The sequence below is a fragment of the Eurosta solidaginis genome, chromosome 4, assembly GCF_040869045.1.
Source record: "Eurosta solidaginis isolate ZX-2024a chromosome 4, ASM4086904v1, whole genome shotgun sequence".
Taxonomy (NCBI): domain Eukaryota; kingdom Metazoa; phylum Arthropoda; class Insecta; order Diptera; family Tephritidae; genus Eurosta; species Eurosta solidaginis.
Genome location: NC_090322.1, coordinates 9,074,290 through 9,651,005, shown reverse-complemented (window position 1 = coordinate 9,651,005; position 576,716 = coordinate 9,074,290). Strand labels below are relative to the sequence as shown.

The window sequence follows — 576,716 nt, the reverse complement described above, 5'->3', positions numbered from 1 at the left end:
GCGTGAACTTAAAATCTCAAGATGTTGAGTTCTTCAAGGTAAACAACCAAAAATACCGATGTGACAAGTGCAGTGTCATGCGAAGGAAAACATTGCAAAACGCAACAACAACTACCCAAATAGCGCAAAGTCACAATAAACATTTGCTTGCGCCGACTGCTTTGAGCCAACCAACACGGGACCAGCGCAAGGCGGAGTGACATGACGGAACGACACAAGGTCGCAGCATGGAACAGCTGATTATAAACTCTTTTTATTTGATTTGATACATCAACTTCCGGCGCAGTACGATTTTGACATTTGTACATCGAATTTACAAAAACAAAGTACATGGGATTTTTATTTATGTTTGTAGGTATGTCACCATGCTGCCACCTTGTATCATTCTGCCATGCAGAGTGTAATGCAGAGAAAGAAGTGGACAAAGCAACAAGCAGTGACAACAATGTATTTCTTCAACTTCTGTACGAAGAGATTCTCAACCTTAAGCAAATGAACATTGACTTTCTACCCTGCAAAAACGCTCTCGTCATTCCACGCCATTTGACCAGACACTCTACAGTCATAGGTTATATGCATAGTCACATTTGCATGAGCGTGGGTAAGTTTTGTGACCAAATTTTTTGTAGGGTAGCAACAGTGCAGCAGCTAAAGGAAGACAACAAAGAATTGAAAACCAAGGTATCAAAGCTGGAAAGCAAATTGAATTGGAAGGAGCAAAAGCTATTAGAAAATACAGTTGAAATAGTGGGAGTGCCGATTGCAGATAAAGAAAATGCCAAAGAATGTGTTGACAAAATTTTCAGGGATGCATTGGATGTAGTGGTTTCGGAGGAAGAAATAGAGGAATTTAGCTTTGAGCGAAAAAACGTAAGGGAATCTTCGTCCGGCAATAATTTTATTCATAATATTCTAATAAAATTCAAATCTAATGATATCAAGAAGAAAATTATGTTGGCCAAGAGGACTGCGCGTAAGAAACTAAATACTTCTTTATTTCCAAATAATAGCAACAATATTAAACACATTTTTATCAATAACTCCTTAACCGGTTATAACCGCGCATTATTTTCAGCTGCTAGTAAGATTAAAAGGGAGAAACACTTTAAGTATTTTTGGTTCACGAATTCAAGATTACACATTAGAAAGACCGAAAATGATAGAGCTGTTGTAATAAATACGTTTGAAGATCTAGCTGATCTGTCCACTTAATTAATTAATTTTTAAATGAACAGTAGACATTTTGTTTATAGATGACAGCCCTATCATAAACGTCGTAAACGAACCAAATTTTTTATCAGGAGCAACAAACACTTTAACTATCGTACATCAGAATGTGAGAAGTCTGCGTCAGAATTTTGATTCATTATGTTTAAACCTGGAGGCCTTTGATTATCTCCCAAATATAGTTTTTGTATCGGAAATTTAGATTTTCTCCCATGAAGTGGATGATTACCGTATTCCTTATAACTCCTTTTTCGCTAATGCCAACGACTCGTACTCAGCTGGTGGTGTTGGAGTTTTTATTCATACCAAGTATGAGTGCGAGGTAACGCGACTCTGCCTTACCAGTGCGGATATTATCAAAATAGATATGAAAGTATGTGATAAGCTACTGAGCCTTGCTTGTGTGTACAGACTTCACTCTGTTCCCTTACATTCATTTTATGAAGAGTTTTCATCGTTTTTAGATGAGGTTAAAACAACAAATCTAGTTATTATAGGAGAGTACAATATTGATTTATTCGGCAACAACTCTGCAGTAGATAATCATCTTGAGTTAATGGCAAGTCATGGTTTGTCATCGGTTATTAAATGTGTTACTCGACCTGACTCTGGCACATGCTTAGACCATATATACGGACGCTTCGACGATTCTACTTTTTGCCCATGTGTGGCTTTAAACCTTGATCTGGGAGTTTCCGACCATTGTATGATCGGTCTGCAAATTACTTGTTTAAATTTTATTCGTAATAATAACCGTAAGAGGATGACAGCTGTCAAGAAAATTAATTTCAGAGATCTTCTGATATCACTTCGTTATGAAAAGTGGGAAAAGGTTTACGCAGAACAGTTCTGTAACTTTTCCAAAGCCTACGGATGTGATTCTCAAGCCCTGGATTAACCATAATTTACTCAAAAAAATTAAACTAAAAAATAAACTACGAGCTAAAAGTTACAAACATTCCAGTAACAGTCGTCTCCGGAAGCGCGTGAACCGTCTTACAAGCAGGTTTCATAAAGAAGCTCGTTTAAGTCAGGAACTTTTTTATAAAAATAGGCTAATGGCTGCATATGGTGACCTTAAAAAAGAATGGAATGTGTTTTATGACATCCTTCATCGGAATTCGGTCGCCAATGCTAATTCTATTGTCTTAGATATCAACGGGGTGGATGTTTCTCACCCAGTGGACGTTGCTAATCACTTTAATGACTTTTTTGCTACAATCCTGAGGTTAGTAAACTCTTTGAAAACAATAATTCATCTAGAAATGACAATATTTCGAATAGCATGTTAAAAAAGATTGCTCTCTATGTTTTTGACATTTTAAAGTATTTATTTAATTGTAGTATAGTCTCAGGAGTATTCCCAGAAGATCTGAAATGTGCTGTTGTTATACCACTATATAAGAAGGGAAATACGAAAGATAAGAACAACTACAGACCTACTTCTCTTTTGACATCAATTTCGAAAGTTTTTGAGAAAGCTGTGAAGTGTAGGGTCATGGCTTATTTGGAAAAAATTAAATATTTCAGTCCTATGCAATTCGGTTTCCGGTCAGGAGCTTCTACTGAAGATGCTCTTCTTGACCTATGTTGCTTTATGTATAAGTCCATGGACGAAAGAAAGTATTGTGGTAGTATTTTTGTTGATATAACAAAAGCTTTTAACATGGTTGACCATAATATTCTTCTAAGTAAACTACATTCAGCTGGCATCCGTGGAAATGTTCTTGATTGGTTTAAATCATATTTAAATACAAGAATACAAAGGGTCAGAATAGACAATTCTTTAAGCACAGCTAGTTCGATGGATTTGGGGGTCCCTCAAGGTTTAGTCCTTGGTCCAGTTTTATTTTTAATTTATATAAATTCTAAATTTTCAATACTTTTCCTGGGTAAAGTCACTGCTTTTGCAGATGACTTGGCTATCGCATATGCGACAAACAATGCATTCAATCTTTTTGCGGATATAAATCATGATGTGCACCTGCTGAGGCAATGGTTCGCTTCTCATAAGCTGATTGTTAGCAATAAGACCAAGCTGATGTATTTCAGCCTCTCAGGCAAGGAAGTGCCAAGCAGTGATATTACTTTTCATTCTGCAAGTTGTATGCGGTATGAACTTTATACTCATACTTGTTGTTACGCCGCTGCGCAAAACGAAATACAGCGCCGTCGCTTATCCTCACCAAAGGGTTTCATCTTCTTCTTTGTACTGCCTTCCGTTGTCATCGCGGTTTCATCACTATTGCTAAAGTCTACTAGTTTTCTTTCCTTTTATAAAATTTTCTTTCGAAACGTGGATACTTAAGAGTTGCAGGTTAAATTATTTGTTAAATTACATTGAATTTGTATAATTGAAGTTTATATAATTTAACTGCACGTTGATAAATACAGCAATTAAGTCTTTGTGAGCAAGCATATCGTTTGTAGATAAGAACACAAGTGTAAGATAGCATAAATTTTACATGTTATACAAATCTGAATAAATTTCAATAAATTCCAGATTTTAGCCTACTGTCGCTAAGACGATTGCTGAAAATACTGTTTTTTACTTGAACTCACAATTCTAAAATACTTTGGTTCCACCTTTACGGAAAGTTCGAAGAAACCATTACTTGGGAGAAGTTATCAAAAGTCACGTTGCTAGAGTATCGAACCTAACCTCATTTGAAATTGGGCTACGCGCTACTTTCATGTTGGTAAATGGCTGATGCAGGTGAACAAACTGTAACTTCTAGCGCGACATTAGCGCTTTCAAATAATTTTGTTGTTCCTGTTGCACCACCACCGTCACGGCGGCAGCAACCGGCACATACGCCTCGACAAGCACCTTGTCACTTTCCGGTTAGCCTGCGGCAACTGAGACACACGCGCCAGCAGATGAATCTTCTAATGACATTTTCTCCGGAAGTATGCACAGTATAGCTAGCATACCAAATACTTCGACGTTTTCACATACTGCGGCACCAACGGTTATTAGTAGCATGCAGCAAGCGCAGCCCGCATATGTATTTAACACTACAGGTTGCGCGCCCAATCTACAAGGCAACAGCACCTTTAATTTCGCTGCGCCATTTACATCGTACAATTTCCCGAACATACAAAGTTCGATGGCAGACATTACGCTTTCTACCTCCAATATTGCTGCACGTCATGTGATGAGTAAAGATTTACCTATTTTCTCGGGAAATCCAGAAGATTGGCCTATATTTATAACAAATTAGGTCCAGTCTACTGAAAGATGCGGATTTACCGAACAAGAGAATTTGATACGTTTGCAGAAGTGCCTTAAAGGAGCCGCGTTAGAAGCAGTGCGGGGAAAGCTTATGATACCTAGCACGGTGTCGTATGCGATTGAAACCCTACGAATGCTGTATGGTCGGCCCGATATCATCCATCAATCTCTTCAGTGTAAGTTGAGACAGCAGCCAAACGTGAAGATGGAAAAACTGGAAACCTTAATAAGTTTTTCACTGGCAGTACAAAATTATCGCTCGACGATGCAGGCAATTGAGCTGGGATATTATTTAAATGATCCCATGCTCCTGAACGAGCTTTTGACGAAATTACCCAATGATTTAAGACTGGATTGGGGTCGTTATAGAATAACAAGGCCTCGCGTTGACATAACGGTTTTTGATGAGTGGCTTTTCAATTTAGCTACTTGCGCGAGTCAAGTCACGCCACTGAGCTGTACAGCTATACCAGCTAACACAAGCGAAGAGAAGAAGAGCGGCCGAAAAAAGCAACATACCAGAATAATGGTACTCGACGTCGCTGTCAGCGAGCGAGAGAAGCATAGTTGCCCAAAATGTGTTAAAAGGCATACATGCGTTGGAAGTTTGTTAGAGATGCAAATTTGTGCATACGCTGTTTCAAAAAACATTTGATTCGTCGTTGCAGCTCTAAACTGAAATGTGGTGTGGATGGCTGTCAGCGAGCACATAATCCACTCTTACATACGCCACCATATGAGCGCTCTGCTACGCTTACAGCTAAAGAAGATAATGTTGAGTCCGTACAGAACCCCATTTTATTTCATGCCAGAGAAAATAAGCGGACAATATTTCGCTATATTGGGGTAACTCTTCATGCAAATGGTAAGTTTCTCAACACGTGGGCCTTTATTGATGAAGGTTCGGCGTGTACACTTATGGAGCAAGACTTAGCCACGGAGTTAGGTATTGCTGGTCCATCGGAGGAACTGTGCTTGCAATGGACAGGTGATATTAAACAAAATGAAATACACTCTCAATCTGTGTCTCTGCACATTTCATCCCAGATACCTCAGGCAAAGAAATTTTATATGAAGAATGTACGTACCATAACTACACTGAAGCTTCCTGCACAATCATTAGACATCGATACTATTTCGACGCGAAGTCATCTAAAAAATCTACCAATTGATACATATAAATCACACTATTCATTCGAGTCTGTCGGTATCCGCGAATCTGCTTCTTTGGTTTCAAAGGAAGACGAGCGCTCGCTGCACATAATGACGGCTACGACAAAGTATCTCCCTCTGGAAAAACGATGGGAAACCGGGCTTCTATGGAAGTATGATAAAGTGGAGTTACCTGATTCTCTACCAATGGCGCGCCGGCGTTTACAATGCCTTGAAGCTAAAATGACTCGCGATCCCGACTTAAATAAATTTATGATGAACACCATTCACGAATATGAACAGAAGGGGTACGTAAGAAAATTGAAGGAAAGTGAAATTTCCTTCGGGGGTAAGGCCTGGTATATGCCGATGTTTACAGTTACCAATCCTAATAAAAACAAAAAACGATTGGTGTGGGGTGCAGCTGCTTCAGTAAATAACGTTGCTCTTAACACGGCTCTTATGAAAGGTCCTGACTTGCTTAGATCCCTAGTAGGTGTACTGATACGTTTCCGCGAGCAGCCTATAGCATTGTCAGGCGACATACGTGAAATGTTTCACCAAGTTCGTATCAGAAAGGAAGATCAAGCTGCGCAACAGTTTCTGTGGCGCAATGGCGATTGCTCAAAGTCACCGGGAGTGTACGTTATGCAGGTCATGACATTTGGTGCAACGTGCTCTCCCTCTCTTGCTAATTATATAAAAAATAAAAACGCACTTCGTTTTCAACAAGAGAACTCTGCAGCCGTAAATGCAATTCTAGAAAACACGTTCGTAGACGATTCGCTACAAAGTACCCAGCGTGAATGCGATATGATTGAGCTAGCTACCGCTGTACGACAAATTCACTCTGAAGGTGGGTTTGAGATGCGGAACTGGGTATCAAACTCAAATATGTTTTGATCGCTCTGACTGGCAAATGTGAGCAGGCTGATAAATACATTTAACAACCCGATCAGTGTCATGAAATGGTTTTGGGGATGTGGTGGTCGCCGGGGCCTGCTGCGATATTTTGTGAAATTCCCAAAGGAGGTCTTCGAAACGAGCATTATACCAACAAAACGACAAATCTTGAGGGTCGTAATGACAATATTCGATCCATTGGGTCTTTTAGGTTTTTTCATCATCTACGCAAAAATATTGATGCAAGAAATATGGCGTTCTGGTATAACGTGGGACGAGCCTATTAGGCAAGAAGAACTGGATAAGTGGTGGCGATGGATTCGATGTTTGCATTCTATTGAGGAAATACGCATTCCACGCTGTTATAGTGGGTTAAGTTCAGCAGAAAAAATTGAGCTTCATATTTTTGTAGATGCAAGTAAGGATGCTTACGCCGCTGCAGTTTATTCGCGCGCCATACAAAACAATAAAGTTTCCTGTAGTTTAGTTGCCTCAAAAACGCGCGTTTCCCCGCTTAAGCCTATATCCATCCCACGTTTGGAATTAATGGCTGCCATATTAGGTCTGCGGTTAGCAAAATTGGTGGCCCACGAATTATCGGTACATTTGGTTCGACGCGTATTTTGGTCGGATTCAAAAAATGTACTATATTGGATAAGGTCGGATGCAAGAAAATTTCACCAGTTCGTAGCAGTTCGCATCGGTGAAATACTCGAGGACTCTTCCGTTCAAGGATGGAGGTGGGTCCGTTCCACAGACAACGTCGCAGATGAAGCCACACCCCGAGTTTAATAACGCGACCAGGTGGTTCATTGGACCCGACTTTCTGAGCTTGCCCGAGGAGCTGTGGCCAAAAACAGACCTAAATGTCACTAAGGACAACGAGCACGATATGATTCGTCACGTGGAAGTGAAGCAACGCACCTTTTCCTCATTAGCAGTTATCATTCCCGATCCGATGAGATTTAGCAAGTGGGAAAAACTTCGAGGCGCTCAAGGGTATGTTTTGAAATTTCTACGCATATTATGGCAGAAAGGTAGGCGAACCGCTAACGTTATATTTTTGACAAAAGATAGCGACATGAAGAGCAATGAGCATGTTATCATACAAAGTTGCCAAGAAGAAGTATATGGACAAGAGATAAAGCAATTGCATCTCGGTGAGCCAATATCTCGTAAAAGTGCAATATACACGTATTCGCCCTACTTAGACGAATTTGAAGTGCTTAGAGTGAAAGGCAGGATTGACGAAATGAGATTTGTGGACTATGATACTCGGCGCCCGATAATTCTACCACGTCATCATCAAGTAACCTACCTTATTGCAGATTTTTATCACAGGAAATTTCATCATCGAAATCGTGGTGAACGAAATGCGTCAGCGCTATAGTGTTCCCGGCTTGAGAGCACTGGTCCGGGAAATCGCTAAGAAATGCCAAACGTGTCGTAACCGTTGTGCGCTCCCGCAACCACCAGAAATGGCCGCTTTGCCATTTGAAAGGCTTGCTACATTTTCTCAGCCATTCACGAACACTGGTATTGACTACTTTGGTCCCTTTGAAATAATCGTTGGTAGACGTCGAGAAAAGCGATGGGGAGTGCTATTCACATGCCTTACTGTTCGCGCCGTGCACTTGGAAATAGCTCCTTCTCTTTCTACGGATTCATTTTTGCTGGTTATGAAACAGTTCATTGTCCGCCGCGGTGCACCCCGATGCATTTGGTCGGACAACGGTACAAATTTTCGTGGAGCGAGTCGCATACTACAGAAGGAAATTGAGCGCTTCTCAACTGATGAGCTTACGCAACATTATTCTGAAATCAAGTGGCATTTTATACCTCCAGCCGCGCCCCATATGGGAGGCTGTTGGGAGAGAATGATCCGTTCTGTGAAATCTGTGCTAATGGACATCTTACCGACTACTGGTTTACGCGAAGAAGTGCTAAGGGCAGCTATGACTGATGTAGAGCATATTCTTAACTCACGTCCTCTAACATACGTTCCCCTCGATTCACCAGAAATGGAAGCGCTGACACCAAATCACTTTCTCGTAGGCAGCTCTAGCGGAATACGTGAACATGAGACAGAAACTGCAGACGGTAGTACCTTGAGCCGCAATTTTCGAATCACATGCCAACTTGCAGATCAATTCTGGAAACGATGGGTACGTGAATATGCACCTTGCCTTACACGACGGTCGAAATGGTTTCAGAATCCTCCCGATCCAATAGAGAAAAACGATGTTGTAATTATCGTAGATGATAACGCAAAGCGAAATACCTGGAGGAAAGGAGTTGTTATTGATATCAATTGTGGAAAGGATGGAATAGCGCGCAGCGCAGTTGTCCGAACAGCCGACGGATTATTTACAAGGCCATACGTAAAGCTGGCGAAACTTGATGTAAGGAAGTAAACCCCGTCCGTTGTACGCACGAATTTTACGGAGGGAGGGATGTTACGCCGCTGCGCAAAACGAAATACAGCGCCGTCGCTTATCCTCACCAAAGGGTTTCATCTTCTTCTTTGTACTGCCTTCCGCTGTCATCGCGGTTTCATCACTATTGCTAAAGTCTACTAGTTTTCTTTCCTTTTATAAAATTTTCTTTCGAAACGTGGATACTTAAGAGTTGTAGGTTAAATTATTTGTTAAATTACATTGAATTTGTATAGTTGAAGTTTATATATTTAATAATTTAACGGCACGCTGATAAATACAGCAATTAAGTCTTTGTGAGCAAGCATATCGTTTGTAGATAAGAACACAAGTGTAAGATATCATAAATTTTACATGTTATACAAATCTGAATAAATTTCAATAAATTCCAGATTTTAGCCTACTGTCGCTAAGACGATTGCTGAAAATACTGTTTTTAACTTGAACTCACACTTGTATTGATCAGGGATCTCGAGTTGGCTATGCACCTGAATTTGACTGCGACGGAAAATGCTTTAAGATCGAAGTGGTATCCAATTTTAAGTACTTGGGTATTATAATAGATCAAAATTTGAGTTGGTCGTCCCATATCTCTACTATGAAACAATATCTGTTATCCACTCTGCGCTCATTTTATCGTCTTAAAAAACTATGTTCACGCAGTGTGCTGAAAATGGTGTATTTTGGACTAGTACAATCTAAATTACAATATGGTATAAGTTGCTGGGGAAGTGCGTATAATAGTAAAACTCGTCCGCTCTTAATTCTGCAGAAGTGTCTCATAAGAAGAATATGTAACGCGAACCGCCTATCGCACACTATGAACCTTTTTAAACGGTTAAATATTCTGCCTGTGAGGCACTTGTATTTCTATAAAGTTTTAAAAATATTTTTTATGAGGTGTGGTTATCTACGTAGTTCAATATACCCCCCACAAAGGCCAAGAAGCAGCTCACATTCAAATGTTGTAGTTCCTGCTTCTCGTACCACCCTGTTTCGCAACTTCTACACAATAGTGTCCTGCATGGTTTTCAATAAGCTTCCTGAAGCTATACAAAGCATTAGGAGACTATCCGTTTTCTCGAAGGAGGTGAAATTATGGCTCCTTTGTTTGAATCATGATGATAATAGAAGCTCTGTTGCGGCCTGTTACATAAAGTGTTTCCCTTTAAAAATTTAAAACTTTTACAAATTTTATAATTAATTAATATAATTACTAGTATTTTCATTATATTTTTTGTCTTTCACTGTCTGTATACTTCTTTCGTAGTAAGTACACTTGTAAATTGGAATTTGTTTAATTCTTCAACTTCTGTAATTATTTTTACTTCATTACATAGATTTTGTATTTTGAATTGTATAAATTTAAGATTGCACAAGATAATAATGAATAAAAATGAATGAATGAATGAGTGAATGAATGAATAACCAATACTTCCAATACTGAACAGTGTAAGTAGGTATATAGGTTCGCAATGAAATAGGCTTCACTTTGAAACTTTTCCCGTCGCTTGTTAAGTTTAAAGTAAAGCAATAAAACTTTTGTGGCCCTATTTATACATCATTGGGTTGCGTCAATTCAAATAAGCAAAAACTTTACCTTATAGATTTCAAGAGTTTGACACAATAAAAATACTTCTAAATTTAAGTTAGTCCTATATAAAGTAAATCTTATTATTTAAATCACTTCTCCCGTTATACATACATATGTAGCTATGAAATTTTTGGGTGAAATACCCGTGAAAAATTGTAACCCATTTATGGATAAATTCCTATATTTATTAAAAATATTACAGGTTTAAAAATCATTTTAAATTGATATTTCCGTACACATTTTGAGTTACAAGAGCTTTATAAACCTATTATCAGGGATGGAAAATAATTAACCACCAAACTGAAAACCCCTATCAAAAACCAGGACCTATGTTATAAAATAACTCCGTGCTCTTGGCAAATACTAGAAGCTGCCTAGGACTTAAGCCACTTGCTGCTTCTAGATCTGATAGCTGTATCACTCCTAATAGCTGGAGTGTTAGCCTGGCAAGCGCAGGGCACGAGCACATAACGTGCTCGATCGTTTCCTCCTCCAGCCCGCACTTCCTACATTTGCTATCACTGACCAAGCCTAATTTAAGGCATGTGACGCCAGAAGGCAGTGTCCAGTAAGAATACCCGTCAGGAGTATACAGTCCTCTCTTTTTAATGATAGAAGCAACTTTGTTAGTCTAAGGTTGTAAGACCTACACATAATCTTCGACAATTTACAGCCCCGCGCTTGAGCCCAAGCTTCAAAGAATGCGCACCCTTGTGCCAACCGTCCACCTCAATTGTGGCTTTAAGATCGCCCTCGAAGCATAGATAGGGAATCAGGTAGTCTGTTCGTCTTGTGATTGATGACGCTATACTACTATGGCCGTATAGTCGGCGCTCAAGCTGCCCCGAGGCACCGAGCCTGGTTGCAATTGTTAACGCTATGTTCTTTGCTAAGGGCTCCCTCAATGCTAATTTTTTGAGGTAGATTGCTTTTTGTGTGACTTTCCAACAAACAAGAACTCCAATGAGAGAGATAAGCCCCACATACATCCCAGCATTCTTTTATATGCATAAAGTGCCGTTGAATCATTCTTCACCCTCTCCTCCACGTTGAGCTTCCATGGCAGCTTACTGTCAAGGATGAGTCCTAGATATTTTGTGCAAGGTTTCTCCTGTAGGCACCCCTCCTAACTTAGGCCTGATCCATTTTGGTACCTTGTACCTCTTTGGAAACAAGACCATATCCATCTTATCCGCGTTGACTTTCAACCCGACATTTGAGGCCCAGGTATGAATATCCTGAAGCGCCCGTTCCATCAAATAGCTAATCGTTGGAAGGAACTTTGCACTTATGAGAATTGGGTAACCCGTAAGGTTTACAAGTCCTCATCGAATCGCCTCAGTAGCTCGTTGCTGACCAGCGTTGACAGCAGAGGTGATAGCACTCCTCCCTGTGGCGTTCCCCTGTCCACTGATTTCGTGGCCTCGTACAATCCCCATTGTGATGTAATCTTCCTGCAATTTAATATGCAGCCGATCCATCTCGTTAAGGCTGGATTTACTTTAATATAATTGAAACCATCCATAAACGCCCATTTAGAAACATTATTGAAAGCCTCGGCAATGTCTAAGAAGACTCCTAGAGCATGTTCGTTATATTCCAGGGCTTTCTCTATGCTTATTACCACCCTATGCAGTGCGATGTTTACCGACTTGCCTTTGGTGTACGCATGTTGTGTTGTGGAGAGCAGCTTTTCATCCACGTTGGACTTAATGTACACATCTATCAAACTCTCAAAGGTTTTGAGCAGAAATGATGTTAAGCTAATGGGTCTATAGTCTTTGGGATATACGTGACCGATCTTCCCCGCCTTTGGTAGGAAAGTTACCGAGGAGTTCTCCAAGATTGCGATGCATGATTCAGTCTTATGCACCCATCGAATATTATTTTAAGCAATTCCACGACCGCCCTACTTGAAACTTGTAGCATGACCGGGAATATACCACCTTGGCCCGGCGATTTAAACTTAGAAAACGTCTTCACTGCCCTTTCGGTATCGGTCACCAAGCCCGGCACTACCCGCTCCATGATCGAAGTGTGAGCGCTGTCTGCTGGCTCTTCTAAACCATCGCCGATGGGAAATGTGTATCGAGAAGCACCTTAAGGGAGACCTCACTATTACGTGACCATTCCCCGTTCTCTTTCTTTATTAGTCCCTGGACTATGTTTCCCCTTGCTAGGACTTTTCTCAACCGCGCTGTTTCGCTGGAATACTCTATGTCCGTACAGAAACTTTTCCATGAGATTCTCTTCGCCCTCGAAATTTCACGCTTGTATATCCTCAGTAGATCCCTGTACTCGTCCCGACACGCTTCGCTTTCCGCGGTCTTTGCTACCTTAAACATTACTTTTACCTGTCTTCTTAGAATACTCAGCTCATTGCTCCACCATGGCGGCTATGCTTTTCCTCTGAATCTTCCCAGCGGGCAAGCTTTGTTATACGCAGTCATAAGCATCCTTGTTAAGAATTCATTAGACTCCTCCAGTTCCTCTACATTGGCAACCTCTTTGGGTTGTCCCACTTTTGTTTCTGGAATTTAGTCCAGTTCGTTGACCTAGGGTTTCTAAAGGTTCCTTCCTTCTCTACCCTCTTTAGAGGGATGCTGAAGCTGATATACGCATGGTCGGAGAAGGATGGTCTATCAAGAGCCATCCAATCATACCTTGATATATCACGTTCGGAGCTCAGTGTAATATCCAAATTATTGCTGGATGCTGGACCAATGTATGTAGGGACATCTCCCCTGTTGGTTATCTGCAAATTGGTTTGCAGGATGTAACAAAATAGAGATTCGCCTCTCTCGTTCGTATCTGCTCCTCCCCACGCATTATGGTGCGCATTTGTATCCGGGCCTATGACCAACCGCCCTTTGCGCCCTTCGTCCTGTACTATTCTCTTGCACTCCATCGGTGAAACCTCCGCAGCATAGGCCATGTAGCAGGATGACAGGATAAATGCCTGCTTATTCCTTTGCTCAACGGCAACCACTGCGAGTCTTCAGTAGTGTAATTAGGCAGCATATATGAATGCAGCTGTTTCCGTACCATTACTACAGATCGCACCCGTCCTTCCTTTTGCGCATAGTAAACGCCAAATCCACGCGAGCTAAGTCCAGAAACCTTTCCTCCCGATGAGAGCCACGGCTCCTGGATCAGCGCCACGTCAAACGAACCCTCCGCAAGGGTTAGCTCGAAGCCACTTTACTGTGTTGGAGGTTTATCTGTAGGACTCGCAGCACCATTGGGCTGTTTGTCCCCCTCCAGCACCTTCGTCGTGACGTCGTCGTCCTCCCCTTGCCCTTTTGGTTTAGAGTGTTCGAAGCCCCCTTCTGCCTCTTGTAACTGTTGTGCCGGGTGTTTCTCTGTGCGACTCACAGCACCATCTGGCTGTTGGTCCTCTTCTAACACCTTCGTGGTGACGTCGGCTACCTCCACCTGTCTTTTTTCCCTTAGGCTTTTGATGTCCTTTTCGACTTCGCCCACTTCCAACGTGTTAGGATTTTTATCCTCGGGACTTCTATTCCCGAGTCGCATATAAATTTTGCCTGTACCAAAGGACATTTTTCCAAGCTGCGTGTACAATATATCCTCCGCCTGCTTGTTTATTTGGAAGATGTAGAACTGACCTTCCTCCGTAGGCCGAGATACAGTAAGTATCTTCCAATCCTGTGTCGGTATGTTTGGATTCTGATTCTGCAGAAGTCGCAGTGTATCCTCCGACTTGTTGTTGTTGTTGTTGTAGCGATAAGGTTGCTCCCCGAAGGCTTTGGGGAGTGTCATCGATGTGATGGTCCTTTTCCGGATACAAATCCGGTACGCTCCGGTACCATAGCACCATTAAGGTGCTAGCCCGACCATCTCGGGAACGATTTATGTGGCCACATTAAACCTTCAGGCCATTCCCTCCCTCCCTACCCCCAAATTCCATGAGGAGCTTGGGGTCGCCAGAGCCTCGTCTGTTAGTGAAACAGGATCCGCCGCGGATAGGTGAGGTTTACAATTCGGTTTGGAGAAGCTATATATTGCGCTGGCAACCTGAAGGGTTGCGCTACACAGCCCCTTGAATATGGTACTTTAGTCGCCTCTTACGACAGGCATACCTACCGCGGGTATATTCTGATCCCCTAACCCGGTGGGGTGTATCCTCCGACTTCATCACGCATGGTATCCATAACTTAACTTTTGGTATCGTGGGGACTTGCCTTTGGAGGTTTGGCACGCTTCCTCCAGCCACCGCAATCCCGCGATGTTGTCGCACGCTATCATCTTCACACCATTATTACGAATTTATCCCCTGGCTGCAAATCGTCCAATAGACACGGTCCGCATAACACCCTGTATTAGGAGGTACTAAAAATACGAAAATAATTGTTATCTTGATCCAAATATATTAAAAGGACACATTAATAGTTTTGTAAGGAATTGTATTATAAAAGGAAAAACAGTTTCTGCCCCTGCCTATTTTATATGTTATGAATATGGAGGGAAAAGTACAAAAGGTTTTTATAAACTTTTTAAAATGACGCGTCCATAGCAATTTCATATAATAGGAGCTTTAGCCGCTGTTTATACACAAATATTTTTGTTGTTGAAACTCGTTATTTGGCGAAGAAGAGGACCGACATGGCGACTTGCTTTGTGCTGTCTTTCTTCTGTTTTCAAATTCTGGTTTTTGTCTGGTTGATTTTTAATAGACATTTTTATAAGTTTATTTAATATTTCTTATACATATTTCACAATAATTTTTCAAATCAATGAATAAAAAATGTTTAGAAGGAATTGATATAAAATGTTAAATTGTTGCTCAGAAAGAGTCGCCGTGTGTAAATCTGATATGCAACTTCAAAAAAAGTTCAAGTCGAACCTCATGCACGGAACCATATATTCCGTGTGCCCGATATTGGATGAGGCTATACTGCTATGGTCGTATGACCTGCCGAGGCCTTGAGTCTTGTTGCAGTGGCTAACGCTACATTTTTGGCCATTATATTGCAGGCATGATGTGTAGAATGGCAAGCAATGCTACTGTCGGAGTAGCTTTTAGGGCTCCCGTTATGCTAATCTTAGATACTCTGCATACCCTCTCAAGTTTTTTGGTATACGTACTTTTTGTTTGGCTGTCCACCAAACAATAACCCCATAGTAAAGTATGGGTTTGACAATTGTCGTAAATACCCAATGAGGGAGTTTGGGTGAAAGGCCCCAAGCGCATCCTAGCATCCTCTTGTATGCATACAATGTCGAGGTTTTCTTCGCTCTCTCTTCCACATGGAGTTTCCACGACAACTTACTATCTAGTATAACTCCTAAATACTTTCTGCTATATTTTTCTTGCAGGGTTACCCCTCCAAGCTTAGGCTTAGTCCAATTAGGGACCTTATACTTCCTAGCAAATAATACTAGACCGTTTTTTTCCGCGTTGGCGGGTAGCCCGACTCCGGATGCCCAGGCATGTACATCCCGAAGTGCCTCATCCATTAGAGAGCTTATTGTTGTTAGGCATCTGCCCCTTATGATGAGAGAAACGTCGTCTGCATATGACGTAAGTTTGACTGGTCCTCCGTCGGACCGGCTAATCAATTGGTTTATAAGCAGCGTCCACAGCAATGGACCCTACGGGGTTCCTCTGTTTACAGTTTTCGTTGCCTCGCACAGACCCCATTGCGATGTGATAATTCTGCAGCTTAACATAGAGCCGATCCAATTTGCTAAAGCTGTATGAACTTCAATCGAGTAGAGATTCTCCATGATTGCTTTTTTCGAAACATTGTTGAAAGCTCCGGTAATGTGCAGAAAAACAGGCATATTCCTGGTGTTCCATGACCTTCTCTATATTCACAGACTGACTTGTCTTTGGTGTGTAAGCATGTTGTGCTGAAGGGAATAATTCCTCGTTCATTTTTGATTTCATATACACAGCTATTAATCTCTCCAGGGTTTTGAGTAGAAAACTAATAGACCTGTAGTCTTTCGGGTGCAGATTACTGGCTTCTCCCGCTTTCGGTATGAAGATTACTCGAGCCGTTCTGCAAGTTTGCGGGACGTGTTTAAGTTTTATGAAACCCTCAAAAATTATTCTTAGTCATTCTATAATCGTTCCACCGGCCATCTGCAGCATAGCAGGGAATATCCTATCTGGGCCCGGCGATTTGCTCCTGCTGGGAAGTGTGTGTTAAGTAGTGCCTCAAGGGACTCTCACTACTGTGTGACCATTCCCCGTCATGCTTTTTTATCAATCTCTTGACTGCATCTCGTTTAGATAGAACTTTATTCAGTCTCGCCGTTTCGCTGAAGCATTCTATGTCGGCAAAGAAATTCTTCCATGAAACTCGTTTTGACCTGTTGATTTCACGTTTATAGATCCTCAGCATGTCACTGTATTCGTCCCAGCACTCCTCGCTTTCCGCAACTTTTGCCAGCTTAAAAATCTTGTTTACCTGCCCCCTAAGAAGGCTCAGCTCCTCACTCCACCATGGTGGCTTTACTTTCCCCTTCATCCTTCTCAGAGGACAAGCTCTGTTGTACGCAGTTGTCAGCGGCTTTGATAAACCTAAAGGTTTTCACCTTCTCTACCCTCTTTAGGGGATTCTGAAGCTGATATATGCTTGGTCTGAGAATGATGGCCTGTCAAGGACTCTCCATTCATATTCCGATATATCCTGCTCAGAGCTCAATGTGATATCATTCGCATCTGCGCCTATGACAAGCCGTCCTCTGCACCCTTCTTTACCCGCCAGCCTTTTGAACTCTTCTGGTTGGGCTTCCACGTATGGGCCATGTAGAAGGATGTTTGGATAAGGAACGGTTCTTTTTGCCCCTCTATTGCTACCATTGTTAGGTCTTCGGTGCTGAAGTTAGATAGAATACCCTGCTGTTCGTCTTTGTGTAATAAACGCTGAATCCAGAAAAATTTCCTCCAGATGAGACCCATGGCTCCTGCATCAGCGCCACATCAAACGAACCCTCCTCAAGTGTCAGGAGGAGCTCGCTCGACACCACTTTACTGTGTTGGATATTTATCTGTAAGACTCGCCACGTCATTGAGCTGTTTGTCTCTCTCCAAATTCTCCGCCACTGCACCCACATTTTTCTTCCCTATTTCCGGGGTCGCAACATTATTGAGCTTTTTGCCCTATTCTAAAACCTCTGGAGCCGTGTGTAGAAGTCCACGAAAGTGGGGAAAGCTTCTGACCGCCATTCACCTGGGAATGGCCAGAGCGATTATTTTACATGCGGTTCAAGCAGCTCACTACTGCCGGTCGCTTGCGGCCAAGTTTCCTCTGGTTAGCCGCTAAACATCCGGATGTTTAGCGGTGAGCTAATGTGAGAAGGCGACAACCTGGCTAGGCCACTCTGACATAATCGGTTTAAGGGCTAGCCGGAGGAGATCTCATCGGCAGCGTCTGTATACCTCTAGGTGCGGCTGCAAGCGGGCGGCTGTCTTAGAGCAAGCGGCTCGCTATATAAACGTGCAAGTAATATTTTCACCCCCGTTAAGCGGGTTGTGCGCTGGGCTTGGGACCCGCCACGTAAAACCATACTCCAATGAAATATAACAACAAGCCTCGGATAAATACACTCTCTATTGATGACGACCATGGCAAACGTTTGAAGGACAATGAATTGAGGGCATGCGCCTGGAACGTCCGCTCCCTGAATGGGATTGGTGCAGATGCCCGGCTGGTTGATGTCCTCGTCAAACCAAAATCTGACATCACCGCCATCCAAGAAATGCGTTGGACGAAGCAAGGAAGAAAGAAGATCAAAAATTGTGACATCTATTGGAGTGGCCATACGAAAAAGCGCAGTTTCGGCGTCGGATTCGTGGTGGGAGAGAGACTTTGTCGCCAAGTGCTGGCGTTCACGCCTGTGGACGAGCGTCTCGCCGCTATCCGAATAAAAGCAAAATTTTTTAATATATCATTCATCTGCGCCCATGCGCCGACAGAGGAGAAAGACGATGAGGTGAAAGACACTTTTTATGAACAATTAGAACGCACATGCGAGCGCTGCCCCCGTCATGATATAAAAGTCGTGCTTGGCGACTTTAACGCCAGGGTGAGCAAAGAAGGTGTTTTTGGCCCTACAGTCGGAAAGTTCAGCCTACACAATGAAACTTCTCCTAACGCACTGAGGCTGATTGACTTTGCCGGTGCTCGAAACATGGTCATATCCAGCACGAAGTTCATGCATAAGAAGATACATCAAGCTACATGGCTGTCTCCTGATAGAAATACTCGCAATCAAATCGATCACGTTGTGATAGACGGACGGCATGCCTCCAGTGTTTTAGATGTGCGCACGATCCGAGGACCTAACATCGACTCGGACCATTATCTCGTTGCAGCCAAAATACGCACCCGCCTCAACGCGGCTAAAACCAAGGAACAAAAAACACAAGGAAAGCTAGACGTCGAAAAGCTTCAACCACAACAGACTGCCAATGATTTCGCAACTCGACTCTCACACCTGCTCTCTGAGAGCACAACTCGTCCTGAAGGAATACAGGAGCAGTGGGAGCATATCTCCAAAGCACTTCGTACTGCCGCCGAGGAAATAATTGGTTACCGGCGGCCACGAAAAAACAACTGGTACGATGAAGAATACCGCGTTGCAATCGATGGAAAAGACGCTGCCTACAGGGCTACGTTAAAAGCGAGCGCGATAAGAGGAGTGTGTGAACGCTATCGTGAGTTGAAAAGGGAAGAGAGATACCTTTTCAGGAAGAAAAAAGCAGAAGCAGAAAGGCGTGAGTGTGAGGAGCTTGAGCTGCTAGCCACCAGGAATAACGCCCGAAAATTCTACCAAAAATACGGCGACAGACGGAAGGTTTTAAGACCGGGGCAAACTCCTGTAGGAATGAAAACGGCGACCTTGTAACTGATGTCCAGAAAGTGCTTAGATTATGGAGGGAATACTTCTCTGCTCTCGTAAATGGAGGCAGCAGTTCACCGCGCAGAGATGAAGAACCCGATCCCGCAATTGATGATGATGGAATATATGTCCCCCCGCCCGATTATGACCAAGTTAAAATAGCAATAACCAGATTGAAAAACAACAAGGCCGTGGGCGTTGATGGATTGCCTGCGGAGCTATTCAAGTACGGCGGCAGGAGTTGGTAAGGCGCATGCAGCAGCTTCTTAGCAAAATATGGGCGGACGAGTGCATGCCCGACGATTGGAATCTAAGTGTTCTTTGCCCAGTCCACAAGAAGGGGGATACTGCAAAATGCACCAACTATCGTGGAATCAGCCTTCTTAATATCGCATATAAGGTCCTTTCAAGTGTATTGTGCGAAAGATTGAAGCCCACCGTGAACCGGCTGATTGGACCTTATCAGTGCGGCTTCAGACCTGGTAAATCTACCATCGACCAGATTTTCACAGTGCGCCAAATCTTGGAAAAAAACCGGTGAAAAGAGAATCAACACACATCACCTCTTCGTCGACTTTAAAGCCGCCTTCGACAGCACGAAAAGGAGCTACCTATATGCCGCTATGTCTGAATTTGGTTTCCCCGCAAAACGTATACGGCTGTGCAAAATGACGTTGAGCAACACCATCAGCTCAGTCAGAATTGAGAAGGACCTCTCCGAACCGTTCGAAACTAAACGAGGTTTCAGACAGGGTGACCTCCTATCATGCGATTTCTTTAATTTGATGCTGGAGAAAATTATACTAGCTGCAGAACTTAACCGCACTGGAACAATATACTATAAAAGCGTGCAACTACTGGCATATGCTGATGACATTGATATCATCGGCCTAAACACCCGCGCTGTTAGTTCTGCCTACTCCAAACTGGAAAAAGAAGCGGTAAAGATAGGTTTGATGGTGAATGAGGACAAAACAAAGTACCTGCTGTCATCCAGCAAAGAGTCAGCACATACGCGCCTTGGCAATCACGCTACTGTTGGCAGCCATAATTTCGAAATAATAAAAGACTTCGTTTATTTGGGAACCAGCATCAATACTAGCAACAACATCAGCACTGAAATCCAGCGAAGAATCAATCTTGCCAATAAATGCTACTTTGGACTAGGTAGGCAATTGAAAAGTAAAGTCCTCTCTCGGCGAACGAAAATCATACTCTACAAGTCACTTATCGTACCCATCCTGCTATATGGGGCAGAAGCATGGACCATGACAACAGCAGATGAAGCGGCTTTGGGAGTGTTCGAGAGAAAAGTTCTTCGAAAGATTTATGGGCCTCTACGCGTTGGCGATGGCGAGTACCGAAGAAGATTTAATGAGCTGTACGAGCTATATGCAGGCATCAACATAGTCCAGCGAATTAAAACGCAGCGGCTGCGCTGGCTGGGCCATGTTATGCGAATGAAAGATAATGCTCCAGCCAAGAAAGTGTGCCTATCGGAACCCGCCTATGGAAGCAGAGGTAGAGGGCGGCCCCCACTCCGTTGGAAGGACCAGGTGGAAAACGATTTAAACTCCCTTGGTGTGACCAATTGGCGCCGGTTGGCGGAGCGAAGGAGCGACTGGCGCGCCTTGTTGAACGGCCATAACCGTTTAGACGGTTAAGCGCCAATTAAGTAAGTAAGTAAGTAACACCTCTGCCTATCGGTTGACACCAGCCCATTGGGGTTGCAATCTAGTAGTGACACAGTAAAGGCCTGCTTCGCAACTTTGTTCATCTTCTTCCTCTCGGCGGAAACCGGAGTCTCATCGTTAGCTCCCTTTAGTATCACCGAATAAGCTGGAGTCTGGTTATTACCTCCCTTTAGCTTATTAGCATTTACGTTTTTATTTCTTAATTCCTCCTCCTATACTATACCTTTTATGGCTTTCTAGAACTTCCCTCTTCTCTCCGCTTTGCAGAATTTGAGGTTTGATTCCTTTCATTCCGACTAGTTTGCATGCTGGTTCTGGGACTGGGGCGTTTGCCCTCTGCCTGCTGCCTCTTTAAAGCAGGCTTATCAGGTTCAGCCGATCGCTGCCTCTTGCCTCTCGGGGCACTTTCTCTCTGGACCATGCCAAGCGATCGCTCTCGTCGTTCGTTGGAACGTTAGTTCTTTGTCTGCGCTGGTAGACTGCTCTTCTACCGAGCGCACGAACTGCATACTATCATCGCTATCCGCGTCCGAATCATTACTGATAGCGATTTCTTCTTCCCGGGCCTGCGACGTCATCGCTTTTTACTTCTCATCCTAACTTACTTTAGAACTTTTCCAGTTCATCTTGATCGTACGACCACCTGCCCAACAAGGCGGGATCAGCGGTCTAATGTTAAAAGTGGGGATAAAAGCCGTCCCCTACAACAGCGCCCCATGCTGTGGTAAGGTCATCATTACTTCCCGAAGCGGTCCGGTATGAGGAAGGCTCCGTTCCGAAAATACCCAATTGCTGCAATTCATTCAATAGGGATCGTGCCTAGCACCCTTGATTAGGAGGTTGGAGAGATGTCAATTATATATATAATAAAAAATAATAAATAAAAAATATATAATAAAAAATTATAATTTAGGAGAATTTCCTCGGGGAAAAGAAAAACGAAAACAGTTTTTTTCTCCGTACTATTTATTTAGAAGTATTGCTTAATTTTATGACAGCATTAGATTTATAATAACAGTTATGAACATCCCGTTTTTCCTTCTATATAGCGTCGAGCAGGAGTTCCAACAGATAAATCTGTATATATTGTTGCCGAATTATCGAAACGACTTCCTACCACAGCACAAAGAGCTCCGTCCACAACGCCCGGTGCTCCAGAATCTACTCCAATTGTTACTTCATATCCAGAAACCTCTGTTGTTATAAATGTGTTCCTGTCGTCATAGAAAGTACGAACAAAACAGCCCACTTCTCCTATAGTTTCGCGAGTAGAACGGATATTATCACCTTGTCCAATTCGTGAACAAAATCCACTAACTCGCATTTTCTTGCGCGGTTGTAATATAGTTTTGCAAAGTTCTATTGTTACTACTGTATCTGGTTTAAAGGGGGATTCCAATTCAATTATACCTATATCCATATAGATGCTTCCCTCGACTGGTGGACGATGAACACAAGCCACATTGCGAATTTGCCCCGCTTGAGATATACTGTTTACGCCAGCTTTAACTCTGACCCTTTCCGCTTCTGTTCTCCTTACGCATCTTAAATTTGTAACCACGTATTCCAAAGTGATCAGTGATCCAACGCAAGCATATATGTTGTTTTCATATATTGCCACCACATATAGTGTATCCTCTACATGCACAGTACTGCTAGAACGGCCACCTCCAGCGCGAAATTGCGCATTCGTGTATGTGAAAGGGAAGCTAAGCGCGACCACCAGGACGAAATAATTTCTTAAACTCATTTTAAATTATAACTTTTTGAGACGCTTGTTAAATATTGAGTAAATCAAGATAAGTTTTGTAGTCGCTATTTATACATTAGTGGATTGTGTGAATAACAAACAAGTAGAAACTTCTAGATTTCAGGAAATTGGAACAAAGAAAACTTTTGGCTGTTTTGAAAAGAACATTTCCTTGTGATTATTTTAGATATTTGCACAGTTTAATTGTGCTATTGATTTGAGAAATGCCACGTGATATAATGTTTGTATTTTTAATGAATATACACAGAAAAGTACAAAAGGTACACTAATTAGTTTTATTTGTTTCCAAACTAGTAATTTGTCTACTTGATACCGCCAAAAAACCAAAGTTGGGAGCAGTGCACCAAGTTTTGAGCAGCAACATTGCTCGAAGTTAAGTGGGCTGACATAATCAAGGTCCTGTGTTAAGTGTTAATGAGACGTTAATTGGTTGTGGACTTAAACGTCTGTTCACCCTTCCCATATTCGTAAAATTTTGTGATTTCTATAGCAATTTCACACACAGGGTTAATGAAATAATTAGCCAAGTTTTCTACATTAAAGCCCTTAATAAACCTAATTTTCCATACAAAATATGTACAAATTCTTAATTATCTCATTATTGCTTTATTGAGTGCTTAATGGAGTCAAAAATCTAAACGGTTTTGTGGGCGCTATTTGGAAGAGAAGCTCGGCCTTAGATCTCTGCGGAGGTTATCGCGCCTTACATTTTTTTTTTTTTTTTTTTTTATTGTACATTAGTGGATTGTGTAAATAAAAAATTAGTAGAAACTTCTAGATTTCAGGAAATAGGAACAAAGAAAACTTTTGGCTGTTTTGAAAAGAACATTTCCTTTTGATTATTTTAGATATTTGCACAGCTTAATTGTGCTATTGAATTGAGTAAGGCTATGTGATATAATGTTTGTTTTTTAATGAATAAACACAGAAAAGTACAAAAGGTACACTAATAAATTAGTCAAAATTGTTATGGCACTGAAAAAAATTTTATTCAAAATTGATTCGTTAAGAATATTAAAATTACTTCACCCATTTAAGGGTTTGACCGTGGAGTTTGACATAAGACTTGAATACTTGCATACACCTTTATTTTAGCATTATGTTAATGATATTAAAAGTCATGATAAGTCGCTCGTGCGCGTCTTGAGATGTTTGATACCCTGGGTCGCAGTATTTAGAACTTCGCAAATTCGTCGCTTCCAATGCCTTGCGCGAGTTTCGCGATTAGTTCGAAGATGAACATAATGAAATTCTCCACAGGTCTAGGCTTAAGTACTTTTTTGTGGTCTATACTGAGTTAAGGCTCGAGCAGTTGCTGAAGCTTTGAACCGATAGGATATTAATGAAGCCAACTCGTTCAAATATTTTATTTGAACTAACATTTGGGTCGTCAGCAACATCGATTCAAACCTTAAAAAAATTAGCTTGGCTCCACCTTTTTGAGACTTAGTTTTTCACCACGATTCAGAAGCCGTAACTCCGGTCATAATTCACGTATTGTAAAAAAAATGGTGGAGGTGATCTGAATTCCATATTCATGACTGAGTGAAGTTGTTGTGCCCTCACTAAGGTAGGCACCTTTGTCGTTGGTGTGAGGGCTTGGCCGAACTCCATAGCGCCCGATTAAGAGGCGGAGCGGTTTATGCTGGCATCTACGCCGTTTCACCTCATAGGAGGGCGGCTTGATGTCGGTGACCTAAAACTGCCAACCCCTAATCCAGGGTGTTACCCGGATCGTGCCTATTCGACGATTTGCAGCGGAGGGATAAATACGGCTATATTCGAACGGATCCATCCCGATACCTGGCAACCTCGGGAAGTATTGATGGGCTTACCACAGTAAGGGGCGCATAAATGAAAAGGGAGTAGTAGAGTAGAGAAGGGTACGAAGCAGAAGAAGTAAGAGAGGTCTGTCGCAGTACCGTCCAGCACTAAAAAGTGTCCAACGCCTGCGAGCATAGGTCGATATCGAACGCTTGGAGTGGGGTCATAAGGCGGTAGAATGGCAGAATGAATAGGCAAGGTTCGGCGGAAGGCGACAAGCCTGCTTTGAATAGGCAGAAAGGACCCAGTCCCAAAGCCGCGAGGCAGGGTAGTCCCATAGACAAGGCAATTAGACCTTAAGCTGTAGGACAGATTTGCCCCAATAGCGAGGTAACAACTACCTCTAAAGCTGCAATTCAGAGGGGGGCGTCAAAAGTTGCGAAGTGCCAACTACGAAAGTAGGTGATAAGCCAAAGGGAGATAACTCTAAGATTTCGGCTTTCTTGGGAGTGCTAAATGGAGGTAACGCTAAGACTCCGGTTTTATTTGAAGTGCCAGAGGGAGATAACACTAAGACTCCAGCTTTTCCCGAGAAGATGAGTGTTGCGGCAAAACAGTCACTGACTTTGGGGCTGGTAGCAATCCTGTCGGACAGATGACTGCTGAAAGATGGAGATCTGTAGAAAGGGTCGCTTGTTAAGTTTAAAGTAAAGCAATAAAACTTTTGTGGGCTGTTTATATATCATTGGTTCGCGTCAATTCAAATAAGCAAAAACTTTACCTTCTAGATTTTAAGAATTTGACACAATAAAAATACTTCTAAATTTAAGTTAATCCTATATAAAGTAAATCTTATTATTTAAATCACTCTGCCCATTATATCTATGAAATGTTTGGGTGAAATACCCGTAAAAAATTGTAACCCATTTATGGATAAACTCCTATATTCATTAAAAATATAACAGGTTTTAAGAAATATTTTAAATTAATATTTCCGTACAAATTTTGTGTTGCTAGAGCTTTGTAAACCTATTTTATTTGTTACTAGCAGACCCGGCAGACGTTGTTCTGCCCTAAATTTGGCCTATCTGCATACATTTTAATAAGCTTTTTCCGTCTAACTCTGCCCTACCCCTCTACACTTTTTCCTAATCCCTTTATTCACTCTTCCCTCCGTCTTTTTCGCTTCATCTCCATCTTCGTCTCATTCTATCTCTTTCTCAGTCTCCTTCTCTCTTTTCTCTTCTCTCAAGTTTTTCTCCTTCTTCTTCATCTCTTTTTGCCAGTCACAGAAGGTGGTATGTATTTTGTTCCAGTCCCATTCCGAGTCTCAGTCCCAGTCCCATCCGAGTCTCAGTCTCAGTCCCAGTCCTAGTCCTAATCCGAGTCCCAGTCCGTCTCTATTATACTTTCCGGAAAAAAGCATCGTAAATACTAATATAGGCAAATTTATATACGAAATTTCAGGCAAATCGAATAGGATGTATGCAAATAAGTATGTGGGTATTATTAATTCATATCTTTATTTCGGCTTCGCATGCATATTTATCCGTTTGTCCAGGTTGATGCGACTAAATCGAATATCACAATGAACTTCAGGGCTTTCAGCAACAGCTTTCATTTGATATCCATAATACACACACATTCTAGCGGTATCCGGGTCCACGTATTGGCTTATATTTCGAGACCCTAGTCACTCAGCGGTGTAAAACTTACTCTGTATTATAGCACACATCAACAGCATCAATTTGATACCCATAATGTAAAAACACATTCTAGGTGTATCCGGGTCCACGTTTTGGGCTATATCTCGAGACCCTATCCTCCCAGTTGTATGAAAATTATCCTGTACTATAGCACTCATCAACAGCTTTCATTTGATATCCATATTGTATAAACACATTCTAGGGGTACCCGGGTCCATGTTTTGGGCTATATCTCGAGACCCTAGCCTCCCAGTTGTATGAAAATTATCCTGTACTATAGCACTCATCAACAACTTTCATTTGATATCCATATTGTATAAACACATTCTAGGGGTACCCGGGTCCACGTTTTGGGCCTCCCAGTTGTATGAAAATTATCCTGTACTATAGCACTCATCAACAGCTTTCATTTGATATCCATATTGTATAAACACATTCTAGGGGTACCCGGGTCCACGTTTTGGGCTATATCGCGAGACCCTAGCCTCCCAGTTGTATGAAAATTATCTTGTACTATAGCACTCATCAACAGCTTTCATTTGATATCCATATTGTATAAACACATTCTAGGGGTACACGGGTCTACGTTTTGGGCTATATCTCGATACCCTAGCCTCCCAGTTGTTTGAAAATTATCCTGTGCTATAGCACTCATCAACAGCTTTCATTTGATATCAATATTGTATAAGCACATTCTAGCGGTACCCGGGTCCACGTTTTGGGCTATATCTCGAGACGAGATGAAAATTATCCTGTACTATAGCACTCATCAACAACTTTCATTTGATATCCATATTGTACAAACACATTCTAGGGGTACCCGGGTCCACGTTTTGGGCTATTTCTCGAGACCCTAGCCTCCCAGTTGTATGAAAATCATCCTGTACTATAGCACTCATCAACAGCTTTCATTTGATATCCCCATTGTATAAACACATTCTAGGGCTACCCGGGTCCACGTTTTGATCTCAAGACCCTAGACACGTAGCGAAAAAAAGGTAGACGTTGGCCGATTCTCAGACCTACCCAATATGTTCACAAAATTTCATGAGAATCGGTTCAGCCGTTTCGGAGGAGTTCAGCCTCTAAAACCGTGACAGAAGAATTTTATATATTAGATGAATATGGAGGGAAAAGTAGAAAAGGTTTTTATAAACTTTTTAAAATGACGTGTCCATAGCAATTTCATATAATAGGAGCTTAAGCTGCCGTTTATACAAACATATTTTTGTTGTTGAAACTCGTTATTTGCTGAAGAGAGGGGTAACGAGAAAAGCGGGGGCACCGAGTTTCTTGTGTTCGGCGACTTGCTTTGAGCTGTCTTTCTTCTGTTTTCAAATTCTCGTTTTTGTAAATTTTGTTTTTTATTGAGGAACTTTCGGATGATTTTGAATAGAAATTTTTATAAGTTTATTTAATACTAGCTTATGCCCGTGGGTTTTACCCCACGTTTAAGATTGACTTCTGCTACAGGTAATGACTGTTGTATGATATAATCATATTTGTAACAAGATTTCCCTCGCGTAGGTGAGGTTGACAATTGAGTTGCAGAAGCTCTGAAGCTATAAAGGTTTGTATTGCGCACATCAATCCCTTGATTCGCAGCTAATTTTCGTCCTTGAGCTTCATTGATAGGGATAGGAAATTTGAGGCATTTAAAATTGAAAAGACAAATCTATCGGTATCAATGGAATACTTGGTTTTAAACTTTTTAGTTTTCGAAAATTTCCGATAAAATGAATTGCTTCAATGACGTTCGCAAAAGTTTTGTGATGAAAAGCCTTGTCCCCGTGGAGAATCGAAATAACGAAGCATAAATATTATGATATTATGGGCCCTTTTTTAAGGATCAATCGATGAGGAGAAATATCTGATGGCTCAAAAGAGCTTATAAACTCAATCGGATATACACAGCTTGGGACTCCTCCACGACTGTGTTAATAGAGTGATAAGTTGTCTTGGTTCTAGTGATATTAACATCATAATTTTAAGGTGCCTAAAATGCCTTTTCTCCAAGCAATTTATAGGTTGTAAAGATAGATTCAATATTTGGAAGAAACATTAGATATTAAAGCTTCAGGTGATGTCATAATTTCTCAAAAACTTGCAGGAAAATAAATCAAATCTCTTAGTAAAGAAATAGGAATTTTGCCATAATTAATTTCGAGAAGTTGTTTAGCAAAGGCTGCTGCTGAAGTGTTTCTGCTAAAATGCCCTCTCATATTTCTAAAGAGTGTACATTTTTGCACTTTTAAAGCACGCATTTACTTCAACTTCGGCTGTTCCAGCAAGTAACAGGAAATCACCACCTTTGGAATGATCATTACACCTTAAAATTACAACAATTAATATCAAATTAAACAGAAATGTTTTTTCCCGGTTCCTCCATGCGTATCCAAAAATACCAACCCTAAATATTACATAAAAGAATACTAAAGGAATAACAGCCAAACCCAACTCTGCAATCAAACTTTATGTGTTGAAATAACCTAAGTTTTTAAGGCAGCCATAGTTCTGAAAGTCCCATTTGTCTTGTTTTTTTTTTTCAATTCCATATATTACTGGTGCTGTTAGGACTTAACGTCATTTAGCTTCATACCAATTTTCATTATTCCATTTGTATGGGAGCTTCCACGCGGGATTGATCCAATTTAACTCTTTACTGGATTTCAATGTTCTTGCACGAATACTCCCAGAGTTATGCTGTATCAAACATTCCGTTTGTATGGTAGGTGCCACCCTCTTTTTTATACTCAGCTGAGCAGAGCTCACAGAGTATATTAACTTTGTTCGCATAACGGCAATCCGTAACGGCATAAACTAATCGAGATAGATATAGACTTCTATATATCAAAATGATCTGGGCGAAAAAAGAAATTTATTTAGCCATGTCCGTCCGTCCGTCCGCCCGTAAACACGATAACTTGAGTAAATTTTTAGGTACCTTGATGAAATTTGGTACGTAGGTTCCTGGGCACTCATCTCATATCACTGTTTAAAATGAACGAAATCGGACTATAACCACGCCCACTTTTTCGATATCGAAAATTTCGAAAAACTGAAAAAGTGCGATAATTTATTACCAAAGACGGATAAAGCGATGAAACTTAGTAGGTGAGTTGAACTTATGAGGCAGAATTGAAAATTAGTAAAGATATCATGATGCAATTTAGCAGGAACGTTACCCCTATTACTATATGTGTGCCAAATAAAAATTAGCTAAATCGGATAACGAACACGCCCACTTACAAAAAAAAAAATTCTTTTAAGTCAAATTTTAACAAAAATTTAATATCTTTACAGTATATAAGTAAATTATGTCGAAATTCAACTCCAGTAATGATATGGTCCCTGCAGTCAAAAGCCAAAGTAGTCAGCAAACATTCTAGTTCATTGACTAGAATTTTGTGGGTTTATTCATACTAGTCAGCTTTTGAATAGTTAATTGACTAGAATTGTGTGGCGTTCATCATACTGGTCAGTTTTAGAATGGTTCATTGGCTATAATTTTGTGGTGTTATTAATACTAGTTAGTATTTAAATAATTCATTTGACTAGAATTTCGTCTGTCGGCTCGAGGAAATACGCGAGTGCTTTCTGTAGCCAATTTGCAATGCATACTTCAGTTGACAATACTAGATATCGTCCAAATCAACGGGCACATAAACACAAGCATGACGAGTCAACCCTCACCGTTACCTCAACAGAGGTTAAAGAAGTTATTGAAAAGGCCAAGCCATCCATATCAATAGTCCCAGACGGAAGACCTATACCGATGCCAAAACACCTGTGCCATGAGGGCATCAGTAGCCTAGGACATTTTTTCTACTTGTCGTTACAAGCCTATGCCTTTCCAGAATAACAGAGAAAGACCGGAAACCCAGCCAGTATCTACCGATATTATCCCTTTAGTCAGTAACGAAAACGTTTAAAGCCGTTATGATTCCCTCAATTAAATGAAATTGTTCGGTTATCCAGCCATAAGCATGACTTCCGTAAAGTGCATATCACTACCACCATTCTGAACTCCATTAACACTCATAACAGGACGGCTCTAGTGCAGCTTGGCCTGTTTTTACATAGTCAACGACTACTGGTTCGTCCCTTCTTCGTTAGATAGATAGATAATTTATTGAGGATTGCACTGCGACCTTTGGTCAGCACCTCATCCCATCCGACTTCCATGATGAACCCTAGCAGTTCTTTTGGCTTGAGGGATTTAATGTGGGAAAAACGGAGATAGTACTTTGTTTACTTAAGCCTCAATCTCTACAAAAAAGTGGGTTTTGTCCAATACCCAGAAAAAAAGTTGATTTTGTCGCATAACGTTATTATTATAAATACGAAAATACAGGTTTGACTCACTTATTTACTTTGACTTCCCCTATTCCTGATATTTGGCATATCTTTATTAACTTTTCAATCCAAACCCCGCAATTTTTCCTACAAAAATATCATGAGTTTCAGGTCTAAGTATAATAAGAATCAGGTAAAATAACAGTTGCAATAAATATAGAAAGTGCTATAACTTCTTTGTTTATTATTTTAGTAATATGGTTTCAAAGCAACATTTTCTTGAATTTTTAAGTACTTTCGTTTGGCAAGGAAAAAACATACATTAGGGGGGATAAAATTTTGTTAGCTGACCTAATCATGTGAAAACGACTTCATAGCTTAAAAGGGCATTAAACGGAAATGTGGAGCTTCTCAAGGCCAAAATAATGACATATCAAGTTTAAAAATCGGTCGTCAAATAACCAAGTTACAACGAAAAAACGTTTTTGGCTGTATTTCGAAGGATCAAAAAAAAATTTAAAAAATTTTTCCGAAACCCTCAACATAATCTTTAAATTTAGGGGCGGACATTAGCAACTTTCAATTGGTATGATATTGGTGTATATAATCAGCCCTATTCTGCATTTCGACTTGGATTGGAATTTTTTCAATTTGGCGATTTTGGTATTCTGTGTTCCAATCTCTTTCGATCCAACTTCGAATCGTTCGATTTTGTGTATTCTGCATTTCGATCGTAGTTCCGTTTTTCTAAGTTGAAAATTGGTTGGCGGAAAAATATTTTATTTTTATTTTTTTATTAATTTATAACAGAATTTTAGCAAAAATATAAGTAAAACTTGTTGAGAAACGTAAAAGGTTTGATTATGATTGTTTTTTATATGTTTCCAGGTCAAAAACAACATGTCGATGTCGAAGTCCTTGGACGTATTTGCCCCGCAAAAGTATTTAACACATACTTGAAAGCATCCTTATTGAGTCGAAAGTTTTTTTGAACCTAAATAAGAAAATAAGTCATTAAACTTTACCACTTTTAAGTTAAATATCTTACAATTCACTCCTCTCAAATGGATTACACAAATCTCGCAATATTTGCCTTTCCATTCTCGCTTGGCCATTTTCGTATGCGTTGCTTTCCAACTCCACAAATAATGCCGAGGCTATTGCTTCCATTATAATAGACAGCTATAATTTGTCTGTTTGTTGGGTCCAGTTATATGCCAAAGCATGCTGCCGGAGTAGAGGAAGTTGAAGCGAAAACGTAAACAATCCTTGCGGAAAGAATAAATAAACCTTTATAAAGTATTTTAGACCAGTGCAATGAAATTAGCATCCTTAAAATTCAGAAAATGTCAACTATTTTCGTGCAGGAATCCGTTTTAACAAAACTTGGTGGCCACGGCAGGGAATTGGCCAAAAGAACGAAAAAAACACACCTACAATTATGAAAACACTTCACTCAAAAAAATATAACACTGCGGCAATATATTCTATTGCTTTTTTTTGTACAAAATGGCGTGGATAATAAAATATAAACGTTTTTCAATGTTTTTTTACAAATTTTCTTCAATTTATTTTGTTCCAATGTTCACACATTCCGTACCAACAGCTGATTTCGAAAAATTATTTGCTCTTCCTTTTCTCTTTACGATTCCGTCGTAATGCAGAATACCAAACTTCGATTAAAGCGGAGCGTAGAACGGGAACGTAATCGAAATGCAGAATAGGGGTGAATAACTAGTATGCCATCTGGTATAATGCTGGCGCAAAGGCTGACTAGTATGTTAATTGGCATGAGTCTGATGGGTATGCTGACTAGTATGTCATCTGGTATGATGTTGGTGTATATAATGACTAGTTTGTCAATTGGTATGATGCTGATGCAGAGGCTGGCAATTGATATTTCGTAGGACATCGCCGTGTTAAAAATACCAGTTGGTAATGTGGAAAAAAGACAGAACTCATACTAGTATAGATTTTTGGCAAACTAGTATTCTTCTAGTATACAACTAGTTGGTTTGACTGCAGGGGTGCAACAAAATACAAAAATTAAAGAAAATTTCAAAATGAGCGTGGCTCCGCCCTTTTTCATTTAATTTGTCTAGAATACCATATAGTCGAACAAAAATGTACAAATCCATGTGAAATTTGGTAAGGCATTGCTTCTATGATGATAACTGTTTTCTGTGAAAATGGCCAAAATCGGTTGAAGCCACGCCCAGTTTTTATACACAGTCGACCGTCTGTCCTTCCGCTCGGCCGTTAACACGATAACTTGAGCAAAAATCGATATATCTTTTCTAAACTCAGTTCACGCACTTATCTGAACTCACTTTATCTCGGTATTAAAAATGGGCGAAATCCGACTATGACCACGCCCGCTTTCGAAAAACGAAAAATGAAAAAAATGCCATAATTCTATACCAAATACGAAAGCAGGGATGAAACGTGGTGATTGGATTGATTTTTGACGCAAAGTATACATAACTTTAGAAAAAACTTTGTAAAATGGGTGTGACACCTACCATATTAAGTAAAAGAAAATGAAATTGTTCTGCAGGGCGAAATCAAAAGCCCTTGGAATCATGGCAGGAATACTGTTCGTGGCATTGCATATATAAATAAATTAGCGGTACCCGACAGATGATGTTCTGGGTCTTGGTGAGTCCACATTTTGGTCGATGTCTTGAAAACGTCTTCACATATACGACTAGGGGCCAGTTCCTTTTAAAACCCCCACCAATACCTACAATTTGATACCCATATCGTACAAACACATTCTAGAGTCACCCCTGGTCCACCTTTATGGCGATCTCTCGAAAAGGCGTCCGTCCACCTGTACAACTAAGACTCACTTCCTTTTAAAATACTCATTACCACCTTTCATTTGATACCCATATGGTACAAACACATTCTAGAGTCACCCCTGGTCCACCTTTATGGCGATATCTCGAAAAGGCGTCCACCTATAGAACTAAGGCCAACTCCCTTTTAAAATACTCATTACCATATATTCCGTTTCCCCGATATTAGATGAGGTCATATGGCCTGCACTCAAGCTGCCCCGAGGCCTTGAGTCTTGTTGCAGTGGCTAACGCTACATTTTTGGCCATTAGATCTGCAGGTGTGATGTGTAGAATGGCAAGCAATGCTACTGTCGGAGTAGCTTTTAGGGTTCCCGCTATGCTAATCAGAGATACTCTGCATACCCTGTCAAGTTTTTTGGTATACGTACCCCATAGTAAACTGTGATTTTTAAATTTTGACATAGAAATTGCAAAAATATTTATGAGAAGTAAAAATATAAAGGTGAAGCGCAATTGATTGACTAATAATTCCTACCAACTTTCCACTCCAAGTAATGCTTGAAACACAATGCCCTGACGCCGGGAAATTTACGCGACGTCATTTTGCGACGATAGATTTATTTCTATCATCGCTGCCGGGCGATGACGACAAACATCCCAAAGGTTGCTGCTATTCAATTTTTTAAGTATAAAAAAAAAACATAATATCCAAAAACAAATATTTTGCTTGTTTACATATAATTCTTAATTTTACTGTCAAAACACGTTCAAAAAAATTGGGAGGGATATCGAAAGACGTGTTTCGGTATCATTATTAATAGACCGCACTATTGATTAATATTATCAAAAACTAAAAGGTAATTAGCACAAACATTTGCTAAATTTTCGTTTTTTTTTCAATCAATTTTTGAAACTAACCGTGTACGTGCGCTGTCAAAAATTTAAACTCATGCAAGCTTATGGAAACGTACGTAACGTGCGCCGTATTTTTTAAATTAAAGGGTTATAATATTGAGACGAATATTAGTAACACTAAGTGATACTCACATCACTAATCTGATACTAAGTAAATAAAGCCACAACAACAATAAAGCAAGCTGCCACACTTGTATGTCGTAAACAAATTAATCATCATGTCACACATACATACAAGCCGCAGGGAGATACTCCCAAACGCATGTCATCATCGGCTACTACTTGGCTCACATATACACACGCATATGGTTACACACTACAAAACACGCGCGTATGGCTGATGACCAGGTAGATGATTCTAGAAGAAGAAACGCCTAGACATTTGGGCAGAGAGTATAAAAGCAACAGCAGCTGAGTAGTCCGGAATCAGTTTGATTGAAGCACGCTATTGGTTGCGAAGTATAAGTGTTATTGTGAAGTACTATCAAAGTAGTCTAATAAAGACAATTTTGCATTATTGAATCTTGGAGTTATTTATTCAACAATTTAGCGATACGGACATTAGTAGAAGGTGTAAAATAAGCGGAGTTTCACTAATTTACAATATTAATGTTCGCCCTCCGGATTAACACAGCTCTTAACATTTTGGGCGTGATTTAGCAGTCAAGTGCTAAAGCAAAAAATTAAAAAAGTTTGAATTGTTTTCATCTTTATTTTTAAATAATGGCCACTCTGAATAAAGTAGACGAAATGTCTGCCCGACGCGGCGTTTATCGTATTTGCTCGGCATTGTGTTTGAACTGTAATGTGCGCTCCACTTTTATATTTTTACTTCTAATAAATATTTTTGCAATTTCTATGTCAAAATTAAAAAATCAAAGTTTAGCAAGAATATGTCTTTATATAAGGAGACATTTTTTCTGATTTTTGTCCATTTATATAAAGCAGGGATGGGCGTTATCAACAAATTTGAATAATGATTTACGAAAAAATAAAAAATAAAAAAATATTCATCATTTTAATTTTTTTTGATTGATGAATAAAAAGTTATTTTGTTATTCAAGTATTTTTGAATAATGAATAACATTTTATCGTTATTCAAAATATCCTGAGTGATGATAATCGGTCATTCTTATTTTTGTAAATTTTGAGTAAAGAGTTGAGTCATTATTCCTTATTTAAAAATGTGGAATAACAATAAAATTTCAATTTTTATTCAGTTATTCAAAAAACAAAAATAAACCCCGAGATGGCCTGAAAATATACCCATATGCGTAACCAGTGCGCGTGTAGTTCTGAAGCTTCTGAGTGTAATATTGAGATGATTTTGGGGAGTATTCGCGTGGGTTTTTGGAGGTCATTTGGACGTAATTTCTGTAACACCCTGGGGATCGTCCCGGGGTGTCTTGGGGTAAATTGTTGGGTAATTTCAGGGAGTCCCTCAGGGTTCTCCCGGGGTATTTTGGGGTCCATTGCAGGGGCTCCCTCGCGATCCTCCTAGAGTTTTAGGAGGTCATTTCGGAAAGGTTTTTGGGACTCCCACGGAGTCCTCCCAGGGTCATTTGGGGGACGTTCCGGGATCTTTTTGGGGACTTCCTCTGGGTTATTTGGGGGTCATTCCGGGATGGGTTTGGGGCCTCCCTCGGTGTGCTCCCGCGGTCTTTTGTAGGTCATTTCGGGATAGTTTTGGGGACTCCTCGGGTTCTCCCGGGTATTTTGGGGGTCGTTCCGGGATGTTTTTGGGGACTCCCCCGGGGTCCTCGCTGGGTCTCTCTCAGGATCATTTGGGGGTCATTCCAGGATGGTTTTGGGGACTCCATCGGGGTTGTTGTTGTTGTTGTTGTAGCAGTGCTTCGCCCCACCTAACAGACGCGACCGATCACAAACTGTCATCAATATCCTCTAACGGGAGTCCAAGGAAACTTGCTGTTTCAACAGGGGTGGACCATAGGGAAAGGGGTGTTAGAGGCGTTGGTTCCACATTACAATTAAAGAGATGGTTGGTGTCATGTGGGGACACATTGCAAGCGGGGCATACATTTTGTATGTCGGGGTTGATTCTGAATAGGTAAGAGTTTAACCTGTTACAGTATCCAGAACGAAGTTGAGCCAGAGTGACACGCGTTTCCCTGGGGAGTATGCGTTCCTCTTCCGCAAGTTTTGGATACTTTACTTTGAGTACTGGGTTCACCGGGCAATTCCCGGCATAAAGGTCCGACGCCTATTTGTGGAGTTGACCAAGGACCTGCTTGTATTTTTTCGCTTCATACGGCTGTGTTCTCAGATGCCGTATTTCCTCAAAATGCTTACGGAGATGACTCCTTAAGCCCCCAGGCGGTGCTTTCTCGTCAATCAGATGTCTGTTGGGATGCCCAGGTTTCTGGGTATTCAACAGGAACTGTTTGGTCAGCGATAAATTAGCGGTATCCATCGGGGTCGTTTGGGGTCATTCCGGGATGATTTGTTTTATTCCAAAATGACTCAACCCTGATATAAAGGAAGTGCTTAAAATTTGTTTACTTTATTTTTTTTATTAATATTTTTTTGTCATTAATAAAAAATATTAATAACAAAAAAACTATTATTAATATCCAAAAGATTAAATAAAAACGTATAATATGCATTGTTTCATGTATTTCTCTTATTGAGAAATTCTTCTTTTTATTGATGTAATCTGAATATATACTTAAAACATTTCATAACAAGTATGAAAATTACCTGTGCATATGTGAATGGAACTGAACGAAAAGTAAGAGTTGAAAAAAATAAAACATAAAAAAATTGTTTTAAAAAACTTCAGAGTTTGGCGGTGATCGAACTCGCGCTACACGATCGCAACCGCAACATCATAGTCGCTGTGCTACTACAACTGGTTAATAGCTTGTGCCAAATGTTGTATTTAATTTGTATTGCAGTGAACACCAATTGTACCGTTTCTTTTTATACCCAGTTGAGCAGAACTCACAGAGTATATTAAGTTTGATTGGATAGCGGTTGGTTGTACAGGTATAAAGGAATCGAGATAGATATAGACTTCCATATATCACAATCATCAGGATCGAAAAAAAATTTTATCGAGCCATGTCCGTCCGTCCGTCCGTCCGTCCGTCCGTCCGTCAGTTAACACGGTAACTTGAGTAAATTTTGAGGTATCTTGATGAAATTTGGTACGTAGGTTCCTGAGCACTCATCTCAGATCGCTATTTAAAATGAACGATATCGCACAATAACCACGCCCACTTTTTCGATATCGAAAATTTCGAAAAACCGAAAAAGTGCAATAATTCATTACCAAAGACAGACAAAGCGATGAAATTTGGTAGGTGAGTTGAACTTATGACGCAGAATAGAAAATTAGTAAAATTTTGGACAATGGGCGTGGCACCGCCCACTTTTAAAAGAATGTAATATAAAACTTTTGCAAGCTGTAATTTGGCAGTCGTTGAAGATATCATGATGAAATTTGGCAGGAACGTTACTCCTATTACTATATGTACGCTTAATAAAAATTAGCTAAATCGGAGAAACACCACGCCCACTTTTAAAAAAAAAATTTATTTAAAGTAAAATTTTAACAAAAAATTTAATATCTTTACAGTATATAAGTAAGTTATGTCAACATTCAACTCCAGCAATGATATGCTGCAACAAAATACAAAAATAAAAGAAAATTTTAAAATGGGTGTGGCTCCGCCCTTTTTCATTTAATTTGTCTAGGATACTTTTAATGCCATAAGTCCAACAAAAATTTACCAATCATTTTGAAATTTGGTAGGGGCATAGATTTTATGACTTTAACTGTTTTCTGTGAAAATGGGCGAAATCGGTTGAAGCCACGCCCAGTTTTTATACACAGTCCTCCGTCTGTCCTTCCGCATGGCCGTTAACACGATAACTTGAGAAAAAATCGACATATCTTTACTGAACTTAGTTCACGTACTTATCTGAACTCACCTTATCTTGGTATAAAAAATGAACGAAATCCGACTATGACCACGCCCACTTTTTCGATATCGAAAATTACGAAAAATGAAAAAAATGCCATAATTCTATACCAAATACGAAAAAAGGGATGAAACATGGTAATTGGATTGGTTTATTGACGCGAAATATAACTTTAGAAAAAACTTTGTAAAATGGTTGTGACACCTACCATATTAAGTACAAGAAAATGAAAAAGTTCTGCAGGGCGAAATAAAACACCCTTGAAATCTTGGCAGGTATTACATATATAAATAAATTAGCTGTATCCAACAGATGATGTTCTGGGTCACCCTGGTTCACATTTTGGTCGATATCTGGAAAAAGACTTCACATATACAACTACCACCACTCCCTTTTAAAACTCTCATTAATACCGTTAATTTGATACCAATATCGTACAAACACATTCTAGAGTCACCCCTGGTCCACCTTTATGGCGATATCTCGAAAAGGCGTCCACCTATAGAACTAAGCCCTTTTAAAATACTCACTAACACCTTTCATTTGATACCCATATGGTACAAACATATTCTAGAGTCACCCCTGGTCCACCTTTATGGCGATATCTCGAAAAGGCGTCCACCTATAGAACTAAGGCCCACTCCCTTTTAAAATACTCATTAACACCTTTCGTTTGATACCCATAATGTACAAACGTATTCTAGAGTCACCCCTGCGCTTCCCAAGGCAGTCGGTTCTATGTACCGGAGCGACTCGGGATTTTTCACGACCAAGGACTGTCATTTCAGTGTGACCCCATTTAATTTGTTTCGTCCCTCCCACAAATTGGCATCCTCCCAGCAGCTCCTTGCAGCAGGACTGCTACATATTCTCTTACTCCGGGAAGGTATCGAACCCAATCCGGGTCCGTCTCCTGACCCCGGTCCTGAGAAATGGTTTTGCTGCATTTGCCAGAAAAGAATCTTTTTAGGACGGTCATACTCTGTTCAGTGTGTCTCGTGCAAGGGATGGTTGCATCGGACAGGTTGTTCTGGGCTTGATCCCAAAACCCGACGTCCACGTAACTTTTATAAATCTTTTGTGGCTCCTTGCTGCTCACGCCCAAGGGCGTCCCGTAGTCTACGCCTAAGCGTATCCCCACTACCTTCCAGCAGCTTCGCTGCTCAGCAAGCCACAACAAGTACCCGCTGCTGCTCGCGCCCCACGGCGCCAACAACTCAAAGAGCTGATACCACTCATAACTACTACCTTCGTAGTAGAGCTGGTAGCAATGCTGAGCATCAGCCCCTGCCCCCGTCTTCTTCTCCCCCCCTCTTTTCTGGCAGCAATCGTGCAGGTCAGGGAAACAGACTCTTAGTCCCTGCCTCCGTTTGCACCGTCTGCCAGCACAGAATATATAGGTTTGCGACATCCGCTCAATGCAGCTCCTGCCTTGGGTGGTGCCACTTTCCTAGATGTTCTGGTCTCCGCGACGGCAACCCCTCGACGGGCTTCATCGCGCCATGTTGCCAGGTCGCAAACCCAAATCATCCGGGTACCCCAATGCTTGCCCAAGGGCGCCCAGTCCCAAGGCCACAACAGCAATTGCGTCCTGGCCTTCCACAACCTAGGCGTAGTCACCCGTCACTTACCCCTAGAGTGGCGGCGTCACCCCTCATGCACTTCAAAATTCTGCAGTTCAACTGTAATGGACTAACTGGGAAGATTACGGAGATAGTCGATTTCATGAAGCGGCACAACATCCGCATTGCTGCGATTCAAGAGACTAAACTCACAGCGAGATCTGCATTGCAGACCCGCTCTGGTTATAATGTCCACAGGAAAGACCGCGAGAGCGGAAATGGAGGCGGCCTCACGTTTATTATACACCACTCTGTGCAATATTATATATTTGATCCTGGCATCGACCGCAGGGACAATGTCTTAGAACGTCAAGGCCTATATGTCCGGTCAGGCGATGCAAATCTAGAAATCATCAACATCTACATCCCTCCTGTCACCTGTTGCCCCAGTGGATACCGCCCTATTATCGAGGCCTTACTCACTGGCAACAATCGCATTATCTTAGGCGATTTCAATGCCCATCACGACCTATGGCATTCAAACTTGCGGGCGGACAGTAGGGGTGAGATGTTTGCGGATCAAATAGACGAAACGACGTTCTGCACAATAAACGGAGACGCCCCCACACGTATGGTAGGATGCTGTCATAGCTCGCCAGATATCTCAATCGTGAGCGCAGAACTCGTAAACTGCGTCAACTGGCAGCCGATGGTAACACTGGCATCCGACCACCTGCCCATACTTATTTCGTTCGAGCGTACCTCCGACTTCATCGTCACCGAAAAACGCACTTTCATAAACTTCAAAAAAGGAAAGTGGGAAGAATATAAATCTGCAACAGACAGCAGCTTTGCTGCCCTCCCAATCCCGACTGATGTCCGCCAAGGGGAGCGTGCCTTCCGTAAGGTCATTGAATCTGCCTCGGCACATTTCATTCCCGCCGGGAGAATTCCCGAAATCCGGCCCCACTTCCCGGCGGAGGCCGCGAGCTTAGCGAGGGAACGCGACCTTATAAGACAGCTTGATCCAGGCGACCCCCAAATAAGGGATATAAACCAACGCATCAGATTGCTTGTGGACGAACACAAGCGGGCGAAATGGGAAGAGCACCTAAGAGGTTGTAACCTCTCTACCGGTGTAGGTAAACTTTGGTCCACCGTAAAGTCCCTATCAAATCCGACTAAGCACAAAGACAAAGTTTCCATCGCCTTTGGCGATAAGGTGCTGTCGGATGCGAAAAAATGCGCGAGCGCTTTCTGCCGACAATATATAATGTATCCTACGGTCGACAAAGATAGACGGAGAGCCAATAGACACGCACATAAACACAAACTCAGCGCGTCACCAATTACCATCACCGCTAGAGAGGTTGAGGACGCCATTGGTCGCGCTAAACCATCCAAAGCAGTGGGCCCAGACGGCATAGCCATGCCGATGCTTAAAAACCTAGGTTTCAAATATTTGGCGCATGTCTTCAACCTGTCTCTTTCCACCTTTGTCATACCCGAGAAATGGAAAATGGCCAAGGTGGTCCCGCTACTAAAGCCTGGGAAACCAGCTAACGTAGGTGAGTCATATCGTCCGATATCTCTCCTATCGCCAGTGGCAAAGACGCTTGAAGCCATTTTGCTCCCTTATTTCCAAGCACATTTGCAGCTAGCCCCTCATCAGCATGGCTTCAGAAAACTCCATAGCACTACCTCCGCGCTAAATGTCATTAGCACCCAGATAAATTGCGGTTTGAATCAAGATCCCCACCATAGAACAGTACTCGTAGCGTTAGACCTATCAAAAGCTTTTGATACGGTCAACCATGGCTCGTTACTGCAAGACATTGAAGGGTCTACCCTTCCCCCATGTCTTAAAAGGTGGACCGCAAATTATCTGGGTGGTCGGCAGGCATCGGTGCAATTCAGAAACGAAACATCAAAACAAAGGAGAATTAAACAAGGGGTGCCACAGGGTGGTGTCCTATCCCCGCTTTTGTTTAATTTCTACATATCTAAGCTACCTTCACCACCGGAAGGAGTCACAATCGTTTCCTACGCCGATGACTGCACAATAATGGCCACAGGCCCAGGCCCAGAGATCGATGAGCTATGCAATAAAATAAACGGCTATCTCCCTGATCTCTCCAGTTTTTTCGCCTCGCGAAGCCTGGCATTGTCACCGACTAAATCTTCCGCGACCTTATTTACAACATGGACGCCCCAAATGTCGACCACATTGAACATCCACGTCGATGGCACTACGCTACCGACTGTCCTACACCCCAAAATCTTGGGTGTGACGTTTGATCAGGATCTACATTTTGGTGCGCACGCAACCGCAATTGTTCCAAGAATTCAGAGCCGTAATAAAATCCTCAAATCCCTTGCTGGCAGTACCTGGGGAAAAGATAAAGAAACGCTCTTGACCACATACAAAGCAATTAGCCAGCCGATTACGTGCTACGCGTCACCCATATGGTCGCCAAGCCTAAAAACCACCCACTGGAAGAAACTACATGCCTGCCAAAATACTGCTCTCAGAATCGCCACGGGCTGTCTTCTTATGTCCCCTGAACACCATCTGCATAATGAGGCGAGAATAATCCCCATCAGGGAGAGAAATGAGATGCTGACCCAACAGTTTCTGTTGAATACCCAGAAACCTGGGCATTCCAACAGACATCTGATTGACGAACCAGCACCGCCTAGGGGCCTAAGGAGTCATCTCCGTAAGCATTTTGAGGAAATACGGCACCTGAGAACCCAGCCGTATGAAGCGAAAAAACACAAGCAGGTCCTTGGTGAACTCCATAGACAGGCGTCGGACCTTTATGTCGGGAATTGCCCGGTGAATCCAGTACTTGAAGAAAAATATCCAGAACTCGCAGAAGAGGAACGCATACTCCCCAGGGAAACGCGCGTCACTCTTGCTCAACTTCGTTCTGGATACTGTAACAGGTTAAACTCTTACCTATCCAGAATCAACCCCGACATACAAAATGTATGCCCCGCTTGCAATGTGTCCCCACATGACACCAACCATCTCTTTAATTGTAATGTGGAACCAACGCCTCTAACACCCCTTTCCTTATGGTCCACCCCTGTTGAAACGGCAAGTTTCCTTGGACTCCCGTTAGAGGATATTGATGACAATTTGTGATCGGTCGCGGCTATTAGGTGGGGCGAGCATTGCTACAACAACAACAACAGAGTCACCCCTGGTCCACCTTTATGGCAATATCTCGAAAAGGCGACCACCTATACAACTACCACCTCTCCCTTTTAAAACCCTCATTAATACCTTTAATTTGATACCCGTATCGTACAAACACATTCTAGAGTCACCCCTGGTCCACCTTTATGGCGATATTTCGAAACGGCGTCCACCTATAGAACCAAGGCCCACTCCCTTTTAAAATACTCATTAACACCTTTCGTTTGATACCCATAATGTACAAACGCATTCTAGAGTCACCCCTGGTCCACCTTTATGGCGATATCTCGAAACGGCGTCCACTTATAGAACTAAGGATTACTCCCTTTTAAAATGCTCATTAACACCTTTCGTTTGATACCCATATCGTACAAACAAATTCTAGAGTCAACCCTGATCCACCTTTATGGCGATATCTCGAAACGGCGTCCACTTATAGAACTAAGGATTACTCCTTTTTAAAATACTCATTAACACCTTTCGTTTGATACCCATATCGTACAAACAAATTCTAGAGTCAACCCTGATCCACCTTTATGGCGATATCTCTAAATGGCGTCCACCTATGGAAATATGGCCCACTCCCTCATAAAATACTCTTTAATGCCTTTCATTTGATACGCATGTCATACAAACACATTCCAGGGTTTCCCTCGGTTCATTTTCCTACACAGTTATTTTCCCTTATGTTGTCACCATAGCTCTCAACTGAGTATGTAATGTTCGGTTACACCCGAACTTAACCTTCCTTACTTGTTTTTCTTAACTCAATTGAATAAAATTGTTCCTAATTTAAGAACATTCATCACAGTTACATCATTTTAATTGTTTGCAATCAGCGCCGCTTGAAGTTTTTCCCATTTTATACTTAATAATCAATAATTAAACGCGATAACAACAACCACAAGCTCATATTAACATTATAATTGTCTCTGTGCGCGAATAATTTTTTTTGAAACGAACTCGTTATTTCAGTTTATTTTGCGCTATTCGATCGTGTAGAACTGATTGGTCAGTAGTGGCGCCGGTGCCAGCTTAAATCGCTTTAGAACGTTATTAGAATTCTATCCAAATAATGTCGCTACATTCATTGTACTGCTCGGCAGCGCTCCCGCTGCTTCTCGGCTTGAATGTTGTCATCCGCTTGGGCGATGTTGAAGCTGCACGCATACTCGGTTTCTTTACATCACCTTCGAAATCGCATTTAATTATACATGCAGCTATAGCAAGGACCTTAGCGGATGCAGGGCATGACGTCACAATAATAGCGGGTGGAAAAAATGTTTATCCGAATGCCAAATACAAGTACATACAAATCGATGGCACCGCTTTCGATAGTTCGTTGATTACGGGCATGGTCAATAGTTCGCAACCTTTCTACTTTAAATTCATGGAATTGCAACACTCACTTGGTCTCTCACAAAATGCCTCTGTTAAACATCCGCGTGTGCAACATTTTCTCCAAGAACATAAAGCTGGCTCATTTGATTTGCTTATACTCGGTTATTGGGGCACTTCCAATTGGGTTTAGCTGGCCATTTTCAGTGTCCATATATAGTGTCGTTAATGATACAACCTGTTGAACTAGTCAACCAGCTGGTAGGAAATCCAAGCGAAACTGCATATGTACCATCTGTTATGAGCAATCAAGTACAACCGATGAACTTTTTTTCTCGTGTGCTAAACTATTTGGGTGGTTTGTTCGAGAAAACTGTCATGTGGGGAGTTGTGAGATGGCAGCAGCATAAACTTTATGAGTAAGTTTTTGGATATATGTATATAAGATGAAAGTTTTGAAGGTGTTAGTTTGGATATAATTTCATGAGGAAAAAAATTGTTAAGGAAAATATTGCAGTCTGGTTGTATGAACTATTTTTCGTTACGCCGACTCCGAACGGCATCTGCAAGGCAGATGAGTTTTCACTGAGAGCTATTCATGGCAGAAATACACTCGGAGTGCTTGCCAAACACTGCCGAGGGGCGACCACGCTTAGAAAAGAATTTTTCTAAGTGAAAAAAACTCGTTTCTAAAATTATGATGTTGCTTTTTCCGGGGTGTGAACCCAGGATCTTCGGTGTGGATGACGGAGCACGCAACCATCACACCACGGCGGCCGTGCTAGCATAATCTGGTACCATAATCTGAAATATTTTCATAAAATTGTAAACACCTTATACCCACTACAGATGTCATACACTTATCTTATCTACGTATGAGTAAGCAACAAAAACTTCATAACTATACAACCTATATAAAATCTACACATCCAAAAATTTGTACTTAACAGTTATTTAGGCAACACATTCCACCTATTAATTGATTTCGAAACGAACTCGCTATATCAGTTTATTTTTCGCTTTCCACCCGTTGTGAACTTAATAATCAGTAGTCGCGTTAAATCGTTTTAGAACATAATTTTGATTCTAGCCAAATAATGTCGTCCCATACATTGATATGCTCGTCGGCGATACTGTTGCTTCTTGGCTTGATTGTCACACGCTTGGAAGATGTTGAAGCTGCACGCATCCTCGGTTTCTTTGTCTCACCCATGAAATCGCATTTAATTATAAATGCAGCCATCGCTGGTACTTTAGCGGATGCAGGTCATGACGTCACAGTTATTGGCAGTATCCAAAATGTTTATCCAAACGCTAAATATAAGTACATACAAATTGATGCACCCTCACTCGATAACTCAATGATGACGTACCTGGTGAAGAGCTCGCAGCATTTCTATTTCAAATTTATGAAGTTTGAGCCCACACTGAGTATATTATTGAATGCATCCATTGCGAATCCATATATGAAACGTTTTCTCGAAGAACACAAAGCTGGCTCATTTGATTTGCTGATACTCGGTTATTTTTGGAATGACTTCCAATTGGGGTTGGCTGCACATTTTCAATGTCCGTCTATTGTATCGTTTACGATACAGCCTATACAGTTTATTAACGATATGGTGGGAAATCCCAGCGAGACTGCTTATGTACCTTCCGTGTTTGTGAGTGAGATACAGCCGATGAACTTTTTGGCGCGTGTGAGAAACTACTTGGGTGTATTTTTTGAGAAGAATATCATGTCGAGAGTTGTGATATGGCAAGCACTTTATGAGTAAGTATTTAGTAATTTTGGGGATAAGAGTTTTAAGCGCCTTCTCTTAAGAGTCCTGGGTTTTAATGAGAAAGGATGGAATATAGTGAGGGGGGTAGTCAAAAGCATTCCAAAAACTTGAAACTCTTTACTCTTTCAAAAAATTTACAAAAAAGCAAAATGCTAAACGTCCGCCTTGCTTTTCGTTGTTGTTGTTGTTGTAGCGATAAGGTTGCTCCCCGAAGGCTTTGTGGAGTGTTATCGACGTGATGGTCCTTTGCGGGATACAGATCCGGTACGCTCCGGTAACACAGCGCCATTAAGATGCTAGCCCGACCATCTCGGGAACGATTTATATGGCCACAAACCTTCAGACCATCCCTCCCTCCCCACCCCCAAATTCCATGAGGAGCTTGGGGTCGCTAGAGCCTCGTCTGTTAGTGAAACAGGATTCGACGCTCGAAGGTGAGGTTGACAATTGGGTTTTGGAGAAGCTATATATTGCGCTGGCAACCTGAAAAGGTTGCGCTACACAACCCCTTGAATCTGGTATTTTAGTCGTCTCTTACGACAGGCATACCCACCGCGGGTATATTCTAACCCCCTAACCCGCTGGGGAGACTTGCTTTTCGTGGTGGTCATTAGCTCAATGCACTAATCCCAAAGACCACACAACCAAAGTAGCACTACTATGGCCTGAATATGCCATGTCTTCCATGCATGTTTGGTAGTATCGGCAAAATACACGATAAACTCGACAGGAATGGAGCTGAGGTGGTTGTAATAGCCACTAAGGTAGACGGGATCTTCGGTCGAAAACTGTAAACCCTTCAAAACAGAGCAACCGCTGTTTACCACTACAACAAAAGCCTAGACTGTCATGGACACGTTTTTATTTAGGGATTTTAATAGCCAATGCAATGATCGGGAATCCGGCGTACAGAAACTTTGTCTTAGTCCTACAGCAATAGCTTCCTTCAATTATGTATCAAGTATCAGATATTGATATATTGAACTGGTCGGGCAATAAGAGACCTCGCACGGACTAAATTTGAAAAAAAAAAAATTGAATTTAAGTACCAGGACCCACGTTACAAAATAACTCCGCCGTCTTGGCAAATACTAGAATTTTTATAACACTATGTTTAATTACCACCTCGCGATTCCATTACTCTGCCTAGTAGCTGGAGCCTTAACCTCACGAGGACAGGTCATGAAATCTCGTGTCACTAATCAGTCATAATCTAAAAGCATGTGTGCCAGGCGGCAAGTCTTCTCTCTTTGTGTATTTTATATCATAAGACTTGCACATGATCTTACAGATTTTGCCGCCCCGTGTTTGAACCCACACCTTCCCTGCTTGATTGATCTTATGTAAATCACACCTCCTTCTTATTTCCCGGGTTCGGACGTCTACCGTATCCAGCGTCAGACGTTGGATTAGTCTCATTAAGTCAATATCTTGTGTTCTTATGATAGCCATAAAGATAATAATCATCAATAATTAAACGCGACAACAACAACCACAAGCTCATATTTACATTATAATTGTCTCTGTGCACGAATAATTTTTTTTGAAACGAACTCGTTATTTCAGTTTATTTTACGCTATTCGATCGTGTAGAACTGATTGGTCAGTAGTCGCGCTGGTGCAAGCTTAAATCGCTTTAGAACGTTATTAGAATTCTATCCAAATAATGTCGCTACATTCATTGGATTTCTCGGCAGCGCTCCTGCTGCTTCTCGGCTTGAATGTTGTCATCCGCTTGGGCGATGTTGAAGCTGCACGCATACTCGGTTTCTTTACATCACCTTCGAAATCGCATTTAATTATACATGCAGCTATAGCAAGGACCTTAGCGGATGCAGGGCATGACGTCACAATAATAGCGGGTGGAAAAAATGTTTATCCGAATGCCAAATACAAGTACATACAAATCGATGGCACCGCTTTCGATAGATCGTTGATTACGGGCATGGTCAATAGTTCGCAACCTTTCTACTTTAAATTCATGGAATTGCAACACTCACTTGGTCTCTCACAAAATGCCTCTGTTAAACATCCGCGTGTGCAACATTTTCTCCAAGAACATAAAGCTGGCTCATTTGATTTGCTTATACTCGGTTATTGGGGCACTTCCAATTGGGTTTAGCTGGCCATTTTCAGTGTCCATATATAGTGTCGTTAATGATACAACCTGTTGAACTAGTCAACCAGCTGGTAGGAAATCCAAGCGAAACTGCATATGTACCATCTGTTATGAGCAATCAAGTACAACCGATGAACTTTTTTTCTCGTGTGCTAAACTATTTGGGTGGTTTGTTCGAGAAAACTGTCATGTGGGGAGTTGTGAGATGGCAGCAGCATAAACTTTATGAGTAAGTTTTTGGATATATGTATATAAGATGAAAGTTTTGAAGGTGTTAGTTTGGATATAATTTCATGAGGAAAAAAATTGTTAAGGAAAATATTGCAGTCTGGTTGTATGAACTATTTTTCGTTACGCCGACTCCGAACGGCATCTGCAAGGCAGATGAGTTTTCACTGAGAGCTATTCATGGCAGAAATACACTCGGAGTGCTTGCCAAACACTGCCGAGGGGCGACCACGCTTAGAAAAGAATTTTTCTAAGTGAAAAAAACTCGTTTCTAAAATTATGATGTTGCTTTTTCCGGGGTGTGAACCCAGGATCTTCGGTGTGGATGACGGAGCACGCAACCATCACACCACGGCGGCCGTGCTAGCATAATCTGGTACCATAATCTGAAATATTTTCATAAAATTGTAAACACCTTATACCCACTACAGATGTCATACACTTATCTTATCTACGTATGAGTAAGCAACAAAAACTTCATAACTATACAACCTATATAAAATCTACACATCCAAAAATTTGTACTTAACAGTTATTTAGGCAACACATTCCACCTATTAATTGATTTCGAAACGAACTCGCTATATCAGTTTATTTTTCGCTTTCCACCCGTTGTGAACTTAATAATCAGTAGTCGCGTTAAATCGTTTTAGAACATAATTTTGATTCTAGCCAAATAATGTCGTCCCATACATTGATATGCTCGTCGGCGATACTGTTGCTTCTTGGCTTGATTGTCACACGCTTGGAAGATGTTGAAGCTGCACGCATCCTCGGTTTCTTTGTCTCACCCATGAAATCGCATTTAATTATAAATGCAGCCATCGCTGGTACTTTAGCGGATGCAGGTCATGACGTCACAGTTATTGGCAGTATCCAAAATGTTTATCCAAACGCTAAATATAAGTACATACAAATTGATGCACCCTCACTCGATAACTCAATGATGACGTACCTGGTGAAGAGCTCGCAGCATTTCTATTTCAAATTTATGAAGTTTGAGCCCACACTGAGTATATTATTGAATGCATCCATTGCGAATCCATATATGAAACGTTTTCTCGAAGAACACAAAGCTGGCTCATTTGATTTGCTGATACTCGGTTATTTTTGGAATGACTTCCAATTGGGGTTGGCTGCACATTTTCAATGTCCGTCTATTGTATCGTTTACGATACAGCCTATACAGTTTATTAACGATATGGTGGGAAATCCCAGCGAGACTGCTTATGTACCTTCCGTGTTTGTGAGTGAGATACAGCCGATGAACTTTTTGGCGCGTGTGAGAAACTACTTGGGTGTATTTTTTGAGAAGAATATCATGTCGAGAGTTGTGATATGGCAAGCACTTTATGAGTAAGTATTTAGTAATTTTGGGGATAGGAGTTTTAAGCGCCTTCTCTTAAGAGTCCTGGGTTTTAATGAGAAAGGATGGAATATAGTGAGGGGGGTAGTCAAAAGCATTCCAAAAACTTGAAACTCTTTACTCTTTCAAAAAATTTACAAAAAAGCAAAATGCTAAACGTCCGCCTTGCTTTTCGTTGTTGTTGTTGTTGTAGCGATAAGGTTGCTCCCCGAAGGCTTTGTGGAGTGTTATCGACGTGATGGTCCTTTGCGGAATACAGATCCGGTACGCTCCGGTAACACAGCTCCATTAAGATGCTAGCCCGACCATCTCGGGAACGATTTATATGGCCACAAACCTTCAGACCATCCCTCCCTCCCCACCCCCAAATTCCATGAGGAGCTTGGGGTCGCTAGAGCCTCGTCTGTTAGTGAAACAGGATTCGACGCTCGAAGGTGAGGTTGACAATTGGGTTTTGGAGAAGCTATATATTGCGCTGGCAACCTGAAAAGGTTGCGCTACACAACCCCTTGAATCTGGTATTTTAGTCGTCTCTTACGACAGGCATACCCACCGCGGGTATATTCTAACCCCCTAACCCGCTGGGGAGACTTGCTTTTCGTGGTGGTCATTAGCTCAATGCACTAATCCCAAAGACCACACAACCAAAGTAGCACTACTATGGCCTGACTATGCCATGTCTTCCATGCATGTTTGGTAGTATCGGCAAAATACACGATAAACTCGACAGGAATGGAGCTGAAGTGGTTGTAATAGCCACTAAGGTAGACGGGATCTTCGGTCGAAAACTGTAAACCCTTCAAAACAGAGCAACCGCTGTTTACCACTACAACAAAAGCCTAGACTGTCATGGACACGTTTTTATTTAGGGATTTTAATAGCCAATGCAATGATCGGGAATCCGGCGTACAGAAACTTTGTCTTAGTCCTACAGCAATAGCTTCCTTCAATTATGTATCAAGTATCAGATATTGATATATTGAACTGGTCGGGCAATAAGAGACCTCGCACGGACTAAATTTGAAAAAAAAAAAATTGAATTTAAGTACCAGGACCCACGTTACAAAATAACTCCGCCGTCTTGGCAAATACTAGAATTTTTATAACACTATGTTTAATTGCCCCCTCGCGATTCCATTACTCTGCCTAGTAGCTGGAGCCTTAACCTCACGAGGACAGGTCATGAAATCTCGTGTCACTAATCAGTCATAATCTAAAAGCATATGTGCCAGGCGGCAAGTCTTCTCTCTTTGTGTATTTTATATCATAAGACTTGCACATGATCTTACAGATTTTGCCGCCCCGTGTTTGAACCCACACCTTCCCTGCTTCATTGATCTTATGTAAATCACACCTCCTTCTTATTTCCCGGGTTCGGACGTCTACCGTATCCAGCGTCAGACGTTGGATTAGTCTCATTAAGTCAATATCTTGTGTTCTTATGATAGCCATAAAGAAACTCTCTGTGGGTTTTGTGGGATTTTATCGATGCTGATGATCCTTTGCCTTAGAACTTTTGAGACCACATGAATTTGGCCACGATAATGCCTTTGTTCTACCGTGCTGGCATCCTTCTTTGAGTTTTAATCTTTGGAAAAAAGTATGTTATTAAGAACCAAGTCAACTTAAAGTTTAACGAACCCATTTTTCGCTTTATTGCCTGCGACAAAAAGCTTTCTAAACACAAGCTATATTTAACAAAGTTTATCTGATGTTGTCGGCACACATTTTAATTCAATTACTTTAGCTCATAAGTTTTAATGTCGCTGCTTAGTGTCTTACATAAGCACCTATGATGCCACCTTGACCTTTTTCTCTAAAGACCTTTAGGACCATTTTAATTTCAGTTTTACATAAAACTTTGAACCAACAAAGTCTGAAGCCAGTGCGTAATTAACACACGTAAATTGAGAGCTTATTGTGGTTATAATTTCGTCAACACAAACGATTGAATACAAAGTAGCATCCCAAAATAACTTAGCCTTACTGCCAAACGCAGGCGCACCACGTATTTATGCGACCCGAAAACAAGTTCTAGCACTTAGTAGACAACAAAACGCGCGGTCGCATACAACTTCTAAGCACGCGCGTCATAACCATATTTCCTGCGCGAAGTAGTGCGCGTTTTTTATTTATCCAGAGGAAACAACTAACAAAATCGAAAACCGCGCCAAAATGTTCTCTTTCCAAGAGCGGCTCGTCATTTACGTAGCACTCCGCTATCTACTCAGCACTCACCAGCCAACAGCTAGCGTTGAGGCAGCACGTATTCTCGGCATCTTCGCCTCACCCTCCAAATCGCACATAATTGTGCATTGCGCCGCGGCTGATGCGTTAGCTTATGCTGGCCATGACGTCACAGTCATCGCTTCAGGGCCGAATGTACGCAAGCACGCCAAATATAAGTATATTGAATTGGAATTGATGGGCCCGCATCCCCTCATGTCCACCGATATGGTGCATAGGCGCAAACCATTTTGGAAACGTTTCGGCTCGATGCTAAGTTCGATTAATCGCAATGCTAATGAGACGTTACAACATCAGCGTGTACAGGAATTTCTAGGCACACATCGTGCGGGCGATTTCGATTTGTTGGTTTTTGGTTATTTTATGAACGATTTCTTGTTGGGTTTTGCGGGTCATTTTCGTTGTCCCATCGTTCTTTCCTTTATGATACAGCCGATTTATGCGATTAATCGATATTTAGGGAATCCCAGCGAATTCGCGTACGTACCGGGCATATTTGGCTACCTCGTGCAGCCAATGAATTTTAAAGGACGTGTAAGGAACCTGATCGTCGCATTTATTGAAGAGTTTGTGGTGCAGCCGATGTTGGAGTATCAGACAAGCAAGTACTACAAGTGAGTGGGCAAGCCTGGGCAAGTGAGTGGGAGAAGTCTGGTCAAGAGGGCAGATATACCCAAATCAGTTTATATTTAATCAAAATTTCTAAGAGAGAAGAGTTTAGATTCATGTCGAGAAATGCGAACTCCAGCAAAAAAAATTAGAACATACCCTGCGTGTAAGCAGCCCCTGGAGAGAATCGGGACAGGGAGAAGCATACATCTATATTGGGTCCCAGGTAGAGATAAACGCCGCCGCCGATTAGGGTCTTTTTTCGCACGCCGCCGCCGAATGTCAAAAATATCGGCGGCGGCGGCATCCGGCGCGTTACTATATTTTCTACTCGTTTAAGACTGTTTAGGCCATTTATTCTTCATGTCGGATATGGTGGAAAGTGGTATCAACAGATGCGCATCACTGCCAGTTATAAGAAACTAATATTCGATGTCAGCTTAACACGGACTTTGCGTCCGTTTCACCAAGTTATTAAAACAAAGCACTAAAAGAAAAGTTATATAATAAACTAGCAGAGTACCCGACGTCGTTCGGGTATAAATAAAAGCGTATAGACTAATATATTAGACTAATCCCAACCCCCATTTGTATGGGAGATGCCACGCCCCTTTTTTGCTATCACCAATTTTTCCCGAGGGAGTAGGGATTAGTCTTATATACCTCCTCACCTAATTTCAGTCGTCTGGCTTTAATACTTTCAGATATATTGACAACGAAAAATTCCAGTTGTATGGGAGGTGCCACGCCCCTTTTTCGTTATATCCATTTTTTCTGGAGGGGGTAGGGATTGGTCTCATATAACCACTCACCTAATTTCAGTCGTCTAGCCTTAATACTTTCAGATATATTGACTACGAAACATTTTAGTTTATGGGAGGTGCCACGCCCCCTTGTCGAAAACTTTTTTTTATATAGCCTATCATAGATTTACGCACCCAGGGTATGTCATGGCAAAATTTCGTTCGATTCCATTCTGCGGTTTAGGCAGCAAGTCCAAACATACATACAAACATACTTTCACAAATATATAGTAGAGATTTATATGCTCACTTTGCATATTTTTTTCAAAAATTAATAATGAACAATGAATTCAAATAAAATGACCCAAGGCATTTCAAATTGTTTTCAAATTGCCCTCAAGTTGTTAAAAAAGCAAAAAAGGTGCCGATTTTAAAAAAAATGTATATTGCGATTGGCTGAAAGAATAAGCCAAATCAGTGATGCAAAATCCTTTAGTAGGTTCTAGGGGCATAAACACTCCTTTGAACTGATTCTTACCTCATACTTAAGTTGAGGATATATGTACGAATGAGAAGGTTTTGAAAAATCATTTGGGCTTACATTCAAAAATCTATCGTTTATTTGCGAAACTATAAAATAGCGTCTGAAATGTTAATTTTAATTTTCACACTTCATCCTTCAACACCCAAGTCTCCCGGTTTGACATAAAGTTGGCGGCCCTATCCAAAACTAGTCCCTTGGAGTGAATCACATTGATTATAGCCTATCAACCAAGTTTAAATATCACTTACACGTTACGGCTCCTTTAACAAATGTGAATACGTAGGCACATATATTTACCAGGTCAGGTTTTGTCCTTCGCAAGAACACTCATAGTGATGAAGCAAAAGCTTTCCCAAGACAGTCGAACTAATGACTGTGTGTGCTATTACCCTAACGTAGTGGACAGTCGAACTAGTCTGAAAACTGAAGCTACGCGGTCATCCATAATGAGCTCTTATATCATAAGGCCGGAAAACAGCAGTAAACATCTTTCAACTTAAAATCGGTCGACTTTCATTCCAAAATATCGTTTTGATTTAACGAAGACTATTGAAATAAATGATGTGAACACAAACGTCTGCAAACATTGGTCTACATTTTAAAAATTTTATCCAGGGTCCTCGTAAAATTTTAATTATGTAGATGCGCCGAGTATTTTACGATTTTCACCGATTACGCAATGACTTCCACTTAGATTGCTTATGATTTCGAAGGCGGCGTCCTTGGCCGAATAGTCACTCCCTAATGTTTCATGGTGTTTCTCTGGTGTAGCTCGGCAGCATAGCGCGACAAAACCATCCGTTGGAAAGTCTTCGGAGCTGCACTTAGAGCTTCTAGGAAAGTGACGTCGACGAAGGTATGAGTTCGAAGTCGCAGTCCTATAGCTGGCATATGATGTCAGGGTCAGGAGGCGTGATAGCGACTGGTGGTCGGGATTGCTATTGTTCGCACATCGGGAATTGTGGCTCCGTAAGTCGCCTTTGTGCATGACCTCAAAGGAGCTACAAATGATTTTAAGAAATAGTGTTCGCGACGAATATTAGGAGTTAACCCTAGGCGAAACTACGCTTTGCACGATATATGCAAACAAAAGTGTGGCTATTTTACGTATCTCTATTTCTTTTCAGCAGACGCAGCACTACCAATTCGAAAGACCGGGGTTAGGTTCGAAGCCTCTCTGGAGTAGGTGAAGGAGGGGCAATCCCTCCGCAAGGAGCTACTCCTGAACATTTTTGAACGGTCTGATAGCTCTTGAGGTAAAAACCCCGGATCTTTCCGAAATAAAATAAATACATACAAACAAAACCTTTCCTAAATACTATTTTTTAAATAGAAAAATCAACTTTCGTTTTAAGACCAACCGGTATCGGTATGGCGCTATCTTCAGTAAGAGAAAGATAAATTCCACTGAAGATGGCACAGCACCGAAACCCGTTTGTCTTCAAAAGTAGTTGAACAATACGCTACCTTAACGTCAAAGAGAAAAAAGATTTGAAATTTTGATATGATGGCAAACCGGTTTAAGCGTTGTTCTATCCTTTGAAGAAACAAACGAAAAATTACACTGAAGATAGAACAACGCCAAAACCGGCTTCTCCTTAAATCTTATTTGGCATGGATTGCCGGAAATAGTCACAATTATGTTTCGAAGACAAAACGGTATACGGGTTGTACCATCCTCAGTGTCTGAATAAAAAGTGGCACTGAAGATGGCGTAACGTTTCCCTTTAAACCAAATTTGATAGGGGATAACGAAAATGGTAAACATTTTTTGTTCGAAGATAAAGCGGTATCGGGTTTGTAACATCTTCAGTGCCAGCAAAATAAGTTTCACTGAAGACGGCACAGCGTCGAAACCGCTTTCGCTTCAAACCCAATTTGAGAAGTAATGAAGGAAAATCGTTCCAATGTATAATGTACTATTTTATTTCACTACATTCTGTTAAACCTTCTCAATCTACTTATCATTCTGACAGCCTCACGTCAGTTCTTATCTGTCAATCTTCAATCAAGCTTTTATTAATCAGCCGCTGCTTATCGACAAAGTGTACGATGCTATAAATTTTCAATACTACGTTGTAAGCAGTTGGCAGTTCGTTTGAATATTTAATGTTTAGTGCATATAATAAGTTGGGCCGTGAACGTTTTGTTTTCTAAAGTATAAGTCTAAATATTATCTAATCTTTATACAAACATTTGATATGCAACGTTCCACATTTCTAAAAACGAAGACCTAGAATAGCACATTAAAAATAATATCGATACGAAAATACATACTTGACTACCTTTCAGTAGGCTTTAAGTGCAACGTCTAATCTGTGTTCAACAGCAGCGACGAGCTACAGTAATGTCGCATCTTTCGCACATCGCGTTCTTCGTTGCCTTCCTTTGTGTCGGCTGCATCTATGCACCGACTTCGGTGCGCGCCGCGCGTATACTCGGCTTCTTTCCTTCACCATCACCTTCGCATCTACGCATACATTGTGCCATTGCAGACACACTCAGCGAGGCGGGACACAATGTCACGGTGTTGTCGGCGACCACGAATCCTTTCAAGCACGCAAAGTACAACTATATACAATTGGATTTGCCGCTATTTCCGAAGGACTTTCTCAGCCGTTTGGTTAAAAAAGAGCAATCCCTTCTAACACGTTATCCAATGTTCATTGACGTTGTCACCAGTTTGGCCAATCAATCGTTTGCCAATCGGCGTTTGAAAAAATTTCTTGCCACACATGGCGAGGGCAGTTTCGATCTCATTGTGCTGGGTTATTTTATGAACGATTTTCATTTGGGTCTGAGCGCACATTTTAAGGCACCTTTGGTGGTCTCTTTTATGGTTCAACCCATATTTGCGGTGCATAATTTGGTGAAGAATCCTATAGAGGCCGCTTATGTGCCGACTCTATTTAGTGAAGGCAAACAGCCGCTGGACTTTTGGGGACGTGTACATAATTTTGTGGTGGCCGCTTTTGAGACGTTCTACATAACGTCGAAGGTGGAATGGGAGTCGCAAAAGTATTACGAGTGAGTTAAAGTTTCAGTGATTGGAAGTTTAGTGAGTCAAAAATAAGATTGGAAAGCCGACCATTTTTTTTGCTCAAACATCAGTATGGTCGCTCTTGATTACTAGAAATCTTGCTCAAAAAATGATCGTTGATACCAGCAAAGTTTTTTTCAAGTAGTACATTCCGAGCTACTACGATTTCTCAAATATATGATCAAATCCAATATGTTCTCAGAAGGGCCTGGAGAAGACCAGTTTCTCGTACCAACCCGGGGGATTTCTAGTTTCAAACGGGCTTGAAGCTGTCTACCTCGTTATTCCCTCTGTGAGGACTTAGGAGTTGTCGTTTGAAACGATATTTCGTCATTCCTTAATAAAACCGACTTGGAGACGAAACGGTTTCGGCGTTGTATCATCTTCAAGGGCATCACAAAGCTCCTAATTCGTCAAGCTATCAGGTATGGATTTCTAGTTTTTTTTTAAGTTTATGAGTCGTTTTGCAGGACTTATAGCCCTGCAAGTTTGATAAGATAAGACTATTTGCTTTATATATTCTCCTGCCTGAGAAGAGCAATGTGGTTTAATTTAGGTTTATTTAGGTCTCACCAAAGCTCTAATTGTATCCAACTCCCAGAAGTAAAAAAGTGTTAAACATCTTTGATGGGCTGATTAGACATCGTACTCCTACATGAGTTCATATAGTAGTATGCATAGTTTTCTTCATTGTCGGTGGTGGATTTATCAAGGCAGTAGAAAGGCATTACTTTTCCTGAAAAGCCTTCGTAAACTATACGTAGAATAAATTCTTAAGGGATTTTGAGAGCTTTCCGGCGATACGCACTTCTAGAATTAGACTTTAGCTGAGTATATAACAAAAAATACTCTATATGTAGCTTGAGGACCTAATATTACTTTTGAAGTATTTCTGCAAAGCTTTTATTTTCCCTTTCGTCGAAACCCTGAACATTCGTATCACGTTAAACAAAGTACGGGCACAGTAAAGTTAGTTTTTACGGAGGAGATGGTGCAGGAGAATCAACGCTTTGCGGGAACCTACTAAAAACGTCTACAAGTAGTGCTTTCTGAGCTGCTACGGCAAGCTAAAGAGATCACTTTGATCTTTACATTCTATAGCTTATCTACCGACTGCGCTAATACCTCTTTTCTTTTTCTTCTCTTTTCAGCTACAACTTCCCTCCAGATCGTTATCCTCCACTGGAAGAAGTGCGCAAGAATGTCTCACTCGTGTTTACCAATCACCACTTCAGCCAAGGACCGATACGTCCAAATGTGCCCAGCTTAATCGAAATTGGTGGCATACAAATTAAGGAGAAGCCCGATCCACTACCAGCTGACATTGCCAAAATACTCGACGAATCAAAAGAAGGTGCGATCTATTTCAGTTTGGGTACCAACATACAAGGCTCACATCTTACCAAGGAAAAGACGAAAATCATATTCAATGTCATCTCAAAACTACCCTACAAAGTCTTGTGGAAATGGGGCGAACAAGATCGTCCGGGACAAGCAAAGAATATTATCTACAAAGAATGGCTGCCACAAGATGACATACTCGCACATCCTAACATCAAACTCTTCATCACGCATGGCGGCATGGGCAGCGTTGTGGAGGCGCAATATCATGGCGTGCCTATGGTGGGTATACCACTATTCGGCGATCAGCCATCAAATATGGCAAATGTTGAGCGTTCAGGTTATGGTCTATCTGTGGATTATCTAACTTTAACTGAGGAGAGTCTTAATACAGCCATACAAGAGGTGCTTAACAATCCCAAATACACAAAAACGGTGCGTGATTTCTCACGCTTATATCGTGATCGTCCGATGACGCCGCGACAGACGGTTGTCTATTGGACCGAGTATGTATTACGTCATAATGGCGCCAAGCACATGCAATCGCCGGCAGTGCATATGAATCGCTGGCAATTAATGTCACTTGATGTGATCGGTTTTCTGTTGGCTATTTTATTCGCAGTTGTGGCGGTTTTCGTGAAGATTTGTAAGCTCTTGTGCTGCCGTGACAAAAAGGGTAAAGAGACGAAGTTGAGCAAAACTAAGCAAAAGAACAAATTGCAGTAGAAAGCGTAGATGGTGGAACGACTTCGTAACCTTCACAGAGATTGTGAATATTTTAAAAGCAAAATAGTCGTGCAATACGCTTAGCTTTTTTTGAAGCCAAATTAGCAACTTTGTTTTACGAGTTACCGAAAGACAAGCAACAGTAATTTTTTGATAATTAATTTGAATATTAGCTTAGTACATTAACTATAAATTATTGTTAATATATTTTTAATAAATAAATATTTTTACGATGATTTTAAAATAAAAATTACAGGAGCGATCTCATCCGATGGAGGTCCCAAGGAAATTGCGAACCCATACTGCAGATGGATAGCCTCGAATCCAGCGGTCGCAAATGGTAGGTAGGAAGGAATGTAGCGATTGTGTCTGTGGATTTCCTATAAAACAAAATGCTTCTAGATCTCTTGAAAGTGTATTAGAAGATTTCGTTTCTTCAAGGAATAAACTTGTAGTCAATCTATTCCATAACCAGGCCTCTGAAGCAATCCAGTTCTGATATTAATTTCTGTTCGGGATCATTGATGAAGAGACACATTTTGCTCTGGATGATGGAACACCTTCATTGAACTTCAGTTACTCAGCTGAAGAAGTTAATTTGTTCAGACATTTTTTTTTTTAAAAGAAACAAGAATTTTATATTCGTTAAACGATCTTGAGCATATATAACCTTGAAGCTTTCCAAACCAAATTGTGCACACGCAACAAATTTAAAGGATGAGGAAGATAGATTACGAAAACCTTTACAATACCACTAAAAGTGCATGAACACAAATATTAGCCCCTTCGAAGCAGCTTTAGGAGGCTAAGGTAAATGTATTTGAAAAGAGACCAAAGTATCCATGAAGAGCAAAGTCATTACCTTTTTAGTATTTCTTTAGCTGGAAACTTCCATAGCTGCAGTCTTCAACCAGATAGCAATCCAATTATCTTCAGTGATATCGAACCAACATTCAAGAAATCGTCAGAGGTTTGGGTTTAGAGCTATTTTTGACAAGCTGAAACGACTTCTGTACAAATCTTTCCAATATCGTAAGCCCCTGGTGGTCTAAAATGCCATTGGTGCCTGCCATTGGATCTACTTCATCGAAAATCTTCGGTAGGATAAAATAAGTATATCCGTACCGGTTTCCAGCCTTCGATGGAAAGTTGACCGTGAGAAATCAAGCTCATAATTTTCTTGAATTTCGCACACTTTCTTGTCAGAAAATTATTTGCACTACGACAATCGTTGTAAGGTGCTAACTGAGCGCCATTGTCTTGGCTCTACATGTAAACGCGGAAAGCTTTGAGAACGCTCTTATCCTATCTTTTCTATCCTTAATGGGAGAAAAACTCGTCTTACGAAGAGAGACGATTACCAGTCCAGCTCAAATTGGATCTTTTCGCAGTATAATAACTCTAGACTAAGTCTGAACTAACCATGTTGTCAATTTAATAGTACTTTCATTAGAGGATTTTTATAAAAAATCTCCAAAAGGGTGCGTGTCTAAGCTTTGGTGATTCGACGGACGAATAGTTTTTTTTTGTTATAATTATATTATTTAAGTGGACTGTGTGTTATTTTAGAGGGAGGTCGCTATACGCCTGTTACACCTTGTATGTATTCATTGGGGCGAACACTGGCTCCAAGGTATTGGCTGCGGGTTGAGCCACCTTGTTTTGCTTTGAAAATCCCCGCTTTGGGATAAAAAATTTAAACTATGTCTGTAGAATATTTCACTAACGAGTTGAGAATTACAAGCACACTCAATGGCTAATGAAACAAACGAACGAAAAATGTTCATAGTTTAAGTCACTTAAACAGTGCGTAATTTTTCATAAAACGCCCAAGGTCTGGTTTAAAGGTCCGGCCTAGAAATATTTTAAATATGGCTCCAAAACAATCCGAAGATTATTTCGAAATACTTTTAACAAAATACGACAATGAACCCAAAAAACAATCCCGTACACAATCCAAAATAGTACCAACATAAGCCCTATAGCAATCCCAATATGCCCCCGATATATGTAGTCTCAAAATCGTGCTTTAAACAATATTTAAAATCTTCCAAAATCGTCCCGAAAATAGTCCGGATATGATTGGGTGATACTACGATATAATTGTCCCCAGATATCCCAAAAGTTATGCGAAATCTGTGCAGAGATAATTTAAAAAATGTTCCGAAATATTCCGAAGATAGTCTCGAAATCCATTTTCAAATCAGTGCCGAAGTGCTTTAGAGATTCGCCCTGAAATGATATGGAAATAGTCCCGATATTGTCCCAATATTATCCAATAACAATCCCAAGATAATGCTGACAATATTCTATAAAAGCGTGTGTTATGTATGAAACGAGATGGCAGCGCCACGACAATAAATTATTTATATATACATCTGGCAACTGTGTTGCCAGAACATTCTTTATCTTCTTCTTTATTACTTTTTTATCTTTCAATTGATATACTTTTACGCATTAACTTTAAAATGTAACAATTAACTTATTTCATTAATTAAATAAACACTCATATATAAAAGTGGTGTCAGAAGTGTATTTAAAAATGAGCCTTACACCAGAGGATTTAAAAATAGTGTTGGATGCGCTAGCAGGAGCAATCCGAGGAGCTGTGAAGGTGGCTACACAGAATGCTGCGACAAATACAAATGTAAATCGTTCGTTGTCACCCAAAACGCCCCCGTTTAGTATTACGGAATACAAATCGGAAGATAAATCCTCAGTACAGGATTATTTCACACGTGTAGATTGGGCATTACAGTTGAGCAAGGTTCCAGAAGCGGAACAGCACAAGTTCGTACGCGTAGGTACACATGGGGACAGAGCTTAATACAGCGCTAAAAATTCTTGTTAGCCCAAAAACCCCAGACTCGCTCAACTACAGCGAAATAAAAAATATCTTGATTCGCCATTTTGATGGCTGTAGGAATAAATATGCAGAAAGTATCAAGTTCCGGCAAAACAAACAAGAAAAGGGAGAGCCGATTTGCAAGTTCGCACTTCGGTTAAGAGAAGCGGCTGTACACTGTGAGTATGGAGAATTCTTAGATAGAATGCTACTAGAGCAATTGTTGTATGGCGTAGAATCACGAGTTATTTGTAATGAAGTTATTGCAAAGAAACCAAAAAATTTTGCTGAAGCATACGAAATTGCGCATACAATCGAATTAACACAAAACGCCACAACAGACCTAAAGTGCACAGAAGTGATACAAACAAGCGAGCAAACGTATAAACTGGGATACGCACCAGTTAAAAAAAAAAGAAATACAAATTCGAAAAACCCGAGTGGCGAAGAACCGATGCAGAGGGCAAAAGAGAAAGGGTCCAATTGTTACGGATGTGGGGGGCAGCACCTTAGAAAAGACTGCAAATTTAACAATTCCAAATGCTTTGCATGTGGAAGAGTGGGGCCACATCGCCAAAGTGTGTAAGACCAAATTAGATAAGATTTCAGAGGATGAATGTGAATCAGTTCAAAAACTAAACAGTGTTAATGGATGCAATGCAGTAGATAAGAAAAATGGTTCCTATATATATAGATGGGAAACAAATTCAGATGGAATTAGATACGGGTGCACCATGTGTAGTAATGAATTGCAAAACTTTGCGTTCGATTAAACCAAATTTTAGGTTGTTAAAGACAGATCGACGATTTACAAGCTATACGGGCCACAAGGTGAACTGCATTGGACGGGTCGTAGTAACTGCGACAATGGGGAAAACTTCACGACGACTTAATTTGTATGTCGTTCAAGGAGATTGTGATACACTTGGCGGCCGAGAATGGATATCGCAATTGGCACGAGAAATAAACTTCACTGATCTGTTTTCATCGTCTAACCGAATCAATACTATAAATTCAACAGCACCAAAACTATCAATAAACCAACAAACGCGACTGCAACATCTCATTACACGTTTTGGGGACATCTTCAGTACGACAGCTGGGAAGTTGAGTGTGCTACCTGCAAAAGTAAAGCTCAAAGCTGGAGCAACACCAGTTTTCGCGCGAGCGCGCGATGTACCGATGGCGCTGAGAGAGGAGTATGCCCAGGAAATAGATCGTAAAATTCAGTCAGGTTTTTACAAGAGAGTGGAGCATTCAGAATGGGCCTCAACAACATACGTAGTAGCAAAAAAGAATGGGGGTATTCGCATTACCGGTAATTATAAGCCCACTGTCAATCCAAAAATGATCATCGACGAACACCCGATTCCAAAAGCAGAAGATTTGTTCAATAATATGAAAAACGCTACATTATTTTGTCACTTAGATATAACGGATGCATATACGCATTTAACAATTGACGAGGAGTTTGCGCATGTATTGACATTAAATACAGTGACGCATGAGTAATACGACCTACTCGTGCGGTATATGGAGCAGCAAATATTCCAGCTATCTGGCAAAGAAAAATGGAGACTGTGTTACAGGGAGTCCCAAATGTTTTAAATTTTTTTGATGATATCTTGGTGTTTGCTGAAAACTTCGAGCAGCTACTGATAGTTTTGGAAACGACACTAAATCGCAACAAATCACTTGGTTTGCATTTGAACAAGTCAAAGTGTGTCTTTGCGACACCATCGGTGGAGTTCCTTGGCCACCGCATCGACGAACAGGGCATACATAAATCCGAAAAACACATTGAAGCGGTACTAAACGCTCCCAAGCCAACGACTTTCGAAGAGTTACAGCTGTTTTTAGGAAAAACCACGTATTATAGCGCATTTATTCCAGATTTGGCCACAAGTGCACGGCCATTGCGGGATATGCTGAAAAGAGAGAAATTTTACTGGACTAAGGAGGCAAACGCAGCGTTTGCCCTATTGAAAGAGACGTTGGTTTCACCTCAAGTGTTGATGCCATACGATCCAACACTACCTGTACTACTGGCAACAGACGCGAGTCCAACAGGACTAGGAGCGGTGCTTTCACACCGTTTAGAGAACGGGACCGAACGACCAATTGCATACGCAAGTCGAACATTGAATGCTACAGAACAACGCTATCCACAGATTGACAAAGAGGCATTGGCAATTGTGTGGGCGGTTCAGAAATGTTTCAAATATTTATACGCACGTCATTGGACACTAATCACCGATCGTAAGGCATTGTCACAAATATTACAACCTGACAAATCACTTCCAGTAATATGCATAAGTAGAATGGCGAACTACGCAGACTTTTTAAGCAGATTTGATTTCGAGGTAGTGTACAAGAGCTCAAAGGCGAACGCGAATGCCGACTATCTTTCACGCGCCCACTTTCAGCCACCGAAATCATTACAAATTAAGCATTTGCTACAGACAGCCATGACGAATCTAGACGAATATGATAAGTTCGAACACTTCATGATTCGCCAAATCAACCACTAAGTTCAGAACACATAGCAAGAGAGTCCAGAAAAGATGAACGAATGGGTAAAATAACTACTGGAAAGTGGCCAGTGCTTGAAACGGGCAGGGTACAAATCCCCAGAAGTCAATTATAAGTTGTCCTCCGGATGTTTGACGTTCGAACATCGTGTTGTTATTCCACCAAAATATCGAAACAAACTGCTTGACAATTTACACACGGGGCATTTAGGAATTGTTAAAATGAAAGGGATTGGTCGCTCATTCATATACTGGCCGGGAATAAACAATGATATCGAGAATATTGCGAACCAATGTGATGCATGTGCAAGACAAGCAAACAAACCAGCAAAAAGTGAGGATCATCATTGGGAATACCCCAAGGGACCATGGGAACGTATTCATATCGACTATGCGGGACCTTTCGAGGGAGCGATGTTGCTGATAATCTCGGACGCATACAGTAAGTGGTTAGAAGTGAGAGTTACTAAATCTATAACAGCAACGGCGACAATTGCGTTGTTGGACGAAGTGTTTGCGGCTTACGACGTGCCGCTAACTGTCGCTTCTGATAATGGAACAAATTTCACTTCTGCAGAATTCAACAACTTTCTGACAGCAGTTGATGTTAAATATCACAAATATTCAGCGCCGTATCACCCAGCAACTAACGGACTAGCAGAGCGTAGCGTACAAACAGTCAAGAAAGCACTGAAAGCGATGGGTACTACAAGTAGTTCATTAAAGACAAATTTGAATGAATTTTTGAGGCAATTCAAAAACGCACCGCATGCAACACAGGGTCATCACCAGCACTACTATTTATGGGGCGACAGTTGCGCACAAGGTTGAATCTGATTCGACCAGAGGAAATTTCAAAGAAGGTAGAAGAGAAGCAATACGTAAAGTCCAAGAAAACTATTAGAGAGTTTGAACCAAATCAAAATGTTTACTTTTTGTCTGGGAATCCACGAATTTGTAAGTGGCTCAGGGGAACCATAAACGCACGTCTAGGTTATCTGCACTATGAAATACTCTTCAATGGGAAAAGTGTAAAACGACATGTGGACCAAATACGCAAAGCCCCGGTTGGACCTGATAAAACAGCTCGGGAAGTTGATTATTACAAGGCGAGGCTGTCAACCGAAGACAACACTAATGAAACCGAGGCATCAGCTGAAGTAGATAGCACTGAAGCAATAACGCAACCGGTGGTTACTGAAACGGCGCAAAACGAATCGTGGGCATCGGAAGATTTTGAAGGCTTTGCTTCGGCCAATAGGACAATAGGGCAAAATCCTACATCAACACCGCATACAACACCCGAAACAAGTAGGATACCTCAAATTCCACGGAGGTCAACCAGACAGAGTAGGGCACCTGTCGGATACTCACCTTAGCCCTTGCAGAGGAGGGAAAAATGTTATGTATGAAACGAGATGGCAGCGCCACGACAATAAATTATTTATATATACATCTGGCAACTGTGTTGCCAGAACATTCTTTATTACTTTTTTATCTTTCAATTGATATACTTTTACGCATTAACTTTAAAATGTAACAATTAACTTATTTCATTAATTAAATAAACACTCATATATAAAAGCGTGCAATTACTGGCATATGCTGATGACATTGACATCATCGGCCTAAACACCCGTGCTGTTAGTTCTGCTTACTCCAAACTGGAAAAAGAAGCGGTAAAGATGGGTTCGATGGTGAATGAGGACAAAACGAAGTACCTGCTGTCATCGAGCAAAGAGTCAGCGCATATGCGCCTTGGCAACCACGCTACTGTTGGCAGCCATAATTTCGAAATAGTAAAAGACTTCGTTTATTTAGGAACCAGCATCAACACTAACAACAACATAAGCACTGAAATCAAGCGAAGAATCAATCTTGCCAATAAATGTTACTTTGGACTAGGTAGGCAATTGAAAAGTAAAGTCCTCTCTCGGTGAACGAAAATCATACTCTACAAGTCACTTATCGTACCCGTCCTGCTATATGGGGCAGAAGCATGGAACATGACAACAGCAGATGAAGCGGCTTTGGGAGTGTTCGGGAGAAAAGTTCTTCGAAAGATTTATGGACGTCTACGCGTTGGCGATGGCGAGTACCGAAGAAGATTTAACGATAAGCTGTACGAGCTATACGTAGACATCCACAAAGTCTAGCGAATTAAAACGCAGCGGCTGCGCTGGATAGCCATGTTATGCGAATGAAATATGATCCTCCGGCCAAGAAAGTGTTTCTATCGGAACTCACCTATGAAAGCAGAGGTAGAGGGCGGCCCCCACTCCGTTGGAAGGACCAGGTGGAAAACGATTCAAACTCCCTTGTTGTGACCAATTGGCGCCGGTTGGCGGAGCGAAGAAGCGACTGGCACGCCTTGTTGGACGGCCATAACCGTTTAGACGATTAAGCGCCAATTAAGTAAGTAAGTAAGTAAGACTTGGGCAGCCAAAAGAGGTTAATACCGTTGAGGAGTTGGAGGATTGACACAACTCTGAGCAGATTCAAAGGAAAAGTGAAGCCACCATGGTGGAATAGGAAGTTGATTCTTCTTACAGGGCAAGCAAAAGAGATTCTTAAGTTGACAGAATCGCACGCTATCATCTTTACACCATTATACAATCCTTCGCACTTCCGAGAAAGCCGAAGTTACCTCCCTTTGGCTTATCTCCTACTTCCGTAGTTGGAAATTCGCTACTTTTGACGTCCTCCCTCTGACTTGTAGCTTTCGAGGTAGTTGCTACCTCGCTATTGGGGCCCATCTGTCCTAAAGCTTTAGGCCAACTTGTCTTGTCTATGGGGCTACCCTGCCTCGCTGCTTTGGGACTGGGTCCTTTCTGCCTTTTGAAAGCAGGCTTGTGGCCTTCCGCCAAACGTTGCCTTCTCATTCTGTCTTCGTGTGCAGATAGCACAATCAGAGAAGATCTGAAATCTGGGATCACTTATCTTCCCTTTAAAAATAATTTGTTCCGCTTGGCAGACAACCAGTCCAGATTTCCTTGTCCATATAGTCAAATAACTTAGAAAACATTGCCCAGGGTGCCCGGAAGTTCACCTCTGACCAAGTTCCTTAGAGCATCTACGTAGGCAGCCACTCGGAAGATACTAGCTTGGAGGTCTATCGCGCTCGGTTAACACCACAAACAATTTGTCGCAGAACAGAAATCCTCTTTGCGGCGTTTCTGGGATTCAAGGGTTTGTGCAGCGTAAACCTTTCAAGGGGTTTCCGTCGCAATCTATACCATATCCAACCCAATTGTCAACCTAACCTATCCTCGGCGAATTTAGCAGGTGGTGTTCTCTCGACTCCAAGTTCCTTACGGAAGGATGAACTTGGATGACCAGAAGATTTAACGTGGTCATATCAAACCGTTACCGCGATAGTCGGATGGTACATTAATACTTTTTTACGGAGCGTACTGTACCAATATCCAGCAAAGAGCCATAACCATCGATAAAACTCCCTTGGGGAGTCTCATTATCGCTACAGTAAAACAAAAAAAGAAGATGCGCATATCAGCATATTCTTCCTTGTATCGTAGTTCCGTTGCACTACGCTGCAAAAGTTTATTTGCAACGAACTTCCTTCATGAACTTAACCAGAGCCTTCTCTACTTTGAAACTATTCGAGGCTCTTTGGAAGTACAATGTAAAACGCTCCACTGGTGTCTAGAAAGGCTTCGAGAAAAAAATCTCTGTCCTGTACGGAGATTTTCCCACACTACGGACCTATTCAGTACATGTGAGGTCCTAATGGATCGGCCAGTTCAACCTAACAGAGATGCTCGAGCTCGGGACCACATACTACTTCAAAAAAAGTTCCGTTTATATTTGAAGCTCTGCCGGCGTTATGCACCACTGATCTAAGTGCTTTGCTGGTTGATTAATATGAAGAGGTAATGCAATCCTCAGCGTGCTGCCCGTCTTTTCATACTGTCCTGTCTCGTGTGTTATCTTCTTCTTTCCTACGTTTATTTGCCACAAAAGCTTAAAGCGCTTTATATTTCTCTATTATTTTTTCTTTTTTCATCAGCTCAATTACCACACTGAAGCTCACAGCTTGCTTCTTGCCTATTTTATGGCTCATCGCTGTTATACGCTGATTTTAAATTTTTCTCGTGAACTTTTTTTCTTATTTTTTTCCTTTTTTAGCCTCTAACCATCTGCTTATCCTGTTGATTTATACTCCGCTTTATTTCTTCACTCATTCACTAGACTTTATAATAGGGCTCTTGGTATTCGGTTAGTCGATTAACCGAATTATTTGAATATGTCATTAGTCGACTACTAAAAGTCGACTACCAGTATTCGAGTAGTCGAAACATTTAGTATATTCGGTTAAGCGCCCATTTATGGTTAGTCGATTAACCGCACGCTAGGGGTTAGTCGGTTAATGTATATTTCGGTTACAAAGGCATCACGTATAAGTAGTATCGTGATATTTGCCAATTAATTTGATTGGTTTCTTTTAAATATTCAATAAAATATATCAGGAGCTCAGAATTTTCGCGTAAGTAATTATGAACGATATTCAATGAAAATTTTCTTTACAGTTTTGTGCAATAAAGTAAGACCTCAAATTAAAATAAATAAATGTAAGGCGCGATAACCTCCGAAGAGATCTAAGGCAGAAGTTCTCTTCCAATCTGCGTCGTGCTCCTCTTGATTTTCCCTACAAATTGGCCGGATGGGACCTACATGTTTTATGCCGACTACGAACAGCATCTGCAAGCAGATGAGTTTTCACTGAGAGCTTTTCATGGCAGAAATACACCCGGAGCGCTTGCCAAACACTGCCAGGGGCGACCCCGCTTAGAAAAAATTTCTTCTAATTGAAAAACCATATTTCTAAAATTTTGATGTTGCTTTGTCCGGGGTGCGAACCCAGGGCATACGGTGTGGTAGGCGGAGCACGCTACCATCACACCACGGCGGCCGCCAAATTAAAACTTATTAAATTTCGCCCATTTGATCAAAATTCGATTTATAGCAAATCCTTATGTTATTGAGCAGTTAAACACGAGTCCATTTCTCTGGTCGAGTCTCTGACGTTCAACCACCAATTGCCTTATAATTTTGGTTGAACGTCAAAATCGAATGACTCTTCAAAAGAAACTTTAGAAATAATTTTATTTACCTGTATGGTGATAGTTTAAAAACAAGTATGAAAATAAAATGGTTAAGATATCATTGACCTCTAACAATACTTCAAAAGGGAAATCTTCAAGTCAAAGGTTATTTTCGTCATAACTTTTGCAAAAATTTCTCTTTTCATTTCTCGTACTTTTTCTAATTTGCTTGAATATCTATCCTACTTCCTTTTCCAGTTTAGGGAAGAGGCAAAATATACATATGCATGTATATCTTACCTTCTTAATTTCATTTTCGTACAAAGCAGCATTCTTCTCCCTGTATTATCGTCATACACGTTTCAATTATAATTTGAAGAGCTGGGAATATTGTAAACGAACTCACATACAATTACAAACGCGGCTTTTCTTACTCTAGACCCTAAGGATTGCTTCACGATATATGGTATATTAGTACAGATTTTATTACTTTAATTATTTTATAATAATCTCTTAAAACGTTATCTGTAGCAGCAGGAGCAAGGGGATATGGCAGCTGGTGGCCCTTTCTGAATAGTGCGACGATAGGCATATCTTAAAAACTTGTGTCTCATTTAAAGTTTATTAATCTATGCATAAATTTCATTACATATAAAATCTAATTCAATTAATATAACATATAAAATAATATGTGCATATCTAAGATTTTTATTTCCATAAAATATAAATCATGCCAAAAACATATAGTCCTTAAAACGACATATACATTTATATAAGTTCATTCCCCTTCATACAACCTCTGTTTTGATACAAGAAAGTAAGAAGATTTATATTTCTTGGTAACAAACAACTTCTACGTTGTGAGACAATGTTCCCAGCAATGGAAAACGTTCGCTCGGGCTCAGCCGAAGTAACTGATATACACAGGTAGCGCTTAGCAATGTTGAAAATATCGGGATAAATTCCGCTATGGGATTTCCATCATATTAACATTCACCCTCACTCATGTCTGCCTGGGGTGGTTAAAACAAAAGTTTGTTAGTTTCGTGCGGGTGGCATCGTCAAAAATTCCCATGACATTGACGAATTTTCAATAACACCTGGCTCAATGGTGTAGATGGCTCATCTCATCAGCTGATTTTATTCGTTTCATTGTACTGGTCTAGAGATTGTTAAAAGGAGATGGCAAACGCAACACAAAGGTTTGACAGCCGGAACGCGACATGTATAATGCTGTAGGGATGAGCTAACCATAACAATGAACCAATCGATAATCGCCGCCACAGTTAGTAGTGATGATAGACGATATGGCGATTTTGAGCTATCAGTGAATATAGATATGGCTATTTTTTACAGCTATGGCGATCGCTTTAAATTATCTTTAATCAGCGAATTTGCAATTATTTGTATACTTGGATATACAAAATGAATGTGTAAGTTTGTTTACCGGAGTAAATTGAATGTTATACATTAATTTAATTTAGTATACAGAATATATGAACCAAAATTGGAATAAAAACAAAAAAATATGTACCTTTTATTGTAAACTGATGTAATGTTAAATTCTAATTTTCTGAGATGTTATGATATATATCAGGCATGCTTAACGAACGAAACGATATCATTTCGTTACGCTAATCAACGCTAATAAACGAAACGAAGTCACTTCGTTTCGTTTATTAACGTTAAGATCGTCAAATTAAGTGACTTCGTTTCGTTTATTAGCGTTGATTATCGTAACGAAATGATATCGTTTCGTTCGTTAAGCATGCCTGATATATATTATTAACTAGCTGACGACAATATGTTCAGACTCGTATTACACTCAATGAGGTTAAACTAGCTGAAATAGATGTCTATGCATCTTTGTTTTATAAATTTGGCTAATTGAAAATGCTTTGATTTTTAAATGCAAGATGAATCAACCCGAAATAAATCTGTATATGTAACAGCATAGAAACATTATTTATTTACTATATTATACTACACGGATGTATTCAGAAATACTCCGTATGAATTTATTCTGAAAGTCGAATTTGGCTGCATAATATTTGTATAGTAAAGTGAATCAATTTTTAATGAAAAATACAGAGGAAAAATATAGTAAATTCTTCAAACTATTACAAAAATATTCTTTAGCAGAAAATTAGCCACCCACTTCAGCCCCTTGAAATTAGCCGGAAAATTCAACCATATACAAACCATATTACAAAGCTTGAATTGCATTCTCCCAAATAACTTAAATTTTGAGTTAATCTGATTACAAAAAGACGAGTGATATATGTGTCTACAATTGTTTTAGTTTTCCATCAAAAACAAACATTTTATAAAACTGTTAACGGCTACAGCTTAGAAGTATTAACTTATGAATAACACATGCATTAGTTTCGGTAACGTTTTACAAGACGGTGCACCACCTAATTTTTATCGAAATTTATCAAAAGGCGTATCAAAAGATGCATCTCGACCTCCGTTTTAAGAATCCGAAACCGAAAATTTAATTACACACACACACACTAATGCAGAAAGGTGTTCTGCGCGCATTTAGTTTTGATCCCCAAGCCGGTGTCGGATCCACCCAGGGTAATTTTTTGTAAGCGCGGCCGAAGGCCACCAACCCGCCAACCGGGGTCGTTTTACGGTGTTTGTAAATAACTTTGGACTGAAATAAAATTTTCGATTTTAGCTTTCGAATTCTTAAAACGGAGGTCTAGACGCGTCTTTTGATACCACCTTTGAAAAATTTCGATAAAAATTAGGTGGTGCATCGTCTTGTAAAACCTTACCTCAGTTTCATGTCCGAATCAGTTTTAGCAAGCGTAAAATATGCTATTATTGTTTTTTTTTTTTAAGCCAACGTCCCATCTTATTTCTATACCCTCCTGTGTTTGCGATTCTTTTAAATTTTTATCGTATTCTGTTTCTAGGCGCACAAGTGGACCAAAAACTTTCTCGTATTGATAACCATCTTCATAACGTTCAGTATCTATACCTGGCTTCTCTAAATTCTGAAATGTTGCATCAATATTTTCCTTCCATAATTCCTCCAATTTATTTATTTGTACTGCTGATATTTGTCGTGCAGGCAACTGCTCTTGCTCGGTAGGCACCTTAACCAACCACGGCAAAAACGAACGATCAGTTATAAGTAAAACCAAGAAGAATTAAACAAGGGGTGCCACAGGGTGGTGTCCTGTCCCCACTTTTGTTTAATTTCTACATATATAAGCTACCTTCACCACCGGAAGGAGTCACAATTATTTCCTACGCCGATGGCTGCACAATAATGGCCACAGGCCCAGGCCCACAGATCGATGAGCTATGCAATAGAATAAACGGCTACCTACCTGATCTCTCCAGTTTTTTTGCCTCAAGAAACCTGGCATTATCACCGACTAAATCTTCCGCGACCTTATTTACAACATGCACGTCCCAAATGTCGACCATTTTGAACATCCACGTCGATGGCACTACGCTACCGACTGTCCTACACCCCAAAATCTTGGGTGACGTTTGATCAGGATCTACATTTTGGTGAGCGCGCAGCCGCAGTTGTTCCGAGAATTCAGAGCCGTAACAAAATCCTCAAATCCCTCACTGGCAGTACTTGGAGAAAAGATAAAGAAACGCTCATGACTACATACAAAGCAATGAGCCAGCCGATTACGTACTACGCGTCACCCATATGGTCGCCAAGCCTAAAAATTACCCACTGGAAGAAGCTACAGGCCTACCAAAATACTGCTCTCAGAATCGCCACGGGCAGTCTTCTTATGTTCCCAGAACACCATCTGCATAATGAGGCGAGAATACTCCCCATCAGGGAGAGAAATGAGATGCTGAGCAAACAGTTCCTGTTGAATACCCAGAAACCTGAGCATCCCAACAGACATCTGATTGATGAGCCAGCACCGCCTAGGGGCTTAAGGAGTAATCTCCGTAAGCATTTTGAAGAAATACGGCACCTGAGAACCCAGCCGTATGAAGCGAAAAAACACAAGCAGGTCCTTGTTGAACTCCAAAAACAGGCGTCGGACCTTTATGCCGGGAATTGCCCGGTGAATCCAGTACCCAAAGAAAAGTATCCAAACTCGCGGAAGAGGAACGCATACTCCCCAGAGAAACGCGTGTCACTCTTGCTCAACTTCGTTCTGGATATTGTAACAGGTTAAACTCTTACCTATCCAGAATCAACCCCGACATAAAAAATGTATGCCCCGCTTGCAATGTGTCCCCACATGACACCAACCATCTCTTTAATTGTAATGTGGAACCAACGCCTCTAACACCCCTTTCCTTATGGTCCACCCCTGTTGAAACAGCAAGTTTCCTTGGACTTCCGTTAGAGGATATTGATGACAATTTGTGATCGGTCGCGGGTGTTAGGTGGGGCGAAGCACTGCTACAATCCCAATTCATACCTTTCAAAGAGTATTGCGCTGCACATGGTTAACTAAAATTTAAATTTATTCGTTTAAATAGATACACTTTTTAATATTTACTCCATTTTCAGCTTACCGGCATAACAACACTAAACAGAATCAGCCTGTGCTGGAATGAATCCTAATCCAAATACATTACGTACGCCACACGAGTAACATTTTAGTACTGTTTCTCCAAGTGGACCTTCAGAATGTAGGGTGACTTCCCTAAACTTTTTTACTCAGTCGGAAAGTAAAGCACACATATGAGTAGTGATGAACGATATTTCACTATCGATGATTGCATCGCCGCTATCACTATTAGTATTAGAATTTCATGCTGAAGGAAAATCGCCAATCGCTATAATCGCTATTGGCGATATTCTGCCAGAGGTGATTGCCATTCAAAAGAATCGAATGAAGGAAAATCGCCAATCACTGATATATTTGGATTACAATAGCTATAGCTATTAGCGATTTGTCAATAGCGGCGATGCAATCACCAATAGCGAAATATCGTTCCATCACTAACAGTTAGATAACTGCGTTTTTCCATCCCTGTATAGAATGGAAAATTTTTCTACAATATCATGGCGTGTGCGGCCATTTTGGTAGAGAGGTTTTTTGCTTGCAAGCGTGAGGGTCGAAATAAGTGGTTGACGGTGGAAAAAAATCGTGTACGAAAAAGAACGTTGAGAACTGGCTGGAGAAGAATTGTGAAAATTTTGCTTGATTGCTGTTGCTGAAATTGCAACTAAATTTCTCGTCTAATGTGTTAAAGGCAATATTGGAAAAAAATTGCGAAAAGTTTTGTACGGGTGATAACTGGGGGTTACATAACAACTGAAATTGTGAAAAGCGTTGTGTATACGAAAATTATTGAAGAAATTTTAATAACCCATTTCTACGCCTCCAGTCTTGGTGTATGCGCGTGTGTTCAAAGGAGCCCTAGTTAGCAACAGCAGCAGGAAGATTTATAAACTGAGGAATATTTCAAGTTTTAGCTGTAGATCAGCAGCAAATTAAGCCATAAAATTTGAGGAAAGCTAAATTTTAATTGTGTTCCGTTTAAATACCTGCCATTCGGGGTTAAATGTTAGACACAGTCCCACCGCATAAAACGATTTGACGTTTTTACAAGCCACGCACAAGTGTGGCAGCCTTTTCCCAGTATAACAAACAAACGCAATTCGCATTCCACTAGACATTTCTATCTACGTGAATATGGGCAAATATAATCGAGCATGGTGGAATCACATAATTGAGTTCGCACTTTGCATAGCGAACAAAATTGAGAAACACCATAAAGCAGGTTCTTGTATATATGTATGTGCGTCACCACCAACGCCGCACGCCCGCCCCGCGCGATATCCTCAGCAACCGCGTCGCACCACCAAATGCGCAACAACTAATACCATAAACGGCGCCAACATAATCGCGCCAATAACCACCACCAATAGCGCGAACACCTCGAGCGCAACCACCATCGCCAGTGGCCACAACAACCAGGCCTTCTGCTACACCAGCTTTAACAACAACAACAGCAGGGCCGCCGAACATAGGCCTGCTGCAACCCCAGCTTTAACAACAACAACAGCCGGGCCGCCGAATATAGGCCTGCTGCAACACCACCAGCTTTAGTAACAACAACCAGCAGGGCCGCCGAGTATAGGCCTGCTGCAACACCACCCACAATAACAACGAGGTTGAACCAACGGGTGAGTTCGTTCCGTACTACGGACAACTTAATAATAATAGTACTACCTTGTAAACTCTTAGTTTAATATAAGTAGCTTTTTTTGTAATCAGGAAATTTGAATTATCTTAATCGCAGCATAAGCGGGTTGCATCAACATTTGATGTATTTGAGATTCAGTTTTTTTTTTTTACTTTTATTGAACAACTGTAACCTCGGTAATCAGATGTATTAGTAGCTCACTAAAATTTCTTTTTGTCTTTTTGAATGCGTGCTACTTCATACGCAACTAACTGATTATGTACGGGCCTTGCTTTTCTTAACCCGTATATTTTAAATAACAATGCACGAAATATTAAATTCATATACAGCCCAATTCTAAACGAAAATTCCGTGAGAGTTTTTTCCCTTCTCCCACTCCTCGTATTCTAAATAAAAATTCCTTTTGAATTTTTTCACTTCTCCCTTTCCTCCTATTCTGAACAATGTTCGAAAAAGCGGAAACCGGTTATGGGAGAAAAGTAGGTATTATGAATGTGATGGAGGGGGAGATTTCTTTGCCATTTCATAGGAGATTCTTCACTAGTTAAATTAAAGGGAATGCATCAAAATAGTTAAAGGAAATTGGTTATTTTAAGAAAGAACACTTATTTGTACAAATTTGTGCTAAAATATGTATTTACGTTCTACCACAATATTCTCACTGTTAATACAACAACAACAACAATCACAATATTCTTTATTTTAAGTCGAAAAGTATATCATAAGCAAAGGAAGAGCTCTTCGCATATTTGATGCAGCCATCCAGAAATTGCGCAAAGATTTTTTAAGAACGCTTAAATAGATTTTGGCATATGGCGAAAGGCGAACTCATCTCGACTTGGCTGCCAGAAAATTGTTTAGCAGAATGAATGCAGGCAACTCCGGCAGATTTGTGTTATCCCGCCGGTCTTCTTCTTATGCTCCTCTGTTGATGTTGCTGTGGCACCAATTCATTACTCATTTCAGTGAATACCACAGTGCATTGTTTATACCTTATTTCTTAATTTCAAACAAATTGGCAACAATAATTAAACTTTTCAATTTTTTAAACAAAATAAGAAATGCACAACGAAATTTCAATTGACAAAACAGCTGACTTCGAAAATTCGAAATTCCTATTCCGCAATTATTCTTCTCCCTAGGAGAAAAGAATTGGAGGAATTTTTCCGCGGGAATAAAAAAATCCGCGAGAACAAAATTCCGCGAGAAAATTTAGAATTGGTCTGATACAGTTCAATGCCTACCGCAGACCGCAACCCAGCAAACCAACAAACGATTTTTGCATACAGCTTTATGTGATGCAAGAGGACTATCGACTTCCGAGTCTGAGCTGTAGAGTTCGCTTTCAAGGTATTTAGAAATTCCAAACCCTAGCATAATCTCCGTTTCGTTGAGTTTTTTGTGCTGTACACTGGTAGGGGATAGCAGAATTCAACGCGTAACGACAAATTAGTACATATTTGAAGATTTGCGTAGCGTTAAAAGCGAGTTCTTTTTAAGAAAGCTGATTCCATATGAATCTCTTCCATTTTTTCTCTAATTGCAAAATTATGCATAATGTACTACATGCGTAGTTAAAGCCTAAGAGGGATGAAAATTTTAGTTATCCGAATTTTATGCTGCATTCATGCCAACCTAGCTATCGGTTCAAATATTAAATAAATGAAGAACAAAATAAGAAACATTTAGATAAGCTACATAATACATACATACACAATTGTACGAACGATACGTGTATGCATATCGCAGCTATAATTTGCACACGTATTATTGAAGTGAGCCATTAGACGTAAGCAGGAGAGGTACGTAATTAACAAAAAATTACACACTGGAATTTAATAAGAATATATTGTATACATGATAGTTAAAGGAATATTTAATTAAAAGTAAATAGAGCGTAGGGTATTACAAGCGCGTACATAAATTGATACATATATGATGTAGCCTTTAATTTTTTTGATGAACACTACGACCAAAGTAAATATCGGCATTTCCTATTTGATCCTAAGATATTCTAGTAGGTCCTTAACTGCCTTACTGAACATTTATGTATTAAATAGCGTTAGGCGTGGCAGCTATATACATACGCATATAAACACAAAATTTTTCATTTTTTTTTTTTTTTTGGTTGTTTTAGCGAAAGTACAACCTTATATACTTAACATAAAAAAGAAAAAAAACTAAAGAAATACTAAAATTAAGGTTAATCTAAATTAACTTAAAGTAAACTAGAATCAAGTTAAATTAAAATTAAATAAATACATTAAATAAATAAAAAACCAATGAATAAATAAGAAAAAAAAGAAAACGAATAACAACTTAAAGGCCAATTATAAAAGTACGAATAAACCGAGGTGAATAACGAATAAAGATTTCCAATCCCTAGCCTTCGATAGTAAAGAACATAAAGTAGTATGAAGAATTTGAGAGAAAACTAGCCCTAATGGTTTTCAGAAGTGTTGTCAAGACAAAATATTTTTTTTTTTGCTATATCCTTTATTTTAATAGCATTACCATATAGTGTATGTAGTAAATTTTTTTTTACTTCTTAATTTCGTACTTACATTAAATAAAGAATGATTGCAAGTCTAACAAATCTAAGAATCGGTTTAGATGCAGCCATTCCCTCTCATATACAAGCGTATACATATACTAATCTGTTTTCCGCGGCAAGTCCACTTTAAGTTACATTAAAAAAAAAAAAACACAGAACCCTCTTACAGCAATGCTGGTTGGTCATAATTATTTTTCTTTTCCAGTATTTTTCGCACTTAACTTAAAGTAAGCGTTTATATAAACTTGGTATTTCCTTTTCTAGTATAATGAATTGTAAATAAATATTTATAGAATGGGAACGCTGGCGTCTACCTTCATTTAGAAGGCACATAGGGTATGTAGGTACGGGGCCACCGAAAATTTAGGTGCGTCGGTGGCCATGGTTTTCGAGGGTGGGATGAGCACCGGGTGTCGCAACAACACCCGCGGCGCCCCAAAGATGTATTCGGCCCTTTTCTTTTATTTCTATTTTCAGCATTTTTTTTTTTTTGATTTTCAGCGTTTGGTAACCGGTCATTTCCGGTTCGGTTAATTTTGTTTATTTTTTTTTTGCGTTTATTTTTTTTTTTAATTTTGAATTTGAACGTTTAACGGTCTGTCCGTGGCATCCGGTTCGACCGGATGTCGTTTTATTTGGAATTTCCAGCGTTTTGAATTAGTTCTGCGCTGTTTGACCATTTCAAAGGCATGATAGGAATTTTTTTCTGTTTATGGCGCAGGACGGTAAGGTTGGCAAGAACCCCGCCCAGCCAACATGACTAGCCACAGAGCACCACTAGATTATGCCGACTGCTTCCTTACTGCTCCATTAAAGATGCGAATCCATAACAAAATGACAAGCAACTTCTCGTATTCGGATTGCGGATAATAACGCTACCAGGTGTTATCGTCTTGTTAACACGCAAAATTACACGTATTTGCTAAATATTTGTTTAAACAAAATGACAAAAAAAATGTATCCATGTTAGTGTGCAAGAATTTCTAAACAATATTAATAATTTCTAACATAAAATTTAGTTCACATTTTCATTTTATTCTCACTTGCGCCTTGTTGTGAACTGATAACGATTTTCTGTTTCTAATATTCTGATAACATAGACTAGGCGGGTTAGGGGGTCAGAATATACCCGCGGTAGGTATGCCTGTCGTAAGGGGCGACTAAAATACCAGATTCAAGGGGTTGTGTAGCACAACCCTTTCAGGTTGCCAGCGCAATATATAGCTTCTCCAAACCCAATTGTCAACCTCACCTGTCCGTGGCGAATCCTGTTTCATTAACAGCCGAGGCTCTGACGACCCCGTACTCCTCATGGCTGTAGGGGGTGGGAGGGCGGTATGACCAAGAAGGTCGCATGTGATCATACCAAATCGTTCGCGAGATGATCGGGTTTGGTACCGAAACGTACTGGATACATTGCTCTGTAAAAACTTTGTAACGCAATAAGTACCCCACACACCTTTTATGACCATGAACGAGTGCTGAGTTCTGAAATATTCGCAAGGGCAAATTACTTATTCTGAATTCTTCAAAACGTTCACGCACTGCTGTCAATTGAGTCCATTTCAAACAAAAAAGTACGAATAGCTTGTGAAATACATATGTACATATATTAGCTGTTTTAAATTACCATTTAACGTATAATTTAAATTATTGCGAAAAGCGAAGTAATAACAAAGATATTATGCAAAAGAAAATACTCATGTTCACGTTCGCAAAGGGGTGTATGGAAGGATTTGGTAAAAAAAAAAAAAAAACATTCCTAAAAGGCTCAAAGAGAGTATGTGAATGGGTAGCAATTTTCTATGGTGATAAGTCTTTTTACTATGGTAAGCATTTTCCCAATAGTTAACGGCAATGACACGAAATTATATATACCTCATTTCTTTCAAAATTTCCTTTCCAACGTACTTAGCCACTGATTGACACACGCTCATACAGGTTTGAAATGCCTTTATGTTACATATTTCTGGGCCAAAAGAGCAAGTGTTAGAGTTCCTAAACCTTTATAACAGCTAACTTATACTAATAGACATATGTTTTGCCTTTTGCAAATGCTGCCCCATGGCTTATTTTGCTTGCTTTAATTATATACATATGTATATTTAGTGGAAAAAAATCTATCAAAAAAGTATTTACATATGTTAAAACTTTCTTTCTGGTAACTATATTTTTGAAAAAATAAATTTTGGTTGAAGCAAAATCCAAATGTTGCCTACATAACATTTATTTAAAAGTTTTTTTCATATCCACTTACAAGAAATTTTGTGCTCGGTATACCTATAAAAGAAGATTTAATATAAACAGGTAAATATCGTGACAAAAATATGGTTGACCATCATCAACCATGCCAATATGGAAAATACAGTATGCTGCATTTGTTACCATGCAGAATATGTATCAGGGGGGTCAATTCCCTAACTGTGAAAAACTGAAAAATGTACAGTCATTGAAAACTCATTTGCACACACAATTTTCACTTTAAATTCTCGTGCGATTCTGTAAATTATGGTGCGCATCGTTTTGCTGAATGGGCGCTGAATGTAAAAGTCTTATGTCACTGAGAAAATATTCATCAAACGCCATGAAAACAAAAAAGTCATTCTGCAACAGTGCGTATGAGTTTTGAATGTCACAATAGTGTACACATGGCCAAAGTGGATAAATATAATAAGAGCCGTCACTCGTTATTTTTTAGGTATTTACTCGATGTAAACTGTGAGGTAGTCGCTACTTTTGTTTTATGAGGAACATTTTTGAATTGCCTTCCATTTATCCATGCGGTGTTGTCACTTTATGCAAACATGTTTTTTGGAAAGAGAATTAAATAATTAATTAAATACAGTCGGAAAAATAAACACAAATACCCCATGAAAATGTATAGAAGACACTTATAAACATCTCGCCCAAAAGAAAGTAGCGACTACCTCATAGATTACATCGAGTAAATGCCTAAAAAATAACGAGTGACGGCTTATATTTATCCTCTTTGCAATGGCTGCCAAGAAAACTCACGAAGTTTTTATCAGTGAGTTCTTTTGTTCACAGTTTTGCTTTACAGAATCAGAATTTCAAAGTTTACACAATTTATGGTGTACACTTTAACCCTAGGACTTATACCCAACTTTTACTACGACTTCTTATACCCGGGTACAGGTGTGGCCAGTGGCTTGTTTTACCCGTTTTTTCTCATTTTTTCTGAGAAACAAGTTATTTTTTTTAATGCAATGTTGTAGCTGACTGTCTTACGAACATTTTAAAACTCACAGTTAGCGAATAGGGCCCCAGGAGCGCAACATTTCTAGAAAGTGATTGTGAAAAAATTTCAAATGAAATATTCGGTTAATGTTAACCGATTATGTGTCAAAAGTCGACTAGTCGCAGCAAAGCGAGTACTCGGTTAATCGCTGCTAGACGGTTAACCGAATATCTATAGTCGGTTAAAAACTGTACAAACGGTTACAACCGGTTAGTCGGTTAGCCGACTAGTCGAATAAGTCGATTTTTTTCAAGAGCCCTAGTATGAAGCAATGCTTTGTGTAGGTATATTTAAATGTGTTACGAATAAATAAGTTAATATATATACATATTGTAACGAATTTACTTGCAAATCCTCTTATTTGCAATCCTCTGCTAAGTTCGTATCACTAAACTGTTGAATAAATAACTCCAATATTGAATAATGGAAAAATGGCCTTTATTAAAGTACTTCACAATAACACTTATACTTTTCAACTAGCTGGCTTAATAACCAAACTGATAGCTTAAATGAAACTGACCTTCAAAATAATACTGCTATTGCTCGCTAGATAGGGTCTCAATCGAAAACTGCTTGACAACTCAAATCTGAAATTCAAAGTGTATTCCAGCGCCTCTACAATTGCCGCATTTATACTCTTTGATTTCAACCTTCGCATCTTCTAGGCGCTTCCAGAATCTACTAGTCCGGTAGCTCTCAAACTTCTCAGCTGTAACTACAATTGCACAATTTTATAGTTTTTCTCATTGCATACTTATAGGAGTATCTCAGATATATGCATGTGTTTGTGCATTGACTCTCCGCTGCTCGTATACGTACATGGTACATATGTGTAGACGCAATTATTGTTTCGTTTATGTAGATACATAATGATTGATCTATGGATGTGAATTCACGTCACTGCTTAGCATCGGCTTAGAGATGGCAGCACTCCTTAGTTTTGCTAATATTCGTAACAATATGTATAATTAACTTCAAAAAAAGTTACAAATTTCGGAAGATCCAGGAAGTTGAAGGAGTACAGGCACAAATTGTAAATATGAACTTTTCAAGTTTAATAAATATAATAATTAGTTTCTTACAAAAGATGTTTTTTATAAATATGTATATACACACATACAGCATAAGTGGCATCATCGACATTCGTGCTCACTGTGAATTTCTACGTATGTATGTATGAATTTACAATGTTCGTGAACGAGAAGAGAGAAAGAAGAACATTAGATAAAACGAACTAAAAGAACAAGTAGAACCGAAATCGAAGATCTAGTTCACTTGTTCAGTTGAGAGACCCGGTCAATTGAACAAGTTCAGAACGAAACGACCCAACTTTATACATTGCGCTTGCAAGTGCGAACGACCTCAAAAATATTTCGCTTTTGCTATTTTGTTTGTTGGTCAGGTGAAGGCGGCGGGGAAAAAGAAGATTTTTTCTCCTCATTCGAAACTTCGGATTATCAGAAAAGAAATGGAAATATGAAGTTTTGTGTGGTATAGCCTCATGCGTAAAAGGAATGGCATATGTGCGTACGGAAGCCAAAAAACTATTTTCATACATTTCACACACGCGCCAATTTTTATGAGTGCCTGCAAAGAGGATAAATATAATAAGAGCCGTCACTCGTTATTTTTTAGGCATTTACTCGATGTAAACTATGAGGTAGTCGCTACTTTCTTTTTGGGCGAGATGTTTATAAATGTCTTCTACACATTTTCATGGGGTATTTGTGTTTATTTTTCCGACTGTATTTAATTAATTATTTAATTCTCTTTCCAAAGAACATGTTTGCATAAAGTGACAACACCGCATGGATAAATGGAAGGCAATTCAAAAATGTTCCTCATAAAACAAAAGTAGCGACTACCTCACAGTTTACATCGAGTAAATACCTAAAAAATAACGAGTGACGGCTCTTATTATATTTATCCTCTTTGGCGCCTGGTAATATAAAAATGTTTCTTGCCCAATGATTTTCTTTCTTACACTTTTAAGACAAGGCAAGTTGGATTTTTCACAATGTCTTTGAAAAAATAAATTCTATAAGTTTGCTTTTTGGTCAAGGTGTAGTAGGCAGGAATGCAAGTTTTTCTCTTAGGGAGTAGTAGTTTTGGCCTATATGTACGAGGCCAGACAGAAACTTTGAATGTGTTAGTAAGCGGAAACCAGCCGAAATAAAAATTTTGTCTGACTTCGATTTTTTGTTCTTCCTCTTATGTTTGTGATTTTGTCGATGAGACGTAGGCGGGAATGTAAGATTTCCTCGCCAAAATCTAAGGTTGTGTTAGTTTTGACCTATATGTACGAGGCCGGACGAAATTTTTGAATGTGTTGGTAATAAGAATCGACACCAAATCAAAATTTAAGATTTTGTCTCTGGTTTGACTTTTGTGCTTGTGGATGAGGCGAAGGCGGGTACGGAAGTTAGGAAAAATGTTTGCATATTTTAGCGACATTTACTATTTTATATGGTCGCCTATTACCATGCCAGCTTTCGACGGTCTTGAAATACCCTTTTTAACAATTCAAAGTAATTCAACAATTGTTTGAATTTGGTTAGCTTTTGATTTTGTCAAATGGTTTTAGCACATTATTATATTCTTGCAAACAATTTTGCGTTGATATTGCATTGTAAGAAAATGCGCTTATCGGCAAAACTTTGCTATTTTGGCGCATTATCAGCATTTTTCTAATTTCAGCTAAAAACAAAAAAAAATCTAACTTGAGCGGGATTCGAACCCACGAGAACCTACAAAAACTCAGTAGCCTATACAGCTGTACCACAATAGCTTATGGAGTTTCATAGCCTAAGACGGCCCATACATGACACAAAAGCCCTGCGCAAATATAAAACGACGAAAACAAATGAAACATGTGTTCTAATTGTATAAAAAATTATTATATATTTTTGAATTGGTGTGAATTCCTGTTACAAGCTAGAGATGGTCCTTACGCCTTCGATATTAACATTCTTAAGCAATAATTACTGATGTTATATTATCAGAAATCACAGGTAAACTGTGCAACATTCACCACACACGAAGAAAAAAGCATGTGCAATATTTGCAGACATGCGCAAATATCAAAATCGTTTTGATTTTAGCGCAGTTCTATGCGCAAATAGCGCAACCAGTGCACACACCGGGCAAATCCTTGTGCAAATTGGTAATTGGCACAAGGATACTTGAGCCGTGTAATTGGCGTATAACAGGCAGTTATAAGCATGCGTTTCTATCTAGTGAGTGGGGAGTGAATGCGTGGGACATATATATAACTAACGGTAATTTCTGACTTGGAAACATATTTATATGTTGTACAAAGGAGATAGCTCTATTATCCTCTATGGTTTGTATAGTACTTTTTACTTAGCAGCATTCATTAGAGATGCGAAATGCAATTTATAACCAGTAACCCTACAAATTTTTATGATGGCCTGGTGTATCGGGCTCTTTTTCAAATTGTCTGCCTTCCTCTGTAGCTTATAAAAAGAAACTTTTTATTGATTTTTGATTGATTTTCAAACACCAAAGCAGAAAAAATACAAAAATAAATAAATATCATGGAGTCGACGGGGTAGTCGAACTCAGACTTTATAAAAGTTGTGCACGCAGCATAAGGCACTTAACCATATACCATATGATTTCAATAATATGATGGTTGGGGCGTTAGGGAGGAAGAGGGAAAAATAAAATTGTATGCAGATGAGGAAGATGACAAGACAATATGGAAATGAGGAAATTCGATATGAATAAAATTGTATCGGATTGTATGCAAATGAGTAAGACGGTAACATGAATTGTCTGCAGGTGAGGAAGATGACAACATGGAAATTCGATATTCGAAAGTTAGTTGAAGATGGGGAATTTGTGGTAATATTATTCGAGCAAATATGTTGTTCCCTTTTTCTGATGGCCTGGTAAAATGGGCTGTTATGGGAAAAATGGGTACCTTTCCTGTGATTGATGGGTGGGTATGAAGGGACAATATATATATAAAAAATAAAACAACGAGCGGCATTTGAACCACAAGTTGAAAAAAGAAAAAAAAAATTGATACAAGTGCTTTACACCTGCACCAAATATAAAAAATAAAAATGTAAGGCGCGATAACCTCCGAAGAGATCTAAGGCCGAGCTTCTCTTCCAATTTGCGTCGTGCTCCTCTTGATTTTCCCTACAAATTGGCCGGACGGGACCTACACGTTTTATGCCGCCTCCGAACGGCATCTGCAAGGCAGATGAGTTTTCACTGAGAGCTTTTCATGGCAGAAATACACCCGGAGCGCTTGCCAAACAATACCGAGGGGCGACCCCGCTTAGAAAAATTTTCTTCTAATTGAAAAACCTTATTTTTAAAATTTTGATGTTGCTTTGCCCGGGGTGCGAACCCGGGGCATACGGTGTTGTAGGCGGAGCACGCTACTATCACACCACGGTGGCCGCACCAAATATACTATTGGATAAATGCCTCGTAAGACCTTACTTAATGGGGCAAGTCAATTTACAATGAAACAATACCAATCATCAGAAATTATTTACAAAAAATCAGATAATTTAAATTTGCAATAATATTTGCTCTGATCAGAGAATTTTTGGGTAACAGACGAACAGAGAAAATCGTTAAGAGAATTTTTTGTTACGTCTTGCACCATGTGCAAGACGTTTCACATGCAAATGGATCGTAACCAGTGGATGTACTAAAGACTCCTTCTCATTGTGTACAAATTCTCTGGTTTTGCGGGTCATTTTCGTTGTCCCATCGTTCTTTCCCTTATGATACAGCCGATTTATGCGATTAATCGATATTTAGGGAATCCCAGCGAATTCGCGTACGTACCGGGCATATTTGGCTACCTCGTGCAGCCAATGAATTTTAAAGTACGTGTAAGGAACCTGATCGTCGCATTTATTGAAGAGTTTGTGGTGCAGCCGATGTTGGAGTATCAGACAAGCAAGTACTACAAGTGAGTGGGTAAGCCTGGGCAAGTTAGTGGGAGAAGTCTGGTCAAGAGGGCAGATATACCCAAATCAGTTTATATTTAATCAAAATTTCTAATAGAGAAGAGTTTAGATTCATGTCGAGAAATGCGAACTCCCGGAAAAAACATTAGAGCATACCCTGCGTGTAAGCAGTCCCTGGAGAGAATCGGGACAGGGAGAAGCATACATCTATATTGGCTCCCAGGGCATATGGGAATAGATGGGACTGAAAAAGCGGATGAACTAGCTAAAAAGGGCGCATCCTTTGAAGCTTGCTCCGTAGACGTCTCAATTAGACTGGGCGAGATTAAGCGAAGGCGAGAGGTGCACATGAACGACCAAGCAGGAAAGGCGTGGGTTCAAGCGCGGGGCTGTAAAGTGTCGAAGATTATGTGTAGGTCTTACAACCTTAGACTAACAAAGTTGCTTCTATCATTAAAAAGATAGGACTGTAGACTAATGACGGGTATTCTGACTGGACACTGCCTTCTGGCGTCACATGTCCTTAAATTAGGCTTGCTCAGTTATAGCAGATGTAGGAAGTGAGGGTTGGAGGAGGACACGATCGAGCACGTTCTGTACTCTGCGCTTGCCATGCTAAGACTCCAGCTATTAGGAGTGATACAGCTGTCAAATCTAGAAGCAGCAAGTGGCTTAAGTCCTAGGAAGCTTCTAGTATTTGCCAAGAGCACGGAGTTATTTTATAACTTAGGTCCTGGTTTTTGATAGGGTTCTTTAGTTTGGTCGTTAAAACAAACTTCTGGTAACACTGCGGACTCATTCAGTCTATGTGAGGTCCTCATGGACCGGCCAGTTCAACCTAACCTAACCCTGCGCTCGCAAAATCGAGGTTCGCGCTATTAGGAACGGCGGTTTTATCAGATATCGAGCAATTAACTGTGTCCTGCAAAAGTTTTAGTATTTGTCAAGAGGACGAAGCTATTTTCTAATATAAGTACTCGTATTTGAGAGTTCATCCTAACTTTTCTTTAAAGCCATTCAACACAGAGATCAGAGAACACCTCCCCCGGCGGCTTAGGGGTTAGAATAAACCCGCGGCAGATATGCCTGTCAAAAAGGGCGACTATCAAATTGATTCAAGGGTTGATATATACTTCTCCAACCCAATTTTCAACCTCAAGTATCCGAGGCAAATCCTGTTTCTTTAACAGCCGATGCTCTGGCGACTCAAAGTTTCACATGGATCTAGCGGGTAGGAGGGCGGGATATCCTAGAAGGTTCAATGTGAACAAACTAAATCGTTCCCGATATGGTCTGGCTAATACCTTAATCGTGCTTGTTACCGCAACGAACCGGATCTGCATCCGGCAAAGGACCATCAACATCGATTACACAACCTTCGGAATGTCCATATCGCAACAACAACATAGAGAACCCCTAGCTGGCATGAGAGGGTAACGGGCTTTATATGATCTATTTGGTGAGATTGAGTCGCATTTTGTCAAAATATCTTAGACTCTGCGAATTTGATGAAACGTGAAAGCCTACAAGAGGGTTAATCAGGTGTTTCGAAAAAGACTTTTTAATGTAGGCAGAAGTTTCTGCATGGATAAATTTGTTGTTGAAGCAGTTTTATGGGATTGAAGGTGTAAATGGACGAAATACCTACATCCCATACTTCTATGTCGAAATCATAATTAGATGGACAATTGGCTCCATTCATCAGGAACGAAAAAGACGACACAACATCGAAACCGACTTGTGACCTTAACAAAATTTTAAAAGTGTTGATGAAGACTGTAGAACTTTCGTTTTAAGACCAACCGGTATCGGTATGGCGCTATCTTCAGTGAGAGAAAGATATATTTCACTGAAGATGGCACAGCACCAAAACCCGTTTGTCTTCAAAAGTAGTTGAACAATACGCTGCCTTAACGTCAAAGAGAAAAAAGATTTGAAATTTTGATATGATGGCAAACCGGTTTAAGCGTTGTTCCATTCTTTGAAGAAACAAACGAAAAATTACACTGAAGATAGATCAACGCCAAAACCAGCTTCTCTTTAAATCTTATTTGGCATGGATTGCCGGAAATAGTCACAATTGTGTTTCGAAGACAAAGCGGTATACGGGTTGTACCATCCTCAGTGTCTGAATAAAAAGTGGCGCCGAAGATGGCGTAACGCTTCTCCTTTAAACCAAATTTGATAGGGGATAACGAAAATGGTAAACATTTTTTGTTCGAAGATAAAGCGGTATCGGGGTTGTACCATCTTCAGTGCCAGCAAAATAAGTTTCACTGAAGAGGGCACGGCGTCGAACCCGCTTCCGCTTCAAACCAAATTTGAGAAGTAATGAAGGAAAATCTTTCCAAGGTATAATGTACTATTTTATTTCACTACAGTCTGTTAAACCTTCTCAATCTACTTATCATTCTGACAGCCTCACGTCAGTTCTTATCTGTCAATTTTCAATCAAGTTTTTATTAATCAGCCGCTGCTTATCGACAAAGTGTACGATGCTGTAAATTTTCAATACTACGTTGTAAGCAGTTGGCAGTTCGTTTGAATATTTAATGTTTAGTGCATATATAAGTTGGGCCGTGAACGCTTTGTTTTCTAAAGTATAAGTCTAAATATTATCTAACATTTGATATGGAACGTTCCACATTTCCAAAAACGAAGACCTGGAATAGCACATTAAAAATAATATCAATACGAAAATACATACTTGACTACCTTTCAGTAGGCTTTAAGTGCAACGTCTAATCTGTGTTCAACAGCAGCGACGAGCTACAGTAATGTCGCGTCTTTCGCACATCAGGTTCTTCGTTGCCTTCCTTTGTGTCGGCTGCATCTATGCACCGACTTCGGTGCGTGCCGCGCGTATACTCGGCTTCTTTCTTTCACCATCACCTTCGCATCTACGCATACATTGTGCCATTGCAGACACACTCAGCGAGGCAGGACACAATGTCACGGTGTTGTCGTCGACCACGAATCCTTTCAAGCACGGAAAGTACAACTATATACAATTGAATTTGCCGCTATTTCCCAAAGACTTTCTCAGCCGTTTGGTTAAAAGAGAGCAATCCTTCCTAACACGTTATCCAATGTTCATTGACGTTGTCACCAGTTTCGCCAATCAATCGTTTGCCAATCGGCGTTTGAAACAATTTCTTGCCACACATGGCGAGGGCAGTTTCGATCTCGTTGTGCTGGGTTATTTTATGAACGATTTTCATTTGGGTCTGAGCGCACATTTTAAGGCACCATTGGTGGTCTCTTATATGGTTCAACCCATATTTGCGGTGCATGATTTGGTGAAGAATCCTATAGAGACCGCTTATGTGCCGACTCTATTTAGTGAAGGCAAACAGCCGCTGGACTTTTGGGGACGTGTACATAATTTTGTGGTGGCCGCTTTTGAGACGTTCTACATAACGTCGAAGGTGGAATGGGATTCGCAAAAGTATTACGAGTGAGTTAAAGTTTCAGTGATTGGAAGTTTAGTGTGTCAAAATTAAGATTGGAAAGCCGACCATTTGTTTTGCTCAAACATCAGTATGGCGCTCTTGATTACTAGAAATTTTGCTCAAAAAATGATCGATGATACCAGCAAAGTTTTTTTTAAGTAGTACATTTCGAGCTACTACGAATTCGCAAATATGAGATCAAATACAATATGTTCTCAGAAGGGCCTGGAGAAGAATAGTTTCTCGTACCAACCCGGGGGATTTCTAGTTTCAAACGGGCTTGAAGCTGTCTACTTCGTTATTCCCTCTCTGCGGACTTAGTGGTAGTCGTTTTGTGGAAGATATTGATCCGAATATTTATATTGAAACGATATTTCGTCATTCCTTAATAAACCCGACTTGGAGACGAAACGGTTTCGGCGTTGTATCATCTTCAAGGGCATCACAAAGCGCCTAATTCGTCAAGCTATCAGGAATGGATTTCTAGTTTTTTTTTAAGTTTATGTGTCGTTTTGCAGGGCTATAAGTGCTCCCAAGTTTGATAAGATAAGACTATTTGCTTTATATGTTCTCCTGCCTGCGAAGAGCAATGTGGGGTAAATTAGGTTTATTTAGGTCTCACCAAAGCTCTAATTGTATCCAACTCGCAGAAGTAAAAAAGTTTTAAGCATCGTTGATGGGCTGATTAGACATCGTACTCCTACATGAGTTCATATAGTAGTATGCATAGTTTTCTTCATTGTCGGTGGTGGATTTATCAAGGCAGTAGAAAGGCATTACTTTTCCTGAAAAGCCTTCGTAAACTATGCGTAAAATAAATTTTTAAGGGATTTTGAGAGCTTACCGGCGATACTCACTTCTAGAATTAAACTTTAGCTGAGTATATAACAAAAAATACTCTATATGTAGCGTCAGGACCTAATATTACTTCTGAAGTATTTCTGCAAAGCTTTTATTTTCTCTTTCGTCGAAACCCTGAACATTCGTATCACGTTAAACAAAGTACGGGCACAGTAAAGTTGGTTTTTACGGAGGAGATGGTGCAGGAGAATCAACGCTTTGCGGGGACCTACTAAAAACGTCTACAAATAGTGCTTTCTGAGCTGCTACGGCACGCTAAAGAGATCCCTTTGATCTTTACATTCTATAGCTTATCTACCGACTGCACTAATACCTCTTTTCTTTTTCTTCTCTTTTCAGCTACAACTTCCCTCCAGATCGTTATCCTCCACTGGAAGAAGTGCGCAAGAATGTCTCACTCGTGTTTACCAATCACCACTTCAGCCAAGGACCGATACGTCCAAATGTGCCCAACTTAATCGAAATTGGTGGCATACAAATTAAGGAGAAGCCCGATTCACTACCAGCTGACATTGCCAAAATACTCGACGAATCAAAAGAAGGTGTGATCTATTTTAGTTTGGGTACCAACATACAAGGCTCACATCTTACCAAGGAAAAGACGAAAATCATATTCAATGTCATCTCAAAACTACCCTACAAAGTCTTGTGGAAATGGGGCGAACAAGATCGTCCGGGACAAGCAAAGAATATTATCTACAAAGAATGGCTGCCACAAGATGACATACTCGCACATCCTAACATCAAACTCTTCATCACGCATGGCGGCATGGGCAGCGTTGTGGAGGCGCAATATCATGGCGTGCCTATGGTGGGTATACCACTATTCGGCGATCAGCCATCAAATATGGCAAATGTTGAGCGTTCAGGTTATGGTCTATCTGTGGATTATCTAACTTTAACTGAGGAGAGTCTTAATACAGCCATACAAGAGGTGCTTAACAATCCCAAATACACAAAAACGGTGCGTGATTTCTCACGCTTATATCGTGATCGTCCGATGACGCCGCGACAGACGGTTGTCTATTGGACCGAGTATGTAATACGTCATAATGGCGCCAAGCACATGCAATCGCCGGCAGTGCATATGAATCGCTGGCAATTAATGTCACTTGATGTGATCGGTTTTCTGTTGGCTATTTTATTCGCAGTTGTGGCGGTTTTCGTGAAGATTTGTAAGCTCTTGTGCTGCCGTGACAAAAAGGGTAAAGAGACGAAGTTGAGCAAAACTAAGCAAAAGAACAAAATGCAGTAGAAAGCGTAGATGGTGAAACGACTTCGTAATCTTCACAGAGATTCTGGATATTTTAAAAGCAAAATAGTCGAGCAATACGCTTAGCTTTTTTTGAAGCCAAATTAGCAACTTTGTTTTACGAGTTACCGAAAGACAAGCAACAGTAATTTTTTGATAATTAATTTGAATATTAGCTTAGTACATTAACTATACATTATTGTTAATATATTTTTAATAAATAAATATTTTTACGATGATTTTAAAATAAAAATTACAGGAGAGATCTCATCCGATGGAGGTCCCTACGAAATTGCGAACCCTTACTGCAGATGGATAGCCCCGAATCCAGCGGTCGCAAATGGTAGGTAGGAAGGAATGTAGCGATTGTATCTGTGCATTTCCTATAAAACAAAATGCTTCTAGATCTCTTGAAAGTGTATTAGAAGATATCTTTTCTTCAAGGAATAAACTTGTAGTCAATCTATTCCATAACCAGGCCTCTGAAGCAATTCAGTTCTGATATTAATTTCTGTTCGGGATCATTGATGAAGAGACACATTTTGCTCTTGATGATGGAACACCTTCATTGAGTACTCAGCTGAAGGAGTTAATTTGTTCAGACATTTTTTTCTTTTTAAAAGAAACAAGAATTGTGTATTCGTTAAACGATCTTGAGCATATAGAACCTTGAAGCTTTCCAAACCAAATTGTGCACACGCAACAAATTTAAAGGATGAGGAAGATAGACTCCGAAAACCTTTACAATACCACTAAAAGTGCATGAACACAAATATTAGCCCCTTCAAAGCAGCTTTACGAGGCTAAGGTAGATGTATTTGAAAAGAGACCAAAGTATCCATGAAGAGCGAAGTCATTGCATTTTTAATATTTCTTTAGCTGGAAACTTCCAGAGCTGCAGTCTTCAACCAGATAGCAATCCAATTATATTCAATGATATCGAACCAACATTCAAGAAATCGTCAGAGTTTTGGGTTTAGAGCTGTTTTTGACAATCTGAAACGACTTCTGTACAAATCTTTCCAATATCGTAGGCCCCTGGAGGTCTAAAATGCCATTGGTGCCTGCCATTGGATCTACTTCATCGAAAATCTTCGGTAGGATAAAAAAGTATGTCCGTACCGGTTTCCAGCCTCCGATGGAAAGTTGGGCGTGAGCAATGAAGCTCGCAATTTTCTTGAATTTCGCACACTTTCTTGTCAGAAAATTATTTGCACTACGACAATCGTTGTAAGGTGCTAACTGAGCGCCAGTTCTTGGCTCTACATTTAGACGCGGAAAGCTTTGAGAACGCTCTTATCCTATCTTTTCTGCCTTTAATGGGAGAAAAACTCATCTTACGAAGAGAAACGATTGCCACGCCAGCTCAAATTGGATCTTTTCGCAGTATAATACCTCTAGACTAAGTCTGAACTAACCAGGCTTTTATGAAAAATCTCCAAGAGGGTGCGTGTCTAAGCTTTGGCGATTCGATGGACGAATAGTTTTTTTTTGTTATAATTATATTATTTATTTAAATGGAATGTGTGCTGTTTTAGAGGGAGGTCGCTATGCGCCTGTTACACCTTGTATGTATTCATTGGGAGCGAGCACTGGGGGCTCAAAAGTAAAGGCTGCGGGTTGAGCCGCCTCGTTTTGCTTTGAAAAACCCCGCTTTGGGATAAAAAATTTAAACTATGTCTGTAGAATATTTCACTAACCAGTTGAGAATTACAAGCACAATCAATGGCTAATGAAACAAACGAAGGAAAATTGTTCATAGTTTAAGTCACTTAAACAATGCGTAATTTTTCATAAAAGGCCCAAGGTCTGGTTTAAAGAACCGGCCTAGAAATATTTTAAATATGGTTCCAAAACAATCCGAAGATTATTTCGAAATACTTTTAACAAAATACGACAATCAACCCAAAAAACATTTCGAACAAATCCCGTACACAATCCAAAATAGTATCAACATGAGCTTATAGCAATCCCAATATGCCCCCGGTATATGCAGTCTCAAAATCGTGCTTTAGACAATATTTAATATCTCCCAAAATGGTCCCGAAAATAGTCCGGATATGATTGGGTGATACTACCATATAATTGTCCCCAGATATCCCAAAATTTATGCGAAATCTGTGCAGAGATAATTTAAAAAGTGTTCCGAAATATTCCGAAGATAGTCTCGAAATCGATTTTCAAATCAGTGCCGAAATGCTTTAGAGATGCGCCCTGAAATGATATGGAAATGTCCCGAAATTATCCGAATAACAATCCCGAGATAATGCTGACAATAATCCCAAAATTATCTGGGATTTGCCCCAATATTTCCAAAGTATCAACGAATATGACTGTGACGTCTGAAAGTGCCTATGGCCGTATTTGGATTGCAAATACCGAATTTTCTTCTCAAACTAAACAAAAACTTATCTAAAGTGCGATTACTTGCGAGCTGTATCACAGGACTTACTGCTATCCGCACCGATACTTCGACGATTTTGTAAACTAATTAGTTCCCAATGAAGGGGCTTATAGTATTTAAGCGGGAAGGCATACCTGGCGGTCACCGTGGTTTTTGGTAGCGTGATTGACTAACACACAAAAGGTTACGGGTTCAATTTCCGATAGAAGCAACATCAAATACTTTAGAAAATAATTTCTTAGAAGGGGTTGCTCCTCAGCAATAATTTGACATGTCCCGGGAGAAGCAGCATCAAATACTTGAGAACATATATTTCTCTAGAAGGGGTTGCTCCTCAGCATTAATCTAGCATTTCTGCCTCAGTAGGCAAAATTGAAAGAAAAGTTCATCTTACGACGTATTGTATTTATTATTTACCTTACGGCATACTTATCATAAGCGGCGACTAAGACCCAACGATGCGAAAGTTCCAAAAATCGGTCCCCCGACAGTCGGGCTGGTACTAGAAAGTACCATTTGGCACACATCCGAAAAGAATAGGAATCACTACAACGGCAGGTGTGAGAGCGGTAGTCTGGACGGTTTTAAGGATACAGTCACCCATTTGTTCTGCGAGTGTCAAACCCTAGCGAACATGAGGTTCCGAATTTTGGGCAATTTTGTGCTGCCCGACCTAGGAGCGGTGTCAAAATGCTTCTTAAAGGACATCAGAAGGTTTATTGATCTAGCCAAATGGTTTGAATAAGCATGCAGGAATGTACCCTGTGTAATGGGTTCCAGAAGCGTGTGCATCAAAATGGCGCCTAGAGCGTTGCTTCGGACCGGTCTTTTCAGCCGAGCGGCACAGTACCCAACGGTGCCGTATTCATATCACAGTGAAGAATAATATTTTCGCGTTGAAGTGTGGAAAAATTCTATGCACGTTCCCTATGTCTTTCCGGAAATCCTTGGCTCTTGCAGTGGATTGGCGTCTCTAAATTTAAGAATTTCACGACTGCTCTATGAAGAAGGACATTCCTTGAAGTTTTAAATTGTGTCCTTTTTTAGTGAAATATGTGATACAATGTAAAAGCGGTCGGTAAACCTTCTTTAAGCCTTAAAGCCAAGTAGCTTCTGTTCTAAATACGACGAATCTTTGTGCAGCAAACTAAATAAAAAATTCAAAAATCCACACAACTTTACAAAGCGACTTCTGTGATTTTTATTGGCCAACTTAAATTCCTTTACAAGTCAGCTTCAATCATATTTACACTGAACAAACAACAAAATTCCATTGCAATACCCATAGGATATGGGATCAGCAGACGAGGTAAGCAAACACAAATAGTAATGCAGAGAGCGAAAATAAAATATAAAACATTTTAAATATGAAATATGAAAATAAAAATCACATTACTGGAGCAATTGCTGCGGAAGGAACACCGAGCAACTGCGCGCCATAACCAACAACACAAAAAAACAAGTAAGGAAGGCTAAGTTCGGGTGTAACCGAACATTACATACTCAGCTGAGAGCTTTGGAGACAAAATAAGGGAAAATCACCATTTGGCAAAATGAACCTAGGGTAACCCTGGAATGTGTTTGTATGACATGTGTATCAAATGAAAGGTGTTAATGATTATTTAAAACGTAGTGGGCCTTAGTTCTATAGGTCGACGCCTTTTCGAGATATCGCAATAAGGGTGGACCAGGGGTGACTCTGGAATGTGTTTGTACGATATGGGTATCAAATTAAAATTATTAATGAGGGTTTTAAAAGGGAGTAGCCCTTAGTTGTATATGTGAAGGCGTTTTCGAGATATCGGCCAAAATGTGTACCAGGGTGACCCAGAACATCTTCTGTCGGGTACCGCTAATTTATTTATATATGTCATACCACGAACAATATTCCTGCCAAGATTCCAAGGGCTTTTGATTTCGCCCTGCAGAACTTCTTCATTTTCTTCTACTTAATATGGTAGGTGTCACACCCATTTTACAAAGTTGTTTCTAAAGTTATATTTTGCGTCAATAAACCAATCCAATTACCATGTTTCATCTCTTTTTTCATATTTGGTACAGGATTATGGCATTTTTTTTAATTTTTCGTAATTTTCGATATCGGAAAAGTGGGCGTGGTCATAGTCGGATTTCGGCCATATTTTATACCAAGATAAAGCGACTTCAGATAAGTACGTGAACTAAGTTTAGTTAAGATATATCGTTTTTTGCGCAACTTATCGTGTTAACGGCCGAGCGGAAGGACAGACGGTCGACTGTGTATAAAAACTGGGCGTGGCTTCAACCGATTTCGCCCTTTTTCACAGGAAACAATTATCGTCATAGAATCTATGTCCCTACCAATTTTCACAAGGATTTGTAAATTTTTGTTCGACTTATGGCATTAGAAGTATTCTAGACGAATTAAATGAAAAAGGGCGGAGTTACGCCCATTTTGAAATTTTCTTTTATCTTTGTATTTTGTTGCACCATATCATTACTGTAGTCGAATGTTGACATAATTTACTTTTATACTGTAAAGATATAAAATTTTTTGTTAAAATTTGCCTTTAAAAATTTTTTTTTAGAAGTGGGCGTGTTCGTCATCCGATTTCGCTAATTTTTATTTAGCACACATACAGTAATAGGAGTAACGTGCCTACTAAATTTCATCATGATATCCTCAACGACTGCCAAATTACAGCTTGCAAAACTTTAAAATTACCTTATTTTAAAAGTGGGCGGCGCCACGCCCATTGTCCAAAATTTCTCTAATTTTCTATTTTGCTTCATAAGTTCAACGCACCTACCAAGTTTCATCGCTTTATCCGTCTTTGGTAATGAATTATCGCACTTTTTCGGTTTTTCGAAATTTTCGATATCGAAAAAGTGTGCGTGGTTGTAGTCCGATTTCGTTCATTTTAAATAGCGATCTGAGATGAGCGCCCTGGAACCTACATACCAAATTTCATCAAGATGCCTCAAAATTTACTCAAGTTATCGTGTTTACAGACGGACGGACAGACTGAGGGACGGACGGACGGACATGGCTAAATGAATTTCTTTTTTACCCAGATCATTTTGATATATAGAAGTCTATATCTATCTCGATTAGTTTATGCCGCTACGGATTACCGTTATGCGAACAAAGTTAATATACTCTGTGAGCTGTGCTCAGCTGAGTATAATTCCAACAAAATGCGCATAGAAACCCCCAGTCAAGGAGGCATTCATCGTTTTCGCTTCGAGCAGCAACTTGTGGCACAACAATTTCGACTCGATTGGATTTCACATAGAAAAATATTTGCTTTTCTCATTTTCTATGTTTGTTGTTTGTATTTGTATTCATACATAAAAAAGTATTTGTGTTATTTGCTCGTAGCCACTACAAATTCAATATCCTCGTGTGTTTAACTGCACATTTTGTACGTTCAATTGCGCATACAACACGGATGGCCTAAACCCAACCTCGACACGACCTGCGCCCATATGGGAATGTTGTTGTGCTGCATTACTGCGCATTCCTTTTGTAGTCACGTGTGCTTGAGCGCATTTAAAGCTTGCTGCATACTAAAAAATTTAAAAATTTGCCACCAACATTGTGCAGAAGGATGTGTTTCCGGAGCTACATATGGATTTTCATCAATAACAGCAAATAGAAAATTGTATGTCTTTGTACACACATAGGTACATCAAAATCGCAAACAAATCCGACAAAAGCTACATGAGAATGCAAAAGAGTTAAACGTTATTTATGTAGCTGCTTTATGAGAGAATGAGTTTGAGGAAGACTTAAGTTCCTGAAAAGTAAGTGGTGGTAAATGTGAACGAAAAGCTGGAACAATATTTGATTAGCGGATTTGAAGAATAAGATTCTACGAAAGTATTTTGGAAACTTTGCTTTCATTCTGCAATACTGCAGGTACCTTGGCGTTCTTTATCTAAAGAAGTAGACCAAGCAGCCGTTGATTTGTCTGCATAAGGGGCCTTCAAAAATTTGTATCGCAATCTATCTCTTCGATTTCTTTCGTCTCCTATCCACTTCCTTCCTTCTCGCTCTACACCGCCAAATGTCAAAGGAGGCGATTGGATGACCTAGTGGTCCAACGTGGTCATATAAAATCGCACCCGCGATGGCCAAACTGTTACCATATTGGAACTTACCGGATGAATATCCGGCAAAAGAACCATCAGCATCGATAAACTTCCCGAAACTTTCGAATAGCCAGCTACTATTTTATACTAAATCTTCTTCTAAATTTCAGTCTCCTTATTGTACATGCTTCTTATATTTTAAAAATAAGGTTTTTTCAAACAGATCGGCCGCTGGCCAAAAAATACTCGGAAACATCACGAATGTCTAAAAAACTACACTGTTCCTTGCCTCCCACTTCCTCTCTTTATCGCCGTATGCAAATATCTTGAAAATCGAATCATACATTAGGCTCTTTAAAACATATTGGCTCCTGATCTACTTCCCGGAAAACAAATATCAGAAGCACTACTGATTTCTATGAAGCTACATGTTTCCTTTCGTCCCCATTAACGCCTGAATCTTCCTCTACTCATACAGGCTTCCACGCACTAAATTTCAAATGAATTACCACATATGTAAAGTATTTTCGAAAACCTTTGCCGGAACACTCGCCAGGTTTCTATGAAGTTATACTGATAACAAGGGACGACTTTACGGGTTTCCCTAAGTTTTAAATTCGTACTGAACTGTGTTCTGCGTACAATATGTAGTGTGCTGGACTGTCATACTGAATTTCAAGCAAAAGTAACAACGAAAAGACTTAAAAAAAAGTTTTTTCAAGCGGAATCGTCCCCCGACAATAGTTTGACAAAACCCAGAGGTGTATTCCAAGGTGTATTTCTGCGAAGAAAAGCTTCTCAACAAAAATTAATTTGCCTTGCAGAGGCCATTAAGGGCGATCCCCCTTTAGCGTTACCATATGAAAAAAGCGGAAAGTCCTCGGAAACAATGGATACATTGACCATATATACATATATGTATATGTATCCTTTACGATAAGCACACAAGAAGCGCAAAGGACGAACAAAGGCAGAAGCATCCGCAGATGGTACCAATTAAAACTCGGGAGTGAAGCGCTAATTGCTCTCTTAAAAACCAGCCCCCCATTACAGTGCCAGAGAGATACGAAACGGGTGATATCTCTAATTTAGACCCTCAACATCGGTCACCTTCACGGATATTCAAAAGATTCACTACACTTAAGTATAAAGCAATCGAGCCGCATTAGTGTTTTTGCTGCTATCTTTGATCCCACGTCCGTGGCATGTACTCTAACAGTCTAGCAACGATCAAAGCAAGAAAGGCCGAGTTAATCTATCTGAGTGACCTTGGCCTGTTGTTGTAGCATTCGTGGAAGTAGAGGAAATCTATGCATAACCTATATTACAACGCAGAGAGACCTTGAACGATAGGCATCTGTTCCTTACACGCCCTTTAAAACAAACTCACGTAACATCGCGTTCGCTCAACTTTAATGAAGTAACATGTTTCCTAACACTGCTGTTGGCTAATCCCGATGATAACTTTTGCAGGGTGGCGTGGGTTTAAAAAAAGAAAATGCTGCAAAAATAAAAGAAAGATTTCTTCTTTTTTGGAACTTAACTTGTCCAACGCTTTATTAAAAATTGTTTTTAAAGCGGTTGAGAGTTACAGCTCTACGGGTACGCAATCGAAAAGTTTGTATCTTAGCTGAGCAAATGTGTTAAATATGTGTATGTGTGTGCGTTAGTGAGTTCAGCTGGTGTGTTAGTAGCATGAAGTACCACAAAGTGAAAGGCTTGGTGGAAGTTTCAGTAATAAGTAAACTCTCAGAAAGTACAATATTAAATTAAATTAAAATATTTGAATGAGACGTCAGAGATGCATTTGTGAGTGTTTATTTATACCCATACCTGTATATACAAATGTATATGAGCGCGCGCGCTAACGGCTTAATTTATTTTATCGCTTTCGTTATTCCCTAACCTAATTTTCGGCTAACAACCCCAATCTCAAAAGCCTACAAGTCGTTAAATTAAACCGCATAACAAAAGCAAATTTTTATTTAAACACTGTGGTATGTACTAAGCATGTACATATGTAGGTATGTATGTATGTAAACAGTTTTATGCAGAAGTATTCCTAATCATTTCGTTTCAACAAAAAAAATCCCGCTCACTGCGGGAAGTACTTCCAGTTTCGGTCAATTAAATTTTACGTTTAGAAAATTTGTGTGTTCCGTTTCCGCAAAATCGCTCAAAAACATAGCATAAATCTGCGCTGACACTAATTTGCATACAAAACACATTCGTTGCATAGTTTTAGGCGAAGCGGAAGCGCTGGGAGTAGAACAAATTTTAAATGCTTGAGAAACAAGCAGCGTGTGAAGCAGCCAGCGCAGTGTGAAATTAAAAAAATTGCAAAGATAATTTTTTTTGGCAACACCGGTTTAGAAAATTTCTATAACCAAATATTTAGTAAATTTAACAACGTGCACAGCAATATCATTCAGCTTCGAGAGCAAATTCATAAAATCCACACACTTAAAATTGTAAACTACTTTTTTCTAGTTTTTACTACATTTTTATTTTTTTAAGTTATTCCCCCATTTCTATTATTTGCTGTTTTTTGTGTTGTGAAATCTATTCGGCATCAGCAATAAATCAAATTGAGGCAAACACTTCAGCTGACCACAAGAAGTTTGGTTCATACATGTTGAAAAATGCATGTTGAATACCCTCTAGCAAAATTTTTAAAAACTCTAATCGACAGATGATGGGAGTGTTCGGAAGAAAAGTTATCCGAAAGATTTACGGGCCTTTACGCGTTGGTGACGGCCAGTACCGAAGAAGATTTAATGACAAGCTGTACGAACTTAACGCACACATCAACATAGTCCAGCGAACTAAAACGCCGCGGCTACGCTGGCTAGACCATGTTATGCGCATGAAGGATGACGCTCCAGCTAAGAAAGTATTTTATCGGAACCAGCCTATGGAAGCGCTTCGCTAGAAGGACCAGAAGGAAAACGACCTATGTGCAGTTTTAAAAAATTACTCTTCCGATTTCATCTTCTGAACAGAGCTCAGGAATGGCTCTAAAAAGTAGAAATACTACGATTCCACAAGTTTTTGGTGTATATATTAACTTAGAATGCATACTGAAAATATAGCTAACCGCACCCATCCAAGAGGAAATGATTCTTCTTACATCAACTCCATAACCTTCAACATAAAAAGTATTTAGGGTAACGTGTTTAGTAATTATGCTGTTTTGGATTATCTAATTCGGAAAAATATACTTTTTACCTAATTTAGTTACCTAAAAACTTGCCAGCCTGCTTTTAACACTTGTGTCGTCATAAGCACATGCTAGTGTATGCTCACTTTGTTCCTACTGGCTACTGGGTAGCCCGTGTTAGATAAATGTGAATGTGTATGAGTCCAGCGCCTGCATGTATGCCACTTAAATGTTCCTCAAGTGCTTTTCACATTTACTGCTACACTGCATTGCAATAACAATTCCATTTTTTCACAATCATTTTCCCCCCATTTTTTTCAAACACACAAACTTGCATACATTCAGCCATACTTTTGTATGAAGTTAGATATATTTTAATAATGAAAATATAAAAATATGGACAATGCTAAGTAAGAAAACGAGTAAAAACCAATTAAAAATATGAATGAGGAGATCAATCTCCTCCAAGCAAATGAGGTTGTAGGTTAACCGAAATGTTCAAACTTCCACAGTAATTGAGAAATGTAGATAAAAACAATGTTTCAATGGCATACAGAGCTTATTAACACGAATATGATCAATAGCGAATATAGCAGATAAATTATGCAACACATTTAGTACTTAACTCAAGAGCTACCCAAAACTTTTTCATCGGTCAGTCCATCAGAGGGCACTTATTAGGCATTTCAATACGCTTCTTCTATTGAGTATTGAGAGAATTCTCAGGTGTTTAGCCAGGCTGGCCAATTGCCTTGTATATCGTGAGCAAAGTTCCTTTATCGCCCTTCGATGACTTCGCCACCTCTTTTCTCAATGAAGGGCTTCGGACGAAATTAGAAGTGCAACGGAACAACGCTCCGTAAATTTCTACAAGGCTCTCCAGTTAGCTTTTTTGATGTTGATGTAGTAAATAAGATTAGCCAAGTGGCCGTTTTTTCCAAATCGGGTTCCTTTGACTTTCATCACATCATCGCCATCAACAAACCGTAGTCTATTCGCTTTGGTTTCTTTCACCTGAATTAAATTCAAAATTAGGAAGTATGGCTTCTACACCGGACACCTATACCGGATTCCACTATAGCCTCTTGTCACGATATCCTTTTCGTCTTGGGCTTTCCCTGACAAGTGAAAATAAAGCCTACGTTATTTGAAGTCAGCAACTTCTAGAATGCAATTTGCATTCCACACAATATTTTGCCTCTATCACAAAAACAATAACCACAGTTTCCCTGCTTCCTTAGCTTATGTTATCACAATTTCCTTGGCAGCTTAGCGTGGTGCTCAAGAAAAATTGTGAATTCATACTTTTCAAATCGTAATGCATAACAAAATATCACTTTAAATTTAAAAGCTTTGAGTATGAAATCTGTATAAGACCTCCAAACGAAAAACACAAAAACTTCCAACAAAAATTCAACAATACAGACAGACATTTCACTGCAATACAGATGGACAGAGAAAGAAAAAGAGCGAGTTGTGAAGAAATCAACCGTCAGCGGAAGTTAGTGGCGGAATGCTGAAACCAAAGACATTTCCGGTTTGAATAAAAGTAAAGAGACGAAACCCATAACTACAAATGTTTAGCGGCGTAACGGTAAAATGAAATGCAGCTAGACAACACAGACACAAAGCGAAAATATATGCATATATCTTACAAAATTTATTATCTCAAAAGGTAACAAAACAGAAATATTCAGAGGATAACAGTAACTCTATGTGAGAAAGGAGGTAAAGTTAGAGAATTATAGCTGCAGGTAACTATGAGTATGGTGCAGGTGCTGCATACCAAAACGATAAGCGAAAAATTTTGAAGTTCATGGCGTACGCTGTACATACTCCATTCCAAAGCTAACTGCCTGGTTGGCGGCTGCTTGCCAGTAGCGCAGAATGATGGGTAAAAGTATTTTCTGTTTTGCTCCAGCGCCAGCATGACCAGTTGCCATGTGAAATTACCTTTCCTGCTATCGTTTTAAATTAAGTTTACCGAAGTGTATACTCCAGTGACGTTATGTACTCCACAGTGTTTGTTAAATATTATTACTATTTTGCTACATTTTTAATTTTTTATGCACTGCAAGCTTTGCATATTTTGTCTACTCTTCTTCTTTTTTAGATGTATGTACCTACGTTGCAACAAATTTACAATAATAACAAGTAAGGAAGGCTAAGTTCGGGTGTAACCGAACATTACATACTCAGTTGAGAGCTATGGAGACAAAATAAGGAAAATCACCATGTAGGAAAATGAACCTAGCGTAACCCTGGAATGTGGTTGTATGACATGTGTATCAAATGGAAGGTATTAAAGAGTATTTTAAGACAGAGTAGGCCATAGTTCTATGGATGGACGCCATTTAGGGATATCGCCATAAAGGTGGACCAGGGCTGACTCTAGAATGTGTTTGTACGATATGGGTATCAAATGAAAGGTGATAATGAGTATTTTAAAAGGGAATGAGCTTTAGTTCTATAGGTGAACGCCTTTTCGAGAAATCCCCATAAAGGTGGACCAGGGGTGACTCTAGAATATGTTTGTACGATATGGGTATCAAATGAAAGCTGTTAATGAGTATTTTGAAAAGGAGTGATCCTTAGTTCCCTAGGTGGACGCCGTTTCGAGATATCGCCATAAAGGTGGACCAGGGGTGTTTCTAGTTGTACGATATGGGAATCAAATGAAAGGTGTTACTGAGCGTTTTAAGAGGGAGTGGGCATTAGGTCTATAGGTGGACGCCTTTTCGAAATGTCGCCATTAGGGTGGGCCAGGGGTGACTCTAGAATGTGTTTGTACGATATGGGTATCAAACGAAAGGTGTTACTGAGCATTTTAAGAGGGAGTGGGAATTAGGTCCATAGGTGGACGCCTTTTCGAGATATCGCCATTAGGGTGGGCCAGGGGTGACTCTGGAATGTGTTTGTACGATATGGGTATCAAATGAAAGGTGGTAATGAGTATTTTAAAAGGGAGCAATCCTTAGTTCTATAGGTGGACGCCTTTTCGAGATATCGCCATAAAGGTGGACCAAGGGTGACTCTAGAATGTTTTTACGATATGGGTATCAAACGAAAGGTGTTACTGAGCATTTTAAGAGGGAGTGGGCACTAGGTCTATAGGTGGACGCCTTTTCGAGATATCGCCATTAGGGTGGGCCAGGGGTGACTCTAGAATGTTTGTACGATATGGGTATCAAACGAAAGGTGTTACTGAGCATTTTAAGAGAAAGTGGGCATTAGGTCTATAGGTGGGCGCCTTTTCGAGATATCGCCATTAGGGTGGGCCAGGGTGACTCTAGAATGTGTTTGTACGATATGGGTATCAAATGAAAGGTGGTAATGAGTATTTTAAAAGGGAGTAATCCTCAGTTCTATAGGTGGACGCCTTTTCGAGATATCGCCATAAAGGTTGACCAAGGGTGACTCTAGAATGTTTGTACGATATGGGTATCAAACGAAAGGTGTTACTGAGCATTTTAAGAGGGAGTGGGCATTAGGTCTATAGGTGGACGCCTTTTCGAGATATCGCCATTAGGGTGGGCCAGGGGTGACTCTAGAATGTTTGTACGATATGGGTATCAAACGAAAGGTGTTACTGAGCATTTTAAGAGGGAATGGGCATTAGGTCTATAGGTGGACGCCTTTTCGAGATATCGCCATTAGGGTGGGCCAGGGGTGACTCTAGAATGTTTGTACGATATGGGTATCAAAGGAAAGGTGTTACTGAGCATTTTAAGAGGGAGTGGACATTAGGTCTATAGGTGGACGCCTTTTCGAGATATCGCCATTAGGGTGGGCCAGGGGTGACTCTAGAATGTTTTTACGATATGGGTATCAAACGAAAGGTGTTACTGAGCATTTTAAGAGGGAGTGGGCATTAGGTCTATAGGTGCACGCCTTTTCGAGATATCGCCATTAGGGTGGACCAGGGTTGACTCTAGAATGTGTTTGTACGATATGGATATCAAATTAAAGGTATTGATGAGGGTTTTAAAAGCGAGTGGCCCTTAGATGTATATGTGAAGGCGTTCTCGCGATATCGACCAAATGTGGATCAGGTGATTCAGAAAATCATCTGTCGGGTACTGCTAATTTATTTATATATTCAATAACACTAACAGTATTCCTGCCAAGATTCCAAGGGCTGTTGATTTCGCCTTGTAGAACTTTTTCATTTTCTTCTACTTAATATGGTAGGTGTCACACCCATTTTACAAAGTTTTTTCCAAAGTTATATTTTGCGTCAATAAACCAATCCAGTTACCATGCTTCATCCCTTTTTTCGTATTTGGTATAGAATTATGGCATTTTTTTAATTTTTCGTAATTTTCGATATCGATAAATTGGGCGTGGTTATGGTCGGATTTCGGCCATTTTTTATACCAAGATAAAGTGAGTTCAGATAAGTACGTGGGCTAAGTTTAGTAAAGATATATCGGTTTTTGCTCAAGTTATTGTGTTAACGGCCGAGCGGAAGGACAGACGGAGGACTGTGTATAAAAACTGGGCGTGGCTTCCACCGATTTCGCCCATTTTCACAGAGAACAGTTAACGTCATAGAATCTATGCTCCTACCAAATTTCAAAAGGATTGGTAAATTTTTGTTCGACTTATGGCATTAAAAGTATTCTAGACACACTAAATGAAAATGGGCGGAGCCACGCCGATTTTGAAATTTTCTTTTATTTTTGTATTTTGTTGCATCATATCATTACTGGAGTTGAATTTTGACTTAATTTACTTATATACAGTAAAGATATTAAATTTTTTGTTAAAATTTGAATTTAAAAAAAATTTTTTTTAAAAAGTGGGCGTGTTCTTCATCCAATTTTGCTAATTTTTATTTAGCACATATAAAGTAATAGTAGTAACGTTCCTGCCAAATTTCATCATGATATCTTCAACGACTGCCAAATTACAGCTTGCAAAACTTTTAAATTACCTTCTTGTAAAAGTGGGCGGTGCCACGCCCATTGTCCAAAATCTTACTAATTTTCTATTCTGCGTCATAACGTCAACCCATCTACCAAGTTTCATCGCTTTAACCGCCTTTGGCAATGAATTATCGCATTTTTTCGGTTTTTCGAAATTTTCGATATCGAAAAAGTGGGCGTGGTTATAGTCCGATATCGTTCATTTTAAATAGCGATCTGAGATGAGTGCTCAGAAACCTACATACCAAATTTCATTAAGATACCTCAAAATTTACTCAAGTTATCGTGTTAACGGACGGACGGACGGACGGACGGACATGGCTCAATCAAATTTTTTCTGGATCCTGATTATTTTGATATATGGAAGTCTATATCTATCTTGATTCCTTTATATATGTACAACCAACCGTTATCCAATCAAACTTAATATACTCTGTGAGCTCTGCTCAACTGAGTATAACTAGCACAAAATTATAGCTTTAAAAGAATAGTGGCTAAAATTCTGAAATTTTTCCCTTTCTCCGCACTTAACATTTTTGCTCTGACAACTTAATGCGTATAATCTAGGATGCTAGAACTTTTACTTTCTGGCTGCCGGTGCAAAACGCAACAACTTTTACTAGCATCCATCCTGCTTATTTAGTTTGTAATAAATTTCATTTAGCCCCTCATGCACGCCCCCATCTGTCTAGCAATTTACAGTGCCAGAATTCACCCGGCCGCATTGAAGCGTAAAATTTTTGGCTTTATTGATAAAGTATCAGCCACCTGATTGACCTGATTGTTCCTATTCCTAACAGCTTTGCTAGCGCTATATATGTTTAACTTACACTTTATAATCGTGAAAATGAAGTATGTACTTACATTATATTTTCATGTGACTTTTAATTCGCTATTAATTCCCACTGATTATTTATTCCCACAAGCGAACGGTGGCAGCTTCTGCAGTTGCAGATAATAAGAAGGGTGCCCTAATACAAAAACTTAAAAAACACACACACAACGATATTATTTAATTACTTTAACTATTATTGCACTTTTCCACGCACTTTCACAAGTAGTAAATCGTAAACTAAAATTAAAAAGCACAACCGCCAAAAATGCAAATTCAACGCTAACAGATAAGTGATGACAAATTGGCAGCAAGTATCGATAGTCGATAACAAGCAGCAATGCAGAACCATACAGTGACGGCCGGAAATCAGCCGATGGGTACTTTAATATGATTTCAATATTTAACTTCCGGCACAGTACGGCTTTGACACAGGTCCATCGAACTACAAAAACAAAGTGTATGTAGTTTTTATTGATGTTTGTATGTATGTCGCTCTGCTGCCACCTTGCATGGTTCCGTCAAACAACCAGCTAATGGCCGCGTCACAATATAATTTCTCACGTTCATGTTTTTTGATGCATTTATGGGTAGCAAACGATTACGCTTTTCATCGTAAATGTTACCAGCCTCAGAAAATAACCTCTCACTATACACGCTACTTCCAGGAGAAGAAAGATAAATTTTAGCAAATTTCGAAAGGTTTGGGTATTGTTTTTCGTTTACTAACCACCACTTGTAAGGATCGGCCTTGCGATCTAGGCGAACTGTTTTCAAATAAAAATCCAACTCGTTTGCGACAGCATTCTTCTCCACGTCCTCCACTTCATTAGCATTGCGTATATTATCTGTAGCGATTTCCTCAAAGCAGTTCCAGAAAGTGTCGTGTATTTCAGTAGTCCTATCATTTTCATTCAAGTTTCTTTTCTTATGAACTGGAGAAGAATCGTCATCGGTACTACTAGATTCATCACAACTTATTTTCAGAGCTTCTAGAAGAATTTTTTGACTTACTCTTTCTGATTGAACCAATCCTAGGAAACTCGTTTTGAAGCGAGGATCCAGAAAAGTAGCAACTAGATATTTGTTTTTTTTCATCGAAGCTGAATCGCCTTTCAAGCTCGCCTTGCAGTGAAGATCTCATTGTTACTAAATTTGGTACTTTCTCAGCTGTCTCTGCTTTTCCCAGATATTTTAATAGAGTTACTGCATGTGGAATCATTTCAGAGATGCAAGAGATACCTGAGCTGGTTATTTTTGTAATCTCTTCGAATGGTTTGAGGAGTTTGATACATTGTTCCAATAGTTCCCATTGAGCGTGCGTCAGATTTATTAAAGTTTCATGATCTGTTATGTACAAGGAGACAGCTCGCTTTTGTTCTAATAATCGCTCCATTAAATAATACGTAGAATTCCAGCGTGCGCTCACATCTTGTACTAGTTGGCGGTTTGGCAAGTTAAGTTCTTGTTGAATGGATTTAAGTTTCTGCTCTGCTAAGCCAGAATGATTAAAATGGGTAACAATTCGTCTCGCAGCAGCTATCATCTGTAGTACTTCTGGTTGAGATTTTAGTGACTCCTCTATAGCTCGTTGCAGTGAATGAATAAAGCACCTGCCTGAATCATATCCTGCATCTCGCACACCTTTTATCATATTAGAGCCACTATCATGGACAAGCAAATGGATCTTGGATTGAGGAATATTCCATCTTTCGGTAATAGCATTGAGTTCTTTTGCAATACTGATACCAGAATGTGAGCCGGGAAATGATTTCCTAGCTAAAACGCCATGTTCCAGAATGAACTCTGGAGATATCCAGTGCGCAGTAAAGCTCAGAAAGCTCTCGTTATTGTGCTGGCATGTCCATATATCAGATGTCACTGATAATGCTACTGCCTGCGAAATACTGGCTTCTATTTTAGCACAAATTCTGTTGTATATATCAGGAATAATTTTCTCGGTCATATAAGTGCGCCCAGGTACTTTATAATGGGGCAAAGCGTTTGCCATAAGCCTCTGGAATCCAATTCGTTCAACAAGTGACAATGGCTCGCTGTCTAAAGCAATCATTTCGCCAATCAAGTAATGATATTTTATTGATTTCGGATCATTAATATCCCAGAGCAATTTCCTTTCTGATGTTTCCTTCAGGGTTAGCTGCCTTTGCTTTGATCTGGACGTTCCAGGCACTGCTGGCATCTCGGATCCAGTAGAAGTAAAAGTACCGCCCGTGTTGCTGCCACTTGTCGATGGAACATTAATTAAAGCAGCGTATTGGGCAGCATATTTGGTTTTAAGATGGTTTTTTTAAAGAGATAGTAGCTGTAAATAAAAAACCTAAAATTAATTATAATTAAATAGTTATTTTATTTCCCTTGTCTATCTTGTATGAAATCGAATAAATATAAATAAATAATTTCTCATAAAACTTCATTCCGAAACAACTTGAGCAATAAAAAATCGATTTTCTAAGTATCTACAAGTAGGTACAGTACAACAAGTAAGTAAGTTGTTTACGTAAACGTATTAAGTTTATAAAACTATTTAAAACTATTAAATTAACTTAAAGTTTTACTTACTTGCTTTCTTTCCTTCTCCGCCTCTTGATATCTTGATGCTACATAGCAAACACTGGGCCAGTTTATTATTTTCACTACAAATGTTATAATATTCCCATATGGGCAATTTTTTATTAATTGGAGTCATTTTATAAGCCTTTTAATGAACAAGCAATTGAAAATGAACTAAGGAACAAACTTCTAGGCAAAATAGTAATTAAGTTTTATTTTATGTATTATTTATATACTGATAAATCGTTCCGTGACGTGATTTACTCGCAATAGAAAATTTAAACTAATACTCGCACGCGCTGTGTAGTGTTTGCTTGCACATCGCCACGTGTGCGCGCCGTCGGGGCCTGCCACGCCAACGGAACGAGGAAAAGAGGTTGCGACTTGTCTTAACTCAGCTAACGCCCCGACAAGCATGTATTTCGTGCCGAATATTCGGTGGCCTAATATTCGGCGCTTCGGCCGACAGCGTTGCCGAACATTCGGTATTCGGCCAATTCACTATTCGTGGCATCTCTAAAAATTTCTCGAAACACTGTTATAAACATTGACACTGTACTAGAAAAATACATGCCAACATATTTTGACTTCTATTAATTTGTTGAAATTCAGTTTTTTAATTATGAAAAGTGTTAGTAAAATACCAACGAGTGGTAAAAATTATTTCACTTGCAAAGTCTGAAGGCGCTCATAGTTAAAACCAATGACAAATTCTTCTTTCGATGCTTTGCTCGAACAAACTTTGAAAATTTGCTACTTTTGCATGTCAGTTGGCGCTAGTGATGGGCTATTTGGCGTTCCTCATGCAAATACATGCATTCTACTCATCTTTCAGCGCATGTTGCTGCATCAGAAATCTTATGTGACGAGCTCTTAAATTTTGGAGTGTATATTGAGTGCCTATGGTTTAATTGGGTAGTATTGAGAGTTTTTATGGTATTACAAAATTGTGAGACGCTGTCGGTACTAATACTCCAGTAATTGGTGGTGGATTTGAAAATATCTTTATCTTCTCCGCTCATGCATGCGCTACTGCCACCACAGTACAATGCAGTCGTTACACGCTGATCGCACACCCTAGGTGAGAAATTTTTAGCTGAGTTCCAATGAACAATGATCTAGATCCCGATAAAAATTTAACATACGAAGGCAACGACAACGTTGTGATCCTGATATTTATCTGAATCTGTATCGTATTCACAGAGTGGCTCTGTTGATTTCGTTTCTTGTGATAGATTTTTGACAGCTAACGACATGTCGGTCAAGCCGCTTAGTCCGCACTCACTTTAATGCTTAGTTTGCCCTAAAAACGGCGATTGCCTACAGGTACGGCAAATTCTACATCAAAAACTAAACTGCCAACATGTGGGCAAATTCGGTAGCTACTGGAAATTATGAAACTTGATGTGAAACACGAAATGAATACGACTTGTCATTGGACATCAATTACTTTTCCCGCCCTTGCTGACCACGAAGTGATAAATAAAATGGCAAATAGTTGAAAACGGTAGTTGCCCTACGGTAAGGCAAATTTACCTTAACATTAGCCGCGTTTTTTACACGCGTATACGTTTCGTTTGCGCGCAAAAAAAAAGGCCTATCCTTACTTAGATAATGCTTAGGAGACCCATCTAGCGGCAGTGGTTAAACAACTAGCTACAACACAGGGTGTACCGAAAAACGGAGACACAACCCTCTGTTGTATGGCTGTGTATAACATATATCTGAATCAGTTGCGATGAATAGTGGACACGCATAGAATACATAGAATTAGTGTAGAGGGTGAAACATAGACACATATTTCAGTTACATCTGAGTATAATGGGTATTGAAATTTAGTAGTACTAATTGTATGCGCAGCAATTTCAGAGGTGTATTTAAAGTTTGTCGCTTAGCAGTCCATATAAATTTTAAGCGTAAACGTATATAGATGTAAAAAAAAACACAGCTATTTTCTACTCATCTGTCAGCGCATGATGCCGCATCAGAAATCTTATGTGACGTGCTTTTAAGTTGTGGAGTGTAGATTGAGAGTTTCAACATTCTGATTCAGGCCTTGAGCTTAAGTACCAGAATCAATGTGTAGAATTTTTGCCTGACTAGAAATTAAGGAATAATACCGATAAACTATGGAATTTGAAATAATTTAGGATCTATAAAAAACTGAGTGTGTGCTGCTACATTTTTCACTGTATGGGACATCGTCAAGTTGAATTTGCCTATTAATTACAAAGTAGTAGGAGCTCCGAATGCGCTAAAATCGCACCGATTCAAAGCTAAGGAGTTTTCTCACGGGTAAAGATTGCATTCTTATGCGTCCGAATAAATTAACATTGCTAAACTGGCAAAAAATTATTACCCACTTTATTACCAACTTATCTTTTGCAAACTTGTGAATAGAAGAACAGGCCTAAAGTAATATGAATACAAATAAATGATAGTGGCAAAGCATATTTTTATAAATTGGTACTTAAGCAAAAAAGACTGTTAACAGACTGATAACAGATCCCACATCTTAGAACGCGAAATTATTTTTCAATGTTATCGCCTACGTCATATTATTAACCTGCTATTTTATTATTTATTAGTTTCACTATTATTTTGCAGAGAGCGGCGCAAAATATTTGTTGGAATTAGTATTATATGGACTATAGTCCAATGTTTTGTTTCGAAAAGTACAGTTGTGCCAAAAAAAAACTAGTTTTAGTTGGTAGGTACATATATAATTATACCAAAGAACATACAAATACATATATGTTTGCATGTGTATTTTATTGGTATCAATATTTATATTTTTTTCTTGTCTCACGGAAACACACAACTTGACGTACGGTTACAATTGCTGTATGTTAAATGTCGCCCGATGTTTAGTTAGCAGGGCTAGAGCACGTAGTTCAGTATGTTTCGTTGCAGAAAACGTCTACAGCCCAGAGAAAGAAAGTACCTTTAGGATATTGTACAGTTAATATGCATTCATGTATGGATGTGTTACAATGTACTCACCGCAATTACCGACTAAAGAGTGATAATTGCTCTGATGTCTCAGTTGGATAGTTAGAGACCCTCTGTCTCCAATATGTCCCTTTTTTATTTAATATTATCTACGTATTTCGTCCTCGAGTGTATAAACCTGCTGCCTCGTTGCAAATCCGTGCCTAGGTCAGTTTCCTCCGAATTTGTAGTCTGTTTTGCACCCTCTGTGTGAAGGATGATGAGATAGAATCATCAAGGCACATTACGATCAGCTGACCAGCCAATGCCTCCACTAAATATCTTTGATACAAAATCACTGCCTCAGTACAAAGATTAAAAACCGCACTGAGATATTGGATACGTATCATAAGACCAACCATAGAAACCCTTTAAAAAAGTTTTGCATTTTACTATTAGATCCAAACCACTGTTCCATCCAGCTTGCCTAATTAATACATCCGTAGCACACCATTATTCTGGACCATCCATGTGCTAAGCTTATGGGCTGTCAAGTGTCCAATTGCAATATTTTAAGCTCGAAACGCTCAAAGCATCGCGTGAGTTAGCCCTTTCAGAACTTAAGCCGCCCGTGAATCAGCTACGCTCTTGCCGCTAGACGTCTGGCGCTTTTTACATACAAATTATTTATATTTCCCCTCATATTGCAAAATCGTTTACTTATCAACGTTTATCGTATAGTTGAAAAAACGTTTTCAACGCCTCCCTTTATTCGCTTATCAGTAAAACTTTCGTAAGAAACGTGATGTGTACAAGAAAGAAGTTGATTTATTTTTTTCTCTCAAAGCTATTTGAGTAAGTTTGACGTAGAGACATACGTACAAATGCGTATTTACTTTATATATGTACATTAGAGTTGGGTGCTCGAGTACATATTCTACCTCGACCCCGCCCATTTTTGTATTCAGTTTTTCAATTGACCCCAAACCCTTACTCCCAGCTATTCTATTCTATTCTATTCTATTCTATATGGCTCAAAAAAGAAAAGCAGCAGATGGTTATATCGGACCACTTTAAAGCCCCGACACATAAGCAGTTTTTCATATACATAGATGAGTTTAACACAAGCTTATGCATTATGAGCAGATAGCATGTATTTTTATGGAAAACGGTAGATTGAGCGACACTGGCGCCATCTGATATGGAAAAGTAGCCAACTCCCAAATTTCGTTGCAAGTAAATCATAAGAAGAATTTGACATTTGCTTTGGCTAAGGTGTTGGTACAGTTTGCAAGTGAAATTATATTTCCCACTCGTTGTAACTTTTCTAACATTTTTCGCAATTAAAAACTGCCATATAACAATCGAATACGACACAAAATATGTTAGCAAGTATTTTTGTTGTTTAGGAAGAATGTTTATAACAGTGATTCGCGAAATTTTGTATGCGAAGGCGAAATAAACTTCAATTGTCAAGTCTGAAGTTCCTTCATATTTACAAAGGCAACATGTGGGTTGAGTGTAGCGATGTTATTGGAATGCATAAGCTTGTATTAAACGCATCTATATGAAAAATGTCATTGTGCCGCGGCCTTCAAGGAGCTATCTCTAATCTAAAAATCGATGGTTACACCAGGGTAAATTAATATCCCCTTATGCATAAAATTAATAGATTTCCGACATACTCCCAATACCAGCGCTAACGTATATATTTGTCCAAAGCAAATGCCTATTGAGATGCATTTCCAAAAAACGAGAAACGTTTGAAAGTTGTCTTCTAAATCCCCCTATATATTTTTGAGTATCTACCCAATGTTGTGTATCCAGGTAATTTCGAAATAAGTTCCGTTGATACCGACATACCCATCCCTAATGTATTCATCTCGCATGCCTGCCAATACAATTTTTTATAGTAGCTAGTCTATCGACTTGACCCGCTCATTAACTATGACTTGCACAAGCCCCACAATTCATAAGTTATTACTAAGTCCACATATATGTATGTGTTATCAATTGACTATTTTAATACATTTTGTTTTTTTGAAATTAGTATAGGTATAAATAAATATTTATGAAGCGTTCTCCTTTCTGTAATATGTTGTTATTTTTCTCCGCTTCGAGCTAAATTATGTCAGGCTAAGCACGTTTTGATTTAACATACAAAGTCCCATCCAACGTCTATCGGACGAGTTTCACGTGATTATTTATGATTCGTACAACTCGTTGTAGTCCCGGCACGTGAACAGGCAAGCCGACTAGTTATTGACGAGTGTTGGTAGAAGCGCTGCGCGGGTAAGTGTGACAAGCCAAAGATTATCGAAAAGTAAAGATGTTGCAGGCGCAAACTTCGGTGGAAAGCAGCGGAGCGTAACAAAATTCTAGTAGGTCACTTTCACCACACCAAAAACTTTAACACAATTTTTAACATAATTTAAGCACAGAAATACACTGATTGGAGTTTTATAGAGTAAAAGATAAAATTCTGAACACATTACCTGAATAAAAAGTGTACAAATAATTATTAAATAACAAATACAGACAGTGGTAGTTAACAAATTCTGCTGTGGTAAGTGGTGAATGTGACCTACTAGAGGTTTTGTGAAGCTTGCTTCACACGATTTTTCGCCCCTGCAACATCTTTACTTTTCGATAATCTTTGGACAAGCCCTCCGCGCGGTAGCGTACGAAGATTTCCGCTGTTAAATTTTAGCTGATATTATTGACAAGCATTTTGATGAAGCGTTAAACACTAACAACAATTGAGGCGCCAAATAACAGAGACTTGTGACGTACGGAAACGCGGAATCGGATCCAAAGAGCCGGTTCTTTAACCCTTTCGACCCTCCAGGGACACTATTGTCCCACGAAAAGTTTGTAAGTTCCTAAATATCTTATAAGTTATTTAAAGTGGCGCCAAAAAGTCCCAAAAATTAGTTTATAGGGTTATTTACATTTTACCGTTATAAAAATGCACGTTATTCGGCATTTTTGTTTGTTTTACTAATTAATATGTCGACAGTTCTCAAAGAAACTCGAACTTGCGTTATTGTGTTTAAAATAATTGTTCAAAAGCGTTAATTCGTTACTATTTTTAAATCGAAACCTGCATTTGCTTACGGTAAGTTAATAAAAATATATATTTAATTGTTTATTTCCAAAGATTTTGGATATTTATTTACTTTGCGACGCTTATGTCCCTGCAGTATTTTTTGATGGGACATTAATGTCCCAGTAGTTAGTTTTCGACCCTATATATGTTTAATGTTAATTTCTTTTAGGAACTGTAAATGGCAACAAAACTAATTGAAAATGAAATCACAGATATCCTGGAAGGCGAACAGAATGAGGATCTTTCAGGTACTGATTTTGTTTGTGAAAGCGATAGCCTTTACGATCCCTCAGAATGTAACAGTGACACTGAAGTTGACTCTAATGAGTCAGAACAAGCCTACTCGGATAAGGATGTTAACCTGAGCGATCAACATGAGACAACAGTTGTACCTGATGTCACTAGTGCAGAAGTTATTATTTGGGGCTCCCCTAGTTACTCTTTCCTACCAAGAAAATTGGTCACCAATAGCCGTGATTGCAAAATCGCAGAGAGAATTTCTTGCCTTGAAACACCGTATGATATATTTCGTACAATCTTTCCAAACAATTTGTCACTATATATTGCACAGTGCACAAACGAAAGGATAGATATAATGCGTAAATCGAAGGCTAAGCGGCTAGCTTGTACAGATGCTGGTGAAGTTGATATAGTGATTTGATGCATTTTTGTAACGTATATTGATCGTAGGTCAACCAAATGGTGGGAGGAAGTTTTTCATCGCGTTGTAATGATGTGTGCTGTGAATGAGTGGGTTACTCACTCGGGGGTATATCGAAAAAAACTTCCTTTTCTAGACTTTATAGTACAACTTGCTGAGTCCTTTGTATCAGAAGTTAGAGAGACCACCGACTACAAAAGATCTCATAGGCAGGGAGGGCGATCAAACAGCTTGAGGAATATGAAAAACGTTGGCGATCAGGCTTTAGGTATTACACCTGGCCACAGGGGGGAGGGGAGGGATTGAGACTTTGTCACGTAGTCAATAATCTCTAGAAAATCTTGTAATTTTCGAAAAATATTTAAATAACAAAGTGCGCCGATGACTCCTGCTGCATTCCTCACCGCAGTTCACTTAAAAATATTTTATACCAAAGGTTTTTGCCGGCACCTTTTCACAAAGCCCTTTCCGTATACCAAATCCAAATAAAGTCTAATCGGAAGTTTTCCCATCATTGCTTGTGGGACAATGTATAAATCTACGCCCGGATATTTCACAGGGTAAAGAAATACCCAACGGTACATACTGCCCATCTATTAAAGATTTCATTGTTGGAAGGGCGTGACCAATTTGTGGAATTTATTTCGGGTCAAAAATTTCCATGAAAAATCATCAGAAAAACGTACACGGTAATGCAGTGGACGACGTGTCTCGCGTGCGACCTCTGCAGGTCCTCTCCAGGAGACCAAAATAAAATATACTACCCGGTGGTCACCGAGAGGGGGATAAAAAGTTGTAGAAAATTGGTCACGTAGTTTGGGTACGTTCCCTTAATTAGATGTATCAAGATGTAATGCGTGCCCTTACTTATTAAGTTGTTTGCATTTAGAAGATACCGATGCAATTGAATGAAACTTCTCGTATACCCTTTCCTCTGTGACTAACGGTCAACCATCCCCATTCTCTATTTATTTGGTTATGGATACGAAAGACCTACCCAGCTTCCCTAATGAACAAGGAATCGATTAACGCCAATTAAGAACAGTGCAAAACACCTAATTGGTTAAAAAGCGGGTCTCTGGACTGGCATTTTGAAACAGCGAAACAAACAAAACATTTAAGCACGGAACCACCATGAAGTGCGCCTATAAGGTATACAAACTTTGGCATACCAAAATCTTCGAGGGTAGCTTGCTTTATCCATCCATCACCTCCTTTGGATTCAGTAGTCAATTAGAAAGAAAAGAGTGTTCTAGAGAAAATTTCTTACATTGGTTTACCTACACATATACGATGGCGAAGGCGGGTGGCAAAATAGTTTATGACCTGTACGAGCTTTATGCTGGCAACAACAAAGTCCAGAGCGTAAAACATAGTGACTACATTGGTCAGGCCATGTAATGCGAATGAAAGAAGATAAGCGGTCCCATAACATATTCTTTCAGCAGAGGAAAAGGGAGGCCCCCATTGCGTTGGAAGGATGAAATGGAAACCGATTTGAGCTCTCTTGATGACGCTTTTTTCACCGGCAATCTGAAGTCAAAAGGTTTATCCGCACGATGCAAATACCACTTCTGCATCCAGAAGAGCAGCAGTTGGTTAAGTCAGGACCCGAATTCAGTGCTTGACAGCTTTGGCAAAGAATTTTGTCAATACGCTTGGAGTTGTATAGGACTGTCTTCATGCGACTCAAAAGTTCAAAAATGAGGCGCGGTCTCTCAAATTAAGTCGCAAACGGCTCACTTATTGTTGTACACTGTGAAAAGAACCGGTACTCAGCTGCGCGCACCACCAGCAGCCTCAGCCAAAACTCTGTGCGGCATTTGGAAAAACAAGAACCACATAATTATATGCACTCATCAAATTCTTCACACAAATGCATATACCCCTATATATTATTGTCTCTTTATCAGCATAGGTTCACTGCAGGCCAACGCGCTAGGCATGTGAAGCGAAGACAACATTATATGACTGCAAATAACAAACAACAACAACTTAGCAAGCGGTCCAGCGGACGGACACTTATTTGAATGTCTGAGCGTTTTTTATTGATAAGCGGCTGAACCTATTGTCTGTTGACAAGCTGAGGACAGCGGCACTATAAGTACAACTGTAAGAAGAGATCTTAAATCAGTACTAAGATGTTAAGCGAGCTTTAAACAGTGAAGTGAAGTGAAAAACGGGACTTAGTAAAGTTTAAGAAACTATACAGCTCGATCCTCTTGGAAAATTACCAAAAAAATAAACTTGAATATGTGGAATTTACGCGCCTTATATTTGCTTTTACTTGTGGTGCCGTACGGGATCTATAGCGCGCACGCTTTTGGTAAGTGCGAGACTGTACTTTTTTAAATTAAAATATCCAGGAATCAGACTATTTGTACCTTTTACCACTTCTTATCTAAAATCTATTCTTATTACCTCCAATAGCCATACACCATGAATCCGCCGAACGTCGCATGCATCCAGTCTTCAATTTCAAATCCGCCGTACCTCAACACACCATACAAAAGCGTTCAATGCCAATGATTAAATTTGATTCATCCAAAATGGAAGAGGACTACTCACACTACTGGAACTCTGTAGGACAAAGCATACTAGATAAACAGCTCGCTGAAAAATCAGTTCTAAACACAAATCTAGCTAAAAACGTTATACTTTTCTTAGGCGATGGCATGTCTATACCCACGCTGACAGCTGGACGCGTCTATTTAGGCGGTGAGGAGAAGCAATATAGCTTCGAACGTTTCCCTTATGTGGGACTTAGTAAGGTAAGAATTTGTGGCAAGATTCCACAAACTTCCGAGTACGAGCGCACACCGTAAAACATTACTTATACAAGTTCTTTATTTTTATTTCCGCACAGACCTACTGCACCAATACTCAGGTACCCGACTCCGCTTGTGCCGCCACCGCTTATTTGGGTGGCGTTAAAACCAATTACGGCACAATTGGTGTATCCGCCGCAGTTGAAGTAAATGACTGTTTGGGTCAGAACAACAGTTTCCATCACGTACACTCAATAGCCGCTTGGGCTCAACAGCAAGGCATGGCTACCGGATTTGTGACCACCACTGCTGTCACACATGCCTCACCAGCTGGCGTTTATGCACATACCGCCAACCGCAATTGGGAAAATGATGCTGAAGTATTATCTGATAACGGCGATCCCAACGTTTGTCCCGATATCGCCTCGCAGCTGGTTTACGGTGAGGTTGGACGTAATTTGAATGTGATTTTGGGTGGTGGACGTCAACATTTTACGCCACACAGCGAACAAGAGTTGAGTGGCGTATGGGGGCGCCGCATGGATGGACGTAATCTTGTTAAAGAATGGCAGGCTAAGCATGGCAGCACAGCGCGTTATGTGCAGACACGTGATGAGCTCTTGAATGTAAGTATTTGTGTTAATTAGGTGCGTATTCATACAATTAGCTTATATGCAAATCTTTCTTCTTATAGTTACCCGCCTCTAATACACGCGTCATGGGTCTTTTTGGCGCCAATCACATGCCTTTTCATCTCGATGCTGACCTCACTCAAACACCAACACTTGCCGAGATGACTGCAGTTGCTTTGGATATTTTGGAACGTCAAAGTAACGAACGTGGTTTCTTCCTCTTTGTTGAGGGTGGTCGCATTGATCATGCCCACCATGACACACTCGCCATGAAAGCGCTTGATGAAACCGCTGAGTTCGATAAGGCCATCAGTTTAGCACGGTCGCGTACCAACGAACGCGACACACTTACCGTCGTCACATCAGATCATTCGCATACAATGTCTGTGGCTGGTTACTCATCGCGCAAAAATGATATTATTGGTGTGAACAATGGTCAGTTGGCTGATGATAAGATGCCCTATGCAACGCTCAGCTATGCCAATGGTCCAGGTTTTGAATATAATGTCTTCAAAGCGAATGGCTCCGTCAAACGTAAGAATTTACTCGATGTCAATATGAAAAACAAAGATTATCCATTCCCTTCAATGGTACCGTTGGAATCGGAGACTCATGGTGGTGATGATGTGGGCGTATTTGCGACTGGTCCATTCGCTCATCTCTTCACTGGGAATTATGAGCAGAACTTCTTGCCACATGCCATCGGCTATGCGGCTTGTCTGCAGGGTGATAAAAAACCGAAACGGACGGCGTGTACAGATGGTTTGTTAAGTGGGAGATCTTGAATGGACGTGGGTGGGAACTAAGGGATTGGGGGAAATGGGGGAAAGGGACGGGGGCACCTGGTACATTTAGCTTAATACAATCGCTAATCTTAAGTTTATTTATTATTTGGGTGGGAAAGTGGTATTACGTAAGAAAAAAGATTACAGAGTTAGGCTCACATAGCCATTAAACTTTTATTTCCTACATGTGTTTTTAAGAAAAAGTTGGTTTGAAAAAAGTTATATTAAAAAAACACAGAGGAGAATTTAAAAAAAATTTTTTTATTGTTTATATTAAAGTGAGGTTAGGTTCATTCAATCCCTACGCATGGTAAAACCTACGAAGCTGCTCATATCTGCAAAGAGAGAAGACCTAAGGCTCATGATGACCAAACTAACTGACCTCGTCAGTAACAGCATGTGTAGAAAGTGCGGCCTCCAGGATTAAACGGTTGAACACGTTCCGTGTTCGCGTCCTCCTCCTTCCGGAGAACTTTTCTCCCAAGTATCAGAAGGTCCATCTCTATACATCTGGACAAGACTTTACTTTTCAATTTCCTACTTATACGGATCACGCTATTTCGGCAGACACATTGAAATTTGATCTCCCACTATCCCACACACTATTGAACTTGTGTGTCGATATCAATGAAATATATTCCAGCAATGTGTGGGCCACACAGTGTGGCTCCCTATGTAAGGAGGTAAGAAGCCCAGTAAGTATTGATACAAAGTCACCTTCACCCTGTAATGAAAAGATACGCTCAGCTTAACTCTCTAACAAATATTTACCGCTTAAAAAATTGTAGAACACCTGTGTGAAAATTACCCCCGCTCTCATATTAAATGATTACCTAAGCTGGCTAAGCACTAGAAATATGTTTGCAAATTGAAATCTTCAATAGTCGTATAAAGTTTCAGATACATCACAATGTACTAGTGCTGTGCTAAGTGGAGTATTTTAAGAATCGGTTCTTTGGGTTTCGGAGTCATAGCAACGAGTATTTAATAAAAATCGCAAGTGCCGCTTTATTTTATGGTTTATTATAGGGTTCAAGGGGACTTACTGCGCAATTTATAGCTTCTATAACCCAAATTTCAACCTCACCTACACGAGGCAAGTTCATTTACAAATAAGAAATATGAATGCATAATACAATTATTACGCAAGCGAGATTCTGACTGCCCAAAGTTCCTCACGGAAGGAAAGGTGGTGGGGTGCACTGGCCTAGAAAGTTCAAAGTGCTCATATTAAATCTTTACCGCTATGGTTCAGCTATTTTTCCGGAAATTTAATTTGATTTTCAATGCATTGGTATTTTTTTAGGTCTTTGGGAATCGACTTTCCAATCTATAAGACTAAATTTCTCTACTTGTTATACACAAAGCGTTGTAGAGCGCCCTTATGCTCCAATCCGGTTCTTCGGCTGTGAACATCTCTAATATTAACCAAGTTACCTATTAAAAATAATAGTACATTCATACAAAAAACTGCACGCACCATAAGAAGCCACTCTTCCACTCACACACAAGTAGATGTAAAGGTAAGATTCAAAAATTATTTATATCTGCCCCTAAAACAGGTACATTTTTACTATAGTGAATTTTCCGCTGTGAGCTACAAGCAACAGTTGAACCGGTTTCTTCAAATTGAATAAAAACAAATCAGCTGACCACGAAATAAAGAAAATGTTTATCTCGCTCTCATGTGAATTGTTCCGCTCATTAAACAAGCTGAGTATATGGATATGTGCTTTTTTCATGCACGCACAAGGAAAGGTATAAATTAATATACAGTGTGTCAGAAAAGTTAAGGTACGCCTTCAATGTAAGGTTAACCTAGCCGGCCGACCAATAAAGAGCTCACATGGACTGAATAGAGGATATACTTATTTCTAGCTAGATCCAGTAAACAACAGACCCGACCTCTTCCGCCATTTTAGGACCATCGGCAGACACGTGTATAGTATGTTCTTCGATTTCCGCACCCTTGTGCCAATCTCGAACTCCAGTGTGCCGATGGCACTTTTCCAACACCTGAGTGCAAAACGGTCACCAATATACTGATTTTGCTTGACGTTTGATGCACTGTCAACTACGTAGCAGTATGAAAAACCGCTTGTACTAGATTTCCGCCATTACCAACAGGTGCTTGGACTCGAGCACATTGTGCTCATAACATTAAATAATTTTAAGTCTCCTAAGTAATAACAGCAGGAATCCATAACTAAAAAGGTGCTCATATTACGAAGGAAAACTTTGGTGATACATTTTTCTCCTACTTCAAAAAGTCAGGCATTGCTCCTTCATACACCGGTCGGATGAATAGCGTAGAGGAAAGACGTTAGAACAGTTTAGAACAGATTCATGCCATACTTTAAATGCCTTCGGGCAAAATTACAGTACACCAAATATGAGGCATACATATATAGATTAATGACGGGCTGACATCACCAAATTTTTCTCGTTCGAGGTAGGAAGATCTTCCAACACCCAACTTACTGACAGCTAAGCAGCTAGAAAAGTATTGACATTTAAAAATAAATCGGAAATAGTCACTAAAAGTCATGCCTTGCTGGCAGGCTCTCTAATACGTGTACACAATCCCAATCAATACGAAAAGCTATTGAAGTAATACTTCTACGACGAGGCATACTCATAGACTGCAGTCTTGGAAATATCCATTTTGAAGATTTTTCCTTTTATTAGTTCACTTTGAGGAGTGAAAATGGACTTAAAACGAATATTCACAACCATCCCTTTAATATTGAAGGACACTGTATTTAAAAAATTAAGCAAAAAAGGTACACAAGAAATTTTGTATGGCAAATACCAACAAATCCAATTAACAAACCAACACACATATATACATTTGTAGTATTGTTTACATACAGACACTAGGGCAGCTAAAAAGTCAAATAAACAAAGAAAATATAATAAGGGCCATTCCATGCCAACTCTTCTTAGCAATGAGTTTTGCTTCAGCGATTTCGATCAAATAAAGAAATTTTTTTGGACTCATCTAAGAAAGAATGGGCGCATTGTCGCCTTGGAAGCCTCTGTTGACGGGTATAAGTTCGCGACTTTGAAGGACTTCGTCTATCCGGGAAGCAGCATTAGCAACAAAGAAATGTATGTTTAGAAACCAAACAGAGAATAACCCTCTGGAACAAGTGCTACATTTGATTAAGTAGGCAATTGAAAAAATAGGTCCTCTCTGGACGCACGAAAACCATGAGCCCCTCATCATACCTGTCCCGGCAACTGGAGCGTACGCCAGAAAAGTTCCCCGCAAGTAGTACTGTCCGTGACGCTCCGCTCAAAAAAGTATTCTTATCGACAACCGTATTTGGAAGCAGAGAAAGGGGCAGACCTACACTGTGTTGGGAGAGACAGGTGGAGGAAGATTTGATCTCCCTTGCTGATCCCAATTGGCGTTAATTACCGCGAAAAAGGGAAAAACTATAGTTTGTCATTATCTTATTGCGAGCCTACACTTAAAATTAGCATTTTCGAAAATTTTCGAAATCCTAAAATACTTGTTTTAATTTCAAAATAAAAAATGTGCAAGTATCAGAGACATCGGGAATGTAAGAATAATCGGTAGGATGAGTTGGCATGCAATGCCCCATAACTATTGTTTGTTGGCCGCCGTAATTTCTTAGGTCACGTGCTAGCCTTGCATCGCGCTGGTTCTGGATTCAAAACTCACAATGCCATTTTCAAGTTCCGCAAATTTTATTGTTTTTTTTTTTCCAGCAGCAATCACCTCTCAACCGTGGTCCGCCATTCGAACTCGAACTGACAACTGTAGCTCTATGAAAAAAAGAATGAGGATATGTTGAACAGACCGCACACATTAAATAGAGGATAAGCTCGGCCCAAAAATTGTCAGCACTATTCAGCTATTTTCATCTCAAACTGGCTATTGTTATGTTATTTGGGTATAAGTGCGCGTTCGCTACAAATTGTTTACCACAACCAACCAAACATCGCTCGGCGCTATATTAAGCCGGTAAGTTGGCTTGCTACCTGTTGTTGGCCAGTAAGCAAAATACCTGTTGTCTCTTTGACTTCATCCACTATTTATATCTTTCTCTCCTTTCGGACATTCAACTCTAACTACAATTCAGTCGCGGCTTCGTTCGTTCCGTTCATTCCATCCGCTTTGCGTACATTTTGTAATTTGTTTAAGCCCGTCAAGGTTTGTTGGTATTTGGTTATTGTTATGATTTTGTTTGCTATCTTCCATTGTTATTGTCTTAACGTTGGCTTTCTCTACTGGTGCGGCCTTTACAACGCTTGCCATCTCTACGTTCCCATTTTGGTTACGGCCAATTGGCTCAATACTCGTTTTTCATTTTTAATTCTGCTTTACCACACTGTTCAAGTCGCTGATTTCCAAATAATCTCAGCTTCAATTGGCGCATTCAGATCGTGCAGTCTTCGTCGGTCTTTCGTTGTGAGCGGGCTAATATTTTTCGTGTGTGCTAACGCTGTGAAGTGGAACCAAATAAGCTTTCAAGATTTATGGTGATTTTAATATTATGTGATTCGGCTCTACATTCTAGTGCGTCGTCATCAAAATGATATTCGCAACTCAAACTGAATAGTTTTGTATTAAATAAACCTTGAAATGAGTTGATGAAGTTAAATTTATTAAACGGTCGTGTTTAAACAACTCATCAGTGGCGCTTGCGCAGACACCATCGCTCTAACAAGCATAGAAACTCTAACAATGGAAACATTTCAGCTTAGTCAGCCACGCCTCAAATGTGGTGAGGTATTCATTTGGGATTGTGTTGGAGAAATTTTCGCCATTGAATGTCAACTTTGCGAAGAACGTCCACTCTGCACCCTAACCGAGTTCACCGAACACATGGATGTATGGCATTATGATTGGACTGCTGAGGCATATGCTACACTGCCCGATATGCCAGATACAACAACAATAACCAATGATGAAAATTCTCAAATGTATTGGCCAACAGAGTCTGAACCGATGTATGCAAGCTCATTGACGCCAACAGAGCGCACAGACTCGCTAAGCGGCGGTGACGATGATGAATATGAAAGCGAATATTTTGACGATGCAGCAGCAAAAACAGTCGAACAAATGGAAATGGAAATTGATGGCTCGGTGGAAAATGGGTCATCTTCGCCGCAGACGAACATAGTGAGTGTAGAAATGCGCAATTGCTAAGTTCGCTTAATATTTTTCTTTCATTTAAAAGGTATACCAATGTGAAACAAGCGCCACAAAACCTTCACCCACTTACGATGCCGCCGCAAGCTCTTCAGTACCTATTGCAGACGATCGTATACTTGACGCAACCATTGATGCTACAAATAATTTTCCCTCCACTTCTGATGACAATACGATTTTGTGTATGTCGGCAGCGGAGCAGAACGTCGATGAAGAAAATGAAGCAAATAACATGCAGGAGAGCGCAACGAGTTTTACGGTGCATAAAAAGGTTGAGGTAAGTCGGAATATGCAAATTGTTGTATTTCCATTAGAACTGGTTCACTTTATGAACGCATTCCAATACGCACTTTTGTTTTTTTAGATACGCAAGTTTGTGCGGGTCGTGGGGAGGGTTCGCAGAGATTAAAGTAGTTTGCGTCACGAGAGTTTCGAAGTCTTTGCGATTCTTTTGTACACAATGCTTTAAGCCAAGTATGAGATACTGAACTTAAGTTTCGTTCGTGTATGTGGAAGACAAGAATCGTATCCTTGCTTTGTTATAAGTGAGGTCAATTGGGAGGGAGCACCAAGGGAGTTCAAGACTTGTCCTTTCCAGCTCATTGAAGGTATCCCCCTGGTGTAAAACCTACATAGCTCATCATTAAACCTCCCATTGTTATCACTGACAGCACATACATTTTCAGGAGAAATTTTCTTTCGAATACCCAAATGGTCATTCCATCTTCTCTTTACACCTTTCATAACTCTGAGCCCGATAGAACGCTCAGCCCAAAGAGGCAAGAGTGATTCTCAATTTAGTTTCTAGGCTGACATTACTATTTTTGCCGATTATGGTGGATCCAACACAGACGAAGACCTTCACAATATCAAATGAATATCCGACAGCGGTGACGTGAGTGGCAAAAAGCGGACGGCTCGATTCTTCAAGACCTATTTTCCTCCCCTTTTTCAATTATGTCAACGTTATCAGCATACGCCAGCGCTTTTATAATAGACTGCCCAATCGCGGATTGGATCTGCATCAGCTTATAGAAATTGCACGATAGGAAGTCGCCTTCTGTGCAGCGTTGTTTGGTTTCGAATTGCGAGTCCCTAAGGAGCTGGTGAACTTGTTCAAGGTGATATGGAATAGTCCTATTAACTTTGAATTGACAAATAGTGAAAATATGGTCGATAGTAGATTTAATGGGTCTTGCGCCGCACTGATAAGGTTCAATCAGTTGGCTGACCTTAGACGTGAGTCCTTCGCACGATATTGCAGATAGAGCATTCTACTAGATTTTAGGCAGACTGGTTCAGCGGTAACTAGCGCGGTTTCCGGGGTCGTCTTTTTTGTAGTTTGAATCCGGATTTTACTATAATCTTAAATGGCCGGCTCAACTGCAAGGTAGGATAGATTAAGCACAAAAAAGCTTTAACTCATTTAGAGCTCAGTTATTTATAAGGCAGGTAATGTAAGAGATGGTTGTGAGTCAAATTATTTTTAGGAGGCATGTCTTAGCTCCCAGAAGAGCCGCCTTTGCATCGCTTCAAGCCATTGCATTAATTTTTAGGTATATATCCTTTGGACAGGGGTATAAACGTTAGAGGTTTTTCCTAGTTTCTTGGTGGCCACTGTGGTGTGATGGTAGCGTCCACCGCCTACCACACCGAAAATCCTGGGTTCACGCCCCGGGAAAAGCCACATCAAAAACTTTAGAAACAAGTTTTTTCAATTATAAGACAATTTTTCTAAGCGGGGTCGTCCCCCGGCAGCGTTTGGCAAGCACTTCGAATGTATTTCTGCTATGAAAAGCTCTCAGTGAAAACTCATCTACCTTGCAGATGCCGTTCGAAGTCGGCATAAAACAAGTAGGTCCCATCCCGCCAATTTGTAGGAAAAAAATAGGAGCACGACGCAAATTGGAAGAGAAGCTCGGCCTTAGATCTCTTCGGAGGTTAGCGCGTTACATTTATTTTTTTTTTTTATCTTGTAACAGATAGGCAATTGGGAACGGCATGCATTATACGTATCTTTTTTCCTTTATTTAACAGAACCCCGCTCTAAAAAGCCTCAAAACCCAAAAACTGATAGAAATCTATGAGAAATTTCCTGAGCTTTGGCATAAACAACGCAATCCGATGGACACCGCAGCACAAACGAAGGCATATCGAAGCATCAGTCGGGAACTGACCCAGCAGGGCATAAAGCTTAAGGCATCCACAGTACAAAGACGGATACACGGACTACGTAAACGTTACCGATTTGAGAAATTTCAGGAGCTAAAAAACATTCTAGAAGGGCAACCATATGAAAGTACATTCGAGTTCTACGATCAGCTGCAGTTCTTAAAACATCATATTGCACCACAACTCTGTAAGATCTGCAATCGGATATGCAAAGATGCAGCGGAATGCTGTACAAGACAGCTGGTAACGACTGCCTCTGTAGAACAAGACGTATGCGACAGCGAATTAACCGAAAGTGCCGATGAAGAGAAATCCACGCAATGCACAGAAACAGAACAAATGAATGAAAATGAAGAAACGTCTTCAAATATAGCAGAGGCTATTGTCGAAATGCAATGTCACTCAGACGTAACGCGTCTAACTACGATGACAGTACCTATTGAAGTAACAACTGCGAATAATGGGTCATTAAAATGTATTCATGGTCCCGACTGTGATAGTAACCAGTTTGAAAATCCACCGAACCTAGTTTCGATGCCGGAAAGTATGATTGGTGTTACACATTTTCATGTACCAGCTTATGAAAGTAATGAGTTAGGAAACCCCACGACAATAGTTGATGGAGTGGCATATTCTTTTCAACCAGGATTTGGATATTTGGAGAATGCGCCAATGGCGATACAAGCGTCCTTCGTTCAGAATAGGGTTCAAGTGAACGACCCTCAAGAAAAGACCTTTCATCAACTTGGAGCTCCCGAATTCGAACCGCAAATATCACCTTTTTTTCAACACGTGGTGCCTTTTAACGACTCTCCAAATGGCTTTGTTCAACAAAGCGACACATGTGTCGGGCCTCAAGAAGCACTGCTTGTTCAACACTACGTTCAAGAGACACAGTCGCAAGAGATACCCCTTAGTCAACACAGCTTTCCGGAAGATGCTCCCCAAAGTACAAACTTGTATACGCTTCCTGAGACCGAGCCTCAAAAAGAGCTCATACCTTTCGAAAAGAAAGACAAAGTAGAAATTCTCGAAATCTTGGAACTTCCAAAAGTTGTAAGTACTTATATATAGGTACCTATATAAGTATATAGGTTATGTCAAATTTTCAGAATAACTTCAAGGCACAAGAACACGAAGTAAGCACATCGACAGTCGACGGCAATCTTTCAAAGAACATCGCAGATGATCACAGTGCTATGGAGGAGTATGAGTCGTCCAATGGCGATTCAGGAGTTTTAAGAGATGTAAGTATAAAAAGCTGTTGTTGAACTAGTCGGTCAATAAAGACCTTACATAGACTGAATTTGGTCATAGTGTTACCAGAATTCGTTTCACGACCAAACAAAACCCCCCAATTAAGAAACTGAGCTTTTGGAAAATACTAGAAGCTTCTTGGAAACCAGCTTAATTGCTGCCTTGAGATCTGATAACTCTGCCCCTAGTAACCGGAGGCTTTACGGTTCCCGCCTGCAATCCCCACTTCCAAAAGCCTTAATTATAAGCATTTGGCGCCAGAAGGCAATGCCCTTTTAATACGCCCTTTGTTGGCTTCTTTAAAGACATGAAAACCTTTGTTTTCTAATATTGTATCTGTCCCTTATGACCAGGAACCCAGTGTAGACGAACCCTTCGCTCTGAGCAAATCTTTTCTAATGCTTGTTTGCACTCCAAGACACTTATCTAAGAATAGTCATGTGAACTTACTGCCTTAATACCCGCCGGATATCAAAATATATATTGATGCGCCTGCAGCTCTCTTGGTCGGCACAGTATACAGCAGACCCTACCCCTTCCATTGATTTGGAGCCATCGGCGACATATACATCATATCTTCTATTATTTCCGCAACCTTGTCAAAAGCTTTGCGAGTTTAGCCTTCTTTAGATTAACGACTTTTCCAAGGTAACAGGAGCGAAGAAAGCGTATGTAGATCTCCGAACCATGTGATTCAAGAGGGGATTCCTGTTACAAATATGAATGCATCATACACATGTTGAGCAGGCGAGGCTCTGGCGATCCCAAGTTCCCCATGGAACTAGAGGGTGGGGAGGGTGCTATGGCCTAGAAGGTTTAATGCGGTCATATAAATCGTTCCCGAGTTGGTCGGGCTAGTAATTTAATGGTGCTTTGTTACCATCAACCCCGATAACACTCCCCAAAGACTAGGATCAAATAATTACTATGCTCTATTTAATTTTTTTATTAATCTTTTTCCTTAGCTCGATGAGCAATGTAACGATGGGCTGGATCCGAAAAAGGGACCTAAAATTAAGCGGCATCCAACTTTCGCACGTTTATCAACTGATCAAGCTCGAAAACTGATTAAGATCTATGAAAAATACCCAATACTTTGGAATCCGAAAAATATAGACTACAGCACACGTGAACGGCGGCGCAAAGCATGGAACCAAATTACAACACAAGTAAACGAAATCTGTAAAACGCGTTATACTTGGACCACGGTACACCGGAAAATGCATGACTATATGAAATATTATAGGCGCGAGCGACAACGAATCGAGGCAGAAGGCGGACAGACGAGGTGGTTCTTTTATGATGATTTTACTTTTCTTAATGAAGTGGTGAGTTGCAATTGGAGCAGTGCTTCCAAAATTCGTTTGACTAAATTTATTATTTTCTACACAGATTGATGAAGAGAGTAAAGATATACCGAAGATACTGCAGAGTAAAATACTGAATCAGAAAATTATAGAAATGTATACCAAATATCCGCAGCTTTGGGACACCACTCACGACGAGTTTAAACGACGTAACATACGTAAAGGACTTTTCAAGGAGATGAGCGAAAAATTGTTAAGTACTCACAACATACACATTACAGGGCTAAAGCTGCAGCAGCGTATTGTTGAATTTCGTTGTACATACCGCATGGAGAAGGAACGTCGCTGCTCGGCCGAGAGGCGTGGCGAATCATATACGCCCCGCTATGACTATTACGAGCAACTGCAGTTCCTCGATGCGCATACATCGCCGTTCTTTTGCGACAAGTGCGACGCACAATTTACTAAATTTGGTGAAAGATCCCGTCATATGCAGAAAGAGCATGGACCTAAAAAGAATTTGGGCGAACCTTTGCCACAACCGCCACCTCCTAGCATATTTGCAAAGAAAGTTGCTGCGCTTGATAATGTCTGTCACATTTGTGGCAATGGCTTCACATTACGTCGCACTTTGTTGAGTCATCTCAAGCGTCATAACACACAACCGACACGCGTCTGCTCATTATGTCCTAAGCGGTTTTTCGACACTCACACACTACAAATACACGAACGCTCGCATACCAAAAGTCGCCCATTCATTTGCGAACAATGCGGTGCTAGTTATGCCAGCGGCAGTAAATTGAATCAGCATCTCAAGCGGCATAACAATCAGCGTGATCATCCATGTGTGGTATGCCACAAGGCGTTTTATTCGGCATTTGAGTGCGATCGTCATATGCGCACACATGTCAATGTACGTGAGAAAGTGTGTCCAGTTTGTGGTAAGGATTTCGCAGTAGGCTCCAGCTATTATGCGCATATGTTGCTGCATGAAGACGTGAAGCGGTATAACTGTGTGGATTGCAGTTTGAAATTTGCACAATTTGCTGGATTGTATAAGCATCGGAAACGTTATCATCCAACCGAGTTTGCTTTGGACAAAGAGACGAGATTGGGAAAAATGTTAAGGAAACAACAAGAAGCTCAGGTAGAGGAGGAATTTTAAATGAATTACGCAGTCACAAAGTGGAAAGAGTTTTCGTATTGCTGGTAAATTGCTACAATTAGCGCGTCCTCCAAAGATGCATACAATTAAAGGTCTTGGGACAATCATAGCAATTTTTATATTATAGCTGGGGACTTCAGGAATCGTACATTTGTTTACCACAGAATTTTCACGGAGTTTTTTTTTTAATTTAAAGGCTTAATTATCATCGATAGCTTCCGGTAAAGGCTAGAACAGCGGTCCACAGCTAAAACGCGTCCAAAAATATCGGGAGATGTGTCAAAAGAAGCGTATTGACCCCCACAACAAAATCCTAAGGCGGAAAAGAAAGATTTTACATCTGTCCGGATATATTTGCAGTTGAAGTTGGTAATTTTCATGTAATGTTGAGCACTGAAAAAGATTTGGTCAGCAAAAGGATTTTGTACGGATTTAATTTTGATTCCACCGCATTGGTGGACCGGCCAGGGTAATTTTTTATGGTAACGTTTTACAAGACGGTGCACTACCTAATTTTTATCAAAAATTATCAAAGGTGGTATCAAACGACGCGTCTCGACCTCCGTTTTTAGAATCCGAAAGCGAAAATTTTTATTTTTATTTCTGTCAAAAGATATAAGTAAAAAATCGGTTCAAATTTAGGCCCCCATATTTCGGACCCTCTCGGGGTCATTTTACGGTTTTTTGTAAATAACTTTCGACAAAAATAAATGATTTCCGGATTCTTAAAACGGAGGTCAAGACGCGTCGTTTGATACCTCCTTTGATAATTTTTGATAAAAATTAGGTGGTGCACCGTCTTGTAGAACGTTACCTTTTTTATAAGCGCGGCCCTAGGTCGCCAACGCAGAAAGGCTTCGGAGAGACCGTGGGTAAGTTTTCGGTTTCTTTTGAACGAGTTAATATTTTTATTTTCCGCCTTCGGATTATTAATACGCGTCGTTTGACACCTCTCACGATATTTGGACGCGTATAAGCAGTTGATCCCTGTTCTAGACTATTACATTTTTTCGACCACGGGCTGTCTTCTTATGTCCCCAGAACACCATCTACATAATGAGGCAAGAATACTCCCTATCAGGGAGAGAAATGAGATGCTAACCAAACAGTTCCTGTTGAATACCCAGAAACCTGGGCATCCCAACAGACATCTGACTGATGAGCCAACACCGCCTAGGGACTTAACGAGTCATCTCCGTAAGCATTTTGAGGAAATACGGCACCTGAGAACTCAACCGTATGAATCAAAAAAACACAAGCAGGTCCTTGGTGAACTCCACAAACAGGCGTCGGACCTTTATGCCGGGAATTGCGCGGTGAATCCGGTACTCAGGGAACAGTACCCAAAACTTGCGGAAGAGGAACGCATACTCCCCAGGGAAACGCGAGTTACTCTGGCTCGACTTCGTTCTGGATACTGTAACAAGTTAAACTCTTACCTATCCAGAATCAACCCCGACATACAAAATGTATGCCCCGCTTGCAATGTGTCCCCACATGACACCAACCATCTCTCTAATTGTAATGTGGAACCAACGCCTCTAAAACCCCTTTCATTATGGTCCACCCCTGTCGAAACAGCAAGTTTCCTTGGACTCCCGTTAGAGGATATTGATGACAATTTGTGGTCGGTCCCAGCTATTAGGTGGGGCGAAACATTGCTACAACAACAACAACAACAACAACCTTTTTTTGTACTCATCCTCTTACCTGTCCAGCTGTATTTATTGAATTTAGTTAGCATTTAAATAGCTGAAGTTTATTTTACCGCTATTACGGTGAATCTGCAGGGATATGTTCCCCTTGCTGCAATTTTAACTAGTGCAATTTAGCTCAGATTTTGTTTAAGCAAGAATATTGCGAAACTCTGTCAAAACAAGTACATTAAAATCAGGCAAATTGAAGCAGAAAAATTAGCCTGGAAAGCAAATTTAGTTTAGTAAAATTACATATTTTTAAAACATGCTCACCATACTTAGTGTTAAGGCCCCGTCACATAAGCGGTTTTTCATATAGATGCGTTTAAGGCAATCTTATGTATGAGTAGATTGCACGTATTTTTATAGAGAATGGCAAATCCAGCAATACTGGCGCCATCTGACATGCAAAAGTAGCCAATTTCCAGCTTTTGTTGCAAGCAAAGCATAAGATCAAAAATTCGACATTTGCTTTGGCTAAGGACGCTTTCTCATTTTGCAAGTGAAATTGAAAAACTGCAATTCAACAAATGAATAGCAACACAAAATATGTTAACACGTATTTTTCTTGTATAGTGAGAGTGTGTATAACAGTGTTCCGCCAAATTTTGTATATGAATGGGCAAGGTGAAATAAACTTCAATTGCTAGATCTGAAGTTCCTTTATATTTACAAACGCAACATCTTGCATGATTTTGGTGATGGTACTGGCTGGCATAGTATTGCGTTGAACGCATCTGTATGAAAAAGTTGATTATGGTTCGGCCATTAGTGCTCTTTTGTAGTAAATTTTCATGCCTTACTTAGCCTGTAATATATACATATGTATGTATGTAGATGCCTACATTAAACGAATAAAAGTTTCTTGTGAAAAATATTTTTACTTTGTAAAATTCAGCACTTATACTAAGTGCCTTTATATATATATTTAAAATTATATATAAGTATAATAAATTGTGTGCAAGATTTATTTGGAAAAACGTTTCTGCTGTCGTAAGCGATATATATCATTAGCTGGTGGCGCAGGTGCTTGTGCCTCCTCATCGCTATCATCGCCACCTGGCAGCATACGCCTACGCTTCAAACTGCCCGCATCGCCTGTGCACACGCTCTCATCCACGATCCAATGCACTGACTTGGCCAAGTCAAAGAGTTTTGTATCACAACCATGATCGCCTACCGGTAAGGGCACAGCTGTAATAGATAAAAGTGCTTAATAAACAGATGTATGTAAATATAAAGGCTTAACAGCAACTACTCACCATCGGGTAGCTTTATACGGTTGAATATGTCAAACAACATTTCAATAGAAACAAATGGCCCTCGAAAAGAAATCGGTGGCGGCAACGCTGCGCATAACGCTGCCAAAGCAGGTGGTTGTGGGAATGTGCCACCGCCCAAGGGATGCTCAGTGGGATGTGCATTCAATTTGGGCTTGTACGGTATCATTTGTGAGAAATCTGGACGTGGTAATGACACAACCTGCTCCACATCGGGTTCGTCGGATTTAGCGTTTGCAGCTGTACTCGATTTATTCGTCATGATGCCGACATTCTACAATAAACGTTACAAGGTAGGGAATTAGGTGAGAAATTAGCATGTATGTTGCATGAGAAACATATGAGTCGAAAATATATGCTGCATAAGTTTTTAATTATTTAAACTTACATAAATAGTCTAACGTTTGCCAGCGCATACGCAGCATTAGAATTTCATTAGAAAACAAGTAATATACCAAGATTTTTTTAATAATACAACAAAAAACAAAACAGCAACTCACCTCAGTGTAGCCTATGGAACGTAGCTCTACGGTTGTGCAAGGATAAAGATCCAAAAACTTGTAACGATCCACCAACTGCGCAGTCTCCTTACCTTCGTATTCTTTCAGCTGTAGTTGAATACAAAAAAAACTTTATTTTAAAACTTAACTACCAAGCTTATTAGAGACTCACATTTTCTAATATAGCGCTGCGCCGCCTTTCTACTTTCACAATACTAGACAAATCGCCTATATTCGATTCGAACTCCAAAAAACGATTCCACACATCCACACTGAGTGAAGGCGTTAGACCACCCGAGGAGAGTACACGCTCAAACAGTACACGCGTATTATTATCCTCATTCAAATGTGATAAATAATCAATGTAGCACATAACATATTCCGGACTACCGCCAAAGCGTTTCAATCCAAGTTCAAATATACGAAACGCGATATCCTTATCCTTTGAACAATAATATTCCATTAACGCTGCAGCAACAAAAACATGATAACGGGAACGCACGTCTTCGCGGGCTTTCTTGAACACAGCGCGCGCTGATTTGATGCCCTCTGCGCGTCTCGCAAATTTCATATATTGCACGAATGCCTGTCAAGAAATGTTTGTTCTCTAGTAGTGTTGATATTTTTAGGAAATCTAGAAATCATATACCAATGTAGGATCAATATCCGGAATAGATAAAAGTTTATTATACATAATGTGAACTTTATCATATTTCATGCGGCCCTCCTCGAAATCTGCATAGGCAAAGTAGAGTAAAGCATTTTTATTCAAAACTCCATTGATGGAGCGTTCAAGTATGTTAGCACATTCGTCGCCGAAAATTTTGGCAGCTTGCGTGTCCTGTGCATGAGAAACAAGTGAACATTTTGTATATAACTTATTACAAGTAAGAGTTAAGTATAGGCATATATACGCTTGAACACAGTGAATGGGTGATGTCGGTGGAAGCATCATTGCAGTTGCATGTGTAAATAAATTTAAACAAAAAAAAAAAAAACAAAAAAAAAAAACAATTAAAAATAAAAACATTTTATAAGATACTTTTTTGGTATATACAACATTACTCATATGCAGGTAAATTTTTCTAACAATATTCTTTCATTTGTTAATTAAATGCAACTGCATTAATACAACCATGCATCAGTTAGCATTTTTTCATAAATAAAAGAAACTGTTTGAGGCAAATTTGTATTAAACTTGTGTTGCGCATTACACGCTACACACTGCGTTTTATTATTTGCAAAGTAATTGCTCAAAAGTAAGTACTGCTCTTCAGTATTGTGCTTTTTGTTTGCATCCTTCATAACAGTGCCATACAAATTTAGACGCATTAAGATTGTACTTCTGTTACTGCAGTTGTGAAATCCTAAAAATATAACAAATTTTTTATGCAACAAAATACGCACGCCTTTTTCTGCCAATGCTTGAGCACTTTGATCTAAATACTGTGCAGCCTGATGCCACACAGCCGGATGATGAGTGAGCACCAAAAGGCATTGTTCTGTTGCGAACATTACACGACGTGTAATAAGCGCTGTGTCCTCAGTACGCAGCGGATTTGACTTTTCGAATGCAATGAATTTTTTCCAAAGATCAACCTGTACAGGAATATATGATTGAATAAAGTGAAGTAAAGTGGTGTACATTTATACTACTTGTTTTGTTTCTTCCTTGGTTAGCGTTGGCGGAATTGCTGGTAAATTACGATTCAAGCCTTTAGTAAGTATTTCCATTTCTTTTGCAACGCGTCTAGCATTCATATAATCTCTGTAATAGGAATACATAGTTTCAATAACAAACATTTTTTTAAGAACAGGGTCAACATTTTTTAAGAACACCCTATCAGAGAATGGTAACAATCTCCACAGCAAATTCTAAGAGAGGGCGCTCTTCGACTGAGCTTTCCTAATTCTCTCGAGGATAATTACTTTGAACGCTCCAAGCTCATTTTCTCTGATATTATTGGATTGATATTATGTTCAAATGCTATGTAATCCTTCCATAACTGCTCAATGCCTACAATAGGCGTTATTACTGCCTTTTGGTATACCCGCCGTACAGCTGTAATTTTCTGATTTTCCGCGTAGCTGCCAACTGCCTCAACGCTGCGCAGAAAATGTATGTAATCTTGCCATATTGAGAACGAATGCAGGTCCATGCCGATTTTTTCCAAAGCAAAATCATAAGCTTGCGCAAGTTTTTCTCTGAAAAGGAAAAGCATAGACAAATTTTATTATACAAAAATGTACATATATAAACACAAATTTTATAATCTTACTTATGCGTGCTTAATCCCGCCTTTGTCTCTTTTACATAAGTCAAATATAACTTCCACAGATCGATATTTAAAATTTTAACCAAAGAACGCTGGAACAGCTTTTCGACACGTTCAAAATTTCGTCCTTTCATTTCCTGTTCTATGTAGATTTTCCAGTAACGTGCTGTGGTTGGAAAGACATTCACGAGCGATTCATACAAGCTACGCACATCGTTTACCTGGCGCGTCTGTGCTTCACGCAACAATACTGACCAAGATTCTATGTCGTAGGGACGCATCTCCACAATTTGTTGTGAACGCACCAAACGTTCGTGTCCCCATTCCTAGTGTAAATTGTTGATATTATTGTTTAAATCATGGTGATTTTCATATTAAGACAGTCCAAATTGCTTAAATTACTTACTATATCAATTTTTATTTGATCGCGTACGGACATTGTTGTTGCTTTTTTAAGTTTACTGGACACCGCTAGCGCCGTTGGTATACTCTCAAGGAGGGAAGATGCAATATTAAACACCTCAGTTACACTTTTTCCCTTGAAATTGTTTATTTAATTAGCTTTTCGTTCTTTGTGACTGAATTTTTCTACAAAATGTGCAAATTGACAGCACAACGCCGAAAATGCTTTTTATGTATGTATAAACGTCATAAATGGGCGGTTTCAGTCAACACAACCTTGATACCATGGCGGAACGATACAAGCATGGATACAAGGTTGCAGCATGGGACAGCTGATTATAAACTTTTTTTATTTGATTTGATACATCAACTTCCGGCGCAGTACGATTTTGACATTTGTCCAACGAATTTACAAAAATAAAGTACATAGAATTTGTATATATGTTTGTAGGTATGTAACCATGCTGCCACCTTGAATCGTTTCGCCATGCTTGATACAAAAAAGAAGCAATTCCATGATGCAAAAAACAAGGTAGTTCCACTCAAAATTTTTAGACGTATTTGGGAATTTTTGAAGTTTCATAATCCTCGTCATTGTCATTGGATATTGAGCACTGAAAAATAAAGTACTGAAATAATTAACCCGAACATTTCTCTTGTTTTAATAACCATCCAAGATAGAAGTTACAATGTGAACCATATGGATCACATTGTTGTTGCATTTGCATGTTAAATCTCTCTAAATTTCAATACACATTATACACAGATGCAACTGAAATATGTGTATATGTTTCACCTCTACACCAATTCTATGTACTACCTCTACAAATTGTGTGTGTCCACTATTCATTGCAATTGATTCAGCTATAGGTTATACAAAGCCATACAGGAGAGGTTTGTGTCTACGCTTTTCGGTACAACATATTCTATAGCTAGTTGCCGCTAGATGGGTCTCCTAAACATTATCTAAGCGAGAGTAAGCGTTTTTTACGCGCAAACGTAAACGTATACGCGTGTAAAGCATACAGCTTTTATTACGGCTGTTTAGGCCTATAAAGGGCCAATTAAACTTCCTTAACCCTAACGCCATAGTCATAACGATATTTTTACTTATCCATATCAAAATGACATCAATTATTGGTGCCTTAACCTAAAAATCATGAAAATTTCATACAAATAAAGAAAACGCAAAAATTTAAAAACATATACAACAAAAAATAAGTCTCTTAGTCAACACGTATCCAAAACAATAAATAAAAGCTACAAAAAGTTAATAAATTCTCCAACTCAAATATTTTTAGGTTATGGATATGGCGATAAACCAAAAACCAATTAGGTAAGGTGCACACGAGGCTACGCGTATTAGACGCTGCAGCGAAACCTGTACGCTTTGATTTCGAACACATGTACTTAAATGGAGAGCTGCACAAAGCTGCAAGAAAGCGACAAAGCATGAAAACTTCGTGTAGCTAAGCGTACAGCAATGTTGGTTGCTGAGCGTACGTACGCTTGAAAAAAGGAAGAACAAGATGTTTGTTTACATTTTTTTGTATGCAAATTTGTGTCTCTCAACATGCTTACAGGTTGCTAAACATTTCTTTCGATAACCTTATTAAACTTAAAACGCTCACTACGCTACATAAATTAATATATATGAAGGAACCTGACTATCTGTATCGGAGGCTAAATTTTCTCCAGTCGTCTAGATCTGTTCTCCTTACCCACTTCAGACATCGTATGCTAATATCTGATCGCCAGTTCTTCATTAATTCCATACGTCTTTGGAACTCGCTCCCTTCTAGACTTAGGCTTATAAGCAATGCTCTGCTCTTCAATAAAGAATTAACAAGTTTCTATAATAACCTAGACAATTAAAATACTGATTCCTTCTAAGCAAATGTACTCTATCATTCCTTTATTTATCTATTTACTATTTATTAAATATATTATTTGTTGTAACCTTTTCTTAGCCATAGTCATTAGCTTTAAGTTTCAAGATTAGATTGTTCCTATTTTATGCCTTTTACCGACTAGCACTGTAAAATAATTTTTGTCAAATTGTTGTGCTGGGATGAATTGCCTAATAAATACAAATACAAATAAAAAGTTAGAAAATGTTATTTTAGTTAATAAAAGTGCGTGAAAGGTGTATCACCAAAGCGAAAAAGAGTATTCAACACCATAAAAGCTTGGTTAGACATTGTTGAAGCGATTAAAAGGCTAAAAAGTGTTGGAAACGAGAAATCACTTTTTTCTCTAGTCCCCGGTGGTGTAAAGTTGCCTTTTCTAATTTACAAAGGCACGGGGAGGCAAAAAACTTTTAATACCTATTTGCCTTTCGTTTCGGGGACGGATATACCAGAAGAAATTTAATTTCTTATTTTTTTTAATAATGGTTTGCTTTTTGTAGCGACGCTCGAAAGTAGCTTCGTGTGCAGATCTTAAGGCGTAGAGAAATCCCAGCTACATGTGATATCTTGTACGCGTCTATGAAGCTACGCCTCGTATGCATCTTGCCTTAGTTGGCTATGATATGGTTATGGCTTTAGCGTTAAGGTATGGCATCATTAATCGATTACAATGATTTCCATAAGGTTGGTTCGATCAGCTGTTTTATCTCGTTATGGTTAAGTCACCATTAATTGTCCCTTAAAACTTATACTACTTATAGCTCCGACACATACGCTTTTTTTCATATAGATGAGTTTAACACAAGCGTATGCATTATGAGTAGATTGCACGTATTTATATGGAGAACGGTAGAATGAGCGACACTGGCGCCACCTGATATTGAAAAGTAGCCATCTCCCAAATTTTGTTCAAAGCTAAGCATAAGAAGAAGAATTTGACATTTGCTTTGGCTAAGGGTGTTGGCACACTTTGCAAGTGAAATTATTTTTACCCACTGGTTGGTAATTTTCTAACATTTTTCGCAATAAAAAACTGCAATATTACAATCGATTATAACACAAAATATGTTAGCAAATATTTTTGTTGTACAGGGAGAATGTTTATAACAGTGCTTCGCGAAATTTTGTATGTGAATGGGCAAGGCGTAATAAACTTCAATAGCCAAGTCTGAAGTTCCTTCATATTTACAAAGGCAACATCTTTGTTGATTGTGGCGATGCTATTGGAATGCACAAGCTTGTGTTAAACCTATTTATATGAAAAATGTCATTGTGTCACGGCCTTTAATACAATTTTAGAATCAGGCATCACTGTTATCCAAGCTGTAATGATATGGCAGCTCTTCATAAAACAAAGAAACGACTGATGATTTTAATTGAAAGTAGTGATGGACGATATGGCGATTTTGAGCTATCAGCGAAAATAGATATGGCTATTTTTGAATATCGGCTATTTTTTATAGCTATAGCGATCGATTTATTTCAACAAGCGATTCCATACAGAAGAGCGATTTTGAGCTATCAGTGAATATAGGTATGGCTATTTTTTACAGCTATGGCTATTTTTTACAGCTATGGCGATCGCTTTAATTTATCTTTAATAAGCGAATCTGCAATTATTTGTATACTTGTATAAAAAAAATTTATGTTTAACTCTTTTTACCAGAGTAGATTGAATGTTATACATTAATTTATACTAAATTAAATTTTATTAGAATATATGAACCAAAATTGGAATAAAAAGAAAAAAGTATGTACCTTTAATTGTAAACTAATGTAATGTGAAATTCTAATTTTCTGAGATGTTATGATATATATTATTAACTGGCTGACGACAATATGTTCAGACTCGTATTACACTCAATGAGATGAAACTAGCTGAAATAAATGTATATGCATCTTTGTTTTATAATTTTGTTAATTGAAAATGCTTTGATTTTTAAATGTAAGATGAATCAACCCGAAATAAATCTGTATATGTAACACCATAAAAACATGATTTATTTACTATATTATACTACACCGATGTATTCAGAAATACTCCGTATGAATTTATTCTGAAAGTTGTATTTGGCTGCATAAATTTGTATAGTAAAGTGAATCAATTTTTAATTAAAAATACAGAGGAAAAATATAGCAAATTCTTCAAACTATTATAAAAATATTCTTTAGCAGAAAATTACCCACCCACTGCAGTGCCCTAGAAATTAGCCGGAGAATTCAACCATATACAAACCATATGACAAATCTTGAATTGCATTCTCCCAAAAACCTTAAATTTTGAGTTAATCTGTTTACAATAAGACGAGTGATATATGTTTCTATAATTCTTTTATTTTACCATCAAAAACACAAATTTTATAAAACTGTTAACGGCTACTGCCTAGAAGTATGAACTTATGAATAACACAGGCAATCAATCTTAGGCCAAGTCTAAAGACCCATGTCTATTTGGCGTCACATAGTGTAATTAAAAACAAAAAAATTCAGTCATTCCATTTCTTTTATACATTTCATGAAATTAAAGTTTAAACTTATATTGCTTGTTTAATATTTTGACAAATATTAATTATTTTATTATAAATACTTAAATATAAAATCAAAATATAACGAATTTTATATTTTATGATTGGCGTTTAAAAAGATAAGGATTTTAGCCTTTTCATCATCTAAGCGCATTCTTCTCTCGCTTAGAATAAGGCCGGATTGAGAAAAAAGTCTTTCACAGGGAACCGATGTTCCTAAACACCCCAACTTTTCGCGAGCTATAGGAGATAGATTGGGATACTTGTAATTGTTTTTCTGCCACCATAAAAAAGGATCAACTTTTCGTGCAATTACAGTTTCTTCTATATACCTCTGCACTTCGATAATTGCTTTTGAATGAGTTGTGCCTTGCGGTCTCTTTGATCTTTGCGTTGATTATTTTTGAGTTCGATCTTTCGCTTGTCTGTAAAAATTACCCAAACCACGTGGCTGCTTTTCTAGCCGACTTCACAATGTCGTCGTTCTAGTTGTTGCACAAGTTTGCTTTGTTCCGTTCGCTGTTTCGGAAAGTAAAGCACACAGATGAGCAATGATGAACGATATCTCCCTATCGATGATTGCATCGCTGCTATTAGTATTAGAATTCCATGCTGAAGGAAAATCGCCAATCGCTATAATCGCAATTGGCGATATTCTGCCAGAGGTGATTGTCATTCAAAAGAATCGAATGAAGGAAAATAGCCAATCACTGATATATTTGGATTGCAATAGCTATAGCTATTAGCGATTTGTCAATAGCGGCGATGCAATCACCAATAGCGAAATATCGAGCCATCACTAATTGAAAGTGAGGACAGCAATTGAATAGAACGTCGCGTTTGCATAGGTTTCAATTAAAAAATTGCAGCGGTGTTAAAAAAGATTTTAGAGTAAGAAAAGCATTGAAAGTACTTGAGCTGAAACAAAGTGAAAAATCGACAAAAAAACTGGAAACTACAAAAAAAAAAATCGTCTACTCAGACGCTGCCTGCGTCGCTGCTGCGGCCGCCATTGCCGCTTACGTCGTCTATAGAGTAAATGACGGAGGGTGTTTGAAAGTTGGAGCTGGGGAGCTGGTCACTGGACACGAGAAATAAAACACAGAAAATAATGCGAAGTATGGAATAAAACTTAAGATAAGTCGCTTTAAAACTGTTCAACGTACACACACCATATGCACATTGTGTGGTGCAAATAGCTACTTACATCCATCCACCGCCAACGTTGTAAGCAGCCCAAGTCGATGTATAGGGCGAACTCGGACAATTAACACCCATATCTGAGCATGTTTAGCATATCAGTAGCATTTTATATCAAAATTCTTATAGTTTAAACGAAGTGCTGACCGATTATTGAAATTCCATGGTGCTAACATCCAACAGCAACAACCTACCGTCTATCACCCACAAGCGGCGCAAACTACATTGAGCACCTTATCAGTATCGTAAAAGAATCGCTGCCATTGGTCATTTACTGCGTAAAGTAGCACGATTTGTTTCAATATCTCGAAAACCAGAACATAAAACAAAGCAAAGCGGTAAAACTGTGAAAAGCGTAAAATCCATTCAACTTTTACTGGGTTAATTGCCTAATTTTTTTTGCTGGTGGCGTTGCTAATCGTAACGGAGAGTATAATCCACTTACAGAAACATTACAATAGCAAAATAATATGGCACGCGGCTTTGACCATTTATTTAAATTGCTTATCATAGGTGATAGTGGTGAGTAGACGTGTAATCCTTAGTAATGTGCTAATAGGATTGTAAGTCTGAAGCTATGAAGCATGCGATGTGTAATTGAATCGTTCAAGTGTATATGCGCTTGGTCATCCTTAGGGAATTAGGGTCAACAAATTTATTTATGAAATGAGTTGCAATGCATCCCAGATATTTAGCTAATTTTAGCGTTGTATGGGAAGGAAAGCAGCAGAAAGCAGCTACAACAATTATAGGGCCTTTATATGCCGGCACTGTAACAACCTACCAACCATCCATACTGTAAACCTTATAAACAGAAGATGACTAATGCTGGTCGCTGGCCGTTGATCGCTTGCTATTAAAGCTGGTTTGGCTGGTCAAGTGTGTTATGTGAGCATGTGTATGTGCGTGAAAAAAATATTTGCATTACAAGCGAAATATTTATAAGAAAATTTGTTTGACGAGTCAGGCAAAGTTAGGTTGTTTACCGTTGAAAGGCTTGAATACTATAATTCCCTTGGGGAAGGTTGCACATTCCTAATGTAGCTACCTCTGTAACGCTCCAACAGATTGAGCTCTACGGGTACATAGACCATGTTGTCACTGGAAAAGTATAATTTTTTTTATCTGAATTGGGCGCAGCTCGACATTCAGTTTAAAAATATGCATACCCAGGCAAATCTTCCCTTTTCGACTTCTGGGTGACAGCCACAGGCAGGATAAAATTTCAATCAGTAACGCACTTTGATCGGACTGTTCTGAAACTACTACTTCATTGGCAAATAAATTCTCATACTTCACTACGTTCAATTTCCACGGGGATAAAATACTTTACGAATGTTTCGAGGAAGGTTTTGTAATCCTTAAACAAGAACACTCAATAGTAATTCCTATTATACTAACAGCCCAACAACCAATCATTGTTAAACGGTGAAATTTATTCAAATAGCCCTTTCAAACATTTTCTTTAAATATTACAATTGTACCCATCTGCTGGCGCTGGTCCATCTCTATGGCTATTTCGCCAATTGTTCGCTAGAATTCAAAATTTTTCTATACCTAATTTGTGATCAAATAAACAAACTTCTTTATTTTGTTCTTTAGGCGTTGGGAAATCATCGCTACTCATACGCTTCTCAGACGACACGTTCGCCGGCACTTACATAACAACGATCGGTGTGGATTTTAAAATACGCACTGTGGTCATTGATGGACTACGCATCAAATTGCAAATCTGGGACACGGCCGGACAGGAGCGCTTTCGCACTATAACAAGCACTTACTATCGTGGTACGCATGGTGTTATAATCGTTTACGATGTAACGAATGGCGAATCATTTGCAAATGTGCGTCGATGGTTGGATGAGATACAAAATAATTGCGACGTGGTCAATAAAGTGCTGGGTAAGCATATATTTTATTCTGAATCGAAGTTGCAATAAATATTTTTCACACATTACAGTTGGTAACAAAAATGACGATCCCGATCGTAAGGTGGTTATTACTGAGGATGCGCAACGATTTGCGCGTCAAATGGATATTGAGCTGTTCGAAACATCCGCCAAAGACAATATACAAGTAGAGGAAATGTTTCTTGCCATCACGCGGCAGGTGCTGCAGCACAAATTGCGCAACGCACAAAACGAACAGCAAAAGGACAGTATCACATTGAAACAACAAAAGAACAAACGAAAAAGTAAATGTTGCAGTTGAAATGGACGTAACACTACAACGGTTTTGTGTAAAAGAACGCCGCGCAATAAAACCACAGTACTCAGCATATTTTATAACCGAAAATAATATATAATATTGTGTATGTAATAATAAAAGAGAAACATACCACTACAACAGAAATGCATACAACATCAAAACAACACACCTTACACGTAAGCGTTGACCAATATGGGCATGAGAGTTGTAAAAATATGTAGAAGGATAAGTGATGCACGTTTTAGCATACCGCATATTACATAGATGATTTTTTTTTGTAGCAGTTGTAAAAAAATAAGAAATAGGAGTTAATCTAAAATAAATGAACAAAGGATGTTGTACAAAAAACGAAATAATTTTGTAAAACATAAAAAAAAAACTATGTAGGCGTACATAAAAAGTAAAATCACTCCAAAACAAAAAGTGCAGCAAACTGCAATAGCGTAAATCGTTTTATAAATACACATGAATATATATAAACATATACATAATATACACTCATACATATGTACATTCATAGGTACGTGTAAGCAGGTATATGTATATATAAATATATTTATATCTATATATATACGCATTACCTATTATATACACAATTATATGCACAATACATATATATGGAATGTACTTTTTTAAAATGCTAAAAGTAATCTATGAATTTGCAAGTTTTTATATAATTAATTTCCATTGTTTGTTACTTAAGTATCATAGTATCTATTTGTTGTTTTAATACTGCATCTTTCAAATGGTATTTATTATTTTTTGTTGCCAAAGGGCTACATGTATAAGATACATTTTCGTTCAAAGCAAAAACAATCTGTATTCAATTATTAGTAAACAAAAAAGAGTAAATTCTCCACTAAATATAAGTGATATTACGTCTTACCATTTCAAAAAAACTAAGAAACCCGATTTTTTTTGTCATTAACGACGGCAATGTTGAGTTTTTGCAATAAGAAGTAATAAAATTAAAGTTTGCATTGACAAACGGCTTCAAATTATCTCATGGACATGGAAATCCGGATAACATGGAAAACATTCGGATAATACTGATACGTATGCTCTGCCTACCACACCGAAATCATGGGTTGAAGCAACATCAAAAGCTTAGAAAAATGTTTTCTTCAATTAGAAAAGAAAAACTTCCAAGCGGGGTCGGCTTTCGACAGTGATTTGGCGAATTCTTCGAGAGAATTTGTGCCATAAAACGCTTCTCGGTAAGAATTAATCTGCATAGCAGAGCCAAGCATTTATGTTTGAGGGTCAAAGAAATGTTTATTCCCGACAGATCGAAACTGTAATGAATGAGGATTTTAATACTTGCGTGCAACAATTGAGTAAGATTGACCTTCCACCAAATATTTTTTGTGACCTTGTGACAACTTCTACGGGCTGCGTGAAAACAAATCTTTACGACAGGCCTGTACGAGTAAATGGTTAACAACAACAAAATAAAGAAAACAGAACAGCAGAGGAAACTCAGTATTCGTTCTTCTATACACGAAATTTGGTCTCATATCGCAATACAAATATAGCTTCATAACAAGCTGATTAACTGGAAGCCGCTAATCATGAAGTCGTTTATTAAAACCGTCAACCTTCCACTAGGGTTTCATTACATACTGGAACAATCCGCATTAATAAATGGCATTTATTGTCACTAAGCTTTCGGAGAGTGTTTTTGCTGACTTAAGGTTTAATCGACCAAGGGCTGTTATTTCAGTATAATTCCCCCAGCGGGTTAGGGGGTCGGAATATACCCCCGATAGGTATGTCTGTCGTAAAAGACGACTAAAATACCAGACTCAAGTGTGTAGCACAACCAGCCAGCGCAATATATAGCTTCTCCAATCCCAATTGTCAACCTCACCTATCCGCGGCGAATCCTGTTTCGCTACAGACGAGGCTCCTCATGGAACTTGTCGGTGGGGAGGGAGGGATGACCTGAGGGTTAAACGTGGTCATATAAATCGTTCCCGAGATGGTGGGGCTAGCACCTTAATGGTGCTGTGTTACCGGAGCGTACGGGATCTGTATGGGGCAAAGGACCATCACATCGATAACACTCACCAAAGCCTTCGGGGAGCAACCTTATCGCAACAACAACATTTCAGTATAATACCGACTAGGCAATGCGAAGTTTTGTTACAAGAACAAAAATAGAAGGTTTACATCATTAACCACATACTACGCCCACTTTGTTCCACTTCGGATTCACTAGCCTCCTAAATCACAGAAGGCATATAAAAAATGTAAACGAAGGTCTTGTTTATTATTATAAATTAAATTTATTTAAAAAAGTTAAAAAAGTTAAAAAAAACACCGGTTAACGCGATGTACATACGTGGGATGAGTATAAAGATAACGCTTTCATTACAAAATAAACTAAAATAAATTTCTTAATTTCAGATCAATGCATGCAAAGGATGAGAAACATAAAATAACTGGAAATAAAAAGAAAAAAAAATCTATTCAAAATCTCTAAAAGTGGATCGTGAGAGCTGAGAGAGATGTCACATATGCACTTGCCAGTGCTTGGCAGTTGTAATTCGTTCTAATAAAATCAGTAACTCTATTTTCCACAGTGTGTGCAACCATCATACTTGGCTACAGGGAATGTACGCTCTTGCCGACATGACACCAGTGCATCGCCAGTAAAACCGGGCTGACATTTGCACACGGCCAAATGAGATTTTGGTTCACAGGTAGCGCCGGATGCGCATTTACCAATACAAGGATTCACGCACTGATAGTTGATACAAGCCTTATGGTCAGGACATTCGTTGTTGCTCAGACATTCGCCCTATAGAAGAAGTAAGAGTAAAAAAAGCAATGAACTGTAAATAAATTTCATTTTACAAACCCGCGCGCAATGGGACAGTGGATTGCCAGTATATCCCGGTAGGCAATTGCACACTGGACGCTCACGTCCTGTATTATCATGGCCAGGTACGCAGATAGCGTTTGTGCCGCAAGGATTTGGTTCACAGAGATCCTCTGAAAGTATAAGCACGTTTAATAATTGAATCTTAGGAATTGTAAGCACTCCGTACACACCTTTGGTAAATGGACGACAGCGAATGAACGGATCACCAGTCATATCACGTGGACAGCTGCAGACAGGTGTCAAACCACGCAAATTACAATCTGCTCCAACACCACAAGCGCCATCACATGTATTTTTGCAAATGCCATAGAAACAGGCTGGACGTCCAGCAGGACAATCAGAATCGCCATAGCATTCGGGACGACATTCTGTATATGGTGAGCCAATGTAGCCTTTGGGACATTCGCAAATGGCACGATGTGCTGAAACTGAGTTGCAGGTGGCGCCTGTGCCGCATTGTTGGCAAGCAGGCACGCATTTGTAGTTACTGCACATGTCGCGCGCACTACAATCGCCATCGTGTTCGCACTCATGGCGGCAACCGGAAAGTGGATTTCCCTATAAAAATAGAAGAAAAGATGTTAGAGAAGATTAAAAACTTATACGTAGCTAAACTTACTGTAAATCCATGTATGCAGGAACAAGTAGGCACGCCATTAATAATCTCGCATTTGGTGTTGACGCCGCAAGGGCTGGGATGGCATTGTTCATCTGAAAATAGAAGAAACGGAGAAAATATATATATAATATTCTATACAATTTGAGCTGACTGGATACAACACAACATAATAAATTCATATATAGCCCATCGCACGGCCCGGCCAAAACAGGTGTCTCTTAAGCCTATATACCAGAACCAGAAGATAATTGCTGTGAATAAATACGCCAGTAACATTTTGTCAGAATAAAAACCAACAACGAGAAAAACGAAGGAGCTTGGAGTTATAAAATAGGTATGTACATGTTTATCCGCTAACTATTATGAAGAAACTAGGGGTTTGAACTAATCAAGGTGTTTGTTCAGATTTAAGCTTTCAGACCCTTAACTTATCTTAATCACATACTTGCATACTTTAGCATATGATTCTTCAGATAAATTTTGGATTAGTGAAAAATATGATTGGTGCTAGAGTTACAAAGGCTGTCTTACGAGACGTGCGTACTGGAAAAATCCATTAATAAAGAATTTTAGGGAAATAGAAACATTTTCCACTTCACATTTTTGCGTGAAACTACCCCGATTTCTGCCTAAAGCTGGAAAAAACTGTAACTTGACAGTGTTCGAATTGCATTTCCTTTCGCATCGAATGCAGGGAGTGCTTCGAAACGAGTCGACGGGTAAACAGTCTAAGGCCATGTTAGACATAGCAGTTGATTTGTATGCTTTCGCAGGTCCTCGTTGCCGTTATTCAAAAACTCAGCAGGCAAACCGTCACAAGCTGTGGTTGTTGTTTTCATTGGAGATGTTGTTTTCCTTACTTTATATGCTCGGATTCATATTCGTTTCTAAGACGTTTTCTCGCTTGCTCCATTTTAAAGGGTAGAGGAGAGGTCGCTCACTCCGGTAAAAGCCTGCCCAGTACCATTTACCACTGAAGAGATTTAGGCCGAGCTTATCTTCAAATTTGCGTCGTGCTCCTTTTAATTTTTCCTACAAATTGGTGTTTCATGCATCTGCAAGGTAGATGAATTTCCACTTAGAAGCTTTTCATGGGCTTTGGGAGTGTTCGAGAGAAAAGTTCTTCGAAAGATTTATGGACCTCTACGCGTTGGCGATGGCGAGTACCGAAGAAGATTTAATGATGAGCTGTACGAGCTATACGCAGACATCAACATAGTCCAGCGAATTAAAACGCAGCGGCTGCGCTGGCTAGGCCATGTTATGCGAATGAAAGATGATGCTCCGGCCAAGAAAGTGTTTATATCGGAACCCGCCTATGGAAGCAGAGGTAGAGGGCGGCCCCCACTCCGTTGGAAGGACCAGGTGGAAAACGATTTAAACTCCCTTGGTGTGACCAATTGGCGCCGGTTGGCGGAGCGAAGGAGCGACTGGCGCGCCTTGTTGGACGGCCATAACCGTTTAGACGGTTAAGCGCCAATTAAGTAAGTAAGTAAGTAAGCTTTTCATGGCGGAAATACACTCGGGGTATTTGCCAAATCTATGCCGAGGGGCGACGCCGCTTAGAAAAACTTTTTCCTAAATTTTCGATGTTGCTCTGTCTGGGGATTCAGTCCTGGCCCTTCGTGTGGTAGGCGGATCACGCAACCTTCCCCTCTCCCCCTCTGGAGCAAAATCTATAAATTGTTATAACTAAATATAAATGTTCTCCTAAATCAACAATTTTTGGTGTATGGCTCATACAGATCGAGATCTAAACAGTTTAGGAAAAACGATCGGTGGTGCTCTTCGTCTCCTCCCACCATCCACCCTCCTTCAATTGTTTTTTAGCACGCTTTTATTAGCTTTACCGGTATGTTTGTTTGATTCGCTTCAACGCGCCTGCTGCTTTATTAACATGCTTTTATTATTAATTAGTTTCACCTTATTTGTAATCCCGTCAGGATCATATCGAAACCCTTCCAGGATCATTTCTGAATGGTTTTCCGTATCCGTCCGGGATCCCGTCGGGGTCATTTCGGGACTCTTTCGGGATCATTTTGGGACACTTCCGGGATCATTTCCGTATATTTTTCGGGATCCGTCCGGGATCCCGTCGGGGTTATTTTGGGACTTTTTCGGGACTATTCCGGGATCATTTGGCTATCCTTTCGGTACTATTTCGTTATCAGTTGGGGCCCCTTCGTCATCATTTCTGGATGGGTTTCGGGGTACGTCCGGCATCCCGTCAGGGTAATTTCCGGAATATTTATGGAATATTTCGAGATCAATTCTGGATGGCTTTCGGGATCCGTCGGGGTCATATCGGAAATTTTTCGGGACTATTTCGGTATTTTTTTGGGACCCTTCCGGGATCATTTTTGGGTAGATTTGGGGATCCGACCGGCATCCCGTCGGTGTAATTTCGAGACTTTTTCTGGACTATGTCAGGGACTTTTACGGGATCATTTCTGGATGGATTTCGGATCCGTCCGGCGTCCCGTCGGTATTATTTAGGGAGTATTCCGGGGTCATTTGGAGACCCTTCCGGGATCATTTCTGGATAGTTTTCGGGATCCCGTCGGGGTTATTTCGGGACTATTTAAAGATCATTTTGGGACTCTTCCGGTATAATTTCTGGATGATTTTTGGGATCCGTCCGGGTACCCGTCGGGGTAATTTCGGGATCATTTGGGGACCCTTCAGGGATCCTTTCTGGACGGTTTACGGAACGGGGTCATTTCGTGACTTTTTCTGGATTATTTCGGGATCATTTGGCGAGTTTGCCGGCAGCAGTTATGCAAGGATTTCGGGATCAATCTGTGATCGCGTCAGGATAATTTCGGGATCATTTGGGGACTTTTTAAAGATCATATCTGGATGGTTTCTGAGATCCGTGCGGGATAATTTGGGGATCCTTTCGGGATCATTTCTGGATGGTTTTCGGGATCCTGTGAGGGTTATTTCGGGACTATTTCGGGATCATTTGGGGAGTCTTCTGGTATAATTTCTAGACGATTTTCGGGATCCGTCCGGGTTTCCGTCAGGATCATTTGGGACTATTGCGGGATCATTTTGGGACCATTCCGGCATCATTTCTGGATAGTTTTCGGGATCCGTCTGTGATCTCGTCGGGGCTATTTCGGGACTTTTTCGGGAGCATTCCGGGGTCATTTGGGAATCCTTCCGGGATCATTTCTGGATGGTTTTCGGGATACCGTCGGGGTTATTTCGGGACTATTTCGAGATCATTTTTTTAATTTTTTTATTTATTATTTCGGGATCATTTTGGAACCCTTACGGGATCATTTGTGGATAGTCTTTGGGATCCGTCCGGGATCCCGTCGCGGTTATTTCGGGACTATTACGGGAGTATTCCGGGGTCATTTGGGGATCATTCCGGGTTAATTTCTGTATGGTTTTCGGGATCCCGTCAGAGTTATTTCGGGACTATTTCGGAATCATTTGGGGACTCCTCCGGTATAATTTCTGGATGATTTTCGGGATCCGTCCAGGTATCCGTCATGGTCATTTTGGGACTATTTCGAAATCATTTTGGGACCCTTGCGGAATCATTTCTGGATAGTTTTCGGATCCGTCCGTGTCATTTAAGCACTTTTTCTGAACTATTTCGGGATCATTTAGGGGACCCTTCAGGGATCCTGTCTGGACGGTTTACGGAATTCCGTCGGGGTCATTTCGTGACTTTTTCTGGATTATTTCGGGATCATTTGGAGTTTGCCGGCACCAGGTCTGCAGGGCTTCTGGGATCAATCTGGGATCCCGTCAAGGTCATTTCGGGATCATTTGGTGACTTTAAGGATCACATCTGGGATCTGTTCGGGATAATTTGTGGATCCTTTCGGGATAATTTCTGGATGGTTTTCGGAAATCGTCCGGGATCCCGACGGGGTAATTTCGTGACTTTTTCTGGACTATTTCAAGATCATTTGGGACCCTTCTGAGATCATTTGAGGATCCGTCCGGGTTATTTCGGAACATTTTTGGCACTATTTCGGGATCATTTGGGGATCCTGTATCATTACTGGATGGCTTTCGGGATCCCGTCAGGGTTATTTCGGCACCTTTTCGGGATCATTTGGGGTCCTTCCGGCATCATTTTTGGATGGTTTTTGGGATCCGCCCTGGATTCCGTTAGGGTCATTTCGGGATCATTTGGAGACCCTTCAGGGATCATTTGTGGATGGTTTTCGGGATTTGTCGGGATCATTTCGGAACTAGTTTGGTATCATTTTGGGACCCTTCCGGGATCATTTAAGGACTCTTCGAAACCGGTAGTTCAGCACACATGCCTTTTTAAATTATGAGCTTTTATGGCCATGGATTCGCTGCAAATTATTCGTAATTAATATTCGGTATGTTTTATCCTTAATATCTAACACAGCTTTTTCGTTCTGGGTATTTTTGATTTTTTTAAAATAATCCTGTAACGAACTGTAATAACTGTAATTACACTTTTTGTAATATTTTAACCAACTAAATACCCGAAAAAGCAACACTATTTTCATCTAAAAAATTCTCTTTGGTTTTAGATAATTGTAGTTTCACTCCTTTGTTCTAAGTAAGTAATTCCTTCACCCCTCTCATATCAATTAATTTAACATAAAAACAAAACGTATTTTTTTAATTCGAAAAACCTGTATCGTACCTACTATTCACGTCAGCGTGCCTTTCAGGTTATCAGCTCTTTTAGTTATTTTTTTTACTCTATTACAAAAATAAAATACATTGACAAAAATAATTTCAACAGATAACTCGATAAGCAGGCTAACGTGAATAGCCGATATATTTTATTATCTCTTGCTGACGGGGCCGCGGGTAAAGGCTAGTATATTATTTATACGATCGACCTTGACAACTTTTCAGACAGTAACGTTTGATATATCGACTGGTTTCTGACTCAACCACTTAATTCCCATTTCCTAAAATTTTGGTTTTTGGTATCAAAAGAAGTATTAACATGTATTATAAATGGGTAAACTTTGAAAAATAATAATTTTAACTTATTTTAGAACAAACATCCTTTTTACGTAAACTCGTAACTTAAACATGAAATTTCATGAATACAGCAACCCCGTAAAAGACTTACTTTTATGCACTCCATAAATTGATAACTTGGCAACACTCGCCATACATCAGTTTTAAGTTCCGTTATTTCTATTTCATATTGTTCTTCTTTTCGTTAAAAAATTAATCCAAAGAAAAAAATTTGCAAAAAGTCGACTAATATAAAGAATATCCTAAGGTAAGTTGTTGTGTTCGAATTTGCATATCTTAAAATCATAAACTATAATATGTTAGTCGTGCAAGGGTTAACGTTCAATCACATCAAGCTTGTGTGTTTGATGTTTGTGTTATCCCTATTTCTTTTATTATTTATACCTTCTGCTATACAGTCCACTAGTGCCGCCGCAATTAAACTAAATAAATTCCAAACTTATGTATATTAATTAAAGTCGAATTAAATAGTATAAATCAAAAGCATTTGATCGCGTTGGTCTATTCATTGGATCACATCGCCTAATCGCAAAGGTAACAACCGCAAAAGCAACTGAAGATCGTATCACCCGCAACAGGTAAAACGCCGCAACATTTTTTGGTCCATCGAAACGAATCGCATAATTCACCAGTATGCAAGTATAAAATCGCAAATATATTTATATATTTCAAAAATTCATAATTGCATAAAATCTAAATATACATACACATATTGCAATACGAAAAGTTATATATTTGCAAAACCGCCGTAACTTTCATTTGCCCTCTACGAATTTTCTCTACACACGTCGTTCGTATGTTTTTTTCATAATCCGTACTAACTTTGATTTGCCATCTGCAACAGTAACAAACAAAATATCAGCATAGATATCCTTACATACTATATATACATTCGTACATTCATTTTCAAGGAAAAATTTACAAAATAATAACCTTTTCATAACTAATAAATTGCAAAAATGTCAAACGCCGTCAAAACTCGCGATTCCGCACTCCATGCCATCAAGCGGTATATGACGAAGGCTGCTGATGAATCGCTTACAATGTATGCCGAAAATGTGAAAAGCTACCTACAACTACTTAATGAGCAGTGGGTCCGTTTTAATACTGCCCAGGATGCGGTTGAAATCTCATGCGGAACCGAAAGCATTGAGCTAGAAGAAAACAACAGAATTCAAGCGGAGGCATGGTATACGACGGCCTTATCGAGTCTTAACCTAATGAGGAAGTGTCGCGAGGAGGTACAATCAACGCCGGCGGTAACGATGACAGTGTCTGCTGCATTATGCTTACCTAAAATGGAGTTGCCTACGTTCTCCAGAAACTCTACGGAATGGATGGGATTTTTCGACGCATTCTCTTCGCTGGTTGATCGCAACACCGCATTGACGGCCGGACAAAAACTCCACTATCTCCGAAGCTGTTTGAAAGGTGACGCCTTGAAAATTATAAACGGGTTTCAAATATGTGACGCAAATTATGAAGAAGCTTGGGAGCTCCTAAAAACGCGGTATAAGGTAATGCGTGTAATAATGGAGGGGCATCTCAGAGCCATGTCGAGCGTGAAGAAGGTAGCTTGTGACTCCGGTGAGTCGATTAAGGGGGTAATAGATACGTTTCAGCAACACATACGCGAGCTTAAGGCTTTAGGGCGCCCTGTTGAATTTTGGGATGATTGGCTCGTATACAAAGTAGTGAACCAACTTGCATTTGAGACGCGGAATCAGTGGGAGTTGTCACTCGTCAGCGATGATCCGCCAACATTCGAGAATCTGGTCTCATTTCTGGAAGTTAGGTGTCGCTCACTCTCGATGCTTCCTTCAACAACCACATCAATACCCATTAAAGCTAAGGCTAACACCGTAGGCAAATCGGCGAATGTATTTCAGGCTATGCCAAACCAAAAGAGCGTAGAATGTGCGCATTGTAAGGGGCCGCACGAGGTATATAGCTGTGAAAAGTTCCGAAATCTCGATTCAAGCGCGAAATCAAAATTTGTTATGGAGTCCGGTTTTTGTACGAATTGCCTGAGCCCAGATCATTACAAAGCGAAATGTAATAGTTTATCTGGATGCAGGGTTTGTCATCAACGCCATCACACGCTTTTACATCATACTACTTCTACGCCCAACGCCGCAGCCGCTGTAACTACCGCTCATTTCACCGCATCGCAACTAAATACCGCTACTGCTGATTCTTCTAAAAGCCGCGCGTCCGCATTGACCTCTTCGTCTTCAAATTCCGTGGACAATCCGCAGATCCAAAAGGAGAAAACTGTGCTGTTGGCAACCGCACTGGTCAAAGTTCGTGATTGCTCTGGTAGTTGGCAATCAGCTCGCTTGCTGTTCGACTCTGGCTCACATGCCTCTTTCGTAACCGAGGCTTGCGTGCAACGGTTAGGGCTGCCTCGAAAGGCATCTTCAGTAGTCGTTAGGGGAATAGGTTCTTCGCAAGGAGGTCGCTCAAGAGGCGAAGTATTACTTTCCCTATCTTCTTATTGCTCTAATCTATGCTTCTCTGTAAATGCGCTAATTCTACCCAAAATTACAAGTGAATTGCCAACCCAATCAGTGGCAGTTACATCGTGGTCACACGTACAAGGCCTATTTCTAGCCGATCCACACTTTATGGACCAGGGACGTATCGATATGCTCATCTGCATGGACGTTATGGACCTGCTCCTTTACCCCGAATTCCTGAAGGGACCACCTGGTACACCCATGGCTCAACGAACCGTGTTCGGCTGGACGTTATTTGGTTTTGTCGATGAATTTGAACCCGCTACGACTTGTCTACAGGCGCTGCATTGCGACGTACAGTTAGATAAGGCCCTTACCAGGTTATGGGAATTAGAGGAAGGACCTCAAAAGCACCATCACACTGCTGAAGAACGTCAATGTGAAGAGATTTTTGAAAGAACGCATAGAAGAGCATCCGACGGGCGATTCATTGTAGAGCTACCACTAAGGTCTAACATTCCTTTAGGTGATTCCCGAGAATTTGCTTTGCGAAGTCTACTGCGTATCGAAAGACGGTTGGCTCGTGATGATGATCTTCGTCTGCGCTATAATGAGTTCATGCAGGAACTCATCGACATGAACCACATGGAAGCTGCAAAGGAATCAACTCACCAATGTTTTTATATGCCTCATCATCCCGTCGTTAAGGAGTCGAGCGTCACAACGAAGTTGAGGGTTGTATTCAACGCATCTGCTAAAACCACCAACGGAAATTCTCTGAACGACGCTTTACTCGTCGGTCCACAATTGCAGCAGGATTTATTTTCTATTCTGACGCGTTTCAGAACACATCGATATGCTGTAACAGCGGATGTAGCAAAAATGTACAGACAAGTACGCGTTTCTGAGGATCATATCGACTTACAACGTATTGTTTGGCGCCAAGATCCATGTTTACCTGTACAAGATTTTCGCATGTTACGTGTAACTTATGGTGTAGCCGCTGCGCCCCACTTAGCCGTGAAGGCCCTGCAAGAAACCGCAAACCAGTCGGCGATCGACTGTCCGAAAGCTGTCAGCGTCATCTTAAAGGATTTTTATATGGATGATCTCCTTACTGGTACATCTTTAAAACACGACCTTTTAATTTTGCAAAAAAACGTAACAGACATATTAAAGGAATTGTGCAGAATTCAACAGTAGTATTTCGAATACGCCAGAAAATATTTCACACTATTTAGTCGACAGCAAAGAGATCCACGCTTTGGGTGTAATGTGGAATACAGAGAAAGATTATCTCACGTTCACCGTTGATTTGAAAAACTCCCCTAAAATTATGACAAAAAGGGCATTTTTGTCGGACGCAAGCACCTTATTCGATCCCCTGGGACTTCTCTCTCCCGCAGTAGTTAAATCAAAAATATGGTTCCAGGAGGTTTGGCGCAACAAAGTCGGTTGGGACGACGTTATTCCCGAAGCTACTGCAATGAAGTGGTTGGAACATCGCTCTGAGGTGCAAATTCTTTCAAATTTAAGGGTTAACCGTTGGCTGAGCCTGGGGACGACTGAGTCGAGCACGGAGTTACACATATTTTCGGATGCATCCGAGCGTGCTTACGCTGCGGTTGCATACGCCCGGACGGTAAGAAAAGACGGAACGGTTACCGTCGCATTGATCTCATCAAAGAGTAAGGTAGCCCCCCTCAAGTCAACACGCTGCCGCGATTGGAGCTATGCGGTGCGCATCTTGCCGCTAAATTGGTGCGGAACATTCAACAGAGGTGGCATGATTTGAATTATCCCATATTTGCATGGACGGACTCGAAAATTACGTTGGGGTGGATGCAGGCACATCCCAGCAGATGGATGACGTTTATCGCAAACCGAGTTGCTAATATCCAAGAAGTGCTGCCCGCTGAGTGTTGGAACCATGTTCGATCGGAGTCGAATCCCGCAGATTGTACTTCCAGAGGAGTGGCTCCATCGGAGTGGCTGCATCATCATCTTTGGTGGAACGGTCCAGAGTTCTTAAAAGGTGATGAACCTTTCTGGCATCAAACGTCAACAGAGCAGCATACAACCGAGATGAGCATTAGAAACAATGTCGCCACGCATGTCACGAGTTCAAGCGAGCATTGGTCAATTATGACGAGGTATTCGTCGTATTCAAAGCTTCGTCGTATAGTTGCATATGTTTTAAGATTTGCTTACAATGCCCGAGCTGCCACTCGAATCCACGCTGCGAAACGAGTCGGGGCTCCCACCTGCCAAGAGATCTCTGAAGCCGAGCTGCGTTTAATCAGGTATACCCAAACGTTCTATTTTTCTAACGAGATCTCTCTTTGCAGTGCGAAAAAGCCCATTCCACTGCGTAGCTGTCTCGTGCGTATGCAGCCATACTTAGATGAGAAAAACGTTTTACGCGTTGGAGGAAGGTTGAAGAATGTAGCATTGTCGACAGACGTCATACATCCCATTATATTACCCAAAAACGTTCCGCTTGCGAAGTAGATCATCCACGATATCCACAAATATACATTACACGCTGGGCCTCGCATCATGCAGACAGTTTTACAACGACGATATTGGGTTATAGGGTCTCGAAGCTTGATACGAAACATTTATCACAAATGCGTTAAGTGCACTATTTTGAATCGTAATCTCGGCAAGCAATCAATGGGAGATCTACCTGAAACACGTACTACTTTTGCTCGCTGTTTTACTCGAACCGCTGTGGATTTTGCAGGACCGTACATGTATAAATTCACCCATGGTAGAGGAGCAAAGGCCACTAAGGGATACATATGTTCTTTTATATGCATGTGTACAGGCGCTATGCATCTGGAATTTGTTGGCGACCTGACGACACCAGCGTTCCTCAACGCTTTCAAGAGGTTCATAAACCGCAGAGGCTACTGTAAGCACATGTCTTCAGATAATGGTACGAATTTCGTGGGTGCTGAGAAGGAGGTGCAAATCGCGTTTCAGCAGTGTATGGCTGACGAAAGGTTGCAATCGTTTTTCGCCGACTCAAACATCGAGTGGCGGTTCAATCCACCATCTGCACCGCACATGGGAGGTTATTGGGAAACCGGCATAAAGAGAATAAAATATCACTTAAAGCGCGCATTAGGTGAAACTCTGCTTTCCTATGAGGAATTTAACATGCTATTGACCGACGTTGAAGCTTGCGTAAATTCTCGGCCGCTTTGCGACAATTATACGACAGCTGGCGACTTACAAGTCTAAACTCCTGGGCATTTTCTCGTTGGTGAACCGCTCAAGTCGCTCCCGGAACCTGAGGTTCAAGGGTTCCGTGGAAATATTTATCAGAGATGACAGGTAATTTCCGCTGCGAGATAGTATTTTTGGCGCCGTTGGAGAGACGAGTATCTCGTCAGTTTACAGCGTCGATCAAAATGGTTTCGCCCTTCACATAATTTCGTAGAAGGCGATGTAGTTGCTATAGCTAACGAATCAACCCTACCGACGAAGTGGGCGCTGGCTAGAGTCATAAAATGCCATCCCGGTTCAGCTGGACGTGTACGTGTTGTTACTTTGAAGACGTCAAATGGAGAGCTCGTTAGACCGATTGTGAAACTTTGCCTACTACCGAGGAAGGAGTATCTGTCGTGCACGGAAGACTCATAGATTCATACATCTTTTCATGGAAATCAAATTAATTATTTATGGAGATTCTTGCATTGTATACTTACTTTTATGCTGTAATTTATTATTCATACCATGTAAAATTTTAATATTGTTGAACCTATCATAGATAGTTCAAGGGCGGCGGTATGTTGTGTTCGAATTTGCATATCTTAAAATCATAAACTATAATATGTTAGTCGTGCAAGGGTTAACGTTCAATCACATCAAGCTTGTGTGTTTGACATTTGTGTTATCCCTATTTCTTTTATTATTGCTTTTTTATACCTTCTGCTATACAGTCCACTAGTGCCGCCGCAATTAAACTAAATAAATTCCAAACTTTTGTACATTAATTAAAGTCGAATTAAATAGTATAAATCAATAGCATTTGATCGCGTTAGTCTATTCATTGGATCACACCGCCTAATCGCAAAGGTAACAACCGCAAAATCAACTGAAGATCGTATCACCCGCAACAGGTAAAACGCCGCAACATAAGTTATAAATTTATCAACATGTGCTTTCATATAATCTATATAGAAGTTATTCAAACTCATATTGTATTTTAGGATGCAAATGCTGAACTTCACAGAGTTCTCGATGAAAAAACGGGCAATTTCATTTTTGCTGAAAGTTTCGAAACTAATAAAAGCTTTACTCCCAAGAAATTAGACGAAAGAACCGGACTTTTTATAGATGCCAACTCGAACGTCGAAAGTAGTTCAGATGACATATTCTCCATTGATTGGTCTAGTTGTTTTGAAGTTAATTCTATTGAAAGCTCAAGTAATACATTAAGTACTCCAACGAAGCATAAATTGGATGAAACATCAGGCTTGATATCACACACGAGAGCAAAGAAAGGTTACAGCAAGCGACAACAGTGGAAAAGAGAAAAGTTCAAAAAAGCGCGGCAACAGGGAGAATGCTACTATAGTTTGGAAAGAATCAGTGGAGAAATGGTGGGTATGAAAAAGAGAAGTGAGAGAAATTTAAAGCAGCGATGCCGATGTAAACCCGATAGGGGTGGCAATAAGTGTGTAAGCATATCTGATTGTCAAAGAGCTGAGCTCTTTAAGTCCTTTTGGAGGGAAATGTCAAAATTCGCAAAAATATATATGGAATTGACTTACACATCCATTAAACAGGTTTACAAACAGTTCACAAATTGTTTAAGTATGAAAAATATTTCCGAATCTGAAAGGGCTGGCTATAAAACTTTTTTAAACGTAACGCATGAGCTGAACATCGGATTATACAAACCAAAAAAAGATCAGTGCAATATTTGTTACGCTTATAAAAATAAGAATGTTGATACGAACACTTTCAATACGCACATAAGACTTAAAGATCGTGCTCGAAAAGAGAGGGGCAAGATAAAGAGAGAGCAAGGAATGGAGAGATTAATTGCTTCGCACTGGATGTCCAAGCTGTTCAAATGGTTCCATTTATTGCTGCTGGGGCCCATTACTTCAAACAAAAGTTATCATGTCATCAATTCTCAATTTTTAATTTGAAAAACTCGGAGGTAGTTTGTTATGTATGGCATGAAGGTGAAGGTGGAATGGACGCTAATATTTTTGCCTCATGTTTATTACATTTTTTAGAAACTGAAGTAACTGCAAAGGATATTCCTATATGTTTGTTCAGTGATGAATGTAGTGCACAAAATAGAAATGTGACTTTATCAAATGCGTTGACGTATTTTTCCAAAAAGTATAATACTACAGTTTACCGAAAGTATTTGTCCGTTGGTCATACCCAAATGGAATGCGATTCCGTCCATGCGAATATTGAGAAAGGAAAAAAAAAATGAACTGTTTGTTCCTGCTGATTGTATAAAGCTCATACAGGAGGCAAGAACAAGCAATGGACCATATAAAGTGCACTATGTTTGGTACATATTTTTTAAAAATATTCTGAATTAAATTTTTACAAATCCATAAGACCCGGAACAAAATTAGGCGACGCTTGTATCACTGATGTAAAATGTCTAAAGCATACCTCAGTTGGAATTTTTTACAAACTTGATTACGACGATGAATGGGTACAATTACCACACCGGTTAAAAACTGAAAAGGTATTACCCGAAGTCAAAGGCCTTTATATACAGCCTTTAAAATTACCTTTAAGAAAATTCCGAGATTTGCAGAGTTTTAAAGCGTTCATTCCCACTGACTATCATGCTTTTTATGATAATTTGAGTCACGAAGATATATAAAATTAAATTCCATAAAAAATTTAACTTATAATCACATGTATTAATGTACTATGTATTTTTCGCTTTAAGATTAAACCAATTTGAGAATCTTTAAACAAACTACGTACATTACATACATAAAATAAAAAAAACAACAACCACGCATATACAACATATATTTTCTTTTCGTAAGAACAGCAACCTCGTAAGTACTTATAAATTATTTAAAATATTAAATCAGCAAAATATTTGTGTATATTTTTTCTTATGTAACAGAACGTCCTCCATTTAAAATTTGGTTATCCTTAGAATTTCGAAAAAACTGATATCTCTAATAAAAATCAGTTTATTGGTTCTCCTGTAAACTTAAGTTTTTGCCATTACGTGGTTGAGTCAGTAACCAGTCGATATGTATGTATGTGGAAGCATCGGGTAAAGTTTAAAGCTTCTAGCTGTTAAAATGAAGAACAAATGACGAAAACCCTTCATTCAGAAAAATCGGTTGTATGGGAGGTATATGCTACAGTGGTCTGATCAGGTTCGTTCCGACAAATTATTAACGGTACAGCCAAATAAATATACCCGGTCACCAAATTTCATCAAGATATCTCACAAATTTAGGGAATAGTTTGCTGGTCCAAACAGACAGACGCAAATGGCTAAATCAACTCAGCTCGTCATCCTGATCATTTGGGTTTACTTATTGGTGGCCTATCTCTTTTCCTCTAAGGACTTACAATTTTGATATTTAGACGAAGCTTAATATACAATTTCATTTTCATGGGAGTTATAAAAATAAATGAAGGGTTTGGGATTTTTGGATGTCATTATTTTAGCCTTGAGAAGCTTTATAATTCCTTCTAAGGTGATTTTAAACTGGATTTTTAAAAAAAAAAATGTAAGGCGCGATAACCTCCGAAGAGGTCTAAGGCCGAGCTTCTCTTCCAATTTTCGCCGTGCTCTTAATTTTCCCTACAAATTGGCCGGACGGGACCTACATATTTTATGCCGACTCCGAACGGCATCTGCAAGGCAGATGTGTTTTCACTGAGAGCTTATCATGACAGAAATACACCCGGAGCGCTTGCCAAACACTGCCGAGGGGCGACCCCGCTTAGAAAAATTTTCTTCTAATTTAAAAATCTTATTTCTAAAATTTTGATGTTGCTTTGCCCGGGGTGCGAACCCAGGGCATACGGTGTGGTAGGCGGAACACGCTACCATCACACCACGGTGGCCGCCTGGATACTGAATAACTGGATATGAGGGAACCATTATACGCGCGTCAAAGCTCTAATGAGCTCTCTCACATATATTGCTAAACAAGGAAACAACTTAAAACTAAGACTTTACAACGAATATGATACTCTTGTTTTATTCTTCAGATTTTTTTCTTGATTGGATTTTATTTATTTTTTGCCTTAAGAACGAGACAAACCTTAATCTTAATATATAAAAATCACGTGTCGCTATGTTTGAGGCCAATGGACTCCTAAACTACTAAACCGATTTTGAATTTGTTTTGCACCCCATGTGTAGTTTGATCCAACTTGAAATATAGGATAGGTTATATCTCAGTTTATAGTCGCAATACTATGTTATTGCAATTTTTTTTATTGTTTATACGTTATAATAAAATGTTACGTATACGCACCGGCACTCACATTTTCAGGGGTGTGGATACACTTCCGTGTAATTGGTTGGTGTTTAATTAAACAACGTGCTTATCAATAAAAAATATTATTGCGAATGATATCAAGTATAGCACATCACCAGGCCCGCCGATAGGGCCGGGGGGGGGGGGGGGGGGGGGGGGGGAGATTCTGAGGGGGCCCGCGATTTAGAGGTACTATGAAATTTTTTTAAATTCAAGAGAGTCTTTAGTTGTTCCATGTGCAATTTTTAAGCCGAATTTCAAAAGCAACGAAAATCTGCATTTCGTTTTAATATTATAGTGAAGTGTGAAAAATAAAAATCTATATATATAAAAAGAAAGGCTAAAATGTGTGTTAGTTGGTCGCCGGTGTTTGAAGAGATGCGTCGGTCGATTTTGTTCAAAATTTCACACAAGTTGCGTAAACCTCACGCGGTGGTTACTAGTAGTTGGTAGGTTTGGTTGCGATCGACGTACAGGGTCTCGAGATAGAGGCTGAAACGTGGACCCGAGTACCCCTAGAATGTGTTTATAGAATATGGATATCAAATGAAAGCTGTTGATGAGTGCTTTAGTAGAGGGTAATTTTCATACCCCTGGGTGACTAGGGTCTCGAGATATAGGCCAAAACGTGGGCCAGTGAATGCCTAGACAGTGTTTATACAATATGGATATCAAATGAAAGCTGTTGATGAGTGCTTTAGTACAGAATAATATATTATCCAGAGACGGACTGGGACTGGGATTAGGACTAGGACTGGGACTGAAACTCGGAGTGGGACTGGGACTGGGACTGGGACTGTAATAAAATACATACCACCCTCTGGGACAGGCAATAAGGGATGCAAAATAATGAGAAGGAATTGAGACAAGAGAAAAGAGAGAAGGAGATTGAGAAAGAGATAGAATGAGACGAAGGTGGAGATGGATGAAGCGAAAAAGACGGAGGGAGTGAATAAAAGGATTAGGAAAAAGTGAAGAGGGGGAGGGCAGAGTCAGACGGAAAATGCTTATTAAAATGTATGCAGATAGGCCAAATTTAGGGCAGGACAACGTCTGCCGGGTCTTCTGGTTATATATAACATTCTTGTGTCACAGTGTTTGTGGTTGAGCTCCTTCGCAACGTTTCGACAGATTCGCATGAAATTTTGTGAGCGTATTGAGCATCGGATCTTATATATTTTTCATACCCCAAAATCGTAAGGGACGCCTTCATTTTTTTAGACAAAATTTTTTGTTTTATTTTTTTTTATTTTTTTATGAAACATCATACAAAAATGGGACTGGGCCTGGGACTGGGGCTGGGAATAAGGGATTGAGAAGAATAAAAAGAGTTAGAGAGGCGAAAAGCGAAGCAAGGGTAAAGGGTCTGACAAAGAGTTAGAAGGAGATAGAGATATAGGGATAGATGGAGTGGGAGAGGCAAAATGAGAGGGAGCTAGAGAGAAAAGAAGGCAAGGAGAAGGCAGAGAGGAAGACCGAGACGCAGAGGAGTGAATAAAACGATAAATAAAAAGGGGGAGAGAGGGGAAGGCAGAGGAAGATGTAAAAACGTCTTAAAAGTTATGCAGATAGACAAAAGGTAGGGCAGAAAAACGTCTGCCAGGTCTGCTAGTTTTGTCTATAAAATGTTTTTACCTAATTTTTGAATATATTAACTTATTTATACTTGATCTTTCCTTTTATTTAATTAGGTAATTTTAGCTATTTAATTTATTTTTTACAATTTTTTTTAATTTCGGTTGTTTTCTATTAAATTTGTTTCAAGGTTCGATTCGAGGCCAAGGCCAGAAAATTAATTTTTTGTAGTATGGCAGGTTGTCTGAAAATTTTTCTATTTACAATTCCAAAAATAAAAATACAATTTTTCAATTATAGAAAAATAAAAAAAAAAACAATGATTATCATTAAAAAAAATTATTGTCCGGGCCTTGAACTCGAATCGAACCTTGAATCCTTTACCAATAGGCCGATAAAAACAAAAACAATTTTTTTAATTTAATCTTGTTTTGTTTATTTTTTAAACTACGCAACATAAGTCGTTAAAATTTATTTTATTGTATGTATTCAAAATCCGACAGCGACTACCCGCTCAATCATCGATCATTGATCGAATTGCGAATTATTTACACACCATGTTTATACATATATAGTTTTTATTTCTCACACACCAACGCATACAAACAATTAACAACTTGACAACAACAGTAGCTTAACGAGTATAGCGCTGAGTAAAAGGGAAAACTGCTGATCAGAGTACACTCAATATGATCAATCGATGTTCTCAATAACACAGACCATTAACTTTTTGCATGAAAATTAAGCAAACAAAAAAAAAACGTAAAAAAATATGTAAATTATTTTATTTTGCTTTTGGATGCACTTACTCGTTTCGCGAAATACAAAATTATTTTCGACCACAATTGAAGGCAAACAAGAATCATCAACTGTGTGACAAATTGATTTCCTTGTGGGTAAAAATGTTTTTTTTTTTGTGTTTGTTGCCTTTGCACGAATAGTTTCTGACTGCTTTAATAGAACTTTTGGCGCTAAACGCCTACTTGCGCTACAGAGCGTTTATTCGAATAACAATTTAAAACAAGTAAGGAAGCCTTCATACCTTTCATGAATGGGGCTGAACAATAATCTTATCCCGTTCCTAATCTCCAAATAAGCGGATGTATAAGATAAGAAATATATAGTGAACAGATGTACATACAAACGATTTTTAAGATAAATATAAAATAAAAAATGGCAAAAAGCCCCCTTATCTGAACGATTGGTTGTATGGGATATATATTATAAATAGCTCCGATCGAAATGATTTTTTTATGAAATCTTCTATGATATATTAGAATATATATCACCAAGTTTCACGTTTTTATATTGGAAACTAAGGGAGAAATGGCCAAAAAGCGTTCTATCTGAACGATCGGTTGTATGGGATATATATTATAAATAGCTCCGATTGAAATGATTTTTTCATGAAATATTCTATGATATATTAAAATAAATATCACCTAGTTTAACGTTTTTATATTGGAAATTAAGGGAGAAATGGCTAAAAATCTTTCTATCTGAACGATCGGATGTATGGGATATATATTATATATAGCTCCGATCGAAATAATTTTTTCATGAAATCTTCTATGATATATTAGAATAAATATCACCAAGTTTCACGTTTATACTTTCTAAATTAAGGGAGAAATGGCCAAAATTCTTTCTATCTCAACGAACGGTTGTATGGGATATAACTATATATAGCCGATCAAAGTGATTTTTTCAGGATATCTTCTATGATATATTAGAATATATATCACCGAGTTTCACGTTTATACTTTCTAAATTGCGGCAGGAATGACCAAAATCGTCTTATCTGAATGATCGGTTGTATGGGAGATATATGTTATAGTGGTCCGATCCTACCGGATCCGACAAATGTCTAATATAATACAAAAATACATCCTTGCGCCAATTTTCATTGAGATTTCTCAAAATTTGAGGGACTAGTTTGCGTTCAAACAGACAGACGGACGGACGGACAAACGCACATGGCTATATCAACTCAGTTTGTCGCCCTGATCAATTCGGTATACTTAATGGTGAGTCTATCTTCTATATTTCTCAACATGACTAACATCGGACCAAAGTTAATATACCATTTCATGTTCATGAAAGGTATAATAATCCCTACTATAAATGGACAGCAATCACATATTTTCATAATAATAAATAAATTATAGAAAAAAACAATTGTGTAAACATGTAAACAATAGCATATCCGCCAAACCCTTTAGTTAAATTACGGTATGTGGGCCGTTTAAAATGCTTTCAGCAGCAGCTGCGTTAGTGCTCTTGGCGTTTCGTTTTGTTCTTAATCGTTTCAAATCTTACGCCTAATCATTAAGTTTTTTTGCGGTAATCTGCTAATGAGTGTGCTGATTTTTTAATTGTCATTTCAATAGTCATAATGTAATTGTTTTTAACGTAAAAATTACAAACACCTCTGGTTATTTATTACCTACGTCGTTTGGATTTATTTATCGTTTTATGGTTAGTTGACGTGCCTCTTATGGTTTTGTTATTGTTGTTGGTACAGTATTAATTAGTAATTGACGCACACATGAGTTCATTACATATTTTTCTTTTACTGCTATGATTCATGCTTGAACAAGCATGCTTTTAGCGCAAGAAAGTGTTTACAAACAAATTCGTACATTTGCATACATTTTTGGGCGTTTGAAGTGGTGCAACTGGGCGTATGAGTAACATTTGCATGAAGAAAAATTTCAATGACGGATGTTAAACACAAGCATATACACGTTGGCGCGAAAATAATCCATTTTTTTTTTTGTAAAATCCACCATGTTCATTGATTTTGCGTTTAGCAGCTGAGAGTTTCGTAATTTATTGTGATTCAAATAATTTTTTGAATAAGGGCTAAGCCTTCTTCGGTATTCAACATCACGGACAGGACCATAAATCCTCCTCCGTAGATCTTTTCTCTCTTACGCTTCAAGATCATTCTCTTTCGACACTGTCAATGATACCAAACTATACTATCAGGGTAGTTCTGATGAGAGACTTATAGAGCGTGATTGCCTACTCAGTTCGCACTTGTTGGCTAGAGTGATTTGATTCCTAACAAAATCCTTCACAGTCTCTAATTTATGTATATTCGTCAACCAATCAATTTATAGCCAATGATATCACTATCATCATCATACTCCAGAAATTGTACGCTCCTATAATGGATTGTACCACGCTGTGGTATATCTGCTACCAGAATTGTCTTCTCAAGTATTAGGTTAAAAAATTCGCGTCCTCTAAAGCCTCGTTTGATGTCGAATAGATCCGAACTTCACTTTCCAATCCTAACGGGGCTTGTGCCGTTGCTCAACGTCTTTTGGCATAGCTAATCCTTGATTCTTGGGTAAATGTACATCATGTGTATTAAATGACCCAAAAGGGACCTCAGCAAACCAGTGGTTGTAAGGATTAAATCAAGATAAGAAATTATGTTGACCACCATTCGCCATCACTGAGCGTAAAACGGGGGCGTTCTGGAAGGGTTTTTCATATATTATACAAGGTTTATTCTGCAGGGTCAGCTCTCCTAGCTTAGGCCAATTCGGGACTTTATACCCCCTTCTTCTTCCCGCTGGCGGTTAACCCGACATTGTCAGTATATCTCGAAGCGCCCATTAATTAAAGAGCTCATTGTTGATAGCCCTTTTCGTGTCAAAGTGGCTTGAACTACTGAACCGAACCGCTTTGAGACGGTTTGTAGCCGTGATTTTAACTTGACATGAGAAATTTGTTGTGCTATGACCTGAAAAGTCTTTAGAACTTAAATCAGTCGGCTCAGATTCTTTAACACTTCTATTTAAACTATGCTCACAAATTTGGGCACGTCTTCATACAAACCCAGATATATCTAAATTTAGAACCTATCATTCTCTACAGCTATCTCTTGACCAGTTATAGCACACCCTACTTTGGTCATCGAAGACGCCGCTTGATACGCTGCGCAAAACTGTGAGGCATCGAGAGGTTGTAGGTGTACAAGACTCAATATGTCAGTAGTCTCAGAGGGTATAGCTAGGAAGTGCAGAATATTTGTGGTAAGTCTAACAGGTGAGAATACATGACAGCCCCAGCTAACTTTTTACCTTGAGCGGAGCGAGACGGCTTAGCATTTAGTTGTCGTGCTATCTTCAGTGCTAGTTTTCGTTTTTCCTACTGTCTAATCCGTTGGTCTGGTGGCTCGGCCAAGGTACGAAATGACACCCTGAATATACTATATTATAACAATTAGGAAAACAACAAAAAAAATATTCAGAGTCTAAAATTGTGCAAATAAATCCGCCTCTTATAATAAAAAACAAAAAGCCAAAGACTTACCAGGATCCACGCGATGGCAGGAAGTGAATGGATCGCCTCTGTAGCCTGTGGGGCAACTGCATACAGCAACATGATTCTTTGGCTGAACAAAAAGTGAAACAGAAAATTATGTTTATTAAATAGAGACCAATTTTCTTAGTAAATTTTCTTAAATAAAATTTTTAAAGCTCGCTTAACATAAAAATGTCATCAGTCATACTAATTCATTTATCCCTACAACTATACAAACAATTTACGTGTGTATGTATGCCATATGCGCACTCACCTCACAATTGGCATTCAAACCACAAGCGCCTACACATGGATTCACGCAGCGATTATCCTTGCATTGTAAATCACCGCGACAATCTACATTATCTAAACATTCACCCCGATTACAGTGAGTCAACGGATTTCCGCTATGACCGGGCGGGCACGAACAAACAGGACGACCGCCAGAAGTCTCCTGGCAGACAGCATTTACGCCACATGGATTGCCAGAGCAACCATACGTAACGGCTATAAGAGGAAGAGGTGCGGTATGTGAGAATACTTTTGATTAAATAATGAATGTAGCAATAGACAAAAACAAAAATAGATAGGGAAGGAAATGAAGCAGTGTTGATTTATGGCGGAAGCGGAAAATGACTTTGCATAGAGACAAATGATTTTTTTTTTGTTCAAGTTTTTTTTAGATAAAAAAAAAATATTTTTAGATGAGCCAGCATGATTTGTACGGTCGCAAAAGTAAAATTTGTGGGGGTTACAAAATGACTTTTAACGCAGTGTAAACACAGTTATATACCTGGGTGCGTTTGTGCGAAATATGTTTGTTTGTTAGTTAGTGGGTGTGGATTTTTATGTGTGTGAAATGTTTATGTGTTTGCTTAAGAACTCTTGCATAAATTCAGTATTTTTTTTATTATTATTTGAGTTTGAAATTTCTAAATACCGCTAGAATCGCGCGCTGTGTGGTGTGGACTGCTGGCTGAAGTGTAGTATGTGCGGTATGTGCAATTCACGCAACGTTTGTCTACATTTTTACCTAAAACCTCAGGAAAGCTGCTGCCGATGGCAAGCAAGAGTAACGCGCTCAAGGCGATGTTCGAAGTCTGGAGGAAAGAAAAAACAACAAGAAAAACAATAAGTACAAATTTATACAAAACACAGGTTTTTAAATCAAAGTATTGATTACAAAAACAACAAAATTTGTATGTCTCTGTTTTCGGTACTGGCTACATATACATATGTAAAAACTTTTACAAAAAATATCAATTTTTGTGTTTTGTGAAAGCTAACAAAATATTTGCGCAAAAACTTTTAAACTTGACTTATAACCTTGTTTCTTTAAATCTACAAATTTTATAAAAAATTTTTGAGATAACAAAAAAAGTGAATTTAAAAAAAAAAATGGTTTACCTATATTTCAAAAGCGATACTTACTTCCCCTATTCACTCTCTATCGCTTTATCTTCCTTATTTCTTGTCTATCCCTTATTCCATTTATCTTCCTACCACTCCCACTTCCACTCGCATTCCTACGTCCCCTCAAACTCCTCCTCCAACTCCCATTTCCAAACCCCACTCCTATCTCTTATTTAAATTTTACTCTTTTTCAGCCTATAGCTTTTTGTATAATTCTCCCTTTCCCTCTCCCTCTCATTCTTAACCACCCCCCTAGTTAAAAACCTCATTAACACGTTCTATTTCAAAACCATGTTGTGAAAACAAATTCTGGGATCACCTTGGTCTACATCTTGATCTATATCTCAGAAGTGGGTCCACATATCGAGCTAAAGCCCACATACAAACCATCGAGCTAAAGCTCACATACAAACCATACACCAAACCTTACGAAACTAACAATTATGATTTTTAAAATTGGTGCATCGAAACTTGAGCTATCAAGTTACCAACAGATTTTGAATTCGCTTTTATATATAAAATGAACCTATACGAAGCTTATCGGAGAGGAGACTCTGTACTAAATTTCAGGCAAATCATACTATGAATTAAATTATTTCCAATGGGTTGGTCTCTGGTAAAATTTCCTGAAAGAAAAGTTTCTCAAATATTAAGCTTGATAAAGGGGTGTCCCTGCACCAAATTTTATTTTTTTCAAAGAGGTACCCTTGTACCGAATTTCAAGCGAATCGCGTCTTAAAAAATATTTTTTGAAATAGGTCGGTGCCCGGTCCACTTCCCGGTAAGAAAATTTTCTCAAATATTGAGCTTGTCACAGAACTACCCCTAAACCAAATTTCAAGCAAATCGCACCATATACTATTTTTATTTAGAATAGGTCGGCCTAGGCCTACTTCCCGGAATGAAAAGTTTTCAAATATTATCTTGGTCAAAGGGGTACCCCTGTGCCGAAATTCTAGTGAATAGCACCATAAAAAAGATTTTTTGGAATAGGTCGGTCCATGGTCCACTTCCCCGACCAAATTGTAAGTCCGAAGCAACCTCAAATCCCCTTGAAAACACACACAAAATTTCATGAAAATCAGTCACAGACACACGTACAGAAGAAGGTTGGTCGAGTTTTAAATTTCAAAATCAATTACACTTGAATTCATTGTGGATAAAACAAGTGTGATTTATCCGTCAACTGCTTGACAAGATGTTCAATATGGCTACTTTTTAGCGTTTTGACAGGGTGTTCAATATGGCGCCGCATAGGGCCGGCTATCTTCAGCGGGGGATAGAAGGAGATACAGAATGAGACAGCGATATTCAATTACAAATCAGGTGATCCATTTTATTTGTAATTTTGACGTCTTTGCAGAAGTTATCACACTTGTCTTACCCACAATGCTTGAATTGACAACTCATATCATCTACACATGGTGACTCTTTCTATGTAACATTTAAAATTATTATAAAAAATAAGAAAAATCATCAATCAGCATCTTAACTGATCAGCTGTTTGCGTTTTTATTTTGAGCACATTTCAAAGTTATTCCGTTTTTACACCTATTGAATAGTTAATATTTCCTCTGATCATAAGCCATCATCCCGTCGCAAAGATCCGGAGCCAGATAAATAATTTGCCTTTCACAACTCATGTGTATAGAAATATCACGACCTCTGCTTCTCAAATCTTCTAATGATCCAGAACATGATACGGAGCTAGAAAACTCACTGGATGATGGCTATAGTGATGCTTAGATAAATGGATTAGTTTAATTATACACAGATATTTTATTTTTATCCGTTATACTTTTTTATTACAGGATTGCTTCTTTCTTCTCATTTATAGCGTCGAATATGTAAAAAAACCCCAGCTGTTGCAATATCTGTAAATTATCGAGATAACGAAGAACCAGTGTTGCCGTACAAAAAAGCCTACACCAAAAGCGGCCTGTGACTGAAAAACTGTACTTACTGGAGTATAAATATGACTAAATAATGGTAAGTGTATGCAAAACTTAATTTAAGCTTAGCCTAACCAACAACTATTTGAGATATAAGATGTGAAACCAGTTTAACTAGCTAGGCTAGTAGAAGTTTACTTCCCAAATTTTGCTTTATTCTTAAATTTATATAAAATAAATGAGCCTAACTTCATGAAATGTAATTGACTTTTTGCAGTAAGAATTTTGATGGGCGATTTGAAAGACTTTAAAATTCTACACCATATATGTAATACTTCTATATTGTTACAAAAAGCTAAGTACATTCCCAACATCAGAGTGCCGATATATTGCTGTTTACATGTTTTTGTTTTTGTATTCAAATGTAACAAAATTTAAGTTTTTCCTTGTCACACTTATGCTGCTACAATCACAACAATTTTATAGGCTGTCTTGCTTTGATTTCGCATCCAAAAAACATTGCGAGCATTTTCTATTAGCAATATAGGAGTATTACATATATGTTCTACACCTTTTTCAAGTGTACTTTAAAAATTATAAAATATTGTTCAGAAACGGCAAATTGTACTTTAGAATAATCATTTGTAATTCAGAAACGGTAAATTGGTAGCTCAGAAGTCGTAAAATGTACTTCAGAGTAGTCAAGTGCACTTCAGCCAACGTAATTTGTATTTCAGAATAGCAAATTTCAATTCAGAAACCGTAAATTGTACTTCAATATTGTAAATTGTATTTTAAAAAGCATTAATTGTATTTCAGAAACCACTTATAGTGCTTCAGTGACACTTAAAAAGTTTTATACTACACTTCAGAATTAGAAAATGCTGTTCAGTGGACGGCAAACCAATTTTTTGTACGTTCATTCTGAAACACATTTTACCTTTTCTGAAGTACAATTTACGTTTTCTGAAATACTATTTTCCGTTTCTGCAGTATAATTGACTATGCTGAAAGGCCACATTACGTTTTCTGAAGTACAATTGATTATTCTGAAATTGGTTTTACGGTTTCTGAAGTACAACTTACTATACATTACAGTACATTTTACAGCTTCTGAAGTACATTGACTATTCTGAAATCAATTTTACGGGTTCTGAAGTACAATTGACTATTCTGAAGCACAATTCACGTGCTCGGAAGTACACTTGGAAAAGGTGTAGATTTGGTGTCAAAATGTTATCAAAGTGCACCTAAACTAATCTTTCTGCTGATCAAATTTTAACAGAATACTGCTTAAAATAATGGTGGTAGAGCGCGTGGAAAAAAGTTTAGGAAGTAGCTGTGTGGGTTCCTGGCATAACCGAGAAAGTCGCTTTTTCTCGAAAATGAGTTAATGCTAAATTTGATATCTGTAAATATTAAAATTAAGGCCGTAATACCGACATTTCTTAACCATACAACTGCACGATCAAGTGTATTTTAAAAATAGATTATAACGGTCTTCCTGAAGATGAGTGCATAGAACTGGGTTTCAATTTGCAACTGGAGAAGTCTACACTTAAAGTTAAAAAAATAGTTCCCTGAAGTTCTTTCAGCCAGTAACTAGTGATAAACATTTCTGGTTGGGAACTAGACCTAAATTGCCAAATAAGTACAAGTTCGGTACTAACAAGATTTTGGGCTGGTATTTTTCATATTTAATTTGAGAAATATGTTAGCTACAAAAAAACTGCTACCAGCTTTAAAAATGTTAAGGCCGGGTTTCTCGATAACTGCTGTGTGTGATTTTTTTTTAGTTATACCGGGAAGCTACAGAATAGATTGTTTTGTTTTTGTTTCCTTTTTTTCAATCTGGCTATAATTGCCTGCACTTGACCCAAAAATGATTCGCAAACTTTTGTGTAATGCCTATTTATGTTGTGATCGTCAAGCAAACACTTACTTAGCAAATGTTTAACTAAGCTAATTTTGGATAATCATCATTAGTTTTGCGCACATATCGTATCTTCCGTTGTTTGTTCGACAGCGTGTTGATTTGTATGTCTCTGTTTTCGGTACTGGCTACATATACATATGTAAAAACTTTTACAAAAAATATCAATTTTTGTGTTTTGTGAAAGCTAACAAAATATTTGCGCAAAAACTTTTAAACTTGACTTATAACCTTGTTTCTTTAAATCTACAAATTTTATAAAAAATTTTTGAGATAACAAAAAAAGTGAATTTAAAAAAAAAATGGTTTACCTATATTTCAAAAGCGATACTTACTTCCCCTATTCACTCTCTATCGCTTTATCTTCCTTATTTCTTGTCTATCCCTTATTCCATTTATCTTCCTACCACTCCCACTTCCACTCGCATTCCTACGTCCCCTCAAACTCCTCCTCCAACTCCCATTTCCAAACCCCACTCCTATCTCTTATTTAAATTTTACTCTTTTTCAGCCTATAGCTTTTTGTATAATTCTCCCTTTCCCTCTCCCTCTCATTCTTAACCACCCCCCTAGTTAAAAACCTCATTAACACGTTCTATTTCAAAACCATGTTGTGAAAACAAATTCTGGGATCACCTTGGTCTACATCTTGATCTATATCTCAGAAGTGGGTCCACATATCGAGCTAAAGCCCACATACAAACCATCGAGCTAAAGCTCACATACAAACCATACACCAAACCTTACGAAACTAACAATTATGATTTTTAAAATTGGTGCATCGAAACTTGAGCTATCAAGTTACCAACAGATTTTGAATTCGCTTTTATATATAAAATGAACCTATACGAAGCTTATCGGAGAGGAGACTCTGTACTAAATTTCAGGCAAATCATACTATGAATTAAATTATTTCCAATGGGTTGGTCTCTGGTAAAATTTCCTGAAAGAAAAGTTTCTCAAATATTAAGCTTGATAAAGGGGTGTCCCTGCATCAAATTTTATTTTTTTCAAAGAGGTACCCTTGTACCGAATTTCAAGCGAATCGCGTCTTAAAAAATATTTTTTGAAATAGGTCGGTGCCCGGTCCACTTCCCGGTAAGAAAATTTTCTCAAATATTGAGCTTGTCACAGAACTACCCCTAAACCAAATTTCAAGCAAATCGCACCATATACTATTTTTATTTAGAATAGGTCGGCCTAGGCCTACTTCCCGGAATGAAAAGTTTTCAAATATTATCTTGGTCAAAGGGGTACCCCTGTGCCGAAATTCTAGTGAATAGCACCATAAAAAAGATTTTTTGGAATAGGTCGGTCCATGGTCCACTTCCCCGACCAAATTGTAAGTCCGAAGCAACCTCAAATCCCCTTGAAAACACACACAAAATTTCATGAAAATCAGTCACAGACACACGTACAGAAGAAGGTTGGTCGAGTTTTAAATTTCAAAATCAATTACACTTGAATTCATTGTGGATAAAACAAGTGTGATTTATCCGTCAACTGCCTGACAAGATGTTCAATATGGCTACTTTTTAGCGTTTTGACAGGGTGTTCAATATGGCGCCGCATAGGGCCGGCTATCTTCAGCGGGGGATAGAAAGAGATACAGAATGAGACAGCGATATTCAATTACAAATCAGGTGATCCATTTTATTTGTAATTTTGACGTCTTTGCAGAAGTTATCACACTTGTCTTATCCACAATGCTTGAATTGACAACTCATATCATCTACACATGGTGACTCTTTCTATGTAACATTTAAAATTATTATAAAAAATAAGAAAAATCATCAATCAGCATCTTAACTGATCAGCTGTTTGCGTTTTTATTTTGAGCACATTTCAAAGTTATTCCGTTTTTACACCTATTGAATAGTTAATATTTCCTCTGATCATAAGCCATCATCCCGTCGCAAAGATCCGGAGCCAGATAAATAATTTGCCTTTCACAACTCATGTGTATAGAAATATCACGACCTCTGCTTCTCAAATCTTCTAATGATCCAGAACATGATACGGAGCTAGAAAACTCACTGGATGATGGCTATAGTGATGCTTAGATAAATGGATTAGTTTAATTATACACAGATATTTTATTTTTATCCGTTATACTTTTTTATTACAGGATTGTTTCTTTCTTCTCATTTATAGCGTCGAATATGTAAAAAAACCCCAGCTGTTGCAATATCTGTAAATTATCGAGATAACGAAGAACCAGTGTTGCCGTACAAAAAAGCCTACACCAAAAGCGGCCTGTGACTGAAAAACTGTACTTACTGGAGTATAAATATGACTAAATAATGGTAAGTGTATGCAAAACTTAATTTAAGCTTAGCCTAACCAACAACTATTTGAGATATAAGATGTGAAACCAGTTTAACTAGCTAGGCTAGTAGAAGTATACTTCCCAAATTTTGCTTTATTCTTAAATTTATATAAAATAAATGAGCCTAACTTCATGAAATGTAATTGACTTTTTGCAGTAAGAATTTTGATGGGCGATTTGAAAGACTTTAAAATTCTACACCATATATGTAATACTTCTATATTGTTACAAAAAGCTAAGTACATTCCCAACATCAGAGTGCCGATATATTGCTGTTTACATGTTTTTGTTTTTGTATTCAAATGTAACAAAATTTAAGTTTTTCCTTGTCACACTTATGCTGCTACAATCACAACAATTTTATAGGCTGTCTTGCTTTGATTTCGCATCCAAAAAACATTGCGAGCATTTTCTATTAGCAATATAGGAGTATTACATATATGTTCTACACCTTTTTCAAGTGTACTTTAAAAACTATAAAATATTGTTCAGAAACGGCAAATTGTACTTTAGAATAATCATTTGTAATTCAGAAACGGTAAATTGGTAGCTCAGAAGTCGTAAAATGTACTTCAGAGTAGTCAAGTGCACTTCAGCCAACGTAATTTGTATTTCAGAATAGCAAATTTCAATTCAGAAACCGTAAATTGTACTTCAATATTGTAAATTGTATTTTAAAAAGCATTAATTGTATTTCAGAAACCACTTATAGTGCTTCAGTGACACTTAAAAAGTTTTATACTACACTTCAGAATTAGAAAATGCTGTTCAGTGGACGGCAAACCAATTTTTTGTACGTTCATTCTGAAACACATTTTACCTTTTCTGAAGTACAATTTACGTTTTCTGAAATACTATTTTCCGTTTCTGCAGTATAATTGACTATGCTGAAAGGCCACATTACGTTTTCTGAAGTACAATTGATTATTCTGAAATTAGTTTTACGGTTTCTGAAGTACAACTTACTATACATTACAGTACATTTTACAGCTTCTGAAGTACATTGACTATTCTGAAATCAATTTTACGGGTTCTGAAGTACAATTGACTATTCTGAAGCACAATTCACGTGCTCGGAAGTACACTTGGAAAAGGTGTAGATTTGGTGTAAAAATGTTATCAAAGTGCACCTAAACTAATCTTTCTGCTGATCAAATTTTAACAGAATACTGCTTAAAATAATGGTGGTAGAGCGCGTGGAAAAAAGTTTAGGAAGTAGCTGTGTGGGTTCCTGGCATAACCGAGAAAGTCGCTTTTTCTCGAAAATGAGTTAATGCTAAATTTGATATCTGTAAATATTAAAATTAAGGCCGTAATACCGACATTTCTTAACCATACAACTGCACGATCAAGTGTACTTTAAAAATAGATTATAACGGTCTTCCTGAAGATGAGTGCATAGAACTGGGTTTCAATTTGCAACTGGAGAAGTCTACACTTAAAGTTAAAAAAATAGTTCCCTGAAGTTCTTTCAGCCAGTAACTAGTGATAAACATTTCTGGTTGGGAACTAGACCTAAATTGCCAAATAAGTACAAGTTCGGTACTAACAAGATTTTGGGCTGGTATTTTTCATATTTAATTTGAGAAATATGTTAGCTACAAAAAAACTGCTACCAGCTTTAAAAATGTTAAGGCCGGGTTTCTCGATAACTGCTGTGTGTGATTTTTTTTTAGTTATACCGGGAAGCTACAGAATAGATTGTTTTGTTTTTGTTTCCTTTTTTTCAATCCGGCTATAATTGTCTGCACTTGACCCAAAAATGATTCGCAAACTTTTGTGTAATGCCTATTTATGTTGTGATCGTCAAGCAAACACTTACTTAGCAAATGTTTAACTAAGCTAATTTTGGATAATCATCATTAGTTTTGCGCACATATCGTATCTTCCGTTGTTTGTTCGACAGCGTGTTGACTTAAGCCATATTTAATGCGTAAACAAAGTAAATATTTACTGCAGTGAAAAAACGCTAAGTTTATAAATATTTTTAATTTTTATTTATTTTTGTACTACACACATACATACACGATAAATAAAACGCGACATATTTTCAAAAAAAGACAATTAATTTAAAAAATCAAGTTCAGTTCATTGTAAGCACCTACGTACGTACTTTTGAGCCGGTTTTTAAATACTAAATTTGAGGCTACCTTTTTTATTAGTTAATGGAAGGCTTGAGTCATCTAAAAGTGGTTTTGAAACGGAAAGCAAAAGTAGAAATTGAATGATCGTTAATTAATATTTTGAGCTTAGATTTTTTATTCCAATTAATTTTGTTATATTTATTCTTGTTTTTGTTCTTTATTTATTATTTTTAAATTTACTGCTAATTTGATTCCAGTTGCGCTTAACAAAAAAATCATTTGAATTTTAAAAACAGCTAAATAATATCAATATTTCGTTTATTGCTTTGGTAGCAGAAATTATTGAAAATTCGTAAACTTAAAAGAGATTAAATGTTGTAAGATGTTTGACTAGTTTTTTGGCTCTAACGTGCGGTTTTAATCTGCCTCAACCTTTTTTTTTATAGAAGGACCTTTTAGCGGGGCAAGGGTTTTCAGCCATTTTAACGCTTTTAGAAATCAGATAAATAAACCGAAGGAATTCAAGGGACTTAACAGGTTCCCTAACCCAGGCAAGGCTCTGGTGACCCCAAGCTTCTCATGGAGCTAGGGCGTGGGGAGCGGGATGACCTAGAGAGGTCAACGTTGTCATTTTTAATCATTACCATGATGGTCGGGCTAGGACCCTAACGGTGCTTCTTATCTACATATATCCAACAAAGAAACAGAAACATCGATAACACTCCCAAAACCTCCAGCGAGTGCCTTAATCGCTACGAAGGGAAGAAGATTTATTCGTAATTTTTTATCGAAGCCGAACTGCAATTAAGTCAAAAACTTTCACAAAATTCAAAAAATACGTGCATTATTTTGGTTGCCCGGGGTAGCCCGAGAATTTACGGATAGGAGCTAGCGAGCGTAAGGCTCAAAATTTCACGCCAATGAAGGTCAAGAGAGCTTGAAATTGTATAAAATAGACTGTGTAATATTTCCCATTTTCAAAAAATATTTTACAAAGATCATTCCTTGGTCTGTCAAATAAATTCCGACTCGGTGAATTCTAAGCTCAAAAATTAGCTATATTTAGTTATATGTGTATAAACTTTAACTTAGTCTTAGTGGATAAATTGGCCCTAGAGTTACCGGCAGAGGAAAGATCAAAGTGGTCATATTTAATCGTTCCTGAGATGGGCTAGTACCTTAATGGTGCTTGTTACCGGAACGCACCGGATCTTATCCTTTGGTGGTCAACATCGATAACACGCCACAAAACCTTCGTTTGCCCATTTTCGTTTTAACGGACGATTCTAAAATGGCTTGTAGAATAGAGCGCGAATCTTTGCCACACTCTCGACTATGCCCATATCTCTTTTCTGATGAAGAGGCATACCTTTAGCAACAAATCAAGGCGCGTATTACTTTTTACAGTCAGTGATCGAAACTCATATTTAAATTACAATAGCTGTGAAATTATTGATCGGATTGATGACATATGTGAATTAGCGACAAATAATACTCGTTAGATCCATAACTTATTATAATTTAAAAAAAGGTTTGACAGTTGAAAAGTTATCGTTTGAGCGAAATTGCACGGCTAACTAAGCGGTTGTGTATGAAAATTATGTTTGAACTCATATATCCCCTGAAGACGATCTCCGAAGGAGTTGAAATATATCGGGAAAAACAAAAAAAGAACTTTGCATTTTTTAATACACCTGATCTCGAGCCAGTTTTTACAAATTATGTTCTATAGAAATAATTCTCAGTTATGATCGTAAAACGTAATACGGACCCAAGTGTCGTTACTTAATGTAGAATGTGCTAACCTGTCGAGTTGGCATGGTGTTTCCCTAATTTTGGTACCGTGAGCTTGTATGTTACAAGGGAGATGTCCTATTAACTTGCACGCCTGAGACTCATCGAGGGTAGTATTTTTTAACACTGATTTAACAATTAGTTGGCATTTGCAGGCCTTTACAGTTTCTACGACGAATGTTGGGCCTGACGAGCTTCTCAAATATTTAAATTGAAAGGTATAGCTGGCACCTTGAAATACAACGGCATCCTAAGCTTCGGCGCTTTGAAGCTGCTTGCCATTTCGTCCTCAATAAATACAAACATTATTTTCCGTTGTTCTTGCCATTCGCATAAATTCACCGCCAGCTAATTAGACCTTTGGCACATCAGATTTTGTCACCATACAATAAATCTTCACAACAATGTTTGTATGAATGTGAATTGAGACTTTATATGTATATTAGTAAACTTTTGTTATATATTTTTATTTTTTTTTTTTTGTAAGAGCGATCATAAAATTCCAATAAAAAGTTCCTATAGAATTAAAATTCGCGTCACGTTCTCAATTCGTTCACTTTTAACCCTCAAAAGCTTGATTGAATATTCTTATGACAATTGCACTATAATGTACGAATTTAACGGCCACTTCTGGGTAACTCACCATTTTATTTAATTATTTTTAAACTTTTTTCTGTTTCTTTTAATCGCACACAAACTCAAATTAACTAAACAGCGCACTTTGCTCCAACTTAGAAAAACAGAATCGGCTGTTCTGTCAGCAAACTTAATTAATATTTGAATTTAGCACGCCTCCGTCGACTTTTAACTACAACTGCTTGTAAGTTGTCAATGTTATTTGCCTTTTATACTTCCTGTTGTGCAATTGAGCGCCTGAGATCTGACAAGGCAGACGATTTGCTGTTCTCAAAGTTACGCATGCGCTCAGCTGATCGACAGCTCAGCAATTGGCTGAGTACAAACTTGTAAGCTGGGTATAGAAACTTGTTTGCGTATTTTGAGTAAATCTTTAAAAAATTCTATCTTTTCACTCATATAATTTTGCTTTACTTTCTACTCCAGATTAACTGAGCGAGAGATTAATTGATTGTTTTTATTTTTATACCTTTCATGAACATGAAATGGTATATTAACTTTGGTCCGATGTTTGTAACGTTGAGAAATATAGAAGATAGACTCACCATTAAGTATACCGAATTGAACAGGGCGACGAACTGAGTTGATATAGCCATGCCCGTCTGTCCGTCCGCCTGTACGTCCGTCTGTCTGTTTGAACGCAAGCTAGTCCCTCAAATTTTGAGATATCTCAATGAAATTTGGCACAAGGATGTGTTTTGTATTATATAAGACATTTTTCGAATCCGGTAGGATCGGACCACTATAACATATATCTCCCATACAACCGATCGTTCAGATAAGACGATTTTAGTCATTCCTGCCGCAATTTAGAAAGTATAAACGTTAAACTCGGTGATATATATTCTAATATATCATAAAAGATATCCTGAAAAAATCACTTTGATCGGAGCTATATATAGTTATATCCCATACAAACGATCGTTCAGATAGAAAATTTTTGGCCATTTCTCCTTTAATTTAGAAAGTAGAAACTTGAAACTCGGTGATATATATTTTAATATATCATAGAAGATTTTTTGAAAAATTTACTTTGATCGGAGCTATATATAGTATATATCCCATACAACCGATCGTTCAGATAGAAACATTTTTGGCCATTTCTCACTTAGTTTCCAATATAAAAACTTGAAACTTGGTGATATATCTTCTAATATATCATAGATTTCCTGTAAAAATCATTTTGATCGGAGCTATATATAATATATATCCCATACAACCGATCGTTCAGATAAGGGGTTTTTTTGCCATTTTGTATTTTATATTTATCTTAAAAATCGTTTAGGTATGTACATCTGTTCATTATATATTTCTTATCTTATACATTCGATTATTTGGAGATTACGAACGGGATAAGATTATTGTTCAGCCCCATTCATGAAAGGTATGTAGTCTTCGGCACAGCCGAAGACAGTCCCGTCCTTACTTGTTTTATTTTGGTTTTGCTCACAAACATCCACCAAGTACATACCTTGTCAAACAATACTAAATTTAGAAGCGCTACTTAGTGAATATCCTGCGTGGGCGTGTGGGAGTAGTCACATCTTATAAGTAAAAACAAGTTAATTAGTTTTTTAATTTAAATTTCAAAACAAATAAAAAGCATGACAACGTGTATGGGAAAATATATTTGTACCTGCATGTAATCTAATTTATATTAGCTGGGCTAGAAAATCATCCAATTCGTTTGCAATACACCACCTCTGTAGAAGCGCAATAAATTGTAATTGTAAACTCTGGAGGTGTAGATGCTATTCAAATATGGCACTTGAAAGGAATGCAGCGACTGTTGCTGCATCCCATAATTGCTTGAAGGTTACTGCGTTCTTCGTGTAGGGGTTTGTAGAAATTGCATGCAAGCTTTGTCTCTCTATACCTTCCCAGAAGGTTGAAAAGTGCCTTTTTTAAGAAGCTCGCTTTAATATTTGACTCTATACTCATGCTCAGCAAAAGGCTACGCAATCGCCATGAAATCATCAGAACTATGAAAGTGCCTTATACGGGGTGAAGTGTTGCTTCCCGTGAAGTCTACGGCGTCTATTGACACAAATTGAATGACGAGATCGCTTTATGTAGACATGAATAGAGTAATAGTATTGGGGAGGATATTTGTTAGTTAGGAATAAAAAGAGCCAAACCTGTCTCTTGAAAAAGTTTCTTCGAAAACCTGGAAGGGTGCAATGAATTCGCAATGCCGCGATTGCAAATGAATTCGTTACCTTACCGTCAGTGATTGCTGGCCTTAGACGGTTGCTAGTCACCTCCCTGTGAGCTAAAGAAATTGTCTGTCATCTTGACCAGAAAACATATGTTCTGCAGCTCTAAAGATCTCGGTTATTGTTGTTTTATTAGTGTTTCGCCCCCAGCCAATGGGTGCGACCTTTCACGAACAAACTTGATATCCATCAAAAGAAGTTCGAAGAAAAGGCGTAGGTTTCTCATGAAAAGATGGATGGTGCCATGTGGAGACACATTACATGTACATGTAGGATATATGTATATTAAGTATATCGGGATTGATTCTGGAGAAGTATGAGTTAACCTGTTAATCAAGAAGTGTGCTTTCCTCTTCTGCAAGAATTGGTTATTTCACTCTGTGAAGGCGGCGTTAACCAGGCATGACTCGGCCAAATAATTTACCGACCGTGTTTTGAGAAGATTGAGGACCTCCTCGTGTTTCATATTTTCCTGGGAGGCGGGGCTGCAGTGCCTTGGGAGGTTATTTCTAGATGGCTACTCCCCACCTACGCCAACTACTTGAATTTGAGGGACATATCATACCTGCAAAACCGTAGCTATGTTATCCGAAGGAATTATCAAGGGCTGATGTTAGCCCCATCTAGAAGTATATCTTTGCTACGTAGCGAGTCTTTTAATGAATAGAAACCTGCATCGATATTAGGTATTGATTCTAAAACTGTGCAAGAGAGCTGGCCTAACCTATAAGTTATAATCATAATTTGACATATGTACCTCCAAGAAGATTCAAACCTAGCTTTTCTTCCAATAAACTTCCAGAAATAAACTCGGAGGGCTTTGCCTAATCACTGCCAAGCGCCGACACAGTCTAGAGAAACGTGCGCAGAGTAAACCAGGGTCGTAAGACTAGCGACGACTTTGGCTTGAGTTATCGCACCAAACTTGCTTTTGAGTGAGAAAATCTTACTTTCACAGTAAAAGATTTGACAGGGCGTATGAGTAACCTATTGAATATGAAAATGATAAAAAGGTGATAGAGAATTATTGAAATAAAATAAAATATAAAAATACATGTAGAAACGTGTTCTTCTTCATCTTGCGAAGGTCCCCGAAGGTTTTGGAGAGTATTATTGATGATGCTGGTCATTTGCGGGTTATTGATCCTTTACGTTTTGGAAATTAGCACCATTAAGGTTTTATCACGACCATCTTGGGAGCAATTTGATATGGCCTCATCGAACCTTTAGGTCCCCTCTTACGAGGGGGGGGGGGGGACATTCTAAGCAACTTAACCGGCCGGGCTAAGAGGAGAGATAAAAAAAGCAATGGGAACATTAACCCGCTGGCCGGGAGGAGAGGTAAAAAAAAATAGGAACCTTATATACATGCGTAGGAGATTCAAGCAGGGTAATGCATTCTAGCTAGCATCAAGATTATTATAAACGAGTTTGGCGGAGGGAATCAATAGGGCAATAAACTTGCTAATACCAACCGAAACGCCTGTAAACTCTTAAGGTACTTAATGGACTTGCTTGGTGTGCTTAAATAGAACAAGGAGGAGCTTTGTTATGAAACCAAACAATACCGCAGTGCACGTTCTTACTGAGCTCTGTTGGTCTGATGCTCCAACGATGTCGTATACTAAGAACTTCACTTTGCAGAAGATGCTGCTGGATGACGAGGACTCGATTCATTTCTTCATTAGTCGATCTCCAAGAAGACAAAGCTACTTCGATTCATAAGCGGGATATGCAGCACAACTTATAATTTTTTTTTCATTCATTTACCTATTGTTTTACAAATATTATCTAAAATATGTTTTTTTTTTTTTGGTCTACAAATAACTAGTTATGTAATTTCCATTCTTTTTTATTCAAGTATTACTAAGTTTCTTTCATTCGCCTCCTTAAGCTTGAAAAATGTATCATTCCGAAATTTAAAATTACTTCTAAGCATGTTTCTTAAAAATTTCGTTTATATAATTTATTTTCATTAATTAAGTTTTTACTTCATCCAGCAACTTAAAGAAGAACCCTAATTCTCTGCGATTTATGATAAGACATCAATCAACCAAATAGTTTGCGAATTCAAAGAAATATGTATATGAAATCTTTAGTATCTGTGCTCATGGTATGATGGTGCTAGGGATGTTACGAATGTCTATTTTAAATACACAGATATTTATATGGATGCGGATATCAGATATTTCAAATAAAAAAGTTTCTATAGCACAACCAGCTTTCTTTTCGGATCCGGTTATATTTAATTGTTTTTGTTGTTGTATTAACGATAAAAGCACTCCCCGAAGGTTTTGGAGATTGCTATCGATGTTGATGGTTCGTTCCGGTAACAAACACCAATAAGCTACTAGCCCGACCCTCTCGGGAACGATATGACCGCATTAAACCTTCTAGGCCATCCCGCAATGAGTTTACCGGTTTTGGAATCGGAATTTACAAATTTCCCACAAAGTAAATTTAGAATCGAAACTCAAGTCAGAAGTAGAATCAGAAATATAAATGTGATATGATTAATTTACATTGACGTCTACGTGTCAATCGGTATCTCATCACTGAGTAGAAAAAATGTTGAGACAAATATTTTTTTTTTTTATATTTTCTGTTTTGCTAATACAAAGACGAAAAAGGTTTACATTTTCGTTAGCTCTATATATTTTTCCTTTGAACATTTATACTTATCGACTTTCGGTATGCATCCGATTCCAAACAGTTAGAACCGAAATCGAAATCGAAATACTTAATCAATCGGAAACACAATCGAAACTATAATATCGCCACTCGCCAACGGCACAAAACGAAATTTAATGATGACCGGCACGCGAATGCGTGAAGACGCCCCGCTATGAAGATATTCTTAACGACTCCCGATTATGGCAGCAGGGAAATAGGGAGGACCACATCTTATATCTTCCTTCATTTACGTTGGTGCTGCCGATTTTCACAAAGATAGGAATACTATAATGTTTTTCTACGAGTCACGAATATCCGCTACAATCCTAGGATCGCCTTAAGAGATCAATAACTGTTTTTAGCTGCTTATTAAATCTAAAATCTTCAGACACATACCAAAATAGATTTTTTTTATCGTTTTGCTTAGTATCTTGACCATTTTAGGTGCTTTCGCAGAATTTTATCTCCACCAGTTTGTGACTAATCAAGATTTCATATATTTTGTTTTTGCTAAATGTCTCGTCAAATTTGTTGGGTATTGCTCACACAGCAAATGAGCTACGATGCTTATAATGTATTTACATGTAAGACCGGCTTTTTAATGATTAATCCCACAATTTAAACGGGTATAGCAAAATCAGCCTTTGGTAGCTTATATCTCCTGACGGCAATACTTTTTCGTTCTTATAAATAGGTTAGGTTAAAAGGGCGTTCGCGTGAACTTCCCATACTTAAACTTGGATATATTTTCGTCCATTTTCGCTTGGCTTACAAGCGGAATATGAAAAACTTTCTTGAGCGTTTTCTTTTGATCTGGATAATGTGCTTATACCAAGTGTAGCTCAACTGGATTAACTTCACATTAACTGCTTACTTATTATTATTTAATTTTTATTGTTATTTTTTTTTATTTCTTCGACAAATTTAATAAAGTGGACACTTTGTTTTCGCCCATACAAACAAGCAATTTTATACATTTTTTTTTTTGTCTATGGCTCATTCCACAGTAGTCGATACTATAAAGAAGTTCAACTGTCACAACTGAAAACCAAAATTTACTGATTTTATCACAATGGAATGTGTTAGAATTTTGGATATTACCGCTTACTACCTCAGTTATTCTTAAATTGACCAGCAGGGATATATCCAAATTGAAAGCTGGGCTCGAATCGTAACATACGATCACGGATCGGCAACCATACGAAAGAATAATTACGTGATATGTCAAACCTATAAACAAAATGGGATTATAACATACGATAGCAAACTGAACGTAATTTATTTTAAATTCACAATAAATTTTACGATCACATTAGGTTGGATTGTATTTTTAGCTCACAATAGGTTTTGAAGCGTTAAATTGTTTGCCAAATATATAAAAAATTAAGTAAATAACTGCGATGGATCCAATTTTATTCTTTTGTTTGAGCTTCAGTAATAGCGAAGGTGATGAAAAGATATTCTAAAGCGGTTAAGAGAGCACAGTAACCCTTTGGACTTGTCGAACAAAGCACAAGCATATCATTTATGAATTAGTTCTTTGTAATAAAAAATTATTGTCGTTTCTTGAAGAGATTTCGCTTAACTTAAAAAGCTTTTAGTTACTTTCTGGAGAAGTTAAATTTGAAGCAAGCCGATACCAAAGCGGGTGTCGCGCTATGAATTCCGCCAATATTTCCTTTTAGCTTGAATTAAGATTGTTTGAATTCGACCTCTTAATAATAAGAGTTTGAAATTTGTTATATTTTATTTATTCATCTATTTTAACAATTTTTTTACATTTTCAATGAAATTTGTGTGTATACGATCGTCAGTTTGTGTTCGAATGAAAGTGGAACGTAACGTATACGTTCAGTCACTCGTCACGTAGATTGCGATCCATAATTAAGATCGAAGTAGTACGTTCACGTCCCAGACTTCCACCTTGCTTTTAAATACTTTTTGTTTTGTCTATCCGATCTTAGATTTGCGTTGAATATACGATTCTATAACAATCTAAGATTTGAACCCTAAAGGTATGTTGAAGTATCACATCAATCTCCGTGGAATGGACCCTATTCTTTTTTCAAATGTTTTGCTTTTATTTATTTATTTTTTGTCCACATTTACTCTATGTATAAATCAACTGGTGGTTTGCACACATACCAACAAACATATTCCGATATGACAGCACATCAGGCATAAAAACTGAACAACAACAGCAACAAATCGCTTACAATTTTGGCTTCATATTGCGTAGGTGTTAAAACAAGAATCGCCAAGCCATGTGGATAAGCAAAAAAAACGATTGAAATAGAAGGCATAGAAGTATAAAATTCATTCATTACAAGCAGAGGCTTTAATGGCTTCATTATGCATCCAATTAAGAGGATCGCGATTCAGATAACTTGAGACAGGTTACGATTGCGATGTAAACACGTGCGCTACAAAACTTTACGCTTCTACTTCACTTAGTCTATTTTCATTTTCTTGAGTTCCAATAATCACTAATTTAAAGACACTCATCCTAGGCCCACAAGTTATAGAATCCTTCATGCTACTCAGCTGTGGCTTTAGAGCATCGAAAAGTTCTCGATTTTACGGCATAGCAATAGGAGCTTTGAGTACTTAGATTATGGAGGGAACACTTCTATGCTCTCCTAAATGTAGACAACGATTTACCGCACAGAGATGACGAACCCGATCCCGCAATCGATGATGATGGAATAAATGTCCCCCCACCTGAATATGACGAAATCAGTATAGCAATAACCAAATTGAAAAACAAGAAGGCCGCGGGCGCTGATGGATTGCCTGCGGAACTATTCAAATACGGCGGCTTGGAGTTGGTAAGGCGCATAATATGGGCGGACGAGTGCATGCCCGACTACTGGAATCTAAGTGTTCTTTGCCCAGTCCACAAGAAGGGGGTTACTGCAAACTGCACCAACTATAGCGGAATCAGCCTTCTTAATATCGGATATAAGGTCGTGTCAAGTGTATTGTGCGAAAGATTGAAGCCCACCGTGTATCAACTGATTGGACCTTATCAGTGCGGCTTCAGACCTGGTAAATCTACCATCGACCAAATTTTCACAATGCGCCAATTCTTGGAAAAAACCCGCGAAAAAAAAAATCTACACACATCACCTCTCCGCCGATTTTTAAGCTGCCTTCGACAGCACGAAAAGGAGCTGCTATATGGTGCAGGAGACCATGATAACAGCAGATGAAGCGGCACTGGGAGTGGTCGAGAGAAAAGTTCTTCGAAAGACTTATGGACCTCTACGCGTTGGCGATGGCGAGTACCGAAGAAGATTTAACGATGAGCTATATACATCAACATAGTCCAGCGAATTAAAACGCAGCGGCTGCGCTGGCTAGGCCATGTTATGCGAATGAAAGAAGACGCTCCGGCCAAGAAAGTGTTTCTATCGGAACCCACTCCGTTGGAAGGGCCAGGTGGAAAACGATTTAAATTCCCTTTGTGTGACCAATTGGCGCCGGTCGGCAGAGAGAAGTAGCGACTGGCGCGCCTTGTTGGACGGCCATAACCGTTTAATCGGTTAAGCACCAATTAAGTAAGTAAGTAATAGGAGCTTTGCTTTGACCGAAGTATAGCCAAGTTAGGACAGGTCACTATTCATAGTGAAATGATTGTGCTGCATAACTTAACAGCTCGGGGGTGCCCTACCCATCTTGAGGAAATTGGGCTGAGCCGTTTTCTGTGCGTTATCCCCACTTCCTTTACACTTCCCTAAGCTTGTTAGGGTTATATCATAGTAAGACCATCTATACTTGTTGCTACCCTGCAATCTTCTTGGTTTAGTCGAAAATCGGTTTGATTAAAAATATATAAAAAGGAATTTAGAAACAACTAACCAGATATTTAAGTGTTTACTTAATCAAAAAAAGATATGAATTGTATGAATCTGCAAGGCAGATGAGTTTTCACTGAGAGGTTTTCAGGGCTGAAACACACTCGGAGTGCTTGCTAAACACTGCCGAGAGAGGACCCGTCTTAGAAAAATTTTCTTCTAATTGAAAAAACTTGTTTTTAAATTTTTGATGTTGCTTTGCCTGGGGTGTGAACTCAGGATCTCCGGTGTGGTAGGCGGAGCACGCTACCATGGCACCACAGCGGCCACGGACGGCGATATTACTTAATGAGTGAAATAATTTACTAGCGAATTAGGAAATGTATGCCATTTTAAGATTGATACGTGGGTGAATGAGTGTAAACTGGAGGAACTTTCGATTGTTTGTATCCCATTTAGGAGAACGTCTCTCATTTAGTATTCTGAATTGAATTGTTAGACTTTTTTTTTTCTGGTAGGGTGAAGTATGGAATGGTTAGCTCGAAGTTATTGAAAGATTTTCTGTGATACCTGCCCAAAGTTGGTATGGCGGCGAACTGGTTTCAATATTGTGCTATCTTCAGTGTCATTTTGCGTTCTCAAAAATCGAAAATTTGTTCGAATACGAGGACTGGTAAAACAAGGATGCAAATTGAAAAATGCTCATAAAATGCTAACAGTTACTTTGTAATTTGTATTTATTAGCATGGAAATACTTCAGAAGCTAATATATTTTTAAAAATGTTATGTAACACCAATTCGAAAATAATTTGTTCAAAGCCTACTATGTCGTTACTAAAAAACTTATTGGCAGTTCTAAATTTGTAGAACTTTCCAGAACCATTTGTTGCGGACAATGAAACCGCTGATATTTTTTACAAACCATTAAGCTGTTTTCTTCAGTTCTGGCAATATATAATTGCCCATAGTTAGAAACTTAGTGTGAGCTAGAGCTGATTGTGTCTTTCCTGCAAATGCTGTTAAAAGGGATTCCCATTCTTGAGGCAAGCAGCCAGTATCCAGTGATGGTGGCAGTGATCCTAAAGGTTTTTATCCTTGACCTATTCAGTTCATCCCCTGTTCTCCGACTATCGTGATTCGGCCAGATATTCTCGATTATCTTGCAGGTGTCCGAGGAGTACCAGTTGAAGACTGCTAACTCCTTAAATCTGCTATGTATGCTTCTTTTGATTGATTTAAGTGGATGATGCATCTTGACCACCTCTGCGGCCTTGATTTTGCTGTGGTCAGCTATATTTGCGAAGTTAGAAGCGATCTCTTACGGCTGCTGACGGCCTTAGACGAATTTATGAAGGAGTTAAGCGCCATGAGCACTGCTTGGTTAATTGAGTAAGTGTACACCTCGCAAAAACAGGTGGTTTTATTCGGGATGCGTGAAATCGGATCTGGGTTAATTGGATGGAAAATTTATTTTGATACTTTTTTGAAATTTTAAGAAAATTCAAAATCCCATGAAAAGAAGTGCAGAACTGGGAGAAAAGACCAACTTTTTCTTTATTCATTGTGGGTAAGACAGGTGTGATACAAAAGCTTATAAAAGTACTTCTATAAATCCAATGCTGCTAAGCTCTCGAGAGCGTTGCTTATAAATATTCCACACATTTAGGATAAAAAATATATATGTAGAACAAGTATGTACCTAATGGTATAAAGGAACAACAACAAAACGGCAATACTTACAGACCAATTGCAGCGCTAACCGCGGGGCATTCATATGGCGAGTGGATTAAGGCATCTGCCTTTACACTAGTACAAAGTATGAATGTCGGAGATTTCGGGTTCAATACTCAGCCCCCGAAAAACTAGCTGATGAAGAAGTGAAATTCAGAAACTTGTCCTAGTAACCATCGCCGTTTGTAAACTTTGTAATTTTTCTCTAATATCAATAACAAGAAGAATTGTATGAAGCAATATGGGCATGCTCCACTAATTAAATACAGATAATGACACAAAAAATAAAATAAAATGAAAAGATATATAGCCCGAAATACGGTATAAAGAAAGAAATAATTTTGGGAAATTTATTTAGGCAATTTAATTATTAGTACATTAAGATAATGAAATATTTTTTAGTACAACGAACAGATGTCATAACCATTGTGGTTTATATAATACTAATTTACTTACATATATATAGTTCTATATCTTAAGCTGTGTTTCAAAAAACAAAAAAAAAAAACAAAAATAGATGAGAGTGAAGTAGAAACAGAAATGTTAAGGAGTATAGAGAAATATGTAGATATCAAAAGTGCCAATAGATAAAGATAAAAAGCTCAAGTGCTATCACTAGAGAAAAAACTATAAAGAATCTGTTTATAGTTGTTTTGGTTTAGAGAGTTTCTTACAGCAGTAGGAATAGAATTCCAGAGACGTATGGTTTTGACGAAAAACAACCTAGTATACTCCACGTAGTTAAAAATAGGGACAGCTAAGGTGCATGATCTAGTCGATTTATTAAAGACTATTTTATCCTACAAGTACAGCGGCGTCTATGTTGAAATAAGATGGAAAAGAAAAATGCTGCTCCTAGCCTTATGGTAATCAAATAGATTGCATCCTAAAACTCGATTTCTCCATTCAGATATATGGTCGAACTTGCCCAGTCCATAAACAAACACGTAGTTTGATTATACACAACCTCAATTTTATGAGCCGACCTTGAGTCTAGCTTGTTGTAAACTAACTTAGAATACGTAATGATTGGGACAATGAGTTGGATGGCAAGTTTTTTCCTAATTTGAAGAGGGGTATAGGGCGCAGTTTGCCTCAAATTACGAAGAGTCACATATACCTTACCCACTACTGTGTTAACATGATCGATCGCAGTGAGGCTCGAGTTCAACACAACTCCAAGATTTTTAGCTTTATTGACGGTTGTTATAACAGCGTTCCCGATGCTTATTTTAGGTATTTCAAGCCTCGAAGCGTCCTTTTTCGCAATGGGCAAGGAGTACGATTTTCCAGCATTGAGGCACAGGCCATAGTTATTCGCCCAACCAAATATCGCCGATAAGTCACTATTGAGTTTAAGGCAAAGATAAGGAGTAGCACTAAAGTCACCAGCCAAGTACAGCTGAATATCATCAGCATAAGCGTGCATATTTACATATCTGCATACATTGAACACATCAGTAATAACAAGTAAGGAAGGTTAAGTTCGGGTGTAACCGAACATTACATACTCAGTTGAGAGCTATGGTGACAACATAAGGGAAAATAACCATGTAGGAAAATGAACCGAGGGTAACCCTGGAATGTGTTTGTATGACATGTGTATCAAATGAAAGGCATTAAAGAGTATTTTAATAGGGAGTGGGCCATAGTTCTATAGGTGGACGCCATTTAGGGATATCGCCATAAAGGTGGATCAGGGTTGACTCTAGAATTTGTTTGTACGATATGGGTATCAAATGAAATGTGTTAATGAGTATTTTAAAAGGGAGTAATCCTTAGTTCCATAGGTGGACGCCGTTTCGAGATATCTCCATAAGGTGAACCAGGAGTGACCCTAGAATTTGTTTGTACAATATGGGTATCAAAAAAGAGGTGCTAATGAGTATTTTAAAAGGGAGTGATCCTTAGTTCCATAGGTGGACGCCGTTTCGAGATATCGCCATAAAGGTGGACCAGGAGTGACCCTAGAATTTGTTTGTACGATATGGGTATCAAATTAAAGGTATTAATGACGGTTTTAAAAGGGAGTGGTGGTAGTTGTATAGGTGGTCGTTTTTTCAAGATATCGCCATAAAGGTGGACCAGGGGTGACTCTAGAATACGTTTGTACAAAATGGAGTATTTTTAAAGGGAGCGGCCTTAGTTCTATAGATGGCCGCCGTTTCGAAATATCGCCATAAAGGTGGACCAGAGGTGGCTCTATAATGTGTTTGTACGATGTGGGTATCAAATTAAAGGTATTAATGAGGGTTTTAAAAGGGAGTGTTGTATAGGTAGCCGCCTTTTCGAGATATCGCCATAAATGTGGACCAGGGGTGACTCTAGAATACGTTTGTACAATATGGGTATCAAACGAAAGGTGTTAATGAGTATTTTTAAAGGTAGCGGGCCTTAGTTCTATAGGTGCCCGCCTTTTCGAGGTATCGCAATAAAGGTGAACCAGGGGTGACTCTAGAATGTGTTTGTACGATACGGGTATCAAATTAAAGGTATTAATGAGGGTTTTAAAAGGGAGTGGTGGTAGTTGTATAGATGGTCGCCTTTTAGAGATATCGCCGTAAAGGTGGACCAGGAGTGACTCTAGAATGCGTTTGTACAATATGGGTATCAAACGAAAGGTGTTAATGAGTATTTTAAAAGGGAGTGGGCCTTAGTTCTATAGGTGGACGCCGTTTCGAAATATCGCCATAAAGGTGAACCAGGGGTGACTCTAGAATGTGTTTGTACGATATGGGTATCAAATTAAAGGTATTAATGAGGGTTTTAAAAGGGAGTGTTGTATAGGTGGCCGCCTTTTCGAGATATCGCCATAAATGTGGACCAGGGGTGACTCTAGAATACGTTTGTACAATATGGGTATCAAACGAAAGGTGCTAATGAGTATTTTTAAAGTTAGCGGGCCTTAGTTCTATAGGTGGCCGCCTTTTCGAGGTATCGCAATAAAGGTGGACCAGGGGTGACTCTAGACTTTGTTTGTACGATATGGGTATCAAATGAAAGGTGTTAATGAGTATTTTTAAAAGGGAGTGGGCCTTCGTTCTATAGGTGGTCGCCTTTTCGAGATATCGCCATAAAGGTGGACCAGGGGTGACTCTAGAATGTGTTTGTACGATATTGGTATCAAATTAAAGGTATTAATGAGAGTTTTAAAAGGGAGTGGTGGTAGTTGTATATGTGAAGGCGTTTTCCAGATATCGACCAAAATGTGGACCAGGGTGACCCAGAACATCATCTGTTGGATACAGCTAATTTATTTATATATGTAATACCTGCAAAGATTTCAAGGGTTTTTTATTTCGCCCTGCAGAACTTTTTCATTTTCTTCTACTTAATATGGTAGGTGTCACAACCATTTTACAAAGTTTTTTCCAAAGTTATATTTCGCGTCAATAAACCAATCCAATTACCATGTTTCATCCCTTTTTTCGTATTTGGTATAGAATTATGGCATTTTTTTCATTTTTCGTAATTTTCGATATCGAAAAAGTGGGCGTGGTCATAGTCGGATTTCGTTCATTTTTTATACCAAGATAAAGTACGTTCAGATAAGTACGTGAACTAAGTTCAGTAAAGATATGTCGATTTTTGCTGTAGTTATCGTGTTAACGGCCATGCGGAAGGACAGACGGACGACTGTGTATAAAAACTGGGCGTGGCTTCAACCGATTTCGCCCATTTTCACAGAAAACAGTGAACGTCATAAAATCTATGCCCCTACCAAATTTCAAAAGGATTGGTAAATTTTTGTTCGACTTATGGCATTAAAAGTATCCTATACAAATTAAATGAAAAAGGGCGGAGCCACGCCCATTTTGAAATTCTCTTTTATTTTTGTATTTTGTTGCACCATATCATTACTGGAGTTGAATGTTGACATAATTTACTTATATACTGTAAAGATATTGTCACGGATATTAGCATCACTAAATTATCCCATCACTAAGGCGATGCTAAGGCCATGCCAAGCAGTATTTACGTTAATAATTAAATCAAGTATACACATATATAAGGCAGCCCAGAGAGATGTCACACACAGATGCATTTACTTATATGCCTATGTGCGCGCGAGAGACTGTAAACTACAAACATTCACATCAATAATTCAATCTTTATGTATCTACATAAACGAATAAATAATTGCGTCTACACATATGTACGTATACGAGCAGCGGAGCGGCAATGCACAAACACATGCATATATCTTATCTGAGTTGTCACAAGAGAGAGCAATAATTTGTGCACGTAGTTGTGGCTGGCGATTTTGTAGCCGAAACAACTAGTAAGTTCTGGAAATCAAAGAGCCTAGAAGTATGCAGCGTAAACTATAAAAGCGGGGCAAGCGAGTAAGAAGTAATTCAGTTTGATTTGAGATTTGGATTAAGCGCTATCTAGCGAGTTATAGCAGTATTATTTTGAATAGTAGAGTTTCATTTGAGCTGTCAATCAGTTTGGTTATTAAGTAAGCTATTCGTTGCAAAGTACAAGTGTTACTGTGAAGTACTTGAATAAAGGCCATTTTGCATTATTACATATTGGAGTTATTTATTCAACAGTTTAGCGATACGAACTTAGCAGAGGGTTGCAAATAAGAGGAATTGCAAGAAAATTCGTTACAATTGGTGTCAGAGGAGGAATTGTTGAATAAATTCCAGAGGACAACAAGGACATGGCAAAGTTCAGTGAATTAAAGATCCAGCAACTAAAGAAGGAGTTGGAGAACCGTGCATTGAATACAAGTGGCGTTAAACACGAACTTCAGGCACGGCTAAGAGAGGCAATGGAAGCAGAAGGAATTAACGTGGAAGAGTATGTCTTTCATCTTGATGTCGACGAGACAACAAAAATTGAAGAGAAAAACGAAACATCGCAGACAGTTACGAGCACAGACTTGAACGTGATATTGGCTGCAATATCTGCTCAAACATCGACAGTAACATCCAAGATGGAAGCACAAGAGATGCGTATTTCAGAAATGTCGACACAGATAACATCCAAGATGGAAACACAGCTCGAAGAACAGAAGACATATATGGCATCCCAACTGGAAGAGCAGAAGACATATATGGCATCCCAACTGGAATCACAGGAGGCACGTATTTCAGATATGACGTCGCAAGTGTCATCTCAACTGGAAGACCAAAAGACATATATGGCATCTCAATTGGAAGCGCAAGAGGCAGGTATATCTGAAATGTCGGCAGAAATTTTGGAACAGGTATCATCAAAACTGGAAGCGCAGGATGCAAAAATGGCTCAATTTCAGGCAGAAGTAGATGATTTAAAAGGTCGTATGGAGCAGTTACAACTAAATCGCCCAGCTGTTTCAGCAAGTAATCGAAAGGTAAAGACACCATCCTTTGATGGTTCTGTTCCTTTTCAGGTCTTTAAGCTACAGTTTGAGAAGACCGCAGCAGTGAACCAATGGAATGCTGAAGATAAAGTTGCAGCTCTGTTCGTGGCACTGAAAGGGCCTGCCGCGGAAATCTTACAGACCATCCCAGAGTACGAGCGGAACCACTACGAAACTTTGATGAGCGCTTTAGAGAGACGTTACGGAAGCGAGCATAGGAAACAGATATTCCAAATTGAGTTGCAAAACCGCTACCAAAAAGCAAATGAGACATTGCAGGAGTTTGCTTCAGATATTGAAAGATTGGCTCATCTTGCAAATGCGGACGCACCCGTGGAATACACTGAAAGGGTAAAAATCCAGAGCTTCATAAATGGCATACGAGATGTGGAAACGAAGCGGGCTACATATGCGAATCCAAAGCTAACGTTTGCTGAAACGGTATCGCATGCACTGACTCAGGAAACAGCCTCACTTTTTAGTAAGCCAGCGTACAAAGCTCATCGCGTGGAAGTGGAAAAGCCAGACTGGGTAGATGCAATTTTGGAAGCATTGAAGGGTACGCAGCAGAAGAATAATGATGCAGTCAAATGCTTTAAGTGTGGAAAGCCAGGGCATATTGCGCGTTATTGCAACACCAACCCTAACAGTTCCAACAATGTGGGTGGTCGTAAACGCAGAGCAGAAGGAGATGAGCAAATCTCCAAGGCAAATCAATCGTTAAACTAAAGCGAGTCAGCAGCAAGGGGCGACAGCTGTCTCCCTCAATTGAATGCCCCATAATCTCTATCTCACAAATTGGAAGAAGGTCGAGCAATCTTACTGTCGGAGGACATGTGGATGGAAAGGAACGTTTACTGACTGTAGATACGGGTGCATCTCATTCCATCATTCGAGCGGATTTAGTCAACAAGAAGATAAGACCATTGCATGGAGCAATATTGCGTACAACCACTGGAGAAGACACCCAGGTAATTGGAGAAGTAGAATGTGAAGTAGCAATTGGGAACGTCACGATACTACACAATTTTATAGTGGCAGGAATTCTTGATGAAATCATAATTGGAGTGGACTTCTTAATCAACCAAGGCATCAAAATCGATATGCAAAGCAAGACGATGCGATATAAGAACATGGATGTGCCACTTAATTTCGGCTACGAGGGAGGCTACAGCAGTAAACGAGTGCTGGTGGAAGAGAGTCAGCAAATACCACCAAAATCAGAAGCAGTCATCTGGGCAAAGGTTGATGGAGATTGTGGGACAAACAAATTGTGGGTTGTCGAAGCAGCAAATAAATCAGCACTGAATATACTTGTAGGAAAAACCCTGGCTATGACAAAACAAGATGGACGTATTCCGGTAAGAGTACTCAATGAGTTCAAGTCACCATTCAATTTGACCAAAGGAGCTATTTTGGGAAGATGCCAAGAGGCCGAAGTAGTTATTAACTGTGAACAGCTCCAGGAACACGTTTCATCTAGTAATACTGATCTTTCAAATGACATCACGGCATGGACGGAGGGGCTAGAGGAAGATTATAGGAGTAAGGCAAAACAACTGCTCATAAAATACGCGAACATATTTGACCAGGATGGCTCCAAACCAGGCCGCACCAATGTTGTGAAACATCAAATTGACACTGGAGATGCGAGGCCGATCCGTCAAGCTCCACGTAGTGTTCCACTGGCGAAGCGGGAAGTTGTGAGTCAAATCATACAAGAAATGAGTGAGAGCGACGTCATCGAACCATCAGCTAGTCCATGGAGCTCACCGGTAGTACTTGTAAAGAAGAAGGATGGAAAAATGAGGTTTTGCGTGGACTACCGAAAGTTGAATGACGTTACGAAAAAGGATAGCTACCCGTTGCCAAGAATTGACGACACTCTGGACTCGCTATCTGGTACGAAATGGTTTTCCACACTGGACTTGAAAAGCGGCTACTGGCAAGTTGAGGTGAAGGAGGAAGATAAAGAGAAAACAGCCTTCAGTGTCGGTGATGGTCTTTGGCAATTTACAGTGATGCCTTTTGGACTTTGTAATGCACCAGCTACTTTCGAGAGACTCATGGACCAGGTACTGAAAGGACTACATTGGAAAACATGCTTGGTGTACCTGGACGACATCATCGTATTGGGCAAGAGTTTTGATGAACATCTTAAAAACTTGGAGGAAGTTTTCCAGAGAATAGCTGGCACTGGTCTGAAGTTAAGTCCCAAAAAGTGTACGCTGTTTAAAAAGGAAGTAAATTATTTGGGCCACAAGGTAACGACAGAAGGTGTCTGTACAGCAAATGAAAAGATAGAGGCAGTAAAGGATTGGCCAAGACCACAGAATCTGCATGAATTGAGAAGTTTCCTTGGGCTGTGCACATATTACCGCCGATTTGTACCAAATTTTGCCAGCTTAGCCCATAGTCTCCACGAGCTAACAAGGAAAAATAAAGCTTTTGAATGGAAGAAGGAGCAAGAAGTAGATTTCCAAACATTGAAAGAGCGGTTGTGCACTGCTCCAATGTTGGCATACCCGATTCCAGGAGCAACGTTTATTCTAGATACAGATGCGAGCGGATATGCTATAGGAGGCGTTTTATCACAACTGGTCGATGGACAAGAGAAGGTAGTTGCATATTACAGCCGTTCAATTGGAAAACCAGAGAGGAACTATTGCGTTACATGGAGAGAGCTGTTGGCATTGGTAGAGTGCATTAAACATTTTCACAAATACCTGTACGGCCAACGATTCCGTGCCAGGACAGATCACGCAGCGTTGAAATGGCTTCTGCAGTTCCGTAATCCGGAAGGACAACTGGCACGGTGGATCGAGCGACTACAAAGCTACGACTTTTCCATTGAGCATCGAAAAGGTAGTACCCATGGAAATGCTGATGCAATGTCACGAAGACCATGTAGTTTGGAATGCAAGCACTGTTCAAAAGCCGAGGCTAAAGAAGACATTATAGATGTCCGGCTAATGACTATAACATGTACACATGAATGGGACAAGGAACAGCTAAGAAAGTGCCAGCTAGAAGATGCAGATCTGTCACGTGTTATGCAAGGGCTCGAACGAAATGAAAGACCAAACAGAGAAGAGATGTCAGCAGAGAGTCCCATTGCGAAGTCATATTGGGCACAGTGGAACAGTTTAGAATTGATATCCGGTTGCCTTCATCGAGTATGGGAGAGTGAGGATGGTAAATACAAGAATAAACTGATAGTTGTTCCCAGAAAGAGGATTCCTGATGTGCTCAGCGAGCTGCATAATGGTCCAAGCGGAGGTCATCTTGGATTAACGAAGACGCTCGAGAAGATTAAACAGATATTCTATTGGGTTGGTTGCCGTCAGTCGGTCACTGAGTGGATTGCGAACTGCGAGGTTTGCAGCAGAGCAAAAGGGCCCAGAACACGAAGTCATGGCCAGATGAAGCAATATAACTCAGGTGCGCCATTTGAAAGGATCGCTATGGATGTTGCCGGTCCATTTCCTACTAGCAACGGCGGAAACAAATATGTACTGGTAGTTATGGATTATTTCAGCAAATGGCCAGAGGTATACCCAATCCCAAATCAAGAAGCGGAAACGGTAGCAGAAGTGTTTATAAACAATTGGGTTGCAAGGTATGGTGTACCAATGGAGTTACATTCTGACCAAGGCAGGAATTTTGAATCAGCTGTGTTCCAGGAAATGTGTAAGTCATTGGGCATTCGAAAAACACGGACAACTGCATTGCATCCTCAATCCGATGGTATGGTAGAACGATTCAATAGAACATTGGAGGAGCACTTAAGGAAAGTAGTGGACAAGTACCATAAAGAATGGGATACCCGCATACCATTATTCTTGATGGCTTACCGATCAGCAGTGCATGAGACAACGGGCCAAACCCCTGCAAAAGTAATTTTTGGCAATGACCTTAGACTGCCAGCTGATTTGAAGTTTGGGATAGATGCCAATGCGGAGAGAAATGTCAGGAAATCCACTAGTGATTTGGAAGAAGAGCTAAGAGAAATACATGATCTGATAAGGCAACGAACAAAGATTATGAGTGACAAGATGAAAGCCAGATATGATAAAGCAATTAATTCAGAAGGTTTTCAGGAAGGAGATTTGGTGCTGTTATACAACCCACAACGTAAAAAAGGTTTGTCCCCGAAATTGCAGTGTAATTGGGAAGGCCCATACAAAGTTGTAAAACGGATCAACGATGTAGTGTACCGCATACAAACCACCGGTAAACCACGAACCAAAATGAAGGTGGTCCATTTGGAAAGGCTAGAAACGTTTAGATCGAGAGGTTTGTCTGATCGGGACGATTAGACCTAGGTGGAGGGCAGTGTCACGGATATTAGCATCACTAAATTATCCCATCACTAAGGCGATGCTAAGGCCATGCCAAGCAGTATTTACGTTAATAATTAAATCAAGTATACACATATATAAGGCAGCCCAGAGAGATGTCACACACAGATGCATTTACTTATATGCCTATGTGCGCGCGAGAGACTGTAAACTACAAACATTCAAATCAATAATTCAATCTTTATGTATCTACATAAACGAATAAATAATTGCGTCTACACATATGTACGTATACGAGCAGCGGAGCGGCAATGCACAAACACATGCATATATCTTATCTGAGTTGTCACAAGAGAGAGCAATAATTTGTGCATGTAGTTGTGGCTGGCGATTTTGTAGCCGAAACAACTAGTAAGTTCTGGAAATCGAAGAGCCTAGAAGTATGCAGCGTAAACTATAAAAGCGGGGCAAGCGAGTAAGAAGTAATTCAGTTTGATTTGAGATTTGGATTAAGCGCTATCTAGCGAGTTATAGCAGTATTATTTTGAATAGTAGAGTTTCATTTGAGCTGTCAATCAGTTTGGTTATTAAGTAAGCTATTCGTTGCAAAGTACAAGTGTTACTGTGAAGTACTTGAATAAAGGCCATTTTGCATTATTACATATTGGAGTTATTTATTCAACAGTTTAGCGATACGAACTTAGCAGAGGGTTGCAAATAAGAGGAATTGCAAGAAAATTCGTTACAATATTAAGGTTTTGAAAAAATTTTTTTTTTAAAGTGGGCGTGGTCCTTCTCCGATTTTGCTAATTTTTACTAAGCGTACATATAGTAATAGGAGTAACGTTTCTGCCAAATTTCATCATAATATCTTCAACGACTGCCAAATTACAGCTTGCAAAAGTTTTAAATTACCTTCTTTTAAAAGTGGGCGGTGCCACGCCCATTGCCCAAAATTTTACTAATTTTCTATTCTGCGTCATAAGTTCAAATCACCTACCAAATTTCATCGCTTTATCTGTCTTTGGTAATGAATTATTGCACTTTTTCGGTTTTTCGAAATTTTCGATATCGAAAAAGTGGGCGTGGTTATGGTCCGATATCGTTCATTTTAAATAGCGATCTGAGATGAGTACTCAGGAACCCACATACCAAATTTTATCAAGATACCTCAAAATTTACTCAAGTTATCGTGTTAACGGACGGACGGACGGACGGACATGGCTCAATCAAATTTTTTTTCGATCCTGATGATTTTGATATATAGAATCTATATCTATCTCGATTCCTTTATACCTGTACAACCAACCGTTATGCAATCAAACTTAATATACTCTGTGAGCTCTGCTCAACTGAGTATAAAAATACTAAAAAGCAAAGGGCCAAGTATAGATCCCTAGGGGCCCCCGCAACTATTTTCATAGGCCCTAGCACATCTGTTCCATTCATAACAATTTGAATCCTGCCTGATAAATAGCTTTCCATCATCTTTCGAGCATTATTACTGAATCTAAAATACTTTTGTAGCTTATAGCACAGTAGTGTGTGATTGACTGAGTCAAAGGCTTTCGAGAAATCGAGTAGACACAGGATTGTTAGTTGGCCTATGTCAAAGGGTACGCGTATGTCATCCAAGATTTTAATAAGAGCAGTCGAGCAGCTGTGCCCAGCTCTGAAGCCTGATTGGTATGGCGAGAGTAGATTGTGTACAGACACGTGGGTCCTGATTTGTTCTGCCAATAAGCTTTCGAATAATAATAAATTAAAACAAATAAAAAATTAAATAAAACAAAACAATACAAAACAAGTAAGGAAGGCTAAGTTCGGGTGTAACCGAACATTACATACTCAGTTGAGAGCTATGGAGACAAAATAAGGAAAATCACCATGTAGGAAAATGAACCTAGGGTAACCCTGGAATGTGGTTGTATGACATGTGTATCAAATGGAAGGTATTAAAGAGTATTTTAAGAGAGAGTAGGCCATAGTTCTATGGATGGACGCCATTTAGGGATATCGCCATAAAGGTGGACCAGGGCTGACTCTAGAATTTGTTTGTACGATATGGGTATCAAATGAAAGGTGTTACTGAGCATTTTAAGAGGGAGTGGGCCTTAGGTCTATCGGTGGACGCCTTTTCGAGATATCGCCATTAAGGTGGCGAATGTGTTTGTACGATATGGGTATCAAATGAAAGGCGGTAATGAGTATTTTAAAAGGGAATGGGCTTTAGTTCTTTAGGTGAACGCCTTTTCGAGAAATCGTCATAAAGGTGGACCAGGGGTGACTCTAGAATATGTTTGTACGATATGGGTATCAAATGAAAGCTGTTAATGAGTATTTTGAAAAGGAGTGATCCTTAGTTCCATAGGTGGACGCCGTTTCGAGATATCGCCATAAAGGTGGACCAGGGGTGTCCCTAGAATGTGTTTGTACGATATGGGAATCAAATGAAAGGTGTTACTGAGCATTTTAAGAGGCAGTGGGCATTAGGTCTATAGGTGGACGCCTTTTCGAGATATTGCCATTAGGGTGGGCCAGGGGTGACTCTAGAATGTTTGTACGATGTGGGTATCAAACGAAAGGTGTTATTGATAATTTTAAGAGGGAGTGGGCATTAGGTCTATAAGTGGACGCCTTTTCGAGATATCGTCATTAGGGTGGGCCAGGGGTGACTCTAGAATGTGTTTGTACGATATGGGTATCAAACGAAAGGTGTTACTGAGCATTTTAAGAGGGAGTGGGCATTAGGTCTATAGGTGGACGTCTTTTCGAGATATCGCCATTAGTGTGGGCCAGGGGTGACTCTATAATGTTTGTACGATATGGGTATCAAACGAAAGGTGTTACTGAGCATTTTAAGAGGGAGTGGGCATTAGGTCTATAGGTGGACGCCTTTTCGAGATATCGCCATTAGGGTGGGCCAGGGGTGACTCTAGAATGTGTTTGTACGATATGGGTATCAAATGAAAGGTGGTAATGAGTATTTTAAAAGGGAGTAATCCTTAGTTCTATAGGTGGACGCCTTTTCGAGATATCGCCATTAGGGTGGGCCAGGGTGACGCTAGAATGTGTTTGTACGATATGGGTATCAAACGAAAGGTGTTACTGAGCATTTTAAGAGGGATTGGGCATTAGGTCTATAGGTGGACGCCTTTTCGAGATATCGCCATTAGGGTGGGCCAGGGGTGACTCTAGAATGTGTTTGTACGATATGGGTATCAAAAGAAAGGTGGTAATGAGTATTTTAAAAGGGAGTAATCCTTAGTTCTATAGGTGGACGCCTTTTCGAGATATCGCCATAAAGGTGGACCAAGGGTGACTCTAGAATGTTTGTACGATATGGGTGAGTAAGGGAGTAATCCTTAGTTCTATAGGTGGACGCCTTTTCGAGATATCGCCATTAGGGTGGGCCAGGGTGACGCTAGAATGTGTTTGTACGATATGGGTATCAAACGAAAGGTGTTACTGAGAATTTTAAGAGGGAGTGGGCATTAGGTATATAGGTGGACGCCTTTTCGAGATATCGCCATTAGGGTGGGCCAGGGGTGACGCTAGAATGTGTTTGTACGATATGGGTATCAAACGAAAGGTGTTACTGAGCATTTTAAGAGGGAGTGGGCATTAGGTCTATAGGTGGACGCCTTTTCGAGATATCGCCATTAGGGTGGGCCAGGGATGACTCTAGAATGTTTGTACGATATGGGTATCAAACGAAATGTGTTACTGAGCATTTTAAGAGGGAGTGGGCATTAGGTCTATAGGTGGAGGCCTTTTCGAGACATCGCCAATAGGGTGGGCCAGGGGTGACTCTAGAATGTTTGTACGATATGGGTATCAAACGAAAGGTGTTACTGAGCATTTTAAGAGGGAGTGGACATTAGGTCTATAGGTGGACGCCTTTTCGAGATATCGCCATTAGGGTGGGCCAGAGGTGACTCTAGAATGTTTGTACGATATGGGTATCAAACGAAAGGTGTTACTGAGCATTTTAAGAGGGAGTGGGCATTAGGTCTATAGGTGGACGCCTTTTCGAAATATCGCCATTAGGGTGGGCCAGGGGTGACTCTAGAATGTGTTTGTACGATATGGATATCAAATTAAAGGTATTAATGAGGCTTTTAAAAGCGAGTGACCCTTAGATGTATATGTGAAGGTGTTCTCGAGATATCGACCAAAATGTGGACCAGGTGATCCAGAAAATCATCTGTCGAGTACTGCTAATTTATTTATATATGCAATACCACTAACAGTATTCCTGCCAAGATTCCAAGGGCTGTTGATTTCGCCTTGTAGAACTTTTTCATTTTCTTCTACTTAATATGGTAGGTGTCACACCCATTTTACAAAGTTTTTTCCAAAGTTATATTTTGCGTCAATAAACCAATCCAGTTACCATGTTTCCTTCCTTTTTTCGTATTTGGTATAGAATTATGGCATTTTTTTCATTTTTCGTAATTTTCGATATCGATAAAGTGGGCGTGGTTATGGTCGGATTTCGGCCATTTTTTATACCAAGATAAAGTGAGTTCAGATAAGTAGGTGGGCTAAGTTTAGTAAAGATATATCGGTTTTTGCTCAAGTTATTGTGTTAACGGCCGAGCGGAAGGACAGACGGTGGACTGTGTATAAAAACTGGGCGTGGCTTCCACCCATTTCGCCCATTTTCACAGAGAACTGTTACCTTCATAGAATCTATGTCCCTACCAAATTTGAGAAGGATTGGTAAATTTTTGTTCGACTTATGGCATTAAAAGTATTCTAGACAAACTAAATGAAAATGGGCGGAGCCACGCCCATTTTGAAATTTTCTTTTATTTTTGTATTTTGTTGCATCATATCATTACAGGAGTTGAATTTTGACTTAATTTACTTATATACAGTAAAGATATTAAATTTTTTGTTAAAATTTGAATTTAAAAAAAATTTTTTTTAAAAAGTGGGCGTGTTCTTCATCCAATTTTGCTAATTTTTATTTAGCACATATATAGTAATAGTAGTAGCGTTTCTGCCAAATTTCATCATGATATCTTCAACGACTGCAAAATTACAGCTTGCAAAACTTTTAAATTACCTTCTTGTAAAAGTGGGCGGTGCCACGCCCATTGTCCAAAATCTTACTAATTTTCTATTCTGCGTCATAACCTCAACTCATCTGCCAAGTTTTATCGCTTTAGCCGCCTTTGGCAATGAATTATCGCATTTTTTCGGTTTTTCGAAATTTTCGATATCGAAAAAGTGGGCGTGATTATAGTCCGATATCGTTCATTTTAAATAGCGATCTGAGATGAGTGCCCAGGAATCTACATACCAAATTTCATCAAGATACCTCAAAATTTACTCAAGTTATCGTGTTAACGGACGGACGGACGGACGGACGGACATGGCTCAATCAAATTTTTTTTGGATCCTGATTATTTTGATATATGGAAGTCTATATCTATCTCGATTCCTTTATATATGTACAACCAACCGTTATCCAATCAAACTTAATATACTCTGTGAGCTCTGCTCAACTGAGTATAAAAATTCAAATAAACTAAAAAAATAAAAGAAAGCAAAGGAAATTTAAACGAAGGAAAGGAAAGTAAAGGAATGGAAGGAAAAAAGGAAAGGAAAGAAAATTAAAAGGAAAGGAGAGAAAAGAAAGCAATGGACTTTATTTTGACGTCTGAAGTGTTTGATTTGTACTGGGCGACCTATAATGTAAATAAAACACTTGCTAGTATATATTGTGACGAATAATAGCAACACTAAGGCATATTATCATCTCTAAGCCGATACTAAGCAGCCACTTGTATCTACATAAACAAATCAATCGTTATGTCTACACATATGTACATACAAGCAGCGGAGAGATACGCACAAAAACATGCTTATATCTGAGCTACTCACAAAAGTATGCAATCATCGGTTGGAGTATCACTCACATATATACGCGTATATGGCTATGCGAGAAGCTATAATCGTGCATCTGTAGTTTATAGCTGGTAAACAAGTAGTAAATTCTAGAAGAAGAAACGCCTAGAAGTATGCGAACGAGACATCAGAGAGTATAAAAAGAGTTTAAGCTGAGTAATCAGTAATCGGTTTGATTTAAGCACGCTATTGGTTGTGAACTTAAGTGTTATTGTGAAGTACTTTCAAGTAGTCTAATAAAGACAATTTTTGCATTATTGAATATTGGAATCATTTATTCAACAGTTTAGCGATTCGAACATTAGCAGAAGATTTGGAATAAGCGGAATTTCCCCAAAATTCGTTACAATATGTTAAATCAATATTAAAGCCCAACAAGAGCGCATCTTATAAGGCGAGCCTGCCCACTTGTATACATATTTGTTTATAATTTTTATACCTTTCATGAACATGAAATGGTATATTAACTTTGATCCGATGTTTGTAACGTTGAGAAATATAGAAGATAGACTCACCATTAAGTATACTGAATTGATCAGGGCGACGAACTGTGTTGATATAGCCATGTGCGTCTGTCCGTACGTCCGTCTGTCTGTTTGAACTCAAACTATACCCTCAAATTTTGAGATATCTGAATGAAATTTGGCACAAGGATGTGTTTTTGTATTATATTAGGCATTTGTCGGATCCGGTAGGATCGTACCACTATAACATATATCTCCCATACAACCGATCGTTCAGATAAGACGATTTTGGTCATTCCTGCCGCAATTTAGAAAGTATAAACGTGAAACTCGGTGATATATATTGTAATATATCATAGAAGATATCCTGAAAAAATCACTTTGATCGGAACTATATATAGTTATATCCCATACAACCGATCGTTCAGATAGAAAGACTTTTGGCAATTTCTCCCTTAATTTCCAATATAAAAACGTTAAACTTGGTGATATTTATTCTAATATATCCGATCGTTCAGATAAGGGGGTTTTTTGCCATTTTTATACTCAGTTGAGCAGAGCTCACAGAGTATATTAAGTTTGATTGTTTAACGGTTGGTTGTACATATATAAAGGAATCGAGATAGATATAGACTTCCATATATCAAAATAATCAGGATCGAAAAAAAATTTGATTGAGCCATGTCCGTCCGTCCTTCCGTCCGTTAACACGATAACTTGAGTAAATTTTGAGGTATCTTGATGAAATTTGGTATGTAGGTTCCTGAGCACTCATCTCAGATCGCTATTTAAATTGAACGATATCGGACTATAACCACGCCCACTTTTTCGATATCGAAAATTTCGAAAAACCGAAAAAGTGCGATAATTCATTACCAAAGACAGATAAAGCGACGAAACTTGGTAGATGGGTTGAATTTATGACGCAGAATAGAAAATTAGTAAAATTTTGGACAATGGGCGTGGCACCGCCCACTTTTAAAAGAAGGTAATTTAAAATTTTGCAAGCTGTAATTTGTCAGTCGTTGAAGATATCATGATGAAATTTGGCAGGGACGTTACTCCTATTACTATATGTACGCCTAATAAAAATTAGCAAAATCGGAGAAGGACCACGCCCACTTTTAAAAATATTTTTTTTTAAAGTAAAATTTTAACAAAAAATTTAATATCTTTACACTATATAAGTAAATTATGTCAACATTCAACTCCAGTAATGATATAGTGCAACAAAATACAAAAATAAAAGAAAATTTCAAAATGGGCGTGGCTCCGCCCTTTTTCATTTAATTCGTCTAGAATACTTTTAAGGCCATAAGTCGAACAAAAATTTACCAATCCTTGTGAAATTTGGTAGGTGCGTAGATTCTACGACGATAACCCTTTTCTGTGAAAACGGGCGAAATCGGTTGATGCCACGCCCAGTTTTTATACACAGTCGTTCGTATGTCCTTCCGCATGGCCGTTAACACGATAACTTGAGCAAAAATCGACATATCTTTAATGAACTTAGTTCACGTACTTACTTGAACTCACTTTATCTTAGTATGAAAAATGAACGAAATCCGACAATGACCACGCCCACTTTTTCGATATCGAATATTACGAAAAATTAAAAAAATGCCATAATTCTATACCAAATACGAAAAAAGGGATGAAATATGGTGAGGTAATTGGATTGGTTTATTGACGCGAAATATAACTTTAGAAAAAACTTTATAAAATGGTTGTGCCACCTACCATATTAAGTAGAAGAAAATGAAAAAGTTCTGCAGGGCGAAATAAAAAAACCCTTAAAATCTTGGCAGGTATTACATATATAAATAAATTAGCGGTATCCAACAGATGATGTTCTGGGTCACCCTGGTCCACATTTTGGTCGATATCTGGAAAACGCCTTCACATATACAACTACCACCACTCCGTTTTAAAACTCTCATTAATACCTTTAATTTGATACCCATATCGTACAAACAAATTCTAGAGTCACCCCTGGTCCACCTTTATGGCGATATTTCGAAACGGCGTCCAGCTATGGAACTAAGGATTACTCCCTTTTAAAATACTCATTAACATCTTTCGTTTGATACCCATATTGTACAAACAAATTCTAGGGTCGCACCTGGTCCACCTTTATGGCGATATCTCGAAACGGCGTCCACCTGTGGAACTAAGCATCACTCCCATTTAAAATACTCATTAACACCTTCTAGGGTCAACCCTGGTCCACCTTTATGGCGATATCTCGAAACGGCGTCCACCTGTGGAACTAAGCATCACTCCCTTTTAAAATACTCATTAACACCTTTCTTTTGATACCCATATTGTACAAACAAATTCTAGGGTCAACCCTGGTCCACCTTTATGGCGATATCTCGAAACGGCGTCCACCTGTGGAACTAAGCATCACTCCCTTTTAAAATACTCATTAACACCTTTCTTTTGATACCCATATTGTACAAACAAATTCTAGGGTCAACCCTGGTCCACCTTTATGGCGATATCTCGAAACGGCGTCCACCTGTGGAACTAAGCATCACTCCCTTTTAAAATACTCATTAACACCTTTCTTTTGATACCCATATTGTACAAACAAATTCTAGGGTCAACCCTGGTCCACCTTTATGGCGATATCTCGAAGCGGCGTCCACCTGTGGAACTAAGCATCACTCCCTTTTAAAATACTCATTAACACCTTTGTTTTGATACCCATATTGTACAAACAAATTCTAGGGTCAACCCTGGTCCACCTTTATGGCGATATCTCGAAACGGCGTCCACCTGTGGAACTAAGCATCACTCCCATTTAAAATACTCATTAACACCTTTCTTTTGATACCCATATTGTACAAACAAATTCTAGGGTCGCACCTGGTCCACCTTTATGGCGATATCTCGAAACGGCGTCCAGCTATGGAACTAAGGATTACTCCCTTTTAAAATACTCATTAACATCTTTCGTTTGATACCCATATTGTACAAAAAAATTCTAGGGTCGCACCTGGTCCACCTTTATGGCGATATCTCGAAACGGCGTCCACCTGTGGAACTAAGCATCACTCCTATTTAAAATACTCATTAACACCTTTCTTTTGATACCCATATTGTACAAACAAATTCTAGGGTCGCACCTGGTCCACCTTTATGGCGATATCTCGAAACGGCGTCCAGCTATGGAACTAAGGATTACTCCCTTTTAAAATACTCATTAACATCTTTCGTTTGATACCCATATTGTACAAACAAATTCTAGGGTCGCACCTGGTCCACCTTTATGGCGATATCTCGAAACGGCGTCCACCTGTGGAACTAAGCATCACTCCCTTTTAAAATACTCATTAACACCTTTCTTTTGATACCCATATTGTACAAACAAATTCTAGGGTCAACCCTGGTCCACCTTTATGGCGATATCTCGAAACGGCGTCCACCTGTGGAACTAAGCATCACTCCCTTTTAAAATACTCATTAACACCTTTCTTTTGATACCCATATTGTACAAACAAATTTTAGGGTCGCACCTGGTCCACCTTTATGGCGATATCTCGAAACGGCGTCCACCTGTGGAACTAAGCATCACTCCCATTTAAAATACTCATTAACACCTTTCTTTTGATACCCATATTGTACAAACAAATTCTAGGGTCAACCCTGGTCCACCTTTATGGCGATATCTCGAAACGGCGTCCACCTGTGGAACTAAGCATCACTCCCTTTTAAAATACTCATTAACACCTTTCTTTTGATACCCATATTGTACAAACAAATTCTAGGGTCAACCCTGGTCCACCTTTATGGCGATATCTCGAAACGGCGTCCAGCTATGGAACTAAGGATTACTCCGTTTTAAAATACTCATTAACATCTTTCGTTTGATACCCATATTGTACAAACAAATTCTAGGGTCACCCCTGGTCCACCTTTGTGGCGATATCTCGAAACGGCGTCCACCTATGGAACTAAGGATTACTCCCTTTTAAAATACTCATTCGCACCTTTCTTTTGATACCCATATTGTACAAACAAATTCTAGGGTCACCCCTGGTCTACCTTTATGGCGATACCTCGAAACGGTGTCCGCATACATACAACTACCACCACTCCCTTTTAAAACCCTCATTAATACCCTTAATTTGATACCAATATCGTACAAACAAATTCTAGGGTCACACCTGGTCCACCTTTATGACGATATCTCGAAACGGCGTCCACCTGTGGAACTAAGCATCACTTCCTTTTAAAATACTCATTAACACCTTTCTTTTGATACCCATATTGTACAAACACATTCTAGGGTCACCCCTGGTCTACCTTTATGGCGATACCTCGAAACGGCGTCCACCTATGGAACTAAGGATTACTCCCTTTTAAAATACTCATTCACACCTTTCTTTTGATACCCATATTGTACAAACAAATTCTAGGGTCACCCCTGGTCCACCTTTGTGGCGATATCTCGAAACGGCGTCCACCTATGGAACTAAGGATTACTCCCTTTTAAAATACTCATTAACACCTTTCTTTTGATACCCATATTGTACAAACACATTCTAGGGTCACCCCTGGTCTACCTTTATGGCGATACCTCGAAACGGCGTCCACCTATGGAACTAAGGATTACTCCCTTTTAAAATACTCATTAACATCTTTCGTTTGATACCCATATTGTACAAACAAATTCTAGGGTCACCCCTGGTCCACCTTTGTGGCGATATCTCGAAACGGCGTCCACCTATGGAACTAAGGATTACTCCCTTTTAAAATACTCATTCACACCTTCCTTTTGATACCCATATTGTACAAACAAATTCTAGGGTCACCCCTGGTCTACCTTTATGGCGATACCTCGAAACGGTGTCCGCCTATGGAACTAAGGATTACTCCGTTTTAAAATACTCATTAACACCTTTCCTTTGATACCCATATCGTACAAACGCATTCTAGAGTCACCCCTGGTCCACCTTTATGGCGATATCTCGAAAAGGCGACCACCTATACAACTACCACCACTCCCTTTTAAAACCCTCATTAATACCCTTAATTTGATACCAATATCGTACAAACAAATTCTAGGGTCACACCTGGTCCACCTTTATGACGATATCTCGAAACGGCGTCCACCTGTGGAACTAAGCATCACTTCCTTTTAAAATACTCATTAACACCTTTCTTTTGATACCCATATTGTACAAACAAATTCTAGGGTCAACCCTGGTCCACCTTTATGGCGATATCTCGAAACGGCGTCCAGCTATGGAACTAAGGATTACTCCCTTTTAAAATACTCATTAACATCTTTCGTTTGATACCCATATTGTACAAACGCATTCTAGAGACACACCTGGTCCACCTTTATGGCTATATCTCGAAACTGCGTCCACCTGTGGAACTAAGCATCACTCCCTTTTAAAATACTCATTAGCACCTTTCTTTTGATACCCATATTGTACAAACAAATTCTAGGGTCACCCCTGGTCCACCTTTGTGGCGATATCTCGAAACGGCGTCCACCTATGGGACTAAGGATTACTCCCTTTTAAAATACTCATTCACACCTTTCTTTTGATACCCATATTGTACAAACACATTCTAGGGTCACCCCTGGTCTACCTTTATGGCGATACCTCGAAACGGCGTCCGCCTATGGAACTAAGGATTACTCCCTTTTAAAATACTCATTAACACCTTTCTTTTGATACCCATATCGTACAATCAAATTCTAGGGTCACACCTGGTCCACCTTTATGGCGATATCTCGAAACGGCGTCCACCTGTGGAACTAAGCACCACTCCCTTTTAAAACCCTCATTAATACCCTTAATTTGATACCAATATCGTACAAACAAATTCTAGGGTCACACCTGGTCCACCTTTATGACGATATCTCGAAACGGCGTCCACCTGTGGAACTAAGCATCACTCCCTTTTAAAACCCTCCTTAATACCTTTAATTTGATACCCATATCGTACAAACAAATTCTAGGGTCACACCTGGTCCACCTTTATGGCGATATCTCGAAACGGCGTCCACCTGTGGAACTAAGCATCACTCCCTTTTATAATACTCATTAACACCTTTCTTTTGATACCCATATTGTACAAACAAATTCTAGGGTCACCCCTGGTCCACCTTTATGGCGATATCTCGAAACGGCGTCCACCTATGGAACTAAGGATTACTCCCTTTTAAAATAATCATTAACACATTTCATTTGATACCCGTATCGTACAAACGCATTCTAGAGTCAACCCTGATCCACCTTTATGGCGATATCCCTAAATGGCGTCCACCTATAGAACTATGGCCCACTCCCTCAAAATACTCTTTAATGCCTTTCATTTGATACACATGTCATACAAACACATTCCAGGGTTTCCCTCGGTTCATTTTCCTACATGGTTATTTTCCCTTATGTTGTCACCATAGCTCTCAACTGAGTATGTAATGTTCGGTTACACCCGAACTTAACCTTCCTTACTTGTTTATTTTATATTTATCCTAAAAATCGTTTAGGTATGTACATCTGTTCACTATATATTTCTATATTTCTTATATATATTTCTTATCTTGTACATTCGATTATTTGGAGATTACGAACGGGATAAGATTATTGTTCAGCCCCATTCATGAAAGGTATGAAGTCTTCGGCACAGCCGAAGACAGTCCCGTGCTTACTTGTGTTTTTTTTTTTTTTTTGTTCAAATCTCCATTGCTGTTCTAGACAAAGTTCAGCTGCAAATGTTTGCAATACTTAGATATATTTACAATCACAATTTGAATATGTATATTAGTATATGTATATATGTATATGTATATTTGCGCGTATATGCCGTCATGCAAAATTGCTGTGTCTTATTTTTATTTTTTTTATTTTTTTGTTATTAAACATTTATGTATTGCATTTCAAGTTCATGAACCTTAAATAAATGGAGAAACAAGTAAGGAAGGCTAAGTTCGGGTGTAACCGAACATTACATACTCAGTTGAGAGCTATGGAGACAAAATAAGGAAAATCACCATGTAGGAAAATGAACCTAGGGTAACCCTGGAATGTGGTTGTATGACATGTGTATCAAATGGAAGGTATTAAAGAGTATTTTAAGAGAGAGTAGGCCATAGTTCTATGGATGGACGCCATTTAGGGATATCGCCATAAAGGTGGACCAGGGCTGACTCTAGAATGTGTTTGTACGATATGGGTATCAAATGAAAGCTGTTAATGAGTATTTTGAAAAGGAGTGATTCTAAGTTCCCTAGGTGGACGCCGTTTCGAGATATCGCCATAAAGGTGGACCAGGGGTGTCTCTAGTTGTACGATATGGGAATCAAATGAAAGGTGTTACTGAGCATTTTAAGAGGGAGTGGGCATTGGGTCTATAGGTGGACGCCTTTTCGAGATATCGCCATAAAGGTGGACCAAGGGTGACTCTAGAATGGTTGTACGATATGGGTATCAAACGAAAGGTGTTACTGAGCATTTTAAGAGGGAGTGGGCATTAGGTCTATAGGTGGACGCCTTTTCGAGATATCGTCATTAGGGTGGGCCAGGGTGACTCTAGAATGTGTTTGTACGATATGGGTATCAAACGAAAGGTGTTACTGAGCATTTTAAGAGGGAGTGGGCATTAGGTCTATAGGTGGACGCCTTTTCGAGATATCGCCATTAGGGTGGGCCAGGGGTGACTCTAGAATGTTTGTACGATATGGGTATCAAACGAAAGGTGTTACTGAGCATTTTAAGAGGGAGTGGGCATTAGGTCTATAGGTGGACGCCTTTTCGAGATATCGCCATTAGGGTGGGCCAGGGTGACTCTAGAATGTGTTTGTACGATATGGGTATCAAATGAAAGGTGGTAATGAGTATTTTAAAAGGGAGTAATCCTCAGTTCTATAGGTGGACGCCTTTTCGAGATATCACCATAAAGGTGGACCAAGAGTGACTCTAGAATGTTTGTACGATATGTGTATCAAACGAAAGGTGTTACTGAGCATTTTAAGAGGGAGTGGGCATTAGGTCTATAGGTGGACACCTTTTCGAGATATCGCCATTAGGGTGGGCCAGGGGTGACTCTAGAATGTTTGTACGATATGGGTATCAAACGAAAGGTGTTACTGAGCATTTTAAGAGGGAGTGGGCATTAGGTCTATAGGTGGACGCCTTTTCGAGATATCGCCATTAGGGTGGGCCAGGGGTGACTCTAGAATGTTTGTACGATATGGGTATCAAACGAAAGGTGTTACTGAGCATTTTAAGAGGGAGTGGACATTCGGTCTATAGGCGGACGCCTTTTCGAGATATCGCCATTAGGGTGAGCCAGGGGTGACTCTAGAATGTTTTTACGATATGGGTATCAAACGAAAGGTGTTACTGAGCATTTTAAGAGGGAGTGGGCATTAGGTCTATAGGTGCACGCCTTTTCGATATATCGCCATTAGGGTGGGCCAGGGGTGACTCTAGAATGTGTTTGTACGATATGGGTATCAAACGAAAGGTGTTACTGAGCATTTTAAGAGGGAGTGGGCATTAGGTCTATAGGTGGACGCCTTTTGGAGATATCGCCACTAGGGTGGGCCAGGGGTGACTCTAGAATGTTTGTACGATATGGGTATCAAACGAAAGGTGTTACTGAGCATTTTAAGAGGGAGTAGACATTAGGTCTATAGGTGGACGCCTTTTCGAGATATCGCCATTAGGGTGGGCCAGGGTGACTCTAGAATGTGTTTGTACGATATGGGTATCAAATGAAAGGTGGTAATGAGTATTTTAAAAGGGAGTAATCCTCAGTTCTATAGGTGGACGCCTTTTCGAGATATCACCATAAAGGTGGACCAAGGGTGACTCTAGAATGTTTGTACGATATGGGTATCAAACGAAAGGTGTTACTGAGCATTTTAAGCGGGAGTGGGCATTAGGTCTATAGGTGGACGCCTTTTCGAGATATCGCCATTAGGGTGGGCCAGGGGTGACTCTAGAATGTTTGTACGATATGGGTATCAAACGAAAGGTGTTACTGAGCATTTTAAGAGGGAGTGGGCATTAGGTCTATAGGTGGACGCCTTTTCGAGATATCGCCATTAGGGTGGGCCAGGGGTGACTCTAGAATGTTTGGACGATATGGGTATCAAACGAAAGGTGTTACTGAGCATTTTAAGAGGGAGTGGACATTAGGTCTATAGGGGGACGCCTTTTCGAGATATCGCCATTAGGGTGAGCCAGGGGTGACTCTAGAATGTTTTTACGATATGGGTATCAAACGAAAGGTGTTACTGAGCATTTTAAGAGGGAGTGGGCATTAGGTCTATAGGTGCACGCCTTTTCGAGATATCGCCATTAGGGTGGGCCAGGGATGACTCTAGAATGTGTTTGTACGATATGGATATCAAATTAAAGATATTAATGAGGGTTTTAAAAGCGAGTGGCCCGTAGATGTATATGTGAAGGCGTTCTCGCGATATCGACCAAATGTGGACCAGGTGACCCAGAAAATCATATGTGGGGTACTGCTAATTTATTTATATATTCAATACCACTAACAGTATTCCAGCCAAGATTGCAGGGGCTGTTGATTTCGCCTTGTAGAACTTTTTCATTTTCTTCTACTTAATATGGTAGGTGTCACACCCATTTTACAAAGTTTTTTCCAAAGTTATATTTTGCGTCAATAAACCAATCCAGTTACCATGTTTCATCCCTTTTTTCGTATTTGGTATAGAATTATGGCATTTTTTTCATTTTTCGTAATTTTCGATATCGATAAAGTGGGCGTGGTTATGGTCGGATTTCGGCCATTTTTTATACCAAGATAAAGTGAGTTCAGATAAGTACGTGGGCTAAGTTTAGTAAAGATATATCGGTTTTTGCTCAAGTTATTGTGTTAACGGCCGAGCGGAAGAACAGACGGTGGACTGTGTATAAAAACTGGGCGTGGCTTCCACCGATTTCGCCCATTTTCACAGAGAACAGTTACCGTCATAGAATCTATGCTCCTACCAAATTCCAAAAGGATTGGTAAATTTTTGTTCGACTTATGGCATTAAAAGTATTCTAGATAAACTAAATGAAAATGGGCGGAGCCACGCCCATTTTGAAATTTTCTTTTATTTTTGTATTTTGTTGCATCATATCATTACTGGAGTTGAATTTTGACTTAATTTACTTATATACAGTAAAGATATTAAATTTTTTGTTAAAATTTGAATTTAAAAAAACTTTTTTTTAAAAAGTGGGCGTGTTCTTCATTCAATTTTGCTAATTTTTATTTAGCACATATATAGTAATAGTAGTAACGTTCCTGCCAAATTTCATCATGATATCTTCAACGACTGCCAAATTACAGCTTGCAAAACTTTTAAATTACCTTCTTGTAAAAGTGGGCGTTGCCACGCCCATTGTCCAAAATCGTACTAATTTTCTATTCTGCGTCATAACGTCAACCCATCTACCAAGTTTCATCGCTTTAACCGCCTTTGGCAATGAATTATCGCATTTTTTCGGTTTTTCGAAATTTTCGATATCGAAAAAGTGGGCGTGGTTATAGTCCGATATCGTTCATTTTAAATAGCGATCTGAGATGGGTGCTCAGGAACCTACATACCAAACTTCATCAAGATACCTCAAAATTTACTCAAGTTATCGTGTTAACGGACGGACGGACGGACGGACATGGCTCAATCAAATTTTTTTTGGATCCTGATTATTTTGATATATGGAAGTCTATATCTATCTCGATTCCTTTATATATGTATGTACAACCAACCGTTATCCAATCAAACTTAATATACTCTGTGAGCTCTGCTCAACTGAGTATAAAAAGTGTATAGTATGTAATAAACAGGGCAACCCAAAATAAGCAAAAAAAAACATATTTGAGGCGCTTGTAATATGCTATTAAAATCTGAAAATATGCTTAAAAATATGCATACAAGCCCCAAAAATTGCTTTTATATTTCAAAAGTATGTAGTACAAGTTTGACAAAAAAAGCTTACAATTTATGTTTGGCATGTAAAACGTCCTAGATTTCATACACGTAACTGCCTATCGGAATGGACTCTTCAAAAAGCTTTATGGAGGTTTATGCCATAACAATAAGAACAACCATAAAAACCATATATAAGAGTTAAAAATTCACATTTCTTCAAGCTATATTCAAAATATGTGTATATATTTAGGTACAAGGAATCTAATTCAGAAGGTGTTACATATACGTACTAATGTTACGTTCTTATTTTTTTTTGTGGTATTCACTTTTTTAATAAGTACTAGCAAATAAAAGGTTAAAATGGACATTTTTCAGGCAATATTAAAGCCTTCAATATAAATAAAAAAAGACCCGTGTTATAAGCATTATTTAAATAGATTTTAAAATGAATAGCGGTTCAGTTCAATTGATTGTTACAATACATAACAAGGTGTTTCGCAAGATTTTCAAAACAAATGTTTTGTCTGTTGTCCCGAAACAAGTTTTTATATGGGGTATTCCATCCCATTTCGACCAATTTTGAACCCGACCCCTTTAGAATTGGCTGAAAGTTTTTCTTCTTTTTCTAGCTTACGAAAGACGTTTTTCAGAAGTTTTTCAAATTTTTTCATCCAACTCAAAAAAAGTTATGAATTTAAAAAAAAAACACCGTTTTTGTTTTCAAAATGCTATAACTTTTTCAAAAATTTACCGTTTTGGATCTTTTTTTTTTTGAAATTTGTTTTTAAATGTACTTTTCGGAAAAAATTCAAAAAAAATTAAGAAATTTTTTTTTTTTTGTAATTTTTCAGTTTTTCGAACTTTTTTTTTTGTATTTAATTGGAAAAAAAAAACTTTAAAATTTTTTTTGTATTTTTTCCGAAAAGTACATTTAAAAACATATTTAAAAAAAAAAATGATCCCAAACGGTCAATTTTTGAAAAAGTTATAGCATTTTGAAAAAAACACCGTTTTTTTTCAAAATATTTAAAACTTATTTTGAGTCGGAAAACGGTGTTTTTTTTCAAAATGCTATAACTTTTTCAAAAATTGACCGTTTCGGATCATTTTTTTTTTTTTGTTAAATATGTTTTTAAATGTACTTTTCGGAAAAAATACAAAAAAAAATTAGTTTTTTTTCAATTAAATAAAAAAAAAAAAAAATTCTCGGCCCACTCCGTGATTAGTGGGGATGATTGCAGAATTGATTGAAGTTTTTTATGAGAAAAAAAAAAGGCCGATATTCGAAAAATCTCGAAAAACTGAAAAATTACAAAAAAGAAAAACTTTAAAAATTTTTTTGAATTTTTTCCGAAAAGTACATTTAAAAACAAATTAAAAAAAAAAAAAAAGTTCCCAAACGGTCAATTTTTGAAAAAGTTATAGCATTTTGAAAACAAAAACGGTGTTTTTTTAAAAATTCATAACTTTTTTTGAGTTGGATGAAAAAATTTGAAAAACTTCTGAAAAACGTCTTTCGTAAGCTAGATAAAGAAGAAAAACTTTCAGCCAATTCTAAAGGGGTCGGGTTTAAAATTGGTCAAAATGGGATGAAATACCCCATACATTGAAAAACTCCACTCTACATCAACCGAAGTAATCGATGCATACTTGAAAGCTAAATTTTCATCAACTGTATACTTTTCAATAACATCGTTTGAGTTATTTACTTGATCTACAGAAAATTGTTCCCCTACTTTCTGCAACACTGTAAAACCTTTATTTTTTGTAATACCTCTGTGAATTTGGTTGGCACTGTTGTAACACCAACGGCATCAATTAACTCCTTGGCACGTAGGACTATTTTTATTTGTTCGCAGAGTGACAAACCGATCGTTTGGATTTCTGTAATTGAACTGACCAGGAATGCAAAATTTTATTGAATAAAAATTATTTGTTGTCGCACCGTAGCATCAGATAGCAATTCTTGGGCAACTTTAATGCACTGAGGCTCCTCATAATTTAAAACACTTGATTTTTTCAAAGTTTTCCGCATAGTACTGAAAAGCTTGCAGCCAAAAGTTCCCCATCGTGTAACGATAGGATGCGGAGGTGATGGCAAGTCTGGCTCCATTTCTTTGATAAGTGCTAATCGTGAAGGCGCTTTGTTTATTTAATTTTTGATACAGTGTTACCTTACAAATTTATTTTATTAGGATTGGCCTTCAAAAGTAAATACAATATACGCAAAATATGCAAAAATATGCTCTTCGAAACATAGCTCAAACTTAATGTTTCGTCGATAAATGTATATGTACATATTTGATTGGTTTGTTGCTTACTTGCCTGATAAAAAATATGCGTTTGCATACTTTGGGTTGCCCTGGTAATAAATTTCTTTTGAAGTAGCTGCATACTTATTACGTATTTTCATTAATTACTAGGACTAATGTTCTTGCACTTGCAATGCGATAACTTTTCGTTCTAGTTATAAGGTGAAAAGTTGAATAATATTTGCCGGTGGCCTACTTTCCCATAGACCAAATTGACTGTGATGAAAGTTGCTGCTATACATTCTCGCAGGAAGACTTTAAGTGGGACTGCAATGCTCGAACTGGGCTGACAATATTCTTTTAGGGGTAAGTGATACCTAGTTGGAAAATGAGGAGTCGGGTTTTGGTCAGCTCACCTAACGCTTAAACGCTTTTTCATAAAACAGGCAAATCGATCAATGAAGTGCGATCAAATAAGGATAACATTTTCGAAATTCACGTAATCTTAAAAAATCCCAGTTGGACATACATGGATCACATTCCACGTACATCTCAAACATTTTCAATCATTACGGTACTATAGATACGTGTTTAGCTTTACCCTCCTTTAGAACGTAATATTAAGGTATTATAAATTTCCATCGTAACTCCCAGTAGGATGGCTCTACAGAGACAATTTTTAGATTATCATAAAAGGTATACTCTGTGCATGACTAATAAAATGTTCAAGAGGCACACGATTTAGGCTCGGATCAATTTACTAAGTATTTTGTGAATCAATCTACCCATACGACACTTTTATAAACCATTCGCTATTCGTTTGGCAACAGAAAAAGGGATCCTGCAAACTGCGCCAACTATCGTGGAATCAGCTTTCTTAGTATCGCATTTAAAGTGCTATCAAGCGTATTGTGCAAAAGATTGAAGCCCACCGTGAATCGGCTTATTGGACTTTATCAGTGCAGCTTCAGACCTGATAAATCTGCTATCTACCAGATTTTCACTATCTTAAAAAAAAACAGCGAAAAAATAATTGACACACATCACCACTCACGCATATATATGTATGTACATATATAGCTAAATAACCAACTATGTAATACAGAAACGAGAATTATATACATAGCAACTATTCGAGAGGGCTGTTCTTGAAAAGTCTAGACCTTAAGTTAAATAGAGGAACGAAAATTAAGTGTGAATTACTACTACCATAGTAGTGTTTTGAATAAAGAACACTTTGCCATATTGAAAATATTTTTATTATTTATTCTACATTTCAGCGATTCGAACGATATCAAAAGGGCAGAATTATCAACAGCTTCCTAAAATTCATTACAATACTATATCAGCCTGACAACCCGCACCGTAAGTTTTGCTTACACTAAACGGGGAAAAACGCAGAAAAGATAGCCTTGAGGTGAATGAAATTATGAAAAAAGCGAAGTATCTACTGTCATCAAGCAAAGCGTCAGTGCATTTGTCGCTTGGAAACCACGTCACTGTTGGCAGCCACAACTGCGAAAAAGTAAAGGACTTCGTTTATTTGGGAACCGGCATTAACACAAACAATAACGTCAGGTTAGAAATCCAGCGAGGAATCACTCTTGCCACAAGTGCTTCTCTGGATTGAGATGGCAATTGAAAAGTAAGGTCCTCTCTCCTCTTCTGGCACGGAATAATGGACAGTGTCGAGAGAACATGAAACGGCTCTTGCAGTGTTCGCGAGAAAAGTTCTCAGGAAGTATTATGTGCCTGTCCGTGATGCCGACAGCGAGTATACTGGTGAGCTTTACGCAGATATAACAATACTGCAGCGAATAAAAACCCAAATCCTTCGCTGCCTAGACTTATTACGAAACGACCAAAATCGTTTAGGCGGTTAAGCGCCAATTAACGATGATGATGATGATATGTGTTAAGCTAAAAAACAAGACTCTTCCTCAATCTACAACTAGGTACCTACATAATGCAACAAAAAAAAAATCAAATTTTGCTTAGTTCAAGAGATATACACAATAATCGGTGTAGCCGTCAGTAGTTGGCGATAAACCGATTAAGCCGCGTACAGCTTGAAGTTTATGATAGAACTTTAAACCAAATTGTGGAGGAATCTACAAATATGTAGCTATATATAGCAACAAAAAAGCTCAGAAAAATCTTGCTTGGTTCAAGAGATATAGCACAATTTAAACTATGGTTCATTTATACACCCCTAAATTCCCATTTTCGCCTTGAAGGGTTGATGATGGAACTTGATATCAAATTGTGGATTATTCTACAAGTAGGTACCTGTATTTTGAAAAAAAAAAAAATTTTTAATCTTGCTTGGTTGAGGAGCTATACACAATAATCGGTTTATAGACGACCACGGTTCAGGCGCTAAGTGCATTAATCGGTTTTTCGATTATTACTGTTCCTTTTGTGTATATCTCTTTAACCGTTAACGTTGGAAGCTTGAATCAAATTGCGTCTTAATCAACGAGCAGAAAGCTGTATATAACGAGAAAAAAGTTTAGAAAATCTTGCTTGGTTCAAGGGATTTAGGTGCTGGGTCACTTCTGTACCGATAAATTCCCATTTGTGCCCTGATGGGTTAACGATAGAAGTATATATCAAACAGTGGATTAGTCTACAAGTGGGTGCCTATCTATTGCAAAAACAAAAACTTTGTAATTTTTCTTAGTTCAAAAGATATACACAAAAGGAACACTAATAATCGAACAACCGATTAATGTACTTATCGCCTTAACCGTTAGCACTAGAACCTTGAATCAAATTGTGGATTAATCTCGAAGTGGGAACCTATATAATGCAACAAAAAAGAATTTGAAATTTGGCTTGGTTCAAGAGATATACACAATATTTTTGGTCTTGGAGGGTTGAAGTTGGAACATTACCTCAAATTGTGGACTAACCTAGAGGTAGCTAGCTATATATTGCAAAAACAAAAACTTTGTCATTTGGCTTGGTTCAACAGATATACAGAAATTTACAGTAGTAATCCGAATAATTTGCACTTGGAACATCGGCCTAAAAGTATGCAATGGTCGAGTTAGAGGAAGTAACAAAATTTGACACACACACCCACACGTATTAGTGAAAATTGTCTGCTTTTGTAGTTCTGCGTGCCTGGTAAATTCATCAATGTGATCAATGTAGAAAAGAAAAACGCAAATGGAAAAATTAGCCGCCAGGGATGTATGACGTTTCTGTTCTGCGTGGAATACCTGCGTGGAATTTCTGATACCGCTGTGGAATAGTTGGTAAAGATGCTTATCAGATATTCCGAGTTCAGTAGGGAAGGTCGCCTTCCATAAGGGATTTAAAAAAAGCCCAGAGTTGTGGAAAAGTAGACATATTGATGATACTTCTCTTGCTCAAGTGCAATATAATCATCGGGATCAGGGGATAAAGAGGGCTTAAGGTAGGAAAGTCGTCATATACATAAGTATGTGGATCGAGCCCCTACAGTATTTAAAATTTATTAAACGAGCTGCTGGCCTCAAAATTGACCAGAGCTTGTAGTTGTACCGGTGTGTAGAAGCTGCATACATCAGTGATAATTTAAAACGGGTACTCTGAAATACGCATACATACTGCGGCTCCGTCTCCTTACGACTTGGCACACTGCAAGGGAGGTCGAAAGGGTAAAGATTACTTGCGGTTACACAACACGCCAGATTGCGCTACTTACCGTCAGAAATAACTCAGATTTCTAGCTGGCTCAGACCGACCAAACTAAAGTCCATTATGTGAAGATTGAAGACTCGGAGTAGATTTAGACCGATCCACACCTGTACATATCACTCTTGAGTTTTTATGTCGACTCCGATCCACGACTTTTACTTATCCGACTTTTTAAGGCAAGAACATTTATAGGGTTCCACGTCGTAAAGCAGATCTTTTGCTCGATGGTCAGGCTTAGCCCACCGCTGGTGACACCACAATTTTAATTGATAGATCCGGGATATTGCGGAAAGCAGGCAGCAGAATTATCTGGAAGGGTATTGTGCAATTGATAAAGCGCGTTTGCATCTTTTTCACTCCTTTTAACAAGGAATGGCATAACCAGATTTGACCGTCTGCGCAATATATAGCTTCTCCAAACCCAATTGTCAACCTCACCCATCCGTGGCGAAATTTCGTTAACAGCCGAGGTTCTGCCGACCCCCACTCCTCGTGGATGTAGGGGGTGGGAGGGCGGGATGGCCCAGAAGGTCGCATGTAGCCATAACAAATCGTTCCGAATCGATGGTAGCGCTTGGTACCGAAGCGTACCGGATCTGCATCCGGCAAGGACCATCAACATCGATAACACTCCCCAAAGCCTTCGGGGAGTGTCCTTATCGATACAACAACAACAACCGTCTGATATTTTTAAATCGTTTATTGTAAAAGACCCATCCAAACCTAGAATCTCCACTATGCAACTTTACGAACTATAAATATATATGGTCCTTAACACTCACAGATCAAAATATGCCGTCGTCGCCGTGGACAATTTTTTTCCATTTGCGTTTTTCGCATCTACATTGATGAATTTTACCAGGCTCGCAGAACTATAAAAGCAGACAATTTTCACTAATACGTGTGGGTGTGTGTGTGTGTGTCAAATTTTGTTGCTTCCTATAACTCAAAACGAACGTTGCATACTTTTAGGTAGATGTTATATCCCTGCAAAAATCGCGAGTACTCCATGCATGCATGTATGGAGTACTCGCTATGGACCAAGCGAGTGCTCCAAAATTAACCACAATTCATACAAGAAATATGGTCCAATTAATATTGCGATGTCCTAGGACCGGACCATATACTCCAGCTCCGCATTACATCAGAGTAACCCATGGAGTAACCACAGTCCAATAAACATCGTGTAGTGATTACAATCGTTAAAAACGAGCAATGATCGGCTTACAACATGTTCGTGTAGAAACATGAGTTGGTCCATCGCTGCATTACAGTGGAGTATAATGGTAAGTACTCCAGTGGATCACATGGTCCAACGATTTTTGCAGGGATGTTCCAAATGTTCCACATAACTACTGTTAATTTGTGTATATCTCTTGAACCAAGCCAAATGGCAAAGTTTCTGTTTTTGCAGTTTATAGGTACCCACTTGTAGATTAATCCACAATTTGATATAAAGTTCTATCATTAACCCTTTAAGGCAGAAATGTGAATTTATCGGTACACAAGTGACCCAGCACCAAAATGACTGGCTTGTAGATGGCAATTTTCTTTATAAGTGCTATTGCTGGTTAGATAATGACGTATTAGGATATATATAAAAGTCAATTGGTACAATTTTATTCTTTTTATTTGGCAATATTTTAATACACCAGCCGCTATTGAAAAAAAATTTGCAAACACATACGCACACAATTTGAAGTACACAATCGTTTTTATTTATTTGAATGTAATTCTTATGATAATACAAGACATAAAAATAGTACAAGTCAGCATACAAGACATGTATGTTTATATATAAACAAATACATTAATATATAATATGTTTGACATTTTACATTATTCTGCTCATTACCATTTGTAGTTTTTTCTTTTCTTATGTACAAAATACAACAAATTTGCATAGTTTTATTATGCTCAATATACATATGGCTTGTAACGTAAGTACATATATATTATATACTTTATAAATAGATGTATTACAAACATATCCTTTCTTTTATATATCACATAAGTGTATATATTACATACATACATACTAATTCGCTCTTTTTATATGTCACTCCATTACAATAAAAATCGCAAAAATGTCTGCCGTTATCCTTACAGAGTACATGCATATTTACATACATACATAAACATAAACATTTATGTATGCATACGAAATAAGAACAGTGATACATTTAATTTTACCACACTGTTTTTGTTAATAAACATCTTTTGTTTTTCATTTTTTTGCTTCTAGCTTGCGTTATCAAGTACATTTATACATATATAATAAAAACAAAAAAAAAAAAAAAATAAACAATATGCAAAGAAGTTTCTCTAGCGTGCATATAATAATATTGTATAATTTGTAAAAATTATAACAAAAAAACACTGACATATTTACCTATTTATTTAAAACTTAAAGTATATAAATTTGTTAGAAAAAGTGTTAGCACTTCTTTAAACAGTTATACAATATATATGTACATATATAAAAGGTACAAACATTAATTTACCATAAAAAACAAATTTTAAGAAAAATTATTAAAACTTAAAACAACAATTGCATATACATATAGACATACGCAGAATTCACATGCAAATAAAATATATATAAATATGTTGAGAATTGTAGAAAGCTAGACAAGTAATATTAAAAGGCAAAAAAGCAGACAGACACCTTTGATTTCCCCTCTATTTAGTACAGATTATTGCAAATATTTAAACAGCATTTTTATTTAGGTTAAAAATTCGTATAGTAAGGTTTCCACTGATTTTAAGGCCCTCCTCAACATAAAATAATCAGTATTTTTATTTTTCTTGCTTTTTTCAGAAGCAGTCCATAAATAACAGTTAACACTGGGTATTTATTCTGTAATTCCGCAAATAACTGTTAAGTATGCATTTTTAAGCAGTTGTTTTTCCTTTTACAATAAAAGTTCTTTAGAAAAAATTATTTTAGCACTTTATATCTTTTAGCTCGCAAGAAAGTATTAAATACGGACTTTAATTTTATAAGTCTTAAAATAAAAGTTAAATATGACTTTTATTTTTTTAAGGCCAGCATAAAAGTCCGGCCCTATAACATTTTCATGGCGAGTCATGCATCCGTTTTATTTTTTGCAGATTTTTCGAAAAAATTCGAAAATAACAGTCAAATCCTGACTTTTATTTATCCTTAAAAAATAAAAGTGCTTCACTGTAACCATGGAACGGCTCCTCCAAATTTGACGAATTTTTATATTTACACATTGCACCATATAGTATGTTTCAAATCTAGACTTTAGAAGAATCTATTGGTAAAAGATTTGTCCCATTTTGATGAGTCATTCAATGGTTACAGTGAAGCACATTTATTTTTTAAGGATAAATAAAAGTTAGGATTTGACTGTTATTTTCGGATTTTTTCGAAAAATGTTCAAAAAATAAAACGAATGCATGATTCGGCATGAAAATGCTATGGGTATCCCCGGGATCCCATAAACTGTCACCTAGTACAATTTTTTGACCCGGAATTTTTCGACTCAAAAAAAGAAAATAACTATTAAAATGGGTCACTGCTTTAATTTTTTAAGTGCATTTAATTAAAACCCGCATAACAAGCTAAAAGCAATCGATTATCTTCGAATTTCAGAACATATTTTTTGCGAATTATTTTTTGTTTCGTATAGACTTTCGTTTAGAAAATATTTTCATTTGGAAGGAAATGCCAAATTATCATTGGAAACTTGAAGAGACTTTGGCTCACCGGAATCAGAGTATAGCATAATTTTAAGTTATTAAAAAAAAACTTACTAATAAAACCATTAGTAGCAAAATTGTAATTTATGATGAGTGCTGTAGCTTTTTTTTAACAATATATTTGTAACATTTACATTTTATTCATGAAACGTATAAATTTTAACCCAACTGCCTGAAATAAAAGTTTTATATTTATTTAATTTTAGAAAAAATAAAGTTTGGTTTTTGCTTAAGTTTAAAGTTTATCATTATTATTTTTTTTTTTACAAGTTGAAATGCAGATTTTAAGCTTCAAAATTTGTTTGATATTGTTATGTCTTTTTTTTATTAACTTTAGTTTAAAACAGTGTTGGGTTTTTTTATTGCTGACTTTACTTTTTACGTAATGCAAAAAATTTTACAAAAGGAATTTATTGTTTTTTTTTTTACTTTGAAGATTTATTTTTTTTGGAACTTATGCACTTTTTTAATTTTGTTTTTAGTTTTACTTTTATGTTTTCTTTTTTTTTAATTTTTATTATATTTTTTTAATTTTTTCAATTTATCTACTTTGTTTGAAGCCTTTTAACTTTGAAGTTTTTTTTGAATTGTTTTTATATATGTTGGGTTTTTGCAAGTTTTTGTTAATAATAATAAAAAAATTTTTAAACATCATTCTATAAAAAAATTTTTTTTTAAAACAAAATTTTTTTTTTAGTAAATTTGTGTTCCGAATTTTATAAAATATTTCGTTTTCAAAGCAGGCCAATACATAAAAAATCTATATACATATTTAAGTTAAACGATAAGTGCACCTCCACAGCCAATAATATCAACACACTTTATCAATCCTTTTTGCCAATTACTACGTTTCATTACTATGTGTAATTTTTTTCTTTTTTGCAAATTTAAACAAAAAAGCTTACTTCTACGTTTTTTACTAAGCCTTTCTTATATTACATATATTCCTTGCTAACTTTTAGTTACTTATTTTATTTAATGGTTTTAACTACACCTTTTTGAAAAGTATTTTCTTACTTTCATATTGCGGGTAACAAAGTAACTTCAAGAAAAGGCCAAATGAATTTTGCAAAAGGGCAAACCTATTTCTGAAAATCTACAATTTAGCTTAGAAAAATAAAATTCTTTTTCATAAAGGACAAAATTTTGCTTATAAACGCCAGAAAAGCCCAGTCTTAGGTGAGGTTGAACAGGCTGGTCGATAAAGCACATATAGACTTAATGTGTTCATAGTGTTACTAAAATTTGTTTAACGACAAAGGAAAAGACTCAAGACACTATATTTTTTATTACATATATTTTCTCAATTTTCTCGAATCTGTTCGATTGTAATTATTGCTTTTTGATTTGGAGCGCCTCATATATGCATTAAGTACATTAGGTGGTCCGTTATCAGTTTGCTGACAGCTCCTCAAGTTAAAGTTTAAAGCCCGTCGAGAGCAGTTTAGATTTTTTCTACAAAATTCTTTTCAGTTTTTCAAATTTAAGTGGTTTTTTTTTTTTTTTTTTTGCTGATAAACTCTGTTGACGGTCCAAAAACCAGACTGTGACCCTTGCGACTAGTAAAGTTATTTTTATGAAAAAAAATGTAAGCCACAGCCGGCTTTAAAAAAAGTTCACTTCACTGTAAGCCAGATGAATGTGATAGAAAGAAAATATATAAATAGGATTCCCGGTGAAAAAGATTGAAAAGAAGGTCTAGGTCCAAGATCATATACCAGCAGTGTTAATACGTTAATGCGTGACCTGCGAGGTGGAAAACGAAGGCATGCTTAATCAGAAAACCAGGCAAATTTTGCAAAAATCAGATCGCTAAAAGGATGTACCTACTTAGAAGGAAACGCTATATGGACAGGAAGCTGCCACATAAGGTACCGTAATATTTCCTTTCCATAAGTAGAATTACCCATTATGCAGGGAAAAGTACTGATACAACTGCGGAACAAATGTCTGGTCTGCCTTTTGAGTAAGCTAGCGCAATAGCTTTAAATACAGCGTAAAGAAAGCAGCAGCAAATGCTTTCCATATGACTGTGCGGCGCACATTTGAAAGCCCCTTTTGTGGACAATTTTAAATTAACTAAGGAACGTTTGAAGGATATACCTAATGAGCTTCATACGGCTTTGACATTGATTCAATAAATACGAATAAAGCTTTTTCTTCCAATTGCGAATCAATCTGATTAATAACGGACAGTCTAATGCGTGTTTGTTTTGTATATGAAAAACGAAAGCGCTACATAAGACATCGCCAATTCTGTAGTTCACTTCAATTACCAACAACTATATTAATTATTTAAGCAAATGTGTTGTTTTTTTTTTTCAGCACAATACAAACTCATACTGTGGAAATAACGTGAAAATAGATCTTTTTTTCTTTGTTTCAGGTTAAAACTAAATTCAAAAGAATTTAAGTTTATTTCAACAAAGACTCAGCTTTAATTGATATTGTTGTATAATTGGATCAAAAACTACACTTTTGCAACCACAAAATGTTATATAACCACAATTGCGTACACCGCAGTACTGTCACTGATTTCACTAAGACACTCAAAAGACGCACTATTGCCATCATAGCCACCTGTTATCACAGGCTAAACAATCAGAACACTACAGCATTTTTGTTAGCTGATTCAGCTTTGTTATGGGCTCTACATAGCTGCACGTTAATTGCTGTCGAGCGCCATTTGTGTGCACGAATTGCACTTGTTGTTGTTGCTCCTGAGACAGCAACTGTAACTGTTGTTGTTGCTGTATTTGAGTTTGCTGCAGCTGTTGATAATGTGAGTGTGGTTGTTGCTGGTGCTGGTGCTGCAAATGTACATCATATTCGTTTTTAATATTAATTAATTGTTCAGCTTGCCGCTGATGCTCTACTATAATGGCATCCAATTTATGATTAAAGCCTTGTGGTACGCTTTTGGGTAAAATACGTGCATGCTGTTGACACAAAGTACGCGCATTCTCTTGTATACTCTGTAATGATTGATCTATGTGATCTAGCGAATAACTAATTACAGAATGTATTTGGTTTGGTTGGGCTGGTGACCTCATTGGTGATGTTTGTTGGGTGGTTGTGCAGCGTTTTGCTGGACTAACACTTTCGTCAATAAAGTTATCAGCGCTTTTATCTCTATTGCTGTTGTTTACGTTGATACAGTTGGTGTTGTTGGCAACGATGATTTTGTTGTTATTATTATTATTGACCGTCATTGGATGTAAGCGCTTTAACATTGAAATTGGTTGTTTTACCGTCTCCGCATCGCTGCTATTAATGATATTTGTTATCGTCGCTATTTGTGTATTTGCTATATTTGTATGACGTTGTTCGTAGACACGTGGTGACATTGTTTCCGCCGTCTGTGCCGGTTGTGGCGTCTGCGCCGTTGTAGTTGTTTTATTTGTTGTTGTTGCTTGTGTATTTAACTGTAATACACTCATCCTTTGCGCATTTGCTACGGTTGTTATTGTTTTTGGTGTCGCTGCTGCTGTAGTATTGCTGTGTATCGAACTCGGTGACACGGCACTCATGTGCTCAACGAAATCATCACCTAAATCAATGCTATTTGCCGGTGATAAAGACATATCACTGCTATTTGTTGTGCTCCGCGGACTTTTCATTTGATTGCGATTTTTTTGTAAATTCCTGGCCGCTGTTACATTGACTACAGTTACAGATTGTGATATTGAGTTCTTCACAGAGGCGGGTTCTGGCGGTACTAAAGATAATGGCGGCGTTTTTGCATACCGTAAATTATCTGCTTGCGTTGTTGTAGCCTCGACGCAACCCGTGCCATTACTGTTATCGTGACGTGTTTGTAAATTGTCGATTAAATAGAAAACGATACGCTCCAATTGTTGAGGATTCTCTGAAGCAGGTACATCTTGTAGTGAATTGCTGGGTATTTTTGTTTTTATGATTGTTGAGAATTTGTTCTTCATTCGCAGTAAACGTCGTTTGCCTTCCTCCTCGTCAAGTAGCGTATTGATACATATGAAAGAATATACATTATTTGATCTATCTGAAACATCCATGAAACCTTTGGACTGCAGATATATAAAATGGCCATTACGTGTGAGCAAGCGATAAACACTTTCCCCTTGTTCATTATTACTATCGTACATACGTCGTAAAGCCACAATTACCCAACGTACATCATCCTGGTGCATAAACGAGAATGGGCTTAGATTGCAAACCTGTAAGAGAACAAAATTTGTGTGAAATTAGGAATACGTGGTAAAAGGCAATTATCCAAATAGTATGCTAAGAATAGTAAATTATTCTATCCCTATTCTTATTGCTATCCCTATCCCTATCTCTATCCTTATCCCCATTCTTATTCCAATTCCTAGCCCTATCCTTTAGCCCTTCTCCTATCCTTACGTCTATCCCTATAACTATCTACATCCCTCTCACCATCTGCAGCCTAGTCAATGCTTATAATTAAAAATCAGACCTGTAAGAAGCAGAGCATATACTTTCCACTTTAGCAATACTTAAGTACAAGTCCACATACCCTTAAAATATAAGTGTAGAGTACTTATCGCACATTTGAAGTATTTTTTCTAATTTGAAGTATCATCACTCCTGATACATATTTTTGCTATAACAATGCACCGGGCCGCAACGGTCAGCTCCTTTAAAGAAAAGTTTGTCAATGATTATCTTTTACGACTAAGAACAATAAATAATTTTCTTCGTAGAATTGCCCGATTATATCCATTTCAAAACATTGTTTATCTTATAACTTTAAACGAGCAATTCTTGTATATTTCTATAGCCGAACGATCTGGGGAACGGCTCAACCGATTTAACTGAAATTTGGCACAGAGATAATGTATCACCTTCTAAGACTTTCTACCTAGGTGTTGCCACTCAGAATGTTTCACAAGGTTGCCACCTATTCGAAATTAAAAAAATGCATGATATATGCCGATAAAACGAAATTATTTCACTCCTCATTACAATAGGAACATTTTTGAGTAGCGTTACCATTTATGGTTGCCACCTATTCGAAATTAAAAAAATTGCATGAGATATGCCGATATGGGTATCAAACGAAAGCTATTTCGCTCCGCATAACAATAGGGACATTTTTGAGTAGGGTTGCTATTTAGGGTTTTAGACGAAATAGTACTCTATTTACTCATGTTATATTAAAGCTTTAAAGGAGAACATTAAAGTTAAAAATCTTCGTAAAAAAATCGTACACATGATTCGACTTAATTTTCTTAATTTCACACACGCTAATAAAATTTAAATGCAATACCAAGTGGCAAATTCTAGCAAAATATATTTAAATGCATATTTTTGGCAAATATGAAATGAATAATTGCAATTTCTCACATATTACTATTAGAAATATTTCTCACCATAGCAAAAATATATCTCACCATTGTAATTTGCTACCGTTGAACACTAGAGGCATATGTCCAATTTGAAAACGACATCTAACCATTTAACAAATTATCAACAGATGGCGCTTAGGGAAGTAAGTTGACATTTAATTAAACTAACTGATAGTTGTCATTCGTGAAATTTGCAAGTTTTTGAAATGTAATAAAATTGTGAGACTTTCAGAGTGTATAACTAAAAAAATGTTTGAAATCAATTATTTGGCGCATGAAGATACTCGACCTAGATAACTTAGTTCTCGATTTCACTGTCATAACCATCCCTTATACTATAGGCTGGAATTACGCATTTCAAATTTTTCATTCCAGTTCATTTTGCGGTTAGTGTTTGATATGTATGTTTTTGAAATCTATTTTAAGGAAATCTAATATTGGTAAGTAAAAATATATAATATATGTGCAATAGGGCGGGTGGATTTAAAAATCGCTCATTGCTCTGTGAAAATCGTATTCTAGGGATCAAAATAAGAAACTTTGCCGAAGGAACCATACCTCTAAAACGAATTCTGATGTCCCCCCCCCTCCCCCCCCCCCCCCCCATTTGGGTCGAAATTTTGAGTAGGGATAAATTTTGAAAAATCCCACTTTGACCCATTTAGAGTCCAAATGAATGACCGACCCCCACTAACTTTGGAGGCCCGACCCACCGATGCCAGTGGCACACCCCCTGGAACCCCCTGGGGTTCACCATAAATACGACGATAACAAATATCATTAATAGCAGCGATGCGGAAACGGTAAAACAACCAATTTCAATGTTAAAGCGATTACATCCAATGACGGTCAATAATAATAATAACAACAAAACCATCGTTGCCAACAACACCAACTGCATCAACGTAAACAACAGCAATAGAGATAATAAAAGCGCTGATAACTTTATTGACGAAAGTGTTAGTCCAGCAAAACGCTGCACAACCACCCAACAAACATCACCAATGAGGTCACCAGCCCAACCAAACCAAATACATTCTGTAATTAGTTATTCGCTAGATCATATAGATCAATCATTACAGAGTATACAAGAGAATGCGCGTACTTTGTGTCAACAGCATGCACGTATTTTACCCAAAAGCGTACCACAAGGCTTTAATCATAAATTGGATGCCATTATAGTAGAGCATCAGCGGCAAGCTGAACAATTAATTAATATTAAAAACGAATATGATGTACATTTGCAGCACCAGCACCAGCAACAACCACACTCACATTATCAACAGCTGCAGCAAACTCAAATACAGCAACAACAACAGTTACAGTTGCTGTCTCAGGAGCAACAACAACAAGTGCAATTCGTGCACACAAATGGCGCTCGACAGCAATTAACGTGCAGCTATGTAGAGCCCATAACAAAGCTGAATCAGCTAACAAAAATGCTGTAGTGTTCTGATTGTTTAGCCTGTGATAACAGGTGGCTATGATGGCAATAGTGCGTCTTTTGAGTGTCTTAGTGAAATCAGTGACAGTACTGCGGTGTACGCAATTGTGGTTATATAACATTTTGTGGTTGCAAAAGTGTAGTTTTTGATCCAATTATACAACAATATCAATTAAAGCTGAGTCTTTGTTGAAATAAACTTAAATTCCTTTGAATTTAGTTTTAACCTGAAACAAAGAAACAAAAGATCTATTTTCACGTTATTTCCACAGTATGAGTTTGTATTGTGCTGAAAAAAAAAACAACACATTTGCTTAAATAATTAATATAGTTGTTGGTAATTGAAGTGAACTACAGAATTGGCGATGTCTTATGTAGCGCTTTCCTTTTTCATATACAAAACAAACACGCACTAGACTGTCCGTTATTAATCAGATTGATTCGCAATTGGAAGAAAAAACCTTTATTCGTATTTATTGAATCAATGTCAAAGCCGTATGAATTCGTTTTAGAGGTATGGTTCCTTCGGCAAAGTTTCTTATTTTGATCCCTAAAATATGATTTTCACAGAGCAATGGGCGATTTTTTTGCCTCCCCACAAATCGACCCGCCCTAATGTGCATATAAAAAAAGTAGAGTTTGATTAATGATGACATGTAGAACAAAGTATTTTATGCGGCATACTCGAAGATTGCCGAGCCAAGCTCGGCTGCCCAGGTACTTCATCTAATAAGTTAGCACATTAGCCGGGAACCCGGCAAAGATAATTATTAAGGACACCTTCGAGGCTCAACAATCACAACATCTGTTTGTATCAAATTTGAGTATACTTCTATCTACTCTTACAGGGGATAAGTTTCCCTTTGGGCCTGTAATAGATCTATTTAGGCTTTCCATTTTCCTGTAGCTAAACATTTGTATAGCCATGAAATTATTTATAAACGTTAAAGGCCTAAGAAACTGTCCTATCCAGCAGCAGTCTAATCGCTCATCCTTTATACTCATTATAGATCTACGCTTGGTCGAGGTCCGCAACTTGACAGTGAAGTATTCTTATTCACTGAGCCAATTCTTCGTTACCCACGGCAGCCGGTTCCATTTACCGGAGCGACTCGGTATTTTTCCCCACCAAGGCCTGTCATTTCAGTGTAACCGCATTTAATTTGTTACGTTCTCGTATCGGAACAGCTTCATATTCTTATGCTCCGGGAAGGTGTTGAGCCCCATCCCGATTTAGAGAAATGGTTTTGATGCGTGTGCCGGAAACAAATTCCTTTTAGGATGGTCACATGCAAGTGTGTCAAGTGCAAAGGATGGTTGCATTGCATTGGGTGTTCTGGACTAGATCCCAACACTTTCCGGACCCCTCTAACTTCCAGCAATGTAAGCAGTTCAGATTTTCAACCTTGCCGATTCTGTGGACATATCCCCGGAAGTAGCAGTGGGCACTTAAAAACTGTGTCAGGTAGAAGTCGACCTCTACATGTGGCCACTGTAACCATGGCTCCAACTCGTGAATCAGTTCCCTGGTCCACTTGCTTGCAGCATTGCAGCTCCATTGTTATTGGCAGCGTCGGATTTATTCTTTTCGCGCCTGTACGGCAGCAACATCTCTGCCTACTTCTCCTTAGAGGTGATAACTTGATTTCCTCTCCTCAGCGAGAAGATTTATCCTCTCCTCTGGGCTGGACTGAGGTAATAGCTGCTCGGTACTTTCGGAATTTCATTGCATCCGCCTAAATTTCTGCACCGTACAAAAGTTTAGAGTCCGAAGCGGAAATAAGCAGATTTCTGATACATGGTCTTGGCAAGCCTGTGTTTTTTCCATAATTGACTTAGATACCATAAGGACGGCGCAGTTTTTTCCTAGGCTCCTTTAAAGTGTTCTGAGAAGGTAAGGTTGCTATCTAGCCTCATCCCAAGGTATTTCGTGGAGTTGCGTGTTTGTACTTTCTGTTCTCTAACCACCATATTGATTATGGTGGGAATTCGTCTCTTCGTGAGGATCACGATCCCAGTTGTCGATGGTCACTCATCCATCTATTTATACTGCGCATCACTTGGTTTAATTTAAGCTGTGTCAGCTTACAGTTCCGTGCTGTAATTACGGCATCCACGTTGTTGTTGTTGTAGCGATAAGGACACTCCCTGAAGGCCTTGGGGAGTGTTATCGATGTTGATGGTCCTTTGCCGGATGCAGATCCGGTGCGTTCCGGTACTGAGCCCGACCATCTCGGGAACGATTTGTTGTGACCACATGCGACCTTCTTGGTCATGCCGCCCTCCCACCCCCTAGATCCATGAGGAGCTCGTGGTCGCCAGAGCCTCGGCTATTAATGAAAAAGAATTCGCCCCGGATAGGTGAGGTTGACAATTGGGTTTGGAGAAGCTATATATTGCGCTGGCAACCTGAGAGGGCTGCGCTACACAAACCCCTTGAATCCGATATTTTAGTCGCCTCTTACCACAGACATAGCTACCGCGGGTATATTCTGACCTCCTAACCCGCAGACACGTCGACTGCGAAAGCCACCATAAAGTTGCATGTGCCAGCGAAGAAGGCTGTCATACGAAGCATTTCAGAGGTCGGGACGCAAGACGGATTTGAAGGCATATTTCACGTCCATGTGAGGTCTTTGTGATCGACTAGTTCAACATAATATCACTACATAGAAAAATGTCTCAGGCTGACAAGTGGTGTGATAGGTATACCGTGTATATATAGTCGGTGGACTCATACCGAAAGGTACTCAAGCATCAGCTATTAATCTGCCTTATCTTATCTCATTCCGTTTAAACTTAAAGTAAACGATGCTGATGAATCGTTTAAGGTAAACAAAATCTTACTGGTAGAAATTGTTAGGTATTTAAAATAAAATAAAAAACTAGAGCCGAAATCATCTTCGGATTTCATAACATTCCCAACCAGCTCGACGCTTCACACGCAATTTGAAGCTTATTACATTTATTTGAAAAATGTTTAAGTGCGTAATCTGTGAACTTTTTTACTCATGTAGGTGGTTACTAGAATAATAAAATGTATTACATAAATGCCAAAAATAGAACATCAGCATTAAATGTAAATAAACAAGTCCGACGTACATATGTAAGTAACATCTGTGGCCACAAGCTATAAAAGTGAATTTTACATGTGATTTAGATGATTATGACTAATCTTAAATTATTACAAATAAAGACAAACATTCGAGTATAAGAGTATATACAAATGTATAAACTTATATGCGTGTAAGTAATAAAAAGGCATCAAACACAGTAACGTCATTATCAAGAATAATGTTAAACGTACGCGTCAATTACAGGCAGGGGCTGTAAAGAGACCCAAATACTTTACGGTGCTGGCACCAGGCCACAGAGTATTTTTCGTCTTCCGCAGGGTAAAGTCAACGTACCGCCTTTGCGCTCTCCGAGTATGTTGAGAGTTTGAAATCGTCTCGGATGAGGCAGCGCTAGTAACAGCAGGAATTTAAAATCGTCGCGGATGAGACAGCGCTAGTAGTATCAGCAACGTATCCAAACGACAATTAGCAAATGAAACAGCGATGATATCTAAGAAGGAAAATACACGCTCCGAAACACGAGTAATCAGCACACAAAACTGGCAGCTGAGATGGAACAACTCGACAAAAAGGCGCTGGACACATCGGTACATCCCCGTCATGTGACGCTGGCGGACACGAACGCACGGGAAGGTCGATTTCTGCCTAAATCAGTTCTTAACCGGTCACGGATGCTTTAAGGAGTACCTTCACTGGTTCTAATATATACATATGCGACCACTGCAGAGGTGTACCAAATCGAATGTATACCACGTCCGGAAGATTTATGTTACTGTCCGTGGTGCTCACGGCGAGTATAATAATGAGCTGTATGAGCTTTACGCAGATATGACGATATTGCACCGAACAAAAACCCAAAGACTACGCTAACTAGGTCGTGTTATGCGAATGGGCAAAGACGCTCCGGCCAAGAAAGTATTTCAGTCGACAACGCAACTTTGAAGCCGCGGAAGGGGAAACCCCCCACTGAGTTAGGAGGGCAGGTGGAGGAAGACTTGACCTTCCTTGGTGCTCGCAACTGGCTCCCTATCTTGGATGCTGTTTCGAAAACACCCTATCTTATAATTCAATTGATCCATCGCACTATTTCAGAATTTGTTTAAAAAACGCCCTATCTGAGTTGAATTTCAATACAAATTGACATTGACTGGGGCGTTTTTGCATTTTTGAAATAGGGTGATGCTCAAACGTTTTCTGGGTTAGGGCGTTTTCCAAACAGCATCCAAGATAGGGTGATATCCCACTCAGCAGTCGAAATGTAGCCGCGTTTTTCTACAAACTTCAAGCTTTATTTGCGGCTTCTTAGAGACTTTGTGACATATTTTCCAATTAGCTAATTAAAACAATTTTTCGCAGAGCACTTTTTGTGATCTGACGACGAGCATTTCTTAGGGCAGTCTTGCTTTTTAGAAGTTAAAGTTTCAAAATAAGGCGTACCCTAATGTGTACACATATAGATGCATATAACATAGATATTTATTATGATAACGATTGTTGTATAGTAGCAGAAAAATTCATCTAAAAAAACCATCCGATAACAACAAGTGTGCTCTCCCCACGGGGTCATGAACTGTTATTAGGCAAATTGTTTTTTTTTTACATGCCTGCTATATAAATACATACATACATAAAAATTTATATTAATTATATAAATAAATATACGAAATGCGCGCAGGCGGTCGCTATGGCATGAAATTAGTGTGCTCACCATAAAGAAAAACTTCTAGGTCCAAGGGCGGGAAAAGGCGCATGAAATTACCTACTTTGATAAGAGTTTGCAAACGTTGACATCTCTAGGCACTGGTTTGAGAAACACTCAGCATGTTAATATTTCTGTAATGAAAAGTTTCTCAACAAAAAAAAAAAAACCCATCTTCTGCCTTTAGACTGCCATGCGGAGTCGACGTAGATTATGTAGGTCCTGCAAATTTGTAGGAAAGACATTAAAAGAAGCGCATCGCATTATTATTAAATGAGAATAAAATCTAATATATAAAATTCTTGTGTCACGGTGTTAGAGGCTTAACTCCTACGAAACGGCTGAAACGATTCTCATGAAATTTTGTGAGCATATTGGCTAGGTCTGAGAATCGGCCAACGTCTACCTTTTTTCGCTACGTGTCTAGGGTCTTGAGATCAAAACGTGGACCCGGGTACCCCTAGAATGTGTTTATACAATATGGATATCAAATGAAAGCTGTTGATGAGTGCTATAGTACAGGATAATTTTCATACAACTGGGACGCTAGGGTCTCGAGATATATCCCAAAACGTGGATCCCGGTACCCCTAGAATGTGTTTATACAATATGGATATCAAATGAAAGCTGTTGATGAGTGCTATAGTACAGGATAATTTTCATACAACTGGGAGGCTAGCGTCTCGAGATATAGGCCAAAACATGGACCCGGATACCCCTAGAATGTGTGGGTATTATTGATATCAAATGAAAGCTGTTGCTGAGACCTCTAAAGTTCATTGTGATATTCGATTTAGTCGCATCAACCTGGCAAAACTGATAAATATGCATGCGAAGCCGAAATAAAGACAAGAGTTAATAATACCCACATACCTATTTACATACGTCCTATTCGATTTGCCTGAAATTTCGTATATAAAATTGCCTATATTAGTATTTACGATGCTTCTTTACGGGAAGTATACCAGAGACGGACTGGGACTGGGATTAGGACTAGGACTGGGACTGAGACTGAGACTCGAAGTGGGACTGAGACTCGGAATGGGACTGGAGCAAAATACATACCACCCTCTGGGACTGGCAATAAGAGATGAAGAAGAATGAGAAAAAATTGAGAGAAGAGAAAAGAGAGAAGGAGACTGAGAAAGAGATAGAATGAGACGTAGATGGAGATATATGAAGCGAAAAAGACGGAGGGAGGAGTGAATAAAAAGATTAGGAAAAAGTGTAGAGGGGTAGGGCAGAGTTAGACAGAAAAAGCGTTTTAAAATGTATGCAGATAGACCAAATTTAGGGCAGAACAACGTCTGCCGGGTCTGCTAGTCTTACTATATAAAAAACACGTGTCACTATGTTTGAGGCCAATGGACTCCTAAACTACTGAACCGATTTTGAATTTGTTTTGCACCTCGTGTGTAGTTTGATCTAACTTGAAATATAGGATAGGTGACTGGGTGATTAGGGTCTCGAGATATAGGCCAAAACGTGAACCCGGGTACCCGTAGAATATGTTTATAGAATGTGGATATCAAATGAAAGCTGTTAATGAGTGCTTTAGTAGAGGGTAATTTTCATACCCCTGGGTGATTAGGGTCTCGAGATATAGGCCAAAACGTGCACCTGGGTACCCCTAGAATGTGTTTATTGAATGTGGATATCAAATGAAAGCTGTTGATGAGTGCTTTATTAGAGGGTAATTTTCATACCCCTGGGTGACTAGGGTCTCGCGATATAGGCCAAAAAGTGGATCCGGGTACCCCTAGTATGTGTTTATAGAATATGGATATCAAATGAAAGCTGTGGATGAGTGCTTTAGCAGAGGGTAATTTTCATACCCCTGGGTGACTAGGGTCTCGAGATATAGCCCAAAACGTGGGCTTGTGAATGCCTAGACAGTGTTTATACAATATGGATATCAAATGGAAGCTGTTGATGAGTGCTTTAGTACAGAGTAATATATTATACAGAGACGGACTGGGACTTGGATTAGGACTAGGACTGGGACTGAGACTCGGAGTGGGACTGGGACTGGGACTGGAATAAAATACATACCACCCCCTGGGACAGGCAATAAGGGATGCAGAAGAATGAGAAGAAATTGAGAGAAGAGAAAAGAGAGGAGATTAAGAAAGAGATAGAGATAGAATGAGACGAAGATGGAGATAGATGAAGCGAAAAAGACGGAGGGAGGAGTGAATAAAAGGATTAGGAAAAAGTGAAGAGGGGGAGGGCAGAGTCACACGGAAAAAGCGTATTAAAATGTATGCAGATAGGCCAAATTTAGGGCAGGACAACGTCTGCCGGGTCTTCTAGTTTTATATAAAATTCTCGTGTCATGGTGTTTGTGGTTTAACTCATTCGAAATGGCGCGCCCGATTCTCATCAAATTTTGTGAGCATATTGAGTAGGTCTGAGAAACGGAACTCATCTATTTTTCATACCCCAAAATAGTAAGGGTGGTCTACCCCTAAACTTTTTTTTAAGACAAAATTGTTTTTTTTTTTATGAAGCAGCATTCAAAAATACATACAACCCTCTGGGACTGGGACTGGGGCTGGCACTGGGACAGGTACTGGTGTTGGGACTGGGGCTATTACTGGGACTGAATCTGGAGCACTGGGAATAAGGGATGGAGAAGAATAAATAGAACTAGAGAGAAAACGAAGGAAGGAGAAAGAGACTGAGGAAGAGGTAGAGTTAGACAAAGATAGAGAGATAGGGATATATGTATGAAGCGAGGGTGGGAGAAGAGGGAGCTATAGTGAAGAAAAGGGATGGAAAAGACAGATAGGGTTGCCAGCGCAATATATAGTTTCTCCAAACCCAATTGTCAACCTCACCTTCGAGCGGCGAATCCCGTTTCACTAACAGACGAGGCTCTGGCGACCCCAAGCTCCTCATGGAACTTGGGGGTGGGGAGGGAGGGATCGCCTGAAGGTTTAATGTGGCCATATAAATCGTTCCCGAGATGGTCGGGCTAGCACCTTAATGGAGCTGTGTTACCGGAGCGTACCGGATCTGTATCCGGCAAAGGACCATCACATCGATAACACTCCCCAAAGCCTTCGGGGAGTAACCTTATCGCTACAACAACAACAGAGAGGGAGGAGAAAATATATGGATAAAGAAAAGGGAGGAGAGTAAGAGGGAAAAACTTGTTAAAAGTTCTGCAGCTAGACCAAAGTGAGGGCAGAACAACGTCTGCGGGGTCTGCTAGTAGTTGTACAAAAATATGAACATACATATATACGCAAATAATTTATTTTTTCATTACATTATAAATGCACAGCATTTTATTAGCGCCAGTTTTATATGTTCATGGGCATAAATAGAAAGGTATTTATCTAAGTACAAAATTATATGTAGATATGTATATAGCATTTAAAGAACTTAAGTAAGTGCGCAATTACAGGATTTTGCACAACTGCTAACTTGTATGTAATAAGATTATTGCTCACTATTTTATAGTTTATTCTTTGAATCTTAACATCACCTATGCATTATAAAATACATATTCTTCCAAATTGAACCTTATCTTAGGGATTATAAAATTTGTATTATTATTTATTGTTAATATATTGTAACGAATTTACTTGCAAATCCTCTTATTTGCCCAAACTGGTAGCTAAATGAAACTGACTTTCAAAATAATACTGCTATGGCTCGCTAGATAGCGTCTTAATCGAAACTGCTTGATAGCTCAAATCAAACTGAATTCCAGCGCCTCTACATTTGCTGCCTTTTATACCCTCTGATTTCAACGTTCGCATCTTCTAGGTGCTTCCAGAATCTACTAATTGCCATCAGCTCTCAAACTTCTCAACTGTAACTACAATTGCACGATGTTATAGCTTCTCTCATTGCATACTTTCAGGAATATCTCAGATATATGCATGTGTTTGTGCATTGATTTTCTGCTGCTCGTATATGTGCATGGTACATATGTGTAGACGCAATTATTGTTTCGTTTATGTAGATACATAACGATTGATCTATGGATGTGCATGATATCACTGTTTAGCATCGGCTTAGAGATAGCAGCACCCCTTATTTTTGCTAATATTCGTAACAATATAATTAAAATTACAAATTAACCTAATTTATCTGTACTAGCTACCAGGGCTATCGACTTGAACAGGTTTAAAGTTTGATTGTTGATATCACGGATAATATAACGTATTAGATATTAAGGCAATGAAAAATGTTTAGTTCTTTAAAATAATTTGACACTCTTATAATATACTGTTCGGAAGAAACAGGTAGAATATTGTGGCGAATATTAGCAGTTTTATACATCACTATGCTGCTACTAAATAAGTGCACAACAACAATAAAGCGAGCAGTCACACTTATGTACATGAACGCATCAAATCAAGTAGCCACACATACACATAACCAGCAGCTTGGAGCAAAGAGCAGAAGTTGTTACTCACACATACACACGCATATATCTAAATAACCAAGTATGAGATATAACTGTTTCAGAAGGCATGCTCGTGAATAGTCTAGAGGTAGGCGAACGAGGCTAACTGAGAGTATAAAAGCAGCGCGGTGCAAGCGATAATGAATCAGTTTGATTTAAACACGCTTTTGTGAAGTACGTGATAATTTTGATTGTGAAGTAGAGTTGTAAATAAAGACCATTTTGCCGTACTGAATATTGGAATTTTTTATGCGATAGTTCAGCGATTCGAACGTTAACAGAAGGTACATAGTAATCAGAAATTCCCAAAATTCATTACAATATGGATTGGGTCTGAGTCTTCGAATGTTGACGAACGTATGGCGGATAGGCCGGGACAATGTAGAAATAAATGGCGTATGGTTAAGCTGTGGTTATTGCAGAAGTTGCCGATGGTCTGCGAAGTCTTTGTTAGGTGGTGTTGGTGAGTCAGAAGTGTATGACCCTTGGCCTTAGGCGTACAAAGCATCGATTCATCCAGGTGGTATTCGTTGTTGAAAGTTTTTTAAAATGCGTTGTTATTGTAGCATAGATCTTCCCTTTAAAAGTGGAAAAGTATAAATCGTTTAGGTGTTGCAGATCCGACTTGTGTTAACGCACATTAGGCTAAAGTAATTATATAGCCAAGCAAGAATATATAACGAGTGAATTTGATTTTTAACGTGGGAAATTAGCATTACAGTGGTAGCCTTCTTATTAGAAACGATGCATTTGGAAACCACAATCACTGAATAAATTAACTCAGACCACAAAATCCTACAACAGAGGATTGAACTAAATGCAATATAAGGTATGAGCAGCCTAACTAGGCGTCTCGTAAACTTGAGACCGATGCTGCGTTAGACACCCAAATCTCTTCTCATACCATCAGCACTTAATAAAAGAGTACCTCATGTATAAACAAAAAATACAAAGAGGTATTTCTTGTTTGCAATTTAGAGTTGGAAAATATTCGTGTGCCTTTTCTCACAGCAAATGAAATATCATAGCAAATCGCCGTGGCTTCTTAGAGAAATTAATATCCAAATGACATTGGAAATAATTGTATTCAAATTTTAAACTTTGATCAATATGCAGCAAATTGTTAGTATTGTAGGGTTCTTACACTCAATTCGTTTATTCTTTATACTAATTTATATTTATTCTACTTTAATATTTATTACTTTAAAATTTTGTTATTGTAAATGTAACAAATTATTTAATTTTCAGTTTTGATTTTTCTGTTTTTCAAAAATTTTCTGGTTTGAGAATTATTCAATTTTTCATGTTGGAAATCATACGTTCTAGTTTTTGTAATGAAATATATTAAATAAAACCAATACCTATCTTCCTTAACTGGATATCTATAATTGGCGATCTCTGCCAATATATACATACAAGATTTACAAGCAGTAAAACCGATACACCAAAATCGCACATAATCAAGCTAAATTAAGAGGTCACCAATGGACAACATAGAAGTCGCGTAAATAAACTAGATGTCAAAATAAGAATAACCTATCATCAGAATCAAATTAAAAAAAAAACAAGTAAGGACGGGACTGTCTGGGGCTGAAAAAAAATAAAACTAAGGAGTGCTGCCATTTCCAGGCCGATGCTAAGCAGTGACGTGAATTCACATCAATAATTCAATCATTATGTATCTACATAAACGAATCAATAATTGCGTCTACACATATGTACACATTCCGACGAGCAACATTTACATACAAGGCAGCGAGAGATGAGATGTCACACACAGATGAATTTACTTATACGCGTATGTGTGTGCGGGAGACTGTAAACTACAAACTCACATATGTACATCTGAGAAGCGCTAAAAAGTAGACAATTGTAAACAAGTAGAAACTATATGAGAACTATACACACACGAATATAGTTGGTAAGTTCTGGAAATGGAAGAGCCTAGAAGTATGCAGCGTAAACTATAAAAGCGGGGCAGGCGAGTAAGAAGTAATTCAGTTTGATTTGAGTTGTCAAGCAGTTACGACTAAGACGATATCTAGCGAGCAGTAGCAGTATTATTTTGAAAGTCAGTTTCATTTAACCTATCAGTTTGGTTATTAAGCCAGCGAGTAGCAAAGTATAAGTGTTATTGTGAAGTACTTTAATAAAGGCCATTTTCCATCATTCAATATTGGAGTTATTTATTCAACAGTTTAGCGACACGAACTTAGCAGAGGGTTGCAAATAAAAGGATTTGCGGCAAATTCGTTACAATTGGTGTCAGAAGAGGAATTGTTGAATAAATTCCGAAGATTGGGAATACAACTTGGACATGGCAAAGTTCAGTGAATTGAAGATCCAGCAACTGAAAAAGGAGTTGGAGAACCGTGGATTAAATACAACCGGCAATAAGATCGAACTTCAAGCACGGCTACGAGAGGTAATGGAGTCGCAAGGAATTGATGTGGACGAGTTTGTCTTTTATCCTGATGGGGACGAAACAACAACAAAAATTGAAGAGAAAAACGAAACATCGCAGACAATTACCAGCACAGACTTGAACATGATATTGGCTGCAATAACTGCTCAAACATCGACAGTAACATCCAAGATGGAAGCGCAAGAGGCACGTATAACAGAAATGTCATCACAAATATCCACCAACATGTCATCACAACTAGAAGAACAGAAAACGTATATGTCATCTCAACTAGAAAACTTATATGTCATCACAGATGGAATCCCAAGAGACACGAATAACATCGAAGATTGAAGCACAAGAAACGCGTATGTCAGAAATGTCGACACAGATTACATCGAAGATGGAAGCACAAGAGGCACGGATATCCGTATTGTGTTATGTACGGAAACGTGTACAACAGAACATATCTTGGATTCTGAACTTAGTATTCCGACATACAAATGCATTCGTTGCGACTCTCAAAGTAGGCACACTGGCGGTGTTGTCATGTATGTGAATGAAAATATACAATTTAGCATAGTTTGTAATAAAGCTATCAACATGAATGTGTGGTGCATTATTGTAAAAATAAACAAATGCGCGTTAAAATGGAAAATCGGTGTACTATATCACTCACCAAGTAGCAGTGACTCCACCTTTATTACTTATCTAAATGAAATCATCACTGAACATCTCAAGGAGGCGGATAATAATTTAATAATTGGAGATTTTAATATCAATGTAAATGTATCGTTAACATACTCAAACCAGCTAACAAGTTTATTTGCACAAATGGCAATGATACAAAGGATAAACTTCGACACAAGGATAACAGAGTACTCGTCTACAAGAATTGATTTGCTATTCAGTAACAATGATAAAGTTAAAGCAGTAAATATAGGTGAACATCGCATTTCTGACCATGAGACAATCCACTTCGAAGTGCCAACAACAAAGCTTTGTAAAATGAGAAGGTATGCTACTGTTACATGTTGGGAGTACTATAGTGCTGAAAATCTTTTAACTTTGCTACGAACATGCGATTTCAGCTTTATGTCAATTTCCGGAGTAGAAACTAAAACTAAAGCCCTAAACGAAGTTGTAACTGTGGCTATGCAAGCACTGACTTATATAAAGAGGACCCAAATACAGATAAGAAATAAGTGGTACGACCGAGAATTAACAAACCTGCATAAAAGAAAAATAGAATCTTATAAAACTGCTCGAAATACTGGATTTTGGGACGAATATAACGTCATTAAGAAAATATATAAAAGAACCATAATTTATAAAAAAAAGAAATACATGGAAGATAGAGTAAATCATAACAATGGCGATATGAAACGTATGTGGAAGTGTCTAAAAGACCTCGTCGAGCTTAATGATGTTAAAAAACATATCACTAAAATTGTAATTAACGGTGAATGCCTGGAAAATGAATATGATATAGCTAATGCCCTAAATAACTTTTTTATACAAAGTATTGTTGAAATTAATGATAGCATCGAAGAAATTGTAAATGGGGATGAAATAAGCGCAAATCATAGTAATCCATTTGAAACATTTAAATTTACTGACATTGTAGTGGACGATATTATTATTATCACAAAATCACTTAAAAACAAATATGGCGGCGACAAGCTTTTATCGGAGGGTGTCGTTAAAGATGCCATGACATATACTGCTAATTTCTACAAAGACATAATTAACGAATCCTTAAACAGCGGTATTGTACCTAGTTACTGGAAAATTTCAACAATAATACCTGTTGAAAAAGTAAAAAATACAATGAAACCTGAGGAACTACGTCCAATTAACACGTTACCTACAGATGAAAAAATTATGGAGACAGTGGTGAAGGATCAACTTGTGGCATACTTAGAGAAGCACAATGTGATTATCCCAGAACAATCGGGATTCAGGAAGAGCCATTCTTGTGAAACAGCGTTGAATATGGTAATTGCAGATTGGAAAGAAGACATGGCGGACAAAAAATTTACGGTGTCTGTCTTCTTGGATTTAAAACGGGCTTTTGAAACTGTCGATAGATCTGAGCTATTGGACGTTATGTTTAAAATTGGTATAAGAGGAAAGGCTTTGGAATGGTTCCGGAGTTATTTGGGTGACAGAAAACAGAGAACGATAATTGGAAAGGAGGTTTCATCAGTGGTGGATGTTAACATTGGTTTACCACAAGGCTCGGTCTTGGCGCCAATATTGTTTACATTGTATATCAATGATATCAAAAGATGCTTAAAATATTGTAAAATACGTCTATTTGCGGATGATGCATTGCTTATCATAAGTGAAAAATATGCAGAATGTGCCATGCTGAAAGTACAAGAAGACCTGGACTCGCTATACAAATGGTTATGCCTTAGAAAACTGAAATTAAATGTCGAAAAAACTAAGTTCATGATATTTTGTAAAAACACCAATATCATAAGTAACAATAGTTTAAATAATATTACGCTGAAGGTAAAAAACATGGAAATCCAAAGAGTAGACAAAATTAAGTATTTAGGAGTTTTGATTGATGATAATCTAAATTTTGGAGAGCATGTAACTTATCTGGAAAGGAAAATTGCACAGAAAATAGGCTTCATGTATAGAACATGTAAACATATCAGTCAAAGTCATAAAATATTGGTATATCGTTCAATTATTGAACCACACTTTATTTATTGTCCTACTATTCTGCTATTAAGTAATGATATATATATTAAGAAACTTCAAATACAGCAAAACAAGGCAATGCGATTTATTTTAAAATGTCCTCCAAGAACGCCAAAAATTGTAATGCTCAATAGATTAAACTGGCTTAGTATTAAATAGTCAGTTAGTTATTTCACATTGAAATTTATACACCAACTTAGGTTAGGAATGTTACCGAATTACCTGAGTAGTAAAATACATTAAAAAAAAAAAAAAAATACATTATAATCATGAAATCCACAATTATGGAACAAGAAATTGCAATAATATAAGACTGCCTAGAATAAGAACTGAGTTCGCCAAAAGGTCTCTTGAATATTTAGGGTATAAAATGTATAATGAGTTACCTTCTGATTTGAAAGACTGTGAAAATATTAGTAAGTTCAAAGAAAAATTGTTTTTATATTGTACGTCACTAAATGTGACATGAGTAGTTATGTTTAATTTCTTATTTTAACCTAAACTAGGTCTTAAAGACCGTAATAATAAAAAAATAAATAATAAATAAATGTCGGCTCAAATTTCAGCACAGATATCATCGCAGATCTCTGCTCAACTGGAAGAGCAAGAAGGACGTATTTCCTCGAAGTTGGAGGCGCAAGATACAAAAATTTTACAGTTTGAAGAAAAAATCGAGGCCGAGGTGGATGCTTTGAGAGGACGTATCGAGCAGTTGCAACTAAATCGCCCAGCAGTTTCAACGAGTAATCCAAAGGTAAAAACACCATCCTTTGACGGTTCTGTTCCTTTCCAGGTCTTTAAGCTACAGTTTGAGAAGACCGCAGCAGTGAACAACTGGAATGTGGAAGATAAAGTTGCCGCATTATTCATGGCGTTGAAAGGGCCTGCAGCTGAGATTTTACAAACCATTCCAGAGGGCGAACGGAACTGTTATGAAGCATTGATGGGCGCTCTAGAGAGGCGATACGGAAGCGAACACAGGAAACAGATATTTCAAATAGAATTGCAAAACCGCTACCAAAAAGCTAACGAGACTTTGCAGGAGTTTGTTTCGGACATTGAAAGATTGGCTCATCTTGCAAATGCGGATGCACCCGTGGAATACACGGAAAGAGTGAAGATTCAGAGCTTTATAAATGGCATACGGGACGTCGAAACGAAGCGAGCCACATACGCGAACCCAAAGCAAACATTTTCTGAAACGGTATCCCATGCATTGACTCAGGAAACGGCGTCATTATTGAGTAAACCAGCATACAAAGCTCATCGTGTGGAAGTAGAAAGCCGGAGTGGGTAGATACAATTTTGGAAGCTCTGAAGGGATCACAACAGAAAAATGCCGGAGTTATGAAATGTTTCAAGTGCGGTAACCCAGGTCACATTGCACGTCATTGCAGTAGCAATTCCAATAGTTCCAACAATGTGGGTGGCCGTAAACGCAAAGCTGGAGGAGATGAGCAAGAGCGAGCAAGAGATAAAGAACGAAAACTTGCCCCGGCTATTGAATGTCCTGTGATATCTGTGTCGCAAATTGGAAGGAAATCAAGCAGTCTTACCGTCAGAGGGAATGTGGATGGCAAGGAGCGTGTACTGACTGTAGATACGGGCGCATCTCATTCCTTGATTCGATCTGATTTGGTCTACAAGAGAGTAAAGTCATTACCTGGAGCGAGGTTGCGTACGGTCACAGGCGAATATAATCAAGTCCAGGGAGAAGTAATATGTGAAGTCCTAATTGGGAAGGTCATGGTTCTACACAAATTCGTTGTGGCGGAGATCGTTGATGAAGTTATATTGGGAGTGGATTTCTTGGTTGACCATGACATCAAGATCGATATGCAGAGAAGGGTGATGCATTATGAGAACCAAGATGTGCCACTTAACTTCAGTTTGGAAAAAGGGTTCAGCAGTAAGCGAGTGCTGGTGGAGGAGATTCGACAGAGACCACGAAAGTCAAGGAAAGTAGATCGAGCAAAGGTTGATGGATCGAATGTGCCAAATAAAGCGAAATTAAAAGTACCTGCGAGGAAAAGACCGGCATCAACAAACCCTAATGGACGCACTAAAATGACTGAAAGAATTTTTCAGAAAGAATGCAAGGATGGTTTCAAGCCAGCGCGCACTTTTGTTGGGAAACGTCGGAACGATACTGAGTATGTGAAGCCAATCCGTCAAGAACAAGCTCTACAAAGTAGTTCTTCATTGGCCAAGCAACAGAGTGCGAGAGAACGATCCAGAATAATGAGTAGTAAGATGGAACACAGGTACGACAGGGAAAATAATTCGGAAGGTTTCCGGAATGGAGATTTGGTACTGTTAAACAACCCTCACCGGCGGAAAGGTGTTCCAGCCCAATTTCGGTGCAGTTGGGAAGGCCCGTACAAAGTTGTGAAGAAGATCAGTGATACCATATACCGCATACAAACCACTGGGAAACCACGGATTAGAAGGGTGGTACATTTGGAGATGCTAGCGGCGTTTAGATTGGGAGATTTGTCTGATCGGGACGATCAGACTTAGGTGGAGGGCAGTGTTACGAATATTAGCAAAACTAAGGAGTGCTGCCATTTCCAGGCCGATGCTAAGCAGTGACGTGAATTCACATCAATAATTCAATCATTATGTATCTACATAAACGAATCAATAATTGCGTCTACACATATGTACACATTCCGACGAGCAACATTTACATACAAGGCAGCGAGAGATGAGATGTCACACACAGATGAATTTACTTATACGCTTATGTGTGTGCGGGAGACTGTAAACTACAAACTCACATATGTACATCTGAGAAGCGCTAAAAAGTAGACAATTGTAAACAAGTAGAAACTATATGAGAACTATACACACACGAATATAGTTGGTAAGTTCTGGAAATGGAAGAGCCTAGAAGTATGCAGCGTAAACTATAAAAGCGGGGCAGGCGAGTAAGAAGTAATTCAGTTTAGATTTGAGTTGTCAAGCAGTTACGACTAAGACGATATCTAGCGAGCAGTAGCAGTATTATTTTGAAAGTCAGTTTCATTTAACCTATCAGTTTGGTTATTAAGCCAGCGAGTAGCAAAGTGTAAGTGTTATTGTGAAGTACTTTAATAAAGGCCATTTTCCATCATTCAATATTGGAGTTATTTATTCAACAGTTTAGCGATACGAACTTAGCAGAGGGTTGCAAATAAAAGGATTTGCGGCAAATTCGTTACAATATAAAATAAAAAATAGGTAGGTACTTTGTGTGAGGATGCAAAGTTTCGGTTTTTTGTGATCTCCGTGTAAAAACTATGACTACGAATCACGTATTTCAACAATATATGACGTAAACCTAACTATTTGATGAAATTTGATGAATTTTGAAGCTTCTAGCCGTAAAAAAGGGACAAAAATGACAGTTTATATGAAGTATATAATATATACCACCGATCTCTATGATTTTTTCAGACAACAATATATGCTATATACGTAAGCATTTTGTGAAATTTGAAGCTTCTAGCTGTTAAAATGGGGCCGAAATCGCAAAAAAAAATATATATATACTATATATACCATCATATACATATATATTATATATATCACCGATCTCTATGATTTTTTGACACAACAAAACATACTATATACGTAAGAAATCTGTGAAATTTGAAGCTTATAGCTGTAAAAATGGGGTAGAAATTGCGAAAAGTTTCTTATCTGAACAATCGGTTGTATGAGATATATACTATATATACAACCGATCTCTATGATTTTTTCAGAAAACAATATATGCTATATACGTAAGCAATCGGTGAAATTTGAAGCTTATAGCTGTTAAAATGGGGTAGAAATTGCGAAGTTTCTTATCTGAACAATCGGTTGTATGAGATATATACAACCGATCTCTATGATTTTTCAGACAACAATATATGCTATATACGTAAGCAGTCGGTGCAATTTGAAGCTTATAGCTGTTAAAATGGGGTAGAAATTGCGAAAAGTTTCTTATCTGAACAATCGGTTGTATGAGATATATACAACCAATCTCTATGATTTTTTCAGACAACAATATATGCTATATACGTAAGCAATCGGTGAAATTTGAAGCTTATAGCTGTTAAAATGGGGTAGAAATTGCGAAGTTTCTTATCTGAACAATCGGTTGTATGAGATATATACAACCAATCTCTATGATTTTTTCAGACAACAATATATGCTATATACGTAAGCAATCGGTGAAATTTGAAGCTTATAGCTGTTAAAATGGGGTAGAAATTGCGAAGTTTCTTATCTGAACAATCGGTTGTATGAGATATATACAACCGATCTCTATGATTTTTTCAGACAACAATATATGCTATATACGTAAGCAATCGGTGAAATTTGAAGCTTATAGCTGTTAAAATGGGGTAGAAATTGCGAAGTTTCTTATCTGAACAATCGGTTGTATGAGATATATACAACCAATCTCTATGATTTTTTCAGACAACAATATATGCTATATACGTAAGCAATCGGTGAAATTTGAAGCTTATAGCTGTTAAAATGGGGTAGAAATTGCGAAAAGTTTCTTATCTGAACAATCGGTTGTATGAGATATATACAACCGATCTCTATGATTTTTCAGACGACAATATATGCTATATACGTAAGCAGTCGGTGCAATTTGAAGCTTATAACTGTTAAAATGGGGTAGAAATTGCGAAAAGTTTCTTATCTGAACAATCGGTTGTATGAGATATATACTATATATACAACCGATCTCTATGATTTTTTCAGACAACAATATATGCTATATACGTAAGCATTCGTTGAAATTTGAAGCCTCTAGCTCTTAAAATAGGGCAGTAATTACGAAAAGTTCCTTATCTGAACAATCGGTTGTGGGGGATATATACTATATATACGACCGATCTCATCAATTTTTTCAGGCAACAATATGTGCAATATACGAAAGTATATGGTGAAGTTTAAAGCTTCAATCTGGTAAATTGGGTAAGATATTACAAAAATCCTCTTTTTCTGAAAAATCGGTTGTATGGAGGATATATGCTAATCGGACACCCAAATACACCCGCTCACCAAATTTTATCAAGATATCTCAAAAATTGAGGGACTAGTTTGCATACAAACAGACGGACGGACAGACGGACATGGCTAAATCAACTCAGCTCTTCAACCTGATTATTTCGGTATACTTAATGGTGGGTCTATCTATTTTCCTTTAAGGACTTACAATTTTCGGTTTCGTGACGAAATTAATATACCATTTCATTTTCATGAAAGGTATAAAAATAGGTAGGTACTTTGTGTGAGGATGCAAAGTTTCAGGTTTTTTGTGGTCTGCGTGTAAAAAATATGACTACGAATCACGTATTTCAACAATATATGACGTAAACGTAACTATTTGATGAAATGTTTTGAATTTTGAAGCTTCTAGCCGTAAAAAAGGGGCAAAAAAATACAGTTTATATGGGGTATATAATATATGTACCACCGATATCTATGATTTTTTCAGACAACAATATATGCTATATACGTAAGCATTTGGTGAAATTTGAAGCTTCTAGCTGTTAAAATGGGGAAGAAATTGCGCAAAGTTTCTTATCTGAACAATCGGTTGTATGAGATATATACTATATATACAACCGGTCTCTGTGATTTTTTCAGACAACAATATATGCTATATACGTAAGCAATCAGTGAAATTTGAAGCTTATAGCTGTTAAAAGGGGGTAGAAATTGCGAAAAGTTTCTTATCTGAACAATCGGTTGTATGAGATATATACTATATATACAACCGATCTCTATGATTTTTTCAGACAACAATATATGCTATATACGTAAGCAATCGGTGAAATTTGAAGCTTATAGCTGTTAAAATGGGTAGAAATTGCGAAAAGTTTGCTATCTGAACAATCGGTTGTATGAGATATATACTATATATACAACCGATCTCTATGATTTTTTCAGACAACAATATATGCTATATACGTAAGCAATCGGTGAAATTTGAAGCTTATAGCTGTTAAAATGGGGTAGAAATTGCGAAAAGTTTCTTATCTGAACAATCGGTTGTATGAGATATATACTATATATACAACCGATCTCTATGATTTTTTCAGACAACAATATATGCTATATACGTAAGTATTCAGTGAAATTTGAAGCTTCTAGCTGTTAAAATGGGGCTAAAATTTGCGAATATATATATATGTATATATATACTATATATATATAGTATATATACCACCATATATATACTATAAATACCACCGATCTTTATGATTTTTTCAGACAACAATATATGGTATATACGTAAGCATTCGTTGAAATTTGAAGCCTCTAGCTCTTAAAATAGGGCAGTAATTACGAAAAGTTCCTTATCTGAACAATCGGTTGTGGGGGATATATACTATATATACGACCGATCTCATCAATTTTTTCAGGCAACAATATGTGCAATATACGAAAGTATATGGTGAAGTTTGAAGTTTCAATCTGTTAAATTGGGTAAGATATTACAAAAATCCTCTTTTTCTGAAAAATCGGTTGTATGGAGGATATATGCTATAGTGGTCCGATCCGGTCGGTTCCGACAAAGGTCTAATCGGACACCCAAATACACCCGCTCAGACAACAATATATGCTATATACGTAAGCATTCGTTGAAATTTGAAGCCTCTAGCTCTTAAAATAGGGCAGTAATTACGAAAAGTTCCTTATCTGAACAATCGGTTGTGGGGGATATATACTATATATACGACCGATCTCATCAATTTTTTCAGGCAACAATATGTGCAATATACGAAAGTATATGGTGAAGTTTAAAGCTTCAATCTGTTAAATTGGGTAAGATATTACAAAAATCCTCTTTTTCTGAAAAATCGGTTGTATGGAGGATATATGCTATAGTGGTCCGATCCGGTCGGTTCCGACAAATGTCTAATCGGACACCCAAATACACCCGCTCACCAAATTTTATCAAGATATCTCAAAAATTGAGGGACTAGTTTGCATACAAACAGACAGACGGACAGACGGACATGGCTAAATCAACTCAGCTCTTCAACCTGATTATTTCGGTATACTTAATGGTGAGTCTATCTATTTTCCTTTAAGGACTTACAATTTTCGGCTTCGTGACGAAATTAATATACCATTTCATTTTCATGAAAGGTATAAAAAAAACAAGGAAAAGTGTGCAGCTCTGTTTGCAGTTTCAAATAAATCGTGGCTTACAACTTACGCCATCACGATCAACATCACTTATTGCTAAGGGTCGATTTAAATACATATTTAAACAGACAGGACAACAACTACACCAATAGCGGAACTAAAGCCAACTATCTATCCCAGGGAGATCTGATCTATCTCAACAATCAACTTTGTTAACAATTCATTAGCCTCAAAATTTAAATAATAACGTTAATACTAAAGTCTATGAATAAGTGTCTACCAGTAAATACAACAACACTTATTTGAATGCCTCATACGAACTCTGACAGCTTTTAAAGAATTACCAGTGTATAGCCAGTGTACAAAAGGATAATCGCAAATATGTTGGGTGAAAATATAAATACATTTCTTGGGTAATATACAAATAATGATGATAAAAAAGTGAGTGATTAATATTAATAAATTTGATTGCACGTGGAGAATTCATTTACTGTAAACGAAATGCATTGGTATATATATTGATGATTTTATAACTTATTTATAACATATATGTCATAAAGACTTTTTAATTTTTTTTAAATATGGCGTATGCAGTGATGTGCAAATCAACATAAGATACGTTCTTTTTAACACGCTTTTATTAGCTTGACCTGTATGTAACGGAATCTTTGAGCTTAATTTTCGCCGGTTTCTAGAGGTCTGATTAATTTGAAACTTTGCATACGTATCAGAGACCGATGACAATGCATTAATGTGATGGTGCGGTGACATAAGGTCAATGGCCATAAGGTCAATTGGCCTTATTACCACTTTGAATGGCCATAAGTTTGATTGAAACTTTGCACACGTATCAAGGCTCAATGACAATGCATTAATGTGATGGTGCGGTGACATAAGGTCAACGGCCATAAGGTCAATTAGCCTTATTACCACGTTGAATGGTCATAAGTTTGATTGAAACTTTGCACACGTATCAAGGCTCGATGACAATGCATTAATGTGATGGTGTGGTGACATAAGGTCAACGGCCATTAGGTCAATTGGCGTTATTACCACTTTGAAAGGCCATACGTCTGATTGAAACTTTGCACACGTATCAAGGCTCGATGACAATGCATTAATGTGATGGTGCGGTGACATAAGGTCAATTGGCCTTATTACCACTTTGAATGGCCATAAGTTTGATTGAAACTTTGCACACGTATCAAGGCTCGATGAAAATGCGTTAATGTGATGGTGTGGTGACATAAGGTCAACGGCCATAAGGTCAATTGGCTTATTACCACTTTGAATGGACATAAGTTTGATTGAAACTTTGCACACGTATCAAGGCTCAATGACAATGCAACAATGTGATGGTGGGGTGACATAAAGTTAACGGACATAAGGTCAATTGAACTTATGACCACCCCAAACGACCATAGATTTGAAACTTTGCACATAATGCGAAAAACGCATTCCTTTAGTAATGATAGAAGTGGATACATGGCACATCTACGAAAGAGCATACTGGAGCCCTTTTTAACACGCTTTTATTAGCTTGGCCTGTATCTATCTATGTATCTATGTATACATGTATCCATGTATGTATGTAACGGAATATGGAGTGGAGCCGAGAGCCCCGGTAATGCAGGGCTCCGAACTCCGTTGCACCTTTTGAAGCATTTTAAGATAGGTCCTTTAGCTAGTGCAGGCCACCTGACCAAGGCACCATAAAGAAGAATCGGGCGCACAATGGCTGTGTAAATCCAGTAGGTCACCTTAGGGGAGAATTCCCAGGAGGTGCCAATTGCCCTGTTGCAGGTGAACAGCTCTGCTGCTGCCTTCTTGGATCGCTCCACTATATGGCCACTCCATAATAGCTTCCTATCCAGAATGACTCCCAAATTCTTGACTTGATCGCTAAACGCTAAGAACGTACCCCCAATTCTTGGCGGTGTAAGATTTGGTACTTTATACCTCCTCGTGAAGAGGACAAGCTCGGTTTTATCCGGGTGGACTTCCAAACCTGTGGCGGGTTGTACTCCTGGCGTCACTGGAACCCAGGGTCTAGCCCTTGGTCGTTAGAGGATATCACGCGCCTCCACTACCTTGAGGCGCGCGCCCGGATATACCACACCTATCAGCGTGACGGCGGCCATATAGAGGTTTACCGACCTGGCGTCGTCACAGACAATTAGCTGGACATTGCCCTGGAACCACCCTGCATCGGTGTAAGATGGCGGTGGACCAGGGTTGTCTTTCTTAACCTTAACGGCCACCGTAGCGAGCGCGGCCTTGATCCACTTCCACTGTTGTTTCGGGATCCTGCCATCGCTGCTCTCATCTATAATGCCAATGATCTGCCGACCCTTGGAAATTTCGGCGAAAGACCGCGCCCAGCCTCCCTGCGTCTTGGCCCTTTTCGGTGCGGTGGGGTTGGATTCATCCATGGACCGCTGGCGTTTCGAGGTTTCATCACTCTCGACTAAAACTTTTAAAATTACTTGAACTAAAAAATTAAAAATAAATAATATTTAAAAAAACTAAAAAAACACGCTTTTATAGCAAACCGAACTAAAAAATAGAAAATAATTTTCAATTAAAAAGAGTTTATATAACTGTAGTAGAAGGTCAAACAATCGTTTATAGTTAATCACCTCAAAATAAAATTATAATAAAATTTAAGTTATTAACAGAATAATTTAATTCACAGTAAAAAGCGTGGGGTGCTTGATATTGAATGTTACAATCATTCTATTGGCAACTATCTGAGAGGAAAGATATGAAATGTAGTCAAATGCACCCCACGCTTTTTACTCTGAATTAAATTATTCTGTTAATAACTTAAATTTTATTATAATTTTATTTTGAGGTGATTAACTATAAACGATTGTTTGACCTTCTACTACTGTTATATAAACTCTTTTTAATTGAAAATAATTTTCTATTCTTTAGTTCGGTTTGCTATAAAAGCGTGTTTTTTAGTTTTTTTTAAACTATTATTTATTCGTTTATATTTCCGTTGACGTCACACATAGTTTGGTGGTTTGATAATTCAATAGAAGGCAGGGTTGTTCTATTCGTATTTAAATAACCTGTGGTGGACATTTAAATATGGCTTAAATTCAGTCGTCTGAAAGTTAAGTCAATTTTCGGAGATAATTGCCAATCTATATTTAAATAGATCATTTGAAATTGTGCCTTAGATACTTAGTCTTGCGTAAATAGGAAAGTTCAATTTGCACATTAATGAAATTTTTGATACAATTTTATTTATTTATTTTTGTTTTGTTCTTTCTTTTAACCCAGTAAATTTCTAGGGCTAAACATTTAAAATAGTAACCTCCCTCTTTGACTAATTCAATATACATATATATAACATGTTTCTTTCACCACAAAAGAATACACAAGCACCTACACTTTTTAATAATTTAAATGATTCTTTAGTAAATATACCAAATGACACTTTTCAACAAAATATTACAAATCCGTATGATAATTAAAATCAAAACGAAATTTCAGCAACATCAGTCAAACTTCCACAATTTTGGACTAGTTGTCCAGAAGCGTAGTTTATAAATGCTGAAACACAATTTAGCACCAAAAATATAATCCAAGAGAATACCAAATACGAACATATTATAACAGCACTTCCACAAGAAGTAATAGTAACAATTTTAGATTTTATCCAAAACCCTCAAAAGAATTTGGTTCAGAAAATATCCCAAAACTTAATAAATAAAGAAAATTAAAAAAAATAGCTGAAGTTCTGACAATATTAATGAATTAACAAAATAAGCGGATAACATTTTTGAAGTCATGAATAAAAACGAAGTTTTCTCAGTAAATACAATTTCAGATACAAAAGTTCAAAATTCGGTTGATGAAAATCTAGTTAAAACCACCTCTTTGATGTGTGAAAGTTTTCAGAAACTTTCTTTGGAGTTAGCTTAAATTAAAATAGAAATGTATCGAAATCAGGGGTGGCTTTCCGTAATTCGATAGTCGATACTCGATTCGATACTTCAAGTCGATATCGAACGCTCGATGATGCCATTTTAGTTCCCGTATCTTGGTATGATCTCTTTCGTTTGCAGATTTCTAAGGGTGTTTAGAAAGCTTTTTGGAGCTACCAAAATATTTTCTTTTATAAAAAGCGTTTGTTTCTTAATCTCTGAAGAAAAAATTGTTCCCTAAATAATCATCAAAGCATAAAATTATAACTTTCAAAAAGACAATTCGACACCTAATTTGGTATCGAACGTTCGATACGACGCGTCGACAATTTTTGTTACGGAAAGTGAAAACGATTATTTTATACTCGTTCTTGATCCATATTGAATTACGGAAAGCCACCCTAGTTTAGGTCGCGATCTAATTCTAGGAACAATTTTAGAAATTCTTTTAGGCGTTGTTCTAACTCGTGTAATAATCCAAATTGGTTGTGTAGATTCCACTACAAATTTGGAAATAACGCTCGAAGCTTCTTACAATAAAAATAAAGATTCGACAAACTAAATTCGACCGTGGTTGCAGCTACGAACAACGGGAATTTAGAATTTTCAACTAGTCGCTTATTCATTTTTGACAAAGATAATAAACAAAATTTTTTGATTGATAGTGGGGCAGAAATTTCGGTATTACCCGCTTCTAAATTTCCTCATACGACAGCAGCTATTTAGGTTTAAGACGTGAATTTCCTTTTACGTTTTTGATAGCTGATATAGCTAAACCGCCGATTTTCTTTGCAAATATGGTCTATTGATCGATATTAAGCATAAATGTTTAGTAGATCCTTTAACAAATATTTCGATCAATACCATATATTATTTTTGCGATATCCAATTACCTAAACTATTTGCGGTTGACAATAAATTTACAAAATTATTAAAAGAGTTCCCGTCACTTATTGCGGAGCCAGACTATGCAAAACCTGTTAAACATGCAACGGTACATCGACTTGTAACGGAAGGAAGCCTTCCATTTTCTAAGCCTAGGCGCTTAGATCCGGTTAAATACAAAGTTGCTAAAACAGAATTTTATTCTTTGGTTAAGACAGGGATTTGCCGGCCTTCAAATTCTTCAGTGGCCTCTCCACTTCATCTTGTACCTAAAAAAGAAGTAAACGATTGGTGTCCTTGTGGCGATTTCAAAAGATTAAATATTGTAACTGTACCTGATCGTTATCCTTTACCCCACATTCAGGATTTTAATATGAATCTTCGTAATAAAAATATTTTTTCAAAATTAGACTTAGTAAGGGCATATCACCAAATTCCTATGGCTGAGGAAGACATTTATAAAACGGCAATTACAACTCCTTTCGGTATGTTTGAGTTTATGCGAATGCCTTTCGGACTTAGAAATTCTGCGCAAACTTTTCAACGATTCATAGTTGAGGTAGCTAGTGACTTAGATTTTGTATATTCTTATATCGATGATTTACTTATTGCAAGCAAAGATGAAGAACAACATTTAAAAGATTTACAAGTACTTTTTCAATGTCTTTCAGAGTACGGTTTAAACATTAAGCCAAGTAAATGTACTTTTGGCGTAACAAGTATAGATTTTTTAGGACATAATATATGTGGCACAGGTAGTCGACCTTCAGACGAAAAGGTAGCAGCTATTCGCAATTTCGAACTTCCAAAATCAGTTAAGCAGGCACAAAAATGTATAGGTTTGGTAAATTATTACCATAGATATTTTCCAAAATTGCCAGAATTTACGAACAAAATTTATGATATAATTAACAAAACAAAAAACGTGATAAAATTTTAGTGTGGGACAGCATTTCGAGTGAAGCTTTTGAATGCATTAAGAATAAGTTTGCATCTACGATATTGTTAAATCACTTTAACAAAGATGCCAAATTATCTTTAACAGTAGATGCATCTAATACAGCTATTGCTTTTGATAGCGAACTATTAGCAATTTATTTAAATATAAAACATTTTCGATATCTTTTCGAAGGACGATAATTTACAGTTTATACGGACCATAAACCTTTAACCACAGCCTTAAATTCAAAAACAGAACGGAGTCTTAAACAAACGAGACACTTGGAATTTATAGCACAATTTACTGATGACATACAATACTGTAACGAATTTACTGCAAATCCTCTTATTTGCAACCTTCTGCTAAGTTCCAATCACTAAACTGTTGAATAAATAACTCCACTATTCAATAATGCAAAATGGCCTTTATTAAAGTTCTTCACCATAACACTACTATTGCTCGCCAGATAGTGTCTTAAATCAAACTGATCGTCGCGCCTCTACTGTTGCGGCCTTTTATACTCTGTGATTTCTTGTTTGCATACTTCTAGGCTCTTCCAGAATTTACTTAGCTACTGCTATATAATTATAACTACAGATGCACGTGTATAGCTTCTCATATGCGCGTGCATTTGTGAGCGACACTTCCACAATTATGATTGCATACTTTCGGGAGCATCTCAGATAAGATATCTGCATGTGTTTGTGCTTCTCTTCTCCGCTGCGTGTACGTACATATGTATGTGTAGACATAATGATTGATCTATTGATGTGCATACAAGTCACTGGTTAGCATCGGCTTAGAGATGATAGTATCCGTTAGTGTTGCTAATATTCGTCGCAATACATTAAAAGAGAATCCAATGTTGTAGCAGATACGCTATCTAGAGCTTTTGAGTTTAATGCAATATACAATACAGAACTGAATTTTAAAATTTTACAAACTGAACAACAAAAAGATGATGACTTAAATCAACTTGTATCTGATTCTCAATATCTAAATTTAAAGCTAATTAGTATTCCCATTTGTACCAAGTAATTTACGAAAGACAGTATATGATATTTTACATGGAATAGCACATCCGGGTACAAGAGCTACACGACGGCTCATAGTTAAAAAATATTATTGGCCTAATATGAATAAGGATATTAATGTTTGGTCAAAAGAGTGTCTTAATTGTCAGAAGTCTAAAGTAAATCGTCATACAAAATCCCCTGTTGTCAAAATTCAAATTCCCAAAAATAGATTTGAGCACATCCATTTAGATATAGTTGGACCATTACCTATTTTAAAAGGACATCGCTAAATTTTAACGATTATTGAAAGATTTACACGTTGGCATGAGACATATGCATTAAAAGATATTTCATCAACTACAATTGCATATAAGTTTTTTAGAGAATACATTTCTCGCTTTGGAGTTCCGTTAGAGATAACAACTCAAGGTAGCCAATTTACATCGAAATTATTTTCAGAGTTAACTAAAGTACTTGGTAGTCACCAAATTACAACATCCGCATATCACCCTCAAGGAAATGGTATGGTTGAAAGGTTTCATACGCAATTAAAAGCAACTATAACGGCTAGAGAGGACACAAATGATTGGTATGACGAGTTACTTGGTTTGCGATCTATTTACAAAGAAGATATCTCGGCTACAGCAGCGGAAATGGTTTTTGGCAGGAATCTACGTTTACCGGGGGAACTTGTTGTTCCATCAGCTGAGAAATTTTGAGTAGTTTACGTGAACATTTTCGGAATATTAAATCTAATTTAAATCATCAAATTTTGATACCGGAATTTACGTCCCTAAAGATCTCCAAACTTGTAAATTTGTTTTTGTTCGCGTCTTAAATAAACATTCGTTGCAACAACCATATGAAGGACCTTTCAAAGTTGTTGAAAATGATAAGACATATTTTAAACTTGAAATTAATGACAAAATTAAAACTATTCCTATAGATAGGTTAAAACCAGCGATTATTGAAGCAACACGGGGGGCCCGCGATTTAGAGGTACTATGACATTTTTTTAATACAGGAGAGTCTTTAGTTGTTCCATGTGCAATTTTTAAGCCAAATTTCAAAAGCAACGAAAATCTGCATTTATTAATATGCTGACTTTAATATGCTGGGACTGAGACTCGGAGTGGGACTGAGACTGGGACTGGAATAAAATACATACCACCCTCTGGGACAGGCAATAAGGGATGCAGAAGAATGAGAAGGAATTGAGAGAAGAGAAAAGAGAGAAGGAGGAGATTGAGAAAGAGATAGAATGAGACGAAGATGGAGATAGATGAAGCGAAAAAGACGGAGGGAGGAGTGAATAAAAGGATTAGGAAAAAGTAAAGAGGGGGGAAGGGCAGAGTCAGACGGAAAAAGCTTATTAAAATGTATGCACATAGGCCAAATTTAGGGCAGGACAACGTCTGCCGGGTCTTCTAGTAATACACATAAAAAGAGAGTAACATTTAATTTGTTTGATGTTAATTTTTCGTGAAATTCGTTTATTCTTTATACTAAGTTATATTTATTCTACTTTAATATTTATTACTTTAAAATTTTGTTATTGTAAATGTAACAAATTATTTAATTTTCAGTTTTATTTTTCTGTTTTTCAAAAATTTTCTGGTTTGAGAATTATTCAATTTTTCATGTTGGAAATCATACGTTCTAGTTTTTGTAATAAAATATATTAAATAAAACCAATACATATCTTCCTTAACTGGATATCTATAAGTATCGACTGAGAAGTCATAGTATATGACAGCTACACTGCTGGAACGAGAAACCCAAATTATATTTGTTTCAGTCGGGCTTGTACATTGATGGTGCTTGTTACCAGAAGGTACCAGATTTACATCCCGCAAAAGACCATTAACAATGATAACACTCCTCAAAACCTTTGGAAGGGAAAATGAAAGAAAAAGAAAGGGGGACAAAGTAAAGAAAATGGAGTGAAAAAAAGAAAAAGTTTGTAATAGCTGTGATATCGACGAAGTTTAGACGAGTTATCGAAGTGTTATAAATTTGCATTCGATTAATAAAGTTATCAATGAGCTATAGGTTTTTAATCGATGAGTTTGTTATCGAAAAAATACCGATTTATTGAAGTAATTTTATTAATTGTTTATCGAAAATCAGTCGATATGTTATCGAAAAGTTTTCGAAAAGCGATGTGTTATCAAAAACATCGATTTTTCGTAAAAAATTCTCGATTAATCATCGAAAAGTTATTGATAAATTATCGAAAAGTTGTCGATATGTTATGAAAAAGTTATCGAAAATTTAAGGATTTGTTATCAGGGTTTTATCGTTTTGTTATCGGCCTGTTATCCAGATATTAATTAATATTAATAAGTTAATATGCCCATCGTATTTGTCAGTCTAACGTCATAGGATTTGCTCATGATCTTAGCATATTCAATTAAAAATCTTTGGCGGTAACAAGCTGATAGCTAACCGATAACTCGACGAAAAATATATGTTTACCGCCTACTCAACAAGTTCTCGGTACTCACGCATTTTGTTTTTTATTTAATAGCACTATTTTCAAATCATATGTACAAATTTTTGCACATAATAAATTTTTAATTAATCTAAGTTTTATAGCTATTATGTATAACTAATCGTTATTGTTGTACAAGACATCCGTTTGAAGGTGCGTATCAGAGATCTGCTTTGAGTACTAATAAAGTTAGTGCACTTAGTCATGAGCCAAAAAATTGTGTCTAAATGTGTACTTAGTCAAGTACAGAAAATACTATAAGTAACTAGCACATAAAACAGAAAATACATACGAGTGCCCCACAACACATATGTCCCATACATATATGACATTGTTGAGTATAAACTGAAATCATAGTCACTTTAACTCAGTAGCACGTTGATTTCGTGTGTAATACCAGAAACGATATAATATAGAGACATTGCATAGACGAAAAATCGTGTGAGGCAAGCTTCACAAAATTCTAGTAGGTCACATTCACCACTCACCACAGCAGAATTTGTTAAACTACCACTGTCTGTATTTGTTATTTAATAATTATTTATACACTTTTTATTCAGCTAATCTGTTCAGAATTTTAACTTTTACTCACTAAAACTCCAATCAGTGTATTTCTGTGCTTAAATTATGTTAAAAATTGTGTTAAAGTTTTTGGTGTGGTGAAAGTGACCTACTAGAATTTTGTTACGCTCCGCTGCTTTCCACCGAAGTTCGCGCATGCAATATCTTTATATTCAAAAATTTTTGGTAATACACTGTATACTTCGTTTATTATCGGTTTTTCTTTAGCGCCATACTCAGTTTAGTTTCGTGTACATCGTTGTGTTGCTAGCGTCAGAAGACTGATATGACTATATTCATTTTATTGCACTGTTAGTCTTACTATTCCAATTAAGCGCCTATTACTGATACTTAGCATAACTTGACTTGACTTGAGAACTGTCACTTACAGTTCTGTTAAATGAACATTGCATGTTACTGATTACTCAAAACTTAGCAACACTTTACTTGACTTAGAAGTCTGTTGAATTTTGATTTTCTATGTAAGTTCTAAGTGACGTTTACATTTTGAGATGCCATTTGTTTGTTTCCATTTCATTTTGACATTTTGTAATACAAATTGACATTTATGATGCCACATTGTGTGCGCTAAGTGGAGTATAATCGTGGCTAAGTTGCCAAGCTTACGCCAAGTCAAGTCTATGCTAAGTATCAGTAATGGGCCCTTTAGTGTTTTCGTATAACACAGTTGATTTTCTTGCTCAATAAGACAATTGAGTACTGAACTGCTTCGTGGCTTATGATCGGTTATTCATTTTACGAAGCATGGCTATGTAAATGTGTTTTGGTGGATATAAGTGCTTGATATTCTTTGTTTGTGTACGCACTAATACCCTTTTTTTGGTTAGTCCACTAATAACCTTAAAAGATGAATAATTGCAGCTCACTGGTGCGTATGAGCAACCTATGAACATTTCATGAACGACATACATACAATACATAGGTGCGACCACCGTGGTGTGATGGTAGCGTGCTCCGCCTACCACACCGTATGCCCTGGGTTCAAACCCCGGGCAAAGCAACATCAAAATTTTAGAAATAAGATTTTTCAATTAGAAGAAAATTTTTTTAAGCGGAGTCGCCCCTCGGCAGTGTTTGGCAAGCGCTCCGGGTGTATTTCTGCCATGAAAAGCTCTCAGTGAAAACTCATCTGCCTTGCAGATGCCGTTCGGAGTCGGCATAAAACATGTAGGTCCCGTCCGGCCAATTTGTAGGGAAAATCAAGAGGAGCACGACGCAAATTGGAAGAGAAGCTCGGCCTTAGATTTCTTCGGAGGTTATCGCGCTTTACATGTATTTATTGTTATACCTAAAAATGCTTTTCACACCAAGAGATACATATAAATTGGAATAAAATTAAGGCATAGGTGAATAAGGTACGGTTTTTAAAACAAAGAACTGAACAGAAAAGGGAGAAGCAGAGAGCAGAAATGGAAGGGCCATGTCAACGTCATCATTTCGACAAAGAGACTAGACATCTAACTATGTGATTAAAACCGGAATACTTGGCAACGCTCCAATGTTTATGCGTATAATAGTTTACCTTTATTTACTTACTCATTCTTGAAAAAGAGCATTTATGTAAACAGTTTGTTCACTTTCACGTTCTCATAGTTTGAACTAATCGACTTTAATTCTGAGTAATTATAATTCTTAAATTTATAATAAAGTATTATTAACTACACACAATGTAAACAAATTTAATTTATGATTAGAAAACAAAAACAAAACAAGTACGATATCACCGTGGTGTGAGTTGCACTACAAAGCGGGGGAAAAAGCACAAGAAATATCTACGTAAAATATGACAATATTTTATACAGAATTTTTGATTAAAGACACGAATTAAAAATGTGTCACAATTTAATCTAAACAAGTGAGAGTTGACGGGATCGCTGATTACGAAACAAAATACATAAATAACCGCTTTAAAAAAGAAAACGTGACTAAGTATTTTAGCAGATATGGACATAGTGCAACGAATAACAGGCTCAAAGGCTGCGCTGGCTAGGACTTGTTATGGGAATAGGCGAAGACCGTTCGGCCAAGAAAAATTCTTATCGACAACCGTACTTTGAAGCAGAGTAAGGGGAAGGACCTGATCTCTCTAGGTGCTCCCCATTGGTGTGACGGGTAAAGCAACGGCCAAAATCACCTAGGCGATTAAGCGTCAACAGCGCCGCTCAGAGCGTATTTACAGTAATTAACTGAATTTTAGAAGAGCCATGAGCCAACTTTTTGAAATTTTGATCTATAGCCTCTCCTAAAATTACGTCTTCCGTATTGTGATGGTATCGTGTTCCGCCTACCACACCGAAGTTTCAGGGTACAAATTTGTCTAAGCGGGGTCGCCCCTCCGCAGTGTTTGGCAAGCACTCCGAGTGTATTTCTGCCATGAAAAGCTTCTCAGTGAAAAGTCATAAAACAAGTAGGTCCCGTCCCGCCAATTATTAGGGAAAATTGTTACGGTCTGCTGCTACGGTATATGGCTGCGATCTACTTGGGAGCGTGTTCACGGGAACACACCTAGCGATGTGGCAAAGGTTGCGATGAAAAATATCGGAAAAGAAGGGAACAGACAGACCGGCCATCAGGAGAAAAATTTTTCTCTTCTAGCATGAGTTTCCGCCCGATACACACCAGAAAAGTGATATTTGCTATATCTTTGCAGAAAAAGTAAAAAAATATTACCGAAGTTACAGAAAGATATCGGCAACGTTATCAATCAATCTGCAGGAAAATAAAAGTGATCAAAAAGGACAACATTTGGCAATAGTTTTATAATACATTTCTTTACTATCAACTATAAAAAGCAGAACTTCCATTTTATGTTCAATCAATCATATCTTACTAAGTATAAAATATACGAATTTTGCTGAACGCATTAAAAACAGCGAGGAGTCTCACTACAATTGAAAAATTTGTTCACACATTTGCAAGCGGTTATGTGTACATGAATGTGGATGCAGTAGAATTACAACCACCTGTGGCAAACACTTTATATGCTCATGTGCCCGTTGAAACGGCAACAACAACAAACCGGGGAAATTTTTTAAATTAATTGCAACTTTATAAAATCGATTTTGTATTGAATACGTAAAACGGTCTTTGGCAACATGAACGTATTGGCACAAATAACAAATGGTAAGATTCAACAACAACAGCCAAGGAATTGAAGCGGCAGTATCAACAACATCAACAACAGCAAGTCCAACCGCAGCAGCAGAGGCCGCTACCTATAGGCCCAACGAAATAAGCCGGGCACACCCGGAGCCGGCCACCTCAACCAGAACAACTACCGCAATAACCACATAAAGGGGTGAGTCCGTTCCAAAGCCCCTTGAGTGGAGCTTACATACACTCCTAGGTACACGTACATAAGGGTAGGCACACGAAACATGATATACGACACTAACACTATTTACATCTAATCGCCACCCATTTACACGTATGATTAGCTACCTAAATTGGGTATAGTTATATGCATATATAGACATATACCCAATTAGAGTGCGCGTTGAGTGCAGCCACCTAGAAAATATACCAAGGTGCGTAGTGAGTAGGGGTATATGTATATATAAGCATATGACCACTTAGGTTGCACATATGTATGCAACCCCCCCCCCCCCCCCCCTTATGAAATACTTGCCTAAGTTTAGTCAGCTGGAGAATGCCAGCCGTTGTATTACGTTTGAATTCCACCACTATTGTACCTTTGCGTTAAATACGCAAAACTAATGCTATGCTTTGTGTTAACCCTAAATAAAATTTCGCATATGTCCTGGCTATGCCAATTTCGTATAGAATTTTCTGACTAAGATTAGGTAAGGTTTGCATTAACGAAAGACAACCAAGAAGGCATACCCAATTTGGAAATTTCGGATTATTAAATTTAAAATCATAATAAATACAATTAAAGATTTGATATCAGATGCATACGCATGATGATAAATACCTTGACTATGTATGTATATTTAGCCTTAAAGGACTAGACATGCCAAATTGTATGTTATATACACATACTTGGAATGTAAAAGTTAAATATAATATTTAAAAAGTGTCAGATTATTTTTATTTGTTCGTATTGAACATTAGTATATTCATACATACATATGTATATTGGAGTTTTCTTTATTTTTCAACTTCGCAAGTAAACATGTTTTAGATAATTAATTTAGAAAAGTCGGTCTGTATTCCCCCGATGGTATAGCGCGCCTAGTATTTATTTATTTTTTATATATTTTAAATTTTAAATAAAAGCCTAATTTACACCGTACACCTAAATAAAAATGTAAATTTTAAGTACAGACGTTGAAGTATTGCGTCAAACGCTAAACGTTTATTGGTCAATTCTAACCTGCATATGTTTCAGGGTATTTTGAAGAAAGTTCGTAGTTTAAAACAAGAGATTTGTAAGAACAAATAGGTCTGTCTTTACGTATAACTAAGCATATTCATTTAAAACAATGCTATTCGACATATGCCCACAACAAAGTGAGCAGGTATAAGGAAGCTTCCATGTATACCCCTGCCTACCCTCCAATTGGGATGGTCTACTTTTTTTTTGAATTCAGTACCAAAGTAAATGTGACCTGGATCTAAATCAAGTTTATATCAAAAGGAATGAATATATGTACATACCTTTTTTTCTTACTAATCACTCCTAGTGAACCTCCTTTTTGTACGGCATCATTTAGTTCACTTTAATGTACCTAGCTGTAAACTTATATAAATTTAATCATAATCCTAAGTAATAAGCCGTAATGAAAATGAAGTATAAATAAATTTGTAATTGAAATGGGAATGCTGGCGTCGCCAATTATTTAGAAGGCATAAGGTAAGACAGGTAAGGGGCCACCGAAAAATAGGTGCGTCGGTGGCCATGGTTATTTGAGGGTGGGATAAAGCACCGGGCGTCGCAACACCACCCGCGGCGCCCCCCTATGTATATTCGGCCCTTTTCTTTTTTATTTTTAATTTTTTCAGCTTTTTTGTTATTATTTAATTTTTCAGCGTTTCTTTTGAGTTTGATTTAAACTGTTAGTAACCGGTCATCTCCGGTTCGGTAATTTTTTTTTGCGGTTATTTTTTTTGGATTTAAAATTTTTGAATTTTTTTTGAATTTAGATTGTGAATGTCAACGGTCTGTCCGTGACATCCGGTTCGGCCGGATGTTGTTTTATTTTGAATTTTTAAGCGTTTTGAGTTGTCTCTGCGCTTCTGTTAGGTTTTTTTTTGAATTTGACAGCTGCTCGTCTTGATAGGCATGATAGGAACTTTTTTCTGTTTATGGCGCAGGAACAGTAAGGTTGGCAAGGACCCGCCCCAGCCGACAATGACTAGCCACTGTGCACCACTACATCATGCCGACCGCCTTCCTTACTGATTCCACTGTAGATGCGTTACCATAACAGATGGCGCCCAACGTGGCGCCTGAAGCGCTGACCGCGGGGGTCAGTCGGGTCAACCTGTGAGGTTGACCATCCCACCAGTCCGAGTGAGCAGCCACAGAGCTGCCACCTACGTTGCGGTGGGATGGTTAGACGGATCAGGTTGTCCGGGCTGGTCATTGGGGGCAGTAGCGGAAGGAGCCACGGACTGAACGTCTTGTCCTCCGGACTTTTGTATTTCACCCAGTGAGGTAGTGCTAAACGCACTTGATTTTTTTTTGTAAGTGAGTTTTTGTGTTTCCGGAATGTTGTCCGCAGTCGGCTATGGAAAATTATATGTCCGCTAAATTGGGTTTAAATTTTTGTTGTAAAGTAGTTTTTTTTTGTTTCCTTGCCGAATTTTGTATCGTCTTGGTATGAGTGTGTGAGTGTATGTGTTGTAGGACCCCAGCTCATCCCACGTCTCAGGTGGCAACACATAGTGCCACCTGGATTGTGACGGGTTGAGCTGGGATTCAGAGTGGCACCCCTTCCTGTCCCACCAGACCGGGGGAGCGGTTTCGAAACCGCTCCACCCATTGCGGCGGAGGCAGGAGGGGTGTCCAGCGAGAATGGACGGGAGGCCTCGGCACCCCCAGCCAGTCCCAGGGGCAAGCCCCTGGAGACTGCCCCTGCGTTGCGGCTGGGCGTGTTGAGACCTACTCGTGTGTGCCTGGAGCGGACCCTGGTGGCCCCAACCAAACTCGGAGGGGGGGCCTTAAGACCCCCCTCGATTGCGGTTGGGAGCACTAGGGCCAAGTATGAATGTGTTTGTATTAAATTTTTTTTTTTTTGCCTAGCCTACTGCCTTCTAATGATGGGATGTCAGCGTTCCCATCACCACCTACATTGTTCATATAAAATTTATAGATAACTAACCGTTTTCCTTTCAGCTTTTGAATTTTTTTTTTCTATTTTGGTGCGATCATTGATAAATGATTGCATTAATTCTCGCACAATTTTTTTTATATAGATATATAAACTTTTTTTTTCTCTTTTAACAAACCATCTTCTGGGAACAGAAGGGTTTTTTTTTTCGAATACTATTTGACAAAGAATTTTTTTTTCTAACGGATTATGTCGCGTGACCAGTCCTACGGGCAAACGGGCCGGAACACTCCGTTCGAGAGTGCGGGCAGTTTACGAGGGAACCAGCACCGGGGCGGTGCTAATAGGGGGGCTTTTTCGAAAGCTAGGCGTCCTTTGGTGGTGCATACCCCAGTAGGAGGATCCTACGGAAATCCCGCGGGGACTCATATAGGCTCGGGCCCGAACGACGACCGCGACAAACTGGACATACCTGTAAGCACCAGCAATTTAAATGCATCGCTGCTAAACACACACAACATCTCGGGGATAATGACCAATGTGTCGAACTATGCACCAGATGGAGCGGGTGCCTTACCACCAAATCAAGAGGTTGGAAATTTTGGGGACGCTACCAGCGATCAGGCGAACCCCCTAGGAATGCAGGACGAAGCCACTCGTGGAGGCTCGTGGGTGGACGTGCTACACCAACTGTTCCAGGCTTCGCAGGAGGAAATGCGGAGAGAGATGGGCTCAATTAGAGCCAACATGGCCCAGCTCAACGCCGCTCTCGAATCCACGCAGCAAGCACACCAGCAACACAGGAACGCAAGCAGGATGGACCGTAACCCATTGCCATCGGTAGTACCGCCAATGTACCCGACTCCAAGCAGCATAGCAGTAAAACCGCAGGAGTGGAAAATCGCATTCGACGGCACTGGCAGCGTAGCCGATTTTCTATTTAAACTAAACACCTTGTGTGAGCGCACACAATGCCCGGATGAACAAATAATGGCCAGTTTCCACTTGTTCCTTTCTGGACGAGCCGAAGAATGGTACTGGCTATTTACCAAACAAAACCCAAATGCGACTTATGCCTTTTTGTGCTACTCCTTAAAAAGAGAGTTTGGCACCTTGAAAACGGACCACGAGATCATGATGGAGATCTCCATGCGCAAGCAAAAGGCAAGTGAGTGTTATGACGTGTTTCACGCGGACATAATCTCCTTGAACGCGCGCTTAAGGGAGCCGATGTCAGAGCTTCTACTGATTGACATAATAAAAAGGAACGTCAACAGTAGCCTTAAGCTAATGCTTTTTAATGCGGACGTAAGGAACCTCCATGATCTACGCGATGTAGCACGCAGAGGTGAACAAGTGCTGAAAGAGAGCAAGCTGCTGGGAGCCATTTACCCAGGGCGGCATGTAAGCGAAGCACGCGTAAACAATCCGGGCATGACGGAAAACGAAGACGGCGAGATGGATCCGCAGCTAGAGGCGCTGGAATATCGACGCAGCAGGCGACCGGACTATTCCGGAATCCAATGTTGGAATTGCCAGGCCATGGGCCACTCCTATATATACTGCGAGGAGCCCATTAGGAATCCGTTTTGTTTTAGATGCGGGTATAAGGGTGTGCTTACCCCTAAATGCCCAAGGGACCATCGCAGGCAGGGAAACCAGTACCCGAGCGAGAAGATGGGGGAACCTCGTTCGGCTTCATAGCTCCCACATCAGCCAGTGCTCGAGGCGTCGTCCCAGGCACCGAAGCAGAGGGCGAACCTCTGCACGGAGATGGTGAGCTTCCGAGGTGCAGTAGTACCTTGGCGGAAAAACCCTCGACTGTAATAATAACTTACCCTGATAGTACCGACAATTCGAATAGTTCTGAATCCGAGAGTCGAACGTCCTCTTTCACGATGGGCGAGCAAATCAGAATTCTGCGACGCCAGCATAGGGATGTCGCTTGTCAGACGCAACTTTCACCAGACCTAGAAGAAAGGGAACATAGGTACGAACACATAAGACATACCATTTTTGAACACTACCCGGTATCGGAAAATATTTTGAAGTGTAGGAAGAGATACCACCGGAGAGTACAGGAGCGTAGACTGCTGCAAGCCACCACGTTAACGCTTACAGAGGACGAAAGGCCTCTAGTAAAGGCTAAAATTAAAAATAGTTTTCTTGTGGGGTTGTTGGATTCGGGAGCCAACGTCTCCATCTTAGGGAAAAATGGAGTACAATTCCTAAAGGATAACGGCTTCGAATATCAGCCCTTACATGCGTTTGTATATACCGCAGGCGGCAACAAGCAAAAAATTTTAGGCTCAGTATCTCTACCGGTCACTTTTAAAAATATCACAAAGATTATTCGTTTTTACCTTGTTCCCTCATTGCTCCAGGAAGCATACTTCGGGGTCGATTTTTGGAGAGCATTTGCGTTAGCTCCCGAAATATTCCCGAGCGTAGAGTGCTTAGAGACTAGGCTTGAAAAGGAAGAGGAACTTAACCTCCATGAATTGTCACCAGAACAGAAATCAGAATTGCGAAAAGTCATCGAGACGTTTCCTTCGTACGAGAAGTTAGGCCTAGGGCAAACTAAATTAGTGGAGCATCACATCGACACCGGTGATGCTGTGCCTATAAAAAGCAAGCATTTTCCTCTTTCGCCGCCGAGGCAAGCCGAAGCTTTTAGAGAACTAGACAGGTTACTACAGTTAGGAGTTATCGAAGAATCCAACTCCCCGTGGTGTAGTCCTGTAGTACTGGTCCGGAAACCAGGCAAAGTCAGGCTGTGCATAGATTCGAGAAAGGTCAACGCGGTGACTAAGAAGGATTCGTACCCCCTGCCTCATATCAACGGCTTATTGAGCAGACTCAAGGACACGCATTTTATTAGTGGCATTGATCTGAAAGACGCGTTCTTCCAGATCAAATTGACAGAGTCCTCTAAGGAAAAAACAGCATTCGCAGTTCCGGGGAGGCCTCTGTACCACTTCAAGGTGATGCCATTTGGTCTGTGCAATGGACCGCAGACTATGAGTAGGCTGATGGACAAGGCGATCCCTTCGCGTCTGCGAGAGAACGTCTTTGTCTACCTGGACGATCTGATGGTATGTAGCACTAATTTTGAGGATCATCTAAAATTGCTAGCGGAAGTGGCAAACTGTTTGAGAGATGCAGGTCTGACAATAAATGTGGAAAAAAGTAAATTTTGTCAGAAGGAAATACGCTACTTAGGGTACTTGATAGGCAGCGGGTGTCTGAAAGTGGATCCGGGAAAAGTAGAAGCAATACAAAACTTCCCGATCCCTAAATCCCCTCGGCAAGTGCGTAGGTTTGTGGGCATGGCGAATTGGTACCGAGCATTTATTACCAATTTTGCTGACTTGGCAGGTCCCTTGACCGACTGTCTCCGCAAGTCAGCAGGCCCGTTTAAACTCACTCCTGAAGCTATAGAGGCGTTCGAAAAACTAAAAGTAGCTTTGAGTTCCGCCCCTGTTTTGGCCAACCAGACTTTTCAAGGGAATTCGTGATACAATGTGACGCTTCCAAAATAGGTGTTGGCGGAGTATTGTTTCAGGTCGATGATGATGGCGCTGAGCATCCAATCGCATTCGTGTCGAAAAAGCTGAATAATGCTCAACGCAATTATACAGTAACCGAGCTGGAATGTCTTGCAGCCATAATTAGCGTGAAGCGTTTCCGACCCTATGTCGAAGGATTACCTTTTCGGATTATTACGGACCACTCCAGTCTCAAGTGGTTGATGACACAAAAGGACTTGAGCGGGAGGTTGGCGAGATGGTCACTCTTACTGCAAAGATACGATTTTAGAATGGAACATCGTAAGGGCACCCTGAATGTAGTACCAGACGCGCTGTCGCGTTTTGACGTTGACGAGTTAACTTTCACTACCACACCCGGAGAAATAGACTTAGTCTCTCCCGAATTTGCCAGCAAGGAGTATTTAGACTTAATTCGGACCGTCACCGAAAACGAGGAATCACTTCCGGATTTACGAGTGGTGGACGGTGTAATTTTCAAAAGAGTTAAGTTTCGTAAGGGGATGGAAGGGGAAGAAGACTCGCTGTGGCGTTTATGGTTGCCAAAAGGGTTGACTGAGGAAGCAGTGAGATTAGCACATGACGCTAACCGGAGTTACCATGGCGGATGGCTGAAAACCTTAGAACGTGTTAGGCAGAAGTACTTCTGGCCGCAGCAGGCTAAGGACGTCAGGGACTACGTCCAGCGTTGTGACACCTGCAAAACGGTAAAACCCACCAATCAGCAGTCGAGACCACCTATAGGGAGTGCCTTTGAATCCGAAAGGCCATTTCAGCGGTTGTATTGCGACTTTCTAGGGCCGTATCCGAGATCTAAGCGGCGAAATCAATTTCTTTTCATAGTACTAGACCATTTTTCAAAATACGTTTGGCTAAAGCCCATGCAGAGAGCTACCACTGTTAACGTTATAAATTACTTCACTTCAGAAATTTTTCCGGCTGTAGGGGTCCCTGAGTTTATTCACAGTGACAATGGTAAACAGTTTATCTCGAAGGAAATGAACCAATTTTTTGCAAACTACGGGGTGACGCACGTGAGGACGGGGCTATATTCTCCCCAAGCGAACGCATCCGAACGCGTCAACAGAGAAATTGTTTCTAAGATTAGGATTTTCCTAAAAGATAAACCTGACCATACTGATTGGGATAAGCATATACCCGAGATTTTATCAGTTTTGAGAAGTGATTTTCATACAGCGATTCAGTGTTCTCCATACTTTGCGTTATATGGCCAAAACATGGTCCAACATGCCTCAACGTACAACATTTTAGGGAAACTCGGCAGCCTTCGGGAAGACCAGGTTACGGTAGTAAGCCGAGCTGACAAGTTGATTAATATTCGTGAGCAGATCCGTAGAAATTTAGATCAGGCCAAGGATAGGGGAGTAACCACCTATAACAAGCGCTCTAGACAAGTCAACTATAAGGAAGGTCAGGAAGTTTTCCGAAGAAATTTTGCCTTAAGTAACTTTAAACAAGGCATTAACGCCAAATTCCTACCCAAATACCTGAAGTGTCGCGTGCTTCGAAAAATAGGCAATGCATTGTATGATCTCGAGGACCTAAACGGGAAATTGATAGGTCGCTTCCATGCTTCGGATATTCGTCCGCAATGAACCAACAAGGGCGTTTCTTTTGCCAATTTACAATTTGATTTTTTTTCTATACCCACCAATTGGACCTTTTTTTTTGTCTGGGCGTTTTGGCGGTCGGGGACATCTCGCCCAGTATTCTCCCCGAGCAATGACCTCATAGGTTGTTCACACGCGTACTCACCGAGGACCGTGAACACCCTGGCAGTCCACGCTTAGGTCGGACTAGCCTTTCGGAGTTTGGACGAGTTCTCCAGATCAAAATGTCTACACCTTTTTTTTGTCTTGCATTCCGGTGGGAGCGATAACCTCTAGGAATCATCTTTCGGAGTTTTGACGAGTTCTCCATAACAAATGTCTAATTGCCGCAAAGCCCGTATAACTAGGAAACAGAAATTACTCCCAACTTGACTTAATTTTTTTTTGATGGACCTATGTTGCCCGGCTAGCTTCGTAATAGGACTTTGAGACTCTTATCTCAGGGGTGAGTCGTGCCCCACGTTGATTGGCATTGGAGGCCCCTGGCAATGGCTTCCCACAGCGGATCCGGTTTCCTGTTCGCTCCATCGTCGGGCCTTCTAAGCGAAGCAGGTTTGTTACGGTCTGCTGCTACGGTATATGGCTGCGATCTACTTGGGAGCGTGTTCACGGGAACACACCTAGCGATGTGGCAAAGGTTGCGATGAAAAATATCGGAAAAGAAGGGAACAGACAGACCGGCCATCAGGAGAAAAATTTTTCTCTTCTAGCATGAGTTTCCGCCCGATACACACCAGAAAAGTGATATTTGCTATATCTTTGCAGAAAAAGTAAAAAAATATTACCGAAGTTACAGAAAGATATCGGCAACGTTATCAATCAATCTGCAGGAAAATAAAAGTGATCAAAAAGGACAACATTTGGCAATAGTTTTATAATACATTTCTTTACTATCAACTATAAAAAGCAGAACTTCCATTTTATGTTCAATCAATCATATCTTACTAAGTATAAAATATACGAATTTTGCTGAACGCATTAAAAACAGCGAGGAGTCTCACTACAATTGAAAAATTTGTTCACACATTTGCAAGCGGTTATGTGTACATGAATGTGGATGCAGTAGAATTACAACCACCTGTGGCAAACACTTTATATGCTCATGTGCCCGTTGAAACGGCAACAACAACAAACCGGGGAAATTTTTTAAATTAATTGCAACTTTATAAAATCGATTTTGTATTGAATACGTAAAACGGTCTTTGGCAACATGAACGTATTGGCACAAATAACAAATGGTAAGATTCAACAACAACAGCCAAGGAATTGAAGCGGCAGTATCAACAACATCAACAACAGCAAGTCCAACCGCAGCAGCAGAGGCCGCTACCTATAGGCCCAACGAAATAAGCCGGGCACACCCAGAGCCGGCCACCTCAACCAGAACAACTACCGCAATAACCACATAAAGGGGTGAGTCCGTTCCAAAGCCCCTTGAGTGGAGCTTACATACACTCCTAGGTACACGTACATAAGGGTAGGCACACGAAACATGATATACGACACTAACACTATTTACATCTAATCGCCACCCATTTACACGTATGATTAGCTACCTAAATTGGGTATAGTTATATGCATATATAGACATATACCCAATTAGAGTGCGCGTTGAGTGCAGCCACCTAGAAAATATACCAAGGTGCGTAGTGAGTAGGGGTATATGTATATATAAGCATATGACCACTTAGGTTGCACATATGTATGCAACCCCCCCCCCTTATGAAATACTTGCCTAAGTTTAGTCAGCTGGAGAATGCCAGCCGTTGTATTACGTTTGAATTCCACCACTATTGTACCTTTGCGTTAAATACGCAAAACTAATGCTATCCTTTGTGTTAACCCTAAATAAAATTTCGCATATGTCCTGGCTATGCCAATTCCGTATAGAATTTTCTGACTAAGATTAGGTAAGGTTTGCATTAACGAAAGACAACCAAGAAGGCATACCCAATTTGGAAATTTCGGATTATTAAATTTAAAATCATAATAAATACAATTAAAGATTTGATATCAGATGCATACGCATGATGATAAATACCTTGACTATGTATGTATATTTAGCCTTAAAGGACTAGACATGCCAAATTGTATGTTATATACACATACTTGGAATGTAAAAGTTAAATATAATATTTAAAAAGTGTCAGATTATTTTTATTTGTTCGTATTGAACATTAGTATATTCATACATACATATGTATATTGGAGTTTTCTTTATTTTTCAACTTCGCAAGTAAACATGTTTTAGATAATTAATTTAGAAAAGTCGGTCTGTATTCCCCCGATGGTATAGCGCGCCTAGTATTTATTTATTTTTTATATATTTTAAATTTTAAATAAAAGCCTAATTTACACCGTACACCTAAATAAAAATGTAAATTTTAAGTACAGACGTTGAAGTATTGCGTCAAACGCTAAACGTTTATTGGTCAATTCTAACCTGCATATGTTTCAGGGTATTTTGAAGAAAGTTCGTAGTTTAAAACAAGAGATTTGTAAGAACAAATAGGTCTGTCTTTACGTATAACTAAGCATATTCATTTAAAACAATGCTATTCGACATATGCCCACAACAAAGTGAGCAGGTATAAGGAAGCTTCCATGTATACCCCTGCCTACCCTCCAATTGGGATGGTCTACTTTTTTTTTGAATTCAGTACCAAAGTAAATGTGACCTGGATCTAAATCAAGTTTATATCAAAAGGAATGAATATATGTACATACCTTTTTTTCTTACTAATCACTCCTAGTGAACCTCCTTTTTGTACGGCATCATTTAGTTCACTTTAATGTACCTAGCTGTAAACTTATATAAATTTAATCATAATCCTAAGTAATAAGCCGTAATGAAAATGAAGTATAAATAAATTTGTAATTGAAATGGGAATGCTGGCGTCGCCAATTATTTAGAAGGCATAAGGTAAGACAGGTAAGGGGCCACCGAAAAATAGGTGCGTCGGTGGCCATGGTTATTTGAGGGTGGGATAAAGCACCGGGCGTCGCAACACCACCCGCGGCGCCCCCCTATGTATATTCGGCCCTTTTCTTTTTTATTTTTAATTTTTTCAGCTTTTTTGTTATTATTTAATTTTTCAGCGTTTCTTTTGAGTTTGATTTAAACTGTTAGTAACCGGTCATCTCCGGTTCGGTAATTTTTTTTTGCGGTTATTTTTTTTGGATTTAAAATTTTTGAATTTTTTTTGAATTTAGATTGTGAATGTCAACGGTCTGTCCGTGACATCCGGTTCGGCCGGATGTTGTTTTATTTTGAATTTTTAAGCGTTTTGAGTTGTCTCTGCGCTTCTGTTAGGTTTTTTTTTGAATTTGACAGCTGCTCGTCTTGATAGGCATGATAGGAACTTTTTTCTGTTTATGGCGCAGGAACAGTAAGGTTGGCAAGGACCCGCCCCAGCCGACAATGACTAGCCACTGTGCACCACTACATCATGCCGACCGCCTTCCTTACTGATTCCACTGTAGATGCGTTACCATAACAAAATTAAAAGGAGCTCGAAGCAAATTGGAATAAAGGATCGGCCTAAAATCAAGAAATTGATACCAATGTGATACTACACCACTACAGAAATCCATGCAATATAAGTTTGCGGTAAAGAATGTCTACGAAGAGGCTGGGAAATAAAGCAAATCAGACAACATTGGATTGAATGCCAGGGCAAAGACAGGCCAAATTGTTTATACTCCCAGCAACGACAATATCAACCAAACTCATTAATTTAAGCAGAGAGGACCTACGAACTCTCACTGGATACTAAACGAGACACTGTAGTCTACGATAACACCACACAAGTAGGATTCAAGTTTATAAGCGCAATTCATAGAATCCACAACCCAATTGTTAACCTCAACTACGCGAGGCGAATCCTGATACAAATTTACATGTATAATACACATATTTAGCGGGCGAGACTATGGCGACCCTAAGTTCCTCATGGAACTAGGGGGTGGTGGCGGGATGGCCTAGAAGGTTCAATGTGGTCATATTAAATTGTTCCCGAGATGGTCGGGCAAGTACGTTAATGGTGTTTGTTACCGGAACTTACCGGAACTATATCCGGAAAAGGACCATCAACATCGATAACACTCCCCAAACCCCTCCGGGGAGTGCACTTCTCGCTGCAGCTAAAACAACATAAAAGCTAAGAAAGTTAAATCTATCTGATAAACAAATCTGTCCCTTTTGTGAGCTGCAGGATGAAACGCCGGTTCCCATTCTCTGCGAATACCATTTAGGTGGCGTGACTCATACATTAGTTTCCACGTTCAGTAACAGTCTGAAAGTCGAGGCCTAATAAAAATAATAATAGAAGCAATTTAAAAGAAAAAACTTTAATTCATCAGAAATATATTCGAAATATAGTATATATATATTTCTATAATCTGTATTTTTATCCACTGTTGAACCCGTGTCATACCCGTGTGTGCCCGCGGATAGAGAATGTTGTGGAAGCTTTTTATAAAACCTGTTTTTGCCAATAAGAACAAAATTTAAGTAGATTATTTTAAGTTCTTGTCATGTACTTAGAATGTTTCCAATGTTGCTTTTGTTATTCATTTTATTTTCGTAGTTATTGTTTATTATAAAAAATAAATGTCGACGACGATGAATAAAAGGCGAGAGGTTTTTAATATGTATTTAAATTACATTTAATTAAACACGATAAAATTTAAAATAAAATACAACAAGTTTAAAGGTAAATTAATTTGACATGACGCGTTAAAAAAATTGCTGCCCTTGCTGGCCACTCGATTCGTCTTCTTTTCGATAACTGTGCTGCTGTTCAATTTGGTCCCTGTATAAATACAAATGTGTGCACAATGAAAGAACAGCCAAATCATACGATTATGCCGCTATGCATTGAAATTGCAGTAATGTTCAAAGCAATAAACAACATTAGCATGTATTTGTTATTGTATGGTTTTCTATGTTGGAAAGTGTACCGTAACTTGTATTAAAATAACTGAGCAAACCCAGCAGACAATTAGATCAGCTCAGTAGCCCAGTAATATATTTTAATTTGCGTTGTTTGCTAAATTTATTATGAAATGACAAAATGTAAGGCGCGATAACCTCCGAAGAGATTTTAGGCCGAGCTTTTCTTCCAATTTGCGTCGTGCTCCTTTTAATTTTTTCTACAAATTTGCGGGATGGGATCTACTTGTTTTATGCGACTCCGAACGGCATCTGCGAGGCAGATGAGTTTTCACTGGGAGCTTTTGATGGCAGAGAAAAACTCGGAGTGCTCGCCGAACACTGCCTAGGGGTGATCCCGCTTAGAAAAATTTTCTTCTAATTTAAAAAACTTGTTTCTAAAATTTTGATATTGCTTTGCCCGGGGCGTGAACCCAGGATCTTGGTGTGGTAGGCGGAGCACGCTAATATCGCACCACCGCGGCCGCCATTGTTATTGTTTATTGCAGTATAATAATACATGACTGAATGACAGTTCAGCAAACTTTTCACTAATGAATATGTTTAAGAATATAATACGACAAAATAATGCGAAAACACAAATAGAAGACATATTTCGATTATTTTGCGATTGCCAGCAGACAATAAACAAAAATTAATTCAAAGCCAAACTAAATTTAAATTCTTTTACTTTTGCTTAAATTAACACTCAATAAGTTAATGTTAAGCAATTAGGATTATTATATATTCTATTTGTTGTTGTAACCACAGAAAAAGTTGTTGTAGTAAATAAGTTAAATTTTCCAGAGTGCAGAGATTAAGCACAACTATTTTCCGTTTCATTAATCTGATGCTGGAGAAGATTATTCTAGCAGCTGAACTATATTTCTGCCTCTTCTTGTAGCTTTAAAGTCACTCCCTCCCTCGTTTATGAAGTGTTGTAGATATTACACTTATTTGCTAGATCAAGTTCGGAACGTTTAGAAGCTAAGAACTCAAGGTCGTTGCTAACATAACATGGTGGAACGGATTATTGCTATAGAAGCCAAGAGCGTATGGAAGGTTCTACTGGCGATGTCATTTTAGCGAATGGACGAAATCGTTACGGTCAATAACCACCCAGCGGGTTAGAGGGTCAGAATATACCCGCGGTAGGTATGCCTGTCGTAAGAGGCGACTAAAATACCAGATTCAAGGGGTTGTGTAACGCAACCCTTCAGGTTGCCAGCGCAATATATAGCTTCTCCTAACCCAATTGTCAACCTCACCTATCCGCGGCGAATCCTGTTTCACTAACAGACGAGGCTCTGGCGACCACAAGCTCCTCAACTTGGGGGTGGGGAGGGGGGAATGGCCTGAAGGTTTAATGTGGCCACATAAGTCGTTCCCGAGATGGTCGGGCTAGCACCTTAATGGTGCTGTGGTACCGGAGCGTACCGGATCTTTATCCGGCAAAGGACCATCACATCGATAACACTCCCCAAAGCCTTCGGGGAGCAACCTTATCGCTACAACAAGAACAACAACAACATGCCAGTCGTAAGAGGCGACTAAAATACCAGATTCAAGGGGCTGTGTAGCGTAACCCTTCAGGTTGCCAGCGCAATATATAGCTTCTCCTAACCCAATCGTCAACCTCACCTATCCGCGGCGAATCCTGTTTTACTAACAGACGAGGCTCTGGCGACCCTAAGCTCCTCATGGAACTTGGGGTTGGAGAGGGAGGGGATGGCCTGAAGGTTTAATGTGGCCACATAAATCGTTCCCGAGATGGTCGGGCTAGCACCTTAATGGTGCTGTGGTACCGGAGCGTACCGAATCTGTATCCGGCAATGGACCATCACATCGATAACACTCCCCAAAGCCTTCGGGGAGCAACCTTATCGCCACAACAACAACAACGGTCAATAACGTATACCTGCCGGTACCAGCCGGTACGAGCAACCGGAATTGGTGTCCCTATCGCATGTAAAAAAAGGTCTTAACGCCGCTTGTAGTTTCCAAGTGGAGCTATCTTACGAGACTGCAAAAATTTCCTAGATGGTTAGGCGTCAGGGCTTCAAAGTGTTGATAAGCGTAATACAAAAGCTTCAGAGCTTCCGCAACCCCTCCTACAGGATGCCGCTCGCACCTGTTACAAATATGAATGTATCATACACAGAGTTTAATCTAATTTCTCCTTATCTGAAGCTAATTTGTTCAATGTCTTGATTCAAGTTTTTTGATATTATGATACGCGGAGAGAAATCTATGGCTGGATCAACCAAATGAATGGATATAACATTAATTAAAAATAATCTTTATAGCTTCAAAGCTTCCGCTACCCAATTGTCAACCTTACCTACGCGAGGAGAATCCTGTTACAAAAATTAATGTATCATACAAATATAGGCGAGGCTATGGCGACCCCAAGTTTATCATGGAACTAGGGGTCGGGGGCAGCATTGCCTAGAAGGTTTAATGTGGTCATATTAATCATTCCCGAGATTGTCGGGCTAGTACGTTAATGGTGCCACTTACCGTACGTACCGGATCTATACCCGGAAAAGGACAATCAACACAGATTACACTCCCCAAAACCTTCGTCTTTGCACACGTCTATAAATACAGTGCAATCAAACTATGCACATCGGATGAGCCAAATAATAATTTTTACTTTTTACACAAGCTATAAAATTAGGTTTATTTATTTCTTAACCGAAAATAATTCTCACTTACTGATAAGACAGAGTAAAAACAAATAATTCGTAAGACTACCATATCAACTTAATCAGCTAGATCTAGCCGCCACCGCGGCGCAGCTGTTCAATGTTAGAAACATCAAACAAACTGAAAGTATCTACATATCTCTAAAACACCCTTTGCTCTTACCTGCCTTCCCAAAACAATTTGACTATTTAGCTATATTAGTTACAACGCTATCAGTGATTTATGTTAATGTTTAGTAAACTTAAATAAGATCTAAGCACTACAAATACAAACTTACCTCATCTTTCATATAACCTGCCACAAGGCCAATACGTTGATCAGTATCAACTATTCTGCCATCAATTAAATGCCTTGTACGATATTCCATTTGCCCATTACCGATCACAAGACGACTGATTGCATTCGATGAACGTATTATGCGACCCATAGCCACTAACACCACATCATTACCGCTAATGCCATGCATTGCTGCCTGTGCTATGACATCATGTTGCATCATATGCAAACCGACAGTGCCGTTATTACGTGTACGCCTTATAAGCTGTGATACAATGGGAAAAGTGCCAGCTAAACAAGAGTAATCACTACGACGAAAGCAACCGTCAAACTTAACTAATTCATATTTTCGTGTTGCCTCTGAACGCGTACCGGCACGGGCTAAACGTACGGTAAAAGCACGACGATCGTTACGCAAACGTCGATCTATGTCACTCAGGTAATCATCCGTGTGTTGGAGACTATTACTAGGTTGTGTGGTGGCGTTCGTCGTAGTAGTGTGGTGATGGTAATAATCTTCGCCTGAACCATCAGATTCTAAAGCATCATCATCTTCATTGCCAGATGAACCTGCATGATGCATATTATATTCATTGTTGCTACGAAATAAATATTCCATATCACGTGGTATTAGCTGTTGTAATAGATGCGCTTGGTCATCGGGATGTGTTATGCTCAATAAGTTTTGGCCATAGAGATCGGACTGACAATGACCGAGCAGTTGCTCAACGCTGGTTGATATTACAACAATTTGTCCATGACAAGTTAGCGTAATGAAGAAGCTATCTAGCATATGTGTTAGCACATCGGTGAGATGAGGATCATCCGATAGGGCCGGTATATGATTGCCTTTTTTTTGTCGAGGTACAGATTTCCCAAACACATAGTGTAATCGTAAGCCGTGTGCGGCAAAGCGTAGTATCCCTGTCTTATCGGGACGCTTTTGGGAGTCTGCGACATGAGGTACCATTGATGCCAACTCTTGTATACTAGCATTTAGTTTATCCCGACGATGTTTCTCAGCTAAATTGCGTGCTTCCCGGCCGGTGTGTGCAACGCCTACTACACCCTCTAAATTAATTTCTGTATCAACTTCTGCCATATTTGTGGGCATTATAGACATACCGTATGACTATTCACTTTTCAACTATAGTTTATTGCTTTTTAAGTTGTCTTGCTTTTTCTATTTTCTTTTTTCGTTATGGCTGCTGGAAGTCACACGCCATTCCTTCACACCCTGCCTAACGCCGTTCTAGGCAATGTTCACCGTCTTTTTTTCAAGGTCTCACTGCAATGGGTCCGGCTCCGCCGTCCCGGCACCATACTTCTCGGGTATAACCTTAATCGCTGTTTTATTCACATTTTTTTATTTGGTTGCGTGTCCGTTCTAACTTTTTTCGACGTACTACTCGCCCGCGTTCTTATAAATTACTAATAACACTTTAAATTGCGCTTCTAATTTCTTTTAAATAGTTTTTACTGATTTTTCACTAAATTTGCACTTTTATTAATCACACAAAATGGGAAAATTTGTTTTGTTATGTCTTTTTCAATCATTTACTTGTCACAATTTGCGCAGGCTTAACAAAGTTGCTGGTGCGATAAATGAGTTGGTATCGAGTACAGGGCGACCTTCGCAAAAAACTAATTAACGAAGCTGAGCGAGATGAAACTATTTCATGCTTAATTTTTAAGACCAAAATGCATCAGCAGCAGTTTTGCCTGCAGGGCTCAGGGTTTACTGCCGCTTGCACAGTTTTGAACTTGCTAATCAAAGAAACTAAAAAGTTGTACAAATTGAAAACTGACTGAAATTGAAAGATGGGTCGCTCCAATAATTGGGTAAAATTATACAGCAGCGATCGACTGCTAATACGCGTTCAAGAAGATTGGGAGAGGTGTCACAAGACGCGTTTGACCTCAGTAAGTATCAATTATCCTAAAGCGGGAAAAAATTGGCCCAGGGCTCCACTGAAAGAGGGTACGGTATCCATGATATTTTTGCGCAGATGGATGTGCTTGATGATATATATATGTATGTGCGTATACTTTTATTTATTTTATTATTTTCAAACATTTTCTTATCAATTTTGTAACCAGGGGGGTCAATTCCCTAACTGTGAAAAACTGAAAAATGTACACTTATTGAAAACTCATTTGCACACAAAATGTACACTTTAATTTTCATGCGATTCTGTAAGGTATTGTGCACATTGTTTTGCTGAATCAACGCTGAATGTAAAGTGACAGTGAGAAAATGTTTATCAAACGCCATGAAAAGGAAAAAGTTATTCTGAAAGAGTGAGTATGAGTTTTGAATGTCACAATAGTGTACACTGGCTGTCAAGGAAACTCAAGAAGTTTTTATCAGTGAGTTTTCTTGTTCACAGTTTTGCTTTACAGAATAACAATTCCAAAGTTTATACATTTTCTTGTGTACACTTTAAAACTCATAGATAGTGAAAAGGCCCCCAGTTTCAAATATATCAATAATTCTATACACTTTAAAACTCATAGATAGTGAAAAGGCCCCCAGTTTCAAATATATCAATAATTCTGTACTTTAGCTCACAACTGCTAATACGTGCAAAAATATCGAGAGAGGTGTCAACAGACGTGTTTTGAATGCAGGATTTTTTAGTTGATCAAAAAGGTAATAGTCTACAACAGCGATCGACTGCTAAAAACCGTAAAAAGAAGTCAAAGGACGCATTTCTACCCAGGTATCAAAAATCCGAAAGCGGAAAATAAAAATTTTAATAGTGCCTAGATAATTGGAAAAATTGTATGTGGTTTTTATAATGTCGATAATATAAACATTTTGCAAAATTGTGTTTTTGACGATTTAATTTTGATCCCCAAAAGGGTGTTGGACCCAACTAGGGTAATATTTCCAAGCGCAATCGACATAGATAAGTGTTCTACGCAAAAATTTTATAGATGGCACTGGTTTCGGCGTTTTTGGGGTAATTTTTGGATTTTTGTTCCTATCTTTAGAAATTGGCAAGCTCTCTTAAAAATAAAAATGACTGTACTATTTCAATTCCCCCTACTTTGCAATTTTTTCGGGCAGCGATTTAGTTTAGCACCCCCCGAGTTCGGGGTTTAACTTGGTATCAAATGAAATAGGAAGTTCTCCCGATCACAAATATATATAATTTAAAGTGCGCAAACTTATAATTTAAAAGTTATTTGTTGTTAAAGTTTGCAAATTTCTATACAACTTTTATATGTGTATACGTATATACATTTTATGACATTACAAATCTGTGCTGCCACATCTAAAAAACGGAACAAGTGCAGAATCGAAAAATAACTTATAAAAATACCTTTCATCTAATGTATATATATCTTTAACTTTTCTAGTCTTTATTTACCAAAAATTTTAAAAAGCTGTTTTTTGCATTCGTGAACGAGCTGATATTACCTTATGACTCTTATGTTTATTGTTATGTTAGCCGATCCAACACCGGCTGCGCCATGCACAGTAATTCTGCGTAGAACACCTTTCGGCATAGGCGGCCTTCGGCCACGCTTATAAAAAATAACCCCCGGGCTACACTATGCCAAGTCCGGGTGTGTGGTATAACCGTGGCTACCGCCCGCCACGGCGTTGTCCTTCTTCGCAGAAGGTTGTACTACGAAGAAGGACAGCACCCCCCGAGTTCGGGGTAAAACTTGATATCAAATGAAAGAGGGAGTTGTCCCGATCACATATAGATATATTTTAAATTGCGCAAACTTATAATTTAAAAGTTATTTGTTGTTAAAGTTTGCAAATTTAGCAAATTTCTATAGCACTTTAAATTACAATTTACACATCTTTCAAAACCTTAATCCACTTAATAAACTTAAATTCCGTTTTTGTGAACTCGGGGGGTGCTAAACTAAATCGCTGCCCAAACTTCCGTCAAGGTATACCTCAGCTGTTAATTTTTGAAAAGGTTTAACAAGCGATGATCTTAAGGGCGAATTAATGGTGATTTATAACCATAAAGCCATAACCAGATAAAACAGCTGACCACACCTACCTTTTGGAAATCAATGTAATCGAGTTAGCGTTATGGTATGGCACCATTAATCGATTACATTGATTTCCGTAAGGTAGGTTCGATCAGCTGTTTTATCTGATTATGGTTTTATGGTTATAAGTCACCATTAATTACAGCTTTAGTGCGCCCACTGACCTTAATGATATTTAAATTTTCGTTACATTGTACACCCTGTATCATCTGTAGCTGCGTTTTCTTCAATTATTTTGCAAATGCAACTTTTAGACATTTTTTAATTATTGTCCACAAAAATACAAAAATGCAATAAATAGATACATTTTAGATAAAAATGATACTGGCTAGCAGAAAAAAGTAACGTTATAGAAAAGTGCAATGCTGCGTTCAGTGGCGGTCAACGCTGAACCCAGTTCGCCGATGCAAAAAGTGTGGAAGCCAGAGTGTAAGATCTGTACTTGTTGCGATTCAGTTGTCATGTCTAATTAGTTTCTTTGTTAGTGTATAAAATACAATTGGAAGCGCCCACGCCCAAGCTCTTGCACCGCACGCGACCACTTCCCACTAATAACACTAATGCAGAACCACACTGCTATGGGCCCGAATATCACGGTGTTATGGGACATATAAAAGCCGAACAGCTATTGTCTAATAAGCAAGATGGAACTTACTTGCTGCGGCGCAGTCCAAATGCTATTGATTATTTTACGTTGAGTGTCCGTTTCAATAAACGCACCAAACATTTCAAGATTTATTACCAACGCGGCAAAGGACATTATTTATTAGAGCAATCAAAACATTATGATACAATACATGATTTGGTCGCCGATGGACTCGTTAACTTCTATATGCAACTACACGCCGCACCTATTATACTGCAAATTAATCAACAGACACGTAATTGCTATCAGCAAAGTCCATATATGACACTAAATCGACGTAAATTGAGAGCTCTTTCGCATGAACTGGGCAAATCGATTGTAGCAGCGAAAGGTAATTGTGAAGTGGAACCGAATGCCAATGCGGATATTAATAGCATTATAAAAAATGCTAATATCACGCAAAGTAATGAGATTCTAACAGCAGTAAAAGACAACATCAATGACGCTGGCGACACTATACTACCACTTGTGTATGAAAAGGCGCACACCTTTAAAGTGCACAACTTTAAAGGGCTAAATTGGTGTGAGTTTTGTGCCAACTTTCTTTGGGGTTTTACCGCTCAAGGCATGAAATGTGAAGCATGCGGCTTTATGGCACATTTTAAATGCGCCGAATTGGTGCCGGCTAAATGTGTGCCGGATATGAAGCGCATACGCGGTGTCTTCGGCACCGATTTGACAACAGTGGTGCAGCTCTATCAAAGTAGCGTACCTTTCGTTGTGCGACGTTGTGTGGAAGAGGTTGAGGCGCGTGGTATGCTACAGGAAGGTATCTATCGCGTTTCAGGCTTTGCTGATGAAATAGATGCACTTAAATTGGGATTGGACCGCGATGGAGAAAAGACAGATATGTCGGAAGGGGCATATGGTAATGTCAATGTTATTGCCGGCACGTTGAAGCTCTATCTAAGGCTGCTGCCCGTGCCGTTAATCACCTTCCAAGCTTATCCGAGCTTTATGCAAGCTGCAAGTAATTAACTACATTGAAATCAGAAAACCCAATCTACACACATATAATTGTTCACAATATTTTATCTTACTTTTAGGAAGTACAAGCGTTGCCGAACAAATAAGAAATATGACTGAAGCGGCCAAGCGTTTGCCGCCAGCACACTACAACTGCCTGAAATTCATGGCTGAACATTTAAAGAAGTAATTGCAAATTAGTAAATAATAGTATGCTTGTTTTATTAACTGTGATTTGCTTCTTGGCAAATTTTTTTAGAGTTGCTTCGCATTATGCGGCTAACAAAATGAATGAACACAATTTGGCTACAGTATTCGCGCCAACATTAATCGCTACACCACAGCATATGACCAACTTAACAGAGGAGATTTTCATGTTGTCCACATTGATAACAAATTGTGGAGAAATTTTCGTATAACGTAGGAAAGTGAGGAACAAAGTACGGGGAGAAGTGCAACCAGTGGCTCAAAGCAGGCATAAGCTCAAACTTATATTAGAAGGAAATCAACTTGATATCTAGAAGTTCATTTCATTAGCTAATGAGCATATGCTGAAAACCACGAATTTATAATTGATTATAAAATATTTAGTTGTCGAATATTTAAAACAAATTTTACACATTCATAAATTTCATACAAAACTTATTTAGCATATAAAAGTACATAATATAAAACCAAAGTATTTTTTACGTAGTAATAATAATAATAAAACCACATTTCTGATACGCATTTTAATGCAACATGCGTTATAATTTACAGTAATAAATGAATGACTATTGAGGTGATAGTGCATATGCACTTGTGTAGGTATGTATTATGTATTAATCTAGTTTTTTTTTTTTAATTTAAGATTATATGTTTAACAGATATTTGTCTTTTTATCTAAACAGATTTTCATTTTATATACGCGTATAAAATAAAATCTATTTGATTTTTAAGTATATTAAAAAAAAAAAGCAGGAAAGTAAAAGTATAAGAACACAGCATACAACATTAAAGGCTGATAATACTCAATGGGAAATGAGCAACAATCATACTTGGCTGGGCGGCTGACGAAACAATTCATGTTCATACTCTAAACTATATGCAGATGCATATATTTTACAAAAAATACGGTGTTGTGTTTTGTTGTGGTATAACACGATCAGTTTCTGGCACTGCATTGAAAACACTAGTAGTGCGATCTTTTGCAGTCTTAAAATTCAAAATCGCTGCTACATTACCGCAACGATAACAATAATTTGGCGCCGACCATACTGTGACAAGCTTGCTTTCAAACATATATTTAATACCCTCATTGACAAGCTGATGTGCGCGACATATAAGCTCTAAATTGTTGATTGTCATAAAATCTTTGGTTACCAACTGACCAAAAAGCCAACCAGCGCCGCGAGGACTCTGTCCCCTAAAATTGCAATTTATTTAATCAAAACATTGACTGTATGTTCCACTAGTGCACCATTCCTTATTCCGGGAAAATTCAATTCTTTAATGAAATTTGGTGGAGAAATTAGTGTACTGTTTCTTTTATGAAAAATTACACTGCCATAAAATTAATTGGGCATTTTCATCACCCGAAGGAAAATTGATATTCTTTTTTTGTGCAAAGCTAGAAGCCTCCATAAGATAAAAAAATTCGTTTTGCCATCTAGGAGGATTATTAAGGACCAGTTGCAGAACGGCAAGTTAACTTTTTAACTCAGAGTTAACCTGGCATCAGGGGTTTAAACTCATACATTTTTGACAAATTTTTTAAATTAACTCCAAGTACAAAAAAATAAAATAGAATAACAATTAAATAACACTATACCCTCTACCAACTTTTATTTATATTTATTGTCAAAGCGTGGCGCACTAATGGAAAATTTTACCAAAACATTAAAGGCGAAAGAAAATATACTTACCATAAATCCATATCCTCTGGATCTGACCACACTAAATCACAGAATGCGCCCTTGTAAGGTATCTCACCATTACGATCTATAGTGCGTATTTGATCGAGCGTAATTATTTCCGGACTGAGACCACCATGCACACAAAGCACTTCTTCATCAATAATCTATATAAATACTGCGTTATTATACACACATATCTTAAGCTAACAAACATCAAACCAACCGCAGCGATTGTTAACAAATCGAACACTTTGCAGCAATATTTCCATGCATTGGCGTTTCCATATTTGGTGAAGCACTCATCGAAAAATCCATATACTTTGGTTATCTGACGTGATTCGTGATTGCCGCGCAGCAGCGTAATTCGATCAGGATAACGTGCCTAAATAACAATTAAAAGGAATATTAAATACACACTACAAGGGACAACCAATAGTTTTGCATTTCCTACCAACCTTTAGTGTGAGCAGACGCGTCAATGTTTCAAGACTATAATACCCGCGATCGACAAAATCACCCATAAATATATAATTGGTTTCAGGTATTTGTCCGCCCGTACGAAACAGCTCTTCTAGATCATAGAACTGTCCATGTATATCGCCGCAAACAGTAACGGGCGTGCTGACTGGCTGTATATTTGATTCCTCAAGCAAAATTTCACACACGATATCACAGAGTTTCTTCAAATCGTTTTCTGGCAAATATTTGCACTCTTTAACTGTTGCTATCCATTTATCGAGATCAGACATTGCTAATGCTTGTGTTTAAAACTAAGCAAATCGTATATAAAGTAGTTTTATTACGAGAAATTCTGCTAAAACTACCTAACTAAAACTTTGGGCGATTCTGTTGTTTTTGTGCATTGACATTTGCAAATGACGATTTGACATTACGTCGTCCAACTATGAAGTTGGCTGCGGTTGGGCGGTTGGTAAAAAAAAATCCAATTAACAGAGCTCTTGTATTTACATAGGCAATATAACAGAGCTCTTATATTTACCAAAGAAATTAAAATTATAACAAAGAAATTAAAATTACATATAATTTCAATTTCTTTGCTTTGGGTGCTGGTCCTAATCGCATACTTTATATAAAAGCGCATTGTTTCTTTGCCACAATCGATTGGTTGAGGCTGCAACGGAAGGACGTGCATCCGCCATTTATATGCATTCTAAATGGGGTTACCGCTGTTGCTCACGCCCCACGGCGCCACCAGCTTCCACGGCCGCACCCACTCACAGCTACAATATCCGTAGCACAGCTGGGAGCAATGCCGAGCATCAGCCCCCGCCCACGTTTTCTTCCCCCTCTTTTCCGGCAGCAATAGTGTAGGTCAGGGACACAGACTCTTAGTCCCTAGTAGGGACTCCTCCCTACCACCTTTTGCACCGTTTGCCAGCACAGAATGTATATGTTTGCACCATCCGCCAAATGGCGGTGCAATATATTTGATCCCGACATCGGCCGCAGGGACAATATCCTGGAACGTCATAGCTTATCTGTCCGGTCAGGCGATTTATACCTAGAAATCATCAACATCTACATCCCTCCTCCCACCTGCTGCCCCAGTGGATACCGCCATAATATTAGTGCGTTAATCACTGGCGACAATCGCATTATCTTGTTCAATGCTTTTTTATGGCATTCAAACTTGCAGGCGGACAGCAGAGGTGAGATGTTGCCGGATCAAATAGAAGAAACGACGTTCTGCACAATAAATGGGACGCCCCCACTATGGTAGGAAGCCTGTCACAGTTCGCCAGATAATCAATCGTTCTGATCATTTGGACTTCACATCGAATCGTTGAACTATGGTACGTTGCGAAATGAAAGATTTATGCACCTATTTCTTATGGAAAATATGAACTGACTGCACTACCAAGAATATGACTGCACTCCCGAAGACCTTCAGGGAGTGTCCTTTTCGCTACAACAACAACAACAAATGCACTACCATGTCTACATTACTCGGATTTAAATATTTCCATGATGCTTACTTCAGGTTTACCAAGAATTAAACATAAAAAATAACAAATCATAAATTTATTTAGTAAATAGTTATTTATTTAAACAAATATTAATATTATTAAAATAAACATAGGATAAAAACATGAAATATGTATAGAATAATTTAATAAAATCTGAAATAGAAGAAAAATATTAATTACATTAAAATAAACATAGCATAAGAAAACATGAAATATAGCACAATTAAATGAATATAAAATCTGAAATAGAAGAAAAAATAATTCTATTATAAATATATTTCTGAGAGGAATGAAATAAAAACTGAAAATAGAAGAAAAGGATCAATCTGGAATAGAAAAAATATTATAAATTGTGCAACCCAAATGAAATATAATATAACTGGAACAAGAATTGCGAAATTGTTTTTCATTTCTCACAAGACTTAATTTGTTTAAATTAAGTCCATTCACCCGTTCGCATCTTAAACATGGCTTAATCTAATTTGATTAAGTAAACTTACAATGTCTGAAATGAGATCTAGGCTCAAGTCCAGAATTCCTGTAAACTAAAAAGAAGAATTAGTATATACGTACACATATTAAATTACGAAAGCTGTAAAGCAAAAATTAATAAAAATTGAAATAAAAAACCTCGCGTATACCCGTACCCTGACCTAGACCTAGAGCTTCCTCTTACAAGCCAATGTTTCATGAGAGATCCAATATTTCATGACAAATCCACTTTGCATATTTAAAGAGTAGATCAGTAATAAGGAAATCCAATAATTGCAGTCGGTGATTTAAACATCCATCTTCATCGGAAAACCATCCAGGAAAGGCGGTTTCGGTTTTATTTTGAATTATTGGTACCAACAAACTTTTTAAACCAACCCTATGTGCATGAAGAGGAAAAAGCTGAGTAAACCATTTAATTTGCAAATGACACACCTCGAACACCCTGTCGGTAGGATTAACAAGCCTCAAATCACTCGAATCCTTGTAATTTTTGGCTTTGATCATCGCTCCCGAGTTATGGGGGAGCTCGCTTTGAGTCTTTGTCAATGACTTGGTGCATTTTTCGCATTTCAGTTTACACAGTACCTTATTATAACAGTAACCTGTGTAATACCGCTGCACCTGTACCTCTACTTTGTTCTGAGACTTGACGAAACTTTCGTTCGGTACATTAAAATCGTTCAAGGCTAGCATACTCTTATCATCTTCAGACACATTTGTTAATTTATGTCTATCGTCTTCTTCGGTCTCAAGACGACTGTCTTCTTGAGTCCAATCTAGACAGTTGTACTGGTCGTCTTCACAATTACCGTCTTTCGTTTTGCATGGATGCTTCAGAATTTTTATAGAAATCAACCGAGCTACAATATATTGCATTTCATTCGCCGAAGGGGTGGTGTTAATCCTTTGGCTTTCACGTATACTGAAAAAGATATTTTCCAAAGCATCTTGGTTTAACTTTCCCGGTAAAATAAATTTTATTTCTTTTTGTGTTTCGAAAAGGTCTTCAGTTAGCATCAACATTGCAGTAATTGTCTGTCGCAGACCATCAATGCAGTGAACTAACTTGTACTTTTTCTCACCTTCAGAGTCTATTTGCAAGACCTTCCAGGAAAGCAAATGTTCAACGTAACCTTTCAGCCTTTGGATCTTCTTCGTGCTATCCCGGGGGATTGCACATTTTAATGGATTTGTAGAGGTCAACGTTTTAGCATCAAGATCGTCAAATATGTCGTTACACTTTTTTACGAACTTTTGTGTCGACTTCGCGAGGCTTTTCACATACTCATTTTTACCAAATAAATTTTGGTTATATGCCAGATCAATGCCGGCCGCGACCGAATTACTTAGTATTTGTACCGCCTTTAAAACATTTGAACAATCAAAATTTGACGGGTAAACGTGAACCTCTGTAAGTTTCGGACAAATTTTGAAGTTGGGATTTTGCTTGTCGATGTCATACAGAGCACGTATGACATCGAAGCTCGCAATACCATCAACAGTCTCAATTTGGTAGAAAAGCATGGTGTTACGTATAGACTTAATTAGATGGCAATAGTCGTAGAAGGCATACACCTTTGTATTGTTATGCATGAAGTATGGTTTGGATATCTGGATACCCAAATAACTGCCATACAACGAGCGGTTAATACCTGCTTGGTCGCAAACGATAGATTTAACATTTAAACCGATATCTGTCAAATTGGAAAGATTGTCTCGAAGTATGAAATTTAAGGTCTTGGCATCCATAGAGCCATCCGTAATATAATATGAAAAAACGTATTTCCGATTTGATGTGATACCTTTAATCATAAAAAAAAGGAATTTGCTTCCAAGTTGCAAAGTACGACGGCCTCCACCGATATCTTCGAAGCCATCAATTAAGTCTCTTGCCTTATTATAACATAAATCTGATTTTATATGCATCTCGTCAAAAATTACCATGCAATGACGTTCGATGCTAGACATATTTTTTACAATGTCTTTTAAATTCTTACACACGTTCTCGTTGATACCGGGTACAACAACTCGAATGGGCCGCCATCGCAAAAGAGAAGTTTTAGATGGCAAAGCGAAACCCAACTCTTCGCGCATGAAATTGAACGCTTTAGTTGATATAAAATTTATATTTTGCGAAATTATTTTTTCGTCGTCGGTATAAAATGCTCGTTTGTCAGTTTGTACAATCATTTTCGCAAATGTGACCGCATTTGCACTCGCATATTTGGTAGCAATTATAGACCGACGACGTAAGTCCCGATTTTGTAATTTAAGTTCTTTAATTTCCTTTTTTAACAAACAAATTTTCTTCTCCTGAAAAGCGGAATATCGAAAATGATGCCGCGTTGAATTCAATCTAACGCGACGTCTTTTCGTATTCAAGCTCTCTCCAATTTTTCTAACCTCCTCTAAAAACAAGCTAGGGATGTGCCCTGAGAGGACTCGGTTTTTACCTAAATGTTTAGGTTGAAAATGTTTGCTACAAACATATAACTTGTTTTCAGAAGCATCGACTTTGCAGGCCAGAGCCCAAGCTTCGCGAGCTTTTCTTTCCCACGGGAATTTAAAAAGTGTGTGTTTGCCATCCCAAACACAGCACTGTACACAACAGTACTTACTTGGCTTGCCCGGCTTCCATTGATGTGGAACGTCTTCATAACCTACGGATAAAGTAGCATGACTTTAGATAGGTTGAAGACTTAAAAGGAAGGGATGATTATTGATCATTATTAACAGGACCGGATTAACAAGTAGGCAGAATAGGCAGTTGCCTAAATAAAATAAAATTCTAGAGAGTGAATGGAATATATAATCAGAACTGAAAATAATTTTTACTCCAATAAATAAAACTCCATTGACCGCATTCAAAAACCGACGAACTAGACAAGATTCCTAAAAAGGACATTTCTTACTCATTTGACAAATTGTATTAGTGAAGTGAAAGGAGAGGATATTGAATAATAAAACCCAATTATCTCAAAATGTACACTGGTTGTTTTTATTTTGAAAAATTTCAGTTGCTTTGGAACATCGAGTGTAGAGCCTTCAACTATATTTTGATTCCTATGCGTTCAGTGAGTAAGTCATTGCAAAGTGAAAAAGCTTTTGACGTGCTTAGAAGAGTTCAGTTTCATTCCGTGAAAAGTTCAATGATTTCGAGGAAAAAATAAAACAACTATTACCTGGTGTAGGTTAACAGAAATCGTAAAACGTGCTCTCGTCGTAGAAAAAACAACCTAATGACGGAAATGCTCCAGAAGTAGAATTTTCGCCTCGCGATGATTTTAGGACAAAAGGTTTCTTCGAAATCAATCACAATCATTACAGTGAAAGTATATGAAACTTTCAGAGAGACTTGCATTTCTCATCAACTTTTCTCTAAGTGATGGAGACCTCCTCCACGAAGCTATAAATAACTTAGTTATTTTTTATTCTAGAGATTTGGAAGAATTTTTCATTCAAATGAAACAATTCCAAAGTTACGTGACCTCCGTATACACTGATGCACAAAAAAGTTGTTGTTGTTGTGCTTGGTTGCTCCCGGAAGGTTTCGGGGAGTGTTATCGATGTGATGGTCCTTTGCCGGATACAGATCCGGTACGCTCCAGTAACACAGCACCAATAACGTGCTAGCCCGATCATCTCGGGAACGATTTATGTAGCCACATTAAACCTTCAGCCATTCCCTCCCTCCCCACCCCACCCTCCTTCTTACACCAGGCATACCTACCGCGGGTATATTCTGACCCCCTAACCCGCTGGGGGAGCACAAAAAAGTCTTAGTCATTTGTATAAGATTCTAATGGAAGATCAATCAGCCGATGTATTTTCTAACACAGAAATAGCTCTTTTTAACATTAATGATCACAAATTGTTCTGCCGAATGATCCTTCTCGCCATTAAAAAGAATCAAGGCGCAGAAAGTGCTACAACGCGGCAAGAGTGACTCGAATGTTTAGGTACACTTTCATTGAGGTCAGCTTTATTGAACAAAATCGATATTGAATATAATTGATTAATTTGCCGAAAACAAATGTAGATAACGACATGTTTAATGTATAGATGTATAGTAATTTTATTATATTGATGGTTGCCTAGGGCGTCGTTGAGGGTTAATCCGGCCCTGATTATTAACTACTAAAAAGCCCAACTACAGACAATTAACTACTAAAAAGCCCAACTACAGACAATTTTACTCCAAAAAATTAAAATTAATTTTAATATACTTACATATTTTTTTGTTGGGTACTCCACTAATTAGCACATACAATCCCCCATCAAAAAAAACTATGCACACACTTATGTTTAAAAAAGGTTTATAAAATTTACCCAACATGCTTATATGTATGTGTAAACAAATAAGCATAAAATAATTTTTAATATTAATTAAATTGTGTAATTCTATACGACAGCATGACACTGCTAATACGCGTCCAAAAATATCGACGCGTCTTGACATCAGTGTTAATAATCCGAAACCGGAAAAGAAAACATTTTTCGTTCAAAAGATGTTAACGAAAAACCGAAAAATGACCCACGGGTCCTTCCGAAACCGGGGGTGGGATCCCCAAAGTCTTCGGGGAGTGTCTTTATCGTTTATACAACAACAAAAACTTTATCGCTACAACTATGCAGCAAAAAATTTGGAAGAAGTGTTTCGCGCGGATATAATTTTGATCTCCAAATAGCTGTTGGATATTGTTACCGAGGTCAAGACGCACCTCTTCCGACATTTTTGGACGTGTATTAGCTGTCGACCCCTGTTGTAAACTGTTACACAAGTAGCATTTACTGTTTAATTAGTTTCTTACGTCTTGTATTTGGTTAAATACTACAAGCAGCGAATTAAAAGGTCTGGATGTTTATATTACACATAAAACTGCGCTTTTGAGCTTCATAAAAAAATGAATACAAGACGCGATATTCCTTCGAGAACATTTCGGTCAAGCTTCGTGCTACTCTTTAAATATTCCGGGAGCTACGCCAAATCCGAATGGCGTAGTGTTAGAGCCAAAGATAATCGTGAGTGAGGCGAAAATCGTTGTCGCATTTCCATACAAAAAACTGGAGATTTTTTTTGAATATACGAAAATTGCGTTTTCTCATTTTTCGAAAGTCGATAGCTTCGCGCAACCTTAGACCCAATACACTTTTATTGATTTTTACCTTCATAACAATGTTCGTTAATTATTTTATATAAACAATGCATTGTTTATAAACTTTCAAATGCAACGTGGCAGTTCTAAGAGTTATCCGACACGGCTGAAACTTTGCACATCTTATTTTAAGATCGTAAATTATTATATTCTGTCAGTCAAAGCATAGCTAACTAGAAAACCTAGCAGTTCATACTAAACAGCATCGAATGCCCAGGCAAGAAAATTGTTTATACTTCTATCAACCACTAGAGTATCAGCCAAACTCATTAATCTAAGCAAAGAGGACCTATGAACACTTACTGGGTATTATACGGGTCATTACAGTCTGCGATATCACCTAAATAAGTTAAATCTATCCGATACATAAATCTGTCCTTTTTGTGAGCTGGGGGATGAAACACCTGATCACATTCTCTGCGAATGCGTCGCTATGGCAAGCCAGAGACTCTCCTGTCCAGGTGGTGTGACTCTTCATCCCTTCGTGATATGGAGTTAAAATCCTGAATAGGTACTTAAATGCATTTAAAACCTCCACATACAGTAATAGGCTGAAATGTTAAGCATAATAGATCTTAATAAAAGTCGCAGTGCATTGAGGCCCAATAATAATAATATTATTATTATATTCACTTACATAATGTTTAGGAGACCCGTCTAGCGACAAATATTGAAGGCTCGTGGCAATGGTTAAATAACTCGCTACATAACGGGTTGTGCTTTATAGCGGAGACACACACCTCTGTTGGTCATAGTGTATAACCTATAGCTGAATCGGTTGCGGTGAATCATGGACACACACTTTTCGTTCATAGAATCATAGGATGTTGGGAAATAGTGTAGAGATAAAATGCAGAGACACATTTCAGTTGTGACTGAGTATAATGCATACTGAAATTTAGCAGTCATAATTTTTTGCGCAACAATTTCATGAATGTAGAAAGAGTTTTGCCCTTAGCAGTCCATATAAAGTTTAAGTGCATATGTATATACATGTAAAAAAAACACAGCTAATATTGAGTGAATTGAAATGTCTCAGTTTCTCTCTCACTATTAAACCTTGCATATCTGCATACATACATATTTGTATAAAGCTAATGTAAACTGATAACAGCCCTTGCGCAGGCAATAATAAGGACTGATAAATTTAAAGGTGACCCATACCCCATACGATCTTTATATAGATTGCGTGGTAAACCGAATTTGTGTTGAAAAATATAACCAATTTTGTCTAGTCGAATTTTATAGAGCGAACAGTGGATTAACGAAAGTAAACATCTGACGAAACTTCACAGACATATTTTCTTTTTATATATAGAATCAAAATTCAACAACAACAAATAAAACTATAAAGATAACGGCAAAAATTCTGGGTCTAATGATGACAAAGCATATTTTTAAGCTAAATGGTGGGACATTTTTTGAAAGTAAAGGTCAAAGCATTTTAATTATTGATAAGAATTTAAAATTATTTTTTGTTTGAAATTTGGTATGGTAGCAAAGATGTACTAGAAGTTGATGAACTTAGTATGCATGATTTGGCAATTATTCAGTAAATACAGAATAAGGAACTTAATAAAAAAATGAAATGAATTCTCCTATGAATTCCATTGAAATGAATATTTAAAATTTGGTTGATTTGCTTACAGGGTGGGTAATTGATTGTACATTAGGAAAAAAATTATACGGAAGATGGCACGATGCCGGAACCGGTTTGTATTCCAATTTCTCAAGGGATGACGAAAAATCGCTCCAATATACATCCATATTTGAATAAGTACTACATTTCTTTAGAAGAAAAAATCGTTGGATCATGTGGTCCACTGGAGTACTTACCATTCTACTCCACTGTAATGCAGCGATGGACCAACTCATGTTTCTACACGAACATGTTGTAAGCCGATTATTGCTCGTTTTTAACGATTGTAATCACTACACGATGTTTATTGGACTGTAGGTACTCCATGGATTACTCTGATGTAATGCGGAGCTGGAGTATATGGTCCAGTCCTAGGACATCGCAATGTTAATTGGACCATATTTTTTGTATGAATTGTGGTTAATTTTGGAGCACTCGCTTGGTCCATAGGATACAATTTTTAAAATGTAGACCAAAGTTTGCAGACGTTTGTGTTCAAAACATTGATTTCAATAGTCTTAGTTAAATCAAAACGATATTTTAGGATGAAAGTCGACCGATTTTAAGTTAATTCGTTGTAGTTCTATAAATAGAACAAAAACAGCAACAAAAACCAAAGCTTCTTTGAAAACCGCCGTACCAAGCATAGCTTTAACACATAATTGCATACGAAGTATGCAATGTGTAAAAGATTAAAATATGCAAAAAGAAGGCAATTGGGAAAAACTTTACAACAACTAAGGCATGACGTAGCTGAATGCGTTTATAACCATTTCAACTATCGTAGAAGTGCGAGTTCGACTCCCGCTCCCGGGAGAAAAGGCTTTGAAGAGATTTACAAGGTATAATCGAAACAGCTGTCGCCTTGTCCGTCCTGATGTCACGTTGTTTAAATTTTCCCAAATTACTAAATAAATTATAAAGATGTAAACTTCTGTTGTTGTTGTTGTTGTAGCGATAAGGTAACTCCCCGAATGCTTTGGGGAGCGTTATCGATGTGATGGTCTTTTGTCGGATACAGATCCGGTACGGTCCGGTAACACAGTACCATTAAAGTTCCAGCCCAACCATCTCGGGAACGATTTATATGGCGTTATGATATAAGATCTCATTATGGATGACCGCGTAGCTTCAGTTTTCAGACTAGTTCGAATGTCCACTACGTTAGGGTAGTAGCACGCACGGTTCGACTGTCTTGGGAAAGCTTTTGCTTCACCACTTTGAATGTTCTTGCGAAGGACAAAGCCGCACCTGGTAAATATATGTGCCTTCGTATTCACATTTGTAAAAGGAGCCGCAACGTGTAGGTGATATTTAAACTTGGTTGATAGGCTATAATCAATGTGTTTCACTCCAAGGGACTAGTTTTGGATAGGGCCGCCAACTTTAAGAAATGTCAAACCGAGAGGCTTGGGTGTTGAAGGATGAAGTGTGAAAATCAAGTGAAAATCAAAATTAACATTTCAGACGCTATTGTATAGTTTCGCATAAAAACAAAAGATGTTTGAATGTAAGCCCAAGTATTTTTCAAACCCTTCTCATACGTATACATATATATCCTTAACTTAAGTTTGAGGTAAGAAACATTTCAAAGGAGTATTTTGCATCACTGATTTCGCTTATTATTTCAGCCAATCGCAGTGTAAATTTTTTTTAAATCGGCACCTTTTTTGGGTAATTTGCTTTTTTTTAACAACTTGAGGACAATTTGAAAACATGTTCGCCATGGGTCATTTTATTTGAATTCATTGTTCATTATTTATTTTTTGAAAAAGTATGCAAAGTGAGCATATAAATTTATTATATAACTTTTCTTTTAGTGTTTTGTTTTAATAACTTGGTGAATTGGGTGACGCAAAGTCCCTGTTAAGCTGACATCCAAAGCGCCTGTTTTTTTAAATAACTTTTGAACAGTCAGAAAGAGTTAAATTTAGCAATTAGTTTCTTATAACTGGTAGTGATGCGCATCCGTTGATACCACTTTCGACCATATCCGACCAATTCTCGACATGAACAATAAATGGCCTAAACAGTCTTAAAAGAGTAGGGAGTAGGGAGTACTCCATGCAGTATATACGGCACTTGATTGCTAAAAACCGGATCGTTTCACGACTTTGTTTAGTGTACCAAACGGTACTGTTGACGGAAGTCAAAGACGCAAAAACCACACAAAGAAGCCGACACCCCAGCTGCTTGGTTCGTGGCTCATTCTCTCCAACTAGGGGCGTTGTTGTTGTATTTCTGATATACAGCTGTACTTACATACTTATTTGGTGCATAACCGTTTAAAGGCTTTGATCATGCAACGAAGCTCGCCTGTTTATTCTTTCTGCCACTTGTCACCAACTGCAAACTTTCAGGGATCACAAATTGTTAAAAAATTTGTCCTTTAAACGGAGTGGGCCCTTACTTTCCTACTTTTTCTTAGATAAGTGGGTTGTGAAAAAAATGCCGTCCGAGTCAGACCATCTTCATCTATTCGGAGCCTATAATTAAATCGATTGTATAGAAGAGCTTTTCTTACGCCTGCCAATGGCAATGGTAAAAAATCAGATGTAGTAGGAAAGCAGCCGTATCCCTGTTTACATTCTCCCCAAAGCCTACTTTCTGGAATACCGCATTTTTGAGCGTAGGTTTGTATGACCGACAAACGCTTAGAATAGGTCAATATATTGTTGGTTCTCTAGCAGTGTCGGTTATGTTAATCTCACCGACTAAATTGTTCGCTTCGGCAGCGGCATCAGTTTACTTTAATTCTTGCACAAACTCTACAATAACATCTTCTTGCGAGTGGTTTGGCAAACACTCCGCGTATATTTCAGCCATGAAAAGCTTTACATCTGGCTTGTAGATGCCGATTGGAGTCGCGATAAAACAGGTAGATCCTGTACCGTCAACTTAAAAAAAAAGAGTGCGACGCAAATTGAAAGAGAAGGTGTGCCTAAGTCTCCGCGGAGATAAATCACGCTATGTATATTAATATTTTTATACTCAGTTGAGCAGAGCTCACAGAGTATATTAAGTTTGATTGGATAACGGTTGGTTGTACATATATAAAGGAATCGAGATAGATATAGACTTCCATATATCAAAATAATCAGGATCGAAAAAAAATTTGATTGAGCCATGTCCGTCCGTCCTTCCGTCCGTTAACACGATAACTTGAGTAAATTTTGAGGTATCTTGATGAAATTATTATTTAAAATGAACGATATCGGACTATAATCACGCCCACTTTTTCGATATCGAAAATTTCGAAAAACCGAAAAATTGCGATAATTCATTACAAAAGAGAGATAAAGCGACGAAACTTTGTAGATGAGTTGAGCTTATGACGCAGAATAGAAAATTACTAAAATTTTGGACAATGGGCGTGGCACCGCCCACTTTTAAAAGAAGGTAATTTAAAACTTTTGCAAGCTGTAATTTGGCAGTCGTTGAAGATATCATGATGAAATTTGGCAGGAACGTTACTCCTATTACTATATGTAAGCTTAATAAAAATTAGCAAAATCGGAGAAGGACCACGCCCACTTTAAGAAAAAAATTTTTTTTAAAGTAAAATTTTAACAAAAAATTTAATATCTTTACAGTATATAAGTAAATTATGTAAACATTCAACTCCAGTAATGATATAGTGCAACAAAATACAAAAATAAAAGAAAATTTCAAAATGGGCGTGGCTCCGCCCCTTTTCATTTAATTTGTCTAGGATACTTTTAACGCCATAAGTCGAACAAAAATTAACCAATCCTTTTGAAAGTTGGTAGGGGCATAGATTTTATGGCGTTAACTGTTTTATGTGAAAATGGGCGAAATCGATTGATGCCACGCCCAGTTTTTATACACAGTCGTCCGTCTGTCCTTCCGCATGGCCGTTAACACGATAACTAGAGCAAAATTCGACATATCTTTAATGAACTTAGTTCACGTGCTTACTTGAACTCACTTTATCTTGGTATGAAAAATGAACGAAATCCAAATATGACCACGCCCACTTTTTCGATATCGAAAATTACGAAAAATGAAAAAAATGCCATAATTCTATACCAAATACGAAAAAAGGGATGAAACATGGTAAGGTAATTGGATTGTTTTATTGAAGCGAAATATAACTTTAGAAAAAACTTTATAAAATGGTTGTGACACCTACCATATTAAGTAGAAGAAAATGAAAAAGTTCTGCAGGGCGAAATAAAAAACCCTTAAAATCTTGGCAGGTATTACATATATAAATAAATTAGCGGTATCCAACAGATGATGTTCTGGGTCACCCTGGTCCACATTTTGGTCGATATCTGGAAAACGCCTTCACACATACAACTAGCACCACTCCCTTTTAAAATTCTCATTAATACCTTTAATTTAATACCCATATCGTACAAACTCATTCTAGAGTCACCCCTGGTCCACCTTTATGGCGATATCTCGAAAAGGCGTCCACCTATAGAACTAAGGCCCACTCCCTTTTGAAATACTTATTAACTCCTTTCGTTTGATATCTATATTGCACAAACGAATTCTAGAGTCACCCCTGGCCCACCTTTATGGCGATATCTCGAAACGGCGTCCACTTATGGAACTAAGGATTACTCGCTTTTAAAATACTCATTAACACCTTTCTTTTGATACCCATATTGTACAAACAAATTCTAGAGTCACCCCTGGTCCACCTGAAGGCGATATTTCGAAATTGCGACCACCTATACAACAACCACCACTCCCTTTTAAAACCCTCATTAATACCTTTAATTTGATACCCATATCGTACAAACACATTCTAGAGTCACCCCTGGTCCACCTTTATGGCGATATTTTGAAACAGCGTCCACCTATAGAACTAAGGCCCACTCCCTTTTAAAATACTCATTAACACCTTTCATTTGATACCCATATCGTACAAACATATTCTAAAGTCACCCCTGGTCCACCTTTATGGCGATATCTCGAAAAGGCGAACACCTATAGAGCGAAGGCCCACTCCCTTTTAAAAATACTCATTAACACCTTTCATTTGATACCCATATCGTACTAACAAAGTCTAGAGTCACCCCTGGTCCACTTTTATTGCGATACCTCGAAAAGGCGTCCACCTATAGAACTAAGGCCCACTCCCTTTTAAAATACTCATTAACTCCTTTCGATTGATACCCATATTGCAAAAACGAATTCTAGAGTCACCCCTTTATGGCGATATCTCGAAACGGCGCCCACCTATGGAACTAAGGATTACCCCCTTTTAAAATACTCATTAACACCTTTCTTTTGATACCCATATTGTACAAACAAATTCTAGAGTCACCCCTGGTCCACCTTAAGGGGATATTTCGAAATTGCGACCACCTATTCAACAACCACCACTCCCTTTTAAAACCCTCATTAATACCTTTAATTTGATACCCATATCGTACAAACACATTCTAGAGTCACCCCTGGTCCACCTTTATGGCGATATTTCGAAACGGCGTCCACCTATAGAACTAAGGCCCACTCCTTTTTAAAATACTCATTAACACCTTTCATTTGATACCCATATCGTACAAACATATTCTAAAGTCACCCCTGGTCCACCTTTATGGCGATATCTCGAAAAGGCGAACACCTATAGAACGAAGGCCCACTCCCTTTTAAAAATACTCATTAACACCTTTCATTTGATACCCATATCGTACTAACAAAGTCTAGAGTCACCCATGGTCCACCTTTATTGCGATACCTCGAAAAGACGTCCACCTATAGAACTAAGGCCCACTCCCTTTTAAAATACTCATTAACTCCTTTCGATTGATACCCATATTGCACAAACGAATTCTAGAGTCACCCCTGGTCCACCTTTATGGCGATATTTCGAAAATGCGACCACCTATACAACAACAACCACTCCCTTTTAAAACCCTCATTAATACCTTTAATTTGATACCCATATCGTACAAACACATTCCAGAGTCACCCCTGGTCCACCTTTATGGCGATATTTCGAAACGGTGTCCACCTATAGAACTAAGGCCCACTCCCTTTTAAAATACTCATTAACACCATTCATTTGATACCCATATCGTACAAACATATTCTAAAGTCACCCCTGGTCCACCTTTATGGCGATATCTCGAAAAGGCGAACACCTATAGAATGAAGGCCCACTCCCTTTTAAAAATACTCATAACACCTTTCATTTGATACCCATATCGTACTAACAAAGTCTAGAGTCACCCCTGGTGCACCTTTATGGGGATATTTCGAAACAGCGTCCACCTATGGGACTAAAGATTACTCCCTTTTAAAATACTTATTAACACCTTTCTTTTGATACCCATATTGAACAAACAAATTCTAGGGTTACCCCTGGTCCACCTTTATGGCGATATCTCGAAACGGCGTCCACCTATGGAACTAAGGATTACTCCCTTTTAAAATACTCATTAACACCTTTCATTTGATACCCATATCGTACAAACGCATTCTAGAGTCACCCCTGGTCCACCTTTATGGCGATATCTCGAAAAGGCGACCACCTATAGAACTAAGGCCCACTCCCTTTTAAAATACTCATTAACACTTTTCATTTGATACCCATATCGTACAAACACATTCTAGAGTCAACCCTGGTCCACCTTTATGGCGATATTTCGAAACGGCATCCACCTATAGAACTAAGGCCCACTCCCTTTTAAAATACTCATTAACACCATTCGTTTGATGCCCATATTGTACAAACAAATTCTAGGGTCACCCCTGTTCCACCTTTGTGGCGATATCTCGAAACGGCGTCCACCTATGGAACTAAGGATAACTCCCTTTTAAAATACTCATTAACACCTTTAATTTGATACCCATATCGTACAAACGCATTCTAGAGTCAACCCTGATCCACCTTTATGGCTATGTCCCTAAATAGCGTCCACCTATAGAACTATGGCCCACTCCCTCAAAATACTCTTTAATGCCTTTCATTTGATACACATGTCATACAAACACATTCCAGGGTTTCCCTCGGTTCATTTTCCTACATGGTTATTTTCCCTTATGTTATCACCATAGCTCTCAACTGAGTATGTAATGTTCGGTTACACCCGAACTTAACCTTCCTTACTTGTTTTATTTTCAAATATCCGTTGAATAGACCTAACGTTTCAAGTATGATTATTCAACAAACCCATAGATACATATATGTATTTACTATATATTTGCTCATGTGCCCATAGACCTAAGCAAAATTTATTGCGTTTGATTATGATCATTTGAGATAATATTGAATTATATGGGTATGCAGCTAAGCTAAATATGAGCACCACTTTTGTCTGCTTTTTTTAAGACAATTTTTTAAATGTTATTTTTTTTTTAAATATACATTGGACATAAAAAATTTCTATATAATTAGGTGGTAAGAAACAAATTTAATAACGTAAATATGTATGGCTATGTACCGTGAATATTGTTGTTTATGAGCTAATCTAATGGGGGAATCAAGACGAATCCATATCAGGTGGTGGCAAAGTGAATTCAACCAATTCGCCGTGCAGAGGAATGTCAAATCAAAAGAAAATTTTAATTGATTTCGATTAACTGACATATTATCAAGGCGAATTCAGTGGAGATGGTGTTATCCCAACAGCTGATTGCTTCTTCTTGATAATTTTCCATACAGAGCCTTGCACTTTAATATGCCAGTTAATCGGAAATCAATGAAATTTTTCTTTTGACTTGACATTCTTCTGCACGGTGAATTGGTTGAATTCGCTTTGCCACCACCTGGTATAGATTCGTCTTGATCTGACAAGTGCCTTAATACAATGTTGTATGTGTATGTACATAGAATCCCAACAAACACTGAAAACAAAACTCTCAAATGTTTGAGAAAAACATTGATTCTCAGTTTGATATCCAACATTATCATGTGAAACAAAATATTGTCTCGACTTTTTCTCATACGTCGATCTTCAACTTGAGAATAATTTGAAACATACTTGAAATTTTTTTTCTCTCAAATATTTGAGTAAATATTAATTCTCAATTTGATATTCAGCATTGTTAATCATTTGAATAATATTCTCTCAACTTTTTCTCAAACGTTGTTCTTCAACTTGAGAATGGTTTGAGATATACTTGCATTTCGTTCCATTCTGGTTGAAAACCATCGATATCATGGAATATTTTCGTTAATAATAATGTGAATACTTTTTGCGCCAATGTGTCTAAATTTTAAAGTACATAATAAGTGTTCATGAAACCCAAAAATAAAAATAGAGTCACCCCTGGTCCACCTTAAGGGGATATTTCGAAATTGCGACCACCTATTCAACAACCACCACTCCCTTTTAAAACCCTCATTAATACCTTTAATTTGATACCCATATCGTACAAACACATTCTAGAGTCACCCCTGGTCCACCTTTATGGCGATATTTCGAAACGGCGTCCACCTATAGAACTAAGGCCCACTCCTTTTTAAAATACTCATTAACACCTTTCATTTGATACCCATATCGTACAAACATATTCTAAAGTCACCCCTGGTCCACCTTTATGGCGATATCTCGAAAAGGCGAACACCTATAGAACGAAGGCCCACTCCCTTTTAAAAATACTCATTAACACCTTTCATTTGATACCCATATCGTACTAACAAAGTCTAGAGTCACCCATGGTCCACCTTTATTGCGATACCTCGAAAAGACGTCCACCTATGGAACTAAGGCCCACTCCCTTTTAAAATACTCATTAACTCCTTTCGATTGATACCCATATTGCACAAACGAATTCTAGAGTCACCCCTGGTCCACCTTTATGGCGATATTTCGAAAATGCGACCACCTATACAACAACAACCACTCCCTTTTAAAACCCTCATTAATACCTTTAATTTGATACCCATATCGTACAAACACATTCCAGAGTCACCCCTGGTCCACCTTTATGGCGATATTTCGAAACGGTGTCCACCTATAGAACTAAGGCCCACTCCCTTTTAAAATACTCATTAACACCATTCATTTGATACCCATATCGTACAAACATATTCTAAAGTCACCCCTGGTCCACCTTTATGGCGATATCTCGAAAAGGCGAACACCTATAGAATGAAGGCCCACTCCCTTTTAAAAATACTCATAACACCTTTCATTTGATACCCATATCGTACTAACAAAGTCTAGAGTCACCCCTGGTGCACCTTTATGGGGATATTTCGAAACAGCGTCCACCTATGGGACTAAAGATTACTCCCTTTTAAAATACTTATTAACACCTTTCTTTTGATACCCATATTGAACAAACAAATTCTAGGGTTACCCCTGGTCCACCTTTATGGCGATATCTCGAAACGGCGTCCACCTATGGAACTAAGGATTACTCCCTTTTAAAATACTCATTAACACCTTTCATTTGATACCCATATCGTACAAACGCATTCTAGAGTCACCCCTGGTCCACCTTTATGGCGATATCTCGAAAAGGCGACCACCTATAGAACTAAGGCCCACTCCCTTTTAAAATACTCATTAACACTTTTCATTTGATACCCATATCGTACAAACACATTCTAGAGTCAACCCTGGTCCACCTTTATGGCGATATTTCGAAACGGCATCCACCTATAGAACTAAGGCCCACTCCCTTTTAAAATACTCATTAACACCATTCGTTTGATGCCCATATTGTACAAACAAATTCTAGGGTCACCCCTGTTCCACCTTTGTGGCGATATCTCGAAACGGCGTCCACCTATGGAACTAAGGATAACTCCCTTTTAAAATACTCATTAACACCTTTAATTTGATACCCATATCGTACAAACGCATTCTAGAGTCAACCCTGATCCACCTTTATGGCTATGTCCCTAAATAGCGTCCACCTATAGAACTATGGCCCACTCCCTCAAAATACTCTTTAATGCCTTTCATTTGATACACATGTCATACAAACACATTCCAGGGTTTCCCTCGGTTCATTTTCCTACATGGTTATTTTCCCTTATGTTATCACCATAGCTCTCAACTGAGTATGTAATGTTCGGTTACACCCGAACTTAACCTTCCTTACTTGTTTTATTTTCAAATATCCGTTGAATAGACCTAACGTTTCAAGTATGATTATTCAACAAACCCATACATACATATATGTATGTACTATATATTTGCTCATGTGCCCATAGACCTAAGCAAAATTTATTGCGTTTGATTATGATCATTTGAGATAATATTGAATTATATGGGTATGCAGCTAAGCTAAATATGAGCACCACTTTTGTCTGCTTTTTTTAAGACAATTTTTTAAATGTTATTTTTTTTTTAAATATACATTGGACATAAAAAATTTCTATATAATTAGGTGGTAAGAAACAAATTTAATAACGTAAATATGTATGGCTATGTACCGTGAATATTGTTGTTTATGAGCTAATCTAATGGGGGAATCAAGACGAATCCATATCAGGTGGTGGCAAAGTGAATTCAACCAATTCGCCGTGCAGAGGAATGTCAAATCAAAAGAAAATTTTAATTGATTTCGATTAACTGACATATTATCAAGGCGAATTCAGTGGAGATGGTGTTATCCCAACAGCTGATTGCTTCTTCTTGATAATTTTCCATACAGAGCCTTGCACTTTAATATGCCAGTTAATCGGAAATCAATGAAATTTTTCTTTTGACTTGACATTCTTCTGCACGGTGAATTGGTTGAATTCGCTTTGCCACCACCTGGTATAGATTCGTCTTGATCTGACAAGTGCCTTAATACAATGTTGTATGTGTATGTACATAGAATCCCAACAAACACTGAAAACAAAACTCTCAAATGTTTGAGAAAAACATTGATTCTCAGTTTGATATCCAACATTATCATGTGAAACAAAATATTGTCTCGACTTTTTCTCATACGTCGATCTTCAACTTGAGAATAATTTGAAACATACTTGAAATTTTTTTTCTCTCAAATATTTGAGTAAATATTAATTCTCAATTTGATATTCAGCATTGTTAATCATTTGAATAATATTCTCTCAACTTTTTCTCAAACGTTGTTCTTCAACTTGAGAATGGTTTGAGATATACTTGCATTTCGTTCCATTCTGGTTGAAAACCATCGATATCATGGAATATTTTCGTTAATAATAATGTGAATACTTTTTGCGCCAATGTGTCTAAATTTTAAAGTACATAATAAGTGTTCATGAAACCCAAAAATAAAAAAAAAAACATAGTACAACATGCTTATTTTACATCAATGCTAGCGATAGTGTCGTCGATAGTGCCGTTGGTAATTCGTCGATCTCTAATTTGCATACTTTGGCTGGAAATGCAAGCAAGCGATTTTATTGAGTGAAGTTGGACATAAAGTGAAAAAATAAGGAAATATTTATACATTTTAATAATATTAAGTGATATTGTACTACATTATGCATAAATCTAAGCGAGTTAAAAGCGAAGTGAGGCAAATAATAAATTTGCTTACAGAAAGTGGCACAACTATGGATTCCATTTTGTTCCTCTTTATTCTCGTTTGAGAAAAAGTTGAGAATCCAAAACTTCTCAATTTGAAAATAAAGAAAAATTTCATATTAAAAATGTGCCTTTTAGCTTGAGAATGCTATCAACTGGTTTTTTGAAATGCATTTTAAAATTAACGTTTGAAATGGACTGATTCACATATGTCTCAAACTGAGAATTGACAAAAATGTTTTTTGGGAATGAACAGCTAGCAAAAAGAAGAAGAAAAGCTTTATTCATATGCTTTCTTTTATCCGTGTGTTGTTGTGGTAAATATTTAAAACCTCATCGTAGTGAGAATGTTTTGGAATCGCGTGTGCACTGAGTTAGTGAAAAAACCCTTTCTACCTACTTATCTCTCGCAGGGCCATGGGGTTGGCTTAATGACACTTTATCTGACAGATCACCACACGAATGCTGTCACATAAAGTACCGGCTAGAATAGATCAGGGAACTCTACATAAATAAGGAAATAGGAGAGGTGTTGTTAAAGAGCTGCTACTAGTTTTTCTTGAGTCTCTAAGACACAGCGACAGGGGATAAGGTTAAGATACGATTTTTGGTACAGCATTGTGCGCCAACAGAAGAGTAGATTACATTTACATATTTGTAACATAAGTCGACAATTTTCAAGTTTTGCTACATGTAAAGCGTTAGAAGAAGAATTTTACATTGACTCGGCTATGAGTGCTTTCAGGCTTTGCATGTGAGAGGGGGTTGGAGTGTGAGTTGAAGTTGGAGTGGGAATCGGAGTGGGAGTTGGAGTGGGAGACGGAGTGCGATTGGAGTGGGGGCAAATAAATGGAATAAGGGATGGACAAGAATAAGAAGAAAAACGGAGAATAAAGTAGACGATAATGGTTTAGATAGATAATAGGGGAAGCAAACAAACAATCGCGCAGGACAAAGCAGGGTTTGAACATGCTGAACTAATTTTCAGTATTACAAAATTGCTTGAATTTAAATTTGGAAAATATTTCAGCAACAGAAAAAAGCAAAGCAAACAAATTTGTTTTTTTTTTTTTTTCATTTTACTTTAGATGTAACTTAAATGGCTGCGAGCTGTCGTCTTCAGCAGAAAAAAACTTGAATATTTTACTGAAGCTATAAGTATTTCATGATCAATTATTTTTAAGTAACCATTTTTCAGTTTTTTAACAGCCGAAATTCTGGTTTCGTATTACTTGCTGAAAATAAGTAAAAGTAAATTTTTTTACTATTTCAGCAGAAATATTTGATTTTCAAAGGGACATACAAACAATTGTACGATATATTGATGTTGTTGTTGTTGTAGCGATAAGGTTGCTCCCGAAGGCTTTGGGAAGTGTTATCGATGTAATGGTCCTTTGCCGGATACAGATCCGGTACGCTCCGGTACCACAGCACCATTAAGGTGCTAGCCCGACCATCTCGGGAACGATTTATGTGGCCACATTAAACCTTCTGACCATTCCCTCCCTCCCCACCCCCAAGTTCCATAAGGAGCTTGGGGTCGCCAGAGCCTCGTCTGTTAGCGAAACAGGATTCGCCGCTCGAAGGTGAGGTTGACAATTGGGTTTTGGAGAACCTATATATTGCGCTGGCAACCTGAAAAGGTTGCGCTACACAACCCCTTGAATCTGGTATTTTAGTCGTCTCTTACGACAGGCATACCTACCGCGAGTATATTCTAACCCCCTAACCTAATAGCCTTCATCTACGAGTAGGTATTTCTTGTTTTTATGTTTTTTTGACATCCGACACACATATATACGCATACTTCTACTGAAAAAAAAAGACAAATACGTATGTACGTACAAAATCTGCACCTCCACCGGTAGCTTGGTATATGTACTGGAGTCATTCGGGGTTTTTTCCGGGACCAAAGCATGGATCCTAAAGACCGATTCATCGTTCTTGCCCGGACTTATTTTTTATTTCATCTTACACGTTCTTTTCTCAATTTTCTCAGACAGAATGCGAAAGGAACGAATAAAATGTGAAAAATTAATACCCAATAAGAGTTAGTGATTGGCTGTACGAGCTTATGCAAACATCAACGTAGTTTAGCGCATGTTATGTGAATGAAAGAATATGTCTTGTCTTGTCTTGCCTATGGAGGCAGAGGTTCTTCCTCTGTGGACTTAAGTTCCCTTTGTGTTTCTTGTTGGCGACAAGTAAATAAATAAAGAAATGCAAGGTGCGACATACCTCCGAGGAGATCTTTGCCTCGTGCTGCTTTTAAATTTTTTTCACGAATTGTATTCTTTTAAAAAACAAACTAAAATCAAGTACTCATTTGGTGATAATAAAGGTTTTATAAATCTATAACCAATTCAGCAGATATGTCTTTAAAACTTTAAATTTAATAACAATATCGCCCTTCAGATCATGTTAGTCTTGTTGTAGTAATTTGCATAATGTATTTTATATTGATTTCAAGAGAAACTAAGTAGATTAACTATTGTGGATTTATTGGATGGGTAAACGTGATCTTAGCAACAGATCTTCATTTTTGCAGCTGTGCCTACAAGCGGTTCCTTAATTCCACACCTGTCGGTCTTCATATTGACCCTGTTCAACTCAACGAGTATAGGATTGGTTAAAATAAAATTTCTTCTGCTCATATAGGCAGCCAGTTTTTCGCGTTTTCGGTGCATATTCTTGAGTAAATCGCTCAATTAAACTATGTGTTTGATATAACATTTGTACTTTTCTATTGAAAAAATGTAAGTATGGATATATGTATATAGAAATATTTATACAATCTTTTCGGAAAATAGCCATTACCTTAAGTATGGTAAACAGCAAATGTATTTGCTTTAGTCCAAGTACCCACTAGGGTCATTGGTAAAGGGGGAGCGACTTAGTGGCTATTGTTTTCATAAATTAAATTAAACTTTAATTGTTTCCTACCCGAGCATGGGGATTTCATGTAACAGAATTTAGGCAGCATACCACAAGACAAGCCAATAACATTGTGACAAATATTAGCAATGTTCATTATGTATCTACATAAACGAATCAATCATTATGTACATACATATGTGCGTACACGCACCTCCACCTAAGTCTGATCATCCCGATCAGACAAATCTCTCGATCTAAACGCCGCTAGCATCTCCAATTGTACCACTCTTCTACTTCGTGGTTTCCCAATTGTTTGTATGCGGTAGATGGTATCACTGATCTTCTTCACAACTTTGTACGGGCCTTCCCAACTGCACCGAAATTTGGATGGAACACCTTTCCGCCGGTGAGGGTTGTATAACAGTACCAAATCTCCCACCAAGAAACCTTCCGAATTATTGTTCTCATCGTACCTGCGTTTCATCTTACTACTCATTATCCTGGATCGTTCCCTCGCAGTCTGTTGTTTCGCCAATGAACTACTTCGCAGAGCTTGCGCTTGACGGATTGGCTTCACATAATCAGTATCGTTCCCACGTTTCACAACAGTGGTGCGCCCTGGCTTAAAACTACCCTCGCATTCCTTCTGGGAAATTCTTTCCTTCGTTTTCGTGCGTCCCTTTGGTTTTGTCAATGCCAGTGTTTCTCTCGCAGGTACTTTTGATTTCGCTTTATTTGGCCCATTCGATCCACCACCCTTTACCGTTGACTTCCGTAGTCTTTGTCGAGTCTCCTCCCCCAGCACTCGCTTACTGCTGAACCCTTTTTCCAAACTGAAGTTAAGTGGCACATCCTGGTTCTCATAACGCATCTCCCTTCTCTGCATATCGATCTTGATGTCATGGTCAACCAAGAAGTCCACTCCCAATATGACTTCATCTACAATCTCTGCCACAATGAATTTGTGTAGAACCATGACCTTCCCAATTAAGACTTCACATATCACTTCTCCCTGGACTTGGTTATACTTGCCTGTGACTGTACGCAACCATGCTCCAGGTAACGGTTTTATTCTCCTTATGACCAAGTTAGATAGGATAAAGGAATGAGATGCGCCCGTATCTACAGTCAGTACACGCTCCTTGCCATCGACATTCCCTCTGACGGTAAGACTGCTTGATTGCCTTCCAATTTGCGACACAGATATCACAGGACGTTTAATAGATGGAGATAGCTCTCGATCTCTACATCTTACTCGCTCTTGCTCATCCCCTCCAGCTCTGTTATTAAAACCACTCCTGCTGTTGCACCCACTAGGATCAAGATCGCAATGACTTGCAATGTGACCGGGCTTCCCGCATTTGATAACTCTCTCACTCCGCTTTTGCGATCCTTTCAGCGCCTCCAATATTGCGTCTACCCACTCTGGCCTTTCTAATTCCACACGGCGTGCTTTGAAAACTGGCTTACACAGAAGCGACGCTGTTTCCTGACTCAGAGCTTTTGAAACCGTTTCTGCGAATGTTGGCTTTGGGTTTGCGTATGAAGCTCGCTTTGCTTCGGCATCCCGTATTCCATTTATAAAGCTCTGAATTTTAACCCTCTCGGTGTATTCCACGGGTGCGTCTGCATTTGCGAGATGAGCCAATCTTTCAACTTCCGACGCAAACTCTTGCAAAGTCTCATTCGCCTTTTGGTAACGATTTTGCAACTCAATTTGATATATCTGTTTCCTATGCTCGCTTCCGTAACGTCTCTCTAGAGCGCTCATCAATGTTTCATAGTTGTTCCGTTCGTACTCTGGAATTGTCTGTAAGATTTCAGCTGCAGGCCCTTTCAATGCCACGAACAGTGCAGCAACTTTATCTTCAGCATTCCAGTTGTTCACTGCTGACGTCTTCTCAAATTGAAGCTTGAATACCTCGAAAGGAACAGAGCCGTCAAAAGATGGAGTTTTTACCTTCGGATTGCTCGCTGGAACAGCTGGGCGATTTAGTTGTAACTGTTGCATAAGACCTTTCAACGCTTCTATCTCGGCATCAATTTTGTCCCCGAGTTGAAAAATTTTTGCATCCTGCTCTTCCAGTTTCGCAAAGAGCTGCGATGATACCTGTTCCGAAATTTTTGTCGACATTCCAGATATACGTGCCTCTTGCGCTCCCAGTTGAGATGACATATATGTCTTCTGTTCTTCCAATTGAGATGACATTGGGACGCCATTTCTGAAATGCGTGCATGTTTGTGCAGATATTGTGCTCGTCACTGTCTGCGGTGTTTCGCTTTTGTTGTTGTTTTGTCGCTATCATAATGAAAGACATACTCCTCAGCATTGATTCCTTCAAATACCATAGCTACACTTAGTAGTCGTCTTTGTAGCTGGGAATTATCGCCAAAAGTAGCCAATCCACTGACTTCCAACTCCTCCTTCAGTTGCTGGATCGTCAATTCGCTCAACTTTGCCATGTCCAAGTTGTATTCGAAGTCTTCGAAATTTATTCAACAATTCCTCTTCTGACACCAATTGTAACGAATTTACTGCAAATCCTCTTATTTGCAACCTTCTGCTAAGTTCGAATCACTAAACTGTTGAATAAATAACTCCAATATTTAATAATGCAAAATGGCCTTTATTAAAGTACTTTCAAAATAACACTGATACTGCTCGACAGATGGAATGCTTAAATCAAACTGATTATCGCGCCTCTACTGTTGCTGCTTTTATACTGTGTGATTTCCTCGTTGCATCTTCTAGGCACTTGCAGAATTTACTTAGTCACTGGTATATAATTATAACTACAGATGCACGTGTGTAGCTCTCATATGCGCGTGTATTTGTGAGCGACACTTCCACAATTACAATTTCATACTTTTGGGAGCATCTCAGATAAGATATCTGCATTTGTTTGTGCGTTGCTTCTCCGCTGCGTTTACGTACATATGTGTAGACGTAATGATTGATTCGTTTATGTAGATACATAATGATTGATTTATGGATGTGCATACAAGTCACTCTTAGCATCGGCTTAGAGATGACAGTACCCCTTTGTGTTGCTAATATTCGTAACAATATACATATACAAATTTAGACAGTAGCCCCATTTCCTCCGCCTATGTTAATACTAATCACAAATCTACTCAAAGATAACGATTATATGTGTGATGTTTGAGCATACATTAGATCGTATCGCGATTAATGGAAAAAAACAAGTTAAAAGCCTGGAGGCTCCTGGTCCGCGACATACTCGGCCCACCCCTTACCCCGACCCCGCTTATAAGGTTTATCGGTACCGGTAAAAAATGCGAAAAGGGATTTTTCTTGCGATTTCTCTATTTTACTTCGATATTCAAATTCGAGCTGAAGTAGTTAATCTTTAGAAACTCTCTAATAGGAAAATGACAGACGAATTATATCTGAAAATATCGAATGCTTTGAAAACTTTTGATCGTTTACTGAGATAGGTCGTTTTCGAAACGGTAGACGAGACCAACAGCTGATTGCTTCCTCTTGATTATTTTCCATACAACGCCTTGTACAACAATATGTCAGTTAATCGAAATCAATGCAAATATTCTTTTGATTTTACATTCTTCTGCACGACGAATTGGTTGAATTCGCTTCGCCATCATCTTGTATAGACTCGCCTTGGGTGCCGTCAATATATTCTCTTCAAAGAGAATCGATACAAGGTGATGGCAAAGCGATTTCAACCCTATTCGCCGTGCAAAAGAATGTCAAGTCAAAAGAAAATTGGCGTTGATTTCGATTAACTGTCTTCTTGTTGTACCAGGGTCAAGGCGAATCCATACCAGGTGGTGGCAAGCGAATTCAACCAATTAGCCGTGCAGAAGAATGTCAAGTCAGAAGAAAATTTTCATTGATTTCGATTAACTGACATATTGTAGTACAAGGCATTATATGGAAAATAATCAAGAAGAAGCAATCAGCTGTTGGGATAACAACACCTGGTACGGAATTCGCCTTGCCCAGGGTGTTGCTGGAAATTATTAAGAAGCAATCAGCTGATAGGATAACACCGTTATCGGCCGTCGACTTGCTCTATTCTTAATTTAAATGTGGCTGCAATGAATTTCGTCGGTATTGGAATAACGATGAAAGATGAAGTTGGCCAGAATGGTTAGTGGCATCTACAGACGAAATTTGCGTTAAGTGAATTCTTTCGCATTAAATATCACTCACTGAAATCAAAGATCAAATAGAGAAGTTCTAGGACAGAAAAGTATATCACTGGTTATACAGGGTGTTAGCCAACATATTTTGTCCATTTTAAAAATTCTTCGCAAATAAAGTACTTATCGAACCCGGGAGAACAATTTCAAATCTTTTTCTCCATGATACGCTCTAAAGTGCATAGCTGTGCACTTAATTAGGTAAATAAAAACAAAAGAAATTTGCTTTAAACGAAAACAAAGTAATTAACTGTTAGATTAATTAATGTTGATAGACGCATTTTGACCAACAAATATATCTAGTATAGCACACCTATCAGATAGCTTATATATGAAATTTTTTTGCCGCCCATTAAGTATTTTTTTTTGTTACGAGTCCTATAGAAGTCCACGGAGACGGCCTTGCATGCAGTTGTCTCCCAGTTCGAGAAATCCTTGGCGTTCAAGGAATTCACACTCATATCTTTCCTCGACATTGAGGGAGCTTTCAACAACCTCCCTCTGCGATAACTGATGCACTAATTGGCTTGGGGCCGACAAGGTACAAAGAAGTGCTCTAATCTGCGTGGGGGGTGCTCTGCGCTCCACCCCTGCGGAGGCGCTGGACACTATTTTTAATGTGTTGCCAATAGATTTAATGGCCAATCAAGGTGCGGCCTATTTTGCTCTGCGGCTGCGAGTTATCCGGATGGAGAGACAATGTGGATGGCCATGCAGCTATCTTTAAGTATCTGGATTCGCCTTGGTCGGACTATTGCACTCCGACTATATTTTTTAATATGAAGTACGAGGTTATTATCCCGGATAGGGATTATTGTTTGAAGAAGCCGCCGGACCTGAGTGATAGGCTGCCGATATATACTGACGGCTCCAAAATGGATTATAAGGTGGGTAGCGGTGTCTTTGCATCTCAACTAGGGTGGAATCTATCATTTGGCCTAACCGATCATTGCAGCGTCTTTCAGGCGGAGGTTGCTGCTATAAATGAGGCCGCTGATCACCTGGGGAAGGCTGCTCGCGGCTATAACCAAATTTGTATTTGATCGCTGAGCAAACTTCCCTCAGTCTGGTATGGGTGCCTGGACACTCGAATATACCGGGCAATGAGATGGCTGACGAACTTGCAATAGGGGACACATCCGTTACGCTTTCGTCGTCCTGGAAGGGATTGAGCATGCCGCTCGCTACCTGTAAGCTCATTTTGAAAGGGATTTTCCTTAGGAAAGCGGGTGTGAGATGGGGCAATCTTGAATCCTGCTACCACTCTAAACTCGTGTGGCCTTAATGGTACGCGAGACGCACAAAAAGTCTACTTCTTATTGGTAGGGGGGGGGGGGGGGGCATATCTCTGGTGGTTGGACTTATAACCGGCCACATAGAAATCGGGCACAACGGCTGGGTGCTCCCTATAATGATAACTGCAGGAGCTGCAAATACGAAGAGGACATAGAAACAGTCAAACATTTTCTGTGCGATTGGCCCGCGCTTTGGCACAAGAGGAAGAAATCTCTGGGATCTCCCTTCTTTGACGATCTTTGTGATCTGGCTAAGTTGGCACCTAAGAAACTCCTGAAGTTTGCTGTATCGACCTGTTGGTTTGAGTAGGGGAGAGATCCACGTGGTATCACAATGGGACCTTTTTGGGCCTAAGTGCACTGGTGCTCGCACCGGTGGCCACTCTAACCTAACCTAACCTATAGACTTAGGAATACTTATATTGCCAAAACGATAAAAAAAGCATAATGCCAGTATTAAGTACTATTATTTTAATTGTTATGGCTCCTTTCTACATACAACTGGGTTTTGAAGCACATGTTTTGCCAGGTAACCCACATATAGTTTGATATCTAACAAATTTTCAGACAAATGGCCTATATCAACTGCCTACTTACATGATGTGTCCACATGGCACCTGTCATTCGTAGTCCTCTCTCATACGTCGTTTCGATGCCAGCTACGTATCGAATACGTCAAATTTCATGAAATTATGTTCGGTTGTAGGTTATTCCGAGCTAGGATAAGCTCTATTATTTCTCTCATTTTGATCGACATCTGACGAATATATGCAAAGAAAGAAGATGTAAGCTCAAATAAAATGGTCAGGAAAGTTATCCTATTGCTTACTTACTCAATTGGTGGTTAACCGTTTAAACGGTTGTGGCTGTCTAACAAGATAGTAGCTTCTTCGTTGGGTTAACTGGCACCAATTGGTAACACCAAGTTAATTTAAATTGTTTTCCTGGTATTTCCAGCGGATTGGGGCTGCCCTATGCGGGTTCCGATAGAAATACTTTCTTAGTCAGAGCATCATCATTCACATAACATGACCCAGCAAATGTAGCCATTGAGTTTTAATTCGCTGGAATACGTTGTTGTTTGCGTAAAGCTCGTACAGCTCATTATTAAATATTCTTCGGTACACGCCGTCACCAGCGTCCGGAATCTTTCGAAGAACTTTTCTCTTGAACACTCCCAGAGCTACCTCATCTGATCTTGTAATTGTAGATTTTTACAGAATATTGTTCCAGAGCGGTTAAGTTTTGCAGGTAGTAAAATTTTCTTCAGTATCAAATTTTACCATGTCTGAAACCTCTTTTAGTTTCGAACGGTTCGGAGAAGTGCTTCCCAATTCTGACTGAGCTGATGATGTTCTTCAACACCATTTTGCACAGCCGTAAAAGTTTGTCGGGGAAACAAAAATCATACATAGCTTAGGCGGCTTTAAAATTGACGAAGAGGTGATGTGTGTCAATGTTTTTCGCAGATTTGGCGCCTAGTTAAAATCTTGTCGATGGTAGATGTACCAGGTCATTACCTGGCGCGTTGTGATTGTTCTATCGGGACATCGAAATTCTCATTTCGTCATAGCCGCCTGCGGGAACGTGTATTACATCATCAGCAATTCGTCTTCTCCCTTGCTAGCTAGCAAATGAGGAAAAGTGTTATTTCCACAACTTAAGCACATTCTGTACGTCAGTTACCAGGTCGCAAATATCGTTCCTGCAGGTATCTGCCCCGGGCTTCAAAACTTGCGTCATCCGCCCTGCTCTATGGTAGAATCTTGGGGCATTATTTTTATCAGCCAGCATCTGAAGCTCTTTGCACTCACTCCGTTCTGTCTCACGTTCCATCTAAATAGCAAAAATATAAAACCTGTGTGTGTAAACGTCAAGCTCAAATCATGTTAGCTTTTTACAGAGTAAATTCAATTTAGGTTAAACTGTTGTAAAAACGTTGGCGATAACAGTTTTAAAAAAAAAAAAAAAATTTTTGGGGTTTGGGGAGTGTTTTGGTCGAAAAATTGACCCTTTCGCCATTCTTTTTTCGCATGCTCGAAAATTATTTTTTTTTGGGTATGCGTAGTGGAACTTTTTTCCTGAGCCCAAATCCTATCGAAAAATCGATGGCGCGATATCGGCTAATAAATCGACCCAGTCTAATATGTATGTATGTATTGTTGCGTTCCAATTAAGCGTGATCCAGATACAGATGTGATTCCTATGGATCAATTTGTTGTTGCATTTGCATGTAAAATTTGTATCGGTGTATACATAGATCACTGTTCATTGGAAGGCGAGGTACGTTACTCTACTACCTACAAAGAAGTATATACATAGAAGTTAATCAGTTTAGTTACTAACTTTAGTAGCACAATAACAATTCGCAAATTAATCATAACCCGCAGTCGTATTTTTATAGTCAAAGTGATCGCATGAGGCTAGTTTACATCGGCTGTGTCAAGCAAGTCGTTAGGGGCCTAATCGAGTATGAAGTAAAGATCTGAGAGCGTGAATTTAAACAAAAATTTTTGTTTCCCCTATTTCATTTTATATGTCTAAGCATAGCTGAGCAAGTTCTGTTGGAAAATCAATCTGCAATAAATACTCGTGCTTTAACATTTAACGGCAGTCGCTTCGGTACTATACATTGATTATAATGCAAGTACTTTGTACGCTAGCAAAAATAAATAATCACTGCATAAAAAAGACAATACAAAAAATTGAGTTGTTGATAAAAATTAAACTAATACAAGCTAAAGAGTAAAATAAATTAATAAATCAAATTAAAACTAAAACAAAACAAAAACTAAACCAAATGTTCAAAATGGAAGTTTACACATCGGATAGCAGTGATACAGAATCGCGCGAGCAAAAAACTCTAGATTATGGACGAATGGACCTCACAGAAATCACGCTGGACGATGACTTGCATGCAAAAAAGGCCCTTAAGACACACAAGGACTTCGAGACCCTAATGCTAAACCACAATCGTCTTGTACAACTGCCGGCGTCCTTGACAAAATTCACCAATTTGAAAGTATTGGACTTGAGCTCAAATCGTCTTGTACAATTGCCAGATGCTATTTGCAATTTGCCTTTGGTCACATTGATTGCTAAAAATAATCAATTAACAAATAAATCATTGCCGAAATCGTTTATGATGCGTAGCGTCACCTTGAAGGAATTAAATTTGAGTGGCAATCAACTGACACATTTCCCCGAACAGGTGGTTGAGCTCAAGCAATTACGTTACTTTTATGCTGGTGGAAACAAAATTACAGCCATTTCAAAGGATATATGGCGTATGCAAAGGTTGGTGGTAGAGTGTAAATACGCTTTACTGAATTTGAATTTTTTTATGGTTGTGCGCGGGTTTTTCCAGTTACCATTTTTTATACTCAGCGTGCTTTGAACACAGAGTATATTAACTTTGATCGGATAACGGTTGGTTGTACAGGTATAAAGGAATCGAGATAGATATATGTTAACATCCGGTGGCAAACATCCTGAGCCAGATAAATAATTTTGCATGTAAATGCAACAACAACGATTTGAGCCAGATAAATCCAGATAGAAGTCTGGTTCAATTTGTGAGCCAGATAATTTGTTAATTACTTCTTTTAAGTTTGGCAACGCTGCCTTTAATAAACCTACTTTTTCAAAAATAGATGTCGCTGCTTAGCCTTTCGCCGTATGAGTTAAATGAAAAATAGCGGCGAAATTTCACCACAACTGCTTCTCAAGTCTCTCAATGATCCAGAGTATTCCCGTGAGAATTGAGCGTGAGCCGGAGCTGTAAAACTCACTGGATGACGGCAATAGACTTCCATATATCAAAATCATCAGTATCGAAAATAAATTTTATTGAGCCATGTCTGTCCGTTCGTCCGTCCGTTAGCACGATAACTTAAGTAAATATTGAGCTTCCTTCACCAAATTTGGTACACTAGCTTATCTGGACCCCAGAATAGATTGGTATGAAAATGAGCGAAATCGGAAAACACAAAAAACCTGATAATTTCGTAAATAATACACCTAGAATGTTGAAATTTGACATTTGGACTGATACTGAAACTCTTGATAAAAATTTGGAAAATTATTTTAAAATGGGCGTGGCACCGCCCACTTGTAATAAAATCAATTTTACAAATATTATTAATCAAATCAAAAATCGTTAAACCTATCGTAACAAAATACGGCAGAGACTAAGCAATGACTAAGCAATTTTCTATGTTTCGAGAGCCATAACTCGAAGAAAAATTAACGGATCGTAATAAAATTGGGTACACAAATTTTCCCCATAGTAGACAATAATTCTAGTAAAAATAGACGGGATCGGTTAAAAACCACGGCGACTTAGATATAAAACAAGTTTAAAAGGGTCGTAGACTAGAATAATAAGCTATAACTTGGCAAAAAATAGTTTTGAATCAATGATATTTCACTTATCAAGTTTTATTGTAAGAGAAAATGGGGAGACATTTTTTTTAAACTGAAATGAAATGTACAATTGAAGCTCACGCTGAGTATATAATGTTGGGTTACACCCGAACTTCAACACCTTTACTTGTTTTTATTGATTTTTAGAATTATATGTGCAACACATTGTCATATCAGCGTTATTTATTTTTGAACTTTGAGTACCGTCATTGACTCTTGATTCTCAGATAACGATGATTCCTCAACACAATCAAAGTCCCACAAAAAGTTTTTTGAGTGCGAATCGTTTTTTTATTTTAATTTTTAAAATAATGAATAGTGAATTTTACATTTATTATTTATTTTTGTGTTATCAATCTGAGAGCAAAAATGCTTGAAATTTAAGAAAAATTGTGAATTTTACATTTATTATTTATTTTTGTGTTATCAATCTGAGAGCAAAAATGCTTGAAATTTAAGAAAAATATAAAACAAAAATCCACAAACGATTACAAAGCTCAAAGTGCTCTGGTTACATATCTGTATTAATATTCTAAACGTGTCGTTAATTAATCTTTCACATAAACTTATTTATAATGTTCGATCGTGGTATTTTACGGTTTCAATTGAACTCTAAAGATATTGAAAAACAACATTATAAAACGATCAACAAGTTAAAAATAACGGGCAATTGTGCAACAAGCAGTAGAATTATGTCAACACTGAGTGATAACTTTCGTATTGCTCTGAAGCTACATAACAACAATTTTTGTGTGGCAACAAATAATAACAGAATTTCACCACAGTAGCTCAATTGTCGATTCTAGAAAAGCCGATAACCTATAAGTGATCAAAATTCAATAGCGAGTAATTTGAATGTGATCTGTTAATGATAACCTCATGTGAGCAGTGACATTTAGTTCGGCAAAAAACCTATAAAAATGCAACCTACATCGAAATATTGCTCCTTTTAGACACCACCTATTTGATTAGAAAGTTATGTCAAAATTCAATTTTTGTTGAAAATGTCACCCCAAATTGCTGCAGCATTGCAAAACCAATGACCTAAGGGTCGATTTCACAATATTCGTTTAACACCAACTGACAATCTTACTTATTTAACTGGCGCTTAATCGTTAAAACGGTCATGGCTGTGCAACAAGGCGCTCCAGTCGCTGTGCTAACTGGCACCAAGCGAATTTAAATCGTTTTGCACCTTGTCCTTCCTCTGCTTCATTAGGCGAGTTCCGCTAAAACTACTTTCTTAGCCGGAGCATAATCTTTCCTTCGCATAACATGGCCCAACCAGCGCAGCCGCTGCGTTTTAATTCGCTGGAATATGTTGATGTCTGCGTAAAACTTGTACAGCTCATCATTGAACCTCCTTCGGTATACACCGTCGCCAACGCGTAGAGGTCCGTAAATCTTTCGAAGAACAAATTTTGATTTTTGGCGACCTTTAAATTTAACAATTATTTCTTCAAACTGGCTCTAGGTCAATAAATTAAACAAGTTGTTCTTGGTTTGGAACAAATTGAAAATTGGAAAAAATTGGAACAAAAACAACAACAACTTGTTTAATTTATTGACCTAGAGCCAGTTTGAAGAAATAATTGTTCTTTCGAAGAGAGAGTCTCTAAAATTTCTTTATAATAAAAGTGTATCGACGAGAAAAAATTAGATGGGTAATCTAGTTAATTACCAAATTGGAGTTAACTACGCAAATGAAGATAATCTCGTTATATGTAAACTAGGTCTTATTCCCAATTTCCTATTTTTTAAATCTTCTTTTATTTGTTTTAAAACAAAATTTCTTTGGCAATTTTGAAAACATTAAACAATTTTTTTTTATTTCAGCTTACAGGTTCTTTCCTTAGGTGGCAACCTAATCAGCGATGTACCCGAGGTGGTTGGCTCTTTAAGCCAACTACAAGCGCTCGTTTTATGTGATAACCTCATTGAGAATCTACCTGCCAGCATTGCGCATTTAAATAGTCTGAAATCGCTTTTGTTGCACAAAAATCGCCTAAGACATTTGCCGAAAGATATAATTGCGTTGAAAAATTTAACAGAGGTATCTTGGCTGGCATTCATTAGAAATTGCAGTGCTTTAGACGATCCCTAATAAATAAAATACGTGTTTCTCTTTCTATTTACAGTTAAGTTTGCGTGATAATCCATTAGTTGTGCGCTTCGTACAAGACATAGCGATGACGCCACCAAGTCTAATGGAATGCGCAGCTCGTGTCATCAAAGTAAGCAGCATCCCCTATGGACCGGGCATTTTACCACGCACAGTCATTGAGTATCTACAAAGTGCCAATTGTTGTGTAAATCCCAATTGCAAGGGTGTATTTTTCGACAATCGCGTGGAACACATAAAATTCGTTGATTTCTGTGGCAAATATCGTGTGCCATTGCTGCAATATTTATGCTCTTCGAAATGCATTCAACCGGAGCCAGAGCGACCACAAACTAGCGGTGCTAATGGCTATATGATGCGTAAAGTTTTGCTTGGCTGATGAGCGTATACACAGCAAGTTTGGTGTAAAATATACACCAGGTGGAAATCGAAAACTGATCTTATTAAAACTTAATTTAAATTAAAACAAAAATGTTTTAAGAACAAGAGTTTAGTGCTCTTTTGTATCGATTTTTTTACATAGTATTTTTTATATATACTGTGAGATTCGTCATTGAACGAGAAGATGTGAAAACAACAGTATAGTGATGTGCATAAATAAGGTAAAATATATTTTTCAGTAAATAGTTTATATGCACTGAATACTTAAGCCAAATTGTTACAGTTTTAGCCCTGCTGGATAGAGTTAAAACATCCTTGTATTTTGAAGAGCTGCATTTATGCAAATATATGAGAAAATTTTTATGAATAAAGAGTCATTGTTAGACATTTTTAATTCATTCAAAATAAAATTCGCCATATGCATAAAAGTAGTAAGTTCATTTTTGATAGTTATCACTTAAAAATTATATTGAAATTTCAAGTGATTGCTTTGAAAAGAAAAAACCTGTTTATGCACATAGCCCAATGCATACCTTAAGTTGTTTGCTTTCAAGTTTAAGGTTTATATATCAGGTTTACATATAACTACATATATTTTTTTCACTTTCGTGCTTAATCTCAAAAGGTAAGACCACGTTTACACATGCCAAATTCCCAATAGATAATCCACGCGTTTACATATGTTTCATCCCTGGGAACAATGGCCCCTATTATGAGACAAATTCGATCTTCGACTGTGGTCGAAAGAGCTGATCGAACGAATTTTCTAGACTAGTGTCATTGTTTGAAAATTCGATAAATTCAACCGTTCAGAATAACACATTTCCATCATCTCTCCAATAAAATAAAAGCAAAATTATTTATTATGAAGGAAAAAGCTTAAGTACTGGAACTAGCCAGAAGTATAAAACACTGGAACTAATTTCAACCCGTAATTGTACCTTTCTAAACATTGTAACTTTCTGAACATGTTGTTACATGTGTTAAAAACTAAACTTCATAATGACCATAGAAGCGTTCATGGACTTGCTATCCAGTAAAGATGAATGGCTGCAACAATGCACAAGAGCCAAGTCCATTCCAAACATTTTCAAATTGGCAACAATTCTCAGATTTTGCGCTAGGGACTATGTCAACTGAGCATCGGGTACGAGAATGCACTCGGAATTTTTTCCACGTGATTCTTTCTGCAAGTTCGTTTTGTTATAAACGGATCTTGTCCAATTTATGAAATCAGTCTTCCAAGCAGTTGTTTTGTATTCACGACCTTGGACCTATATGTAGGGTTCTGAAATTATATTGACTAAATTATTTTTATTTAACCTTGCTATGTTACTTTGAACTTTGTAGTTTTAATATGTTTACAATATTTTAATTTTCAATATTGATTTTACTATTTGCAAAAATTTTCATTATTATTCAATTTTGCATCATGAAAATATAATTTTTTTTTTTAATAATTTTTGTGTGGATATTAATTTTAATAAATTTTAAAATAAAGCATCCTACACTATATACGATTAATACAAATAATTTGAAATTACTATTAGGTAGCAAAAAAGTAGAAGATAAACACAAAAAACTTACATTTCAAATAATTTTCTTCTAATTCGATACATGCGTCGACAACATATTTCTATTCGCTTGAAAACTAGATACACAACGAAAATTTTGAAGAGATTAGATGTCATAATACCAATTTTTAATTTGATTTTATTTTAATTTTTAATTTGATTTAATTTGAATTTCAATGTTCGAAAGATCGAAAAATGCTCATAATAGGGGCCAATATCATTTTCTGTCATTCAATCATTTTAACGTTTCTCTTTTATATTTTGCTTCCAATTAGAGATTCCACCCTAGAGGTGGAACTTTTTCTGTAAAAAAAAATCCGCATCTCTAAAAAAATAATTACCGATTATCAAGGGGAAAAATTTATATGGGAAATCTAGTTATATAATTAACGATTAAGTACGATAATGAAGATTATCTCGCTATATGTAAACTAGGTCTAATTAAATAACTAGACTTCCCATAAAAATATTATTTTCTGTAAACTGTTACTCACTGAGACCTGATACGAAACATTCATTCTCTCTCAATTCGTTTCCAGGAATGGGTCTTGAAGTTCACTCGATTGTAAACAATGGTTCATTCGATTGTAAACAAAAGTTCATTCGTTTCCAAGAATGGGTCTTGAACATCAGATGGCTATAGAGTTGCCTAAAATACGCCAAAAAAAAACTCCAAGAAATCCGTTCGGTTTCATTATTTTCAAATAAATCAGCAATTAAGCTGATAAAAACTTATTAAAATTTATAAAAAAGGCGTTTTGTAGAAATATTTTGTGGTAGATAAGTGAAAAATATGAAATAATATATTTCGATTGCGTTGCTTTGCTTTGTAGCTCTGGCACCGCCATAAGATAACAATGAACGGATAGCCCCTTTTTTCACTTTGATGTGGCCAAAACGTTTATGTACATACATATGTATATCCACTTACAATAAAAAACGCAAAAAATTTATAAGAAATTACGAAATTAGATCACTTGGTGAAGTATCTGCGCTGTCGCCCGCAAAAGGCTATTAATTAAACATGTTGCGTTAACCTATACGTATACCTACAATTTATCTCAGCTGTCAAAAATGGAATGTCGCAACGCTCCACAAAAACATGACCTTTATGCACCCATTTACATCAATGCGAAGACTAAGAATCTGACTTTTTTACCAATCGAAAGTTGCTACCAAAACCCGTTTCGTATGCAGCCCTTCGATGAAAGGTGTTGTCACTGATAAATTTTCCACGGGTGAAAAATAGTTATTTTTTTCTTCGGATTTGTAATCCTGACAAAAATTCGAGCTTTTTGATATCCCATTTGACAATCTTGAGTAAATTTTCGGTGAAAATCATAAATTAGAGCTTTACCATGTAAAATACCCCAAAGTTGTTCTGAAATGGCCAAATTTGATTTTGAGCATGATGGCATCTATGGTCAATGTTATAAAAAATGCACATTTTCACGCGCTCTCAGAGAGCGAGAAGATTCATATCAATCAGTGTCACTGATGACATGATACGAAACATTCATTCTCTCTCAATTCGTTTCCAGGAATGGGTCTTGATGTTCATTCGATTGTAAACAAAAGTTCATTCGTTTCCAAGAATGGGTCTTGAAGATCAGCTGGCTATAGAGTTGCCTAAAATAAGCAAAAAAAAAAAAACTCCAAGAAATGCGTTCGGATTCATTATTTTCAAATAAATCAGCAATTAAGCTGATAAAGACTTATTAAAATTTATAAAAAAGGCAAATTTTTGTAGAAATATTTTATGGTAGATAAGTGAAAAAATATGAAATAATATATTTCGATTGGGTTGCTTTGCTTTGTTGATCTGGCACCGCTATAAGATAACAATGAACGGATAGCCCCTTTTTCACTTTGATGCGACCAAAACGTTTATGTACATACATACATATGTATATCCACATACAATAAAAAACGCAAAAAATGTATAAGAAATTACGAAATTAGATCACTTGGTGAAGTATCTGCGTTGTTGTCTGCAAAAGGCTGTTAATTAAACATGTTGCGTTATCCTGTACGTATTATACCTACAATTTATCTCAGCTGTCAAAAATGGAATGTCGCAACGCTCCACAAAAACATGGCCTTCATTTACATCAATGCGAAGACTAAGAAGCTGACTTTTTCACCAATCGAAAGTTGCAACCAAAACCCGTTTCGTGTGCAGCCCTTCGATGAAAGGTGTTGTCACTGATAAATTTTCCACGGGTGAAAAAGAGTTATTTTTTCTTCGGATTTGTAATCCTGACAAAAATTCGAGTTTTTTGATATCCCATTTGACAATCTTGTGTAAATTTTCGGTGAAAATCATAAATTAAACCTTTACCATGTAAAATACTCCAAAGTTATTCCGAAATGCCCAAATTTGATTTTGAGGATGATGGCATCTATGGTCAATGTTATAAAAAATGCATGGTTCAATTATGTTGAACCATGTAAAAAATGCACATTTTCACGCGCTCTCAGAGAGCGAGAAGTTTCATATCATGTCATCTGTGATCAGTGTTCAAAGAGGATAAATACAATAAGAACCGTCACTCGTTATTTTGTGGCATCTCGCTGGAAATTGAAAAAATCGATGCCGAATGTTTTCTGAGAGGGACATTTTTAATTGTCTCGCATTTATCCATGCCGTGTAGGCCCCTTGTGCAACTGTGATTTTTGGAAAGAGAATTAAACAAATTAATTAAATACAGTCGAAAAATAAACACAAATACCCCACGAAAATGTATAGAAGACATTTATAAACATCTCGCTCAAAAAAAAAGTAGCGACTACCCCTCAGCATACATCGAGTAAATGCCAAAAAAATAACGAGTGACGGCTCTTTGTATTTATCCTCTTTGCTTTGGTGTTGTTACTTATTAACAGAGGGCTTGCCACGTTGCTTAGGTAGAGGGCGTAGGAAGAAAGGGAAATCAATCGTTAGAGGAAAAGAGAAAGAGGCATAAGAATAACGTAAGGACAAGAGATGCAGTGGAAGAAAAACAGTAGAGAAAAGTGGGCGACACTCCATTTAAAAGCTAGTAGTTTTTGTATTATGGTTCTTTTCTTATTCTTTTGAGATGAAATATTTTACATGAACGGTTGACTGCTAAAACATTTCCAAACATGTCGAACGGTATCAAATGTCGCGTTTTGAGTTTGGTATCAATAATGCGAAGGCGGAAAGTGGTAAATTAAAAAATACCAGAAAACTTACTTTAAAATTACGGAAAAAATGGCTGCCATGAGACCGGGAACCAAATCGTAACATCCGTATGACTCGTCACTTAAAAATGTAATTTTCGTATCATGTTACAGTGGTCGATCGTACTACTTGAGGCGAATTCGGCATGATGATATACCTGCATACATGAACGAGTAACTGAACGTAATCGCTGAATGGCTTATTTGTTGGTTTTTATAATCAATACGACGTTTTTATATCTCTTATGACTGAAATATGTTCAAACGTACTTTTGGACCTAAAAAGAGCAATTTATATAAAATAAATCGAAGTTGGTTTGCTATCGAATTCCATTTAAGAGAGAAAGGAAAAAAGCCATTCAAATAAATGTATTTATTAAACTTTTAAAACACGTTAGTATAAATTTAATGAGACGCTAGTTTTTGCGGGTGATCGGCGAAGTTCATTTCCGCTTTAACTCACTTTTTCTAGATAAAGATTGTGCCAAAGTTATTGATTTATGAATGTGAACAGCTTTTAAAATAATGCGCTAATTTCGGAGAGATATCTGCTTGATCGACATTTACCGAATCAAATATTGACCAGCTGACAAAGTTACAGGTTGCGGTATAAAAATAGTAAATCACGTTGAGGCACTGGTTTAAGTCTAAAGTAAAGCCTCTTCGAAACAACGCGACAAGTCGGGTATTTTTAAAGCTTTCGACAAGTCGAGCAGTACGAACGACGTATCACGTAAATGTATTTCGTATCGTATTCAATTCGTGATCATATGTATGTTATGATAAGCCCCAACATCTTGACGTGAATGAGCAGCTCAGCGCTATGCTCATAACCGACAAGTAATAGTAGGATGCACAATCACATAAATAGGAACGAAGAGGAAAATAGTGGTCAAAAAATTACCGACGCCCAAACAAACGTGGCAAATTCTTTACGTCACAATGAAATCTATGGGATTTCAGGGTACCTTAAAATATTTTCCTATCAAAAAATAACCTGACATACATATGAATTATAAGTTACCGTACCTGAAATATTGTAATGATTGAAGATTTAATTTAACATTATGCGTTTCGAGATTTAATTTTAAATTTCGTAGCAAAGCATGACTTGTATATATATGATTTTATTTTCTTAATATTTTATTTATATTAGGTTTGAAAATTTTACTTATAAACTCTATTTTATAGTAATTCCATTAATATTTTTATATTAAAAAAGAATTTCGAAATTATATTAACTTTTTTTTTTTAATTTAAATGATTTTGCTATTGTACTTTAACTTATTTTATGCAATTTTTAAGAAATTTTTCTAGTGTCATGTGTTTTGTTTGTTGCTGTAATTTTACGCTTATTTGCACTATTTTTATTTTATATTTTTTCTAATTTTATAATTTCTCCAATTCTTGCGCATTTCCATTCTTATACAGTTTATGCTTAAATATTTTTACGAATTGTTATAAGTTTGTATGTATGTAATAAAATGTACGCTTTGTTTTTATATCATAGTTATTTTACTCCATTTTCTCTGCTATTGGTGTTACAATTTTAAATTTTTGTTTTATTTTTCTTTGACATAACTAAATACATATGTGCACATGCAGCATTGTTTTTAAGTATAAATGCTTATTTATTCAATTTGTTTCTTTGAGTTTTTAACGTTGCGATAAAGTAAAGAAGTTTGTTATTTGCTGATTTAAAAAGAATTTTTATTTGAAAAAAAATTTTTTGGTATCCATTTTTTGAACTATGATTTCATAGCTTAGCAACGAAATGTTTTGCACATAGTACAGGTCATGGTGGAATAACCAGGTGAAGTAAGCCGTCAATTGTCTCGCTCTAAATTCTTCTTTGTTCTGTCATTCGGCTATCTGAAAAATGTTCACCAATGTTGTTGCTTTTTGCATTTTTCAGGAGTAAAATATGCCACTTTTAGTATTTTTTTCACATAAATATGAGGTGAATATCGATGGACCTTTACTGTATTTAATTACAGAAATTCATCACTTAGGGTATCTTTGGGGTTGGCTTCCATAAGTAAGGCCCTGCTAAACTAGTACTTCCATATTTTTTATATTATCATTATATACATGTTTAATTTGTTCCCAAAAAAATGTAAGCAGGTCTTAAAACAAACTATTTGCATTCACGTCATATTCAACCAAGAATCTTCCCCTGTACAGTACTACTGAAGATTTTCGGAGAATGCTTTTTTTCTCATTCTTCGCCTAAGCAGTGGTATTCTAAATATACAAAAAATTGTAACTCACTGTTGCTGTTTGGCCCTAAAAATCAGAACACTAAGATGAGAGGAATGTTACACTTAAGGATTGTAATTTGGAATATATGGATCCAGAGCTCGCTTCGGACCAGCATCTTATGGTTCTAGGCCGAATACCGCTGGGCTAGTCTATCCCCTGATATATTTTGGTAAATAATAACTTGTAACATTAGTAATACATCATGAATTCAACTGTCAAGAATTTTTGGGGGATCTTCTGATTAAGTTTGTTATTATATATTAGAAGAGCATATGTTTTAATCCCGACTCTCAACGACATCAATAAAGCAGAACCCGAACCCCATTTAAGTTCCCGCAAAGGCAGAAAAGTACAACTAAATAACTGACATACATATATGTACTTTATATGAATAACACATGTTTCTTTTATGTCCGGCTTTTCAATGAAAGTTTCAACTCCAATTAAAATTGGGGTCAGTTAAATTGGCCAAATTGAATTTTTTATTTTTATTCGATCCTAAAAGTAATGTTAACTCGCACTGGTCCTTTGTATTCAATTTCGCATTGGTGTTAGGTGGCACTGATATGCTGAAAAAAGCAATTCTATAATGGCTTTCGTAGCAAGGTATTTATTTTTCTATTCCTATTTTTTCAAAGCGGGTAAAAACATTACCCTCTTCTGACCGTCGAAAATACATCACTACTGTTTCAGATAGCGTACATCTTCTGTCACTTTTTATTTACTTCACCTGGTGATTCCACCATGAGTACAGGTTTACAAGTATGATATGTATGAGAAGGAAACAATTCCTTTCTCTTTCTAACACACTGCCGTTTGACACTTCGGTCAGTGTCAAACTGGTGTGGAACCTGCGTGGAACATGCGTTTGACACTGAACGAAGTGTCAAAATTACAGGGGTTGCTGTCGTGGAAAGCGACGCAGGGAAACAAAAAAAGGAGCGGAATATAAGATATGAATTGCCGTGAATGTACAATTTTTTACGAATTTAGTATGAAAATGTATTGCACCTATATGCGTCCTATAGAAAATTATACAAAAGTCTTGAATTGGGGTATCTGACGACGCGTAGTTATTCCAGCATTAAGAATACAAACACGAGTGCTAAGTTTTTCTACCCGTTCAAAAGTTCTCCGCGAAAAACAGTTTGAAACCGAGGTCGACTGCAATAACCCGTCCAAAAATGTGGAAAGAGAAATAAAAAGACGCGTTTTGTCCTGTTATCAATAGTTCAAAGGCGAAAAAGTATTCGAATTATTGGAAGCGAGGCAAAAACGCGTCTATTAATACCTCCCTCGACGGTTTTGGTCGTGTTTTAGCAATCGTCCCCGGTAATAAAGTATCACAATTTGTTAATAAAAATTGTCCAAAACATATGGATTTTAAACAGAGATGTAATTAAGTGCTCATTTGAAAGTAAATAAGGAAATTTCTTTGTAATTTTGCATTAAAAATTTTACACAGTTTTCGTTAGCAGCTACTACACTTTTCTTGGACCTAAGAGGTACAACAGTGCCAAATAGCATCCACACAAAAAACGAACAAGAACACGCATTTTATCAGGTGAGCTTGGCTGTGTATGTATGAACGTGGTCTAAGGGACTATAGCCGATGGTTTTTTTTACAAGGTGTTTGTATTATTTTTATTTCAGCGGATGTAATCGTGTGTTTGCGCCTTAAACTTTAAGCAAATATGAATATTTAATAGAAAAATAATAAAATAATCAAACGTTTGTTTTAGGAATCAGTTTAAGTTTTAAGGACAGTATTCCTCAGGTTGGCCAGGTAAGTGTGTGGCATAGTAAAATTTGTTAATACCCGACCCTTGTAGATAAGACAAGTGTGAAAACTTCAGCAAAGAGGATAAATATAATAAGAGCCGTCACTCGTTATTTTTTAGGTATTTACTCGATGTAAACTGTGAGGTAGTCGCTACTTTTGTTTTACGAGGGACATTTTTGAATTAGCTCCCATTTATCCATGTGGTCTTGTCACTTTATGCAAACGTGTTTTTTGGAAAGAGCATTAAATAATTAATTAAATACAGTCGGAAAAATAAACACAAATAACCCATGAAAATGTATAGAAGACATTTATAAACATCTCGCCAAAAAAAAAGTAGCGACGACCTCACAGTTTACATCGAGTAAATGCCTAAAAAATAACGAGTGACGGCTCTTATTATATTTATCCTCTTTGTCTTCTATACATTTTCATGGGGTATTTGTGTTTATTTTTCCGACTGTATTTAATTAATTATTTAATTCTCTTTCCAAAAAACACGTTTGCATAAAGTGACAAGACCACATGGATAAATGGGAGCTAATTCAAAAATGTCCCTCGTAAAACAAAGTTAGCGATTACCTCACAGTTTACATCGAGTAAATACCTAAAAAATAACGAGTGACGGCTCTTATTATATTTATCCTCTTTGATTGAACATCCTGTCCCATGGTTCAAATATGTACAGGTTGGCTCATCTCATCAGCTGATTTTATTTATGTCATTGCATGGTCGAAGGGATTGTCAAAAGGAGATGGCAAACTCAAAATGAAACCAACACATTGGCAACATTTTACTTACACATACAAAAACTGCTAAGTTTTATGTTTCCATTCCATACCATTCGCACCAACACCAATACACAGATTTTGACAATTTGAACAGATATATTTTGTTGCTTTACAGATGAGCCAACCTGTATATAGTTGAACCATAATCCTGTCCAAACGACAAAAAAGTCATCTTGAACATGCTATCAGTCAATTTGACAGATAACATATCACACTTGATTTGTACATTTGGATAAGATTTCCTATGACGAGCCCGGCATTTCATATAATATTCATGGAACTCAGGCTACCCTGATATGTGAACTGTCGTGAAAACATAGTGTGTTTGTAAAGACTTGTTAATTTGGATATGCTGCAATGGTTAACGAATAGTTTTAGGCTTAAAATGTACCATAGCTATAACCATATAATTTATTTATTTATTGCTGATATGTTTTTCGATTGCTGCACTCTATTATTTACTCATTTCATTGGCCTTTAACCGTTTAAACGTTTTTTACCATCTATCGGGAATTTGAAACACCATGGTGTCTTAAAGAAAGCGGGTTATGCTCTTCGTCGGTTCAATAGCAGGGTTCCGATGAGAACATCTGCGGGCGGTGCACCTTTTTGTATTCGCATGACATGGTTTACCACAGGGATGCACCTTAACGTTAAGCTAATCGTTTATCAAAAAATTTCCACCGTTTCCGTTGAAACACTTCGAAATATTATCGATAAAGAAATTATCAAGATAAATTGTATCTCGTTTTTAACCGAAACGAAAAGCTTTCGTTAACGTTAAAAACGTTAAAAACGTTAACGAAAACGTGATACTTTATGTTTGAATTGTGCTGGCAATGCTATAGCCATGGTGAAGCCGTAAGGTGGCAACAACGAGCGCACAAACACACACAAACTCTATGTAATTTGTTTGTGTAATTCGTTGGTGGTAATGTCAAAAACACTCTGAGAAATGTTCGTACTGTCAAAATTCATGAGAAAAGTTGCAATCAGCTTGGATAATGCTTTCACCTTTAATGACTCCGCCATCAATCAGCTTTGCCAGCATAGTTTGAAATTAATAATCAACATAAACGATTTGATTTCGTTTTGATATGGCAGAAAACGAAACGAAATCATTTCGTTAATTTGACGATCTTAACGTTAATAAACGAAACGAAATGACTTCGTTTCGTTTATTAACGTTGATTATCGTAACGAAATGATATCGTTTCGTTGGTTAAGCATGCCTGGTTTACCAAACGAAGCCGCTTTAATTCGCTGAACAATGTTGGTGTGAGTGCGCGGCAGTTTATATTTTGTTTAGGTTTTACACATGGAACCATTTAGGCATGGTAATGACTATTAGCGAGGTTATGCACATTTTTCGGTTTGACCCCTATTAAGAGACAATTTCGATCTTCGGCTATGGTCGCATTTTCATTCGATATTATGATGCCCATACGATGGATACGATCGTCATTGTGGACTTTGATATATTCAACGGTTCACAATAGCAGATGTTTTCTCTGAACGGCGAGTTGAGCCAACTGCCAAATGAAATAGTTACCCTTAAGTTTTTAGGAAACGGTATTCTTATATTATGTTTTACACTTCACTACAATATTAAGCGGAAAAAAAATGTTTTCCTAACCAACACTTAAAACAGACAGTCGAATAAACACGTTGAGCGAATGTAGCGAAAAAATTTATGCTCAGGAATTTGACATTTAATTCTAACTAAAAAAATCAACGTCAATCAATCATCATTAAACGACTGAAAGCGCCAATTGTATTTGTGTGATATCTTATCCGACAACGGCCTGGGAGTTCAAGATGACCATTTTTTTAGCGTTTTTACAGGATGTCTAGTTTAGCGGGTGATAGAAAGGAACCCATTAGACAACGAGAGTATCTTTAAAAATTTGGTGATCGTGTCTATTTGTTATTTTTCTATACTTAACATATCACACTCGTATCCACAATGAAACAAGTAGTCTAAAATTACTATTAGGTAGCAAGCAAGTAGAAGGTAAATACAAAAAACTTACATTTTGAACAATTTTCTTTCAATTCGACACAACGTCTGCAACAAATTTCTATTCGGTTCGAAATTAGATACAGTCACAATGTCATGGATGCCAATATAAAATTTGATCAAAACATATCAATATGTGGAGTAAGAGCCCGACAGCGAATTGTACGGTTGATTCGGCTCTTTGCTTAAGCGCGGCATCCATATCATAGGAAAACCGCTGAAGAAAAATTTCGTACATATTTCTTGTGTGCAAAATATTATCAGCCAAGTAATTTTGACATTTCCTTTATCTCTCTGTTCTCTATAAACGGCGTTACTTCCCTGCAAAACAAAAAATTTTATTTTGCAATGCATTAGACGAAAATTTGTACAAAACATATTAAAAAATGCATTAAACAAATTACATTAAACAAAATACACTAAACAAGAGAAAAAGAACAGGTTGTGTTTGAGCAGTAGTTGCAGCAGTTTTACTTTTTATGACAGAACATCACGTTTTTCGCCAAAGTTTGAGCAGCTGCGACAATGTCGCGTGTTCTTTAAATGGAATGCTGGCAACCTATTGATAAACACTAGCAAATCAAACACAATATAAAAATTTTTACTGCGCTATTGCAACACTTTATCAGCAAAATTCCATCAATTAAGTAGCAGTTTGACAACACTGCTGTTTTTATTTGGCGGCTCGAACACACCCACTTGTGCTCAAATGATATTGCAAATTCCATTCAAAAAACTCATAATTAGTCACTGTTATCCCTGGTATTTAACCGACTGTGTTCTGACAGGGTCGTTGCTCAAGAAATAATGAGACGCACATTTATTTCTTGGCGAAACCAAATCCTCTGTGCACGTTTGCTAAAAACTCTTTAGACAAAGTCAGCAGAAAGCGTATGACTTTTCTTGCGAGGTGGATACTACTTAACAAAGGACATTTTTATTTAGCATTTCTTGAACGCTTTTTTGTTTGGAATTTTTAATTTCTTGCGATGTAGATACCGCACTTAAACGGGGCTAATATATCTGCAATAAATCAGGTGTCGTCGGAGATAGGTTCTAATCTAACGTTCTGAAGTCACTACTTGCCGTGAAATGATATTAGTTTTAAACAAAATTAAATATACAATTTTTGTTGTTTATATTTATTAATTAGATTTATTTATTTAGTTTTTGTTGTTGTTGCATTTTTGTTTTTCAATTGTATTTAGAAATAAAATTAAACATGACCGCTTTGACTTAACGACTTAAATGTTGTTTATATGTACTATAGCATACATACAATTACATAAATGATAATTATAATAATATGTAAACTTTATAACTATATTTATATGTAGAAATAATCAAAATAAAAAAGGGAAAACTAAATTTATTTATTTAATTTAATTTTATTTTTTAAAGTATAAAGAACGGCATACATATTGCGGGGCATATTCACATTCATAGTAAAATTAAAGTTAGTTACAGCTGTTTGAAATACATAATTTCCTATGGGCTAACGTCAAAAAAGTGCAACTCACTTTAATAACTCAACTTTGAATAAGCCCCATTTTCAAAAAAAAAAAAAAAAAAATATAAACAAACGTTTGACAAACTTACCGCAGTGATGTGAACTCTCCCTTTTTGTGTTATATATATATATTACTATTTAGTTTATTATCATGCTATTAACTAAATTAATGTTCCACCTTCTTGTATCATATGAACTTACTTATCGTGTATCATATGAACTTAGTTATGAAAATTAATTACAAAAAAGTTTTGAACTTCCTTGCAATTCTACAACAAAATATTAAGCAAATTCATACAAATGTTTTATTCAAGTATATTATTTTTTTTAAGTATTGCGTTATATTTTGTTACTTCACTCTCATTCTGTTTGTTTACTGCCTGTTGTACAATTGGGTCATAATGGAGCGCTTATGTTGATATGCAACAGTGCGCTCTGACAGCTGACAGCCTGCGTGTTATCGATTGTAAAATTATGTGATATAATTAAGAAGTGGAATAGCTGCAACGCACGAAATCCATAATATCCAGTAGGTGGTATTTTACTTTATAAACTTTTTCCAAAACGAAATTATTTCACATTTTAAAAGTGCCTCTCGTTAATATTAAAGCGAAACATGCTGCTGCTAAATGAGATAAAAGCCTAGGTAGGTGCAGTAGAACAAGCGCTTCTATATTTTAATAAAAAAATGAATTATGGTGAACGAAATAAGCTGTAAGCTCTCTATGCGAATTATTTAGCAAAATTTTTTTAGCACAAGAAGTAAAGCCTGGAAGAGTTCGCTGATATTGAAGATGACTGCAATCATCTTAAAGAAGCCAATAGCAGCACACCAATATGAGCAGGAACTTAATGCCATGAACTTTCTGCGCGTGACATCTCTTAGTAAACAGACTACCAGAAATACCCAGCAAAATGTGTGCTTTTGCCAGTTCTCTAGCACACCAATCTAAAAAAGAGCATGTGTTGCTACCCCCTTTGGTTGTTGTTGTAGCAGCGTTTCGCCCCATCCAATAGGTGCCATCACTCATAAATCGTTATCAATATCCTCTAACGGGAGTCCGATGAAACTTGCTCTTTAAACAGAGTTGGACAACAGAGACATTGCAATTGCAAAGATGGTTGCTGCCGTATGGGGAGACGTTACAAGCGGGACATATTTTGGGTATGTCGTGGTTGATTCTGAATTAGTAAGATTATAACCTATTACATTATCCAGATAAAAGTTGTGCTAGAATGACGCGTCTCCCTGGGGAGGTTGCTTTCGTCAATTGCGGTATTTCGTCTTTGAGATGGGCAATACTTGGCATAGTCATTTTACGACGTTTTATGGACGTCTATGAGGGCCTTTTTGTGCTCCTTTTCTTCATACAGCTAACTTTTTGAGTGCCGAGTTTCTTCATAGTGCTTACGATGACTTCCTAAGTTCCTAGGAGGCGGGTCGTCTTCCAGGTTTCTAATGTTCTGGGGACGATTTTTTGACAGGCCTGCAGTTTCTCCAGTGTGTTTCTTTTAGACATGTCAACTTGGGGTGGCTTTCCATAATTCGATAGTCGACACTCGTTAGCTCAATACTTTAATTCGATATCGAACGCTTGACGACACAGTTTTGGTTTACGTATTTCAATTTGAGCACATTTTTCTCGTGTATCAAAAAGTGTTTCGAAAGTATATTGGAATCATCAAAATAATCTCAATAGGGAAAAGCGTTTGTTTGCTGACTCCTTAGCTTAAAATTATTCCTCAAATAATCGCAAAAGCAATAAAAACTCTAGCTTACGAAAAGCAATTCGACACTTAAGATGCTATGGAACAGATTGTATTGAACGTTCGATACGACGCGACGAGATTTTGTGTTACGGAACGCAAAAACAATTATTTGATACTCGTTTTTGTTCGATATCGAATTACGGAAAGCCACCCCTGATGGAGACGCGTAACATACGAGCTACTCTTGGTGTTACTAAACAAATATTAAGCACGAATATAAGACGACCTACTTACTTTGTTGGAAATGGCGAAAATCGGATTGACCGTTAAGCGTAATATACAGTATCAGGGTTTTTATAGAGCTCTAAGAAAAATTTACACAATTTCTTTTGCATCTACTTAAAAAAATTGCATGTAAAAAACGTATAATTGTTGGACTTGTTTGTATGTAATTAAAGTTGTACTGAAAAATGTTGCCTAGCAAGAATACTCTTTAATTTCTCAAGCAATAATTTTCATAGGCAACGAAAAATTTTCAAAATTAAATATATACATATACATATTTAAAAAAATTTTTCTAAGCACCGCGTTGCAAAAGTTTTATGATGGGCGCATTTTATTGATAACATATTTTATTTTATTTATGCTTTAAATTTATTTATTTTTTGCTGAGAATTTTTTTTTTTTTTAATTTAGGTGTCTAACTTGAATAAGGATTTTTCGTTAGTTTTGGTGAGTAGTGTGAAATATGCGCGCTGCTTTAGCTCTTTTTTGCTGTTTTTATTTTTTTTTATTTACTGTTATTTTTTAGTATTTTTGATTACATTTCTCTTTACCACTAAAACTGTTGCTATCTGCGCATGCGCCACACCTAATTACATCTACATATTTTTATGTATATACATATGTATGTATGTGTTTTGAATTCCTGAATTAATGCTCCTCTTTTACTAGATTCTTGTGTTTAGCATTAGAACTGAAATGTATAAATGTTTTATTTTGTTTCCAGAGGTGGCTTTCGGTAATTCGATAGTCGACACTCGTTGATTCGATACTTCAAGTCGATATCGAACGATCGATGATGCCATTTTAGTTCCCGTATCTTGGTATGATCTCTTTCGTTTGCAGATTTCAAAGGGTGTTTAGAAAGCTTTTTGGGGCTACCAAAATATTTTCTTTTATAAATAGCGTTTGTTTCTTAATCTCTGAAGAAAAAATCGTTCCCTAAATAATCAACAAAGCATAAAATTATAACTTTCAAAAAGACAATTCGACACCTAATTTGGTATCGAACAGTTTGTATCGAACGTTCGATACGACGCGTCGACAATTTGTGTTACGGAAAGCGAAAACGATTATTTTATACTCGTTCTTGAGCGATATCGAATTACGGAAAGCCACCCCTGTTCATTTGTTGTTAATCTTCATCTATACAACGCAAGTACGAGTTTTTTCTTTTAAATTTATATATGCTACGGGTTTTGTTTGTTTGTAATAATAGATTTAATAAGTTTTTTTCAAATTTAATTTATGCATTTTTTTGAGGATTTTTTGTTAAATTTTTTTGTCAGTTGCTTACCAATATTTTAGTTTATTTTAGATTTTTTAATGCGATTTTGTTCAGCTAAATCTGTAGTTTTTAGCAATTATCATTACTATTTTTTTTTTGTTTTTTAAGAGCGTGGGCTATTCTCTACTCTTCTATTTTCTGCTGCCAACACTTTTTACGTTTCCATCTAATAATAAAAGTAATAATAATAATAATTATATTGAAAAACAAATATATTTTTTAACATTTTTTTATATTCTTGTCATTATACATTTGATCGTTTTAATAACGAACGGCTGTTTTTTTTTTAATATTTTTTTTAAACATATTTACTTATATCTCTTTTTGTTTACCCTCAAATTTTTAATGCTTAGATTTTTATTTAATATTTATGCATTATTTATTATATGTTAAATATAATATATTAATCATTAGTTTTTTTTTTATTTTTTTCAAAACTTTCCTTTCTATCTTTCTTTAGTTAAATTTTTTATTTACTTATTTTCTGTTTCTTGCTTGCTGTAGATACTCATACTATATTTTAAATTTGTTTTCATTAACATTATTTATTTATATTTTAAAATTTTTTATACTTTTAATTTTGTGTTTATATTTATATTATTTAAATTTAATTATTCTTATTAGAATTAAATAGGCCCTCCTCCACAGTGCTCGTTCGTGCAGCTCGCTAACCCATTGTCGTCGCTGTCTGTTGCGGTTGTGTACCGTTGCCGCCTGCGTTATTGCTGCCGCCACCATTACCACCGCTGGCACCATTGCCATTGCCGCTGCCGCCGCTTACATTCGAAGCAGTTTCGCCCGCGCCAGCCGCTGACGCACTACTGCCGCCTGGTTGCTGTTGATTGGCGCCATTGTTGCTGTTGCCCGCTTCGGCACCACTCGCTTGTGTTGCAGAGGCTGCCGCTGGCGCACCGCTGCTCGCGGCTGCTGCTGCAGTGACATTGGACGATGTAGTTGCCGCTGCGCTGGCCCCGCTGCTGGCATTAGGTGTTGCGCTCGATTGTGTGCCTGTTTTTGTTGTCGTTTGTTTGCGTTGTGATAACGTGTTGTTTTTGGATTCACATATGGGAAAGGAGAATAATAATAACAATGAACAATTGATTAGTAAATTTGACAAAGGCATAGAATTATGAGCCTTGGCTGACATTAATTGCAAATAAGCGACATTTTGTTAATTGTTAATTTAATAAACGATATTTTTTCTAATAATTAAAATGTTTCCAAAAGAAAGCGACTTATACATACGTAAACGTTAGAAAGTATTGTTTTTTTATTGCATGCAACATTGATATAGTGACCGAGTTTGAATAATTGAAAGAAATGAATAAGGCTTTAGGGTCAAACGTTTTTGCGTGATAATAATGTTATATACAATAGTTATATCAAATAAAAAATATTAAAAAAGAAAAATTAAAATGTAACAACAATTAATTTGCAAACAGATACGTCTCACTGATAAGCAAGCGAGTTATTATTCAAATAATACATAGGATTTGTTGCTGAATTAAAACTTTGTACACATTATTTAAATCAACACAGCATAGTACACAACGCCGGCAGAGCTTCGAATACAAATTAATCTCTTTTTGGAGTAGTGTGTGTTAACTTGGCGAATGTTTGAGCTTAGAATTCACGCATGAGATGTTTACTGTGCTCACACGCCGTGTAGGTGAACGCTGAATAGTTTTCCGAAGCTCTCGAATGCATCACTGATTTAAATCTTTTGTATAATTTTAAACTGAGCTTGTTTTTGAGTTCAAAATAAATTTGAAAAAGTTTATAAAATTTTGATTTTTTAAATTGTTATCAAAATTTTCACCATTTATTTTGTCTCAACAAAAAAATATATGTAATTTTTGAGTAAATTTCGAGTCTCTAGCATCTTACGCAAAAACTTTTGTAAAACAAGGAAATATTTATTTTAAAGTTTTTAATTAAGGTTTCAAGATTTTTGGATGCTAAGTTGACTTGAAACATTTTTTGTTTACGAGTTTTCCATGGATACGAGGCCTTTACGAGTTTCAGGGAGTTAGTTGCCTTATTATATTTTCAACTTCGTATACTTTTTTATTTCGATCAGAGCGGGGTATCCACATCATAAGAAAACGCTCAAGAAAAATTTCATATAAATTTCTTGTATGAGAAATAGTAGCAACCAAGAAAATTTGATATTTTCTTTATTTCTCTGTTATCTACGAAACGGCGTCACTTTTTTGCAAGACCCACACATCTGGTTCAACAATGCATCAGAAGAGAATTTGTTGAAATCAAAATATTCGAATTGAAAATGCACTAAAGTTTAAGAGCAGACGCCAAGTAAGAGAAAAGGAGCACTTGTGCTCAGACAAAAAATGCGAATTTCATTCAAAAATCTCATAAATATAGTCACTGTTATCCCTAGTATTAAACCGACTGTGTTCTAACAGTATGGTTGCTCAAGAAATAATGAGACGAACATATATTTATTGGGGAAACCAGGGCTTCCCTGTACACGTTGGCTAAAAAAATCTTTAGAAAAAAGTAGCGTGTGAATTCTTTTGACAGCTGGATACTACATGACAAAAGACATTTTTCTAGTGCATTTCAACAGCGTGTTTCTGTATGGAATTTTTCGTTTCTTGCGAAACACGCTTTAGTTATGCATGTTTTCATTTTTATTTTTTATATAATTAAAAAAATTTTTTTTGATAATCTTTGTTTTTATAAAATTTTTTTTTGCAAATTTCAATTATTCCTTTTTTAAAATTACTTACAATTTTGCTCAAAATACTTTTTTTTAAATAAAAAGACATTATTGGTAAATCAAACGTTTTTATTTAAAATTTTTAAATATCTTTATTTGACAGATTACCGGAGATTATTGGAGATGTGTAAAAAAAGACCAGTGTTGAAAACTGCGCTTAGCTGTTAACTAAAAAATTATTTTATATTATATATTTTTCCATGACATACATTTTTTCTATTACTTGTATTTTTTTGTATTGTTTTATTTTCATTTTGATATTTTTTATTATTTTTGTTAAACTTTTTTTTAATTTTGAATTTCACAAATTTTTATACTTTTAAAAGTGTTATAATTTTAATGTTATTCGCAGAAACGGATCTATACTATTCTGAGGCGTTCAAACGCAATGCGGTATCAGAATTTTTTGTTTATATGGAAAACATTGCTCTACACAAAACAAAAAAAAATTGCCAAAAATCAGAAAACTTTTACACTGCATACACTCAGAAAAATTCTTTGTGAAACGTTTAAAATTTAAATTCGAATATTCGCGAGCTTTTCGTAAAATTATTTTATTTATTGATTTTATCACATATGTATGTATTAGTATAGATTTGGTGATAAAAAAACAAAAAACAAAAAAAAATTATTTTGAAAAACTGCAAAAAGAACTTGCGCCAATAATTTCTTCCGTAATTGTACATTTTCTTTTAACTTTACAACACATGCTTTGTTTATCTCTTCTTTTTCACACATTACAACCAAAAAATTTTTAAATTTTAAACATTTTTCTTAAATTTAAATTTTTAAATTTTAAATATATTTTATTTTTATGAAAAAAAAAAGAAACATTTTGAAAAAAAGTATAATGCATTTTTATTAAACTATACATAATTAACAGAAAAATCAAAGGATTTTTTAAAATTATTTTCAATACTTTTTAAAAGTACATATCGCAACGTCGTCATAACTCGAAAACATGACTTTTGAGTTAATAACACTTAAATATAATAAAAAATGTGGTATAAATGAAAATAAAAAAATGTATGTACATTACCGAAAAGTAAGCAATAAAAAGAAAACACTACACTACAAAGCTTTCACCTAATTCTATTTATTTAACTTTAATATTGACTACAGAAGTTTTCTGAAGAAGATAACCCATAGCAAATACCAAAACAACGTTACAACTAAATGACTATGTAATAAAGAAATAGGAAATGAAAAAAAACCAATGCCATTTTTTCTAAATAAGATTTTATATTTATTAATATTCTTTCGTTTGCTTCCAAATTTTCCATATATTATTGTCGTTTTTTTTATTAAATATAAGATGTATTATAGAGAAATAGTTAATAGTCTACCTTTAAAACAATGCTTTTATTATAAACATATTATACATGTTTTATAATTTTATTTAATTTGCACATATTTTTATTAGCAAAATTAAATTTAAACTACATACATTTTTTGTATCAAAGTTTTAAATTTTACAATATATTTGACTTAATTTTTTTAAAAACAAAATTTAATGAAAAATTAAAATGAACTAAAAATTAAATTAAAAATAATAATAGCTAAAATAAAACGCAACTATTTTTAAAAAATATTTTTTTTATATATATTTTAAACTAGCATCCTCTTAATGCGTATACATTTATTTAAAAATTGAAATTTTCTTTATTATTATTTTTTTTTAATTTTAGGTTTTGTAAATGAAATATTAGTGCGTGCGTTTAGGTAAAGGTAAAGTACATCATAAAGCAGAAAGAAAACTAATTTCTATTTGTGTATGTATGTATGTATGTATATAGTATAACGCTATGCATTTGAAAGAATGAAAACGCACGTAAATTTGAGTAAAATAACTTAGTTGAAGAAACATTTTTTAAATACATAGTAATTTATATTTTTAATATACATCCGAAATTTGCTTGCGTCGCATGAAGGTATGAAGTATTTCTTGCTAAGATTTTTGTATGTTTACGCCTTGCAAATGATTTTTATTCTTACAGCTTTAACGCAGCTCTCTGCTCCTTATAGGTATCCAAAAATGTCGCATGCCTGCGCTGTTCTTCTTTTTTCTTGCTTCAGTTTCTACTTTTTCATTTTACTGTCGCGCTAATTTTTGAGTGAATGCTTTTGCTCGTTGCATTGATTATTGGCAGATGTAAACAGCAAACTTCGCATGATACGCCTTTCACAACGAGCGTTCCCGACCGACGCAACATCCAATTTTTCTTTATTATTATTACATTTTAAATACTATTTTTAGAATCGTTTTATTCAGCACTTCTTGGTGATGAAATGAACACTATTTTGGTTTTTATATGGAACAAGATCACAAAGTGCGGTTTTGACTGTTGATTTTAGATTTTTTTGTGTGCATGTGTGTTCACATCAAAGCATAGTTTGGTGTAAAATCATTAAATATAAAAACAACACATTTTTTGGTTTGTTTTAGTTTTGAATTTTAGATTTAATTTTAATTAAAATTTTTTTTTCGAATACGCTTGATAAAAATTATTGAAGCGAAAAAATTGTAAAAGTTATATATATGGTATACAAAGAAACAAAAAAAAAAAAACAAAAGAAATTAAAAAAATTAACTACAAATTTGAGGCAATTTTCTACATAAAATTATTTACAGAATTTATTTAATGTGTTGCTTCTCTTTAACTAGTTTGCTTCGTCGCGTTCTTTTCTTTGTGCGCTTCTCTGCTGCTGCTTAATTTTATTTTTTGCTTGCTTACATAAATTTGCTAATATACGCTTTTGGTTTTGCAGAAATGACGTCTTAGAAAGTTGTATGAATTGTTTTCCTTTTCTTCTATTTATGCATATTATTATTTTTTTTTTTGTATTGGTATTTCTGTATGTAGAGTATTGCTTGTGCTTGCTTCTTATTTTTTTATAATTTAGTTTTTATTTTTTTCTCTAGCTTTTCTATTTTATCATGCATAGGTACAATTTTAAAATATTTTTTTATTTGTTATAGAAATCTTGATAGGTTTTTTTAAATCTGTTTTTAAAATTCTTGTATTATTATAACATAACGTAAGAAAGAACTATGCCACTATGAATCTGTAAAAAATAAAAATATACAAAACATATATTTTTAGATAAAATAAAGAAAAAGGGGAAGAGGTAGAGCATATAAACACAAAAACGAATACTGCAAAATATTTAACAAACAACAAGACGGCGAATGAAAGCGCAGAAAACAAATGAACAGTATGTGACAAAAATAGAAGAAGAAAAAAAAAGCACAAAATGAAATTAATAAAAGAGTAAAAAAATTAAAAACGAAATTTAGAAAAAACCTCAAAATATTTCACACACTCTTGACAAAAGTAAATGAGGAAAAAATTTATGCATGGCAGCAAACAGTTTTTCCACAAAAGTGTTACTGATCTGGAGTTCAAAAGAAAGTGTTAAAAAAATTTTTAAATACACTTTTTAATTAAAAACACTTAACCATAAATCAAAATTAAAAAAAAAAATTAAAAAATCAATTGGAATGTAAACAAAAAAATTGAAATTGAGAATTAATAGGTATAGAAAAAGTAAAAAATAAAAAAAAATTAAAAATTTTGATGAAATAACAAGATTCGAAAAAATATAAACAATAAAGCAGCACACAAAAAACTTAAATATTATCAGAAAATTTGAATATACAAAATATAAAAAAAAACTAGTAAAAAATTTATAGAAAACAGTGTAAAGTTCAAAAATGCAATGAAAAGCGTTTTTTGAATAAAATGTTTAAATTCATGAAATATATTAAAAAATTAAAATATTTTGGTAGCTTTCTATTCGAAAACTGTTTGGTATTTAGAAACTGACAGAAAATTGTTGGTAGTCAAAAAATTAGCAACGCTTAAAATTAAAGAGCTGAAAAACTACGAAATACTAAAAAATCGACATTTCTTCACAACGAAAGACAACAAATATTCAGATAAAATAAGAGACCAGAAAGAAAAACAAAAAATAAAATAAGATCAAAAGAAAACAAAAAGAGAAGAAAAAAATTAAACGAAAAATGCAAATTTATCAAAATCAGTATAAACAACAACACAATTTATAAAAAAAGACTCCTAGGCCCGGTTTTTCAGTACAAGCTCAACTCAGTTTGTGAGTTAAAACACGCTTAAACTTATTCTGCAGTTTTCAGTCTATTTTAACTGAAGTTCAAGCTGAGCTTAAGCAGCCCATCTGGCAGGGTTAAATTCTAGTCAACCTATTAGTTATTTGCGTTCGTTCGAAATGGCATTGAATATACCCAACAAGCATTTGGGCTTCAGTACCATTAGAGCTCGTGTTGATAACTAGGCATACTTCTAAAATCCCAAGAGTTGTTTCGCAACAGTGGCTCAACTCGAGAATCATAGCGTACTCAGCTAAAGTGGGAATTTTTTATAAAGCAAAAAATGCTATTGCTTAAGTTGAAAAAATTTAATCAACAACTTGTAGTTCTCTAACTGGACCCAAATGTAAGATTCCATAGTACAGTATTTTCACGAAAATAAAATGAAATATACATATATAAATAAATAAAAAAAATTAATGTAAGGCGCGATAACCTCCGAAGAGATCTAAGGCCGAGCTTCTCTTCCAATTTGCGTCGTGCTCCTCTTCATTTTCCCTACAAATTGGCCGGACGGGACCTACATGTTTTATGCCGACTCCGAACGGCATCTGCAAGGCAGACGAGTTTTCACTGAGAGCTTTTAATGGCAGAAATACTCTCGGAGTGCTTGTCAAACACTGCCCAGGGACGACCCCGCTTAGAAAAATTTTCTACTAATTAAAAAACCTTGTTTCTAAAATTTTGATGTTGCTCTGCCCGGGGATTGAACCCAGTATCTTCGATGTGGTAGGCGGAGCACGCTACCATCACACCAACTCGGCCGCCTATATTATTTTAGTTTTGATTATTTCTCACAATTAACAGCTGTGGATTTTGGTCGTACCACCTTGCAGATTTTTTTTCAACTCCACCTCAACTCGATATCCAATGTAGGATATCAACTGGAGAAATGTGTTGAATATTCATTTGAGAACTGTACATTTCTCAAAATCTCTCGAAATTAAGACAATAACTGGAAAATATGAATGACGTTGGAGGTCAACTCGAAAACTTATAATTTTATAAAGTTTCTCAACGGTTGGATAGTGAATAGAGAATGAAGTTGGATATAAACTCGAAAACTATCTGGTTTAAGAATAATTAAATAATGATGTTGGATATTTCCGGAACTGGATATATATTTCGCTGGAGAATATTTTTTCCCATGTTTGTTGGGTAAAGAAAATCCAGCTGTTGGCGTATCTACAAATTATCTAGATAATAAAAAACCAATGTTGCCGCACCAAAAAACATACCCCAAAGGCGGCCTTAAACTGTGACTGAAAAACTGCTCAGTAGTTGAACTGGAGTTTGACTAGAGTTTAAGCTTAAACTAAGCTTAGCTTAATCAACTACTGAAAAACCGGGGCTTAGAAGTTTTTCCAACAACCAATCTGGTAGGGTTTTAAATGAATAAAAAAATTAAAACTATGGTAAAAAAACTTGAATTAAGAATTAGAAATAAAAAATTGTAACTAAAAATTTTTTTATCAAAAACTAAAATAAAAAAATAATATTTATAATATTTAAGCGGACTAGAACACAAAAGTTTAAAAACATAATGAAAAATAAACAATTAAATAATGAACAAGTACCAAAACTACACTGAATAAAATCATGCCTTCAACTTTACCCAGAAACTACTTCTACAAACTTTAAAAGAAGGCTGCATAATAACGCTATTTTCATCAAAAAAGTATGATGGCTGAGTAATGATGGCTATATAAATGGCTGAGTGGAATATGGACCTAGCTCGACTGCCAGTTCGAAAACGCCTTATCTGAGAATATTTTTCAAAAACACCCTATTCAAATTTTTTCATAAACGCCCCTGCTAGTGCCAAATTGTATTGAATTTAAGCTTCGAATAGGGCGGATTTTGAATCAAATTCTCAGCTATGGAGGCGTTCTGCAACCGAATGCTGAGATAGGGCGTTTTCGAAACAGCCGCAGAGATAGAATGATAGTCCACTCAGCAGTCAATATGTTTACGTTTCTTATGCAAAAATTTTATACGCCAACGAAAAAACTAAATTTTTTTTCGATATCGAAAAATAAAAAAAAAATAAAAAAAATTTGTTTTTTGATATTTTGAGTTCGATTTTTTGTTCTATATAAAATTCTCTCCAAATATTTTTAAATCTAAAAAAAATCAAGAACAAACCAATTTTTTTGATATTTTCTTTTTGTATCTTTAAAATTTAGAAACAGATTGTTTATAACAAAATATCCAACACCAGTAGAAACTACCAAAATTTGCACTCTTCTTTTACAAAAAAAAAAAAAAACAGTTAAACAGTTAAAACAGTTTTTTTAGCACAACTTCCATGCATGCGTGCGTGCCGCTATTTTACTATTTAATTAATTTTTTTGTGAATGTAAATTCTAAAAAAGCGGCAAACAAAATATGTGCAACAAAATATTTTTAAACAATTGAACGTTAACAATTAACAATGTCCTTTGTAAAAATTTAACTAAAAATTTGTATGTAACACCTTATTTGTTGTTACTTTACTATATTTATATGCGACACTAACCTGAAGTTGCTTGGGAAGCTGCGCCACCTGGCGTACCGGCGCCACTTGACGGATTTGATACTGAGCCAGAAGCACCCTCGCCACCAGCACCGGCAACCGGTCGGCCTGCGCTGTTGTTTTGCAGATGTTTTGGCAACAATTGTGGGATTAAGCTTGGCTGTATCGAAAGTTCTGCAAAAAAGAGTAATAATATAAGAAAAAAATCGAAATGATTAACAAAAACATTATTAAAATTGTGTTATTCATTTCAGCACATCAATCAACTAGTCTTAAAAATGTTTATATAAATATACATATTTTGTTTTTACATTTGAGCTATAACTCACCATGCTCTGTGAAATTGAATAATGGCGGCATTGGCCGTCCATTGGGCAATGTAGTGTTGCCTTCTTGACGCAGTTCATCGAAGAATGGATGTGCGCACGCCTTTAATGGCGTTATACGTGCACTGGGCGTGTACTCGAGCAGTTGCGATACCAGATTGATAGCTTCTGTCGGAGTGCGTATACGGAAAACCTGTGAAATGGTAAATATAAATGATGAATAAAAATAAAATAGAAGTTTTTTTTAATACTAAACATAAACTTGTGTAAACTATAAAAGAAATAAATAAATAAATAAGGAATCAAAACAAAGCCTGATTTGAGAACACAGCTAAAACTCCAAAGCAATATTTGGATTATATGCTCTTTGAATAAATTACTTTCACACAAATTTTAACAAACTAACAAATGTTGGTAAATACATATGTATGTATGTATTGAAGGGAGAGGGTATGATAAATCTTACAACTCGATTTTTTTTTGTACAATTCAACCTTTATGCTTTAAATTTAACTTTTTTTTTTCAAACTTTCGAACATTTTCAAGTTTTACAAATTAGGAAATTTTCAAGCCAAAAAACATGTTTTGGAAAAAAGCTGAAAATTTCAATATGAGTTTAGCATAGATAATCTATGTGACTTATCCTTTTTTTTTGATAGAAATTAGGCTTGTTTTTGACGAATTTCTATTTGAGAATGTAGAAAACCCACCACACCAAATGAAAATTGTTAAAAATATTTGTGAGTTTTAAAACAAGTTTGTACTTTGTGGAGCTAACATGAATTGTAGCACAAACATGCATACTAAAATTTTTCTTCAAATTACAAATAAAATTTGCATTTACATAAAGAATTTTTTAGGAACGTGTTGATTTTAAAATTTTTTCGAAAACATTTTCAAAATCCCTTTACCTAGTATTCGTTGCACAATTCATGAGGGTTGTTTTCTTTTTTTGTTAGCGATATTAGAGAAGGTAGCGAAGGTTGCTAGGACATGTTTCTGAGATTCACTTCTTTATCAGCTAGCTTCTCGGGTGCTGAGTTTTGAACTCGAGATCATCTGCATACATACGGCAGATGCCTTTATTCACTCAGTCATTTGAATGCATGCTGCGCACTTAAAATTTTTCGCTATTTGCCTTTTTGTTGTTATTCCTTTTATACACATTTTGGTATATATTATATACTGTATGTTTTTAATTCAAATTGTGTGGAATATTTTTAGGCCGGCTCAACAGAACTTGTTTTTTTTTTTTTTTTTTGAATTAACGAAAATGAAAAAGATAACCGCAACTACTAAATTTTGATATCTTTTTGTTACTACTTTTTCCCCGTAGGTGTTTGCGAGTTCATCAACAGAAAAAAAACTAACGTAAATAGTCTTTTCAGTTTTCTTAGCAACGTTATGTATTATGAAACGCGCTGTTTTAAAAAAAATTGAATTTTAATATGAATATATTGAGAGTAAACCACATACAAAATTTACTGTAAAAGTTTTTTCAATTCCGCGCTGTTTTACGCATTTATACCATACTTTAAAAACCTTGAAAAATGTTGACATCGTATAAGTACTTTTAAGAAGTAGAAATGAAAAACAAATAAAAACTGTACAATTATTTTTTATGGGAGGGCAAGGCTAAGCTAATGGATATATTTACTTAAGAGAATAAACATACAAAGATAATGAAAAATTTATGGGTAGGTCACACTAGTAAATTTAACGCTGGTAGGACAATGTTGAATGTAAGTGAAACAATCGACAGGGGAGAATTTTTATATATGTATATGTAGTAACTAGGAGAGAAATAACTCAAGTTAAGTGTATGAATAAATATTTGTATTTATTTAATATATTTACAGTAATTTCCAGAATGGCATTTGTACGAGCAGGTCGTATGTGAAAAAGGGATTGAAACGTTGGAATGTAAGCATACACGGATTAATTGCAAAATGGTGCAATATTTTGAAAGCAACATTCAAATTTACACGCAAAAATTAATGAAAGTTTGGTTTATTAATTCAATTTTTATTTTTAATAAATTTGAAATGTGATTTTCAATTAAAAATGTGTAAAGCGTATACAAATTTTTACATAAAAAACAAAAAAAATGTATGCACTGCATGAAGTTATATATTTTCTTTTAAAAAAAAACTTCCGCAACAAATCATATAATCAATAAATCGATTGTTATTTAGTTGTATGTGGAGTTAGCAATTCGAATTAGGCAGCCAATTCAATTTAGCCCATACAATAAAATTCAAATGTGTATGTGTGCATAAAAGAGTTAAGGTAAATATTTAAATCGATACAAATAATTAGAGGTAATGTAAATAAACCAATTTGTTCTTTTCTTTCTATGCGCAGTTTGCCTTTTTTTCTCGTTAACCTTTTGTTCATACACAGTTATTTGCTTGCGTGTTAACAACAATTTTTTTTGTAAATACTATATTTTTTAGATATATATGTACATATGTATGTTGGTGCGTGTTGAGTTTTGTTTTTGCTTACTCTCCAACGTTGCTTCTGATTTAGGGCGCTTGGAAATTGGCTACGTTCAAGTAGTGACTGTAAATATGTATAGTTCACACTTCAGTTAAAAACTCAAATAACAAAGAGAAATACAAATAACAACAATTGTATACAAATAGAAAATTTTAACACAACGAAAAACAATGGTAAAATACATACAAATCTATTTACGTTTTTCTGTAAAATGCAAAAATATTTACTATAGGAAAATAAAAATAAGACTCAGTGGGTGGTTGGTGATTTGAGCGTTAGCAATAACCTTAACGAAATACGATTAACGTTGGATAACTAATGAAACAGATAAAATATTCAATATTCATATGAATAAAACTCTTAACCTTGACTACGCTATGAAAAATATTATTGAAGACTAGAAAGAAATAGTCGAAAGTCGATAACTGAATATATATCAATTAAGATGCAAATTTTATGGTTGATTAACAGTTTCACATTAAAAAAAAAATTTTTAAATGCAAAAAAATGTTTTCGTAGGCCTAGGAAATTTTCGAACCCTACGATCTAACGTATGTGCTGTTTTTAAACCTGTCATGTGTGCTTTGTTGTTGTTTTTGTAAGAAAAAATACAACTAAGCAGCCTATGTACAATATCGTGTGTGATATGTTGGTTGATGGATGGTTGGATGGTTCCAGGGTGCAGAAATGATAGAACATGCTATACACGTGTATCCGGACGGTTCCAAATTAATGGAAGGCGTCTGGTCTGCTGTTTACTGTGTCGATCCAGAAATAAGTAGAACCTAAAAGTTATCATATTACTGCAGCGTATTTCAGGCAGCAGAAATTCTGGAGGAAGTGTTTTAAACTGCAGTCGCGTCAATATATACATATATTGATAGTCAGGCTGCGATTAAGACAATAATCTCACACAGTACTTCATCAAGAAGTGTTCTGGAATGCAAAGAAGCCTTGGAAAAACTTCGCTTAGGCCGGATCATACATTTAAACTGGGTTACCGGCCACAAAAGCATAGAATTTAACGAAAAGGTCAATGGGTTGGAAAAGGAGGGTGCAACACTCGCTGAATCGACGATAGACGTCCCAATCCGTTTGGGAGAAATCAAAAGGAAACAGCAGTTGCATATGATCCATCAAGCCGTAAAGGCGTAGACAAAAGCGCAGCGCTGCAAACTTTCTAAGATCATGTGAAAATTCTACGATATTAGACTCACAAAGTGCCCCATATCTCTGGAGAGAAGACATAAAGCTTACTAACTGGACACAGCTTTCTGGCGTCACATGCTTATAAGTTAGGCCTCGTCAGTAACAGCCAGATATATGAAGTGCGAGCTGCAAGAAGCAAAAGTTGAGCACATTCTGTGTTCGTGTACTGCGCTCGAGAGGTCACGGCTTGAGCTACTAGTAGCGGCAGAGTTGCCAGATATTGAGGCAGCAATTAAGCTATGTCCTAGAAAACGTCTGGTATTTGCAATGAGGACGGAGTTATTCTACAAAATATGTTCCGGTACCTAATTGGGGTTTTGTGATTTGGTCGTCAAACAAATTCTAGTAACACTATGGGCACATTCAGTCTATGTGAGGTATTTAATGATCGGCCAGTTCAACCTAACCTATAACTTACTACTTCTATTCTGTTTAATTTAATTTTTAAATTTTTTTCTTATATACAATTTAAAGTTCTTGTTTTTGTGTTTTTCATGGCTAACTTTTTAAATTTTCGAGTTATCCACTTTCGATTTTTATCAACTACTCTAATTAATTTTTCACAATATATAGTATTAAAAATATTTCACTTACTTTCTGCCATGGATGACTCTTAATTTGTGGAAATTTGAATTCCGTGTAATTTGGATTCATTTCGCGAATTTGTTCTCGTGTCGGTGTGCCCAAAACTTTGATCACCTCAACCAATTGATCGACACCAGAATCGCCGGGGAATATCGGTTGGCCAAGCAGTAATTCAGCTAAGACACAGCCAGCGCTCCACACATCTATAAGTGATAAGGGAAAAAAGATTAAGATTACTTTTAAATAATTTTGCGGTAATAGACGTTTTTAAACTTTTGTTCTAATTTCTTTCAAATATTAGATTCATTTATTTAAAGTTTAAAGTGTTAAAGTTAAAAGTGTTGTATGAATTTTTGTTCCATCCTTAATTTATTTAATTGTCTTTACTTACCAATTTTTGTAGTGTAATTAATGGCGCCAAATATTAACTCCGGTGCACGATAATACCGCGAGCAAATATATGATACATTCGGTTCGCCATGCAACAATTGTTTAGCGCTGCCAAAGTCACATAACTTTAGCACAGCTGTCTCGGGATCCAAGAGCAGATTTTGTGGTTTAATATCACGGTGACAGATGCCCAAGGAGTGGATGTAGGCCAAACTTCTGAACAGTTGATACATATACAGCTGAAACGAGAGAAAATTTGAACGCGAAAATTAGATAATTTTAAAATTGTTAAAATTGAATAAAAAGAAATACATTGAAAAAAATATATTGTTTAAAACATTTATAATTAAAAAAACTAAGAAATTTATCAATGAGGCTCTCTTCGCCTTGTGGATTTCGCGCTTGTAGGCCCTCCACAGATCCCTATATTCGTCTTTGCACGCTTTGCTTTCCGCGACCTTTGCCAGTTTTAACACTTCCATTTACCTGTCCTCTAAGAAGACTCAGGTCCCTGCCCCATCATGGCGGCTTTTCCACTGAATCTTCTTAAGGGACAAGCTTTATCATAGGCGTCTTTGATGGGAAGTAATTGGTATCATCCAGTTCTTCTATAGTGGCAACTTTTTGGGTAGTCCCAGTTTTGTTTTTAAATGTTCCTGGAATTTGGTGCAGTTGACTTAGGGTTTCTAAAAGTTCCTCTCTTCTCTACGCTGCACAGTGTTTCGTGTAGAACAAGCTAGCTGGACAAAAACAAAGTTCTTATTCCAAGAAAAGTGTAATGAGAAATGAAAGAAAACAAACAAAATAACGGGATTTTTGCTTTTTTTTGATATTTCTGCTCATATATATTGAGTAATTGAAGTAAGAAGGCAGGAGTGGCCGTAAAATGCATTGATTAATTTGCAAAATTCTTGTTGAATATTAAGCTTCATATTTCTTTTAAGTGAACACTTTTATATAATTTTTTTGATGGATTCTAAGCTCGAAGGTAAGTAAAATTTTTTAATAGTAATTCTTTCACAATTAGAGTATTTTCAATATATTTAACATTCCGTTATTAAGAAGAAAAGGTATTTTTTCCCTATATTTTTAAATTTAGGGACAAAAAAGTTACATACATCCGCGGACATCCGGGCTAAATTTTACATATAATATAGCCGCAAGTATTCTCTAATAGTCGAAAGAAAAAACCATTGCGAATTCTTTGTACATCTATTTTTAATTTTTTTTTTTTTTGTAGATTTAGTTATCTCTACATATAAAATAGGATGTATGTATGTACCAGCTCCGACGAGATATTTGAACCTTTAAAGCTGATCTACAAACGGCAAAGCCAATTCCCAGGTACAGGGAACAAACACGTAGCCATAAAACACACAAAAAAACGCGCAAGGTCAACAAGAGCACACCAAAATCAAAAGGCGAAGATCACTGACTTCAACCTGCCACAACCTACCGCACCAGTCACCAAGGCATAAAAACAGGTACATACAAAGCAATCCTAATGCAGGTATAACCACACTGGAACGCTACACAAAACAACCCCATTTGTTAGCATCTACGCCAATACCTGAATGTAATATAAATACTGCACAACTGATAACAAATCAGAACGATCAACGACACTTAAGATGGCAGCACAACAATCATCAACTATTCACCCTGTCGGAAAATCAACAACACAAAGCAGTTTAGTTATACCCGTACCAAGAACGGAGTTTTGTGACATTTGGGTCCAACATTCGAAGGAAACCAGATATAAAGAATTGTTGAGTTTTGTTGTACTTAAGTACGATTTAAGCGAAGCAGCCGAGTATTCGATAAAAAGTTTAAGCTTACAAATATCGGCATATTCGTCGAAGCTGGATCAAAAGTGGAACACTTTTGGAAGACATAAGGAGCGATTTTTGAATAAAAACTCGGAGTGACTTTCGGGTCCAGACTTCACATTTACAATAACGGTGGATTCAAAGTTGCTATCAGACCAGCCAACCACTTCTTCAGGTAACCTCGGCCCCGGAAGACGAAAGAAGGACTTTGTTAGCTGCAGTGAAAAAACCAAACGGCGTCGAGTGGATGGCCTCTTGAGATCTAGAAGTCCTGGTGAATTACTTTATGCGGCAGAAGTATCAACGCGTATGTCCGGCAACAGAAATGTTGCTAACATTATAAAAAAAATCACAGGAAACCACTCAAATATCCGGAAAAAGATGACATGTGAGCCAGATACAATATGCTTGAGCAATGTAGAAGCTTTAGCATACTACGTAGATAGCAAGTCGACGACTCATAGGTACAAAACGACTCGGAAGTGGAGCATCAAGACAGGCCATAAAGTTTATCCATCATTTTATAATCTAAGAAAAGCTAAGGCAGAATGCTATCCAAATGAAATTGATGTGGGTGAAACACGTGCGGAAATTAAAGTCCAGTCCGTATTAGATAAAACTGTTGAGCGTTTAGTTTTAGCAAATCAAGAAGTTTTTGTTTGTTTATTACCTACAAACTTGACGTATACTTTAATCAGCAAGTGGGGTTGCGATGGAAGCTCTGACCATAGTACATATAAGAAAAAGTTTACATGCAGTTCTGACACTGATGAGTTTTTGTTTATATTTTCTTTCGTTCCTCTTCAATTACAGGATGAAAAAGGTAACATTGTTTGGCAGAATCCTCGACCTTCTTCTACCATGTATTGTCGTCCAATTAAATTTATTTTTTCTAAACAAACAAAAGATAACCTACCCTATAACTTTTTGTTGGATCAGGTTTTATATAATTTAAATCTATTGTCCTTTCTACTTTGTATGATACTTTACTTTTAAGTTTTTGTAATAAGTAATTTTCACATAATTAATTTAAATATTTACATTGTTATTATTATTATTGTAATTCACTTTTACGTTCCTGACTGGTACTATAAAATAATTTTGTAAAAATTGTAGTGCCAGGATAAATACTCAAATAAATACAAAACATGTATGGGCATATGTACAGTCACTCACATAAATAAGTAGACACCCCTTTTTGGACAATTCTTACAATTTTCGCTTTCGCAAATTTATTTTAACTAATTTCCCATAAGAAAATTTGTCACGATCTATAACAAAAACTAAATTATAATTAAAAAATGTTTGAAAAGTTCGACGAATTTTCATATTTTAACTTATTTTCCATAAGAAAATTTGTCACGATCTATAACAAAAACTAAATTATATTTAAAAAATGTGTGAAGAATTCGACGAATTTTCATAAAAAATTTTAATTTTTTTCCGAATTTTTAGAATTTTTTAGAGTATTGAGATTTGTAGTCCATTCAATTGAAGTACAATAAAGTAATATTCTTGACTCCTTTAAATTTTTTTGGATCTATGTCACTTATTCACATGAGTTACTGTATATGAAATAAGCAAATGTATGCATATGAAGTAAAATTTTGGAAAAAAAAAAAGAACATATGGCTGAAAAAATGACGTAGTTGTAATAAATGACTGCATATGAAACGGAAAATCTCATAAAATAATTTTGTCCAGCTAGCTTGTTCTACACGAAACACTGTGCGCTGTTTAGGGGGATACTGAAGCTGACACCAAATCCACGCGCGCTGAGCACAGAAAGCCACCCTACCGATGTTAGTCATGAGTCCTCTGCATCTGCGCTACCTCAAAAGGACTATCTTCAAGGATTTGTGTAAGATCGCAGCATCATTATGCTACTTGCCCCCCCCCCCCCCCCCCCCTTCCGCCCACACCTTCGTCGTAACGCCTACGTCCTTCCCTTGCCCTAATTGTTTAAGGAGGTCCTCTTCAACATTGCGCGCTTCTTGCATTTTGCGATTTCTATCCTCTGGACTTTCGCGTCATTTCGCTGCTGGTTCCCCTTAAACAACTTCGTCGTGGCGTCTACGTTCCTCCTCCTGTCTCCTTATTTTAAGGCGTTCGATGTCCTTTTCAACATCGCGCGCTTATAGCGTATTCGGATTGCCATCCTTGAGCCTTTTTTTCATGAGTCGCAGATAAATTTTGCCTGTGCCCCAGAACATTTTCCCAATCTACGTGCACAACATATCCTCCGCTGACCCTCCTGCGTAGGCCGAGATACAGTAAATACAGTACAGTATATTCTGGTTTTGACTCTGCAGAAGGCGCAACGTATCCTCCGATTTAATTATGCATGGTATCCACACTTTGACTTTTGGTATCGCGGGGATATGCGCTCTATACAGCACATCAAGCTGTTGTTGTTGTTGTTGTTGTTGTTGTAGCGATACGGTTGCTCCCCGAAGGGTTAGGGAGTGATCGATGTGATGGTCCTTTGCCGTTTACAGATCCGGTACGCTCCGGTAACACAGCATCATTAAGGTGCTGGCCCGACCATCTCGGGAACGATTTATATGGCCACATTAAACCTTCAGGCCAATCCGGTATTTTAGTCGCCTCTTACGACAGGCATACCTACCGCGGGTATATTCTAACCCCCTGACCCGCTGGGTCAGCACCTTAAGTCGCGCGCTCGTGCATTGTATTTGGATGTTTGGAGCTACTTTCTCTAGCCACCGCAAGCACACGTTGTTATCGCATGCTATCATCTAGGGAAACCCGAACATACATTTTTTTTTATTTTAAAAATGCTTTTAAAAAATGTTTGTGAAGAAAATGTAAACAATTAAAAACAAGTAAGGACTGGACTGTCTTCTATCTGAACGATCGGTTGTATGGGATAGGTATATACTATATACATATAGCTCCGATCAAAGTGATTTTTTCAGGATATCTTCTATCATATGTATATTAGAATATATATCACCGAGTTTCACGTTTATACTTTCTAAATTGCGGCAGGAATGACCAAAATCGTCTTATCTGAACGATCGGTTGTATGGGAGATATATGTTATAGTGGTCCGATCCTACCAAATCCGACAAATGTCTAATATAATACAAAAATACATCCTTGTGCCAAATTTCATTGAGATATCTCACAATTTGACGGACTAGTTTGCGTTCAAACAGACACACGGACGGACGGACAGACGGACATGGCTATATCAACTCAGTTCGTCGCCCTGATCAATTCGGTATACTTAATGGTGAGTCTATCTTCTATATTTATCAACGTTACAAACATCGGACCAAAGTTAATAAACCATTTCATGTTCATGAAAAGTATAAAAAGCAGTAAACATGTTTTTTTTTCAAATATTTGTTTAGTGAATAATGCAAAAGTTTCAGTACATAGTGAGTAAAAAAAATATTTTTGTATCTTTTACTTACCCGTATAAAATTAATTGGTATCGTTTGCTTAGTTTTGGCATATTGACGTGCCACTTTGTATACGGTTTCTGGTATATATTCGAGGACTAAATTCAAAAACACTTCATCACGCTGTTGAGAGGTAAAAAGAGAGATATAGATATATTAATTTAAAAAATTTAATAAATCAAGTGAAAAAAATTGTCACAAAATTAGTGCATATTTAGCGACTTGCGTATGATAAAACGATTGATACAAATGAAAACACACTGAAATTGTGGATTGGGTAAAAAAAAAAAACAAATGAAGAACGTCCGATCGCAAGGGTGAGAAGCGCTCAGACCAACTGACTGCGAGGGGTTAAACATTAAAAAAAATTATTTTTTTTTAATACTTTTGAAGAAATTAGCGTTTACATTTATTTGCATGTTTGTATTCATGTACAGAGTATAGTGAAATTTGTTGTATTTTTTTCAAAATGTGAAAATGTGTGTGTGGGGAATGCAGCGAAATAAAATTTAAGCAATTTGTGTACTTTAAATATGCAATACAATTTTGTTTTTGTATATTTTTGCAGCAACAAGCTTTTTAGCGATTTGTTTTTGTTTTGGAGAGATACGAGTACTCTTTTTAGCACTAACGAACAAATCAAATGTCATGATGACATGGAGTTATTTGTTGTTGCTTTTTTATGCTTGCAGTTTTTCAGTTTAGATTTTTATCTATGAGATGAATATTTGATATAATTTTTGTTTTATTTTATTTTATTTTTTGCATGTAACACTTTCTAGCTACCTGCGGTTTAAGAACATTGGCGAGGATGCCAATATCGATCGGAAATTCAGCTAACTGCATTAGTGTTTTTTTATTTGATTTATGCATTGTTGCATTTTATAGTTGTTCATATGTTTGAAAAAGTTGACGGAAATTCGAAATTTGAATTTGCGTAAACGAAAATATTTTGATATGCGGTTTTTGCGCAATTCAATTTTGTTTTTTTTTTGCGTTATTTCGAAAATGCATATTTAGCGAGTTTTTTTTTAGACGCAAGTTGAGTTGTACATATAGAAAAATAAATAGATATATAAAAAAAAGAATTTATTAGAAAAGAAAAAACATAAAAATTAATAGGCATAGGTATAGGTATTTTTTTTTTTTTTTTGAAGGATATAGTATGAAAACTTTCGGAAAAAATATATACTGAACGCAAGAGCGGACTGGTTCAAAATGAGAATGAGTGAAAATGGAATGAAAAATGCGTTTATAAAAAAAAATTTGTTGGGGCTGCACAATTGTTGTTGCTTTTTGATTTAGTGTCAGCGAGTGAGCGCATGATTTCAAGTGCCGTTGCATATGCGTTTTAATTTTTCAACTAATGAAATTTTCAGCAAATTTTCCCTTTTTTAACGCTGGGGCGTCAATTTTAGCACACAGAGTTGCTCAGAAACATATAATTACATATATCATAAGCAAGCGTAGATTGCTTCTAATTGAGGTGTTGTTTATTGTTGTTTTTAGTAGGCGCGTGGGTGCGTTTGTTTGTTTCATTGTGAATTCATACAAGTGGCGAAAGTTTGAAGAAAAAAAACGTTCACAATAGTAAACAGCCTGGATCACCTGTTAAATAGCTGTTCGATTACTTAAATCATTTGCTCAATAGCGTTTTTCAAACTTCAATTTATTAACCATGAGCAAACAAACAAACCTTTCTTCCATTCGCTGGCTATTAGCGACAGCCATTCTCGCTGTCAGCTGTTATTTGACAGGTGGGTAAGGCAATAGAGGAATAGAGACAGATTCTTCACTTGTAGGCATTCACAATGATTTATTTGTTAATAGATATGTTGTTTCACTTTTTTTTCATGATGTATGTAATATACTTTACCTTTTCACCACTCGAATAGAAAAAATACAAAAGTTTTACAATATTACAATGCTCCAGTTTACGCATAATTTGCAGTTCACGATTCTACATGACAAAAGAAAACGAAATATAAATATTTTATTATAAGATGTCAAAACTGTAAAAAAAATTTATTTTCAGTAAAAATAGTATGATAGGTAATCCTTGCCGTCCCGTCTTAATGATCCGTAGCCAGACAAACAACTTTGCATCTAAATGCTACAACGATTTGAGCCAGATAAATCCCGATAGAAGTCTGGTGCAGCATGTGAGTCATATAATTTGTTTAGTTTCTTGTATTAAGTTGGGACACGCTACCTTTAATAAACCGACCTTTTCAAAAATAGATGTCGCTGCCTGGAAATTAGCCTTATGTGTTAATTGAAACACAACAGCGGCATCTGCCTATCACAACTCATGTGTACAAAAATTTCAGGAACTTTGCTTCTGAAGTCTCTCAATTATACAGACCGTTCCCAGTGTACAGTACAGAATTCAGCGTGATAGAACTAGAAAACTGACCAGATGATGGCTAATATGTAGAACACACCAACCAAAGTTGGTAGGGCTTTAATGGTGCTTGTTATCGGCATGTACCGGATCCATATCCGGCAGAGGACCATCAACATCGCTAACAGTCCCTAAAACCATCGGGAAGTGTCTTTATCGTTAAAACAACAACAGCAACTCTAACTGCTATCGATTATTGATAGTTTTAACTCACTACAATCTCAATCATCGAACAGTTGAGAGAACGATCAAGCTTCGGATTTTAGTTCGGTTCCGGTTCTGTGAATGCCATCTTTGCTGCGAATATCCCAAAGAAGTTTTTGAACCACATTTTTGCCATGCTTTATTATTCTTCGAATGAAGTTTTGTTTCGTGCTAGTGATGGAATTGTTGAAGCCCAATTGATGGCAAATTTAAATCGCACATTTATACGAAACAATCGTCTGGCGACTGAGAAAACACAACTATTGTTCGAGCATTTGCTAAATTTCTAGATCGAGTCGGCCTTAAGAATCGATGTTCTGTCGTTTTCTTTAGTAGTTAACAAGATCATACATTATATTGAGGAAAATTGGTACAAGCACACTGAAAGAAATAAAGCTAGTAAAATCAAAACAAATCAGATTTGCTGTTCTGGAATTAACAGACATTCAGTAAAATGGATCACATTATGGTTAATTGAACCGAGTTTCTTGTCAAGATAACAAATTTGTTTAGTTATTTCAACAGAAGCATAACTGTTGGTCTCAAGTTAACAATACTCTGGAAAAATGACAGATTTTTCTCTTGAAAGGCTTAATTTTATTGGCCATTTTAACAACAAACAACCGCTAATATTATGCAAATGCATCAACTACTTTTAAAGAGAAACTTACGCTCATGGCGCTCACTACTTTGTTCTAATGATCATCGTGCCACAGAAATATCTGACAGTACAAGAGTTGTGGCATGCGCACGAAAAACGAAGCAGCATGGATCTCTCCTTTTTACGTTCCCATTCATTACTATTTTTTGGTGTTCAGGAACAGAGTTTTAGGAATGTTCTCAAGAATGAGATCATTTACCCAGAGTTGATTACACTGCCCACAACTAGTTCCAGCAATCTCCGCTTCGGCTATAGTAGGTGCTAACAGTTTTGAATGGAGGACTTGGCTGTTGCTAAAACAGCTAAGCATTTTCTGTGCGTTTAGCATGCTTAAGCTAGGGAGAGTTATGGAAATAAGTGCACCTAAAACTTCATTTATTTGTTTATTTAAGAAATAAGTAGACTAGATTAGATAATAAGCACGACTGTAAGAAATGAGTTTCAAATTATTTTGCCTTTCTTGTTCGAAATTAGCCACTTAGGCCCACATACGAAAGTTATTTTTTAGTTCAGTTTATTTAAAAAATTTGTCAAAAATATAATTTTTCATTCTGCCTTATTTAAAGAAAATTTTCGTTTAATAAAAAAAAAGTACTCACCTTAAATCGTCTGTCTTGTAAAACTTTTTTAATAGCTACCAGCTCGCCGGTATCGCATAATTTCGCTTGAAAGACCACACCAAAACTGCCATTGCCAATCACCTTGGTATCTGTGTAGGAAACTTCTTGCACGCGGTCCGTACCTTGGCCAGGTGTGGCAACGACTGTTGTAATCTTGGAACCATCTCTGCCTGTAAGATAATAATTGAATAGAGAATAAAGTATGTTAGAAATGAAGTAAACCAAATTATAACACTGAAATAAACACAAATTTAAGTCTAATTTGAAATTTTCAAATAAGGCACAAGTTTCGTACATAATCGGTTCTATACAATTTATTTAAACTATATTTAATTTAATACTTTATAACAAGTAAAATTTATAAAAAATTTATAAAGCTAATTGTTACATTTAAGCATCGTTTATTTTACTCGTCAGGTTATCGCAAGGCGAATCCATACCAGGTGGCGGCAAAGCGAATTCAACCAATTCGTCGTGCAGGATAATGTCAAGTCAAAAGCAAATTTTAATTGATTTCGATTAACTGACATATTAAAGTACAAGGCGCTGTATGGAAAATAATCAAGAAGAAGCAATCAGCTTTTGGGTTAACAACACCTGGTACTGAATTCGCCTTGGGTTATCGAGTGATTTCACATCTCTACTATTTCTTTATAACACTCGGTTCACACTTTTCACACATTCAAATTTCATTTACCTATCGTCTCCCAAGCGCCTTCCAATTTCTCTTTCGTTGGATCGATTTCTTTTGGAATAGAATTCGCTACACTGTGCTCAGGCCATAGACCACTTAGTTTACCAATGAGCTGTCGCATATCTAAGTATGAGTCAACAGCGCAAAGAAAAGTGTTGAAAAGTAGGGCAACATAGATGATGCGTTGCGTGAGAAATAGGCAAAAGTGTAGCGCGACGAGAAAGAAAGAATTTTGTCAATAGTTAGATACACACAAATCGTCAAATTTACCAAAAAATATTTTACATCAAATATTTGTGTTTTTTTATTTCATGTTTATTTATGATTTGGCGAGCGAGCAGCGTAAAAAATTATGGGGCGTTAACGCTGCTTATCGGCAGGCGTTTGTTTCGTTGCCAAGTAGAAACTAGAACGTTGCTAAAAACAAAGCCATAAACACATATTTAATAATAATGGGCGAAAAAGTTTATATCTATGTATATTTTATTTGTTAATTTGCCAGCTAGCCAACCTAGTAAACTGATGCAGTAAAATCTTTATAATATTTAAGGTTGAAAAAGTAGTAATAAAATAGCAACCGTAAAAAATTTAACAGAAGTGTACTTGAGGATGTCAGGTGATATCATATTTTTTTTACACAGCTGTTTGTTAAGTAGTCAAAAGCTTATCGCAATAATTTTGCTTATTTTGCTATTTTCAATGTACATTTGTTAGGCCTTTTATTATTGCAATAATAAGTATTCTTGCATACGTAAATACGTAATTACGACCTTAAAACGTCTGATAAATGCTATATGTACCTTTGTATGGCAAAACAATTAGTATGAGTAGTTATCATACTTCTTATTACAAAAACGCCGACGACAGCACAAAGAGAGAAAAGAAAAAATCAACGCAGCAAAGTGCGACTTATTTAAAAAATTAAATCGTGATCTATCTCGAATAGTGTGGCCAATATTTAATGCTGATGTGGAGCAAAGCGTTTCTCACTTTTACAATACCATTTACTGTTTTTTTGAAAAATACGTACCCAAGCGGATTTGTGTACATTCCGATACAAGCCAAGTATGGTTCACTAAAGAACTGAAATTTTTAAAGAATAAAAAGTCTCGATCTTTCAAGTTGTTCCAAAAGACGGGTTTACATAACCATTACTTACAGTATTCGATTCTACGCTGCAAGTTTTTTCAATTGAACAAAAAGTGTTACAAAGCTTATCTTTGTAAAATAAAAAAAATATTACTTGCAACCCGAAGGCATTTTACGGATTCGTAAACTCTAAACGCAGGGTGAAAGGGTTTCCATCATCTATGAAATTCCAAGATAATATTTCCAGCGATGATCAAGAGATCGCCGGCTTCTTTGCGGAATTTTTCAAGTCAAATTACTCTATTGAGACCAACGTTTCGCCTAATGAATACCCATACCATATTGATTCATGTTATGCAATCACAGCTCCATTTATATCTTCAGAAGATGAATTATCTTATTTAAAAATTTTAAAAGTATCGTATACATACGGCCCTGACAGGATCCCGACACACTTTCTTAAAAAATGTGCTGCAAACATCTATCAGCCGCTAACATATTTATTTAATTTATCTTTAATTTATGGCGTTTTCCCAACAATGTGAAAGGAATCTTTTCTTATCCCGCTTCATAAAAATGGAAGCAGGTCTTCCATAGAAAACTACCGGGGCATAGCAAAGTTATCCGCTATCCCAAAGTTATTTGAGGCTATTGTTACCCACCACCTAACATACATGGGGGAAATACCATAATTGCAAGCTCGCAACATGGGTTCTGTAAGGGCAAATCACCTATCACCAATTTACTAGAATTTGCCACCCACGTTTCTAATGGATTTAGAAAAGGCCTTCACACTGATGTAATTTACACCGATTTCAATAAAGCTTTCGACAAAGTATCACACCCATTACTTATTCATAAGCTCGGTCAACTCGGTTTTCAACCCCGTCTTATATGTTGGATTTCTTCGTATCTTGGTAATCGTATGCAAAAAGTAATCTTTAAAAATACACTTTCTGGGGACATCAATGTTTCTTCAGGGCAGCCATCTTGGTCCGATTCTGTTCTTGTTGTTCATAAACGATATATGTATCTAATACAATTAAATACTCAAAAATCTTGATGTACGCAGACGATGTAAAACTTTTCGATTCATGTGCCTCGGTTGAGGAACATTCCTTGCTTCAAATGGATTCAATCACTTGGTACCTGGTGCAATGTAAATTATATGCCGCTCAATTTCAAAAAATTTAAATTTATGTGTCTTTCTCGTAGAATTTCGCCACCAGCTTCATATACAATTAACAACTATAGTCTAGAAACTGTAAATAATTTTATTGACTTGGGAGTCTTGATGGATTCCAAACTTAGTTTCAATCTTCATATCAATGCTACAGTTAATAAAGACAAAGGTGTTTTTGCATTTGTTAAGCGGTGGTCAAAAGAATTTAACGACCCTTACATAACTAAAGCACTTTTTACAACATTGGTTAGGCGAATATTAGAATACGCGTCAATAATTTGGAATCCACGTTATCAAGTCCATGCAGATAGTCTCGAATCAATACAAAAACAATTTTTACTATTTGCCTTAAGAAATTTTCAATGGGACTCTTTAACTAATCTTCCACCTTATACTAATCGATTAAAGCTTATCAATCTTCCAACTCTTGCTAGTCGAAGGGAAATGCTTGGCGTAATATTTATGACAAAACTTTTAAATGGATCAATTTCGAGCCCATTCCTTCTGAATGAAGTGAACTTTTGCGTTCCCTCTCGGTCATCGAGACACTTCCAACCTCTTCTGCTGAAACAATGTAGAACGAATTTCGAACAAAATGAACCTTTACGGCGGTTATGCCAAGATTATAACTCTCTTTTCTATAAAAAAGATTGTTCTCAACTCTCTTAATAATTAATGTATAATACGTTTGCTTCTGTTCTCTTTAAGTATTACGCTTGGCTGATGAAATCTCTTCTGTAGCTGAGCAGTCTCATCAAAGACTCGCTGCCCATCAAAGACTCGGCAAAAACAAAAAAGTTATTATATATAAATTGATCATGAACAGGATTAGCCTGGTTTTATTGGGCCACTTGAGGGCAGCCCGCTGCCACAACATCCATTAAAAATAAAAAAAAAAAGGTTTTTAAGTTATTTTTATACCTGTGTAAGCCTCTTCCAAACTGAAACTGTGACTGTGTTAGTAAGAGTATTATAGAACGTAGTGGCACTGGTTTAGTCGTTGATCAACGACCAATTTAGCTAGACGAATGCACACATTGTTTGCTACCATTCAAAAATAATTTCGTAAAATATTATTTTACTGCATACGAGTGCCAAACAATCAAAACAAAATATAATGCTTGCATTTAAATGCTCGAAATCACGCGCTTGAGTTTTTGTTTGCATAATATTTAATTTTGAAAACCGTAAATAAACAATAGTATCCTCCGATTTTTGCTACTCCGCTGACTAACACATTCAATTAACGTAATACTGAAGCAATCCGTGTGAATCCAATCAGCACGACTGTGCTTTAAAATTACGACCCCTAGTTTTAGAGACTCAAGTTACTACGATAGGTCGCGTTGGTATAATCGCGGGGTTGCCAAATTTAGAAGTTTCGTGAAATTTATTTTCCGAAAGCTGAGTATGGGCACAGTCCTGATCACTGTGAAAAAGCGCGAAAGTCGCAGTCATTACCAATTTACGCTCCAAGACGTCGCATAAACATAGTAAAAAAATATTTTTAAAGGGTATTTCATCCACGTCAGGCTGCATTATAGTATTAGGAGGTAAGTTTAGCCTCCCACGGTGCTGGGACAGCGCAAGGTGAGCTTTTATAACATTTATATGCGACCTAAGATTTCAGATTTTAGATCATTTGCAAACCATTTCTGAGGTCGGGCTTTCCCGTACCAGCAACCCACAGATTGACATTCTTGTTGTAACCTCATACATCTTCCATTCAACCGTCGTTATATATGTAGATCATTTACGGATATATCGACCTTAATTAAGACCCGGGACCTGTTTTATAGAAGGGTCAGTGAGATAACTTCTGATTTTTTTTTTCAGAAAATTAAAATTATAGTTCGAAAATTACAATTGAAGTTTGGAAAATTACAATTGAAGTACAGAAAATTATAATTGAATTTTGGAAAATTATAATTGAAGTTCGGAGAATTTTAGTTGAAGTTCACTTGAAAATTCTGAACTTCAATTGTAATTTTTTTAACTTTAATTGTAATTTTTTTAACTTTAACTGTAATTTTCTGAACGTCAATTGAAATTTCTGAACTTCTATTGTAATTGTTTGAACTTTAATTGAAAATTCTGCTTTCAATTCTATGTAATCGTCTCTTGGGCCTGTTTAATAGAATTGCAAACTAGATAAGAGTAAATTTGTAGTTTGCATTCCATATCAACGGCTAAGTGGAGGATTACACTATTTCTGCACCTATTTCGAAAACGCCCTATCCCTCCAAACTTTCGACGAACGCACCATTTCAGAATTTATTTGAAACACGCCTTCGAACATTTTAATTTATTTTTTTCAAAAAATTCTTTGTCCCAAAGTTCATTGCAATTTCACGAACAAGCAGCCGACATTGGTGACCCGGTCTATGAAAAGGTGGCTTCTGACTCAACAAAATTTTTCCACTTTTTTTCTGGTTTCGATAGTTTTTGAGACGCTCTTTCACGTGGTGAAAACTAGAAAGTCCTAACTTGCTTAGAAGTGTACTAAAAATGTAGAGAAAGAAGAGCACAAATGAAAGACGATGAAGCCTTTGGTTCCTTCGATGCCACTTTGGTGGCTGGTGCATCCTCAGATTTTTTTGATAGCATTTTTTTTCGATGGCAATGGAGCCAAAATATCGGTCAGAAACTGGTTTGTGCTTTGCCTTTTGGGCATGACTGTCTTTAATGCAAAAGAAAAACTACTAAGAGACTGAAGAAATGCATTGTTTATCTTTAACAGCTGTTTCTCGCAATTTCTTTTTTGAGTCATAAGCCTCCTTTTCATAGACCGGGTCACATATAGTGATATTGTTGTTGTAAATTCATGGTTCAATTACGGAGATATTCAGCTAATTTAAGGCCTGATTAGTTTTATCATTACTTGCATCAATCAAAAGGTGTTAGAGGTTATTGTAAAGGAACAAAAAGAAGATGCGGAGAAGGAAAGAGTAAAAGAGGGATATGCAGGTAAGAAAATAATAAACATTTTGGCAGTGCAGACTTTGAAGTGTTTTCTAGTATAAAAATATATCTATTTGCTTTCTTGAATTTTTAAATAATAGACACTTTAATGTTTCTTTTTACGTTATCACAAAAAAATGTTTGCTTAAATTTTAAGCGAAGTCCTTTATTCTTGCACCGGTATGCGAGTGGGCGTTTACCTTTGCACCCAATGACAGCTGTGTGTCAATCAACTTGAAGAAAAACTCGCAAATTTGAAGGATTGTCTTACTTTGCTTCCTATATTTTAACGTATTACAAGCTATTTTTTCTCATTGGCTTATTTTGTTATTGCTAATTTTAAACAAATTTTTATTTATTTATTATTTTTTTTTTTTCATTTAAACCAGCTGTGTGACAGGTGTTGACAACTATATATCTTTCTGCTTCAGTTGATTACATTGTTGTTGTTATGCCCTTAGCTTTGACATTATAATTTGATTGTCTAAGCAATGACGTAAAATTTGAATTAAAAGGTTTAATATCAATGAAAATTTAATATTTTATTAGTTTTTGATTACATTTGAATTGAAAGAAGCAACAAAAAAAAGCGCGCTTTTTTTAACGCTGAAATCTTTGCATATTCATTTCTTACTGTTTTTTTGTCTTTTTTATTACATTTAAACATGTTTATATAAATTAAATTTGGCAGAAATACAACATTTTCCGAACTCTGTATATAATGTTGCAAGCGAAGGTTGTGGCTGTCAATCTTTTTAGTACAGCCCCTCTCAAGGTAATGAAGAGTTGGGGAAAAAAATCGCATGCGATACAAAGTAAATAAAAAAAAAATTGTATAAAACTAAAAAGTTATTCATAAAACATTACAAAAGATTTATACAGCTTTTTAAAATGACGCTTCCATATAAACTTTCTCAATTATAAGAGATTTATACCGATTTCACACAGGGGGCTAATGAAATATTTGGCGAGATTTCTACATTAAAGCCCTTATTGAACTCAATCTTCGATACAAAACACAAGTTCCAAATTACCTTTTTATTGCTTCTATTACGTTTTGCTTGAAGCGTCGGATTTTATTGCAGTTTAACAAATGACCATCAAAAATTAATTATTTTCAATTATTTACGAAAAATAGAAAAACATGAAAAAAATTCAAAATTTAATTTTCGCTGCATTTGCAGCAAAATATAATATCGCTTTTTCAAAAATAGACAATATTTTGTTAGGCGCATGCATTTTATTTAGATTGCCTTTAAAGTTATTATTTTTGTAAAAGCTTAGTTTTTTTTTGGAGCTGCTGACAGCTGTTCGCTTAATGAAGCAAGCGACTCTGTCTTAAAAGAATACTTAATTATTTCATTAAACAAAATTGTGATTACATTATGTTTCTGTGTGAAATTGGTAAATCAACATATTAAGTTTGTTGTTCTAAAATCAACTGACATTCAGTAAAATTCTTCCCATTATGGTTAATTCAACCGAGTTTTTTTGTCAAGACAACAAATTTGTTTCGTTATTTCAACAGAAAAAAACTGTTGGTCTCAAGTTAACAAAATTTGTAAAAATTTCAGATTCTCAACCAATATAACTGATTTTTCTGTTAAAACCACTGCTTTTTCTTTTTAATTTTAAAGAGTAACTTACGTTCACGGCGCTCACTACTTTCTTCTTATGACTATTGTGCCAGAGAAATCTCTCTCATATCAACAGTCACTGTTATTCTAATGTTGATGGAAATCTGTTAATTTAGCAGTTCTCATTGGTATTCTTAAGATGATATTAATAATTTTTTGTTAACAGAGCAGAGCTAGGCAGACACCGTTGTGTGATGGTAGCGTGCTATGCCTATCACACCGAAAATTCAGGATACAAGCTTGGAAGAAAGTATGAATATCTTTAGAAAATTGTTTTCAATCAGAAAACTAATTTTTGAGCGGCTTCGGTCGCAAATGTTGTATTAATTTTTTTTAACAGAGCTGTGGCTTACTTTTAATGGAGTTTTTTTTTTTGTTTGACTGTTGAAACAGGAAGTGCAAAATCAACAATTTGTGCGAAGTTCTAGCAATAAATTCTAGCAAATATAAAAACCAATATCTATAACGGAAATTAAAACCAGTATTTTGTAGTTGTATGTCAGGGGCATTGGTGTTCTACAAACTTCAGCTGTCAAATAAAGGCCACGGCATATGGTGTAACTAAACGTTGCAGACAAGTTACATAAAACAATTTAAAAAAATAATAAAGGAAATAATATAAAAATAATAAAAGATTTAAAATTATATTTTTAGCCTAAAATACGAAAAACAAATAAAAGCTAAAAGTAATGCAAACTGAAATGAAAAACAAGTTGCAATGTCCTTCTAATAAACGAATTATCTACTAATCAAATAAACAGTTTTATTTGCTGCATTAAATTTTCAGATGTACAGCTGTCAGAGAGGCGGCGATAACAGTTAAAAGTAAATAAAAGAGTCTGGCATTAGCTATAAAGTTGGTAAATAATGCGATATGGCAACATATACACTGAGTTTAAAATTGTTAATAAATTTAAAGGATTATCGCGTTTAAATAAATGAATCACGTGTAGACTATATGCCACATGTTTTCGAAACAAAGAAATTAACCAGAACCGCACACCAGGGGCCTATTTCACGGAAATTGACAGAGACAAGAATGACAGAATTTTTCTATTTTGTTAGAGAGTACTTAAAAGCTTTTTGAATAAATGAGTTAATAGGAAAAATTGTCAAGATACTTCTTTTGTATTGTAACGAATATTAGCAGCTCTAAGGGATACTATCATCTCTAAGCCGATGCTAAGCAGTGACTTGATGCACATCAATAATTCAATCATTATGTCTACACATATGTACGTACACGCAGCGGAGAAGAGACGCACAAACACATGCAGATATCTTATCGGAGATGCTCCCAAAAGTATGCAATTATAATTGTGGAAGTGTTGCTCACAAATACACGCGCATATGAGAGCTATACACGTGCATATGTAGTTATAATTATATAGCAGTAACTAAGTAAATTCTGGAAAATCCTTGAACTATGCAACGAGAGAGACAGTATAAAAGACAGTATAAAAGGCGGCCACAGTAGAGGCGCGACAATCAGTTTAATTTAAGCATTCCATCTGTCGAGCAATAGCAGTGTTATTTTGAGAATCAGTTTCATTTAAGCAAGCTATTGGTTGTGAAGTATCAGTGTTGAATAAAGGCCATTTTGCATTATTAAATATTGGAGTTATTTATTCAACAGTTTAGCGGTAAGAACGTTAGTGCGAATAAGAGGATTTGCAGTAAATTCGTTACAGTATTATTTATAACGATTCCGAACGGATTGAACCAGCACGTTCGGCGATGCTACCATCACACCAACTCGTGACTCTTGCTAAGGCTTACACTTACGGTCAAAAAAAAAGCAGAGGAAACTGTTTTTCCTGTTACGGCGTTTCTACAGTCCTACAGCTGCGTAACGAAACTTTTTAGTTATTGTGGTTAATATCGCTAATAAATTCTTAACTCATTATGTGGTTTTTTAAGGCGAGAAAATTAGAAAGTCCCTACCAGTTTTTGTAAAATCAACTATATTTCATATAAGTAATAATTTTACCCTTGAAGAAAAAATTAATATAATTGTCTAAAAAGAACAAATCAGGCAAAATATGGAAAGCGTCAGCGGAGAACAGTATAATGAATTATCCCTAAGGAGATTGTGGGCGAAATATATTGAATACGTGAATTTATTCACACGTTATTAAAGTGGACGACCAGGAAAGGTCACTGAACGCGTTAATAGGAATATCGTCGGGATAGCTCCTCTGAGTACATTTAATATTGTTCCAGAAACTTTCGCGGAATTGAAGGATGGTATAAACACGAAAACTATAATATTGTTGGTCCGTGGTCACTTGAGGTAAAATAATTATAGGGTCCCTGGCTAGAATAAAACCAGCTTCTTAGCACAAAAATCCTTCCTCCCTACTAAGCTGGTTCGGCGAAAGAAGAAACTGTCCTCGGAGCGACTGGGGACGAGTCATATTCTCTGAATAGCGCAAAATAAATAAATTCAATTCAGTTTTGTAATGCGTCGTTAGCCCCAAAAATACAAAAATATGGAATCACAGCTGCGTTCAGATTACTGTACTCGATTAGCCCCAATTCTTGGTGAGATGCCGTCTTGAATGCTGTCAATGTAGGCGGCGGAGTTAGTTTATCTCCCCATTAACAAAATCTAAGCAACTCTCACGGTTTTTAATACGTTCGACTCCATTATATACGGAGAATCCTTCATTGTTGTCTTAACGCAGTTTTGACTCAATCTTCCTGATTATTGGGACTTACTACGCATTGCGAACCTTAACTGAATAAAACTTATTTTACACTCATAAGAGAATATGAATCATGGCCAATCGTTCCCTCTTCAATTTATGTTTTTGTAATACCAGTTAGCGTGCGGGATCACTTTTTTGTGGTGGAAAGTGGGTTTTTTTTCATGTTTATAATATCCTTCAATTCCGCCGAAGTTTCTGGAACAGTTTTAAATGTATTCAGAAGAGCCATGATGACGATATTCCTATCAGCGCGTACATTGGCCTTTCGTGGTCGTCCACGTCGAAAATGAGAGAATAAAGTCACCAGTCAGAAAAGCGGTCAGCGAACTGAACGCCAATAATCATTTAGGATGCTAATAAATCAAGATGGCGCAACCGTTACCCCGTATCAACAGAAGTGGAGTGCCGCCTTCAATGGTTTTGAGGCATTTGACACATCTCATTCTGCAAAGCTGACGACGGTTAGCTTTGGCGTTCAAGTTCTAGATTTGTAAAGAATAAAATGTGTTGCAGAATGCTTCATAATCAATACAGGGACTGCTAAACATTTTCATATTCAGACCAATTCTAAATATTCTCGCGGAATTTTGTTCTCGCGGATTTTTTTATTCCCGCGGAAAAATTTCTCCAATTCTGTTCTCCTAGGGAGAACAATAATTGGGGAATAGGAATTTCGAATTTTCGAAGTCAGCTGTTTTGTCAATTGAAATTTCGTTGCAAATTTCTTCTTTTGTTTAAAAAATTGAAAAGTTTAATTATTGTTGCAAATTTGTTGGAAATTAAGAAATAAAATATAAACAATGCACAGTATTTATTGCATTTCATGTGGTATTCACTGAAATGAGTAATGAATTGATGCCACAGCAACATCAACAGCGGAACATACGAAGAAGACGGCCGCATAATACAAATCTGCCGGAGTTGCCTGCTTTCATTCAGCAAAGCAATTTTCTGGCGGCCAAGTTGAGTTGAATTCGTCCTTCGTCATATGCCAAAATCTATTTAAGCCTTATTAAAAAATCCTTGCGCAATTTCTGGATGGCTGCATCAAATATGTATACCAAGAGCTCTACCGTTGCTTATGATATACTTTTCGACTTAAAATAAAGAATATTGTGGTTGTAGTTGTTGTTGTATTAACAGTGAGAATATTGTGGTAGAATGTTAATACATATTTTAGCACAAATTTGTACAAATAAGTGTTCTTTCTTAAAAGAACCAATTTCCTTTAACTATTTTGATGCATTCCCTTTAATTCAGGCATGCTTAACCAACGAAACGATATCATTTCGTTACGATAATCAACGTTAATAAACGAAACGAAATGACTTCGTTTCATTTATTAACGTTAAGATCGTCAAATTAACGAAATGATTTCGTTTCGTTTTCTGCCATATCAAAACGAAATCAAATCGTTTATGTTGATTATTAATTTCAAACTATGCTGGCAAAGCTGATTGATGGCGGAGTCATTAAAGGTGAAAGCATTATCCAAGCTGATTGCAACTTTTCTCATGAATTTTGACAGTACGAACATTTCTCAGAGTATTTTTGACATTACCACCAACGAATTACACAAACAAATTACATAGAGTTTGTGTGTGTATGTGCGCTCGTTGTAGCCACCTTACGGCTTCACCATGGCTATAGCATTGCCAGCACAATTCAAACATAAAGTATCACGTTTCTGTTAACGTTTTTAACGCTAACGAAAGCTTTTCGTTTCGGTTAAAAACGAGAGACAATTTATCTTGATAATTTCTTTATCGATAATATTTCGAAGTGTTTCAACGGAAACGGTGGAAATTTTTTGATAAACGATTAGCTTAACGTTAAGGTGCATCCCTGCTTTAATTTAACAAGTGAAAAAACTCCTATGAAATGGCAGAGAAATCTCCCTCTACCTCACATTCATAATACCTACTTTTCTCCCATAACCGGTTTCCGCTTTTTCGAACATTGTTCAGAATAGGAGGAAAGGGAGAAGTGAAAAAACTCACAAGGAATTTTTATTTAGAATACGAGGAATGGGAGAAGGGAAAAAACTCGCACGGAATTTTGGTTTAGAATTGGGATGATTGATTTACTGTACAAAAAATTGTGTATCTAATATTAAAGAGACAATGTGTACACTCCATTATGTTTTGCTGCTCACTCGCTTTACTGACAATTCCAAATTTTTCAATTTCTCTCTTCTGATATTACTTGGATCATATTGCTTTGAATTTGTGCGCGTTAGTACGCGTGTACTTTTCGCACTTCCACTGCCGCTACGCACTTTTGTTGCAAGTGGCAGCGGCCTACGTTTACCACCGCTACTGGAGCATGCGCCGCTGGTAGTTGTTGTTGTTGATGTGGTTGTTGTATCGGATGATGATGATGACGTTGTTGTTGTTGTACCAGAACTATCACATACTTTATGTTTACTAAGAAGTTTCGCTTGAAGCGTCGCCGCTGCAATTGGCGGTTTCTTTTGCAAATTAGCGCTCGAAGCATTCGCGGTTGTATTTGTTGTAAGTTTTGTTAAAGACGCACCGGCGGATGTGACGCGTTTCAAGCCGATTACACTCGATTTATCACAAACGCCAAAGCCATTGTCGTCGTCTGTATTGAATGTGCGCGTTAATGTTAGCGATGTTGTGGAATTGCGGCGTTCCGTGTCCGTTTCACTGGTCGCATCGCTACCATTTTTCTTTTTTTTACGCACAACTTTTATGATTTTACGCGGGCGCCCCGTTTTAATCACTTTGAATGCCTTTTCAACAAGTAATCGTCGAAACGATTACTTCAGCAGAGGAGGGTTGGTAGTAAAATTGATAATTATTATTAAAAAAAAGCGGTGATTTTTACTTCAACACTTTTCTCGCAACTTTTTTATAGTTGCTTAAGAAAGTCCACTTTTTAAATTTAACCCTAAGCGTTGTTTAAATAAATGCTTCTGTATGCTGTGGAATAATTTTTGTTTTGTGCACTTTTTTTTCACTGCACACAGTTCACCGAACAATTTGTTGGTTTTGACCTAGTTTTTGCGCCTATGTTGAGCGTCTGCAAAAAAGATTTGCACTAGGCACATGGACGCGCATAATTTTTATATGAAAAAAAAGAAAAATAAATAAAATTAACCGTTACAGGCTCTGTACATATGCGCGCGAGCTTATTGCATTGACGACCAGCGAAAACTACTGCAATGCTGTATTGGCAAATCACGGGGGACCCGACGCTCGCGAATCACAGCTACATTAATTGCAATTCGCACGGTAGCATTCCTTGTAGATATTTTTTAAGTTGATTTTTTGTTTTTTAGTTTTTACTGAGCAAACAAAAAAAATATATAGAAAATTTTCTTTTGATTTCTTATAAGTAACCGCCGCGGTGCGCTCTAAGCATGCGGCATGAGGCTTTGAGTAGAGCGTGCACTAAAAAGTTTATTGAAATCCAAGTTATTTGAGGGCTACGTTACAAAAAAAAGAAGCGTAACAGCTCTGCGTATGTCGTACCGCACCGTACCAACTCAATAGCTGAGATCAGAGAGTATCGAGTGGTGAAAAAATTATAACGCGGCGGTGACTATTGCAATAGTCAAACAAACTTGGAGACGATTGCCACACGACTAAAAATGCACTTATTCATTTTTTGCATCCAAATCTCGAGCGCATTTTAATTGGCAACGCAAAAATGTATGCAAAGAAAAAAATTCATTAAAAAGAAAAAATATATAGGTAAAAAAAAAAGAAAATTCAACTCAGAAAAAAACCATCCCTGCGCTGCTGTTCATGATTTAATAGCGAAATGATGTACGAAAATAAATAAACAACAAAATCCAAATCAAAGGTGGGCAAATTTCTGTTTGTGCTGGGTCGCATGAAAAATGCGCTTTGATCAGGCGCGTAATTAATTAAGAAAATTGTCGAAAATTATTTACGAGCAGAGGCGTTTTTAAACAATATTATTAATTGTTTTAGCAATTAAAATGTGTACAGCAACAACAATGAAAAATGTGTATTAATTTATGAACGTAAAAAAGTGCAATTAAAAATATCAATAAATCTAAATGCTAGAATTGTACAACGGTGTAAACCTTGTGTAAGCGTTCATTTCCTGGTATTGATTTGCGATATTTTTCACAGATTAGCACCAAACTGTCGTCACTCTACTTTTCAAATAGTTTTTGTGTGTTGAGCTCATAACAAATTTATACTAATTTAAAATGTTAGATTTGTTATTTATTACAACAGTTAACAAAATGTATAAATGGACCATTAGAAGCACTGAATAACGTTAGAAGGTGGCGCACAGGGCAGTAACATACAAATCGATGGCTGATGTACGCATTATGACGCTTTTTGACGCACCTTCCTGTTAAGTGGCAGTGTTAACTCCAAATATCTTTAGAAAAACATAAACGCAAAGTTCAGGCTATTACCCTTGAGTTCGAGTACCAGAGCGTACCGGATTCATATTCCACACAGGACTATGCACATCACCAAAGCTCCCTCAAACATTCGAGTTTTTGATGTGTAAACATCTATGCTCAAGGTTTGAGGGAATGAAGAGTGTCAGCGCAAGGTAAGTATGAGCGTAAATGTAGGAAAGGAAAGTAACTGAAAGAAAAGGAAAGAAATGGATAGGAAAAAAGAAAATGTGAAAGGAAAGATTAAGTGAAAAGTTTATCTATAGAAAATTTATCGATGTACTCAACAAAGATTTGTTATACAAAATTATCGATATGTTATCGAAAAGCTATCAATTTATTATCGCAAAGTTATTGATATGCTATCAAAAAGTTATCGATTTATTGTCGAAAACTTGCGGATCTGTTGTTGTTTTTATCCAAAAGTAACAAATTTCTCGCCAATTTTTCATCGACATGTTATCGATAGGCTATCGAAAAATTATCCTTTTTTAACAAAAAGTTTAACGATTTGTTTTCAGAAAATTATGTAAACTTTATATAAAAATTACAGATTTATTATTAAAAAAGTATCGTTGTTAAGTTAAAGTTATTTGCTATCGAAAATGTATCGACTTGTTATCAATTTGTTATCGGCTTGTCAGAGATTTTTTATCGAAAAGTTAAAAGTTAAAGTTATTTGCCATCGAAAATTTATCGACTTGTTATCAATTTGTTATCGGCGTGTTAGATATTTTTTATCGACAAGTTATTGTTTTTCTAGCAATATTTTTCGTTTTGGTATCGAAATGTTATCGATATGACATCAAAAAAGTGATGCTTTGATATCGAAATATTTTCACGTACACCTGCATGTTTGCATATTGAGCTTCAAGAGTTGTTGTACTCACGTTTCTTTTTTTTAGGCTGGCTGCTTCCCGCGAAAGGAGAGGAAGGCTTATTGTGATTTTTTGTCATGAAATCCCCGTCAGTTTTATCAGTTTAGTGCCACTGAAGACACAATGTTAAGCGGCAGGGAATTGGTGTTGATACCACGAAGCCAGCGCAAGGCCTTTATCAACTGAATGAGGTAGCGCAATAGCGCCAAATGTAGCATGTTGTGGCATTACATGCGCATTGAGTTGAATGAAATTCTTGGCGAAAGGCAATAATCGCCTAAGTTCTAGCATGTGTAGTGCATGAGTACAAACTCCATAGCAGAATTGTGCTCTCATGGCGTCTGCAATAATGCAATCACTTTTAACTTGGTATCATGAAATAGTGTGTGGCCAGGCCAGTGGCGCCACCTTTGGTATCAGCACAATAACTAATAACTCAATACTGTGCAGGCCGTATTCACTATTCTTAAAATAGAAGGTGAACTTTTTTGCGAAGAGAACACATCTCTTACGACGCGACAATTTTTAAATTTTCTGCACCCTACGACGTATCCAGTTTGGACAGTCCTGCCTGGCGTCATTCGTACTTCCAGCCATCTAAAAAGTATGATTTCATAATCATTATTCACCATTATTCTTATTGTCGTCGTCGTCACTGAACGATTCGAGGTTCTTGTAGCTGAGCTAGCCTTGCCTAGCAAAAGGATTCCAAAGGGGTATGGCGCCAGCAAATTTTAAACAACAGTGGTGATCAACATACAGGGATACAATAATTGCAATAGCTTTCCAAGCCAAATGAAATGCAAATAAACTCATTAAAAACGTTTAGTCAACCACGAAACGATCAGGTAGGTTCGGCATACAACAAGCAGCCGTATAGAGCAATTAGATTCTAATAAATTGTAAGAAAAATATTGATGCAAGCAAAAAGAAAATTGCTATTTGAGAAAAAAAAGTAAACTATAGAACTTCCACTATTAATAAAGACAGCACATCAGCAATCGTGTGCACAATGTCAATGTCTATCATTCGTCGTCGCATTTTATTCAATGTAAAATTTAATGGCCAGCAGCTGGCGCTATCCGAATGACAAAAATTGCTAGCGCGCGTGGACAGTTAAGGTGACGAAATGAACAGAAGGATTCTTAGAGAAAGCACTACTATAATTGGATAACAATTTGGTAATAAATAGGGCATAGCGTAAGCGGTATAGTCTTGCTACAAATCATAAGCTTTCTATATGAAGAATTGACAGTCACAAAACTTTGACGCAGCTACTGAAAGGTCACAGTAAGTTTCAGTGACAGCTTGGAAGGAAGCACCGTGACTGACTGACGCTGTCACAGTCTGCTGCCCAGGAACAATTCGCTGGTATGATATATATCAACGAGCAAGTTACTTAAACTGCAACTGTATAGTTAGCACTAGTCCCGGAAAATCATACAGAGGCGGCTATTCAAATGGCTTTGCTAACAGTCGAGATCTACTGTTTAATCAATGGTCGCATAGTAACAGTAATGTTATGTACATTTCTGCTGTTAGTGCGCGCTGTCCTGTAGAATTTTCCTACGACATCTAGTGCTACTTATTAACAACACAATAAGCTGCTATAAAGAATTCATTACAATTGTCGTGGTATTTGCTCTGAATCAGAGTAACTAAAAAAAAACGCTGTGCTGGGGTCAACGCTAGGCTTGGGACCTGCCACGTTAAAACGCTTTCCAATGAAACACGATTTCATAATACTTTTCTTTAATTTTCAATAGATTTAAGCTGATCTCTTTTTATATTTCTTATTATTTTATTTTCCATACTCTTCACGCACAATTTTCATTTATGCATGATTGCTTTCCTTTCGTTGCGATAACATAAAAATAGCATGCGATTATTTCTGTCATCTCTTTCGTTGATAAATAAGAACACATTATTTTTATTTAATTTGCATATTATTCATGAATTCATGCACTGTTGCATAAAATATTAAGTAGTATGAAAAAATAAACGTATTATTTAAGTCGTTTTGGCAAAACTGAAAATTTTGTCGTAGGTGTGGGTAACGCAGCGAATTGAGAAGTGGATTGCACAAACGATATAACAAAGGTGCTCAGGAATTGTGAATGAAGTTTAAGATACTTAACTGTTCATACAAATGAGTCTTAGATATAATAAAATAAATATAGTAAAACAACACGCACAGAGGTTCGTGTCTCCGCTGCTCAGCACAACTCGTTTTGTAGCGAGTTATTTAACCACTGCCTTCTTCAATAATTGCCGCTAGATGGGTCTACTTGTGCGCCTAGCCAAAAGAGATTTTCAAACATACAAGTGAAGTTAATAACACCTATTTCGGAATCCGACAGCTAAATGGAAGATCACCTTTTCTCTCGTTCAAAAACGCAACTATATCAGAACTTTGTCCAAAAATGGCTAATTGCAGTCTAAAGTCAATAACAATAGAGACCACAGTTTAAGTTTTTAATACACTAGGCTTTGCTTCTATTAACTTCAATCAGCGCGGTGGCGCTAGAATTATGCGCTGACACCATAGCTGACTGTGTTAACGATTTGCAGACATCAGCGGGGGGAAAATACATTAATTGCAATAGCTTTCCAAGCCAAATGAAATGCAAATAAACTCATTAAAAACGTTTAGTCAACCACGAAACGCTCAGGTAGGTTCGGCATACAACAAGCAGCCGTATAGAGCAATTAAATTCTAATAAATTGTAAGAAAAATATTGATGCAAGAAAAAATAAAATTGCTATTTGAGAAAAAAAAAGTAAACTATAGAACCTCCACTATTAATAAAGACAGCACATCAGCAATCGTGTGCACAATGTCAATGTCTATCATTCGTCGTCGCATTTTATTCAATGTAAAATTTAATGGCCAGCAGCTGGCGCTATCCGAATGACAAAAATTGCCAGCGTGCGTGGACAGTTAAGGTGACGAAATGAACAGAAGGATTCTTAGAGAAAGCATAACTATAATTGGATAACAATTTGGTAATAGGGTAAGCGGTATAGACTTGCTAAAAATCATAAGCGTTCTATATGAAGAATTAACAGTCACAAAACTTTGACACAACTACTGAAAGGTCACAATAGGTTTCAGTGACAGCTTGGAAGGAAGCACCGTGACTGACTGACTGTGACAGCGTCTGCTGCCCAGGAACAATTCGCTGGTATGATATATACCAACGAGCAAGTTACTTAAACTGCAACTGTATATTTAGCACTAGTCCCGGAAAATCATACAGAGGCGGATATTAAAATGGCTTTGCTAACAGTCGAGATCTACTATTTAATCAATGGTCGCATAGTAACAGTAATGTTATGTACATTTCTGCTGTTAGTGCGCGCGTCCTGTAGAATTTTCTTGCGACATCTAGTGCTACTTATTCACAACACAATAAGCTGCTATAAAGAATTCATTACAATTGTTGTGGTATTTGCTCTGAATCAGAGTAACTGAAAAAAAAAAAAAGACTGTGCTGGGGTCAAACTCACAGATCACGCTGTTACTCACAAATCACGTGATCAGCAAAGAATAGTGACGATCCAATGAAGATGTGTTCAGTAGTCCTCCCATTTATTTTAAAACTGAACTTTTGCCAAACTAATTCTTTTTTTATCAAACTGTGATTTTTGTCGGCTTAAGGTCCAATGTAATAAAACCATATATGTAATACTCCATTATTACATATATGAATAAAAGACTTTTTTAAATATTTCCCAATATATTTCAATCTCTGAAATATTTAAAAAAGTGTTTTATTACATTGGACCTTGAGCCCGCAAAAATCACAGTTTGATAAAATCAAAGTAAAAAGGTCGCTACAATCATATTTTACTCTAATTCTTTTTATTTAACTATTTCGTAGAAACATCAAAATTCCCAACATTGATCAAGGAATGACTAATCGTTTTAGATCACTGTTGACACAGTGTTACAATTAAAACAATACAGTTTACAGAAAAATGCCTCCGGCACTCACTATTCAAGCTATAAAAATATATTGTTAGCTAGAAAAAAAAAAAGTAATCAAGCATCGTTTAGAGCAGTGATCACCAAAATTGAAACTGTGACTGCGTTGGTAAAAGTAATATGATTGTTATGGAAGTGGTTTAGTTGTTGATTAACGAGCAGCGGGAAAAGATATTTGCACGCATATTTTTAACTCTCAACGAAAGAGAATAATAATATTGTTGAAGTGAGCGCCAATGTTTAGTTCACTAGCTTGCGACCTCTAATTTGAATTACCTCTTTTCTGACAAAAAACTTAGTGAGATCAGTGACCCCTAGGGGGAAATTATAGACTGATTTCTTGTGGTGCAATTATTTGCAGTACCAAAAGAATTGGTTTGAATATCCATGAACGATTATAACTTTGATAGTACTTTTCTTTTTTTGTTAGGATGAATTAAAAGGGCCGTTTTCTAAAGTAATCTTTAAAGTTTTCTTGTCCGATAAAATTATTATTTTATTTGTTTATATGGCAGATAAATTTTAAAGTTCACATGAGAAAACTGCCCTTATATAGTGAATCGAAATACGTTTTTATGGTACAGCCACCTATACATCGCTTTCGTACGATCACTTATTAATAACTTTGTTGAATATCCGGATTTAGTTAGAACACGGCCCTACCATAGCTTGACTTTGTTTTTATGCTTTTCAAGCCCACAAATGCCACTAATTTGCTATTTGCGTAATTTTATTTAAAAATCTTTTTTATTTTATGAATATTATAAAATAAATATCAACAGGAAATCGAAATCCATCAACGTTACCATCAATCAGCGCCATGAAATTACAATAAGCTCAACTGGAATTTCACAAAAGTAATTAGCATTTAAGTAATTAGTGCGAAATTTCTTTGCTTTCTTTTGCATATTTTTTTTGCGATTGTGTTGCTATATCTAGCATTTTGTGAGCAAAGTGGTTTAAATGGCTTAAAGATCACATGGGCGCATGGTAAATAGCCAAATAACCGACATGACATTATGGAGATAAACAAAAGCAAGTATTTATACTTAATATGCTTTATCTAATGCAAATTGAATTTATGACTGAGATTAGTTGAAGCCAGTTTGACAAGCTGTCGCTAAGCTATGCAAATATATGAAACCAAAAAAGACGTGCACAACATTTTTTTACGCGTTTTAGTCAACGCTTGTGATGGATGCTAAATGATCAGTGAATTTATTTTATCAGCTAATTAACGAAATTGCTTTATAATCTTCCTAACACAAAAATAAGATAAGAAATGAAAGAACTTTTTTTCTTAAAAAAACAAGGTGTTAAACGTCTCAGCAACACGTTCTTGAGTACGCTGCCCCTATCCCTATCGTTATCTCCTCAGTGCTGATCGATACATTGATAAGATCTTTAACAAATAGCTATCTAAAAATAATAAGAACGCTTGTTACGTTGACTGTTTTGGATTCACCTTTGATATATGTGACCCGGTCTATGAAAAGGTGCTTATGACTCAAAAAAGAAATTGCGAAAAACAGCTGTTAAAGATAAACAATGCATTTCTTCAGTTTCTTAGTAGTTTTTCTTTTGCATTATGAACAGTCATGCCCAAAAGTCAAAGCACAAACCAGTTTCTGACCGATATTTTGGCTCCATTGCCATCGAAAAAAACGCTATCAAAAAAATCTGAGGATGCTTCACCAGCCACCAAAGTGGCATCGAAGGAACCAAAGGCTTGATTGTCTTTCATTTGTGGTCTTCTTTCTCTACATTTTTAGTACACTTCAAAGCAAGTTAGGACTTTCTAGTTTTCACCACGTGAAAGAGCGTCTCAAAAACTATCGAAACCAGAAAAAAGTGGAACATTTTTTTTTTAGTCATAAGCCACCTTTTCATAGACCGGGTCACATATATTGCAGTTATACGTATTTGCCGAATTATTAAAAATTGAAACGTGTGGAGTGATTTAAAAGTGTTTTGTGTACAGCGAAAGTCGACTAGGTATCTCAATAGCTTGTACATTTAGGGTTCGAACTTCGTATACAAAACGTGGTGCAATTTTGTAGTGGATGTCTGTTTTTGAGTTTCTCTAAACCTTTATTGAGGTCCTACCGTCGAGTCTGATATTTACATAAATGAAAGAAGAGTGAGAAGGCAGATCTTAATCTTGAATTCTCCAGATCTTAAATACGGAATCGTGTATCGCAACATGTGCTACAAAAGTGGGTATTAACCTATAAACTACTTCGAATACTTAGTTCTCAATTGGACCAGAAAATTGAAACGTAAAGGATTTAGTAATCTAACATCTACTCATCATTGTAAGTGCTAGGTTTCTGGAAGATGTTTGTAATTTTGCTACGAGGGGCGAGTCTTCGGCCTAGCTAAAACTTTGGCTAGTTAAAGCTATGATAAGATTGTGTTAGCTAGCGTTTCTAACATGTGGCTTATTGCAGTGGCTGAAACAAAGTTATCATCGCCTTTCTTTGTGCTTAACGAATTTCTTCATTCGCCTGAGATAAATGGGAGTACAGAAACTTTGAATTTGATATAACAAGAAAATATTGACCGATTATATTCAGCTTCATACGAAAATAGCACTCACTTTTTAAAAGGAAGTGTGTAAGATTCAGAGTAGAGAATTATGTGTTTTATAGATTTTTCTTTAGCATACTGATCGTTTCGTTCACTCTTGAGCTCATATCGCTCATTTGGAGATCACTTTGATAAATATCAATAATACTTTTGAAGTTTAGTCTTTATGATCATTATCAAAATTAGTTTAAAAATATTGTGTATTATTATTTACAGTAATGGGGATACTACCCTAACCATCCTTTTTTTTCAAAAGCTAAAAATTTCCACGATCACTTTTGATGATATACTACATACATATTCATACGCAGAAAAGTTTAATTTTAGAAACAAAAAATTAAAAATATACCAACATAAATATATATGAGTATGTACTTATGCTTAGCAACAACTTACGTGAAATTTTAAATGAAAACATCAAGTGATGTAGTGTCACGCGATCTTATTGATCGTGGCAGTAATGATAGCACGCTAGATAAACAAAAATAAAACTTAATCGTCATACGAGAGAAAGAAACGCCAACGAAGGAAAAAGTAAATATGTATGTTTGGAAATTAAAAATAAATTGCAAGTTGAGGATTGCCAAATATACAGCACGAAGAGTTGTGTAAAAGAAAAAGAAAATTTAAATTACAAAAAAAAACCAATTTTAAATTAAAAAAAAAAAAGAGATCAAGTAAAACAAGTAAGGAAGGTTAACTTCGGGTGTAACAGAACATTACATACTCAGTTGAGAGCTATGGTGACAAAATAAGGGAAAATAACCATGTAGGAAAATGAACCGAGGGAAACCCTGAAATGTGTTTGTATGACATGTGTATCAAATGAAAGGCATTAAAGAGTATTTTATGAGGGAGTGGGCCACAGTTCTATAGGTGGACGCCATTTAGGGATATCGCCATAAAGGTGGATCAGGGTTGACTCTAGAATTTGTTTGTACGATATGGGTATCAAATGAAAGGTGTTAATGAGTATTTTAAAAGGGAGTAATCCTTAGTTCCATAGGTGGACGCCGTTTCGAAATATCGCCATAAAGGTGGACCAGGGGTGACTCTAGAATGTGTTTGTACGATATGGGTATCAAATTAAAGGTATTAATGAGGGTGGACCAGGGGTGACTCTAGAATACGTTTGTACAATATGGGTATCAAAGGAAGGGTGTTAATGAGTATTTTAAAAAGGAGTAGGCCTTAGTTATATAGGTGAACGTCTTTTCGAGGTATAAAGGTGGACCAGGGGTGACTCTAGACTTTGTTTGTATGATATGGGTATCAAATGAAAGGTGTTAATGAGTATTTTTAAAAGGGAGTGGGCCTTCGTTCTATAGGGCCTTTTCGAGATATCGCCATAAAGGTGGACCAGGGGTGACTCTAGAATGTGTTTGCACGATATTGGTATCAAATTAAAGGAATTAATGAGAGTTTTAAAAGGGAGTGGTGGTAGTTGTATATGTGAAGGCGTTTTCCAGATATCCACCAAAATGTGGACCAGGGTGACCCAGAGCATCATCTGTTGGATACCGCTAATTTATTTATATATGTAATACCTGTCAAGATTTCAAGGGTTTTTTATTTCGCCCTGCAGAACTTTTTCATTTTCTTCTACTTAATATGGTAGGTGTCACAACCATTTTACAAAGTTTTTTCTAAAGTTATATTTCGCGTCAATAAACCAATCCAATTACCATGTTTCATCCCTTTTTTCATATTTGGTATAGAATTATGGCATTTTTTTCATTTTTCGTAATTTTCGATATCGAAAAAGTGGGCGTGGTCATAGTCGGATTTCGTTCATTTTTTATACCAAGATAAAGTGAGTTCAGGTAAGTACGTGAACTAAGTTTAGTAAAGATATGTCGATTTTTGCCCAAGTTGTCGTGTTAACGGCCATGCGGAAGAACAGACGGACGACTGTGTATAAAAACTGGGCGTGGCTTCAACCGATTTCGCCCATTTTCACAGAAAAAAATTAACGTCATAAAATCTATGCCCCTACCAAATTTCAAAAGGATTGGTGAATTTTTGTTCGACTTATGGCATTAAAAGTATCCTAGACAAATTAAATGAAAAAAGGCGGAGCCACGCCCATTTTGAAATTTTCTTTTATTTTTGTATTTTGTTGCACCATATCATTACTGGAGTTTAAATTTTTTGTAAATTTTACTTTAAAAAACATTTTTTTAAAGTGGGCGTGGTCCTTCTCCGATTTTGCTAATTTTTATTAAGCGTACATATAGTAATAGGAGTAACGTTCCTGCCAAATTTCATCATGATATCTTCAACGACTGCCAAATTACAGCTTGCAAAAGTTTTAAATTACCTTCTTTTAAAAGTGGGCGGTGCCACGCCTATTGTCCAAAATTTTACTAATTTCTTTTCTGCGTCATAAGTTCAACTCACCTACCAAGTTTCATCGCTTTATTTGTCTTTGGTAGTGAATTATTGCACTTTTTCGGTTTTTCGAAATTTTCGATATCGAAAAAGTGGGCGTGGTTATAGTCCTATATCGTTCATTTTAAATAGCGATCTGAGATGAGTGCTCAGGAACCTACATACCAAATTTCATCAAGATACCTCAAAATTTACTCAAGTTATCGTGTTAACGGACGGACGGACATGGCTCAATCAAATTTTTTTTCGATCCTGATGATTTTGATATATGGAAGTCTATATCTATCTCGATTCCTTTATACCTGTACAACCAACCGTTATGCAATCAAACTTAATATACTCTGTGAGCTCTGCTCAACTGAGTATAAAAATGCAAAAAAGGGGGAAAATACAAAAGAAAAAATTAATGAAAAGAAAATGGAGGATAAAAATTCGCAAATCTGTTTTTTTTTGATTTCGTTCGTTATGGTTCAAAGCTGATTTTGTTCGAGTTTTTTTTGGAAAAGTAGATGCCGCGTCCTTTATTAAGAAAAATTTGAATTCTCTTAATCTTTGCAATTATTTGAAGAAGGTAGCCAAAATGTGTTATAGAGATTCCATATAGTATGCATGTATGCGTGGGAGTAGGAGCGGGAGCAGGAGTGGGCGTGGGCGTGGAAGTTAGGATTTGTGGTGAGTGAGAGTGAGAGCGGGAGGAAAATAAATGAAATAAGGGATGAACAAGAATAAGAAGACAAATGGAGGATAAAATAGACCAGAGAGAAGATGGGAAGCGGCACTCATGTTTTGAATATAGGCATTAACCTGGGTCGATTTGTATGGACGAAAGTTAACCGATATCACGCTATCGATTTTTCGATAGTATTTGGGCGCAGGAAAAAAAAGTTCTACTACGCATGCCCAAAATAAAAATAATAAATAAATGGCGAGAGGGTTACTTTTTCGACCAAAACACTGCCCAAAACCCAAAAAAAAATATATTTTCAAAAAAAAAAAAAAACTTGTAAAAACGTTGGCGATGACAGTTTTTGAAAAAAAAAAAATATTTTTTGGTTTTTGGGGAGTGTTTTGGTCGAAAAATTGACCCTTTCGCCATTTTTTTTCGCAGGCTCGAAAATTATTTTTTTGGCTATGCCTAGTAGAACTTTTTTTCCTGAGCCCAAATCCTATCGAAAAATCGATGGCGCGATATTCGGTTAATAAATCGACCCAGTCTAATAGGCATACCAATTTTCGGGCAGAACAAAGTCTGTCGGGTATATTTATTATAAATAAAAAACACAGAAAGAAACAACAGTCAGTAAAAAGCGAGAAGAAGATTAAAAACGACAAAAATCAAAATAACGAAGGAAAAAAAATATAAAAAAATTTAAATAAACAGTCTGGCACATGTTACTAAAATAAACGCAGCAAGTAAATTGCAAGGTCTAAATATACATAGATTAACAATAGATAAATGAACCAAGAAAATATTTGCATAAAATAAAGAGGAATTAAGTTAAAAACATTAAAGTCTAAAAAAGAGTTTAAAAAATTAAAGCAAATATGCAAGATACTTTTGTTTACTTAATTTTCAGAGAATTGTATAACGATAAAAAAAAAAAAAAAAAAATCCCAAAACAAAAAAATTGTAAATAATATATACAAAAAAAAAAAAAAGAACAAAAATAAAAAAAAAAAAAATGCAGCAAGAAATTGACGTCAGACTAAGTATGACCGAATGGTTTTAAATAACTTTTTAAATTTGTGTAGAAAAATAAAAATAAAACCCAAGTTTGCGTTATGAAAGGAGCTAAGCGTACCAACTCAACCTAACCTATTAAGCCCAACAGCAAAAACAACCACAAGCTACATAACCACCAGGTGAAAAAGGTTAGCACAAATTCCACGAAATTGTATTACAAGGACAAAAAATTAATTAGCTCAACAAAGTTATAAGCAGCAATTTTAGTATTCCGGCAAAAAAAAATAAAAAATTTGCGATGACCTCAGGCGATTCGCTTGCAGGACTCATATACAAACTCAGAAACATAAACATACTGAATGACGATTGTTATTATTAAAAAGGTAAATGTTTATAAAACACGAACCGAACGTGAACAAAAAAAAAGAGAATTGTAAAGCAAACTTGATGCAATCGTCAAAAGGTATAGAAATTTAATGGCGAATAAGGCAAAGAAACAAAGAAGCCAAAGCATTGTGGTTGCATAAAATATTTACATAGAATTTAAAATGATTCCAGCGCAGAGTTGTATGCCTGATGACAGGTGATGAGTGTTCGAGTTTGCGACAATCGGCTTATGGCAATGGCAATAAAAAGTTAACAAACATTTCATTGGAAAAAGCTGCACAAATCATGTAATTGCTTTTTCTTAGGCAAAACAAATAATTAAAAAAAAAGTAAGTTTGAGTGTTTGCTGTTCACAATAATTTGGCGTTGTGGCTGTTAGAATACGCAACTTTACGAGCAATTTTTTTTTTTCATAGAAATATTTTTTTTTTTTAATTTATCATTTTCTGTTCAAAAATTTTTATATTGCACTGTGCACTGAAACTTTTTTAAATTAAAAAAAAAAATTATAGAATTGGCTGAAAGTTTTTCTTCTTTTTCTAGCTTACGAAAGACGTTTTTCACAATTTTTTCAAATTTTTTCATCCAACTCAAAAAAAGTTATGAATTTAAAAAAAAACAATGTTTTTGTTTTCAAAATGCTATAACTTTTTCAAAAATTGACCGTTTGGGACCTTTTTTTTTTAAATTTGTTTTTAAATGTACTTTTCGGAAAAAATACAAAAAAATGTTTAAAGTTTTTTTTTTCAATTAAATAACAAAAAAAAAAAAACAAAAAAAAAATATCGGGGATTAGTGGGGATGAATGCAGGATTGATTGAAGTTTTTTATCTCGAAAAACTGAAAAATTACAAAAAAAAACTTTAAAATTTTTTTTGGATTTTTTCCGAAAAGTACATTTAAAAACAAATTTAAAAAAAAAAGATCCCAAACGGTCAATTTTTGAAAAAGTTATAGCATTTTGAAATCAAAAAATGGTGTTTTTTTTAAATTCATAACTTTTTTTGAGTTGGATGAAAAAATTTGAAAAAATCCTGAAAAACGTCTTTCGTAAGCTAGAAAAAGAAGAAAAACTTTCAGCCAATTCTAAGGGGGTCGGGTTCAAAATTGGTCGAAATGGGATGGAATACCCCATATATATATATATACTAGAAGACCTGGCAGACGTTGTCCTGCCCTAAATTTGGCCTATCTGCATACATTTTAATAATCTTTTTCCGTCTGACTCTGCCCTCCCCTCTTCACTTTTTCCTAATCCTTTTATTCACTCCTCCCTCCGTCTTTTTCGCTTCATCTATCTCCATCTTCGTCTCAATCTCCTTCTCCCCTTATTGCCTGTCCCAGAGGGTGGTATGTATTTTATTCCAGTCCCAGTCCCACCGAGTCTCAGTCCCAGTCCTAGTCCTAATCCCAGTCCCAGTCCGTCTCTGGATAATATATTACTCTGTACTAAAGCACTCATCAACAGCTTTCATTTGATATCCATATTGTATAAACACTGTCTAGGCATTCACTGGCCCACGTTTTGGTCTATATCTCGCGACCCTACTCACCCAGGGGTATGAAAAATACCCTCTACATAACTAAAGATTCACCTGAATTAAAAAAAATGTCATAGTACCTCTAAATCACGGGCCCACTCAGAAACGCCCCACCCTCTCGGCGGGCCTGGTAATGTCCTATACTTGATATCATTCGCTATAATATTTTTTATTGATAAGCAGGTTGTTTAATTAAACACCAAGCAATTACACGGAAGTATATCCGCACCACCTGAAAAAATGAGTGCCACTGCGTATACGTAACAGTTTATTATTACGTATAAATAAATAAAAAAAATTGCAATAAAATAATATTGCGACTATAAAGTGAGATATAACCTCTCCTATCTCTCAAGTTAAATCAAACTACACACGGGGTGGAAAACAAATTCAGTTCAGTAGTTTAGGAGTCCATCGCGGCCAAAAATGTTGTGACACGTGTTTTTTATATATTAAGATATATATATTAGAGAGGATCAAATTGTATGGATGGATTTTTTTCTTCAGAAGTTTAGCAAAAACGTAATCTACATATGATTCCAAGAAAAATTGTTGAAGACACTATAGCTGTAAGTCCGATTTCGAGTTCGCGACTTTTGCAAAATAGATATTTTGCCATATGAATGTAGCGTTTGGCCAAAAAATCTGCATAGCTTCTAATAGAATTATAGGAAAAATATCATATTGGGCTTTCTTTAAAGGTATTTTACGCAAAGTTCAGAATCTGTATTAATATCTATAGTGTTTTTCAATTTTAATAGAGACTAGCAGACCCGTCAGACGTTGTTCTGCCCTAAATTTGGTCTATCTGCATACATTTTAATAAGCTTTTTCCCTCTAGCTCTGCCCTCCCCATCTTCACTTCTTCTTAATCATTTTATGCACTCCTCCCTCCGTCTTTTTCGCTTCATCTATCTATATTTTCGTCTCACTATATCTCTTTCTCAGTCTCCTTATCCTTCCCTCTTTTCTCTTCTCTCAAGTTTTTCCCATTCTTCTTCATCCCTTATAGCCAGTCCCAGAGGGTGGTATGTATTTTGTTCCAGTCCCATTCCGAGTTCCATTCCCACTCCGAGTCCCTGTCCCACTCCTAGTCCTAATCGCATTCCCAGCCCGTCTCTGGTCTACTTCCCCGAAAAAGGATCGTAAATACTAATATAGGCAAATTTATATACCAAATTTCAGACAAATCGAATAGGACGTATGTAAATAAGTATGTGGGTATTATCAATTTATGCTTTTTTTCGGCTTCGCATGCATATTTATCAGTTTTGCCAGGTGGATACGACTAAATCGAATATCACAATGAAAATTACTTTAAAGCTCTGAGCAACAGCTTTCATTTGATATCCATATTACACACACATTCTAGGGATATCCGGGTCCACGTTTTGGCCTATATCTCGAGACCCTAGTCACCCAGCGGTATAAATTACTCTGTACTAAAGCACACATCAAAAGCTTCAATTTGATACCCATAATGTAAAAACACAACCTAGTGTTACCCTGGTCCACGTTTTGGCCTATATCTCAAGACCCTAGTCACAAACAGATATGAAATTACCCTGTACAAAAGCACTCATCAACAGCTTTCATTTGTTATCCTTCTTGTATAAACACTTTCTAGGATATCAGGGTCCACGTTTTGGCCTCAATCTCGAGATCCTAGTCACCAATAGATATGAATACTACCCTGTACTAAAGCACTCATCAACAGCTTTCATTTGTTATCCATATCCTATAAACACATTCTAGGGGTACCCGGGTCCACATTTTGGCCTATATCTCGAGACCCTAGTCACCCACGGGTACGAAAAATATCCCGTATCAAAGTACCTACTCATAAACAGCTCCATTTGATGCCCACATTTTACAAACATATCCCAGGATTACCCAGGTCCACGTTGTGATCTCAAGACCCTATCCAGAACGGGATAAAAAGTATCCTATGTCTGCCTCCTGGTTCTAAGCTACCCCTCCATCAATTTTCAGCCAAATCTGTTAATCCGTTCTTGAATTATAAATAGTGTAGCTAACACCACTTTCTCTTATATATGTACATATATACATCACATTAGAAACTTCAAAAATAACAGTATTTCTCCACTATTTAATATATGTTATTATACAATCTACAAACTTCAATCACTCTATCTATTTAAAAAAGCGCATGAAAATCCGTTGCGTAGTTTTAAAGGTTTAAGCATTCAAATGGACATGGGACAGAAAAAGCGACTTTGTTTTATAATATGTAGTGATAGTGATACATGCAAAAATACCAAAAAATAAAACTTTTTTGAAGAATTTTAAGGAAATGTTTAATATTTTTAACGAAAGATTATTTTTCAATAGATGTATGCATTCTTAACCATTTATGTTGCATTAACAATTAACCATTTATGTTACATAAATATGTATGTACATACCTATGTCAAGCTGATATGATATGAAAATACATACATATGTACATTCATACATGCTTATAAACCTACGCCGGAATTTAAATAACGCAGCGAATGCTATGTACATATGTACGTATGTGTCGCATCATACCTAACTCAAAAGCAATTAGCCCGAACAGTTGACACCGAACAATCACACACACGAATTTTTTGTAAAAATGTTACTTTTGTTTAAACAATTTGGCTGATATAAGAAAGGAATCAAGTATTTTTTTGATGCAGATCGAAGGTAAATATTTCAAAGTTTTACTGGAAAGTAGAATTTTTTAAATCCATCCATCCGTTTATGAGTTATAGCTGTGTAAACAAAAATTTTATGATTTTTTACTACATTTTGGCAATTTTCCACGCCCCTATAATATATATCTTCAAATGATATTAACTGTACCATCTCACGTAGCTAAGCAGGGATTCAAGGGATTGTGTAGCGCAATATATAGCTTCTCCAAACCAATTGTCAACCTCACCTTCGAGCGTCGAATCCCGTCTCACTAACAGACGAGGCTCTGGCGACCACAAGCTCCTCATGGAACTTGGGGGTGGGGAGGGAGGGATGGCCTGAAGGTTTAATGTGGCCATATAAATCCTTCCCGACATGGTCGGGCCAGCACCTTAATGGTGCTGTGTTACCGGAGCGTATCGGTCTAGCTCTGCCCCCCCCCCCCCCCCCCCCCCCCACCCTCCTCACTTTTTCTTAATACTTTTATTCACTCCTCCCTCCGTATTTTCGCTACATCTATCTCTATTTTCGTCTCACTCTATCTCTTTCTCAGTCTCCTTCTCTCTTTTCTCTTCTCTAAAGTTTTTCCCATTCTTCTTCATCCCTTATTGCCAGTGAAATGAAATAGGACGTATGTAAATAGTTATGTGGGTATTATTAATTCATGCCTTTATTTCGGCTTCGCATGCACATTTATCAGTTTTGCCAGGTTAATGCAACGAAATCGAATATCACAATGAAAATTACTTTAAAGCTCTCAGCAACAACTTTTATTTGATATCCATATTACACACAAATTCTAGTGGTATCCGGGTCCAGGTTTTGCCCATATCTTGAGACCCTAGACACCCAGCTCTGTACTAAAGCACTCATCAACACCTTCAATTTGATACCCATAATGTAAAAACACATCCTAGTGTTACCCTGATGCACGTTTTGGCCTATATCTGGAGACCCTTCACAAATACTAAAGCACTCATCAACAGCTTTCATTTGTTATCCATATTATATAAACACATTCTAGGGGTACCCGCGTCCACGTTTTCGCTTATATCTCGAGACCCTAGTTACCCGCGGGTACGAAAAATACCTCGTATCAAAGTACTCATTCGATACCCATATTGTACAAACATATCCCAGGATTACCTACGTCCACATTTTGATCTCAATACCCTATCCAGAACGGGATAAAAATTAGCATATGTCTATTTGAAATCCGTCCATCCGTTTATGCGTTATAGCTGTGTAAACAAAAATTTTGTGATTTTTTGCTACATTTAGGCAATTTGCCACGCCCCTATAATATATATCTTCAAATTATATTAACTGTATCATCTCACGTAGCTAAGCTTTCAAATGCAAAAAACCGTTTTAAAATCGGAGTATTCTGTGTGAAGTTATGTGCATACATGGCATTTAGCGACTTTATTTTATAAGATTTATAGATAGATATCATGCTTAAATTATGAGAAATTTGCCTAAAAATTTTAATGTAATTTATTTAAAATCTTTTTTGCTCTCCATTTTCCCGACTTTCAACAGCCATAACACCTTGACGTTTTTTTTTCTATAACACGTTTGGAAACAGATGTTAACAACTGTACACGTCTTTCTGTTCCTTGTATATGCATTGGAATATTAGGATCATCAAGTGTTGGCTCATCATAATCTAAGAATTGTACCAAGTGATCGTATGGAATATTTCTTAGAATCATCTGTAGATTACGTTTTTGCTATACTCCTGATGGAAAAAATTGACCCGCTCTAATATATATATATATATATTAAATGTTTAAAAAATGTTTATGGTTCCCTAAATTAATAAATTTTGAATTAAAATTGTGCTACAATATTTTTGAAAAATTTTTTGTTTTCAATTTGTTAGTGTAAATTTGAATACCATACCGAAGTGCGTTTTCTTTGCACTTTCATATTAAATTCAGGCACTTTCATATGAATCGAATTTGGATATGGCAGTGATATGAAATTTTTGTTTTCAAAGTGTGAATTTTCTTCAGGGCAAAACAAAAACAAAAGTGCTACAAGTGTATAGGAGTTGAGCAGCTCTGATCATTTGATTATCATCTAAAACTTGAATTACAACTTTTCCAAAAAAGATTTTTAAGTTTTAAGTTCAAATTTTTAAAAACAAATTTTTTCAAAGTTTTTTTTTATACTCAGTTGAGCAGAGCTCACAGAGTATATTAAGTTTGATTGGATAACGGTTGGTTGTACATATATAAAGGAATCGAGATAGATATAGACTTCCATATATCAAAATAATCAGGATCGAAAAAAAATTTGATTGAGCCATGTCCGTCCGTCCGTCCGTCCGTTAACACGATAACTTGAGTAAATTTTTAGGTATCTTGATGAAATTTGGTATGTAGGTTCCTGAGCACTCATCTCAGATCGCTATTTAAAATGAACGATATCGGACTATAACCACGCCCACTTTTTCGATATCGGAAATTTCGAAAAACCGAAAAAGTGCGATAATTCATTACAAAAGACCGATAAAGAGACGAAACTTGGTAGATGAGTTGAACTTATAACGCAACATAGAAAATTAGTAAAATTTTGGACAATGGGCGTGGCACCGCCCACTTTTAAAAGAAGGTAATTTAAAACTTTTGCAAGCTGTAATTTGGCAGTCGTTGAAGATATCATGATGAAATTTGGCAGGAACGTTACTCTTATTACTATATGTACGCTTAATAAAAATTAGCAAAATCGGAGAAGGACCACGCCCACTTTTAAAAAAAAAAATTTTTTAAAGTAAAATTTTAACAAAAAATTTAATATCTTTACAGTATATAAGTAAATTATGTCAAGATTCAACTCCAGTAATGATATGGTGCAACAAAATACAAAAATAAAAGAAAATTTAAAAATGGGCGTGGCTCCGCCTTTTTTCATTTAATTTGTCTAGGATACTTTTAACGCCATAAGTCGAACAAAAATTAACCAATCCTCTTGAAATTTGGTAGGGGCATAGATTTTATGGCGTTAACTGTTTTCTGTGAAAATGGGCGAAATCGGTTGATGTCACGCCCAGTTTTTATACACAGTCGTCCGTCTGTCCTTCCGCATGGCCGTTAACACGATAACTTGAGCAAAAATCGATATATCTTTACTAAACTCAGTTCACGTACTTATCTAAACTCACTTTATCTTGGTATGAAAAATGAACGAAATCCGACTATGACCACGCCCACTTTTTCGATATCGAAAATTACGAAAAATGAAAAAAATGCCATAATTCTATACCAAATACGAAAAAAGGGATGAAATATGGTAAAGTAATTGGATTGTTTTATTGACGCGAAATATAACTTTAGAAAAAACTTTATAAAATGGTTGTGACACCTACCATATTAAGTAGAAGAAAATGAAAAAGTTCTGCAGGGCGAAATAAAAAACCCTTAAAATTTTGGCAGGTATTACATATATAAATAAATTAGCGGTATCCAACAGATGATGTTCTAGGTCACCCTGGCCCACATTTTGGTCGATATCTGGAAAACGCCTTCACATATACAACTACCACCACTCCCTTTTAAAACTCTCATTAATACCTTTAATTTGATACCCATATCGTACAAACTCATTCTAGAGTCAACCCTGGTCCACCTTTATGGCGATATTTCGAAAAGGCGAACATCTATAGAACGAAGGCCCACTCCCTTTTAAAAATACTCATTAACACCTTTCATTTGATACCCATATCGTACAAGCGCATTCTAGAGTCACACCTGGTCCATCTTTATGGCGATATCTCGAAAAGGCGTCCACCTATAGAACTAAGGCCCACTCCCTCTTAAAATACTCATTAACTCCTTTCGATTGATACCCATATTGCACAAAAGAAATTCTAGAGTCACCCCTGGTCCACCTTTATGGCGATATCTCGAAAAGGGGTCCACCTATAGAACTAAGCCCCACGCCCTTTTAAAATAATCATTAACACCTTTCATTTGATACCCATATCATACAAACAAATTCTAAAGTCACCCCTGGTCCACCTTTATGGCGATATCTCGAAAAGGCGAACACCTATAAAACGAAGGCCCACTCCCTTTTAAAAATACTCATTAACACCTTTCATTTCTTTATTTCTTACCCATATCGTACAAACAAAGTCTAGAGTCACCCCTGGTCCAGAAAGGCCCACTCCCTCTTAAAATACTCATTAACTCCTTTCGTTTGATACCCATATTGCACAAACGAATTCTAAGTCACCCCTGGCCCACCTTTATGGCGATATCTCGAAACGGCGTCCACCTATGGAACTAAGGATTACTCCCTTTTAAAATACTCATTAACACCTTTCATTTGATACCCATATCGTGCAAACGCATTCTAGAGTCACCCCTGGTCCATCTTTACGGCGATATCTCGAAAAGGGGTTCACCTATAGAACTAAGCCCCACGCCCTTTTAAAATAATCATTAACACCTTTCATTTGATACCCATATCATACAAACAAATTCTAAAGTCACCCCTGGTCCACCTTTATGGCGATATCTCGAAAAGGCGAACACCTATAAAACGAAGGCCCACTCCCTTTTAAAAATACTCATTAACACCTTTCATTTCTTTATTTCTTACCCATATCGTACAAACAAAGTCTAGAGTCACCCCTGGTCCAGAAAGGCCCACTCCCTCTTAAAATACTCATTAACTCCTTTCGTTTGATACCCATATTGCACAAACGAATTCTAAGTCACCCCTGGCCCACCTTTATGGCGATATCTCGAAACGGCGTCCACCTATGGAACTAAGGATTACTCCCTTTTAAAATACTCATTAACACCTTTCATTTGATACCCATATCGTACAAACGCATTCTAGAGTCAACCCTGATCCACCTTTAGGGCTATATCCCTAAATGGCATCCACCTATAGAACTATGGCCCACTCCCTCATAAAATACTCTTTAATGCCTTTCATTTGATACACATGTCATACAAACACATTCCAGGGTTTCGCTCGGTTCATTTTCCTACATGGTTATTTTCCGTTATGTTGTCATAACGTTCCGTTTGGAATTTTTGTTTCGTATATTTTTTTTTAAATTTGTTCGCTGTTGTTTTAGGTTAGGATAGGTTAAGAGGGCGTGTGCGGGAACTTCCCACACTTCCACTCGGAGACATTTTTGTACATTGTGAGTGCGCTAACTGAGTGCCGGGTGGTGGCCTATTCATCTTACCATATTGCTAGGATCCTCAACAAACTACTTGCTTTCTTTGTTGAACTTACATAAGTAGGAGTGGAAGATCCACCTTCCTAACTTCTGCCAGACAGTCGAAACCCCGTGCGCTCAGAAAACTCAGTCGTCTTGTTTGCAGTCCTGGACATTGGCGGAGAAGGTGATGAATCGACTTCTACTTCTCCAGACAGATTCTGCAGAGGGAGGGACGGTGGCGCATGCCAACAGTCGGAGCGTTGGTGCAATAGCGCAATGACCTGTGCTGACACCGGTAAGTACTCTCACTGCATATTTTTCTTTTAGCTTGAGAAGAAAAATACTTCCTTTCCTATCCAAAAATGCCTTTAAGGACTTCGAGACCTCACAATCAGCTCGTTTGGACCACAGCCACTCCGTTGCCATTATCTCATAATCTTCGATTTTCCTCAGGAGAAAACCAGCGGTGGTTGTACGGAGATTTTCGCATCGCTTTCCTTTCCTGACCATTTCTTCCCTTCTCTCTGCACAAGCACCCAGCATAAAGAGACATTAAAGCTCTCCACACTTCCGCACGATATCGGACTTTATCACGTTGGATTCTACTACCTTTAAAGCGGTCTCGCTGTCGAAAAAGATTGTTACACTGATGTCTGCGACCGTACTATACTGGAGCAGTCTAACTGCTCTCCCTATGACATAGATCTAAGCCTGGAAGATACTGCATTTGTCAGGACGTTGGTTCGATTGGTTTACCTGTAGATGCTTTGAAGACATTCAAGCTCCAGTTCCCTTTTCCATTTTTTATTTATTTAATCTATTGTTTTAATTTACCGTATAATTTTTTATTTCTCATTTTAGATGATGTTTTTGTTATCAACAAAAATACCTTTTTTCTGTTGAGCCATACCGAAAAAGTTATCGATAAATAAAAAACTAAATGTAAGGCGCGATAACCTCCGAAGAGATCTAAGGCCGAGCTTCTCTTCCAATTTGCGCCGTGCTCCTCTTGATTTTTCCCTACAAATTGGCCGGACGGGACCTACATGTTTTATGCCGACTCCGAACGGCATCTGCAAGGCAGATGAGTTTTCACTGAGAGCTTTTCATGGCAGAAATACAATCGGAGCGCTTGCCAGACACTGCCGAGGGGTGACCCCGCTTAGAAATATTTTCTTCTAATTGAAAAATCTTATTTCTAAAATTTTGATGTTGCTTTGCCCGGGAGTTGAACCCAGGGCATACGGTGTGATAGGCGGAGCACACTACCATCACACCACGGTGGCCGCCGACGAAAAACGAAATTCTTATATTAAAATTACAAATTGAATAAATCTCGTGTTTTTGCGTTTAAATCGTAAAACAAAATAATTAAAATTCTATGTAGGTACATTGGCAAGACCAACAAAAAAAGTTACAACCTACATAATCTTTTGCACATTAGAAATCCAGCGCGTCAGTTGGCCTACATTTAGGCACTTTAAATAAATTTAAAATAAAATTGCACTTTAAAGCACAAACAAAAAACAACAAAAAAAGCTCATTTACAAGGTTGCATGCTTGACAAATCTTTACAAATTTTCTTCTTGCACAAAATTGCAACACTTCGTTCTTGAGCAGTTCAGTTCAAGTGCTTTCAACAGCAAGCACATTGCCAAAATTTCGATTTCGAAAATACAGAATGCAGCCAACGTAAGACACATTCGAACATTTTCTATATACTTATTGCGTACCATTTCACTCACAAACAAAAAAATGTCATTTAAAATTTGAAATTCAAGCAAATGGGGAGCAACGCCCACTAAAAGCGATTAGTGTGAAAAGGCGCCAGACTTATGGCGTGAAATTTTTATGTCACATTACAAAAAAAAAAAAAACAAAAACAGTTCAGTTTTTTTAGCGTAAGTCAAAATGCGCATAATTCTTAAAAATTATATAATAAAATAAATATCCAAGCAAAAAAAAATTTGATTAGTTTTTAGAAACGTACGTACTTGATAGTAAGTAACGCAAGTACATATCGCCCATTTGCTGCAACGTCGTCATAACTCAAAAAACGCAATTTTCCAGGAGAGCCATTCAAAGATTTTAACTGCCATATGTTGCGCATATGAAGGCATATTTTCATATGCCCTCACATATAATTTTGAATCATATGAAAATGCTCGTATTTCTTATGAAAGTGCCAAGAAAAAGCACTCCCAAAGCTCAGGCAATTGTTTATGATGTAAAAAATTTACACTAACAATTTTACAACTAAAAATTATTCAAAAATATGATAGCACTGAAAAAAATGTGTAATCAAAATTGATTTATAAATAAAATTAAAATAGATGACTGACCGCAAAGCTGAAATATATGGGGCATATGACCAAAGAATATAAGCAAAACTGTACCAAAAGAAGAGGAGCCTCTTATAACTTCATATGATAATATGTAATTTCTACCTTCGATGATTAATAAAACAGCAGAAACGTCCGGATTAATTATCTTAATACTTTATTCTTCAGTCGTCAATCCAATAATGAACCGGAAGTCCACCATCTTCTCTTTTCTTCCTTTACAGTGATGTATTTTTGCTTATTCTATTAATTAGTTGACATGGTTGCATTTATGATCTTACAAATACCTGATTATCCTAAAGGAAAGTCAGTAACTAGTGATACAAATTACTGATTCGGAACTAGACCTAGAGTGCCAAATAAGTACTATTTTGTTAATAGCTATATTTGCAATTAGAAAATCGACAGTTTTGATTTTTATATTTAATATTTAACATATATTTAAAAATAGGCCACCAACAAAAATACTGCTACCAGCTTTAACAAGCTACGACTACATATGAGTATGCCTTTTTTTCAACACTATTCCACCAGTCAGGAACTATCGAAAAATGCGATAATATTGTGACGAATACTAGCAACACTAAGGAATACTATCATCTCTAAGCCAATACTGAGCAGTGACTTGTATGCATATAACCAAATTAATCATTATGTCTACACATATGTCCATACAAACAGCGGAGAGCAACGCACAAACACATGCATATATCTGAGATACTCCCAAAAGTAGGCAATTATTTGTGCAAGTATCACTCACATATACATGCGCATATGAGAAGCTATACACGTGCATCTGTAGTTATAATTTTATAGCTGGTAACTAAGTAAATTCTGGAAACGCCTAGAAGTATGGAACGAGGAAACCAAATAGTATAAAAGCAGCAACAGTTGAGGCACGACCATTCAGTTTGATTTAAGCACGCTATCTGTCGAGAAGTAGTAGTGTTATTGGGAAGTACTTTAATAAAGGCCATTTTGCATTATTGAATAGTGGAGTTATTTATTCAACAGTTTAGTGATTCGAACGTTAGTAGAAGGTTGCAAATAAGAGGAATTGCACTAAATTCGTTACAATATCATACTAGAAGCAACATTTAGAATTTCGCTCCGGTTCGGGGCCAACGAAATATTACCAAGAAAGAACTAGATATCTGCTGTAAAATTTTACACTAGTTCGTAACTATCCAAAAAGTGCCAATAAAGAACTAGTTCAAAAATGAATATTTTTATATAGTTGCGGGGACACTTTCCATCGCCTAGGACATCGCAATGTTAAATTCGCCAGTTGAAAGCATGTAAAAAAGATAGATGGCGAACTATTAGTGGTTCAGAATGCAGTAGAAGTGCAATAGTTTTGAACTACATATTCTCTTACGGTGTAGTTTCTGTGATTTTGTATTTTATTTCGGTATTTTATTTTTCGTGGTTATGAGAATTTTTTGCCTGAAAGTGGGGGGAACCATTAACAAACCCTGCCCATAATTTATCAGGTGGTATTTAAGCACCTCAGTAATTTCTGTTTCTAATATATGTATGTAAATTTTAACACAAATAAAACAAACCGCGCGGAGCCCTCTAATTAAGCACTTATCAAACTCAATTTCCAATGCAACATTCGCGGAAATCTCCACATTCACTTTTAGTATGATTATTGAAAAACAAATTCCGACAATATATATAAAATATGTTACTACAAAAACTGAGGCTATAGGTCAATGTACTTTTTCGCAAATTTCAGTATTAAATGTATTGGCTCTTGAATGTTGACGATATTACTATTACGTAATATTCTAAGCAAACATTTTGTAACTTGAAACCAAATCTTCAAATTTTCCCGACCTCAATTAAAATGTTGTAAATTTTTTTTTTTTAAATACAAAAATTTTTCAGCGCACATACAATTTTGTACATGTATTGTGATTTGCACTTCCATATGAAAAATTTTGAGCAGCTCTGAATATTAGAATTTGAAATAAAAAAAAAAAAAAACAGAAAAAACAACTGCAAGATGCTATTATTAAAAACAGCTACAGTAAATATGCTAAGTAAATAAAATATATGAAACAAAATATAGAGATAATAAATAAATGAGAATAACAATTTCATTTCCATCAACAGCAGTGAGCAAAAAATTGCAACAAAAAATGTTTAAAATATGGGTAATTTTTTTTATTTTTTTTTAATTTTCCTTAATTGTAATTTTTTTGAAAAAATCCGAATTTTTATCGGAAAAAACCATAACCACTACTTGTATTTAACGCAGTTTTGCAGTAAAAAAAAGGTGTAAAGAATTTACTTTTTATATAAAAGAAAATATATGCGAATTTAAGGTACTTCAAACTTGTAATTTGTGTCATGATAAAAATATACTGAATTTCTTAACAAAATTTTGCAAATTTTCATTAAAAATGTTTGAAAACTTTTCGATTTTTCCACTTTTTTCGAATATGTCATAGTTCTTTTTCTTTTTTTAAGTAAGAAATAAATTATTGCTGAATTTTGCAAGTAATTTTTGCTATTATGTTTTCACTCGTAGGTGTAGAAATAATTAGACAGAAAAATTAAAAATCACCATCCATACACACCTCTTTCTTTTCGAATTTAGTCAAAAGATTAACTTTTCAGTAGAATTTTTTGTTTTGTTTTAGGCAGCAAAATGTTAATAACTAGTTTCGCTACCCTCTGCTTATGCAGTTTTGTAAAACAATCGAATTTTTTTTATTCCACTTAATTTTTTTTATGAAATATATTTTAATTTTTAATATATTTAAAAATTTGTTTTTTAAATTTTAGAATATGAAAATTTTAATTTTTTTTACCTCAATGCCATAAATTTTATTCCAAAAAAAATTGTTTCGCCAAAATAGAGGCATATACAGTTATAAAATTAAAAAAATTCAAATTTGTTTATTTTTAATTTTGAAAGGTTCTAATTTAATTTTTTTCATGCAAATATGATCCCAATAAGCTGCAACTTTAAGCGAATGAAAAATGTCTCATAAGTTGAGAAAAATTAATTTTAGTAGGAGTTCTGGAAATATTTATATCTTTTGAGGATTTTTTTTTAATAATTCTTTTACTTTTAAGTCCACCTACTAGAGGCGAGAGCCCGTGACAGTTCTTTTTTCCCCTACAATGCAATCAGCGCTAGGTCTTCGACATGAGATATGACACCTGTACCAGCGCCACATCCAATGAACACTCAAGAGTCCAAAGGGGTTCGCTCGACGTCACTTTACTGTATTTGAGGTTTATCTGTAAGACTGGCAGCGCCATTCGGCGGCTCTCCCCATTTTTGCCTCTGATTTCAGCTTCTGAAGGTCCTTTTCTACCTCCTCTTCTCGGAGCGTCTTTGTAGTACTCACTGCATTGTCCCATGATATTCTCCACAACTGCGAGTGCAATACATCCTCCGATTCCCTATTAATTTTGGGGATTTTGTGCTAAGACATGAAGCACCTTGCGATTCCGAGTTGATATATTTGGGCTTCGACGCTGAAGCAAATTTAGCGTATCCCCCGACTTGACCACATGTGATATCTTATCTTTGGGTATCGTGAGGATCAACGCTCTATCCACCATATTCAACCTTGTGCCTTCTGGTCTTTGAAGGTCTGGAGATACTGTTTGCAAGAATTCCAAAGTCGCGTTAATAGTGCAGGCGCTTTGTTTGGTTCATTATGCATCATTTGGTCGCACAACTAATCGCATTCTACGGATCTCCATCTTTGGGTCGACATCTGTCCATTATAGTTGCTGCAATCTACAAGTGCTACAATCTGGGACTGCTTCGCAAGTTCTGGTTCTCGGTGAGTCTCAGCGTTAGCTCCGTTTAGATAATTAAGATTTCCATCTTTTCTCTTTATGCCACTATTGCCCTCCTTTTTCTGCATTGCAGCTGTTTCGAGTTAGAAAGATTGAAAGCCTCTAGCTGGGAAAAGCCACTATGGAAAGTGACCGACAATTGGGCTAGTGACTTTTAATATCATTACGAAGACAAAGTATAAAAATCAGTATTTATAAATTGAGGAAAATTAGGTCCTCTTCTTGCTAAAGCCACTCTGACTCAATCTTCATGATCAGACTTTTAGACTATGCTCTTCTTGCCCGCCCCTATAAGTGGACATAACCGGACTAAAACACTGCGACGTTGAGTTTCCGTTTATGCAAAAATTTCCTGTATGCAAAATATAGTTTCAGTTTATTTTGTGTTAATTCCTATTTCGGCTTGGTATGTATTTCATGTCACAACGCACTTAATGCATCACATATATATGCATGTGGCAGTTAGCTTTCTAGAGCGATAACCCCAATGACCGCCTTTATATTGTGCAAAAAAAAAAAATAATTGAAATTTTGTCCGCGCTTGGTAAGTCAATATTTTAACAGAGATAACGCAACTTTATTCAATACAAATAAAAAATATACTTACGTACAGATTATTATTATTATAATAGTACAGTAGTGGCTAAAAAAGTAGCAGTGAAGTTCCGAATGCAATTGCGTGCAAAGTAGAAATGTTAATTTTTAATAATTTGATTATTATGTTTTGTTTTACAACTATCAATAATATTCTTAATTTGAAATCAAATTAATAATTTTCATTTGAAATATAATACGATATACATAGTAGAATTAAAACTACAAAAAATATTTCGAAACATTGAAAAGGCTCACAAATATCGGTAAAACTTCGAATACAAATTTTAAACTTACAGAAAAAATATAAAATAATGAAAAATATAAGAAAATAAAGACAATATATAAAAAAAAAGTATAAAATAAAAAAGGAAGGTAAACAAAAAATAATAAAATAAAGAAAAGCATAAGAAAATAAACTAAAGGTGGAAAAAATTTATTTAAAAAAAAAAAAATAATAAAAAAAAAAAAAAAAGAAAAAATAAAAAAGAAAAAAGAAAAAATAAAAAAGAAAAAAAGAAAAAATAAAAAAAAAAAAAAAATACATAAAATTAATGAATAAAAAAAGTACAACACAAATCAAAAAATACAAAAAAGAAAAAAAAAAATGTGCGAAAAACAAAGTCATGCTGACTGTTCTTCTTTTTATTATCTCTCATATGATTTAAGAAACTTCTTTTCATACAAAAATTAATGTGTGTGTATTAGAGACAATCATCCACAAAATGATAATCAATACATTAATTGGCCTGAGTACCATATTTAGTTTCAAACTGATAAAAGTACCAATTGTTGTTGTGTATGCTACTGAGACTTACTTGAAGAAATGAATTCAATTAAATGACGTGACAATTTTATTTTCTTAGTTATACTGATTTAATGCTATTTTTTTCTTGAAAATGTTGTGGCCTTTTATAATCAATGGAACAGAAAAGGGAAATATATATACTAATAAAATTTGTTTCTTATCTTTCTTGGCTCTTGCGAATGGATCGATCGAACTGAGAGTGTATTACTCGCCCCACATCTGTGCACTTTGTTTTCATAGATTTGTTGTTGTAAAATATGGCTTTTTATTAAAAAAAGGCAATACTTGAAGCACGATCTATTCTTGTTTTTTTGACGGGTGTTTACTATTTTGTATTACATTTGAATGAACGTAGGTATGTTTATGCAGTGAAGAATATGTTTCAATATATACACCGAAAGAAATGAAGCTTTTAAAATCAACAAATCAGGTTTGTTGTTCCTGAATTAACAGACATTCAGCAAAATTGAACGCATTATGGTTAATTCAACCGAATTAGAATTTTGTAAAAGAATTTCGATGGTCCCCTTAATTAAAACATTTTGAATTACAATTTTTCTCAGTGCTTTAATATTTTTGCAAAAATTTTGTTTTCAATTTGTTAGTGTAAATTTGAATATCATACCGAAGTGCCTTGGCTACATATGGAAGTGCTATGAAATTTTTTTTTTATATTCATTGTGAATTTTACATTAAATGTGAATTTGTATCTGTGCCTATTCTTCAGAGCAAAACAAAACCGAAAGTGCTACAAGTGTATAGGGTTTGAGCAGCAGTTAAAAATTTGCTGCAAAAATTACAGATTCTCAATCAGTCTCACCGATTTTTCTGTTAAAAGAACTGATTTTATTGGTAATTTCAACAGTAAACATCTGTCAATATAATGCGAACGCATCAGTTAAGATTAAAGAGAAGCCTACTGTTGTTATGACTATCGTGCCACAGAAATCTCTGTCATATGGTCCAAGGCCTGGAAAAAGCAGCATCAAAATCTTTACAAATATTTTTTTTTTCTTTTTTTTTTTTGCAATTAAAAAAAAAATTCAGCGCATGGTCGCTCTGCAAATATTGCATATATTTTGTTAGCAGAACTTTGACATACATTATATTCATTTTTTTTTATTGATTTGACTGTTCGAACACTTAGTTCAGAATCAACAATTTGTGCGTAATTTATTCAACAGCTATTTGCGATGGTTTAAAATTGACAGAAATATCGGTTGAATTGACTCGTAATTTGATTTTACTAGTGTATGTATGCTAGCACACACAATTTTACATTTAAAGTTTAGCCTAGAGCGTTTTAAAGTTCATAAGAATATGTTCACGCACTTAAGGGCATTGCTAAATAGCAAATACATTTTTTTGCAATTTTGAGTTTTTATATTGGAAATTAGGACTAATTTTTTATACATATACATATATTTTTTTCATATAAAAATTGAAAATACAACATCTTCGAAAATTATCAATTTCCGACTTGACCTTTTTTTTGTTAGATTTCATAGATAAACTTTTATATTAAAATAGTTATTAAAAACTTGTACCTTACCGAAATTGGTTTTCATGAAAATTTTAGCATATCAGACTTACCTAAAAAGAGAAAAAAATTAAGTTAATAAAAGTTGATATATTTGCGTAATGCTATGAACTTTTGAAAACATGTAAAAATTCCTCAGCGTGCTCCGAAACAGATTTTGAATTAGCTTTTTTATTCTAGTTAACGAATACATAAGAAACTTTTGCTTGTTTTGTCCTTAAGTATTTATATAAAAAATAAAGAAAGTACAAGAAACAAAAAATACACGAAAATAAACAATGAAGAACATTAAAAAAATATATATATAAAACGGAACAAAAATTTTTTAATATAAAATAAATAAAAAATATAAATGTAAATAAAAAATAAAAATTAAATAACCAAAAAAAAAAAGAAAAAATAAAAAAAATATAAAAATTAGTTCTCAATACTAAAAAAAACAAAAAAAAAAAAAAATTTATGAAAGTAAAAGGATTCTTGGTTCAAATTCGAGCTCAAGGTCTTTAATAACAATTTTTGTGATAGTTATTGTTTTTTTTAAATTTTTTCATAATTATATAAGAAAATTGTCAAAAAATTAACAATTATCATAAAAAAAATCACAAAACTTATTTTTAAGTGCTGTGTTCAACTTAGAGCCAAGAATCCCTAATAAATAAGCCGATAAAAACAAACACAGAAAGGTAAAAGAGTAAACTATAATACAAACAACAAACAAAACATAAAAAAAAATAAATGAAAGAAAAAAATAAAAAATAAAAAAAACTATACAAAAAAAAAAAACAAAAAATATTAAAAAATAAACAAAAAATATAAAAGAAAAAACAAAACAAATCAAAATATAAAATGAAGAAAAGGCAAAAAAAAAAATAACAAAAAAAAAACTAAAAAATCGAAAAAAATTTAAATATATAAAAACACGAACACACGATTGAAAAATTAATTCAAAAATTTAAAAAAAATTCCAAAAATTAAATATAGTAGAAGTAATAAAATAAAAAAAACAATATGAGGGAAAATCTGACAAAAGTAACCGGATTCTTCTTTAATTTGAAAACAAACAAAAGTCAAAACTTTTTCTTCCAAGTGTATAGCTATTTTTAAATTCAAATAATTTTGATAACTGTTTTGAAACAGCATGGTTAAAAAATCAATTTTTACAGCTTATAATAAAAAGCCAGCCTTTTCGATAATCTGGTTCTGGAGTTTCTGAGGGGAAAGCAATTCTGACCATCGCAATACAGATATACATTAAGGGAGCTCAGAATTCTGTGTATTTGGTGTTGGAGACGTTGCTATAGCAAATGAAAGCTATCGATTGTAAACAACTTATTTTCGTTTTAAATTTTTTCTTTGCATATTTTGTTTTGTTTTGACAGTTGTTCATTTGCTATTCAAAATTTAAAAAATAAACTACGACTTTTGAGGTTGCGTATTTGCCACGACGCAGCAAATGCATAGCCGTATAATTTGTTGCCGTTTTGTGTAAAAATACTATACCAGTTTGCAAATGCAATGATGCTAGGCCATTTGCACAAAATTCGGAACTAGCTTATTGAATCATGGATCGCAAAACGGCTGTGACAAGAAATTGTAAAATATTTGGTTTTTATGAATATTAAGAGCCCCTTGTATACCAACACCTCTGTCCAATACTTAACACAACCTCCCCCTCTCATTTACCTAAAACAGTTTTAAATTTGCGAAACATTTTGTTCCAGCTCACACAGGTTGCAGTCGCCAAAGATTTGTTGCTCGCTGTTATGCGCGTATCTGTTTGCTGACGATTATCGGCCACCAGCGCTTTCGTCTTATTCTCATTCACAGCTAAGCTGACTCCGCCATCACTTTTGTGCTTACATTTATGCTCCTTACAGCTATCATCATCACAGTGCGTCGTTGTTTCAACGTCTATGGCATTACCCTGTTGATTTTTTGATTCCAACATTTCATCAGTCGTGAATGCAGAAATGGCTGTAACATTCGGCGCCAAAGTTGTACACTTTTTGCGTTCTTCTTCGCGTTTACTTTCTTTCTTTTGTAATTTCTGCTTTTTCTGTTCCTTCTCCTTTTGTTTACGCGCATATTTCTCACGTAATTTCGGGCTACCGAACTCATCCAAATAGTACATGGTGTCTTGGAGACCATCTTTTTTGTTAATTAATTTCGAATCAATAAATGGGTCATCGGAAATATTCAAAAGCGGAAAATAATAATTGCCATCAGTGGCCAATACTTGTGAATCATGTTTGGGATTGGACTTGGTTGCTGTTTGCGGATTGCTACTTTTACTGCTATTACTACTATGATCTCTAGTGCTACTACTACGATTATTGTTAATGTTATGATGATTATTACTACTGCTATTTGTGGTAGGCTTAGTTGTTTCATTGGCTTTGTGATGCAGGTTTTCGTGATCGGACGCGCTATATGAAACACTGCCTACCGGTGCTGAAGCGCACTGCGCTTGTACCGATGATTTGATGCTTAACTGATGCTTGTTCGTAGGCGGACTCTTTGCGCTCAACGCTTTTACAGGGGCGATAAAACCGAATGAGCCATTCAATGTGCTAGCTGCGGTGGTGGGCGCTAAGGCGCTGCCTGTTTCACCCAAAACACCCGAGTTGTTACCCGAATCACTATCGCTTTCATCGCCCATATCATCTTCCACATCGCCAACATCGTTGTCGTCATCGACTTCCTCCTCCTCATAATCATCGGGTATATCAACCTCATCGATGCGATCTTCCAAGCCCTGTGTGCAGGTGCTTGCGCTATTGCGATACTTAATACGGCGTCCAGCGCTGCTGTTGCTACCAATACCCGACGAGTTCTCCGACTCGCCACCATCTTCCGAATACTTGGACAGTGAAAGTCCTGATGAATTGGCGCCCAGCGATTCGCTGCTTGAAGACGAGCATTGCGTAGACTTCAAGTGATGTTGTGAGCCTGTTGTTGAGTCGGCATCACCATCAACGGCTAAAGTGCCGCCACTACCGCCGCCATCTGTAACAGCATCAATACCGCTGTCCTGCGAGAGCAGTTGACGATTGGCGGGCAGTTTAAGTTTCTGCAATTGCCATTTTGCGTTCGAACCGTGCAAACAAAGTGAATTACAGCGCGTGTCATGTGAACAATTGGCGTTAAGATTTTTGCGCGCTACCGCCACAGATGTGCTTGTGGAGGAGGTATGATGTTCACCACCGCCAACAATAACGCCACTGTCAGCCGAGCCGCTTGTTAGTTCGCTAGTGAGACGCTCAAGCAAGGGTATGGTAATAGGCTTGCTACTGCTGCTGGTATTGGCGGAGCTGCTGAGGCTGCTTAGAAGGGGGGCGCTGACCAGTGCTGTTGTTGCCATCAGGGGTTTGACACTTATGCTTGATTGGTAATTTATTACGGGTTTTTGTTGCTTTTTTTTCTTGCGCTATTTCTTGGTGACTTACACCAATTTGTTATCGGTTGTTTGTCTTTGCTGTTCACACTTTTCAGATTTTTTTTGTTTTGTTTTGATATTTTTAAATGCCACTAATTGGTTTAGCAAAAGGCGATTTTTTATATTTTTTATTTTATTTGACAATTTTTTTTGTTTGCGAAAAAGCTCAGTTTGAAAGGCACTGTTTTTTTTAATTTTTTTTTTATTTAGTATTTTTCACTCACACTTGGATGCATGCACGAATCCTTGATTATTTGCTTTAGCACGGGGCGTACAAATTGTTAAACTTTTTTTGAGAATTTTTTTTTGTAGAAAGCTTGGGGTTTCTTAACAGTCACATTGCACTTTTTTACTGAAAATAGCGATAAATCTTATTAATTTATGGAAATTTTGCAAGAATTTGGATTTTTTAATGTTGTATGATTATTTTTTTTTTTTTTTGTAAGAGAAATCGATATGCGAAAAAAAATGTTGAAAATTTGGCAAAAAAATTAGAAATTTTAAAGTTTTTATTTGAATCTTTTTTTATTCTTATTCTTTTTTTATCAAAAAATATTAAAACGCTTTCAGCTTAATAAAAATCTTTTCAAGTTTAATTTTTTAGAAACATTTAAAATTTTGAAATTTTCTTTTATGAGTGTTTTGTGCTTTTTAATTTTTTTTTTATTAAAAATTTTGTTTTCATTTTCTTTCTATATAAGTTTTGTTGCAATAAAACAAACGTAAGAAATTTTTTGTATCAAATTAAAAAAGAATTTTTAAATTGTTTTCGCTTGCTTTAAAAAAAAATAAAACACATTTTTAATTCATTTATTTAATGATTTGTTGTTGCTTTGAAAATTCGCTCTTTTATTCTTGTTGTTTTTGCTATACGCGATGTTCCTATTTTTACTTAAGCTGCGTAGCCTCAAATATTTCTGTGTGGTTTTCTTACTGTGACTGTCAAACACTAACTGACTGGATGACTACAACATATTGCTAAGATTGTACTGAGTTTAAAATATTTAAAAAATGTGCCTACACATACGAATGCGCGCGCTCTCACACACACACACACCAAAGCAAGCTATCTTTAATGCGATGGACAGTAGCAATATATTTATCGCAACTGAAATGCCGAGCACACACATAAGCGAATGCCTGTGCATTGTCCGCTATCTGTATGTGATGTGCCGAAATGGCGTATGTGTAAAATGCCCATTATACGAATATTTTTCCCCATTCACTTTTGCCAACCCCAACCCTCACCAAACTAAGAACGAAGGCTGCAGTGCGATTTTGTTCAGAGTTCGAATAGCCGTTTGTGTACGAAAAAAGAATAGGAAATGAAAGCTAAAGTTAAATTGCGTGCATATTTTCCGTAATCAAACACACTTACAAGCACTCATAATAAACGCAGAGAGGCAATTGGATTTACGAACAACAAATACCCAGCGAAAAAGCGCTCGAACGGCGAAAAACAAGCAGAACGAATATTGTAAAAATTCACGAATGAATTATGCGGTTGTATGTATGTGTGTGTGGAAAAGCCGAAGTAATTAACAATAACGACAGGTAACTCAACAAAAGCGAAGTTAAGTATTTTGCTAGGGTGGGAAATGGAAAAGTACCCTGCAAAAAATGTGCTTAGTCTAAGATGAAGCCGGTATTAGTCGCAAAGGAGTATGAGACCAATGCCAGCTTTGATCTCTTTGTATGAGTTGAACTGTTCCCTTTTGAAAAGGTCCTATGAAGAGACTAATTGTACCTATTTATACCCGAAAGGGATCGATAGGATAAATCCCCTTTGTACCCATATGAGAACATATGAAAACTAGTCCCTTTTCGTTTCAATAAGGACTCAAATATGGCCAGTCGCATTTTTCATGGCAGAAGGGTTTGCGAAGCCACCAATCTATTTTATGTAAGTTGTTCGCCCACTTTTCAAAAAGGAATAAAAAAAATTCCTAGAAAATTTGACCCTAACTCCGACCTAGTCGTTAAGCCCTAGTAATTTAGGTTCGGTATAGGGCTCCGAATTTTTCTTAAATAATTCGATTCAATCACCTGTAATCCTTTTCATTTTATTAACTTCGTTGCGGTTTTTTTTTAATATTTCTTAAAATGTGCTACATATGTAGATTTCAAAGTGACTAATCCCAATTGTACCCAAAAGGGACTAAAGGGGTTCAATTATGCCCAAATGTAAACAAAAGAGCTCAATCGGAGACCAATCTCTTTAGGGATTAATTGCACGATTTTTTGCAGGGTATGTACTAATGCACACACAGGTGTTGTTTATGTGTAATTGTATGCATGTGAAAATCACAATGAATTGACGGAAGTTAAGGGGAAACTAGGAAGAAATGACAACACAAAAACTAAAGCAGATTACAACCGGCGCAACAAAAAAATTGTCTAGTGGAATGGAAGGTGGTCCAAGTAAGAAATACTTTGTTAACATAAAATTCATACACGTACGTATGTATGTGTGTATGCTTTCTAGATTTGTGTAATACCAACGTAATTGATAAAAAAAAATTTAAGCTGATAAGAACCATGAATTTGCTTATAACAAGAAAATAACATCACGTTATTAATACGTGCATATCAAGGCCTTACATTAAGAATAAATTTGTATTGTGGTGTTTACCTGAACTTCTTAGTGGTGATGTCAAATATACTAAAATAAAACCTTTAAGAAATATTAAACTAAACAAAACAATTTTTATTTAAAAAAAATTATACTTGAATTTAAAATTTTGTAATTTAAGGAAGCTTGCGAAATTTATCTAAACACTGCCAGCAATCAAGAAACAAAAAATAAAAAAATAGTGAAATGAAAAAAAATTTAAGAAAATTTTTAAATAAAACAAGCATACTGCAGAATCTATGATGAAAATTGCAACAAAAAAAGAAGAAATTTAAAAGAAATTTTAAATTCGATTTCAAATTGGGATTTAAAGACCTCTGAAATAAACCTATAAGAACAGTTATGGCGACTGTCTGTTATTTCCTTATTTCTATTAAAATTATGGAAAAATAAAAGAACATAAAATAAAATTTAACATATCCTATAACTATTGCGTAATTTATTATAAATAAATTATAGGAATGGCAGGCTGAAAAACAAATATAGTTTTTAAAAAAAAAATAAGGCAATATACAGCAAAAATAATTAAAAATTATTTAAAAATAATTAAAAAAAAAAATTTTAAAATAATTTAAAAAATGTAAAATAAATTTTAAACCAAATCTTAAAAAAATGTTTAAACAAATTTTACAAAAAAATAAAAAATTTAAAATTCAAAAAAGAAAATAAAAAAAATTATTAAATAAAAAAACATTGAAATCATAAAATAGAAAAATAAAATTAAAAATTAATACCATAAAATTACAAAAAATTATAAAAACAAAAAATCTAAAATAAAAAATTACAAAAAAGGTTTAAAGTTATAAACGAACACGAAAAAAAGTAGTAAAAGCAGGGAAAAACTATATCAAAACTTAAACAGGTAAAATTAAAAAAAAAAAAATTATTTAATAAGAAAAAACATTGAAAGAATTATAAAATGAAAAAGAAATAAAATAAAATACTATGAAAGTAGAAAAAAAATTATAAAAACAAAAATTAAAACCAAAAAAATTTAAAAAAAGGATTAAAGTTATAAACGAACACGAAACAAGTAGCAGAATCAGGGAAAAACTATATGAAAACTTAAACAAGGGCGGAACTGTCTCGCCTAAGACCTTTCATGAACGGAGCTGAGGAATAGTCTTATCCCATTCGTTATATCCGAATAATAGGCTGTATAAGAAATGTAATATATAAACAAGAGATGTACCTAAGCGACTTTTTCAATAAAGAAAAAATTTAAATTAAATCAAACAATTGATTGGTGCAAAGTTTCACCGTTCTTGTTATCAATATGTGATAGCTATGGCGACGAACTTCTTATCTGAAGAGTAGGTTGTAAGGGGTTGTATGGAAGAGGGCTGAAAACACCATCGATTGGCAGAACGAAGAAGCGACTGGCGCGTTGTTGGACGGTCATAATCGTTTAAATGGTTAAGCGCCAATTGAGTAAATAAGGTTGTATGAGATATATTTTATTCTCAGGTAACAATATACATATGCCACACACGTTAGCATTTGGTGAAAATTGCAGCTTCTACCTGATAAATTGAGGAAGAAATTACAGAAAAACCCTGTTTTTGGAAAAAGCATTTGTGGGGAATATACGCTATAGTGATCCGATCCGGTTCCGATAAATGTCTAGTCGGACAACAAAATCTATCCGCTCACCGAATTTCATCAAACATTGAGACTAGTTTGCTGTCAAACAGACGAGGGGCAGACAAACAGACGATCATGGCTAATCAACAGTCATTCTGATCATGTCGGTATAAATATTGGTGGGCTTATCTCTTCTCCTTTAAGGACTTATAATTTTGAAATCAACTAAATATACCATTTCGTTTTCATGAAAAGTATAAAAACTATAAAATTAAGGTGAAATGTACACCATGACGTATGAGTAACAGTCGATAAATGATGAATTTTGAACTGATGGTGGGGTTAGCCTAGATCCAAAAAAACATTCAGCTAGCAAGAAAATTGCAGATATATTGGAGGGAAGTTCGATCTTAATAAATTCCCTATACACAGACGGTTCTAAGCTAAACGGCAGAGTTGGAGGTGAAGTCTATTCAAGGGACCTAGGCCTTCAAATTGCGTTCACACTACCCGTGTGAGTGTAGTGTCTTCCTGGCAGAATGGCTCATACTCGTTCAATTCTAAAATAACACTAAACTGTCGCCGAGCTCTTCAAGATATGGCCTAACACAAGATATGGCACAGACACAAGAGGGAACTGCATTACAGACGAGTTCGCTAGACTGGCTAGGACCAGGTAAATTTTTCCTGACCAAGGTATGCTCAATGCAAAAAGAGCACATCTCAGACGAAAGATGGCTACAAACACCATGGTGTTGGACATCGGAGGAAACCTGACCAAATTATGATTCTAAGTCACGTTTACACCCTAAGTTGGAATAAAATTTCCACTCCTGTAGGAGTACTAGCTGGGCACTGCTTTATAGGTAGGCATGCAGAAAGGTTAGTGGTGCCTTATCATCGCTGCTGCAGGAGATGTAAAGAAGAAGAAGGGGAGTAAACGGTGGTTAGCCTGATCTACAATTGGCAGGCGCTAAGTGACCCTATCTGGATAAGCTGCGCCAGGTCGTGGAGTATGACATCAAAGACTTAGTGGCCTTATAAAGCCCTTGAAATGGTTCGAAGAAGAAAAGTTATGGTGTCTGTTCGTGGCACCGCAACGGGCGTTATGTCACTGGCCTGGGTGTGCCTTCTGGCAGCCACTTCAACCTAACCCAACCTAATTTAGTACACCCACAAAACCTAGAATTGAATGCTCTTCTCAATGAACGTGAAACGAACGAACAACAACAAAATGTTATGAAATATTCACTAATCAAATTACATTAAAAAATAAGCAATTTTATGTACCAATCAAAAATGTGTTTACTCACAATTCCACTTATACGCACTTTAAAATTAATGAAAAACAAATAAACTTGTTGTAAGATATGCCATCAGTATTAGATTACCAGTCAGCGTGCGATATCAGTAACCATACATATTTGCTAGGTAACAATTTTTTTTATATTCAGATACTTGCAAGTACCAGTAGCACAGACAAATCTACATAGAAACTAAAATATTCAAGATTTAATATTTGTGTGAATTTACGTCAACCACTGAAATTTGATTAAATTTAAACAAGATGGGATTGATTGGCTGAAACACAAAGAAGATATGTCAATTGATTAGATATTGATGGATGGGGTTTAGACAGGCAATCAAATCAAGCCGCAATGTGAATTGATTTAAAACAAAAATTATAATGGAAATTCCAACCAAATAGAAAACGCTTGACAACAAGATATACATTTTAAAATAATACAAAAAAAAAGAAAAAAAAACTGCAGTGCTTTTGTGATATCGCATCACTTGCATTGCTTTTGTGATATTGCATCACCTAGATCAAAACAGCGGTCAAGTCAAAAAATCGCAATGTTAAGAAGGCGTGAAAAAAATGACTGCCTCTCCCTCCTATAGTTATGCGCGAATGCAGTTTTTATATTTTACAAAGCCATTTCTCCTTGATTGGCAAAGGTAATAGTAAATTGAGTATACAGTTCGATAGCTATTGATTTGCGAAGCGCGGAGGTACTCATAACATCGAAATTTCATATATTTGAGTTAGCTCTCTATTGATCTAGGTTTACGATGTCAGATATTGTGCAATCAAATGGTCTATGAGTTGAACCAAGTGCGCTCAATACATAGAAGGATACAGATGAGTCCATAGCGTTGACAGAAGTTTTTTTAACGACCAAGCTAAAAAAACCCATCAAAAAGCTGAAACAATGTTATGAAATAAATCTAAACTCTTGGCAAATACTAGAAGCTTTGTAGGACCTATGCCACTTGCCCCAACCACCTCTGATGTGGCTCTAAAAGCATTTTCGAAGCGCAGGTACGGAGTTTGGTAGTCTGCTTGTCTGGTATTTGAGGGCGCTATCTACTAAGGCCGTATGGTCTGCAATGAGCCTCGTCGCAGTTGTTAACGCTCGATTAGAGTAGCAAGCAACTACTCAGCAATGTAAAGTTCTTGACCTTTTTAAAGTCTAATTGCACCATCAACAAAAAAAACTTGCATTCGCTTTGTTTTGCAAATTCAAAGAGTTAAACTGAGCCGAGATAGCGCAATTAACCAGAGTCTCGCTCAACAAAACATAAATCTCAGTAAAAGTCCTTCAACGATACGAACGATTTATAGTTTCTTATACAAACAAATTATCACTAAAACCCATATTAATTTAGTGCACACCAATGCACTTGAAATCGCTTGTAAAGTTGATATTCTATTTAAAAGGATGACCTCATATTTGTTGACCGGACACACCTGCGTCTGCTTGAACTTACAACGCGAGCAGTAGGCCTTCTGAGTACATGTGCACCTATAGCATTACAATTTTCAGAGCGCACCCATCACCCATTGGGAGGGCTCGTACAATGTTGTGTGTTTGTATATTCATTGTCGCATCTCAAACGAATCAATAATACCTTTCTTTAGCTGCCTTTACCTGCTTCCTTGCCTGTTTTGGTTTGTACGCTCTGCAAATTGTGTCCAATGAAGCAATAAAACAATAGGAAAAAAAAATTTGTTTAATAGCTGACACGTGCATATACATTGTATTTATTTTTAGCAACACTTATAAGGTGAGTGGGAGTGGAAGAGAAAAAATGGGCAGAGTGAAATGCTCCAGTACAATAATGAACAAGAATGTCCATCTTTTCCAAACAAGGAGCTCATTAAAATTTCAATATCAATTTGAATTGTAATTGCAGGTGGAGGCAACAGCAGTAAACAAGTAAAAGTGGAAACCGTAATAACATTTCAAGCAGATTTTGTATTTTTAATGAGCGTCTAAATAGTAAAAGGGCTATTTTGTTAGTTTACGGTAAGTGGATTCACAAAATGCGTTGTAGTAATCAACAAAACAATCGAAAAACTAAAAATTTTGTCATTTGTAAACAAGCACTTAATTAGAATTGTTTGACAGACAGTTACTGTTAAGGACTGTGAAATTTTTGGATATGGCATATAATGAGAGTATTTTAAACGAGAGCGTTTAATGGCAGTTGAATGTGAAAAGGATGAAAGAATAAATATTACTTTGGTTATTTTGAGCTAACTGCATGCTACTTTGCGCGCTGAATAACATGTAATATTTTTTTATTTATACAAGTTTGGGAAAAATTGACACAACACGACATCAGGCCGGACAAGGCAACGACTATTACATTTCTACCTTCCAAATCTTTTCAAAGCCTCTTCTCTCGGGAGTGGAATTCGAACCCGCATTCCTGCAATGATTGAACTGCTGACAAACACATGCAGCCTTTACTTTGTTGTTGTGCAACTTTTCCCAATTGTTGTGTAGATTTATTCTTGGGACAGTCATACTTTGATGTTAGCTTGTAACAAAACTACGCTTTGTTGTTGGCGGTTCATTTTAAGTACGGTTTTGATTTGTTCTTTTGATAGAAACACAAATATTTAACCAATGATGTTTATTTGCATTATATTGTGACGAATATTAGCAACACTAAGGGATACTATCATCTCTAAGCCGATACTAAGCAGTCACTTACATAAACAAACCAATCATTATGTCTACACATATGCACACACAAGCAGCGGAGAAAAACGCACAAACACATGCATATATCTTATCTGAGCTACTCACAAAAGTATGCAATCATCGGTTGAAGCATCACTCACATATACACGCGCATATGAGAAGCTATAAACGTGCATCTGTAGTTTATAGCTGGTAAACAAGTAGTAAATTTTAGAAGAAGAAACGCCTAGAAGTATGCGAACGACACGGCAGGGAATATAAAGCAGCAGAAGCTGAGTAGTCCGTAATCAGTTTGATTTAAGCACGCTATTGGTTGCGAAGTATAAGTGTTATTGTACTTCCAAAGTAGTCTAATAAAGACATTTTGCATTATTGAATATTGGAGTCATTTATTCAACAGTTTAGCGATACGAACCTTAGTAGAAGGTTGCAAATAAGCGGAATTTCATTAAAATCGTTACAATATAATACGAGCCGGACCCGTTCGCATCATCTTGCGCAACCAATATAAGTTTCTTATCAAATATCAACAGAAATCAGCTGTTCTATCAATCAATTAAAACTTACAGCCTGTGCTGCCATCTAGCGTATGGTAGCAACTGCCGGCAATGCAGTGCAAATATTCACAATAGTGCCATAGTATAAATGGATTTCTTTGTGTGCTCATAATCTTTTATTTTTAACAAATTATTTTAATAAAATATAGCTAAACAAAAGCACTCCATCTTTACAACCAAAACTTTATTTATAGATTTGGATTCCAAATAAGAGCGAAAAAGGGACCGTAAATAAAAACTGAAATAATATATGTGATGATGGTTAAAATAATAGCTTCTACTAATCTTACTTTAGTAAGTTGTGTCAACATATTTCAGAAAGATACTGGAATAGAGAAGGCTGGATTCTGATCAAATGTGTGCTGAATTGGCTGAGTAGTAGAAAATACTTGCAAATACGATTTGTTTAAGTTAAGCTACTTGAACAACGAAAGTTGGATAACGTCAAACTTGCGCTGAATATCAAAAAGCAATAACCTAGCTGAATAGTGAAGAACAACAACAATGTTACAGTTTACAATAAAAAACATTTCCATATCAAAAAGTCTGATACGAAAGAGCTTACAGTCCTGAGTACAAAAAGAGAAACACACGAGTTATATGCAATTTTGCGCGTTGAATTGGCTAAATATTGAAAAATACCCACAATATGTCTAATTAAAGTTGAAATATTAAAATATCGAAATATGGACTCCCTTAAAACCTTGCTTAATAGCTGAATAGTGAACAACGACGTCAATTAAAATTTCAAAACAAAGACACTGCTGGCATAACGAACAGCCGAATGGGCTGGCAATATACAAAATTTGACAAATAACACATTTTGTGAAAATCGACGCAAAGAAAAAACTAATTTAAGTTGAATCAATTAAAACGCTGACAAAACACAAGCTCTGTATGGAAGCAGTAATGTTTACCGACTTCTGATCGATTTTTTTAATTAAATAAGAATTTGTTTTGAAAGTCTTGAAATGATAACAATTAATGCTCGCTAGACACGATTTGCATTATTATTTTGTTCCATGAGCTATTTACACTCTTGTTAATATGTATAAAACACTTACATATTTCTATGAGACGCAATAAAATAAATTCAAATACAAGTAAGCAGCGTAGGGTTCTAATTATCACGCTGTTGCTTTAAAATTTGTGTACAAACAAAATTTGCAAATTTGTTTGTACACCCAAATAGCAAACACAAGCATAAAGAAAAGTTTTAGTAACTTTGTGCTTGAATGCATACAATGCGAATAATCTATTAAAATTAACTAATACTGCGCATTTAGAAGCATTATTGATTTTTACTCCTTATTTATTTTTTTTTTTACTTTTTTGTTGTATTTATTTAAATAAATATCTTTTTATAATGCAATGCAATTGCCTATTTCTAAAATGTTTATCATAATGCATTTAATTAGCATACCCGCTAATGAAAAGCACTTAGAAATGTGTAAAAAATATGACAGTAGTATTGTTGAGGAAAAATAAATCAAAAAAAATCTTAATACGTGCCTAAAAAATCTTTATACTTATGAACATAATAGATACATTTTTAGAAAGAAAAGTAGAAAAAATAGCAACATAATGTTATAAAATAAATTTTGAGGCTTAAAAAAAATTCTAAAAATTGGAAAAAATTTTTTTTTTTAATTTATGCTAAGAAAGAGGTAAAAAAAAAACAAAAAGTAATATAAAAAAAGCAAAACAAAATTAAGAACATTTAAAAAAAAATAAAGTTAGTAAACATCTTGAGAAAACCAAAAAATTAACAGAGTTAATGAAATTGAAATTACGAGCGAAAATAACAAGAAAAAAAATTAGAAGAAAATATGTTGAAAAACATTTTCAAACTTCGTAATCAATAAAAATGTTTAAAAATTATAAAAGAAGATTAACAATAGAAATTACTCCGGATATGTGTGTGTAGTTGCCAATTGCAAATACTTTTAGTTTAATTAACGTTAAAAAGGAGATAATATTAAATAAAAAATAAAACTATTTTTAAAATACAAAACAGTTCCAAAAAATAAAATGAAAACATTTTTAAGATTTTAGTTTTAAAACATTGAAAGATATGAAAGACGTTAAACAAATTTTTTAAAAATTTATAAAAAAAATGTTTAAAATTAAATATTAAAATTTAAATAAAAAAGTTTAGTTTATAATAAATAAATTAAATAAATTAAATTAAATTAAAATAAATACAAAATAAATTAAAAAAAATCTATTTCTTTATTTACTATTTGTATTTATAATTAAAAAAAAATTCAAAACAAAAAAAAACGTTAAAAAAAATATAATAAAAGTTAAAAATACAATAATGGCACTTTAAAGACTTAAAAAGCAGAAATTAAAGCTGAATTTGAAATTTTTATTCTGAATTTTTGATCTAAGTATTTCGTATAATTTTTAAAATCACATTCAAATAAAGTTAAAAATATTGCAGTGGTCAGCGACAAAAATAAATATATTTAAGAAATTATTTTACAAAACCGATTTAAAAAAAATTATGATTTTAAAAAGTTTGAAATTGAAACACTTAAATAAAAAAAAATATATAAGGAATTTTTGAAAGAGAACATATTTTAAAAAATTTTACAAAAACATTTATAAGACTAAAAAAATGCAAAATAAAATATTTCAAGAAAAAAATTTTAAAAAGAATAAAACTAAAGTTTCAAAAAATTTAAAAAAAAAAAACAACAATAATGACATATTGAAGAATTAAAAAGATATTAAACAATAACTGATAATAATTAAAAAAACGAAAAAATTTAAGAATTTTAATAAAAAAAATTGTATTTCAAAATGAGGAGTCTTAAAATAATTCATACGAGCCGGACCCGTACGCATCTTGCGCAACCAATATAAAAGTCTCTTATCAAAATATCAACAGAAATCAGCTTTTCTATCAATCAATTAAAACTTACAGCTTGCGCTTCCATCTAGCGTGTAGTAGCAACTGCCGGAAATGCAGTGCAAATCTTCACAATAGTGCCATAGTACAAAAAATGCAAAATAAAAAATTTCAAAAAAAAAAAAAATAAAAAAAAAAAAAAAATAAAAATAAAAAAAAATAAAACTAAAAGTTTCAAAAAAAAGTTAAAAATAAAAACAACAATAACGACACATTGAAGACTTAAAAAGAAATTAAATAATAACTGATAATAATAAAAAAAAAAAACCAAAAAATTTAAGAATTTTAATTAAAAAAAAATTTTATTTCAAAATTACGAGACTTAAAATAATTCATATGAGATATTGTTGTGTGTATAATAAGAATTATAATACTCGGTGTACATAACAATAAACCTGCTGAGAATTGCAGAAGAAGTGTAAATGAATGAACCCACGTTTTTAAGGATGCAATTTACTGGATTCAGAATTTTTGGAAGCGGAGATTGCTGGGTAGGAGAAATTGTGATATGAGCATAATTTTTAGCATATGAAAAATATGCAATTAAATTTAAATTCAATGTCTTTTAATTGAGAGCAGCAGTTTTCTGAACCAGCAAATATTATAATGTAATTAGTTTAGAAAAATAACATTAAACTTTGCTTAGTATTTGCAAAGTAAATATTTACGAATAGAGGAGCGCGTACTTGTGTTTTGCAGTGGTTCAACCACTTTTAATTGGGTCTAGGACATGAGTGGCTTAAAAGTCTTCTACCACAACCAACATAAACAAAGACAAAACGCAAGAAAAATTGTGCAAAAAAAATCTGCATCCCACTTGGCAAAGGTGAAACAGATTCGTGAGAAAGTTAAGACAAAATTGCTTGTGGCAAATGCGTTCAGATACTATACGTGAAAAAGTTATATGTATGATATCAACCTTCCGACTAATTGAATTTTGTTTTGGCAACTCTTAAAGCAGAAAACCAGCCACAACAATAGGCACAATAGCATTGACACGAGCACTTGCAATGCAGCGGGCAACAACAAGCAGAGGCATTTTTGGCACAACTGAAAGTGAAGGCAAATAATTGAAAGCGAAAAGAATTTAAAAATAATTTTTGTTTTTCATTAACATGTTGAGTTGGAAAAAACAAATAGACAAAATGTTACTGCATAAGCAGATTACAACTGTCAAGTATTTATATTTCATGGCAATGTACCCGACAGACTTTGTCTTGCCCGAAAACTGGTTCGCTTACATTCAAAAAGTGAGCCTCGCTTCCCCTCTTCTATCTATACCATTCACGTCTACTTTATCCTCCATTTTTATACTCAGTTGATCAGAGCTCACAGAGTATATTAACTTTGATTGGATAACGGTTGGTTGTACAGGTATAAAGGAATCGAGATAGATATAGACTCAAAATCATCAGTATCGAAAAAAAATTGAGCCATGTCCGTCCATCCGTCCGTCCGTCGGCCGTCTGTCCGTTAACACGATAACTTCAGTAAATTTTGAGGTATCTTAATGAAATTTGGTATGTAGGTTCCTGGGCACTCATCTCAGATCGCTATTTAAAATGAACGATATCGGACAATAACCACGCCCACTTTTTATACTCAGTTGAGCAGAGCTCACAGAGTATATTAAGTATGATTGGATAACGATTGGTTGTAAATATATAAAGGAATCGAGATAGATATAGACTTCCATATATCAAAATAATCAGGATCGAAAAAAAATTTGATTGAGCCATGTCCGTCCGTCCGTCCTTTAACACGATAACTTGAGTAAATTTTGAGGTATCTTGATGAAATTTGGTATTTAGGTTCCTGAGCACTCATCTCAGATCGCTATTTAAAATGAACGATATCGGACTATAACCACGCCCACTTTTTCGATATCGAAAATTTCGAAAAACCGAAAAAGTGCGATAATTCATTACCAAAGACAGATAAAGCGACGAAACTTGGTAGATGAGTTGAATTTATGACGCAGAATAGAAAACTAGTAAAATTTTGGACAATGGGCATGGCACCGCCCACTTTTAAAAGAAGGTAATTTAGAAGTTTTGCAAGCTGTAATTTGTCAGTCGTTGAAGATATCATGATGAAATTTGGCAGGGACGTTACTCCTATTACTATATGTACGCCTAATAAAAGTTAGCAAAATCGGAGAAGGACCACGCCCACTTTAAAAAAAAAATTTTTTTTAAGTAAAATTTTAACAAAAAATTTAATATGTTCACAGTATATAAGTAAATTATGTCAACATTCAACTCCAGTAATGATATGGTGCAACAAAATACAAAAATAAAAGAAAATTTCAAAATGGGCGTGACTCCGCCCTTTTTCATTTAATTTGTCTAGGATACTTTTAACGCCATAAGTCGAACAAAAATTAACCAATCCTTTTGAAATTTGGTAGGGGCATAGATTTTATGATGTTAACTGTTTTCTGTGAAAACGGGCGAAATCGGTTGATGCCACGCCCAGTTTTTATACACAGTCGTTCGTCTGTCCTTCCGCATGGCCGTTAACACGATAACTTGAGCAAAAATCGACATATCTTTAATGAACTTAGTTCACGTACTTACTTGAACTCACTTTATCTTGGTATGAAAAATGAACGAAATCCGACAATGACCACGCCCACTTTTTCGATATCGAAAATTACGAAAAATTAAAAAAATGCCATAATTCTATACCAAATACGAAAAAAGGGATGAAACATGGTGAGGTAATTGGATTGGTTTATTGACGCGAAATATAACTTTAGAAAAAACTTTATAAAATGGTTGTGACACCTACCATATTAAGTAGAAGAAAATGAAAAAGTTCTGCAGGGCGAAATAAAAAAACCCTTGAAATCTTGACAGGTATTACATATATAAATAAATTAGCGGTATCCAACAGATGATGCTCTGGGTCACCCTGGTCCACATTTTGGTGGATATCTGGAAAACGCCTTCACATATACAACTACCACCACTCCCTTTTAAAACTCTCATTAATTCCTTTAATTTGATACCAATATCGTGCAAACACATTCTAGAGGCACCCCTGGTCCACCTTTATGGCGATATCTCGAAAAAGCCCTATAGAACGAAGGCCCACTCCCTTTTAAAAATACTCATTAACACCTTTCATTTGATACCCATATAGTACAAAACAAATTCTAGAGTCACCCCTGGTCCACCTTTATGGCGATATCTCGAAAAGGCGAACACCTATAGAACGAAGGGCCACTCCCTTTTAAAATACTCATTAACACCTTTCATTTGATACCCATATCGTACAAACAAAGTCTAGAGTCACCCCTGGTCCACCTTTATGGCGATATCTCGAAAAGGCGAACACCTATAGAACGAAGGCCCACTCTCTTTTAAAAAATACTCATTAACACCTTTCACTTGATACCCATATCGTACAAACAAAGTCTAGAGTCACCCATGGTCCACCTTTATGGCGATATCTCGAAAAGGCGTCCACATATAGAACTAAGGCCCACGCCCTCTTAAAATACTCATTAACACCTTTCATTTGATACTCATATCGTACAAACAAATTCTAGTCACCCCTGGTCCACCTTTATGGCGAGATCTCGAAAAGGCGTCCACCTATAGAACTAAGGCCCACGCCCTTTTAAATACACATTAACACCTTTCATTTGATACCCATATTGTACAAACGCATTCTAAAGTCAACCCTGGTCCACTTTTATAACGATATTCCGAAAAGGCGTCCACCTATAGAACTAAGGCCCACTCCCTTTTAAAACACTTATTAACACCTTTCGTTTGATACCCATATTGTACAAATGCATTCTAGAGTCAACCCTGGTCCACTTTTAAAACGATATTCCGAAAAGGCGTCCACCTATAGAACTAAGGCCCACTCCCTTTCAAAATACTCATTAACACCTTTCATTTGATACCCATATAGTACAAAACAAATTCTAGAGTCACCCCTGGTCCACCTTTATGGCGATATCTCGAAAAGGCGTCCACCAATAGAACTAAGGCGCATGCCCTTTTAAAATACTCATTAACACCTTTCATTTGATACGCATATCGTAAAAACAAATTCTAGAGTCACCCCTGGTCCACCTTTATGGCGATATCTCGAAAAGGCGTCCACCTATAGAACTAAGGCCCACGCCCTTTTAAAATACGCATTAACACCTTTCATTTGATACCCATATCGTACAAACAAATTCTAGAGTCACCCCTGGTCCGCCTTTATGGCGATATCTCGAAAAGGTGTCCACCTATAGAACTTAGGCCCACTCCCTTTTAAAATACACATTAACACCTTTCATTTGATACCCATATTGTACAAACGCATTCTAGAGTCACCCCTGGTCCACCTTTATAACGATATTCCGAAAAGGCGTCCACCTATAGAATTAAGGCCCACTCCGTTTTAAAACACTTATTAACACCTTTCGTTTGATACCCATATTGTACAAACGCATTCTAAGGTCAACCCTCGTCCACTTTTATAACGATATTCCGAAAAGGCGTCCACCTATAGAACTAAGGCCAACTCCCTTTTAAAACACTTATTAACACCTTTCGTTTGATACCCATATTGTACAAATGCATTCTAGAGTCAACCCTGGTCCACTTTTAAAACGATATTCCGAAAAGGCGTCCACCTATAGAACTAAGGCCCACGCCCTTTTAAAATACTCATTAACACCTTTCATTTGATACTCATATCGTACAAACAAATTCTAGTCACCCCTGGTCCACCTTTATGGCGAGATCTCGAAAAGGCGTCCACCTATAGAACTAAGGCCCACGCCCTTTTAAAATACACATTAACACCTTTCATTTGATACCCATATTGTACAAACGCATTCTAGAGTCACCCCTGGTCCACCTTTATAACGATATTCCGAAAAGGCGTCCACCTATAGAACTAAGGCCCACTCCGTTTTAAAACACTTATTAACACCTTTCGTTTGATACCCATATTGTACAAACGCATTCTAAGGTCAACCCTCGTCCACTTTTATAACGATATTCCGAAAAGGCGTCCACCTATAGAACTAAGGCCCACTCCCTTTCATTTGATACCCATATATTACAAACAAATTCTAGAGTCACCCCTGGTCCACCTTTATGGCGATATCTCGAAAAGGCGTCCACATATAGAACTAAGGCCCACGCCCTCTTAAAATACTCATTAACACCTTTCATTTGATACTCATATCGTACAAACAAATTCTAGTCACCCCTGGTCCACCTTTATGGCGAGATCTCGAAACGGCGTCCATCTATAGAACTTAGGCCCACGCCCTTTTAAAATACTCATTAATACCTTTCATTTGATACCCATATCGTACAAAATAAATTCTAGAGTCACCCCTGGTCCACCTTTATGGCGATATCTCGAAAAGGTGTCCACCTATAGAACTTAGGCCCACTCCCTTTTAAAATTATCATTAACACATTTCATTTGATACCCAAATCGTACAAACAAATTCTAGAGTCAAGCCTGGTCCACCTTTATGGCGATATCCCTAAATGGCGTCCATCTATAGAACTATGCTCCACTTCCTCTTAAAATACTCTTTAATACCTTCCATTTGATACACATGTCATACAAACACATTCCAGGGTTACCCTAGGTTCTTTTTACAACATGGTGATTTTCCCTTACTTTGTCTCCACAGCTCTCAACTGAGTATGTAATGTTCGGTTAAACCCGAACTTAGCCTTCCTTACTTGTTCTTCTTATTTTTGTCCATCCTTTATTCAATTTATATCCCTCACAATGTTAGCACCAACTCTCAATCCCATTCCCACTTTCCATCCCACTCCATCTCTCACTCACACACCCCCTCTCTCACTCCACTCCAACTATCACGTTTACTCCCACTCTCAATACTACTCTCACTCCCATTTTCACTCCCACCGCACCTGCACTCATTTATGGTATCTGTATATAGTATTGGATACCTTCTTCAAATAATTGCGGAGATAAAGCGAATTTAAAATTTTCGTAAATGGTGCGTATTCATTCTTCATGCTTATTAAATATGAAAAAGTTCATCATACGCCATGTCGTCTATTATTAGTGTGGTGAATAAATTATACAAGGTTGGGCCAGGTGCTGTGAATATTAGAAGGGATAAAAGGATACTGTGGGTTAAAAATAAAACGTGTATTGCTTGTCAATAAATCGTTTGAGCATTGACCTTTTTTTTTTGTTCAATTTGAGGGTGTGGGGAGTTCAAGCACTTAAATGAGGTGAATAGACCAATTAAGCATATAGCGTGGCTATAAACTGTAAAGATTTACTATGCATTAAACACAGCGACACAGTTTGTATTATGAATTATATAGCAGTATAAATATTATATATAAAGATATTTTAAAAAAGGATGTGCATGGCCTTATGTATGCTGAATATAATTTATAACTGTCGAATTTCACACCCACTCTTGGCTTCAAATATGCACACTCAAACTTATTTTCAATGCCAAAATGTCTATTTTCATATTAACTTTGAATATCTTTTGTATTCCTGCCATAGAAAATCACTTTCGACTTTTTTTTATTGAACTTTCGCCCATAAACTTCGTGGTGTGCTCACCCCCTGCTTTTTATCACATACATACATATGTAATGTAACACATACACATGTACATAAAGGTATTTGCTTTTTTATGTTTATGGATTGTATTTCTTTTTGCATATCATTTATTTCCATTTATGTTTTATAGCTCTTTAGATTTTTATCGCTTATGCATGATTTTAACTGTATTTCAACACAAAAGCTTTTATTAAATTGTTTTGACATATGGAAAATACGATAACATATCGATTTAACATAGCACGACTGTGAAAATGGCACTAGTTTGCGCTAAAACGGAACAAAAGCAAAGCACAGTGGTGAAAAAAGTGCACTAAGTGGAGTATAATATGTATTTTTTTTTCTTGAAAGTAAAAATTCTTAATTTTAATAGTACAAAGGTTTATACGTATTAAATATCGGTGACTTTTTTAACTTTTAAAAGCTGAAAACGTGAGTAAAAGCTGCAAACGTAAGTAAAAGCTTCAAGGAAAGTTTATATTGTTTTTCTCTCAAAATTAGTGTGATGAATTACAGGATCAAAGCTTTGACGTACAGGGAAGCTTTCAGCTAACAGCTGAGCGAATTTTGAATTTATTTAGAGCTTTTTTATTCATTAAAAATATGAACTTTAGTTTAGGCACTTGATGGCAGGAACTTAAGCTTTGGACTCTTTGAAGTGTCAATATCAATGTGTGTCGAATCACATTAAAAGTTGAGGAAATGCAAACAAAAACTGCAAAATGCTGTGGAAAGTTTAGAAAAAGCTTCGCACAAAGTTTTTTTCTTAATAGTGGGCACAGTACAGTTTTCAAGCTCAATACTTTTTTGATAACCACGGAAGCTTTACGACTGACATTTGAGCGAATTTCGCATTTATTTTGAGTGCTTAAATATTCTAAAATATTGAGGAAGTTGTAAAAATCAAAACTATTTGAAATCAACTTTGCAAAAACCTTGAATTAATGAGCTTTTCAAGATTTACTTTTTAAATAAGAGGGCGCAAGGGTCCTATTAAGGTGGCAGACACACTATAGCAAACAACAATATTATATATTAAATAATTTATACCTCATTTATTGGCAATTTAGTACCGCAAAAAAAAATTTAAAGCTGCGTCCGGTTCCGAGAAACGGGAGTGTCTGCTAGCTTAAGACTCAAGCCAGCAGACACTTCGTGAAAACACGACCTACGACTTCCGAACGACTTGGATAATTGATATTACATTTATTGGCAATTTAGTACCGCAAAAAAAAATTTTAAGCTGCGTCCGGTTCCAAGAAACGGGAGTGTCTGCTAGCTTAAGACTCAAGCCAGCAGACACTTCGTGAAAACACGACCTACGACTTCCGAACGACTTGGATAATTGATATTACATTTATTGGCAATTTAGTACCGCAAAAAAAAATTTAAAGCTGCGTCCGGTTCCGAGAAACGGGAGAGTCTGCTAGCTTAAGACTCAAGCCAGCAGACACTTCGTGAAAACACGACCTACGACTTCCGAACGACTTGGATAATTGATATTACATTTATTGGCAATTTAGTACCGCAAAAAAAATTTAAAGCTGCGTCCGGTTCCGAGATACGGGAGTGTCTGCTAGCTTAAGACTCAAGCCAGCAGACACTTCGTGAAAACACGACCTACGACTTCCGAACGACTTGGATAATTGATATTACATTTATTGGCAATTTAGTACCGCAAAAAAAAATTTACAGCTGCGTCCGGTTCCGAGAAACGGGAGAGTCTGCTAGCTTAAGACTCAAGCCAGCAGACACTTCGTGAAAACACGACCTACGACTTCCGAACGACTTGGATAATTGATATTACATTTATTGGCAATTTAGTACCGCAAAAAAAAATTTTAAGCTGCGTCCGGTTCCAAGAAACGGGAGTGTCTGCTAGCTTAAGACTCAAGCCAGCAGACACTTCGTGAAAACACGACCTACGACTTCCGAACGACTTGGATAATTGATATTACATTTATTGGCAATTTAGTACCGCAAAAAAAAATTTAAAGCTGCGTCCGGTTCCGAGAAACGGGAGAGTCTGCTAGCTTAAGACTCAAGCCAGCAGACACTTCGTGAAAACACGACCTACGACTTCCGAACGACTTGGATAATTGATATTACATTTATTGGCAATTTAGTACCGCAAAAAAAAATTTAAAGCTGCGTCCGGTTCCGAGATACGGGAGTGTCTGCTAGCTTAAGACTCAAGCCAGCAGACACTTCGTGAAAACACTACCTACGACTTCCGAACGACTTGGATAATTGATATTACATTTATTGGCAATTTAGTACCGCAAAAAAAAATTTACAGCTGCGTCCGGTTCCGAGAAACGGGAGTGTCTGCTAGCTTAAGACTCAAGCCAGCAGACACTTCGTGAAAACACGACCTACGACTTCCGAACGACTTGGATAATTGATATTACATTTATTGGCAATTTAGTACCGCAAAAAAAAATTTAAAGCTGCGTCCGGTTCCGAGATACGGGAGTGTCTGCTAGCTTAAGACTCAAGCCAGCAGACACTTCGTGAAAACACGACCTACGACTTCCGAACGACTTGGATAATTGATATTACATTTATTGGCAATTTAGTACCGCAAAAAAAAATTTAAAGCTGCGTCCGGTTCCGAGAAACGGGAGAGTCTGCTAGCTTAAGACTCAAGCCAGCAGACACTTCGTGAAAACATGACCTACGACTTCCGAACGACTTGGATAATTGATATTACATTTATTGGCAATTTAGTACCGCAAAAAAAAATTTAAAGCTGCGTCCGGTTCCGAGAAACGGGAGTGTCTGCTAGCTTAAGACTCAAGCCAGCAGACACTTCGTGAAAACACGACATACGACTTCCGAACGACTTGGATAATTGATATTACATTTATTGGCAATTTAGTACCGCAAAAAAAAATTTAAAGCTGCGTCCGGTTCCGAGAAACGGGAGTGTCTGCTAGCTTAAGACTCAAGCCAGCAGACACTTCGTGAAAACACGACCTACGACTTCCGAACGACTTGGATAATTGATATTACATTTATTGGCAATTTAGTACCGCAAAAAAAAATTTAAAGCTGCGTCCGGTTCCGAGAAACGGGAGTGTCTGCTAGCTTAAGACTCAAGCCAGCAGACACTTCGTGAAAACACGACCTACGACTTCCGAACGACTTGGATAATTGATATTACATTTATTGGCAATTTAGTACCGCAAAAAAAAATTTTAAGCTGCGTCCGGTTCCGAGAAACGGGAGTGTCTGCTAGCTTAAGACTCAAGCCAGCAGACACTTCGTGAAAACACGACCTACGACTTCCGAACGACTTGGATAATTGATATTACATTTATTGGCAATTTAGTACCGCAAAAAAAAATTTAAAGCTGCGTCCGGTTCCGAGAAACGGGAGTGTCTGCTAGCTTAAGACTCAAGCCAGCAGACACTTCGTGAAAACACGACCTACGACTTCCGAACGACTTGGATAATTGATATTACATTTATTGGCAATTTAGTACCGCAAAAAAAAATTTAAAGCTGCGTCCGGTTCCGAGAAACGGGAGTGTCTGCTAGCTTAAGACTCAAGCCAGCAGACACTTCGTGAAAACACGACCTACGACTTCCGAACGACTTGGATAATTGATATTACATTTATTGGCAATTTAGTACCGCAAAAAAAAATTTAAAGCTGCGTCCGGTTCTGAGAAACGGGAGTGTCTGCTAGCTTAAGACTCAAGCCAGCAGACACTTCGTGAAAACACGACCTACGACTTCCGAACGACTTGGATAATTGATATTACATTTATTGGCAATTTAGTACCGCAAAAAAAAATTTAAAGCTGCGTCCGGTTCCGAGAAACGGGAGTGTCTGCTAGCTTAAGACTCAAGCCAGCAGACACTTCGTGAAAACACGACCTACGACTTCCGAACGACTTGGATAATTGATATTACATTCATTGGCAATTTAGTACCGCAAAAAAAAATGTAAAGCTGCGTCCGGTTCCGAGAAACGGGAGTGTCTGCTAGCTTAAGACTCAAGCCAGCAGACACTTCGTGAAAACACGACCTACGACTTCCGAACGACTTGGATAATTGATATTACATTTGTTGGCAATTTAGTACCGCAAAAAAAAATTTAAAGCTGCGTCCGGTTCCGAGAAACGGGAGTGTCTGCTAGCTTAAGACTCAAGCCAGCAGACACTTCGTGAAAACACGACCTACGACTTCCGAACGACTTGGATAATTGATATTACATTCATTGGCAATTTAGTACCGCAAAAAAAAATGTAAAGCTGCGTCCGGTTCCGAGAAACGGAAGTGTCTGCTAGCTTAAGACTCAAGCCAGCAGACACTTCGTGAAAACACGACCTACGACTTCCGAACGACTTGGATAATTGATATTACATTTATTGGCAATTTAGTACCACAAAAAAAAATTTAAAGCTGCGTCCGGTTCCGAGAAACGGGAGTGTCTGCTAGCTTAAGACTCAAGCCAGCAGACACTTCGTGAAAACACGACCTACGACTTCCGAACGACTTGGATAATTGATATTACATTTATTGGCAATTTAATACCGCAAACAAAAATTTAAAGCTGCGTGCGGTTCCGAGAAACGGGAGTGTCTGCTAGCTTAAGACTCAAGCCAGCAGACACTTCGTGAAAACACGACGAAGCCAGGCTTGAGTCTTAAGCTAGCAGACACTCCCGTTTCTCGGAACCGGACGCAGCTTTAATTTTTTTTTGCGGTACTAAATTGCCAATAAATGTAATATCAATTATCCAAGTCGTTCGGAAGTCGTAGGTCGTGTTTTCACGAAGTGTCTGCTGGCTTGAGTCTTAAGCTAGCAGACACTCCCGTTTCTCGGAACCGGACGCAGCTTTAAATTTTTTTTTGCGGTACTAAATTGCCAATAAATGTAATATCAATTATCCAAGTCGTCGTTCGGAAGTCGTAGGTCGTGTTTTCACGAAGTGTCTGCTGGCTTGAGTCTTAAGCTAGCAGACACTCCCGTTTCTCGGAACCGGACGCAGCTTTAAATTTTTTTTTTGCGGTACTAAATTGCCAATAAATGTAATATCAATTATACAAGTCGTTCGGAAGTCGTAGGTCGTGTTTTCACGAAGTGTCTGCTGGCTTGAGTCTTAAGCTAGCAGACACTCTCGTTTCTCGGAACCGGACGCAGCTTTAAATTTTTTTTTGCGGTACTAAATTGCCAATAAATGTAATATCAATTATCCAAGTCGTTCGGAAGTCGTAGGTCGTGTTTTCACGAAGTGTCTGCTGGCTTGAGTCTTAAGCTAGCAGACACTCCCGTTTCTCGGAACCGGACGCAGCTTTAAATTTTTTTTTGCGGTACTAAATTGCCAATAAATGTAATATCAATTATCCAAGTCGTTCGGAAGTCGTAGGTCGTGTTTTCACGAAGTGTCTGCTGGCTTGAGTCTTAAGCTAGCAGACACTCCCGTTTCTCGGAACCGGACGCAGCTTTAAATTTTTTTTTTGCGGTACTAAATTGCCAATAAATGTAATATCAATTATCCAAGTCGTTCGGAAGTCGTAGGTCGTGTTTTCACGAAGTGTCTGCTGGCTTGAGTCTTAAGCTAGCAGACACTCTCGTTTCTCGGAACCGGACGCAGCTTTAAATTTTTTTTTGCGGTACTAAATTGCCAATAAATGTAATATCAATTATCCAAGTCGTTCGGAAGTCGTAGGTCGTGTTTTCACGAAGTGTCTGCTGGCTTGAGTCTTAAGCTAGCAGACACTCCCGTTTCTCGGAACCGGACGCAGCTTAAAATTTTTTTTTGCGGTACTAAATTGCCAATAAATGTAATATCAATTATCCAAGTCGTTCGGAAGTCGTAGGTCGTGTTTTCACGAAGTGTCTGCTGGCTTGAGTCTTAAGCTAGCAGACACTCCCGTTTCTCGGAACCGGACGCAGCTTTAAATTTTTTTTTGCGGTATTAAATTGCCAATAAATGAGGTATAAATTATTTAATATATAATATTGTTGTTTGCTATAGTGTGTCTGCCACCTTAATAGGACCGGGCGCAAGGGTTTTATGAAATTACATACTTAAGTCTTGTGTAAGCTTTTCCCTCATCTCGTTTTCTCAACTTTCTTTTCTCACAGAATTAAAAATACATCCGACTGTGATAACCTAAAACAGCAATTGCAAAATAAAAAAACAAACAAAGGGCACAATTCATAGCGAAGGTCGGGGATTAAGACGCTGAAGAGAAAGGTCGCAGCACATGACGCTGATGAAAGGTGTCACCTTGTGCTGACGTTGATGGAAATGTTTAGACGCTTGTGTGGTCTTCTTTTCCGGCTTTCGTGGGAGATAATAATAATAATGCAAATAGACAAAGATTACAAGTGCAGTCACAGCCTTTAGCTAAACAAAGAAGATGTCGCAGGCATGTAAGCAAGATTAACTAGTTGAGTTGAAGAAAACAAAGAAGCAGGTAGAAAAAGTCATCAACTAGCGTTGCTGGGGAAATGCGCAAAAGCTGCATAAAATAACCAAGCACCTAAGCGTTGTTTAGACACAAAGCGTTGATTACAAGCCAATAATGAATGCATCATTGTATAAAAATTGCAAATTTGCAAAATAAAAATACTATTTGTGTGTTAACTTGTCTTTTATAGTGTATAGAAACACTTACATAAATAAATTACGAAGACATAGAGGATAGCGAAAGAAAAATAATTGAAAGTCTAAGTTGAATATGCCAACAAGCAGCTGATATCGGGCTGAATGAGATCATGCGAAGCTTTGAAGTTTAATGTAAATATCACAGCAATGACACGCAATGTAAACTTACACATTTGACAAAAAGCGAGATTAACTAAGTATTACTGAAAGAAAATGAGATGCTCAATAAAGCGCTGGATTGCTTTTAAATTCCAAAAGTTCAATGCAAAGGCCAGCATTTGTTAATACAGTTTGTGACAGAATTGGAGAGGTTTAAAATGTTTGTGCAATGAGCTTGCTACAATATATAAGAGATATCATACTCGGTGTATATAAAGTTTAATTAATAAGCCTGTTGAGAATTGCATATTAAAAGCGAATGAACGAAATACACGTTTTTTAATGATAACATTTACTGAACTCAGATTTTTTGTGGCGGAAGTTGCTTAGTAGGAAAGAAATTGTATAAAAACTAAAAAAGAGGAGAAGTATTTCGCTATTCCTTGATAAATAGTACCAAAGAGAGAAAGACGGCGTAACTTGAAAGTTTAACTGCGTACAAATTAGCCAACAGGAAGTAATATAACGCAAATTTGAACCTCTAATCACAAAAAAGCGCCTTTACTGATTGGACATTAGTATAGATAGTTTACAAGGACGTCTTAAAAAGTGTCTGTCTTGATAGGCACTCGTTTACCGCCCTTTGTTCCCCTCCTACGAAAAAATATATAAGTCAAGGGCGTTTACAAAATATCCACTCAACCGCATAAAGTCTAAGTCTGTTGATAAGACCAATGTAATTAACTTGGTAACAGCTGTCTACAATAATTTCAAGCAGTATTTGTAAGTTGTTTATATTTAGTATTGTTTGCATTGATTTTTCTACAAACCGCGCACCTTGTAGGTAATCAGCCATCAACGCGTTCACCAACTCGTTGCAAATTGTTGCACTTGAAACTGATAGTTATTGGTTTTTGTTGCATTGTAAGCTTAAAAATACTTACACAACTACATTTACAAGTGTAATACAAGTAAAAGAAAACCAGACACCTGCGCGCGGTAGCTGCTTGAGAAGTGGCGAGTAAACAATGTAAAATAGATTGTTAACTTAAAAACCAGATAAACAAAACCGGAAAATAAGTGAAGATAGCTTTCTGACGACAACGTTCATTTACGCTTCGTTTATGGATGGAACCAAGGGTAAGAAGCAATTAATAGATCACACCGATATTTAGTTCAAAGTAAATAATTATTATATAAGGACTGTCCATAAGAAAAAGGCAGTAAAGTTCACTAAGTAACGAACATGGCAGACTACCTATAAAAGCATTATATGGTCCAGAGCCCTTCTGTGGACTCACAAAGGCTCATACTAAGGAAACGACAAGTAACTGGGAAACAACGCAGTTCAAACAACACTGGACTGATTGTCCAGGGCAAAGACAGGTCAATTTGAGAATATCAGTTGGAGAATGAAACGCCTGACAAGACAGGTTGCGTGTCTCTTAAACCCAAAAACAACTCAGAAATGAGCAGGAGATAGTCCCGAAGTGAGCACGAAAAATAATCCCGAACTGATACGTGGATAGTCTCGACATGATTCTGGCAAGAATGCCTAAATGATACCCAAAGGGTCTATTATGATCTCAACATAAGCTGTGTTTTTTACATCTATGTATATATGTTTACGCTTAAACTTTATATGGACTGCTAAGCGTTAAACTTTATCTACTCTTCTGAAATTGCTGCCCAGAAAATTAGTACTCCAAAATTTCAATACGCATTATACTCAGATGCAACTGAAATATATGTCTATGTTTCACCTCTATGTATTACCTCTACAAATCGTGTATGTCCACGTATACACTATGGCCCAAAGAGGTTTGTGTCTCCGTTTTCCGGTAAAACATGTTCTGTAGAGTAGCCGCTAGATGGGTCTCCTAAGCATTATCTAAGTGAGGATAAGCGTTTTTTTACGCGGAATCGTATACGTAATATATGTGTAAAAAAACATGGCTATAGTTACGAACTGCTACCAAAATGTTCCCGGGACACCCCAGTGTCTCAAAGACCTCAAGTAGTCCTTAAGTCAAATAGACACAGATTTATGGCGATTTATGAGAGCTGCTGACTCGGCGTTTTGAACCTCATGAGCATAAACAGTACGGCTCTTAAAAATACTCGAATAATGCGATTTAACGAGTATTCGATTTTAGAAGTTTGTACCTTTATTAATCGAATCTCGCAATTTAAATAGTTGACTTATTTAGATTATGCGAATAACCGCCTTTCAACGATTTTTCGATTTTTAAAATCGACCTCGATTTTGTATGAAATGTTCATACACGAACATTACGTATACGCAGTGTATGTTCTAAATATTTCTTCTTTGTTGAATCTTTGTTATTTTAACGATTGTCGAAGGGAAAATATTGGAATGATATGTCTCAAAAATGGTGTCCCAAAGTGAAAATCTCCGAACTTTCCAATTTCGAAAAGAAAATCATAAGTATAAAAAACTTTTGGAAAAAATCGATATTTTGGTAAGAAATATTAATCGTTCAGCAGCGATTATTAGGGTAATCAACAACGAGCAACAACTATTCGATTTTAACTAATCGAATTCAGCAAATCGAATATTAGAGCATTCGAATAATCGAATATCACGAGCTCTAATAATCAGGCCCCCAACCACGAAAAAAACAACTTGACCGATTTTGATATATTTTTATTTCGTTTGTTATGTCAAGGATGGTTTAGGAAATTTTTTTTGGAAAAGTAGGCGGTGCCACGCCCCTATTATCAAAAATGTAAACTCGCTTTATCTGCGCAATTATTTGAAGATATCCAAAATTTATTATAGAGATTCCGTACATGAGTGTGTTTGAATGATGGAGTAAGAGCAAGAGTTGGAGTGGGAGTGAGAGTGAGAGCTGGGGTGGGAATGAAAGTGAGAGCAAAAGTTAAATTGAGTAGCAGTAGGAGTGAAAGCGAGAGTCCGAGCGCGTTTGGGAGTAAGAGTGGGGCTGATAGTGGGAGGGATATAAATGGAAGAAGGGATGAACAAGAATAAGAAGAAAAATGGAATACAAAGGAGACGGCTATGGTATATAGTGAGAAAATGGGAAGCTATGTTCACTTTTTGAATGTAGGCAAACCAATTTTCGGGTAGAAAAAGTCTGCTAGGTAATCCAGTATATTTTTAAAATTGTTTTAAAATACCAATTCCAAAATAATTGATTCAAAGTGTACTTTTTCATTACTTAAAAAATAATAGGGAGATCTTAATTTGCAGAACTTTCTGTGCCAGTTCTTATATGTTTATTGTCAATGCAATTCCAATTTTCTTCTTAAGAAATTTTGCGTCAGTTGGCAGAGCGAAAAAGCGACTGGCGCGCCTTGTTGGACGGCATAACCGTTTCGTATATTTAGATTAGTTTATTCCTTCTATGATCAAATATCTTAAACGGTTAAACATTTAAACATTTCTATTTTTAAATATTTTAGGTGTTTTTATTTATATTTGGGGAATTCACTGTATCTGCTATGCTTCAATCAATATACAAATTGGGGACCATGGGAACAACTCAAAATACTACTAAATTTAAGTTAAAGCTATATAAAGTAAATCTTGTTATTTAAATCGCTCTGCCCGTTATAGCTCGCTATGAACTTTTTGGGTGAAATACCCGTGAAAAGTTGTAACCGTTTTATGGAGAAACCCCTACATTCATGAAAAAATATAACAGGTTTCAAAAACATTTTAAATTGACATTTCCGTACAAAATCTGATTTTTGTGAATTTTTTTTTTTGATTGAGGAAGTTTTGGTTGATTTTGAATAGAAATTTTTGTAAGTTTATTTGATATTTCTTATATTTCACAATAATTTTTCAAATTTTCAATAAATAAAAAAAATTTTTAGAAAGAACTAATATAAAATATCAAATTGTTGCTTAGAAAGAGTCGCCGTGTGTAAATCTGATACGCAACTTCAAAAGAAGTTGAAATCGAAGTACAGGCACGGGACCATATATTGCCCTATATTAGATGAGGCGATACTGCTATGGCCACACGGCCTGCACTCAAGTTGCCCGAGGCCTTGAGTCTTGTTACAGTGGCTAACGCGATAGTTGTGGCCATTAGATCTGCAGGCGTGATGTGTAGAATCGCAAGCAATGCTACTGCCGGAATAGCTTTTAGGGCTCCCGCCCCTCAAGTTTTTTGGTATTCGTACATTTTTGTGTGGCTGTCCACCAAACAAGGACCCCATTGTAAAGTATGGATTTGACAATTGCCGTAAGAGAGTTTATGTCCACGTGCATCCTAGCATCCTCTTGCATGCATACAATGTCGCGTAGGCTTTCTTCGCTCTCTCTTTCACAGACAACTTACCATTTAGGATGACTCCTAGATATTTTGGCGCTATATTTCTTGTAGGGTTACAATTCCAACCTTAGGCTTGGTTCAGTTAGGGACCGTATATTTTCAAGTAAATAATACTTGAATTTTTCCGCGTTGGTAGTTAACTCGACGCCTGATGCCCAGGCCTGTACATCCCGAAGTGCCTGTCCATCAGAGAGATCAATGCTGTTAGGCACCTGCCGCTTATTATGACTGAAACGTCATCTGATATGCAGTTTGACTGGTCCTCCATCGAACCGCCTAAGCAATTTGTTGATAACCAGCGTCACCAATGCTGTGGACGTCCCTAAAACCCCACCTTGCGGCGCTCCTCTGTTTACAGATTTTGTTGCCTCGCATAGACCCCTGATCACTCTGCAGCTTAACTTCGAGCCGATCCATTTTGTAAAGGCGGGAGTAACTTTAATTGAGTTGAGACTGTCCATGTTTACTCATTTCCAGATATTGTTGAAAGCTCCAAAAAACAGCTAGAGCATATTCCTCGTGTTCCAGGGCTTTCTCTCTATTTATGACCACCCTATACAATGCAGTATCGATTGACATGCCTTTGGTGTAAGTATGTTGTGCTGAAAAGAGTAACTCCTCATTCATATTTCATTTTATATACACATTTTTTAATCTTTCCAGGGTCTTGAGCAAAATAGATGTCTAATTAATGGGCCTGCAGTCCTTCGGATTCAGATGACTGATTTTTCCCGCTTTCGGTGTGCTATGAAGACTACTCGAAGAATATCCCATCAGGACCGGGTAATTTGAACTTGGCAAAAGATTTCTTTGCATATTCAATTTTGGTATTTGTCATCAACCCTGGCACCTCTCGTTTCGTATTAGGAGTGTAGACATTGTTATAGCATCTCCTGATGGGAAGTGTGTGTTAAGTAGTGCTTCAAGGGACTCTTCACAACTGTGTGACCATTCCCCGCCGATCTTTTTTATCAGTGCCTGGGCCGCATCTCCCTAGGATACGACTTTCCTCACTCTCGCTGGAGCATTCTATGTCCGCACAGAAATTTTTCCACGAAACCCACTTGGACCTGTTCATTTCACGTTTAAAGATCCACAACAGATCTCTATATTCGTCCCAGCACTCCTCGTTTTCGGCAACGTCTACCAACTTAAAGATCTTTTTTACCTGCCCTGTAGGAAGAATCAACTCCATATTCCACCATGATGGCTTTACTTTCCCTTTGAATCTTCTCAGAGTTGTTGCACTCCTCCACCTCCACAACGGCGGTAATCTCTTCCTGGTGCACATTTCTGAAATTTGTACCAGTCCTTTGCCCTAAGGTTTCTAAAGATTTGGGCTTCCACGTTACGGGCCATGTAGCAGGATGTTTGGATAAGGGACAGTTCTTTTTCCCCCTCTATTGCTACCATTGCTAGGTCTCAAGTGTCAGGAGGAGCTTGCTCGACGCCACTTTACTGTGTTGGATATTTATCTGTAATACTCGCAACGCCATTGAGCTGTTTGTCTCTCTCCAAATTCTCCGTCACTGCACTCACGCAATACATTTTTTTTGCTGTTTCCGGGGTCTGTAGGTACGTTTCTCCCTCCTCTGGTCGAAGCATCTTTGCTAGACTCGCAGCATTATTAGGCTTTTTGCCCAATTCCAATACATCTGCCTTTCGGCTGACAACAGCCCATTGGGGTTGTTGCAATCTAGTAGTGCCACAGTTAAGGCCTGCTTCGCAACTTTGTTCATCTTCTTCTTGGTGACAACCGGAGCCTCATCGTTAGCTCCTTTGAGTATCACCGAATAAGCTGGAGTCTGGTCATTACCTCCCTTTAGCTTATTAGCATTTACATTTTTATTTCTTATTTCCTCTTCCTGTGCTACAGCTTTTAGAGTACATGGCTTTCTAGAACTTTCCTCTTCTCTCCGCTTTGCAGAATTTGAGGTCTGGTTCCTGTCATTCCGGCTAGCTTGCTTCCTGGTTCTGGTACTGGGGCGTTTGCCCTCCGCCTCCTGCCTCTTAAAAGCATGCTTGTCAGGTTCAGCCGATCGCTGCCTCTTGCCTTTCGGGCACTGTCTATTTGGCCCATGGCAGGCGTCGTTGGTTGGGTTAACGTTAGTTCTTTGTCCGGGCTGGTAGAATGCTCCTCTACCGAGCGCACTGACTGCATACTATCATCGCTATCCGCGTCCGAATCATTACTGATATCGATTTCTTCCTCCCGGCCTAGCGACGCAAACGCTTTTTACTTCTCATCCTTACTTACTTTAGAAGTTTTTGAGTTCATCTTGGTCGTACGATCACCTAATGTTAAAAGTGGGGATAAAAAACGTCCGCTACAACAGCGCCCCTTACTGTGGTAAGGCCATCATTACTTCCCGAAGCGGTCCGGTATGGAGAAGGCTCCGTTCCGAAAATACCCCCTGGCTACAATTCATCCAATAGGGACCGTGCCTAGCACCCTTGATTAGAACGTTGGAGAGATGTCAAGTTTACCTTGTTTAATATTATAAAAAGCGATAAGTATTTCAATGAATAGGGAAGGGTATTCATTTTTCGTCAACACATAATTGGTGAAATAGAAATAAATGTATGGGTTTGGTTGACGTCCGTAAAGAAAGTAACAACTTAATTTATCACACTTTCAATGAATATAACCAATACTTTTTATTAAATCGTAATTTCTAGATAATACCATAAAAATATCGCCATTTCGACTGCTGAGTGGAATTTCACGCTATCTCAGCCACCATTTCGAAAACGGGCATTTATACAAAAAATTCTGTAAAGGGGCTTTCAGCCGAGATAGGGAGATGTTCCGCTCAGCAGTCATATATGTGATACTCTCATATTGCTACAACAATATGTGCGCAATGACTTTTTAATTCACGAAGTATTTTGATTGGAGCAGCTTAAGTTTGACAATAAAAAATTATAATTTAGTTAAATTTGCTCATGAAAAAGAAAAACGAAAACATGTTTATTTATTTATTTAAGTATTATATACTTTTGATTTATAACAAAACTTATGAACATCCCGTTTCTCTTTCTATATATAATCGAGCAGGACTTTCCTCAGATAAATTTGTAAATAACTTCGACGATTCGCACTCACAAGATCCTGCCACAGTACAAAGAGCTCCGTCCACAACGCCCGGTGCTCCGGAATCTACTAAACCTTGTAAACCATATATAGCACAATCCGTTCCCGTAAAACTTGTCCTTTTCCCATGGATATAAGGAGTACAACATTCCTTTTTTCCTATAGTTTCGATAGTAGAACAGATCTTTTCACTAAATGAATACCATCCATAAACATGCATTTCCATGTCCGGTTTTAATGGAGTTTTGCAAAGTTTTATTGTTCCTGCTGTATCTTGGTCAAAGGCGGGGTGCACTTTAATTATACCTAAATCCATTTCGTGCCTGTGCGGGGGTGTTATTAGAACACACGCACTGCGAACATGCCCATCTTCATATAGACTGTCTACTACACCAGCTTTAACTGTGATCATTTCCGGTAGTTTTCTTGCCACGCATTCTGCAGCTGTAACCACGTATTCCAAAGTGATCAATGATCCAGTGCAAATGTATTGTTTGGCATCATATATTGCCACCAGATATGATTTATGCTCTGTATTCAAAGAACTAGAACAGCCATCTCCAGAGCGAAATTCAGCATTCGTGTATGTCAAAGGGAAGCTAAGCGCGACCAACAGGACCCCGAAATAATTTCTTAAACTCATTTTAAATTATAACTTTTTGATACGCTTGTTAAATATTGAGTAAATCAAGATAAGTTTTGTGGGCGCTATTTATACATTAGTGGATTGTGTGAATAACAAACAAGTAGAAACTTCTAGATTCAGGAAATGGGCACAAATCAAATATTTGGCTCTTTTGAAAACAACATTTCCTAGTAATTTGTTTATATATTTGCACAGTTTATTGTGCTATTGAATGGAGAAAGGCCACGTGATATAATGTTTGCATTTTTAATGAATAAACACAGAAAAGTACAAAAGCTACACTAATTAGTTTTATCTGTTTCCAAACTGCTACACTCAGAGAAAAACCGCATTGAAAAATTAAGTACGATCATACTTAATCCTACAATGCTCAATTTTAACTAAAACAATGTTGGTTTAACTATGAATAACCTTGAATTAAAATTGGCAATTTTGATTTAAAAATGCATTTTTAATTCAAAGTTGTAGCCATCTTAAATTAAGGTTGAGCTACTGCGATTTACAAGTACGCAATCTTAGATCAAGTAGAACGTGCTTGATTTAACATTGCCATGCTTAAGCTTGTTATGTTTTGGATAACGGGACATTCTGTGCAATTTTTATTCATTAACACGCAAGCAAACCATACGGAGTGAAATGTTTTAATTATTTAATATTTGAAGTACCTGGGCGACCGAGCTTTGCTCGGCAATCTTCGAGTTTGCCGCATAACATACTTTGTTCTACATGTCATCATCCTACTCAAAAATGTTCCTATTGTAATGCGGAGTGAAATACCTTTCGTTCGATACCCATATCGGCATATCTCATGCAATTTTTTATTTTTTAATTTCGAATAGGTGGCAACCTTGGAAACATTCTGAGTGGCAACACCTAGGTAGAAAATCTTAGAAGGTGATACATTTACCGTAGTCGATTCGACGAAGTATGATGTTTACGTATTAAAAATAAGTATGATATTCTAGGGTTAAAACCCTCATTAATACCTTTAATTTGATACCCATATCGTACAAACACATTCTAGAGTCACCCCTGGTCCACCCTTATGGCGATGTCTCAAAAAGGCGTCCACATATAGAACTAAGGCCCACTACGTTTTAAATAATCATTAACACCTTTCATTTGATACCCATATCGTACGACACACGTTCTAGAGTCACCCCTGGTCCACCTTTATGGCGATGTCTCAAAAAGGCGTCCACCTATAGAACTAAGGCCCACTCCCTCATAAAATACTCTTTATTGCCTTCCATTTGAAACCCATGTCATACAAACACATTCCAGGGTTACCCTAGGTTAATTTTGCTAAATGGTGATTTTGCCTTATTTTGTCTCCAAAGCTCTCAGCTGAGTATGTAATGTTCGGTTACACTCGAACTTAGCCTTCCTTACTTGTTATGTTTCGGTCAATGGAGAAATTTTCAATTCTTTACGTGAAACCCCAAAAAAATCTCATTTCCTAACAATTTTCGTGCATTCCTCAGTATTTTGATGCAACAAATTCGATGCAAGTGTAGAGAAGCCAAAGTGAAAAGGTTAAGCAAAATACAACATCAAAGTATTTCCGGCGACATAGTTACCTACATACATACAAACGTACCGTTTTCTTGCTGCTGCTAAGTTTGTGTAATTGTCTTTTGCGTACATTTTTCCAAATTACTTACAAGTGATTTGTTACCGTTATTGCTGTTTTTGACAATGACACTTCAACCCACGGACTCACAAACACATGCACCTCTACAGCCCAACCAAGTTGAAGCGTTTTCGTCTAGTTGTTCTAGTAACCTTTTTTCCCCAAATTCACAAAGTGGCTTGGGTCACTCACAGCATTTCACAAAGAGTTAATTTGATTAGCGAGGTCCTTTTTATATTTTTGTTCCAATAGCTTTTAGCACAGAAACCATCTCCACCACCACCACCAACTATGTGCAGCAACAACAACAATTGCAACAGTCAACAATTGTGCCATAGTGTTGGTGATGTTGTTTGTGATTTCCTTTTGGGTTTATGTCCCTGTCTTGCAGGTGTAAATGAAGTTAGCTTAGGTCGTGGGAACAAAAATAATTTGCAGTAAAAGCTTTGTGTTAACTACGCTCACATTGCCATTGCTTTGTGGCTACAGATTTCTTAATATCGCACGCTGAAAAAATGGTTGAATTAAATATGAAGGATCAATTCAAAAAACAAATATAAAAAATGGTATGCAATCGAAGGCAATTTGATTTGATTTTATTTGGTTGGTGATGCATCACTGTCATAAATAAAATTAAGTGCATTTGCGGTTATAAAAATGTAAGATGCATTCACGCAAATGGTGGTGGGAGTTGTCATTTTCCTATTCTGTAGATGGTTTCATTCCATCGGCAAAGCCTCGGACGAGATTATTAGCCACTAGCGAGTTAATAATCTCCAAATAGAAACATAACAGGTAAGGTGGCTTTTGAGTTAAAATGAACAGACTCGAAGGTCGTTTTCATATCCAGCAAAAGCCTGCCCATATCCATATAACCCCCATACATTTTCGAGTGATATTTTCCGGGTTACAACATACATTGGATGCCTAGTAATTTCTCATACTCTTCAATTTAGTAAAATAGTAACGACCCATCTTCTCGGCCTACCATCGTTGGACGAACAGGAATTTTAGTATGAACAAAACAGGAAGGTTTATAGGAATTAGGATAGGAGTTACCTAAGCGATTTTGGCATTTTCCTAACAAGTCACGCCAACTATCCCTGTTTCGAGATAACTCACGCCAGCGGAGAGACAGTAGGTTTGCAACTATAGGCAATTAACTGTCTAATGTAAGTCCCCGCAAAAGATTTCTTAATATTTTCCCCAAACACTAAAAAGGCGTGTTTCCTTCCAGTATACCGGCCTGTAATATTGCATCGGCCGTACGGCGATTTTCAAGCCCATCTTTTACTTGGCGCCCTTTTTTGGGAAACAGTAGTCTCATATTATATACTCATATAATTTTTTCGATAAAAAATCTATAACTTTTCGACTACAACCGATATTTTTTCGATGACATGTCGATAGTTTATCAATCAAAAACCGATATTTTTTCTATAACATACCGAAAAAATTTTGATAACAAATCGATATTTTTTCGGTAAAAAATCGATAGCTTTTCTATAATAAACTGATTACGCGTCGATAAGATATAGGAAACTCTTCGATAACAGTTCGATAATATTAATAGTCCGATAGTTTTTCGTATTCATAGATGCATTTCTTCGAACCCTTTCAAATTATTACAAAACGATCCCGAAATAATTTCAAAATAGTTCCGAAATAATCCCGAAACTGCTGCAAAATAATAGTGCAAATAGTTCTGAAATGTTCTCTAAAATATTCCCAAATTTATCTCGAAGTAGTAACTAAAACAATCCCGCAGTCATCTCAAAATAGTCATGGCATGAACAAAAAATTCTCGATATGATCAAAAATTATCGCCAAACAGTCCAGATTTTATTCAAAATTGGTTCTAAAACTAATCCCTGAATGAGCCCAAAACTAAACGATCGAGAAGTACTGTGGTTTGGTGGTTTAAGTTTCGAGGGATAACAATTACTTAAGTTTACATCTTATGTTGATTCTAACAGAGCACACGAGAGGTTTACGATTCCCGAAACTTACTTCGGTGTAAAAATCACAGTACTACAAAAACCTTAGACAATAAATCACACTAAACGATCTCATTGATAGTGAGAACATAATTTAATAATAAAATAAAGATTAGTCACTTAGAAAGACCGGAAAAATTAAAAACTAGACATATCTCATCCAGAAAGACTTTTTTGTTCTTAGATATTGGTTGTTATTTGTGATAAACCGAAATGCATTTCCCAGTTAACTGAAACAAAACAATTATTTCACATGCCAGCTCATCCAGAAATGTTTTCTTTATATGGAATGCAAATAAGTAGCTGAGGGAAATCGCTTAAGGCGAAACGTGCATCTTTATTGGTCTTCCTGTCATGTTAATGCCGCTGACTTTCCACTCGAGGGAGCAGTACTCACTTGTTATAAAGTAGACGTCTCAATCCGTTTTGATGTTGACCAATTAAGCAGGAAAAGCGTGAAGTCGAGCGCGGGGCTGAAAAAATATCTAAGATATGAGACAAACAAAGTTGCCTAAATCTCTTAAGCAAAGTTGAGACTCATGATGGTAGTATTTACAGGACACTGCCTTCTGGCGCAAGTGCTTATAAATTAGATCTCCCGAATAACGGAGAGAGAGAGAGAGAGAGAGTAAGAAGTGCAGTCTATAGAAGGAAGCCGCGGTTGAGCAAGTTCTTTGTTCGTGTACTGAGAAATCGGTTGAGCCGATCCCGAGACCGTTCGGCTATACAAACATACAAATATGTGAATATACAAATATACAAGAATTGTTCGTTTAAAGTTATAAGATATCAAAATGGGGCAAATACAATATACATATTGATAATATTGTATACACAAGTGAAGTACTGCAAATTGATACCGAAAATTTGGTCGCTGAGGAAAATAAGTAAAGATGACCAAAAATTTACACGGCTACTTAAGGAAATCGACTTGGAGGATGTTGGCAACTATTTAAAAGGTAAAATATATATATTATAAGGCTTTACTAATCACTTTATGTATATTTTTAGTATGTTCTAATTGTATAGCGGCACAGATAACATATAGAAGCCTCAAATATTTACGCGTCGATGACATGAAGGAAGCGATTCCTCCTTGTGGATTACGAGCGGATTTCCGTGATAATTTGTTTATTTGGAGGGAAAAGGAGGTATGTAGGTATTGATCATATGGATTATTTCGTCGCATTTACCAAGAAACACGAATGTGTAAAAATTAAAATGTGGGGAAATGAAGTTTTAAATCCATATATTTTTTAGTCCATATACTTTTCACATTTACACATTTAAAACTGTAAAAAAATGTTTTTTTTTCTTTTATTCCTTGTACTCGGGATTTTAATATAATATAGAGCATTCAATGGCAAACCCAGTGAACCCTCGAACTCAGTCGTAAAAAGGTTCACATTCATACTTCTGGGTAGTGGGCGTCGATTTAATATTAACTTCAAAATGTTTTCTTTATTCTCAGTATGGAATTGACGATGAAACTATGTCTATGCCCAGTAAACTAACTGAATGGCTTAGCAATAATTCTTATTTTTCAAAATTATGCAGTTTTTTATTCCATTCAGCTTGAGCATAATAAAGTGCAATTATATCTATCCTCCATGGTTGTACCACGACCCACACTGTTGTGACGCTTTGGTCAGTGTCAAACGGCAGTGTGTTAGAAAGAGAAGGAAACAAACATATCTTAAGCTGTGGTTACCTACCGACGTGTGTAACGTACGTATACGTATGCCGTACGTACACATATTTGAGCGAAATTTATGCCCGTAGTGGCAACGAAAAAAATGTTTTAAAGCATGCATATGGAACCATAAACTTTTTCTATTTTAATTTCTAATGTTGTAAAAGGCTGGAATTAATATTAAATAAGTACAAATAGATTACATATTTATAATCTGCACTTTTACGTAATTATTTCGAATTATTTTCACAATATTTCAAACTTTAATTAGGTGTTTTTGCATAAAACTGCAAACGGTCAAAAATTAGCACACAAAAGTTAACTAGGCAACTCTGTCTAGTGAGAGAGCGATTAGCTGAAACGTTCTTACGGAAAAAATCAAAATTGTTTTGATTTCTACGTTCCGGGCTACGTACTTACGTGCGTTGAACGTCGGTGAGTTTTCGTTTACATTGCACATTCATAAGATAGGTCGTGTCAGCTGACACGTTTTTTGTACGTACGTTCGTGGGTAACTGCGGCTTTACTTGTAAAACTATACAATGAAGCAGGAGCCTGCTATTTACCCCCGCTTGAACAAAATAAATTCCTTTCAATCAGATTAAGAGATGCTGAAAAGCGAAAAAAAAAATACATAAATACAAATAGTGGAATATTCCTATGGGTTATTTAATAACAATATATACAAATGTATATAAAAAATGCAAACAAGAAATGTGAACTAACTACGTCAACAAACAAGAATTTTCCTGCAAATTGACAGATAAGTAAATATTTGTTAAAGTGAACGAGGTAAAGCAAATAGAGATAGAGTTGTATTAATAGAACTTCTTTGAAAGTAAGCAGCAAAAAATTTGCAGTAGTTGTTTTACCAACAATAGCACCTTATGAAAAAATAAACCCTACAAGCTTAGAAAACGTAAGATCAAGAGAGAGAAAGCTTAAGTATTTCTTAGTATAAAAGCTGCATAAGGTAATGTTTCTTTAGCTTACACAAAACTCTACTTTTGTAGGTTAGGTTGAACTTGCGGGTCAATAAATACCCCACCTACTTAGACTGAATGTGTACACAGTATTACCAGTATTTGTTTGACAACCTGACGGAAAAACTCCAATTAGGTACTAGGACTATGTTATAAAATAACTCCGCCCTCCTGGCAAATAATTGAAATTTTCTGGTACCTAGCTGGCACTCAGCCGCCCCTAGCAGCTGTCATTGACCTCGGAAGCGCAGGACACGAACAGAGAATGTGATCAACCGTTTCTTCCTGCAGATCGCACTTCCTAAATTTGCTATTGCGGACAATGAATGAGACTATCGATAACTGCTCATTTGGAGACATTGTTGAAAGCCCCGGCAATGTCCAAAAAAAAACACCTATGGCATATACCTGGTGTTCTAGGAGTTTCTCTATATTCACGGCCACTATATGTTATGCCGCATCAAAACTCATCTTATGATAACACCTTAAACTAATCTATACACAATGTAAATCAAAACCTTGAATTTTGGAAAGCGATAATCTCAAACACTACTGAACGTATTGGGCGGCAACTTTCTTCAAAAAAAATTCTTACATTTAGTTCTATAATGATAGCTACTTAGTCCATCCATTTCTGAAATGATTAAGAATTAAGTTTCAAAACTGTTTGCACAAAGCACAGCATTTCAGAAACACTCCTAATTTTTTCTGCCATGAAAAGCTTCTCAGTCACCGTAAAACGTGTAGGTCCCGTCCCGCCAATTTGTAGGAAAAATCAAGAGGAACACGACGCAAATTGGAAGACAAGCTAGGCCGAAAATCTCTTCGGAGGTTATCGCGCCTAGCATTTTATTTTTTTAAGGACAGCATTGTAACGAACCAACGCAAACTCAGTGCTGTAGCGGCAAGAAGTGTGAGTCTTAAATGAACTGTGTTCGCTTATTCAGCCAACAAATTGCTTTGTCGTGTCTTCAAGAAGGCAATCACATACATATGTACCATGGTAAGAAAATACGAAGGGAACTCAGTGTTGGCGATACTGTATGTGCAGTAGGGCGGGTCGATTTAAAAATCGCTCATTGCTCTGTGAAAATCTTATTCTAGAGATCAAAATAAGAAACTTTGCCGAAGGAACCATACCTCTAAAACGAATTCTGGTCTCCCCCAATTTGGGTCGAACTTTTGGGTAGGGGCAAATTTTGAAAAATCCCACTTTGACCCATTTAGAGTGCTCCAATCGAGTCCAAATGTATGACCGACCGCCATTAACTTTGGAGGCCCGACCCACCGATGCCAGTGGCACACCCCCTTGAACCCCCCTGGGGGTTCACCATACAAACATTTCAAATTATTTTATTGCAAATTTTTTTTATTTGTTTATACGTAATAATAAAATGTTACGTATACGCAATGGTGCACCTCTTTTCAGTTGGTATGGATATGTTTGTGCTGATTTTTTCATGTAAAGTGCAAAACCGGCGATTTTTTGAAATGTTTGTATGGTGAACCCCCAGGGGGGTTCCAGGAGGTGTGCCACTGGCATCGGTGGGTCGGGACTCCAAAGTTAGTGGGGGTCGGTCATACATTTGGACTCGATTGGAGCACTCTTATTGGGTCAAAGTGGGATTTTTCAAAATTTGCCACTACCCAAAAGTTCGACCCAAATTGGGGGACACCAGAATTCGTTTTAGAGGTATGGTTCCTTCGGCAAAGTTTCTTATTTTGATCCCTAGAATATGATTTTCACAGAGCAATGGGCGATTTTTTTGCCTCCCCACAAATCGACCCGGCCTAATGTGCAGTCTTTAAAAGCTATTTTTGATAGAGTTCCCCAAAGCCTTTCAGTGTTGGTCCCGTCCCGATATGTCGATAGGGTGCCAGGTGGCGAACGTCGTGACCGTTGTAATGCTCCTAGCACGACTAAGGTCGCAGTTCTCATATCGAGGCAGCTCTCAAGAGAAGGCCTTGTGATTCAAAATCAAGGCGGCTATGTGAAATTCGCCGTTGAAACTCGCCTGTTCTATGATCTTTTAACCTTTTTATTTTGTGTAGAGGTGCATATAGATGTTATTATATTTCGGAAATCATTCCCGTCAGCGAGAACAGACATGCAAAACGGTCTCATCCATCAATTATTAGGCGTAACGTATAATGGTAAGAGAACGCTCATTTGAAACGATATTGAGATGTGCTAACCAATCAATACTTTGTTAAGATATAAGTTTTAATATTTTGTAATAATGCTGAATTAAAAATGATAATATTTCAGAACCGATATAAAAGATCTTAAGTAATTTCTATATACACAGAAAGTACACAAAGTGCACGTGGCGAATAACAGTGACCAGATAGTCATGTGATATTACGTATGGTCTGATCTGATATTCTAAGTTCATGATCATTAAGAGTCGGCGAATGAAAAAAGCTACGGATCAGAAGATATTCTTAATTAATCTCTATAAATCAATCCTAGTCTTCTGATCGAGCGAGAGATCCAAGTTGCTACAGCAATCAATTAGCGTTGTAGTTGATATTAGTTTTAACTCAATGCAACAAATAATCAATAGCTAGCGGCTAAATGCCCGACTTTAGAGCTAAATGTTAAAATAACGATGTAGAACTAATTAGTAGAACAGTGAGCTTTAGTCAAACAAGAAAAAAATATTACTTTTTAATTATAGTGCGCCAATGATAAGCGCAAATAGACAAAACCATGCTTCGTATTACAAAATGAAATGAGTAGATAAATATTGCTGCAATCTGTCAAACAAAACGACAACAAAGTGTTGCTGATATCCCAGTCTAAGTTCAACAGAAATAGAGCAGGGAATGTACAATCATCCGTAGACATATTTGTTGTTGGTAATTAAGCGCTGAGTCGCAACCACACATTCAAAAGCTGATTGATTAAATATGAGCAGCTAATCAATGATTTTAATGCGCACAGTAATACTAATTGGATTAAATGTGATGTAAAAAAAAAATGCAACCCATGAATGTCTCGTGCCGTTATATGGGCGTAAAATTAAGTTAAGCTTAAGGCAAAGCAATGCAAAGCGCTAATTTTGCCAATAAAGTAATGTCGGAAAATTTTTGCTTTTTGATTTTGCTAAGTGACAACACGCATTGTTGGTTAAGTAAATAAAAATGTAACGAATTTACTGCAATTCCCCTTATATGCAATCTTTTGCTAACGTTCGAATCACTAAACTGTTGAATAAATAACCTCAATATTGAATAATGGAAAAATGGCCTTTATTAAAGTACTTCACAATAAATAATACTGCTATTGCTCGCCAGATAGCGTCTTAATCAAAACTGCTTGTAGCGCCTCTACCGTTGCTGCCTTTTTATACTCTTTGATTTTCTCGTTGCATCTTCTAGGCGCTTCTGTTCTAGAATCTACTAGTTGGTTATCTGCTATAATTATAACTACAGATGTACGTGTATAGCTCTCATATGCGCGTGTGTTTGTGAGCGACACTTCCACAATTATAATAATCAGATAAGATATCTGCATGTGTTTGTGCGTTGCTTCTCCGCTGCGTGTACGTACATATGTATGTGCAGTCATAATGATTGAATTATTGATGTGACTTGAATCACTGCTCAGCATCGGCTTAGAGATGATAGAATCCCTTAGTGCTGCTAATATTCGTTACAATAATAATACCATATTCATAAATATGTACAGAAGACCTTTTGAGCTGGATATTAATTTTTTGTGCAAATATTTGCATTACTTAGTATAAATGAAAATTATCGCTTGCTCTATTTGCTTGCAATTCGATCTGCTGGAATGTTACTATAGAAATGATTTAAAAGAAGGTGGTAAAAATGCCTCAATTGAGAAAGCGCACAAGCAGTAGTAAATTTACGCGAATTTAAAACCTTGAAAAGCAAAACAAAAGTTAATACGTACTTGGACTTGCCAAGCAAGCGTGACGGCCAGACAAAAGAGGTAAATGCGACTAAAGAATAGAAAATTGATTAATTGTAAGAATGAAAGCAAATAAGATTGATTGAATTGCGACCGATAATTAATTATAATGTTAAATAAGGTTCTAATGACTCGTGTGGTATTTAAAAATAATGCTGAAAGAGACCACACGAGTAATGTAATGAAAGCCAGGGAACGTATCAGCTTTTGAGTTGAAAATGATTTAATGAAAATCAAATTGTGTTCACAGCAAAATCTAATCAGGAAGTTTAAACATTATTTGAATGAAATCTTTAATCTTCTTAAAAGCAGGGTGCGCAAAAATTCGATCGCGATTGCTCAAAAGCATGATTTTCTCGTATTATCTCATTTTACGTTCGCGATTTCTCGCGATAAATACTTATAAGGATGAACGATTGGAAAACAATATATGTATGTATACCTTTTTCGTTTTTGAGAGACTAGGTAAACAACTTTTCGCAGCAGCCTTTCCGCCGCGATCGATCACTTTGTACGCTCGTTCGTTTTCGATGTGTATACACAAAATTATTGCCTGCGGTCTCTCAACTACGAAAAATATTTTGCGAACGATCCTTGAACTTAGCATTTATCGTGAGAGATCGAATTTTTGAGCAATCGCGATTGTTCTTTCTACGGTGCGGATGCATTCTTTTGAACTCAAAGAAAAAATCAACAATATAAATGTTTCCGACGACGACATACTGGTGTCGTTTGATGTAGTATCAGTGTTCACTAGTGTACCTACGATGCTCGCGATCAAAATAATAATGAACAAATGGGATGAGATCTCCAGAAGAAACTCCATCACAAAAAAACAATTTCTGGAATTACTGAACTTTTGTTTAAAGATAATAATTATTTCGTAACTGAAAAAGAGGCATACGGTACATTTCTTAAAAGAGGAAGTATTAAAATACCTGCGGGAATATCAAATTCAACTAACACAAATTTATTCGACTACATCAGACAATGGGAGAAACATGATAAAAGCCTCCTAACTACTCCAACAGGAAATGTCAGACTTGCAAAATGATGAGCTAAATTCATTGCTGGCCATAGTTAGATGTGCTGCGCATACAATTCAAATTGCAGCTCATGATTCCTTCAAGCATATGCAAGGAAAATTAGAAGAGTGCAGAAAAATTGTGAAACTCCTAAGGGCGAGCATTAGGCGTGGTCGTAACACTGTGGACATACGTATGCCACCTCTGGACAACATCACCCGCTGAAACTCAACTCTTGAAATGATGGAGTCCCTGTTGAGTTTAAAAGATCACATAAATAGGGACGAGATCGAGTTTCGTGTTGACACTGAAATTGATTGGAGCTTTGTAGAAAGCTTTGTCGATGCATTCAAACCAATGGCGAAATATACTAAGCAACTTCAAATTGAGCAATACATCATTGGTGATTTCTACAGAGATTGGCTAATATGTGAAGTCAAATTAAAAAGAATGACTGGAAATGCTTTTGCTGCCAAACTGTTAGAATCTATGGAAAAGAGAAAAGAAATATTGATGGACAACGTCGCATTCCTTGCTGGTATATACCTCGATCCAAGATTTAACAGAAGAAAAGTGCAGTGGTATGTGTAAAAAATTTAAATATGTGCTTTTGTTTGGAAAATTGTCATTTCCTCAGGTGCATATATTACGAACAAACGCAAGCCTTAATTCCTTGAATGGAGAATGAATCAGAAGATACTGCGCTAGGTTTGCTTAATGACCCCTACAGTATTTTAGAAGAGGAGTTCAACATCATGAACAGGTGTACATTGACAACTGAAAGCAATGCTAGTATCCGCCAAAAACTGGATAATTTAGCGTACGGCGAAAGGAAGCCTTTTGCGGCTGATATACTTGATTATTGGAAAATCTGTTCACAAAAGAAAAGGATTTGTATAAGCTGGCTGAAGTCATTTTAGCTGTTCCGTCAAGTCAAGTTTCCGTTGAGAGAGGATTCAGTGCGTTATCTACAATTCTCACTAAGCAGCGCTCCAGATTAAGCAGTAACACAATAAATGATTTACTTATGATTAAGCTCAATAATATTTTACTGGAAAAAGTAAATTTCTAAAAGTTCTATTCAAGTTTTACTAAATTGTCGAATGAATCTCTTTTAAATATTTTATATTTTCTTTGCATTCATTATTTTAAGTTTATTTTCATTTTCTTGAAATTTTTCATTTACTGAATTTGGTGTTGAATTGCATATGTATGTATGTACTTATGTATATGAAGTGAATTGATATTTTAATAAATGGAAATATTTATAAACATATATGTAGTTCCTTTTCTTGTACTTTGTTAATTTCAAAAAGAATAAAAGAAAACTTTGTTTTTCATGTGAATGTATCTACCTACTATTTTTACATTTGATGTCATCATAATTGAAATACGCTGTATCCATACTTACTCATGTATGTATGTATGTACATGCATAATATATACTACTGGTGAGACGTTTTTTAAATTGGATATTTACATTTGAGAATAGTATACGGTAGCTACAGTAGGCAGAATGTTTTAAGGGTTAGTATTTGCGTGAAAAATGTTAGGTAAATAAATTTATTTCAAAACAAGTAAGGAAGGTTAGGTTCGGGTGTAACCGAACATTACATACTCAGTTGAGAGCTGTGGAGACAAAGTAAGGGAAAATCACCATGTTGTAAAAAGAACCTAGGGTAACCCTGGAATGTGTTTGTATGACATGTGTATCAAATGGAAGGTATTAAAGAGTATTTTAAGAGGAAGTTGGCCATAGTTCTATAGATGGACGCCATTTATGGATATCGCCATAAAGGTGGATCAGGCCTGACTCTAGAATTTGTTTGTACGATATGGGTATCAAATGAAAGGTGTTAATCAGTATTTTAAAAGGGCGTGGGGCTTAGTTCTATAGGTGGACGCCTTTTCGAGATATCGCCATAAAGGCGGACCAGGGGTGACTCTAGAATTTGTTTGTACGATATGGGTATCAAATGAAAGATGTTAATGAGTATTTTAAAAGGGTGTGGGGCTTAGTTCTATAGGTGGACGCCTTTTCGGGATATCGCCATAAACGTGGACCAGGGGTGACTCTAGAATGCGTTTGTACAATATGGGTATCAAATGAAAGGTGTTAATGAGTATTTTAAAAGGGCGTGGGCCTTAGTTCTATAGATGGACGCCTTTTCGAGATATCGCCATAAAGGTGGACCAGGGGTGACTCTAGAATTTGTTTGTACGATATGGGTATCAAATGAAAGGTGTTAATGAGTATTTTAAAAGGGCGTGGGCCTTAGTTCTATAGGTGGACACCTTTTCGAGATATCGCCATAAAGGTGGACCAGGGGTGACTCTAGAATTTGTTTGCACGATATGGGTATCAAATGAAAGGTGTTAATGGGTATTTTAAAAGGGCGTGGGGCTTAGTTCTATAGGTGGACGCCTTTTCGAGATATCGCCATAAAGGTGGACCAGGGGTGACTCTAGAATTTGTTTGTGCGATATGGGTATCAAATGAAAGGTGTTAATGAGTATTTTAAAAGGGCGTGGGCCTTAGTTCTATAGGTGGACGCCTTTTCGAGATATCGCCATAAAGGTGGACCAGGGGTGACTCTAGAATTTGTTTGTACGATATGGGTATCAAATGAAAGGTGTTAATGAGTATTTTAAAAGGGCGTGGGGCTTAGTTCTATAGGTGGACGCCTTTTCGAGATATCGCCATAAAGGTGGACCAGGGGTGACTCTATAATGTGTTTGTATGATATTGGTATCAAATTAAAGGTATTAATGAGGGTTTTAAAAGGGAGTGGCCCTTAGTTGTATATGTGAAGGCGTTTTCGAGATATCGACCAAAATGTGGACCAGGGTGATCCAGAACATCATTTGTTGGGTACGCTAATTTATTTATACATATATGTAATACCACGAACAGTATTCCTTCCAAGATTCCAAGGCCTTTTGATTTCGCCCTGCAAAACTTTTTCATTTTCTTATACTTAATATGGTACGTGTCACACCCATTTTACCAAGTTTTTTTCTAAAGTTATATTTTGCGTCAATAGACCAATACAATTACCATGTTTCATCCCTTTTTTCGTAATTTTCGATATCGAAAAAGTGGGCGTGGTCATAGTCGGATTTCGGCCATTTTTTACACCAATACAAAGTGAGTTCAGATAAGTACGTGAACTAGTTTAGTAAAGATATATCGATTTTTGCTCAAGTTATCGTGTTAACGGCCGAGCGGAAGGATAGACGGTCGACTGTGTATAAAAACTGGGCGTGGCTTCAACCGATTTCGCCCTTTTTCACAGAAAACAGTTATCGTCCTAGAATCTAAGACTCTTTCACAAGGATTGGTACATTACTGTTCGACTTATGGCATTAAAAGTATCCTAGACAAATTAAATGAAAAAGGGCGGGGCCACGCCCATTTTGAAATTTTCTTTTATTTTTGTATTTTGTTGCAACATATCATTACTGGAGTTGAATGTTGACATAATTTACTTATATACTGTAAAGATATTAACTTTCCTTTTAAAATTTGAATTTAAAAAAAATTTTTTTTAAAAAGTGGGCGTGGTCGGACATATAGTAATAAGAGTAACGTTCCTGCCAAATTTCATCATGACATCTTCAACGACTGCCAAATTACAGCTTGCAAAACTTCTAAATTATCTTCTTTTAAAAGTGGGCGGTGCCACGCCCATTGTCCAAAATTTTACTAGTTTTCCATTCTGCGTCATAAGTTCAACACACCTACCAAGTTTCATCGCTTAATCCGTATTTGGTAATGAATTATCGCACTTTTTCGATTTTTCGAAATTTTCGATATCGAAAAAGTGGGCGTGGTTATTGTCCTATATCGTTCATTTTAAATAGCGATCTGAGATGAGTGCCCAGGAACCTACATACCAAATTTCATCAAGATACCTCAAAATTTACTCAAGTTATCGTGTTAACGGGCAGACGGACGGACGGACGGACGGACATGGCTCAATCGAATTTTGTTTCGATACTGATGATTTTGATATATGGAAGTCTATATCTATCTCGATTCCTTTATACCTGTACAACCAACCATTATCCAATCAAAGTTAATATACTCTGTGAGCTCTGCTCAACTGAGTATAAAAACATATTAGAATCATACATATAAGTATGCTTGCATATTCACATTGGTAGCATATCTATATATATGTATATATATTAGGGTGTGCCAAACAAATTTTATTTTACTTTTGATATAGTGAAAATATAGTTCAGGACATCCGAATAGCTAAGAAAAATAAATACCTGGCTCGATTTACCTCCGAGGAGATTTATATTGAGCTTCTCTTCCAATTTGCGTCGTGCTTATTTTCAATTTTACCTACAAATTGCACACATTCACATGCAATTCTTCTTTTCGTATGTTTTTGGCTTGGTGGTGCTTGAGAAGCTATTATTTTTTGCATTTCTGCAACAAAATGTATGCACGAGCACACAAAAGTAATTGTCATATTTTACCTAGCGATTATGAATATTTTACCTAGCCTCATTGGCTAGGGAAATTTCTGACGTTCGTATTCACCACGATAAGTATCAAAATTTTCCGTCGGTTTGTCAAAATTTTACTTTTTCATGCGATTGGCCCAGGGTCTAAGTTTTTCATCGCAGAAATACCCTCGGAATGTTTGCGAAACTACCGAAACTAACTATGTAGGTATAATTGAGAAAACTCTTTTTGATATTGCTTTGCCCGGGACTAACCCACCTTTTTTTATATTTGTATAGAAAAAATAAGGTCGGTATGAGACACTTCTAAACATAAAACAACAAATAAAAATTTGAAATTTTATTTCGAATTTATTTAAAATTTATCTAAAAATTAATTAATTAAATTTTTCACATATTACTTATAAAAAAATATATCCTTTTCATTTAACTTATCAAGGGAAAACTCAAAGATATTGCATCACCATTATTTAAAAGATTGTTTATTTTACATCATATTGATTTTCAAACGAACGATCGCGATCGATCGCGCGATCGATCTTTTTAAAACGAGAAAATATATGAGTTTTGCAGTGGACGCTCGCAAATAACGATCGATACCGAAAAATCTAATCACCACTCTTGAAAAGAAGTTTTGTCGCTCGTATTTGTTTGTGAAAATTGTTGTAGCTTGTGAGAGATTGTTTATTCATTCGTAGGCAATTTCGATTTCTCACTCGCGAGAAATGTCAAGCACTCAATTTTAATTGAGCGATAAGTTGTTTGAGAGATCGTATTTTGAGCGTTCTCCGCACCCTGCTTAAAAGTATAGCAGATGCATGCTTAGAACGAACTGCAAATTTCTAGTTCAGAGGAGGGGAAATATTTGATATGAAACATCCGAATACAATAACTTGTCCATCAAAGAGATGATACGCATAGAAAACAGGAGCTATGCATTGAATTCATAGAAATTTTAAATTGAAATGTATCGAAAATACGAAATTCATCGAAAGGTTGAAATTAATCGCAGTGATAAATAAAATAATTTAAAACAAAATGTTTAAGATAAATGGTTTTTTTTTTTTAAACAATACTTACATGAAGTAATATTAACACTAAAAGCTTGAAAATAATTAGGTAGGTCCTAGGTATTAGTCATCACACTCCTCATCAATCTAGGGCGATGATCAGACAACTAAATAAAAGGGTTGGGCGCGTGAAATGTCTAAAAATGTGAGGCGTAGCATAACCTGATCTCCCAGATCGAGAAATCTTTGGCGTTCAAGAAATTCACACTCATAGCTTTCCTCGACATTGAGGGAGCTTTCAACAACGTTACGCCCTCTGCGATAACTGATGCACTGATCGGCTTCGGGGCTAGTGAAACTTGTTCAGCAGTTACTGTTGCGAAGAAAGGTTCACGCCGACCTGACTGGTTCAACGGTGGTCAAATACATACGGAGAGGCACCCCGCAGGGGGGGGGGGGTACTTTATCCACTTCTATGGGTTGCCACACTTAATGAGCTCTTGGTTCTTCTTGAGAAGGACGGATGCAGCAAGGTAATCGCATATGCAGATGACCTTGCGCTGTTAGTTAGCGGGAAGTTTCCGTAGACACTATGCGATATAAAGCAAACAAAACTGAGACTGGTGGAGAACTGGACCAGGAGTAAAGGTCTATCGGTCAATTCAGCCAAAACTGAACTGGTTCTGTTCACCAGGAAATATGAGATACCTGCGTTGCAGCTGCTCAGGAGCGTGTGAAAAAAGCAACGGTGGCGCTGTACAGCTGCCCAGCAAACACAGTTTCTAACGTTAGAGAAATATTGCAATTTTACATTAGAATTCTAATGTAGTTCTCTAATGCATTTCGATTCGAAAACTGGGTTAGAATAGGACTGTGAAACGATTTGAGTAACACTATAAATGCGATGTTATGATCATTGTCACAGTTATCCATTATTTGCTCGACATGATCACTCATCCTTAGTGTTATAGAAACAAAATAAAAATAGTGAAAAGTTGTGTGGAAATATTATAAGTTGCGAAATAAGTTTCTTTTATTTATAATAATAAATACTACTAAGTGAAAATCAATAAAAAAAAAGTTAAAAAAGGAAAGCGAGCAGATTATTGATTAACCTCATCCGTACTTCAAACCAACGCTGAGCTCAATCTTTAAGTACGGTTTTAATTGAGTATAATAGAAAGTCTTTGAAATATGTTCATTCTTAATACATAAGCTTATAACCAAAAAAAGTATTTGATATAATGAAACAATGGAAATTCCGCTGATTTTAAATAATTCAACTTAATTGCGCATCACTTAGCGCATCACGTAGCGGTGTCTTTGCACCTCAACTAGGGTGGAATCTATCATTTAGCCTACCCGATCATTGCAGCGTCTTTCAGGCGGAGGTGGCTGCTATAAATGAGGCCGCTGATCACCTGGGGAAGGCTGCTCACAGATATAACCAAATTTGTATTTACTCTGACAGCCAGGCTGCACTAAAAGCACTTGGATCGGTCACATGTAAGTCCAGGACAGTAGAGAAGTGCCGCAAATCTCTTAACGAGATCGCTGAGCAAACTTCCCTCAGTGTGGTATGGGTACCTGGACAATCGAATATACCGGGCAATGAGATGACTGACGAATTTGCAAGAGGGGGCACATCCGTCCCCCTTTCGTCGTCCTCGAAGGGATTGAGCATGCCGCTCGCTACCTGTAAGCTCATTTTGAAAGGGATTTTCCTTGGGGAAGCGGGTGTGAGATGGAGAAACTTTGAATGCTGCTACCACTCCAAGCTCGTGTGGCCTGAATGGGACGCGAGACGCACAAAAAGTATCCTTCTTTTTGGTAGGGGGCATATCTCTGGTGGTTGGACTTACATATAACCGGCCACATAGCAATCGGGAGGCACGCACAACGGCTGGCTCCTCCCTATAATGATTACTGCAGGAGCTGCAAAGACGAAGAGATAGAAACAGTCAAACATTATCTGTGCGATTGTCCCGCGCTTTGGCACAAGAGGAAGAAATCTCTGGGATCTCCTTTCTTTCACGATCTTTGTGATCTGGCTAAGTTGGAACCTAAGAAACTCCTGACGTTTGCTGTATCGAGCTGTTTGTTTGAGTAGGGCAGAGATCCACGTGGTATTGCAATGGGACCTTTTTGGGCCTAAGTGCACTGGTGCTCGCACCGGTGGCCACTCTAACCTAACCTATAACCTGATTAAGGTTCAGTTGGTCTTACTTATGACTATCAATAGAAATTTGACGCGTCAAACGCTTTTATTTGTCTGATCAACGCCCTAGATTGATGAGGAGTGTGATGACTAGTACCTAGGACCTACCTAATTATTTTCTAGATTTTAGTATTATTATTACTTCATGTATGTATTGTTTTCAATAAAACCGTTTAAGCTAAAATTTTTTTTAATTATGTTATTTTCAAGTTTTTGTCTTTATTTAACTGCCTATTATTTCTCATTCTATTTAGTTCATTTAGTGACTCATTATTACACCGACTCTTTCCTGACTATTTGTTACAATCTAAGTCCTCAATACATAATCCTTCCAAAGACTTTACTCGACTTTGCCCCACGTCCTCGAACTCCAAAATAGTTTGATGTCACTTCTACCGGACTATATGTAATTTTTTGTTTCAAATATGAGCCAAATCGGGCCACTAATACGATTTTTTTGAATATCTCGATCTTTGCGCCACCTAGTGGCGATTTTTTGTCATAGGTCGCCTTTCTATTGCATGTATTATGTGTTCCAAATATGAGCCAAATCGGACCACAAATATGATTTTTGTGAATATCTCGATCCTTGCGCCACAGCGGCGATTTTTTTCTTATTATTGTGTTGTCATCGGGTTCTGAACTATACTCCAAGTTTCAAGCCTGTAGCTTATCGGGAAGTTACTTAAATTTCAATTGCAAAATTCGTGCCAGTCAACTCAACCTAAATAAAACCGTTTAATTAAAAAAGGTGGCACGTGTCTGTCTTGCTAGGCACTCGTTTACCGCCCTTTGTTCCCCTCCCACGAAAAACTATATAAGTCAAGGACGTTTACAAAATATTCACTCAACCGCATAAAGTCTAACAGCCCTATTCTGTGCACTTAACAAATTCACCATCTTGCTTATTTGTCACGTTTGATAATTTATCAAGTAATTGCTATTCTATGTAAAAAATAAAAAGCCTTTTCGCTGACAATTTGTCAATAAGTCAAACGCTCTTGATAATTTAATTTATACGGATAAACTTAAATTAGAATTCTGTTATTGTGCGATCGAGAGAAAATGGAAGATTTATTACTTTTGCTATTATTGTGGGAAGATCCTCTGGGGATTTTGGGGGTAATTTCAGGACGGTTTTGGGGACTCCCTCGGGGTCATTTGGTGGACATTCCGGAATGGTTTTGGGGTTTCCCGGGGTCATTTGGGGATCATTCCGGTACAGTTTTGGGGATTCCCTCGAGGTTATTTGGGGGTTATGTCCCCCAAATGACCCCCAGAGAGTACCCAAATGGATCCCGGAATGACCCCAAGTGACCCCGAGAGGACCCCGAGGGAGTCCCCAAAACCATCCCAGAATTCTCCCAAATGACTCCGAGGGAGTCCCTAAAAACATCCCGGCACGACCCCAATTCACCCTGGGAAGACCCCGAGGGAGTCGCCAAAACCACCCTGGAAATACCCCGATGGAGTTCCCAAAATCATCCCGGAAGACACCCAAATTATCCCGAGAGTCCCCAAAAAGATACCGGAACGACCCCCAAATGCACCCGATGGGGACCCCAAAACAATCCCGCAATGTCCCCCAAATGACCCCGAGGGAGTCCCCAAACCCGTCACGGAATGATCCCCAAATGACCCCGAGGGAAACCCCAAATGCCCCGAGGGAGTCCCCAAAGCCATGCCGAAATGACCCCCAAAAAACCCAGCGGATTTTTTTTCGTATTCCAATTTCGGGGTTAGAAGCGTAAGATGAGACATATCGCTCCAATTGCTCATGCGTAGCACGTTCCACTTTTGATTTCTTTGAAAAAACTATGATTTTAAAATATTTGTTACAAAAATTAAGAACAATATTTAACTCTTACGTTTTTTCCATTTCGCGGTTGTTGCACTAAACCTTTGATTTAAATGAAAATAAAATACAGTCTATTAAAATAATAATTTATAAAATAAAAAAAATAATAAATTTAAAAAATGCTTGCTTGTAGTGGGCTTTGAACCCGCAACCCCAAAACGTGTGAGTCTGCTACGTCATCCACTGTGCCACGACTCATACGCCTACGATCAGATCAAATTACTCCCTTATAACTCACATTAAACTGCTCGCCCTCAACTGCCCCACGCTTAGCTAATTTAGTTCACCCCAATATGGTGAAAAGCACAGGTCGTAGAGCTTTTTAGAGTTGTCAAGCTATGCACATAATAGAAATATTTGTCAACTTGATAAAAATCTTGATTACTTGTCAACTTATTGACAACTTGTCAAGTACACAGAATAACCCCGTAAGTCTGTTGATAAGACCAATGTAATTAACTTGGTAAGAGCTGTCTACAATAATTCCAAGCAGTATTTGTAAGTTGTTTATATTTAGTATTGTTTGCATTGATTTCTCTACAAACCGCGCACCTTGTAGGTAATCAGCCATCAACGCGTTCACCAACTCGTTGCAAATTGTTGCACTTGAAACTGATAGTTATTGGTTTTTGTTGCATTGTAAGCTTAAAAATACTTACACAACTACATTTACAAGTGTAATACAAGTAAAAGCAAACCAGGCACCTGCGCGCGGTAGCTGCTTGAGAAGTTGCGAGTAAACAATGTAAAATAGATTGTTAACTTAAAAACCAGATAAACAAAACCGGAAAATGAGTGAAGATAGCTTTCTGACGACAACGTTCATTTACGCTTCGTTTATGGATGGAACCAAGGGTAAGAAGCAATTAATAGATCACACCGATATTTAGTTCAAAGTAAATAATTATTATATAAGGACTGTGCTGACGTCCATAAGAAAAAGGCAGTAAAGTTCACTAAGTAACGAACATGGCAGACTACCTATAAAAGCATTCTATGGTCCAAAGCCCTTCTGTGGATTCACAAAGGCTCATACTAAGGAAACGATAAGTAACTGAGAAACAATGAAGATCAGACAACACTGGATTGATTGTCCAGGGCAAAGACAGGCCATATTGAGAATATCAGCTGGAGAATGAAACGCCTGGCAAGACAGGTTGCGTGCCTCTTAAACCCAAAAACAACTCAGAAATGAGCAGGAGATAGTCCCGAAGTGAGCACGGAAAATAATCCCGAACTGATGATTTTAATTTACCGGAAGTTCTTAGATGATAAAGACAACGCAAAGAGTATTGAAGATATTTTTTTAGACTGGATATATGGTTACCCCAGCTCATATTCGTATCAACCGTTACACCCAGATACTGAAATTCATCAACATAGCCTATCGTGAAGCAGTCCTTATTACAGGCCACAAGCGAGGCGAAGGTACCAGATTGAAAATCTTGGCACATATTGTCATGTAAAGCAAATCGCTCGCAAATCGCAGAATGAAAAACAATACTTACATCCGGTGGTTTTTTTATATTTAGACTAAAACTCAGTTTGGTCTTATTGCTAGCGACGAGCTTATGTTTTGCAAACCAAGTTCTCAGAAGATGTACATCATGGTTTATACTACTTATCAAATCAAGGGTGTTAGGAGAACTATAGGCCATCGCATAAATATAAATAGCATTACCTACCGTGTCAAAAGCTTTGGTTATGTCTACGAAAAGACCAGCGCAATTTTTTTTTATTGTCCAACTCTTGATAAATAAAAGAGCAGAATTCTAGAAGAGCATCTTCAGTAGAGCGGTTTGCTCTAAAACCAAACTGCCTAGGACTAACAAAGCTTCTGCTTTCCAGAAACTGCATAATTCGATTTTTAAGAGCTTTTTAAAAGACCTTAGATATAGAGGATAGAAGTGAAATAGGCCTATAGTTGTTTCTATCTTCCCTGTTACCCTTTTTAAACACGGGTATAATAATTGCACACTTCAAGGCATCGGGGAAAATTCCTGTAAAAACACTAGTATTATTATTATTATTTATTTTTAAAATATAATTAAAATTACAAATTAACCTAATTTATCTGCACTAGCTACCAGGGGTATCGGCTTAAACAGGTTTAAAGTTTGACTGAAGGTATTACGGATAGTATTATGTATTAGATATTAAATGAGATAAAAAATGGTTAGTTCTTTAAAAAAATTTGACATTCTTATAATATTCTGTTCGGAAGGAACAGATAGAATATGGATTGGGTCTGAGTCTCCGAATGTTGATGAACGTATGGCGGATAGGCCACGACAATTTAGAAGTAAATGGCGTATGGTTAAGCTGTTGTTATTCCAGAAGTTGCAGATGGGCTGCGGAGTCTTTGTTAGGTGGTGTTGGTGAGTCAGAAGTGTATGACCCAGCCTTAGGCGTACAAAGCATCGATTCATCCAGATGGTAGTCGTTGTTGGAAGTTTTATGGCGGGGCAGTGAGGGTTTACTGCTTTATATTCATGTTGGAAGTCGTTCCAATTTATGCGCAGGTGGGAATTTAAAGCTCTTGAGTATATTTTTTTTTTATTGATGTTGTACTAAGCGGATTGTACGTGTGGAGGCACGATTTTAAAGCAAGTTTTGCGGCATTGTCAGCATTTTGATTTCGGATTATGCCCGAATGTCCAGGGATCCACATTAGTTTAGTGTATGGTGTATTTTTAATTAACAGTTATTGCAGGTGGAACATTGGGCCAGCCTGCCATTGTATGTTTTTTGCAGCGTTAAACACTGATTGACTGTGTGGAACGCTAAGCAGATATCAAAATCTAGTATTAAATAGATGCTTTAGTACGTCCAGCAAATTAAGGGCAATGTTTTTAAGAAGTTTATTTGAAAAACCATGGTATCCACTAAAGCCAGAGTTGCTTAGATTTTTTATTATTGCAAGGAGCTCAGTGCCTGTGAAAGGTTCAAACATAAAACTGCACCTAGAACTAGATGCGTTACCACTGGACATGATGCAGTTGCAGGAAGAAGTATTACATTGACCAACAGACACAAAAAATCATTAAAAATATCAGCAACAACAGAGGGGTCGTCAATCATATTGCCACAATTATTCAGAGCAATAACCCGTTCACTACCAGAGCTATTTCGGTTGATAATGCTATTTACAACTTCCCATTCTTTTTTAGTGTTCCCATGGCAGCTCAATAGTCTACTCTGGAAATAAGTATCTCGGTGTGATTTTATGTCTTTATTTAATTTTTTGCAGTGGTGGGGGATATAAATGTAAGAAGGGATGAACAAGAATAAGAAGAAAAATAGAATACAAAGGAGACGGCTATGGTATATAGTGAGAAAATGGGAAGCGATGTTCACTTTTTGAATGTAGGCAAACCAATTTTCGGGCAGAAAGAGTCTGCCAGGTAACCCAGTATATTTTTAATATTGTCTTAAAACACCAGTTCAAAAATAATTGATTCAAAGTCATATATATAGTACTTCTATATCAATACCTTCCTATCTTCCTAATGTGCAAATTTTCTGTCAATCATTATTTGCTGAAACTGTGCAAATATATGCTCTGCGCATGCGCGGGCTTTGTTAGTGTTAGTGAATTATAGTAGCGTGTGTAAAAAAAGTATTAAAGGGGTAGCAACGTGTCACTATCCCCTTTACCCAACTTCTGCATACTTATTGTTATAAAATCTCAGTTTAGTCGATTAAACAATGAAAAGGCCAACAAATACAATACAAGGCTTGATGTATTTATTATTTAAACATGGGCTGCAGCAATACAAAGTACATTATTTACATAAATAGTAAAAACAAAAACAAGGCGAATAATTCATATTTTTGAAATGAAAAAAAATCAAATGTTTGCGCCTAATTGGCATCTCTATATGTAATCATATCAAACGTCAATTAGTGGCATTGGCAGCACTGACTGTCAGCTGTCAATGGCTACTTCCGTTTATCTTAATAGTAATTAAACAAAGAAAAACAAGTGGAAGTGTTCTTTATAATCGGCTATAATCCTCGCGTGAGTAAAACTTACAACCCGCAACCCGAATTTTAACGCTACCATCAAATATACATGTATAAAAATATACTTATACATACATCCCAACAAGCATTTCTTTAAACATTTTTAAAAATAATTGAAAGTGAATTAGAAACGATATATAAACGTTTTCAAAATTTTACTTATTTTGAGTTTTGATGAAGTAAACAAAATAAGAGTACTGGGCTGGCTGCTATTAGTGTTGAAATAATATCAATTTTGTAAATTTTTATGTATATTGGGCCAAGTTTTATAATTGTATAATAGTACTTTTTTGTTTACTTCTTCATCCTATGCGTTTCGACGCTGTATTGCGTCTTCCTCAGGGATTTCTATTTATTACACAAAAACGAAAAACATATAAATTGTTGGAAATTAGCTTAGTCATAAGACGATACACAGTTTTGAACATATTGGACTTACATTTTTTTGCTACTTAATGCACAAATTTTGTATGAAATTTAAATATAATATCATTACATCAGTAGATAATAACCACACAATATAAAAACACTCTGACATCATTCCCTCTCAAAAGCTAAACATTTAATGTGATGGCGCTTGCATACGCGCAATTTATGCTGTCTACATCTTCTCGATAATTTACAACTTTCGATATATTTTGTTGTATGCGCAGCCCTTCTAACGTCAACCTTCTTCTTATTCTGTTCTCCACGTCCAAAATCTTTACATTATCGAAATCAGCTGTGTGCTTGCAATCCGTCAGGTGCTGCGCTAAAGCTGTGGTGTTTTTGTTGTTTTTTGCGTCTAGTCTGTGTTCATTTATTCTCGTGTTGACCGATCTTTTTCTTTGTCCTATGTATACCTTCCCGCAAAATTCCCCCTCTTTTCCTCCCCCACATGGTATTTCGTAGATTACTTTGGTTTTCGTGTATATGTTTTGGATTGTGTGATTTGGTTTGTGTGCATAGCTTATGTTGTTGGCTTTAATCATTTTATGTAATGTATTGTTGTCAGTTAGTTTTGGTATGTATGTGACGCCTGTGTATATTTTCCTATTGTTTTCTTCATTTGGTGTTGTCGTATTGTTGCTCGTTTTTTGTTTAGTTTTGTTTCTCGCCGTGCGTATTAGACCGTGTATTATTTTATTTGGATATCCATTTTTTCAAGTATGATCTGAATCGTTTTCTTGTTCTCCTCCATGAACTCCTGGTCACTCAAGGAGTAAACTTTGTTAATAAAGTTGATTACTGTATTTCTTTTTTGATTCCATGGGTGGTTTGATTGGTAATTGATCATTCTAGATGATGCCACGGCTTTTTTGTACCAATCCGTTTTTACTTTGTTCCCGATGTTGTGGATTTCCAAGTCCAGAAAAGCTAATTTGTGATGTTTTTCTTTTTCTAGTGTAAATTTTAATGTTTTTCGTTTTTATAATTTATTTAATAATTTGGGAAAATTTTAAACAACGTGACATCAGGACGGACAAGGCGACAGAGTTTTTCGTTTTTGTGTAATAAATAGAAATCCCTGAGGAATACGCAATACAGCGTCGAAACGCGTAGGATGAAGAAGTAAACATTTGTTTTATTTTAAAGGAAAGCCGGCCAGAAAGCTCCAAAAAAGTAATATTGTAAATTTTTTTCAAACATATTCTTTTTCGTCCGTGCTTTTTTTCGTTTCAAAAAACAAACGAATATCCAAATAAAAACTTATTACTTCCTTACACAGCTGTGTCCGGTGATTATTAAAGATGTAATTGCTAAATAAATTTTCGGTGGCTATGTGATCGTCCATGATACTATTTGAGAATGCATCACTTGTATTTTGAAAAATTTTATTTATTAAACTTAATTTTGCATTTCCAATTGGGCATGCCTTAAGAACTTGCCTTAAAGCTTTCTCTGACACTATACAAATATTACATACGGCCACAGATGGTGCGACTAAAGGACCTTTATTTTTGTGCGCTGAAATATTTAAGCCCCTTTTTTACAAAAATTTAACGACTGCCTTGAGATTTTGTCTCCTTCTCTCGTTGTATATCTGTACTGCAATGTTCAGTAGTAGTGATATAGAAGTGTTACATATATGTTCAAATTGTACTTTTTCGTTACTTAAAAACTTATAGGGAGATCTTAATTTGCAGAACTTTCTGTGCCAGTTATTATATGTTTATTATCAATGCAATTTCATTTTTTTCTTCTTAAGAAATTTGGCGTCAGTTGGCAGAGCGAAAAAGCGACTGGCGCGCCTTGTTGGACGACCATAAACGTTTAGTATATTTACGGGGTTATTCTGTGTACTTGGCGGCCACCGTGGTGTGATGGTAGCGTGCTCCGCCTACCACACCGTATGCTCTGGGTTCGCACCCCGGGTAAAGCAACATCAAAATGTTAGAAATAAGGTTTTTAAATTAGAAGAAAATTTTTCTAAGCGGGGTCGCCCCTCGGCAGTGTTTGGCAAGCGCTCCGGGTGTATTTCTGCCATGAAAAGCTCTCAGTGAAAACTCATCTGCCTTGCAGATGCCGTTCGGAGTCGGCATAAAACATGTAGGTCCCGTCCGGCCAATTTGTAGGGAAAATGAAGAGGAGCACGACGCAAATTGGAAGAGAAGCTCGGCCTTAGATCTCTTCGGAGGTTATCGCGCCTTACATTTATTTTATTTTTTATTCTGTGTACTTGACAAATTGTCAATAAGTTGACAAGTAATCAAGATTTTTATCAAGTTGACAAATATTTCTATTCTGTGCATAGCTTGACAACTCTAAAAAGCTCTACGACCTGTGCTTTTCACCATATTGGGTTGAACTAAATTAGCTAAGCGTGGGGCAGTTGAGGGCGAGCAGTTTAATGTGAGTTATAAGGGAGTAATTTGACGCGGTTCTAGATGTATGAGCCGTGGCACAGTGGATGAAGTACCCGACTTACACGTTTAGGGTTGCGGGTTCAAAGCCCCATGAAAGCAAGAATTTTTTAAATTTATTATTTTTTTTTTATTTTATAAATTTATTATTTTTTTTTTTTATTTTATAAATTTATTATTATTTTTTTTTATTTTATAAATTATTATTTTAATGGACTGTATTTTATTTTCATTTAAATCAACGGTGCAACAATCGCGAAATGGAAATTAATTTTTTGCAACAAATATTTTAAAATCATAGTTTTTTCAAAGAAATCAAAAGTGGAACGTGCTACGCATGAGCAATTGGAGCGATATGTCTCATTTTATGCTTCTAACCCCGAAATTGGAATAGGAAAAAATAATCCGCTGGGTTTTTTGGGGGTCATTTCGGCATGGCTTTGGGGACTGCCTCGGGGCATTTGGGGTTTCCCTCGGGGTCATTTGGGGATCATTCCGGGACGGGTTTGGGGACTCCCTCGGGGTCATTTGGGGGACATTGCGGGATTGTTTTGGGGTCCCCATCGGGTGCATTTGGGGGTCGTTCCGGGATCTTTTTGGGGACTCTCGGGATAATTTGGGTCTTCCGGGATGATTTTGGGGACTCCATCGGGGTCATTTAGGGGTCGTTCCGGGATGTTTATGGGGACTCCCTCGGGGTCTTTCCGGGGTGGTTTTGGCGACTCCCCGGGGTCTTCCCAGGGTGAATTGGGGTCGTGCCGGGATGTTTTTAGGGACTCCCTCGAAGTCATTTGGGAGAATTCTGGGATGGTTTTGGGGACTCCATCGGGTCCTCCCGGTGTCATTTAGGGGTCGTTCCGAGATCTTTTTGGAGACTCTCTGGTGGTCATTTGGGGGACATAACCCCCAAATAACTTCGAGGGAGTCCCCAAAACCATTCCGGAATGACCTCGGGAGAGTCCCCAAAAAGATACCGGAACGACCCCTAAATGCCGCCGGGAGGACCAGATGGAGTCCCCAAAACCATCCCGGAATATCCCCCAAATGCCCCGAGGGAGTCCCCAAAACCATCCCGGAATGATCCCCAAATGACCCCGAGGGACTCCCCAAAACCTCCCCGTAATGATCCCCAAATGACCCCGCGGGAGTCCCCAAAGCCATGCCAAAATTACCCCTAAACGACCCCGAGAGAGTCCCCATAAACATACGATTGAAATTATTGACGGCTGGTAGAATAAAGTCAATGTTTTCGAATAATCGATAACGAATACAAGACGTAAGGTGCCCAAAAACAGGTTATTCAGCTGTGTTTACATTGTGTGTGTGATTTACTTGGAATTGTCTTCGATTGCGTGTACAGAAACCGTAACCAACTTTCTCGAGTGACAAAAAAATTATGTATTCATTATGCAGCTGTACAAATATCACATTAGTGTGGTAAGCCATTCCAAGACTGCTGGGTTGCTTGCAATTTCGTTAGATGATAGCTCCTAGTTTCTTTGGCTGTTTCGTTTCCGAAGGTTCCTAAAATCATGTATCATAGACGCCGTATAACAGGCAGAAAGACTATCCCAGGCAACATGGCTTCAGGCGTAATTGAAGACGTCCTTACAACAGTATACTATTTCTACTTCATTACAGCGAGAGCTGTTCTGTTTGAAAATCTTTGTTTAAGAAACGCTTTCAACAGTCCGAGATGAGCACACATGCTGGCCGCCTTAGAGAAGCATTTTTCAAATACCATGGTACCTACAGCGCATCATTAGTGATCGCATCCTTATATATCAAACCACAGAGGGTCCGCGAACCACTAAAGTTGCAGCAGCACAGGGAGCAATTCCTAGTCCTGACCAGTGGAACGTCAGTTACTATGAAATGTTCAATCTTGAAGAAATGCCTGATGATTCATTCTGAGTTGGATACCCTAACGACATTGCTGAAATCATTACAGCCCCAAGAAGAACCACGCATAAAGGTCAATATAGTCATGAAAACGTAGAGGAGTGGTTAGACTTGAGCGAACTCCAGTTGGCAGCCGTAAAACAAAAAAAGAGTTGATACTCCGAAAAAAAAGCATAAACCGCTAGAAGCTTCGAAACCTTCTCAGGGAATATAACATCATAGAGGGAAGTCAACTATTAAAGAGTAAGGTTAGACCGCTAACTAAAATAAACAGGCATCGTTGCTAAGCAGGCTGATGGAAAAGATCGGAGAACCAACAGAAAGCAAAAGGAGCCAGTGAGGGACATCACCCCTTCCACATTACTGTACAGCTCATAACTGTGGGCAAACATACTTCGTAAGAAAATTCGTTGTAAGTTTCTAACAGCAGTACAGCGAACAGCAGCTCTGAGAGTAGCCTCTGATTATCGCACCCTATTTGGAAAATGGGCGTGGCAGCGCGCACATTTGGAAGAAGAATATTTAAAAGTTTTGCAAGCCATATATCAAAATCCATTGCAGATATCATATTGAAATTTGGCATGTTTCTTGCCTTTGCCATTATATACACAAGCAACTTTGGTTTATGCAAGTTAAGTCAAAGTAAAGTAAGTAAGTAAACGCAAGCTTAGTCACAAAACACATTTAAAGAACACATAAAAGGCAAATAACATCAAAAAAATTGAGAAACTAAACAAATACAAAGGAAAATTAATGAATATTAACATCGGGGTTTTTTTTTTTTTGCACTCAAACCCAAACTTTGTGCTTCAGCATTGTGAGTAAGCTAAACAGAAAGGGGGAAACAAATACAGAAAATATTAAGCTTAGCTTACAATTGAATAAACAAAAGCAAAAAAAAAAAAAAAAAGTGATGACTGTAATTTAATATTTTATAGCGAAATATATTGAAAAGCATAACAACACATTCATGTGCGTACGCTTTTTCGTTACATATGTAGAATTCTTATGCTTGCTCGCAATAGATTTTAGAAATTGCATCATACAAAAGTGTAAATGAGATTTTGTAGACACACAATTGTCATGAGGCTACAAACCAAAAGTCACAATACAATTAACCCCTTCGCAGCGGCGTAAAAACTGAATGTACCAAACACATGGGATTTTTTACCAATAATTGTTAAAAATTTAAAACGCCGCGTAAGACGCAGCACTAAATTGATTGAAGCTCATGAAAAAAATCAAATCAATCAAGAAACAAGTTAATATAAGAAACAGGCACAAAAACTAGCAAATGCAATCGATTGTGAAGGGTAAAAGAAATTTATGAATGAGTTTTGTGCACATGCGCATTACAAACCAAAAAACAAAAACAAAAAAAAAAAAAACAAAAAAATTAAATAAAAATTAAAAAAAAACTTCGGCCATTGAAATTAAGCACAACTAAAAACAAGTAAAGGTGTCTAAGTTCGGGTGTAACCGAACATTATATACTCAGCGTGAACTTCAATTATACATTTCATTTCAGTTAAATTACTTTTCTACATAACACGTGGCACTGTCCGTTTAAAAAAAAAAATGTCTGCCTATTTTCTCTTACAATAAAACTTGGTAAGTGAAATACCATTGATTCATAACTATCTACATTATATATATATTATAGCTTATTATTCTAGTCTACGACCCTTTTAAATTTGCTTTATATCTAAGTTGCCGTGGTTTTTAGCAGAAATATTTTCTGCTATAAGGAAAATATATGTACCCAATTTTATTACAATCCGTTAATTTTTCTTCGAGTTATGGCTCCCGAAACAAAAAATTACTTAGTCATAAAAGGGGCGGCGCCACGCCCATTTTTTTTTTAATTGGACGTTTTTCCTTCTTATTGTTATAAATCCACTTGGGAAATGAAATACCATTGATATAAAGCTCTTTCTTGCAAAGATATAGCTTATTTTATTCGTCCACGACCCTTTTAAAAATCTGTTATATAAAAGTGGGCGTGGTCCTTAACCAATTTCGTTAATTTTTCTTCAAAGCATTCCTTATAGTAAAGGCAACCTCTCTGCAATACATAAATGTGTAAAATTTCTTTTATCACAAGTGGGCGGTGCCACGCCCATTTTAAAAAAAATTTCATATCAGTCCACATGTCAAATTTCAACATTCTAGGTGAATTATTTACTAAATTATCAGGTTCTTTGTGTTTTCTAAAATTTTATATAAATAAAAAGTGGGCGTGGTTATCATCCGATTTCGCTCATTTTCAATACCAATCTATTCTGGGTCCAGATAAGCTAGTGTGCCAAATTTGGTGAAGATATCTCAATATTTACTCATGTTATCGTGCTAACGGACGGACGGACATGGCTCAATCAAGTTTTTTTCGATACTGATGATTTTGATATATGGAAGTCTATACCTATCTCGATTCCTTTATACGTGTACAACCAACCATAATCCAATCAAAGTTACTATACTCTGTGTGCAAAGCACGCTGAGTATAAAAAATTTAAATGCAAATGCTTTCAAAAATATTATGCATCAAATCACAGCAGCGTCGTAATGCGCTAACGCAGTAACCCAAACTCACGGTTATTTTTTTGTTTCAGAAGTCAATAAAGCTTGAGACGATGTCAGTAACTCGACAATCATGAAAAGAAAACTGTGTTTTGTTTCATAGCAAATATTTACCATGAAATGAAAAAACACATACAGGGGCCACAATATTTATTCTTACAGGATATTTTAAAAAAATTTTCAAATGAAATTAAATTTTCAGTGAAACTTTAAAAAAGTTTTTACTATAAGTTTTCAAAATTTTTTTGAGTATACAACTTTGTAACACATACAGTTTTTAAATATTAATTGTAAGGTAAAACTCTTAGGCCGCTAAAAGATTTTATATCTTTTGGACATTTTTTCTGATGAGCTTAAGAATTTTGGGCTATATAAAGCTGATTACTTCATGTTCTTGTTGTAACAATTACATTTTTATAGTAGAAAAAAAAAAACTTAAATAGAGAGCATTCTTTAATTAAAACGAACTTTTGGTGGAAAATTAAAAAAAAAAAAAAACGCGTACGAATAAATATTTCGCGCACTGTATAATATTCAAATATTATTTTCAAGTAGCTTTAAATTCGTGGCTAAATTATAACATTTGACATGTTGCTGTGACGTTAAGGGCAAATGCTAGTCACATTTTTTTTTGTTTTTTTTTTTTGCGGAAATGCTTCAAGATTACATTTTCTGCGAAGTGGAATAAACGCAGCCGACTTGAAAGTAGAGCTTGAAAAATATTAAAAACAAAATGGAAATGGCAACCAACAGCGGTAAATTGAACTGTTAGTTATTATTTTTAATTTAATTTTTACTATAATCTTTATCAATTAATTTTATTAGTAATTTTTTCATTAATTTTTATTTTTAAATTTAAAATGTTTTATTATTTTTAAAGTTTTTAAACATTTATTTTTATTTTTTTTTTTTTTTTGAGACTAAGTTTTAAATTTTTTCATTTACAATTTTTACTTCATTTGCTTTTTTATTTTTTACTTCTGACTTTTTAAGTTTTAATTTTTAATTTATAATTTTTTTATTAATTTGTTTTTTTTTTTTCAATATGTATTTTTATTTTCAAATATTTTTGTTTTTATTTTTAAATATTCTTATTTTTAAACATTTTTATTTAAAAAATTTTTTATTTGTACTTTATTTTTAAAATTCTTTTTATTTTTTAATTTTTAAAAATAATTTTTTTTATTTTTAAACATTATTATTTTTAAATATTTTGAGTGTTTTTATTTATATTTAGGCAATTCACTGTATCAGCTATGCTTCAATCAATATACAAATTGGAAAGCATGGGAACAACTCATTTCACTAAATTTTACATGGATAATAAGCAAAAACTTTACCTTCAAGATTTCAAGAATTTGACACAATAAAAATACTTCTAAATTTAAGTTAAAGCTATATAAAGTAAATCTTATTATTTAAATCACTCTGCCCGTTATAGCTATGAAATTTTTGAGTAAAATACCCGTGAAAAATGTTAACCCTTTTATAGATAAACCCCTATATTCATAAAAAATATAACAGGTTTCAAAAGCATTTTAAATTGACATTTCCGTACAAAATTCTGATTTTTGTGAATTTTTTGTTTGATTGAGGGTCTTTTGGTTGATTTTGAATAGAAATTTTTATAAGTTTATTTGACATTTCTTATATTTCACAATAATTTTTCTAATTTTCCATGAATAAAAAAAATTTTTAGAACGAATTGACATAAAATATCAAATTGTTGCTTAGAAAGAATCGCCGTGTGTAAATCTGATACACAACTTCAAAACAAGTTGAAGTCGAAGCACAGGCACGGGGCCATATATTGCCCAATATTAGATGAGGATATACAGCTATGGCCACACGGCCTGCACTCAAGTTGCCCGAGGCCTTGAGTCTTGTTGCAGTGGCTTCGGCGCTAGTTTTGGCCATTAGATCTGCAGGCATGATGTGTAGAATGGCAAGCAATGCTACTGCCGGAATAGCTTTTAGGGCTCCCGCCCCTCAAGTTTTTTGGTATTCGTACCTTTTTGTGTGGCTGTCCACCAAACAAGGACTCCATTGCAAAGTATGGATTTGACAATTGCCGTAAGAGAGTTTATGTCCACGTGCATCCTAGCATCCTCTTGCATGCATACAATGTCGCGTAGGCTTTCTTCGCTCTCACTTTCACAGACAACTTACCATTTAGGATGACTCCTAGATATTTTGGCGCTATATTTTTCTTGTAGGGTTACACCTCCAACCTTAGGCTTGGTTCAATTAGGGACCGTATATTTCCAAGTTGGTAGTTAACTCGACGCCAGATGCCAAGCCTGTACATCCCTAAGTGCCTGATCCATCAGAGAGCTCATTGCTGTTAGGCATCAGCCGCTTATTATGACTGAAACGCCACCTGATAAGCAGTTTGACTGGTCCTCCGTCGAATCGTCTAAGCAATTGGTTGATAACCAGCGTCACCAATGCTGTGGACGCCCCTAAAACCCCACCTCATTGCGCTCCTCTGTTTACAGATTTTGATACTTAGACCCCATTGCGACATGATCACTCTGCAGCTTAACTTCGAGCCGATCCATTTTGTAAAGGCGGGAGAAACTTTAATTGAGTTGAGACTGTCCATGTTTACTCATCTCGAGATATTGTTGAAAGCTCCAAAAAACAGCTAGAGCATATTCCTGGTGTTCCAGCGCTTTCTCTGTATTTATGCCCACCCTATACAATGCAGTATCGATTGACATGCCTTTGGAGTAAGTATGTTGTGCTGAAAAGATTAACTCCTCATTCATATTTAATTTTATATACACATCTTTTAATCTTTCCAGTGTTTTTAATGTCCAATTAATGGGTCTGTAGTCCCTCGGATGCAGCTGACTGATTCCCCCCCCCCCCCCCCCCTCCCACCTTTCGGTGTGCTATAAAGACTACTCGAAGAATATCCCATCTGGACCGGGTAATTTGAACTTGGCAAAAGATTTCATTGTCTATTCAATTTTGGTTTTTGTCCTCAACCCTGGTACCTCTCGCTTCGTAATAGGAGTGTAGACATTGTTATAGCATATCCTGATGGGAAGTGTGTGTTAAGTAGTGCTTCAAGGGACTCTTCACAACTGTGTGACCATTCCCCGCCGATCTTTTTTATTAGTGCCTGGGCCGCATTTCCCTTGGATACGACTTTCTTCACTCTCGCTGTTTCGCTGGAGCATTCTATGTCCGCACATAAATTTGTCCACGAAACCCACTTGGACCTGTTCATTTCATGTTTAAAGGTCCACAAAAGATCTCTATATTCGTCCCAGCACTCCTCGTTTTCGGCAACTTCTGCCAACTTACAAATCTTTTTTACCTGCCCTGTAGGAAGAATCAACTCCTTACTCCACCATGGTAGCTTTACTTTCCCTTTGAATCTTCTCTGAGTTGTTGCAATCCTCCACCTCCACAACGGTAGTAATCTCTTCCTGATGCACATTTCTGAAATTTGTACCAGTCCTTTGCCCTAAGGTTTCTAAAGATTTGGGCTTCCACGTTACGGGCCATGTAGCAGGATGTTTGGATAAGGGACAGTTCTCTTTCCCCCTCTATTACTACCGTTGCTAGGTCTTCAGTGCTGAAGTTAGATAGAATAAACGAGCATAGGTGTTTAACCATGACTGCATCTCTTACCCTGGTGTTCGTCTTTGTGTAATAAGCGCTGAATCCGCGAGCGCTGAGTCCAGAAATCTTTCCTCCAGATGACACCCATGGCACCTGTTTCAGCGCCACATAAAACGAACCCTCCTCAAATGTCAGGAGGAGCTTGCTCGACGCCACTTTACTGTGTTGGATATTTATCTGTAAGACTCGCAACGCCATTCAGCTGTTTGTCTTTCTCCAAATTCTCCGCCACTGCACTCACGCAATACATTTTCTTCGCTCTTTCCGGGCTCTGTAGGTACGTTTCTCCCTCCTCTGGTCGAAGCGTCTTTGCTAGACTCGCAGCATTATTAGGCTTTTTGCCCAATTCCAACACATCTGCCTTTCGGCTGACAACAGCCCATTGGGGTTGTTGCAATCTAGTAGTGCCACAGTTAAGGCCTGCTTCGCAGCTTTGTTCATCTTCTTCTCGGTGAAAACCGGAGCCTCATCTTTAGCTCCTTTGAGTATCACCGAATAAGCTGGAGTCTGGTCATTACCTTCCTTTAGCTTATTACCATTTACGTTTTTATTTCTTATTTACTCTTCCTGTACTACCGCTTTTAGGGTACATGGCTTTCTAGAACTTCCCCCTTCTCTCCGCCTTGCAGAATTTGGGGTCTGGTTCTATCTTGCTTCCTGGTTCTGGGACTGGGGCGTTTTCCATCCGCCTCCTACCTCTTAAAAGCACTCTTGTCAGGTTTAGCTGATCGCTGCCTCTTTACTCTCAGGCACCGTCTCTTTGGCCCATGCCAACCGATCGCTCTCGTTGTTGGTTGGGTTAACTTCAGTTCTTTGTCCGGGCTGGTAATCTGCTCCTCTACCAGGCGCACTGACTGCATACTATCATCGCTATCCGCGTCCGAATCATCACTGTTAGCAATTTCTTCCTGCCGCCCTAGCGACGCAATCGCTTTTTACTTCTCTTCCTTACTTACTTTAGAAGTTTTGAGTTCAACTTGGTCGTACGACCACTTGTCCAACAAGTCGGGCTCGGCGGTCTAATGATAAAAGTGGGGATAAAAACCGTCCGCTACAAAAAATTATAATTTAGGTACACCTCCTCATAGAAAAGAAAAACGAAAACATTTTGAAGTGCGTGCACAGTAGGCGACGCGACACGTAGCGACACGTTCCACAAAATATTCGCGGCATTTTTGCCTAATTGGTCAACTTGGTCGTGTCGTGTCGTCCGACTGTCGCTATGTGTGCATGGTTTCATAAGAATACATGCAAAGAATATTTTGTCGCTACGTGTCGCGTCGCTTAGTGTGCACGCACTTTTAACAGGAATATATTAGCACTCTGATGTTTGCGAGTGTCCGCTCTCTGTACTCTTTATTTAGAAATATTATAATTATAAGTATAATTTATAACAATTATGAAAATCCTGTTTCTGTTTTTATAAATGATCGAGCAGGAGTCCCTTCAGATAAATCTGTATATAACTTTGATTTACACAAATAAGATCCTGCCACAGCACAAAGAGCTCCGTCCACAACTCCCGGTGCTCCCGTATCTACTGGACGTGTTACACCAAATGCAATACAAGCATCTGTTCTTGTATAACTTTTCCTTACCCCATGGATATAAGGATCACAACAGCTCATTTCTACTATAGTTTCGACAGTAGAACAGATATTATCATTTAATCCAATTCGTGAATACCATCCACTAACTTGCATTTCCCTTTCCGGTTTTAATGCAGTTTTGCAAAGTCCTATTGGTGCTACTAAATCTTTGTTAAAGGCGGGTTGCACTCTAATTATAGCTAAATCCATTTGGTGCCTGTCCGTGGTTGTTTTTGTAGAACACGCATTGCTAACTTCCACGTTCCCCTCTGCACCAGCTTGAACTGTGATATCTTTCAGTGTTCCTGCCACGCATTCCGCACCTGTAACCACGTATTCCTCACTGATCAAAGAACCCATGCAAACATACCTATTTTTTCGATATATGGCCACCACATATGATTTATCCTCTGTAGCCACAGGACTGCTAGAACTGCTCTCTCCAGCGCGAAATTCAGCATTCGTGTATGTCAAAGGGAAGCTAAGCGCGACCAACAGAACGAAATAATTTCTTAAACTCATTTAAATTATAACTTTTTGAGACACTTGTTAAATATTGAGTAAATCAAGATAAGTTTTGTGGACGCTATTTATACATTAGTGGATTGTGTGAATAACAAATAAGTAGAAACTTCTAGATTCAGGAAATGGGCACAAATCAAATATTTGGCTGTTTTGAAAACAACATTTCCTAGTAATTTGTTTATATATTTGCACAGCTTAATTGTGCTATTGAATTGAGAAAGGCCACGTGATATAATGTTTGTATTCTTAATGAACAAACACAGAAAAGTACAAAAGCTACACTAGTTAGTTTTATCTGTTTCCAAACTGCTAATTTGTCTATTTTATACCTCCAAAAAAATCAGTGGGGAGCAGTGCCCCAAGTTTTGAGCAGCAACATTGCTCGAAGTTAAAAGAACTGACATAATCAAAGTCCTGTGTGTATGATTTTCGTTTGCCGAGAGAGGACTTTACTTCTCAATTGCCTACCCAGTCCAAAGTAGCATTTATTGGCAAGATTGATTCTTCGCTGGATTTCAGTGCTGATGTTGTTGTTGCTAGTGTTGATGCTGGTTCCCAAATAAACGAAGTCTTTTACTTTTTCGAAATTATGGCTGCCAACAGTAGTTGCCAACGCGCGGATGCGCTGACTCTTTGCTCGAAGACAGCAGGTACTTCGTTTTGTCCTCATTCACCATCAAACCCATCTTTACCGCTTCTTTTTCCAGTTTGGAGTAAGCAGAACTAACAGCGCGGGTGTTTAGGCTGATGATATCAATGTCATCATCATATGCCAGTAATTGCACGCTTTTATAGAATATTGTTCCAGTGCGGTTAAGTTCTGCAGCTAGTATAATTTTCTCCAGCATCAAATTAAAGAAATTGTACGATAGGGGTCACCTCGTTTAGTTTCGAACGGCTCGGAGAGGTCCTTCCCAATTTTGACTGAGCTGATGGTGTTGCTCAACGTCATTTTGCACAGCCGTATAAGTTTTGCGGGGAAAGCAAATTCAGACATAGCGGCATATAAGATTTTGTGAATAACAAATAAGTAGAAACTTCTAGATTCAGAAAATGGGCACAAATCAAATATTTGGCTGTTTTGAAAAGAACATTTCCTAGTAATTTGTTTATATATTTGCACAGCTTAATTGTGCTATTGAATAGAGAAAGGCCACGTGATATAATGTTTGTATTCTTAATGAACAAACACAGAAAAGTACAAAAGCTACACTAGTTAGTTTTATCTGTTTCCAAACTGCTAATTTGTCTATTTTATACCTCCAAAAAAACACAGTGGAGAGTAGTGCCCCAAGTTTTGAGCAGCAACATTGCTCGAAGTTAAAAGGACTGACATAATCAAAGTCCTGTGTTAAGTGTTAATTAGCCGTTAATTGGTTGTGGACTTAAACGTCTGTTCTAAACAAGAGCATCATTATCTCTGAGCTGGGCAGCTCATCGTTAATAAGGTATACCAACAGAGGAACCCCCCAGGGGGGCGTTCTTTCTCCTCTACTATGGAACCTGACGGTGAACGCTCTGTTATCTATACTACAGCCCACCGGATGCCAAGTCATTGCATATGCCGACGACATAGCCTTGACAGTTACCGGCAAACACCTTCCGGTACTTGGCGAACTCCTGCAAAATGCTCTTAATCTAACAAACACATGGTCTATGGAATGCGGACTCAGCATCAGCAGTGAAAAAACTGAGATGGTGCTTTTTACCCGCAAACGCAGTATACCGGAATTTACCATCCCGTCCCTAAACGGGAAGGAAATTAAACTCTCTACCGAGGTTAAATATCTCGGAGTTATTCTGGACAGGAAGCTTGACTGGAAGCGAAATGTGGAGGAACGATCCAGGAAAGCCACAATGGCTCTCTACGCTTTAAAGTCGGCAATCGGAAAAAGGTGGGGTCTCCAGCCACGCATAGTCCATTGGATCTATACGGCAGTGGTGAGACCCATACTCTTCTACGCCGTCACCGTATGGTGGACGGCACTCGATATCGAATCTAACAAGAGTAAAGTAACGAGAGTGCAGAGGATGGCGGCAATGCTCACCAGCGGTGCCCTTCCCTCCACTCCCACCAAAGCTCTTGAAACCATATTATTCCTTCTCCCAACTGATCTATATGGTAGATACTGTGCCTCCTGCAACGCGGCGAGGCTCAACGCTATCGAACCATGGAGGGATTGCAGGTTTGGTCACACCCGGATCCTGAAGCAAGTCCCCGAAACCTTCTTGAAATTGGACCATACAACATCGCCCCCTTGCTGGGACAACAAATTTTCCACAAGAATCCCAGAAAGGAACGAGTGGGCAAACGGCGTGGAGCCGGGATCACACGAAATCTCCGTTTTTACAGATGGCTCTAAACTAAACAACAGAGTCTGCAGCGGGATATTCTCGGAGAAGCTCAATCTAAGCGAGAGCTTTCGCCTACCTGATCACTGCAGTATTTTTCAGGCTGAACTCATAGCTATCTGGGAAGCAGCCCGCTATCTTGCTAACCTGCAGGTAACCAATTCTATTTCAATTTTCTCTGACAGCCAAGCTGCCATAAAATCCCTGCAATGCGGTAACACCTCGTCACTAGTGGCATTGAAGTGCAGAGAAACCCTCAACAAACTAGCTGAAAATTGCAACCTAAGCATAATATGGGTTCCTGGCCACTGTGACATCTCAGGAAACCGCGCTGCGGATGAGCTAGCTAGGGAAGGCACCAACTTGCAAACAACAACCTCCGCTGGTTGGGCCAGCCCTCCTCTAAACACTTGCAAATACCACCTGCGATCTCTTTTCACGGATCAGGCAAACGCCAGATGGGCGAGGGAACCTACGTGTAGTATATCCAAGCAAATCTGGCCTAAGCTGGAGAAAAGAGATCGCGATCGGTGATATTGTTAAACCGTATCTCTATAAGCCCACTAGTGGGCCTTTTTACAGGTCACTGTCTCATGGACACTCACGGTGCCTATATGGGCCTGCAGACAAATGACTTCTGCCGCAGCTGTAGGGACGAGGAGGAGATAGAAAGCGTTGAGCACTATCTGTGCCACTGTCCCGCACTGTCAAAAACCAGGAACCAATGCCTCCACATACACTCTTTTGGGTGCCTTGCGGAGCTTGAATCTATAAACCCAACCGATATCTTGCGTTTCATTAGGCAAACGCGCTGGTTTAGCCTCACTGGGGTCTAAACTCTCCTCTTCTTCGAAAGTAGGGTAATAGGAAATAGGGGCCCCCGCGTGGTAGCACAACGGGCCACAACGGCCTACGTGAGTCTCCGCTCGGACAGCGGAGGCAGCCACTCTAACCTAACCTAACCTAAACGTCTGTTTATCCTTCCCATATTAGTAAAATTTTGTGATTTCTATAGCAATTTCACACAGAGGGTTAATGAAATAATTAGCCAAGTTTTCTACATTAAAGCCCTTGATAAACCCAATGTTCCATACAAAATACAAATTCTTAGTTATCTCATTATTACTTTATTGAGTGCCTAATGGAGTAAAAAATCTAGACGGTTTTGTGGGCGTTATTTATACATAAGTGGATTGTGTGAATAACAAATAAGTAGAAACTTCTAGATTCAGAAAATGGGCACAAATCAAATATTTGGCTGTTTTGAAAAGAACATGTGATTTGTTTAGATATTTGCACAGTTTAATTGTGCTATTGAATTGAGAAAGGCTATGTGATATAATGTTTGTATTTTTAATGAATAAACACAGAAAAGTACAAAAGGTACATTAATTAGTTTTATCTGTTTCCAAAGTGTTACACTCAGAGAAAAAACGCATTGTAAAATTAATTACGATCATACTTAATCGTACAATGCTCAATTTTAACTAAAATAATGTTGTTTTAACTTTGAATTAAAATTGGTAATTTTGATTTAAAAATGCATTTTTAATTCAAAGTTGTAGCCATCTTAAATTAAGGTTGAGCTATTCAGACCAATTCTAAATTTTCTCGCGGAATTTTGTTCTCGCGGATTTTTTTATTCCCGCGGAAAAATTCCTCCAATTCTTTTCTCTTAGGGAGAAGAATAATTGGGGAATAGGAATTTCGAATTTTCGAAGTCAGCTGTTTTGTCACTTGAAATTTCGTTGCGCATTTCTTATTTTGTTTAAAAAATTTAAAAGTTTAATTATTGTTGCGAATTTGTTTGAAATTAAGAAATAAGGTATAAACAATGCACATTATTGCATTTCATGTGGTATTCACTGGAATAAGTAATGAATTGGTGCCACAGCAACATCAACAGAGAAGCATAAGAAGAAGAAGACAGCGGGATAACACCAATCCGCCGGAGTTGCCTGCTTTCATTCAGCAAAGCAATTTTCTGGCGGCCAAGTTGAGTTGAATTCGTCCTTTGTCATATGCCAAAATCTATTTCAGCCTTATTAAAAAATCCTTGCGCAATTTCTGGATGGCTGCATCAAATATGTATACCAAGAGCTCTACCGTTGCTTATGATATACTTTTCGACTTAAAATAAAGAATATTGTGGTTGTAGTTGTTGTTGTATTAACAGTGAGAATATTGTGGTAGAATGTAAACATATTTTAGCACAAATTTGTACAAATAAGTGTTCTTTCTTAAAAGAACCAATTTCCTTTAACTATTTTGATGCATTCCCTTTAATTTAACAAGTGAAAAAACTCCTATGAAATGGCAGAGAAATCTCCCTCTCCCTCACATTCATAATACCTACTTTTCTCCCATAACCGGTTTCCGCTTTTTCGAACATTGTTCAGAATAGGAGGAAAGGGAGAAGTGAAAAAACTCACAAGGAATTTTTATTTAGAATACGAGGAATGGGAGAAGGGAAAAAACTCAACTACAAGTACGCAATCTTAGATCAAGTAGAATGTGCTTGATATAACATTGACATGCTTAAGCTAGTTATGTTTTTGATAACGGGACATACTGAGTGGCAACACCTAGGTAGAAAATCTTAGAAGGTGATACATTATCTCTGTGCCAAATTAAATTTAAATCGGTTGAGCCGATCCCAAGATCGTTCGGCTATACAAACATACAAATATGTGAATATACAAATATACAAGAATTGTTCGTTTAAAGTTATAAGATATCAAAATGGAGGAAATACAATATACATATTGATAATATTGTATATACAAGTGAAGTACTGCAAATTGATACCGAAAATTTGGTCGCTGAGGAAAGCGTAATAAGTGAAGATGGCCAAAAATTTACACGTGGGTCACCCTGGTCCACATTTTGGTCGACATTACGAAAACGCACACATCGCATATACAACTAAGGGTCACTCCCTTTTAAAACCCTCATTAGAACCTTTAATTTGATACCCATAACGTACAAACACATTCTAGTCACCCCTGGTCCACCTTTATGGCGATATCTCGAAAAGGCGTCCACCTATATAACTATGCACCACTCCCTTCTAAAATACTCTTTAATGCCTTCCATTTGATACCCATGTCATATAAACACTTTCCAGGTTTACCCTTGGTTCATTTTCCTACATGGTGATTTTCCCTTATATTGTCTCCAAAGCTCTCAGCTGACTATGTAATGTTCGGTTATATCCGAACTATGCCTTCTTTACTTGTTTATTTAGCTGAAGGTCGAGAATTTAAAAAATTGGAAATTTTTAATTCTTTAAATTTTTTAGCCTTCTCTTTCAAAAATTATTCACTGGAAACTTTTTTTGTATTTGCCAACCAATGTTCGCAGATAGCAAATTTTCGAAGGAGTTCAATTTTCAGCAGAGTTGCCCGCTATTTTTAAAAGTATGTCTAAAAAATGAAACAGGGTTTTCTCAGGCAAAACTAATATGAGTTTATCTAAAATTTTTTGTATTCACATCATTTCAATATAAGCACAGCAAACGAAAGCGAACAACTGTAACAAACTGTAACCCCAAATGGTCAACAATTGTATGTGTAAATCGCTGGGTAATTATAAAAACAAGCTCCAACCAGGTTGTTAGCTCATACAAATATGGCACCTCGCACCCTTGTAAATTGCCAACCAGCAATTGAACGTTTTCATTGTTTTAAAGCTACTTTGTAGGCAAATCATGAGGAATGTGTGCGACAAGCGAATATCTTTAAGTCAATACAAGTGGCCAAAAATAGAATACAGACACAATCAGTAATATGTAATAAACTTAAAAGAAAACAAAAGAGACATAAAAATGGGAAAAAAGTATATCGCAAATGAGCGTAAAAAAATTAAATTTGTAATACAGTGGACTTGAACATCCGAATAAATGAACACCACAAAATATGAAGGCTTTTTCGCTTCCACTGATTACTCTAAAATATGAACTTTGGACGAGCTTGGTAATTTGGGCTCCAAGCAACTCGAAAGCAAACGAGGCTTCAAACAAAGTATGCGAGACACAAGTTCTTCGGAAGATCTGTTGAAGCTCCCAATAGAAGTCAGTTATCGCTAAGTAGAAATAGCTGACGTGACTTATTACGGAACGACCAAAAGCGCCTAGCCTTATTGCTCAGTTGGCAAATCCTTTCGATCAAATGAGTCTTGTAGTCACTAAGTAGCATTCGGTTATCAGCCTAGGTATTTACGTATATCCGGATGGATAAAATGAAGTTTTTTACGTCTCTGCATTGATCTTTATTACTGAGGCCAAGCTATGCAAATCAGATGCCTCAGAGGATGGGTGGCAGTGGGTGCGAGCCGGTGCATGACAGGGAAAGGGCGATCGCTTAAAAGTATGTCTCAAGAACAAGAAATTTAAATAAATTTAGTTTCTATTTACATCTTTTTGGCAGTAGGTGATTTTTTTCTTTTATTTTTATAAATGAATAAAAAAATATTTTTTTTAAGTTTTTAAATAATAATAAATGGATTTCGCAACCAATAAAACTAACTTTTGCAAGTTTCGTAAATATGAACAATATTGCAAGAATGGACGGCCTGGGTATATTATCGCGAGCTCACTGTATAATCAAATGAAAATATTGTTAGCCAATGCTACGCAACGACGTTCGTCTGCTCACACACGCATTGTTGGTATCGTGTATGTGCATGTTGGTCGTACGTGAGAACATGTTTTATGCGACGCACGAAATGCCTTCACAAACCGGCGATGGTCACTATAGGCATCCCACTGACGTATACACACAATTGCAAAAACAACAAAGTAGTACAAAAACTACTTGCAATGCATGTAAAATATTTTAAAATAAAATACGCAGACAGTCAGACAGCCTACATACAAGCGCACTGTGTATGTGGTCATAAGCATTTCAACGCCGCGCGCCTCCTCCACCCACACTAGACATTTGGCGCTTGATGGCTGCCACCCAACTTGGATTGGCAGGCAGCGGCTGTTGAATTTGTTGTTGGGTGGCTCTTTGGAGTTGCACTTTTTTCATGTGCACGTATCGATCGATGTTGCATGCAACATGCATATGTAAATATATATGTGTATGTATAAGTGCATTATACATGAGACATGAAAATTGTGTCGTGCAACAACTGCAAAACGTGTGAGGTAAGAAGCGTGAGGAATGCTGTAGTCGCATAGATCTTCTGTCAATGAAGATACTTATTGATGCACTGCCACACCCAAGCTACGAAATTGCGATCAGACATGACATGCATTGAAGGCAAGTACCTACTGCTATACGTTAGAAAATAAAATAGAGAGATATGCAATAGAGCGGGAGAGTACTTCATATGTGAGAAAAAAATTATAAAAAAAAACGGTCGAACGATGCGTCAAGTGATGGACAATGATCATTTATCTTAGATTTTAGTTTCGTGTTCGTCGATTTTTAAAGATTTTAGCATTACTCATGATTCACTCACTACAAAAATGCGCGCATGCACTATAAAGGGAGGAACTTGATCGATCTAGTCACATCGTATGGTACAAATATAAAAATTAAGTATAAACAATATACATATATGAGGTGGCAGACCAGTAAAATACATATGTATTTGTGGTTCCTGCGGCGAATAGGTTTATTTAACTACAACGAAGAAACAGACCCCCTGAAGTATGTACGAATGGTACTAAAACGCGTATGGGTAAAAAGATATCTTCTTTGCTTTTCTATGTAACAAGTTCAGGAATATAGCATTATAACCGAGAAACAGGATATGTAATTTGAAGTCAGCATATATTCAAAGAAAACAAGGAAAAATAGAAAGCCTAACCGCAAATTAACCTTAAACTCACAAGACCATTTTCGGCATCATTCGAGCGAATATATATGAAGTGAGCAGAAAATATTTACTTAGTGGCAAACTGGAATCGATATCTGAGAAGTAAAATTCTATTTACAAAAAAAAAAAAAAAACATTAAGGCTTATTAGCAGCACCATTCTTTCGAACCTGTACATATGCACCAAGATATTGCAAAAAAGACCACAAAACTTTTCTAAACACAGGGTTATGTCTAAATATTTTATTCGTTATTCAGTAAGTAAAATTGAAGAACACAATTTTCACATTTCTCAGTAATTATGAAAAAATTTACATCGTTTCAGGAATAGTTTGACGAGAGAGGACAAATTTATCGTGTACGCCAAAACATTCAGAAATTGATCCATTTGGGTTTTCTACTAATGAAATCAATCCAGACTTCAGATCAAAATGATTTTAGACATGATTAACGAAAGCTTTAAATGGTTGAACTAATTACGAGTGGTAAGTAAGTAAGTAAGTAATTTAGTCTAACTAGAGTTCCACCAGTGGTTGATATTCAACCACTACAGACCTAACTTTACCTTAGTTTTTCTTTGCTTTCTTTACCTACATTTCCTTTCATCTACTTTTCTTTCTTTCCCTTTTCATTTCATTTCTTTTACTTTCCTCTTGTTTCATTTGATCCCCTTTCCTTTCCTTTCTTTCTCTTTTGTTTCCTTTGATTTCCTTTTATATCCTTCCTTTTCCTTTCTTCCCTGTCCTTTGCTTTCGTTTCCTTATTTTATTTTTTTTTATTTATTCCATTCTATTTTATTTTATTTTATTCCATTCTATTTTTATTTTTTTTTCATTTTTAATTATTTTCATTCATTTTATTTTACAACAAAACGAATAAAAACTGCAACTTGAATATTCTCGTTTGTTTTGAAAACACTTTGATTATCAGCAAAGGACAGTACACATTTACTCATATTTGCTGACTCTACTTCCAATAAAACCACAATTTACACACTCTTCGTTCATTTGCTTGCAAGATAAAAATCTAAGTTCGTTTGCAAAAGGCCTGCTGGTTCTCTCAACACAATATCAAACACACGTAGCGTCCGTAGTGTGAGTGTTAACAGTATAATAGTTTAAATACATATTTGGCATTCGTATTGGTGTGATTTCCAAATTGTTATTTTAGCACTATAATTAATTACTAGCATCGCCTGTGGTCGAAATTCGACCCACTTGTATTTTTTTCAACTCAGTCTATGCATCCAGTGTTGGGGTAGTGCAATAATGCGTTAATAGTTAAGCGTGAGTGGAAATATAGCAAACTGGTCTAACTTACTTAAATTTTTCATTAAAATTTTGAATTTGATCTAACGTTATAATTTTTGATTGTATTTTCTTAAATTTTCTACAAACTATTCAAATGTAATTATAACGTTTTGGTATGGAGCTCCTTAAACAAAACAAGTAAGGAAGGTTATGTTCGGGTGTAACCGAACATTACATACTCAGTTGAGAGCTAAGGTGACAACATAAGGGAAAATAACCATGTAGGAAAATGAACCGAGGGAAACCCTGGAATGTGTTTGTATGACATTTGTATAGGTGGACGCCATTTAGGGATATAGCCATAAAGGTGGATCAGGGTTGACTCTAGAATGCGTTTGTACGATATGGGTATCAAATGAAAGGTGTTAATGAGTATTTTTAAAAGGGAGTGGGCCTTCGTTTTATAGGTGTTCGCCTTTTCGAGATATCGCCATAAAGGTGGACCAGGCGTGACTTTAGAATTTGTTTGTATGATATGGATATCAAATGAAAGGTGTTAATGATTATTTTAAAAGGGCGTGGGGCTTAGTTCTATAGGTGGACCCCTTTTCGAGATATCGCCATAAAGGTGGACCAGGGGTGACTCTAGAATACGTTTGTGCAATATGGGTATCAAACGAAAGGAGTTAATGAGTATTTTAAGAGGGAGTGGGCCTTAGTTCTATAGGTGGACGCCTTTTCGAGATATCGCCATAAAGATGGACCAGGTGTGACTCTAGAATGCGTTTGTACGATATGGGTATCAAATGAAAGGTATTAATGAGTATTTTAAAAGGGAGTAATCCTTAGTTCCATAGGTGGACGCCGTTTCGAGATATCGCCATAAAGGTGGGCCAGGGGTGACTCTAGAATTCGTTTGTGCAATATGGGTATCAAATGAAAGGAGTTAATGAGTATTTTAAGAGGGAGTGGGCCTTTCTGGACCAGGGGTGACTCTAGACTTTGTTTGTACGATATGGGTATCAAATGAAAAGTGTTAATGAGTATTTTTAAAAGGGAGTGGGCCTTCGTTCTATAGGTGTTCGCCTTTTCGAAATATCGCCATAAAGGTGGACCAGGGGTGACTCTAGAATGAGTTTGTACGATATGGGTATCAAATTAAAGGTATTAATGAGAGTTTTAAAAGGGAGTGGTGGTAGTTGTATATGTGAAGGCGTTTTCCAGATATCGACCAAAATGTGGACCAGGGTGACCTAGAACATCATCTGTTGGATACCGCTAATTTATTTATATATGTAATACCTGCCAAGATTTTAAGGGTTTTTTATTTCGCCCTGCAGAACTTTTTCATTTTCTTCTACTTAATATGGTAGGTGTCACAACCATTTTATAAAGTTTTTTCTAAAGTTATATTTCGCGTCAACAAAACAATCCTTACTTTACCATGTTTCATCCCTTTTTTCGTATTTGGTATAGAATTATGGCATTTTTTTCATTTTTCGCAATTTTCGATATCGAAAAAGTGGGCGTGGTTATAGTCGGATTTCGTTCAATTTTCATACCAAGATAAAGTGGGTCCAGATATGTACGTGAACTGAGTTTAGTAAAGATATATCGATTTTTGCTCAAGTTATCGTGTTAACGGCCATGCGGAAGGACAGACGGACGACTGTGTATAAAAACTGGGCGTGGCATCAACCGAATTCGCCCATTTTCACAGAAAACAGTTAACGCCATAAAATCTATGCCCCTACCAAATTTCAAAAGGATTGGTTAATTTTTGTTCGACTTATGGCGTTAAAAGTATCCTAGACAAATTAAATGAAAAAGGGCGGAGCCACGCCCGTTTTTAAATTTTCTTTTATTTTTGTATTTTGTTGCACCATATCATTACTGGAGTTGAATCTTGACATAATTGACTTATATACTGTAAAGATATTAAATTTTTTGTTAAAATTTTACTTTAAAAACAATTTTTTTTTAAAAATGGGCGTGGTCCTTCTCCGATTTTGCTAATTTTTATTAAGCGTACATATAGTAATAAGAGTAACGTTCCTGCTAAATTTCATCATGATATCTTCAACGACTGCCAAATTACAGCTTGCAAAAGTTTTAAATTACCTTCTTTTAAAAGTGGGCGGTGCCACGCCCATTGTCCAAAATTTTACTAATTTTCTATTTTGCGTCATAAGTTCAACTCATCTACCAAGTTTCGTCGCTTTATCGGTCTTTTGTAATGAATTATCGCACTTTTTCGGTTTTTCGAAATTTTCGATATCGAAAAAGTGGGCGTGGTTATAGTCCGATATAGTTCATTTTAAATAGCGATCTGAGATGAGTGCTCAGGAACCTACATACCAAATTTCATCAAGATACCTCAAAATTTACTCAAGTTATCGTGTTAACGGACGGACGGACGGACGGACGGACGGACGGACGGACGGACATGGCTCAATCAAATTTTTTTTCGATCCTGATTATTTTGATATATGGAAGTCTATATCTATCTCGATTCCTTATATATATGTACAACCAACCGTTATCCAATCAAACTTAATATACTCTGTGAGCTCTGCTCAACTGAGTATAAATATAAGAAATATGTAAAAAAAAAAAAATAAAATTGACATAGAACTATGGTGAAATTACTTGAAATTGAATTGAAAAAAAGCCTTTTCCACACCACCCGGGAGGTATGCCGTTGGCGCTTTAACGAGTTTAATTTTGTATAAATAAATATGTAATATGTAAGTGTGACACAAAACGAAAATTTCGAATAGAATAGAGGATACCTTCATAAAAAATAAAATAAAAATATTAAAAAAATATGTAATGGGTAAGAAGGCAGAGTTTACTAAAAAAATTTAAAATGAAAGAAAAAAAATAAAGTACTTAAAATGCGAAAAAATTAAGTGAAGTGAATAAACTGTTCCATATAAGAACGCAATAGGTGCACTTGGACTTTTTTCCGGGTTTTAATGTTATCATTGTGGAAATATGAAGATTCTAATGTTCGGATATTTAATGTTGGGATTCCCATTGAGATCTATGTACGTAATTAATTTATATTAAATTTGTAAACACTCCATTTCATGAATATATATGAACATATCTACCATAAAATATCGTCTGTGAACGATATAATACTAAGATATAACAAAGCAGAATAAATTAGAAGGAAAAGAAAAACAAACAAAAACATCGAAATAATTCACGCAAACATGTTTACTAAAATAAAATTAATTTCATAACTTTAAGCGACATAAAGAAATTAGGGTTATGGGATCTAAGCATCCGATTAATGGGCATATAATCCAACAAAGTTAGCCTAATAATAAATATAGTAGGTAATATACGGCCTATGCAATACGACCGCTATGATGCTGGTTGCCGTTTTGACCTAAAATCAAAAAGGTTTTTGGGACGTTTTTTTCGTTTAATATACAACGTGCAATTTTCAGATTCAGTCAAGTTGTATTTAAATAATAATAAACTAAGTTGAAATAAAAGAATATATAATAAAATAAAATAAGAAATAAAATAAATTAGCATAAAATACAATATAAAACATTTTATGTTATATTTTTGTAATAAATTAATTTTTTTTTTGGTTTAGTATAAGACGTACTTTATCTAAAATGAGGATTAAATCTGCAATTTTGCCATTAATTGTTATAAATAAATTTAGTTAGTTTCAACAAAAGTTAACTCATTATTCGTGAGTTCATGTTTTTTTGAAAGCAACTAAAATAAAAAAAAGAAAGAATCTGTTATATAAAGACCTATGTATTTAAGTGAAAGTGAAATTTACCACAAAAAATGGGCCGGTCAAAAATGAATTCTATTTAAGATTTTTTTGTACGCTACAAATTATTTGGGAACAATTTTTTAGGATTTTGGTAGAGGCAACAATGGGAAACCATGTTTTATTCTTTCACCGTCAGGCGCATACGCATAATATGTAGGTTTGTGTCTTAGAACACTTAGATAATTGGTCATACAGATGGTGCGCTTTTGTGCACGAAAATGAATTTTGATATTTGTAAAGATTGTTCGAATTTACGAAAAACTTTTTATATTAATTATAAACAAATAGAGTAATATTTGTTAACAAAAATAGGCCTATGCACTGCGGCTGATCCATACGAATCGATTCATATAACTGCCTGTCAATTGATTGTATGGAAATTTTGTTAGCGTAGTAATATATAGATAATAGCCTGCAATGCTCCTTCAGAAGACCTTTCGATACATATATAATTGCTTACAACTTAGCACTATAGTTTGACCGTAAAAGGGAAGCGAAGTTTTCAATCTGCCTATTTATAAACAGATCGTGGTTTATAGTTCTATATTGAAAAGTTCCATAGTACTTAACTTGCTACTTTAGATAAAATCGGAGCGAAAAAATGAACTACCACTATTTACAACTTTATTATACAATAAAAAATCATTACTAATTTTATAGAACCTCTTTTCGTGTGGCGAAATAGTATATCAACGAAAATTAGACATTATCACCAATTTAGCTAATCAATCAAAGCAAAATGCAAAGGCAAACGGACGTAATGGTCAGCAGTATGATGAATCAATTTTAATTCTATAAATAACAAGAATTTTTGAAAAAGCAAAGCCACCGAAAAGGCACACAACGAGTTATGTATAACAAGTAAGGAAGGCTAAGTTCGGGTGTAACCGAACATTACATACTCAGTTGAGAGCTGTGGAGACAAAACAAGCGAAAATCACCATGTAGTAAAAAGGTAGGGTAACCCTGGAATGTGTTTGTATGACATGTTATCAAATGGAAGGTATTAAAGAGTATTTTAAGAGGGAGTGGGCCATAGTTCTATAGATGGACGCCATTTAGGGATATCGCCATAAAGGTGGACCAGGGCTGACTCTAGAATTTGTTTGTACGATATGGGTATCAAATGAAAGGTGTTAATGAGTAATATTTTAAAAGGGCGTGGCCTAAGTTCTATATGTGGACGCCTTTTCGAGATATCGCCATAAAGGTGGACCAGGGGTGACTCTAGAATTTGTTTGTACGATATGGGTATCAAATGAAAGGTGTTAATGAGTATTTTAGAAGGACGTGGGCCTTAGTTCTATAGGTGGACGCCTTTTCGAGATATCGCCATAAAGGTGGACCAGGGGTGACTCTAGAATTTTTTTGTACGATGTGGGTAACAAATGAAAGGTGTTAATGAGTATTTTAAAAGGACGTGGGCCTTAGTTCTATATGTGGACGCCTTTTCGGAATATCGTTATAAAGGTGGACCAGGGTTGACTCTAGAATGCGTTTGTACAATATGGGTATCAAATGAAAGGTGTTAATGAGTATTTTAAAAGGGAGTGGGCCTTAGTTCTATAGGTGGACACCTTTTCGGAATATCGTTATAAAGGTGGACCAGAGTTGACTCTAGAATGCGTTTGTACAATATGGGTATCAAACGAAAGGTGTTAATAAGTATTTTAAAAGGGAGTGGGCCTTAGTTCTATGGGTGGACGCCTTTTCGGGATATCACCATAAACGTGGACCAGGGGCGACCCTAGAATGCGTTTGTACAATATGGGTATCAAATGAAAGGTGTTAATGAGTATTTTAAAAGGGCGTGGGCCTTAGTTCTATAGGTGGACGCCTTTTCGAGATATTGCCATAAAGGTGGACCAGGGGTGACTCTAGAATTTGTTTGTACGATGTGGGTAACAAATGAAAGGTGTTAATGAGTATTTTAAAAGGACGTGGACCTTAGTTCTATAGGTGGACGCCTTTTCGAGATATCGCCATAAAGGCGGACCAGGGGTGACTCTAGAATTTGTTTGTACGATATGGGTATCAAATGAAAGGTGTTAATGAGTATTTTAAAAGGGAGTGGGCCTAAGTTCTATATGTGGACGCCTTTTCGGAATATAGTTATAAAGGTGGACCAGAGTTGACTCTAGAATGCGTTTGTACAATATGGGTATCAAACGAAAGGTGTTAATAAGTATTTTAAAAGGGAGTGGGCCTTAGTTCTATGGGTGGACGCCTTTTCGGGATATCACCATAAACGTGGACCAGGGGCGACCCTAGAATACGTTTGTACAATATGGGTATCAAATGAAAGGTGTTAATGAGTATTTTAAAAGGGCGTGGGCCTTAGTTCTATAGGTGGACGCCTTTTCGAGATATTGCCATAAAGGTGGACCAGGGGTGACTCTAGAATTTGTTTGTACGATGTGGGTAACAAATGAAAGGTGTTAATGACTATTTTAAAAGGACGTGGACCTTAGTTCTATAGGTGGACGCCTTTTCGAGATATCGCCATAAAGGCGGACCAGGGGTGACTCTAGAATTTGTTTGTACGATATGGGTATCAAATGAAAGGTGTTAATGAGTATTTTAAAAGGGAGTGGGCCTTAGTTCTATAGGTGGACGCCTTTTCGAGATATCGCCATAAAGGTGGACCAGGGGTGACTCTAGAATGCGTTTGTACAATATGGGTATCAAAGAAAGGTGTTAATAGGTATTTTAAAAGGGAGTGGGCCTTAGTTCTATGGGTGGACGCCTTTTCGGGATATCACCATAAACGTGGACCAGGGGCGACCCTAGAATGCGTTTGTACAATATGGGTATCAAATGAAAGGTGTTAATGAGTATTTTAAAAAGGAGTGGGCCATAGTTCTATAGATGGACGCCATTTAGGGATATCGCCATAAAGGTGGACCAGGGCTGACTCTAGAATTTGTTTGTACGATATGGGTATCAAATGAAAGGTGTTAATGAGTAATATTTTAAAAGGGCGTGGCCTAAGTTCTATATGTGGACGCCTTTTCGAGATATCGCCATAAAGGTGGACCAGGGGTGACTCTAGAATTTGTTTGTACGATATGGGTATCAAATGAAAGGTGTTAATGAGTATTTTAAAAGGACGTGGGCCTTAGTTCTATAGGTGGACGCCTTTTCGAGATATCGCCATAAAGGTGGACCAGGGGTGACTCTAGAATTTTTTTGTACGATGTGGGTAACAAATGAAAGGTGTTAATAAGTTTTTTAAAAGGGAGTGGGCCTAAGTTCTATATGTGGACGCCTTTTCGGAATATCGTTATAAAGGTGGACCAGGGTTGACTCTAGAATGCGTTTGTACAATATGGGTATCAAATGAAAGGTGTTAATGAGTATTTTAAAAGGGAGTGGGCCTTAGTTCTATAGGTGGACACCTTTTCGGAATATCGTTATAAAGGTGGACCAGAGTTGACTCTAGAATGCGTTTGTACAATATGGGTATCAAACGAAAGGTGTTAATAAGTATTTTAAAAGGGAGTGGGCCTTAGTTCTATGGGTGGACGCCTTTTCGGGATATCACCATAAACGTGGACCAGGGGCGACCCTAGAATGCGTTTGTACAATATGGGTATCAAATGAAAGGTGTTAATGAGTATTTTAAAAGGGCGTGGGCCTTAGTTCTATAGGTGGACGCCTTTTCGAGATATTGCCATAAAGGTGGACCAGGGGTGACTCTAGAATTTGTTTGTACGATGTGGGTAACAAATGAAAGGTGTTAATGAGTATTTTAAAAGGACGTGGACCTTAGTTCTATAGGTGGACGCCTTTTCGAGATATCGCCATAAAGGCGGACCAGGGGTGACTCTAGAATTTGTTTGTACGATATGGGTATCAAATGAAAGGTGTTAATGAGTATTTTAAAAGGGCGTGGCCTAAGTTCTATATGTGGACGCCTTTTCGAGATATTGCCATAAAGGTGGACCAGGGGTGATTCTAGAATTTGTTTGTACGATGTGGGTAACAAATGAAAGGTGTTAATGAGTATTTTAAAAGGGAGTGGGCCTTAGTTCTATAGGTGGACACCTTTTCGGAATATCGTTATAAAGGTGGACCAGAGTTGACTCTAGAATGCGTTTGTACAATATGGGTATCAAACGAAAGGTGTTAATAAGTATTTTAAAAGGGAGTGGGCCTTAGTTCTATGGGTGGACGCCTTTTCGGGATATCACCATAAACGTGGACCAGGGGCGACCCTAGAATGCGTTTGTACAATATGGGTATCAAATGAAAGGTGTTAATGAGTATTTTAAAAGGGCGTGGGCCTTAGTTCTATAGGTGGACGCCTTTTCGAGATATTGCCATAAAGGTGGACCAGGGGTGACTCTAGAATTTGTTTGTACGATGTGGGTAACAAATGAAAGGTGTTAATGACTATTTTAAAAGGACGTGGACCTTAGTTCTATAGGTGGACGCCTTTTCGAGATATCGCCATAAAGGCGGACCAGGGGTGACTCTAGAATTTGTTTGTACGATATGGGTATCAAATGAAAGGTGTTAATGAGTATTTTAAAAGGGAGTGGGCCTTAGTTCTATAGGTGGACGCCTTTTCGAGATATCGCCATAAAGGTGGACCAGGGGTGACTCTAGAATGCGTTTGTACAATATGGGTATCAAAGAAAGGTGTTAATAGGTATTTTAAAAGGGAGTGGGCCTTAGTTCTATGGGTGGACGCCTTTTCGGGATATCACCATAAACGTGGACCAGGGGCGACCCTAGAATGCGTTTGTACAATATGGGTATCAAATGAAAGGTGTTAATGAGTATTTTAAAAAGGAGTGGGCCATAGTTCTATAGATGGACGCCATTTAGGGATATCGCCATAAAGGTGGACCAGGGCTGACTCTAGAATTTGTTTGTACGATATGGGTATCAAATGAAAGGTGTTAATGAGTAATATTTTAAAAGGGCGTGGCCTAAGTTCTATATATGGACGCCTTTTCGAGATATCGCCATAAAGGTGGACCAGGGGTGACTCTAGAATTTGTTTGTACGATATGGGTATCAAATGAAAGGTGTTAATGAGTATTTTAAAAGGACGTGGGCCTTAGTTCTATAGGTGGACGCCTTTTCGAGATATCGCCATAAAGGTGGACCAGGGGTGACTCTAGAATTTTTTTGTACGATGTGGGTAACAAATGAAAGGTGTTAATAAGTTTTTTAAAAGGGAGTGGGCCTAAGTTCTATATGTGGACGCCTTTTCGGAATATCGTTATAAAGGTGGACCAGGGTTGACTCTAGAATGCGTTTGTACAATATGGGTATCAAATGAAAGGTGTTAATGAGTATTTTAAAAGGGAGTGGGCCTTAGTTCTATAGGTGGACACCTTTTCGGAATATCGTTATAAAGGTGGACCAGAGTTGACTCTAGAATGCGTTTGTACAATATGGGTATCAAACGAAAGGTGTTAATAAGTATTTTAAAAGGGAGTGGGCCTTAGTTCTATGGGTGGACGCCTTTTCGGGATATCACCATAAACGTGGACCAGGGGCGACCCTAGAATGCGTTTGTACAATATGGGTATCAAATGAAAGGTGTTAATGAGTATTTTAAAAGGGCGTGGGCCTTAGTTCTATAGGTGGACGCCTTTTCGAGATATTGCCATAAAGGTGGACCAGGGGTGACTCTAGAATTTGTTTGTACGATGTGGGTAACAAATGAAAGGTGTTAATGAGTATTTTAAAAGGACGTGGACCTTAGTTCTATAGGTGGACGCCTTTTCGAGATATCGCCATAAAGGCGGACCAGGGGTGACTCTAGAATTTGTTTGTACGATATGGGTATCAAATGAAAGGTGTTAATGAGTATTTTAAAAGGGAGTGGGCCTAAGTTCTATATGTGGACGCCTTTTCGGAATATAGTTATAAAGGTGGACCAGAGTTGACTCTAGAATGCGTTTGTACAATATGGGTATCAAACGAAAGGTGTTAATAAGTATTTTAAAAGGGAGTGGGCCTTAGTTCTATGGGTGGACGCCTTTTCGGGATATCACCATAAACGTGGACCAGGGGCGACCCTAGAATGCGTTTGTACAATATGGGTATCAAATGAAAGGTGTTAATGAGTATTTTAAAAAGGAGTGGGCCATAGTTCTATAGATGGACGCCATTTAGGGATATCGCCATAAAGGTGGACCAGGGCTGACTCTAGAATTTGTTTGTACGATATGGGTATCAAATGAAAGGTGTTAATGAGTAATATTTTAAAAGGGCGTGGCCTAAGTTCTATATGTGGACGCCTTTTCGAGATATCGCCATAAAGGTGGACCAGGGGTGACTCTAGAATTTGTTTGTACGATATGGATATCAAATGAAAGGTGTTAATGAGTATTTTAAAAGGACGTGGGCCTTAGTTCAATAGGTGGACGCCTTTTCGAGATATCGCCATAAAGGTGGACCAGGGGTGACTCTAGAATTTTTTTGTACGATGTGGGTAACAAATGAAAGGTGTTAATAAGTTTTTTAAAAGGGAGTGGGCCTAAGTTCTATATGTGGACGCCTTTTCGGAATATCGTTATAAAGGTGGACCAGGGTTGACTCTAGAATGCGTTTGTACAATATGGGTATCAAATGAAAGGTGTTAATGAGTATTTTAAAAGGGAGTGGGCCTTAGTTCTATAGGTGGACACCTTTTCGGAATATCGTTATAAAGGTGGACCAGAGTTGACTCTAGAATGCGTTTGTACAATATGGGTATCAAACGAAAGGTGTTAATAAGTATTTTAAAAGGGAGTGGGCCTTAGTTCTATGGGTGGACGCCTTTTCGGGATATCACCATAAACGTGGACCAGGGGCGACCCTAGAATGCGTTTGTACAATATGGGTATCAAATGAAAGGTGTTAATGAGTATTTTAAAAGGGCGTGGGCCTTAGTTCTATAGGTGGACGCCTTTTCGAGATATTGCCATAAAGGTGGACCAGGGGTGACTCTAGAATTTGTTTGTACGATGTGGGTAACAAATGAAAGGTGTTAATGACTATTTTAAAAGGACGTGGACCTTAGTTCTATAGGTGGACGCCTTTTCGAGATATCGCCATAAAGGCGGACCAGGGGTGACTCTAGAATTTGTTTGTACGATATGGGTATCAAATGAAAGGTGTTAATGAGTATTTTAAAAGGGAGTGGGCCTAAGTTCTATATGTGGACGCCTTTTCGGAATATAGTTATAAAGGTGGACCAGAGTTGACTCTAGAATGCGTTTGTACAATATGGGTATCAAACGAAAGGTGTTAATAAGTATTTTAAAAGGGAGTGGGCCTTAGTTCTATGGGTGGACGCCTTTTCGGGATATCACCATAAACGTGGACCAGGGGCGACCCTAGAATGCGTTTGTACAATATGGGTATCAAATGAAAGGTGTTAATGAGTATTTTAAAAGGGCGTGGGCCTTAGTTCTATAGGTGGACGCCTTTTCGAGATATTGCCATAAAGGTGGACCAGGGGTGACTCTAGAATTTGTTTGTACGATGTGGGTAACAAATGAAAGGTGTTAATGACTATTTTAAAAGGACGTGGACCTTAGTTCTATAGGTGGACGCCTTTTCGAGATATCGCCATAAAGGCGGACCAGGGGTGACTCTAGAATTTGTTTGTACGATATGGGTATCAAATGAAAGGTGTTAATGAGTATTTTAAAAGGGAGTGGGCCTTAGTTCTATAGGTGGACGCCTTTTCGAGATATCGCCATAAAGGTGGACCAGGGGTGACTCTAGAATGCGTTTGTACAATATGGGTATCAAAGAAAGGTGTTAATAGGTATTTTAAAAGGGAGTGGGCCTTAGTTCTATGGGTGGACACCTTTTCGGGATATCGCCATAAAGGCGGACCAGGGGTGACTCTAGAATTTGTTTGTACGATGTGGGTATCAAATGAAAGGTGTTAGTGAGTATTTTAAAAGGACGAGGGCCTTAGTTCTATAGGTGGACGCCTTTTCGAGATATCGCCATAAAGGTGGACCAGGGTGACTCTAGAATTTGTTTGTACGATATGGGTATCAAACGAAAGGTGTTAATGAGTATTTTAAAAGGGAGTGGGCCTTAGTTCTATAGGTGGACGCCTTTTCGAGATATCGCCATAAACGTGGACCAGAGGTGACTTTAGAATGTGTTTGTACGATATGGGTATCAAATTAAAGGTATTATTGAGGGTTTGAAAAGGGAGTGGGCCTTAGTTCTATAGGTGGACGCCTTTTCGGAATATCGTTATAAAGGTGGACCAGGGTTGACTCTAGAATGCGTTTGTACAATATGGGTATCAAACGAAACGTGTTAATAAGTATTTTAAAAGGGAGTGGACCTTAGTTCTATGGGTGGACGCCTTTTCGAGATATCGCCATAAAGGCGGACCAGGGGTGACTCTAGAATTTGTTTGTACGATGTGGGTATCAAATGAAAGGTGTTAGGGAGTATTTTAAAAGGACGAGGGCCTTAGCTAGATAGGTGGACGCCTTTTCGAGATATCGCCATAAAGGTGGACCAGGGGTGACTCTAGAATTTGTTTGTACGATATGGGTATCAAATTAAAGGTATTAATGAGGGTTTTAAAAGGGATTGGCCCTTAGTTGTATATGTGAAGGCGTTTTCGAGATATCGACCAAAATGTGGACCAGGGTGATCCAGAACATCTGTCGGGTACCGCTAATTTATTTATATATGTAATACCACGAACAGTATTCCTTCCAAGATTCCAAGGGCTTTTGATTTCGCCCTGCAAACCTTTTTCATTTTCTTCTACTTAATATGGTAGGTGTCGCACCCATTTTACAAAGTTTTTTTCTACAGTTATATTTTGCGTCAATAGACCAATACAATTACAATGTTTCATCCCTTTTTTCGTATTTGGTATATAATTATGGCATTTTTTCATTTTCCGTAATTTTCGATATCAAAAAAGTGGGCGTGGTCATAGTCGGATTTCGGCCATTTTTTACACCAATACAAAGTGAGTTCAGATAAGTACGTGAACTGAGTTTAGTAAACATATATCGATTTTTGCTCAAGTTATCGTGTTAACGGCCGAGCGGAAGGACAGACGGTCGACTGTGTATAAAAACTGGGCGTGGACCGATTTCGCCATTTTTCACAGAAAACAGTTATCGTCCTAGAATCTAAGCATCTACCAAGGATTGGTAAATTTTTGTTCGACTTATGCCATTAAAAGTATCCTAGACAAATTAAGTGAAAAAGGGCGGAGCCACGCCCATTTTGAAAATTTCTTTTATTTTTGTATTTTGTTGCACCATATCATTACTGGAGTTGAATGTTGACATAATTTACTTATATACTGTAAAGATATTAACTTTTCTTTTAAAATTTGACTTTAAAAAAAATTTTTTTTTAAAAAGTGGGCGTGGTCGTTCTCCGATTTTGCTAATTTTTATTAAGCATACATATAGTAATAAGAGTAACGTTCCTGCCAAATTTCATCATGATATCTTCAACGACTGCCAAATTACAGCTTGCAAAAAATTTTAAATTACCTTCTTTTAAAAGTGGGCGGTGACAGGCCCATTATCCAAAATTTGACTAGTTTTCTATTCTGCGTCATAAGTTCAACTCACCAACCAAGTTTCATTGCTTAATCCGTATTTGGTAATGAATCATCGCACTTTTTCGATTTTTCGAAATTTTCGATATCGAAAAAGTGGGCGTGGTTATAGTCCGATATCGTTCATTTTAAATAGCGATATGAGATGAGTGCCCAGGAACCTACATACCAAATTTCATCAAGATACCTCAAAATTTACTCAAGTTATCGTGTTAACGGACGGACGGACGGACGGACATGGCTCAATCGAATTTTTTTTTCGATACTGATGATTTTGATATATGGAAGTCTATATCTATCTCGATTCCTTTATACCTGTACAACCAACCGTTATCCAATCAAAGTTAATATACTCTGTGAGCTCTGCTCAACTGAGTATAAAAATTGCCTGCTTTGTTAAAAAGCGGTGCAAACTGAATTCGCTACATGCAGAGTTGCCCTAAACTACACCGCTTGGAAATTTTCCACTGACGCGAACACGCGATTTTTTTCAATGTTTATTTTTCTACGCATTCATAATATTAATCTTTTATATTAATTACTTTGGTTGACTTGCTTGCTGTTCATGCGATTTTTGCGTTATGCGAAGCGACTTTATTTGATTAATTTTATTTCCCTATGCCTGCGTGCCTGGTTTTCGTGCTTGATCCTTGTTCTTTTTTTTTTGTTGTTGTTGCCGGCGGCAAGAAAATAAAAAAAAATATCGATCACATGTGGTTCGATGATACTTTGAAAAGGTCTGACAGTCAAAGAGCGCCTACAACTTTTCTATATGAACAGGAAGCGAGTAAGGAAGGCTAAGTTCGAGTGTAACCGAACATTACATACTCAGTTGAGAGCTATGGAGACAAAATAAGGGAAAATCACCATGTAGGAAAATGAATCTAGGGTAACCCTGGGATCTGTTTTTATTACATGGGTATCATTAAAGAGTATTTTAAGAGGGAGTGGGCGATAGTTCTATAGGTGGACGCCATTTAGGGATATCGCCATAAAGGTGGACCAGGGGTGAATCTAGAATATCTTTGTATAATATGGGTATCAAACGAAAGGTGATAATGAGTATTTTAAAAGGGAGTGGGCCTTAGTTCTATAGGTGGACGCCTTTACGAGATATCGCCATAAAGGTGGACCAGGGTGACCCAGAAGATCATCTGTCGGGTACCGCCAATTTATTTATATATGTAATACCACGAACAGTATTCCTGCCAAGATTCCAAGGGCTTTTGATTTCGCCCTACAGAAGGTTTTCATTTTCTTCTACTTAATATGGTAGGTGTCACACCCATTTTACAAAGTTTTTTTCTAAAGTTATTTTTTGTGTCAGTAAACCAATCCAATTAACTTGTTTCATCCCTTTTTTCGTATTTGGTATAGAATTATGGCATTTTTTTAATTTTTCGTAATTTTCGATATCGAAAAAGTGGGCGCGGTCATAGTCGGATTTCGACCATTTTTTATACCAATACAAAGTGAGTTCAGATAGGTGCGTGAAGTAAGTTTAGTAAAGATATATCGATTTTTTCTCAAGTTATCGTGTTAACGGCCGAGCGGAAGGACAGACGTTCGACTGTGTATAAAAACTGGGCGTGGTTTCAACCGAATTCGCCCTTTTTCACAGAAAACCGTTATCGTGCTATATCCTAAGCCCCTACCAAATTTCACAAGGATTGGTCAATTTTTGTTCGACTTATGGCATTAAAAGTATCCTAGACAAATTAAATGAAAAAGGGCGGAGCCACGCCCATTTTGAAATTTTATTTTATTTTTGTATTTTGTTGCACCATATCATTACTGGAGTTGAATGGTGACATAATTTACTTATATACTGTAAAGATATTAACTTTTTTTTTAATTTTGACTTAAAAAAATTTTTTTTTTAAGTGGGCGTGGTCGTTCTCCGATTTTGCTAATTTTTATTAAGCATATATATAGTAATAGGGGTAACGTTTCATCATGATATCTTCAACGGCTGCCAAATTACAGCTTGCAAAACTTATAAATTACCTTCTTTTAAAAGTGGGCGGCGCCACGCCCATTGTCCAAAGTTTCACTAATTTTCTATCCTGCGTCATAAGTTCAACTCACCTGCCAAGTTTCAACGCTTTATCCGTCTTTGGTAATGAATTTTCGCACTTTTTCGATTTTTCGAAATTTTCGATATCGAAAAAGTGGGCGTGGTTATAGTCCGATATCGTTCATTTTAAATAGCGATCTGAGATGAGTGCCCAGGAACGTACATACCAAATTTCATCAAGATACCTCAAAATTTACTCAAGTTATCGTGTTAACGGACGGACGGACGGACGGACATGGCTCAATCAAATTTTTTTTCGATACTGGTGATTTTGATATATGGAAGTCTATATCTATCTCGATTCCTTTATACCTGTACAACCAACCGTTATCCAATCAAAGTTAATATACTCTGTGAGCTCTGCTCAACTGAGTATAAAAAGAAGAAAAATCAATGAAAGAGAAGAAGAGGTTGAAGGAGTCAATAAAACGTGAAATCTGAAAGAAGCGTATCTTCCGTGGGATTGGCCGGAATTACTTGAAAAAGGGCAAGAAACTTAGCGGTGCTAATGAGTCCTATAAAAAACCTCAAACAAATAGGAATTACTTGGTTGAGATATGGTTGGCTTAAGCATACCAAGCCATTCTTATTGCTGATAAGCACATGGCGGTTGAAAAAAAAAAAAAAAAAAATACAGATAAAGTAAATATTTGACAAAAAGAAATAAACGCACAGCAAAATGCTACACCGAAAGAAATGAAGCTAGTGAAAGCAACAAATAAGGTTTGTTGTGCTTGAACTAAATTGATTGCATTAAGGTTAATTCAAACGAGTTTTTAGTCAAGAAAACAATTTTGTTTAGTAGTTTCAACAGAAGAAAAACTGTTGGTTCAAGTTAACAATATTTTGTAAAATTGACAGATTACTGTAGTTGATGAACACACTTTTTATTTTTTAAAAAAATATTTAAATTTTATATTTTTACTAGCTTATGCCCGTGGGCTTCACTCCACGTTTCTATAAAAATATGCAAAATAATAACACAAATTTTAAACTTATTTTAAGGTTGTGTATTTGCGAATTTAGGTATTGCTGGAAACCATAGGATATACAATATTGTTACGAATATTAGCAAAACTAAGGGGTGCTGCCATCTCTAAGCCGATGCTAAGGAGCGCCTTGCACGCACATCCATAGATCAATCATTATGTATCTACATAAACGAATAAAACATTATGTCTACACATATGTACGTTCACGCAGCAGAGAAGAGATGCTGCCAAAAGTATACAATTGTAATTGTTGAAGTGTCGCTCACAAATACACGCATATGAGAAGCTATATACGTGCATCTATAGTTATAATTATATGACGGCAACTAAGCAAATTCTGGAAACGCCTAGAAGATGCCACGAGGAAATCGCAGAGTATAGAAGCACCAGCGGTAGAGGCGCTAGAATCAGTTTCGATTAAGACGCTATCTAGCGAGCAATAGCACTATTAGTTTGAAAGTCAGTTTCAGTTTGGTTATTAAGCCAGCTAGTTGCAAAGTATAAGTGTTATTGTGAAGTACTTTAATAAAGGCCATTTTTTCCATTATTCAATATTGGAGTTATTTATTCAACAGTTTAGTGATACGAACTTAGCAAAAGGGTAAATAAGAGGATTTGCAGTAAATACGTTACAATATTTTTTTGTAATATTATTTTGAGTATAAAAGGCGATTAAAATTTAAAGGTATTAATGGAATCCTTGGTATGAAAACATTGTTGTTTTCGAAATTTTGAATTTTATATATATACTAGCAGACCGGCAGACGTTGTCCTGCCCTAAATTTGGCCTATCTGCATACATTTTAATAAGCTTTTTACGTCTGACTCTGCCCTCCCCCCACTTCAGTTTTCCTAATCCTTTTATTCACTCCTCCCACCGTCTTTTTCGCTTCATCTATCTCCATCTTCGTCTCATTCGATCTCTTTCTCAATCTCCTTCTCTCTTTTCTGTTCTCTCAATTCCTTCTCATTCTTCTGCATCTTTTATTGCCTGTCCCAGAGGGTGGTATGTATTCTATTCCAGTCCCAGTCCCACTCCCACTCCGAGTCTCAGTCCAAATCCTAGTCCTAATCCCAGTCCCAGTTCGCCTCTGGATAATATATTACTCTGTACTAAAGCACTCATCAACAGATTTCATTTGATATCCATATTGTATAAACACTGTCTAGGCATTCACTGGCCCACGTTTTGGCCTATATCTCGAGACCCTAGTCACCCAGGGGTATGAAAATTACCCGTTACTAAAGCACTCATCAAAAGCTTTCATTTGTAATCCATATTCTATACACATTCTAGGGGTACTCGGGTCCACGTTTCGACCTATATCGAGAGACCCTGTACGTCGATCGCAACCAAACCTATGTAGTAACCACCGCGTGAGGTTTACGCAACTTGTGTGAAAGTTTGAACAAAATCGACCGACGCATCTCTTCAAACACCGGCGCCCAACTAACATACATCAGAATTCGTTTTAGAGGTATGGTTCCTTCGGCAAAGTTTCTTATTTTGATCCCTAGAATACGATTTTCACAGAGCAATGAGCGATTTTTAAATCGACACGCCCTAATGTATATAGATTTTTATTTTTCACACTTCACTATAATATTAAAATGAAATGCAGATTTTTGTTGCTTTTGAAATTCGACTTAAAATTTGCACATGCAACAACTAGAGACTCTCCTGAATTTAAAAAAAAATGTCATAGTACCTCTAAATCGCGGGCCCCCCTCAGAACCCCCCACCCTCTCGGCGGGCCTGGTGATGTGCTATACTTGATATCATTCGCTATAATATTTTTTATTGATAAGCAGGTTGTTTAATTAAACACCAACCAATTACACGGAAGTATATCCGCACCGCTGAAAATGTGAGTGCCGGTGCGTATACGTAACATTTTATTATTACGTATAAACAAATAAAAAAAAAATTGCAATAAAAAAATATTGCGACTATAAACTGAGATATAACCTATCCTATCTCTCAAGTTAGATCAAACTACACACGGGGTGCAAAACAAATTAAAAATCGGTTCAGTAGTTTAGGAGTCCATTTGCGCCAAACATAGTGACACGTGATTTTTATATATGAAGATAAAGAAGATGTAGATAGCCTGCAGTTGAAAAAAATGTTAACGGCGGCAGATTACTAAACGTCCAAAAGGAATAACAGCCAATCTCATTTCTGTAGTCAATCTTTATCTATTAAAATAACCTAAGTTTGTACAGCAGCCATAGTTCTGAAAATCCCATTTGTAGCCAATTCCACATTTTACTGGAGGTTTTAGGACTTAACGTCATATAGCACCTTACCAATTTTCAATATCCTACCATTACTACATCCAGAGATATGCAGTATGATATATTCCACACCCCCTTCTCCCTCACCCCACATTTTCTTAGTGGTGTTAGGGATTGACCTCATATAACTCCTTACTGAATTTCAATGTTCTAGCATGACTAGCTTCAGAGTTATGCAGTATCAAAGATTCCATTTGTATGACAGGTTCCACGCCCCTTTTATATATCGAAATTATTTTTAGTCTATGACCATCCCTGGAAGGTTTCTAGTACGTTGTGCAAATTTGGTTGTGATCGGTCGATCCGTTTAGGACACAACTCGATCTATACCTACATACATACATACATATGTATGTACATAATTTGAATTTTATATAGATTTAATTATTTTAAAATATTAAGAACACAACAAAAATATTTATCAATTAATCAAAAAAATTAAAATGTTTGAAATATAACAAATTAAAAAATTAAAATAAAATTATTGAATAAACTAATGAAATTATTATGCAAATGCATCTGCTATTTTTAAGGAGAAACTTCCGCACACTCAGTACTTTGTTCTTATGACTGTCGTGCCACAGCAACTCTATCAAATCAATGGCCACCGTTATTCTAATGTTGACGGAAACAGTTCTTTTTTTTTTAATTTTATTTTATTACTATTTTACTTTAACATTTTTTTTCCTATCCTCGAGGCCTGAAAAAAGCAACATCACAGTCTTTAGAAAAAGGTCAATCAGAAAAAAAAATTCTGAGCGGTGTCGCCCCACAGAGCTGTGGCTTACATTTGATGAACTTTTTGTGTAGATTCAGACTGTTGCAACACTCAATTCAGAATCAACAATTTGTGCGTAGTTGATTCTACAGCTATTTTTTATGCTGTTAAAAGAAATATCCGTCGAAGTGATTTGTAATTCGGTTGATTTCACAAGTTTTTTTCTTTCAGTGTGAATAGCTAATAAGCTCCACATAGCACGCTCAAAAAAACTCGGGCGCTATCATAAAACCTCAAGTATTAACAAATTCATATTAAAAAAAATTCGACAAAACCTCAAGAAATATGTAAATATGCAAACAGCTGAAAGCAACGACGCCCCGAAAATTAAGCACCACGAGCCGTGCGTATGTGTCAAACAGAAAAAAACCCCAAAAAAACGGCGCACGCACAAATTAACGCCCAGAATATTCGATCTAAATTAAGCATCGAACTACGAAGAAATGTGGCTGCATGATTCAAAAAGTTGAAACAAAATTAAAAGGCTTGCAAACACACGAGGCGTGACGTTGACGGTAAGAATAGTGAAAGAAATATTTTTAACAGAAAGTGGGTGAAGGAGATGTGAAGACGAAATATTTAAGTATTTAACAACAGAAACTGACTCAATTTATTATGTAATAGATTTATTACGAGCGAAAATCTGTATAAAATAATTTTTGCTATGTAGATACCATCGATAACATCGTGCTGATTGATATTGAATGATAATTCGATAACATTTGATATTCACTACTAAACAAACAAATTAAAACAAGTAAGGAAGGCTAAGTTCGGGTGTAACCGATCATTACATACTCAGCTGCCAAATTACAGCTTGCAAAACTTTTAAATAACCTTCTTTTAAAAGTGGGCGGTGACACGCCTACTGTCCAAAATTTTACTAATTTTCTATTCTGCGTCATAAGGTCAACCCGCCTAACAAGTTTCATCGCCTTATCCGTCTTTGGTAATGAATCATCGCACTTTTTCGGTTTTTCGAAATTTTCGATATCGAAAAAGTGGGCGTGGTTATAGTCCGATTACGTTCATTTTAAATAGCGATCTGAGAGGAGTGCCCAGGAACTTACATACTAAATTCAAGGCATAGTAGACGCTCCGACTCTTTTAGAACGAATTAACTTCTTACTTCCACAGAGGAACCTAAGAAGTAATGATTTGTTTTTTATTGAATGCGTGAGAACTAACTATGCATATTATGCTCCTCTCATCAGAACCTTACGAGAGTTTAATTTGTTCTCAAATTCTTTGAATATAGATTTCCCAATTGGAAAATCTAAATTCAAATTACAATTAAATGAATTTTTAACTTAAACAATTATTTTGTAAATATATTTAATTCGTTATGTAGTCTGTAAGAAACATTGTATTTCAAAGATTACTATATTTAAATAAATAAATAAATAAATTTCATTAAGATATCTCAAAATTTACTGAAGTTATCGTGTTTACGGACAGACGTTTTTTCGCCGAGATCATTTTGATATATAGAAGTCTATATCTATCTCGATTAGTTTATGCCGTTACGGGGTACCGTTATGCGAACAAAATTAATATACTCTGTGAGCTCGGCTCAGCTGAGTATAAAAAGTGATTGAAGCCAATCAATAAGTGCTGATAACTGCTGATAAGTGTGAGCGATTGAAATAATTAGCCAACTGAAATCGTGCACAAGCATTACTAAGTAGATAAACTTTGTCTTATCAGACAACGCCTAGTTGCAGAGCTCAAGACAGCTGCAGTCTGAGCCTTAGTTTTACCTATTAAAGACCACTGCACTTTACGTCTAAATGGGCCTTGCTCATGTCTAAAAACGTTGAGGATTGATGACTTGCTACACTGTGATTATGAGAGGAGCTACGAACACCAACATTAAATTGACTGCGTACTTCTGTACAGTGGCCAGTGGCAGAAGCTGGGGTCTGTCGCCAAAGGGCCGAGCACGGAATTAACAAAATGTTGGTGTATGTACAGCGAACAGCGCTGGTTGGAAAAAGCGGCGCTCTGAGAAAACCTGCAGGGATCTGAATATTATGGTTCATATCAGGCATAGTGAAATGGGCTATGGACACTTTTAACTTGGGCTACTACCAATTTTTTTATAATTGACTTTATCCCAGGCTAGACTATTGTACCGAAAACTGCCTCCTGTTGAATTAGTTCCCATGAGGTTGGCTTGGAGTGAGGACCCCTATTAGTGCACCATCCAGCGAACTGGTTCACGGATGGGTCGAAGTTGGAAGGGAAAGACAGTAGTGCCTATATGAAAAAGTCACCGCGATTATATATATGATGGATTGTACGATAAAGCAAGGTCTGGGAGTCGTGAACTCTATTGGGATTGCTTCAAATCATTTAAAGACTAGGATCATCCGGTTTCCGTGACACAGCTACATTCTGCGCAACTCTCTTGCGGAGCTCTTAACCCGATTGAATAAAATTGAACCGAAATTGCTTGGTTTTAGGGAATTCCATAATTATAACGCTCCGACGGGAATTCTGACTGGACAGGGCCTTCTGGTGTCACTTGCTTTCAAATAAGGCCTAATTAGTGATAGCAGATGTAGGAAGTGCCGGTTGGAGGAGCAAGTTTTGAGCTCGTGCCCTCTGTCGGTCAAGAAACTTCTTGTAACACTATGGGCTCTATGGGCCAATTAAACCGCAACATAATAGAAAGCAGTTACGATAAACACCGAACGGAGAATAAAGCTAAAACGAAATATTTTAGACGGCCCAAGAAATTTATAGATCACTACTATTTGTACAAGTGTGCATGGTTAAGAATAAAGTTGAACAAATGAAAAAATTGATAAACGAAAAAATGCAAAGTCATATCAAACGCTCTGCCGGTGACGTTCAGGACAGCGAAACTTAACTTCCAGAAATTTCTGCAGCGATTAACTATTGCAGTGACTGGAATTGTGAAGTTTGAGGTAAAATAACATTAGCTGTATTTCGTTGCTAACTATTACAATTAAAACACTAGCTAGCTTACCGAATTGCATGGAAAGCAACAATAAAAAGTAATCGAGTTGAGTTGGCTAAGCGCTTTCAGTTGAAACCGCTTAGGTAATTGTCGACCTGATTGATAGTGTTGTATAGTGTTGCATATTCAAAAATAGGGCACTATTGTGAATGAGCGAATGAAATGAACATACGAATGTGCAGATAAACAAAAATAACAAAATAACAGCGTGGCGGCAGGGTGACATACATACAAACAAACACGCATTTCATGTATTTTGTTTTTGTAATTCTCTGGTTGAGTGTCAAAAAGATACTGCGCTAGAAGTAGAAATGTCATAGCAGCGAAAAAAAGTAACAATTAGCTGATAAACCTCCACCATCTGTATCGTTTTGGCATAATGAAACTGTTTAGCTAGTTGAAGCGTTTTCTTCAAGCTCGCTTGAAAAAAATACACCTATTGTAAACTTTACCAAGTAGCTCAACTAACAGCTGATCGCTCAAAATTTGCACACAAAACAAACATCACTAATGGCCATATTACGGAAATCTTAGGAAAATTGAAGTTACATTTTTAAACAGACATAAAATGTTATAATTTTGGAGTATATAGCATCTAGGACACCTTAATTGCAGTAATTGAAAGAAAATGTTTGCTTATACTCAAGTATTTAATTATTTTTTTTAAATTTATCTTTAATATTGATGCAATGATTGAAGTTATATTAATCCTATGCAACTCTGCTCTTCCTACTGTTCTTGATTCCACTCCATTCCATTCGAGTGTCTCTTTCACTGAATTCGAGTGCCTTCCACTCTATTCGCAACATAACCCCGAAATTTAAGCTGCCAAACTATATAGTAAATAATAGGTTTTTTTTTAAGCGTGCTTGAAAAAAACGCTTCAACTAGCTAAACAGTTTCATTATGGCAAAACCATACAGATGGTTACTATTTTTAGCTGCTTTGACATTTCTACTTGTAGCGCAGTATGTTTTTGACACTCAACCAGAGAATTACAAAAACAAAATACATGAAATGCGTGTGTTTGTTTGTATGTATGTCACCCTGCCGCCACGCTGTTATTTTGTTATTTTTGTTTTCCTGCACATTCGTATGTTCATTTCATTCGCTCGTTCACAATAGTGCCCTATTTTTAAATATGCAATACTATACAACACTATCAATCAGGTTGACAATTACCTAAGCGGTTTCAGTTGAAACCGCTTAGCCAACTCGATTACTTTTTATTGTTTCTTTCCATGCAATTCGGTAAGCTAGCTAGTGTTTTAATTGTAATAGTTTGCAACGAAATACAGCTAATGTAAAATAACAACTAGCTAAGCAAGACTCTGGCCTAAAAGGGCACGATGGCGTGATAAGCAAATGTGAAGACACTGCAAATCACAATCATCTGTGTGCGCGACACAAAATATGAATTGCTTGGCTCAATAATAGAATGTGAAGGCGCGTCATGCGTTGGAGCAAGCGTTCACGAGTGAAATACAAAACAGCGAAGCGTTCGCAAAATCTACCAGATCACAATCATATACAGAAATTGAGATAAACCTTGCTTTGTCCCAGCCATGAAAAGTGAATGGCTTTGATTAGGGACGTTAAGGAGCCTCAATTTCGACAACGCAAGTTCGGAGTATTCGATTGAAACCAATTACGGTTTCGACTGCTTTGAATCGGAGTTATAAAAGAAGTTTACGTTATATAATTCTGGTTACGTTTCAACGTTATTAAGAGAACAAATGTTGCTTTTAAAACGAATGCCTCTATGGCTTCCGATTTCGGTTTCGAATTCGATAAGTCAAATTTGAAAAAAAAAACCGAGTCCGGGAAAAATATCTCCGTACCATCCCTAGTTATGATCATGAGCAACTTGGAGATAAAATTGCCATGATATTGTACAGTGTAAAGGCGGGCGCGCGACTTATTGGCCAAAATATATACTAACATATACGTAGAGTATTTTAAAAAAAATATTCCGGAGTCAAATGGGCGCAGAAGCGTCATAAAGCAGAAACGAAAATAGCATCACGAAACAAAACAAGAACAATGGAAAAAAAACCGGTACAAATTTGCTAATAAGGTTAGAGTGAGAAATACAAAACTTGTGCGAGCAGTGCAGAATGTTGCAGAAAATTTTCCATTCATAAATTTGTTTGTTTTCTTGTTGTTTTTGGTGCTAGAGTGCGTCGCTGCTGGCATCTAAAATTTCAGAAGACCGGTGCAAATGAAGGAGGTGCAAATATTGCCGCATTTTGTGGTGTTGAGCGGCACTTTGGATTTTTATACGTATTTTGAAATTTATTTTATATGATTTTCTATATGAACATACTACAATTTAGATGACGATAATGAATTCCAATATTGGTGATAATTTAATTTTCATGAGCCGATAGCATCGAAAATCGTTAATTTTTGGAGATCGTGGCTTTGAATATAGAAAAAGTTAAACTACACAAAAAAAAAATAAAGGGCAGTGTAACCACACTCTCAGAGAACAAAAATCACGCTCTACGGGTGGCTCATCATACGTGTGCTGATATATGGCTAGGAATCATGGACGGTTTCAAGAGAATATGATATGGCGCTTGGGTTGTTCAAGAGAAAAGTTCTCCAGAAGAATTATGGTCATGTTCATGATGCCGATGAGCTATATGAGCTTTACGCGACGAATCAAATCCTAGAGGCTTCGCTGGCTAGGTCATGTTATGTGAAATAACGAGGACGCTCCAGCTAAGAAAGAATTCAGTCAACACTGTAGTTTGGAAGCAGGGTAAGGGAAGACATCCACTCAGTTGGGAGTGGCATATGAAAGAAGACTTGACCTCCCTTGGTGCCCCGTATTGGTGTCGGTTATCGCGAATCAAGGGCAGCTCGTGTGAATTGTTACAAAACGGCCAAAATCGCTTAGGCGGTTAAGCGCCAATAAATGATGAATGATGCTTTTTGGAGTAATATCAAAAATTATTTTGGTGTAAATTTAGCACCAAAATAGTGCACATTGCATTTGGTGTAATTGTACAGTATAACACTTTTAGGAGTGATATCAAAACTAATTTTGGAATCAAGGCTGTTACTTGTTGTATTGAGTTATGCCAGATGTGAACAGCAAGTCGCAATGGTGTGATGGAAGCGTTATCATAACGTCCTGGGTTCAAGTCCCTGTCGAAGCAACATAAAATTTTTGCTTTATTATAATAATTTAAATTAGTTTTTTTCAGCACATCTTGTGAATGAAATTAACACTATTTTGGTTTTTATACAGAAAAACCACAGGTCCTATCTTCCAGCATTTGTCAAGAAATTTTATAATATAGGTCCTGTTGTTGTTGTATTAACAGTGACCGATTTTTTTGTTAGGGTTTTTCAGTTTGGTCGTTGAGCAAACCTCTGGTAACACTATGGATTCATTCATTCGGACCAGCTCAATCTAACCTATATAGAACAACACACAAAGTGCGGCTTTGACACCAAAATTGTTGTGTGCTTTTATAGAATTTTGAGTATACGATAAAGTTCCATTAACATTCAAGTCAGAAAGAAACCACAGACGTTGAGGAGAAACAAATAAGAAATTGCAAATGCGTAAGTCAAGTGTTGCTGTGCTCAAGAGGTAGTGTCTCTTGAGCATTTAAGGTTGAAATTTAATTACCTAAAGTGGAGCAAGAGAGTGTTTGTGCAGGGTGATCGGGTGATTGTGAGAAGCTGTAGCAGCAATTATTTTAGAGGACGTTGTGCAATGGAACTAAAAATGTCTTGGAATGTGTAATTTTCCTGCCTGCTTAGGAAAAGAGAACAACAAATGCACAGAGTTGAGTATTTGCAAAATTTTTTTACTACAGAAATTGGCATAATTAAGTAATTTCTAAAAAAAATATGTATAAATATATATATTGAATACACGATTATCAAATTTGTCCCTAATTTCCCTATTTTTAATGCATATCGATTTCAAAACTATTGAATTATTCTTGAATTTTCTGTTTTTTTTTTTTTGTTACATTTACCCGAAACAGCAAAATGCGTTGAGAATTTCCCAAAATAGCGCAACTTTTCACTGCGTCTATTCGTCGTTTTTATTTTCGTTTTTTTTTCTCTACACTTTCTGTGCGTCTTCGTAAGGCGTCTTTACTTTTTCTTCTTGCGCCTTTTTCGTTTTTTATGGAATTTTAAATGCGAACGACGTTGTTGTGCGTACGTGTTTATATTTAATTGTAGAAAAATTTCGCTTATGCAATTTCGAATTTTACTGGCACAGACACATCGATGATCTTTAGAGCGACGACGACGCTTTAGATCCGTTTTCGTAATGTTTACGAAACTTTTTGGGGAATAAAAACTTGAACGGATGGGCAACGTACAAAGGCGGCCAAGGGTTGGACAATAGGATTTAATTGATTATTGATTTGGCGTTTGAACCCATGGATTAATTTTTAAAATACTTAATTTAAAAACACCACGTTTTTGCGTTGAAAAAACATCAAATTTCTATGTTGAACGGCTGAAGAACCAAATACCGATACCAAAATTGGCGGGAGGAGGGTAATAAAGCGTTTTGTAGATTCTCCCACAAATTATGTATATTTTTCGTTATTGCTTTGGACGACGTTGTTTAAAAATACGCGCAGCACTACTTTTTCTTCGCGTTTTGTTTAATTATGCCGAATTCTCAATCACACGTTGAGCGAAAAAAAATTGAGAATACACCACTGTTTCGTAGCACGTTCACAAGTAAACTAAACTGTAAAGTGTGCGTTGAAGAGGTGACGAGCGTAGGCAATGAGGGTGCTCATGGTGACGATGGCACCGCTGGTGGATGACAGCAGCCAGTGCACGGACTTTACCACTTTATTGGTAGATCTACCAACTTTTTAGCCCATTTTCATTTTCTACCACTTCTACCACCAAAGCCCAAAAATTTACCAACATTTGGCTTTGTAAGGAAATTAAGATACGATTCAATTTCGAAGACGAAAAGTTAAAGTTGGAAAATGTTGATGAAAAAAATATTAATTCTAGTCAAATGACAATGATTGTTCTCTTACTTAAAGCTCTTCCATTTCACAAGACATCCATGGAAATTCTTAACAACAAATGGCGATCATTAATGTTATATGATAAGGAAATAATAGGAAAGATATTTTCCGACGATATTCTTAAAGGATGGATAAAATTGGGAACTGAAAAAGAGTCTTCTAAAAGAAAATTTGAGTGAATAAATGTTCTCCTTAACAATATTACCTCACAGTAGTGCAGCCGCAGAACGACATAAAATCCGCCAAGCGTAATGGATTAAAAATTTCAAGCATTTCCAATCAAATATTAATAAAATAGTATTGTATCGGACGGACTTTATTTCAATTCCAATTAAATTAATAAAATTTTATACAAAATTTTACTTTGTAGAAGGTGATTTTGTTCCTTGTATTTAATAACACCCATATGGAACTAGATTTTTCTTTTGTTTTTTCTGACAATTTTTTTTGTTGAAATTCGGTTCTTATTTTGAAAAATTTGTGGACAAATTCAAACAAGAAATAAATTTGTTTATGAGATAAATGTAGTAAATGAGCTCGCAAATATTTTCCTGCTATATTTTCATCAGTTTTTTATGAATAATTTTGAACGAAAATAAAACAACAACGAAAATAAAAAAAGTTTTAAGTAAACGATAACATACCAAAGTCGGTTATTTTGTGGCAGAAATATACCGGTGCATTGGAAAATTGTTGTAATGAGACGTATCGGTAAAGTTTCCTCAGTATCTCAAGCTCAAAATACAGGAAAAAAGCAAGTTTGATATAGGCATTAGCTATGTATATACAAATTTACATGATTTTTTTTTGTTTTGTTTACATTTTTTATTAAGTGTTATTTCCGTGAAACGTGCTTTATTTGTTTACAATAAAATATGAATTGTTTTGTACAAATATAAAATGTAGCTATTGTTTTCTTGAAAACAAAAATCTACCAACTTCTACCACTATTTTAATTTTTCGTCTACCAACATTCTCTTTTTAAAAGTCCGTGCACTGACAGCAGCAGCAGTGACGGCTAGAGCGTTAACAGCAACAACAACATGAACGCGACTTGAAGCGCAGGCTGGAAACAAGTTGTTGTTTGAGAAGGGAGACAGGTACAGAGGTAGGACGTAAAGACCACATTGATCAGTTTTAGTGGACGTGCACATATCAATTGTGTTGCCACGCAGGTAAAATAGTTTCGTGCCTAATTTATTGATTTTTGGAACATACAAAGGTGGTCGGAATAGAAAACAATGTGGAAACAGTGTGGACGTGACGTTATGATCACACTGAACATGTGACGTGATCTCTCTAAAATCACATAAGTATAATATTCATTCAGCTAAATATGATAGTGTTAAAAATACATCGATTACTTTTTTTGATGCGTGGGGGTAACAGGACCACTAAGAACAACTGCAAAGGAGGCGCTAAATGTTATCCTTAACCATATGCCATTGGACCTCTACTTATGCTTGACAGCTACTAGCTCAGCCATCAGACTTAGGCAGTCTAGAAACTGGAACGATAGGCCGTATGTTCACAGCGTTATCCTAAGAATACTCCACAACGTAGTTATCTATCACCCACATTGAACTTTGACAAGAAATTCCAGGCGAGGTTTACCTCAGGAACGGGTTTGGCCAGCCGACATAGTTTACAAAGAGGGCGTAACTTCACTCTACACTGACGGGTTCGAATGGGCTGCGGTATTGGTGCGGGGGTTTTCTTCGAACAACTAAAAGTCGCAATATCCCTCCGTCTTCCAATCTCTGCTTGGAAGATACTAGCTGAGTTATACAGAATACCTTTTTTCCTGTTAGAGAAGCATTCTATTTATTATACTTATACGTATAGAACGTATAGAAGGCTGTCGAAAACTGTAAGAGGGCATTACGCGAAACAACAAACCTTGCTGCCACCACGCTCACTTGGGTATCCGGTCACAGGAACATTGCATTCAATGAAAAAGCGTATGAACTGTCAAAAGCCGGTGCATCATTAGACACTTCTGCAGCAGTCACCGTGTACCATCCACTGTCTTCAATAAAAAGTGGAATTCTTGTCAATCTCAAGAAAACCGCAATTGATATCTTACGGTTACTTGCAAATTCATCAAGTAAATATGGCCAGACTAAAACCAGATAACAACGGAGTCCCTACTGAATATGTCTAGGCAAGAGATATTCAGGATCACTTCCGCCATTACAGGACACTGGTCATTTGGCCGAAACGCGAAGAGAATGGGAATCCCTTTTAACGACAGTTGCAGGAGCTATTGTAAGGAGACAGTCACCTGCGAGTGCCAAGCGCAGTTAATGATGATGACGATGAGGGACATGTTTATCGAACTCAAATATATAATCGATTTTCAACATCATACAACCCATTCTCAACATGTTTATCGATTTTTAACATCTTTCACAATTCTTAAAATATTTGTATACTTGTTTTTTACTTATTTAAAATTTTTATCGATTTTAAGAATTTTTGTAATTTTTAATACATTTATATTAAAAAATTCTAAATTTGTATTTCTATATTATCTATCGGGTTTCTTATAACACACATTTTTTTCTGCTACACCGAATATAACTGGAATCATTCAACGCCTCTTAAACCAAAATTTTAAAAACCCATCACTTTGAAAAAAAGGTTAAAAAATACTCGTACATCATGGCAACACTGTCTGTGAGCAAAATTAATTTGTGAGCGCGACTTGACTTTGTGACTTGACAGCGCTGATACAGCTCCATACATACACACAGTGTACATATCTAGCCTTAAGAGCCATGGTATGCAGGAATTATTATAACGCAAAGCAACAACAAATAGTTGTTGAATGAGTTTGAACAGATATTGATTGGCAAATTAGAAAAAAGGCCAATTTATTAAGAAAGTAGAGAAAAAGTAAAATAAAAAAATCGCCAATGAATAACAAAATTGCTTTAGTAAACGCGTTTTACTTGAATAGCGTTTGAGATTGCGGCAGAAGATCGGATATCTTAAAATAAAAATTAGAACATTACAACACATAATTTATTGTTGACTTCCACGCAGCCATAAAAAAATATGTTGATGCAAAGTAATAATATTAAGCTAATTACAAATGTTGGTCTATATATATGTAAATTGTTAGAGTTAATAATAAAGGAAAGAGACGGAAGTGGGAAGGCTTAGAATGTTAATCAACATATTTTACTTCCACATTTAATGCGCTGTCCAACATGAAAATCAAATAAAACGATAAAAAATATGAAGCATTGAAAAACACATTTCCGGTCTGAAACTTGAGTAAATTATCTGTAAATAAGTGCTGTGTGCCTAGGCAGAATTAAGTAGGCTGTAACAGAAGGCTATTTATGTGGGCCAATCGTCAGTTGCGAAATTGCCAATACATTTTAATTAAACAAAAATCTTGCAAATTTCGCGAAAAAAGTATTCGAAATACTTAAATAACGTAAATGAAAATATAAAAACTAAATGTAAATTTATGTTTCAAAAATTGTAAAAATAATTTAAAACACAACAGTAAAAAAAAAAAAAATGAAAACTAAAAAAAATCAAAAAAAAAAAAATAAAAATAAAAAAAATAAAAATAAAAAAAATATAAATAAAAAAAAAATAAAAATAAAAAACTTTATAAAAATAAAAAGAAAAAAAAACAATAAAAAAATTTAAACAAGTAATTAAGATAAGAAATGTATGTAAACAAAATAAAATTACAAGGCAAAAATTTATTTAAAAAGTTATTTGATTTAAAAAGTGTTTGAGTGCCTTCTCCCAAATTTTGTTTTTGCCTGGTTTAATAAAAAATAAATATAAGGGGCGATAACCTCCGAAGAGATCTAAGGCCGAGCTTCTCTTCCAATTTGCATCGTGCTCCTCTTGATTTTCCCTACAAATTGGCAGGACGGAGCCTACATGTTTTATGCCGACTCGGAACGGCATCTGCAAGGCAGATGAGTTTTCACTGAGAGCTTTTCATGGCAGAAATACACCCGGAGCGCTTGCCAAACACTGCCGAGGGTCGACCCCGCTTAGAAAAATTTTCTTCTAATTGAAAAACCTTATTTCTAAAATTTTTGATGTTGCTTTGTCCGGGGTGTGAACCCAGGGCATATGGTGTGGTAGGCGGAGCACGCTACCATCACACCACGGTGGCCTGGTTTCATTTTCTTTTAAATTAATCCCAGTTATTTTCTTTGCATTTTTTAGAGCTAACTTGTTACTTTTTTACTATGTTTTGTTTATTTTTGTACATATTTGTAGTATAAATTTAACAGTTTTCTTTTAATTTTTAATTATTTGTTAAACCCTTTTTTGCAGTTTTTGTTTTTAATAAACTGTTTTTACTTTCAATTTTTTATTTAATTTTTCTTAGTTTTAATATTTGTTTAATCTTAATCTTTAATTGTTCCTTTTTTGTTTTTCCTTTATTTAAATTTTTTCTTTTATTTCAATTTGTCTATATTTTGAAGTTTTCCTTTTTAAATTTTTTCTTTTTTTAATTAAAATTTTTTATTTTTTAATTCTTTTAATTTTTTTAATTTTTTTTTTTAATACATTTTACAATTTTAATTTTAAACTTTGCTTGGTTTCATTTTATTTTAAATTAATCCCAGTTATTTTCTTTGCATTTTGTTAAAGCCAATTTGGTTATTTTTTTACTTTGTTTTGTTTATTTTTGTAATAAAAATTTAACGTTGTTCTGAATTTAATTTTATTTAATACATTTTTTTCTTCTAATTATACAATTTTGGTAAACTCATTTTTCAGCTTTTATTTTTATTAAATTTTGTTTACTTAAAATTTTAAAAAGTGTTAATTATTTCACAATCTAGACACAAAATTATCAATTCATTTTACGGCATGTGTTGCCGTAGCCAAAATTTCATAAAGCACCTTTGTGTATGCAATTGCTATGGAAAAACAAACAAATCAAGCAAATGAACGGAGCGAGAAACCTGCAGAAAATGTAAACACGTTAGGGTGGGTCAAATTTATTGTTGAAAAGGCACATTCAGTTTCTGAATCTATGGGTCATACTGAATAATATTGCCCATGGGACCATAGGACTGAAATAAATTTCGAGCCTCCCTAATTTTGTTAGAAAATTTTATATCAAAATTGTCTCACTTGATTAGGGAGGCTCGAAATTCATTTCAGACCTATGGTCCCATGGGCAATATTACTCCGTATGACCCATAGATTCAGAAACTGGATGCACACCTGAAGTTTTTTTTCTCCCCATACAATTTGACCCGCCCTAATACACGTATTCTTTTTTATTTGTTTTAATGGCTTTTTCTTGATCAAATAGAGAACTTTTTTGTTTTTACATCAATAATAGAATAACTAACAAGGTAATAAGATAAGAAAGAGATAAATGAGAGAAAAAATGATCGCGTGATCGCATAAGGCGAGAGCACCAACCACGCAATTTCTAGTTTAAAACTCCCGCAACTTAAAGTCAAGTCTGCCAACCAATTTGATGTTGAAAAGCATTAAAAAAAGAAAACGCAAAAACTTTGCCAGTTTTATTTGTTGCTGCAATGAGTTGTTGGTTGTTGCGTTTTTAGCTTGATTGCCTTGCTGTAGGCAAGCTAGTTTTTTTTAGCGAGTGAGTGCAAAATATTATATATATATATTTTTTTTTTTGATATTTTGCTTTAATCTTTTTTGACGAAAAAACTTTTATGTGAATGAAATTCCGAGCGACACAAACTGTGCTCTATGCTGATAATTAAAGATAAAAAAAAACACGCACAGGAGGAAGAGAGAGAATATTGAAATTGTGTTAGGAGCCGATTTGATATTTTTTGTATGCCATAAAAATTGTCTCCAATTTAACAAAATCATGATTTGATCAGTCTTAAAGTGAAACAAGCCAAGTATTTAATTAGTTTCTATAAATTGCATGTCTATTTCAGAGAAACCAGAAGAGGCGTCATATAAGCAACTAGATTGAACTGGCCGGGTCATTCAATAAAAACCTCACATAGACTGAATGTAGTGTTATGAGCAACTAGCTCTTAAATTAGTATTCCAGCATTAACGAATTTCCAAATAAACTACAAATTTATTATGTGTGTGTAATACTAATTTATTTTTACCAGAAAATCATTTCCCAAATAATTTCCGGCATTTGAATGCTTCTAGCCAATTACATAGTATGTATGTATGTATTGGATATGTTTACAATCAAGCCTAAAAATATGCAATACATAGTAAGCAGAAAGCTTACCAAAGCAAAAATAAAAGTTCACTTTTTCAATGTGTATGTGTGTGGATATGGTGCAGAGCTGAAAAGCTTTGAATACATGTATAAACAAGTAAATATATATAAATGTAGATATGCATGAATATTTCTTTGTTGGCGAATGTAACACTGCCCTGCAAAAAAAGTATGACTAATCCCTAAAGAGAGCGGTTTGCGATTGATCTCTTTTGTCTATATTGGGGCATAATTGATCCTCTAGTCCCTTTTGGGTACAGTTGGCGGCAACGAAGTGAGTTAAATAAAAAAGATTATAGGTGATTGATTCGAATTATTTAAGAAAAAAAGCGCAGCCCTATACGGAACTTATATGACTTGGACCATATGTTCCATTATCGACGATCCATATATCTTGGAATGAGTTGGCGACTTGATGATTGCGACTTAAATATTGAGGTTAAAATGTACTTATCCTCGTACCATACGAAAACTAACACTTTTTGAGATTAGTCTTCATACGTTTCCATATGGGTACAAAGAAGATTGGTCCCATCGTTCACAAAAGCGAACAGTTGAACGCATACAAAGAGATCAAAACTGGCATTAGTCGCATACTCCATTGCGACTCATCCCGGACTCATCCTAGACTAAACGCATTTTTTGCAGTGTGTTTTCTGTTTTTGCTAAAATAAAAATGAGAGATTGAAGTTGAAAGAGCAATAAAAATATAAATGTGGCCAAAACGATAAAATCAGCGAAATGTAATGAAATTAAACAAAGTTCCAAATTGAATTGCCTATCCCAATAGAAAAACTAATTGAATTTAAAAATTAAACGTGATGTAAATAAAAATAAAAAAAAATAAAACAATCGAAATTGGGCTGTTCCTAGTCATCCGAAAATGTTTACTTTATTCTTACGAAATTTTTGTTTTAATGTAATCTTTCATCTCTTTTAAATTTTTTTAATACAATTAATTAAACAACAACTCGCACTAGGCTAGGCACCTTGTCGATAACAAGATTTTTTCTGGCAGGCAAATATTTAGCTAGCCATAAAAAATTTTTAAAATAGATATTGTGACGAATATTAGTGACACAAAGTGATACTCACATCACTAGTCTGATGCTAAGTAAATGAAGCCACAACAACAATAAAGCAGGCAGTCACTTACAGTCACAGTCTACATAAACGAATCAATCATAATATCTATACATACAATACATACATACATACAAGCAGCGGAGAGCACAAACACATGCATATATCTGAGATACTCCCAAAATTAGGCAATCATGGTGGAAGTATCACTCACATATACACGCGCATATGAGAAGCTATAACGTTTTTATGTATTATGCTGGTAAACAAGTAGCAAATTCTAGAAATAGAAACGCCTAGAAATATGTCAACGAGGAAACCAAAAAAGCACTAAATTCGTTACAATATGTAATAAAATTACAAAATTAAATATGTAACAAAAAATATATGTATATAAGTCATAGAAATGTTAATTGAGCTTTGACAAATTTATTTTTTTCTTTTTCCCTATTTTTCTCTTGCTAAACAAATCACTTTAGTTAATGCGTATTAATGCTATATTCTCAGAGGTCAGGGTGAGTGAGTGCAGTAAAAGTGAATATCTAAATTTTGAATTTATGAACAGAAAAAAAATATAGGAAAAATGAAAAGAAATAATTTTAAGGAAAATGCTAGTTTTCTTTCATTAGATATTTGTTTGTTGGTATATAACTTAGTGAGATATTTTTTTGTAGTACATTGAACTTTTTTTGTTTACTTTATGATTGTGAAGTTGTCCATATGATATCTCCACTTTCATTTTAAACAAAAAAAATATATATATTTAACGAAATTAATTAATTTTTTTTTTCGCCAAAAATATTGACCTATTCAGAATTGCTTACCAGAATTTTTATGGATTAAGAATCTTAAAAATAGTTAAATCTTTTGGGACACTTACCTGAAAGAAAAGAGAAAGAAAATATTAGTTTAACAAATTTTTTCAGCTGAGCTTATTATGTAAAATCTAATATTAGGGAACTTAACCTAAGCAAACTCCCTTTGTGTAGAACTCAATTTGCCTATTCGGCTCAAGCAAATCTTTGGAGTCTAAAAATATAGCCGTCTGCGCTATCTCAGGGGCTTTCGATAACACACTACATCAAGCTATCGAACAAACTATTATTGGCAAGAATAAAAGCCAAATGAGCATACCCTGGGACTTTTCCGTGCTAAAGTGAACAACAATTAGTCTTGAGCTGGGAGGGACAACTGTTCGATTGTGACCACTAAGGGATGCCTTCAAAGGAGTGGGTGTACTCCTTCATCTCTTGTGGACCCTAGTCATAGATGATCTCCCTTCAGCTACTGAAATCCAATGAATTAACCACACACAAAGATATATATGTATATGCAGATGACTTAATAATCTGCACCAAGGGAATGCACGAGGAAACAATATCCAATCGCATGCAATAAGCTCTACGGATAATCGAAAAGCAGTGTGATGCTAAAGTATTATCTATCATTATTTGGCGCTTAACCGCCTAAGCGATTTCTGCTGCAGCTGAACTATCTATCATTTTAGCAAAACTATCCTAGTGCCTTATACATACATGAGAAGAAAACTATGAATGTTAGAACCATCCAATGTGGAATCCATGGGATTCCTTAATTATCTGGGAGCCAAAAACAAGGTTTTATTGGGATGGGTTCCCGGTCATCGGCGACATGAAGGCAATGAACACTCAGAGACATAGCCAAGCTGGGTTTTTAGCATCATTCTATGGTTCAGAGCCTTTCTGTGAACTCACAAAGCCACACACTAGGAAAACTATAAGTAACTGTGAAACAAAGCAGTTCAGACGACAGTGGATTGAATGCTCAGGCAAATGCAGGCCAAATTGTTTATACCTCAGCAACTGAGAGAACCGACGAACTCTCACTGGGTTGTATAAGAGACACTGTAGTCTAAGATATCACCTACTTGAGTTAAATCTATCCGGTTCACAAGCCAATCGCTTTTATGAGCTGGAGGGTGAAACGCCGGTTCACATTCTCTGCGAATTCATCGCTCTGACGAGACAGAGACTCTCCCATCTAGGTGGTATGACTCTTAATCCCTTCGTGATATGGAGTAGAAAGTCTGAAGAGGTACTTAAAACACATTAAAAACCTCCACATACAGTAATAGGCTGAAAGGCCAAGCACAATAGATCTGAATTAAATTAGCCTAAAAAATAATAATTAATTGTGGCGAATATTAGCATCGCTATGATGTTAGTAAATAATCAGAGCCACGCTTATGTACACATTAAAGCAAGTAGCCACCCTTATGTACAAGGCAACGAAGAATATTCCACACAACCAGCAGCTTGAAGCAAAGAGATTATTTCACATACACATATGTGGCCGTCAGCTAAGAGCATAAGTTATTACTCACACATACACGCGCATATAACTAAATAACCAAGCGAAAAATCTAGACCTTAGGAGAAATATGCGAACGCAGCAACAAAGAGTATATAAAAACAGCGCAAGCTGAGGAATAACTAATCAGTTTGATTTAAACACGCTATTAGTGATGTATAATTGTGAAGTACTACTCCCAAAGTAGTATAAATAAATACCATTTTACAATACTGAATATATAATAATAATAATAATAATATTTATTTAGTCTTGAAATTATTACATTTCTTACAGACTAGTTACAGGTAAAGATAGACTACCAACTAATTTAACAGGTCATTTAGTAGCATTTTAAATCTTTTTTCACAGTAGAAGTCCAAAACTGAAGAATTTGGGAGCAAGTTAAACTCTTTAAGAACTCTAACAACAGGAGCATTGGCCGCAAAATTGGTCCTCGCCAGCCCAACGTAAAATGTGGCATGATTCCTTAAACAAATATTAGGAATAAGAAAGAATATACGTTCAAGTAAAAAGGGGCAGTCAACCACCCCAGATATTAAATTAAAAATGAAAGTGAGAGATAGGGAGGTTCTCCTACAATTTAATGTCTTGAGATCAATAAGCATACATCTAGATTCATAAGCCGGAACAGGAAGACCAAAATGAAGGGGGCGCAGAGCGTACTTTATGAAGACTTTCTGAACTCTCTCCAAGCAACTTATATGACAGGAATAATACGGACGCCAAATAATAACAGCATATTCAAGTATCGAGCGCACCAGTGAGGTAAAAAGAGTTTTTAAGGTATACGGATGCGAGAAATCTGAGCTGAAACGGGTGACAAAAGCCAGCATAGAGTAAGACTTAGCTATAATATAATTAAGATGGCTTTGAAACGAGAACTTCGAGTCAAAGACCACCCCAAGATCAGTGATTTTGGAAACAATGCTTAGTTGTGAGCCTGCAATATAATATGAAGTAGGGATAGGAGAGTTATTTATTCGACAGTTCAGCGATTCGAACGTTAACAGAAGGCAAAATAATCAGTAATTTCCCAAAATTCATTACAATATATAAAATCTACACTAATCATAAAAAGTAATATATTTTAGAACTGTTTGCAGCAAACAGTTGTCAAATTTGGTTTTGTCGATAAATGCCGGCTTCCTGAATATCTCACCAAATTTTGTACACATTACTAATCTGAGAAAACAAAAACCTGAAGTCACTCAGTCTACAGTAGACCAAAACTAAATGTAAGTACATTCGATATTTCAAACAAAAAGTAATTGCAGAGCACTAAGAATAAATTTTCGCTCTCACGTCTTGCCCTTTGGTTTTCTCACTAAGTATGAACATATGTATATATCCAAGGGTGACCATATGTGACCACCAACAACAATTACATAGCTTACAGTGACATCATTCGCCGATCACAGCCTAGAACACTGATCAATCATGGAATTGTCACGAATTATCTCATTTTTTATTTTATTTTATTAAAACAATTAAACTTTTTTCGAACCATATAAAAACAAAATTCGAACGTTTTTCTGCAGTGTTTTTTTCAAGTACCACCTAAAACATGCGATGAAACGAAAATCGATCATAAGACAGCTATTTACAATGCGCATATTTAAAGAGTAAGGCGAAAAAAAGAAATAGAGAAGAAAAAAATTGCACACAAAAAAGGAAAACAAATATAAATATTTAGAGACGAACATAAACAATTCTGAATTTATCATAAAAAATAAACCAAAAACCGATGAATTGGAGATCGAATGAAATTTAAAAATAAGAAAATATACTCAACATTGTTGTTTCTGATTTGTAATGCAATTATTTTAATAAATGCAGTCTGCCCCTGAGGAAGCTAAGGAGATTGGCGAAACGTAGAGCTTGAATAGTGGAGGCTTTTGACTTGCACTAAAGAAAATTTTTGGTAATTTTTAGCCTATTTCATTTACGTTAGGTTAGGTTGAACTGGCCTCACATAGACTGTATGTGTCCATAGTGTTATCCAACCGAAGAGCCCCAATAAGCTGAGAGGACATATGTTATCCTCTTGGCAAATTCTAGCAGTTTTCTAAGACCCAGCTTAAGTGCTGCCTCGAGATCTGGCAATTCTGCCGCCCCTAATAGCTGGAGCCTTGACCTGGCAAGCGCAAGAGGAAATTATTTCAAAAATAGAAGTAAAAATGTTGAATGAAAACCAAAAAGATAAAAACTTCAATAAAATAAAAATAAAAAAATTTTATTAAAACATTTTTTACATGTTTACAGTTTTTTTTCCAAATTTGAAGGAATATGAGGAAGTGCTGAATGTAAGCGTAAGAAGTAAGCGTAAGTGTAGTCTTTGTAAGTGGTATGCCTAATGGGGGATATATGTAGACTGATGTATATAGACGAGCTATCGATTTGTTAACGAAGTGTTATAAATTATCTATCGATAGCAAAGGTTATCAATGATTTACTGATTTTTTATAGATTATTTATCTAAAAGTTATCAATTATTTATCGAAAAGTTGTCGATAAACGAAATTCTGCGCTACATTATGTAAACGCGCTGGGTTAGCTTCATGGTTGTATGAAACACGTCCTACAGAAGGGAAACAAGGGCCCCTTCGTGGTATCAAAAAGACCCACAATGGCCTAAATGAGTCTCCGCTTGGGCAGCGAAGGCGGCCACTTTAACCTAACTAAACTAATCGATAATCTTTAAAAAGTTATCGATTTGTTATCGAAAATTTGTCGATTTTTATCGAAAACTAATAAATTTGCTATCAGGAAAAAATCGATTTCCTGTCGGACTGTTACCAATTTGTTATCGACGAACCGTCGGTTTGTTACTAACACCACTTACCACTTACTTCACGAGTACTTGGTACCCACACTTTTTCTTTACACATGGGTTTTCAGATAAAATTAGAATAAAACACTACAAAATTTTAATTATTACAAAAAAAGTATTACAAAAAAATAATTAAATAAAAATAATCGCGACAATTAATGATTAAGAAAATTGTCATTTCCAAAGTGTTTTTTTTTTGTGTTGTTTTATTTTTAAATTTGCTGGCGCCCAAAAACGTCTTATTTCGAAACTAAATTTGTTGAATAAAGCAAATTGAGCGTAAAACATTTTACTGTGTTTATATCAGTGATACAAACGAAAAAAAATGTATATAGAAAATAAACAAACCAAAAATTAAAAAAAAAAAAAAAAACTAACAATAAACTCAGCAAAAATTTAATAAAATAAATTATAAGTAATTGAATTTCAACTTGTTTACACTCTCAATTAATAAGACATATTCGAAAACATTCTTTTGGAAAACAATTTTAATATAATATGGGAGAATTTAGTGTCAGTTCGTAAATTATAGTCATGATTATAGATCTTATTTGATCGATTTTTGGCTTTTGGCCAAAAATTCGAATAATTCAGCCAAAGCAGCATTAAATATAAAATGAAAGTAAATTGCAGACTATTTGAATTGGCAACAAGCAAATTTATACACTTCTAAAAATTTTGTCAAAATTTGAAACCATTCAACAGACCAAGCAATTTTTTACACTCGTTCGTACTAAATTTCAAACCTTTCAATTAATTATTGGTTTTTTTTTTATTTCATTCGACTTAAATTTTAAACTTAACTAAAACTTTGAAATTATTTTAAAACAAACTAAACAAGTTTAAATTTACTTCTGAAATTTCAAAATAGAAGCAGTATAAATGTTGTTGACACCTATGGTTTTAAAACTAAACCAAAAGATTTTAATTTATTTTGCCCATTTAATTTTTTTTGGGTATAGAGGTCGTATTTGGCCCACCGGTCGGAAAGTTCGGCCTCCCCCATAAATCGTCGGCTCATGGATAGAGACTGATCGACTTCGTAACCAGACACATGGCCATATCAAACACAAGACTTAAGCATAACACGATCAATCAAGCTACATGGCTATCGCCCTGTCGAAAAAGGCGCAACCAGATCGACCATGATGCGATAAGCGAATTTTTGACATCCCGCCGAATTGTTATCTGTTTGTAGCCCGCCTCCAAGCGGCTGACAGCATGAAACCAAAAAAAAAAAACAGGAAAACTAGGCGTATAAGATTTGAAATATCATCACAGTGTGCTTATAACTTTGGAGCTCGACTCTTACACTATCGTTTCCTACGCCGATAACTGCACAATAATAGCCAAATGCCCAAGCCCACAGTTCGATGAGCTTTGTAACAAAATAAGCTGCTATCTCCCTGATCTCCCCAGTTTATTCGCCTCGCGAAAAATGATATTGTCACCGACTAAATCATCCGCGACCTTATTTACAACATGGACGCTCCAAATGTCGACCATATTGAGCATCCACGTCGATAGCACCACGCTACCGACTGTCTTACACCCAAAAATCTTGGGTGTGACGTTCGATCAGGATCTACATTTTGGAGAGCATGCAGCCGCAATTGCACCGAAAATCCAGAGCCGTCATAAAATCCTCAAATCTCTTGCCGGCAGTACTTGGGGCAAAGATAAAGAAACTCTCATTGCCACTTACAAAGCAATTGGCCAGCCGATTGCATGCTACGCGTCCCCGATATGATCGCCAAGCCTAAAGACTACTCACTGGAAGAAGCTACAGGCCTGCCAAAATACTGCCCTCAGAACCGCCACGGGTTGTCTTCTTATGTCCACAGAACACCATCTACAAATGAGGCGATAATACTCCCCATCAGGGAGAGAAATGAAATGCTAACCAAACAGTTCCTGTTGAATACCCAGAAACCTGGGCATCCCAACAGACATCTGATTGATGAGCCAACAGCGCCCAGGGGGTTAAGGAGTCATCTCCGTAAGCATTATGAGGAAATACGGAACCTGAGAACACAGCCGTATGAAGCTAAAAAGCACAAGCAGGTCCTCAGTGAAATCCACAAACAGGCGTTGGACCTCTATGCCAGGAATTGCCCGGTGAATGCAGTACTTAAAGAACAATACCCAAAACTAGTAGAGGAGCAACGCACTCGCTAGATCAACTTCGATCTGGGTACGGTAACAGGTTAAACTCTTACCTATCCAGAATCAACCCCAACATACAAACTGTATGTCTTGCTTGCAATGTGTCCCCACATGACACCAACCATCTCTTCAACTGTATTGTGGAACCAACGCCTCTAACACCCCTCTCATTATGGTCCGCTCCTGTTGAAACAGCAAGTTTCCTTGGACTCCCGTTAGAGGACATTGATGACAATTTTTGATTGGTCGCACCTATTGCATGGGGCGAAGCACTGCTACAACAACAACAACTTTTACACCAACAAAAGTTAACCCAAGGAAATACACGAGTATACCGGCGGCCACGAAAAAAATACCTGATGCGGTTAAGAATGCCGCATTGTAACCGACCATACTCGCACACTGCATTTTAAGATGGTAACAGTGCTGAACCGTCCTGGTAGGATGCTGAGCCCAAGCCTGCAATCGAAGATGATGGAACGACTATGATGAGGTACGGAGACATCCACAAACTTTGCCTATAAATGGCAAATACCCGAAACTCGCAGTTGAGTAAAGGAATTTTACACAACTTCAATCTGAATACTATAATAGGTTAAAATCTCGCGAATCCTGAATCCACGCGACATACAAAATGCACGTCCCGCATGTAATGTATCCCCACATGAAACCAACCATCTTATCAATTGCAATGTGGAACCAACTCCTCTGCCTTTTTGGTTCAACCCTGTTGAAACTGCGAGTTTCCTTGGACTTCCGTTAGAGGATATTGATGACAATTTATGAGTGATCGCGCCTTTTGGATATGGCAAAGCACTGCTACAACAACAACAGCGGCAACAACAGGTACGGATAGCATTACCCCGATTATGAAACATTAAAGACACGGGCGCTGATGAATTGCCCGCTGAAGCTATTCAAGTGCTGGGGAGAGGAGTTTGTAAAGCGCATGCAACACCTTCTATGCAGAATACGGTTGGATGAGTGCATATCTGACGATTGAAATGTGGTTAACTAAATTACCTAAATTTCGCCGTGGGCCGGATGGTTGATTAAAATAACCTCTTGTTGGAGTTTATAGTCACCATCGCTGCCTATGTTCCCATCCCAAAACCTATACGGCTGTACGAAATGAAGTTGAGCAACACCACCAAGTCGGTAAGAATTGGGGAGGAAATCTAAGTGTGGAATTCGTAATATTGAAGGACTTCATTTACCTGGGAAGCAGCACTAACAGTCTTGAAACTAAACAAAAAATTACTCTTGCCAACAGATTATACCTTGAACTTGATTGAAAGGTTTATGGAGCTCTATGCGTTGCTGTCGGCGAATACCGACGGAGATGTATGGATTAGGCGTGTAAACATCATCGACATACGTACTTAGTTCAACGAATCAAAACCGAGTGGCTAGAACATTTTATGCGAAAAGATGAAACCGCTCCAACTCGAAAGGTATTCTCCTCCGAGCACACCTTTAGCAGCTGAGAAAATTGAAGGTCCCCTCTCCGTTGGAAAGACCACGTGGAAAACGATCGGAGACACTTGAAATTTCAAGTTGACTCGGGCTAGCAAAAAATAAAAGTGACTTCTTCTTTAGCGATAAAGACAATCCCCGAAATATTTGGAACGTGTCTTCGATATAGTTGCTACGTTGCGATCGCTACTTTCCGGATCATAAAATAATTTAATCAGTTGAAAAATAATGCACTAAGCATTTAAAAAAAAAACAAAATTCTTCCAAAATGTTTTCTTTATAAAGTACACCATAAAACAGTTGATAAACGGAATGAAATTTTATGCACACCTTGTGCAATTTGCTAGAAAACAATACAACATGTCTTAACAAAAAAAGCTCATTAAAAGAAAATTCTTTAAGCAAAAGAAGTGAAAAAACAGACAAAAATAAACACCAAACAAAATAAATTTAAACATACAAAGCAAATACAGATGCCGAGGTGTTGTTTCCTACCATAAAGGTGAAAATGGGCAGCCAAACGAAGAAAAATAACGAAAAATTGCTTATGCATAATTATTTTCAATTTTCTTCAAATTTCACTCTCAAGTACATTGAGCATAACGGCAAGCAGCAACTGGCTTGCCGCAGCAGCACAATTTACATTTTTCTGGGTATTCATGTATCTGGGTCAATAACATGAGATACATGGCAATGGACGGACACTTACAGCGCTACATCATTTGCTTACCGCCCGCCCTACGTCAAAAAAAAAAACGGAAAGCAAATTTCGCCATGCTGTGAATGTTTTTTTTTTTTTTTTTTCAAAGGCCTTGTGTTGGTGCTGTGGTGCAGCAGTAGAATATTTTGAACGAAATTGTGCCAAAATCGAATGTGAAGAACTTCTTATATTTCTCTGAAACTTACTCTGGAAGCTTAAGACAAACAAGATTTTTTTTCATAAGAGGAGGCCCAATGAATGTACACGTATGAAATATATTTCCGGCCAAAAATGATATAGGAATGTATACATAACCTTGCAAAATGCATCAATTAGTTTGTATTGGCATAACGACTGCGAAGAGTTAGTCCCGTACTGATGCACTTAGTGCCTTAGTGAGAATACCTTCCTTCCCTATTCTAAAAGTGGCAACACTCGCTGCTCTAAGATATGAAAATATCTCTGAGCTAAAGAACGGAAACATGACAGAGCATATGACGGTTATAAGACAGTTCATAGGAAATCCCGTATTGCAACAACGTGATGCAACGGCCTCCACGCTCAGAATACTGACCCTGATTTAAGAGGTCTAGTTCAAAATTTGATGACGAAAAAAATAACTGGCATCTATGAGCCGAACTTTAATAACCCGGCGGAATAAGGGGCCTAGAATATACCCGCGGTAGGTATGCCTGTCGTAAGAGGCCACTAAAATACCAAATTGATTCAAAGAGAGACCCTCTCAAGGGTTTGCCAGCGCAAATATATAGCTTAGGCTATGTTTATGATCGAGCGTAAGCGGAACGCGCGATGCGACGAGAAACGCTCCATCGCTTGTTACATTTTCGCTAGCGTTATCGCTGGCGATTGAGTGTTTATAGTAGAGCGAAATCGCAAGCGATGGAATGTTCAACAATATAACTCAACATCTTTTTATTCACGTTGTGGCAGTGTAGAGAAAGCAACATGCGTACATTAACTCGTAAAATTTTATTATTAGAAAAAGCTATTTGTTACGAAAATAATATTTAAAAAGTATACATAAAAAAAAAAATATCAAGTGCATCCAATCGCGATTGTGGTTATCTACATGGCGCAAATTCCACAAACACTACTTGCCACGTACCTTTTCAATAAAAACATCGCTAATTTCGCTCAACTGAATCAAAATATTTTGGTTGCAAATTTTCGTCGCTTTTGTCGCTTGTAATCGCTCAATTCGCTTTACGCTAAATCGCTTTGTCATAAACATCTACATATGCACTAGGGCGGGTCGATTTAAAAATCGCTCATTGCTCTGTGAGAACCGTATTCTAGGGATCGAAATAAGAAACTTTGCCGAAGGAACCATACCTCTAAAACGAACTCTGATGTTCCCCCCCCCCCCCCCCCCTTTGGGTCGAACTTTTGGGTAGGGGCAATTTCAATTCTACCTGCTGTGTCTTGTGGTGGCTTAAAAAAAACAACACAAGTCATTTTACGATCTGCAATTGTGTCACAGTGATACCTTCATTTTTTAAAACGGTTGAATAAAAAACCCACACAACTATGTTTACGACACGCAAATGCATCACAGTGATGCCTTGGTTTTAAAAGGGGGTTGTAAAAACGCTAATTTCTAATAATTTTTTTAAATTTCTTTTCTATTACTAAGTTAAATTCATTTTTTCATTTACATATGTTCTGACTAAATAAATTTCTAAAGAGAAAAATAAACTCCAAAAAGAAAAAACATAGGCATTTCAAAGTGGGATTTTTCAAAATTTGCCCCTACGACCCAAAGGGGGGGGACATCAGAATTCGTTTTAGAGGTATGGTTCCTTCGGCAAAGTTTCTTATTTTGATCCCTAGAATATGATTTTCACAGAGCAATGGGCCATTTTTTTGCCTCACCACAAATCGACCCGGTCTAATATGCACTAATATAATTTATCGCTAACAGCGATTCTCGTCGCATGGCGCGATGCGATTACGCTCGATCATAAACTTAGCCTTATCCAACCAAATTGTCAACCTCACCTACCCGTGGCGGGTGGGAGGGCGGTATGGCCTAGAAGGTTTCGCGTGGTCATACCAAATCGTTCCCAAGATGGTCGGGCTAGTACCTTTTGGTGCTTGTTACCAGTATGTACCGGATCTGTATCCGGCAAAGGACCATCAACATCGATTACACTCCCCAAGGCCTTCGAGGAGTGTCCCTATCGCTACAACAACAACAACAACAGCCGAACTTTAAGAAATCGTTACCAATGGGACGCTATCCACTACTTTTAAGACAGAAATCCATGCAAATAGAAGTTTATGGTACAGAATGTCTACGAAGAGGCGTATACTCTAGGTGTATCGTCACTATGACAGACAGACAGGCAGTCTTACGTGCTTTGTAGTCTTACACAATTACTTCTAATCTAGTGAATGAATGCATCAGAGTCCTAAATGATATGGGAGAAATAAAGCAAGGTTTTGTTAGGATTCGTTCCCGGGCATCATGGACATGAAGGTAATGAACAGGCAGATTACATAGACAAGCAGGGTGCTTTAGCAGCATTCTATGGTCCAGAGCCCTTCTGAGGACTCTCAAAGGCACACACTAGGGAAACTATCAGTGACTGCGAACCAATGCAGCTCAGACAACACTGAATTGAATGCCTTGCAACGAGAGTATAACCCAAACTCATTTATTTAAGCAAAGAGGACCTACGAACTGCTACAACAACAACGAACTCTTACTGGGCACTATACGGGACACTGTAGTCTACGATATCACCTAAGTAAGTTAAATATATTCAATACACAAATCTGTCGCTTTTGTGTTTTGGAGGATGAAACGCCGGTTCACGTTCTCTGCGAATGCGTCGCTCTAGCAAAGCTGAGACTCTACCATCTAGGTGGTATGACTCTTAATCCCATCGTGGTATGGAGTAGAAAGCCTGAAGAGGTACTTAAATACATTAAAAGCCTTCACATACAGTAATTGGTTAAGAGCTCAAGGAAAATGGATCTAGTGCCCCTATTACGGTTTACAACTCAACTTAGTTGGGTTGTAATTAAAACAACTCAACTTTAAGACAACTCAACTCCTGTTTGGTATTACGAATTCCAACTTATTTCAGTTGAAGTTGAATTGATGTTGCCAACCTAAAAAAGTGATGATTTGACAGATAAATGCTGATCAGCTGTGCATTTATCTGTCAAATCATCACTTTTTTAGGGTGGAAATTCAAGCATTTGCAAGTGTTTTTTTTATTAATAGCAAAATGGATATTAACTAAATAATATTAAATTTATTTTATAACGACGAAAATCTTGGTGACAAAATTGACATGTCGCGAAAACGGAAATAATTCGCATGATCACTCCAATCCATTGGCACTACCAAGCACCAAGTAAGAAAATGTTTAAGTGACAAATGACGAGCTTCTAATGAAGTTATTTGGCAGATTTGTAAGTTATTTACAATTAAGTAAAGAAGGATATTGCTCGAAGGACGGCTGTAGCCCTATTTTAAAACTACACTCCTTGCTGACGGCAGCTATCAAAAATGCTGTGGAAATGATTTTAGTGTTGGACTGGACAACACCTACAGTTAATAAAGAGGTTTTAGATATTGAGGAGCATATTTGTGCGAAGTGGATTAAAACCCATATGACTACAGAGCAAAGCGCTACAAAAACCGCATTTTACTCTATAACAGGATTCCCAGTAGTAGTGGGTAGTATCGATGGGACTCACGTTCGCATAATTTCACCTATTTTGGCTGCATCCGAACTGCGCCTTGCCTCGTCCAACTTCGGGATGCCGCTCCAGAGGGTCAAAAATATGTTCAATGTAATCTTTGGTTGAAAACTTTTTTCTTTCTATAAATGTGGTAAAAATTGCTGATTATAAAGATTGTTTAAATGAATTTAAAAAAGGTTTAATTACTCGCTTTCCATTTTTTTTTTTTTTTTTTTAATTTTTTTCCGGCAATGTTTTGCAAGAAGATGCCTCACATAATTTTATTCAAAAAGTATCAAAGGTGGTATCAAAAGACACGTTTCGACATCCGTTTTAAGAATCCGGAAGCGGAAATTAAATTTTATTTCTATCGAAAGATATTTACAAAAACCCATAAAATGGCCCCGAGAGGGTCTGAAATATGAGGCCCGATCCATAGTTTTTTTTGCACAGATCACCTTTCTGCGTTGGGGCCTCCGGCCGCGATTTGTAAAAATAGCCCTGGGTGGTCCAACACCTTTCTGCATTGGTACGTACAAAAAATCTGGCAAAATACAACAACCACATGAAAATTTGAACCGAAATGATATGACAGAAATAAACTTTTTAATTTTCGCTTTCGGATTTTAAAAACGGAGGCCAAAGCGTGTCTTTTGATACCAATTTTTAAATTTTTTTTTTTAAATTAGGTGGTGAACCGTCTTCTAATCAGTTGTCAGATGTCTTTGACTACTACGCCAAGACAAAGGTGTAAACGGTAATGCCACAAAAAGTTGTAAGACTAGACAACTTCAACCGACATTTTTTTTTGACAGGTTGAGTTGTAATCTGTAATACCAAATTTGCAAAATTTCAATTGAAACAGAGTTGAGTTGTAAACGGTAATATGGGCATAAATAAAGGTTGCAGTGCATCGAGGTCTAGTAATATTAAAATAACAATAATACAGAGATTTAAATTCTATTGCTCTATACATTTCTCCGATACTATTAGATTTTGCTACAATTTCCTTGAAACCACTCCACTATGCGAGACGTTGCTGCAAAGCTCACTAGAGACCACAATTCCGTATGGTCGCACAGTCAATTTAACAGTGACAAACAAAAGTCTACTTTATTTAATGACAATGGCTATTCTAGATGGCCCGTCAGCGTCGCGGCTGTTGACGCAGTCATAGCTATGAGAATTTTTACCGCTTCAGCATTTACGTCATTTCTGGGTGACAAAAGTTTATAAAATAAAATGTCAATGAGCTGGTAGGTATGAAGTGATGAAAGTCAAACGAACGACAGACACGACATTGATGACGTTCAGAGCTTGTGGTAGTCTTTAAATTTATTAAAACAAAAAATAATAATAATTATAATTTATGTAAATTTATAATTTATGTATAATTTGCATATTTTCGTTATCAAACAATGGAAGACAATGAAAAGTGAAGAATGAAGAGCCAGCGTCAAAAAATTTTGGCTACATCCATCCAATGTGTAATAAAGTAACAACAATAATATTTATACGAAATTTTTTGTGCCATTTTTTGTATAATCTGCATTACTCTTGTGGATACATAAATTATGAAAATCTAGAATAGCGCACGTTTGATTGGCAAATGGCAAATTATAATAAATGCTACTGACAAATGATTAAGAATTATTGAGATTTGTTACGTGAATGTCGTATGTTATCACACAAAACGATTGCAATAATCTAGGTTTTTAAAATGAGCGCTAAAATTAGAAATGGCTGTATAATAAAGTGCATTATTTTGTGATTAAGAATCAACCCTTATGCAGTTACATACATACAGATGTGCTCAATCATGTGATGTGTTGAATGTGACGTTAGTACTTTAAAAATAAAATAATTTAAAAAAATTTTTAAGTTAAACGGTTTTATTGAAAACAATACTTACATGAAATAATAATAATACTAAAAGCTAGAAAATAATTAGGTAGGTCCTAGGTACTAGTCATCACACTCCTCATCAATCTAGGGCGTTATCAGACAATTAAAAAAAAGCGTTGGACGCGTGAAATTTCTAAAAATATGATTAGGGTTCAGTTGGTCTTATATATGACTATCAATAGAAATTTGACGCGTCCAACACTTTTTTTTAATTGTCTGATCAACGCCCTAGATTGATGAGGAGTGTGATGACTAGTACCTAGGACCTACCTAATTATTTTCTAGCTTTTAGTATTATTATTATTTCATGTAAGTAATATTTTCAATAAAACCGTTTAACTTAAATTTTTTTTTTTATTATTTTATTTTCAAGTTTTTAGTCTTTATTTAATTGCCTATTATTTCTCATTCTATTTAGTTCATTTAGTGACTCATTATTACAAGGACTCTGTCCTGACAATTTGTTACAATCTAAGTCCTCAATACATAATCCTTCCAAAGACTTTACTCGGCTCTGCGCCACGTATGGTTGTCCCCCCTCCAACTCCAAAATATTTTGATGTCACTTCTACCGGACTGTATGTAATATTTGTTCGAAATATGAGCCAAATCGGACATCATAGGTCGCTTTCTATTCATGTATGTATGTATTATGTGTTCCAAACATGAGCCAAATCGGACCACAAATACGATTTTTGTGCATATCTCGATGCTTGCGCCACCTAACGGATATTTTTCCATAGGTCGCTTTCTATTCTTGTATGTATTATGTGTTCCAAATATGAGCCAAATCGGACCTCAAATACGATTTTTGTGAATATTTCGATCCTTGCGCCACTTATCGGCGATTTTTTTCCTATTATTACATTGTCATCGGGTTCTGAACTATATTCCATGTTTCAAGCTTGTAGCTTATCGGGAAGTTACTCAAATTTCAATTAAAAAATTCGTTCACAACGGCCGTGCATGCGGCCTGCCTGTCAAGTCAAGCTAAACAAAACCGTTTAATAAAACAGAACTATTCTATTCAACAGAATGAAATTAAATGAAAATTAGAAGAAAAAAAATTGTAAAATGGTTTTATAAATTTCAAATAATAAATATACAAAAACAAACCACTAGATTTAAAAAAAAATAAAATAAAATAAAAAATAAGAGCCGGACCCGTGCGCATCTTGCGCAACAAATATAAAAGTCGCATATGAAATATCGACAGAAATCAGCTGTTCTATCAATCAAACATCTATAAACTTACACATCTGGCGAATGTTAGCAACTGCCGGTAATGCAGTGTTAGTTCTAATGAAATATTCACAATAGTGCCATAGTACAAATAGATTTCTTTATGTGCTCACAATAGTTAATTTTTAACAAATTATTTTAATAAAATATAGCTAAACAAAAGCACTACGACTAATAATGCCGAAAGCTCGCCAATAGCATGAATCCCCATCTTTACAACCAAAACTTTATTTATAGATTTGGATTCCAAATAGGAGCGAAAAAGGGACCTGTACATAAAAACAGCAATAGAAATAATATATAAGATATATACGATGTAACATCTCTCAACGTGTTAAATCTGATTGGCTTCGTCACGGCTCTAAATATGGTCATTCGTATTACCAGGTGCCAGCTTCGAAAAGAAACACCAAGCTACTTGGCTGTTTTCTGATAGAAGAACATGAAACTAAACCGATCACGTCGTGATCGACCCGGCAGACATAACCCCAGTGTCCGCGATGTACGCACTCTACGAGGTCCAAATATCGACTCTAAAGTGCGTGCAGTGAGACAATGAAAGTTGGCCGGTGAAAAGCTGATAACTACTCCACTCGGCTCTCACACCTGCTCACTGAGAGCAATGTTCGACATGACGTTATGAGAGAGTAGTGGGAGCATATTTCTCTCTCAGCCACTGCAACCTGCACTGTAAAGGTTTTCAGCGAGCCAGCTAACTGGTACGATGATGAAGGTCGTGCTGCCTCGGAAAAAAAGGATGCTTCCTATTAGAGATATATGCCACCGCCGCCCCAGATTTTAGTCGTTTTTCGCCGAATGTCAAAAATATCGGCCCGGCGCACAGTGTTTCGTGTAGAACAAGCTAGCTGGACAAAAACAAAGTTCTTATTCCAAGAAAAGTGTATTCAGAAATGAAAGAAAACAAACAAAATAACGGGATTTTTGATTTTTTTTGGTATTTTTGCTCATATATATTGAGTAATTAAGTAAGAAGGCAGGAGTGGCCGTAAAATGCATTGATTAATTTGCAAAATTCTTGTTGAATATTAAGATTCATATTTCTTTTAAGTGAACACTTTTACATAATTTTTTTGATGGATTCTAAGCTCGAAGGTAAGTAAAATTTTTTAATAGTAATTCTTTCGCAATAAGAGTATTTTCAATATATTAAACATTCCGTTATTAAGAAGAAAAGGTATTTTTTCTCTATACTTTTAACTTTAGGAACAAAAAAGTTACATACATCCGCCGACATCCGGGCTAAATTTTACATATGTTATAGTCGCAAGTATTCTCTAATAGTCGAAAGAAAAAACCATTGCGAATTCTTTGCACATCTATTTTAAATTTTTTTTTTGTAGATTTAGTTATCTCTACATATCAAATAGGATGTATGTACGTACCAGCTCCGACGAGATATTTGAACCTTTAAAGCTGATCTACAAACGACAAAACCAATTCCCTGGTACAGGGAACAAACACGTAGCCATAAAATATACAAAAATAAACGCGCAAGGTCAACAAGATCACACCAAAAGCAAAAAGGCGAAGATCATTGACTTCAACCTGCCACAACCTACCGCACCAGTCACCAAGGCATAAAAACAGGTACATACAATGGATTGATGAAGATAAACCAAAACCAGGTTTCGGCAATACCAACGACGGCAACACTGCTCATAGGTTTTCGAAAATTCTGAGGCTAGTGCTGAGATTACGGGATTGGAAGTAACGCTCATCAAAAGATTCGACACTCTCCTTCGCGCATTAGCGCAATTGAAAAATTTGCGGTCGAGACTAAAAAACTATACATAGATCTCTATCCATGGCTTAATATGCCTGTTACAGTTCATACATTCTTAGTGCATAGTACTGATATTATAAAATCAGCAATTTTACCTATTGGTCAACTTTCCGAAGAAGCACAGGAAGCCCGTAACAAAGATTTGAGACGATTCAGGGCTGATAACACACAAACGCAGTCGCGTGAAGCCACGAATAGAGATCTTATGAATATGTTGCTTATAACATCGGATCCTTTAGTTAACAGTTTTAGGGAGATACCTAAGAAAAAATTTAAAAGTCTGACTTCAGAAGTCTTAAATTTACTGTCCCCCGATAATGTTGAAGAGTCAATAAATACCCCAGTTGTTTCAAGCTTTCACAGTAGTGTTGCTGATGTTCATGACTATTCCACAAGTGACTCATCCAATGAAAGTGATGATAGCGAATAATAACATAATTATAAAAGATAACCTACGCTATAACTTTTTGTTGGATCAGGTTTTATTCAATTTAAATCTATTGTCTTTTCTACTTTGTATGATACTTTACTTTTAAGTTTTTGTAATAAGTTATTTTCACATAATTAATTTAATTATTTACATTGTTATTATTATTATTGTAATTCACTTTTACATTCCTGACTGGTACTATAAAATAATTCTGTAAAAATTGTAGTGCCAGGATAAATACTCAAATAAATACAAAATATGTATGTACATATGTACAGTCACTCACATAAATAAGTAGACACCCCTTTTTGGATAATTCTTACAATTTTCGCTTTCGCAAATTTATTTTAACTAATTTCCCATAAGAAAATTTGTCACGATCTATAAGAAAAACTAAATTATATTTAAAAAATTCGACGAATTTTCATAAAAAATTTTAATTTTTTATTTCCGAATTTTTAGAATTTTTTAGAGTATTGAGTATAGAGTATTTGTATTCCATTCAATTTAAGTATAATAAAGTAATATTCTTAAGTCCTTTAAATTTTTTTGGATCTATGTCACTTATTGACATGAGTTACTGTATATGAAATAAGCAAATCTATGCATATGAAGTAAAATTTTGGAAAAAAATAAAAAAAAAGAACATATGGCTGAAAAAAATGACGTAGTTGTAATAAATGACTGCATATGAAACGGAAAATCTCATAAAATAATTTTGTCCAGCTAGCTTGTTCTACACGAAACACTGTGCGGCGGCAGCGGCGTCCGCCGCGTTTAAATTTTCTACTCGTTTAAGACTATTTAGGCCATTTATTGTTCATGTCGAAAATTGGTCTGATATGGTCGAAAGTGGTATCAACGGATGCGCATCGCTGCCAGTTATAAGAAACTAATTGCGAAATTCAACTCTTTCTAGCTGTTCAAACGTTATTTAAAAAAAAGGCGTTTTCGATGTCAGCTTAACACGGACTTTGTATCACCCAATTCACCAAGTTATTAAAACAAAACACTAAAAGAAAAGTTATATAATAAATTTATATGCTCACTTTGCATATTTTTTTTTAATTAATAATGAACAATGAATTCAAATAAAATGACTCAAGGCGAATATGTTTTCAAATTGTACTCAAGTTGTTAAAAAAAGCGATATACCCAAAAAAGGTGCCGATTTTTTCAAAAATGTTATATTGCGATTGGCTGAAAGAATAACCGAAATCAGTGATGCAAAATCCTTTACTAGGTTCTAGGGGCATAAACACTCCTTTGAAATGATTCTTACCTCATACTTAAGTTGTGGATATGTATGGATATGTATGGATATGAGAAGGGTTCGAAAAATCACTTTTGCTTGTTTGTTTGTAGTTTTAAGTTGCTTCCATTCATTTGAATGAAATACTACCTTGGCCCGGTTTACTTAGAAGCTATAACGCCATAACTAATTCTTATTTTGTGAAATCTTTCAGAAGTTTGATGTCTTTAGATTTCTGTACAGTTGCTCCACCAACACACAGGTAATACACTAAGGCCAGAACCATGTGCGTAGGTTTCTGCGTAATTAAGGCTACTATATATTTAGATGCATTCCGATTTAATGGTTCACTCCTAGTACGATAAATTTTTCAGTTTTTCAAATGTTGCTTTCATGGTTTTGAATACTTTATGCGGGATTGCTACTGTTCTCACATCGGGAATTGTAGCTCTTAAAAACAGCCGAAAAACTGTGCCACGAGAGTCATGAGTAATAATAAATAGACCATTAATAGCAACCGTAAGTCACCTTTGTGCGTGACCGTCAAGGAGCTACAAATGATATAAAGAAATTGTGTTCTCGACGATTATTAGGAGTTATCCCTAGGTGAAACCACACTTTACACGAGATATACAGACAAAAGTGCGACTATTTTATGTATCTCTATTTCTTTTCAACAGACGCAGCAATACCAATTCCAAAGACCGAGGTTAGGTTCGAAGCCTCTCTGGAGTAAGCGAACGAGGGACAATCCCTCCACAAGGAGCTACTCCTGAACATTTTTGAACGGTCTCGAGATCTTGAGGCAAAAACCCCGGATCTTTCCGAAATAGCCAACACGTTCATTTCCTTAAATACATACAAACAAACCCTTTCCTAAATATTATTTTTTTGAATAGAAAAATCAAGCTTTTTAAAGTAAGAACACCGGCGGCGGCGGCGTTGGCGCCGCTAAAGTGATCGGCGTAAACCTCTACTTCCTATAGGTATATTTGAGCGTTATCGTGACGCGAAGAAGAGAGACGTCTATTTAGAAGGAAAAAAAGTGAGGCAGAACGGCGTAAATACGAGGAACTTTAGATGATGACTGAAAGGAATAATGCCAGAAAAGTTTACCAAAATATACGGCGAATGACGGTAGGTTTCAAGACCGGGACAATGATAATGGCGACCTAGTAGCTGACGTTCAGAGTGTGCTTAAGTTATCGAGGGAACATTTCTTCTCATTGCTATCTAGTGAGGGAGAAAACGAACCTAATACACTAATCGACAATGTCGAAAAACATGTACCGTCACCCGACTATGACGAAGTGAGAATGGCAAATCTCGGCTAAAAAATAACAACGCGCCGGGCAATGATGGACTACCCGTCGAGCTGTTCAAACACGGAGGCGAAGAGTTAGGAAGGAGCAGGCATCAAGTGCTATGGAAAATGGTCAGATTAGCGCATGCCTCCAGATTAACGTGGAGTCAGTCTACTTGATATCGCGTGTAAGGTTCTAACTAGCGTTACTTGCGAAAGACTCAAGCCAAAAGGCAACGAACTGATTGGACCTTGTCAGTGCGGTTTCATACCTGGAAAATCTACCATCGACCAGATCTTCACAATGCGCCAAATCTTGAAAAAAAAAAACGAAAAAAGAATTGAAACACGTCACATATTGGTCAATTTAAAATCCACCTTCGACAGCACAAAAAGAAGCTGCCTATATGACGCTATGTCGTTGAGCAACACTATCAGCTCACTAAGAGTAGCGAAGGACCTGAACAGGACTCACGACAAAAGAATCAACACTCACCATCTTTTTATGGACTTCAAAGCAGCCTTAGACAGCACGAAAAGATGTTGTTTGTATGCTATGTCTGAATTTAAGTTCCCTGCAAAGTTAATAAACGATGAAGCGCCTTGTTCGACGGCCATAACCGTTTAAAGGGTTAAGCGCCAATTAAGCTACCAAATTACGTTGAGTAACACCACCAGCTCTATAACGTTACAAAGGACCTCTCCAAGCTTTTCGAAACCAAACGAGGCTTCAGACAGGCGAAAGGGAGTTTCGTGCGATTTCTTTAATGCTGGATAAGATAATTCTAGCAGGAGAACTAAACCGTGTTGGCAAAATCTATTATAAGAGCGCACAATTACTAGCGTGTGCTGATAATATTAATATTATTGGCCTTAACAAACGCGCCGTGAGTTCTGCCTTCTCCGAATCAGCTAAAGAGGCGAAGAAATGTGGGTGTTGCGTTAAATGAGGACATGACGAAGGACTTGCTGTCATCTAAGAAAGAATCGGCGCATTCGTACCTTGGCAGTACGTGAAGGACTTCGTTTATTTGGGAACCAGCATTAACAGCAAAAACAATGTCAGCTTAGAAATCAAACGGAGAATAATCCGCTTTTTTCTAGAGGGTTTTAGGTTTTATTCCTTATAAAAAATAAAACTTTCGTATGGAAGAAAAAATACCTTTCGGAAATAAATCAATCATCAGCAGTCAATACGATTTTGAAAGACCTATAACTTGTAGTTTGTTGGACTAACATTGTTTGGGCTACAAAACTGCATACTCAAAAAAGTTCAGAGCACCCTTAAGAAAATTCGAAATTTTCGTAAAACTTTCTCGAATTTTTGAGCTTTTTCGATTTCTTAAATTCTCGAACACAAAACAGAATTTAATTTACAAAATTTGATACACACAAAAAAATTAAATGCAGTATTTACACTTTGGAGAGTAATGTTAAACCTAATTTTGGTGTACTTTAAAATTTAGCACCAAAATAGTGCAATGTAAAAGAGTTTGATGTTGTTGTTGTTGTTGTTGTAGCGATAAGGACACTCCCCGAAGGCTTATCGATGTTGATGGTCCTTTGCCGGATGCAGATCCGGCACGTTCCGGTAACAAGCACCATAAAGGTACTAGCCCGACCATAGATGCATCAGGAGTTCGGAGTCGCCAGAGCCTCGGCTGTTAATGAAACAGTATTCGCCACGGGTAGATGAGGTTGACAATTGGGTTGGAGAAGCTATAAATTGTGCTGACAATCCCTCGAATCATTTGGGTATTTAAGTCGCCTCTTACGACAGGCATACCTTCCGCGGGTAAACTCAAATCCCCCTAACCCGCTGGGGCTGAAAATGTTTGATGTAATTGTACAACAGCAATAGCATTGACTCAAAACTTAGTTTCGAAGATTGTACAGTATTAAACTTTTCGAAGTAATATCGAAACTAAGTTCGGAGTCATTGCTATTGCTGTTGTTGTTGTTGTAGCGACAAGGAAACTCCTCGAAGGTTTGCAGTGTACCGCAAAACTGTTTAAAATATTGATTAAACCGATTATTTTCAAGACTAAATTTTTACACGTGTACCATTTTTTTTTTTTTTTTTTTTCAAAGTAACCAACAGTTCTAAATTCTTTGAACGGAAGACTCTTTTTAAGAGTACTTTAACAAGAGTTTGCTTGGTGACTAAGCAAAACAGAGATAGTCTAAATTAGTGGTTTGTCTGGTGTGACGGCAAAGATCAAAGTGATGAAAGCGATAATGACAAATGACAAAATTATAATAACAAACATGCATACATATTAGAGCGGGTCAAATTGTATGGATGGATTTTTTTTTCCATCAGGAGTATAGCAAAAACCTAATCTACAGATGATTCTAAGAAAAATTGCTGAAGACATCTGTTTCCAAACGTGTTATAGAAAAAAACGTGAAGGTGTTATGGCTGTTACAGCAGAAAGTCGTGAAAAACAACCACGAATGGAGAGCAAAAAAGATTTTAAAAAATAATAATATAACATTACTTTTATTTTGAAAAATATGTTAAAATGGTCAATTCTAAGTAAAAAAAAAAATAAATTTTTAAATAAATTACATTAAAATTATAAAAATTGTGTTTTTTTTTCTTATAACTTTTTTGAAAATTTTTCTACTAAAATGAGTTCGAAAAAAGAAAAACTATCTGAATGAAAGTCGTTGGAAATGTTCTGAACTTATTGTAGCTGTAAAGAAACAAAATTTTCCATAAGAAATTTGTTAAAAATGATAATATAGTAGTTAAAATTTCATTTTAGGCTAATTTCTCATAATTTAAGCCTGATATCTCTACTAAAATTTAAAAATTTAAAAACACCGTGGTGTGATGGTAGCGTGCTCCGCCTATCACACCGTATGCCCTGGGTTCAACTCCCGGGCAAAGCAACATCAAAATTTTAGAAATAAGATTTTTCAATTAGAAGAAAATTTTTCTAAGCGGGGTCGCCCCTCGGCAGTGTCTGGCAAGCGCTCCGATTGTATTTCTGCCATGAAAAGCTCTCAGTGAAAACTCATCTGCGTTGCAGATGCCGTTCGGAGTCGGCATAAAACATGTAGGTCCCGTCCGGCCAATTTGTAGGGAAAATCAAGAGGAGCACGACGCAAATTGGAAGAGAAGCTCGGCCTTAGATCTCTTCGGAGGTTATCGCGCCTTACATTTATTTTTTATTTTATAGATATTAATACAGATTCTGAAATGTACGTAACATACCTTTAAAGCAAGCCCAATATGATATTTTTCCTATAATTCTATCAGAACGTATGAAAATTTTTTGGCCAGACCCTACGTTCATATCGGGACCTCGAAATCGGACTTAGAGCTATGGTGTCTTCAGCAATTTTTCTTAGAATCATCTGTAGATTACGTTTTTGCTATACCCCTGATGGAAAAAAAATTTGACCCGCTCTAATACATATATAGAATGTATGTAATTGAACAACTTTTAAATAAAAAAAGAGTGTGCTAAGAATTCGAACTAATTATTTTAAGAAAAAAATTAAAAAAAAAAAAATATTATATATCGACTGACTGCTGAGTGGAATATCGACCTATCTCAGCTGCCTTTTCGAAAACGCCCAATCTAAGAAAATGTTTGAATAACGACCCATATCAGAATTTGTTTCAAAAACGCGCTCAAAATTTGTTTTAAAAACACCTTATGTGAGCTGAAAAAATTCTAAGATAGGGTATTCTTTAGACGAATTCTGAGATAGGGCGTTCTTGAAACCAATTTTGAAATATGATGTTTTTGAAAAATATTATCAGGTAGCGCGTTTGCGAACTGTTAGCCGAGATAGGGTGATATTCCACTCAACCGTCGATATTCAGATTTCAAAATTAAAAGAACACACGTTTTTTTTTAAGGCTGCAGTTGCTGAATCGGAAACAAAAAAAAAATAGTTTAATCGTGTCTTGTAACAGCGGAGAGTATTTCGGGCTAAACATATTTGTTGGTATTTTTGGCTTCATTTTTCTTTTATTTTTTATTTATCTTTTTTATTACCTTCAAGTAAAGCACAACGATTGAGCAACATTTTACGAGCTGCATTTAGAAGAAGTGCAAGGCTTCATAAAACACTTTCTTAAAGATATCACAAATGTGCACTGCAGATGTGACAGGCAACTGCTTTTGGAAGCAATTTCTTGAAACGAGGCAAAACAATAGCGACACGCACTTTACTTTCGAAACGGCATACAAATTTGGAACAAATTAAAAAATAAAATTAAAAACCGCGAGATGTGTAAAAAAAAAAAACAAAAAACACATACAAAGTTACACACTTCTTCAGCACTTGAGCACAAAGAAGCTCCAAAAGAGCGCCACTCGTGTAGAGCACTTGGTTACTGCACTGTCACATGGATAGACGTATAGACGACGTCGTCAGCGTCGTAAACTTTACGGTACGCATTTTTTCTCTTGCTTTTTTTTGTATTTCTTATAAGTAATTTAGTTTTCTTTGCACTATGTAGGCGCACAACACCTTTTTATGCTACTTTTTTTCGCCCGTATTTCAAACGCCTGTTTTTTTTTTACATCTAATTTGTTCCGCTGTATGAGCGGAACAGGCGGTGAGGCGGAAAAGCGAAACGTGAACAAATCGAATAGGCGCGCGCACGTTGCTCTGTTCGTCGCACAATTTGTACTGAGGAAAATTCCGAATTGGACTGAAAAGCAGTTCATAACACGAAAATACAAATTACATACAAACATATGCATGCACGTTCAAGTAGAAACAAGTAAAAGCGAAAAAATTTATAGCAGAGTGCGCATAAAAGCAACAGAGGCAGCGACGACGCGTACTGCAAATAAAGCGGCGGCGTCAGTGGCGCATATGAAATGTTATAAAAAAAGTTTAATTTGAGGTGAAAAACAAAAATACAAATCAAATAAAATATGAACAACAAAAATCAGCAACTTAAACAAAACAACTTGCACTAAAAGTAACAAAAACAACAAGGGTAAATACATGTGGGCGCAACAGCAGCAGCAGTAGCAGCGACAAAAGTTCATAAGAAAGGACAAAAGAAAACTATTAAAGTAACAACAGCAAGTCAAACTTGAGGTTAACCCAGAAAGGCGGCAACAGTAATGGCGGCTTTAGGCGCTGACAGCTAAAAGTTTACTGCTGCCAGAGACAATTTTCAGATAGAGATGTTGCAGGGACGAAAAATAGTGTGAAGCAAGCTTCACAAAATTCTAGTAGGTCACATTCACCACTTACCACAGCAGAATTTGTTAAACTACCACTGTGTATTTATTAATCTTATAACTTTAAACGAGCAATTCTTGCATTTTCGTATATTCACATATTTGTATGTTTGTATAGCCGAACGATCTCGGGAACGGCTCAACCGATTTAAATGAAATTTGGCACAGAGATAATGTATCACCTTCTAAGGCTTTCTACCTAGGTGTTGCCACTCAGAATGTTTCACAAGGTTGCCACCTATTCGAAATTAAAAAAAAATTGCATGAGATATGCCGATATGGGTATCAAACGAAAGGTATTTCACTCCGCATTACAATAGGGACATTTTTGAGTGAGTTTCCATTTAGGGTTGCCACCTATTCGAAATTAAAAAAAATTGCAAGAGATATGCCGATATGGGTATCAAACGAAAGGTACTTCACTCCGCATTACAATAGGGATATTTTTGAGTAGGGTTGTCATTTAAGGTTTCCACCTATTCGAAATTTAAAAAAAATGCATGAGATATGCCGATATGGGTACCAAACGAAAAGTATTTCACTCCGCATTACAATAGGGACATTTTTGAGTAGGGTTGCCATTTAGGGTTGCCACCTATTCGAAATTAAAAAAATGCATGAGATATGCCTATATGGGTATCAAACGAAAGGTATTCACTCCGCATTACAATAGGGACATTTTTGAGTAGGGTTGTCATTTAAGGTTGCCACTAATTCTAAATTTAAAAAAATTCCACCAGATATGCCGATATGGGTATCAAACGAAAGGTATTTAATCCGCATTACAATAGGGACATTTTTGAGTAGGGATGCCATTTAGGGTCCCCACCTATTCGAAATTAAAAAAAAATTGCATGAGATGTACCGATAAGGGTATCAAGCGGAAGGTATTTCACTCCGCATTACAATAGGGACATTTTTAAGTAGGGTTGCCACCTATTCGAAATTAAAAAAATTGCACGAGATTTGCCGATATGGGTATCAAAAGAAAGGTATTTCACTCCGCATTACAATAGGGACATCTTTTAGTAGGGTTGCCATTTAGGGTTGCCACCTATTCGAAATTAAAAAAAAATTGCATGAGATATGCCGATATGGGTATCAAACGAAATGTATTTCACTCCGCATTACAATAGGGACATTTTTGAGTAGGGTTGCCATTTAGGGTTGAGGTAGTTAGACGAAATAGTCGTCAACTTACTCATATTCTATTAAAGCTTTAAAGGAGTGTTCTCTCCAGTTAAAAATCTTCGTAAAAAAATCTTACACATGATTCGACTTAATTTTCTTAATTTCACACACGCTAATTAAATTGAAATGCAATATCAAGGCACCGTGGCAAATTCTAGCAAAATGTATTTAAATGCATATTTTTGGCAAATATGAAATGAATAATTGCAATTTCTCTTAGATTACTATTAGAAAGATGTCTCAACATAGCAAAAATATATGTCACAATGGTAATTTGCTACCGTTAAACACTAGAGGCATATGTGTGTTCAATTTGAAAACGACATCTAACCATTTAACTACTTACCAACAGATGGCGCTTAGGGAAGTAAGTTGACATTTAATTAAACTAACTGATAGTTGTCATTCGTGAAATTTACAAGTTTTTGGAATGTAATAAAATTGCGAGACTTTCATAGTGTATAACTAAAAAAAATGTTTGAAATTAATAATTCGGCGCATGAAGATAATCGACCTAAATAACTTCGTTCTCGATTTCACTAATTGTCATAACAATCCCTTATACTATAGGCTGGAATTACCCATTTCAAATTTTTCATTCCAGTTCATTTTGCGGTTAGTGTTTCATATGTTTTTTAAAACTATATTTAAGGAAGTCAAATATTGGTAAGTAAAAATATATAATGTATGTACATAAAAAAAGTTAAGTTTGATTAATGATGACATGTAGAACAAAGTATGTTATGCGGCATACTCGAAGATTGCCGAGCAAAGCTCGGTCACCCAGGTATTTAACAATTATATGTACATTTTTCATTCAGCTAATCTGTTCAGAATTAACATTTTTACTCTCTTAAACTACAATCAGTGTATTTTGTGTGCTTAAATTATGATAAAAATTGTGTTAAAGTTTGTGGTGTGGTGGAAGTGACCTACTAAAATTTTGTGAAGCTTCGCTGTTTTCCACTGAAGTTCGTGCATACAACATATTTATTCTTCAATCAATATTTGCTGCTGCTATGCGGGTGGCAGCTTAGGAGAAACAGTGAATACAAATAGTTTTGTGCAAGCTGTAAGTATTTACATACATGCATACAATCCCATCCTTGCTTGTTAATGTGTAAACCTCTTTGCTCATGGAATCCTGAATGTACGCGCAAGGTGTAATGTGTAAGCGAAGTCTTAATTGTAAGTGGTATGCTGTATGGGAGATATATGTATGTATGTATGTGGAATATAAACAGGTGTAGTGTGTGATATTGGTATGCTGTATGGAGTAATACGGAATGTAAGCGTAAGTGAAGTCAGTACACTGTAGCGCAATGTGGAAACAATGGACGAGGTAGAGTTGATATGGGCGCAATTAGTGAGCAAATCAAGGCAAGGCAAGGAAAGAAATAAAGAAGTAAAGAAATAAAAAAGAAAATAAAACAAAACAGAGGAAAGGAAAGGTGTCGCACCGAAACCCGTAACCGAGCCCGCACTCGAAACAGAACCTGAAACCGGACTCAGAACTGGAACTTTATCCGGAACCGGATTTGGAACTGGGACCTTATCCGGAGCACAGCGACTAACAGAGCACGGCCTCGGAACTGGAACCTAATCCGAAACCGAACGGCGCGTTATTTCTAATCGTAGTTGTTGTTTTTGTTGTAGCAGTGCTTCGCCGGCTCCAATAGATGCGACCACTCACAAATTGTCATCAATATCCTCTAACGGAAGTCCGAGGAAACTTACTGTTTCAACCGGTTGTTAGAAGCGTTGGTTCCACATTGCAATTGAAAAGATTATTGGTGTTGTTGTTATTGTGTAAACAGTGCTTCGCCCCATTCAAGGGGCGCGACCACTCACAAATTTTCTACAAAGTCCTCGAACGGGAGTCCACGGAAACTGGCAGTTTCAACAGGGGCGGTGTTAGAGGTGTAGGTTCCACATTAAAATTGAAAAAATGGTTGGCGTCATGTCGGGGTTAATTCTGGACAAGTAAGAGTTTAACCTGTTACAGTATCCAGAACAAAGCTGGGCGAGGGTGAGTCGTGTCTCCTTTGGTAGTCTGATTTCTTCTGCTGCATGAGTATTAATATTGTATATTGATAACAGTGTTTACCGGGCGCGTCCTGGCAAAGGCGTTTACCGAGTCTGTATGGGTTTTGCTTAGGGCCTAGGGTTACCCGGTTTGTGACAGTTTAGCCTATTCGTTGTGTTCTTTAATGTTGAGCTCCTTGGCCTCACTATGTAGGTGGCGTTCAGGTCGTCCCTGAGCATATGGGAATAGATAGGAACGATGCGCATTCCTCAAAGCTTGTTCCGTAGACATCCCAAGATTGGTGGAGATTTAAAAAAAGGCGAAAGTTGCACATGATCCACATGGGACTGTAAGCTCATGATGGGTATTCTGACTGGACACTGCATTCTTAAAAAGAGGCGTATTGGAGGGGGAAACGATCGAGCACGTTTTGTGCTCATGCTCTGCGTCGCCAGGTTAAGACTGTTGTTGTTGTTGTATTTACAATAAAGACACTCCCCGAAGGGTTTGGGGAGTGTTATTGATGTTGATGGTCCTTTGCCGGATATAGATCCGGTACGTTCCGGTAACACAGCACCATTAAGGTACTAGCCCGACCATCTCGGGAACGATTTATATGACCACATTAAACCTTCTGGGCCATCTCGCCCTCCCACCCCCTAGTTCCAAGAGGAACTTGTGGTCGCCAGAGCTTCGACTGTTAATGAAACATGATTTGCCACGGGGCGTTTTGGAGGGGGAAACGATCGAGCACGTTTTGTGCTCGTGCTCTGCGTCGCCAGGTTAAGACTGTTGTTGTTGTTGTATTAACAATAAAGACACTCCCGAAGGCTTTGGGGAGTGTTATCGATGTTGATGTTCCTTTGCCGGATATAGATCCGGTACGTTCCGGTAACACAGCACCATTAAGGTACTAGCCCGACCATCTCGGGAACGATTTATATGACCACATTAAGCATTCTAGGCCATCTCGCCCTCCCCTAGTTCCAAGAGGAACTTGTGGTCCCCAGAGCCTCGACTGTTAATGAAACATGATTTGCCACGGGTAGGTGAGGTTGACAATTGGGTTGGAGAAGCAATATGTTGCGCTGGCAACCCCTTGAGAGGGTAGCGCTCCACAACCACTTGAATCAATTTGGTATTTTAGTCGCCTCTTATGACAGGCATACCTACCGCGGGTATATTCTAATCCTCCATCCCGCTGGGGGACCAGGTTAAGACTCCAGCTCTTAGAAGTCGCACAGCTCCCAGATTTAAAAGCAGCAAGTGGCATAGATCCTAAAAGCTTCTAGTATTTGCCAAGAGACGGAGTTTTTGTATAAAATATCATTATCATTTCATTTATTGCAAAAATAGTATTAGTACAATAAAATCTAGGATCTTTTATAGTACAACAAAAAGATAAATCGCAATGTAAAAAAGAACAAAAGTAATAACAGAGGGTTATGTAGGTTAAATTATCATATTAAACATAGAGAAGTATCTTAATTTACTAGTATCTAAAATAAACAAATAAACTCAAGAAGTATAATGGTTTCAACTAAAATGAGCATAAAAAACATTTTTAAAGTTGCTTTTATTTAGACTACTACGTATGGATACTGGAATAGAGTTCCATAGGCGAATAGCATTGACAAAGAATAGCCGTCCATATGTTAGATAGTTATAAGTTGGTACTATTAGGTCGTTGATTCGAGCAGACCTGGGGAATATTAGCTTATCATATAGGTAACTAGGCTCCTTATACATAATCAGTTGACAAAGGAAAATGCTGTTTCTAGCTTTCAGATATTCGAAGATTTCACAGCCCAGTAGACGCGCTCTCCAGCTGGATATATGATCAAATCTAGCTAAGCCGAATACATAACGTGTAACATGATTAAATGCTACATCAATTTTATGAGCAGACTGGGAGCTCAGTTTACTGTACACTAGCTCAGAGTAGCAAATGATCGGCATAATCAATTGAATTGCAAGTTTTCTTCTAACATTGACCGGAGTATAAATAGCAGACATTCGTAAGTTTCTTAAGATATTGTATACTTTCTTAACCACGTCTTAACCATGTCTTGCTTTCTGATGTGTTTTTCAGTTTGTTCGTTGAGCAAACGTATGGTAACACTATGGAATCATTCAGTCTATGTGTGACCGGACCGGCCAGTCCAACCTAACCCAACCTTGTTACACCATTTTCGTGTTCACAGCTGTATGCACATACTGCATACATACAAAAATTGTTACTATAAAATGTATCGATTGTGCACGCGCCGCAACAAGAAAACACTTAGGAAAACAAAAACCCATAGAAAGTGTTAATAATTTAACAAAAGAAATAATAATAAAATAAAAATTAAAAATAACGTTGGCAGCGAGAATATGACGCTTATCAAAAACAAAGGAGCTGCAGCAAGCAAATACAACTACAACAATTATGATGAAGCAATAAAAGCACTGCATGCACTTAGTTGGTGAAAAGTGAGGGGAGAGCTGCAAGAAAATAGTTGCATATAAAAAAAAGCCAACAACAAGCAATTATATCTATTATTGCTGCCACTGCCAATGCCAGTATAGTTCAGCACAAAATACATATCTACGAATCTAATTTAGAAAAATTAACTTTGCCGGCGCTGCTGCTTTCCAAAACACTAAAAAATGGACTAAAATAAAAAAAAAATTTTTTTTTTAAATTCATTTAAACAAATAGTGAATCCAGTCCTGGTTGTTATGCTGCCTGGAGCCGGGCCCAAGTAGCGCTCTAGGCGCCATTTTGATGCGCTTCCTCCTGGAACCAATTACGTTTTGGATTGATGTACCCTGCGTATAGTCTTACTCAAACCACTTAGTTAGATCAATAAACCTACTGATGCCCTTGATTCGGCAGTTTGACACCGCCCTTAAGCCGGAAACACATAGCTGCCTAGAGTTCGGGACCGAAAATTCGCGAGGGCTGGGCACTCGCAGAGAAAGTGAGTAACCGATTCCTCGGCTCCTCCTGTCTACAGCTCCGCGTGTGTGCCAAACGACCAGCGCCCTGTAATATTGGCCGTGAATCTGTATATTTCCTTCCTAGACCTATTTAGTAGGTCATCGGTTCTTTTCTGGTTGTAGTCTGGCCATATTAATTTGGTGATTCTACAGGTATCCGTAGAGTACCAATCGCGGATTGCTATTTTCCTTAGATAGGTGAGAATGTCTCTTTTAACTGATGTGAGTGGTCGATGCACCGCTACTGCTTCCGTGATATCTAACGATGCTCCTTCCTCTGCTATTTCATTCGCTTTTTCGTTGCCGTCAATGTTCCTGTGACTGGGTACCCAGCTGAGAGTGACAGCTGCCTGGTTGGCTGCTTCACGTAGCACCCTCTTACAGTTATCGACTGCTTTTGAGGATGTGTACGGTGATTCTAGCGCTTTGAGTGCTGCTTGGCTGTCGAAGTATATAACTACCTCACCGTCTATCCGGTTCTGCAAAAGGAAGATGTAGGCATTCTCTATTCCTTGCAGCTCTGCTTGGAAGATGCTGGCTGTGTTTGGAAGACGGATGGGGATTGCGACTTTTAGTTGGTTGGAGAAGACACCTGCACCGAAGCCGCAGTCCATTTTGGACCCGTCAGTCTAGAGTGAGGTGGCCTCCTCCCTGCCAACTCTGTCGTCCGACCAATCCGTTCTAGAGGGTATCTGCACCTGGTAATTTCGGAAAAGTGTAATTACAAAAACAAGAATAAAAAAATATTGCACATGTCGCGTGCGAGTGCAACATTCTAAACGAGTCAGCAAAATTGACATAGCAGCAGCGATTACTAATAAAATATATGTATAAATATAGTATTTAAGTTTGTAGGTACATACATAGACATGTATGTATATACGAAGGCAACCAGCAGCATGCCAGTGGCAATGAAAAACACATCTCACTCATACAACAACATAGCACATTTCGACACGCGCACGCTGGCAAAAACAGAAAAGCGCATTATTGAAATAACTTTGCAATAAAATAGATAAGAATTTCGAAATGCCCAAAAACAATTCAAAACATTAGATGTTAAGTTGATATTAGCAGCCTAACGTTGTGACGATTCGATCAAAAGGCGCTGATCGGTGGAGTAGCTATAAAAGAGAGTTGAGTGCTGAGAGGTGAAAACAATTATTCCGCATAACTAAGGGTCGACTTTTTTATTGGCAATCTGCAACAATTTTTGCAGATGATGAAACGACAAAAGTGTTGAAAAAAAAGTTTGTGTGAGTAAACAAACAAAATCGAAGTGGGAAATGCAGTTAAATGGTTTCATTTTGGAAATTTTTGCACTGAATTTTCCTGACGAGCAGGGACAGCCTAAAAAAATTAGCTTCAAGGTTTAAAGTTTTATTTTGTTTTGTTGGTTTTCCGACAGGGTGGATAAATGATGTATATTGGAACGATTTTCCGTCATCCCTTGTCAAATTTGGTTTCGAGACAAACCTGTTTCGGCGTTGTGCCATCATCAGTGTCGATTTTCGTTCTGATCTGTTGTTGGCGTTTTTTGGTACATAGACTTGAAAGAACACCTCTTACACAAGAGGCATATAAGAAAGCTTGAAGTCATATATAACATTGCTGCAAACAACGGATATAAAAAGCACTAGTAGATAAGCTCAGAAGGACGCATGGTGAACCAAAAAGAAATAATGAAAAGGAAAATAAGAACACCTGGACGACTATGGCATATACTGGGAAAGCAACTTATTAATTGGCAAACTTCTTTAAAAAATACAACATTAACACAGCGTTCAAAACATCGAACAATCTAGGGCTGAAACTAAGAAATAACACAAACTCAGAGGATCCGTTTAGCAGCCACGGTGTATACAATCTTACCTGCGGATGCCAACATAGTTATATACATAGGACAACCAGGACGACAAATAAAAACGAGGTTCAGAGAGCACATTAGAGATTACAACAAAAAAACACGGAATCCAAACATTATTCCAGAGTCTAACTTCGCGAATCACATGGTCGAAAATGAATGTTCCCCAGCAAACATCAATAAAACAGTTCGGGTTCTTCACATACAAGCAAAAGACCGACGTCTCAACGTACTCGAAAACATGGAAATCTACAAACAGAAAACATTCGACGGTAAAATAATAAACGAACAGACAAACACAATTTCTGACACAATACTCGAGCTTTAAAACTTGTTTAGAAGAAACAAAGTAATCACACAGGTACAACAGACAAACACACAACAAAAACCCCAGCGGGTTAAGGGGTCAGAATATTCCCGCAGTAGGTATGCCTGTCGTAAGAGGCGACTAAAATACCAGATTCGAGGGGCTGTGTAGCGCAACCCTTCAGGTTGCCAGCGCAATATATAGCTTCTCCAAACCCAATTGTCAACCTCACCTATCCGCGGCGAATCCTGTTTCACTAACAGACGAGGCTCTGGCGACCCCAAGCTCCTCATGGAACTTGGCGGTGGGGAGGGAGGGGATGGCCTGAAGGTTTAATGTGGCAACATAAATCGTTCCCGAGATGGTCGGGCTAGCACCTTAATGGTGCTTTGGTACCGGAGCGTACCGGATCTGTATCCGGCAAAGGACCATTACATCTATAACACTCCCCAAAGCCTTCGGGGAGCAACCTTATCGCTCCAACAACACCAAATAAACACAAAACAATTAACGCTCAAAAACAACAAACCCACAAAGAAGGTCAAACGACTAAAATCACGGACTTTTACCTGCCTCAGTCAATCACACAAATCGATCAGTAAAACCCATCCTCGGTTGTGAATGAGCACACAGCACATACACATACCTAAATATACACAAGCATCAATTTTGACAATACCTGTTCATGTACTTACGAACTATAAATACAGGACAAACGCCAACAACAGATCAGAACGAAAATCGACACTGATGATGGCACAACGCCGAAACCGGTTTGCCTCGAAACCAAATTTGGGAAGGGATGACGGAAAATTGTTCCAATATACATCGTTTAAAGTTTGTTTATTACATTGAAAAATTATATAATTTTTAATTATTATTTGCTATTTTTTGTATAAAAATAAATAAAAATCTTTTTGTATAAAAATAAATGTAAATAAAAATCCGAAAATATTTTTCAGAATCCAATTTAAGTGCAAGCAAACGCAGTTTCTAACGCAAGAGAAATATTGTAGCGATAGCTGAAGTTGGAGTGGCAGTTGGAATAGTTAAAGTTATGATTTTTTTTTGAAAAACGTTGGTGGTGGAAATGTTTTCTACGTTATGTTAGAAATGTTTGTATTTTAACATCTTCGAAAGTCATTGTTTACAAGAACGTATTTTCACAACAAGGAATTTTGTCGAATGTGCTATGACGAAAACATATTCGTGAGCAAACGTCACATGCGACATATGCATAACGAATGTAAAGTATTTTATCTCTTAATCTTTTGAAGATATTGAATTTTTGAAAATCGGAAGTCGAAATCAGTCACACTCTCTACAACTCGTGAAAAAATTATAAACATGTACCGTATAGTTTTTGTATAATTCCTATTTCAACTTAAAAGTCGATTTTCTCGAAAGTGTGTTTTGTAACATTCGCCGTTCCTTTTCTGAGGCGACGAATTGCCTTCAGATTTTTTATTTGTATTTTTTGATCAAATTCGTTGCGAAAGGACACTTGAAGGTTAAAATATCCTCCCAGCTGGTTAGGGGGCTTAGAATATACACGCGTCAGGTATGCCTGTCTTAAGAAGCGACAAAAATACCCAAATGTTTCAAAAGCTTATGTAACGTAGGGGTTACCAGCGCAATTTATAGTTTCTCCAACCAAATTGTCAATCTCACCTGGCGACCCCAAGTTCCTCATGGAAGAAGGGCGTGGGGTGGGATGGCCTAGAAGATTCAATGCGGTCATATTAAATCGTTCTCGAGATAGTCGGACGTGTACCTTATTGGTGCTTGTTAGCAGAACGTACATGATCTATATCCGGCAAAGGACCAACATCGATAACACTCCCCAAAACCTTATGGACGTGTTTTCATCTTTACAACAAGATTAAAATCGCCTAAAAAATGTAATTGCCAAAGGAATTATACTCCATTTCTTTGGTTAGCTTAACCAAAGCTATAGAACCACCTAAGGTACCTGGATATTGCAATTGGTTAAACTCTTACCAATCCTAGACCTATACAGAACGTCCCCACACGACGCAACCTATATATATATATAACATTTTAGCGGCAATTTTTCTTTTAAAACAATCTCACTACTCTAAAACTGTTAAAACTTCTTGCTGCGAAGGACTTCCTTCAGGCAGTGATGCCAATTTTCGGAGCGCACGTGCGATTTCTCGTTGGTGGACGCTGACAATCAATAGTCCAGCCAATATTGATAACTTTCTCCTTTTTTTACAAATCTCTGCTGTATTTTACGAAGTTAAAGATACTTAAGTAAAGTTCTAGCTCAATGAAGAAAAATTATTCATTTTTTGCACGATCATGAAGGATAGTTCTGAGACTATACGAGAGAAGATTTACCGGAAGATGTGTGGTCCTCTACATGACGCCAACGAGCTCTACGTAATTATGAACATAAATGCTCAAACACATCGCTGCTAAGGTTATGGTTTGCGAATGATTGCAGGTGCTCCCCGAAAGAGATCTTTCGATATCCGAATTTGATAGCAGTGTGGAGGCCTCCTCTCTGTTTGGGAAAACAATTGGTGAAAAACTGAATCTCTCTCTCTCTCTCTTGGTGCTCCCCTTTGGCATCAGCCTGGCCGGCTAGTCCCCAATTAATACTAAATAATAAAATAATGTTCAATAGTCTTCTCAGCCCCTGTCCAATACCCAGATAGAGTAAGACTGTATTCGTGTATCTATTTCCTTTTTAGAGGCTTTAGTGAACACATTTGTGAAAAAATAAATTTTCTCTACGTTTAATAACGCCTCAGTACGTTACATATAGCTCACATTCTTACTTTACAGATAACTCTTATTGTCACTAAACTATCTTACAAGAACTCTACAATAGCGTACCAGCTTTCCTGTTTAATCATGTTTAAGTTCCTCGGTGAAATGATATACCGTCGTACAACGTGTTATTGTCCGCTTACCAGAATGTCATATTAAAAAAATTCTTTTAAAAAAAACTGTACAAAATGCACTCACTCCGCCATTGCGTCTGGGGATAAATTTGTTGAGTCCAATCAAGCATTTTTTTGTCCATATTCTAAATAATTGATGTTTTCTTTTTAATAAAACTCATCTCACATTTTTTACAAGACAAAAGTAAACCGATCTATGTACATACATATATTCGAAAAATGTTCAAGGATAAATCCAAAATGTTGAAAGGGGAAATTAATTTAAAATACTAAATTAACATAGCCTGCTCGTGATTTTGAATCGATTTAACTTGCTTATGTTTCTTAATAAAGATTTAACCTTCCAAATTGATTTCTCTTTGGAATGAAGTATTGTTTTGGAACAAAAAATCACTAAAGGCAATCCTAAAAAGGATAGAGCAGCAATGCAAAATTAAAGCGTGTAAGAAGTCTGGTTGCTGTGGTTCTAGTGGCAAGTGGTATGTTCTTTGTGGAGGTAGATAAGAGAGACACGAGCCATTTGGATTTATCCGGATGTTATATAACATTATCTTTCCTTGAAGGATTGACGTATAAGGATTGAGCTTTCAACTCCCGAAAGCAGTATAGATACTTGTTAACTTAATCTTCTCTGAAAGTAGGTGAAAAGGTTGTTCACACCTCTCAATTGTGTTAAAGCTGTGAAAACACGTTGGGGTAATGGAAGCCTATTTTTAGATGATAACAATTGATAACTGTAAGAGTGGGGTTAGAGTTACTATGCGTGCTCTCTCTTCTTTTCCAGATGTTTGCAACTTCTTTAGCCTATGCGAAAAAGGTGATAACAACGAATGCTTGGCGTGATTAGTAGTGGAGACATGATACTTTGTTGTTTTCAGAAAATGTTATACACTTTCCTTAATACTTGTTGTGAATTGTAGCTCGAGCTGACAGCTGACAGATTAGATACAGAAAACAGATTAAGATACAGAAAACAATTTCAGAATAGCATTGAAACAGTATTCGGAAATAGCGGAGAAGTTGCCCTGGAAACGGATGCGATTATCTTTAAAACGAAAGAGATTTTAGATAGACCTCGTACCTCACCAAGATGTTTGGTATATTGTACCACCTAATGCAATCTATTGGTACCAAATGGTATGCACAGAGGTGTGTGGCATAAGCCTGTATGGAGCTGATGTTGGGCGGGTTACTTAAGTAATTAAATCCGTGTGTTTTAGAACACCATGGGGTTAGGCTATACTTGGCAGGTACCCATTTCAACTATGTATAACACTTTCTCTATGCGTAAAAGTGCAAAGATAACTCGACAAGAATTAGTAGTATTTTCGCTGAGCCGCAGAACCCTTCTTCAGGCAGCTATTCAGGCGCAGCGGTACTGCTCACGCGTTGCAGAGAATGGGCCACAGGTATGCAAATCGACATAGCATTTCTCAAATATGGCGATAAAGAGATACGATATGGCCGATGAGATAGAAGCAGTGGCTTTCATTATGGCAGTATCGGAAAAGGGTCTTGCGCCCCTTGTATTGATGGACGTACCGGATCTATATCCGGCAAAGGACCATCAACATCAATACCAATTTCCAAAACCCTGGAAGGTACAAATCCTACAAGATTCAATGTGAACATATTAAATCGTTCTCTAGTACCTTAATGGTGCTTGTTACCAGAACGTACCGGATCTATATCCGGCAAAGGACCATTAACACCGATAACGAAACATTCGGCGAGTGTCTTAATAGCTACAACAGCAACAGCGATAACAACAACAACTACAACTGAGTGATTTAAATCAACGGCATCCCTGTATTTTATACCAATGTGTGAGAGAGTAACAGTCGAACACATGCTGCCGGAGTCACTCGTTCGTTATATACATATGTCGTATCTTAAAAGGGAAAGCCCCAAATTCGCTATGCGTTGAAATTTAAAGTATTATTAGACGTTGGCTGTAGTTGCTAAAACTCAGCTGTTCTATGATGTTGCCACATATTGCGGCAGGGTTCGATTTGGGTGGTCACTACACATATATGTATATGGGCATCGCTGCCCAAACGTTGTATAAAGGTTCAATATTCCTAGCCAGACATTTAAATGCTAATTTTTCTTGTTGAACGAAGAATGGTGCAACAGGCTAATTTGACTCAAACTTTACTCAACTTCTCAATACTTAATCGCATTCTGCACGAGAAATAAAGGATATCAATGATAAAATTACTTTGTTACATAAAATTAGCATACTAGCACGAAAAAAGGTTGCACACACAAACTCATATCAAACTACTTATTAGAATATAAATTGTACTTACTACTTGTTTTAACACCGCCAAGCACGAGATTTTGTTGTGCCTGTTTATTGCCCTCAGCGAATGAGGTTGTCCTTGGACGCCCACTCATATCGTCGTCCGTGTCTCCTACTGCGGTAGCAGCAGCTAGAGTGACGCTTTTGACGGCGACAGTGCCACCAGCAGCAGCAGCAGTGGCAGCGGCGCTCGCTGATGTACCGGCGGCGGTATTTTTTGTACCGACTGCTACGGGCGCGCTAATTTTGCTTGGATTTCCTCGCTTTAAAAGCGGTACACGAAGGAGTCGAAATTAATATTTATATATTAACTATGAGAGCTTCGATTTTAACAACTTTACTAGTTGTTATATTTGTCAGTTTAGTTATTGTTGTTGTGATTACACTGCAAATATCCACTTTTATGTTTATATTTTCACTTGAAAGAGTTTTTACGCTTTGATATTTTAGACGTTTTTTGTTTTATTTTCTCAGTTCAGGGAAGCAGAAGAGAATATATGTTTGTATACGGCGTAATGTGCGATTATCTGTAAATTAAGCAAAATGCATACAATTAGTTATATGAACTTAATATATTAAAAAATAAATGCAAGTACCTCGAAATGCTAAGCTGCGCTTTTGTACAACAATTTCTTCACATCGAATCTAGCCAATTTGTGAAGTATAATTCACAATCCACTTTGTTGTTATCCACTTTTGTTGGTTTGCTTTTTCTTGTGGGTGTTTTTGAAAAATTTGTTTTTTGCGACAAACAGATTCCGATATCTTCGCCTCTTGCGCGCCACCAATCAATTTTGAAGCTGCACTTTCTGTAAAATATCGCTTATGGCCGACTGCTTCTTAGTTTTGTTGTAGGTATGCTTTTTACATTAAACTTGTTTGTTTAGTAAGCATCGTTTGAATTCGATTCGATTGCACAAAAATGTTCATATAATTTTAATCTATTTTGAAAAGTTATGCCCAAAAGTTTTTATGTTTTTTTGCTGCTGCAGAGTGAATTGCTGGCATTGAAGAAGAAATTATTTATACACATTATCTGTGTAATTGTTGCGATTCTTCTACTTCAATACTGGACAGCACAGCAAACCTACAGCTTTTGAAATAATTTAATTTAAAAACCTGAAAATAGTAAAAATAAATAGAAATTATTAGAAAGGTGAAATGCGGCTATATAGTTAATTATAAGAAAAGAGAAAGAGCTTCAATGGATTTTTGTTTAGTTTTTAAAAATACGAGCCGCACTTGGTAAGATAGTTTTTAAGCCCATACAAAAGCTTTCTTTTTATATCGTAGCATAGTTTTTGGCACATTTCTTAAATTAAGGAAATTTTTCATTTATTATAGCATACTTTTCGGAGCATATTTTTTATTTGTCATAGCATACTTATTATTGTTTTATACCCAGCGTGCTTTGCACACAGAGTATATTAACTTTGATTGGATAACGGTTGGTTGGTTGTCAAAATTATCAGTATCGAAAAAAAATTTGATTGAGCCATGTCCGTCCGTCCGTCCGTTAGCACGATAACTTGATATTGAGATATCTTCACTAAATTTTGTACACTAGCTTATCTGGACCCAGAATAGATTGGTATTGAAAATGAGCGAAATCGGATGATAAACACGCCCCTTTGAATATATATATATATAAAATTTTGGAAAACAAAAAACCTGATAATTTAGTAAATAATACACCTAGAATGTTGAAATTTGACATGTGGACTGATATTGAGACTATTGATAAAAATTTGGAAACATTTTTTAAAATGGGCGTGGCACCGCCCACTTGTGATAAAATCAATTTTAAAAAGATTATTAATCATAAATCAAAAATCGTTACACCTATCGTAACAAAATTCGGCAGAGAGGTTGTCGATATAATGAATGCTTTGAAGAAAAATTTACGAAATCGGCTAAGGACCACGCCCACTTTTATATAAAAGATTTTTAAAAAGGCCGTAGATGAAAATAATAAGCTATATCTTAGCGAAAAAGGGCTTTGTGTTAATAAAATTTTACTTTCTAAATTGAATTATAACATTAAATTGGAAAAACTAAAATTTTTGAAAATGGATGTGGCACCGCCCCTTTATGACTAATAGCGTTTTCTTTTCTGGCTAAAGTGTTACGCTTTTTGTACGCCGCGCAAGGGTTGTTGTTCTATTCTAAAAAACAGGCAACGCCTTTACGGGGTATTTCGTTCTTTTGTGAAAATTGTTGCCTGCTCGCAACGCAAAAGCGTCACACTTTTACCCTGTATAAAATGGCGGTGTGGCAGTGCAACTCTGTGAAACTCTCAATTCGCTCTTAAGTTCCACATATACTCTGTTAATATGAGTGAATATATTTGTGTGCACTATAAATGTTGAACATTTTGTAG

At 37.3% G+C, this 576,716-nt stretch overlaps 15 protein-coding genes and 1 long non-coding RNA gene across 26 annotated transcripts in view; 10 read left to right on the top strand and 6 right to left on the bottom strand.

The window, feature by feature from the left end:
• LOC137248988 (UDP-glycosyltransferase UGT5-like) overlaps window positions 1-59,417 on the top strand; it is a 182,780-nt gene extending 123,363 nt beyond the window's left edge. For 2 of the 5 annotated variants that reach the window (XM_067780026.1, XM_067780027.1), the window contains exon 2: window positions 58,252-59,417. In XM_067780026.1, the coding sequence (XP_067636127.1) occupies window positions 58,252-59,167 (916 nt within the window). In that variant the 3' untranslated portion in view covers window positions 59,168-59,417. Of the gene's footprint in view, window positions 1-49,139; window positions 49,908-51,975; window positions 52,779-56,176; window positions 57,088-58,251 lie in introns of those variants that run through there. The other 3 variants (XM_067780031.1, XM_067780029.1, XM_067780030.1) reach the window with 3 other exon arrangements.
• A 29,654-nt stretch (window positions 59,418-89,071) lies between these two features.
• On the top strand, window positions 89,072-92,354 carry LOC137247608 (UDP-glycosyltransferase UGT5-like). The gene is made up of 2 exons (XM_067778585.1): window positions 89,072-89,993; window positions 91,189-92,354. The coding sequence occupies exons 1-2, from the start codon at window positions 89,314-89,316 to the stop codon at window positions 92,102-92,104; spliced, it is 1,596 nt and encodes a 531-aa protein (XP_067634686.1). The 5' UTR covers window positions 89,072-89,313; the 3' UTR covers window positions 92,105-92,354.
• A 26,535-nt stretch (window positions 92,355-118,889) lies between these two features.
• Window positions 118,890-121,212, top strand: phu (phurba tashi). The gene is made up of 4 exons (XM_067778584.1): window positions 118,890-119,097; window positions 119,202-119,542; window positions 119,638-120,165; window positions 120,234-121,212. The coding sequence occupies exons 1-4, from the start codon at window positions 119,025-119,027 to the stop codon at window positions 120,954-120,956; spliced, it is 1,665 nt and encodes a 554-aa protein (XP_067634685.1). The 5' UTR covers window positions 118,890-119,024; the 3' UTR covers window positions 120,957-121,212.
• Window positions 121,213-125,237: 4,025 nt separating this feature from the next.
• On the top strand, window positions 125,238-134,743 carry LOC137248973 (uncharacterized). Of its 2 annotated transcripts, none has more exons than XM_067780006.1 (6): window positions 125,238-126,111; window positions 126,170-126,418; window positions 128,179-129,369; window positions 129,426-129,560; window positions 130,536-130,898; window positions 130,963-134,743. In XM_067780006.1, exons 1-6 carry the CDS (start codon window positions 125,674-125,676, stop codon window positions 132,040-132,042), a joined length of 3,456 nt encoding a protein of 1,151 aa, XP_067636107.1. In that variant the 5' UTR covers window positions 125,238-125,673; the 3' UTR covers window positions 132,043-134,743. The 2 variants fall into 2 exon arrangements, with proteins under 2 accessions (XP_067636107.1, XP_067636106.1); XM_067780005.1 differs by having other exon boundaries at window positions 129,408-129,560.
• On the bottom strand, window positions 134,634-138,553 carry su(f) (cleavage stimulation factor subunit su(f)). The gene is made up of 10 exons (XM_067780007.1): window positions 138,202-138,553; window positions 137,799-138,121; window positions 137,449-137,724; window positions 137,176-137,287; window positions 136,927-137,118; window positions 136,169-136,360; window positions 135,692-136,105; window positions 135,520-135,627; window positions 135,002-135,293; window positions 134,634-134,933 (listed from the first exon to the last, which is right to left on the bottom strand). The coding sequence occupies exons 1-10, from the start codon at window positions 138,232-138,234 to the stop codon at window positions 134,707-134,709; spliced, it is 2,169 nt and encodes a 722-aa protein (XP_067636108.1). The 5' UTR covers window positions 138,235-138,553; the 3' UTR covers window positions 134,634-134,706.
• Window positions 138,554-143,506: 4,953 nt separating this feature from the next.
• On the top strand, window positions 143,507-146,947 carry Rab35 (RAS oncogene family member Rab35). Its single transcript, XM_067780004.1, has 3 exons — window positions 143,507-144,354; window positions 145,435-145,734; window positions 145,793-146,947. Exons 1-3 carry the CDS (start codon window positions 144,303-144,305, stop codon window positions 146,041-146,043), a joined length of 603 nt encoding a protein of 200 aa, XP_067636105.1. The 5' UTR covers window positions 143,507-144,302; the 3' UTR covers window positions 146,044-146,947.
• Window positions 146,948-148,305: 1,358 nt separating this feature from the next.
• On the bottom strand, window positions 148,306-182,678 carry aspr (asperous). 2 transcript variants are annotated; one of them, XM_067780002.1, is made up of 8 exons: window positions 182,495-182,678; window positions 171,347-171,506; window positions 170,681-170,913; window positions 170,416-170,497; window positions 149,547-149,638; window positions 149,098-149,485; window positions 148,904-149,037; window positions 148,306-148,843 (listed from the first exon to the last, which is right to left on the bottom strand). In XM_067780002.1, exons 1-8 carry the CDS (start codon window positions 182,495-182,497, stop codon window positions 148,613-148,615), a joined length of 1,323 nt encoding a protein of 440 aa, XP_067636103.1. In that variant the 5' UTR covers window positions 182,498-182,678; the 3' UTR covers window positions 148,306-148,612. The 2 variants fall into 2 exon arrangements, with proteins under 2 accessions (XP_067636103.1, XP_067636104.1); XM_067780003.1 differs by having other exon boundaries at window positions 171,440-171,506.
• On the top strand, window positions 154,952-163,026 carry LOC137248969 (uncharacterized). Its single transcript, XM_067780000.1, has 2 exons — window positions 154,952-161,133; window positions 161,224-163,026. The coding sequence occupies exon 1, from the start codon at window positions 155,504-155,506 to the stop codon at window positions 158,204-158,206; it is 2,703 nt and encodes a 900-aa protein (XP_067636101.1). The 5' UTR covers window positions 154,952-155,503; the 3' UTR covers window positions 158,207-161,133; window positions 161,224-163,026.
• On the top strand, window positions 177,808-223,287 carry LOC137248971 (uncharacterized). Its single transcript, XR_010952227.1, has 3 exons — window positions 177,808-177,950; window positions 222,330-222,480; window positions 222,561-223,287. It is a non-coding gene; the product is annotated as an uncharacterized lncRNA (long non-coding RNA).
• A 4,203-nt stretch (window positions 223,288-227,490) lies between these two features.
• Met (Methoprene-tolerant) lies at window positions 227,491-288,569 on the bottom strand. 2 transcript variants are annotated; one of them, XM_067779997.1, is made up of 3 exons: window positions 288,384-288,569; window positions 286,979-288,324; window positions 227,491-233,726 (listed from the first exon to the last, which is right to left on the bottom strand). In XM_067779997.1, exons 2-3 carry the CDS (start codon window positions 288,098-288,100, stop codon window positions 232,140-232,142), a joined length of 2,709 nt encoding a protein of 902 aa, XP_067636098.1. In that variant the 5' UTR covers window positions 288,101-288,324; window positions 288,384-288,569; the 3' UTR covers window positions 227,491-232,139. The 2 variants fall into 2 exon arrangements, with proteins under 2 accessions (XP_067636098.1, XP_067636099.1); XM_067779998.1 differs by having other exon boundaries at window positions 286,979-288,316.
• Window positions 288,570-291,238: 2,669 nt separating this feature from the next.
• Window positions 291,239-293,347, top strand: RhoGAP5A (Rho GTPase activating protein at 5A). Its single transcript, XM_067779995.1, has 4 exons — window positions 291,239-291,429; window positions 291,486-292,616; window positions 292,693-292,798; window positions 292,872-293,347. The coding sequence occupies exons 1-4, from the start codon at window positions 291,363-291,365 to the stop codon at window positions 293,029-293,031; spliced, it is 1,464 nt and encodes a 487-aa protein (XP_067636096.1). The 5' UTR covers window positions 291,239-291,362; the 3' UTR covers window positions 293,032-293,347.
• Window positions 292,762-295,389, bottom strand: PpV (Protein phosphatase V). Its single transcript, XM_067779996.1, has 4 exons — window positions 294,963-295,389; window positions 294,731-294,889; window positions 294,517-294,671; window positions 292,762-294,017 (listed from the first exon to the last, which is right to left on the bottom strand). The coding sequence occupies exons 1-4, from the start codon at window positions 295,254-295,256 to the stop codon at window positions 293,714-293,716; spliced, it is 912 nt and encodes a 303-aa protein (XP_067636097.1). The 5' UTR covers window positions 295,257-295,389; the 3' UTR covers window positions 292,762-293,713.
• Window positions 295,390-296,702: 1,313 nt separating this feature from the next.
• LOC137248963 (uncharacterized) lies at window positions 296,703-343,117 on the bottom strand. Its single transcript, XM_067779992.1, has 5 exons — window positions 336,319-343,117; window positions 325,270-325,419; window positions 324,417-325,210; window positions 324,181-324,340; window positions 296,703-299,650 (listed from the first exon to the last, which is right to left on the bottom strand). The coding sequence occupies exon 5, from the start codon at window positions 299,178-299,180 to the stop codon at window positions 297,183-297,185; it is 1,998 nt and encodes a 665-aa protein (XP_067636093.1). The 5' UTR covers window positions 299,181-299,650; window positions 324,181-324,340; window positions 324,417-325,210; window positions 325,270-325,419; window positions 336,319-343,117; the 3' UTR covers window positions 296,703-297,182.
• LOC137248964 (leucine-rich repeat-containing protein 58) lies at window positions 325,964-330,882 on the top strand. The gene is made up of 3 exons (XM_067779994.1): window positions 325,964-326,880; window positions 329,845-330,061; window positions 330,147-330,882. The coding sequence occupies exons 1-3, from the start codon at window positions 326,384-326,386 to the stop codon at window positions 330,507-330,509; spliced, it is 1,077 nt and encodes a 358-aa protein (XP_067636095.1). The 5' UTR covers window positions 325,964-326,383; the 3' UTR covers window positions 330,510-330,882.
• A 154-nt stretch (window positions 343,118-343,271) lies between the features above and the next one.
• On the bottom strand, window positions 343,272-526,709 carry sgg (shaggy). 4 transcript variants are annotated; one of them, XM_067779988.1, is made up of 10 exons: window positions 525,989-526,709; window positions 417,293-419,397; window positions 370,463-370,653; window positions 368,471-368,554; window positions 366,607-366,717; window positions 361,336-361,573; window positions 360,954-361,147; window positions 356,652-356,841; window positions 356,326-356,496; window positions 343,272-347,943 (listed from the first exon to the last, which is right to left on the bottom strand). In XM_067779988.1, exons 2-10 carry the CDS (start codon window positions 418,968-418,970, stop codon window positions 347,603-347,605), a joined length of 3,198 nt encoding a protein of 1,065 aa, XP_067636089.1. In that variant the 5' UTR covers window positions 418,971-419,397; window positions 525,989-526,709; the 3' UTR covers window positions 343,272-347,602. The 4 variants fall into 4 exon arrangements, with proteins under 4 accessions (XP_067636089.1, XP_067636091.1, XP_067636090.1 ...); XM_067779990.1 differs by lacking the exon at window positions 525,989-526,709 and adding an exon at window positions 419,980-420,099; XM_067779989.1 differs by lacking the exon at window positions 525,989-526,709 and adding an exon at window positions 419,938-420,034.
• LOC137248404 (uncharacterized) lies at window positions 463,559-464,528 on the top strand. The gene is made up of 2 exons (XM_067779346.1): window positions 463,559-463,965; window positions 464,261-464,528. Exons 1-2 carry the CDS (start codon window positions 463,625-463,627, stop codon window positions 464,454-464,456), a joined length of 537 nt encoding a protein of 178 aa, XP_067635447.1. The 5' UTR covers window positions 463,559-463,624; the 3' UTR covers window positions 464,457-464,528.
• Window positions 526,710-576,716: the final 50,007 nt, after the last annotated feature.

What these genes read in the sequence shown, in the direction of transcription:
- phu (XM_067778584.1), top strand. Translation starts at nt 119,025, where the DNA reads ATGTGGAATTTACGCGCCTTATATTTGCTTTTACTTGTGGTGCCGTAC. An exon ending in CTTATGTGGGACTTAGTAAG is followed by an intron (nt 119,543 to 119,637) that starts GTAAGAATTTGT and finishes ATTTCCGCACAG; the next exon opens with ACCTACTGCACCAATACTCA. An exon ending in CACGTGATGAGCTCTTGAAT is followed by an intron (nt 120,166 to 120,233) that starts GTAAGTATTTGT and finishes TTCTTCTTATAG; the next exon opens with TTACCCGCCTCTAATACACG.
- sgg (XM_067779988.1), bottom strand. Translation starts at nt 418,970, where the DNA reads ATGGCAACAACAGCACTGGTCAGCGCCCCCCTTCTAAGCAGCCTCAGC. An exon ending in TACAAGACAGACGATTTAAG is followed by an intron (nt 368,555 to 370,462) that starts GTGAGTACTTTT and finishes TTTGTCATGTAG; the next exon opens with AATCGTGAACTGCAAATTAT. An exon ending in TACCAATTAATTTTATACGG is followed by an intron (nt 361,574 to 366,606) that starts GTAAGTAAAAGA and finishes CTCTCGTTTCAG; the next exon opens with CTGTATATGTATCAACTGTT.
- LOC137248969 (XM_067780000.1), top strand. Translation starts at nt 155,504, where the DNA reads ATGTCAAACGCCGTCAAAACTCGCGATTCCGCACTCCATGCCATCAAG.
- LOC137248963 (XM_067779992.1), bottom strand. Translation starts at nt 299,180, where the DNA reads ATGATTGTACAAACTGACAAACGAGCATTTTATACCGACGACGAAAAA.
- Rab35 (XM_067780004.1), top strand. Translation starts at nt 144,303, where the DNA reads ATGGCACGCGGCTTTGACCATTTATTTAAATTGCTTATCATAGGTGAT. An exon ending in GCTTATCATAGGTGATAGTG is followed by an intron (nt 144,355 to 145,434) that starts GTGAGTAGACGT and finishes TTTGTTCTTTAG; the next exon opens with GCGTTGGGAAATCATCGCTA. An exon ending in CGTGGTCAATAAAGTGCTGG is followed by an intron (nt 145,735 to 145,792) that starts GTAAGCATATAT and finishes CACACATTACAG; the next exon opens with TTGGTAACAAAAATGACGAT.
- LOC137248973 (XM_067780005.1), top strand. Translation starts at nt 125,674, where the DNA reads ATGGAAACATTTCAGCTTAGTCAGCCACGCCTCAAATGTGGTGAGGTA. An exon ending in CTTCGCCGCAGACGAACATA is followed by an intron (nt 126,112 to 126,169) that starts GTGAGTGTAGAA and finishes TTCATTTAAAAG; the next exon opens with GTATACCAATGTGAAACAAG. An exon ending in ATTCAGGAGTTTTAAGAGAT is followed by an intron (nt 129,561 to 130,535) that starts GTAAGTATAAAA and finishes CTTTTTCCTTAG; the next exon opens with CTCGATGAGCAATGTAACGA.
- aspr (XM_067780002.1), bottom strand. An exon ending in CACAGCGCGCGATTCTAGCG is followed by an intron (nt 170,914 to 171,346) that starts GTATTTAGAAAT and finishes TTCCTCTTATAG; the next exon opens with CCGTTACGTATGGTTGCTCT. An exon ending in CACTGTCCCATTGCGCGCGG is followed by an intron (nt 148,844 to 148,903) that starts GTTTGTAAAATG and finishes CTTCTTCTATAG; the next exon opens with GGCGAATGTCTGAGCAACAA.
- PpV (XM_067779996.1), bottom strand. Translation starts at nt 295,256, where the DNA reads ATGTCTGATCTCGATAAATGGATAGCAACAGTTAAAGAGTGCAAATAT. An exon ending in CGCGTCTGCTCACACTAAAG is followed by an intron (nt 294,890 to 294,962) that starts GTTGGTAGGAAA and finishes ATTGTTATTTAG; the next exon opens with GCACGTTATCCTGATCGAAT. An exon ending in ATTTGTTAACAATCGCTGCG is followed by an intron (nt 294,672 to 294,730) that starts GTTGGTTTGATG and finishes GTATTTATATAG; the next exon opens with ATTATTGATGAAGAAGTGCT.
- LOC137248964 (XM_067779994.1), top strand. Translation starts at nt 326,384, where the DNA reads ATGTTCAAAATGGAAGTTTACACATCGGATAGCAGTGATACAGAATCG. An exon ending in GATATATGGCGTATGCAAAG is followed by an intron (nt 326,881 to 329,844) that starts GTTGGTGGTAGA and finishes TTTTTATTTCAG; the next exon opens with CTTACAGGTTCTTTCCTTAG. An exon ending in CGTTGAAAAATTTAACAGAG is followed by an intron (nt 330,062 to 330,146) that starts GTATCTTGGCTG and finishes TTCTATTTACAG; the next exon opens with TTAAGTTTGCGTGATAATCC.
- Met (XM_067779997.1), bottom strand. Translation starts at nt 288,100, where the DNA reads ATGTCTATAATGCCCACAAATATGGCAGAAGTTGATACAGAAATTAAT. An exon ending in CAGGTTATATGAAAGATGAG is followed by an intron (nt 233,727 to 286,978) that starts GTAAGTTTGTAT and finishes GTTCTCTTACAG; the next exon opens with GTTTGCAATCTAAGCCCATT.
- LOC137248404 (XM_067779346.1), top strand. Translation starts at nt 463,625, where the DNA reads ATGATGGAGTCCCTGTTGAGTTTAAAAGATCACATAAATAGGGACGAG. An exon ending in AACAGAAGAAAAGTGCAGTG is followed by an intron (nt 463,966 to 464,260) that starts GTATGTGTAAAA and finishes GGAAAATCTGTT; the next exon opens with CACAAAAGAAAAGGATTTGT.
- LOC137247608 (XM_067778585.1), top strand. Translation starts at nt 89,314, where the DNA reads ATGTCGCGTCTTTCGCACATCAGGTTCTTCGTTGCCTTCCTTTGTGTC. An exon ending in GATTCGCAAAAGTATTACGA is followed by an intron (nt 89,994 to 91,188) that starts GTGAGTTAAAGT and finishes TTCTCTTTTCAG; the next exon opens with CTACAACTTCCCTCCAGATC.
- RhoGAP5A (XM_067779995.1), top strand. Translation starts at nt 291,363, where the DNA reads ATGCTGCGTTCAGTGGCGGTCAACGCTGAACCCAGTTCGCCGATGCAA. An exon ending in AAAAGTGTGGAAGCCAGAGT is followed by an intron (nt 291,430 to 291,485) that starts GTAAGATCTGTA and finishes TTTCTTTGTTAG; the next exon opens with TGTATAAAATACAATTGGAA. An exon ending in GAGCTTTATGCAAGCTGCAA is followed by an intron (nt 292,617 to 292,692) that starts GTAATTAACTAC and finishes TCTTACTTTTAG; the next exon opens with GAAGTACAAGCGTTGCCGAA.